Here is a 517140-nt window from a genome sequence, read left to right on the forward strand (position 1 = left end):
TTAGAGAAAGGCAATAACTTAATGACTAGACCACTTGTCTAGATTGGGGGAGGAAAAGAAGACTTAGGTTCTTCCATCTACTCTTGTGAATCTTTAAATATCCAAAAAGTAAATGGGTTCCCCAAACCCAGGTGAATGCTTACACATCAAGAGCGGGAAGAGACACAGCATAAATGTGTAAATATTCAGTGCAAAGATCAACACTTCCAACACAAGGAATTAAGAGAACCCCATCCCATGCTGAGGCCAAAGTTGGTACCTCTTCTGCAGCTGTGTTGGCAGCTCTTCCCTGTGAACTGAACTGCTTGTAACAGTTCAGGTGCCTTTTTCCTTTAGCTGTTGTGGGTTTCATGCAAGGATTAGGTCTCAGAAGTTAAATAGAAAGCCAGTAATTTAAAAGCCAGGATTATTTTTGGAAGCTCGTCCCTAGTATGTTGCAGCTGGATCCTCTTTCCTCTCTCACACTGCAGGTCAGTTACATTCCTGCAGTACAGCTAAAATACTGGTAATCCTTGGCCAGAGTGATGGGGGGAGAGAGAGGACAGGACAGCTGGATGAACTTGCACAGAGGAGTCAGCAATGTTAAACTGAAGAAAGAGAAACCATAGCTGTACCTGAAAAAGCTGGGGGACAAGGAGAGAAGGGAGAGAGCAATCACAAGAGTTGCATTATACAGTGCATTCTGAAGGAAAGAATATGGGGAGAAAGAGAAATGATCAAAATGTAAAAAGGCCTTTAATTGTTTTTTAAAATTTGTATATTTACTTACTCAAAGTCTTCTTAGTAAGAGGAGGTCATGCAGTCAAACTTTTTAGAAGGGCCTGTTGCAATAGGACAAGGAGTAATGGTTTTAAACTGAAAGAGGATAGATTTAGATTACATATAAGGAACAATTTTTTAATGGTGAAACACTGGCACGGGTTACTTTGAGAGGTGGTGGATGCGCCAGGGGGAAATATTCAAGGTCAGGTTGGACAGAGCTCTGAGCAACCTGGTCTAGTGGAAGATGTCCCTGCTCACTTCAGGAGGTTTGGACTACATGACTTTTGAAGGTGCATTCCAACCAAAACCATTGTGAGATTCTAGGAATAAGAGAGAAGGGAGGAAGCTGGAAAGTGACGAGTTGCTTGAAAAGGAAAGAGAGGGTTAAGGCAGTAAGAAGAACCTAGACTGGAAATGAAAGATGAAACTCAAGGACAAAAGGACCTTTAGTTCTGGATCAATTACAGAGGTGTCTGACTTGTCAGGGGACAGCCTTTTCACTTCAGTCAGCAAGTAATATCCAACACTCTTGTCAAATCATCTGCTACAGTTAGCTGCTGATAAGGTGATAGTAGAGGTGGGGGAAAATTCTATTTTTTGTCTGCATTTGCAGGTTCTTCAAAAAGTGGCAAAATTACCTAGGATGTCAAATAACCCACACAGCAGGTGCGCTTGGTGCAGGCAGGGGTTCTACGGAAGTTCAAACCATGTTTCTTCCAGGCACTGCTGCTCAGACTATCTGTAGATGGAGCAAGGAAAGACTGCCTATGTTTAATGGGAAAAATGCAAAGAAACCAGACGGATTTCACCAAAGCTAGGTAAAACTTCTCCTTCCATGCCCTTTGACTTGTGTTGTGCAAGACAGCATTGCGAACTTGCTGGCACAGATGTTTCCTTTTACATGTGTGTCTCCAGTGATTTTCAGTCTGACATGAAGCTGTGTAAGCAGGACCTGCTGGAGCCCATGTCACAGAGCTGACTCAGCTTGCAAACAAACACTTTTCCCTATTCACCAACCCTGCAGAATTAGATGGAGTTCCTGGAGGAATTCTGCAAGTTTCTTGACTCGTGCCCAGAAACACAGGTTCTGCAGGCTAGATCTGCCCTTCAGCAGTGCTGTACAACTGGTCTTTTCTGTAATTCTGCCATCTTTTCCAACCACAACATCTCTGCGAGATTTTTAACCTGTTCTTGCAGTTATAACTTAGTTATAAACATTTCAGTTTGTTGCTCTGCTGCTCATCTCTACCTTATCTAACCATTCAGTGGGTACTAAACTGATCAACAAAAATGCAGCGCTGAAAGTATAAACCCTGGTGAGGCAGTCCAGATATTAAAGACATGCCACATGCCTGCAGCATCTGATGCTATCAGAGCTTTTCCATGAGTTCCCAGTCTTACATGCATGTTTCTGTGAGCTGGATATTAGTGGCAGCTTTCTGCATCTGTCAGATGTTAATTCAGAAACAAAAAAGAGATTGTAGTTCCTGTCTAAAAGGCTGTGGGACACTGGCACGGATTCAGTGAGCAGTCTGCCCTACCATGAAACCCTGTTGTAAGAAGGTAGGAGCAGGGTCCTGATTCACTTATGGACAAAGTTCTGCCTCAGCAGAGAATGCAAGGGCATGTAGAGATGTCTTTGGACCTATTCAACCTGTAAGTGTGCACATCTCTACCACACCACAGCAAAAGGCAGGGCAAGAGAGGTCCAAGTTCATTCCTGTGTGCTGAAGAGGAACTAAAGGTCAGTATTGCCTTTAATAAAGGCAGTGAACACCTGTCCAGATAAACTCAGTGTTAAATGGTAGCAGGCCTAGAATGCTTTTCATCTATACGTCTCGGAGCACTTCAAGAGGTAAGCACTGCAATTCTGAGCACAGAGCTTTGAGTAATAAAGCCTTTTCACAGACATATTTCTTGTAGATCTTTGCTGAAGTCACTTCTCTCCACATGGCGTCAGTTTAAGATTTACATGCAAAGTACAAGAAGAAGGGGAGGCGGCTGCCTGTTGTTGTTACCAATCCTGTGCTGACTGCCTCTGCACTTTCAGCGTGTGGTTTGAGCTGCAGTCGTGCAGCTCTCCTGTAATCACCACAATTTCCTGTTGCACTCATTTGAAAAGACAATGTTCCTGAGGAAGTTATGAAGACGGCAAGTAAGTTGCTGCCCTAATTTCTGCGTGTTTGATTAAGAGTGCTTTCTTATTTATGCTGGTTAGAGCTTATTTACAGTGCTTCTCAAACATTTGGAGGGATGAGAAGGTTTGTGCTTCCAGAGAACATATGGGCAAAACTGTGTATTTTGCAGCCCCCTCAGCATGTTGCCCAGAAACAGCTGCAGAAGATTCAAGGCAGCTCTTTTTTTACTGGTGCTGAAACTGTGAGGGAGGTAACTTAAACACTGAGTTGCCAGACACTGCTGCAGTTGGGATGTCAGATAAGAAAATGTAACTATTAGTAAATCTGCTGTATGACTGCAAATGTTTCTTAAAGGTAACTGAAAAAGCAATTTCACATGTTCAAGCCAGCGCTATTTTTTTAAAGGGCTGAATTATTTATGCCTTCAGATGGACTCTCCCGGCAGTTGTGAAGTGTGTGCCAGAGAGCTCCCTCGCAGTTCACAAAACAGGGTTCTCAACAGGAAGGATGTCTGTACCTTTTTGCTGACAGCCACGGCTTCCTGCCTTTGTTTGGGGAGATGCAGTGGAGAGAAGCAGCAAGTTTTCTGTCTGTCTCATGAGCAGATAACCTGCACAGCTTGCAGCAGGGATCAGGGGACTGGTTTGACTTTGCCTGCCCTCTCTGTCTGATAACAGTTGCCTTGCTGGTTACAGCTCCCATGTGTACAGAGGGCTGGATACAGCTCTCAAGTAAGGGGATTATCCAGAGAGAATATTAGGTGCTATCCTTTTTTTCTGGGCACACAGGAAGTGTTGTGGGAAAAGCTGAGTTGCTAGGCAGTTGTTTTGCTGGTAATGTGGGAACTAAGCCAACGCAGAGCAAGCCACAGAGGGGCTGTTCTTTTCAGGCCGCAGAAGAGCAGAGCCTCAGCCTGTTCTTTGCACTCTGAGTTTTCCTCTGTGTCTGAATGTCTGGAAGCCCTTGGTGCCATGTACCACCACTTCTAAAACTGATAAATCAATTGTGGCACTCTTCTTTCCACTCACCCAAAAAGTTTTAATTTCTTTAACATGTCTCTGATCAGTTGGTAAGTTTCAGTTTACTCAAGCAAATTTTCTGTTGTTACTTCTAGAAAAAGTGAGATTTAGAAAAGGAAAGAAAGCCATTAACTTGAAAAGTAGCAAATGCAAAAAAAAAAAAAAAAGAGAGTAAAAATTATTATGATTTAGTGTGTGAAATGAATAACAGAGAAAATAAATTCTTTAGCTGTATGCTCATCAGTGATACTTCAGGGGTTTTTTGCAGCATCACTTTAAGGATTCATTCTGCTTAAGGTCAAGTAAAGTAATAGACTCCCCTATACACTTAGACTAATTTAAATCATGAAGTGACATGTGAAGGCCCAAGACAATCCCCGTAGTTTATGTGAAGAATTGCAAAATCCAGACACTTATAATGGTAGCCTTAGTAATAGGGACGAATTTCCATTTCTGAGACCAAGTAGAGAGAAATGTACAGCCCTTGGGCAACACACTGTATTTCAGAGAACTGTGAGAGTTAGGTACTTCAGCTGCAAAATTAGGAATACAATGCCAGACAGTGGGAAGCCAGAAAGCTGGTCTCCAGGAGAGACACAGACACTGTATGGACACTCTGATGTAAAGAAGAAAGAGGGCATTTTTCAATGCCACTATTCATCTTGTCTCCCCTGTCTCTTGTGAGTCTCCAAAAGGCTTTGTGTCACAGAAACTACCACTAGATTTGGTGCTCATGGGCATCACCACTGACAGTGCCAGCAGGGTCTCACAATCAGACAAGTGAGGAGAACAGGATCTTGCACTCTGAGTCACTTTCCTGCTGCCTGGTGGCAAATTTTATTTTAAAGGATTATTGTAGCTTAGCATTGGTGGTGCCAACCCAAATCTGCCAGTGCCAAGCCTGGCATTGATGTGAATGGTTTGCCATGAATGCTCAGGAGGAGAATGGGTTTCATGCAAAAGGGAGCTCTCATTCCTGCTGCCTTTAATGCACAAGCTCTTTGGCGGCCTGAGAAACCAGAAGCTGGGTGTCATCTTTCACCATTACTAAATGCAACTTCCTTCATTTGCTTTGATGGGCTTCAGTCAATATTTCCTAAGCAGTGGCTAAGAATATTATGGCATCTCTTCAGCTCATGTTTGTTAGTTTCAATTTTTGCTGGCATAGTAGCTGAATATAAAACCTCATTTTCTTCACACAATAATTCAATTTCTTTCTTACTGCACTTCATGAATAAATCAATGTATGGAATTAAATTACAGAAGCCCTACTAAATAATAAATAATGCATTTGGTTTGCCACATGATTCTGTGCTTGTCTCTTTGACCAGTGCTCCTCTAATTCACAAAATGGGTTTTGTATCATAGTGCATGTAAGTTAAGATTAGATCCTTTGCTATACCTTTCATAAAACGCATGCCGACTCTGAACTAGATGCTTTTGCTAAGAGTTTATACAGAGCAGTATTATACAGAGCAAAAATCTTTATTTATTTTACAAAGTCTCTCTGAAGTTTTAGTTATGTTATGTTTTTGGGGTTTTTTTTTTGGTACGAGCTAGTGAAGTTTGGAGTCAGCAAGCCCCCTGACTCTGTCACATAGATTCTGTTTTGTAAGAACTTGCAAAGGTACTAGAGGAGCTAAGAGTTTAACTGTTCTGTGTCTGTTGTGTGCCTCATCTATATGAAATCCATTCATATTATCTGTATGCTTCAGGAGACCAAACAGCTCTGCTGCAAGGGGTCTAGGGAGAAGTATGAGAGAAATGTTTGTGTCCCAAGTGCTGTTTGGACTATCCAGGTCCTGAGAGCTTGCAGGGGTAACTGCAGCCAAAACCAAAACCCAATAAGGGAATGATTGTTTCTCTTCAAAATCTTCCACTACATCATCTACATGTGCATTATTATGCTCAAGCTAAATAGAAAATTGACCTGAAAAAATCCATCTGGTATTGACAGTATCATGAGTGATTCTTCCCTAAAACTCACTTGCCTCTTGTTTATCTCAGTGACAAATGTTCCACCAAATCTCCTGTTTCTTCACAGCAGCATAAGCAGTGAAGGGAAATCAAGGCATTAGTAGATTTTGCCAGAGATACCTATGGCAAAACTGGACTGTGAGAAAATGGTGAGCCACAAGCTTTTGGCACAAAGCCAGAACAAAATGCAGCGGAACATCTACAGGTCCTTAAAAAGTTCTGTCTTGAATATGCCATGAAAGGGGTTAAGGTACCCTTGATAGTAGAAAATCTCCTGACCTGTGAAAAAGCAGAGGCAGGGAACACTGTGAAGGGGCGTGCACACTATGAGTGGGAAAACCCCCAAAACTTTGCAGAAAGTGCAAGCAAACAGATAAAGTGGAAATAAAGCGTTTTCTGAGGAACTTTGAAATTGCAGAATTATCTTCAGATTTTTCAAGGTGAGAGAGATATTCAAAGTAGTAAGGACTAAGAAGGAAGCACTACATGGCAGACTCTGAGCTGAACATCTTATGATCTCAGGAAAAGACACTCTAAAGACAAGGTAATATTCAAAATATAGACGTCTACAAGAAGAATTATGATGATGAGGATTGCATTGTAGCAGAGAAAGTTAAGAATGCCATCCATAAATCAGTGAAAACAAAAGGTCCAAAGAGTGGATGGCTCTGAGCGAAATGATCCAGAGGAAGAGGAGCTGGTCTGTTTGGGAAGTTACATGTGCTGTATAATACACAGAAAGAAAATAAATATTCTTAAATAAAGAATGAGAGAAGTAAATTCTGCTGTTAGTGCCTAAGAAAGGTGAGCTGCTAAGCTGCACAAGCCATGAGAGATGGCTGATCAGTGAAATCAGGGCCTTTTCCAACAGCTGTGAGCTGTTAGGTCTGCCTTAGTAAAGCACTATGTGGTTCACAAAGCACTGCTATGGAATCGGTGGAGGCAGGTGAGGTTGGTTCCCAAAAACTTCTCAGGTGTGGTAAGATCAGGGGTCTTGACAAACACCACCGGCTAAACAATTGGTCCAAAGTGGTAACTGGCAGTAGATAGGATGTCTGTTATCACCTAGCACTTTCCCAGCCTTTCTGGAGAAACTCATTAATGGAATTATAATTGCAGAAAGAGTCACAGCAAGAAGATTTGTTTTGCGAACACAGAGAATAGAGGTTTGAAGAGTAAAGGTAATAGCTTCTGCAGACTGGTGAGTTGAAGTGCTGATCAGTGAGTAGAAAGCTTGGCAAAAACAGTGGCAGTGGAGAAATGAGAATTACATGGATAGTAACAAGGCAGTGCTGTGGCTGATGTGGATCATCTTTTGTGCAAAGGCAGCTTGATCACAGAGGACAGAAACTGTTTAAGGAAACCATGAGGGACTGTGCAGTGGAGGTGCTCTTGGCTTATGCAAGGTGTCTACAGAGGGAGAGATTAACAGCTTTCAACCTGTGATTGACAAGTCTCTGGTAATGCATGGACTGATGGGCACTGGAACAGGGAAGGGGTCACAGCATCAAGCCTGCCAGAGTTCAAGAAGCGTTTGGACAATGCTCTCAGGCACATGGTGTGATCCTTGGGGTGTCTTGTGCAGGGCCAGGAGTTGGATTTGGTGATCCCAATGGGTCACTTCCAACTCAGCTTATTCTGCAGTTCTATGAGTCTAAGTCTATTGCAAAACCTGTAAAAAAGCAAGTTTCACTGTCAGTAACAGTGTTTGTGAATAGTCTTGAGCAAACAGAGCAGAGGATTAACAAAAAAGGATAGAAAGAGTGGCATGTGTTCCAATTTAGTTCCATCTATGAATGACTGGAGCAGATCTGTTAAATCTTGCAACTCTCCCTGGACCCTGTAACAGAAGAGCTCTAATAATATAGATCTAGTGTTTGCCTTTAATCAAAAATGTTGTTACCAAAGTTTTTAAAGAGACGGTATTTTCCAATGTACATCATCAGTTCCTAACTTGGAGCTGGACTAAACAATGCCTTTATCACCCTCCAAGCCATTTCAGGCATTGGTTTTGCCTCCATCTCCTTCTCAACAGCCTGCCAGGAGGCAGAGGATCTTATCCAAGAACCATCACATCTACTGCTGACTCTGATGGAAATACAATAGCATTATCATTAAAATAGTGCTGAGTTGTGTGACAGGATAGCATTTGTTAAAATATTCCTCTGCCTTATTTAATTAACTTGTATCTCTTAGTGTCATCATAGTTTTAATTTTTCCATCTGCTGCCCTTAGATTTATGGGCAACAGCATGGTGTCCCTGCTGAAAGAATTCCTTGGAATAGTTTGTGCAGTGATGTTTTGTGAGGGACAAGGACACAGGGCATTGAAATCTTGTTAGTCCTCACATAAGCTGAAGTGTCTTCTGAGAGGTTCTTAAAAGCAATAAAATGTCCATAAAGCAGATTGGTAGGAGGAGCACACAATGGATGAAATGCACAGGGGAGAAGAGGTTGTGCAATAAAGACCTCAGTAAAGTGCTAAGAATTAAGTGGAAGTAGCTACCTTCCTTTTAAGCTTCTCACTTTCATAACTCCCTCTTCAAGCAGAGGTGTAGTTTTGCTCCCTTTGTCCATCACCATCTACATTCAGAGCTGCTTGGTGGTTGTCTGTGCCGTAACTTCCCTTTCAAATGCTGATGACGCATTTCTGCTCTCATTTCCTCCTCTGCACACACACGTAGGTCACACAAGCACCCCACAGTTGTATTCTAGGGAATCCTCTGAGATAAAAATAACAGGAGCTACCCAGGGGAAGGGATGAAGTAAATGAGTCCAAGGATTGGAGCCTAAAGTTCCAAACAACAATAAGAATTTTAAAAGTGATGCTCTAGGGAAGTAAAGACACTTTAGAAAATGAGAAACTGAGCCTTCATTTCTGACTGTGGTTTTCAAAGCAATAGTGGTTTCCTTCCCCCACTCTTCCCATCACATTAGCATGTATTTCCCCCAAAATAGCAAATTATGATGACTAGAGTACAGAGGCAGAGCCAAAAGATTTACTAATATATATTCTATGCATACCAGTGGTGGTGATGTCATAGAGAAAAAATGTCTGGGATTTTTTTTCCCAGTTTTTATAGCAATAACCAACAGAGGTCAGGGCATTTCTTAAAGATTTAGTGACTGTTTGGAGTTAATATCCTTCACCTTACTTATGGACCACCATTTGCTCCCATCCAGCCATTAATCTGCTGGAAACACTCTGCACAACAGTCAAAATTTCCTATGGAATAGCAGCACAAATCAGTGGAAATGGTGTTTGGAGAGCTACCCTGTACCTAAAATGCACGTCACGTGCAAGAATAAGGGTGGGAAACAAAACTCTCCCGGACACAGGACTGGCCTGATTTTTGTGGGACACAACCCTGTCCTTCTGCTGGACATTCAGGGAAACAGGTTGACCTTTTCTGACCCCCTCTTACACGGTAGCCTTGTCACTCAGATCCAAGTTCCAGCAGGAAACACTGCTTGACACAGCAGCACCTCAAGATATCATGGGGTAGATAAGAGGTCTTTGCTGTCACTGTTGACATTTTCTGCACGTTTTGCCCCACACAAGTATCAGATGTTGCAATAACTTAGCTAAATGTGTCCTCATGGATGAGTGATGTTTCTTCCTGCTTGTAGTTTGTTCAGTCAAAATTCTGAACCAAATCCCTCTCTTATCCCTGAAAAGTCACAGGCAGAGAGTAAATGCAGTGTAAGGAAGATGGTCTCAGGCAAAGCACAGATGGAGTCTGACAGAGGAGAGCCATGGAAACTACATAAATATAGGCAGAATTGTTTATAAATCTTTCCCTTTCTTGGGTGTGGGTGTGAGCAATTGCATTATTTGGAGACCTTTCTCTTTCATAACACTTTTTTATACCCAGCCCTGCAGTAGGTTCCTAGGGAAATGTGGCAGTGGGTAATGTGATTTAGCTACTGGCAGCAACCAAAACAGCCCTCCTAATGTTGCCAGCTGACTTTGTAGCCAGTCCCATTCCATCATTCAAGTGGTTGCAATTGGAGCTTTCAGCACATAATTCAAAGTTGGTGTGATGTGGAGGGTGTTAGTTTCAAATAACAGAATTCAGTTTTATCGTAATTTACAGAAGAGAGCATTATAAAAGGTTAAGCACAATAACTCTCGTAAAAGAGCTCTGTTTTCAGGCCAAGAGTTGTCTTTACTCCTGCAGAGGTTTTGATCCTATAAAAGTGCATCTTTCCATCTTATGTAAACTGCCTGTCACCTTTCAAAATGATGCTGTCCACACTTGTTAATTCAGTTTTCGAAAGCTCCCAGGGGTAGAGCTGGAGGGGAGCAGACAGGGCCATCAGTTCAGAGGTCCCATTGCAAGAAAAGCTTCTCTGAGCAAACACCCAAGCAAGGCAGATGGTGAGAAGGTAAAGGCATGAACCTAGAAGAGGACATCCAAGTAGAGTGAGGAGGAAGCAGCAAAGAGAATGTGATTAACCACATAGGGGCAGGGAATGAGGAAAAACCAGCCATGCTCATGAGGGAAGCTGAGCAGAAAAAAATATGAGCAAAGAGTTAGTCTCAGAAAACCTCCCACAAAATATGTGCCCAAATGATAGAACTTCTGGTATTGCCTGAAAATTTTGAGCAATTGTTTCTTAGAGTTTTGAATAAATATTTCTAAAACAAAATGGTATGACTTTGCTATTATTGTCTTATTATTTAAAAGGCTTTTGTTCTTCTGGACAGAATCCATATAAGATTAGCAATGTGTATTTAAATCCTTTGTTTTGGAAATTATCTTACACATGTGAAAGAAACACATCTCTGGTGAGCAGTATTGCTGGAGATGGTGAGGAAGAGTAACCCTGTGTTGGTATTCCTGCTGGCACTACTCCAGAGGTCCCAGCCAAGAGACTGAGATTATACAGACACAGGGTGTCAGAAAGAGCCTGCTTTGGAGAGGGGCTTTTATTCTCCTTTCATTCCCTGCTTTTAAGCCTGGGAAGCAGAGCAGATGCCATAAAGGCCACACTTCCTGCATCAGGACTCATGGCCTGGCACTGGCATCTGGAGAAGCACATATCCCGGGCCGGAGGCCAAGTGATGTGTAACACCTCCACAGGGTTCTGTGACTTGGTGTGGGGCACCCTACTCATCCTCCTCCCACAGGGCCAGGAACCAGTGAGATCCCATGGCTGTGGCTTGGGGAGATGGGGAAAAATTGCATATTGTGAGTTAGAATATGGCAGAAAATAGTATTATGAAAACTTCAAGCAGCATGCTCTAACATGGCAATGTGTTCTGGGACTGTCCTGGCTGGACACTCTATCTGTGTGTCTAGCCAGCACAAGTGTCCACTCAGACTCTCCTTGGGTTTAACTGAACATTTCCTGGAATTTCACATTAGTTGCATCAGGAGGAAAAGCTTTTGACAAGCATTAAATCAAAGATAATTAAACCCTCTAAACTGGAAATTGTTTTATTTGTTTAACTGTGATGACCACAGGGCAGTTCAGTGGAAAGTCAGGAGGCAGGCAGGAAACAGTCTGCTCTGCTGGCCCAGGCTGGGGCCATCACTGGGCAGCAGTAAGCCCTGAAGAAGCAGGGAAATGAGTGACCAAACCAGGGAACAGGGCTGGACACCTGAGCCATGGGGCAGGACAGCGAGCCTTGGTGCAGGGGAGAGCAGAGGGAGAAGCTGGGTGGGAGAACTGAGTGCTGGTCCTCGTGTGGATTACTAGAGTACAAGTCCCTCCTCTCCTGTTGGTACCTTAACCTATCAGTGCCTCTGGTTTTATTTCTGCTGTAGCACAAAAGGAAACATGGGTTTCACCAACTCATATGGTTTCTAATTTAGGTTGCAAATTAATGCATGGAACAAATAAGTGGATATTTAGGCAGGATGTGAATATATAGTTCATTAGCTACTTTGAAGTATATTCTTTATGGGTGTCCTTAGTACACTATATATATATATATCAGTGACTTACGCTGCTTTCCCAGGGACCATTCAAAACCCTTGTGCAGATGAGTTGGTGGGCTGCAAATTCACACTCTGGCTACTGCACACTGAGTTACTCACTGCAGACAGACCCCAACTAAAAGCATCCACACTCCTTTGCATAGATTAAGTTAATTTGCTTGAGCTTGTAGTTCCTCTATGATCAGGCATCAACTGCAGTGGGTAGCTCTAAGTGATTTCAAAATAGAAGCAGAAAAATAGCAATAACTAATTGAAATGGAATCAATTTCCATTGATGGTCTTGGCAAGGTTAGGTTTATGGTGGTGCTTGATCTCAAAGGTATTTTTCAACCTAAAGGATTCTGTGGTTCTGCATTAGTTGTGTCATTGTAGGCATCCTGTCAGATGAGCTTGGTCAGCTCTTGAGTGGACACACACAAAGGCCAAGTTCCAAGTCTTTCTTAACTCACATTCAGGACACCTGTCACATGTGAGACACAGTTCTTTCACCAATGTTTGAGCAGTATTTTGTGCTTTGGCTGGAGCAATCTGCCATTTATGTTTCCTAAACCTTTCTTGCTTCTTGTGTGTCAGGGAGCTTTTGGCTCACATTGCCAGGACTTGAGGAAGTAACTGTGAAGCCGAGATAGGAGGCATCTTTCTGTGGGTACAAAAATGCTGCTAGCAAGGATTTTCTTGCTATTTTCTGTGAGATACTTTTCTCTCTCACAGAAGAGGTAACAGAGTTATCTAAACAACCAAACACCTGCAGCCTTGAAAAGTCTTGTTTATGGTACAGCAGAAAATATTTTGACAATGGATGTTTTAGGATTTTAGCCAATCACCCCCAAGGGCTGGCTGATCCTTTGTCCAATTAGACTATGAAGAAAAAAGTCTATAAAAGAGTTTGTAAAATAATTAAATAAATCAATCATGCTGCACAATTCCTGCCTGCTGGATCTTCTCTCCTCCTCCTCCTCCCTGCGGCTGCGGGACACGGTGATGTACCCTAGGGCCTAGGCCTGTGGTAGTATCTTTCTTCAGCCTATTCCCTGTTTAGCCCAAGCTCCTGGATTTTGAGAGCTTGCAGAGATAGAGAGCCAAGAAGATTCTGTGGAGACAACCAGTCCCTCTTTCCTTAAACTTACGGAGAGCCATTGCTTGGAGGCAGTGTTCAGGGAGAGCAGTTTTAGTGGGATAAACAAGCACTCAAAGCAGTTCCCTGTACTGAACACAGAAGGAAAATAATGGTTAACTTCTTTGAATTAATCATGGTTATAAAGGCAGAGATAATTGACTCTGTGTTTAATTAGGAGATCATATCTGCGAAAAGGGAGGTTTCATGTGTTTATAGTTTCCTGCAGTGCATAAATGCCGAGACCAAATCGAATAGCTTGGTAAAAGTAAATGCTGAGGTGAAGGGGTAAAAACACACAGTATGTAATGCACATGAGCTTGTGGTAGCAGGAATTTATTTTGCCATGGAAAAAGACTGAAAGCGCTTGTGATTGATGCTGTGTAGGGCTGGGAGTGGGACTCAATGATCTTTGAGGGTCCGTTCCAACACAGATTATTCTGTGATTCTGATGAGTCGAACTTGATCAGCAGCATGAATAGAAGTGTAACATAGTGAGTAATTCCTTTTCCATGTAGCCAAAAGGACTTCCCAAGTCCAAAATATGTTCCATGCAGATTGAAAAATTGCTAGCAATAACTGACCAGAAAGAAAAAAAGAGAGTCAGAGTGTTCAGTATGTACTTACATTTATGAATTAATGATCTTTCTGGTCTCCACTCTCTATATTCGTGTTGCAAACCTTGTTCTGTGCAACCTCTGCTTGAATGCACCACCCCAGCATGATTACAGTGATACTGCAAAACTCCACATCAGAACTGCTCCCAGTTGTGGATGAGTTGTACAGGTGTGGTGTCAAAAATAAGCCAGATTTCATGAGCTTCCCATCCTGTTAGGAATGTTTGGTGGGTCTAACATCACCTAGTGAAGCAATTAGATGGATTCAGTGCTCCATGACAGAGGCTATGGAGAGTGCTTTCCAGAGGGAAAACATTTGGGGTAGTGCAAAGGAATAAAATTCCTGAGGGAGTGTTGGTGGTATTGTCTCAGGTAGATCTCAAGGGCTTGATCTTGGTCTAGGGTTTGGGGTTTGCCTTACTCCATTCCTACTTTTTTACTACTAAGAGAGAGATACTGCCCTGGACTGTGGTGTTATTTCACAGTCCCCTGGTCAGCATACTGAGATCCTGGAGAGACTGTAGACTAGTTTCCTGACAAGTGCTAGAAGCTGTATTCTTTGGGACATTTGAGAGGATGCTGAAGAAAATAATGTTAAATAAAAAAAGCCATGATATTTTGCAGGGAATTAACTATGTCACCAAGTAAGTTGTTTCTAGATGTACCTTTTGTGTTTCTTTGAGCCACAGAAGAAAATCAGAAGTGAAAATAATATTGTAGAGCTTTCAAAAAAAGGAAGTGTTTTTTTTTAGTTCCAGCAGTACAAAAAAAGATTGAAGAAGGAGAAACTGTAATTGTTGCCATCATTGATTTTTAACTGAAGTCATACTGTACCTAGCAAGGCACTTAGGTAACACTGTCTAAATTGTCTTTGTACTCAGAAAAGGTCATAAGTAAATGACTTTGAAGCTTAATCAGTGGAAGTATGGACAATTTCTGAATTTCATTATAAATCCAGTTTAAATCCAGTGAGGTCAGCAGTTACTTGGGATTTACAGTAGAGTAAGTGTGTGCAGAATATGGCTCTGTGATTTTAAATGCTTCGTTTCCACTGTGCAGGTATTATACACTTGTCAGCAACTTGCAGAGAATAATTTTAAAGAAGAGACTCAGAATGCAAACTCATAAAATACTAGCTATAGGACAAAAATTGAAAACTTTAACATTGTTTGATATACAAAATGTCTTCTAGTGTTTCTACAACAGTGTCTAAAGCTAGTGAATGTTTCATGTAGGGATTACAGTGAATAGTTTTGTATGTAGGACATTTTAGAATAGGATGTAAGAGTACATACTTGTTTTCTTTATAGTTGTGGTTATCTTCTTGATCCATTATATACTTTTGTGATCTGTAGAGAAAGCCATAAATCCTTTGGAGGAACAGCAGCTCTCCACAGGAGCCTGGTTTTTTAAGTTCCTTTTGAGCTAGTCTAGATCCCTGGGTATGCTGGCTTTGGGGTTTTTGCCAATTGGATAACAGAAAGCACTTTCACCACCTCAGATGGCACAGAAGAACTGGCAGGGCCCTTTGATTCAGGATATAAACGTGCCATCGATGATGCCAGAGAAACAAAGGCAGCAGGAGGAGATGACTTTCAGCACAAGTGGTCTGTTCCTTTTCTGAAGCAGCTGAGAATGAAATTTGATTTGAGGTGTAAAACAAATCCTGCACTTCTTCATAACTGCTTATGAAGAACACAGTAAAAGGTGAGAACTGAACATAGAATAAAAACCATAAAATCATAGAAGAGAAATCACATTTGGCTTCACAAGACTTACATGCAGGTTTGCGTCAAAACTTTCACAGAAATCTCGGGATTTAGATCCTAAGCCTGATTTTTTTCAGTACTAAGAGGAATGTTGTAAAATATAGAAGAGGGTAAAGAAACCAGAAAGTTACTGGGGCAATAGGCATGTAGCTCATGTAAAATAACATCCCTTTCTCGGGATTCCTGCCTGGCTTTCTCTAGGTTGGGCCTATAGAGACTTACTGCTACTGAACAGACTGCAGCTCCTGCCTGTCTGCACTTCCTGCACTGGAGCTCCTTACTGATTCATGTATAAGAAATGCTCCAAACCTGGCCCTGGAAGTAAAAAATAAAATGACAGAAAGGTTTTGTTCAGTGTCCTTATTTTGAGAGATACTTTAGGCTGTGCAAAATTCAAAGGGGTGGGTTTTCCTGTTTATTTTCTAATGATGAACTTTACAGTGTGCAAATATGGGAGATGAAAATACATGAGGTAATTTTTCCTGCAGAAGCATCATGGAACAGGCAGATAAAACAGTACAGGAGTATTTAGGAATGTTATTTAAAGGTAAAGAGTTGAACAACGCAAGTGACTGTCAAATTCATTGCCAAACATAACAGCTTTTGCGCATGCTCCAGAAAAATAATCATAGAAGTATTTTTGTGAAATCTCTTCTGTTTGTATGTTTTGCTATCTCACTACAAATAAAAAGAATGCTCTTCCTCCTGGGAGAATTTAGTGTGACAATCACTTTTTGAGCCAGATTGCTTTGGAAGACAAGGTGCAGCTGTGCAGCCTAAGGAGGAAAGGACACTGGGCGTTTCCTGGCCCAGGAGCAGTATGACTCCCATCAAAAAGCCCACTGCCCCGAGGGTAAAGTTCGTCTGTCTTTTGGCTGCACAGCTTTCTACACCACAGCGGCTCTGCCAGGCAGCAGGAGCAGTGCTGGGGTGCTTCCTGGCAGGCCTCTCCATCCAGCAGATCATCACTTGATGCACTGGCATTGAGGTTTTCCACAGCAAGATGTCCATTCTGCTTTCAAGTTCAGCAAAGGAGCAAGTGAGGAGGCAGCCTGGCTCAGAGCTGGCTTTACACGTGATGTGGCTCTCTGCCTGCTGGCTCAGTCTGCTGCCAGGCCATCCACGTGGACTTCCAGGCAGCACAGGGGGCAACTCTTCCCCTGGAAGATGAGTCTGGGAGGCAGCTGTGGGGGAAGCTTTGGGGCCAGGGACTTTGCCAGGAGCCAGGCTTCCCAGGACCCAGTGCAGCTCAGGGAACAGGTTATCTGCTAGGACACCCGGGGATCCACCTATCTCAACTGAGAGCAAGGCCATATCCAAACTGATCCTGATTTATTTTCTTCAGCAAAAAACATAAAAAAGTGTTATTGCACTGATGCTAGGCATCAGTAAGGGCACTAATAATGCAAATCTAGGAATGGTGAGTTGAAAATTTATCCCTCACTTCTCTAAGATTAGTCTAGTCCTCCTACACACGTAACACTTTCTATCAGTTTCTTTATAACCTATCATTATGAATTACCCAGTGATTTGTTGATTTGGCATGTATGCAGTGATTCCTCTGGTAAAGCAAGCCAAGAGAATTCATTTTTGACAGGAAGTTTCTGAAGAACTAGAGATGGAGTGTCATTAGAGATGTATTCAGATGTATTTCCTTGTGAAATGGGCAGATACATTTTAAAAAGTCTTATTTGACTAGGCTTAATGCTGTATTGTCAGTGCTGACATAGCTTGTGGAAATCAGTTTAAATTTCATTTAGAGGTCTGAGAGATTTGTTGATAGTGGCTCTTCGTTTTAATTGCAAGAACGTCAATCTACATAAGTATATGAAATTACTGAAAACAAAATAAAGCATAAGAGCATCAGATGCTTGGGTCTCATCTGCATGTTCTGGTGGCAGGTCTGGGTATAGCGTGAAGAACATGACCAGAGCAGCTGGTTTCCATCAAATGGCATCATGATGGCATAAAGGAAGGTGCACTGGGCCCTGCTGGCTCTATCGTTTATGCTCTGCAGCTCAGCTGATGTAATTTTCTCTGATGGCTCTCTCTCCTCTCCACAGTGTCCTGGGGAGCTGCACGGCATTGCCCATTCATGCTGCACTTGATGGATAGCACAGCAAACACGAGTGCACCATCCAAAAAGGCAGCAGTGCTGGCTTCCCATTAATATTCCAGTGTATCCTTTTGGGGAGTTCTAGGGGTAAAAATCACCAAGTCTGGAATCTGTTATCTATTAGGGAGTTGTTATTTACAGGTGTGGCAATGTTGATGTAAGACCTTGTGATACCAGAGGCTTTGCAAAATGATGCCATCTGTCCACTGGAAATCAGGTTAAGATTAAACACACGTCTCTCTTTATAGACCAGTGACTATGTGTCAAGGGCAACATCTTTTGTTCACTGACCTGTAACATGATCTGTAAATGCATTTGTCTCATCTTATGTTCCTGTGTGTCCTTTGTGGGTTTTTTTAGTGTACTAGCACCCATGTAAATACACTTCATGAAGCAAGCACCTTGATTAGATTTAGGCTTGTGTAAATATTTTATTTATCCTAAATTATATCTTTCAAATAACCACATTTTCTTGCTTGTGCAATATAAAAACTTGCCAAGTGCTTCACACACTGCTGCTCTGGTGCCAAATTATTACAGTTTTAACTTCCCCACAGAAATATTTGTGTGCGGAATTGGTTTTGTGCATGTTTTAAAACTGCATCATGTGGTAAACACACTGTTCAGTGACTATTAGAATTTATTTAGCAAAACTGTGTGAAAAAAATGTAAATATTAAACAATTGTGTATCATTTAAGAGCCAAAGCTATACCTCATCCAGATTTACCAGAAAAAATTTGTCTAACAAAAAGCCCATATGTAATAATGACATAAAGGAACTAGAGAAACTTTTATTCATTCTTAACATAAATGAAAATAACAATTTCTGAAAGTCAAATCCTTGATTGCTTCTGCTTAAGTTTAGTCTTCTTTAAGAACTGCAAAAATATTTCATTAAATCCCTCCCTCTCTTTCCCTGAGTTCTTGAAACCCTGAAGGAAGCAGATTTTAGACATGTTGTTAGATCATTTTTCCACAGCCAAATAATTATCTTTTGTTATAATCTGTAAACAACTGAAATGTGGGTTCTTTTTTAATCTATGTAGCCAGGATGAAGTCAAATACAGCTGCTGTAAGTAACATTTATAATGGATGGTACTGCAAAAAGAACAACATTGAGTGTCACCTTGACTGTCTGGATATATTCCCTATTTTTTGGTATGAATAAATTGAGAAAATACAGGGCATAAATGCTCAACATGTTTTTTAGACAGTAGATTTCAGTCTAATTGCATTAATAATTATATGCAAAAGATCATTACACAACACATCAGTCAGAAGAGCATCATCCTCATGGCATTGCTGAGGGCGGGGAGATTACAACAACTGTCTTGTGCCTTGTCTAAGCTCTTTCTTTTTATTTGGCTCTGGCTTGAAAGATACAAATTCTAGATTAGAAATCCAGTGTATTGTAGGCTTTTGTGAGTAACCCAGGTTAGTTTTAAATTACATAGGTTCTGTGGCTTATTCTGTACATCCTCAGATTGTTACCTACAAAGCCACTGCAGGGAAAAAAGCTGTGGACCCCTGTGCATGCATCAGATCTAGGGGGAGTCCGTGGCAGGCAGAGCATGGAGCTGGCTCCAGTCCCCTTGTGGTGCCAGTCTGTGCACACAGTGGCCAGGCACACACTGTGTGCCTGGATGTGACCCAGGCTGTGAATTACTTTTTAAAAGGTTGCATGGTGGGAATTGTCTTCAGCTAGAAAAGGGTTTGCTGTCTCAGCTGAGGACACTGATCCAGATAGAAAAGCATACTCAGGTGACATCGGTAAGTGATATAAACCTGGTGAAATAGTAAGGGAATGCAAAGCCTTAGAGCCGTACCTGTACAAAGAGCTCGTGTTGTCTCCTGGGAATCCAGTCAGACACAGACCATGGACACCATTCTCAAGGGAGGTTATAAAAAAATGGGGAACTTCTGGTTCAGATGACACTATACTTTCCACCCAGTTGACTGTGTCTTCTTGCTGCAGGCTATAAAGCTGCATCTAAATCCAAATTAGTCAGAGCAATTGGATTTTTCCTTACAACCTGAAAACATGCATCCCAATTCACTTTCCTGTGTGGAAAACTGCACCCTTCCCAAATAAACCCTAGCTGGGTTGCTGGAACTCTGCTATCAGGAAGGTTTTTATTGGTGTGCCCTGAAAATCTGGAGCCTGTTGTGCTCAGTGCCCATATTCTCTTTTATAGCAGGATTTTTCTTTCTTCAGACAGAGTTGGGAACACTGACATTCACCCAGCGTGTTTCCTCTGTGCTGAATTCCTCTACGTTGAATGACTAACAAGAGACCAAGGAACACTCTGAAGATATCTTTTCATTGCTAATGCTCAGATTTTCCATTCACTGCCAAGACACAGCATCCATTTCCAGCAGTAAATGTCATGGACACAATAGCTCTGCTGTCGGTGTGAAAACCTAACTTAACTAAAGGGGGAGGCATAAAAGATCAGAGCATATCCTCTGTGTGCAAAACTATACAGTCCAAAGTATGCTGCAAACTCCCAATTTGAAATAGATTAATTAGACAGGGTTGTGTCCTAAGGCTTCATTATCTGCCTGCATCAAATGTAACCTTTTTTTTATTATTATTATTTGAATCATCTTTACATGCTGAGGCACTAAAGCTGATTATGGTCCTTACTTGGCCAAAAGAAGGCAGCATTTGTAGGAAGGTTTGCAGGCTACAGACCTGGCTGCACAGTCTTCACTTGGATGAACAGGTGTTGGGTGAATGTTAAGAGATACTTCTTAGCTTGCAGAAGACAGCATTCCAGAGGCCGTGTTTAAGCAAGCAGGAGATAGTATAGGACAAAGGAAAGCAGAGCCAACAAAGTCTCAGTGAATGACAATGTGGAAAACAAATGTTGGGGATCATGTCTGAGGTCAGTCACTGAACCAGGAGCAAGATCCAAATCAAAATCTGAATCTGCCTTGTAGATTGACCTCCAATGCATAGCCTGTAAATTCATTTCAGAGTGGTGTAATTCCTCAGTGCAGAAGTGTTCCATGTGTATGAGAATGTTTCCCCAGCTTTATATAGTAAGGGACAGATAAAATCTGATTTGAAAATAATGTAGCGTGCAGTGAATAAATTATATGCTCCGGCATTTGGTGGTGTTTGTGAGATATAATTCTATTCCTAGTGCAGTGTAGGCTTAAATAGCCAAATGGTGTTTATAGGAGATGGGCTGCTGCATTCCTTTTCAGTTTGCTAATATGCACAAGTCTGCTGAAGTAAACCAGCCCTGCACCAAATAAACACATGGGACTCTCTTCATCTGTGGGATGATGTGAATAAACCATCATATCTTCAATGGAGATTTATGCATCATATCTTAAATTGTGAACAAAAATCAATTTAAACTGACTATGCTAATTGAAACACTTTCAGTCTGTATGCCTTAGCTTACTGAGTTGAAACTTGACCTAAATCCGTAGCTGGAAAATGTTTGTGATGGACACTGTAAAATTCTGGCAAAATAGTTGAGAAGTACAGTTTGTTTTTGTAAAGACTTTAGGATCTTTGTTTTAAGTGTGTTTAAACCATAAATGCTATTAAGTGTTTGTTTTACTTCTGTTCAGCACTTTCAGGGTTGCATTAAGAAATGGGGACATCACTTTGATTTGATTATCATGGAAAATTTTATTTCATACAGTCCTCCAGGCAGAGCACAAAAACATGAGTTCTCTGTGCTGGTGAATATACTACAGAAGTGGGGCTAACATGCTGTGTAGTAAAGAGGTAGGGAAAATATCATCTTTTATGACTGAGCTGATGACACTAGGTCACTGGAAAAAAAATAAAGCTAAGGCAATGGAGCAAATGCTTGTGATTCTTCCTGTTTAACGTAATTTTGACTGCTACTAATTCTAAATCCAAAGCACTTTGGGAGACTGTGATAAAGATTTGCTCTCAATTTTACAGTGGTTCTCTTTCTCTACAGTGACCTGAACAACCCTCCCAAAACCAATGTCTGAACTTGTGTAGCTGCAGTTCTTGCAGTTTTAGGAGGCATCAGGCTTTATTGAGAATCTTGCTTTCAGTCTCCAAAAATTCAAATTCTGTCTGGATAAGGAAGGCGTTGAGCCAAAGCCCTTGATCCTTTCTTCTTGGATCTTGCTAGGGTAGTAGCTCAGTGTAAAGCTTCACCCAGTTCTGCTCAAACAGCTCCCCCCTACCCTTTTACTGAGAATCATTTTAGCTGAGATTGTTGGTGTGATCAGCTAATTAAGCCAGACAGAAGCAGGCAGAAAGCCAAGGCATGATTTTTCACTTGCAGCATCTTGGCCTTGAGAAGGAAATTGTTAACATGTGGTTGCTATCTTGCCACTTGGAAATACATAGTTGTGCTTGAACACTGTTTCACTATGGAGGGGGACAATGTAAATGGAATTGCAAGACCTCCTAACGGGAACAAGGACAGATCACAAAAAAGGTAACTGAAATAGCTGCTTGATTGTTTCTATTAATGCCCAGAAGGGAATATGTCCATTATTTTTTTCTTTGGCTTTCTATTTTATCTTTCATTTAACAATGATCCATATACAAGTAAGAGTAAGGACAATGCAAATTGAAGGAAGGAAATAAGTGTCTTTAAGCAATGTCCTTTTGCTTTCAGACTAGCTGGGATTGTTTTTCATCTCTTTCAGAAATCCCTATGTATAGACAGTGAGCAGGGTTGGCTGCTTGGTTTGAATTTCTCTTTGTTTACTGTGACAAAAAAGACCTCAGCTTGTAAGCAAGCTGCAAAGCACTGAGCAAGGATGTGTCCTGAAGGACAAGAACAGCTGGGCCCTCTGGAGGCTCTGCAGTCTGCTGGGTTGTGTGGTCTCCAGGCCAATTACTCTTACAGTTCTATGTATGTGAATTATCTGCATATCCAATTTTATAAATTATTCCGAAGAGGAATTAGTATAATGTTACTCTCCAAACTTCCCTCCTACCCTCTCCAAGATGAAGACATTTTCTCTCCAAATCCTCAGGTTTTCAGAGCTTTCTTCTCACCCTTTTTCTCTTTTTCTCCTTTCTTTCTACGGACTGCCCAGATTTCATGAAAGCAAGCAAGAAAAGACTTACCAATCCACTTATTTTTCTGCCTAAAACTTTTGCATCAAAGAAAGTTGGAACAGTTTCTGAACTAAAGAGTTTTTGAAGAGAACATGAAAACTCTAAAACCTGATACTGTCACATTCCTACTACTTCATGGTACATGTATATGTTTCTGTGTAGCACCCAGAACATTATACTTGACTGTAGCTATTTAGTGAGAACTGACAGAATGCTTCATGCTGTTTCAAGAGGCAAACAAAAATGCAGACCTCCTACCAGGAGCCTGTTTCTTATTTCTGAAAAACTAACTGTGCCTCAATTTTGGTCTGGAAGTTAATGTTATTTCACAATTGTCTTCTTAATTTCCATCATTCCTATTCTGCAGATGTGGAAAATCACCTTCTTAACTATATCTCCCATGACTCTCTTCATTACCATTTGCTAAGGTTGCAAAATCTGTTATGAGCTTGCTGCTAATTTCAACTCCCTTTTTTTTTTCCTTTTGGGAAAAAAAAAACCAAAACCAAACACAAATTACCCCCTGCGCCCCGCCCCCCCCCCCCAACAACCCCAAAAAACAACCCAAACAAAAAACCAGTCCATCTGTATAGCTGCTGAACAACTTACCAGCAGTATGAAAGAACTCCTTTCAGAGACCCAAGCCAATACTTCTGCTTAGGTCAGCCAAGAGGAATTGTCTTTTCTTAGGTACATCCTATACCAGTCTCTTCTTTCCAAGGGAAAACAGTTTTCACTAGGCAAGCTGATTCTCTGCCAGCCAGAAAAACCTGTGCTGTTTGAAAAACCAAAGCTGTCCTTAATAAAAATCTTCTGTCTAATATAACCATTCTTTCTCTACTAGCCATCTGGGTAGTATTAAAAGGTTCCAGACAATAGTATTTAATTGCATTAAGAAAACACTAATTTTCTAAAAAGTGCATTCATTTTTAATTTCATCTATTCTTTGAGACTTTTTCTAACAGCCATGCACAGCATAGAGGTAACTGAACTGCTTGGATTCTCCCTGTTTATTTTTAAGGAATTGAAACTGGTTAATAATAGTGACAGCACTGTTGCAACAAAATCAATTTTAATCAAAACCTCAGTTCATTGAGCTATGAATAAACAAATCTATGGGTGGCAAGCACATTTAGCACTGTCTAACAAGGAAACATTAAAACTGGAGAGCCCTGGACTCCCTCCCCAACTCCATAGTGAGCTGCTGTGTGCTCAGTTTTCCTCATCTTTGAAATGGCCACAACAGGACTCACTCCCACGAGTTTGGAAACGCTGTCTGAAAGTGCAAGGCAGAATAAGAGTGAGACATTTTGCGGAGAGGCTGTATACCATGAAGGCCTGAAGGAACAGATATTTTACACCGTCTCTTTGAAAGCCTCAACACACACCCACACACGGATTGTCATGAATAACTGATGATGCACTTGCCAGCTATTCTGCAGATACAAGCAAGCCAGTAAATGAGTTGCCTACTCATTTGCAGTAGTTGAGCAGGGCTAAAGCTGTTGGCAGTGCCTGCATCAAAGCTGAAATATGATGAAAGGATTTGTGTTGTGTGTCCTGAACAGGGCAGGACTGCATCATGCTCATTTGCCGTCCAGCAAATGCTACTTCCTGACACCATGACATGTCTCAGGGGCAGGTCTCCCTCTTTGCTGTGCCGAGCAGTAAGTCCAGCCAAGTCTGCCTCTCTTCTGTTTAATCTGTAACAGTGTGACCAACTGTCAAATCTCAGGAAATTCTATGGAGCTGGTTTTGTATTTAAAAATAGAGCTGATAAGGGTGTGGGTGGGGAAAGAGCACATTCAGAAATCTGGCTTTTTGTTCTTTGTGAGAACTCTCTCCCTGACAGATTTTGCAAAGAGCTTACCGTATGGGGGATGAGGGCTTGGGAAAACCTTACCCTGATCCTTCAAAACTGTCCTCTGCTGGGATGGTAAACTGTATGATTTAAGTTGTACAACTAACTGGACATTCTGTTCTATGGTCCTAATGTGCTTATTCATCCTTCATACAATCATTAGTCTTTACTGAGGTCCAGTCAGTCAAATTTATAGGACAAGAGGTGATGGCTTTAAACTGACAGAGGGTAGCTTTAGATTAGATATTAGGACGTGGTGGGTGCCCCATCCCTGGCAATGTTTGAGGCCAGGTTGGACAGGGCTTTCAGCAACCCAGTCTAGTGCAAAGTGTCCCTTGCCCATGGCAGGAGGGTTGGAACCAGGTGATCTTTAAGGTCCCTTCCAACCCAAACCATTCTGTGATTCTACCGTTCTATGAAATTACTTTTCAAGCCTTTGCAACTGGCTTTGCAAGCCCTGCATATGTATCAAGCAGAGCTTCCCCACAGACCAGTGCCACAAGGACCTCGAGCCCTTGTTCTCTCCAACACTGAACTAGTAACTCTTGTATCTGCCCCTTTTTTCCTGGTAAATCCAACCACAGAACTTCTAAGTCCATATTGTGCTGCATGGAATTCTGTATGGAATCACCACCAGGAAGGGAGGATCTGTAGTATGCAGCAGCCTGAGGCCTATGCTGTGGAAATGTTTGATGTGGCTGAGTTTCAGGGGCTGTAAAACCCTATCTTGCAGTCACTGTTTGGGACAGCAAAAAGAATTTCTGTGAGAAATCCTTGCAGCTGGAGATATGGTTGATCAGGTCTCTACAAAAACCATCCATCTTGGTGACAGTTCACTAATATTTTAAATAAATGAGCCTTTAGCAAAGAGTCTTTTACCATATGGTCCAGTTTGAGTATCTATATAGACTTAATGTAAAATTATATTTGAAAGTCATATGAAAAATTATGCTAAAAAAACAGTGGGGGAAAATAAGGGACTCCATTAGATAAGGAAACAATTCACAGCCTCTCAAACTAGATATCTGGATCTGCTTATACAACTTGGCTCACTTGCTAGCTCAATGGAAGTTACTGTATTTACTAACTTATCTGCTCTTTTTAAAGAAGGAGCTAATCTTCCAACATTTTCTTTTCCTCTTTGTTCATAAAAATTTGAACTCCCAATTCTGTTCTGTTTTGTTCATGATGGTGAGCTCCAAGAGGGTTTCGGTATATTTTTGTTCTTTGTAATTTTTACATTGGGAGCATGTGCCTGATGGAAACAAAATGTTGATGATTCATCCACATTTTAGAACTTCTCTGTGCTTCAGAACTGATGTGTATATTTTTCAAGGTGAAATTTTGTTCTGAATATTCAATGTGCCTCATAATGGCATTTTTTTCTGGTGATTTTTTTATGCTTTTGTAGAGGCAGTTTCAGCAATTAAAGCATGACACAGCAAATGCTAAATATAGATTTGAGTGGAATGGTTGGTAGTTTTTGTTTTACACAGCTTGGTTTTCTTATCTCTGTGCAAGGGAGACTGGTTTACTTAAATTGGAATGTATAAGCTCAAAGATATATAGCACTGAGTACATATGGTTATGTTGTAGAGCCTTTAGAGTTTGCAACGTACTTCTAGGGCTTTAGATATTTCAGTTTACTCTAGAGGTCTGTTAGAGTCAGCTTTCAGAGGTTATGCGTTCCTGCCTACCAGGAACATCTGAAAACAGTAACATAAAAATGCAGCAAATGTGTTTTGGGAAGATGTGATTCAATTTATCATTTTTTAAATTAGCACTTGAGTTCTACCTTAATACAATGCAAAATGCATGGTTTTCTTTTATTTTAATCCAAATTTTGAGAGTTTATCATTGCTGCAATTATCTTCAAACATGGAAGTGAAAGACAAGTAGTATTTGCATGTATTTCAAGATACTTCATTGTAGCTGTCTTCTTATGATTTCTTATTTTTCTTGTTCTATCTGTTAACTGCAGTGACTGTGCTAAGTAAAGATCTTGTTACAGTGACTCCTGGAGATGTGTTCCAGCAGGGCCAACACCACGAAAGGCTCAGTCAACATATTGTCAATGGTGTCATTGAGCAATGGCTTCCATGAATGAACTGGTTTCATGGAGCATTTGCTGGGGTAGTGTGCAGATGGGAGTCATGTGTATGACTGCCTCTTGCACTTTCTTATTGCATTTTTGTTGCTCTCTGTTTTGGCTTCCTGACTGCTTGTCATCTCCTGTTTCAGTATATTTTTTTTTGTAATTTTCATATCGGAAGCATGTGCATAATGGTGTTTTGGAAGGATGCAGCCAGATCCAGATTTTTAGTTAAGCTATTTATCTCTTCCTATTAATGCATTTTGTTTGGGTCTTTCAAGCTTCTTACTTTGTGAACAGATGGCAATTACTTTTCCTTCAGAAGCCCTGGAGACAATCCCATGTTCTGGGTTGACCTTCTGATGCTTGGCTCAGAAGATAGCAACACCAAGAACTAAATGGTCAAAATATAGAGCATATTTGTGTCATACTCTCCTGCATTAACCAGAAAATTGCAACTGTGATTCTTCAGTTTCATTTTAATTCATTTAACCAGATATTCTTACTCACAATATTAGAATGGTACAGCAGTGCACCACATGATGTGCACTTCTTAAACCATGGGATTCCTAAATGAGTGGGACTGTCCCCAAGAAATCAAGCAGCAATACTTACACTTCTATGCTTCTTTTACTCATATGTATTGAAAGTTACATGCTCACTTAGGAGCTTGATTTTTTTCTTGTTTTCTAAGTGACCAAAGATCAGGTTACATGTTTACGCCTCCCAGATCAATTTGGTCACTCAAGTAATGTGTTAAAAGTAGAATGATCTTACAGCCAAGCCAGAGCTGCAAAGTTACTTTTAATAAGCACTCTTGTCCGTGTTAATTTTAAGTCAAAAGCAAAACAGTCTAAGGATACTGTGGTGGTTTGTATGTATGTCATATACTAACCCTGAGGTCCCATAAAACAAATCTGGCAGGCACTGTGGTCAGTACAAATCAGTACAGCCCAATATGTGCATTTCAGTCATTTTCCACCTTCTTGGGTAAAAAGGGTTTATCTAAAAATGTGTGTTCTATACATTTATTAGTTTGCTGTGAGAAGGATACAAAGCACAAGACATAAGCAAATAATGCTTTACAGTGCCAGGCATACCAAAACCAGAGTGTTTTCTAAGGCTGCCTGTCCTGCACACAGGGCAGTTCCCAGCAGTGCCACGGCTGATGGCTGCTGGTCCTTCAGCGTTGTACAGGGAGCAGGCTGGTTCTGAGACATCTGCAGGGGTTGTGCTGGCTGGTATAAAAGTGCCCAATTAAACTGGATATTATTCTACCAGCATAGAATACCTTGTCATTTTAGTTGTGGAATTCTCACTGCTGAGAGAAAAAAAAAGTATTATAATAGTGATACACTATTCTAGCATACAGTATGTAAGGAATTATTGTAGAATTCATGTCAGTGATATTTGTAGAATAAAAGTCAATGGAGAAAAAATGGAGTAGGGAGATTCATTAAGTTATAGTATTTATAGTTACAGCATGAAATAAATTTTTCCATCCAACTTTTACGTATGGGCATATGACAGTACAGAGCTGACTAAACTAAGCACTGGCATAACTCCATTGACTTTACTGAAATTTCATCCCTTTGCAGCAATATTGGGTTTGGCTCAAACACAAGAGACCAGATAATTTTCTGACTGGTAATGTTCATAGGTTGTATTTCTGACTTGGAATAAACAAACAACATATTTCAGGCTATAAGCAGATAATGACGGCCACTAGGAAGAAATTTCCATTTTCAAGTATTCATACAATGTTGCACTGCTGGCTCGTTGCGCTGTAGTGTGTTTGGCCTTCCTGTAACAGTTACTTGTAATTTAAAATTCTGATTTATTGCAAAGTTATATAATTCATCAGGGATGCTTGTTGCAAAAGGAAAACAGGATTTACTCCTTCCAACACTGAGGTGGAAAAAGGCCACCCAAAAAACAGAACCCGAACTACATGGTCTGATCCTTTGTTTCAGTGACTGCATACAAGGGGGTGCTTTTTTATTAACCTTTAAAGCAGGTAGGTTTAAACAGGTCAGGCTAAATGCTGTTTTAGTGCTTCTAATACAGCAGTTACCTCACATTTGAGGTGGAGTTTAACATACATAAAGAAGCTTTGAAAACCCTGCAAATTATTGTGCAGTGATATCATCCAGTTTTGGATGCGTTATCCTTGTGCACTCGTTTGTCTGTGTGTAACACGGAGTCAAACAAGTCTGCCTTGAAGTAAAATGCCTGCTATAAAAACTTGAACATTGTCAGTGGCAGTTGGATCAAAAACCTGAACTGCAGCACTGCTGAGGCCTCCTGGGCTTTAGTGTTTTAGCACAGAGAAGCAAATACAAAAAAGTATTGATGCTCCTAAAATCAGACAGGGTGTTCACAGAAAGTGAAGGTCACTCAAGTGGGCTCAAGAACAAGAGAACTGGAGATTCTGGGAAAAAGTCGTGCAACAGAGTAGGAGAAACAATTTTTTAAAAATATTTTTTGTGAAAGCATAATGTCTTGAGAAGAAGCTGGATATGTTAGTGAGTCCTGGTGGGGACAGGGGAAGAGGCTCTCCCCTGCTCTGGTACAGGCACTTAAACTTTATAGGAACCAACCCTGGAAGCCTGGGAAAAGACCTGCCTCCGGCCTGTAGGTTTTTACATATTCTGTTCATCTCCTCCCAAACCATTTATATTTCCTCTTCTTCTCTACTGCTTTTGGGAAGAGGAGAGGATGGAGAAAAGGGAAGACAGAATAGCAGAACTCAAAAAATTTTGCCTTGAGAAAAATGTACCTGGGAAATTCCTGTTTATCTTCATAAGTTACTGGTTAGGTACCACTGGATGCCACTCCTACATATGTTCTTCCTGCACTATCTGAGTTGATAACACAAAGTTGATTTAATTCTCTGTGACTTATTTTAAGTTAATATGACACACAGAGAGAAAAAAAGGTGAAAAATTCCTGACTCCAAAGGGTCTTTTAGCAACGACACAAATAATTTCTCAGGTGAAAATACGACTCTGAAAGCTGGAATAATAAGAAGAATCTGCAATTTCAGGAAGTTGGTAAGAACCATATCTACGGTTTATTAGCTATGTTTATAGGTATGGTAACAACGAGCCGTTTGGTTTGACTCTCTCCCATGGTGTAAGCTGTTTGTGAAAGTGCAGTGCAAAGCAGACTCAAACAGTATCAACTCGTGCTCCCCTGTGCAACGTGCACTCCCATTCACTTGTAGAAAAAGCAAAAATAAGAACATTGTATACACCGTGTTATTTCACGATGCCTACTTCACAGATATTAGGTGACACAATTTATTGTTAATGCTGTGCAGTGCACTCCATGTACTTTGAGGAAAACATTTCACTCTTTTGTAGGCCAGCATGCCCCTACCAGCAGGTGTGCAGTTCCATAGGTAAGCTAATCTGTTCTTAATTATAGTGACAGCCAATAGAGTCTAACATCTTGCTTTGTAACATACATAGTTATTTTTTTGGAAAACAGGAGGAATTGCTCTAAGGCTTCTTAAAGGCTGCTAAGACTTTGTTAGGACGCAGTGTTCAACCGAAACAGTTGTGGGCGGAGGGAAAGAATTGCTGTACTTAGTGAAGCAACTCAATAGCTGAAAATCTGTGATTTTAATTTCAAAGTAATTTACAATGTAGATGTGCTTGCAGAAATACCGCTGTTGTTTTTTGATAGAATGCACACATGCTTGATGTCTTAATTCGATAGGGGAAATGGTCTGCATTCTCTTAGAACCACGTTTAGGTATTAGCATTTGGGATTTTTTAGTAATATTTTAATTTTATTAAATGTGAAAGCAAGTGTGTAGAATAAGCATTTAAATTATTTTTGGCTTTAATCAAAGGAAAATGCTGTTTTCACAGGTTATGCTTCAGCTTAATTCCACTTCGAGCATTATGTTTTCACAGAGGGGGGAAAAAAATGATGGGATTTCTGAACCTGGAGACAGATCACAAACCCTTGGATAAGACATGCTCCAACTGACCTTAATGAGACAGCATCTGCCAAGTACCAGTGCTTAAGCTGTTACTTTCTATTGTCACTTTCCTTTGTTCATTCTGCCAAGAAGGTGGAGTTTGTGTCAGAAAAAAAGAGGTGGGGAGAAGGCTTTTCAGACTCTAAGAAATCGAGTCCATTCATAGTCTGGAGCATCACATTTCACAATAATTACCTGGGGATGCAGGCTGTTTCCACTTACAGTTTTACTCAAATGTAAGGTTACATGAGTTTTCCTTCATACCAAACTGCTGTTTTCCATGAGTATCAGCAGTGAGGCAGCACTGGAACACAGATTGTCACACTCCTAATTCTTATCAACCCAGGAGATGTAAGAGGTGACAAGCTTGAACTCGATGGTCTTAGAGGTCTTTTCCAACCTTAATGACTCCATGTTTCTACGCTCATGCAAGTCACGTTAGTGTCGGTGCGCTCCCTTGGGCACAGAGGGACAAAGGCATGAGAAATGGACCAGAGCCACTACTGCCCACCCCTCCACACGGCTGGGCCTCGCAGGTGGGACAACAGAGAGTTGTTAAGAAGAGCAACTTGGGATGTCTTCAGGGCCCACTGCATTTCCAAGCTGAGATCCACATGAAAATAGGGGATTGCTTCAGCAACATTAAATTGCACAAGCTCTTTTTTTTTTTTTTTGCAGGAGGTCCAAACCAGTGATCACACTTTTTCAAGAGATTTTTGAAAGTCTATAACAAATACTGCTCCAGGTCTAGAACTGTATACAGAAGCAGACTGCAGATGTAAAACATTGCTGGATAGAGAATAAAGCATTAACCAGCTAACATTTATATAGAGAGTTAAACTACTGGCTTCAGTTTGGCCTGGTTTCCAGACAGATACACTGTGGTCATTTGTAGTGAAAAAGCTTTACTAATTACATTTAGTTTCTATAAAAATAACTTAAAATCCAATCATAACAATGAAAGTGTCTCAGGTTTTGTTATCTGACTGCTTAAACTTAAGCACAGTTATTTTTTTCTTTCTGCTCTGAGCTGTAGCACTGTCAAAGCACAGATGTCCCAGTGGGGACACCTTGGAAGACACAGCCCTGTGGTCGGAGGGGATTCAGCCAGACTACCTGGTTGTGTTCTCCCACCCTCATTTTGGCCTTTTTATCTTTTTTTTTTTTCCTTCTGTAGTATTGTTCATGACTAGACAGGAGATACATAGGAAACTGTAAAGCTTCCATGAACAGCAATACAAATTACATAAAACCACTGCAGTGACATTTATTAGAAGACAGAAGAACAGTTACCACACCTTTTCCAGGCATGCAGCTTTCTGCAGCGATGATACGCCTCTGGATTCTTGCAGCTGCATTTCAGGACAGCACCACAAACTCCAAAGCTTAGCAGTCATGAGGTAATTTTTCTTCTTGCCTGCAGCTAGATACCTTCCCCTTCTTAATATTCAGCTTCCTTACAGCTCACTGCATCCTCCTGCAAATATGCTAAGTACTCACTCTAATCCAACAAAATAGTATACAAATGTTACATGCAGTCAAGTCTTTTAAAGAGGTCTTGAACTAAGCTGTTTTTGTGTTTCATTGTCTTCAATGTTTTGCAAGACACTTTAGCTTTTATGCTTCCTTCTAAAATTCATGTTTACCTACCATGCATCTGTCTCACAAATATTCTTCAGTATTGATGTTGGCTTCAGGATTGAAGGCTGGATGTTTCATTGAGGTGTTGTCAACAGTAATTTAGTTCCTGCTTTGGTGTTCTACTGTAAAGCAGTATTTGTGGCTTCTTGAAAATGCTTCTGACCTTTTACCATTCAAGGACTTCTAGCAACAGTCTGAAGGTTTTGACAAGATCTCCTGCAGTTTTACTATTTGGGATTTTTATTCAGTATTTGGTAACATTTGAAGTCTGTGTTTCTACAACTCTACCTACAGAACACCCACTGACAGTTACACTCTGAAGTTAAACAAGCTGGTGAGGAATGCATCATGTCAGGTCTTCGGTGAGTGCGCAAGGGCTTTACACAGATAAGAAAGAGGATGAAATAACAACATGCAGCATTTCTATATGCTCATGCCAGTACTTCTGAGGCCTCTTTTTGACTGAGTACATTATGAATACCAAGCTAGGCATAAATAAAACATGACTCGTGCTGAAATAAAACATATAACTTCCAGAATAGATAAAAGCTATTCTGTGATCATCAGCTACTAATTAAAAATGCATTGGGTCAGCAGGAAATGTTTGAACACAATTTTATTTATTGATTGCAAATGTCTCCACACAAACACAGAACTGATCCTGTTTCACCTCACTTCCCTAAACTATAATGTCCATCATAATCTACAATGCTGTCTGAAGCATTGCTTTTCTTCTTTTGGTGGGTGTGTGTTTTATAATCTTGGTATGGCTATGCTGAAGTTAGAAGCTATCCAAATGTTTTCTCCTTCTCTTTTCGTCTGATGACATGGATTGCTGATTGAGTCAGGGTACACTAGTTCAGAAAGTAGTTTATAATGGGGACCGCTGTGCTGCAGTTGCAAGCAACAGTAACAGTAAGGCTACTATTGCAGGATTATCTTTTGAAGTATTTGGAGCAGACTCAAAGCAGCGTGGAGAAGGGATGCACCTCTCACTGGGTTTGAATTATTGCTGACAGGAGCATTTTGTTCCCAGTCCTGTGGCTGAAACTTTATGATGCTACTGTGGATCTTTTGGTGGAACTGACCGTTCAAATGGATGTTACGATTGTTCTTTATTTCCACATCGTCTTCTTACTAAAACAAAAATAAGTAGAGGTAAATTGTGATTTTATTATGAACTCTACTTACTAAAGTCTGCGCATACTGGCCTTGGGTGTTTCCATGCCGCAACTCTGAAGTCAGGCGTTTCACTTTCCTTGACCGATTACCTTTACACCACGCTAAGCGCTGTCAGTTCAGTGCTTTCCCCGGGGACGGGCACACGCCGCTGCCCACCAGCCCCTTCCCCGAGCCCAGGGCGAGCGGGCGGCGAATAAGTGACCTAACCCGACTCCAAACACACCTCCGCGGCCCGGCGGGGCCTGAGCTGGGCGGGATGGGCCGGCCCGGGGCGGCCCGTGCGGGCTCGCCCCCCGCCGCAGCCCCTCGCTGCAGCTCGCCCCGTGGGCCGGGTTATGTAAGCAGTTCGTCCCCGAGCAGCAGCCGCCGCATCTGCGGCGCTCCCGCCCCTGTCCCCGCCCCGCTGCCAGCGCCGGAGAGGCAGGAGGCGGCGGCGGCAGCGCAATAGAGCAAGTTTTGTCTCCGGCGAGGGGGCGGCCAGGTCCCACCGCGCTCGGCAGCGCCGGCAGCATGGCCGCGGTGCCCCTGGGGCGGGCGGCAGCCCCCGCCGCGGCGGCAGCGCCCCGCTGAGCTCCCCGGGCAGCGGCAGCCGGAGCGGCCGCCTCCGCCGCCCATCCGGGCCGCTCTCCTGCCCGCCGGAGAGCGGCGGTCCCCCGGCCCGGCCCGGCGCGGCACCATGTGGGGCGGGCTGCACCCCCAGCCCGGCTTGCGCGGCTACAAGGCGGGTAAGGAGCGCTAAGGAGGGAAGGGGCTGGGGCGGGGGGGAGGCACAGGGGCCCGCGCCGCTTCCCCTCCCCCGGCCCGGCCCGGCTCCCTCCCGGGTCCCCCGGGGAACGCCGGAGGAAGCGGCTGTGTCCCCCCGCGCGCGGGAAGCGGCGCGGCCCCTTCCCCACGCCCGGCGCCCGGAGGAGGACGTGGCGCCCGGAGGGGGCGCGGGGGCCGGCCCGGTGCCGCTGGCGCCGAATCGGCCCCAGCCGGGGGCTCAGCGTTTCCTTAGCTGGACCTTGCAGCAGATGACAAAAGCCGAGCTTAACCTACATAATCTGTTTCTATGTTTTGGGCTTTCTCTTCCGTCCCCGGTTTGTGTTAGCGTACCACCGTTAAGCAGAGGCTGCAAGCGTGCTGCTCTTGATGCTTTTTCGTTTTAAATTTAGACCGCAACAAATGGGTCGAGTCCTGGTTTTTTTTTTTTTTTTTCATCCACGACTTTTCTGCCTGTGGATTAATTAGAACCTAGTTCCTGCAGGCTGGCAGGGATGCGTTGAAATGTTAATGCTTGGAGTTAGGTTGTTCCACGGGCAACACCTCTGTGCAAGCGATGGGCTGACTTCCCCTGTCAAGGCTGTCAAAGTGGCAAACTGGTGAATTGGCTGCAGAGCCGTGTGAGCATTGCTTTTGGGCAGGTAAGGCAAGGTACCGGCTCTTTAGGATCCCCTTTTCAAATCCTTTTCAGGATTTGAAAATACTACCGACTGTATCACCTGTCTTGCTCTGGCAGGACTTCTGCAAATATTTTGTCATGTTTTGATTTATTGAAGCAATTGATCACAAGTGGAGGTCTGTGGTTTGGCTCTGCCATTGCAAGTGCAAAGTAGTGCTGTTGGAGTAATTTTTCTCGCTTAGAAATTTGGATTTATGTTTTAATTTTGGGTTCGCAAAAGATGACTGTATAATATGTATACAGTTAGCTGACATATTTAAATGGCGAGATTGTTTTGCTTTCGGCTGACAGGGTTTTTCTTGCAAATACAAGAGCTGCTAAGACATTCTCAGCAGCTGCCTGAATCGCTACAAATAGGCTAATGTTCATCCCTATAAGGTGAAAGAAGACATTGTTCTTTTTTTTCTGTACTGTGATTAAGTTATGAATTTCTATGTATAACACGTTTGCCTTGTTGAAGCATTTTTAAAAATTATTTAGTGTTTCCTGCAAAAGAATGGAGTTACATTATCTTTGTGCTACAGCTCACAAAGATAGTGGGTATTCTGAACAATAGGTGTGGAGATTTCAGTTAATTTGATGGAAACTGCAGGAATTTAGAGTGTTTCAGTTCTTGATTATTTGTGTTTGGGACAGGAATATTAAAAGGTTACATCACCATGTACTCTGAAACTATCTTCAGACTGTTGCAAAGGTTGTTGGTGTTCATTTTTCACTTGTTTCAGAAAACTTTAAATTGTGACATTTTATACATTGCTTTTTCCCTTTTGTTTGGGATCAAATAAGGTGTCTTAGTACGGTGTTGAATTTATCAGCAAGTCTGATCAGTGAATTATTGGATTAATGTTTTGCTTTGCTTGTTTGTCAGAATTGTCTTTATGACTCGAGAACACATTTTGTGTATTGCTTCTAGTTCCTCCACCCATCCCTTCTTCTCCTTTGAACTTTTATTAACCCTGAGTGTTTATGTTTCTCTGTCAGCAGTAGAAGTATAAGGTAGCAAAACTGGTATAAAAAAGATCTCATTTGATGTAAGATAAACTAGCAGAAAGTGGTGGTTAGTTAGAAAGCAAGTAGATAGAGGTTTAACCTTGAGAGATGATGTGTACATTATAATTTCCAACCCAGAAGTGCCCTCCTTCATCTGTCCTACTGGGAAACAGTTGAGAAGCTGTTTTGTGAGGTTTGTAATCTATCTGAAGATGTGGAAGTTAATTAGCTCCATGCCGGTATTTTATTGAAGGAATGACAGCTACTAAGATCCCGTGTTATTGTTACTGCCATGTTAGATTTTTTTTTTTAAGGAAGCTGTTAATGGGAAAAGTATTTTGTAGTACAACAGTAGTGTCCTACTAGGAAGCAGGAGTTTAAGCACTTATTTCTTAAGTTGAAGGAACCTTTCTTCTGTCAAGATATGTTTAATACTTCAATGGCAACTACTTGCTGTAGATTCTGATTGGTGTGGGAGCATAATAGTTAATGACTTGATAATTCTTGGTAAACCGTATTTTTTACACTGAAAAGCCTTCTATTTTGCTAGTTGTACTTTAATTATCTGTGGACATGGGTATTTAGAAGTCTTACTTTTGAAAATCATTGAAAATCATACAATTCCCTTACAAAGCTAGGTGCTTACTGAGTTATTCTATTTACCAAGTGGAATTACCGGTTTTTTAGTAATAGATGCAATTTAATTCTGGTTATCTTAAAATGTAACAGGCAAGGACACTTCTGGAGCATATTTAATTTGTGACCTTCAATTTTATTCTTTCTTCTCATTTCCAAATGGTACTTGCTTTTTGGTTCAATAGGAGTGCCTTCTCTGAAGAAAATTTTGCTGTCTTGTTTGCATCCCACTGAGATTTTTTTTTTTTAGAGAGGTCCTTCTTGTTTAATCAGTAAATTTAAGAACAAAGTTTGCTGCCCATGCAAAATAATTTCAGCTCCTTACAGTCCCAGTGCCTGTCCTGAAAATTAAATTGCTGTTTTTGAAATGTGTATGATTGACTTAAGTCTTTCAGTCTTCTTGTACATGTGACTGTTTATGAAACCCTTGCAGCGTAGTTTGTACCTCTATAAAGACAGCAGTTACCCATGTGCTGTAGGAATTTAACTGCAGTGAAGGGCACACAGCATTTTAATCCCTTTGCATATTTATCTAGACCAGCCTTTGAAATGCACACTTGGTTAATAACTCTTTCAAGACTATGAAAGTGTTCATCTAGATGTGTTGTTCCTCTGAGGCGTGCAGTCAGGCCATGTGTGTCCCAACAGATGCCTGTGGAAAGTGAAAGAAGCGCTCTTTAAAATGAAATAACACATATTTATTACTTCTAGTAAGCTGTGCCACCATTAGTCAAGCTTCTTTCCACTGTCCAGTATGGCTTATTGGTAGTATTGGACATCAGAAGGATGTGGTCTTTTCCAACCTTAATGACTCTACTAAAAATAGTAGCCTACACCCCTCTGCTCCTGGGGCCCTGGCAGTGTGATTTGCCCTACATTCTTGTACTTGAGCCTCACTGGCAGCATGACACACATGGGTCTGAAAGATTGTTTAATGATGTCACAAAGTGTCAGCAGCAATAAGGTCCCAACACCTTCTAAGGCCTGTGGGGCACTGCCTTCTTGGGGTACCCATGGGCTTCACGGGCTTCCTAACCCAGCTGGGGTGGGGAGAATGGGGCTGATGACACTTGTTTTCATCCTTTGAGGTGGAGGAAGAGACAGAAATCTGGTGGTTTCGTTTCTGTAACAAGTTTTCTTGGTCTGCTATTAGAGATCTGCAGCCAGGGATGTTACAGCTCACGAAGTATATTGAAAAGGCAGGTTTATCTTTACAGACTAGGCAAGGCAATAAATGGTGAGTTAGTCGAAGCATACATTTCAAATTGGTTACCAGTTATAAGTGTATAAATGTGTTTGTATGTGGTGCATTCTAAAGATTGTTCACCCAAACTTAAAAATATAATGTTCCAGCTGCAAGACTGGCTGCTAGAATGGCCTCTGCTGTCTTTCACAGATCACTATGAGGTCAAATGACATTCTGTGTTTGAGTGATGGTGAACAGGAGCTACTTACTTCCCTTCAAAAACAATGCCTTTTTTTCCCCCCTCCCTCCAGGTAACTCACTTTTATGGATAGAGCATCCACTCTTTTAATGTGTGCAGAACACTTACGTCTTAACTGTTTGGCAAGAGAAGAATGATAGATGTGAGGGTGTATCGTAGTGTTGGGTTTGGAGGTTAGCAGTTGTTCTGATCTCCTGTATGTTACACTTTAAATGACTGAATATATACTTGTGGTTGCAGTAATTCTGTGCTTTTAAATTTTTAATTAAAGGAAGCAGTTATTACTTAAATAATTTTGAGAAGAATGCATTTGTTTTAAGGGGTTTTACAGAATAAGTATGTAGTAAAAAGCAGTCTGAGGCATTCCATCTGCCCTAGGGGGAGGTGGTGAGGGAAGTGCTAGTAGGAAAATAACACCTGTAGATTCTCCAAATAATATCTAGAAGTTATGTCAATCAAATACTGATTCTTACACTGCAAAATTATTTATGCTAAGATTTTAGCCAGGCATTTAATACCTGTTAAAGAACCTATGTGTTTCATGCATGGTAAGAATACCTGAAAGCCACCCAAATTGCATGACTTGAGGTTGTAGCCAGAGGTGATGATCTACCATTGTTGAAAGCAAAGCTTGTTTGTTGTAGACAAGTTAGTTAAGGGGAAGAGGCATAGTACTATACTTGTTCAATATCAACTGCTCTGTCTTCTGTACTCTTTGGATGCTTATTTTTGTCATACGACTTGCCCGTGGTTTAATAGTTAGAGAGTTAAACTAATTGTCATTTCCTGTGCTGGTGGTTCTTTGGCTGAAAAAGTGCTGACTTGGTTGTAGTTGTTAGTAATCTCTTGGATGGCCAAATGTGTCTTAAAATTGTACACTGACTATGAAACAGTCTCATTGTGGTTGTGATTAGCTTTAAAACACGTTCAGGCGTATTTACTGTGATTCAAAAAGTAGCTTTCTTACTGGCTTCTGCCACGGGTTAGCCTTGGCTGACTACTCAGTTGCTTGCTGCTCCCAACCCTCAGTGAGACAGGAGAGAAAATAGGAGGGGAAAAGCTGGAGTTGAGATGAAGACAGAGAGATTGCTTGCCAGCTACTGTTACAGGCAGAAGAGACTTGGCCGTGGTGTCAGTCCATGTTGACTCCTCCTCACACTCCTTCCTTGTGCTGTCGCCCTGCTCCAGCCTTGTCTCTCTGGGGCCCTATAGGGTGCCTCTGCTCAGAGCTCCTGCTCCTCTGCTCCTGCTCTTGCCTCTGGGTGCGAAGGGCTGTTTCTCACACTCTCATTCATTGCTCACAGGGAGTGTTTTGCTCTTTCTGAACAAATGCTTTCCCTGAGGCACTGCCGTCATGGCAGCAGGGCTCAGCTGAGCCCTGCTGTGGCTGCCTTGGAGCTGTCTGGAACCAGCTGTGTCCATTGCCCAGCAGCCCTGGACACTCCTCATGCAGGCCTTCCGGCAGCCCCCACCAGCATCTGGGCAGCTGCACCCCATAAAACTTCTTCAGGAGGAAGCCATTATGTTTTGACATTTCTTTTCTGGAATAATACTAAGTATAGTGTCCTGAAGTTTATTCCTGCCAACACTGAGGGAAGGTATACTGAAGTATAATAAGGTTCTGGCTCCTGCCTTAGGCTCCTCCATGAAGTTTCTTGCTGTCTAGGGTAAGTTGAGGAGGCACTAAATGTGGCCTGTGGGACACTGCAAATCAGCTGCAGAGGCCCAGAGGTGGCTGGCTGGGGAGGAGGAGGAGAACATGCAGCAGGGAATAACTCATGTAAATATGCTCACAAGTGTGTTAGTCCTGACACATCATCCCTTATATTCCCAGAAACTGCTGACCCTTGTGGAATTGCCCCTGAGGATGCTAGCTTTCCCTGGGCACTGTGCTCCACAGCATCTGGCTCGGCTGCCTGAGTGCGAACATCCTATTGATTGCACAGCCACGCTCAAGTGACCTATTTCTCTGCAGCCGGCCGTGCTGTAAATGACACTGCATCTTTCTGTTCCTCATTCCCCAGGGATCTCTGCTGTTTTTTGAGATTCAAAAGGCCCATCTGTAAAAGGAGTCAGTAACACAAAGAAAGGAAGGTTGAGTTGTGAGAATTTTTTATTCTTTTTTCTTTAAAGGTGTGATAGTTTCTGAAATGTGGGGGAATATGGCAGGTAAACTCCTCATTTTGGCTGAGGGCTTGCATGCAGGTGGATTGCAGGGCATGATTTCATTTTGCAGCTAAGATAATCTAGTGAGTAATTGCTCCCACCTTTCTGTGTACCTCCACTCATATATCCTTAGTGCATCCAATGTGCCAGCTCCAGCACTTGTTCAACCTTACAGCAAACTAATTGGGGAAGTTGGACCAGGAAAATACTGAAGTTAGATACTGAAGGGGGTGTTTACAGTTGTCTGACCCTGGTGTCAGGCAACTGACAGGAATCTGTCCATTCCACTGCAGGAAGTATCTATCCTGATGTCTGGCAGGTGTGGGATATTTAGAGTCAAATAGACTAGCTCTTCAATCGGCTGGTGGACAGTGGAAAAATCTCCCAGCACAGTCTTGGTTTGCTGCTGCAGATGCCATCAGGAAGTATATAGGTAATCCCCCAGACTTACAAGGTAGGCCAAGGAAGGTTAAGTGAGGATCAGGAAAAAGTGACATTAATTACATTGGACAGTGTAACTTCCACCAATTAGTGGACTGACAGGTTTAAACAAGTCCAGAATAATGGATAATGACTGCAGAGGTGGTAGGAGACTCTCTCAGTCTTGCTGAGGAAGGGCCAGTGCAAGTAGTGTCAAATAAAAGTCATAACTCCCTCTTCATTTGTTAAAATAACTGAAGTAGACTTAGCAAATACAAGTAAAAAAGGAAAAGATGCTTTTCAAGCTTTCAGCTTCCTGATATGTTAGTGACCAGTGATGTGGTATTCAGACAAGAAACATTCTTGAATGATCCTGGAGTCAGATCTGAGATTCCTTATAAGGTATCCTTAATGTTTGTTTTACTCCTTTTGTAGCATAGTTTCCAGATGGTGTGGAAAGCTGCAACTTTTTTGAATGTTTTGAACCAAATTAACCTTTTTTTTTTTTTTCAGGTCTGTCTTTCTTATAAGATGGTGTCTTCTCTCCCAAATGCCTACTCTTCAGTGAAGCTATTTAACTTTCTGGCAATTCTCAATGCCTTTGGAGTTATTCTTATAGTTGAGAATTAGTGCTTTGTATAAAAGGTCAGTGGCTAACACTGACCAAAGGCCTGATGGTTCTGCACGTAATAAGAAAACAAAGTACGAAGTATAGTGACCTTACTAAAAGCACAAAAAGGCATTGAAATACCATTGCTTAAAACTTTATCATTTTTGCTACTTAGCAAAACCAAAGCTAACCATTGCAGTCTTAACTTCTTTCTGTTCTCTTCATCATCTGAAATACCAAACTGAACAAAGGCTTTTGTGTGGTTGGTAGAATTATTGTAATGCAAAGCTTTACATCAAATTTGGTTGTAGTTGTGAAGACAGAAACACAAGAAGTGCTGGTTTTGAGTGAAAGTATCCTGAGTAGAGTTGATGGTGTATTGTGTGAAGGATTTTTTTTTTAACTACTACTTTTCAATTTCCAGGGTATTGTCCTTCCTTATATTGAATAGGTGTGAGAGGAAACTGTAAAGCTAAGTGTGGGGAAAAGTTGTGCTCTGTGACATGGGCACTGGAAGTTTGTAAGGAAGCTCTCCTAATGTCTTACATGAAGACAGAATTTCATCCTTTCCACTGAAATTGTAATAATATGGGAGCTCCCTTGCATAGTTCTGTTACTCAGTGCATACTTCTGTTAGCATGCACTAAAACTGTAGCCTGGAGGCTCAGTTTTGTGATACTTGGACATTAAAGTAGGTGCTGTTGTGTTTATAATGCACATTAGACCTCTTTACAGTGCTAGGATTTTTTCCTTCATTTTTCATACTTGGGCAAAATATTTCAGTAAAATTTTATTTTGGGGGAGTCTCTGTTTTCTCCATTTATTTTAGTGTCAGGTATATCTTTAGAACTGATATTAAACTACAAAGAGGAGAAAAATGATGATGCACTTTTCTTTTTTAAAGTAAGACTGCTAGACTCTTATTTGTTCCACTTTGCAAAGTGTGGGAGCTACTTAAAACCATTTAGTATTTTTTGACTCATTTCAGCAGTTAGGATTACTTCACTTTTCCCTACGCACAGAGGAGATTGAATTAAGCCTTTAAACAGAGAGAGAGAGGACAAAGGTAATTCTGTAAGAAAAGTGTTAGAATGACAAACAGCTTGGAGAAAAACGTAGCTGCTTTTGAATACCAATAAAGCTAAGATGTAAGAAGGGGTGAAACAGATGATGACCTGTGATTATCAGGTTTTTTTTGACAGCAGGATTCAGCTGATCAACTACAAACACACAGCTTTTTTAACAGACCGTAGGAACTGGCTGCATGTCCTGAGGGCTTGGTGTTCAAAGTTTATATTAACTTTGAACATAACTTAGTGTTTATTTTCTTAGACTTTCCTCTCTTCATACTGCAGTTGACAAACTTTCCAAATTTAACAGGTAGCCTTCTCTTCTGCAGTTGCTATATGGAAGTGAATGGAAACTAGGAATATCGTTTTGTGTTTCCATGGGGTGAATAGTGCATTGAGTCCAAAAACAAAGAGGCAAACCAGCATAGCAGGCATGAGGTAATAGTTGTAGTCTGTGTGCCAAACATGAAATAAGAAACATCTGCAGTTTGTATTTTGAAGTTCTGTTTTATGCAAATGTTCTATCTCACAGGAGTGCCATCAACAATTGGACTGAGTTTTTGGTCTTGTTCCTGTCAATGATGAAATAAAAGCAAACCTCTTTCTTTCCTGGCATGGTTTGGAATTTAATCATTGGTTTGATGCTAAATAACTACAGCTAAATGTTGTCTGTGTTTGAATTTTAAAGTGTGCTATGAATTTGAGTTTGGTTTACATACTTTCTAGAGTAGAAATCAGGAAGGCAGAGCCCAGTATTACATTCTTGTGTCAGTTGAAGGATTTTGCCACCTTTTTAGTTAACAGTTGAACACAACTCTCTGTTAGCTGAACAGATTTTGTCCTCCTCAGTGAAGGCAGCCAGAGATTTATGCCTGTCTCACTCCAGTTTAGAATCTGCCTTAATGTGCAATTTGGCAGTAGGATAAAGCCTGGTTGCTGCTAGGCATCAGACCTGTACGTTCCTGCTCCCTCCTTGGCCCTACTTCTTGTCTGACCCCTTGCTGAGCAAGTTTAGACGGTCAAATTAGCAGATAACCTTTTCCATAAGTGAGGATAGTTTGTTCCTGAACCACTTTCTGTAGGCTCTGGACTGGCAGGGCTTATGCTGGCAAGGCAGGACGAGTGTGTGTCTGGGCAGGGGGAGCAGCATTTGCGTAGCAGCTGACCAGTAGATCCAATTAGCTCTGATGTCGAACAGCATTCCCAGCTCAGACCCATTTTAGCCAGCGGCATAAGCTGGTCAGCTGGACTCCTTGATGGAAAGACAGAGCTGTTCACCTTACTTTCTGTAGACCCTGGTGGAGAGTTATAGAGACTGAGCTACCTGATTGTGTCTTTAAACTGCCATGGCAAGGTTCTCAGAAGCTCATCCGTCAAATTGTCTTATTTATTACTTTTAGTTGCCCTTGTTTCTTCTAAATTGCATACTTTCCTGCACACGATACCTTGCACCTTGTTGTTGCACAGTCCTGTACACATTTGTAAAGTCATAAAAATCAGACTTTGTGAAGGTTCACTCTGAAATACTGTTTTCTATAGAAGACAGATGTTTTATAGTTGTAATTATCTATGATGAGAGATTGTGCATTTAGCCACTTACGTTGGAGAGAAAAACCAAAACTGTTTAACCTTTATTAAGGAATTTGAAAAGCAAAAGAAGCTGGAGGTTTGGTGACAATCTACTTGAAATTTAGCTCTCAAGAAACTGAGGCACAAGTTTATATTCCTTAAAATATGACCATAGTCTTTTTTTGTAAGTGATACTGCCTGTCAGGTCTATGTGTACTTTGAGGATTGTATTTTGAGTATTTTCTTCAGGTTTCTTTCTTCTGTTTTTTTTCCTCTACTATTCTATGTTTTTCTCTCTCTCTAGTAAGTGAATTCTTTTGCACATTAATAATACAGAGGACAGGCATTAGCCTTTGTATAGCAAGCAGCGTTATCAGCCTCTACAAGTAAAAACGTCAGTAAAAAGGTCTCTCTCAATATTCTTCTGTTTAAACTCTCACATTCCTATTTTTCTTCCCCTGCTTCGCTCTATATCTGTACATTTTTATCTTTCTTCATGCTTAGAATTGTTCTAATCAGTTTCTAACAGGAAGACTATGAGAACTTAGTTACTTGCAGGCTCTCTCAAGAAAGCACACTAATAAAGGATGTGAGTCCTTAGGATGAATCATACTTTAGCTGACACTGTAAAGTACTTTTGAGAAACTGAAATGTAAAAATTTAATAGTTCAGGCTGTCATTTTGTCCCACTTTGCTTCTTATTGCGCTTTGATTAAACTGCATCATCCACCTACTCTCAGCTGCATTTGTGTGAGAGGAGGAACTAGGACCTTCTGGTATCTTAGTTCATGGCCAACTGGTAGAGCTGCGAGTTTCCACCACCTCCAGAGTGTTTGTAAAAAAAGGATCCTGAAACTGTCATCTGGCCACCTTCCCTGAATGCATTGGAAACCTCTCTTTCCAGTGTTCTGCTCACCTTGGAAGAGAAAAGGTGCATTGTAGACCTGGAGCTTGTTTTGGACGTTTGTATTAATAAAAGTTGTAATTTGCTTTGCAGAAGGACCATGGAGATGAAGTGCACCTGGGAAGTATGTGTCTAGGAGGTTAAGGTTGGGATGCGATTTTTTAAACATTATTTTCAAATGAATTTATGAAGTAGTTATTTGTTGAAGTAAGGTTTTTTTTGCCTGTGTCTGGAAGGAACACTTACATGCCAGGATCTTTTTATTGTGTCAGGATATCGGATTGAATGACTGCACCTTATCATTCGCTTCACCTTAGACTGAGGGAGGCTGCTGTCGCACCATTCTATTGCTGACTCTCAGCTTTTTTTAAAGCCCTATATAAATGTGTTAAAGTATGACATCTGCTCTTGTGTCTTTTGGAAAGGCTTTTTAGCGTTTTGGGTTCCCCTGCCTCCATTGCCTTTTCTCACTGTGTTGTCTTTTCAGCAGTTAAAAAAAAATAGAATATTATCCATGAAGACTTGCTGTGCGTGAGGCAGACCCTAGAGTGAGATTTTCTTTAATCTTGTGGCAGTAAGGATCTTGCAGGTATGATGAGTAAACAAACATTTTCCAACTGAAGTAAGTTTTTTCCTACAATACAGCAAATGGATCACTGAGAGACCATTTGTGGGTTTCTTTGTAGACTTTTCCTTCTGAAAAATGTGTGGTTATGCAGCCCTATGGGACAGGAGGGAGAGCCAAAGAGAGGCTATGGCACTGTAAGGAACTTATTGAGAAGGGAGGTGTGTGTAGAAGATGCAACCGGAATAAGTTCAGCAATGTCAGGCGTTTATATGAGTGGGTGTTGGGAGAACTGGCTTGAAGGTGGGTTGACTTCTTTCAAAATACTGTCATGGGATCTTTCAGCATAATTATCAGGGTTTTGGGTAAAGGTACAGATGGTGAGGGTAAACTAATTAACTTTGGCAGTGTCTTTGGGCTGAATGCTGACTCTTCCCTTGAAAGGGCTTCAGGCAGACTTCAGTGCCATGCAGGCGTGAAATACGATTGTACAGCCTGGTCACATCCATGGTGGCTAGAATGAGCTTTGCATAGTTAGGTTTGATAGTGCTGTAGTGAGATCTTCTTCAGAGTCCTTTATATAAATCTGCGCTGGCTGTCATGAGTGATTCATTTCTGGTCACAATCCATTTCAGTCACAGTGTGGAATAGAAAAATCAGTATTCTTAATTTCGTATGTATCGGGTGTGAAACCCAGTTAAGTCTTTTGCTGTTGCTTTCCATTCAGTGTCTAGGTAAAGTAACAGTATCATAGCTGTCACTTAAAATAATAATCTTTACATTCAAGCATGTTAGAGGTATTTTAGGAACCAAATGTAAAGACAGTGATGTTATTATTTTGTGTATGTATATCATAGGGGATCTGTGCATGCCACTGAAATTAGGAGTGGTAACAATCCAGAATTAACTGGGAGCCTTTCAGACAGCAATAGATGACAGCATTCTGTAACACACAGAAAAAGATTCATGTTTTTGTGGAGTAAAATTTCGACAACTGTTTCCTTTTAATAAATAATCTACTTCCTGCACTTTATATACTTAGTTGTAAAGAGATCTGTTTTAAAAGCCTAGGCTGGAAACAGAGGGCTGTGTTGGTATTTTTAACTGACCAAATTTAAGGAGGCATTTAACTGTTTGTATAAAGAAGGCTTCTTTTGAGATTTTTTTGTGATCTTACATGTATTTTGTCATGTTTGTTGGTGGAAATTGCAGCCCGGTAGGATGACACTACATTTTTCTCTTCTAGTGAATCCTGTGAAAGGTAGATTTTTCTAACCCAGTGAAGAATGATCATAGACAGATGCTAATATACAATTCAGCAGCACAAATACTGATCAGAAATTTTTGCTTGCTTCTTTACCCCACTCTGTATTTTGGGCAGATGGACACTGGCTGCTGATTGGCAGGTTTGAGATTAGAGCAGCAGGGTGAGGCAGGTGTGCTGGCTGAGTGGTTCGGGGACTGCTGTGTATCTTCCCCTTTTACACTTGGTTCTTTTAATGTAGGCTGTTTGCTGAAAGATGATGCATTTGTAGAGAGCTGCCCAAAAAGGAGATGGGGAGCATAGAACAGGGTGCATAGTGATTGGGGATTCCTCAGGACTTGGCTCAGAAGGTGAGTTTCAAATAATGAAAGTAATATGTTAATTTTTAAACAATGTCTTGGACTAATGAGCTCTATAAGGTCCTATTTTATGGGTTACTTAGTGTTGAGGCTTAATTATTGGGTTTGTTTCTACTGTCTTGGTGCTTGTATTTGGTTGTTTATGATACAGCTTTTCAAAGCTGATTGAACTCACCTTCTCATGCAGGCACTTGTATATTTGTAATGGCCTTCTATGAAATAGAATCTCCATTAGGCCTGCAAGATATGGATATCCCGTGGAACATTAAAGACTGTAAACTCCTGGGTTATGTCATTAGCTATCCTTTTTAGAAGAAGAAAAGGAGTATGTTTAATGTCAGGGGTGCCAAAGAGAAAGTATTTCTTGAAGTGATCATGTGCAACTGTGCTGTGGGGATACTGCAACATGCATATTTCAAACCAGGAGTCCCGTGGAAACGAAGTATATATGGACAGATTCTTGGTAGATGTTTCTGAGATGTTTATTTCTCCCGCCGCATGGCCGGGGCTCTGCTCAGAACTCCGCAGTCACGGGACCCAAGGGTCCTTGGCCATACTGGGGAACACAAACCAACCAATGGGGAATGAGACTGACCAGGGGCAGGGAGACCCCGTGCCTCCCCCCCACGGCCCATCTCCCAGGGCTCCATGGCAGGGGAGGGACCCCAACATCTCACCCGTTTTATTTTAATAAAAGGAGAATGAAAACAACTGGATAAACATAACAAGAACAGTTTCAAGACAAAACAAGCCACCCTCCTGAGTCTTTAAATGTCCAAACAGATTCTGTGGAGCATCTTAGGGCTGACAGAAGGGAGACAGAACTCTCTGGGCATGCTTTGTGGGGAAACTGAGGCAGGAGAGGGTTTAATTTCTTCCCTCCCCCTTTTTATCTCCCCCTCGGCATTGGAGAGGAGTTGTAGGGAAAGGGAATTGTATAGGGAAGCCATGGGGTGAAAAACGGATTAGGAATAAACTGGGGATGGGGTAAACTTAGGAAAGGGTTCATATTGGGTATAGGGTAAAAGGGGAAAGTAGGCTGTGAGTAGGGAAATTGCTGGGATGGATATTGTTTATAATTTTGTGCATAACGGCTGCCTTTGACGGGAATACCTCCAGGCCCAGTAACATTCGCTGCTTGTAAACCCTTCTTTCCTTGCACTATATCAAACTGTACAACTTCTCCATCTCCTACAATTTGCAGGTAATTTTTAGGGTTATTCCTTTTAATGGCAGTTCTATGGATGAATAGATCTCCCCCTGTATCATCTCGTGTTATAAATCCATAGTTGTTTTTTACATTGTACCATTTCACAGTTCCTGTGACTTTCGTGGCTACAACTTGTCCTATCACGTGCTTGCGTGTTTGTTGTGGCTGCTCGTCCTGCGTGGCCGGTGCTTCGCCGACTCCGACGTCTCGGCCGGGCCCCCGTGTTGCGGCTGCTCCGCGCTCTCCGAGCAGCGCAGCTCCGGTGCGTGTCTGGGCTCTGCACGGCCCCGCGTTGCCATCGCTGCTGGCTCCGTGGCCTGTAAGTGGTTCTGCTCCACAAACTCCACGCTGCTTTGAGAGCGGCCCCGTTCCGGCTCGGCGCTGCGTGGCTTCTCGTGTCGCTGTGGAAACAGCCGCTTCTCCCTCCGCAGGGCTCTCCGAGCCGTGTGCTCAGAGCGGCCTGCCACGCCGATGCCCGGTTCCTGGCTGCTCGTGGCCCCACGGCACCCGCGGCGCCTGCGGCATCGCTCCCTCACTCGCGGCCGCGTGGCTGGGGATCCCGAGACAGGGATGGGGTCCATGATAAGGCGCACACTCCCGAGGGGGCCGGGTGCATCCAGCGCAGGCACGTCCGCCGGCACGGCTGCAGTCATGTGCTCCCGGGATGGCGGCCGCGCAGCCTCGGCCACGGGACTAGTATGATCCTCTGCTTTAGGGGTAATGGGACCGTACAAATGCTCCTCAAGAGCTTCCCTGATTATAAGGTATGCACGGAAAACTTCTCTTTGATCCCATACTTTATCCCATATCTCGTCCCAGAAACACCCCTCACAAGATACAGGAGGTTCGATATTAAAAAGTAAGTCTCGAGAAATATAGGAGAACCTTTTGAAAAGCCAGATGAAGAAATGTTCTAGATCTCCCGGTTGCACTACTTTTTTGTTTTGTTGTTCAAGGATTCCTTTTACTTCTAGATACATTTTTTTCTGTGGCTCAGAGAGCCCCATTTCCCACGATTCTTCCGTAGTCCAGAGAGAATATCCAAACCAAGATGAGAAGAGAGAGGTCTAGAGTGGTTATTTTACTCACGAATCTTCTTCAGGGATTGGTATCTTGCCCGCATTCCTCCACCAGTTGTGCTGTGGGGATACTGCAACATGCATATTTCAAACCAGGAGTCCCATGAAAACGAAGTATATATGGACAGATTCTTGGTAGATGTTTCTGAGATGTTTATTTCTCCCGCCGCATGGCCGGGGCTCTGCTCAGAACTCCGCAGTCACGGGACCCAAGGGTCCTTGGCCACACCGGGGAACACAAACCAGCCAATGGGGAATGAGACTGAGCAGGGGCAGGGAGACCCCGTGCCTCCCCCCCACGGCCCATCTCCCAGGGCTCCATGGCAGGGGAGGGACCCCAACATGCAACCATGATCTGTTGACATGTATAAATAGGTTGAAACCCACATATTATTTACCTACTAAAAATCTAACCCAAGTGTCTTTCTTGGGACATACTGCTTTTAAATGCAGAGGCTTCTCCTCAACAGTAGAAATCCAGTGAAAAAATGGCTGTTCCACCTCACCCCAGCCCATGTGCATGCCTCTGTGTGCAGGATGGCTGTAAGGAAAAGGCATAATCCTGGTGATGGCACTGTGGGTGTACTCCTGCTGCTGTTTGCAGCCAACTGTGCATCCCAGGGGAAGTGAGAGGGGAGTGCCTGAGTGAAGAGACCCTTCTGGAGCTCAGAGCACAGTGCAGGTAGACTTGTGTATTTCCCTGGAAAGCCAGGTGGGATCTGGCTGGCCTGTGCTGAGCCAAAGCTTGGAAAGTCTTGCTGGCCTCATGCTGGTGTGTGTGTAGCTATGGATGTGTACCAGCACTTACCTCTTCAGGCCTACCAGCTCAAGGATCAGGCTTCATGAGTTAACGTAGAGATGCTGAACTGCCCTTGAGTGCAAAGAAAGCATTCATTCTGTGATGTGCCAGCATGTCCTCCTGGACCTGTGCTTCAGCACCACACCCAGGGCTTGGTGTGTCTGCAGGCTGGCTGTGTGTAGGTGTAAAACTGAGAATACATTATAGCAGGTGTTTTGTGGTGCCTGTTATTTTCTCTCCTTACAGTACCTGCAGAGATCCTGGTGGGAAGACTGTCTGCCCCCTCTAGTATGTTAACCCTGTTTGTTAACCGAGTCTAGTTGCACTGGGTTGTTGCATATTTTGGGATATATTGCAACACTATGTTTGGAACATGAGAGACTCTTGAGATGTTTGGAAAATTTTTTTGGAATGGAAGGTGGTAAAATGCTGGAAGAACCAGAGAGGTTGTGGAATCAGTGTCCGTGGAGGTGTTCAAGACTCAGCTGGATGGGGCCCTGAGTAGTCTGATCTAATTACCTTGCTTTCAGTTGAAGGTTAGAGAAGGTGACTTCTGGAAGTCCTTTCTTAAATTACTCTCGTTCTGTGGTATTTTTAGCTCTTGTTCCTCAAAGTTCCACCGGAGTGAAAAGTATCTCTCCCTTTTGGGGGTTTGTGTATGGATGGTTGTAGGTTTACATGCTGAGGATTTGTCTGACCAAGAGATCTGAGGGGTTTGACACTTAATGCTGTGTTAATGCTACCACTACTGCGTATTAAATAATCAGCTGCATTTCTTTTAACACCTGTGTAATGCCATAAAAGCTGAAATGTTACCAGAGAGTTGTATAGTGGAAAACAGCATAATAAAGGGTAAATCAATCTAAATTTCTCTTCTATAAATGTATTTTAAATGTCTCCTAAATCAGAACTGTCTCTGATTTAATTAGCTTGGCCTTCTATAACTCAGTTTTACTCTTGCTGGAATAGCTAGATGCTTCTTGAGAAGGATGAAGTGGAATTCTTGTGGAAAGTAGCCCTGTGTCAGAGGGAGGGATGGTAAAATTATTGTTCCCAAAGCAGCCAGAGTATTAGTGAAAAATGTGCTGGATGGTAGGAGAAGAAGAAATGTCCCAGTTTCCCACTAGCTGTGTGCAAAACTGTCACACTTCAGTACATTAGCTGATGACACAGAGAGGGTGGCATGAAGGATGACACCTGGAGTGGTATTCCCTTAGAATCTTGGCTGGGACCTCTTTACAGGGTATGACTGATGAGCCATGGGCACGTGTGTTCATGTCTGGCTCCTCTGGTCTTTTCCCTCACCCTTGGACTTGAAAGATACTGGAATAGTTAAGAGACTTTTGGAGAGGAAAAACTAAGTTTAAGGAAGAGAAGGAAATACATTGCACAAGGTATGGCTGAAGTGGAATGAAGGGGAAGGAGAACTGGGTGATTCTGAATCACTAGGAGAAAAGGTAGGCAAATGTGCTAAAGGGAAGAAGAGGCAGTAACCTCAATGGAGAATGAAGTTGAGGAAAATGAGATGGACAGGCATATTTAAGGCCTTCAAGGACCAACCTACAAAAAAGTAGACTGTTTTAGATGTCATGTTGCAGTTAAATAGTGCATGCAGTAAGGAATTTGTAAGTATTTACTGTGTTGCTCAATTTTCAAGTGGCTTGGCAAGCAGCTGTTACCACTCTGGCTAGTAGGTCTAGTGATTTGGCTGCTATATGGGGAGCATGTATGTATTCATATGTGTGGGGGCAGGATTATATATACACCCACATATATTAATTTTTACATCATTTTCTGAACTATTTAATTTACTGGAAAACAAGTACAGCTGGAAATAGCAGATATCATTGCAGAGGTAAATTGCTGTTATGACTTTGGATGGACACTGCTCTAAGTGTTTAAATGATCTAAAAATAATGGCACATAGCATAAGAGACATTATATGTTAGCTGATACTTCTTCATGAGTCATTTCCTGCTGAAAGTGCTATACAAAGCTAACTGCTAGAGGGGGTGTATGTATGTGATTATATATAATGAAGAGCAGCCGTGCTTTTTTCCGAGGTTCTTTATGTGCCTCTGCTGGTTCAGAGTATGAATGTGGTGATCAGTACTCTGCCTTTGAACAATGCTCAGATTTAGATATTGGCTATCGGAAATTGTAGTGGTCTTCTGGGATTGTACTCTGTGATAAGTTTTCCCTTGAGGTTGACTGTGAGAGTATGTGGCCTACTTTAAAAACTCCTTGAACAGATGAACTAGTTGCTGCTCTGAATTGTGTTTTCAAATGTGATATTTTAACGATTATTTAAATTAAAAAATAACCAAAATGAAACAAAGCACTAGATGGATACAAGTCTCACAAAGGTGGCTTGTGTGCAGCTATATAAGGAATTACTTTAGATATCAGTGTTGGTGATTCCATTGCCGGCTTTATCACCTAGGTCAGTGGTTTATTCACAATACAAAGTGATTGTATCTCAGTGGCCAAGTCGTCAACTGGTTTCTGTCCTAACATTAATTCATTTCTTTGTATTTGAAGGCTTGCAATGCAAAATTCTGCTGTGAATTGAGAATCAGTTCTAGGATGGGAATCGTATGATAAGTGTCTTGGCACAGAGTACAAAATAGTTTAAGGATCATGTTTCTAAATAGTAAAAATACATGTGTTGGAATTTTGGGGAAGCTTTCATCTAGCAAAATGATTAATTAACAAAAAAAGCCCCTCCAAGACACAGACACAGTCTGGCTCAAGTTTGATCTATGAAACATAGGATTCAGTTTTCATCTTGGCAGGTATTTTGTTGCTGACATTTGTATTGTATCTCTAATGACAGACTTCTGGCTTTTTTTTTCATAGGCTCAGATTATTCCTCAGTGGGATGGTTACCTGGTACTGAATCCCTGTGGCAGTCCTCAGCGATTTCATCAAGCAGTCAAAACAATCCTGTGAGAAGACACAGCATAGCTTCTGACAGCGGGGACACTGGGATTGGTACCTCCTGTTCTGACAGTGTGGAAGGTGAGTTGATACTGCTAAGTTTTGGATGTTTCTGAGAGAGAAACAATCCAAAATGTTTTAAAGGCGTTTTTCACAAGCTAACTGTACTTTTGCAAAGCTGTTGAGTGCTTGCAGTTTTTCCCTTGCTCGAGCCAAGTAATTGTTTTGGTGAGGGTTGATTGATTTAGTTCTACATGAGTTGTGTGCATTAACTTGCATCTCTGCCACAAAGGCGGTACTTGTCTTACATGTTTTGGTAATTGCAGTTACAAGAACTGCCAGATTATACAGAAGAGTAATGTCCTGTACTACAGCACTTGATAAACAAGAGGGGAAAAAGCAGAAACTTTTGAGGGAGTTGATAAAAGGACAATGCTTTCTGGTATTCATTGTGTGTGTCACATAGTGTGTGTCAGCAAAGAAAGTTTGCTCATTGTGCCGTGAGGAAAATGGGGCGTGTTGTGTCTTCTCATGTCCATTTCTGGTGGGAAGGAATTTCCATTTTATTGCACGGCATTTGAGGCATAGTCAAGGATCTTTGAGAAGAATCAACAGTACCTAAAGATTGTCAGAGCTTAGTTTGGATTAAATCATGATTACTCAAAGGTCATCTTATCAGGGAGGGTTACAGCCTCTAAGGTGGCAGTGTCTCCGTAACATCGGCATTCTCCTTATGCAACGTGTCACTGGAATTAAGCCTGAATGAGAGAGAGCAAGGCTGTAGTAAGACTTGAGGTTTCCTTCTTGCATTGACTTATTTTCCAGTAAGATTTTCAAGACAGGTAATGAATGATGGGACTGTGATATACTTTTCTCCAGCATCTTTCTATGCCTGAAATTTTTCAAAGGGGGTAGCTGGAATGAGGAAAAACAGAAAGAATTAGTAGAAATGAAGTAAGGAATGCTGAATCAGTGTAAGAAGTCTCTGTGGAGGACTGAGCATTCCTGAGAAAAGGTCCAAATGCCTCAGTTAAGTCTGTCAGGCCTCTTTTGCACATGAGAAAATCCTTTCCGCGCTCTTTCTGTTGCATCTGTCAGTTGGAAAGGAACTCATAACTTGCTTTCTGCTTCCTTTCATTTCTAAACCTTTCTAAAGTTGTTGGCTTTGGCGAAATCAAGGTTTTGCTCAGATATTCAAATTCTTGGGTGTAAAACTGAAATAGTAAATGGGTATTAATGCAGAAGCTTTTTTTTTTTCTTTTCCCCAAGGAATATAGGGGGGATAAAGCACTCTCATGGTGTGTATTTATATATAGATTTAATCGCTCTCAGCCAAATGCTACACAATAGTATTTTAAGACACAGCATTTGAATTAAAACCATGCTCTCCCCTCCCCCCTTTTGAGGGCTTCCCCATTTGAGGGCTGGGATGAAGGAGAGGAAGTGAAATGGCAGCTCCTCATTAGATGTTCTGTTCACCTCTGTAGGCAAGAGAATAATCTGTTCAGGGCTGGGTGGGGGGAGACTGTGCTGAGGGAGAGGAAAATACAGAGGAGAAAGGTTGCAACAACAGATAATTCATGACGTTTTTCTTTGGCAGTGCTTGACAATGGCCAGTTCTACTGTATCCTCAATGTTATGCATTTCCTGCCACCTTGTTTGAAAAACTTTTAAGTGGCAGAAAAGACAGTGTTAAAGAAAAAAGGTGGGAAACCTAATGGTGAAACGAAGATTAATGAGTAATTGTATGACAGGCTTGGAAATTGATTGTATGTGTATATTTTTACTGGAAGAGGTCATTGCCTGTGGTACCAAGTTGTCTGCATCTATCAAGCTGACCCCTCGACACATCCACAAAAAGAAAAGAGTATCACTGTCATCTGTAGGACTGTCAGGCCAGACTGGTAATTGCAGACTTGATGCTGGCCATCTGCTCTCAATGTGGTGCTTGGGAAGAAGCTCCTGGGGATTTTTCAGAGGGGAATTTTTTCACAAGTTGGCAGATTATTACACTTCTTAACAATGCTCAGAGAAAGAATTGTGGCCTTGCTATTTCCTTTCTATTATGCCCACAAAAAATTAAAAACTTAATTTAAGAATTACCATTAACATTTCCTTTAATTCTGAAGATTGCACCTGAGTTTGTTTGTACAGATATGTAGTTGCTAGTAAATACACTTATGCAGGAAATGGACCTCAGGTGCACTTAAAATATATTTTTACTGGAATTTTTTCGTCCTATCTTAAATGTTCTTTCAAATTCATCTTCTTACTCATACTAATTTCAGGAGCATTCATTCTTTTTGAAAATGCAGGGTTTAAAGAATAGTGACAAGTACCTCCAGTGTTTGACTCAAACCTGCGTGATTTGGAGGGGAGATGGGTTTTGGCAAAGACAGGAGAAAGAAACCTTTTATGTTAAAATGTGTACAATTGATTGTATATTATGTTGTGCAAAGGCAGGAAAATGAGGAAATGAAATAAGCAGTGGAGTTTCACTGTTGAAATTGCACGATGTTGATGTGCACTGTGGGAGCTGAGGAGAGAAATTTATAAACCCTAAATGTGGGGATGCTAGTTTGGGTAGATCTGACACTCGATTCAGAGTGCTCTTAAAGATTAAAAGGTGTTTTATCTCTGTTTAAACTACAGTTAATGTGTTTGGGGTTTTTATTTGTTTCCTGTCAGTAAGTTGTTCTGGATTCACATGAGCTTTTGGACTTCATTTGTAATTACCATTGTGATACCTCTGTATAACTGTTCTTTCAGTGCCACTTACAGAAGAAATATGAAGTGTATATTTTAAGTGTTTTTGAGACTGTTTTTATTTGGGTTACCTAATTACAGAATCAGGGACTTGGCAGAAATTAAATGGTCAGTAGATGCCAGAAGAGCTCTTTCCATTGAGCATATTCTGAGTTTTGCCTTTTGGACGGGAGGGACAAGAACTAGATACTGATGTGGTAAGATACAAGGCCCATGATTCTTGCAGACCAAAACAGTTTCCTTCATCAGATAAACTTGTTGTGCAGCGGAAAGTGCCTTATAAAGCAGATCTTTCTCCCTTATTTTGACATGCAGTTCATGATTTAACATTTCTGGTTGCAAATTAATGGCGTGAAAATTCATAGAATGGAAGAGAGATTGGATGCAGAGAATCAGAGTTACTTTTTTAGGAGTTGATGTTCTGCTAGTTTACTTTAATAAACCTCCTTTTTTAACAATCCTCCTACAACTTCTCTGGAACACTTAGCTGATAAAATAGAAACTTGTTTTAATGCTATGAGACCCAGAGTAGTCTCTTGCCTACCATTTTTAAGGGAATGTATTTTCTTTTTAAGGGATTAAAAAACCCTGATTACTTCAGTTGAATTGAACTGAATTGGGAACATGGTAAAGCCAGCATCAAAGTTATTTGGTTTTGCTGTTTTAAGCACTCTTTCTTCCAGCAGGTCCCAAGCACGGTATTCTAGCGCCCTTTTTTTTTTTTTTTTTTTTAATTAAGGAGAAACAGAAAAGTTAATAAATATAACTATTCAATACAGTGAAAGGCTGAACAGAATTTCAGGAGGCAAAACCTAATTATGAAGTATCTTGAGGGGTTTTCTTCTGCTGCTAGAGATAACGGAACTCACAATGTGTAGGTCAAGCATGTAGATTGTGCTGTCAGTTTGGGTATCACAAAAGTGCAATAGCACAAGGATCCTAGATCTTGATTGCTGGCAGTGGTCACTGTCTGCTGTGTTCTGTGATTTTGGAAGATGATTTATGTTCAGAGAAGTTCTTGATCTTAATTGAGTTGAGGTTAATCTCTATGCCCTTGGATCCTGGCAAGTATTGGCATATATTTGGTGAAGTAACTTGATTATTTGGAGGGTAGAAAATAATTATCTTTGAGGCATTTTTCCTCATTTCCTTCCTCTGTGCTTGCCAAGTCTCATGTTATGAAGCAGTGTCCAGCCCTCTGTGAGTCAGAGTTATTGTGTTCCTTGGATATTATCTACCCTGACAATCAGAAATGTGCACTTCACTTAAGCCTGTGTTAGACTCTAGTCCTTGTAAGTGATATTACCATTGCTTGCTAGAATGAAGCGTCTGTATAGGTGATGGGAATATAAATATTAATGCTTAGAGTTTGGCTGTTTATTTTTGGGGGGTTTTAGGATTTAAAAAAAAAAAGAAAGGGCTGTTTCAGATTCTAGTAGACTATTCCCAGGATTTAACGATTAGGAAAGAATTTTTCCACTAAAATAAGATGGAAAAATTGCTTCAAGTGACAGTGACGTACTCCGTGTGAACTTGGGTACTCTGAATTTGAAGCTGGCTTGAACTAAACTAAAGGCACTTATTAGTTTCATATATGAATGTTCTGCAGAGAGAAACAGCTGCTGCTTTAACTTCATGCTTTGCCTTCTTTTGTGATAGTTTCTCCATAGGAACAAGCCCTCACAGTATGCTCAGTTTTCCTCACATAAAAAATGCCAGCAGGATTTTCCTCTGGCTAGTGGGAGTGTTCTGCGCAGTGAACTTGGTGCATTTTGCCTTCAGCTAACATCAGTAGTTGTTTTTCAGAAAAATTACTTCTGTTGTTCTAATTGGAAATAACTCAGTGAAAATAAGTTCTGCTTACTTAGAATTTAGTGGCATTCACTTGGTTACTGTGCGAAAAGTTATTTCTGTCGTACATATTTTGGAGCTATGTCATTGAGTTGTACCAGAATGTATAGGATGGTGGGATGGGGGAGAGGATCAGAAGAGCAAAAAACAAGAAAAAAACCCCCAAACTTCAGGGTTGAGATAAAGACAGTTTAATAATGAAAAAAAAAAAGCAAATGAACGTTGTGATGTAAAAGCACCATCAGGAGACTGATGCCTAGCCAGTCTCTGAGCAACAAATACTTTGGAAAAAACCTGCCCCTCAGTTTCATTGCTGAGCATGACATTATATAGTATGGAATCTCTTCGGTATTTCAGGTCAGCTGTCCCAGCTGTGTCCTCTCCCAACCTCTTGTGCACCCCTCACTGGGGTGGCAGAGGCCGTGGTGCTGTGTAAGTGCTTCTCAGCAAAAGCTGAGACAGTGCTATGTTACCAAAACACAGCACCATAGGGGCTGCTGTGAAGGAAATTACCTCTCTCCCGGCCACTGTACAATTTCTGCCTCTTTTTCCATGTCATTTGCATCATGCTTAGGTGAAATATCAGGTAGTTGTTTTTAATGTCCTGTTATCTGTATTTTTGGTGGTAGGTATCTGGCATTCTGATGAGAAAACAAGGAACATCATACAATTATCTCACCTATATTTAGGTTAATGTAATGAGACCTGGGCATGCCAATCATTATGCATTCTTTGTTGTGGGATTTCAGGGAGGACTTTTCACTTTTCCTTGCTACTATAATGTCAAAGAAAACTCTCTGGCCAGCATTCAACAGCTCTGTAGCTCAAGGGGAGCAGGAGTGAGATCAGTTTCAGAAGAGCAATGGAGAGGAACAGTTGTAGCCTTAGACTTTTTCTGTGAACACCAGAAACATTCTGTAGCTAGTCAGTACTTAATGTACGTATTCAAGTAGCCTTTGCAGCCTTATCTGAAGAAATCACAGGACTCATTTTTAATCCTTTCCACTATGGACAGAATAGTGCACTTAGTGACAGACTGTAGGCATTTGGGATGTAGGCTGCAAGTTCCTTGTAGCCAGAAAAAACTTGTTGCTACTGCCTGGAGTTCTAGCCTGGGGCTTGGCAGAGAAGACTGGTTATATTCCCCCTAGAAGAGTTTGTAAAACTCTGGTTTTTTTAACAGTGTTACAAGACTACCCATTTCTGGAGGGCTTATACTTTGCTATTAGTCATTACTCAGCAGACCTGTTTCTACTATAATGTACGCACAGATTAAACTTTCTTTTAGTGTAAAGTCCAGTTAATGTATTTAATGTCATCCTTTATTTTAGCAATGATTTCAGTGTACTGATAATAAGTAATTTCTGTAAAAGTACCCTTTGAAGTAGAACATAAAAGCTCACTGTTACAGAGAACCTTTTTCAGGGCTTTGCTTGTGTTTCTGTGAGCTTCTGTGATAAGTCACATGGAGTTTTTACATCAGTTTTGGCAGTATAAAAGCAGCAGAGAGGAAGAACAATGTGCAGAGACCACTTGTGCATGAAGCATGGTTACTCCATCTCACTTCCTTCATCTCTGACTTTCTTCACGTTAGGGGAATTAGGTATCTGTAAGAGGAAGTGAGAAATACGCAGCAAATGACAAGTCTGATTAGTTAGCCCAGGTTTGGGGTAGAATGAAACAGTTTGAATAGTGGGGACTGGTAATGGAGGGGCAAGGGGGTAAAGGCTCAAAAACGCTTGCCTGTGTGCTCATGGGGTATTTGTTTGCAGTAACCTCACTTGAGTGGTAGTTGTTAATAGCTGGCCTGTTTTTTTTCAGGCAGAATATGTGCAAGTTTGTTGCTTCTGATATGTTAAATTCCTTGGAGAAGTGTGATTGGTTTTTTTTAAAAGCAAAGATTATTTTTATACCTGTGCTTTTTTTTTTCCTTTTTACCATCTTAAATGCTTCTTACCCCATCAAATTTAGAAGGAAAACTGGTGTGTGTTTTTCCCAATGTGAAGCATGGTAAAAGAAATCTCTTGGGGTTTTTGTTTCCTTCCTCTTAGAGGGCTGAAAGCTAAGATTTTGCTATGACAATGACTGCATTTGTGTCAGCAGCAGTTGTGAAAGTCAGCCTTGTAGAAGTGTTGTCAGCTACAGAGAGGTCACTTCTTTGCCCCTGGAGCATGTTCTTCTAGTATAGTTATCCTGTACAATAGGTTAAAAAAGTTTATGCCTAATTCAGCTTATATAAGTAAATACAACTTATGCAACGAATAGCTCTGTAGTGAATACTCAAGCTTTTTCTGCAGAAAAACACTTCTGAGGCATCCTAAGTAGGAAATGTTGTTTATATACATCTAAACAGTATTTTCTGTGTATGTGTATATTGTTTTTAAAATGTCTATTAAGTAGCAAGATCAGAAAAAACCCAGAAGGCAACATAGGTGTCTATGTAGGAATAAAATGAAGTCTGTCCTTAAAGGCAGAAGGATGATTGGCAGGAAAAAATGCAGTGTTCTATTACCTCTAATGCAAAAAATGTCTCTGACATCAGTCCTCTTTGCAGCTTTTTCTAAGTTTCTTGTAATAACAATGAAAACCAGAAAATATACAGGAGTAACTTCTCTAATTTTATGTCAATTTCTCCCTAGGTAGTTTCCAGAATTCCTGTGATGTTCAGGAATTGCACCCTCTTTTCTTCCCTGTTCTCTGTGCTGCTGTTCTTCCTGGTGCTTAATCCTTGTAATAGAAAAAGTGGTAGCAATGAAATATGTTTGCAAGGAATTAATTACATTTCTGAATGACATAAACATAAATTAGTATCTCCCTCCTTGTTAACTGTTCTTACATTACAATTCGTGCCTTGTTCCTCAATATGACTGGATTATTTTTTTTTAAACTCTTACGGCATTGAACAGAAAGTTTATATTAGGATGTTGCTAACAAATTGAATGGATTGCAGAGGTTCCTGGGGTTTTTTTCCCAATGAGCTTAGTGTCCCGGAAGAAATTACATTCCCATTTTGAGATCACAGCATACTGCCTTTGGCGGTATGGCCCTGAAAAAGGGATGGAAGTGGAAAAAAATTTGCTTTCATCTTGCCAGATAATAATACAGGTGTGACATGGCAGTCATCTCTTAAATAAATGACACACCCGGTCCTGAATGCTAGTGTCAAATTCTACCTGGTTGTAGATTGGCTCCTTGCAACTCAACTCGTACTTGGTAATTTAAATGGCACTGCCTAGCTCATGGGAAGATAGGAAGCAAATGGTTTAGTTCAGATGTTTTTAATGCAAAATTAATAAGAATTTTAGCCTCCTTGAGAAAGAATTTGTGCTGGGTATTTTCATGCTATTGAATTATAGAAATGTGGTTTGGAAAAGACTGCAGGAGGTCTCTGTTTCCAGCCCTATGCTCAGAGCAGGATCATCACCGACACGAGACCAGGTCAGCCCTGACTTTGTCTTGCTGATTCTTGAAAACCTTCCCAGGTACCTCAACCTCTTTGAATAACCTGTTCCAGTGTTACAATAAGATGTCCTTGTGAAGGATTTTTCTCTGATGTCCAGCCTGAACCTACCAAGCTGTAGTTTTTCAATTGTTGGCCCTTATTTTGTCTGCTACTACCAGGAACAGTGTGGCAAATAAATTTAACTAATTTAACTACCTGACATTTATGTATTTTTGGGGGGAAGGGGGTGTGGTGGAGTGGGAGTGGGTTGTTACCATTTTGGGTTTTTCTTCTGGCCAAAACTGTGTACTACTTTGTATTATCTGCTGTAGGTTTTGGCAAGTCTGAAGGCTATAAAACAGAGTTTAAACATCTTTCATTGAATGTGTCCCTGTGTTTGGGCTGCTATTCTTAAGCATACAGGATGATTTTAGTCTTGATGTCGGTGAATCAGAAGACTGTATTATGTGCATTTTTCTTAAGTTGTATAATTATGATAAACTCTTAGTGGCACAACCTTTTTCCATCAGGGATTAGTCTATCTGTGTCAAAGGCTAAAAATATTTTGTATTTTCAAAAATAGAATAGTCTTTCTTGGTTGATGTAAACAATGACATTTATTGTATGAAGTGGCAAGAGGTTTTCAGTTTTCCTGTTTGTAAGTTTTATTCTGTAGGAGCACCTAGAGATTTGGGACAGGATTATAGTTTATTGTTCTATCTTACATAAATTCTAAAGAAACAAACACTTTTTAACTGGGTGAGAGGTATTCCTGGAGTAAGCTTTTCTTTAGAGAGGTGATATGGTTAAAAGTACCCCTTTCTTTCTCATTGCATCAGCCGTCTGCATGCAGTCATACTTTGCTGTTGAGAGTGATGGCAAGGTTTTAATTTTAATTAGCTCAGCTAGAAAATTGAACTAAAAATATGTTCAGAGTGCATAGAAAGGGAATTGGATTCGCTAGGGCATCCATAATGGGGTTGTGGTTCTCCTCATGTGTTAGAGAAATCTTAATAGCCAAAAGAAGTCTCGTTGAAAAAATTTTAGAGACTGTTGGGAATTCAAATAAGATGTGCAGAATTTTTGCTTTTTACTATTTTGCCCTATTTAGACAAGGAGAAAAAATGCTCATGATCAAAAAAAAATCCCATGTGAAGAAAACACACTTCAGAGGGATTGGAACAAGATCATCTTTGAGGCCCTTTAAACCCAAGCCATTCTCTGATTCTGTGAAAATAGCTCAATTTTTTGTGGCGGTTGCTTGGATGTCTGTTGTCTAATGCAGCTTCTGAAAGGTTCTGAGTGAAATGATTCATGGCTTCTGTAAAACTGGAAGCGTGCTCTCCCTGGAACACATGGTCTGAATGGGATCTTAGGTTACTTTCTCACTCCTTTCAATTGATGTCGATGTCCCCAGGTTCAGTATTCCTTTTCAGATCTTGTTACTCCTCCATCTTCTCTCTCCTAGTGGAGTTCAGGGAGAAGAGGGGGGAAAACAAGTTTGACTTCAAGCAGCCCACAGGATAGATATGCTTTCCACATTCAGGCCTTTACATGAAATCTTACTCACCTTGATCAGGTATTCACATGATCTTACTAGTTGACACTGAAGAGAGCGTGACAGAGGACTTCAGTACAGGAGGTCCAAATGGGTTAGTTTTACGTACACAACTGCTCCAGTTTGTTGCTTTTCTATTATTTCAGTGTCAGTCCCTGTTGTCCATTCCCCCCCACCCCCCAAAAAAAAAGGTAATTCTGGCCAAATTTCCTGTTTTAGAGTCTGTAACTTCTGCTGTTCCAAATGGCTCAATTCTTGTAGCCCTGGGTCTTCACTTAAAAAGAGCAGTATGTTATATAAATAAGAGAAGGAACAGTCCATGATTTATACTGGTAGTATTTCAGCTCTTAGAATATCTTTATGAGATAGTGCAGTAGTATTTTCTTCCTTCTGTTCCTGATGATTTTTTTCCTTGCTTTCCTTTGTGAAATGAGGTCTGGAATAGTTGTATTGTTTTTGTACATGTTAAGACTGATATCAGTAAGTGATGTAACCAGACTCTTGTGGAATACAAGGATGTGGTATATGTGTAGACATGATGAGTGCATAACAAAAATTGAAGGTTTGTGTTTACCCATGAGTAGAATTTAATTTTTTAATGGAAATTAGCATTTATTTAATCCGTAATGGAAATTGTAATGGATTCTTTTGGAAGGAGGTGAGGAATGTGAAAAATTCAGAGTCTATTAATTATATACTTCTAAAGTTTTGGAATGAAATGGGAATTTGAAAGTAGGTAGGAATATTATGGCTATATATGAATATTTACTTTAGTTAGTTCTGGCAGGTAGCATAGTCTAGTAGAATTAATAATACATGTGACTTACTGCCAGAAGTTCATGTTTAAATGGTTCTGGGAGTACTGTACTCCCATGAGAATAGTATACCCTTAATTTACTGTAAAAATTAAAGAATGTTAATTAGATTGGTGCTTACATGGGTGGGTGTTATTCCAGCTGTTGAGAAGTAAGTGTGGGACTTGATGGAGCAGGATATACATGGAGTTCTGTGTTTCAGAGGTCTGATACCAGACTTGGAGAAGCATGGATTCTTTTTTTTTCCTTTTCTTCTGAAGCTTGCTGATTTGTAAGGCTGGTTAAATCAGTTTATTTTATTACACGTGCTTATATAAACAGATTTATTCATATGCATTATACAAGAGTTTCTATGTGGATATCTCTCTCTCTCTATATATATATATATGTACGCACATAACAGTTACCATGCTTGTTTGTCCAACATCATTAGTGTTTTTGGCCTTAATAACTGAGAATATAAATTAAAATCTAAAAATAATGTGCATTACAAAAGATAGGGTAAATAGAGATATTATGATTTTTCTGTTAAGAAGCTGTTCTTGCATTCAGTGTTTATAATTGTTATTGATACAGTTGTTTCCACTGCTTCATTATTTCAATATTGTAATCATGTCTAACTTGCCTGTAAGTGTTAGCCCAAGATGCAAAAGGGAATTTAGCAGTGTGTGGTTATAAAAATATTCTGTGCAAGGTGAAGCATGGTAGTTTTGATTATGAAAAATCATTTGTGTTGACCTCTCTTCTGAAGCTGAAGCACATCAATAACCTTGCACCACTTGAGTGGGGATGTGAAGATCTGTGTGTAGCTTCTAAAATTGCTACCCTTTGCAGAGTTTCAGATTTCATCCTGGTAGCTAGGATGTGGGCTGAATGCCATTACAGTTTGCTATGTTAGGGATTTACTGGTGCTATTGGGTAACCCCGAAGAACACTGTGGATACCGCATTGCACAAAATTGCTGTCTTGTGTTTCTCTGGGGTGGAAGATGACTTCAGCTATTAACATAATTAGACAGATTTAATTTTTTAATTTTTTTAAAAATTCAAATGCTTCCTGTAAGTATGCAATTCAGACTTTCTGAGCTAGTTGTTATGGAACCGACTTAATTTCAGAGCGAGAGATCGGGTCTCAAGTTTACCGCACCAACTTTTATGACAGACTTTGTTTGGTCCATGTTTGTTCCAATCAAAAAATAAGATCTGAAATTGAGTGTACCTTTTGAAAAGAGTTCTGTTTTTAATTTCTGGAATGTGCTCTCCTAGTAATACCTTAACTGAGGTGTTTCTTAATAGGCTGGAGAGTGGAGAAGAAACAATTTTGTTTTGGTTTTTTTGTGGGGATCAGAGCACTGCTAATGTGCTTGGATGCCATAGTGATAAGCACTGTAAATGCCCAAATGTGTGAGCCAACAACTGGAAATAAATTTATAAACACTAAATTCTTTCCATTATCGAAGTCAGCAATTGAAACATTTTCTGCTCTCCCACCTCTTGCTCTGTACTTTTAACTGTGCACATCAGAAAACAAAAAGGACATACAAACTCTGTCTTCCAATTTTCCTGGGGAGCAGAGAGAAATGATCACTAAACCCTCTGAAGGAAAATGTAATTCAGTTTGTTTGTGTTCAAGCTTGTTGTCTATAAACAGTGAACCACTCTTCTGTTGAAATAAAGTCTAAAACCAGGTGGCAATGCAGGTAGTAGCACTTAAAATAACCACAGTTTTTATGTCATGTGTTATGCTTTGTGTAAGCATGATGGGCTGTGTGCAATAGTGCTGGAGATTCTGTGGCTATTCAGGGAGGTGTGTTGGCAGTGAACCAGCATCCCATTCAGGTGCCAGGTAAATCTTACGGTTGGGAATTGAGATGCCACATTGATTTCTAGAATTATGGTGATCAAATCCCAAAACTTGCACCTAGGAAGGACTTCTTTTTGTGTGTGTGTGTGTAGTGCCTTCTTTTTGTTTTGAATACTTTAGCATGTTGTATCTTAAATGACTACAGAAATCATCTCACATATGCAAGTTGGAGTTGGGTTAGGGTTCTGTTATCTGCAGTAGATCAAGTCCTTTAATCTATGGCTGCTGATATAATTCATAACGAGTGCGTTTCATTCCAGGGAGGATGAATTCAGTGGACCAAATGGTGCCTGACATATATACAATTTGGCAAAGGAACTTCTGGTCTTTCAGGATGAGAAACATTCTGTTAAAGCATTTTTCATAATTAATTACTTACATTTTCTTGCTTTTATGATTTAGTTGGATTTATTGCTTTCATTTAATTAGTGTGCTAATCATAAAATTTTCTAGACTTGTAATGTCTGGGCACTAAACTCTATCTTTTCTCTGGCATAGGAAGTGGGGGAGAAAAAACAACTTTAGAAATGGATTGCCAGTGAAAGAATGGGGAAATTCTAAACTGCTGTTAATTTTTTAAAAATTTATTTTAGAAATTATTTACAAAGCTAAATATTTTCGTTAGGAAAGCTGGGATAAAAGACTCTACTGGTCATTATGCATTTCTCTCCTGATTCAGTCTCAGTTTATTTAAGCATTGGTTATAGTTAAAATCAGATCTTTCAGCCAGTCTTGTCAAAGGGCACAAATGACCTTTAATTTTCAAGATACTTCTAAAAGAAAGTGACATACAGGTTCATTTTAATAGTGTGTAACTGTCATTATGTTACAGACAAACTTCTAGCAGGTGAAAAAAACACTCCTAAGAATTAATGTGTGCATGAAGTTTGGGGTTTTTTTCCTCCAGCCTTTAAAACTGTCCTTCACAGCTTCTTTGATGGTGGACGTATAAGGAAGTAATACTCCCTTCTGGAGTGGAGGCTTGTTTTTTGCAATACAGAAATCCTCCAAGGAGTGTGAGATTTGGTTCTAAATACACCCTCAGAATTAACACTCCTAATTTTACCTGTGTAATATTTCACATTTGCTCAAACTATTAACTGTCCTCCAAAAAACCTCTGCAGTTAAGTCCTCAGAGTGTGTGAAGGTTGGGGGTCCTGGAAGAAGACTTGTTTATGGGCAGTACAGAACTGTGAATGCCTCTCCTTTGTTTTGTGTTGTAGGTAAATTGTGTATTAGAATTGGAACAACTCTATGTTATTAATAGTCTTAGTATCATGGCTTCACAAGTGTGCCTGGAAAAGATAATGTTAAAAGTTGGAGTCAAAATGGTGAAAGCCAGATGGTGCACAAAAGCAAAGGGCTTTCCACATCTGTTTATTATCCTGTAATGAGTTTTGTGGGATGGAATCCAGTAACTTCCATATCTTCTTGTTGCTGCTGTTGCTTTCAGAAATATTTCTGGTAGTAGTAGGAACGTTGCTATAGGAAAATGCTGAGGATTCCATGTGGGTCTTATCCTCCTTTCCCCTGACTTTATTACTACATAGTTTTTCTTGAATTTGTGAAATTTTAAAAGGTAACCAGGGTAGTCAGTACTGCTTAGTGTAAAGAGCAGTGGGAGGAGAGCAGTGGGAGGAAGCAGGTAAAGTTTACTAAGTGACATTAGACTAGTTGTTGTAAGAGTTTGTCTCCTGTTCTTCATTTGGAAAGTGCGGATAATGGCGCTTAATTTTTCGAGTATAAAAAGTGACTTCTTCTGTAGGATATAGAGCTGTGCTAAAATCCAATTTAAAGTTAATCCTCTGTGACCTGAGCTGGGTTCCAGATGGTGACCTACATGTGGAGTAGGCTGTTAATTTGTTATCAAAGCCCTCTGATGTGTCCAAGAAACTTTAAGGGAAGGTGAGATTATTGTATGGTAAATAAAGGTTAGAGTAGCAAAGCTAAGAATATAAATGTTAGAAAATAGAGGGCTAAAGCTACTTCGGCAACATTGTATTTTACTTCTTTCTGTATTTACTTCATGGGGTTTTACTAACATTTGTTTTCTTTTTGTTTTCTTTTTTTTCCAATATTGTATTTAAATATTGCGGTTTTTCCCAAATCTTGTTAAGTAATTATGTAGGCTGCTAGGTCTGCAACAGACCTACTCCAGTTGAATATTAGCTACTGTTAACATATTACCATCTCTTACCATTTGGGGAGCAGCATCTGAAGGGGAGAGACTTCGTCCCAGTGAGTTAAGTTATTCTTGAGGCAACAGTTGAATTTTTGGGATTGCTGGGGATGATTTCTGGCCCTTGGAAGGGATTACTGTTTGATATGGGCCTTCCCAAAGTGTATTAAGTAAATTGCTTGTCGCCCATTAAGTGCTTCCAAGAGGTGCGCAGCAGTGGCAGTGCTGCAGCAAGGCAGGCTGGCTGCGCTTGGCGACCTGGCCTGACCTTGGTCTGCAGCAGGAGGAAGGAGTCAGACAGGGACAGTCTTGCTGTGAAGCAGTGAAAGCCATCAAGCAGTATCCTCCTGCCTCACTGGGCCCATGGCAGCCTCGCTGCTGTGGCTGCCCACAGCACCTGCTGCTGCCTGTAAAAGGATTTCTTTTTCCATCTGGGTAATGTACATGTGTTCTAATTGTACAGAAGTCTGTGTGATACTTGGAAGAGTTACCAGTTAAAGGGCTGTCAAATATTGGAACAGACTGCCCCGGGAAGTGTTTGAGTCACCATCCCGGGCGGTTTTCAAAAGATAACATGCAGATGTGGTGCTTGAGGCCATGGTTTTAGTGTGGGACTTGTTAGTGCCAGGTTAATGGTTGGACTCAATGATCATGAAGGTCTTTTCCAACTTAAATGATTCTGTTCTATGATTATGGATTCAGGCTGGAGGTCCCAAAGTGAGAATACAGAAGTAAGTGAGGAGGATGACTACTGTGTGCAAGGCTCAGCTGGGGGAGACCAGTGGAAGAAATGAGGTTGAAGTGTGGGACTGGGAGAAAAAATGAAGGCACGTTCTGTCTTCCCCACTTGCATAGCCTGGTGTAAAACTGGAGGGTGCTGGTCCTGTTAGAGCTATTCCTGGTGGGCTGTGAACCAAGAGATCCACTGCTCTGTGGTGTGCAGAACAGGTACCAGTTGAATCTAAATATTTTAGTATTAATTTTTAATGATTTATTTCAATATAAAGACAGTCTTAGTAGGAACAGGGATTAAACTGTCATTAGTTGATAATTATCTCAAAAACACAGCCAGAAACTCCAGTCTCCTTGAAAGTGGGATTTAACCTTCTAAAGTTACTTGACATTGAATTGAGGGCTCTGTTTCTACCTGTAGTTATGAAGAAAATGTGAGGTATTGATGCACACCTTGGTCAACCACAGAGTTTTAACTCTCTGGAATGACCGTGCTCTTTGGGAGCCCTCAGGTTTTGCTCTGGTCCCTTGTGTTAGAGGGGATCTCTTAACTCTCCTTGTGTGAGTCTTCACGTGCACGTCCTTTGCCCTTCACGTCTTAGGTGAGGTAGTTTTGCTGCTGAAAGGTGTCAGCCTAGCTAATCAGGGAATCCTGTTGTAGGAGATGGCAACAGAGGTAGGTTAGAGAGTTGGGATAAATAAGTTTCCTGTGGAGACTGAGAAAGCACAACTTGCATTTGTCTTGGTATAGGAAGGGGTAGGTATGTACCTGGTACTGGGTGTTCTCTTACAGAGAACAAAAATACCTTGAATTATCCCCCTCTGGAGGGCAGGGATGGATTTCTGTTCTGATGGGTTAAGTTACTCCAGTTTTTTTGAGTCATTCCTAGCTGGGGATGAAAAAGTAATGCCAGCGAGAGGGGGTATCTGGAGGCTGTTGAAGTAGATGGTATTTGTGGCGTGGGTATTGGTATCTTGCAGATACAGAAAGGAAGGAGAACAGATACATTGTGACATCCAGAGTATTTTTCCCTTTTAGCCATTACTTTTAAAGAAGGTCCTGGGGGGATATTTGATTTCTTCATGTCTTCACTGTTAAGTGCTTGTTGTTGGAAAATGGAATTGGAAGCTGTAGATGACCTTCATAAAAGGGCAAATGCAAGTTAAGATCTACACTTGTGAAAAATGAGACAACCAACCACAAAAGAAATTCCCTGTGGCAGTATAGGTTCTCACTCATACTTTTATTTCAACGAAATCAAGTTGCATGTTTGCGTGACTGCTGTTCTGGAATATTGCTTTATCCTCTTATCTGGGGGGGTGAAAATAGAGCCCATTAATCTAAAAATTGTTCTACTTAGTTATATAACTGTTTCTTAAAAATAGCTCTAGATGGCTGGAGAAGATAGATGCTATGGGATACAAATTTCTCTTTTGCTTGGCTTGTGCTCTTTTGCATTGAGCATCCATATTGCATGCATAATGTTTTTGACTATTTTGTGGTGGCCAGCTGCATGTAACTCACATGTACTCCCCAGCAGCCTGTGAACATCCTGTAGCACAGTTTTCTCTCAGGTGCTGTACTGAGGATGGGGCATTTTTTTGTGTGTGTGGCACTTACTGCTGGGAAAGTTTAACTTTTTGAAAATGGTTGTTCAGAGCATTCTTTATTCTGTTGTACTTCTAGAAATCGCTATTATGTTTGGCCGTGGGTTTGTGATATCCTTGGTTAAAGAGGCAAAATATAAAATCAAAAGGTTTATTGTATTCTGGTAAAAATGAGTTCATTCTTTTAAGACATACTTCTATCTTAACATGCTCAGTTTTCTCATCTAAAGAGATTTTTGTGTAAGTTAGGTTAGCCTTTTTCTTTACAGATTAGTTTAGCAGATGGCCATTGCAAGCTTGGACCAATAGCAGTCATAAATAACTTTTTTTCAGTGACTGATATGGAGTAGAAATTTGCTCTTGGGCTTACCTGCTGTTTACTTTAGACTATTTGCTCAGATAAAATCTGTGAAATATTTTCTGCTTCAGTTAAATATCCCATGGTATTGTATTTGTCGCTTGTTCTTTTAATAAATCTGTACTTTCAGATTTCTCTAACATTGGCATCTGGAATAACTGAGTAGAGGAAGGAAAATAAGAATAGAATCTTGCAGTAGTTGACTTTGCTGTGATTTATTTTTCTCTGCTGAATAATCTTTTCCTGTAAAACAAGTTTTGCCTGCTGCTTTTTCAACTGTGTGCCTGTTCATTAGAGCTGCCCTTGTTGCACAGGACCGATGTCTGACTTCATTTTGGAGTGGCAGCATCCCACCTCTATACACTGCTACTTTCCTTTACAGTCCCCTGTTACATCATCTTCTGAATCTGGGTTTCATGTGAGTGAGCTAAGTTGACCCAGATCTGGCTCAAGAGTAGAAGTTACTAAATTTTTTCGAAGACGCTTCTCTTTTGGAGTTGCGGATTCCCCATCTGAGTATTATTAGCCTAGATATTGCTGGGTAAATTGGCACTTCACAGAAATATTAATAGGCAGTACTCTTTTTTTGTGTCCTAAAATATCAGTTAGGCTAAGATCCCTTGGGCAGGACAGATATACTTGGTGTGTATCTGATATGTTGGGGGCATAGGGGTTTTCTTTTTCCTCTCTGCATGTATATACCTAATGAGTATTAGGACCTCAGGTTTACTGTACCACTCACGTGTACTTGCCTTTTTCTGTTTGTGGAGTTTGTATTTGTTTTCCCCTATCAAAAATTGTTGCACTGCCTTGGTGCAGTCTCCTTGAAGTCAACTGTTGCAAAAAACAAAGTACTGTTAAACGTTTCTGTTAAGCTTTGTTAGTTGAAATACATGTAAAATTTTATTGAGTCTTATAATAATTGATACTGCCAAACAGCTAGTTTAAAGAAATTTTTTTAAAGCAAAATGTGTATCATTTTACCCAGTATTTTCTTGCACAAAAAAACCCCCAGCTATATATTTCAAGGGAATGTGTGAACTTTTAACAAGGAGTGTTTTGGATGACAGGTCATTCTACCAAATGTATTTTTAAGTTCAGTTAGTATTGGGAACTTTGGCCTCAGATCTGGCTGCAGTGGCACATAGGAGAAAACTAACACTTTCTACAGAGCTTGTCTCGTGTGTAATGGTTTTTTAACTGATCATGCATGATGAAAGAAGAAAATGTATGATCTGTGTGTGCTTCGTTTTGGCACTGATTGTGGTTTGATCGCTCCTGTGCAATTTTCTGGGAAGATGCTCGGATTGCCTCTTAAGTTAGATGACAAGTGATGGAATTAAGAACTTGGCACTTGAAATGGGATGTGGAACGCAGAGATTGATTCGTAGTGCTAAGGTGAGTTCATGTGAAGGTGTGGCCCACTGTGTCACTTAGTTGTGTGTTCTTGCTGCTAGAATCTTAAGAACTTCACTACTGAGGTTTTTGCCAGGTCTGCTGTCTCAGAAGGCGTGGTGGGAACCTGATGTTAATGCACAGGGATGACCTCTCAAGCATGGGACAGCACTCTTTAAATAAATCAAAGCTGGTGAGTGTTGGCTGTGACCTCATGAGACTTGGTCAAAGAGCAGACTTGTGAAAGAGTATTTCAGTACCAGAAATACTAAAACTTAAGTAGTAGCTCCTAGAGCGTGTGTTCCTTGTCAGTACTGTGTTCTAGGGAAAAAACTGAATTTTCAGGTAAATCTAAGTGAATCAAGACAACCTTTCCCATGGTAAGCTGAAAACAGAATGTGAATAATGTCAAAATAGGGAAATACGAGTAATTTTCTTTGAGTAAATACTTTTCCTTTGCTCAGTAAAGAGGTACAATTTTGTTGTATTCAATGACAGTTTCTGTGTTAAGCTTTAATAAACTTTAGAATATATTTGTTTCCCCCTTCCTCTTTTTTCATATTATTTGCAGATGGACACTGTTGTCCTCATTACTTGTCTGAGTAGGATTGTTGCTACCTTATCACCTCTCTAGCAAACAAGGGAGAAGGTGTGTTTGCCTGAAGGGCATGGAAAAGAATGAGAAATCACAAATGGGGGAAATGTTAAGTTCATGAGCCATAGAGGAGGAGGATAATGAAGGTGGATACCAAGTGGCCAGGTCTTTAGTAAATTAGATGGGGTATGTTTGGCAAGTTTCTGTTCAAGTATGTTCATATGTATGTAGCATTCCTTTTGTTCGTAAGGATGTCTAAGAAGCTGTTTGCCATTTGCTGGAACTCAGCGTTACCTCTGCATTTCTTTCCTTGCATAAAGTGTCTATGCCATCCTGGTACTTATGTGTGCAGCTTTTACTCTTACTAGCATGGCTTTCTGCTCTACTTACTAAAAGTCCTTTAAACTTGCCTTGTAGTATTTTTTGATTTCTCTACATTGTAGGAGGCCTGTGAGGCTGTCCTATCATTTATTCCTTCTTCCATCTCTCTGCAGTAGCACTGCTCAGGGATAGTAGCTTTACCAGTATTTGACCTGAAGGAAAGTCCTAAAAGCAACAAAATTGCTTCACATTTTTGAAATCCTGTCTCAGCTGCAACCTTGTAAGTTCACATTCATATTATTCAGTGTCGTACTGTTCAAATTCTTGGTGAATTATATAGTTTTTTAATTCCTTCAACTTCTAAACCTAGCGAGGTTTTAGGTAGAACTTGCATTCATTTGGTGTGCAACGCAGTAGATAACAGAAAATCCCACACAATTAATGTGAAACAAAGTAGAACTGACTTGGAGTTTGCAATCCACATCTTATGTAAAAGAGTTCTGATTGATACTGGCAGTACAGTGATGGTGATGGTGGAAAGCAGTGAACTTCCTTCTTTTTTCCAATTGACATTAATTGGACTTGCTTCTGAATACCACATGACTGTTTCTGCTTTGAAGGCATAGATGTGACACCACCATCTCAGTTTACTGGCAGTAAGTATTTTAGTATTTAATATTATTTTAAATTAGCACTAGTTAGTATTGTTTTGCCTCTAGTAAGTTTTTTGTTATTCTTTTATAGTTCCTTTTTGTTTAAACACAGAATTTTATAAACAAGCAATATTTAAGAATTCTTTCTCATACAAAACTTGTTAAGTGTCTGACCAGTTCTCTGCTGTGTCTGCAGAGCTTCCTTCTGTGCTTCTGCCACAGCCTTCTCTGATGCATGTTCTTATTTATCCTTTGGAAAAGAGTTATTTGCAGAGATTTCCTTCCTTCATTCACCTCCTATTTTGGCATAGTAAACTTGAAGGAATATGAAGAGGGCTTGTAAAAAGAATGGTGAAGAATCTGGACAGTACCAAAAAACCCCAACAAACCAACCAAGCCCCAACCATTCCTGTGACTGCTGCTGCACCCTGGAAAGGCATGCTTTTGCTTCCAGAGAATGATGAGTCAGTGTGCTTAGGGCTTTTTGCTAGGACTGTCCTCCTGCCTGACCACTTTGAAATGTCTCACTTGGCTCATCTGATTATCTCTGCTGCATTAAGGCTGGTCCAGTCTATGAATAGGTAGGCAGGGAGCAACACACATGTAGCATCAATACTGCTGTCATGGTACATCATCCTACTGTGTTTCAACCAACTCCCAGGAGAGTCAGACACTTCTGTTGTTGAAAGCCACTGTTTTGGAGATTTCTGGGAAGCAGCCACATGCTTGTGTGGTAGATGGAAGACTCATGGCCCCTTCAGTCTTGTGTTGAATGCTGGAATTGTCTGTGGCTTGTTGCTGGGGTCCATGCAGTTAAGAGCTACAGAACAGTTCAGAGGAACGGACATCATATAATGAATGTCAGAGCTTTTGTTCACTAAACTGCAGCGAGATTCAAGACCTTAAATGCGTATAATGGAGGCTTGACGTCCCCTGTTTACCTTCTGCTTAGTTAATAAGAACAATTTAGTTTCTTTTCCTGGACTGGGATAAACTATGTTAGTGTTTTGGGGGGTGGGCGGGAAGGGAGGACAGGAAGAGAAGGTCAGCTGTTTTTAATACTGGTGTTTCTCTCCATGATCAGGGCATTCTAATTATACCCTGGATAAAATATCAAATTTCAAAGTCCTTCACACGAGGAAGGTTCTCTGTTTTCAATGGCATTAGATGAATGTGCATCCCATAAACACATGTATCAAATGCATTTTGGTTTTGATTAATATTGGGTAACTATATTGGCTGATTACTCTGCTCCTGTTTGATAATATCTTATTGGGACCAGTGAAGAATTTGTCCCATGCAGAAGTATATCTTAGATGGGAGCTCTCATAGCACTGTTTTCATTTTGCAGCTTAAGAAGTTGTTTAGGGTTACAGTGAACCTTTTCTGACTTGTGTGTTTTGACTGACTGTTGGGCAACAGATAAGGATTTTAAGTAGCTGAATGAGGCTGGTGTCTCTGGCCTGAGAAATTACTTCAGGGGTTTTTCTTTCAGTAATTTAAAAAGCATAGAACAGGAAAATGCAAATGAGTAGGAGGTGGTCATTAACTTTATATTGAAGTTTCTTTCTTCTACCCCTCCTTCAGAAGAAAGTGCCTGCTGTGCTTTCTCTTTGTGATTAGTTTTTTTATTAAGACCAAAATTGACTCTATTACATTATTTTCTATGCCAGATAAGCAGTAATTAAATATTTCAGAAGTTTAGCACAAGATGGTAAGAAAGCCATATGAAATGTTCTTCAGTTTTTTATTCCATCTGCTCCTGTTATGTGGTAGAAATCTTGTAATGTGTTTCTAAAATAGCGTATTTCAATTCTCTTATTTATGTGGCTTTGGAAGTGCTGGATCAGGTATTAAAATGTCATGCCTGTTAGAAAAGTACTCCAGGGAGTTTTGTGGTGGGCCCCAAAAAAAGTTATTAGGATAATTGAAAAGAAAAATTTGTCATATAATCCTACTTTTGCTGAAAGGAAAACCAGTAGCATCTAGCTACTTTTTTATCCTCCTGTCTCTTTCGGTTTTCAATAATGAGACCAGTTTTAAGCTTTGAAAGACTCTGGAGACACACAAGCCATGTTTAAGAGTGTTTGTAATCTTCATGTAAATACCAGATGAGTGAAGTATACCCCAAGTAATCCCAAAGAGAGAGTGCTTTCAGTTCTGAACTGGCATTTGCTTACCCCTGCCTGTATGGAAGGGAAAAACCTGCTGCTTGAATAAAGTAGTCTTTGGCAGGATTTGGCCAGATGGAGCTTATTCCTGTGTCTACAGAAGAAGTAATGTCTCTTAAGTTTCATGATGCTTTCTGTATTCTCTCCTATTTTCAATGAAATCTACAAATTTCCTGCTTTTTGTGTTGAGGGATGTTTCTGAATTGCAGACTGGTTCTCTTTCCAGCTGAGCCTGCAGGCAAGGCAGACTTAAGCAATATGCTCTAAGAAAATGTGTGAATTTTCTCATATGTTTCAGTGAGCGTTAATAGGAAGACTAATTAGGACAACTTGAAGCCAAAATTACTGTGTTTCTCTTTGAGACAAATTATTAGAGACATCCATCAGCTGTACTTGGATATAAGTGGCATTCCAAATTCAAATCTGATGGAAGAGTTTAGAATTGGAAGTGAGGAAAAGAAGTTTAAATCTTAACTAAAAATTAATTAATTTTTAATTTAATTAAATTTAGAGTAGAAAATGGAAAAATAAAAATGTACCACATGTTAATAACTCTAATAAATGAAGGAGATAATGCATTTACAATTATTAATGGTTTTAATTTTTGTTTGAAGATCATGTATGGGTAACATTAAGTCATTATTTTAGACTGAAAATGCTGTATTACATAGTACTATATATATTTTATTATTTTAAGTTTTATAGATACATGTGTAGAGGATTTCTTTCTCCTTTCTCTTGCAGATGTAACATTTCTAGTCCTAGAAATATGCATAGCCTAAAATATAGATCAGTTCTTTTTGAATTCTAATATACTCTTATTTTCTTCGGCTATAAAAAGGCCTAGGACTGCTGCTGGACTGACTTTGTGCTGTGTCAGATTCAGCTTCTAGGTAAGGCTCAATACAAAAGTTAGTTTTCTTGAGTGTTACAAAGCCAGCAGCATCAAGATAAGGAGTTACCTGTACATGAGGAGATGCATTTCTTTCTGCTTTGCATTTCCATCCCTGCTTTTAACTGAGAAGGTAGGAGGGAAGAGCAGGAGTCTCTTCCTGCTCTTCTGCTGCATATTCTCCAAAAGCAGGACTCCAACCTGCACTTTCCATCTCATGATATATATGTTTGAGACTCCAGCTCCATCAGGTCACATACCTTTCTTGCTTTCTTGTCACAGCTTTGACATCCTCAGACAGAGGTGGCCATGTATCTTTATTTCCATAGCAGGGCTGGACGGGAAGCTGCAACCCCTGCTACACAGCATAGCCAGATGTACCCAATTTGTAGTGGCTTCTGATGCAAGTGTCTGATGTGCCATGAGAGAAGACAGGAGGCAGAGCTGAAAGAGGCCGATACTGTACCTGGCACAGGCAAATAGGTTACATGTGGTGGACATATCACAATTTGGAAATGAATAGTGCTGCAGTGTCACCATCTCTGCTGTTGCAGTATCTGTGGGCACTGTTGTGTTTGGTCAGAAGACTGTGATTCCATCTGCTTGAAATGGGTTGTGTGGCCTTCTGTCTTTCTCTGTAACATGTCCCACCTCTTGAGCAATATCAAGACAGAACAGCCAATAGAAATGATTCTCTCTGCAGTATAGAATTTTTAAGGAAGAAGTGCAAGGAAGAAGGAAGGTCTTTTGTCTTGCATGCAAAAAATGTTACCTCCACATAAAGTAGCAGCATGATTAATCAGGTAGCAAGCTGGTCCATTTAACTTTATCATAGAATCAGAGAGTATCCTGAGTTGGAAGGGACCCACAAGGATTGTCGAAGTCCCACTCCTGGCCTTGCACAGGACAGCCCCTGAATGTGTTCTCTGGCCGCCATCAGCACCCTACAAATAGCTCTTAAACTTGGTCCACTTCAACCAGCACTGACAGTTCTGCCAAGTCTTACAGAGAGTGATGTTCTGTAACTACCATGAAAGTAGGCAGCTGGGTAGAAGCAAGAAACTGTGTGGTGTGAGCTTATGGCACTGAAACGAGAGGGTACGTGGTGAGGCAGGGACTCATTGGGAGGCAGGAGGGCTTCAGCAAGATTTGCTGCCTTTCTAGGAGTCCTGGCATTAACTATGTAATAAATAGGTATCAATCAAGGAACTGTTTATTCTTTTGTGGGCTATAATGCATTTTTCTCATGAAGAGTGTGACTGTAGGACTGTATTAATTTGTATTGGGCTGCAAGTGCAAAAAGTGAAGGAAGTCTGATCCCAAATAGGGAGGAATATTCAAGTTGCAGGTAAGGATATTTTTATTTGGATACATGGAAAAAGAAGTGCTACCATTTTTGAAAGTTGTTGCGCTGTTGGAAGCTCTCTTCCTTTTCCTCTCTATGGTGTGGTATATTGAGTCAAATACGTGCTTTCACAGTATGCTTAATTAATAATAATGTGTTCTGGCTTTCACCAAATCACATTAACCTAGTGTAGCCATTGAACTGGTTATGCCAGTTGTACTTGTAGAGCAATTTTTTTTTACTTTTAAATTATCACAGTATGAATTCATATAGTAGCTGACAAATCTCAAAGAAAGAGGTTCTCTCTAGGTTAGCATAGAAGAAATAGGGAGACTGTATCTGTCTTGCTTTTTGGCAAAAGGGAGACTAAAAGAATCTTTTAATTAGAGCAATTTCATTCTGTCTGTCTGCCATGAACCTGACTTGGTGGGAGCTGATCCTCTAATGAGAGAATTAGGTGTTTATTTCTGGTTGCCCACAGCCTGTGATGCTAAGCACATGTTGGTGGGTGTGTGAGAGCTCTCAGCCAGTCCCCAGTAATCTCTCCTTTTCCTCTCATATCTTTGTTCTGCTGTTCCCTCCTGAATATCATCTTCCTGATTTCTCTGTTCCTGATATTTTGACTTGGGAAAGATCTTATAAACTGATACACATTTTCTCTGTGGTGTTGTATTTGGGTGTGTAAGTATACAGACACTCACTCCTCCTGCCCCCACGCCTGGTGGGATGGGGAGAAGAATTGGAAGTGTAAAAGTGAAAAACCTCATGGGTTGAGGTAAAAACAGTTTAATAATTGAAAAGAAGAAAAAAATTGTAAGGAAAGTAGTAGAGAAATAAGAAGCAAGAAAGGCTGCAAATGAAAACAGTTGCTCAGCACCAGCTGACTGTTGCCTGAGCAGCAGCCCCCCAAACCACCCTTCCCCGTAGTTTTATTGCTGAGCATGCTTCCATAGGATATGGAATATCCATCTGGTCACTTGGGGTCAGCTCTTCCAGCTGTGTCCCCTCCCAGCTCCTTGTGCACCTCCGGCACCTTTGCTGGTGTGGTGGGGTGAGAAGGTGAGAAGCAGAAAAGACCTTGACTATGTGTAAGGACTGCTCAGCAGGCACTAAAATATCCCTAAATCACCAACACAGTCTCCAGGACAAATCCAAAACATAGCGCCGTATCAGCTACTGTGGAGGAAATTAACTCCTTCCCAGTCAAACACAGCACAGGAAGCATACTTGGAAATTGGTGAGATCCAGAAGGGATGAATAACTCTGTCCAAGTGACCATTATTAAACTGGCTTGTCTCCAGCACTGCCATTTTACAAAGTGCATTTATTGAATTGTTTTGCCTTTAAAAAATGAGAAGAGGGGTGATGGAAGAGGAACCAGTCTTGGGGCTCCTGAGCACCTCTACCATTTGTGGTATAGAAGCTCCTTAGTATTATGTGGGGTGGGTGAGAAATCCAGCCTGGCAGCTTAAAGCTGGGAAATGAGCAATGGTTTCTTTGGCTCACAGGCTGAGAATTCTATCTGGAGCTGCTGTTTCCAGTGCTTAGTGCACTTTTCTTTTTGTAATCATGACACCTGAACAAAAGATACTTAAAAATCTCTCACTTTAATTAAGTTTCCATTCTCATGGTTTGGAATGGTCTAGAAAGCCCTATTTTGTCAAGAAACCTCTTTCCTTCCATTTTGAATTTCACCTTGAATTTGATATTTTATCCTATCTGAATGAATGTTAATGAGCTCAGTGTTGTACTTATTTACATGATAAATTTCTCTTCACAGATCATTCAACTTCAAGTGGTACATCATCATTTAAGCCCAGCCGATCACTGGTTTCTATTCCCACTGCCCATGTGATGCTGTCTAGTGCCAGCTCTTCACTTTCCAAACACAGGGAAGCTTTCAAGTCTGATGGCTCAAAATGGAGTACAAGCTTTGTGCGGTCAGGAGGAGGCAGAAATCAGGGAGCCCTGGACAATTCTCTTGACATGAAAGATACAAGACCTGTAAGAAAATGGTCCTCCTTGTCTAAACTCAGCTCACCAAATAACTTCAGCCAAGATGGAAGTAGTCATTCAGTGGAATACAGGGCTGGTACGGACAAAGCCGTGCCACCTCAATTAAGGACAAATGGGCCAAGTTGTTTGCATGACAGCATGGAGTTGCTAAAAATTGAGGACAAAGAAATGGGGAAAAAACGATCATCTCTACTGGACTGCAAATACAAATTTGAAACGTGCAGCAAAGATGACTTTGTTTCAGATTCCCCAAGTAGGAGACATGCCTTAGACTTGACCTACAGTGCCTTACCTGAAAGCAAACCTATGGCAGGCGGCTGTGAAGCTTTTGGCCAGAGATACGCGACGCTGGGACAGCAGGCTGTGAGCGGAGCTCCCATACAGCCGGCAGTGAGGACTCAGATGTGGCTCAAGGAGCAGTTACGGGCAAATCCCCTGGACTGCAGGCCTGCTGAGGAGCCCTATGGCGTGGCTGCATGGCACATGCAGCAGCTTGAAGACTTCAGAGTAGCAGGTGACCAGCCTGTGCAGGTAAGCCTAAAGCTTGGTGTTTGCTGCCATCATGTGGCATCCTGTGTTATACCTGGGGAGTAACAGGCAGTTTTTAATGAAACAGGAAAGGAAACAGGTCCTCCTAACCAGGTGATGGTATTTTTAAGCTTTGATTGGGTATGTTGCTGCTTGTTTCTCAGTAGTGGTTGTTTGTTGGGTTTTCTTTTATTTCTGCTGTCTGCTTACAGTGTACTCTGATTCATTGTGCCTGTCTGCATGGGGCTAACATCTTTATCTGAAGCTGGATGTGGGAAGAGGCTCATCAAGTAGCCTTTTCATTAGTTTTAGAGTAACTGCATAGTGGGGGAAATATGAATGTATTTTGATCTGAATGAGCTTACAAAGATGCTGCATTTATATATTCAGGAAAACAAGAATGACTTTTGTGTACTGCAAGGATGAATGAATATTCAGTCTCATTATGCCTAGCACTTAAAAACTGAATTCAGTTTAGTATTAATGCTTCTTTTTTAACAAACTAAAATCAACTAACAGTAGCCAACAAATCTGGTTTATTTAAATAAAGTAATATATGGGGTTGATGCATCATACTTGAAATATTTTCATATTGAGAATATCAAGCACATAGTTTTAAGAGATAGGTAACCCTTTTCTAACATGGCAATTCACAGTCTTTGTTTCCAGCTCTTCCCCTAATGGGGAAGTACAGTTTGTGAATGAAGGCAGTATTTAAAATCTACATGTTCTTGTTTACCTGTGTTGGTAAGTTTGGCTTGGCTTGAGAAAAAAAATCCTGAGCAGTTTACTGTATGTAAATTTGTGTGAAAGGCATCTTAGAGTTAGACTAGGATGTTACCTGAGCAGAGATAATATAGCTGTATGTCAGATTTCCTGTTTTCTTCAGCCTGAAGTACTTTAAGTGATTTACAAAGAGTTGTGCTCAAATTTTGATGTTCCTTCTGCTCTATATTGAAGGAAAGAATGACAAGTTTAGAGATTCTTAACATCCAGTTTTGCTCTTAATGGTGATCTGGTTTTGTTTTTTGGTGGTGTGGTGAATTTTTGTTGTGTTGGGGTTTTTTGGGTTTGTTTTTTGCTGGTTTGTTGGGGTCTTTTTTAACTTCAGAAAATTGAAGCCAACTAATATGGCCAAACCAGTAGTAAGCCCTAAGGGTTTCTCTAAATACCTGACATTTTTACAGGTAGCCAGCCTTTACCTTTATTGCTGCAGAAATGCTCATCTTTCTCTAAGCATTTTAAAGATTTTGGTGCTGATAAACTCCCCAGGTAGAGAGCAGAGGCTGATGGGTTCCTCTCAGAGCCAAAGGGACAGAGACTGGCTCAGTGCTGAGGCTGGGTCCAGGGCACTGCCAGCTGGGCTCCTGGCAGTTGGCAGCTGCTGGTGGCTTTGAGGAGCACACGAGGGGTTTGGGAAGTGACAGCAGGGTACCGTGAGGGAGCTTGGGCTATCCATTAATTCAGGTCTTCCCAAACACCTGAAACGCGCAGCTGGCTGCAGCCACCAGTGGTGCTGTCTGTGAGATTTGTGATCAGATTGCTGTGCCTGGTGGTTCTCTTCTTGAATTTAAATATACAGAATGACAGAATGTTAAGGGTTGGAAAGGACCTTAAAGATCATCTAGTCTCAACTCCCTCTGCCATGGGCAGGAACACCTACTAGACCAGACGGCCCAAGGCCTTGTCCAGCCTGGCCTTGGACACTGCCAGGGTTGTGGCATCCACTGCTTCCCTGAGCAACCTATTTCTCTGTCTTCCCACCTTCACAGTAAAGAATTTCTTCCTAATATTCAGCCTTAAATTTCCCGTTTTTCAGTTTGTACCCATTACTACTCCTTGTCCTATCACTACAGTTCCTGTGAAGGAATTCCAGTAGGCTTCCCTCAGATACTGGAAGGTTGCTGTGAGGTCTCCAAGCAACCTTCTCTTCTCCAGGCTGAACAACTCCAACTTCTTCAGCTTGTTTCCATAGGGGAGGTGCTCCAGTCCTCTTACCAACTTCGTGGTCTCCTTTGAACGTGCTCCAACAGTTTGATATTCTTCTTTATGTTGGGGACACCAGACCCAGATGAGGTCTCACAAGAGCAGAGTAAGCTTTATTTACTTATTTACTTCATTTAGGTATGTGTCTCTTCATCATGTTCTACGTGCCTTTACAACACTTTCTTTAGGATGGGTGTTTTAGAAATTTATTTTTTGTTTATATCAAAGCAACTCCCAGCTTTTGTCCTTCATGTCTCAGAAGTGCTTTCTCACTCTGGTCATGTTTAAATACAGTATGAAGGCAAAGTTAAATGTTTGAAACAAATGAAGCCCTGTATGTGTTACCACAGTTACTTAAAAAGCTGTGTTTGGACGACAGAGCCAGCAGGGGGAACACGAGTGTTATTTTTCTTTGACTTCGATTCAAAACGGTGCTGCACCTTTCTGGGTTTTTGAGATTTGATACTTTGCCAAAAACTGGCTTGTTTGTTTGTTTCACCTGTAGCTTTTACATCTCCGTGGAGGAAATTCCTGATGGCCTTAGCAAACACTTTGATTGGTACAATCTGGAGTTGTGTTGCTGACCTTGAAATAGGATCTGTTTTATATCCTCAAGTGAGATGTGATTGTGAAATAGAACCCAGAGAAGGTTAAAGCATGTGCAAGAGCAGTGAGCCTTTGGGCTCTTAGAGGCATCGCCTGCTGTCCCTCCCTGCCCTCTGTGTCTTTCTGACAGAGGTTACAGCTGTAAGGAGGATAGATGCCAGAAACAAGAAACGAGAATGGTTCTTCCTGTCTTGGCACCTGTTTTCCAAAGAAACCTCAGCATCATTCTGCTGTGGCCTTTTTTCAGAGATCACATGTGTACCTGGAAACTGGTATTTTATTATTTCTGAGAAACCAAGAAAACTACAATCCTAAGTGGAATATATATGTAAGAGAGTAGAAGGCATAAGAGGAAGCTGATAATTTATAAAAGGGGCAAAAGCCACAGCTCTATAGAAATTTTTAAATTTTTCTTTTCCTTTTAGTGAGGATCACTTTTGCTGTTTTGCTTTTAACACATATATATGCTGATGGAAGTGGTTTTTCTAGGACTGTAGTGGTTTTTCTAGGACTGAAAAAAATTAGTTTATCATTATTTTGCTTTAAAACTATTATTGCCATGAACAGAGAATACAACAACCTTTGCTTTAACACACAGCAGCATTTCCCATTTACTGAACTAGGAGGCCATAAAAATCTAAATTAAAAGGCTCTATGTTTTCAAGCAATGGCATTTCTTTAAGTCTGATCGTATTATATATCCTGCTATGTGAATGCATGGTGCTAGTCCAAAAATTAGGTTTAAAATAAAAACATGCCTTTAAAATTGTTGGAGATCATATAATAAAAAGGAAAGCTTCAGAAGGTTGCATATCTACATATTAAATTTTCACAGTGTTTTAAGTATCACAGGATGAATCTCTTTTTTTCTAGCGTACAGAGCATCTGTATAATTTCTTCATGGTGTGCTAAATTGTGTCAGAATATTGCAGAGATAATAGGTGGAAATTGCTTAAGTGCATCTTTTCCCTTTAATGTACCAGGTTTAGTGGGGTTTTTTAATGAGGAAAACACTGGACTGATCATACCACGTATACAAAAGTTGCTGGTAATTAAGTTTTAATGCAATGAGAAATTTAGAGTTATTGTAACAGTTTTCACTGGAAAACAGAAAAGGAAGAAAGTGAACTGCGTGCATATCAAAACATTGGTAAACAAAGCTATAAAACTTCAATTGAAAAAAGAAGTCATAGCATTTTTCAGATAACAGTGTTGCCACATAAAACTTTATTCTTAAATGTCAACTCAAAGCTGGGGTTTTTTACAATCCTGTCAGATCAGAAAATTAAAAATTATTAATATCAACATTTTTCCTGTATCACATTTTGATGAAACCATATTTCTTAGGAATATAAAACTTTTTAACATGAGAGATTATCACTTTTAGCTAGCAGAGTGAGCTCCTTTACTGTGAGCCATAACTAAGCTTTTATGGTCTCTTCCTTTTGCTGTGAAGTTGGTAGCCCAACAAATGGGATTCCATTCATAATAATGTGCTTGTAGGTTCAGTCTGGAGTAAGTGCTAGCAGATGATGAGAAACCAAACTTGGACTGTGCTTGACTGCAAAAAGAGCCTTGGCACTGGTTAGCTGATAACTTTGCCAGCTTTATATGTCATCTCAGGAAAACGCATGTTTCAGTTTCAGCAGCGTATTTCAGCATTTGTTGGGGATTCTGTCATGTTCATTGCTGGCTGAGAGGAGGCTACTGGGATTGTATCTGGGAGTTGTTTCCCCATACTTTAATGGCAAAGTTTCTCACAGACTTCCTTGGTACGTAATTTTTGATCTGGAAATACATGATAGTTTGTGGCAGTAGGCTCATCTTCCTCAATTTATTAAAAAGGAATAAGTGATTTTATTGTTTTTTCAGGACCAACTGTTGTCACCATGGTTTCCCTAAGAAAAGGAAACTTCTGAATATACAGAAGGTCATGTAGACAATAAGCTTTTGTAGCCTCAAGCAGTATGTCAGTGAATAACCATTTTGTTGGGAAAACTGTTCGTACTCTGCTTTGGACTAGAGTGGGTTTCCTGTTTGTTTCTGTGTTTTTGGTGTGCTTTGAGCCATCTATGTCAAGCATCAGTGGGAATTCTCCTAAGTAGTACACAACTATGTAACCATTACCACATATATCTCTTGTATAGAAATTCACAGATTTTTTTTTAAAGCGGAATATTTCAAGATTATCAAAATAAATGATGAAGTGCTTATGGTGATGTAGCTGTGCAAAGTTTTCTGCTTTAAGTGTAAACAGATTGGAATTCATACTACTATAACTACTATCAACATTAGAAAACTATGGGTATATAGTTTGCAGAAGCTATTTCAAATGTTTATTGCGCGTATTTCAGAGCAGGTGAGAAAAGCGCTTTCATTTTAACTATCTGTGCTGCTCTAGGCCATTGTGCTGGTTTGGCTGGGGCAGAGGGAATTTCCTTCATAGTAGCTGGTATGGAGCTATGCTTTGGACTTGCACCAAACCGTAGTCCCATGCTAACTACTATACTGTGAAGAAAATTAACTTTATTCCAGACAAAACCAGCACACTAATGCTCTGTAAGCTTTGGAGCAGGTAGCCTAGAGTGGAATGTGCATACCTATTAATGGTAGGACTCCCTTAAGCTTTTGGGTTTGCTGGGCCTTTTCCTGTGAAAAGTCTATTCATAGATCCAGTTTAGATGAGTCTCCTGCAGATAACTGAACCACCCCACAACAACAGTGATCATATGGAAATTCTGAGTGTGAACATGTACGGATCAGCTCTGTAATATATTCAACACTCAGCAGTGTATGTGCTGAATCAGGGATGTGCCTTTGGCAATAGGAAGCTGGAGCTGGGGCTTCCCCCACCCATGAAACATCATCTGCCTCTTTTGCACGTGTTAATATGCATATGGCAATAAATTTACTGTTCAATATGTATTTGTTGGTGCACACTGTTCCCATGTTTCACTTGGGGAAGTGAGATGCTGAGAGGAAGTTGTTTGGCTCCAATATAATGTATGAAAATCTGCTTCTGGTCCCCTCCTTTCCCAGCACTTCTCATGTATTTAGAGCTACCTCCTGGCAAATCATTCCAACAGAAGTGTGCTCTTGTTGGTCACTCTCCTTCCCAGGACCCTGTGGGGAAACTACATCATCCTGTAAAGAGCCACAAAAGAAGGTCGTGTAAGAAGTTTTTGCTGCATGCCTAGAGGTGAGGACAGGCTATGGACTGATGATTGCACTGGCAAGTAACAAGTGGTCTGTCAAATACCGCTGGAGGGCCCTCACACTGCTCACTTGACCTGTGCATAAGTGGTAAATCCTCTTACTGAGGCTGTAACGCATCTTGGGTCTGTGCAGATGCACTTACTGCTGGTGTATGTGCTGGTGTTAAGGGTTTTCTGGGCAGAGTTATGATAACCTTGGGTAATGGCCCTTTGTTTTTCAGTTGTTTTGACAGCTGCTTGTTCTGATATGCTGGATAACAGAAGGCTTCTGGCTTTTTGGTGTTGCAGTGAACCACAGGTGGTCAAAAAAGGTCTAACTAATAATTATGTTTTCATATTTAACTTTCACTTATCCCCATCTCTGCTACTGCAAGCTGCTTTGCAGGGATATCTTTGTTTCCATTTACAGCATCTGTGCTTTTCTCTCCACGTGTTCTGTCAGCTCAATGCTGGCATTTTGGTTTGCCTTTCTTGCTGTCATTTCCTATTAAGTGTATGTTCTACAGAAATCCCATTCTAAAAATGTGATATCTGCTGTCCCCTTTTTGCAGAAATTACATTCCTTGAATGCTGCAAATAATTTGTAGATCTTTAAATAACAAGCAGCTGTAGCAGTGAGAAACTACAGTAGCTGCTGATGTATTCTTGGATTTCTTCAGGTACTCAGCAAGGCTCTAGATGCTTTCTTCACTCGGTGGCAGATAGACACTTGTGCACAGCTCTTGGGATTGCTTTCTGATAAATTTAGGGTGTGAACACATTCTCTTACTGTCAGATATTTCAGCCTTTGCAGTCTTTGCATACTTATATTCAGGTAGTCTAAAGTGTCTACATTATCATTGCAAAATCCTCAAGGCAAAATCTGAGAAGGAAGCAGAGCCTTACAAAGGTTCACATCAGCTTCACAAGGATAAATGCGAGCACTAGAACCAAGACAATGAGCAGAAAGTTGAGTAGCAGGTTGAGACCTCTGTTGTTGGCAAGATCCATAATGTGTATCAGTCTGCCCTCTTGTGCCTGCAGCAGACTCTTAGCTGTAGATTAGGGTTGCTCCTTCAGTACAAGGCCATGTAGGTTCACATGAATTTCATTGTGTCCACAGCTCTTTACCTGGTTTTACTTTCTGCCACTTAAGGAAAAAAGTATGCTTACAATTGCTAGTTGCTTGGGTTTTTTTCTGGAAAAGGATTCTGGATGCTCCTACAAGCCTTTTTTCTCAAATACCTTAAAAATAAAATGAAATGAAATTAAGGTTAATGATAACTTTCAATCCAGTATTGAAGAATTTCTGAAGAACTAATAATTGGAGGAAGGATTTGAATTTTTTCGTGGAATTTGGCACTTCATTGACTTTTTTAATGTGTATGGTACTTTTCAGGCCTATTGAATTTTCAAAAGAATGACTGTTCTGAAGACTTTGTCTGTTTCAGTAATAAGACTGTTGAAAATTACTTCCTTCTAAAATACCTCTACAGGTACAACATGCCTCCCCCCCCCCCCCCCCTTTCTTATCTGGGCAAAATGTTTCTCTGTTAATAGAAGTATTTCCTACCCTTCTGGGGTTTGGCATCGTGCAGTGCAGTCGTGTTTAGCCAGCAATGTGCTGTGTAAGGTCCACTGCACTTTTGCAAACACCTTATGAAGAATCTGGATGGAACTGGCAGAGCATGCATCCTTGGTGCTTTTATAGCACATATGCAATTACTTATTTTATGATAGCATTAATAACTTAACAATTGAGTTTTATTTATAGAAATATATATACATAAATGAAAGTAACCTATAGACCCACTCAGCCGTAACACTACAAACAGTTGCCAAAACTTCATTTTAATAATCAGCTACATTTTTAGGGACGATCACAAGAGGGCAGTGTTTTATAGTTTTATACTGATACAAAGATGTAACTTCTGGCATTATTTTACCTTTAAAAAAAAAGACTTATAAAGCAATCAGTCAGATATTACAGTAAATATAGGGCCTATGTTAAATAATTTAAATTACCAGGGTTCATATTGAGGTGAGTATCAATTTTTAAAGGAATACTTATAAATATGTTCTGGTTTTTTGTGTGGTTTTTTTCTCTTTTTTTCCCCCTATCATGGAGGTCAAAGCTAAAAGGACTGCATTTGTTTTAAAATAAGATATCTCTGGATCTTGCAGGATTTCACAAATAATTTTCCAATTGTATTCTGTGAGGCACTACTCATTAATAGCCATACAAATACAGGTATCTGGTCTGTAACCTATAGTGTATTAGTATGCTTCCAAATATAAACAAAAACACTCTCTAAATTAATGTGTTCAATTACTCTGCTCTAATTTTGGCAGAGAGGATATAGATAAGTATGTTTCAGCATACTTTAAGCAGTATATACATTTTTCATGATTATTGTTTTCTATGTATCCCAGAATGGATAAGGTTGGAAGGCACTACAGTCTCCCTGCTCAGACAGAATCATCCTAGAGGACATGGCACAGGATTGTGTCCAGGTGGTGTCTGAACATCTCCCTCTCCACAGCCTCTCTGGGCAACCTGTTCTAGTGCACAGTCACCTGCACAGTAAAGAAGTTCTTCCTCACATTCTTGTGGAACTTCCTGTGCATCAATTTCTGCCCATTGCCTCTTGTCCCATTGCTTGGCACCACTGAGCAGAGCCTGGCTCCATCCTCTTGGCACCCCCCCCTTCAGATACTGATGGGCATTGATGATGTCCCCTCTCAGTCACTTCTTCTTGAGGCTGAACAGGCCCAGCTCTCTCGGCCTTTCCTCTTAAGAGAAATACTCCAGTGCCTTAATGATCTTTGTCATCCTCTGCTGGACCTGCTCCAGGAGCTCCATGTCTCTCTTGTACTGAGGAGCCCAGAACTGGACACAGCATTCCAGGTACAGCCTCATTGGGGCTGCCTAGAGGAGAAGGATCATCTCCCTTGACCTGCTGGGAATGCTCTTCCTAGTGCGTCCTAGGATACCACTGGCCTAGTTGTACCATTGGCCATTGGTGTAGCTGTAGCAAAACTTACAAAAAAATTCTTTGTGCTAGGTGGGTGACAAACATTTTGTGTATGGTATGTGAATAATTTTGTTTAAGGCTGTTTTACTCTTGTCTTTCCACTGAGTTGTTAGGTTCTGCTAGGAAGGGAAGTTGTTGCTTAATTGATAAAGAAATATGAGTATCTGCTGCCTTCTAAAATACTTTACTGACTAGTTTTGGTCAGAGCAAAGTTTCAGTTTTTAAGTGGGTTGTGTTTTCACTTAAAGAATAATATCAATTATTCAATTACTGAATCACTTATTATATCAATTTTTGCTGAGGATCTGGCTGAGGAAACACATCTTTAAAACCAGCATATTTTGGTTCCTGATTCAGCTACTTCTCAGTATAAAATTGCCATGGAAGTTGGTCACTATTGTTTTTTGGATGAAAGATAATAGCAGATTGTTGCCTGTTTAGCTGTCTTTATTCACTATTAGCGTGTAAGATGACCTTTGGAAAAAGATTTAGGCTTGGGTGGAGTGGAACAGAGAACTGAAAACTTAATCCAAGGTACATGCTGTACATATTTGCAATTTTTATTATGGGTCATAAAAGTGGTGAACTTTTTGATTACACTTGCATAAAATTCATTAGGAATACTTACAAACTTAAAAGCTCTACCTACTGAGTGGGAATCAGGTGCGTGTAAGTGACCTGGAGATCGCAAAACAGCGAAGACTACTCTTGAAAACCAAAACAGAATAAACAGAGATGTAGAGAATTAGAAAGCTGTGTGATGACCAGATTTTTTTCACATAACTGTAATAAGTAAGTAATAGAATGGATGCTTCTTTCTAAACAGAACTGGATATATTTTATGCATTAATATTTTTCAAGCAGTCCTTTTATTAAATAAAAATACAGTAGATATTTTTAAAGCTTATATAAGTCTACAAAGAAGATTGTACTATGTACAAAAGGGGATTTTTTTTAAATCTCTGGGTTCAGTTGACAATTGGTGATATCGAGGATAGTAGCAGATTTTCTGATCAACAGAAGCCTAAGACAAATAAACAGTATAGGCAGTATATCTGCATTGCTGTAAAATTGCATAGGGCTTCCAGTTTATTGATAATTTGGCTTTATTCTTGTTTGGTTATTGTTTTAAAATAAGTTACGGGTTTTCAGGTACATAGGAGGAAGGTGGAGGGTTTGTTTATATTGAGCTATGTTTTTTAGCAATGCTTTACTCTGACTCCTTTTTATTATTGGCTTGTGAAACCTATAATCCAAACATGTCCTCAGAATATAAAAGCTGATGCTTTACTCTTAACACTTTTTTCTTCAGCAAATGTTCAGTACTGTTCAAAACTGTTGTCTATTTCCAGTTGAAGTCTCTTGAAACACATCCAAAGCAAGCTGAAGCTAGAAACTCTATCCATCACAAAAATACAGATTTGAGAAAACAAGAAAATGAAGTAGGATTAAAAGGGGAAATATGCTTGCTAAAATCTCATGTGTTTGTGAGAGTGGTCAGAATGTATGAAATGGAAATTGAGATTTACACTGACAGTTCAAATCAGTAATGCTCATATACTATCTTGCAAGTGTGGGGGTGTGTTGCCAGTCTCACCAGTGCTTGCCCTAATTGTCATGCAGTAACTATCCTAATTTCCCCTAGCTGTTAACCTTATTTCGGAGTCTGGTCTCAACATACCTACTCACCAGATAGGAAATTCATCACCACTGGATTTGCTTGCATTTCAATGAATACAGAATTCTTTCAAAGATTTCTTCCCTTCCTACTCAGCTGTTCATTGTCAACTTCTACTCATGAAATACTAAGTCTTAAAAGCAGAATACAAGATAAGCTTGTTTTGATTTTCTGTATTCGCCAGTAAGAATGTTTACATAGAATGGAATAGAAGGCTCTCTCTTTTAAAAATGGATGTCTGTCTGACCTTGGTCTGTTGATTCTTGAGCTTTCTTTAAATTTGAAAAGTGTATCAAATTTCTAGGAATTTTACTTGTAATAGGGTTGGAAGTTTTCTCCTCAGTCTTGTTACTCACAATTGCTGGAGTAGAAGTGTCGTCTTTTATGTATATAGCCTATGGTTTACATGTTGGAAAGATGTTTCTGCAGTGGTTTCCCCTCCTGTGCATCATTCTTTATAACTTACTTTTTTATCTGTCATTTATTTTAGGAAGCTACTTGCATGTTCTCTAGCAAGAATTTGCAGCTGAAGGTGGAGATGTTACTTGTATTTGTATGGATGCACTTCAGTCACAGCAGTAATAGTGATCTAGGCTTTTCTCTTTGCCACATTAGATATAAGTCACCTCATGTGACATTGGCATATTCCAAGGTTTTTGTAGTTTTAAACTAAGGAAATTATTACATAAATTAGAACAGGCCTTAATTAAGTTGTCTAAAGGCAAATATTAAGAACTCTGGGAATCCAAGTTGTGCCAGTTGTCATATCAGTTAAATGACTGTGGAAAACAGAATTTTTGATACCAGTTACAGTAGTGTCAATTTTTTTCTGCAAAACATAATGAAAAATCTTTCCAGATGTCACATATATAAGATCCCTTAAATAGGGGGAAAAACATATGAAATAGTTTTTCTTTCTGGATTAGAAGAGATTTTTGGTTTATTTTCATATTCGTTTGAAAAACACTTAAACAATTTGAATGCCTTCAGGTGATAATGCGGAAATGCAGCACCTTGAGCTAAGCAGAGCAGAAATTTTCCCAAGATGTGTTGAGGGCCGTGTACCTGTAAGCTCCTCTTTGAGCAGGAATGGTCCAAATTTGGAACCCTTCCAAGCGCTTAAAAATTTTTAGAGAAACCTGAAAACACTTAGGCCCCCGAAAAGTGGTGGTGGTGTTTATCTAACTAAAACACTGAATTTACCAGCTGCTGGCTGTTACTGATGGGAGCAGATAATCTGATTTGCTCATACTTTACCCCACGCTCTTGATTGAGACTGACAAATTGAGTCATGCACAGCTTTGTAACTACAGGCTCTAAACACTGTTCTGCACAGAAAACGTGGCTTTAATACATGTAGCAGGCAGTAAGATAGCAGGGCACCGGTTGGCACACCCTCTAGTCCAAGTGCTAGCCCCTGTCACATGAGGATCCTTGCACTGGGAGTTGCAGGTGTAGGTCTCTCTTCCCCCTGGGGTGACTTTCCTAGAGGACAGTGCAGAGAAGTGCTGGAACTTCAGATAAGCATCACAATGATACAGATCAGCAAGAGGCAAATTAAAATCAGGCAGAAATTCACAAAGAGCTCTTGGAGCCTTTGTCGTGCTTGTGGGTTGACCTCAATAGTTGAGGCTCTCCTCAGAGCAGAGCGGGTTATGTGTTGAACCTTCTCCATGGCAACAAGAAAGCAGAGGGGACAAATCAGAGGTTTTAGGAGTGCAGGAAAGAAGAGCAGTGGTCAGGAGCAGTGCGAAGTGCCTAATATCTTCTCTTTTTGTTTTAGACAGCCTTTGTGGAGCTGGAAAGCAGGAAAGCAGAGAATTAGAAGTGCAGAAGTGTTTTTACGAGTGCAAATTGAGTTTGTTTTACAGTTCTAAAAAGTCTGAAACAAATAGATTGCCTTTACAGTGTTTTCAGGTAAAAACAGGATTTTAAAAATTTGGGGTTTTAAGTTTAGATTTGTGCTGTATTGTGCTTCTCCTGAAGGCTACTGAGCACCTGCTTCTTAGCAGTGTTGAGTAACTGTACTATGGAAATTGTGGGTATCTGGGTTTTGCCCAGATTATTGCTTTAGATCCTAAACTCTCTATCTCACACAGTCTGTGAAAAGGCCATGGCTGATTGCCGTCCCACACACACCCCTCTGCTTTATTTGTTCATGCACACGTGAAAGCTTGATGATAAGAGTAAGGTCACAGACCTTTCAGTCAGGAGATATGGATAGTCCTGCTGGCTGGTCCTGACAGGGCAGATAATCTGATTTACCAGTACCTTTTTCTGGAAGGGAGGAAAAGAAATCTTGTTGAAATATATCCATTCAAAGTAAAAGTTCTGTATGGTGGGCAATTAAAAGCTGTTGCATCACTGCTGTAGGGAATTTTAGTAGCATAGTTCTCAACAGACAAGACAGAGTAAGGGCTAAATCTTTTTTTATGCATGTAGGACAATGTGTTACAAATGTGGGTGCAAAGGCAGAGGACTGCTATGAGGAACAAAACAAAGAATTTACACAACTTTTTCTCTTAAGTGAGTGTTACATTTAAAGTGCATTTTCCTCTTCTTTAATGGCAGATGGAAGGACCGGGTATCAGTTGTTTTAAAACTCCAAGTAAGTAGTTGCATTGTAAAACCCTTCTGTACCCTTCCGTGGCAAGAAGCTAGCTTTGTTATATGCTTGTTTAGCTCATGGTGAGTTGGATTCTGAATGTAGGTGCTGTCACAATGTGAAAACTTGGTTTTTAAAATAATGCTGATATATGCATCTGTCAAACTTTGTTCCTAAAGCTGCGCTTGCCCCAAAATGTTTTATGAATTTACGTTGTGTTCGTATTTTTCACAGAAGGCCTCTCCTTGTCACCGCTTTAGTTTTTTTGCTTTGCAATCAGTGAAATTATGTATGCAACATAAGGGAAAATAATTGCTTAGATGTCTGCTGCCCAAATTACATGATGATCCTGACTGAATCAGAGATACTTTGTTACCTATGAATTTGTCTTTATATGTGGCTAAAATCTAAAAACCTTACAAGGAAACAAAAGTGTCTTTCAGGCGCTTCCTTTTTTAATCCCTCCATATTGGGCTGTAGAGTCAAATGGTACTGTATGAACAGAATACATGTGTTTTCAGTGGCAGTGGTGGTATTTAAGAGAGACTTTCAAAAGCAGTCAGATTGCACATGGTTATTTTAATACCTTTAGAGGATTCCATGTGATGACATCTCCTTCTAAAACTGAACTTCAGATTTTGTTATGATCTTTTGAGCTGTAGTTGATCTTAACTTCATTGCGAACAAAACATACACCAGGAATGTACTCTTGTAGTGACTATAATTTTTCATCTTTGTTTGACTTTTTGCTGTACCTTTTTTCATCTATTTAAGCAGTTAAAGTGCTTGCCAAGTATATCCTGCTTAGCTCTTTGCTGGTCACCGTCTATCCCAAGTGCTGTAAAAGCAAGACATGCACAGGAATTTTCAAGTCTCTTGGCTGAATTAACATTCATTCTCCCAGGCCAGTACAGGCTGGAGAGCATTAGACTGTTTATCTTCTGGCAGACAAGTCCCGGTAGATGAACCACTAACGGATTTACACGGATAGAGGAGAGTTCCTGTAACCAGCTTGTGCGACAGACACTGCCCAGAGAACAGCATTTCCTGCGGGTGACTTCATCACAGCATCTTATGGCATTTTTTCAATGCCAGGTGTGTGCAACTCTCGGTCTTTGAGCTGTGTGTGTGACCTGCTGCAGCAACATTTATCTTTCCTGATTGGTATTTTTCCTTGGGGTCCAAAGAAGGATTGGAACAGCATTGATGTGTACCTGTGTACATGCACAATAAATGTACATTCCATTTCATGTGCACTGCATTAGGTGTAACTGCAGTGTAACTGCTGGCACCTGCACTGCTGTGTTGCTGCATATGTTTCACTTGCATGACTCAAGGGGCAAGGCCTGGGGCTCTGAAGTGCTTCCATAAAAAGCAGTATTAGCTGGTTGGGCATCACAGATGCAAGATCAAAATAGGTATTTGGACATAGGTGACCAGACAGCTGATAGATACAAAGGGATCTTAAAAAATGGAAAGTAGCGTAAGTTAAAATCTGTATACCTATTACAGCTAGAAAAAGCTGTAGAGAAGGAAGGAAGGACAAAATAGACTAATTTGAGTTTCTTGATTTAATAGTTTATATGTTTTTGGAAGTTTTTGAAACATCTATGTGTTGTTTAACCTAATGCGCCTATCTGTGTGGTAAGTTTTTTTGTAAGCAAGGGAAGCCAATTCTGTGTCTGTATTTCAACAAGTTTATCTTTACGAGTGCTCAAGTTCAACTAATAAACACGTACCTTGCTTGTTAATCCTCCATGGCTCTGTCACCCACCTAAAGTCTGCAGAAAGAGAAACAGATTCAGTAACACAGCTGCATATGGGTGGCTGTCAAGGTCAAAATGGACAGCTTGGAAAATAATTACACAGGAACAAAGACTGATCATTGTCACAAATAGTAGCTGCTCTCTGCTGTTCAATCCCCCGTGTTTTAGGCCAGTATAAAGAAGAGTTGTGCATATGCACACACCTCTTCTTGAAACAATAGTGCAGCAAAAGGGCAAGTTATATTTGATATTTTAGAAGTCACAAATGTTACTTGTGCGACAAGGCTGAGCATCACACAAGAGGAGCAGTTGGCTGCATTGCTGTGCAGTTGTGTTTTATCAGTGCTGTTAATGCATGTGCAAGGCTTGTCTTAGGCACAGAGTGAATCTGCAGGAAGAAGTCTGGTGGCTGACCCTGTATGTTACTATGTAGGGAATTCCCTATACCCCATACTTTAGAATGAGTCACTGATCACAGTTACTGCTTCCCACTTCACTGACATGTGACTGTTTCCCTGATTTGTATTAGGTTATTTTTATCTTTGCTCCTGGGTGCCCTTCACAATGAGAGGGGGTATGTGACCAGAGTGAGAACTGTGGGCCACGCTCATTCCTGGTGCAACTGCGTTATCCTTTGAAGTCACACAGGATAAATTTGGCTCCCTTGGAAATGCCACAGCCTGTTTCCTGTCATATGTTCACTAAATGCAGCAGTGATATCAGTGGAATAGAAGAGGTCTGACTTATTTGAATTCTTGCAGTTCCACATGACCAAGTGAAGCCCTGAGGAACACTGTTAAAAAGTTATGTTGCATAAGTCTATTGCATAGATATTTACAATGACATGTCCCAAAACCCCAGTAATTCACTTTTATCCATTGAAAAGACATCTTACTAACCATAAACATAGTGATGGAAAAAGTACTATAAAGTTATGTTGATTGAAGATTTAGACACTGACTTGTGGCATATAATGTCGTTTTTCAATCGTAGGGAGAAAACATTTCCTTGGAATGGGGAAAGAAGCAACAGTTCAGCTCATAGTTTGATAGGTGCTGGTAACAGGAAAGCAAACTCATGTCTGTTTTGTACTGAAGTGTCATCTGTGTTTCAGAGAGCATAGGGGAAGGCTCACACTTGAGATTCTTTTTTTCCTCCCCCTCTTACAAATTGTTTATATAGTCTTCATTCTGAGTAGCTTTGATGTTCAAGAAGCAAGACCAACAGTAAGAACCTCTACTTGTATTTCAAGTCCATGAGAATGTGAATGGTGTAGGTAGTAACAAGGAATTACATTGGTCAATAGCTGAACACACCAGTCATTTTGGGTTTTGGAATTTATCCATATATCTTGTGGATAACTGGGACTTCTATGTGTGCTGGTCCATTCGAGTAGCCTGGGAGCTAGTGCTTTGGGCTAGTTTTAAAGTTGGTTAAATTCCCTGCAGCTGCTGCAGGACCACGCAGTGGGATCTTGGGCAGGTGCTTTGGTCTCCATACTCATGGGCTCCCCTCATCAAAATAAGACATAAAATAACTGTATACCATTACCAGTCTGTTGGTGTGATTTGCCTTTTATGCAGTAAATTTATTCTGGGAAATGAACTCCATCCTCTGCTGCCTTCACTGAGTACCTAACAAGTTGTTTTCATGCTGAGTTTTAGCTTTGGTTGTTCATAATGTCCCTTTAAGAGGGAATGGTCTAAGTGCAGTCTGAATTAAAGTAAAAATTGAAATACATCTAGCATGTATAAAAGGTAGAAGGAGAAGGGGATGTTCCAAATATTTTTTACCTTCTAGCAGCTCAGGAAACAAGGACGTGGCATTGATTGAGAAGGATAAAATAGATAAATTCAACTTCCAAGAAGTTACTTGATGCCAGGAAAGTCTTGTTAAGGCTTTTTTCAATCTCCAGAAACCAAAAGCAATTTTCAGTTCTAACGTGTCTTTTAGTTTTAGGGAACAGAACTTTACTTCCCTGCGGGATTTTTTATTTCTCCACCTGGGGTACTTTTCTATTCCTAAATCAAATTATTCTTAAAGCAAATAAAAAGTTGCTTTTGTAGTTCTGTGGATGTATCCCATACATTTTTGTTTGATGATGGTCTAAAAAAGTAGTGACAATCACCTGTACGCTACCAGTTACAAACTGATTTCAGTGAGTTTCCTGCTGTATGATGGAGGCACTATATTCCTAACTTCCTCAGAGAATGAGAAATAAATGCAGCTTTTAAAAATAGAAATGTGGTATATACATAAATCTTAATCTCTCTTAAATACAAATAAAAATAGCATCGTCATCTTGACAAATAAGTAGCAAAAAAAGAACAAGAAAGAAAAGTGTCTGCTGTAAATTAAATGCCTAATTTCACATTGATTTGTAATACTTATCACCTGCCCTGTAGTACATGCTTCTGTCATGACTGTAGGTTCTTGTTTTTCAGGGTTTGGATGTCTGTGACATGGGATGTTATAAGTGTGAAATTCTAAAATTTAATTTAACAGCTGAGCCACTCTCTCATCTACATTAAATTACTGAACTCTGACAGGATAAAATTGAGATGATGGGGCAGCTAACCTGCTGTAGCCATGGGATGCATTCCAGCTGAAGAGCTGCCTACAGCAGTTAAGTGTCTGTGTCTATGTTTAATCTATGAGTGTATGCATAATAAAGTCTGTATCTTTAAAGATCTGTATATGCAATATTTGTGGTAGAAGAGAAAGATTCTCTGGGTGGTACAATAAACCTTAACGTTTCTCTTCACTTGAAAATACATTTTATGTATAACTTCAGCCTTGAAAAAAATCTGTCTTGAAATCTTCTTGCACCTTGTAGGCATTGGGAGCTCTGAAGTGCTGCTTCTGCCTACTGAAACCAGCTTCTAGAGAGCTCTGTAACAGATTGTTTGCCTTAGGAGTAACAGCATGTCCAGACATTTCTATCACTTGAATATTCAAAACTGGCGCAGAACTGCTGAGCACAAAACCAAGCACCTGCATGTATCTTTGCCTGATGCCTACCAGTCACTAATAGGAAAAGGAATTAGGTGTATCTCTTCACTAACAGGGAAAACACACCTCACAAAATTAAAGTCTATATTAAGTTTGTCTCTTCTATAACCAGAACCATATAGATGTGAGTAGTAAGGTGTGAATTGATGAAAGGGGGGAATGTGATTGGAAAGAGCATAAGTACCTTAGACACATACATATTAATGAATCATATTTCTTTTAAAAATATTTGTAAATGTAAATATTAAATGTTCTCTATGTGACATATTTCTGTGTGAGATGCACTTTTTTGTCAGTGATTTTAAAGCTGGGATTGTATTTCATTGTACAACACATCTGTGCTTCCCTTAGAAATAAATGGGTTATTTTCTGCATTTGAAACTCAGTTCATGATGTTACAAGTCCTAGCTAAATTATTTATCTGTTATTAGAAGCAATCTAGGATAAGTGTGTTAGTTACAATGAACAACAGGAGAAAATAAACTTTTAATGGATGTCAAAGCAAAAACATTACATGGATTCTGTAGCTTGAACTGCACAGAGTAACATGGTATAATTTTAGTTGTAGTGCTACTATAAATCACTTAAATTTTTAAATTAAGGGTAATTTTTCATCATACAGCAAAAAAAAGGTTTGCTCTCTCAATGTGTTAGATCAGAAAAATGTTTTTCCGAGTTAATGGTGGAAGGGCTTCTTTACCCTTGCTGGACTGTGAATAGGCAGCTTTGGGAAAAGAAAAGCCTCTACAAAACTTTAAGTGAATTATTCTCTTTGTAGATTTTGGATTAAAAACCAAAAACCAAACAGACAAAAGAAAAAACAATCAAAAGGTATTAAATTTAAAAGGAAAGACAAAGGTGTGAGAAACATGATGAAACCTTCTCACCTTCTTGTGTAATACCACCTGTATAAATCATCTACCCAAGGACAGCCGGTGTCTCATGAACATGTAGGAAATTCTGTTGCCTTTAGTGTTGCTGAAAGACTCCCCCCACACAGCAGTACATTTTTGACTTAGAGCTGTAATGCCTACATTTTCATATTTTTGATAAACAGTTAAAACCAGCTGTTAGTTTGAGTAGAGGAGTTTTTTGTAGAAAAGTACAGCTACAGCATGCCTTCCTGCAAGAATTAAAAGCATTACACAGAAGAGAGGTTCCTTACCCCAGGTGTGACTTAGTGAAGCGCAGAGGAGCTTGCTCCGGGCTGTGGGACGTGCTTGTAGATCTCTGGCAACTTGTCCGAGTCTGTGACCAAGTTGTGGAAACAATTGAAGTAGGTTGAGGGGAAAAAATAACAAAAGTCTCAGAGGCAGGACTCATGGTGTCACTCAGCAGCTCACGAGTTGATTGGTCCCATGTGCCTTCTGACACAGGCAGTGGCTCCTCTAAACTTGTTCCTAGCAGCACCTTTCCTTTTGTGAAAGGATCTGAGTGCCAGGGAGATCACCTGCTCAACCACAGGATGAGGGAATCTGGCAAGTGGCATGCTTCAGTGGGGTAGTGAAGGGAGCTGCTTGCTGACTCCCTGCCTTTTTTTAAACAGGAACTTAAATGGGAACTTATTCAGGCAGCTGCTTTGGATGTGTCACTTTTGCTACAGCAATGTTTCTTCGTCGTAAAAAAACCTAAATAGCGAGGGCTGTCATATTTCTTGTGGGTGTTTGACTTGGAATGATTTTCTTTTGTACAAGGTATTTTTAAAACTACACTTTCAATATATATGATTTTGATAATTCTGTTACACAGCTGGTATTCAGTTTATAGTGTATGATGAGTGCTTTCCAATATCATCTTTCTTCTCAGTGCTTAAACTGAAATAAATTTTCTGTATTTCAAGTCTCTCCCAACCTTTAATATGTGGGTTAGAGGATTTTTTTTTTTCCCAAATAAGATCTGGCATATATAAGTTCATCTCTGAAATTTATCATTACGATATATTTTGAAGTATTTATCTTTCATTTGAAACACACTTCCACGTTTTTTCTTCCCCTCCCACTTTTTGTGGCTGGAAACTATTTAAGTGAATTTTTTGAGAACGCTTTCTCTTTGTTTGGATAAGAGTAGCAGCTTGATGCTACTTTACAGGTTATCTTATGTATACTCTCCTGTGTTGAGAAGTGACAACGTAGTGCATATACAGAGTAGGTTCTGTGCATCCAGGAAGTGAAGGATTTACTGGATGTGAAAGGATTAAGCTGTCAAGTGTACGAGCATCCAGCATCAGGCTTTCTGTGTGGATGCAACTGACAGCATGTGCTTTTTCCTGATTTGGAAATTGCAAGCAGAAATACAGAAGCTCAGCCTAACTGAACACTTATGTGTGATTCAGTTTTGACAATAATTGTTTAGCATAGATGAGTGCTTGGCTTTAAGCGGGACCCCAGACAGGGAGAGTTTTTTGGCTTAGTTTGGTTTTTTTGTTCCCTGGAAGCCCTGCTGTGGTACATCGTTCAAACCAGAGACAGAAGGGCGTTGGTGGTGATGCACCACCCTGTTTCAAATGGAGCTCTATTTTTATTTTTGTGAGTACAGTTTAGCTCTTTTGCAAATTGGTTATATCATAGTTGAAGTTAGCAACTTGGTTTTAGTATAATAAATCTGCCTGCTTTCAGTTGTCCTTTAATATCAAACCCAGGAAGTCTGGGGTCACATATTTCAGTTGAAAGTTAATTGAATATCTTCACAGTGAGGAGTGATGGTTCTTTACTGGTGTAAAGTGTTTCATAATTTACTTATAATGGCATTATTAACATTATAAATCTCTCACAGTCAAGCAAACTATTTGGCTTTTTTATGAGGGATGTTTCATGTTTTTATTGCATGCTGTCAGCCAAGAAAAGTGCTAGTATTGGATCGTTTGCTTTTTCTAAGATGTACTATGAAACTTGTACCATTGAAATTCACCCTCTATATTTTGTTATGAAGTCCAACACCCAGCACTGCAGCAGCTGCAATGCCGTTCCACCCTTTTACCAAACTGATGTAGAATTATCATGTTATTTAGTTACACAACCCCAAATTTTTGGCTCTTTTTGTTAATGAATTGGAGCTTTTTAGAAATGAGATACATTAAAAGAATTTGGTTTTGTGTGTGAGCTGCTGACACAGTCATAGCTTGGTCTCCATTTTAAAGACTGATATTTTAATGTACAAATTAAGGCACTGAAAAAATACTAGGCTCTCATCAGCAATATAATACACATCTTCTCTAAATGTCTAACTCTGATAAGAATTTTAAGATGGAAAATGTATTTGCCAAATAGCAATAACATGTACAAGTTCAGACCCCATGAGGGTTGTAGGTCTTGTATTGATGTTGGTTCTCTGAAAACACGCTTGTTTAGGAACAGTCTCTTGAGAACATTTTTGTAGTTCAGGTTAGTATCATTCCCTTGTGTAACTCATGGAGGTTTTGGTGTGATTCTGAGGCAGATGCCAAAGTACTGCTTATGGGACATGTCAAGTCTGACAAGTACAGACACAATATATGAGCACATCATTGTGCTGTTTTCATTCACTCCTGGGTGAACAGGTCCAGACACCCGTGGATATCAGAAAGGAAAGGCTTTAAAAAAGGAATCTGTTCTGGAGGTTTTGGTCTGCTGCATTTTGTTCTGGGGAACAAAAATGTGCAGCTGTTGCCTGCTTGACCTTAAATGGAGATGATCTGGGCTTTCTCCAGGGGGATTAGGAATCTACCACTAGAACATGTTTCTTCTCAGAAATTATTTAGAGATCTGGTTGATGTTTGGGATAACGTCTAAAAAGAGACGTGCTGTACTTCAGCATACCAGCTGCTATATTTAAATAATAATCGTAAGACTTCTATTCACATTGGTAATAATTTCCTGGATTATTTTTGCCTTTCTTGTGCTAGTTTTCAAAATTTGAGCTGTAGACACTGGCCACCTCTATAATCTGTAAAGAGTTTGAGGTGTCACTGTCTGGTCCACTGATAATCATGACTCTACATAGAAATGGGCTGCGACCCAAGTCCAATTATTTATAATATACAAGTAAAGAAATTCAACAGTAAGTCTGAGTAGTCTGGTTAGTGAGTTGTTTCATGACTCTGCTGCTGTTTTCTCTCACACTGCAAAAGTACCTCTGTGATCTCACGTGGCAGAGGTTCTTGTGTTGCACATTTGGTTTAACAGTAACGCAAAACAGAGAGAAGGAAGAAGTGAATGCTCCCACAGATGTGCTAGTTTGTGTGTATGTGGGACGGAGTAGCAGATGTTGGTATTGAAGCTGAACTCTAAAATAAGATCTTTCCTTTTTGTAAGCAGTAGTTTTCTGGCCTGATTCTGCGATGGGTAATTGCTTGTAGCCATCCAGATCTCAGCAAATATGGCTTACAGGACCCTTTTTCCTGTTCTCTAAGAGAAAGGACCCAGCTAATGTATCCTTCCCCTTTGTGCTGCAAGCCTAATACAGCCTAAAGGGAAATGTGAGTTTTTCCTTCCTTCGAAAGTGCAGGAAAATCAACATTTTCAGTGCTGGTGTGAATAGCATTCCAGAATCACACCAGATAAGGCAATAGCCTCATCAATTCAGAGATAATAGTTTTTTTTAATGCATTTGAGGTTTTTTACTTGAATTTGATAGACTTATGGCCCTTTTGCTTGTATGTTTTACCTGATGCCTCCTTTAATGATTATCGGACTTCAGTGAATCTCACTCACATCTGTAATCTCAGTATCTTCTGGATTTATGTGGAGGAAGTTGCCTTTCTGAGACTGCAGATGCTCCTGCTTTTCTATAGTGAGACTTACAGTCTTTATTAGTGTTATAGGAAAGAGCTCTGCTGAGAAATCTAGGCTTTGCATCATGTTATTCTCCTCTGGGACAAGATGTATTTACATTTCCTAACCATTGGATAGACATTAAATTAGTTTGATCTTCATGGTTTTTTTCATCTTTACAAACAAGATGAAATTACTTTTTGAGGCTGCAGCTTTTAAAGCATACCGTTGCAAAGTGATGTAAAAAAAAGTACAAAATAAATCAATAGAAAACTATACAACTTAGTCTGAAACATTTCTCTTTTTGGGAGTGGTGAACGCTCTGGTAGTCATCTGATTTTTTACTGACCAAAGACATTTTTTGGAAAGGTCATCTTGAATGTTTTTGTTTCAGTTGCTGTTACTGGCATGAACCTTAAACCATTAAAGTAAATCACAGTGTGCAGAAGTGTGTCACGCCTGTTTATTGTCTTTGGTGCTTTGACCCAGTGTTAGAAGCGAAGGGAAACAAAAAGTTTTGCCTGGCTCTTGCTCTGAAAGTTGACTGTGTCCTTCCTCTTCCTATACCACCTTAGGGAAGCACTTATTTCACATGGAGACAATACAATTAGCACAGACTTGACGCATGTAGATGGTTTATTTTGCAACAAAATATTGACAACACAAAAAACTCTGTTCTTGTAAGTACTTGGTGGCTTTCACAGCAACGAAGTGTACCTTTTCACTAGGTTAATGAAGGTCGTATAATTTACTAGTAGCAGGTATCTGCAGTGATGCCAAGTGTCTTCAAAATAGCAACATGAGACAGGATAGGAAATTCAGTGATCTTCATTACAGTGAAGGTTCTTCATTTCTGTGAAACACCTGGGAAAACTGTGTTTTAGTGCTTATTGGTAAGGCTGAACAATGTGCTTTAGGTGGTGTGCCGAGATCCTTATACCTAAGAAACTGTGTTGAGTGTCTTTCAGATAAACTGTTCTGGGAAGCACAGAGATTAGTTGTGTTATTTGACATGTTGTGAGTGATAGATGAACAGCGGGACAAAGGCACATGAAGGAGAGATAAAGTTGGAAGACCGTGTTTCAGTTGCCAAGTGGTGGTGCTGGATTATCTCCACTTGAAAGGGTAACTTCAGAACTGAGGAGAAATGATTGGGCTTTAGCTTTTGCTGCTACCTGTTTTCAGCTGAAAGTTGTCCTAACAGAAATGCATAAATATTACCCAAACGATGAATGCTTTGGCAGCATTAAGAAGCTGAAGGATTCGCTTGTGCAGAGTATTACAGTGATCACCCTCAGGTAGTGTGGAGGGGCAGCAAGTAGACCAGTGGCCTCCACATCTTGCCTCACTGGGATCTTCATTCAGATCAACATGGAAATGGCATTAAATCAACCTTTTAAAGAGTTTTCAGGCTGATTTTCAGGTGTCCCTGCTTTGAGAAGTGGGAACCAGAAACACCTTTCTTTCTCTTGCTTGGTGTTACATTCTGGTGTTACAGAATGGTGTGTGTCTTTTCTTCATTTCTTCTGTCCATTGCTCTGCAGTTTAGTTATTTTTTCCCCTTCCCTCTACGGAGTGACTATAAATAAGACTAGCACAATTCCCATGGTGAACAGCTATCTGTTGCTTCATATCTTTGTTTCATGCAATTCATAGCTAAAACATTAAGGTTTTTTTTTACTTCTTCAGAAATCACTGAAGTCTATTTAAGAAGCAGAATGTCTTTTCTCTGTTTGGAAGTGGAGTGCTGATTCAAAATTACTTTTGCAGGAAAAAAGCATTCAGCAAAAAAGCACCCCAGAAAATTAAGATCCTGAATTTCATTACCTGAGAATTTGAGGTACAAAACTTCGTATTTTTCTTTATTCTGTTGCAGAATGTACCAAATAAAAACATGGGTCCACTCCTTGGTTCAGACTAGCTCTGAATAGCAAGAAGAGATTTCCTGGTCTTGCAGATATTTTCTGACTATGTATTTTGTTTCAGGCAGCTGCTTCCTCATGGAAGTTCTGCTGTAAGTCACTGGAGCATGGAAGCTTTGTCAAGTGTGGTCTCACATATTGTTTTGGCTGTAGCTGCCTGACCACTGAGGTCATGTGGAGAGCTTTTGTCCTGCTTTTATGACTTTGTTCTTACAAAAGAAACTATTTGCTTTCCTCTTTTTGTGGCCTTTATTGAAAATGAATTGGTTCTATGATTTTGAAATACAGTCCTCTGTATCAATTGGTTATGTGAGTACTTGGTATAACATTATCATTGACATCTCTTGAATTAGAAAATGAAAACAAAGGTAGTTCATTCTGAAACATGAATTTTCCCACCTTCTAAATGAGCCTACTTCAATCAACACATTTTGTTTTCTTTAGGTAGAGATAGTCTCATTTGTGTCTGTTAAAACCAGTATTTGGTTCACAAAATGGTTTCCACACTAGAGAATCTACTGTGTTTTGGTGCTCTTTGAAGAGACATGGACAAATTGTCTTTGTTCTTGTCTCAATTTCCTCTCTGTAGAATGAGAATAATAAGTCTAGTTTCTTTTTAAGAAACTTGGAGACCTACAGGTGACCTACAGGTACAAGTACTAATTGCTAGTCTTGAAAGTGATACTTATTTTTTTTTTAGTGTGAACTTCTAGCCTTTCTGCTTATATAAAGAAGGTGCTAGGGCTCCCCATGAGTTTATCTTGCAAGGAAGGAAAACACCTTCACACACTGACACGGATGTTTGGATGCACCCTTACATCATACTGCTGCTTTTGCTAGAGACAAGTGTGTTTCAAGTACCCCTCATAAACTCAAGTGGAAAAGGTTCAATCTGGATTGAAGCCAAACAGTTCAAATATCTGTCGCTTACTTCACACACGAATTATGGGACTACCTTCCATGGTTGTGTGGTTCCTGGTTTCACACACAGTCCAGTGTTAAATTGGCAACATTTCTTCTGTTTATCAGTGATGCAGAAGTTTCAGGCTAGGATTTTCAAATGTCTGACTTCTGAGATTCCAGGGCCTGATTTGTCAGAGGTGCAGAGCCTCTGTAAATGCATCTGAAATTGAGACAGTCATGCAAGTACATGGTGTCTCCTTGTGAGCCTTAAAAAAAAAAAAAAAAAAAAAAAAAAAAAAAAGTCAGGTTTTTTTTTATTTTTCAAAATTCTGGGGCAAGTGACTGAAATATTTATGTGATGATATATCATATATGTGATGCTGTACAGGGATGGTGGTAAAATCCCTGCTTGAAGCAATTTAATCTTCACGGTAGATCCATGTGCTGTTCTGCTTGGTTTGCTGGCTGAAACAGCTAATTCCTTCTGGGAAGAATTCCTGCAGTTGGGACAGAAAACATGAGTATGGCGCTGATTTTCCCACCCATGGAAGTTTTTCAAGGTAGTCACCAATAAATGTAAACGAGTACTGTACTCAACGTTGTGCAGAGCTCTGATGTCTACAGATCTTATTAACTCTGCACGAGACTGTTTTAGTAGAGAACTCGGTTTGCTCTGCCAATCCCTGGTAAGGCAACTTTACTAAATCCCTCACTTGCCATTGTTTATAGAGTATTCTTGTCTTTTTTGCCTTGTTTTTTAAATCTGTGTTTGTGGTAATAAGAGCTGGAGAAGAACAAAGGTGTGTGTGTGAGGGGATGTCTTTGTTACTGCTAACAATTTTGGTTTATCAGCCTAAAAGGAAGTGGAAAAGTGTATTACCTAATCATTCCTTCCCCATTAGCTATAACATGTGCAGAAGTTGCATCTGCAAAACTTGAAGTGCACGTGTTCCAGTAATTTCACTCCATTCTTTCTGCAAGTGCTCATAGAGACCAGTCCTGGATTATTGTTTTTAAATAAAATGTACTTTCTTGAGTTTGTGGGAATACTAGGATTTGTTCTAATACAAATATTTTTAACGTTTCTGCTTTATTTTTGTGGGATTCTTTTGTTTCTTTTAAACTTTAATTTTCTTTTAAACTTCTTTTAAAGTTAATTGTGCTGAGTGTTACAGACATGGCTCATGTTTCTTGTAAAGTCATGAAAAGCTAAAGCAAATGGAATGCAGGAAAGAAGAGGCTCAGTTTTCTCATTTAGGGGCCAACACCCTTCACAGAATCTAGACATCTGCCATTTGAGAAATCCAGACACTTGATAAAGAAATTGCAGAGCATCACTTTTCCCCAGATGTATGCTCCTGCTTCACATTAAATTCATAGTGGCTTCCCTCTCTTCCAATATGTTTGCATGTTTCATTAAGAAAATTTGGTGCTCTGTGCTTATAAGATTTTTCTAAGTTTCCGTTTTCAGTAGGGTAAGTGTGGGTTGTGGCTTTTTTTCTCTTATATTCACACAGGTTGCACTCCCTTTTTGTTACTTTTTTGTTGCAGGAGGACTCCTGTTAGTTTCTGTGCAAGATTGATGGCCAGCTCTGCTCATCCTTACAAAGTTTGTGCAGGCAGGCAAAAACCAGATGCTTTTTAAATTGCTTTCTAGGTCACTTTTTACATCCACCTTAGCCATGAGCAAGCATGGTAAGTGAGCAATCAAGACTGGCACTCAGTAAACTGGTGTTTGTATGTATTAGCAATGGACATTTAATGATCAGAACTTGGTTGAGGATTTCTGAGATACTTTACGGGTCCTTCATGGTTATTTGTTACAATTATTTCTTTTTTTTAAGCTACTTCTGCCTTACTTGTACAGTTCATAATTTTTTGTAGTGAATAACATGTCCTGTATTTATGCAGCGCGTAAAACAGTGGTCTTTTTGAATAACTGTAGTCACTTTTTGGTCATGCTGCTTTTCAGGACAGAGTAAGAAACAAAAAGAAATAATGAATTTAACAGAAACTTCAACTAAAAGCTTTAAAAAAGAAAGTTGTTCTTGTGGAAACTCCCTTTCATCTCCAGATGTTTAAATTTTTTTTAATAGTAAAGAGCATTTGAATTTAAATGCAGTGGGAAGATAAAATGAACACTTAATAAAACAAGTGCTTCTATACTTAGGAAAGACCCAGTCGTTATCAGTGGAAAATTCCAGGCACTGTTGCTTTTAACGTCATATTAAGTAGCACCTAGAAGTGTTTTGTGTTCAAAACATTTGCCAGAATATAAATGGAAAGGATTTATGACAAAAATAATATTGGTGTTGCATGGAGTATGAAGGAATGTTATAACAACACATAAAAGCAAACCAAGTGTGGTTGTTCAGGGGAAGATAAGCAGAGGAGGGCGTATCATATCCTGTGTGCAGCTCCGAGAGTGCCAGTGTCACCCTTCAGGAGCATAGTAACTTAGGGGGCAGAGATGAGAGTCAGGAAAGTCAGGGAGGAGTGCTGGGTGGCTGCAGCCTCCTCTAGGAGACTGCCCTTGTCTCTGCGCTAACAACATGCATCCCTAGCGATCTTGCAAAGTCTTTTCAGAGTTAATCTATTGACTTCTTTGTCGTTGGAGGCTTTTGCACAGTACCATCAGGGATGCTAAGAGGAACAAAACCTTGCCAGTTAAGCGGTGACCAGAATTCCAGTTCCCTTCCCTCACTAGTCCCCTGTTATATTTCTGCTTATTCAGGATCCCCTGCTGAATGCAGGTTCTGAACACAGAGATCTTACACGGGCACTCTCTGACTGTAGGCTAGGACTATACTGCTGGTCCTGTGTGTGCTCTCATAATTCATATAGACGACACAGAAAGGACTATTTTGAAAGGTAATAAAGTGCAGAAGACTTTTAATCTGTTATGCCATCTTGATGTGCAAGTTCCTTTTCTTGAACTGATGGCTTATCTAAACACCAGGTCTTGGCCAACAACTTGACAATGTCATAGCGACTGCATTGTAGGGTTTTTTTCAGAAGTTTAGAAAATATTCAATCTATACACTGGTACTTTGGGAGGGTTTGGCAGTGCCTGGAGTTGAGATAATTCAGCTTGTGGTCATGTTCGTACTAATTCAGCACAAACCTGTGCCACTGCAAAATGTGTTGTCTTGTACACTGCTTTCCTACCTAAGAGTATGTGCCAGTGCTGGATCTCACATGGCCTTGTGCAATGAATCTGGTAAGAGTCTGACTGAGATACAAATAACCTTCATGTGTGTGGGATGGAGGGAAGAGTGTAGGACTGGGGCTGTCAGGAGGGAGCTGAAAGGTATGAACATTTGAAGTGGTGAGAAGAGGCAGGAGAACAGGCCCCCTCCCTTTGATAGCAGTGTACATTTATGCCACATTTAAGTGACCACGCAGTTGCTATCAAAACCCTGTAACTATGCCATCAGTAGAAAATCTCTGCTTGTTTTCTATTTATTTAAAATTTTTTCCTCCATGGTGAATAGTGACTATCTGACCTTAGCCTTTGTTTTCTCCCATCTCTTGTAGTATCCCAGCAACCGTGTACTTGCTATGCTTTGCTCTTAATTCATTTGGAAGCTACTGTGCCAAGGGACCATGTCTTCCTCCCTTGTGGTGGTTATCAGACCTAACCTTGATAAAGTTCAGAAGCTTCAGCTGCAGTATAAACAATGTTGGGGAAGAAGTAAATACACAAATAACAGTGACTTGTAGGACTGTCATGTTCCTCCCAGGGTTATGAGAGTAGAATCTGTGAGGTTTGAATTAAGTGTGTTGCCCTGTGTGCAATGGGGATTTCATTTGTGAAGGAAGTTCGAAGAAACGTGCTTGTGAAAGTGTAATGACTAGAGCGAGTGCTGCTTTTAGGAGGCATGTGAATGCTATTACTGTTTATTCTTCCCCATTTTGAAAACTTTCCATTTTCTAAAAGTTTATGATGATGGTGGTGTCTGTAAATAGCATTAGTATTTTAATTTTTTATTGGAAAAGCTTTAAAAAGTCATATAACAGATGTAGCATCCATGCAGTTCAGGTCTGGCTATGTATCTTTGAGGTGATCCCTTTTAAAATGAATTTTGATTCTTGAATTTTTGTGTATTTGGTGCCTAACCGTGATTATTCTGCTCTTGGCATAGTGTAGGCAGTGTGTCTTTAGTCACATGTATGCATAATTTAACCCTAACACTGAAAGGAAGTCCTGATGTGCAAGTAAGGACTGGCTTGCCCCTTTATTTCTAAACTTAATCCAGTGCAGATTCTAAAATTCTAAAATTCTAAAATTTGGATCTTCTCTCAGTTGTTTGTAATATGCTTTTGCTACTTTTCTCCATCTCTTTAGTTGGTTTGATGAGGTTTTTTGTTATTGTTTGCTGGTTTCTGTTTGTTTGTTTGTTTTCTCCTGATACTCTTACCCCAGATTGCCATATCTCAATTTTCATTCCATCAACCTTCGTTTACATGGACTCTCAACCTAGGAAACAAGGTATTTACTGTCTGATTTCATGTCTCTTCAGCCTTCATGATATTTAGCTTTTTATCATAAATCACTCTCCCTAAGATTTTTAGTCATGAAAGTTTCTCTTTGAACATGTTTTACCATTTCAGTGACTTTCTGGTTCTGGGCGCTGTACTTACAGACATACTCTTGCAACTGGGTTTATGCCAGAGCTGTTTAAAGTCACTATTTTATCCTTCCCTCACCCCCTTTTTGTGTGCCCTGTCACACCATATATATGCAATCGTGACTTGCATTAAGCTGATTTTCAGGCAGGTTAAATTGTGAACTCCTGTCAAGTTTATTCTCCACATTAATTTTGGTCCCTCTTATATTAACTACTTTGCAGGTTGCATGTCTGTATAAAGTATGTGTTCGGGATTTTTTTTTCCAAGCCTTATTGATTTTTGTGTTGCTGTTGGCAGTGCTAACCTCTCTACAATACACCTGTATTTCCTAGTACCTCACCATTTGATGGTGTTTCAATTTTGATTTTAACGATATTTTCCTCATTAAAAAAATTCCCCAAAGAACACCACAGGTACCATGGCTGAAATAAAAGTGCAAGGGCATGATTAGATGTTCTTTCCCCCGTGACTGCTGGAAATTTGTGAAAGCATAGCAAATTGTGATACAGCCTAGATGTTGCTGCCAAGAAATGTAGTGATTATATCCTGCTGAACAGAAACACTATCTTCCCTAAAAGGCAAAGATAGAGCAGAGTTATGCAGTAGGTAGGTGGTGGTGAGATACAGATACCACAAATTAGGGATTCTTGTCTGTAGTCTTGTTTTTACCCAGCTCAGAATCTGTTACATTGTGGAGGATTCAGCTTTGTAGCTGTTTTTCTAGTGCATTTCTGCAAGGCATAGCCTTTCTGTATAAATGATTCCTTAAAATTAGGGCCTTATTCCATGGTTGCAGCCTTCTGTTGCTTTTCCTGCATGAGAGCCACTATCCCTGTCATGTTTTGCCTGCAGAAGGATGGACGATCTTTTGAGATTGTCTAAATTATGGGAGCTGTTGTGAGCTGAAACACTCTGCCTGATGTAAGGAAGAAATCTGGGTGGAGAGGAAGGGATGGGTAAATAATTTTTTCCTTACCCAGGGTGGGGAGCAGTTATGGAGCTCCTCAGTGACTGCTGCAGTCACTGTGCCTTTTCCTATCACAGGTGACCCGTACACAAGAGGCACCTCTGTGACAGTAGTGCATTTGAGCTTACTGCTGCCACATCCACCTCTTCTTTCTCCCACATCATCCATCCAGTGATGTCCCTGAGGTACAGCCTGAGGGGTCACCCTTATGTGTTCCCTCAACTGTCAGTCAAAAGGGGAATCCTTAGCTCCTGCTAACATTGGTTGTGTTGATTCTTTGCCTTGGATTAGCTGTGGATGCAAGGAATTCTCCTTCTGTTGGGTAATGCCTGTAAAATGCAGCAAGAGAAGAATGATCCCTATGGACAGGAGTTTATGATAGTGTAAGGCAGTGTAAGCAGTTGTCCAGAAGGGATCACTCACTTGGCATAATTCTTGATGCTCTGCTAGTTGTTAGTAATGGACTGTGAAAACTTTACAGTTGTAGTATGGACAGCACTAAATTATTTAACCTGCAACTTTCACAAAAAAAAACCTCTTTCAAATACGTTGATTTTTTGTGGGGTTTTTCTTTGAGCTTAACTATTATATTGACATTTTTGGACTTCGCCTTTACTTTGTGATGTAGTAAATGACATCATTTGAAGTGCTACAGCATGTTACACATGGAATGCTGGGCTGCTCTGTGTGCTGAGACACTGATCTGCTTCAAGCAGAAACTATGGGCATATTTGAGAAGATAATTTTAATTAGCCCAATTAAAAACCCAGCCATATTTGACCTAAGTTGTCTAAATGATGTTACACTCTGTTCACAGAAAAATTGTTTTTCCACTGATAAATAAACATGAAATTATCAGTCAGCAATGTCTCTTCCAGCAGTAAGTATTTGCATCTAGGTTAGTACAGCAAAGATTTTTTTTTTTTTTCCCCAGCAGCTGACTTTCCCTCTGCAGTGACTTGAAGGCTTGCCAAGCCTTTGTCACAAAACAAGCTAGTGAGGACCTTTGGATGTCACTGTGCAAAGGATTCTGTTCTAACTGAACAGATGTTTTCAGGACAAGGGTGATACTCTCAGAAGAGGTGCCAGGTGACAAAAATAGTTGTATTTTGTAGGACAGATAGAAAAGAATGCTGTGTCTTTCCAGATGGTATTTTGTTTTGTAGCTGTGGACGATTCAGGTTAAGGGCTTGGAGTTGTGGCTGGCTTTCTAAATATGACTCCTGGAAGTGTATCTGGTCTCACTATTTGGTTTGATATCCTTAGGAGACAAGGTACTCAAATGTAAGCGGGCTGCTTGTGTGTTACCACACAATTCAAAGCAGTTAGAAAGCTGTCTGTAGTAGTCAACACCATGTGCTCATAAATGAGTGAAGTGTCTTGTTATTTTGGGAAGTGCTGAGAGGTATTTTTAGTATATTCTTTTTTTTTTTTAATTGGATGAAACATGATATCAGAATCAAACATTTTTGTTCTGAGTGAAAAATTGAAGCACACAATATAATACAAAGTAGTATTTCATTTGTTGTTATGTATATATATACAGCATGTATATACTCCATAGGATTGGGTATGTTCCAAAGTTAAAGCATCTCAGTGAGTCATCTATGGAGGCTTTATGTTTCAGATTTAACAAAAACCCTAAACTAACACTCTATTGTTGGCATCTATGTCACGAAAAATTACTCTGTTCTTAACTTTGCAAAACTCATTGCATTGCTTTTCAGCAGCCACAGTATTTGACTTGTATAGTTACTTACTGTACCAAATTTGAAGAGTTTTTTTCCAACTTCAGTGCAAATTACAAAGTTTGTAGAGGTGCTAGATTGTAAGGGGCGGCTTGCATTGAAGAACTCTCCTAGAGAAACCACCAGTGACTTCCAGAATGTCGTCACTTAAGATAGGTTCACATTTAAATAGTTGTCTTTAATCTCTTCATTTTTATAGTTCAGTCTTGAAGAGAAAATTCATCTTGCTCATTAAGTTGATTTGGCTTTAGAAAATCATATATTTCCTGTTCATCATGTCAAATGCTTGTGAGTTTTCTTTGGAGTAGAGAAGGACTGTGGCTCTGAAAAGTAAAGATCTAATCCCAGCTGCAATAAGGACTGTTTCTTTCTTCTTTTTTGACTTCAGTGTAATGGTGTTGAAGTGGATGTAAGAAAGCATTCATCAGCACTGTAGTGGGAAAAGCAAAGGAAAAAAATTCATAACATGAAGTCCAGTGATAGTTCCTGATGTTGTCACTTTGTACTGCATGTCATGGCATGGGTCACTAAGAGACTTTCACTGGAATAGGTTTGTGCTGGTGCCTCTTAATTTAGCCAGTCATATGTATAACTAATACAGAACAGTATGTGACAATCCCAAGGTATTCTGTAAGCACCAATGATGACTTTGAAATGATGTGGTCTGGATGGAGCAACCCAGGCAAAATAAACTTTAGATTCCTTAAGCCATAAAGACTCTACATGTATGTTACTTACAGGAAGAATCATGACTAAGTGTCTTACTTGAGTTTTATTAGATCACTGCCCAAACAAAAAAAAAGATTACCATTTTAGACTTCTTTTAATTGGCATGCAGTATTTAACGTGTAGGACTATTGATGTTCTTTGGGTTTGGTTTTTGGCTTTTTCTTTTTTTTTTTAATCATTCATAACTGATCTTACTATTGAAGCTATCCAGTTTGTTAAGCAAAAGAAATATTCTCTGAAGCAGATAAATGGGACCTGAGGGCATGAGAGACGAGGTGGGGGTGTAACAGTCTTGAGAGATTTTTAGAAATGGTAAGTCTTGTCATCTTACCTGGTTTTAAGTTTTAAATTAGAATAAATGGGCAGAAATACATCAGCGGGCAAGCTAGGGATTGAACTGAACTAGACTGAATGGGAAAAAAATACTTCTTAAAGTTACAGAAGAGATGTTGTGAGGAGTTGGCTCCTGACTTAAGTACCTCATGATATTGGGGTTTAAGCAATGAATTCTTTCCATTCAGTGTTACAATTCACTTACAAACTTCTTGACCAGAAGCAGGGAGCACGACTGTTTAACTTACTTTAATTGTTGATGATATGTCTTGGTCTTAATACGTTTTTTTGTAATTTCAGATGAAATTTAAAACAATGTAGAGCTATAAAAGAAAAAATAGCCTAAAGTCTATTTTTTTTTTTAAATAGCCATGTTTTTTCACTTTTTTTCCTTCTGCTCTTTTTCAAAAACATAGAAAGACAGCATAGTCCAGGATACTTCTCAGATAATAAAAAGAGTTATCCTTTTTCAGTGATTCAGAAAACTGGTAAAAGATTAAATGGTACTTCATGGCAGTTGATGCTGGGATCCCTGTTTGATCACAGAAGCTCTACCTTAAACCTTACCTTATGTGAATTCCTAATGCAAATATTTGTAATAAATTTGTAATAAATGCTTTCTTGATTGAACATCCCAGTTAGTTTTTTCTTTTCTTCCAAACCATGATGTTGTTGGTTCACATTCATTTCAGTTGTTGCAAGACACAGAGTATGGTTTTTATGAAAATGAATAGAAAGCCTGAAACCTGTTACTTGTGAAACTTTTATTGTCAGAAACAGTTACAATTTAGCCAGAATTATATTCCCATATTCTGCATTTTAAGTGCACGCACGTCAAGGGAAATTTCTCTTTCTCTGTGTGCCGTTGTTACAGGTGGGAGTTGACCGGGTCAGTGGCAAGTGTCACCTGCAGTTACCAGCAGGTTTAAAGTTATCCAGCAATGTCTTTGAAGTGCTACAAGGATTGCAATAGGATATGAACATTTTATGGTCTTCCTCTTGATGATGTAGTTAAATTCTTAACGCGGTATTAGTTCCAAACTGCTTTCAGAGCTATGAATTGTTTATTAGAGAAATTATAAAATCAGTGACACTGAGCTGAAGTTTGTTTCAAGAAATTTGTTTATAAATCCAGTTGTTTTATACAAAGCAAATCTGAATTAAACTGAAAAACAGTCCTTAGGTTTCTGTGAGAACAAACCACTTTGTAAATGCTGTAATATGTAGGACATTATTTACCTTCACTGTTTTGGGGGCTAATCCTACAATTATTTTATGCAGGTTTCACCTGGAACATCTCGTTCAAGTTACCCAGCTACCAGCTATCAGGACTCCAGCAACTGGGAATCTTTAATGAAAATTAAAGAGGGGCTGCTAAGACAGAAGGAGTTTGTGATTGATCGGTAAGTACCCTGCTCCTGCTGCATTCATTAGACTAGGTTAAGTAAAAGCTATGGTGTAAAAGCTGGCTTTCAGGAGAACTACTTACTCAGTTAAGTTGTTAGGTTTCAGTCCAGCTACTATTTATGCACAAATATGTAGGAGCTAGTTCTGCTAGGAGAGAAGACTGGCAGCTGGCCTAAAGTCTTACAGAAAGTTGGAAATGTATTTAGGAGGTTTAATGCCTCTGGAGTGGAAAAGGAACAGTGGGCCCAACAGCCAGTTCTGCTGTCAGATTCCCCTCTTAGCTTCTTACTGGGCTGCAGATTTGTATAGGACATCTTTCTGCTTTTATGGTCTTGGAAGTGACTTGCAAGATGAAAATTGGTCAGCTACATCGTGCTGACTTTCTTTCCATGACAAGTACAGAAATGCAATGTATTTGAAGCCAGTTGATAAAGCTTTGAGAAACTGGCCTTTGTAGTAATATTCAGTGGTAAAATCCTATTCAAATCCTCATACAAATTGTTCAGATAAAAGAAAAATACTAAATCCAGAATCTTTATGTCAATAAATACATAACTTTTTATTAAAATTGCTGTCAATGTGAATGGGCCTTAATAGCAATTCACCACTGTTAAGTTTTTAGTACTGGGAAGATTATGCTTGTGCAAGATCTGTTCATTCCTCTATTGCGACAGAGTGAGGAATTGCAGTGGTTGAAGGTGTTTCTGTCCCTTGGCAGTCTGGCCAGCACCTCTGGAGGCATTTCAGTGGTGGAAGTTGGCATTGGGTTGCCTGGTTTGATGTGGGATGTCAGTGTGTGTTTACCTGCTGCTGCAGCAATGATGGGACTCAGTTAGGAACTGGGCTCACCATTCCACTCTGCCAGCTCTCCTTCGGAGGTGATGATCTCCCAAGGGGGTAAGCAGTTAAAATGGAAACATCCTTGGCTGTTGTTTACATCTCCTCTGTCAGAGCCTTTTGATCAGCTGCTTGAAGGCCATCTAAATTACGGTGTTTTTTTCAGGCTTGCTATGTCAGTTAGTAAAGCTGTAGTAGGAAACCTGCAGCCCACCTCCTGGGCCCTAAGCTGTCAGCAGTGTTTGTGAGTACATTGCCCTTGATGCCTGGGATGGCCTTCAGTGCCTCTGCTGGGGCTTATCATCCTCTGCACTCCACATGAAGGCTTGTTATACACTGGCAGCTAAAAATGCAGTTGGTGTTGCTCTTCTCACACTGGAAATGTGTTTACAGTCAAGGGAGAAGTTTCTGAAGGGACTGCTTTTAAGCTGGCTGCCTGCTAATGTTGCTTGATACTGTCCATGTGGAAGAAGAAAAGCTATTTCTTGACATCCAGTGATGGTGTGCTAGTTCTTTTTTTTTTAGAAGTAATTTCTTTTGTGTGACTTAATGTTAGTGAATACAGTTCTTTCAATATTTCTCACCAGAAGTCTGCTTAGATAATTTCTTTTCATTCAGCTGAAAAGGCAAAATACACTCAGTAAGCTATTGAAGTGCGACAGACCACTTAGTGATGTTACATACTTAAGCAGATACTTGGTGTTAATGTTGTAATTTGTAATAATGCAATGTAACAATACATCACAGAACAGGCTCTTTTTCGAATATCGAATTTCCATTTGAGCAAAATATTTGCCTGAAAAGTTATTTTAAAATGAAATAGAAACATTTAAAATAGATGGTTTGTATTTTTAAGATTAGTACAAATCAGTGTTGCATATTTACAAAGTTTTTACAACAGATTGCTTAATTTTTTATTTTTTTAAGAGCAGGTAGTGCTTTCTGTGAAAAATAAAAATACTTTTGGTTTCATTCATGAAGAAAATGGTACATATCTACTGTGCAAAAACCTTGAAATAGAACTCCGTTAAAAAGCACTAGTGTTACATTTCATATTAGATGGGGTGTTAAGGCTGAAGTGTGAAAACTACCTTTCTTCAAGGCCCAAAGTGGCACTGGGTGAAAACGTGATATTACCTATATTTAACACATGGGAACAAGAACTTCCAGCTCTTGATCTTCCTGAACTTAAATTAAACTTCTTTTCAGAGTTTGAATTTATTTGGGAATAGTGACCTAAAATAAAAAATACGAAGTTTGCTAAAGTGTAGTTAATTCAGCATGGTGGTAGTTAAATTACAGAATTTATGCGTTGGTGAAATGGAGGAGGAATTAATTTGTTGACTGAGGTTAGGTAGTAGGTGTTTGAGAGGGCCTTTGTACCTGTGGTTTTCGTGGAGTTTTAAAAGGTGTAATCTCCTTAAGACGTATACTGAATTTACAGACTGGTGGTTGAGGGGACAGAAGCTCCGGAGAGATGGGTTAACCTCCTGCTGCCTGGTAGCCAGAGGCGTGGGACAGCAGCTGGCACGGTGCTCCAGACCCAGCTTTTTGCTGCTGGCAAGTACAAGGAACAGCCGGATGAAAAGATGCACACCAGGAACACCCCCCTCTTGCCCTTGTCACCAGCCTCCCCTTCATCCACAGGGTCCTTAACCATCTTTTTAAGGTTAAACACTCTTTTGCTGGGAATTGTACTGGTGTCCCACTTACTGAGGAAGTGGAGGAGATTAATATCACACACCTTGTTCTGCGTAGTAGTGCTTAAATCTGTTGGTAAGTAGGAAGTGGATGCTCTGTACAGGGTAGTATTTTTAAGCTGTTCTAGCTTTATCTTGTTAAAAAAGGGAAGAAGAGCAGATGAAGGAAAGTGAAACGTGCTGCCTGCTTTCCTTCTTTCCACACCAAGACAAAAAGGCAAAAAATTCGGCCCTTCCAGATTAGGTTATTAAATTTCCTTGTTTTGCATTGGAAATTTAACAGATAGGAATAGTTGCAAGTAAGTTTCCAGTAGTTATGAAAACAATTCAAGGCATAATGCTTAACAGTGTAAATCATAATATTTGGATACTTTGGTGTGTCACTAGAAATTCAAGTATTTCTAAGTTTTTAATATACCAAACAGTCACTTGAGCCTGTGAATAGAACAAGTAGCTTGATTTTTGATCTGGACGCTGTGTTCAACAGTAGATTTAATAATAGATAAATGAAATTGATTTATTTTGTATAGTCTGTTCAGCATTTATTTAAGTAGTACACAGCATAATTGAGTGGGTTTAAAAGTGGTTCTGGTTTGCTTTTTAAAACTACTCTAGGAGTCACTGCTAGTTTAATCACTAAAAACTTGAAATGCTTTTTAATTCTGCTCTTAAGAAAATGAGGAGGAGCCTGTACTTTTAGGAAGAGAAAACCTGGTGCGAGGAAGCCAGCCTGCACTGTATGTGCATACCAGAACACAGTGGCACTTCTTCAAGGTGTGTGTCTTGTTTTCTCCACATAAGAACTGTTGGTACAGGCCATGAATGAGGACTTAAGGATTTAGTCTGTAAGAGGAAATCTGCTGCTGTAACACTTATTACTATAATGTTTGTCACCTACTGTATGAAATAATTGGATTATATCATTGCCTTACTTCTCTGGCAGCTTAGTATAATGGCAGCATTATATTTAGCACCAGAGGGAGCCAAGAGTGTTTGTATTGGTTTAGAAAATTACTATGTCACATTTTAATTCTTCATGTTGCTCCTCTGTTCAGTACAATAACACCACTAAAATTACAGTGTTTGGTGCAATGCTGAGTGTCTCTTGAGACTGACCTGCCACTGTAGATGTCTCTAGTGTCATTCTGGCAGAGTTTGCCTGGCAGGGGCAGCATGTAGTAGGTACGTGAATAAATGCCAAATATCTGGACATATGACACAAGCTGCTGAGAATAACACTGGGCATGCAGTGTTCTCTTGCAGGCAGCATAAGAGCATTTGAACAGCTTTTTAAGGAAAGGTAGGTTTGGAAGTACAATTTTAGTGAGTAGCTGTTATCTCTCAGAGCAGAACAACATTTAGATTCTTAAAACAGTTGCAAAATCATTAATTTTTTAATCCGTATCTGAAGTAGGATTAGATGTTTTCACTGAGCCAGGAGAATTAGATTTTCTTTGCTTTGTATTAAATTGTCCTGATTTCAGTAGATGACATCAAACTGTATATGCTCTGACAGTGATCATTCTAATGCTAGTATAAAGCTGTAGTTCTTTTAATTTCAATTGGCTTGTTAAGATCTTCATATCCACTTAAGTGATAATTTGATGCCATTTTTGAGGAACCTGAAGCTTTATACTGCCCAGGTGGTGAGTGTGTAACAGGGAGTCCTGTGCAGGGAGTGGGGCTGTGAGGAACCTCCTCAGAGTGCTCTGCTGTGTAAAATACACTTTGCTTCCAATAAAAGTGTGAAAAAGATGCTTTTATCTTTTTCCAATACCACTAGTCACCCAGGTAACTTGTGGATGAGACTTCCGTGTATCTTGAGCTGGTAAACTTTCAGGAAGGTTTTGCTACAGAGTAATTATTTTAGCTGTTTTAAAAGGTCACTTTTTCAGATGTGAATGCTAGTAACATTGATGAAAGTAGTTTCATCTAATAGCCTAGATCTTAGCAATAATGAGAGGATGTAGGGTTAGAAAAGACCTGTTTAACCTGACTGCGAGGCCATAGGGAAGACAAGCTGTAGTGCTGTCACTAAATGCTTACACTATTGCAGTATCTGCAATACCAGATGTTCTACAGCCTTTCTGTGTTGAGCAGTCTGATGTTTATGTAGGTCAAATGTTAGAAAATTTTTCCTAATATGATTTAGTCTTTCCTCCTAGGTAATGTTTTCTAGGCATGAAGTAGTTTTTGTTATTCTTTGAGATCTCTCCAGCTGATGAGCACATCTTCCCTGAAGTGTCCAAACTGGCCATTGAGGCCTCCCTCAGGCTGAGCACTTGTCTCTCACAGGCCATGGTTGTGTAGTGTTTACTTTTTGTGGTACAACATTGTGGAGTTTTGGTCAGCTGCAGTCCCAGATACTTCTCTGATGAGCTGGTGCTAAACTATTTTATGTTGTGTAGATTCAAGTATTTTTAGGAAGTTCTAGTATTTTGCAAAGCTGAGAACAGCAGGGGAGGTGCATGAGTTGCTCTGTGTTTGTCCTGTCAGGAGACTGCAGAAGTTGAAGAGCTCCTACCATGGGAAGGAGAGTGCAGTCCTCTCTCTGAAGAGACATTTTGTCTGTGTCCCTCTCATTCCTCACCCCCCTAATTAAGTAGCTCAAAGCTTTTGAGAAAGTAGAGTTGCTGTCTGTGCTCTTGCCTGCCTTGCTTCAGCACTAGTTCACCTCCTGTGGGTCAGGCAAGAATTTCAAACTTTATGCAATTCAGAAAAGTCATTAAAAAAATACCACACAAAACAATCCATCCAGGTCAGAGATTCATGTCTTGACTCCCAAAGGTAGTGTTCCCATCTTCCTTCAAGGTAAGTTCTGCTGTGACTGGAAGAAAGGTTCACTGGTAACAATTTTACAAAAAAAGGAGACTTTATTGCATAGGAAATTTGAGATCTTTTCTCATAAGCTTTGCTGATGTTGGAGTTCTTTGGCATTATCTTCCAAATTCCGGAAAACGTAGTCACATTGTTTTTAGGACTTTGTGTACTAAGGATCTCTTTCCCTATCAGTATTCTGCACGTCTGGACTTGGGGTCCCAAGAGATTGTGCCTCTAAAACAAAGGGATATAATGATTTGTATCCAACTTCTTAAGCAACAAAACAAAGCAGCGTATGTCCAGCTGCAGTATGGAATAAATTATATCTATAGTACAGAGAGATCCATGTTGTATTTTGCTTTGCATCCTGATTCTGAAGAAATCCGCTCAGACATTTTCACCTAAAGCAGCAAATTCTTGTAAACTTGTGACTTTTGAAGGTAAGCATCAATTGTCATTTGGTTTCTTAAGAAGTTACTAATGACCCTTCTGTGGTGCAGGAAGCTCTGTTCTAAAGTCCCTGAATTGTTTGAAGTTACTGGATCTGGTGCCTTAGATTTATGCTAATTTAAGAATTAAAAAGCATAACTTGGAAGTTGCGGGAAGGAAGTGCTTCTCTGACAGATGTGTGTTTCTTTCTAAAGGCTCTTTCAATGTTAGAGTAAGTTAGAGTAAGTAAGGGGTAAGATGGGCTTATGGTGAATGGGTGAGCTGGTCCCAGATTCAAGAAATATGGTTTATTTCCAGACAAATGCATGTATGAGTGTCTGTATAAGTATGTGTTCACACTTGTCCTGTGTGAATGTGAGAAAATTATGTGAATGTCAGTTACGTCACACAAATATTTTTGACACTTAAGGAGAAGCAGTTTGTATATTAAGCAGTTTATTAGTGCTGGTCTCTGAAAACAGTCCAGGCTTGTGCACATTTTGTGTGTGTGTGTTCTCTGCTATCCGACATCTTCTGTGCTGTCTTGAGTTTTCAAAGGCAATTTTTTGAGCTAAAGGACAGAACTGCAATTGAATCAAAATAGAGACTTCCCCCTCTTCCCATTGATACTTCATTCTTATGGCTCTAACTTTCTTTGTTCATTTCAATGGGTGCAGTTAGGGTCAAGTAGCATCAGAAGTTTTTCTCTGAGTTATAGACAGCTTTGTAAGTAGAGCCATAGAACGGGGGGATTACGAATGGAAGTATCTGTGGCAGGCAGAAAGACAGATAAGGACTACTCTCCTTCAGTACCAAGGAAATAGTTACACAGAATCAGCATCTTTGGTAGCCTAGTCTCTAGTGTCTCTATCCTACATGCGGATTTCATGTAGGAATGGTAGTTGGTAATTCTGGGAAAGGCAAGAGAATGGTACAATCTGCCATAACAGGTTTTTCACTTTTCCTTCCTAACAAAATATCATCGATCTGCAGTAGTGAAACATGGCTGAAGCCTTGAAATTTTGTTTACAAAAATAAAGAATGTTCGAGGTAATAGAAGAAAAGGGAGCAAAATATGTGTTTACAAGACCTGGAAATAAGCCAAAGTCATTACTTTGTGCAAATATAGGGCTTTCTGTAAATAATCTAGCTAGAATGTAAATAGCTAGCATGTAGGAACTGGGACAAAAGAGCTGGTTTAGGAGACCATAGAGCAACACATAGCCACCACTTGAGTCTTATATGTTGGATAACCTGTCACTTCTGCTGAGCTCCCTCAGAAAGAATGTACCCGGGAGCAGCACAGGGAGGATTTGATCTCAAGTTATTTATAAATGGCTGGAGGTTCAAAAAATGGGGTGAAAAGGCATGGTCCAGGGTATCAGTGAAATTAAAAAAAAAAAAAAAAAGAAAATATAGCAAGCAGGTAGCTTCTGAAAGAAAAAACCCACCTTTAAATCATTATACCTGGAGAAAAAGACAAGATTTCTTCAGCGCAGAACTCTTCTGGGTAATTGCAACAGTCTTCTGTGTACCAGGTGGTCTTTTCCTGTCTCAAGAGGAGTTCAGATTCTCTTTTTGTCTGTTTGTTTCTGCACTGCCACCCCCAGTTTCTGGAGACACCTTGAGGGACAGCTGGAAAGATTTGTGTCAGAAGAGTTTGTGAAAACAATATTATTAGTCTCATGTTTGTATTAATTGATTGGATAGAATATTTACAGTTTGTACATATTTAAATGCCATTTCCTTTTGATCAGTTTAAATAAGGAAAACTAAAATGTCCCTTGCAAAAGGATGTTTTTTATTTCATTTTTGCCTTCTGTGACTTTTTTTTTTTTTAACTTTTATTTATTTTTTTTTAAACAAACTTCTCAGCTCTGAGTTCTTTTGGCTGGTTGATGACTTTGGATCAGGGTACTGCCTTCTCTTCTACTTCAGTCTGAGTGTAAGGGAAGGGATGGGTCAAGACAGACACTTTAAGTAAAATAGTGTTTTTTCCTTTTGGACAAAGGACCTGAATGAAACCGTATGAAAAGTGCCATGACACTTACATAATACATCAGTAAGTCTTCCTTTGCTCTCAACATAAAATTGTAACAGTTATGGGGAAAAAAATGAGGAGATTGTGAAGGAAAGTAGTTTCTGGGGTACCTAGGTACAGTACTTTCACTGAACCTGGTTGTGTGAGGTAGGGTCTGGTTTCTGTGCACTGAAGTCTCAAGGCTGGGATCCTGTCAGATTCCCCCATGCCCTGAGCTCAGGGCACAACCTGCTCCCACTTGCACTCGGATGGCTTCTGGAAGTGCTAAAGGTTGAGGAGCTCGACAGAAACTTGGAGGCACCTAAATGCTAAAGGCTGATTGTATTTAATTTTGTTTTTTTAAAGTGCTGGGCTGATAGATTGGTAACAGGGAGGCTTGTGGGGTCAGTGTTCCCACTGTAATAGGCAACCTGTGTTTTTGAGAGCAACTGAACTTTATAAATTCCCTTTAAATAAAGCTCAGAGTATCTGGTTATGCAGCAAAATTTTTGTTTCTGGGTGCCATGAGGCTAATGCTGTTTTCAGAGAGGCAGTTACGTAAAGAAGTCGTGGCATCTACACAACCTTAAAATATTTCTAGAGTGTGTTTTGTTGGCAAGGTTATATAATGATGGAGAGTCTCATGCTTTGCAGAGTGAAAAGAAGCAAGCTAGTTAAACTCTGTATTCTGTCTCATCTCAGATTGACTTATCTCACCTTTTTTTCCAACAGGGATTTGGTAGGGTAGGGAAAGGATTATTAAAGGAAATACGGTAGCATAGTTCAAACTACACTGGTAGTTTAAAAATATTTTAAAAATTTTTTAAAATACTCCAGGCTGTAGTGTCCAGGCTCTTGAAATCCTGCCTGGGAAGGAAGGCACTGCTAAGTTAAAATCAGCCATAAACAGAAAATCATATCGTGCTTTCAAAGGGTATGTGACAAGTGGATAAATAATTTTAAAACGCGTGGGACAACAAAATTTTAATAGTTCTGTCTAGGAAGTAATAAGGTGATGAAAAATGAAAATTTGCTTCAGTTCATAGGTTTGGATAACTCATACTAAATAGTTTTGGTCTCTGTGATCGGGCATGCACAGACATTATCAAGGTTTTATATTTTCTCATATGATAATACAAACTCTTGGGCTTTTTTAAGGTCTGTTACAAGTTAAGAGCATATTCTTTTACCTAATCTTCCAAAACAAGTTGGAAGCTTTTTGTTTGTAGTGCCATCTTACAGATGACAACCAGAACTGCACACAGTCTTCCAGTGTCGCATACTCCTTCTGTGTTTGTACAAGCTTGTTCCATCTAGATAGTAGAGGGAACAGGGGAAGCCTCAAAATCACTTGTGCTGATACAAAGTATTTTAAGGCTTGCTATGGAGTCACATAGATACATTCCCTTGCTCTCTTCTTATTCATTCACGTTGAATGAATTTTTCTAAGGTACCAACAAATGGCAACTTATATATACTGGTTTTCCATTCATTACTGTTCTTTATAGATACAAAAATAGGGAAATAGAAAAAACACATGTTACCATGTCTTCTTTTTTCTAGCTGAGAAATGTGTAACTTCTACTACATTCAATATTTTTCAAATATGAAATTCCTCTTGTAAACCAAATAATAGGGGTACAGTTGGCTAGGAGAATATGAGTAGCTAAAATGGTCCCTTTAACTGTGTTTTGGCATCCTATTAAAATTTGCAGTTGGCATCTTTTCAACTAACATATAATTCATGTTGGTTTATAGGTTGTATAATGCGTATTTTGTATGCACATGCTAATGTTTCCAAGATGCTTTTCCTAAACTCAACCCTTCCAAATTTTAAAAAAAGCAACAGATTTTGATAGTTTTCTGTATACTTTGCAAGATTTGCTTTTCCAGTATGTGCACAGGCAGGTCTTTTCCCTTGAAGTTAACCTGTATTTGCTGTTTATCTCCTTCTAAGGTTGGGTTTAGTCATCTGGGTTCAATGTCATTGTTTCCAGAAAAGCCAGTCATCCTCCATGCTTGGAAGTGAAACTCTGAGAAGAAAATTTCATGCTTGCACGCAGATATATCCTAGGATAAAAAAGAAGGAAAAGTGAAAATTAGCAGAGTGCACAATGCTGGTTTTAAGTTGAGTGAGACGGTCTCTATGTGTTTCTGGTGGGTGCTGACAGCTCCACTGTGGGGTCAGGTTTTGAGGTGCCTGTTGCTCCATGGAGAGTCACTGCACACCTTGTGGGGCTGTGACTTGGATTGGGGCAGGAGCTGGCAGGTGTTTGCCCTGCAGTTGTGCCTAGTTCAAATGCAGTCATGATTTAAACAGTGATATAATTTGTGTTATAATTAAATAATGATACAATGCTGATACTGTTTCTGCTGTACACTGGCCAGGCAGTTGGTGCATGGTACTTGTTTTAGCACACAGTGCAGTATTTTGCCCCAGGGGAAGTTACATCTTATGTAAAGCAGTTCACTGAGAAAGTCTTAAGCAAAAAGCGAGACCTTGCAGCAAAGCTGTGGTGACTGTCTTATATAGTGGCCTTTTCTTCTTAAGTTCTTTCTGTTCCCCTTAATTTGTAAATCTCTTCAACTTTTGTCAGAAGTCAGCTCTCGTAAAGAGAGGAGCCAAGCAGGAGAAGTCCAAGTAAAATGAAGGTGCCATTTTTGTTTGGTTTTGTTCTGCTTTCTGTATTCTTTTCTGTGCTTAGACTTCCAACCCTAGCAGCAAATGGCAACAGAAGCCTCCCTCAACCCCCACAAAATTGATAGAGTTTTCAAATCATATTTCTACAGCTGCAGTCTGGCTGCAGTGGGAAAAAGCCCACAGCTAGTGTGGATCCAGGATAGCTGGATACCATTGTTAATGTATTCTTCAGTATAAGTGTTAAGATCTGTGTTTTTCTAATCTCTCTTCCATTCCTTTTTTTTTTTTTTTCCAAATTAAATTTGTGTATTACAGGCAAAATCAGCAAATTAACAATTTACATCAGAAGATAAGGGAGAATGAAATACGAGCTCAACATGCAAGACTGAGCCATCTTGTGAACTGCGAAGAACCATACATGACTAACTTACAGGTAGGATGAATACTTTTATTTCTGCAAAGCTTTCCACTGCCCAGTAAATGGCACCTAGAAGCATGCTCACAATTTTCTGCAGGCCAAAGTGTAGAGCTTTTGTGACTGTTGATGGCTGTGTAATTGCATAGCTGTGAATCGTACAGAGAATACCCTCTAAGTGTTGTAGTTTACCTTATATTTGCAGAAATCTGAAGTTACATTAAAATTTTGTACATACTCAATTTGAAGTCTGATAAAAATGAGATAGCAGTGAGGGATTGTGACCCTGCAAGAGTAAGGGTTTAATAGCATGCATGTATGGTAGTCCTGCAGGGAGATAGTAGGAGAGAAAATAGTTTGATAGGAGAGTATCTGAAAATAACTAATGAGAGGTTTTCTGAAGTGGAGGAGGTACTGCCCAAAGGATGGTTAGACTTTATGGATAAAATAGATGGAGGAGATGTGAGAAGGCAGACAGACTGGTGGAATACCTCTTGACAAGACACCTGAAAAGGATATGGACTAGTGCTCCTAGGGAACACAAAGGGAATGTCTGGTGGTATTTTGAGTATACTTGGCCTAATTTTCATCTAACTAGCACAGGTATCAAGTAGCATAAGGATGACATAGCAAAGGTTCGCCAAGAAATGCAGATCAGTATGAGGGCTGTGGCTGCTTATAGCACACAAATTCCATCTCCAGGCCTTGGCATATCTAAAAGGCAATGCAGCTAGAGAGTGTGAAAGGCAGATATGCAGCGAGAAATAGCTTTTCTGTCCCTCTTTTATTATGTTATCTTTTTCTGTCACAAACACTGCACTAGGATCTCAGCTAGGGTACTTCAGCATGACATTATTTGTGTACTTGGAATAACACAGCTGTACATCAGGTGAGAATGTGGTTTGTGTGTCAGCAGAGGAATTCAAGTGGAGCCTCACTGTGAACTTAGGTGTACAGAGACTTTTTGAGACATCTAGGAATGTGGCTTTTGATGCTTCCAGATCTTCTTATACAAAATACTTCAAAATCTGTCTAGATTAAGAACTCTTATTTTTTGGGGGGGCAGGGGAGAAGATGCAAACAAAAAGCCCAGACAAACAAACAAACAAAAGAAACAATATCGCAGAAACTGAACTTTTAGTGCACATCTTAGTATGTTATGCTTCAAATAAAGCAGCAGGTGCATTCCTCTTCCGTAATTTAAAGAGACTTGAAAGTTTGAAAGGTATTTGGGTTTCTGCTTGATTTGTGTGCCTTCTGTAAGACAAATTTATAAAAGGAAATCTAATGACGGTTTTAATCTCTAAATACTTTGCTGAAGGAATGTCACTAGTTAAAGAAGAATACAGACAGTATTTTTAAAGGTAACCAATTTATGTTATTAAAAGAATATTGAAACTGAAAGCCTAATGGGATGCATCTCATTTTTCATCCCACATGCAACCGACTTCCATTTTGTGCTTGTCTGTCTCTGGGCAGTGGAGATGGGAGTTTTGGAATACAGAACAAAAGATAGGAGACCTGCCTTCTGACTGTAGCTCTAGTCTCAGGATTGTTCCTGCACCATTCTCACCCCAGGAGTGATAGCTCTAAGGTTTGACTAGTACTGATATTCTGCTTTAGGAGGGTCTTGAGATTGAAGCATCTCTTACTACAATATATTCATAGGCATTTTCTTGTGTGTTTTTTCCCAGGAAGTGGTATGATAATGCAGTGGCAGTGATTTGTTTTGAAAATGCTTTTTATCTGCATTTATAGGGATTTATTTTAGGAGAAAAATCACATCTTCCATAAACCTGAGAGGGAAAGTGGCCACACAATGTTCTTATGCATTTGTTATGAGTCTAAAGGTGTCCATCTTCTTTGTCTTTTTGCTCCAGATTCCTGAAAGACATGCTGTTGCTGTGTATTTTAACGTTTAAAAAATCAAACCCCACCCTTCCTGACAGCAAAAACAATGCAGGACTGTTTTCTGCTCTGCAGTTCAAGCGTCCAGTGTGTGTTCATTTGTGTGATTATTTTATTTCTTTTCATAAGCAACCACAGTATGAGAGCACACCACTGCAACCTCACATTTCAGAAAGATCAGCATCCCACCTCGAGGAGCTTGAGCGAAAGATCGCAGCAGCTGAGAACAAGGAATTACAACTCAGTGAAATTGTGAAACAACTTTCAAACAAATCTAGTGAGGAGAAAAAGAAGATGGAGGAGAAAGTAAGTGTCTTTCCGTTCCACATTTCTTTTTGTCACTGTTACAGCAGTATATGTTATGTTTGCTAGAAAGCAACTTGGTATGTGGGTGTCTGAGTAATTTTCAAAAGGTAGCTAAACTATCTGTGATAGAAAAAGAGGATTAATGATTTCAGGTGTTGTTAATGGATAAATCTGGGCTTGCAGAGAATATAGCCTAAAAAGTGAAACTAGTTAAAATGGTAATCATGGTAACAGTTTTAACCAGATATCAGTTAAGCTTTTGGAAATAGAAGAGCCACTCATTCTTGTAGCTTGAAGTGTTTATTAGAGTAAATAAAACATGATTGAAAAACACAGATTGTGAAATTTAAATCCTTATTTTTAGCATGGTTTGTAAATGTGGTGCTCAAGCTTTGAGATGCACTTACCAGCCTGTATATGCCTATTTTGCAGGAGTGCTTCTCTTGTAGTTTTCTTAGAATGTGCAGAGTGGACTTTAGTCTGAGAAAAAGACAGCTGTGTTCTTGGAACTGTTTTGACAAAGGGTTTCTTTCCAGGCCGAAGCAATTCCCAGGGGTAGTTTTGAATGTACTCACAGCCTTCCTTTATTGCAAGCAGGAATGTGCCATTGACCAAGGGGTTCCTAATAAATGTTTTAGAGATGCATTGTCACTGTTACCCTTATCTTCTTTAATTACTGGGCTTAAATTATATTAAATCAGGTTAAAGGAATACAAGCAATATGATACCATGAGGTGTCAGGTGGGAAGACAAAGAAGAATGCATAATTCATCTCAAAATTCTCCCTTACCATTTCCTGTGAACACTCAATATGCTTTTCACTGAGGCAGGAAGGGCAGAAATTGGATACTGCTGCTTCCTCCTGTCTGAGCTTTTCCTGCCTGTGTTCCTCACTGTGTGGGAACTGGCAGGCAGTGGCAGTGGTGAGGACCTGTGCAGCAGTACTTGTGCCAGCAGAGTGGTCTGTAGGTCCCAATTCACTGCACAGTCTTGATTTGCCTGTTAACCTGTCCATTCTGTTCACTGAACAAAAAGCTCTCAAGGAGAAAGAGGGCAGGGAGGAACAGTGGAAAATACTCTTTTTTTCCTGCCTTTCTTTCCACTTTTTCGACCTAGGTAATAAAGCAAAAGAAGGATCAGGAATATGAACAAAGGTAACATAGGACAAAAAGTGTTTTCCAGACTTATGGAAAATCAAGGTGCCTGTAGAAAAGGTATTTAAGAAAGCAGCTATTCTGATGCCTTCTGATGTGATTGTCAGACTGCATCAAAGTCAGGGTTTTGGCTTCCATTTTTGGTAGGTTAAGTTCTTGGTCCTTGTGTTTTAAGTTGTTTTCCTAGTCCAGAGGAACTAAAATATATCCTGATTGTTTGTTGCACATGAACATCTCAGTGGGTGAAAGAATTAACAGTATTTTAAATGTTGAACTGTTCGTGTTTTCAGTTCATAAGGCACATGGATGGTTCTGGGCAGAGGTGAAGCAGCTGTAGTTTGAGATCACATGTGGGCCTGTAACTTGAAGCTGTTGGGATTAATAATTTTTGGGTTTGTTTTCTGCTCTTAGCTAACCCTTTCATGCAGGTGAGAGTACAATTCTTGGAGAGTCAACAGCCTCTGCTTCCAAAGCAGGTTTATTTTTTACTGTTATCCTAAAGCATGTACTCTTTCTTTCTTCTAGCTTAAAACTAGAGACCGATATATTAATAGCCTGAAAAAGAAATGCCAGAAAGAGTCTGAGCAAAACAAAGAAAAACAAAGACGAATTGAAACCTTAGAAAAATACCTGGCTGACCTTCCAACACTGGATGATATAGAAGGGCAGACTAAACAGGTAAGGTAAAGGGGGTTTGTTTTACATTTTAAAAATTTAAGTAAGCTCCTTAATGCCTGTTCTCAAGTCTTTTACTGTTTCAAAATCTCTTTTTTTTTCACCTTTACATTTAGGAAGAGAAGTATTTCAATCTTTTAGAAAGCTGTAGGTATTAGGATTTCTCACGGTCAGATAAGCAACGTGGGTGTGAAACTATGCAGCAGGTCACTGCAAGGCTGTGGTCTGCCACAAGGCCTTCTGCTGGTGTGACACTGTGTCTGACTAATGTAACCTTGTGTTAGCTGCAAATTCTAGAAGAGAAGAACAAGCAACTTCAAGAAACCATGGCTGAGTTGGAAAAGAAGCTCGGAGAGGCCCGGTCACAGTGCAGAGAGAGAGAATTACAGCTAGTGGCTCAGAAGAAAAAAGAAAAGGAGCTGGTCACAACAGTGCAGAGGTATGAACAGCAGCTCAGGCTGTGCCCTGGAATGGGTGTGCTTCCCCACCTGATGTCAAGACCTAATGCTATTTACAATCTTAATCTATTACAAGGCTAATGATTTTTCATGGCAAGGGTTTTACAATTTGCTGTGTGGCAAGTTATAATTAATACAACAGAGAAGTTACCTCAGGGCATTCTTTGCTATCTGTCTTTAAGGATGTGGGACACGCCAGCAATGGCATCATAGCCTGCTGGCACATAGAAGATGGAATAAACCTGTGTAGCAAAAGGATGTTATATAGAAGCTGTCAGTAAGGCTGTAACCGATCCTGTCATGAACTGTGGGAAAACTCCCTGGATATTGGCTGATGGGTATATGAGGGAAGGGTCAAAGATTTCAAGAAATTCCAGCTGTTTCTTATCTTTTCATCGAGGGTACAGGTATTTACAAGGAGATTTAGCTGTAGTTAGTATGTTGTCATTGAACTTGCCTAAGTATGAAAAAACAAATGGGAAAGATATCCAAGACTATCCAGGTAAGACATGGAGACTTCGTTACTATGTTCCATTTTAGATCAGGGGAGCTACTTAAACAATTTTTTTATTTAAAGGGAAGAGGGAAGCAGGAGAGAATCACTTTTGAGTATGTGTGGATGTTCCTGCAGTTGGTTGCCCCTCCATTGGGTAAAGCTGCATGCCACAGGAGTCTGAAAGGTTTCCATGATGAAAGGCGAGCTGGCTGGGACACCTTGCCAGCCAAATTGTTGACACATTTTTTCCATCTTACCAATGGAAGGCGTTCGTGCTCTCATAATCTGGAGGGGGATCATTCTGTCTTTTTTGAAAGCCTACAGATATTTGGGGTGACCTCTGGTTTCTAAATTAGACAGCAAGATTAGCACTAATAAAATGTATTTCCTTTCTGAGAGAAGGTGAGCTGACAGAGGCTGTAGCTACACGTATGAGCTTGAGTTGAGCAATGAAGGGTCTGAAGGCCATGCCCTCCTGTGGGTGCATTCCTGGCAGGAATGGCCTTGTGCCCTTACAAGTCACAAAGGGCATGACGGGTGAGGACACCAGCACTGGGCACAGCCTCTGATTCTGGACTCCGCTTCGAGTTGTATGTGCCCCGGTGAGACAATCTGATTTAAAAGCTCCCAAAGCTTTGAAGGTTCACAGATGCCTCTGATCTATGCTGGAGCTGTGCTTTTTGGGAGACCCAGCACAGAATATGGTGCATAAAACCTGCATTCATCTGCATGAATCTGTCCTTGTCAGGGCCATGGCAACTTGAGTAGTTCAGAATTTTTGCATCATTCGTGCACTGTTGGTGCATGAATTACATGCTCATTGATAAGACTGGATTCTCCTAGGTGTAGTTTTACAGTTCTGGTTGGAAGATGGCTCAAGTTTCTAATTTTTCCCTAGAACACACAACCCTCTGGTTTGTATTAGCCCACTTAATCTTTCTTTCATGTTGAATGGCAGTTTACAACAGAAAGTAGAAAAATGCCTGGAAGATGGTATCCGGCTTCCTATGTTGGACACAAAACAGCTTCAGAGTGAGAATGAATGTCTCAAAGAGAAGAATGAGAAAGCTAGTAAGGTTAGTCTGCAGATAATCTGCTGATGGCATCTTTAATCTTAAATCCTGCACTTCTTTCTTTTTTTTTTCACTTTAGAAATAAATATCTCACTGAAGAATTACATATTTGTTGCTAATTCAGATGACTTTTCAATACCTCTCTGTCTCTGTTCAGTACATTTATTTTGCATGAATTTTGTGTTAGTTGAACAGTTGAACTGTCTTGTCATTTGTGTTTTTAAAGATGCTATTTAAAATCTATGGCTACACGTAGGCTGATTTTTAGACAAGGATCTGAAGAGATTCAAGCCTTCTAAATTACTCTATTTTATATTCTAGGTCATAGACAATCAACAAAATCAGATAACTGGACTGATTTTGGACATGCAGGTAAGGAAAAGTGTATATTCTCTTGTTTACTGTGTGCATTTTTAGTTCATAAGAATAATATTGCTAAAGTTGAGTTTTATTTTTTTTATCTGTCTGAATAGGAGTCAAAGGAAGAAATTCCAAAAACTTAAGTCTTACGGATGGTAGTCGACCCATGTTCTCTTGCAGGCTCGTAGTGTAGTCATTGTGTTTTTGTGGTTTAGCACTTAACTGATACTCATCAAAAAGTGAAAAACTGTTGCTATTCTGCTGGTCTAGTGTATCATCCAAAGTACAAAAGCGATGTTGCTTAGGGGCTTCATTGTTCAGTTTGTTAGAAAAGACAGGTGCCTTTCTAAATCATCCCACTTCACATTTGACATCATTTAGGCAAATTGAACCCTGTTCAACTGGTTTCTGACACTTAGATACCTTAACTGTCTTCGTGGATCTTGGGCACCTAGCTTGGAGCCAGAGATTTTTCTAGACAGCAGAGGTTGTCAGTAAGGAGTCAGCTGCAGCTTTCTAGATCTGATTAACAGAGTGTTAAGTTACTCATTGACCACTGTTTGTTGTGGAGAAAAAGAAACATTATCTAGCTTTTAGGGAGAAAGTATTACTTGCCATAGAAAAAGCTGAGCATTTAAAAAAGCCCAAACATCTGCTTTCAGCAAATCTTGAAGCCAAACTCTAGTTTCCACATTCCTCTTCTAGAATGTCATTTGCCTATTAAAAGTTGTCTTCCACCGTTAAATTGCTTCCTTTCTCTGCCACAGTAAATAGGAGGCCTGATTCCTGTCAACAGCCATGTATTTGTTTGATTAGATTGCAGTGTATGAAGTGTATTTGTAGAGAAGCAGTAGGAGAATTAAAGTTGCAACATGATGTATGTCTGTTAACTGAAAAGGAAATGGAATCATTTAAGCTTCTCAAGGTTTGAGAAGACTAATTTTATCAAACTGAAGTGGAGCAGACTGGTATATGCAAAAATTGTGACACAGGCAAATGTTGTTTCAGGTGTTACATAGTTAAAAAGAAATTCAGCTTGAACTTCATAACCTTTCTGAGGTTCTCTGTCCCTTTTTGTTAAGATTATTTACAGATGTACTCCATATATATGTTGTGCTCATCAGAAGTACACGCAACTTGCTAAATGTATTATCATCAACCTAAATCTTTTCCCATTTCCTAAACTTTCTGGTCTTTTTCTCACCAACACCTTTATCTTGAGACTAGTGATCTTCAGTGTTTTGTGTGTTTAGCCTGACATGACTTTAGGGAGCTGGATTGGGAAATGTTGAATAGTTGTGACTGTCTGTGAACAGGGTACTGTTCTGTTCTCCAGGACTTTCTCTTACTTTTCCTCTTGAGGTATTTTATATAAGGACAGAAAATAAGATTTGGAAATGGTGTCAGCCCTCAAATTACTTGTAGATTATAGCAGCTTCTTTGTATCCTTGATCTCCCTGGCCTTCCATACTTGTGACTTGGGAATCATTGAAAATTAGTTCATTAGAAACTGAAATCCCTTATCAGCACAGAGGTGCAATTTATCTTCAGCTAAGATGATCTCATTTTATTCCCTGTCTTCTGCCACATTGTAAACTTATGTTTGAGAATGTATTTCAGTTCACTCTTTTTAACTTGCAAGCTGGAAACAAATTCTGTTTCAGACAGCAGTTGTATAAAGAAGTATTAGTTTCTATTTGCTCATAATCATGGTGAAATTATTTTGATCTTCCTTGTATGGTTTTTCTTCATTGATTTGTTGTTCCGAGTGAGAGGGATTAAAATTCCGGTTGGTCTTGACAAGATGCTGTGCTGCACATATAGTGCATCTTTAGAAAGGGAAAAATTGTAGATGGCAGAGGTGTTTTAAAAAAGAAATTCGTATTTACATGATTAATTTAGATATCACAAAACTACTACCAAAAAAGAGAGTAGAAGTAAGTCAGATTGTACAATGCCTATGTTACCCGAAGTACATCTGTCAGTCTTGTCAGTCACAATAAACCCCCAACTGTGCCAGGCTGGGAATATTGCCACCAAGTTGTAACTTTGGAAAGCATATGGAGAAATTAAGGGTGAAGTACGGAGAATTCGTAGCACCATGAGGAACGTGGAAATCCTAGCACTGTAGGTTCAGCCAAGCTGTTAAGCACATGTGCTTTTTCTGAGCTTTATGATGAGGGTAAGAGAGAATGAAAGATCTTAGGTGTATCTCTTAAAAGTAAACACTGATTTCTACTTCTAGTAGTTCCCAGTACATGGAGCTCAGTTCTTGAGCTGAACATGTGCACATTGCTTAGAATATTCTAAAAGTTGTTTTTTGCTTAGTTTGCAGAGTCATGCAAATTTAATGGCAGACATAGTTCTGCAAATACACTGGGGAAGGTTAATAGTTCTCACCCTGTCTTCCCTACCACCTCCTACCCTCCAGAAGGCTGCACAGTCAAACTTTTTTTGTCTGTTGTTGATGGGAACATGAAACGTGTAAGTGGTTGTACTAATGCATCTATCCCAGCTGGGGCTCTGGGTGTCCCTGAACTTGATCTTCATCAAAGACTGTTAAAATTGGAAGATATTTGGAAACTGGGAGGGTGTTTTGGGCAACTGCATTGCCCTGTTCACTTCATGCTTCTTAAGTGTGACATCTGTATGCCACAGATGACGCTAGAAGGACCTTCAGTCTAACCTAGTGATGGCTGTTTTTCTCAGTAGATAATGTTTCTAAAAAGCAATGATTCAACACCACTACAGGTTCTGCTCATCTGCAAGCACGTAAAGGAAATGCCTGAAGCAGTTATTTCCTTCCCTCTCCTGACCCGGGGTTTCCTTTGCCTCCTTCCCCCCACTGGCGTGTGTTGCTGTGCTTTCTCAAAGAGCTTATCTTTAGGATACACATTACTTCAGCACTTCCTTTTGAGGGACATGCTGTGGGTGAAAAGAGCAGCAGGTCAAGTGTATGAAAATGGTTTTAAAAACAAGTAGTCATTTCTGGGTTCTGTCTGCTCATTCTTAATGCTGACATGAAAAGAAAGTGTTGAGGGTTTTTTAGTCCATATTAAGTCTGTAACTGTTATCACCATTGTTTTCCAGTTTTGCAAAGAGTATGACAGAGTACTGACTCCCCACTGCTTAATGTGGTGTCAAGCGGAATGTGCAGGGAAATTTTGTCAATGCAACACCTCCTGTGACCAGCCAGGCCTTTAAAAACTTCATTTAGTGTTGGCCTTGCCTTGCCTCTCATTACTCCCTGCCTTCTCGTCAGCACTGATAAATCTTACAGGTGGCAAGTCGCAGCTGAAGAGATCTCTCTGAAAGCATCAGGAGTTTATATAGTCTCTATTCATTGTTAGTATTCAGATAAGATGGCTTGAATATTCCTCTTTCTGAATTTTGCCAGATGACCTGGAAAGACTTATCTACAGATTTAAAAGCCAAGTAGTGGAATAAATATGAGTACTTTCAAGAGTAAAGACACCTGTGGTCATGCTGCATTCACTCTGAAAGTTCCATTTTGGCAGTATCTCATGATTTCTCAGTTTGGACTCTGTGGTTGAAAACTCGGGAATTGACAGCGGGTGATTCCATATTTTAGTGGTTTCTTTATTTGTTGTTATTTAAGATCATTAACCTGTGTTTTCATTCATTTCAGTCTATGCAAGAGAAGCTTTCACAAGAAAAGCTGATAATTCAGAAGATGACAAATGAGCTTGAGGAAAAAGACAGACATATAGAGCAACTGAATAAAACTCTCTCTGAAGTAAGTAAAATAGCACCAGTAACCCAATCCCTGACCACACCAAAGCCAGGAAGAACCTTACAGAATGATTAGAAGATCCCTTGGTAGGGCTTTATGAGCTTAATTACATACTTGACTGTCCTGGCTCCCATACAGATATATAATGCATACCACCGCTACCTCAAGAAGTGAGAACTTAAAGGGTGAAGATGGCTAAGTAATGGTAACATGAAATAGCCATGTAAAAGCTGTCTGTATGCTGTTCTTTGGAGGAGTACAGAAATACCAATTATATGTTTGGAAATTAATCATTTTGAATTGTACTATTTGTGGTTTGAAACTTTCTGCTACAGTGAATGCTGCAGACTGACTTCACCATTTTTTCTATTTGCTTTTCACAAAGAACCAAAGACTGATGGAAGAGAATGCCTGCCTGAAGGAGCAGATGCGGCTGGTGGAGCAGTCCAGGCAGCCGGTGTCTGAGAAGATGCCTGTAGCAGACCAGTTGTTCAAGGAAATGTCCCATTGCTTGTTTGACTTGAAAGCACTGTGCAGTATTCTTACCCAGAGAGCTCAGGGCAAGGAGCCTAACCTTTCCTTACTGCTGGGAATCAGATGTAAGTGGTGTTGGCTTTCCAGTGTTTAATAAATATTTTGACACAAAGGAATAACAGTTTAGCTAACGTGACGCTTGGACTTGCCAGCTGGACAAGCTTGTGTCCCCTTGCTATGCAGATGGAGCAGTAGTGCATGAACTCATGGAGCTCCTGGGAAAAGCTGGGCTCCTGTGCCTCTGGGCCACTAATTGCATGTGACTACACAGGGCTTTGCCAAGTCAGGAGAGCAGGTAGCTGGCTCTTCGTGTGCACCCAATCATGGATATGTTTACTGCTCTAGAAAAGAAAGGTGTGCAGCCAGGTGTCTGTCCCTCCTGAGACACACTGCAGCTGCTGTGAGGGTTAAGAGATGCTAAACACATCTTGTGCTTTTGTTTTAAAGCCCTTGGGGTCAAGTGATAGCAATATCCATCTGCTGTTTGAATATGTATATGTCTGGTTTGGGAGTGGGGGTGTCCAGGTGTTTTAAATAAGCCTTCTGCCTGATTACTTCATCTTTAGTGCTGTTCATCTAGTCTTCAGCATTTACTAGGCTGTTAAATTTAACCAGGAAATGAGAAGCATGCCCTAAAACCAGTCAGACAAAGTTTCTGTTAGGCCTTTCCTTCTAACAAGCTGGTTTTGACCTGAATGTATCATATTCTAATGTTTTCTGAATGTTAATTAGAATTCATCAGGTGGACAGGTTGCTGAACTGAACCATCACAAGGTAGAAAGGTAAAGTTCAGTGCTTGTGCAGCAAGAGCTGCTATACACCTGCCAGCCCTCTTTTCTGGTTGACTACAGCAGCGCCCAAAGTCTCTAGAAAATGGTTGCTCTATCCATTATTTTCCACTGGTGCTCTGATTCCTCAGACTTCAGCAAGTCTAGCTCTTGGTGCAAACAGAAAAGCATGTCTTTCAGAGAAACACTGATGGGCTCTGAATTAGGTTCACAGCCTACATTTTGTAGGCTTTTAATCACACTGAAGCATGCTGTAGTTAAAATGACCTGCTGCTTATTTCCAAGTGGTGACTAGTTGCAGTATTCACAGGACACAGCTGCTGGAGCTTTAACCTTGGGTGTTGTTTTTCGTAGCACTGAGCTGTTCATCTGAAGAGAGTGAAAATTACCACAGCACAGAGACCCTTTCGAAGAAACTCTTGGACGTTTGTCAGCTGCGGAAGGATATTGATGAGTTAAGGACTATAATGTCGGACCGTTACGCTCAGGACATGGGGGACAACTGCATCACTCAATGACAACACTCCAGCTAGTAGCAAATGACTTACTGAGTCCTGCTGTGTCACAGGTCTTTGCATTTCCATTAAGGAGCCATATGGGAAGGCTGCAAATAGCACCAGACACGCATCTCTGAGGGCTGTGTGTGATTGATCTCGGGAGTCTGGTGTGCAGGGGGCAGTCATTGTGTGAACAGTGGTACAAACTGCAAGAAACCTTTCTCCAAACTACTGAATGTAGGAACAAGCTGTGAAGAATGATTCAGTTGGACACTCTGTTTCCTTCATTTGGGCTCATCTTATTACTTCGCCTAGTTTTTGGAATCAGAGCTTCAAAACAGCCATGCTGCTACAATGCTCAGTCCTTTCCTTCATCAAGGGTTTGCGTGGCATTATCTGTGTTCAGATCTTAAAGGAGAGGGTCAAAGAACCCATAGCTGTACATGGTGAAGCCCGAGGCTTCTGCCACTGCACTTCACTCTAAGAATTGCAATTGGAACAATCTTGAAGCACTCAAAAAGTACTTTCTGTCCTAATTGTCAAAAATTAGCATATAAGAAAAATGTTTTTAGTAATGGATGTCTACCTTTTTTGTCCAATAGCAGAAAAACACCAAGTTTAACTCCTTTATGCAAACAAGTCCCTAAAATGTAGATTATTTGAAACACCCTCATGTTGCTCTAAGGAATTTCAATAGTACAAAGTCTGTGACAAACCCAGAGAAGCTCTAAGGCATAAAACTGCAGCATACTCCATGGCTGCAAGAAAAAAAAACCAAAACAACCAACAACTGTATTTTAGCATTTGTACTTATTTTTCCCCTTAGGTCTTCTCCATTTCAAAATGTTGCTGGTCTGTGTTCTGTTCCTGAAGGCCTCTGGTAAGATTGTGCACCACCTCAGCGATTTTTACCACAGCTACAAAAAGGGTGTTTGACCCTTGGCAAAATTAAGGCTCAAAACAGAATGTTTCCAATTAGCAGTATAAAGTACTTGGTTATCTGAGGACTGAAAAATTTTCCACATTGTTGGGGAATTCTTGATTTCTCCATTTTTGTAGGAAGTAATTACATAAAATAGTAACCTCATGTTTCACAGCTTATTCAGTGAGTGTCACTTGGCAGTACTGTTTAGCTCCCATGGGACAGATGACATTTCCTGGAACATCACTGCAAGTTAGCTGCACAGTTATGCATGGTGGAAAATTGTATTTAACTGAAGGAAACAAAAACTTGCGAAGAGCAAAACCACTTTTAAAATACACTGTTAAGAAAAATACATGCATCACTTACTCATATGGTATTACAAGAAGGTTTCAGATGCCTTAAGGTGCAAGTCAGTCATCTGATCTGGAGTGGGGATAACAGCAGAAATCTCTTGGAAAGCATAGCAATTCGAACCAAGTTAATTCTAAGGTAACATTTTTATGGCAAAAGTGAGTATCTTCAGTTTTCTGATTTGGTGATGTTTTGCTTTCTGTTCATTGTTTAACAGTTAGTGTTCATGTTGTTTTTATAATTTAGTGGTTTAATTGTTTTTAGCTGTATGGATTTATTTATTTGACAGTTTTCTCTATTCTGAAACTAGACTTGGACTAATTTGTGAACAGTAGTGTTGCTATTTATATTACTGTTACAGGGAGTTATCAGATGGATTAATCTGACTGGTTCAGCTCCTGTGAGCACTAAAACAGTGTCTAGATGAAATCTCAAGTGATGTTATCTCGTGTCTACTTCGAGGAAAAAAAATGAGGCCATTTTATTTTAAATTTCTGTGCTGTTTCTGTAGGCACACTGCTGTCTCTCCACCAGGGCATGATTTTCTCCAGTTTTCCTTATGCGTCTCAGTGGTGTGATGCAGGTGCACTTGGAAGTATAATTGTGCTCTTCTCATTGGTAGGACATGTTCTGCTAGGAGTGGGGAAAAGATCTGAACTAATCTCCATTCTTAGACTGCAAACAGTTATCTGGTTGTTATCTGAAGGAATGATTCATTCCGGTAGCTCATTAGCAATATTAATTCCATATTAATACACACCTGCTGCATCGAAGGTGTACTTTTATACTAGTGCAAAACTGAAAACAAGGATCTTTGTACCAGTGGGCTTGCACAGTTTGCTGTGCCTCTTGACAGTGCTGGCTTTTGTGACTAAGGCCTCAGCTTGTTCCTTGGGTGTGGTTGGTTGGGTTTGTCCCTGCAGTGAAGTAGTCTTCAGTTTATGGCATCCGTCTCCTATCAGAATTCAACAATAGCATTTCACATAATAAATAAAAAATATTAGGGAGAGAGGAAACACCCAAGTTACACATTATTGCTTCCTTAGATGGCAGTGTTGTACCTATAAAAAATTACCAAAACCCACATTTTTCTACATTTGATAGAAATAACAAGGAGTTTAATAGAGCAATTAGAGGGGAGCAGGAGATCTTTTGAGTCACTTTGAACTATTAAGCTTGTCACTTGGCTGGTGTGCCTCCACTGTCCCTCCTGCTAAATGGTGATACTGTACTGCAAAGTTGAGATCAGTAGTTTATATTTGCAAAGCACTTCAGAGCTTTTATGCTCTTCAAGTATTAGTTGAAAGTCCCTCTGGGAGGAGATCCCATTTTGTTCATAATACTTTGATTGCAGTGCTGTAATCTTGTGTTCTAGTGTTTTTGTTACAGAACCTGTAATGTTTATGTTGACTTGAAAGCACTTGATTTTAAAACCCCCTGATTTATCTGCCTCAGTCAACTTAAAATAGGGAGGTAAATGATGGATGTATGAGCCAAAGATGCAGACTACCAATTGACTATTCACAGCGATACAGTATTTTGCTTTGATTTCTTAAAATTTGGCCTATTGTAGTGGTAGCAATTACTATATATGCATCAGTTTACAGATGCCTCTAAATGGAATAAGCTTTGTCTAAGATATGCATGACTGTTTAATTGGTTAAAATGTAGTGTGTGTGGTCTCATTCAGCATATTTAATACAGAGGTGATTAACGAATGTTAACATTGGAATTGCTTCGATTTAGTCATGACAACTTTTTGCTGTAGCTATTAGACAATCCCAAGGGCTGAAAAACAGCTGCAGATGAATGGGTACTGTACCATTCTGGCTGTCAGCAAACTGTACAGTAACATTTTGTACAGTTTCAGATTGAATTTATATGATCCTCTAGAAGATATTTACAGTAACTACTGTATTTAAGAATGTATTTTGAAAAAGACATGGAAAGTAACCGTCTTCAGACAAGCTATAGATGATGTATTCACTATATAGAAGTATTTACTATATAGAAGTAATGCAGCTCAGTCATGTAAATGTGATTTAGGTTGCTGAACTCCGCTGTGCAGCTTTGTGGTATGACAGGTGTGTGAAATTGTGGAGATTTGCTGTAACCACCCACTCGGGCTCCAGCATTTGAAACTGATGATGGGTGGTGAAGTCATTCAAGAGCTGAAGTTCCGTCCTTTTCACTTCAAAAGGTTTCCTTCCTTCTTTTGCCCTCACTACCTGTCTTTTGTTTCAAACATTTTTTTGGACATTTTTCTTGGGAAGGGTAGGAGCACAGGGAAAGGAAGAAAGCAAACTCTTTCCTCCACGACCTGCTGCCATAGCATGGGCAGTGACAGCACACTGCGGTCTCTCCACCAGGGCATGATTTGCTCCAGTTTTCCTTGTCCTTCTCAGTGGTGTGATGCAGGTGCAGTTGGAAGTGTAATTGTGCTCTTCTCATTGATATGACGAGTTCTGCTATGAGTGGAGAAAAGATCTTCTGAACTAATCTGCATTCTTAGACTCCAAACAGATCAGTGGTTGTTATCTAAAGGGATGATTTATTCTGGTAGCTCATTAGCAATATTAATTCCACAGCAGTATACCTTTGTGCCTTTTTAGCCTGAAGTAAATGTATATTCCCTTTGAACTTCAGATAAGTTGTTAGGATGCTGATGACTGCACCTTGTTTTCTTCTCACTTGCCATTACTTTGTTAATAAGCTTTTGTAGTAAGAACTCTTGCATAATGTCTAGAAACAGAAGTACTGAAACTAGGTACTAGGTGTACACTTTGAATGTTAGGCTGGTTGTAGTATGCAGCTTCTTTGAATATGATGTGTGAGCAGGAAACACAAATCATAATGTGTTCTTTCTGTGTATATTAATTACAGTATATCATTGGTTCAGTGGGGAGGAGTGTCTGGAGCTCTCTTTTTAAAGCACAGCTGACATATGTACTGGATCAGTCCCTGAAGACTGGTAGTTTTGTAAATTGGGTTCAATTTTTGAACTGCTCAGAATACCTCATATGTAAATAGAGTTGTCATGACTTAATCACAATGTGTTCATTGTAAAAAGTAAAGGAGCCACTGGCTGGCTCAGCTTTAGGCTTGTTGTTCTTGCCTCTTTTTGTAATTTTTTTTAAAGTAGGGTTTACAGCTAGAATTTTGAATGCCAAAGTTCTATTTATTAAATAATAATAAAAGTTTTCATTGTTAATGACTGGTATTTTTCCACTGGAATTTGTTTGTTGATGTTTGGGATTTGTATCCACAGAGCAGAAATAAATTTTGTTACAAAAGTGAATTTTTCATGGTTCTTTTTTGTCCAGTATCTGGCAGAAGTGACCAAAGCTGGAGGCAAGAAAGGAATCATGAAACATCTTCCCAACATCCACACCAGCTTCCCTGAGTGGTCTGTTCTGCTGTAATACCAGCTGCTCAAAGTCAGGTTTAGTTTCAAAGTACCACGACTAAAGCACTGCTGACAACGGTAGTAGTGGATGTTCTGTTGCCTTTAATTCAACAAACAAAATACGACTCCACAGGTTGGTAAAAATGAAGCCTTAAACAATAATGCTGCAGATAACACCACAGCATCTTGAATGAGCACAATTTACAGCAGGTAAATCTGCAGCAGATTGCCTTCCTTATGTAAATTAAGTCTGCAGGATGTGCTAACGATGCTGGGTCGTTTGTTTTGTAAATGAATGGGTTCAGTATACTTGGAAAATTTCCAAATGGCAAGGGAAAGTGGATAGTATGAAGAACGGTATTTAATTACATTTTAGTATGTGCATATTTCTTTTCATGCTTTGTCTCAGTTACTCCCCCTTTAGGGGCAGCTGCTGCTTTTCTCCTCCTTTTCTTGGTGTCGAAGGTCTGAATTTTTTGGAGATAAAGGCACGCTTCAAGTCATGGAGACTGCTCTGTTTGTTGAACATTAGGTTCAGCTAATGTTTTGTGGCGCCTTGATGAGCAGTTTGGCAGCTCCCCTGAAGAATGCAACCTTTGGGTATTAATAGACCAGAAGACTGATTTAATGGTCTGTGTACCTGTGAAAACGTTTGCCTCAAGGAAGGCAAAAGGAAACCATTGTCTAGTTCTGGTTTAGAAAAAAAAAGTCTCCTGCTGAGAGACTAAATTGTAATGCTGAAGGTGGAAACCCCTCCCAGGCCAAATGGGTTGTATTGAGCTTTGAGGTGCCAAAGGAGGGTGTTTCAGAGCCCCACTGCTGTCAGGCTATATTGGGGTGGGGCCCCAGCCATATCCTGTCCCAGTGCTGGGCCAGCTCGCTGCCAGCCCGGCTCCCAGGGCCGAGCTCTGCCTTGGGGGAGCGTCAGGGGCCAGCTCCCAGCCCCAAAACTGGTCAGTGTTTCAGTGTGGGCTGAGTCAGAAGCCGGATTTTCCTGGTTTCTCAAGAAGCCGACGCGCGCTTTGCAGCCCTGCTGAGATGCATTCCCAGGAGCCAGGCAGTGTGTGGACAACAGGACTTAATGGACCAATGCATTTCCTAACCTTCTGCTATTTTTGATCTCGTAATGGTGAAATGAGATGATGCCTAATTTATTGTAAGTTAATTGGGGGCAATCCAGCAAACAGGGAGGGAGAGGACTGATCAGAGTGAGTGATGACACAAACTTTGAGATGATCCATCTTCCCTCAATGCAGAGACACTGGAGCTGTTCAAAAAGCTCTGTTTTAAGGTGGTCTGAAAGTAATGCTGGTGCCTGGGGCAAGTCCAGACCTGCAGGGCAGCCTGCAGCAGGACAGGATGGGCTGCTGAGGACCTCTGTCCTGCTGCAAACATACCCTGGATGTGAGACAGGCTCTGGAGTCTGACACACCCCGCTCTGGTCCTTGAAAGTCCCATTCAGGCGCTGTGGTGGCCGTCATGCCTTGAGCACAACCACCCAAGTCTGCATTCAGCTGAGCTACTTAAAAGCTCCCACGGGGTTTTCAAACTGAGCTTTCTCCTCAGGAAGCTCAGGTGTGCCACAGCAAGTTGATGGCTGTCACCCTCCTGTTAATATAGGCAACACCTGCTTGACCTCTACATCAGAGTTGGGGTGGTAGGACCCAGTTCGTGGAGCCTTCTTTGATCAGCAACTTTTGCAATAAGTGGTTTATTGGCAGGTTAAAGCCACAAAACAGCCACCTCCCAGCAAAATCATCCCTGAAGCACTATAACCATGTGCTTCAGCAGTTTTCACCCCAACTTCTGCACCCTGGAGGGGATTTCTTCACTTTGGGGAGAGACAATAAAGGTCACAGCTGGGAGGGAGCTGTGCAGTGGGAGTTCTGCTGGAGGAGGGAGCGCTGCAAAGGGCCTTGATTGATGGCATAATCCCATCAGCCCCCAGACACACCTCATTATCCAAGCCAGTGACAATCAGATCATTAGTTACATTATCACCCACTGCCTTGGTGCCCGGGAAATAGCGAGGATAAGTAATGGGATATTTTTAGTTTAAATTGTGGTTTGAACATTTTAATTAAAAGCTTATTATAATCAATCTGTTTCTAACATCCTTTCCTTCACCCTCATTCATAAAAATAAATTATCACTGTGGAAAGCCAGTGTGTGAGTATATCCTGCTCCTGGCCAGTGGCAGCTTCAGAGCCTGGGTTTACTCTCCATGTGGCTACGTGCACTGGGCCAGCCCACATTGCGTGCACAGGCAAAGCTGGTCGCTGGGGCAGTTCACCAGCCTTCCTATGCTGGCCCAGTATGAGGGATGTTGCAAGTCACTTAAGCAAAAGTGATGATCTGCTCAGACATCCATTTATATCTTGGAGGTGAGAAGAGCTGGAAACACATAGACTTTCACCAATCCTAAAAGAAAATTGTCTTCTCAAAGTGCTAGCATTTTTTAAATGTCCCAAATCTTCCCCAAAGTTCTGCTGCAGTGGCTATAAAAGGTGACCCCCAAATGGCTGAGAGAGCAGTTAACAACATGGGGGTACCAGGCAGCTTAACACTAAGTACTTGCAGTGTTTTACTCCGAAACACATTGAGAGTGTAAGAATAAATACAAAGTTAATCATCAAAAAAAATTTAAAATAATTAAGTCATTGGCTAGACTTTGCCTTGACCTTCTCAAGGCTCATCACTGGTCCCAGCCTGCATAAACAAAAGGAGACTTAGGCTTTTAGATGCTTCATTTGGGCATTAAACTTTTTCCAGCAGTTCTGGAGTTCAAAGCAGTAATACTTCCCCTGCCAAAGAGAAATCAACAGTTTTAACTGAGGAATTTTCTTAATTGTTTAAAAAAAAAAAAAAGTATTTATAGTAATTATCTCATTGGAAATCCACACTGTGTGATGTATCAATCAGCAGGGCTAATACACTTGCAAACTCTACAGTTTTCTGAAGTCCCAATAGGTGGTTTGTGCAATGTGGAGTTGGCAACAAACTATTTCCACAAATTAAACAAACTTGCTTTGTAACATACATTGCAAGTGGTGACTTTACAAAGCAAAAGAGTAAGTCAAAGACCTTGACCTTGATAAAGTAAGAACATCCAGTTCAGGAAAGAAATAGAGTCTCTTTTCCAACTATGGAAACAACTGCACTGTTACAGGCTTCCAGATAAATTAACCGACAGCTGCAATAGGATCCATAATTCATCTTGTCTGTGAGGATGATACAGGAGACAGTGCTGGAAGGCTCCCTAAGCTCAAGGTGCTATCATCCCCCACTCTCCCCTTCGCCACCAAGCAAATGATTTTGTTGTAGAAGTCTGTCAAGTCAGTCATACGTTTTCCCCTTCATAAATCCATGCTGATTACTCCCAATCACTTTTTGTCTTTAATGTGTTCAGAAACAGTTTTCAGCATAACTTGTTCCATCCCCTTCCCAGGGATCCAGGTGAGACTGACCAGCCTGTGGTTCCCTGCAGCCCTCTTCCTTTCCCTCCTCGAAGATGCCAGTGACATTTGCTTTCTTCCTGTCTTCAGGATCCTCAGTGCCGTGGCTATGCAAAGATTATAAGGAGTGGCCTCGCAGTGACATCAGGCAGCTCCCTCAGTGCTCATGGGTAGTTCCCATTGGACCCAAAGATTTGTGCATGCCCAGACCTTACCTGGGCTTCCTCCATAGTGGGTAAATCGTCATTGCTCCATAATTCCAAGCCTGGGAGATGATCTGGTCTCTGCTGGCTGCATTTAGTGCTGCTGCTCCCTTTTTTTGTGTGTACACCTTTCATTTACTCACAAGTAAGAGTCTTTCCCTGACTCTTGAGGGTGGCAGATGCTGCTTGCTCAATTAAGGGAGTTAAAACTTCAATGAGTTTAGTAGGTGATGATGCTAACATGATTTTTTTCCATCTTTCAAACAACTTGACCCCCAAAAATGAAGTACAACACTCTGAAATTTCACTGTTATTCTGAACTTAAGCACATGTCCAGCAAAAAACCACTAAATCCAAAGAGCTGTGGAGGCTGGATGGGCCATTTCTGCACTTACGCGCTTTTCCCTCCCCATTTGCCAGCTGCCTCTTTGCCCCTCTGTTCACGGTTCAACACTGGAGCAAAGCCTTCCCAAACCTTTGAAGGGGGCACACCGTGTTGTGGGGCACTCCTGACATGATTTGCAGCAACTGTGTCTCTCCAAGGAACTTTTCTTCTTCTAAAGGATGGGAGTTGGGCAGCATAAGACAAAGAAACCCCAGTGTCACCTTCCACTGCTGGGCGCTCACAGCAGGCAGTCCAGCCTGCTAGGCTGGATACAGAGGAAAAAGATGAGTTGTTGCTTCTCTCCCCCAGCCTGGGGTGGAGTGATTAAGGAAGCAGTGAATTGAGTGTTCCAAGCACATTTGATTGCTTGTCATGACCTTGTTACATAGGTCCTTTTGGAACATCACTTGTTGGCTAGAAGCCACACACACACGCAGATGTATACAAACACACAGAGCCTGTTTTGCAGCTGGATTCCCTACAGTACTTGAATTATTTGCATTTTGGTGGTGCTTAAGCCAACATTTCTCCATTGTCATCTATGGTAGGCTGACAGAAGTCCCTCATGCTGTGTGGCAGGGAACAGGAGGCTTGGATAGATGCCAAAACACAGAGCCAGGGGAGCGCAGAGGAGCTGGCAGGGTCCTTACCCAAGGAGAAAAGGGACAGGGAGAAGCCTTCACCCATGATAGATGGGTTCCACGAGAGCAGCATGGCAAGAAATCAGAGCTGAGCCCTGCCTTGGACATTTGGAAACAAACCATTTATGTGGCAAGCCAGTCTCCAATTATTAAAATGGGGATAAAAGGAGCTCTCATGGAGAAGCAGTCTGAGGCAGCAGTAGTGACATTTTCTGTGTCTTAGGTCTAGGGTTTCACACAGATGTCCAGAAAGAATATCTAAAAATATCACACCACCATAGTACAATTATTTATGTGCACATTAATACAGAACACCACATGGTCTCTGTCTAATTAAAGCAAAAAAATCTATTACATAAGCTGACCTTCAAATAAAAAGAAATTTATTACCTCTGCACTTACATGCTCTAAATCTGACTTTGGAATGCTTTGAATTGTTTCAGTGTACCTAGTGAAGCATTTGTTTCTTCTTGACACAAACTAACCAAGAAGAGGTCAACCTTGCATCTATGGCATGCCTGAAATATATTTCAGAGGCACCATGTCCTGGAAAATAGGCACAAAATGCCCAAATGCGGTGCTGGCTGTTCTGTTTGGGCTGAGCTGGACAGTTTTGGGCAAGTAGCTCCTCTCAGTGTCTCAGTGTATGTGTATGTCAAGTGGAAATTACACAGGCTCCCTTGGAAAGCATCTTGACACCCCTGGATGAGAATTTCCACAAGAACTAAACAGCGTCTCCTCCAATCAGCATTCACATACAAGTCTGTGTAAGTAAAATGCTAAAAAATTAGTTGCTAAAAAAATTAGTGCTTTTCAATCTGATCACAAAACTGAGATACTACATCTCCTGTCTTGAGTCCCCTACCACCCCATCTCAGCTGTCCCACTTCCAGAATTGAGATTAGGGGAACTGCACAAAACTAAATCCATTCCTTATACAGTAAGTGGGGGAAAAACCCCCGACTTTAAAAACGTTCCTAACTAGTACCTGAAGGACCTAATTCAACCAAAAAGTTGTAGTTTCATTTACATACAGCATGATTTCCCTGGATCCACAGGTTCTTCTGCAAGAAGGCCTGGGATTTTTTTCTCTCCTTCTGTAGAGCTAGCACAATACTCAAGTTTTCTTTCATCAAGTACCAGACCAGCCTGTTAATCATAAAAATCTCTGCTGGATTCCCCACATTAGCATCTGCTAAACTGTGGTTTGGAGATTGTCACCTTGTGCTTGTGCACCATGGTGGAGTGTTGCTGCCTCATGTGCCTGCAGAGGAATGGCCAAGGGAGTGGAAAAAGCTACTGCTTTGCTCAGGCATCTGGCTTTTTTGGGAACTGGCCCGTTGGGGTGTCGAGGGAGAGCATCACTCAGCATCTCGGGGCTGTGTTGCAGGGATTTGCTTCCCGCCCACTGCAGGCAGCTGACACTGCCTTGCCTGCCCTTCCTTTCTCTCCATCCACCCCTGAATTTACAGAGCAGCAGCTCCCAGCACCCCTTCCCAACCATACCACGATGGTTTTTCCTCCCCACCCTGCAATGCTGGTGCCAGCAGCTCCCAGTGCCAATGGTCACTAAGGCACGGACACAGCAGGGAGTACCACTGCAGCCACGGCTGCTGCTGCCCACTGGTGTTGTCTGTGATTTAATTCCCCTGACTGAAAAGCCCCTGCTCATGTGTTCAGTGGTCTGACAGTGCTTCAGGCTGTGTATGTGTAAATGGAAAATGAATTAGAAGATATTATGAACAACTTCAAAAGCTCAGGCACAGGTGTTTGATCCTTGACAAAGAGTGGACAGATTATACTCTTTCATTACCAACCAGGAGAAGAAACATCAGGATTGCAGAAGAACATGCAGGAGGAGTCCTGGCCAAGCAGACAGAGATCTGCAGTGCTGATGAGAACAGAACAAAATATACAGGATTAGTTTAAGTGTATAGATCTTGGATCATGACCATCACAAGCGTTTTATTTGCAGTTCTATTTATTTTCTTCAGATAAAAAAAAGAAAAAAGCAGTTGCCTTTGTCCCTTTGCTTCACACCTGAACACCAGAGCTTGGGATATTATCCCACTGTCAGTGCATAAGGTCTAGCAGGAGGTCCTTCTACCTGTGTATCTTACTCCATTTTAGGGTCCAGTCTTTATCTGTGGCAAATGAAGAATTCCATCCCTGTTATGAGCTAGACTTCCTGCACTCCCCATGTGAATGATATCTGATGCACCTCAGCAGCAGCAGATGCTCCCATGCATCAGTGATCCTTCACTGTGCAGGAGCATCATGGAAACAGGGGTTTGGCCTCAGTGCGGGCAGGCAGCACCACTCAGTCCGACAGCCACAGTGAAAATATTCCTCAACCATGACTCAAAGATTTTCATTACTACTTATTAATGCTTTTCCTAAGAATTGACAACCTTCCTCTGACTCCTTACCCTTGCAGTACAAGGGAGCAGAGCAAAGCCTGAAAGCCTGAGTGCACATCCCGTGTCTCACCTCCTGCAATCCTCCTCAGTGCCTGTCAGGCCCTGGTTGTACCATCAGTGTGTCCATTGCCTCTGCTGCACCCACTGCAGGAGCTACAGGGACATGACTCAATCTGGCTTGAGGCAAGGAATGGAAAGGAGCTGTGTGAGCTCTTGTTGCCCATACTTGGCACAGACAAGCTGAAAGCAAGGGTCAAAACCAATCCTGACTTAAATCCCTGTGCATTTTGCTCCTGTGCACCTTTCTCTTGACCTATCAATTACTCTTCCCGCCACTTGACATTTTGCTAGCTAATGAAAAATGTGTCTGGTCTTCTCCTAAGGCAGACTCAATAGCACAACCCTTTCCACCTTCCATATGCAGAGGGAAAAGGTCACAGCCATTTTAGAAACATCCAAGTGTCTCTGGCTGAAGTGTCCCATCAAAGAGGGATAGCCTTGAGGAGAACACCTTTTATTGGCTAATCTAGCCATGAACTGCATCTTCAAAATGGAGATTTTTATTTTTGAATGCTTTTGGTTCAGCATCCAGCATGTGCTGCCCAGCAAGGAGTCTGTCTTCACTGCAGACCACACTTCTACCATTGCTTATTGAAATGGTGTGAGTACTGACCAGGAAGAAGAAAACTTCTTCTACAAGTGAACTATCAAGTTATTGCAAAAGAGAACCTGGAGAAATGACTGTGAAGTCTTGAAGACTCATGTCAGTTTGTTAGTATGTAAGCATCTGTAACTAACAAGATCATTATGAACTCATGGTACTGCTCTTTCAGTCAGTACTACAAAGTCTCTTTAAAGCAAAACAAAATTAGACTGGAGAAAAACATTCAACTGTACTACTAGTAAAATACTGTATTGGATTCATGAGGAAATAAAGTGAATTCACCTGAGGAATAAAGACTATCCACTCGTGCCAAGAAAATCCTGTGCAGTACAGCTTCCTCATCCAAAATGCAGGCGGTACATTTCTAACAATCAGATCCTATTCTTGCACCAAAGGGAGAAGGGAAAGGCCTACAGACATTTCAACAAAAGCATCACTAACACAGATGCAGCCGGTTCAGTGCATGTCAGGATTGCTTGTGCCTGGGTGCCTCACTACGGCTCATGGAGAGCTTTGAAGGACAAGGGACCTCCTTGAGATGTCCTCTGCCATTCACAGAGTTGTCACCTGCAAATGAGCACACTGCAGGACAGGAAGGGAGATTAAACAAAGGGAAGAAAACCCCAAAACACCCAACTTCAATAAAAACCTTGAAAATTAAAAACCTGGATATTATGGGTCTGGTGCTTGGAAAACCCTAGACTAAGGCAGGATGTGTGTATGTAGCTTCCTTTCTGCCCAGCAGTTTTCTCTGAATACCCAGTAAAACTGTTTAGAGGCCTGGACTCTACAGTAAGAAAAAGAGGGATTGGATCACCTTTTTTGTTGGGTAAACCTTTAGATCCTGGGACGGTTCGAGGTCTCCTCTATTACACTTCTGCAGACAAATATTTGGAAAGAAAGCCACACTGGCCTCGGGAGACCATGGAGAGGGCAGGAGCTGAACATCCCACCTATGGCTTGTGTAGCTTCTCCTCATGCTGCCCTATTCCCCACTGTCCCAGCCATCCTGCCCACCCCTGGGCTGAAGGGCAGAGCCCAAGTCCCCATCACTCCTGCCCACACCACCACTGTGCTCTGGGAGACACCGTACCTGGCTCTGGCAGCAGCCTGACTTCTGCTTTTTGTCAGGAGGGAGTGGGAAGAAGGGAAGAGAAGCAGCTTGTCAGGAGCAGGCACAGCTCATACACATTTGTATAGCAAACACTGCTTCTCCCTCACTCAATTTTTGTCCCCTCTGATGAGGGAGGGGATAAAGAAGGATGGTCAAGGACACAAAGTTGTTCCTCCCTTGGGGGCAAGCACAGTGCGCTGCTCATTCTCCAAAAAAAAAAAAAAAAGAAAAGAAATTCAACATTTGTGCAGGATGACCCAAATTTCTCTTTTAAAATATGCATGAAGCTTTAATCTTGTTCTTTCCTCTGACATATAATTTAAATTCAGAGCAATGAAGGTGTCTATATCCTGGCAGACACTCAGCCCATTTCATTTAAGGCATTCATAAAATATTTCACTCACTGAGGATGGCTGACACTACAAAGAGCAATTCCTACATAACTGTAGAAGGTATTATGATACCATTGACATATATATATATTATTTGGCAATAATTTTTTTTTTTATTGCCAGGGCAGAAGATGATAAAAGAAAAAAAATGTAATATCAAACAGGAGTACAAACAAGTTCACGTGAAGTGCCTAAGCCTTCACCCTGTAAGCTACTGACAAAATATAATCTGTTTGCTCTACACATTCATGCCAGACATTTCTCTTTTTCAGGCACCACTTGAACAGCTCTAGATGTAGGCACTGGGTTTGCAGTAGCCCACGTTGCCTGTCTCAAAGCACCGTCAAGGCCACAGAAAGAACTTGCCATAAGATAGATAAGCCACCACAGCGGGAATGTGAGATAAGCACAGAAGGGAGGAATTTGCAAGAGGCAGGTGCAGATTCCAGGTCTGATGGTGAGATCTGAGAACATGAGGCTCTCCATCACTCCTCATAGCTTCCAAGAACTCTTAATTTTTTCCATGTATTGCACACATTACCTGGGCAGCATCCACATTTTTAAAGCAGTGGAGAGAGGAGCTCTGAATTGGTAAGTCTGTCTTGACAGGTCTAAGTCCAGTCCATCTAGGCCCCATAACCATGATTAAAAAAGGCATCTGAAATCCATTAATTTAAAATCTGCTTGCTTGCCTCAGTGTAATTGAAATGCAAATCTCAGCAAAACATCATGGCTAAACTAATGGTTTCCTCTTTCAATCACACAATGATGCCATTCTTAGAGAACAATTTGTGTGACACAAAGCACCCAGGCTCTGGATACCCCAAAATCTACCAGCACTTAAGCTTACAAATGTTAAAATTATCACATCAGAACATGAGAAATTAATTGCTGATAACAGCAGGACTTATCTGATGCACTCAATTTAAAACATGCTTCTTTGTAAATGTAATGAATTTCCCATTTAACAGACTTTTACATGGGACACAATTGTAGCAACACCTTTATCACAGCAAACATTTGCAAGCGCTTCAGAAAAAACCACACTAGTGCTGAAATAATGTTTGGGACAGCAGAGAATTCATGAGATGGAATAATTTTAAACAAAATTTCCAGTCCAAACAGAACCAGAAACAGCATATTATTTCATTTTTTAATGCATGACACCAAAAAATTGAAGAGTCTGACTCGCTAAATATCAGTATTTCAGAAAGTTCACTGCAAATCAGAATTTAAAAATCTGGCATATGTAGTACATTCACAAGTGTAATATATTATGTACAAATATGTAATGTAAGTGCATGTATATATACACATATATTGCAGTAATTATGTAGTTATGTAGGCACAAAAATGTCAAATTTAAAAAAAAACCAAACCAGCCAGAGATTTTTGGCAAAAAATGTAAAGATGCTTGAGTACCTATATAAAAAGCACGTTCGAATTCAGTCTTGGATCATTCTGTATTTGTTATCTATATGCTTATATCTAATAGGTTTTTTCTTGTTTTAGGGCCAGCTCTTCTAATACTCTTCAGTTTCTTCAATGCAAGTTCTTTGCACCTTAGTTCATAAAGGACTGAACCACATGGATAGAAAAACTGAAACAAAGGCCCTAACCCAGAGTGGTTCTTATTAGTGAGGGCCTTGGAGTTTCAGTAAGATATTAGAGTGTTAGAAAGCACTATGAATGTGTCCTACAAGAAGGTTGTCTGCTTGACCTAATGCCCACAGTCACTTTTTGTGAGGACAGGGATGAAGCAGACAACTGCAATTCCAACCTGCCAGTAACAACCTGCCACAGCGATGGAGAGCTTCTGTGTGGAGCTGTGACAGTGCTAAGGAAATACGGAACAAGACCAGTGAAAAGTTGCCATAGAGTTCCCAGCCAATGCCACCTGTGTTCCAAGAAGAACAGGACAGCTGTCAATCTCTGAGTAACGACATCGCACATCAGAAGCACAGTGTAATTCTTCAAGTTCTACTTCAAAACTTCTGGGACTTTTTTTGACCTCTGAAAAACAGGAAGTAGATCAGGGCAAATTCACCTGCGGCATAAACCTATTTATTTCACTCGATTTAGATTAGATATGAAATTGGTTCCTACCAGGATTTTAAATGATGATTAGATTTGAAATGTCACTATCAGGCTTCAAAAAACGAGTAGAAAGGAAGTGGTGTTGAGCCACCTGGAGAGCAGCCATCCATCTTCCTGAAAGAAAATCATTAAATTCTTCGACCAGAAACCTATCAAGGTAGAGGACTTCTAACAGAAGGACTTCTAACCTTCTGGGTGTTGTACTTTTTCTCACTGAGAGTTGCAGAACTTGCCCAATTTCATTATGGTCAGGATTCAAACCCTGTGTCCAAAGATCTGCGGCATCTGTACAAGACCTGTAACAGTTGCTGCTCAAAGGAGGGCAGTAATTTCTCTCTTCTGTGCTGCAGCTGGCTGACAAGTTTGTGACACCATTCCAGTTGCTGGCAGACAGCTGTTCAGCAACTCTGCAAGTAATATAAAATGTGCAGATGTTCTTGTGACTTGAACATCTTCAGCCCTCATGTCAGCCTTTGTCCAATTTAGCCAGGCAGATCTCACCACTTCAGTGGTGCTCATCAGTGGCACAGGTGGGAAACAAATGCAGTTTTGACTTATTTTGAGAGTTGCTCAGCATGATCTAGACTGAAACATCTTTGCATTGTAATGAATCATTATGGGGGGAAGCAAGTATTAAGACCTAATGACTGCCTCCCTGTACCCCTGAACCTTGTCTGCAAACATATTCTACTTTAACAGCAAACAAAAACAATGATAAATCTTTAAAAATTTGATAAACCTCCTACCTTTAAAGCCCTATGAAATCACTACCCACCCTAAGCTTTTCTGACAGGCAGTATTGGAAACTTGGTTTCAGCAACTCCTTTGACAAAAATCAAAATTAATTGCCTTTCTTGTGCCAGCAGACACATGTTTCCCTCCCACTGAAGAAGATTAGAGGTGCTTTGGTGTGGATGCCTTTCCCCCAGGTGATGTCATTGTGGATTTGTGCTAAGCTCCATGTTTCATTGCCTGTACCCAGCCTCACTCACAGTGTAAAATACACAAGTGCTCAGCCATGATCCACCTCCCCTTTCCCACAAAACTGCAGCCTGTGTTGCAGAGCAGGTTAATGAACTGTGGATTCAGCTCTAAGCTTACTCACAAATTCCTTGTGAGCAACAACAGAGATGTTTTTCTTGCCTGAATGCTATTTTAACCTTGCAGAGTGCTGTTCGGTGTGTGTGCATCTTCTCCAAGTGCTGTGTGGATGGTAGTGAAATGTTTTGGAGGCACAACTGCCCCAGAAGGCCCCTGGTGCAAAATGGGTTGTCTGGGAAAAAGTGCACAGTGGGCACATGGGAATGCTGGGGAAATAGCAGTAAAAGGGGAAACACTGTTCCATCAAAGTTTGGGTGAGTAAGTTTTCAAAACATATTTAGGGACTGACAAATTATAGGATCAATATTTGGACCAGAGGTTTTTAAAAATTGCTTCAAAGTTGTTCAAATTTGGCCCTCATAAAAATGAAACCTTTACCATAATCTATGATAGGAGAAAACTTTGAGGTCAGTGCTTGGTTCCTATTGAAACAGTCCAGCAGCAATATCTAGTATGCTGAAACAGTATTATCATACTCTCTCAAATACAGTTATGAAATAGGTAAAAGCAGGGATAAATTAATATCTGGAGTCATATCCAGCTTTCCGAGGTGGCAAGGAGATCACTAGGAAAGTTAAAATCAAATCCACAGACAAAAGGCAACACTGTTCTATCTCATTACACTTATTTTAAAGGATTAGAATATAGACATTCACCCAAAGAGTCAATCTTGTTGAGAAAATAAGGTGGAAAGGGTAACTGCAACGAGTTAAATTTTTAGAGAGGCATTGAAACTATTTAGATTTTTCTCTTTGGGTGCACAGAGCAAATTGAAAAATCACAAAATAGTAGAAGAAAATCAGGAACATGGAAAGGAAATCTGCATGTCTGTATGCCAAGGTAAAAGGTATTAATAAAAGAAAGGAAGTATCTTTATGAACAAACAAAGCATGGTGTCCTTCTAATGAGGACTGCAAACTCTGCAGCGCACAGACAAAAAATGTGCAAGAAACAGCTTGTAAATGGTATTAAAAATAAACAAAAACCCCCGATGACCTACCCAACACTTTTTTGAACTCATTAAGGTTAGAATCTAGAGGACATACAGATGACCAACATGTGATAGAATTTTCTGGAGAAAATAAACCATGGTCAAACACCTCAGCGAGTCTCTACATCTGCAATTATCATTAAGTAGTTTGAAGAGGTTCCAGTGCTAGACCTACTCCCTCTTTTTGAGTAGAAGACATGGGAGATCTTTCTCCAGATGCAAAATTGGCAGAAGGACTATGGAATAATGGACAAAGTGAAGAGAAACTGAAGATGGGGCAAAAGGACAGAATAAGCAGTAGCAAATGGCCAGGACCTAATTGAATGTGCCCTGGATCTTTCCAGAAACTCTGAGATACAGTAGCTGAACAGCTCTAAGTGGTGTGCACCCTCTCTCCTGGCACGGAAAGGAAGGGGAAGGTGGAGACATGATAACAATATTCCTAGGAGGTGCCAGGGCCACCACAGAGCAGGGATTATCAGATAACAGGAAAAACGTTCTGTGCTGCAAAGAAGAGCAGAGCTGATATTTCCCATCCTTTCCAATACAAGTAAATGGGGCGTCAAGTGATGCTAGTGAGTGTCAAGTTCAAAATGAAAAAAGTGAAGAGGTTGATTCCCACAGAGGACAGAGAGAAGATGATAAATTCCTGGTTGAATGACATTATGGAGGCTAAAAATGCTATATGGGCTCAAAGGAGCACCTGGAAGACTTTATGAAAGAAAAATCCATCACAACCTATTACACAAAAGTTACTATCTCTGTCTTGAAGTTCTCCTATGGCATTTCTGCCTGCAGCTGAAAACGTGGGTTTGGAATTATTGCTCTCGGTTTACCTTGACCTTATCCTCTCCTTTAGGCATCTGCTGCTAAAAGCAGGAAACCTGGCTATGTGTGTCTTTGCTCTTTTGCCAAGAAAAGCCTCTCTTTTTCTCTGATTACTCTAGCCAACAGGAAGCAGAGTACAGACCTGTCCTAAGAGGAGAATTAGAAAAATACTACGTGAAGTTAAAGAAATCTTTTATCAAAGTGCAAGACCAAAGTTCCTATTGCACCTGTGTATGAAACACTGTGTAGGCAGTTCCTGTTTGCTTTTAATCAGATCCATTTTCATCTTTCACTTTGGAGTCTCAAACCCATTACTAAATTTCAGACAGGGTGCTAATCACTGGAACCAGGCACATGTGAGCTTTTTTCCTCAAAAGAGATCAGAAATGAGCACAAGAAGGCTAGAAGTTGAGATGTATTAATTAGTCCTTCCAGTGGCAACCTTATCCAGAAGATGTCACCAAAGCACAAGTAGTGCTCAGAGTCCCTAGAACAAGGAACATAAATGGAAGGACTTCAGACTTGTATAAAAACCACTGAAAAATCAAAAAGGATGTTGAGAGAACACCTCAAAACGTTGTGTGATAGCTGACCCCAAGCCACAGCAAAAACCAGGTGGTTGGTCAGGGTGAAACCAGTGCCTGGAGCAAAGGCTCTCAGTGCTTCAGAGAGCTTGGTCTAGCATGGCAGAAATGTGGATACTACTGCAACCTCAAGCAGATCAGCAATTAACAGATGATATCTGAGAGGTTAATATCATTTCACTTCTTTGTGACAGCTGAGTGCAGGTATGAGCCAGCACGACTCGTCCTGATTAATGCACTGTTGTTCAGAACAGATCCTATTGCGGGGAAAAGTTCAACATAAAGAACACAGACCAGGACATCAGCCAGCAGGAACTGTCCTGAGCCCTGAGCCTTGTGTTCAAGGGTTTTCTTGACCCTCTCTAGCAGCAGGAGACGAGCCCCATTCCATCACATTTATCCTGCTCTAAGAAGAAACCAAAACAAATCTACCTGATAATGGTAAAATCCACAGGTGCTTTAGGACTGACAGTGTGTTAGAGCGTATCACCACCTGAGTACCACTCTTCACAGACCTCCCTGACTAATGTGTTCTAGGAGCAATTAGAGTATGAATAACAGAGCTTTTAAACTCAACACACCTTTATTCAGATCTTGTTTATGACTGCCCAATTTGCACCGTTTTGAGCAGAAGGTTAAAAATAAGACTTGCTCCAGTGGTATTTGCACTATTATGGGAAAAGATTTTGTAAGAGGTGCTCCTAGGAAATGATGCATAATAGTGACATATTATGAGAAATCACATTCTCCTAATATCATTTGGCAGGTTAAGCCTTATTTCTAGGAAACAGGCTAATGGAAACTGTGTCCTTTTGGATTCCGTATTAATCAAAACAATGTCATGAGACCAGGTCTACCCTAAAAAGTAATCTGAAGGTATATCTGTATGAATTTCCAGTGTTCTGAAGCAAGCAGTAGTCTAAATAAATTTTGTTATATGCATCTATAGTTCATATATATATAATATATATAAAATATATATATATACAAGCACACGCTATTAGGAAAAATTCATTGCCACAATTAGATTTTCAGTCTACCCAATGCAATAAAGAAGTCTTCTGTGAAAATTAGTGCTACTTGAAAGTCTGTACATCTAGCACCTGCTAAACAAAACAATTTTTCAATTTCTAAAAATTTACAAAAAACAATTTAACAAGTAATGAGGTGAAAAGAGAACTTCTTTAAAAGCAGAATTAATTTGGGATTCAAAAAGTGAATAGCATGCTTCTTGGCTGAAGAAGTTCAAATTGCAGACAGGGCTCTTAAAAAAAATCAATTCATGGCACCTGGTCTTGTTGCTCATGTCTGAACAATCAAGCCATTGCTTTGTTTCAGATAAACAGTTTCCTTAGTGATCTCAGAAAGTCAAAAACCACGGCAACAGAAGAAGAGGCTTAGCTGCACACACATGGTTAAAGCAGTAATAAAACTGCTGTTCTACTACCATGTTGGATCCCAAGTCATGACAAACAGACAAAATCAGCATCCTTAGACACCACATAGTCCTGAAGTCCCCTACAGGCTATAAACTCAACAAGGTAAGAGGGTCAGGAAGTTAAAAGCATTCCTGGGAGAAATCGGCTGTGTGGTAAATGTAATTCTCCAGTGCTTGTGTTGAGGAGCTGTCTGGTTTGGAGAATCCTTTCTAGAAAGCTCCTCTGATTCACCTCTCTTTCTGAAAAAAGGATTTCCTTTTTGTTTCTCTAAGTGAGAATAAGCAGAAGTGGAAGGAGTGGAGCAAGCTGATTTTTTAGCAAAAGCTAGAACTGGACATCAGGTCCAGTTATTGACAAAGATTCTTCTCTTTGTCACATATCAAGAAGGTCAAAAACTTCGTATAAGTGTAAATTGACATCAAAAGCTAATGCCTGATTAAGCATAATTTGGGAGATTAGGCAATGTAAACAGGCATCCAGCCTTTCTGTGTAGAGCAAAACCAGAATTTTAGCCTCTGGGAATCTCTGTTTGCAGGTCTACCAGGCAATAAATCACTGGAAATGCACAGACATTTTTATGACAGTAATCCTCCTCCATTACATAAACTCATTTCTTTCTCTCTTTGTCATAAACTAAAAGAGGATGCTTGACAATAAACACTCACAATTCTCATTAATTGGCTGCTGTTTGTGCAAAACCTCCCTGGTCACACATAGACCTGGACAAGGAGTATAGTTAGGAAGTAGGATGCTGTTGGCCAAGCAGAACCAGCATGGTTCAACTAGGTAACTGAGGAGATATTCACAGTTTTCAATTTCAGTAAGATTTCAGTGTACACTTCTATGAGCAAAGATACATACAGAGAAATGAAAACAAGTCAAGTGACGCTGAAATCCACTTTTCTTTCTTTTGGTAATTTGCAAGTAGATCCAGATCCTATTCTGTGTAGACATCACAGTTGGCCTTGCTGGTAGACCCCAAGACTAACACTTTTTTTTTTAAAGTACTTCCAAATGCAACTGGGGAGCTACTGTAAGCTATGAAACTATGTGCAATTGGAAAGTCCCATTTTATTTCACATGCTGGTCAATTACTCTTCTGTATTTTCAACCTGTGCTTATCAGTGTTTGCAGGTTATACATATAGCAATTAAAAAGAAGTCATAATTAAAAGAAAATTACTAGGTCTTTACACCCAGTTTTATATTCTGTTCTGTGCTGTTGTCTATATTCATGGAGCATAGAACATTACATACTGCTCCTTTATCATGTTTTATCATATGTAGCTGCCATACTTATTTCTTGTACTCTAAGGAGTTACAGTCTTGGAGTTTCCATAGCTGGTGTACCCAGAGGACAGACTACTTAAAAACGGTATGGAAAATGTAAGGAAATAAGTGTACCTTTGATTAACTCAGAGCTCTCCTTCTTGAGGAGGTTACATTAGAGCTGATCTCTCCCTTTCTTTTCTGAATGTTTCCACTGCAGGCAACAAAAGAGAAGCATTAGTTCAGAAGCCACACTACCATGGTGGTGATGATCCACTGCCAAATTTGGCGCTGGTGCCAGGAACAGAGATTTGAGCTGACACTAAGTCACAATGTTTTTTAAATTTATTTGGCATCCAACATCAAAAAGGTTTGTCATCAGTTTCCTGTAACACAAGTACAGCAGCCTGACAGGAACAGTAAAGGCTGTAGCACTTTTCTCTGTCAACCTGGGTTCTCAGTGTTCATTTTTCAAACATAACTCCTTTATCTGTGTTGCTCTGTTGGAGGAGGTGCAGAGACAGTTCCTACTCAAAACACAGTGTGTGTGAGGCTGCGTGAGTTCTGCCTCCTGGTCCTGGCTGTACAATTTGCTCCCTTAGCTGAGACAGTATAGCAGTGATCAGAAATAGCAGAATTGAGTGTAATATGAGAAGAATCTGTCTTTCACTGGTGAAAAACATTGGCCACATCTCTGATGAGATGTGACTCTGACAGTTGTCATCCCATCACCAGTACTTCTTACACCAACCTGTGGCCCCTAAATCAGGAGTTTGTCAGGGACAGGTAGGTATTTTCTCTCAAAGTGCAGAGAGGAAAAAGAATTCTGAGCAGCACCATAATTAGAGACTACTATTAGGAAAAAGGGAAAAGAAGGTTAACTGAGTTCCTGTGACCATTCAGATTGATAAGGATTGATAATTAGGATAACCTGTGGATAACTCACAGGCTTAACCTGAAGTATATAGTTAAGTACATGACTGCATGGAAGCCTGTACTGTCAGCCACTGAGACACTGGAGCATCCTGGTATTTAATACCAGGATGCTACCAGGACACTGGAGCATCCTGGTATTAATCCTGGTATTTAAAACATTTTGTGGTACAGAATCCTGTCTACTAAAAACTAGTCTGAACTCTTAATTTACTTTATAAGCAAATCAATGAAGAAATTTATATTTCAGTAATCTTCTCTTAGCATGGTTTGAAATAAATCATAGTAAGCAGGAACATACTAGGCAACCTATACACTTTGACATCTCAACTTACACATCTGTCTTTTCAAAAAACAAAAAGAAGAAATATGCACGATCGTTCCTTTTTATTTGGTAAATGACAGCATCGTTTCATATAAAACAGAAAAAGAACCATGCTGATCAGCCACCCACACACTTTCTTTAAAGCTCTTATGAATTGGATCAACATTTAGAAAGCACAGCAAGTACTGGCATTTAAGTAATATTATAAAAACAGTCAAGCTGTGATAGTGAATATGTATCCAGCCTTTGTGCATTAGCTTCCCTATGCACACACAATGTTATGAAATGCTGTTCAGAAATACAAGAACATGATTTTCATGGGAATTTCACAATTAGAAATCACCTCTTCCTTTACATACATGAGCAATGCAGTTAAGCTCCCCCTCTCCCCAGCACCAGCTATTCATGGAGCTGCTCCCTCATCCTGCCTCTGATTACACAGCTATGCTCCAAGATCAGCATCTGCATCTTCCGATGCAAAAGGCTGGCCCCAAGCTCCTGTGCAGTCTACTTGGTCCTCCCACACCTGAATTTAAACTGAATTGGATCCTGACATACCTTGGGAGCAGCTACAGCTATTGCCATGCCATATCTCTGCCTCAGCCAAGGTTCATTGCTTTATTGGTGATATCCTCCTGCATACAGAAAAAGACAAATTAAATATGGTAAGTCCTTTGCAGGATTTGCTCAACACCAAAACATACACTTACCATTTCATCCTTTTTCATATACAAGGCAGTTGCATGAATACAAGTTTGGGTTGGTTTTGTATTCCAGGTATCTCCAGAGCCACTGTGAACAGGCAGTGGTGGTTTCTCATTCTGCTACTCTGTCTCTTATTTAAAATTTGTGTAGTGTTTACATTCTTCTACACTGATTTTTAATGTAGTTGTATCTTGAAACACATACATGCTCACAAACAGCTTTTAGGCTGGTCAAGATGCATTATTATTATCCTTTGAAAGAACACCAAGTGTTTAATGTTTACCCTTTTTATTGCCAATCCCTCTTTAGCACCAGTCTGATCTTCTCCACTTGATGGGATGTTGTGAAGGGGAAGGGGAGGAGGTTTTGCCTTGAATTTTCAGTAGAGATTAAATTTAGTAAGTTATTGTGATATTGTTACTGGTCCAACTGAACCTCTCCTAACCAGCGAGGGTAACCCTCGTGAGATGCATTGCCCAGGAGTATGAGCTGGCTTGCCTGCTTCTGAAGCACCCCAGGGAGGGCACAACCTTCCAACAAGAAGCCACCTCATGTCTGGCCCAAAACCTGAGCAGGAAAGCTTAACATACACACCAGCATTAGCATATGCAATCCACTTGAGTCTTTAGCTCCCTCATATTTCAAAGCTGGGATACTCACCTTAGAACAACAGAGCTACTGCAGTGGTTTGGGTGGTCTGCTTCCCACTGACATCCTTGTGGTCTCCTCTGGAGCACACTGGCTGCTAAAGCAAGGCAACTATCAGTCTTTTCTGTGAAATCAACCTTGCTTTCAGTTTGCGTCCCGGTGTCATTAGCATCAGAGCTGTTGGTGAGCTGTAATTCTGATTTCTTTGATCTGTTTTGTTTGCCTTCTTAATCGAAAGGCAAACACACACTTGGCGAATGAGCAATTGCAGCATTCAACCTTTTTTAAATTCCTTCAGGGAATGCCATGGCGTGGAGCAAGGTCTTTGTAGCCCCTCATACCATCAGGATGTGGGAATAGCACCCTCGGCTGGCTGAGGAAAGAAGAAGATGAACCCACCTGGTACTGAGTCTGGGAGTAGAATGCCCAGGACTGCAAGGCTTCCCAGGGTGCAGAAAGGACCTCCCTCTCCACACTCCCCAAGGGTGGCCACTGGCTCTGGGCAAGACCATTTTTCCTCCCTGCCAGCCGAAGACGTGCATGAAGGCTCACACGTTTTATAAACCACATTCATGGAAGTTGAGGAATGGCTGTGGCCATGGCATATTCTCTCTTTAAATAGAAGTGATGATGCCTTCAGTGGGACACTACATCCTATCATCTGCACTCCAGACAACATCCATCCACTCACTGGGTGACCCAATAGGTTTGATCTGCTTGGGCTAAGCAGGTACCATGCAATTCATTTTGCTCAGAAGCGGAATTTAAAGCAGAGTTTAAAACTGCAGACCCAGAAAATTGATCTTAAAAAACCACTCAGCCCTGTGAAGAGCTCATAAACCTAAAATTAAAGCTTTAAAATAAATGCAAAAGCCATCATCTACTGCATTATATTTCTCACTTACACCAATTTAAAATTTTCACACCGAGATAATCCGAGTAGCCCAATTCCATGTCAGTAATATCACCTACACTAACACCCTGCAAGCACAGCAACAAACTCTCCCAGGCAGGAGACCAGGTGCCAGCACCAGCCACTGAACTTGAAATCAATTTTGTCTCTCAAGTGTAACTTTATTCTTGTACTCTATGAATATATCACTGTGTACAGGGACAGCTGTACACACATTTTACAAAGATAAGTAAGATGAAACCACTGACTTAATAAATTCATTTTTTATAGACGTACAGTACTTCTGTGCAGCTGTGTAACATAGAGTGGGACTGAAGCAAAGTACAGCAAAGCAGGAAGAAAGAAAAGATGAGATCTTTAAGATCTCTTAGAGATTCTTTCTCTGAAAGTAAATCCCATTTCTGTCATGTGAGCTTTATTATCTCATTGAGGGGTTGCTTTGAGGGTTTTAACCACTGCTGCCTCAAGGCTTCATTTCTCATCTCCTATCCTCTGTGCAGGCAAACTGTTATTTGCATCCCCTGTTCTTCTCCCATGTCACAAAAGTTTAGATTTTCCTGGCCTTTAAATTGTCCCAAAATAAGCTGAACTTGGAATACTCTTGGCAGCTTCCAAAAATAGGGAAAACAGCATTATCCTTCTCTGAGTCAATTGATGTAATTAATTGTTTCTAATATTGAACAATGGCATATAAATTCACTCAAATGTTTAGTTGGAATTGAAAAAGAAGACAATAAGGACTTAAAACTATTTTCAGAATAAAGATAGCTGACTGCAGAAGCCAGCAGATAACATTCTGCTGGCAGCAGGCGGAGGTATCTGCATTTATTCTAAAAACTAGCAAAATGGGAAGATGCAAATCTAACATACCACTGAAGTAGGAGAAAATGCCCTCTTATAGCCTTCTGTTTACAATCACACTGTTAATAATCTGATCACCTCTTCTTTCCCCCCATTAGACATTCTCTAATTCACCACGAGAGTTGGTTAATGGCTCCCTCTAACCCCAGGGTCACACATCCCAGCTTGAGATCACACTTTCAGCAGAGGCATCCTCCCCACGAGGCAGATCCCTCAGCATTTGCTGTGACCTTTTGATGCTTTTAGAACAAGCAGAGGCGTTGTTTAGGCAGAGGTGCTGTGGTCGTCTTGCTCTAATGGCACCGTTATCTGGCACCGTGCCCGGCATCTTTTGATGCCTTGTTATCTTGTAAAAGCAGAGCAGCCCCACACGTGGTACAGTTTTTCCAATGAACAAGTCACAAGACTTTCAGAGGTACAACTGGTGAAAGGCTGTTGAAATGCTCTTAGAATTATAATGACAACTTATCAATGCTTGGAACAAAATCATCCTTTTACTGATTAATTCATAGGCTCCAGGAAGAGTGTTTGCTTGTGAAACTTCCTCTGCTTTTTCAGTGTCATTTCTTCTTTATTTTCTACGGGTGATCTGTAAAAGGGGAATGTTAATAACAGCAGAGTGTGGACTCTTCTCAATTTAGCTCTGTTATCAGATAGCTTTCTTGGGAGACTAACAGATAAGAGCAAAACATGACTTTTCTCACCAAATAACTACTGCTTTGACATGCACAGTTTGAGAGATAAGCTGCCTGTGCATGTCACAATCTGCAGACCTGTGATCTTTCTTCTACATCTCTGCTGCCCACTGGGTAGCCAACTCTAAAATGTGGGCATCAGCTCCCCTGTGACCATGCAGAAAAGGAAGCTCTTTAGGTCTCTTCAGCTGAGCAGAGATTCCCTCAAGTGAGAGCTGGTAATGAAGGAGAGCTCCAGATAAAACTGCACCTAGCTTTTATCCACAAGGAATAGGGAGAGTCTATATTTCTACCAGCAGCCATCAATTAGAGATCCCTTATTCAGTGCGCTCAGCCTCAGGAAAAATTAAGGTCTGACCTAGGCTGCTTGTTAGCACATACTCAGCTGATAGACTACTACCTCTAAAAATTGCATTCTAAGAAAAAGGATATGATGATCAGAGGACACTCAATATTAGGAAAGAACTTTTCTGACAGGCCTGAATCACACTGTCCGAGGACAAACAACTCCACATCTTTCCAAAATAAGCTGCAACACAGCTTGTTTCAAGCAGAGGAATGACACTGAGGGTGCCACTGTCACCATGTCTGACTGTGAGTCCTTCAGAAGTCACAGTGACACCCTCCCTGGCTTTGAACACTGGATGTTAAAAGCCAGAGCGATCTTCACACTTCAGGGTGCTGGACAGCAGGTGGTTTGCATATGTGTTTAACCCAAGAGGTACAACAGCAGGGTTTATATATGATAATTAAAAGATCCTTTATGGTAAAGAAAAAATGCCCAGAAACCACCCCTCTGTGTTCAAAACCCAGGATAGGGGGTCTTTGCAGAAGAATTCCTGTGTAGAAAAGTCCTGTATGCTGAGACCTGGCCAGTGCCCAGGCATGTTCTGTTTGCAAACAAATCACTGAGAGAAGAAAAGGACACAGTGACATGCTTCTGAGAAGTCAGATTAGAGGCTAGGAGCACTAAACCAACGTTTGCCTTGGCTGGAAGAGGAGCCTTAAAGACAAGTTGCCAAGTTTTATCTGTGGCACTTGTGTCCTGCTAGGGAAAGTCCCTCAGGCCCACACTATATGACAACACTACGGTGACCATGAGGTTATCAGAAGTTTCTTGTTTTCAGGAGTGCTTTTCTCTTCAGGTCTAGCTACAAGGCAGGGTGAGGGCTGGCAAGAGATCACAGCATCTAGAGGAACTCTTACCTCTCGAGGAAAGGAGCCCAGGACACATTTGCCAGCCTTTTGAAGATTCATTTCTAAATGGAGGCAGAAAGCACTTTGCGCTGTGTCCCCAGGACAGGGATGAGCATTTTGCAGTGTTGAAACCTTTGTATTACTCACTGCTCTGGTTACAACTTTCCACCTTTTGCTGTATCTGAATCTGAAAGCATCTTCACTTGTCCTTTCAGTTACAAATATTGAACATTATATTTTGGTTTCTTTGCAGAAACCCCTCTGCTTACTGACCATTATTTATCAATGATAAATTGTCTGCAGATGCCCAGTATGTGATTATGAAAGATTAAACAGTGCGGGCACAGCTTTCAGAATCCCAAATGCCAGTGCTGATGATGCACACAGTCATGGGTTTATCATTGAAGAGGGCACATCAGTAATGCAGTTGGTACTACTCTACTTTAAAATTCTCTGGTAATTAACAAATCCTGGAAATACCTTGGAAGTTTTGGAAAATAAAAAAAACTGTCTAAAAATCTTTCTTGATGATACCATTCCCTAAATTGAAAGGTTTCTTTAATTTCTAAATTCCCGCTAATCTTAAATAAAACCAACATCTTTTTGAAAACCCAAGCCATATCCCTAAAAGTTGAATAACATTGCCAAAAAAAACCAAAACAACAAACCAAATTATTCATATTGCAAAAAGTAAGCAAGCAAACAACTTTCCCATCTCTAGGATGAAGGACAGGAATTTCTCCCTAACTGGTTTGATCCTTATCTTTCCTGACAGCCACAGAACACGGGAAGCACAATCAGTGCTGCTTTGTGTTGAGTTCTGCAGCAGGTGAGTATTGACCCACTGCTCACCTTCCACTGGTTTCTTTGACATTTTGGCCAAGTGGATTTTATGGAGTTGTCTGCAGCGTTTTTGTTTATTTTGGTTTTCTATTTTGTTGGGGTTTTTTTGGTTTTTTTTTTTCCTCCCTCCTCCTTAATCTTCCTTATGCAGCCTTTGAAAAGGCTATGATAGAATGATGCCACACTGGTAACAACTACAGAGTGTAAACAGATGTAGTGAGCTCTTTCATCTCAAAGCTGTTTCCAAGAAACTAAGGTACATATTGATTAAGAACATGAATTGTACACTCTCATTTGAACACTGACTGTGCAGCTGAGAAGGCAAAGGAAGTACTTTATCTTTATATATTGAAGATTGATTTTGTTCACTCACACTGAAAAATACTTTACTCTAAAGGATGTCTTGCCAGTACCAGTAGGATACTTAGGCTTTTAGTCCCATTAGATCAGGCATTGGCTTATTTCTAAACAGAGAGAGTTGGAAGAGTCCAGAATGAAAGGACTCAGGTGCATAGCTCCAGAAGCAGCTCCACAAGTTGGACAGATGCTCACTAGAGTCCAAGCCTTTTTATCTTTTTAACAATAATTGACCTTAATTAACTGCAATAGTTTTCCAGCTTGGTAAAACCCAGAAAGAGTGAGGTGGCATAACTAATACAGGAAGGCAAATATTGTATTAGGATATGAAATACAGTGAGCATTATGCACATAATCTGAAAATCACAGCTCAGTGCTGACTTCTAATGAGATTTTGCAATTGTGCTAGAAGAGGCTTCCCCAACAAGGGAGTAAAAATCTGAGCTGTTTATCATTTACTGATGCACACTACAACTGTTAGAGACAGCTTCTTCAAAATCTAATATTGCAATATCTATTTTGACAGCCGTAATCTTGGGTAAACAACACTGAACATAATGTGATTAGCAGTTATAATTTCCATTTGATGTGAATGTAATAACCCTAATTCAAATCTAAACCAGAAAATGAGGAACTGTGAAATTTTCACCCAGACGGCCCTGGAAATAAAGAGACAACCCATCTCCATGGTGGGAACTGTCCAGGGCTCTTGAGACCAAATCACTGGAACCTCAAGAAATACCACTTCCAATAAAGACAATATAAGCATCTAATATAAATTTAACTGTAAATTACAGAGGGCACATGTGTTAACAGAATAATGAAATTTTTTATACTGCATCAGTTAGCATAGGAAGGACTGAATCCTGAGTAGCAAATGTGTTATTATTGCCAAGCAGCACTCTTGGAAATCAGAAACAACAAACAACTGGTAGGTTATTGACAGTGTGGTCTAATCAAAGAGATTTTCTTATCCTTTCTTTTATTTCAATTTTCAGTGGTTTTTCTTGTGTTGCATTAAACAACCTACCTAAGTAATGCAGCTTCTTCATCATGTTTTAGGAAACCATTCTAATTTGATAGGTAATAATTACAAATTTGCCTGCAGGCTAAATTTTTTGCAAATTGGTTTATTGCTACTGATCTCAGACTCTCTCCCCTCTTTGATATTCAAGCCTTTCAGGCACAGTTATGGGCAGATAATGTTATATTACCTACTTGTATAAAGACTTTTTTTTTCCCCACAGAACCAATCTCCCCACATTTCAGACATTCCTGACAATCCCTCAAAACTTCTTACCCTTCCTGCAATTACACAAATTGGCCAGAGACAGTTCTTTGTAAGTCAGATATCCGGGCCCAGTCTTAGTGCAGTTGTACACAAACCAGCCCTGGCTGAGCTCTGCTTAATCACAGAAAGCAGCACACATCTGAGGAAGACAAAAATCTTTCAGAGATTTTTTTGGTTTTTTTGTTTTTTGGTTTTTTTTCAAAGTGAATACAATTTCTTCCTCTCCCCAGGTTTTCTCACAATCTGAAATTAAAGAGCAAATTTTACTCTCTGAAAGATGTAGTTGCTGTTGGGGAGTGAAATAAAATAAGCCTCAAAACTGAAAGGCGTGTACTGGAAAAGAAGATAAAGGTTATGTGCGAAGGTTTTCCAGTGGTCTTATGTGATTCATTATGCATGTGATATAAGATTGCAGATAGAAGTTCAACCCTCAACTTCAGAGGTCCTGTGAGAGCATCAGCAAAAGCTAACTGATCCATGTTCTGAATATGCACTGAGGGAAAGTGACAGTAATGGCTATGACAAATGGTTATCCAAGGAGACTGTCAAAAACCCTGACTCGGGACCAAAGCCCTACACAACCCTGCAATGTACTCTGTACACATAGGATAAATTAATCTTTATTTAATAAAGTCAGGGAGACAGCTCCACTAACACCTCATTCCTATGTGTCAGTCATTGACCTTTGCAGCAAGCCACAAGCATTGTTAATTAAAAGAAAAAGAGCAGCATAAACATTTAGGAAGAATTCCACTGTGCAGCTCAGGTAGCAGATGTGATGTTCTAGCTCCTGCCACTGTTCCCAGAGCACACATCAGAAATCTCTTGCTAGCAGTGGTGTGCATGTACCTGCAACTTCTGCATTGTACATTATGTCCTGTTCCTTATCTTGCTTGTAGGGTCTCATTGTGCTGTGTTTTGCCTATCCCATTCCTTGTGACTCAGGACGAGCTGGAGTATGATATGTGGAAACCACATCCAGAGAAGACTGATGCATCCCAGATCTTACATTCGTGTGGAGTTGATGTGTAGGAAGGGCATAAATACAGCCAAAGCCCTTCTGACTCCCAGGTCAGATGTAGCCTCCATCCACCTTCCACGGCTTCTTCCCTTCCACCTGTTTTTCCATAGCATGTGCCCCTTCAGCCCTCCTGTTGTTGTTTCTGCCGTTCATAAACAGTTAGGTGGTGTTTAAAGTGTACATGCTGAGCATGACTGCAGTGAAAGAAGGGAGATCCATATACACACACCCTCTTGTATAAAGAACATACTTGTCTTATCCTGCAAGAACCAGGTTAAAATCTGGACACAAGATGTTGCATCACATAAAAATGCAAGAAGCTATATTTTCAAGAGGTGCTGCATAGGTCTCGGGTTTTCATATGTATTTAACATTTTAAAATTTCAAATTAATAAAATGCTTTAATTTAGCATTAAAGTCAGTCAGAAAAATAATTTCTGTGGTCTCTTATCAAATGTTAATTGTCAGAAAGGCTCTAGCCAGAAAAGATTCTGCATCTCAGTATTTCAGTTTTCTGTTGCATTTCTATTAAAACCAAGTCATGTCTATAGGGCACTAAGGCACTCATTCATGAACTTCTTAAGGAACAAATCCTCTGTTTGAACAAGTGCAAATGAAAAGTTAAATCCTGAAATTCAATTGCATTCTGAGTTTTCACTGCAGGCCACAATGTCCTAATAACCTAAACATTAGAAAATTAGAAAATCTACATGGCAATGTAATCTCCATGGAGAAAGAAAACTCCAGATTCAGCACAAGTGCTTTTCTCTTAATACTGAGCACATCTTATTGGAATTTGTAATCCCCCATTGTAACCCTGTGTTCACTATTTTGACAGAATGAACTGTGTTTTCAAACTATATAATTTTGACATCAAAACAAAACTAATCAGCAACTGCAACAAATAGAAAGCAGATGAAAACCACCATTTGATCCCATAGGGAAGAATGGTCCACTCACTGCTGCTGTGTGGTAAACAATTAAGTGAACAGAGGCAAATTCAGATTTAACCCTCACTTCTCTGCCTTTAATCACAGGCAATTTGAAAATGTTTCAGGCTGAACAGCTGATGGACAGGTTACAGAATGCTTTCGTTAACCCTCAACAATGTCCTCAAACTACATGTTTTCCCAAAGTGAGGTAAGGAAATGAATAGATATTAAAGTAAGGGAACTGAAAGTTATTGTTTTGTAGCAGGAACGGGAAAAGTGTTTTGGATGGAGTAACTGCAAGAAATTTAAAAACTCAGTGTTGCTGTAGAAAATAGACAAGGAGTAACTGCACAGTAGCAGCCCCACACATCATGGCAATTTCTCCCTTTTTTTTTTAACCCCCAGGCAGATAGATCAGGTGGAAATAGAGAGTTCTGGAAAGAGAGGTAAACCTGGAGAGATTTCCCAGATTAATGACTTTTGTTTTAAACTGTTGGAGTCTAAAATGAAGATGTTTTGTTGCTGTTGGGACTGGAGTACAATTCTTTCATATAAGGACTCCAAAACCAGTGAAGATAATTGTAAATTTGTTCTCGTTCTTTTTTTTTTTTTTAATTTGTAACCCCCAAATCAGTCCAGTGGAAAGGGGAAGAGAGTACTCTAAACTGATGAAGGGAAGGAAGTAAAGGTGCAAAGGACTTGTGACGCAAGAGACCTTAAATGCTTATATATTTTAATATTTCACTGATTTTTTTGCTGTTGTGTTAATAGCTGGAACTTCAGGTTTGCAATTTAATACAAGAGAAGAATAAAAAAATCAGATCTTAAGACTCAAGCAAACAAAATTCTTCTAAATCTTGGAACATTTAGAACTAAGACATACAGGAATGAGGGCTTTAATGATCTTTCTATCACTGCTTTTCATATCTAAAGAACAATATTAGAAGTTTTGAGTCTGAGGGGAAGACTGTATTGTCAACCTGCAAAAGGACAGCTTAAGGAAGTTGAGTTGGAGAGAGACCCAGAATACATATTTTCCACCAAAAGTGGAATTCAAATTATTTGTTTATTGTGGAAAATAATGTCAGAACCAGACTTTCTTCATTGGAGGGAATGAGGGAGTAACTCTGCATGAGACAGGACACTGGATAAGGAGCATCTTCCTCCTTCCCACATGTGAATGAATGCCTGTGGTAAACAGGTGCTTTTTGGTGGCAGTTACTTCTCTTATTTGAACAATATCAGCTTTGAAACAGCCAAAAAAGGCAGTTCCTGGGGGACCCACCCTCTGCTCAGCATGAAGAGCATGGTTCTCTTCTCCAGGCAGACTCAGTGTTGAGCAACTCCTGCATAAAGACAATTGCAGCTGACCTGCTGTCCAGGGATACCAAGCACTTCATTTCCAAATTAGCTATCTACATAAATACATAAATGTCTCTCTGCTTTTATATTTCAGGAAAAAAAAATAGTTGTATTGGAAAATTGTGAAACAAACGCTATAATCATTTCTGCTCAAGAAGTAACTTCCAGCATTTCAATTTCCTTGGCTGTGGTGATTTGTTTCATGTTCATGTTGCCATCTTTAAAATTTTTATAGGTCTTTGCAACAGGGGAAGTATAACCCCATCATGTGAAAATCCAAACAGAACTGAAACCCTGTACATCTGGTTTATGTCCTGTGGTTTAAATATTCACATACCAGTAAAAGGCTAAATGACCAAAAAAAATCACCATAATTGCAAAATTTAGCTCTACTTCACCATTCAGACTTTACATAAAGAAATGTAGCAGAAATACCAAGATTTGTCTGAATATGTCAGCCTGTGTGAGGGCACCAGAAGAAAATGAAGGGTTAAAACAATAGGACATAGCACTCGATAACCAAGTACACAGACACACACAGAGCAGTCAGCCTTGTAAACACAGAGAAACGTGTCGCTGTCGGGATGCAGGTCTTCTCATCTAGATGTAAACAAGACAATGGCAACAAGGCTACATCACATGTGACATTCCCACCCCTCTCACACAACCAGAAATCAAGTTGCAGCCAGAAAGACAACCAAAATAAGGTAATGAAGGCAATGGGTAGCAACAGTACCTAAGATTAATGGAAGCCAAGATAAGCAAGGCTCGGAGGCACAAGCTCATCCCATAGTAATTGTCGAGTTCTCAGAGGCACATCAAGTCTGTCCAGAAATGAGTTTTCTTTCCCGAGAGATCTGTTGAGGAAACTGAAATCCTAGTTCTTCATGTTGTTCAGTTTTGATTGTGGGCAGCTTGTCATCATCTGGGTGTAAGTGCAGCCCATGAGACAGTGAGTGAGACTTGTTATTTAAGGTATCTCTTTCCCTTTCTGTACAGTCTTACACAGACTTCTGTTCCATTAATTTACTACAGGATTTCGGGTACTAGAGGATTGCTCTATTTGAAAGGAAATAAGTGACTAGCTTCCTTTAAAAAGAACCCCAATACAACATCCATTTGTCTGATGCCAGTTGAATACACACTTCAGTGATACACAGCGAGGAGCCTCTGCTGCTGGAGACATTTGTGCTAATTATTTTTCCCCCTTCTTATCAGCAATGGAAGTGAAAAAGAAGTGGAATTGATCTCTTAAGTGCTGTGCCCAAAGAACAACCTTTAAGGAGAAACTACTTTAATTAAAATAAGATGAGCAGCAGCACTTCAGGACAAAACCGCACAGCCATCAAACAGAGCAGTGGCTTCAGGACTGCAGAGTTCACAGTAATTAAGAAGAGAGATGAGCAGCTCCGGTGGGAAGAGACTGAGCAAGGCTTAAGTCACACTGTCACCCACAAAATTATGTCAGTGAGACCCACACACAGTTTAGTCTTGACAAACAAAGCTGACCAGAACTTGAGAGAAAGTTGGTATATGAACAAGTTTACTCGTGGATAAGATGCAGAAGGAAGAGAGAAAGTGATCAAGGAATTAAATTCTCCAGGACTTAGAGGAGAGCTGGAGGGGGGCACAATTAAGAGCATTCAGAAGATAAGTTGTGAAGCTGAGAAGGGCTGAACCATAAAGACAATCTTCTAGATCTCAGGGGAGCGTACAATTGCCAGGCTGGACAGATGATGTCAAGGTGTTTGCCAGTTAAACAAAGGGAGGAAGTGCAGGACCAGAGATGTGTTCATAAAGATCTTCCCAAGGGCTGAGCAGGAGACATCCTGAAGCTTCAGCAACATCTGGCAGCTGGGAAGAAGGCAAGAAGATTAGCTGCTGCCCAGCCAGCTAATATTTGCACAACATACCTCCAGAAAAGGTCAACATTTGAAGCTGTCTGTTACCCAGTAGCTTCCAGCAGAAGTTATTCCAGGTGTACAGATGCCTGAAGGCATTGTCCATCACGGGATTGAGATGGGAGGGAGGCATCCAAAATGAGAAAGCTCATTTAAAGAGAAACATCACCTGACAGCTCAAGAGAGCAATGCATTTCAAGAATAATCTGTGCATATTTGCCACAGGTCTCTTTTCTGCTTAAATGCAGAATCTACTAGGTTGCTCCTATTTTTAAATACAATACAACACAACACAACACAATACAATACAGTGAATATCATACATTCATTGGAGAAACAGATATAAATGTGGAAACCTTGGTAAGAGCAATACAGCACTTATGGCATTAGTTTTTAACTTGATAGCATGTTTAAATTTTAAAACCTATGTCATTTAAAATAAGGAACGGGACAAACATATTTCAAATACTTACTCCCTTTGACATTTTCAATTGTGTCCTTTAAGGGCTTTTAAAAGTGTAGGACTTTTATATCTCAAGTATATTCCAAGCAGAGATGTAAATATACAGAAAAAAAATGGATATTAAATCATGGCAGGTTAAATTATTAAATCATCTCGGTGACAAGACCCAGAAACAAGACTTGGCCCTGCCATCACTCAGAACTGATCACTTGCACCAGCAAAAAGATGTATGAAGGCCAAATGGGCACAGTACAAATGTCACCCAAAGGATGCATGGAGCAGCTCTTTATATACAGCTCTGCAAGCACAATAGAAGCATTCAGATCTAGTTACATGTTTCTCCATGTGAAAATTCAAAGTCTTAGTCTTTATAAGAAACAAAGAAAATATTCTTTCCCTTGAAGCCCTGCTGGAAAGTCCAAACATCTTCAGAATGCAAATAAGCACCACCTTCTGCAGCCTCAACAGACTGGAAAAAATTCTGCTTGTATCTAGGTAACATAAATACAAATAGCTGTATGTTAAACTGCGAAAGTGAAAATCGCCTTTGCATATAGAAAAGCCAGGTTCAGGTCACCAGCTGTAAGCAAGACCCCAACAGAAAGATTTGTTCTGTGGGGCTCTGAATAAATGCCGCTTGCCTCAGAAGGTACAGCAGCTCCCAAGGAAGATGTGTTATCCCAGCAGGTGTTATTGCAACCTGAGGGCAGTTTTGCATAAACATCTTCCATTTAGGGATTACACCTTCTGCCCTCTACAATGGATGGTGAGACCATCTGGGTCATTTTCTGTGCACCACACCTTTCATTTTAATGGAAATCAGAACGCCCAAGCATTTCAGCTGTGTTATTTTTTCAAAATGCATTAGTGACATTTGCTGATTGGAGTAGTTCTTGGCTAGTGGCTGAAAGCTAAAAAAGTTCAGTGTGCTCTAATACGTTCTGCTTCACTCTTTTTTCTTTATTTTCTTTATCAAATATGTGCATCCTTAGACTCTGGTATTAAAGACTGATGTGTCAGTAGGCAAATGGAGAGGAAGAGATCAGAGCAATTGCAGCGTTACTGCTTTAGGAACTCACAATTACATAGGTTGAGCCATCACACAAGATGTCCACAGAGTCCCAACAAATTTTTCCCTTATTTCTCTCCCCCCTTCTTTCCTCCTTCCTGATAAATGAGCAGTGAAAGAAGGGACACGTTTATTTCCTAGCTCTGCTGCAAGCCAAGTATGAGGCAAGCAGGAGAGAAAATGTTAAGCATAAGATCTGGGAGTTGTTTTTGTCCAGAAATGTTGATATAACAAGACTGATTTATTTTATAAGTCTTAAAATATTTCCAAACAAAATATTTTGAAATAACCAACAGAAGGTCCGTGGCATTTCTCATTACATTAAAGTGTCAGTGGCAAACTCTGGATGCTGCTCTTACAGTGCCTCAAACACACCAATCGCCATTCAGCTTGTGCAAAGAACAGTCAGAACACAGCCAGTATCAACACTGGGAAATACAGAAAAAACAAACTAGGATGGGTTATTTTCTCTCTGCTCAGACAAATGAACTCTTTCATGTTCACAGATTGCAAACACCCAATGCAGCAATAACGTTCCCTCATACATTGACAGACTTTTAAAAAGTCAGTGTGGGGTGGGGGCTATTTGGAGGAAAAAAACCCCAAAAGCAAGGCAACAGGAATACCTTGTCTGGCAACTCAAATGAAACCCTTTTTCATGCTATCATTCTTGCCTGAGGAGTTTTTCTTCCATCTTGAATATCTGGGAATAGTTGTTCATTGAGGGGCTTTAGCAGTGTTTGCTTTAGGTTCGCACACATCCAGCTCAAGCACCCCAACTTGCAGCTCCTAAGGAGAAGCCACCTACTCTAGTTTCACTGGGCTGTCAGAGCACCTTTCCTTTGCAGACCCTGCTGATCAGGAGGAGAGCTAAAGCCTTGGGCTTTGCAGAGTTTTGGCAGCAGGTGAGGTCATGAACCTCTCTCCTACCCCTCTTTAACCTCTTAAAAAACCCTCCCAGGCCATGGCCCCTCTGCCCCAGCCTTTCTTTCTTTCACAACTCATGTTCCTTCTCCAACCCTTCTCCATCCCAAGAGACTCCCTCTCTTTCTCTCCCTCTGTCCATAATCACCACTTTCCTCTCTTCCCCACTGCCATGTCTTTACCTTTCACAACTGTGAGTCTTCTCCCTCACCATCACATGGGGCTGCAGGGCTCTGGACCTGGCCTTGCAGACACCTTCTTGCCTAGAACACTTACCATATGAGCAAGGTGCAAGACTGAATTTCATGTGACTGGAAGTCTTTTGGGCTGCCCAAGCCTTTTTTTGGCCTTTTTGTATCTACATTTTGCTCCAAGTCTCAAATGCTGATGTGGAAAAGGTCTCTTGGCACCATGTATGGGCAAAAAGAATGGAAAACTCACAAGAAAAATGCACAAGTTGAAATGGGAGTGCTACGGTATTCTTTTAACAAATGTGTAACTTCTCCCTGATATTTCATGATGCACACTCAGAGCAGAGTCCATCAGTATTCCCTTGTCATAATAAAATAGCTGTGCTGTAGCTGACAGGGATGTTTACCCTTCTACAGCAGTAGAGACAAGTCTTTGCTAGTGTAGCTGCTGCAATTACTTTCTTCAGATCAGCAGCTTACAGCAATAATTCCAATTAAAGTAAACCTGTGGAAGGTGCAGGGTGCTGGCTCTGCAGGGCATGGCCCTATACCTAGTAACAAAATCTGAACTCAAATAGCTGCAGCACGACAAGCTTTCTCATGCTGTCTTGAGCCTACATCCTTCCTCCTACACCCAGGGGAAATAAAAGGAGCTCAGCTGAGTCTGTGTCTCCATTGTCTCACAGATATGGAGGTCTGTGGTAGAAGTTAACATTGAGGCTTGGGGGCTGAGGGCTCACAGTCCTCCTTCCCAGCCTGTGATGACAAATGCCAGCTCAGCCACAGTTCACTGTTTGCATCAAATGCAGCTCAAAGGAGGCATTTGTACAAGGAGAAAGAAGCAGTTATACCTTGGATAAACACTTCCCTTTATTTTTCTCTCTTTTCTTATTTTTTTAATGGATGTAAGCCTTTCTTTGGTGACACCAGACACAGAGAAGCTGGAGAGGAAAACGAGCTTCAGGAGAGGAAGCCAATCTATATATGTAAATGGATCATCAATGCCATCTCTGTTAATAATTTAAATAATTACAAGCTGGAGAGGCATTTTGCTTTTTATGCTTGTCTTTTCCATGAGGACAGAATGATGTGGATTACCCTCACTTGCTCAGGCCAAATGTCACCTCACAGCTGGAAAAAATACAACTACTTTTGTGGCTGACTTGTTAGAGCCAATGACCTGAAGGGTACCTCCATCAGTGGCTCATCCTCCATCAGCCACTCTTCTTTCACCTCCACTGTAAGTCAACTGGCAGACAAATGCACATTGCTTTTTGAATCTTCTATGACCAGTTTCATACCATACTGGTATACCATTGGCTGAATATCATATAGTAGAAGAGCAGGCATTTTGTTTCTATTTTAGTTTTTTTTAATATCGCCAGTTGCAATGGAGTGGGGCTGGAATCTGACGTTCATGCAGAAACTGAAAGAAACTCCTGTTCAAATATTCGGTGACCAGAAGCTTCCATGTTGAGGCTAGGAGTCCCTTTGGCTGGACTACACCAGCAACAAAGCTGCAAGATGTTTGTATGCAAGGTCAGTGAGTAGGCAGAGGAGCCACGCTAGAGGCCAGACTGGGAGGGAGAGACAGGATAGCTAAGGATCTTGAAGCTGTGAATGAATTCATTTAGGTCAGTGATTCAGAAGGGAGTGTGACTAACTTCGACCAAAAAGGTAAAGGTGAGCTTAGCAGTTGTTTTGGCCACATGGAGATTGGTGGATTTGGTGATTTGGGGAAAAAGATTGTCAGACAAACTGGATAACAGAGGACAGGTAGTAGGAAGCTAAGTGCTATCCTCTTCTTTCAATATATACACTGGTTTCACTTTAAATCCCTGTTTCCTTCTGTTGTGTGTTGTATTAAAGCTCAAGACTAAAATAAAGACGCAAATTTTACATTTTCCAAATTCTTTGCTGGCTGGTGTAGCAGTACACACCATCCAAAGAGGTTGTGTCACCCAAGGATGCAAAGTCAAAGCAGGTCCTGCAGCATCAAGGTTCCTTGTCAACTTAGTTATTAAACCAATCCTGCTGCAACAGTTTTAAATGAACAAAATTGTGGGTACTGTTTTGTGGGTACTCTCCTTTCTGTTTAATGACAGTGTAGGCTCACAGATAACATATGGAGACATAAAGGCTCACGAAATTTACTCCGATGGCTGCATACATGTGTGACCTACATAACATCTGGAAATCTGCGTAATGCCAAAAACTACATTAGATAGTTCAAGCCACAGCTCACAGTGAGTCACATAATGAGGTTCTTCAGATTATTGTGGTGACTGACCCATTCCCTTCCCCCCTTTCACTTAGGAAGTTCATTTAGGCAAGCAGTCATTTTAAGAATGTGCAAACCCTGACTGCTGGTTTCTATGGATCTGGCAAGCAGCCAGGCTTCTGGGATGCTGGCTACTATAGGCAGTGGGAAGTTAAATATGCATGACCTCACATAACATTGATCCATGGTTCCACAGGCATTCTGCACCTGTAGAAATCCCAGCCCAGCAATTCTGCATGCAAAGTGTCTCTGGCATTGTCTTCAAATCACTTAGTGCTTCAGTGCTCAGTGATCAGGTAAACTCAGCACATGTTCATTATCTTTCTCTGCTTTGGTAAGATCTAGAATAAAAAAAGTCATTATTTAACCATGGTAAATCCAGTATTTTGCTCTTGACAAGCATGTACATATTGCACATGGGAAAGAGGAGCTGATTTCATACAGAAAACTCTGCAGCTATGTTAAAATCTGATGAGTTCGCTGCTATCAAGATGTGGGGAATAAAACGCAGTAGTTAGTATAAATAATGTATTTAGCAGTAAGGAATTAATAATGCATTATTAAGATCAGGGTAGCACTAGGCAATTGCCAGAGGACATAATACACAATAAGGAGTCAAAAAAAAAAAGTCAACTATAGCTCAAGGTTATAAATCAGAACCTAAGTAGAATAAAATTTATAAATCCAATAAAAACAGCTTCACCTACTCTCAACCTACAAATATTTGTATAGTATGTAGGATTGACAATATCTGTATTCTTAAAGAGATTCCATAACATTAGGCTATTCATAAAGGGCCAAATTCTGACCTCATGAATACCAGAGGAACTTGGGGAATAATTTTCAATTAAAAATGGAACTTCTAGGATAAGAAAAAAAAATACCCCCAAATAATACCAAATGTATGGTTTTACAGCAGAAAGGACTGCACAGAATGCTGACTTTTCACTTCAGACCTCAAGATTTTCTTTGAGCCAGTTCCTTTCCTCCACCTTGTTGCTGTATCAGCAGTGGTAGCAGGGGCTCTTCCTCATGGAGGGATATGCCTCTGTGAGAGGAAGCACAATGGTAGTGATCCCTCCCTGCACCCAGCCAAGTGACCTCAGTGAGATCACTGGGCACCTGTGGTGTTTTCTAAGGCTGTGGAAGATGCTCTGTGCCACCAAACCAGTGATGTGGCCTGAAGGAACACTGTGGGCCTTTTAGTGAAACTGAAATACCAATTGAAGTGCAAATTATTTGAGGGCTACCGCTGGCTTTTTGATTGCCAATTTGTAGGGTTTTGTCTCCTGTTGGTGGCTTACAGCCAGTCCATGACTAATCACTGATTAGTGATCCCAGCCCTGTAGAATTAATATCTTCCATATAGCAGGATTTTTAACAATAAATACCACACTGCATGAGCCTGCATTTCAAATTTGAGGAAAAGGATGACAAAGACAATGCTCTACTCCAATATTATTACTGCTACATTGCTGGCATTTGGTACCCACTTTGCAGCTGCTCTGGGAACTGGTCTGTGGCTGTGCAAGCAGAGGTGTTCCCTTTCACAAAGGTTTGGCTTATTCCTTGTTTATTTGACAATTGTTTATAATTGCAGAGCAGACATAACAAAACAACTTTTCTAACTGTAAAAGCACAAGCTTCCTTGTTTGTATGCGACAACACATTGCTGCTAAGCATTCAGCTTTGGGTTTGTAATGTTTTGGAGAACTAGTTCTAAATAAACAAAAACAAAGGGAGACTGTCAGCTTTAAGCTGATTGAGTGTCCTTCAGTGTTAAAACGTGTTTGATTTAAGAACAGAAAGATTCATTAATGCCTATTTATGATCTATTTTTAGGGTAATTCCATGCAATTACTATTCATATGACTCAAGCACCCAGGCTGAATTCTAGCCAGGCAATAAAAGGATAATTTTGTAATGCCAGAGAGTCTCTCGAGAAGATTTGGAGGAAAACGCAAATCAACTCTTAATATGATAAAGCTGTGCATGCTAACTCAGTTTCTGGAGCTCTCTATAACATAGGAAACATTCACAGAGGAATATCAAACATCAACCAGCCCAGGGGTGCATCACCGCTGGCTTTGTAACATCTGGGCTCTGTGCAGTTGCAGTGCAGGAAGCAGCTGGAAATGAGCTCACCACTCTCCATTCCCTTTTATACTCCCAGCAATGAAGTTATGTGAGAAATACTGATGCAAGTTTCCCAGGGAGACACCAGGCAAAGAGGGATGGAGAGGTGCCTATGCTGGAAAACACTCTTAGAAGTAAATTAACACATGTTCACAAAATCCCTTGCTCTCACACACCAAAGATCTTCCTTTCCTCTACACGTGAACTTTCAATGACTCAAAGTCTTATTTTCTTTCTTATCCTGATTTTGCTCCTCCTGACACTCCTTTCCCCTCAATGCCTAAATTTTTTCTCAATCCTTTCTTTTCAGGACTCAGCTGGGCATAGTGTTACAGTGCAGGTCAGAGCAGCCAGGAGGGAGGGCTGGGCAAGGCAGCTGCAGGCACTCTGCCAGAGAAACCCTTCAACATCATGCACTTGTCAGATTAATTCTACACTGATTAACCTCCCCAGATTAATTCTAGACTAATTAATAATTTCTGGAAGGCAGTGGAGAGAATGCTTTTGTCTCCAAATGAGAGCAGTGACTACCAGGCTGATAGCCTGATTCCCTAAGCTAGCCCTAGGGAAAGGTTAGATATGAGTATGCAGGAGTCCTCTTATCCTTCTGGACCAGTGCTCTGGGGCCAGGCAAGATACTTGAGGATGCCTAATAGCATCTGTTCTTAGACACCTTGGAAAGAGTTCTAGGTTAACCACCTCACAAGGGAAAGAAGTCCTCAGCACAGCAAAAAATTATTCCCTGCATTCAAGATTTACACTTCTGAAAAATCATTGTAGGCTAAGACAGCAGAAAGGAAACAGTCAAGAAACCAATAACCCTGCTTTCATAAAGCATTTATTTTTTTTATTTGAAAACATTATACAGGCATTACATTGCCACAGCCAGTCCATATAGGTGCATGCAAATATCAAAATGGAGAAAGGTTTATTCAGCTTCTCAATGCAGGATTTGGGGTTGGGATTTTGTTCGCCTGGTTTTGGTTTTGGTTCATACTTCCATCTGTGTGTCAAGATTAGTGTGCTTTATTATGGCATTTAACAATAAAATCCTACCCATGGGGTAAAATTTATATTTGTAGCTAGCTTAGGAATACTAAATGGTTTCAAAAAAAAAAAAAAAAAAAGGAAAGAAAACGATACTACACGCTTGTCAAAATGTTAATAGCACAAGTTAGCAATCTCTACACTATACATTGAAACTTCTTCTTATGACACAGTGGTGCAAAATTTTCAATTGCTCGGTCTATCATTGTGTGTTTCAAAACTTTATAGCTGGAACAAAGACAAGTCTGTCTCCCAGTGAAGCTTTTCATCTGGTAGCAGAAAATTACATCAGTCTTGCTAAGGGCTGCCCAGGGCCAGCAGTACGAGAGAGTTTCGGTTTGTTCAGGCAAGGAGCTATGCAGAGCTAGAGACGTCCTACGCAACACGGAGAGTAGCTGCCGTTAGATAGCTGAGCCTTTGCTGGTGCGCACTGAGGGCTCCGACTGCAGAACACAAGCAGGTAGAAGGAGTGTTTTCCTTCACTAGACCTCAGTTTTTCAATCAACGCAGTCATTTGTAAAGCTATACTACTGTTTTCCTTCGAGGTCCATCCAGGACTAGCGTACTGGTGCTAATCCAAGCATCCACCTTGTTTATCGGGAAACACAGCCAGTGAAGCAGCCCCTGTTTGCACATCAAACTCCTCCTGCACGGGTAGCACAGGGGATGGTGGCTGGTTGCACAGTGCACACTGAAACATTCATAACTTATTCCTGTACAGCAGAGCCTGTTAGAATAGCCTGGTAAAATTGCTCCAGGTGGCACCTCTCAGCCACCCGTGGATCACAACCCCTTGTAAGGAGAAACTCCCAGCCTCATGACCTGGCTGGGAGCTGCCTCCTGCCCAGCTGTTTTACAGAAGACTCTAACAAACATCAACAAGTTAGTGTCAGAAAAATGAGGAGGGGGAGGCTGAAGGACTACAAACATTTGGCTTAAAAATAAATACTAATAAGAAATTAATCAAAACAGTTATGCAAAAGGAAGGAACTGTAAACATGAAATAGACACGCACACAATCCTCAAGGTTCTCAGACCAACATGGGGACTAATGTTCAGAGAAAGGTATTTAATTGGTACAAAAGGTAGCAAAAAAGACTGAGATGACAGATGCCCAGCAGTGTGCCTCTGGGTACCTGAGGGAGCCATGATTGTAGTTAGACCCCCTTCTCCTGGGGAATGTACAAAATCTACCTTAAGTCGAGGCTCTCACAGGGCTTGACCCAAGGATCTTACCCTGAAGTGTCAGGTAATCTTTCTTGTGTGTTTTTTATTTTTTTGATTTAGACTTTCCTTAATATCCCCAGGATACAGACTGTTTTTCTGCAGGAATCCAGTGGTTTTTTTGTTTTGTGTTTTTTTTAATCCTCAATAGTTTAAGGAAAAAAAGTTTGGAAACATGAGTGCTAAAAGAGATTAAAAAAACAGAAGGCAGGGGAAAAAAATCATACATTTGTTAGTTTAGTACCAAGGCATCTTAACCAAAGCTTTTGGGCCAGTTTTGGGCATGATTTGGCAATACTGCAGACCCTTCCCTCAGGTGCAGCAGGATCATGGCAGACAGCCTAAACACAGCGGGAAAGAAATCACCTCTTCTCCACAGTAAGAATAAGATACAGCATAGTTCTGCTGTTCAAGAGCATTTTGGTATCTGCCACTTCATGTATATTACACATATACACACTTCTCTCAGTCTGCTTCGGGGAAGTTCCTTCTGTATTAAAGCAGAACAGGACTATAAAAAATGAATATTACCACAGCAGAAATTCATCCTGCTTGGTTGAACTGTGTGACCTTTCTAACCTCCAGTGTATAGATTGATCTTTTTCTTCTTTTTAAAATAGAAATAGGTAAGCTGTATTTTTCAAACATGAAGGCCTACATTTTTGCTTGAAACAGTCTTTTTCAGCAGAATAACATTCAAATCAAATTCATCTTCTGTGCCCACAAGCAAAATATTCATCAGCCATGCTGTAAACTCCATTTTCAAATACAGTGAATGTATACACACTTTTACAGCACTATTATGTACTTCTTAAATTCCTTCTTTCTGAAGATCCTGAAGCATTTTAAAATAACTTGGTCCCATAGCACCCCTGTGAGGTAGGTAAAATGTCATTATTCCCGTATATACCGATTGGGAAACTCAGCCACACAGAAGGTAAGTCATGCCCAAGGATTCATGCAAAGATGTGGCAGATCAGTGAATAAAACCAAGTTCTCCTAGGTCCCTCACCTGTTGTTAGACACAGGAACACCTCTTCTTCCTTAATTTTAAATTAAAATAGATAAAGGATACTGAAATAAGGATTTCCTTGTATTGGGCTCTCAGAAGAGCAAACACACAGGCAAAGATGGATTTTTTCATGGTGGTGACTAAGATTTTCCCCCATTCTGATAAGGCTTGTGAGGCAGAAGTACAGTTGTATACAGAAGTGTAGAGCACACCCTCACTATTTTCACACATCCCCAGGAATGTAAGAAAACTGCTGAATTCTTCTGCTTCACAGTTAATGAAAAATAATTGGCTGCACCCTGCCAGTAAAATGAACACCAGCAGATGGTCCAGTCTTTCTGCTCGTGAATTCCTTGCTTAATCTTCCTGATTTTTACAATTTGTGGGTTTTGGTGAAAAAACTGACACATTTCTAAATAGCTATTGTTAGAATAATGAACCACGGGAGACTAAGCAAACTGGAACAGCAGAAGGCGCCCTCAATGCACTGAGTATCTAAAATAAGTGCCCTGATCCACATGATATGTCATCTTTCCATGGAGAGGTACAATACTTAGGAAACTAGAAAATGCATTTTTCTTTCTACAGGTTAAAATTTAAAAAGTAAGAAATCTGTATTGAGTCACGACTACAGAGAAACTGACTCCCTGTCACCTGATGCAGAACCTCGGCCACCAGGAAATCTGCCATGGATCATAGAGAGGTCAATGCTTGAGTACTTCACTTCTGCAAATATAGAAAGGCTAAAATGCTCACCTTATACCTATTCCTAGAATAGAGACGGAAATTTTAAGTTGTCCCTTCTCTGGATTCATGGATCAGATTACCTAGAAAGGGCAACTAGACAGATAGCACAGATGAACTCATTTTATTTCCCTCACCAAATCCAAGGTGCTAGCAAAAATGTGTCAGGCTGTTGCTACCATGACTAACCCATCCGCTTTGTGCAAACAAACAAATCTTAGAGAGAAATTAACAGTGACTGCACAAAGTGTATTTGCTGTAAAAAGGCGTTTTTTCCACAACTGGTGTGGCTTAGGCATAATACCACTCTGTGTGTGTAAAACACCCTTCTGTGAATTTCTTTTTTGTAATTTCATCTTATACATTGAATACCGTCCACAGGTAGTTTGACACTAACTGATTCATACACAGTAGTTTGTGTTGAAAACATGCCACTCATTTCGTAAACAAGGGACTGGCATCTCCTTGCAAGGAACACCCTGGAACAATTAATTTGTGTTTTTATGAGCTTTCCTTGTTTGCTACCTTGCAGCTCACCAGTGTAACTGCACCTGGTAAATACCTTTCTCTATGTACAATACAGAGATAATGGATATACGAGCTCCATTGTCAGTAGGCGATCAACAGCCGTGGGTTTAAGCAACTCTAACGTGGGGCTCCTCTTCTGTCTCCTGCCCCAGGCTGGTGTATGTCACCGAAGGCTCCATCTGGCCGGTGGCTGGCAGGTCTACAACAGGTCCGGAAGGGTTTCGAAACTGCTTGTACACCCGAGGATCCTGGGCTACGTACGTGGATGTGGAGGAGTAGAGCATCAGCCCAACAAGGATAGTGAAGAATGACAACAAGTAAAGTCCTGAAAACTGAGCAGAAATAACAGTAGAGTCATTAGACACAGCGCCAATTACCCTGAGTTCATGAAGACCCACGGACAGGGGTAGTGACAGATCCTTGTTTTGGCATGCACTGCACAGAACAAACTCCCTATCATTTGGATGTTGAATTTTTATGGGAATGACTCTTTGAAGGTTGATTTACTCCCATAAATGTCCCTGTCCTCCATAACCAAGAGCTAATTGGTGCCTTCCCCTGAGCCAGGCATGTCAAGTATTGACCGCTGGGACTTGGGAAAGCTGAGTTTTGGTCACTGATCCAAAACTGATTTTTTTCATGCTTTTTGATAAGCCAGCTACTCTTCCGAATCCATGTTTCTCCAGCTCCAGTGTGAGGTACCTTCATCTACAGTTGTCAGACAGGCAGCGGACAAATCTGAAGTTAGTTACAGCTAAACTACACGTCTGTGAAGCTAACATGCTATTGGAAATATAAAAATATAATTAATTAATAATTTCAATAACAATTTAAAACATAAATATATACATCTATATATACTTAAAGACATATTTTTAAAAAGGCACTTAAAAACTACCCCATCTGCAGCTTCTCTTGCTTGTGAACAGAAAGGAGGTGCTAGAAGATCCAGTGTGAGTTTGGACAGGATGAACTTCAGCTGTGAACCGTGCTCTGGGTCAACATCATGAGGTTTGAAAGTACACAGGGAGGGCAGTTAACTGAAAGCTCAAGTACACATATTTTGGCACACAGCTTCACTAGATCAGAGGTCAGCCTGAATTTTTTGACATATACAGACTCATGTCTGAACTAAAAATACAACACAAAGAACATTTTTGGCAACCTGTTAGCCCTTGCAGATAAAGCTAAAGGCAAAGACAGGGTTTCAAAAGCACAGACCATTGGGTACTAGCTTTAGATACTGGGTTCTGGCTATTGGGGACACAAAAATGGCATTAAGCCCATATGACTTGTCTGCTGATCCTAGACTACAAGTTATTTCTTCATGCATGCTGTGTGTGGGAAACCATGAAGGACAAATTGCAAAGCCACCTTGTTGGTGATATAAATGATTTGTATTCAGTGGAACTTCCAGAAGTGCCTGTATTCTGCAGCTGTCAGGAGTCTGTACCTGAACACCATCAACTACCTGCAACCTGCTATTAGGTGCTCCGTGAGGTACTTCACAATTTTATGTAAAGGCGTCTGCAAGTCTGTTTGTTAATCCTGACTGACTCTGCCTTGATGGATGCTCCATTTGTTTCCTCTGGATCACTTTAGCACAGCACAAAATGGACAGAATGGACTATATTATATTGGAAGTTTTTGAGCAGTTCTTCTTTTTATGCTTAAAGAAATTATCATTGTGGAGAAAACAAATTTTACTTAAGCTAAATTTGTAGTGGTGTTAATTTGTTACTATTTCATAAACCTACAAAACCTGCATCCAACTTCCTGCCTGAGGAAGCATGTGGCCTTTTTGCAGAATCCTCAGTATCTCTGAAAACTTTGGACATATAACCCATGGTGGTACATCTGTGTGCATGTTTCCCACATCCAGTATGCATGTTTAACAGGGAAAGTACCATAACGAGGAAAGTTTTTAAAGCATGTCAGAAAGATTAGAGGGTAGGAAGAGTTTTGCTTTTCATCAGCTTTTAATTGTTTTTTCCATGTATGTCACCAGGTCCTCACGTGTTGTCTGGTGGCACAATTTGATGAAACCACCCAGCTGTGCCACCAGTCACAGAGACAGTGACAAGCCTCACCCTGCGCTGATGAAGGATTTCTTCCATGTGACACTGCTCTGATAGGGCTGCTTAAGCTTAGATCTCCCCCACGTGGCAATCAAACACAAATCAAACACAAAGTTAATAATTTCAAAGCAACTTCTGGTTGATTTTTCTCCCTCCATTTTCTGTACAATTTTGTTCTCAGCACTTTCTTCCCCACTTTCACTTTGCATTTGACCTTGAGTATCACTTGGCAGCAGTGAAGTTGACTATGTTCAAGCAAATCTCAGGAGCCAAATGCATCTAGTTTCCCATCCCTGGTTTCCCACTGTCCCTCATTCCCACCTTATGCTTGAATTTCTCACCCTAGCCAGCCAATTGGCTTGGCCCACTGCATAGCCAGAGTGCCAGCCAGATTTGTGATTGCCTTGTGTCCTGCTGTGAGGAATCTGTGGGACTTCCAGCAGCTAAATGTGCTCTTTTTCTTGTTCTAGGAGCTGCCCAGACAAAATAAATTCATTTTTGCTTTAGTTCATGGCTCCAGCTCTACCATTTTCCTCTCCTCCTGGCCATACCTCTCATTCCTCTCTCAGGGGCTTCCTGCCAGTGGGCTCTTTTGACTGATAATATTCTTTCCATGGTAGTGTCCTCCCTAGTGGCAGCTCTCCAGCCTGGGAGAAATGGTTTGGGCATAGCTTGGGGAAATCTAAACAAAGGTCTGTGAATCATTTGTCTTTGGTATCTGTGCACAGCTAATGCAAAGAGACCTGGACTCTGACAGTCCTATGACAATTCCTTCATTTTTACCTTCCTTAGAAACAAGGTTCAGGCTGAATTTGTTTGTGCAGCAGCTCTCTGCAGCACTGAAGTAGAAGGGTAGTTAGTGAGGTTAACACAGAAATACATACTGAAGTATATGACAAATCCCTGGTTTTTGTCAATACCCTGTCAGACTGATCCAAACCCCTTTGAAATAAATGGGTATTTGGCTCCTATTAGAACAGCAGTGAATCCAGCAGTGTGATGGGAAGATGCAGACTTAGTTCCCCAAAAAGAAAATTTGTTGTTCACTGTATTGTGTTACTCAGACTCCAGCTGAAATCCACAATTTATGGAAGATTTCCAGGCACACTCTACTGCTATGTAGGTCCTGGAGGTTTTTTTTATCTTGAGCTGCAAACCTCATCTACTGAGATTTGCTATTAATAGACAGGAAAACAAAACACATTCAAAACCAGCAGAAAGAGCTATTCCTAAGGAATGAAGTGAGGGAAGATTACTTTTCATTGCTGCTCTGCGGAACTGCAGTTCCAAACTGTAGGTTCTTGGGAAGTGTGTAATTCCTCTATCTGCCTAAAAAGCTACTTGAGAATGATACTGTGCTCATTTTACTGAATGATCTCTTTTTACAGAAACATATTTCCTCTAAGAAAAATTATTTTTTAAATATCCAGATTTGTATGCCTCTCCAAATCCTTCTTCCCTCCCTGCTAAGCAGGATAACTGTAAGTTGTTCAAGGAGTAACATGGTCAGAAACTGGTTAGCTCAGATTAGCGAATGAGTGTCACACACCTTCAACAGACTGAAAATCAACTCATGTTTCTATATCATTAAACAGTTTTACTATGGATTTTGTCTCTACATGTAGGTACCTATGTAAATAAACTTCCTTATCCATGAAGCTTATGGAGAGACCAGATGACTTTGTGGTGGGGTCAATGATCTAACACTCTTGAGTCCCTAGGTTTGATTTTCAAGTTGTGAATTTCTTTTGTGAACCACAATGATTTTAGATGATCTTCAGTTTCTTACCCATTTAAAAGAGATAATAACACTTGGTTACTGAATAAATATGAGTTTACAGAATAAAAATGGGGAACAGGGATATCACCCTCTGAGGAGAAGGCAGAGATCTCCTTTGCAGGGAAAGTGCCTTACTTATAACAACATTTCAGATTTCATCACTGACATGAAAAGCATCTGCCAAAGCTTTTTTGAGCAGTCAAATAAAATAGTTAAATCAGCCCTACAGATCTCACCATGTCTGCTCTGCTCTGACATCTGGGTGTCTATAAATGATTCCCCAATCAATACTGTTCAATATGGATCATACAATGATATTCACGAATGTTAAAAAATTATGAAAACACAAAAAATATAGTATTTTTGTTGCAAGTGAATCAAAATTACGAGTAAGTCAAGCATCACAAGGTTTCTAAAATAAAGAAGATGAGTGTAAAGGCAGCTGAAAATTCAGGATTTTTAAAAATCCAGAATGAACTATTAAACCTTTCAAAATTTACTCCCTACTAGTTTTTATCCTCTACTTTTTATTGTCTGTCCATGTGAAACCTGTCTTTCACATATCCTTAAATCACTATGGGCAAAACACTTCTACTATTTCCTCTTGAGACTCTTATGCTTTTAAGTAATCTGCTTGGAAAGGTGGGAGGAAAGGAAGCTTCTTGATGGGGAAACAAGAGTGCATCTGATTTCATTGTCTTGAACAGTGATTAGACAGCAACAGAAGAAGAAAAAAAATAGAAAGAAAGACTGTTTAGAAGGTAGTAGATTCATGCCTGGTTCTAGAGAGAGTGAGCCATTCTTCAGTACACAGGCCATGAATTTAGAAGGGAAAGCCCAAAAAAGGCATGGAAGGAACCACATCTAGGGAAGGCTGTGCCGACTGACTGACTCCTGCTGAGGGAATCAGCAGACAAGTAGTTCTGACTGTTACAGATGTCCATGTCCATGTTACCACTGACACCAGGGCAAAATAGTATCCTAAGTGACAAAATGAGACAGATGTGAATCTGCAGAAAAGCCCACACAGACAAAAGAATTCAACAATTTGCTAATTTTGGGTTTTCGCTCAGCCGTTATGATAATGAACATGAACATTATTATAACAGTTATGAAAATGCAAATTCTGTTTTACTCAGTCCATTGAACTGGAAATAGTTGCAGGAGAAGACTATTTGAGCTGCAGCACTCCAGCACTCCATTTGTATTTCAGAACAGCAGCCACAGACTGAATCTCTTGGTAGGTAGTACGAACCCTAGCTCCTAGCCTATGGCAACCCAACTGTGCTTTTTAAGTCTTTCAAAAGGTTTTTTTCTTAAAGTACTAACTGAAAATTTATAATTGCCATGTTTCACATATTCAGTGATAAAGTATGAAATGGAATAACTACCTTTTTCTCTACCTCATCAGGCAGTTCTCCACATTTTGGCATAAATGGATAAAGAAATCAGGTCCATTAGCTCAAGTTTTAAATCTCAGAGAAAAGTGACCTCCTCAGAATCACACTGATGAAGAGGGGGGAAAATGTACTTATCAGGGGGAATTCATCAGTTCCATATTTCTCCTGATACCATCCATGCTCTCTAGAGAGGCAGTTCCCACCACCTTCTTCCTTCCCATCAGTGGGTCTGTGCAGTACAGTGAACTCTGCTTTCCAGACTAATTCAGTTTGTAGCATATGCTGCACAGCCCATCAAAGCTAAGGCCAATAGGTGTTCTTTCACCAACTTATGGCTTTTTCCCCTGGGTGATTTCACACATGAATACCTGAGCAGGCTGAGTGAAGGGAGTTGAAACCAAATTTCTCTCATTATCTTTTATATAGCAAACAGACATTTCCACTCTCTTTGATAAATTGATTGAGAGGCTAAGCTTCTTTCCACAATTTTCTATTTTTGTCTCCAATATAGCAAATGAAGCTCACCGTGACCTAGTGCAAAGTTGCACTGTGGGATGCACACACTCTCCAGCCAGCAGCAGTACCAGAAGGCTGAGGGAGGGCTCTGAGAGCTAGGAGTTCACACAGTGCTTTCACTTGCATGGCTGGATGCTACAGCCATATTACTTTATTAATAGTAACAGGAGCCAGCATCCTAGTCATAGCTCACTGTGCTCTTTGATGACTGCCTTGGATCACACCCACGAGGATGTGACTGACTCTGTCTTAGATCAGCACTGTGACTTAAACTACTGCTGACTATTTTTGTCCCAGCCTACAAGGAAGATATCTCTTTAGGATTCAGGGCTTGATCTGCTTATCAACAGAAACCAAAGCATCCCCCAAGAGTGAAACACTGTACTTTGTAACACCAAATGGCATCACACACCAGAAGGGCTGCTGTGAGTTTTCCAGACTGCATTGAAACAGATAAAAAAAATTCACCTGAACCTTTATGTATCCTGCCAGATCTCTCAGTTTTAAAGAGATCTCCAAAGGGACCCAAACCACTGAGATATGGTTTAGTGTGCCTTCCCTGCTCACCAACTGCAGAAGCTGGAATACTTGAGCAGAAGTGTTGGTTCTCTTGCTGAGAAGGACACCAAGGGGTGCTGGATAGCTTCAGTAATGATGATAACTTCTGGGCAGCAAGTCTGTCCACTACCATAGGATTGCATTATCTTCCCAATTTAATGACCTCCAGCTATTTCTTAGGCAAACCATGAAGATAAAGTCTTAAATGATGACTTAAAGTCCTATCTTGCCCTCTGAACACAGCTGGGATGAAAAGTGAAGTGTGTAGCCTGAGCAACAGTGAAAAACCTGACACTGCCCTCCTTGCCATTTGGTGAAAACAAAGAAGTCAAAGGAAGTTTTTCCTGTCATTTCATGCATGGCAGAAAGGCCATACTTCTCAATTCCTGATGCTTGCTTGCACCCTCAATATGACCTAACTCAGATGAAATGCTGTCCATTACTATGGCTTATGCTGAATTGCAAATGCATAGAAACCATGATGAGAAGATGGCACATTTTCTGTATTTGCAAGTTGATTCTGCTCTACTGCTTGTTTGTTTTACTCCATGTAAGACACACTGATCAATGCTTTCTGTCATACAGCAGCACCCTCTCTTCCAGTTCCATATTTACTGGTGAGCACAGTTCAATTGGTAAAACGGTAGTCAGTGGGAAATTCCTAAGCTTTCTTACCTTTTAGATGCTGAGGTTATCTACAAGGGAGAAAAATGAGGAAGGTTTACTGGAAAACTGTCACCACAAATTCTGTTAAAATTTAGGAAACTTAATAGATTTCCTGGAATTCATTGGTGGAATGAAACAAACTTATGGAGAAAACTGATAGCATTGGGAAAAATCTCTGAGCTTGACATAGGCAGCTGTAAGGCAAATACTGATTTTGCACAAAGCTGCATGATTTCATGCTTCTCAAATGCTATAATTAGAAAAAATTAATGATAGCCTGTCCTTTCTAAATACATGCCTGCTAGGGCAAAATGTTTGTGGGAAATGGCTTATCTTCCTTTCCTGAGTGCTGGGAGGGATGGGAGTGCTGCTTTCTCTTCTGTTTCCCTTTGTTGCCTCTGCCGTAAGATGTAGAGAAAAAACGAGCCTGTGTTCAGTACCCCTGCGGTACCAGCAGTCTGTCTAATTAAAAAGTGCAAGGTAGAATGAGTCCTGCAATCTGTTTTAGTCTCATCTGTGTAGGAAAGAGATTTTTATGTGAAGTTAAAACACTTTTATTACATTGCTCTAATTTCCTGTGAGCATCCTTACTGTGGCGTAAGGGGGCTTAATTTCTTGTTATTTTATATCAATTACTTGTTAAGAAAGTGGTAAAGGACATATCCTTTAGGATGATCTTAATAGAAAAAGGAGGAGCACAAAAGAAAAGCTTGTAAAATCAATTTCCCCCCCCCACTTTTACCTTTCAATATTCTTTGTTGGTTTGCCCTACCAGCTGCCAGCTGCCATGTGTGTTTTTGGGTTTGTGTGCAAGTATTTAATATATTAGCAGCTGTCTGCTGTAATTGATTCTCTATTACTGTACATGAGGCTAATTGTGCTCAGTGTGTTCAGAACCAAGGTTACAATAACTGATTCATCTTGGATTCTTTTTTCACATTTTTCTGCTGAATCTAACAATATATTCCTGTAGAAATTCCCTCCCAGATGGTGTCCTTTTCTCCTGGCAATACAAATGGGGAGCATTCCTACCCTGAGAAACAAGGACTATGCAGCTGCAGTTATCACCATGAGTGACCATGCCAGCTGTCTGGAGGGAGTGTGACATGGCTGTTTCATGTCAGGGTTCTCTGTAGTGTAACACATTTGCTGCTGGCAACAAGAGGCCAAATTTCAGGAGCTCCAAGAGCTCTCAATTGAGTCAACTCCCAAGGCAGGCACATGAGGCAATCAGAATGGAGAGCGTGTCCTAAACTGTCGAATCCAACCCCCATTATTGCTTACAATCAGATCCCATATTCCATCTGGCAAATCCTTCTCATGCAAGCATTATTAGGGCTTTTTTTCACTTCCCACTAACCTATTTGAAATTGTTCTGGAACCTCCCTGCTATGATACCCAAAAAATCCCCCCTAATTTCTACACATTCTCAGTTTCCGCCCATATGTTCTTGTATCATTAGATCACATAATTCTCATTTTCTCCCTGTGAATTTGCAGATTAATTCATACATGTTAAGGTTCCATAGTCCCTTCCAACCTGTCAAAGCTATGTTACATACAATAAAGATTTTTTGGGGATCTGCATATTCAGTACATTGTTAGCAGACACATGGTTGCTCTGTCAAGGCTTTGCAGCAGATAAGAGAAACAGCCCTGTTTGGTGCTCTTGAGCTGACAGAAAAAAAATCTATAGCTACAGCTAGCAAAGTGCTGTCCCTGAGATGGTAAGTTGTCCTGTCCTATGGCATTAGCACTTCTCCATCAATACCAGAAATACCTAGACAGACTCATTTGGAAACAGCTTTGTCACAACCATGCTCAAATTCTTCCCATCTGTTGCCACAGACACTGCCTCGCACTCTGTGCTTCACAGCATTTCTCAGTGTCAGCCAGTTCTAGTTGCCTGATTATTCTAATTCTTCTTCCTACTGAGGGTGCCAAATCTATTACTACAGTCGCTACACAAGACTGGTCTTCAGACCAACTCTTTGGGACCTCCATCAGTGAGCTCCTTCAAGCAAGCTATTTCTCTCTCAGTGCATTGCCTTGTCCTTTATACTCATTAGCCAGTTTCTCACCTGGCTTCCAATCTTTACACCACTAATTCTGTTCTTTATCTTAACTGATAATTTTCTGTGCTGCACTGTTCAACAGATCTACCATTTGACTTCTCTCTACAAAAATCTGTTAAATTATCAGACAGACATCAGATTTAGAATGGATTATCTGTCTTTTGTGAACCAGCTTGCATTTCATCCAATTTTCCATCTATCTCCATGCCCCTAATTATGTCTACTTCCGATTTTATTGTCTACTCCATATAAAATTATTCCAACTGTCTATATTCATAAGCTTTGAAGCATTCAGATTATTGCATTCTGTTTCCACTTCTGACGTAGTAATTTCCATTTTTATTAAAGATGGTGCATTGCCTTCGCACTTAACTCTCATCTTTACTGAATATGACAGAAGGTCCCAATTTTATTTTGGTGCCAAGAAAAAGGTAGTTTAATTTTGGCCTCCACTGTCCTTGCATAGCAAAACTATTTCTTCTCTTAATATACAAGAAGAACTTTTCACTGCTTTTTTCTTCATTGCCAAGCTTGGTTTATCTTGTACAGTAATTAGACTTCGCTCCTTTTCTTTTTTACCTGCACAGTATTAGTTTTCTTTTGTGATTCCTTGTTTTCTGTTTATTTCTAACAATTTTTTAAAGAGATCGTTTGTCCAGTTGCATCTGGAGCTCTCCCCTACAAATTGTCCTCTTGTCCTTAAGATATAAAATTCAGATTACTTTAAGTCAAAGCTATTAAAATCTCCTTCAGACCCATTATGAGCCTTCTTAGCCTTCTACCTTGCTAAACTTAACCCATGTAGGTGGTGGGAATAATTCCAGTAGTTTAGTCCAGCTAATGAAATTGCTTGTCAGCAGTGCTGATTGTCCAACATCTATCCCATACCATGGGTTTGAAAACTCCCAGTTTAGTGGGAAGGGGGAGTTTAGACAAAAAGAAGATATTTTTTGTAGATGTTCTAGAAACTAATGAAATACTCCACTGCTTAGATTGAAAACATGTAGAAGTGACATTTCCTAACTGATGGTTTTTTTGCATGTTGATCCATTCCACCATTTTGGTAGGAAGTAGAAGCTGATGTGGATGCTTTAACCCTGTGTGTCTGTAGCATTCACTGATTTGGCTGGTAGGAGGCACAACTGGAATAAGCACTTCAATCCAGTCATACACCAAAACAGATTTTACGTATGTTCCTTCCCGGCAGCTCATAGACCATGGCATAATTTGTAAGCCAGACATAATCCTTTGCACACTTCCACCTTCTTTTCCGGTCACTTATTGAAATAAAGATGAACTAAGTTCCGTAACAAATCTCCCAATTTTATAACGAAATGATTGTATTTAACCCTTAGCACTTTCTTTCAAAGATGATTCTGTCTACATCTCTGAGGAACTTCAGTCTTTATTTCCATATGCAAAGGTGAAAATAGCATCCAATTAAAAGAATCATAATTTGAAAATATTGCAGATTTTCAGTAACTGAAACTTGTTTTAGCTTTTGAATGCAACTGCTGCCTTGCTAATTCATGACTTTTTTTTTTTTGGCTGTCTCCTCTGGGTTGCAAATTATTACTGAGATATGTAACTCAACACATTCATTGTACTCCCTTGTCTTCAAATGTATGCTTGTCTTGGGAAATGCTGAAGTTCTCATTTATGCTGATTTTTTCCCTAGCAAGTAATTATGAAACTTAGCCCCTTGGTCTTTGTTTTCATATTCATTGAACATCATTAAGAAAAAGTATGTTGTCAGTAAGATCCATATCTTTAGACAGGATGAGTTTATTATGTTTTTTCTGCCTGCATTTTTTCTTGTGATAAAGAAAAAGGTACTTATTTGCTACAATATTTTTTGCTCTGCAGTTTGCAATCCATTTTCTGGTTCTTTGATATTATGCATTTTTTATTCTGTGATCCCCAAGATTTCCTTTTTCAGCCCATATTCACCATCACCTTTAAAATCAATATGGTTTCGTTGAAGATTTATTATCCAAGAGTTAATTCCAATAACAGGAATATTTCCCCTAATGTGTTCAAACTCTCATACTGTGTAGGAATTAAAAGATACTTATTTCCTTCAGATTGTAACAATTATACTTCACAATCTACTCTTGTGGTATATTTAAGAGATCTCTGAACAACTTTTTACTTATATTAGAACACAAAACTAATTCAAACAAGCAGTATGAGATGGCTGTTACTTGTTTCCAAGGGCTCAAAGCCCATTGTTACAACACCTGGCTTTGTGTACACCTTCCAGTTAATAATATCAAATGAATAACTCCAAATGAAAATGACTGACACGTGGAGGCTACATGCTAAACATAAGGATACCACTGCATATTCCAGTACCATGCTGTTGCCTCCCCATGGCTATTCTAGCCCTCACATGTCTGAAGTGTTGTTGAGCTTGAGTGCAGAGGTGGGAAGAGAAGGGACTTCTGGGATCATCTCTTCTGACTTGGACAGCAGTGACTTCAAATTACATGCAAACTGAAACAGCATCCTGAACTACCCCTCCTCCCCACCAACACACCAATTCCCTAATAATTTCTTCACTAGTCCCATAAATTTTACATTTTAACACTTGAGGTATGCAGGAAGATTGTGACACTGAGACACAGAAAGATGTGATTCAAAAGTTACCCACAATAAAAGGGGGGTGGTGGTGGTGTTTCCTTTGGAGTACTCTGAGATCAAGATGTGCTTACTCAACATTTCTGTTTTGATAATTAGGCCTTTCCAACAAAAATGCCTTTTCCTAGAAAACTTCAAATCAGTTCTGTTGTGTGCAGACTTCTAACATGAGACCAAAGGAAAAAAATCCCAAGCTAAAAGCACTGAAAACAAGCTAGAAAACTTGACATTTATGATGAGCTAGTGTCTGAAAAAATATATTTGAAATTGAAGCTTTTATCATAACTCCTGCAATATGAATGCCACGTCATTTACACCCTTCTTGATGGCTTCCAAAGAGTGAGTATCCATGTTTCACTATTCATGCTTTGCAACTAATGAATCTATTGCAAGATAGCACTGTGAAAGGAAGACATCCTTTTAGAAATGCAGCATTTTGAAAAAGCTGCCATATCTGCGCTGTGTTGTTAAAAATTTATCAGGCCGTGCAATATCTTGGTGGGAGGCATTTAGTTTTCCAGCTTCTACTCTTTTCTGTCATTTTACTTCATAGCTTTTTTATTGTATGCCATCCTGCACCACCACAAAAAGGATGAGTGGATGGGGCCCTTTCTGTCACAGTAATTCAAATGCGACCTAAGACACACCTAACTCCTTTCCACCTCAAGCTTTTAAAATACAGACACCTAACTATTCTCTAATTGACTATAATTTGGAGGAGGAAATTCAAATAGCTAACTAATGAAATAAATAAATTTAAAGAAATGTGAAAAAGAAGATTTTGAGATGCTGCTTCGATGAAAGGGGAGCAGACTTGTTGAGAGGGAGTCCCCATGTAAGAAATTTAGTACTTTGGAAAAGGAAAGGAAACATGAATTTCGGTTTTTGCACATTACCAATGACATAAAGAATTAACAAGTAATATCCTCATTATTATCAAAGGCTTAGAAGTATTCACAAGGATAAAAGCCCTGTGCAATTAAATTCCATTCAAACAGAAAATTTATGGGCCAAGCAGCTTGCATACCCAATTTCATCAGGAAAATACCTTAAAGTATATGACTGAGGAAGTAATAGTGTAAAAAACTAGTATTTTAGCCTGTACTGCCTGTTCCACTAGAAATAATGATGCACCACTGACAGCACCACTGACAACACCACTGTCAAAGTTTAAAATAGGTCGGTGTTAGTTCCCTAACAAGTGCAAGCAAAGAATAGGATCTTACTGACTTCAGCTTATGCTTTCAGGGAAGTTTAAAAAAAAAGGTGAGAACATAAACTGAAGTATTTTCTTAGTTAGAGCAGAGGTTTGGGAAAAATCTCTCAGATGTTTATGGATGTCCGCGAAATAAAAATCAAAGTAATAAACAAACAATCCTCCCCCAAACCAAACCAACTTTATTTAACTCCTGCTATCAACCCACAGACTTTGTATCCATCCTGCTTCAACAAAACTCAGGACTGCCTGAAGCATATAGAGTCACAATAAGGTTTCATCTGTATAGTCATGAAACCGAATTTTTTTGAAGATTATTCCTTGAGTGGCCGGCTTTCCTAATTTAGGAAAATGAACTGAAGTGCACCAAAGACAGCAGGAGATCTCACACTGGCTTCAGTGAGATTCATATTTCTAGCAAGGCTCACATTTTCACTACAGTGAAGACTATGTAAATTCCAAATTCACAGGCATTGCTTAGGATCTGTGCTGGCAAAAAAGAATCTGGAACCCCCTTCCCCCACACTGCACCCTTTCTTCTCCATTTGGTTAAACCCCAGTCTCCTGCATGGCTTATTTCTTGATGTAATGGGAAGGCTGTCATCTGTTCCCTTCCATTGGAGGGATGCTGTTAGAATTAGCATTGAAAAGTAATTTTTAGAAACATTAGTGAATATCAGCAAATGAGGTTTCACCCAGCATAATTTCACATTTCTGGTTCTGAAAGGTTTTGAGTATCATGTTTATCTGTGCATCCAAGTCCTTTGCACAGATACTCTCTGAGATTCTAAATCAAGATGCATGGCTTCCCTGATTTATTATGAAATACATGCATTTTCTTCATTAGGGAATTGCTACTATATCCAGAAACTCTGGGTTTTTATATCTGCATCTTGGATAAAGTAATGAATGAATTTGCCAATGCATAATATAATTGATTGTGCTTGGCTTGCTAGGTAATGATATAATATAGTGTGACTCAACCTGCTGGTCCAGGACACAATCAGTATTCATGCCCTAGCTCCTGGAAAATATAAAATAAACTGCTTAGATTATTTAGTGAGAACCCAATTTGCTTAGAATGAGTACAGACAACACAGAGCTTGCAAAGGAAAAGCAATAAGTCTAAAGTTCACATAACAAAAGAGCTAAGGCTAAGACTGAAATGTAGAAAAGAATAGTCTTAAGAAAAAATGCCCCCATGTTTATACAAAAGTTCTAACCCTGTGCACCCGGAGAGGCAGCCCTGAATTTTTTAGCACCACTCGTGTCCACGTATCCATAACAAAGAACGGCCAAGGACAGTCCTGTTACTTGTGCTAAAGAAGGAGGTAAAATGAGAGCAGACAGCTAGGAAAGTTTTGAACATAAAAACTGTATAATACATGTCAATATGGTGAGAATTAAAAAAAAGTATTGAAGATATGGTGTTGTATACTTAAATGCTATGGCAGTGGTGGATATTGAGCTACCAAAGTGGGCAGACACATTTCTCCATCTGCTGGAATATTTGGAATCAATTACCGATTACAGAAGAACTAGAAAGACAGCTTTTATTTGGGGGATGCAAGAAATTTTAAGAATGATGCATTACAATCTAGTAATCTATCTCCAATTGAAAGCTATGTATTATTACATTTTAATGCAATAAAATCTTGAACATTTAACATCTTGAATTACATGTATATCACCAGAGTTGTGTCAAGTTAACAAGCTGAATATCTGGCTTCCATGGGCCTGGGAAGTGTTCAATGTGCTAGGAAGATGCCTGCATGTGGGGTAAGACTAGAGATGCAGCTGTTTATCAACTCACTCATGTCTTGCATGTAATGATGTTGCAAGGCTATATTATACAAAAATGAAATGCTAATGAATCAAAATACTTCAAAGGCAATCTTCTCTTTAGTTTGGTTTCAAAGGCTCTAAAGCCCAGTTAAACTTGTTTCCTGCATTGTCCATGGATTTTCATAGATTTACTGCTAAGGGTGCAATAAACCTGTCTGGTGATAAAAGTAGCAGCACAGGGAAAATCACAACTGTTTCTTGAAAGCCTCATAAAATGATATTCTGCAAGGGACACTAAACCACTCAGTTGATCCTACTTCAGCATAAACCCATTTGCTTCCCAGTGAAGTGGGGCTGTGCCCATTGGCCCGTGCAGCAAAAAGCAGAAGCAGCTGCATGAGATGTACAGCTGGGCTAGGAATGAAACAGCTCTTTAAAAGCTAGGAAACAAGCAAGTGTACACAGTCCTAGGAGGGGAATTAATTTAGATCACTTAATGCTAACATATCAGACTTCATTATTGAGTGCAAGTTACACATTTCAGTTCTGCTTCCTCAGATAAAATGCTACCTGATAGCAAGCCAGAAAGGAAAGGAGGAGGTCATCTAAGGATAAAAACATGGTAAGTAAAGAGGAAACCAAATAACTAAGTGGAGTTTTAAATCTAGATCTTCGCACACAGCCTCTCTCTTCAAATTTTGTCTGCAATGTAAGTTTGAAGGGTGTGAAAGGAGACACTGACAGCTTGAGAAGTTGATGCTACATTTCAGGTAAGGGTCCTTTCACAAAGCCCTGATAAAGGTCTTCTCTTTATCAACACTTCAGCTGGGAAGAACAAAGGAGAGACACGTGAATTGTATGGATCTCAGGATGAGTACAAATCACAAAAGAAATGCAGTGATGAAAAATGTCAATGCAGGCTTGCTATCTATGGGGTAACTGGCTTTCTAGAGAAGCAGAGACAAAAGCATTGCACCAGGTGCTGGAGGGACCAGGACCTCAAGCTGAAGGGGCTGTCTCAGAGAGGATGAAATCCAACCAGATGGAGGGACCAGGACCTCAAGCTGAAGGGGCTGTCTCAGAGAGGATGAAATCCAACCAGATGAGGTGCAGAGAAGGACTTGCTCTGATCAGTGAAGTAGGGACTGAGAGAAAATACGATTCCTCTCTACTGATGTACCAATGGAATAAATGCCATGGAGATGAGCATTCTTCCTGCTAATGGATACTCTTGGTAGGAAGATGAATGGACCAAAACCAGGCACAAGTAAATTTTTGCTGGAAATAAGGAGGTTTGTAACTATTGGAGAAGAAATGTTCTGAAAGTCTGCCAAGGACAGCAATGGGGGCAAAAAACCTAAATAGGTTTAAGTAACAGTCTGATAAGAGTTTATGAGAGTGACAGCATGATATATACATCAACCATAGGAGAATGAGATTTTTGGTTTTCTAATAAGAAGAGCAAGGGGCAGAGGGGACCATCAGTTACTTCAGATGTGGAACTCAACCAGTTTATCAGGACACATGCTGAGATGGATGCTTTCAACCAAAAAACATTTCAGTTCTGAGCCTTCTACTCTTGAGCACTTTTTCCATACAGTCTTAAAGAGAGACCAAGATGCCACTATGGATGAGAGCTGACATGCACTTACTGCAGAAAGATGGGTGTCAGTAAAGCTGAAAATTCTGCCTTCCTGGCTCTGCTAATGTATCCATCAACTAGACACAGGGAAGAAATCAAACTTTTTATGTGCCTTTTGCCTTTCAAGTGCCTGAACTTTAAAGTTTGCATTTGCAAAATTGCCTTTTTTGTTATGTTTGAGCAATGCTGAGCACAGAGCTGTCCAACCTCTGCTGCCTTTTGAGTCTCTCCCTCTATCAGAGTTTGATTTTGCTAGTACCACTGTTTTCAGAATCACATTTGCCTTTTACAGTGTAATTTAGTAATGTTTCTTAGAAACAGTGGACTAACACCACTAAATATATTTATCTGTGGTACCAAATAATATTGCTAGGAACAGATAACAGTTTTCAGCTTATACCTAGTGTCAAACACTTTGGGTTTGAAGCATGAGGCAGAAAGAAGGAGAAACCACATCACCATGAGACAGAGCTGCAAAGCAGCAGACAATTCCCACATTGTGTTTTCAGTCAAATTTTTGTTTCTATTCTTGCTTCTCTTCTGCCTTCAAAATTCTCAAAGCCAAAAAACCAAAATAAAAGACAATAGTGATGAACAATTTTGTGTTGGACTCTGAAGCTTTGAACTTTCACTGTCTCATTCAGATTCATTCAGGTACTATTACTATCACAAAATCTGATTTGAGTTGATTAGACACTCAGAATTTTAAGCCTTCTTTTGCCTAACACTTCTAACACAATTTTAGCTATCAAGTAACCTCCCTCCTATGAATAAATGATGATACAAAGCAATTGCTTCCAGCACCACAATGTCATTTTCACAGGATGGACACTGTGGGGGGGATACTTGTCAATAATGAAGTGCCATTCCTTGTAACTGGAGGTCAAATGTGGTTCTGTACAACATGGTGTTTTAAGTATTAGAGGACCTGGGAGGTCAAAGTTTGACTTCAACACAAATATGCTGCACATTTTGGCATTTACAATAAGAGGCAAGCCACTGGTATGGCCAACAGAAAGGTGTAATATATGGACAATTTAGTTATAAATTCAGAATCAGTATGAATGAAACAACCTTATTCCCAGGCAAAAAAATTCTATGGGAATTTTGGGAGAGTCCTTCCCTTCATGCTGCCACCTTAGGTCTGTTCACAGCAGTTGAAAGTTACCTTTGATAAGTAAGATGAAATTATTGATGCAGTGGCTGATGCTTTGATAAGTAAGATGAAAATAATGATGCAGTGTAGCCACTGCATCATCAGCCACTGAATCATAGCAGGTACTCAAATCTTAAAACTTATAACAGAAAGACCAAATGAGCTCAAAATTATAAAATAAAATTGTTTTTAGTGTAGGAAGCCTGAAGTAAAAAAAACAACTTGCACTTTTACTGTTTAGACCTAGCAAAGCTTGGAGGCTTCTTTTGTTTCCTTGTTCTGCATTGATGTTTCTTCAGGCATACTGCTATTCCCCAAATACATCTCTCATTTCCACATACCTTGTAGTGGAAGAGGAATAATCCACAGAAGAGGCTGTACAGGTCAGCTGTGAGTAGGGAGAGGTTGACTGCAGTAGCACTGGTTTTCTTTATAACCACTGGCATAAAGCTGTAGAGGCCAAACATACAGGCACTAAAGCCGACGTACAGCAAACCTGCAGAAGAGAAACAAGAAGCAAAGTGACCTTCCACAGCCTGCAGAAATGACTTTGTTAGGAGGAGGAGGGGTGTGTTTTAGGAGAAGAAAGAATAATGCTTTGTCAAATAAACATTCCAATTAATAGTATACACATATATAGAGAGTGAAAACCAACAGTGGAAATGATGTCCTTTGGGACCTCCATAACAGCAGAGTTCTTTCAAATTGATGTCTTATACTTCCAGTGACTACTTCATGTCCAACATGAATTTGGACATAATTATGCATTTGGACATATCAAATCTAGTCTCTTAAGGAGCTGAATGTCACCAACATCAAGTGAGTTCATTTGAGTTGGATGGAGCACACAGTATTTTCTGTGAATGGACCCAAAAAATGAATGCAAAATTATTTGCAGAGGAGTTAATGAGCAAATGGATGAATGCATGAGGACAGCACTCAAGTGTCAGAGGTCCTAGTCCTACTTTGCCACCAAAACTGACAAATCACTTTATAGTTTTGAACCTCTGTTCCTCTACTCCTTTTTGTCTGCCTTCCTTAATAAAGCTTTTGTGAGCTGAAACTCTTTCCTGTCACATGTTTACAGATTGCCTCACACAAATTAGATTGTTAGACACTAATATAATAAAAATACATTACAGTGAAAATCTAAATAAATTTAAAACCCTAAATAACTTACTGGAAAAGAATTAATTGCTTGAGTTATTACTTGATAAATCCCAAGGCAAATTAATCAATATGAAGTTAAAAAACCAGCAAACATTTTACTCATCTGCTCTCATGCAAATTATATTTCTTAGGCTGCCGTATGCTACAGAATTCCCAATGGATATGTGCATGAGCCTAAATTTAGACTGATGCCAGCTCTTCAGAACATGTTGTTATTGGCTAAAAGTTGTAGAAAATCTGATTGCCAAAGTCCTCTAAGGGACTAGAAAGGATAAAAAAAAATAAAAAGGCCATATAATGGACATGTATCAGCATATGGGTCCATCTAGTTAAAAATTCTTTAGAAAAGCTATCTAAAGGACAAAATCAGCTGTGACAGATTGAATCCTTTAGAAACGTATGAACTGAAGTGTACATTCAACTGAAAGAAATTCAGCAGACACAAACTATCAGTGTCCATACATGTTATGGCATGATAAGGAATTTGAGTTTATATTCAGAATATGGACCATCATGGTAAAAAACTGATTTTACCTATAGGTAGCAAATTCATAAGGCATGCATTGTAAACTGGTAACAGAATTAAGTTCTGGGCAGCGCTTGAAAGGTGTTTTATTCAAACTCTGCAACTCTTCTGTAGCAGGCAAATGATTGCACCATATGGAGTGTAGTTTTGGTCAATGGGAAATTGTTTGCATACAGGAGCATTAAGTCAGCTTTTCTTTCAGGCTTAAGAAGAACAGGTCAGGCACTAAAGCCATTCTGGATCAGAAGTCAGCATTGTCAAAGAACACTCTGCAAATCACCAGCTGGTCCACCAAGCCTCCTGTTGTCTGGATTTAACACAGCTTTGCTGGTTTATGTACTCAACTTATGGTATAATTTTATGGTACTGCCTCGGCGTTCACATTATTTGACAGACAGCTACATGGACTTCACATGCTGCTTTTCCAAAGGGCATTTCAGTTCCAGTGGAAAATTGCTTGAACTGTAGCTGTCTTAGCAGAGGTGAATATAAAGTGGCATTTAATTTACAGCTTAAAAATACATGTAAAATCCACCAGCTGGGTGGCATTTAGTGGTGATAATAAAAACTGAAATTAACATCATATGATTTTCAGATATTGCTTCTTAGAGGGCCGGTTCTGAGACTAAAAATATGTTTTAAGTCAGCAGCTTGAAGCCTCAGCCTCCTCAGGTACCCATGCAGTGCAAATAGCAGCCTTGGGAATTGCCACTAGTGCTGCAGTCCCAGCAGATTCCAGAACCTCTCTGGGCAACTTGCTCTGCTGCCTGCCTCTCCTCAGTGTGAAGATTTTCCTTTTATCCAGTCTCAATCTGTCATTTGAGCTTCTGCCTGTTGTCTCTCATCCTCCTGTGAAGACCTCAGCTCTGTCCTTTTGATAACCTCCTTGTAGGTAACTTCTTTTCCACAGGCTGAACGAGCCCCAGTCCCTCAGTATTTCTCCATTTCTCTTTAGCCTTGCTGTCTTCACACAAATGGGCAGGATCTGTCCCTAGGGACCATTCTAAAATAGCCTAAATAAAGTACCACTAAGACCAACCTGAATTGAGAACTGCTGGTCTTGTTCCTGAGCATGCTGGTTGAATGTTGCACGGTGCAACGATGCACAAATGTTGCCTTTGTGCTTTTACTCCAAAAGCAAATGTTTAATTGGCATGAAATGGAATCAGTTATGATCTTTCATACTATCTTGGAACCAAGACCATTCAGAAATATTCAAACCCCCAGTAACAAAGGGAACTTCCTTGGAGCTTCAAACGGGCTTTTCTCTTAAATAAAACTGATGTGAATTTATTTCTTACTATTTCATCTATTGCTATAAAACACATCATGGTCTCATATGAAACCACTCAGTCAAAAATATTTAATCATCCTCCTTTCAGTCTGGTTGTCAGCAAGTATTAATACTTAAAACCTCAAGGATTCAAACAGAGCTACATTGATTCACACTAAGTGTGAAGATGATGATATGTATCAGGGCAATTTCCAAAATTAACACCAGGAGGGCCACAGCCTGTTTTAAACATGATAGACATAACAGATTGGCTTTAGATCTTTATATTTAAAAACCATTTGCATCAGTTAAAAGGTAGCTCATCCAATCTCAAAAGCACAATTATGGCAGATGGCAACGGGCCACCTTGAGTTATTTATTAGGTTGCCTGCTGTGACTTTATCACCACAATTTGGATGGCTGATGATTTAACTCTGCTGGACTGCAGGTTTGAGTCTGTCGCAGTGGATAACTACTCTGGACAAGGCTGTGAACTCCCTGACACAGATTTGTCAATCACTTCTCGACAATCTTGTATCACTGCCAATGCAATGAAAAGTACACCAGGTGCACTGAAAGACACGGGAGAACTACAGAACTGTCACCATTTAATCCATGTTCAACTACACCACATTTCCAATTATTGCTATAAGAAAACAAGTACATCTCTATGATGCTTTTGCTAAGATGATCTCAGCCTTGTGAAGCATAAGGACTCTTCAGTATTAGTAATCAACTTTCAATGACATTTTAGCGGATTACAGATGAAGTAAGACCTTATTTTAACAGCACATTTCACTGATATTGAGTTAGAACAGAAATCTCACAGAAGTATATACGACACTTACATGGATAGTAGATTAATTCACTACGACCACTGCTAGTTCCATCAGTACCAGATTAATTATGTCCCTAAGCTCCTTCTCATGAAATATAAACAAACACTGATGCAATTATGCTAATTATCTCAGATTAAAGAAGGCCAATACACTTATAGTACACAGTTGAGAGTGTTTCTCCATGGATACTTTAAATTGATTTGTCACTTAGTTTTTCAGCTCAACCATCAAATTTCCAAGATTTCCAGCTGCAGTGTTTTGTGAAAAATGTGCTGTATTTATCAAGGTTTAGGACAATGAAAGGAAATTGTGAATTAAGTTTAAAGAAACCAGCTGTATTCCATAATTTGTATCCGCTCCCCTCAGGGATTCCCCACATAATCAGTTGGTTTTGCACACTTCTGAGTTTCATTTTGATGTTCAGTCTGAAACTAGGCAAAGACCGATTGTCAATGGACTGCCAAATCTTGAATCCTCTGCAATCAATCAGATCTATGCTACTAGTATTCTTTTATTTCTTCTATTGTCATAAATAGCGGAAGAGTGATTACAGGGACTCCCCATAATATCGATTTGCTTTTAAAACAAATAATTCATTGGACGAATTAGAAGGGAGACATAAACTCAGCTTCCAAACTGAAACAGGAAAATGCAATCCCTGCTTGGCAGAACACCATAACAGCTTCACCGGGCACGATGCTCCCAAAGCTTGTCTAAAGGACACATCTGCTATATTCTACCAGGACTATTTGGAAAGCAATTAAACACTTCCATACAGAAATGCTCCCCCTGGAAGTGAGTTTATGAGGCTATAATACGCACTGCAAGTACTTTTTTAGGTTTTTTTGTTAGGTTCCATTTTCTTTCTTTGGCTTTTGTTGAAAAGGTCTGGCTCTTAATGACTACCTCATTTATTGTCCCATGTTGCACTGAATCTTAGAATTGGAACCCCATTATTGTTTTACTTCATGGCTGTCTGAATGATTACCTTACAGCATTCATAAGCTTAACCTAATGGTGCAAGGAGGGCATAACACGGTGCTGAAGGACAGACCATTTAAGAACAGTTATGAGGCATGTGGCTCAACCCTTGGCAGTAAACAGTAGAAAAGTCACAAACATTGGCTCCCCTGAAACTCTGTGGCCACCTCCCCAAACACCGGTTGTCTCCATGCCTCCTTCAGCAACTATCTTCAATGAGGTAAAGTGTGTTCTTACCTATTTGCCAATCCCAGGGGACTTTCAACAGCTCTTTGTGTTCCATGATTGCACTAGAAGAGAAGAGAAGGCAGAATTTGATGGAGGAGAACAGAAGTTAAATTACTTCCACTCATTCAATTCAAATGCTGGACAAAACAACATAAATAACTTTATAACAAAAAATCCCTGTAGGAACCGAATGCAATCAGAGTTTGCTAACCCACTCTGGCATTATCCCTGTGCCTGTGTATTTGAAAGATCTTCAGGGCAGTAATCAGATGTGATAGCATATAATTTGCCCTGGTTTATTTCCAGCTTTATATATACACCTGCTCTACATGACCATTCCCCTAAATGCTCAATCCCCTTGTACTCTTCTGACTTAATATTCTGAAAGCTTTTGAATGTTAATTATTAATAATGTATCTATCTGAGTTATTCACACTTCAGAGTAGCTCTGCAGTGTAAAAATAAATAGATATCACAGACTGGCTTTGGGAAGCATACTGTGATTTGTTACACACTGAGAGAAACCAAATAGTCGCAGCAGTGAAAGTCAGGATAATAAGCAAAGGATGGGCAAACCTGCAAAAGTCCACTTTCAGTATCTTGTAAATCTTGCATTGTACATTAATATCAAAATCACAGATCCATAAAATTCTAAGGTGGCAACAAGTCCAGGCAAACAGACCCTTGGAGATAAGGTATCTCCCAAGCTCGGTCTTCACTCAGGTAACTGCTTTCTCTATCTGTGTGATTTCCAGATAAATCCTGCTGTGCAGAACTCTGCATGCTGGTCTGAGCCCTATTTTAAACAAGTATAAAACATGGAATTATACAGATTGAAAAACAAATTACCTAGTACAAAAGGTGGCATGTGGAAGACCAAGTCTAATAATAAAACTACAGGAGCTCAGCACCTTCCAGATTAATCTAGTCTAAAGAGTTGCATGCTGGAAATTCTAATTTGCTTGCTGCTGATGTGTGGCAAATCTAATACTGTGTACAGAATAATAAGACTATTTTGTCTGCAAAATAACTAAATTACAGATGTCTTTGCATGCATAAGGCATATGTCTCTTTTATCAGCAATTCCTGAAGAATATAATGAAAACAAACTGCAAAGTCTCTTGGTCTGGCAAAAAAAATTTCACATAACTTAAACGTAGGAACATTGCTTTCATATTATTGCTTAGCCAATACAAAAGAAGTATAAAACAATATGCTATGGCTTGTGATTCCTTATGATCTGTGAAACAAAGAGGAGTGAGAGAAACTTTGCCAGAAGTGGCCATTTAGTGATGCAAGAGGCACTGAAGAATTGGAATCACAAGGACTTTGAAAGGTTGCAGTAGTTGGAGGAGGTCCCTGATGACTGAAAAGAGAGAAATGCAACATTCAGTTTAACACAGAACAAGAAGTATAGCCTGGCCAGCCTTATGCTAACCTTCAGGAAGATTATGGAGCAAATCTTCCCAGAAGCCATTCACAGGAAATGAAGATGATGCCACTGGGAACAGCCAGCACAGACTTCTCAAGAGCAAACCTGACCCAACTGACTGCCTTGAGGTGAGGTGACTGGATCAGTAAATAAAGGAGAAGGAATGGATGAGAGGATGTGTTGTAACCTACTGTAACTTTAGCAAGGTTTCCAACATGATTTCCTTAAAGATCTTTAGAGACTGAAGAGGTATGGATTAGATGGGTGGCCTATCTACAATGTCGTCTAAAGAAAAGGGTGAGAAGAAACCTCATGAATTTCAAGAAAAGCAAATATTAACTCCTGCACCTGGTGTAGAGCGACACTATGAAACAGTACAGGCTGGGAGCTGACCAGATAGAAAGTTGTTTTCTGGTAATAAACCTTAGATTCCTGATGGACATCAACCTGAATTCAAGTCAGCAATGTGTCCCTGGAGCAGAGTAGGCCAACAGCATCCTGAGCTGTGTTAGTAAAAGTCTGGCCAGCAAGCTGAAGGATGTGATTTGTGAGACAGCAGCCAGAGTACTGTATCCAATTTTGGGCTGTCCAGAACAAGACAGACATTAACAAATTGAAGGGAATACAGTGGAATTATATCACAGTGGTCAGGCAGGTTGAGCACAGGATGTAAGAGGAGATGCTGAAACAGCAGGGTTTGCTTAGTGTGAAGAAGAGAAGGCTAAGCTGGGGCAAAGGGGGACATGACAATAAATTTTCCATCTTAACTACATGATGTGTAGTTACAGACAATATAGCCATACTTTTCTTGGAGGTGCACAACAGAAGGATGAATGACAATGGACACAAGTTGCAATGTGGAAAACTGATTAAATATCAGGGGGAAAAAATTAGTCAAACACCGGAACAGGTTGCCTATCATGACTGGCAGTTCCATTCTTGGAGATACCAAGAAATCAAGGGAACAAGTTCCTAAGCAACTTGATGTAACTTTGGAGTTAGCTTTGAGTAGGAGCTTGAATCAGATGACCTTCAGGGGGCCATTACAAAGTGGGCCACGTTATGATTATGTGATTCCATCAGATAACCTTAGCTCCATTTGCTGGGTAGTTGTGACATCCCCAACTCTTGTAAACTAATATTCTTCCTCCTTGGTTTAATCACATTCAAAATACTAAGCTTCTCTTTCCACCATGTCTGGGTAATCAGCCAACTCATTAATTCACTGTTTCCCCTGACACCTTAGCTCTTCCTTTGCTGCACAACAGGCATTATATATGTTTATTTTACGTTACAGTCTAAGACTCCTTCAGTTTAGAGGAGCTAAAGGTCCTATATTGCACCAAAGTGGCCAGTAGCGTTTCAAAGAAAGAGCTCTTTGAAATAAGTGATAGATTTAGTTAGATTAAATCTCTGTGAACACTTAACGGTGTGACTTCTGCTATTCATTACAGGTAAAGGTAAGAAAAAGGCACAGGTATGAACTAAGTGTAGTTGGGTCTCCGGAAGGTGCCCAAAAAGCACTATCAGCAAAAAGCTGCAGAGGCCAGTGGAAAAAAACCTGTTGGAGTGAGATTTTGGGCCAAAGGTTGAATAGAAAAACCTTTGGGCTTTCAGCAAAGAATTGGTTTCTTACTGTTTCCTTCCACTTGTGTCTTCTTTATACAAAGATGCCTTGTTCCAAGACCAGCTTCTCACCAGCAAAACGGCTCACAGACCCTGAATTGTGACTAACTGCTTGGGTCACGAGGGAGTAATGGCACAACGATTAAATTCTGGAATACTAGACATTTACATGACAGTTTACACACACAGAGCAAGACAAGGGCATTGCTTTGATGTCATCAGAATCAGTTAGTATCTACTTAATCACAAACACATAAAAAAATGCTTTAGCCAAAGATACTAGGCATGTTTACATGCTCTTAAATTCCCTCTTTTTGAAAAGGGAACTGCTTGTATGGCAGCTAGTTAACATAAATAATTTTAAGACCCTTGTTCAGATCCCAAATAAATAGATAAGCTTTCTAGCTAAAGAAATAGAACTATTGAAGTAGGAATTGATGGGCTGCGTTTTTTTGATCAGTCTTTGTTCTTAAAAGCAGAGTAGCTCAGATCTGTAGAGAAGCAAATTGTTTTGGACTAATAATAAAAATCATTCTGTGTTATAAGCACGGGTGATAGACTTGCACAAAATGCAGCAATCTTGCATGGCTACTTTTACATCAGTCACAGTACTACAACACTGGAAGCCACCTTCCAGCTATTAGGCTTGCAGCTGAGATGCTCGTTAGGTACATGTGCATATAGACCAGACCCATAGATCCTGAAATCCATGCAACAATCTCCTCAGTACTAAATATTTTTGAATTGAAAAGGCCATTTTCTTAAAGGCTTTTTCATTATTTCCGCCATATCATAATGTAGTTACACAGAACAAGCGAACCAGTAAAATACTTTCTGACGGGATGTGTTTTCTACCTGTTTAGAAATCAAAGCAACTTTTTAAAATTATAAAACAGAACCAGAGGAAGCTGTAGATTTTGTTATTCATAGATTAGATTAACACATGAAGTATCCACTTGTCCTTCGGCACTAAGATGATAGGACGTGTCTTCTCACTCTTCATGTGACTACTCGAAGACTCTGGTCCTTGAATTAGAGTACTTCAGTAAAAATTTGTGTTACTATTCAAATCACCAATTTGAAATATGAAAACTAACAAAAATTCCAAGATTAGAAGACACCTGGTCCACAGGAAAGGGCTAATTTTGAAGAGGTGGTTAGTGTATCTCAATGCAGGCTACAGCTGCACTTATTTGAATGACTTTGGGGCTCAAACCTGCTCACTTACAGCTGAATTCCACTGAAGAAGGAGCCAAAGAGTCCAATCATGCCCAGGAATTCCACTCGACTCAGATTTCGGACGATGTACTCCTCACAGACGTTCGAGATGCCGTAGAGTGTTGCTCCGCCAAGTACTAGGAGATCCCCTATCAGTTTATTTTCACCTAGGGACAAACAGAAAAAAATCAGAATGCCTCTAAACAACCATCTTTTGTCCAAAACCATTGCAAGTTCTTCCCTGCAGACTTAATTCCTTAGTCACTAAGTAGCCCTTATATGGGTTAATAAAATGAATGCAAATGTTCTGTCATTTTAACAGTTTTCATTCAATACACCAGCCAAGTCTAGAAGAGAGAAAGGGAGAGCATATTCCTTGCTGTAGAAAAAAGAAGCCAAAAAATGCCGAAAAACTTGTAAAAAAAAGTATAGAATCCAAGTGACACTCTTCAGAGACTAATCCTTTTTACTTTATTATTACCACCTTTATTTTTTCTTTGCAGAGAGAATGCGACTCAGCTCTATAGAGCAGTTTGCATCCCATCTTGAAATTTAACCAGTCTAAAACTTGTTCAGTACTTAGATCTGAGGACAACTGAAAAATTCTGTGTACCTGTGAAATGAGTGAAGAAATCATTACAACCCAATATTGACCTCATTCTCACATGGAGCTGTTTGACAAGAAAGAGAGGAGGAAGGATGGGGTGTAGACAGGGTGATGATAATGACAGATTTTTAAAAGAGGTTCAATTAACATAGCAGTACCTAACTCATGCAAAGATCAACAAGATGTATTGTCAATACATTCAGGTATATAGAATTACTAAAAAACTTTTTTATCAAAGACTGTTTGAAATCTTTTTAAGTCTTGGAAGATTTTATTATTGGGTGTTGGGGAGAGCTACAGTGACATTTGATCAAGTTCCAGCTTGAAAACTGAGGCCCTAGCTTTGCAAACTGGTGCATGCAATTCCCTCTGCACATATGGCTTGTTAAATGATTTCTACAAGAGCTACAGCTTCACAAAGCTGTCAGATATTGCTGCAGAACCATATTCTGAAAGGCTGGATATAATGGATTTTTCTTTGAAAAGTTTCAGCAGAAATGCGGAAGTACTAAACTGTATTTTTTAAAAAAGAAACCTCATTTTCTTTTAAAATACCATGACTTATTTTTTATGTCCCTGCCTTTTAAAGTTTTATTTCAATTGATTTGTAAAATATACAATGAAGTAAATTAAAATGGGAACCAAACATTCTGACTGGTTTAAAATTATCTTTTCAACATTTTTCTTTAAGGAGTTCTTTTAAGCCTTCAGTTATCATTACAAACTGGAGTGCCGAAATTTCTATGGAGAAGAAATTTATGATGATAAAAATGGTCATAAGAGGACAGACCAAGGGTTCATGAATCCAGTATCCTGTCTCCAACACAGGCTATGAGCACCAGAAAAGTGTAAGTTGTTTAAGGACAGTAGGAATGGAGTAAAGTGTAAAATATTCCCAGTAATACTCTCATAGTTTCCAACATTTTTCAGCTCAGATGAGATGTGGCTTCTGTGTATTTACCAAACATTACTAGATTTGTTTTTCAGATACTCATCCAGCCTTTCACTGAATTTCTGTTTTGAATGTTCCTTGACTGGCAACATGTTTATATTTGACCATTTTTAAAGATTTGGTTGCTTTGGTGTTTTTTTATTTTTCTTCTTTTAGCCTTCTTTTGCAATCAGTAATGGAAGATGTTCTTAATTTAAAATAGCCATCAGCACTTTACAAAACTTCTTCATACCCCTGATGCATTTCATATTTCACAGTGGCTCCATTGATTCCTCACTGAGCTCACTCATTTGGTATTTATTGCAGCTACTCACTGACAGTTCCGGGAAGTATTGCTGAAAAAGCTTTTGACCTTAGAGCTTCTTCTGGGACAAAAATATCATCCTTTTGCATCTGTGAAACAAAAGTAGCTCAGAGGCTGAGCATTTTCGCACAGATGGGATGGCCTCAAGCATCACACCCCGACAGCTCTCCCCAAAGTGCTCTCATGCTGAGTGTGAGCCTCAGCCTTCAGGGCTTTCCCAGAAGAGGGAGCCAAGATCTGTTCAGAGCACCGGACTCTGACACTGGAACCTCCTCTGGTACTCAGCAGCACAGGGTGGCTGAGGAGAGCATAAACAAATAGGGAAGCACAGAAGGACTTTTATCAGCCAGCTCTCAGTAGATTAGGCATTTTCTGAGGTGGAAGTTACATTAGACCATCAAATTTAATAAACCTTGAGGGATTCTTCATCAATTTGTGTAAAATCCATGTATTTTTTGCCTACTATTAAGAAGTACTTCATGTTTTTAACTTTACGCTGGACACCTCAAAATTATATTGGTCATCCCATAATTTTATGAGAAATATTTAAAAATCACTCTGTATTGACCCTCTCCATATCACTGAAGACTTCATATACCTTTACAGTATCTGTCTCTTTCTTGCCTTTTCTGAGAGATGGAATGTCCTGGTTCAGCTACAGTCTCTTCATCTGAATCCATTTTATGCCCTTGAACAGCTTTCTCACCTTTCTCCACAGCTTATACAGGCTTATTTTCTCATCACTTCTTTTTGAGATGCAGTGACTAGAGTAATACATGGTACCCAAAGGGTTAGTGCATCAAAACTTTATATCCTGGTGAAAAAATGTTGTAAAATATGTTTTTGCTTTCCTTCTTAGCAATTACTATTCTGGTTGTCAAATGCCTTATCTTTGTTTCCTTGAGAGACTGAGACTTTGGAACTTACCCCCAAGACTGACATATCCCTATAGACTTATTTTCATGGAAGTGGTATCCACATGGATCTACTGGTTTCATTGCTAAGGAAATATGGGTCAACTAACTAGAGGCATTCTAAAGACTTTTAGGATAATAAAGTTGTATTTGACCAATTTAATGGTGTAGGTCATTCTTCAGAAGACACACAAGGCATAGCCTGGAAAAACAAGCTTTACATTAATGATTGTTACCATATTTAATATTCTGTGGAGAAGTCATATAGTCCAGAGCAGAGTTAGTGTTTTGGGAACTAGTTATAGCACTACAGTAAAACACAAATTTTTAAAATGTGAACTGTGTTCTGGCACGATTTCTTTTCACGCTCTCACTACACCTCTTTGTCACATTTTTGCCCTCGCCCCTGCCATTAAGAGGTCTTCCTCTTTGCTTTTGGTTGTAGTTACTGATGAACATAATATCTAAAAATCATTCTCAGCATGTTCCATTTCAAATTGAACATAGACTCACGTGTATTAACAGGATTGATGTGACTGGTTTTCAGAGACTGTTGCACGTTAAAGCTAGGATGTGCTTTGAAAACCTGGATGAAACACAGACCTCTGTGGCTTGGACCACTGTGTATGGCAAGAGCAGAAGTATGAAAGTAACTCATGGGAAGAATAATGTTATTTTCAAGTATACTTGGCACGTAAGATGATAAAGCACTAAATACTTGATAGTAATTGTTTTTCCCATTGAGTAAAGTGCACAATATCAGTACAGATACAATAAAGAGGTAAATGACCATATATTTATTGAAAATTGAAAGCATGTGTGCACATTATACCTAATTCCTGCAGATAGTTTGGAAAACACCTGTTAATCTCTCAGTGATACATTTTAAATTCATGTTCCCTTACTGTAAGTGTTGGCAGGCTAAATTGCCTTATGCTGTGGGTACCTAGCAGAGCCTTATGGCTCTTCTAATACAGTAAGCAGTGTGGTCAACAGGGGCAGACAGGTGTCAATAGTTCTTATCCCCCAAAATATAAGATAAACAGAGACATTTACTGAGGACTAACAAAGCATCATTGTTTTCGGTGTCTTCCTTTCTTTAGTTTGCCCAGTCCTAGGAAACATCCTATAAATGGTGCACAATCTCTTAATGAAGAGTTTCAATTTTGTTCTTTTTCCCCTGCCCTTAATTCTTCTTATTTGCACATTTTAATGTATAGTTTTACCCTTTCAAAGAAATTAAACCAGATGATATATTTTACTCTTTTAAAGACAGCATTATTAACAACATCATTATGCCACTAAAACAAGTAAAAAATCAGCCGTGTCTCTGCATAGCAATAAGCATGGACACAGTTTTTCATGTGTAGGTCCAAATTAAAAGGCAATAATGCATGTTAACAGATTTTTTCTGGACAAATTTACTTAACAGCTACACCTATGCTTTAATAATGAACATGGCAAATCACATCTAATTACTGCGGCTGGATGGCAAAGTGTCAGTGTTCTTCAATCTGTTCCTTGTCTGCTTCCACTGCCCCACATGCTCCTGCTGGTCCACAGCTCACTTGCACAAGCATGTTACTCTCTAGACTGCTGGGACACAGGATGCTTCTTCTGGAACCCAGGGTTGAAGTCTCAATTCCGCTGAAAACAACCATTCCCAATGCAGCTTTGGCTGGCTGATTACACAATACAGAGTACACTATTTCCTTTTTAGCTGAGGCAAGGCTACTTCTGGAGGAGACCAATGAACTATAAGTCTCCTTTCAGGATTAAGGACAGAGATAAAAGGGGGCAGGGAGATATGGTGAGCACTGTCACAAACTCCATTGTTTTATTTAGTAGCATTCCGGCAAATGCAGTTTTTACAGCACTTGCATTTGTATTCAGAAAGCTGAGTCAAGAATTTTAAATCCCAGTGTATTATGCTCTGCTCACAATTCAGTGCTTTTAATTAAGAATGAAAACTGTGCCTAATTGACAATCTTTGAAAAGAATTTCCAGCCTTCCCACATAATTTGGCTTGGCACTAGAGAAATCAATGTGACAGGGCAAGTTGATCGATGAAATCTAACTCTGTCTAGTCTGCATTAATAGATACACACACATTATTCATATGATGCCACACAAAAAAAAGAACATTTTACACACAAGGAGGTTCTTTTCAAAAATGTTACAGTCAAGTCCCAAAAATTTAGTATGAGCCTGTGTGCAAAACCCAACTGGTAATACATAGGTTCGGTGTCTTTTAGCACCTACCCAGTGACCCCACCTCTGTAGAAAAGCAAGCAAACTTGAGGAAAAGTAAGAGCACACAGTGGATGTGAGAGGTGCTTACAACTCAGAAATGTAGTCAGTTTGGAAGGGAAGCTATTGAGGTTTTCAATCCAACAGCTAAGCCAAAAGAGAATGAAATTACAAATATTTAGCTTGTCCCCGCAGCTTGCACAAAGGGTGACCTGTGTTGTAAGAAACCTGTTTGCAGCACTGCTGACTTGTAAGTGCTGACCCATTTTTGCCCTTCTGACAAGGAGGCAACTGAATGGTGCAGTGCTTCGGATCCATGAAGGTACAGAGCTTCCTGCCAAATTTCCCCCTTTTTTGGCCCCAGTCTGACACACAGTGGTCAATGGTTTCTCTGAATAGAACTTGGCCATACAACCCATCCATTCTTACTTACCTGCTCCTTGCTGTCTCCCAACGAGGACATCTGCTCCTGCCATGCAGCCCATGCCCAGAATGCAGACCACAATCCCAATGAAATGTACTGCCTTGTATCGTACCAGTAAGAAGAACCAGGAGAGGAGTATCACCACTGGGATGACAAAACAGTCTAGGAGCTGTCAAAAAAGAGAAGAAAAATCAACAACACATCAACCTGCAAATACTTTGCCCTAAAGTACTAGGATAGATTCCAGCAGAGGGAAGCACGGTTATAGTTTGTGATAGCACTTTCTACCACAAGAAAGTGCATTCAAGTGGCTCTTCATACATCAGACAGAGGGTAAGACAGTCCATGACAATTCCATGAATTCAGGAGAGCTGTTGCTCTATGATAACAGTCAAATGCAGTGCTCTTGCATTCAGATGCATATTTCAAATCCATGGGAAGAAAACCTGGGCCAAAAGACAGTCACACCACTCCATCTGGTCCTTACCTCTGGTGATTAATAGACAAGTCAGGGTAGTTTTCCTGCAGTCTAGACATATGCTTTAATTCAGTAATTTCAGGTCCAGATATTAGGAAAGTTCATAATACACAAGTTGACCAGATTTATTAAATCTTTCCATATAAATCAGGGGTTTTCTGCATGCAGAATGCTTACAAAAAATCTGGCCCCTGTGGTGACTGTTATATCTGTGAAAATAGAGTTCCATATGCCTTTGAAGGAAAAAAACCCCAAACTCCAATCCCCCATCTTGCGCGCAGTGCAAGAAACTCAGTCTTCTTGCCAGTAGACCCTTGGAAAGAGCTTTCTCAAAGAAATGTTATGAAACACAATCTTTAATTTTTTTTTTCAGAGACATCCAGCAATAAGCCCAGAGAAGCTGTGACAAATAAAGAAATGCACCAAATGTTTTTGAGAGGAGCTTGAGATTTAAAAATTAAAATATATTTTAGAAACTAGTGCATGCCGCCAGGAAACAAAAATCCTGTGTAAGAAACACCCAAAGAAACTTGACTTTAATCCTACTTCCTAAAAGGATACAGGTAATGAAGAACTGCAATTCTGTAGATATATATACACATATGCATATACATATACATATACATACCAATTTTTGGACTAAGGATAATTTTCCTGAAATTTTCTTTGAAAAACAAGAGTGTGCCATGAAAACCCATTCATTTCAAATATTTCCCAGACAGTGAGAGGCAAAACCCTTCAGAAGAAAACCAGTTTATCAGTGGGACCATGCTGCTCTTGGCAGGCTCAAACAGTCCCAAAGAGCTGCAGAACAGATGAGGGAATTTACAAATGGGAACAGTTGATATTAAAAGCAGGTTCTGCATTTAAAGTGAGAGCTAATAATCTAATAGCCATGGTCAGGCCTCTTTACAGTGAAAACTTTCTCCAGCAGTCCTCAAAATGCCATCCTTCACTGTCAGAACACAACAAGGGACAAGGTCCGAAGGAACTGGAACAAGCTTCTTCGCCTGCATGGGGCATCTTCTCTGCCCCTGCAGCGCCTGGAGCACACCCAGTGTGTGCCCAGCTCACACTCGGCAGTGTGTGCCTGGAGCACACCCAGTGTGTGCCCAGTTTGGGCTGGGCAAAGACACGCATGTGCAACACACCACACCCACGGGAACAACTCCAGAAGCCATCCTGCTGGGAGCAGCCATCTCCTGGGGCAGGGAGGGCTGGCAGGAGGAGTACCAAGCACTCACATTAGATCCTGGGCATCTGAGGGAAGGGCACCCTTCGGTGTAACCTACAGGATGTGGGAACAGCTCAACAGCTTCTGTCTCACTCCACACTCATGCCATCATGCCTGCACTTGCTGGATGTCTGTCCTTCAGCAGCTGCGCTGGCACACACTACACCCATCACCTCTGCTGAAGGTGCAGAAAGGTGGCACCAAACAGCAAGGAGGCAGGCACTTCTTACCCTGCTCACAGCTATCCCTGAAGGCTTGAATGCCTCTGTCCCATCCCTTCCCAGTGTGGCATTGGACAGGTGAATTTAACTCACCATTTTCTGACCTCATCACAGTTTTTCATTACATAATGTGTGGCTTCAAAGAAGATGGAGGCTCTTTCTTTAACAGAAATCACATGGAGAATCATAGAACCATAAAATTATAGAAGAATTTGGGTCAAAAGGGACCTTGAAGATGATCCAGTCCCAATTCCCCTGCCATGGGCTGAAACAGCTTCCACTAGACCTAGTTGCTCAAAGCTCCATCTAATCTGGCCTGGAACACTTTCAGGGATGGGGCATCCACAGCTTCTCTGGGCAATCTGTTCCAGTGCCTCATCACCCTCCCAGGGAAGAATTTCTTCCTACTGATAATCTAATCCTGGCACTCCTCCAGTTTAAAACCCTTACCCCTTGTCCTGTCACTGCATGCCCTTGTGAAAAGTCCCACTCCAGCTCTTCTGTAAAGCCCTTTTAGGCACTGAAATGCTGCTACAAGGTCACCCCAGAGCTTTCTCTTCTCCGTTCTGAGCAATTCCAATTTTCTCAGCCTTTCTTTAGAGGAGAGGTGTTTCATCCCTCTAATCATCTCTGTGGTCACCTCTGGACCTGCTTCAACAATTCTATGGGCTTCCTGCAATGGGGGCCCCAGAGATGGATGCAGTATTCCAGGTGGGGTCTCATCAGAGTGGAGTAAAGGGAAGACAAGGGGGAATGAACACAAGTTACACTGGGAAAGGTTTCATCTCAATAAAGAAAGAATATTTTTTACAGTGGGAACAAACTCCCCAGAGACATGGTAAAGTCACCAGAGGTCTTCAAGATGTGACTGGACACGGTCCTAAATAATCTCATCTAGGCTCCCTTTCCCACAGAAGATTGGACCAGTTTGGAGGGCTCTTCCAAGCTGGGCTGTTCTATGAGTCTAAATTGTTCTATGAGTTTAAAAACTGCTTGTACCTGCAGCATGTGTACTTCAACATGCAAATTCCCACTAACAGTCTTCTAGAGGAAGATTTTAAAAATTCCTCTCATTCCATAAATATTTAAACATACCTATGCTTTCAAGTATGTGAATGTGTGTCTTTTAAGAACTAACATGAAAGGACGCATGAACAGAACCTGTCACAAATAAATGATCCTGATAACAGCTAGCAAATGCCTCCTTGGGCTGGCAGTCTAAAGTCTAATCCACAAATTGCTATTTGGAATGCTGCAGCATTAACAGATACAAACATGAAAGGTAGATAGCGTTCACTGGCATTATATAGTTCTTAAATTGTGCTTAGTTTATACCTTCTAATTAAACAAAGAAGTAGACAGAAATAAATAAGGTCACTACCATATAAGCAATAAGATAACCTAGTAAATATTGCTTAACTCTTTTTCAGGTATTGCTTTATATTTCACTTCTCCAGCACTAAATTTGTCCTGCCTTTCTTTTTTTCCGCAGATAAACCTGTCTAGTAGAAGAAAAAATGCACATGTATTCCACAGACAAAAGATATGAGATTGAGGATTACCTCTTCTGCAGTAAGGCTTTTTTACTGGTGGAGTTTTTTGCCATTTTTTCTTTCTTTTGTTTGTTATTAATTATTTCAGCTATTAAGAAAAAGTATTATACCTAATTGTAATTTTTTTCTGTCTACAAAGCTTTTATAGTAACAAAGACAGATTGTGCTTAGCTGAATTTCATTTATAGTACATAAAGGTCAGTTGTTTATCAATATTTCTCAAATAATCATCTCCGATGTTTTCCTTCTTTTAAATTGTTTATTTAAAAGGTAGTACCTATACCCTTTCATTAAGTTGAATTAATGAGTGGTCTGATTTTAATGAGCATTCCTGTTAATCACAGAAGTTATTATATCTCACTAACCTAAAAGAAAACATATTTCCTATGTTGCCATGGGGTCATGCAGATCATGTTCTTTGACACGGCTGTGTTTGTGGCTTTCTTCAGTCACAGCTCCGAATGGGGCTGCTTTAGAAGGCAGGATACAAAAATATGTAATCTATTGATATACTGTCCTATAGAAACTTCTTTTTATTGTGAGAATGTTATGTTGTTGTAGAAACTGAAGATTATTATTTGACTCTAAAAGATACCACACTGCATCTAAGTCTGTTGATGAAACACAATGTTGAAATCTATTTCCTCTGATTACTTGTTTGTTAAATTATGTTGACTTTATTATACTTGTGAATCGTAGACAAATACTGTCCTGCTAACAGTAAAAATCCAGTCTCTGGTGTCACAAATGCAGCATGTCTCTACACATCTACAGCAAGAATGTACTGTTAAATCATTGGAAGGGAGAGCTGGCAAGCTTTAGAATAAAGGCCTCTAATACAGAGTGTGAACTGCTGATCTGTAGTGATATCAAAAAGAAAAAAGCTGGTCAGCAAACTCCCTATGGGAACAGCTGAGCTGAATCTTCCTTTTTAAACATTCATTGGATTTTTTCCCCCCAGTTATAAGCCCTTTCTTTTCACATTAGGGGTTTCTCATTAGCGCTGCCCTCCAGCAAATCACGTGGAGAATCAGCTGCACCCTCTACTTACCCTGCTCTCCAGAGCAGAGGGATCAGTAAAATCAGTGTCATATCCGTCAAACATTGTATGGCCAAGTACACATGATGGCTATAGAATTTCAGCATGTGATCTGGAAATTTTAATACAACAGCAAGTGCTAGATGCAGTAACAGACACAGCTTCTGTTACTTACTTCGTGTTTTTCAAAGGAAGAAAGGGTTCGTGGCTTGTTCAAGGGCTTTTTCTCCTCCAGTTTTTACACCACCTTCACAATATCGCACACATTTGATTCAACAAAAGCAGATGAGATGTGAACCCTCACAGAGATGGATGCCAGCTGCCAGGGGAGCTGTGTTGCAATTATGCTGCCCTGCAACCAAAACCTTCTGCAGGAAAGGTGTGGATGCTGGCAGCATCTCTGACAGGGTTATTTCAAGCAATTCAAACAAAAAAGGGAGCTCTGTTTTTATCTTTCATGTTTCTATTTGCTACCTCATCACAACTTAACCACTTTTCTTGCATGGCTTTTATTTAATCACAAAATTAATGGGAAATCATTAACTTTTCATTCAGTCAAAATGTACAGTACTTCAGGTATGGAGACTGGTGAAAGAATCAGTGATGTAATTTGTTCTAAAAAAATGTAAAAATGTTTATTTCCATGTGTACTAGTTTGAAAACAAACCAGTGGGAGGCACTAAGTCAGAATAACAATTTAATGGAAATTAAAGAAAAGGGGAAGAAAAAAAAAAGGTAAAAGAAAACACTGTCAAACTGACAGAGTCAAGGTACAACCTGACACCCTGTTAGGCAGGGTGGTGGTAGCAGTCTGGTAGAATGGTGGCTGCAGTCCTCTGAAGCAGTGATCCTGTAGTAAAACAGTCTGCTCTTCCTCAGGAAGTCCAATGGTGGCTGTGTAGCTCCTGTCCTCTGGAAATCCAGTGGGAAGCCGGTGTCTCTGGTGTTCAGCCTCAGATTATATCCACGATGGGATGCTTGGTTCCTCCCTCTGGGTGGAGCATCTCACAATGGGGTAACGAGTCATGAGGCAAAGTGTTGATTAGGCTCATTAACAGAAGATAGTCCGGAGGGAGTTATCTCTGAGTCAGGCGGCAGGACAATGATGGGCAATTAACAGAAAGATAGTCTGGGGGGAGGAGGCAAGGAAACACTGCCCCACCTGATTTCAACAGCTGATGGGGATGGTAATAGAATACACTGCAACCCAGGACATTATCCACCCCTTATTCTATTACCATCTACATTATCCCAAATCAATACCTTCTTAAACTCTAAAACACACATACATATATATATATATATATATACACAGTGAAACCTACACACCGTTCTCACCTAAGATTAGGTCTCCTTGTGGTACACAACGGGTTTCTCCATCTTTCTGCATTACCCACCAAGTGCAACCAGGTCCTTGAGCAAAGACAATCCCACGGATGGGTTTGCCTTTGCCTGAGGTGGGATTAATCCAAACAGTCTTTCCTAAAATACCTCTCAGGTGTACCACAGGGACTCTATCTCCATCCACTGTGTGCAAGGGTTCAGACTCGGCGGGACCAGCTCGATTGATGGACCCTCGGGTATTGACTATCCAGGTGGCTTTTGCTAAGTTCACTTCCCAATTTTTGAAGGTCCCCCCACCAAGTGCCTTTAGGGTAGTTTTAAGTAGTCCATTGCAGCGTTCAACTTTTCCAGCAGCTGGTGCATGATAAGGAATATGATATATCCATTCAATACCGTGTTCTCTGGCCCAGGTGTTGATGAGGCTGTTCTTAAAATGAGTCCCGTTGTCTGACTCGATCCTATCAGGGGTGCCATGTCTCCACAGGACTTGCTTTTCCAGGCCCAGGATGGTGTTCCGGGCTGTAGCATGAGGCACAGGGTAGGTCTCCAGCCATCCAGTGGTTGCTTCAACCATGGTCAACACGTAGTGCTTGCCTTGGCGGGTTTGGGGAAGGGTGATGTAGTCAACTTGCCAGGCTTCACCATACCTGTACTTTGACCATCGTCCACCATACCACAGAGGCTTCACCCGCTTGGCCTGTTTGATTGCAGCACAGGTCTCACAACTGTGGATGACCTGTGAGATGCTGTCCATGGAAAGGTCCACCCCTCGGTCACGGGCCCATCGGTATGTTGCATCTCTCCCCTGATGACCAGAGGCATCATGGGCCCAACGAGCTAGGAATAATTCTCCCTTGTGCTGCCAGTCCAGATCCACCTGTGATACTTTCACCTTGGCAGCTCGGTCCACCTGCTCGTTGTTGCGATGCTCTTCATTAGCCCGACTCTTGGGTACGTGCGCATCCACGTGTCGAACCTTCACGGTCAGCTTCTCTACTCGGGCGGCGATGTCCTGCCAAATCTCAGCGGCCCAGATGGGTTTCCCTCTGCGCTGCCAGTTGGCCTTTCTCCAGCGATCCAGCCATCCCCACAGAGCATTAGCTACCATCCATGAGTCGGTGTAGAGATAGAGCCTCGGCCACTTCTCTCGTTCAGCGATATCCAAAGCCAGCTGGACGGCTTTAAGCTCTGCAACCTGACTCGATCCACCTTGTCCCTCGGTAGCTTGTGCAACTCGTCGTGTGGGGCTCCATACTGCAGCTTTCCACTTTCGATTAGCGCCTACAATTCGGCAGGAACCATCAGTGAAGAGGGCATAACGTCTTTCAGTCTCCGGTAGCTCATTATATGGTGGGGCTTCCTCAGCACGAGTCACTTGCTCTTCCTCTTCTTCAGAGGATAATCCAAAAGTCTCACCTTCAGGCCAGTTTGTTATAATTTCTAGAATCCCAGGGCGATTCGGGTTTCCAATACGGGCACGCTGTGTGATGAGGGCAATCCATTTGCTCCATGTGGTGTCGGTGGCATGATGCGAGGAAGGAACCTTTCCCTTGAACATCCAACCCAGCACCGGTAGTCGGGGTGCCAGAAGCAACTGTGCTTCAGTGCCAATTACCTCCGAGGCAGCTTGGACTCCTTCATAGGCTGCCAAGATTTCCTTCTCTGTGGGAGTGTAGTTGGCTTCAGACCCTCTGTAGCTTCGGCTCCAGAATCCCAGTGGTCGGCCACGAGTCTCACCAGGCACCTTCTGCCAGAGGCTCCAGGACAGACCATTGTTCCCGGCTGCAGAGTAGAGCACATTCTTCACCTCTGGTCCTGTCCTGACTGGGCCAAGGGCTACCGCATGAGCGATTTCCTGCTTGATCTGGGCAAAGGCTTGCTGCTGTTCGGGGCCCCAGTGGAAATCATTCTTCTTGCGGGTAACCAGGTAGAGAGGACTCACGATCTGGCTGTACTCGGGAATGTGCATCCTCCAGAAACCTATGGTGCCTAGGAAAGCTTGTGTTTCCTTCTTGCTGGTCGGTGGAGACATCGCAGTGATCTTATTGATGACCTCGGTGGGAATCTGACGTCGTCCATCTTGCCACTTTACTCCCAGGAACTGGATCTCTCGGGCAGGTCCCTTGACTTTGCTCCTTTTGATGGCAAAGCCAGCTTCCAGGAGAATCTGGATGATTTTCTCTCCTTTCTCAAACACTTCCTTTGCTGTGTTTCCCCACACAATGATGTCATCGATGTATTGCAGATGTTCTGGAGCCTCACCCTTTTCCAATGCAGTCTGGATCAGTCCGTGGCAAATGGTGGGACTGTGCTTCCACCCCTGGGGCAGTCGGTTCCAGGTGTATTGCACACCCTTCCAGGTAAAAGCAAACTGGGGCCTGCATTCTGCTGCCAAAGGAATGGAGAAGAAGGCATTGGCAATGTCAATAGTGGCGTACCACTTCGCTGCTTTGGACTCCAGCTCGTACTGAAGTTCCAACATGTCCGGCACAGCGGCGCTCAGTGGTGGCGTGACCTCATTCAGGCCACGGTAGTCCACCGTCAGCCTCCATTCTCCACTGGACTTACGCACTGGCCATATAGGGCTGTTGAAAGGTGAATGGGCCTTGCTGACCACCCCTTGGCTCTCCAGTTTGCGAATCATCTCATGGATGGGAACCACAGAGTCTCTGTCGGTGCGGTATTGCCGGCGGTGCACTGTTGCTGTGGCGATTGGCACCTGTTGTTCTGCAACTCTTAGCAGTCCCACGGCAGAGGGGTCATCTGAGAGGCCAGGCAATGTACTCAGTTGTCTGATATCTTCTGTCTCCACAGCAGCTATCCCAAAAGCCCAACGATGTCCTTTTGGGTCCTTGAAATATCCATTTCTGAGATAGTCTATGCCGAGAATGCACGGGGCCTCCGGGCCAGTCACGATGGGGTGTTTCTGCCACTCGTTCCCAGTTAAACTCACTTCAGCTTCCAGTACAGTCAGCTGCTGGGATCCTCCTGTCACCCCAGAAATAGAAATGGGTTCTGCTCCCACATGCCTTGATGGCATCAGAGTACATTGAGCACCGGTGTCAACCAAAGCCGTGTATCTTTGTGGGTCAGATGTGCCAGGCCATCGGACCCACACAGTCCAAAAGACCCGATTCTCCCTTTCCTCTACCTGGCTAGAGGCAGGGCCCCTCTATTCCTGGTCATGTTGCATGTTGCTCCCTTCCGGTGAATACGTTCCTGAGGTCCCTTCAAGAGGATCGGTCATATTATCATTCCGGTACCGTCTGGAGTTCTGTGTGCGAGAGACCGGAGCAATGTTGACTCTAGATGCGCTTCTTGTGGTAGTTGTCCCTCTTTTTAGTTCACGTACCCGAGCTGCTAAGGAGGAGGTGGGTTTTCCATCCCACTTACTCATGTCTTCTCCATGTTCCTGAAGGAAAAACCAGAGGTTACCTCGTGGGGTGTATCCTCTCTCCCTGGTTGGGGGTCGCCGGCTCTTAATGGCAGAGACTCTTGTTGGTTCTGGTGAGATCTGGTAAATCTCTTCCTTAAGTTCCTTTTTCAATTTCTGATGGCCTTCTTCAATCAAGCTCCGGACTTGCTCAGCCAAAAGACTTGTTTCCACGGATGAGACATGGGTGCGAAACGGGGCTGTGACGGTGTCCTCGTAAATCCTCAGTTTGTTCACCAAGACGCCCACCCTGTCCTCGCCTTCCCTCCATTGCAGCGTTGCCAGGTAACGGGAGTATATCTCTGGTCCAAGGCGTGCGAACCTCAACCACATCTGTGACGTGCACTGGACACCATCTGGGCTCTTAGGAAATCTCTCATCTTCTGAGAAAATGATCTCCAGCACAGCCAATTCCCTCAGGCACCGGATACCTTGTTCCATTGTGCTCCATTTTCCTTGGTGCACCTGGAGGTCTTCTTTACAAAGGTACCTGTCCCTTACACTTGTAAGCAGTCGCCGCCAGAGGCTGAGGGTTTCTTGGGTTCTCCCGATCCCCTGGTCAATGACCACATCCCGGGACAGAGATCCCAGTTGCCTGGCCTCACTTCCATCCAGAATGGTGTCATTGGCTGCAGCGTCCCAGATGCGGAGCAGCCAGGTCAGGATAGACTCGTTCGTCTGGCGGGTGAATTCCCTCCGCAGGTCTCGCAGCTCACCCAGGGATAGCGACCGAGTGATGATCTCTGGCTCTGCCTCTTCTGCTGGGTGCGAAGGTCCTGCTGCATCCTCGTCAGTCACTATGCGGACTGATTTGCTTTTTGATTTCTTCTTCTGCACGGGGGCAACTGCAATCGGTTTAGGCTGTTCTGGTTCAGTGATGGTTTGCATGGGGACGCTGACAGTGCTTTTGGTTCCTTTCTCCTCTGAGTCAGTCTGCGTAGACATGGACGCTGTTGTTTTACATTTGGTTCCTTTCTCCTCTGTGACAGTCTGTGTAGAGATCGACACTGTTGCTTTTTGTTTGGTTCCTTTCTCCTCTGTGTCAGTCTGCGTAGAGATGGATGCGGTTGCTTTGCTCTTGGTTCCTTTCTCCTCTGTGACGGTCTGCGTAGAAATGGATGCGGTTGCTTTGCTTTTGGTTCCTTTCTCCTCTGTGACGGTCTGCGTAGAAATGGATGCGGTTGCTTTGCTTTTGGCTCCTTTCTCCTCTGTGACGGTCTGCGTAGAAATGGATGCGGTTGCTTTGCTTTGGCTCCTTTCTGTGTGACAGTCTGTGTAGACATGGTATTTGCTGCTTTGCTCCTTTTTACCTCCTCCTCAAGCAGACGTTGCACCACACTAAGTAGTGTTTTGTTTCTAAGCATGGTGTACACAATGCAGGCCATAGAGAAAAAAGAGAAGAGAACTGACAAGAAGATTATACCATCCTTAACATCCAGAGGGAACTCAATTTTTTCAAAAACTGCTGTGCCTGGCCTGAAAGGCTGGAAGAAACCACTCTCTACTCCTCCCACCAGGGGCTGGCTGTGATTGTTGAAGAGGTCCCAGACATAGGAGCCCAGACTAGGACAGCCAAACAAAATTGAGTATATATTCCGAATGGTATTCATCGCCTCGCAGGTTATTATGCTATAGACATAATAAACCAATAAAGCAATTCTCATACCATTCCCTGGTTTTAACAGGAGTAATACAACAGGCAGGTAGTTCCCCATGTGAGGAAAAATATAGAGAGCAAGATACAGTACCCATGCAGACCAGCTGAGCACTATGGTGAATAGATTTCTGTTTATACAAAACTGTAATTCTGACTTTTTCTCAGAGCAAGCCCCACATTGGGCGCCAAATTATGTACTAGTTTGAAAACAAACCAGTGGGAGGCACTAAGTCAGAATAACAATTTAATGGAAATTAAAGAAAAGGGGAAGAAAAAAAAAAAGGTAAAAGAAAACACTGTCAAACTGACAGAGTCAAGGTACAACCTGACACCCTGTTAGGCAGGGTGGTGGTAGCAGTCTGGTAGAATGGTGGCTGCAGTCCTCTGAAGCAGTGATCCTGTAGTAAAACAGTCTGCTCTTCCTCAGGAAGTCCAATGGTGGCTGTGTAGCTCCTGTCCTCTGGAAATCCAGTGGGAAGCCGGTGTCTCTGGTGTTCAGCCTCAGATTATATCCACGATGGGATGCTTGGTTCCTCCCTCTGGGTGGAGCATCTCACAATGGGGTAACGAGTCATGAGGCAAAGTGTTGATTAGGCTCATTAACAGAAGATAGTCCGGAGGGAGTTATCTCTGAGTCAGGCGGCAGGACAATGATGGGCAATTAACAGAAAGATAGTCTGGGGGGAGGAGGCAAGGAAACACTGCCCCACCTGATTTCAACAGCTGATGGGGATGGTAATAGAATACACTGCAACCCAGGACACCATGATGTGGAACAAAAGCCAGAAGACTGCTCCCAGTCTTCTCCACTTTGCGCACAAGATCTCCAAATTTTCTTGATGCTTCTAGAACTGTTCCTATCAGTTTCTTTAATCTTTAATTCTCTAATCTGTTCTCAGTGTTTTCTTTTTCCCTGTGGACACAGAAACTCACTTAAAACTTCGACTAGTGAAAGAACCTTCACCTCTATCTGACGTGTATGTATCAAAACCTGAGAGGAGGATTCTCACAGCTTCAGCTTTCTGTGTACATAGAAAGAGTTTAGGGGCTCCTTGAAGTTATGTTAAATGAAAGGTGGTGGTCACATCCAACCCACAGTTCCTCTGCTCTCAACTCTCTTCACAAGGCCATGCTTTAGTACTAACATGAGTAATCACATCTTGACTTTAAAAAAATACCTCTTCATATCTTCTCTATACATGAACTCCAGCTGTGCTTATACAGATCTGCTCAAATACCAGGAAAACTTACCTACAAACCGACCACAGGAATGGCCTTTCCTTTCATTGACTTCTTCCTCTGATTCTACATACTACTGTCAGAAAAAGATCATTGTAAGGCAGTTCTGCCAGCAGTCATGTGTTTCTGCAGAATCACCCTCCACCCCCATTTTCTGTTTAGCTTCTCTCAAAATAAGTTGACTGGATAAGGGCTCGGCAGATCATTTTCTCAAGGTTACTCATTAGAAACTTCTCCACCTGCTGTAAGCTATGTGGGGGATTAGATCTCAGCCTAAGAAAAATCGTACAGAAAAACCTCTGCTTTTGCATGTCACCTGCCAAAATATGCAAAATGGGCACAGGACCCCAAAATCTCTGCTCTTGTAATGGGCACAGCTCCAATGAATTTAACGAGATTTTGCATATTTATGCTAGTAAAAAGTTTGGCTCTGGGTGAATTTTGTCAGTAGAGGCAGGAGTTCTGGATACTGAGAGCTCTGTTGACTTCAAACACACACACAGAGATATCTCGTGGATGCTGTAGGGTCTGGTTTGCAAATCACACCTACGTAACAAGTTAAAAGACAGAACAGTAACTCAAAGTCTGATAATAAATCAGATACAAGATACCTTCTCACAGTATAAAAATACATATATATGTATAGTATGCAACACTTCTGCAAAATGCTGATCTGCAAACTTTATTAACATTGCACTATTTCCTCACTGCCCTGAAGCAGAACAGGAAAGTATGGTCAATCTTACATTCATAGGCTGGGAGGAGGAAGGGAAGGAGTGGAATTTATCTCTGCTTTTGGGATAATTCACATTAGCAGCCACCAGACAAAGTGGATCAACAACTTCAATATTACACATTCCCTGCTCCTTGCCTCCCAGATTTGCTTCAAAACCACCTCAAACCTTCTGCCTCAATGTACATTGAGTCCACAGGGACCAAGAACAAAGTAAAGTCTATTGCCATCCAGCTCTCCTATAATAAGCACTTACTGCTGACTCCTTTCCTTTTCTGGTGGCAGTTGTTGAGATATGAAAACTGCCAGAGGTAATTGGAAGTGTGATGTACTGCTGAGCCTCACAGTGATCTAAGAGTAGTTGAGAACATCCACATCATAGCTTTATAGCCTGTCTCCTGGTGTCTATAAATCCCAGCTTTTACTACCTTTGTTTTCATCATGCCAATCAAAGGCTTGATTGCCCAAGAAATAAATTACCAGATGAATTGCTGTTCAGAAACATCTCTCTCTCCTTGACAGTGCCTCTCTTCTTGTGACATTGTATGTATACTCTGCAGTACTATTATGCAAGGTGTTGCAGAAATAATCCAGATTTCTGTGTGATGTCATAACACAGAGAAAGGATAACATCACCTCTAGAGAGTGCAACATGAGTGTAATATGGAGATGGATAGAACAATATATTGCAGCAAGGAGAGCTAATTAACGTGGGGAGAAGGGTGAGGGCAGTCTGCCTCATAATGCAGCTTGATATGATGAGAAAGCACTTGCCTGGCAGAAAAGGTTACAATTGTTAGTAGCATAACAGGCTTAGTGGAAGATATTATGGATTTGGGAGGATGTGTGTGTGTGGTACACTGTAAATGCAGTACAGGCAAGTTGAAGTCAAAACATAGTTTCAAGGAAATTTAATATCTAGATCTAAATAACTGCAATAGCTTCAGAATCTTTTAATTCCCTCTGCGGGAAGCAATTTTATCTGCTGTGTAAAAGGTGTCTCTAACAGTTTTTAAAATATCCTTTTTGAATAGTTATTAAACCTTCCATAGGCCTACACTAGGGCTGTTTTAAAACCCATTAGGATAAATATGACACACATTACCACAGGCAGTCCTGAAAGTTAAGTACATAGCTTTGAAAACAAGTCCATGGGATCAGGTGCCAGTGTACAAGAGAGTGCTTAGTGTACGTTCTGGATCTGGTTCAGCTGACAGACAAGAAGGCTGCAAAATCTACTGCAAGTTAGAGTAATACAACAAAGAGAAACTAAAGATCATTACACAAGTTTGGGCCATCTGGGAATCAATACACATATGTCTGATAACATTAAGTGTGACTGATCTCTGGTACTTCTTGAAATAGGTGGGTTTGGATATCAAATTGATCCATGTACAAACTCCCGTGCCTTTTAACTGATGTATACTCAGTTTTTTTAAGAGTACCCTCTAGGGAACAGTTTTCATGTACTGGCCTGGCCTAGTTTCATGTACTTTCATGGCCATAGGAAGCTTGAGTTTCCATCCCTCCAGCCAAGATGGAGTAAAGTGAAGCCCTTTCTGTGGGCCACTGCTTTAAAAGCTATGACTTTAGGAAAAAGGTGGCTCCACACTTAAAATTTGCAAAGCACTCCAGGCTTTCTGCAAGTACTTGAAGCATGCTAAGATCGTATCTAATAAATTGAGTTTCTTGGGGTACTTTGATGTAGGAATACTTAGCTTTTGAGTTTTTTAATGGAGGCAGATATTTAGGCATCTATCTCCATGAATACAGAATCACTCCAGGCATGCAAAGAACCAGAGCTTAAAGCTACCAAAGAAGAAGCAACCTAATAGGTTCAAACATATTTTCATGCCCCAAGATTGTGCTCTGAGCAGCAGGGGAAGGGATAATAGATGTCCACGACATTTTAGATTTGTAGACAATTAGGTGTGAGCTTCATGCATTGTTCCATTGAACCTAGTTGTCCTTGGATTGCACCGCTGGTGCCTAAGGGGTAACTTGGATTTTATCCTTATCAAATGACCTACACCTTGATGACTGAAATATAAATAGAGCATTGATTTTCAATCTAATTTTTATGGCACTTAATTTATAAAGGAGGTATTTTAGTTGTTTGTTGGTTTTTTTTTTAAAGAGGAAAATGGTGTGTTTCTAGGCTTCACAGTACTTTGCTTTCATCTTATGATGAAACGGACTGTCACATTCTCAGATAGTAATTATAGAGTACATGAAGATTTGAAATAATCAGAAGCATGTCCAAAAGTAAAGGTTAGGGACCATATTAATTTTTGATTTGTGCCTACATGTTCTCATTCACTGTGATTCTGAAGGCATTCAGAGAAAGATATGTAGGAAGGTTTATTAAAAAATCTCGTTTTCCCAGATCAAAGACAAACAAAAATCTTAAAATATAGGAAAAATTTGGGTGTGAAACACTGAGGAAAAGTAGGGCACCATTTTTAGTCTTTTCCTGGAACCATGATGAAATAAGACCAAATATATTAAAAAAAAAAAAAAAAAAAGGATGGAGTAAAAACTAGAAACTCTGACAGTTCCATGAGTTTAAAGCTACTTGTTGAATGAAGAAGCAATTCAGTTTTTGTCTTTGAGGCTTTTAGTGGCTGTAAAATCAGAGAATACGAGGTTTATGTGGATTTAAGCTTTATTCTACACTAATGTTTTTTGTTGAAGCTGAAATCAAAGCATTTGCAATAAAGGTATATTTTTACTGCTAAGTTTTGGCTTTCTGCTGGGACCAGTGTAATGTTTTTTTGCTTAAAAGCACCACAAGCACTGTACACTTGCATGTTAGTTTTGCATGACGGAGCAGAGATGTCATGTGGAAAAAAAGGATATTCTGTAAAACTGATTTCCTACGGAAATGGTCCCTGCACCACCACTATAAAAATACTGCAAGATTTCTCATTTACTCAAGTGACAATTTCAAAAAGTCTTACATTTTCTCCATCAAAAAAGCCTTGGTGTACAGCCTGTTGAGGATAAAATCCCCCAGAATTGACTTGAAGGGCTCAATTCTCAGCCCAGTGTATACACATGCACAGCTCCCACAGACTTCAGTCAAAGTCATGCTGATTTGTGGCAGGGACCAACAGCTTCTTGGGTCTCAGTTCTGAAAGGATTTGAACATTTTTTGCTGCATGCCACCAAGCATTTATGGCCTCACAGGTAGCTCTCCTGCAGGATCAGGCCTTTCAGGACAGAGAATTCCTTTCTCTTGAGAGTCCTGTTTACTTCTTCAAAAATCAGATTCTAGGAAAAGCTTTCTTTTCTTCATCTTCTATTTTCCACTTTTTCAGTCTTCATTTCATACCATGACACACTTTGGCCAATGCTGAATAATCCCCTGAACTGCTTCTGTTTCATCTTTAAATGCAATAGGGGGTTTGGCTACATTTCAGAAAATGTGTCATTTGATTCAACATCTTAATATATTACCTCATACTTGTCCCATTCTCATCATATCTTTGGGCTTGTCACTTAAAAGCTCATTCATATTAGGGCATGAAATGAATTTAAAATGCAGCAGGTATATCCCAGTCACTCCACATGTATCTGAGCAAACAAGGACAACTATGGGAAAAGGTGACACTGATTTCATTCCACTCCTGAAAAAAAGCTTGACAACATTTGAGTTCCTACCTGTTCCTTCTTTCAAGCTACACAGGAAAGAAACCTGAACTTTGTTGTAATTTTGATGTGGAAGAGGTCTAAAAATGGACATGACATTGTCTGTGCCCTCTGACACCACTCCCCTCTCTCTCTCCCTCTCTCGCAGTTTAAAAGGAGAGCATGGATGATTTCAGCTAACAAATTCCCTGTCGAGGCACCAGCAATGCCCTTGATGCCCTTGAACTCTCCTGCCTGCTTCCCCATCACACTGTAACTTTTGATCTCTTGACACAATACACTAAAGGCCGTGCTCATTGCACTGATGGCTTGAGGATCTGCATCTTCTGGAAGTGGAGGTTCATAGGTCTGGCCAGATGAACCTTTGATATGTGCTTGTTGGTGGCTTTGGGAGATGGGATTTAATGACCTGAATCATCCTGCTCAGTCTGCTGTTTATACATGCTGTGAGTGAATCATGGTAAAGAAGCAACTCAGTTTGCTTTTCTCTTCGAGGCTTTTAGTGGCTGTAAAATCAGAGAATATGAGGTTTATGTGGATTTAAGCTTTATTCTATACTAAGTAATTAGATTTGGAAAAGTGTTAAAAACAATATTACATTGTCTGGGCATGATTCAAAGAATCCTCAAAGCTGGATTCTGATGCCAGAGGCACTTGTGAATATTTAGCATAAACCTCACATTCAAATTCCTTGAATTCATAGTTTTCTTCTATTTTTGCACCTTATTCAGCTGAAGAAGCTCAGGATTTTTCAGCTATGGAAGAAATACACTCTTAATTAGCTTTGATCCTGCAGAACATTAACTGGTGTTCCTTTATTTTATTAGCTCTAATGCAACCTTCAGGAGAGTAAGGTATAAAATACATTGAACACTATCTAGTGTTGCTCGGTTATTAAAAAATAATGTAAAGAGGTACTAGACTTGTTCTAGAACAAGTAGCAATGAAGTATGCAATGATTTCCCAAGACAGACAATTTCCAGTCTCTTAAAAATGTTTCTATTATTCACTTTTCTGCTTAAATTGGAAGCCTGATTCTTTTGTGTTTTTAGAAATAAAATATCCAGGTTGGATCTTTGAAGAAATTGCTACCCTATCTTTTGTTCACTGCACATATAATTTTTTAACAGGGAGTACACTTTTTGATAGCTTCAGTTAAGCTGTTATATAACACATCTGACGGCTTGCATTAAAGTAGGACTACTTCATAAAAACTGCATTCATTTTACTTAATGACAACTTTTGCACTCTGATCTAATTCTGGGATCCTAAACACCCTCCATTTGGTTTGCTTGGCAAGGCTGTGACAGCAGTGGGGGCTACAGGAGTGGCTTCTCTGGGAAGATGCTAGAAGCTTCTCCTGTATCGAACAGAGCCAATGCCAGTTGTCTCCAAGATGGACCTGCTGCTGGCCAAGGCTGAGCCCATCAATGACAGTGGTAGCACCTCTGAGATAATGCAGTTAAGTAGGAAGAAAAAAAAGTAACCCTGTGCAATAGAGACTGCAGCCTAAGAGAGGAGTGAGAACATGTGAGAGCAGCAACTCTGCAGACACCAAGAGTAGTGCAGAAGGAAAGCAGGAGGTGCTTCAGGTGCCAGAGGAGAGATTCCCCTGCAGCCCGTGGTGCAGACCATGGTGGCCCGATGTCCCTCTGAAGCCCAATGGAGGTTCATGGTGGAGCAGAGATCTGCCTGCAGGCTGTGGAGAACTCCAGGCTGGAGCAGGTGACTGCCCAAAGGAGGCTATGATCCCATGGGAAGCCTGTGTTGAAGCAGGCTCCTGGCAGGACCTGTGGACCCGTTGAAAAAGAATCCCATGCTGAAGCAGGTTTGCTGGCAGGACTTGTGACCCCGGAGGGGACCCACTCTGAAGCTGTCTGTTCCTGAAGGGCTGCACCCTGTGAAAGGGACCCATGCTGGGGCAGTTTGTGAAGAACTGCAGCCTGTAGAAAGGACTCACATTGGAGAAGTTGGTGGAGAAGAGTCTCCTGTGGGAGGGATCCCACATTGGAGCAGGGGAAGAATGTGAGTGATTTGATTGGTAATAAGTTAAACTAATTTGCTCAAATTGAGTCTGTTTTGCTTGTGACAGTAACTGGTGAGTGATCTGTCCCTGTCCTTATCTTGACCAACAAACTTTTCGTTATATTCCCTCTCCCCTGGTCCAGCTGTGGAGAAGAGTAATAGACTGGCTTTGGTGGACACCTGATGTCCAGACAGGGTCAACCCACCAGAGACCTTTAGAAACTCAGATCTAATTAAGGAATTCTAAAAGGAGTGCTTGTGTTTTCTCCAAGTACAACACAAAGTGAGAAAAACATTTCAGCCAATCTGAAAATATTTCCTTGAAGGACTAAATTATGTAGATAATGCCAAAAATGTGATTATGAATGGTTTAGCACAGAGAAATAAAATGAAAGTAAGAATGTTTATGTGCAGTTTGGAAAATACTGAGTAATAAAAGTCCAACATGAAAATATGTCTTATGAGTCAGCATTAAAAAGCACAGAAAAGTCAGAGGTAGCAATTAGCTTTTGGTTCACTGAAGCCAATGGATACTACACCACTGACCCCATTGGACCTATTGTCTTACCTCATAAGAGGAAATCCTTTGAGTCCTTACCTGTACACTGGTAAGAGTCGTGTATTGATAAGCTTTGACTACCAGGTAGTTGGCTTCTATATCTATTATTCCCAGGATCATGTACTTCCACCATCTCCTCTTCAAAATTGCCAGCAAGTTTTCTTCTCCTGTGGTAGTAAACAAGAAAAATTATGTAAGAGTTAGGGTAATATGCCCCAAATACCTGCCTGTCCAGAGAAATTATCTAGGTCTCTTGCATTTCCACTACGCAGTTGAAAGCTACCATATACAAAGAGGTACTGCAAGGAAATGAAAACTAACACACCCTATTTGTCTAGCAGATATTGAAAGAGACAGCCTGGCAAAGTAATATGTGAGGGTCAGACTGACACTTCACTTAAGATGTAAACACCAGCAAGAGAAACAAGCGCAGCTTGAACAGACCAGGTATATGTTCCTACCTTTAGTTTTACATATACACACATACATGCACATATAAAGTGCTAAAGAATAGAGCAGTTTATACATTTATACTTTCCATACACACTGCTAAAATGTTGTATGCTCCACACATGGTGCAACAGGTTCTTACCAGACTGGGAGATTATCAGTATTTGTAAATATGATGGAATATTAGAGCAGGAGAGTAACAGCACTACATTTGGGCATATGACAGATCCTGTTCCAAGGATGGTTATCCTGATCCTAGAGATTCAAAGTATCAGACTTGTTTAGATAAAGGCTGCACTGAGACATATTTTGGGTGACAGTTGCTCTACTCCCAGAATCTTTTTTCTTAAGTAGGCAGGTTTGCTGCCTTCTATGGGAACACTGTCAATCATCCAGTATTTAATCTTCACCACTTGAAAACTGACACTACAATACAGCCTGCAGATCAAACCCACAACTTGCAAAAGGTCAAAGCATTCCTCATGGAAGGCTAGGGATTATTATTGTTCTCCATTCAAAAGCAAAAAGCTCATTACTGAGGGTGGGCAAACCTGTAACTTGCTTGCACTACAGTAAGTTCCACACATGATGAGACCTCACTGTGAAGGGGCAGACTGTGACTGAACACAGCCGGACTGGAGGTCTTTCAGAGTCTGTAGCCTAAAAAGGAATCTAAGTAGGGTTTACTTGTACTGCCAAAGTACTATAAATGGTATTTGAACTGTCTTGAAAGTTTCAAAGAAAACCCCACTATTCTGAGTTTTTTCCATGTTGCTGTAGCTTTTCTAAGTGCCCCTGATCATCAAAATGGGTGATGGAAAACACAGAAGAAAAGGATCATTATTGACCATTGCCACCTAAACTTGCTCAGGCGTCCCAATCCTCCTTCAACATTTTCCGTCATCACAAGTGTGTTCACTCTTTGGTTCAAATAGACCCAGTAATATATGGGCTGCCATACCAGAGTAGAAACAGCAGGCTCTCTATAGCACCGTATCTCAGATCTTATAAGATTCAAACACAGAAAAACAGATAATTACTTCAAGTTAATTCAGAAATCATAGATGTTAAAGCTTGGCCCTGCTGAGTGACTTGGATGGGTATTTACCTGAGCAAAGCATCTGAATCATTTCACTTTTGCTCATTAAAAGGTGCTCACACATACACTCTTCCAGTGGGATATTATTAGGCAACAGCCTAATTTTTGTTACAGTGATAATGACACTGAGTGCAAAACTGTAAATGCTAAAAAAGTCTTCTTTCCCTTTCCTTTCTCCCTCCCTTCCTTCCTTGCCTCCCTCCCTTCTCCTCCTTCTCTCTCTTTCTTTCAGTAAGCAGCAGAAAAATAGCAGAAACAAGGTGGTGAGTAGAGTAATATTTAAGACAATGAATAAAGAGTAAGCGCATTCAATTATACTACACTTCCCTGTTACACTGACTAAATCCCATCCTTCAGACATAATTATGACTACATCTATGTACTTTTATGATGATTTGAGCATACAGAATTATTTTAATTATTGTTTAAATTTATTTAGGGAGAGGTTTTTAAAAGAGCATTTGTGATTAGGTGTCCTAATTTCTACTAAAATCAGTGTAAACCACGCAGATAAATCCTTTGCAGGTATTGAAACTGCATCTCAAGTTTTTATGCTGCCCAGACAATGCCTTTAAAGCATCAGCTGGAAAATAACAATGCAATGGAAAGATGGGGTTAACATTTCAGAGTGATTTTTCATTGTAATTGTCAAGAGAAAGCCAAAAAACCTGAGGCCATTAAACTGCAGTCTCTATTCCAACAGTAGAAATCCCACCTGAATCTTTTTTTGTTACAGTAGCACCATGATGGTACCTACAAAAGCAGAGAGAAGCAGAAGGCTCAAGAACTGCAATGGCAATAGGTTGCCTGAGCCACGACTGTGGATACAATTTAAGGACTCTTGGTGCCTTTGGTTTGCCAGTGCTTTCTTCAATTTCCAGGCACAGATCACTGTAGTGCTCAGACGTGGCCAACTAAGTGAGTTTTAAGATTGAAGCTTTGGCCGTGACTTCTGGCTAATGGGTAAACTTAGAGTTTCCAGCAGTGGAAATTAAATCTTCTACACTTCAAACTGACATGCATAGTTTTCTCTTTTGGTTTCGATTCTTTCTTTGCTCATGATAAAAATAAGAAAAATACTTGGTATATGTTAATTTATCTTTGATATAGAGCTCTGAGATATTCCAAACTGCAAAACAGCAGTTTCTGCTGAGAATTCTCAGCAGAGCAAAAAGCAGTGCCAAAATTTATTTATGCAGGTACTGTACAACTCTGAAGAACATTGGTTTAGTTTCACAGCAAGTGCCTTTGTCAGTGGAAAGCAGAGTGTACACAAATATTTAGCATGAGACAAGTAAACTAGAAAATTTGTTCCTGGAGAAAAATCTTGTCCAGTAGATGCATCTTCTTCTGTGGAACATACTTAGTCTTTGCTTCAACTCATTTGCTGCATCTCATGCTACTTAGAGTGGAAGAAAGGTCTGGCTTCTGACTAGGGTCTCTCTGTCCACACTATTTTTTTTTTTTTTGTTTATTGTTAACCTATCAGTTGTGAAAATCTGCAAGCATTAGCAAAACTGATGAACTTGGGTACATTGAGCTGATCACAAGTGGTGTTGCCCAGGCCTCAGTATTTGGGCCAGCTCTGTTTAATATCTTCATCAAGTGCTCCCTCAGTCAGTTTGCAGACGATACTGAGTTGAAAGAAGATTGTAGTTGTAGTGAGGTGGGGGTTGGTCTCTTCTGCCAAATTACAAGAGATAGGACAAGAGGAAATGGCCTCAAGTTGTGCCAGGAGAAGCTTAGGCTGCTCATTTCAAAAAATTTCTTCATGGAAAGGGTTGTCAAGCACTGGAATAGGCTTCCCAGGGGAGTGGTAGAGTCCCATCCCTGGAGGCATTTAAAAGGTGTGTGGATGCAGCATTTAGGGACGTGTCTTAGCAGTGGGACTTAGCAGTGCTGGGTCAACAGTTGGACTCAATGATCCTAAAGGTCTTTTCCAACCTTGACAAAATTCTATGATGCTACAAAACCCCCAACACATACTTAACGTGTTGCTAATCTAGGGACTTCTATTTGTTTACTGCTTTCTATTTCTTTGGCATCATCGCCACAATTCATAGAAGGGAATGAATCACTTCCAAAGTGAGAGACAGGCAGAAGAAAGATGATCATCTGCAGTGACTGTCAGTCCAACGCTATGGGTAAATCAAGGGAGAGGCAGGTGGAGCCCTGGTTTTGACAGGTGGCTGAAATAAAGTCACCATACTCAAATGTCCCACTTTAGCAAAAAACACCCAGTGGAAAGCAACAGTGGAAGATAACCTGGAGAAGGTGTGGGGCTGCCAGGAGGACAGGACCTCTGAACAGCAATCACAGATGGCATCCTCAGTGAATTCAGGCAACAAAGAGAAGGGAAATGGGAGTTAAGGAGATAAGTGGGAAGCCTTGACTTCGGAAGACTATATGGAGAAGCAGAGAGAATCAAGAGCTGTATTCTAAGGCTCACATCCGGAATAGAAATAAACATCACCTTTGCATAAAAACAATGAGGGGAACAAAACCATCACACCTTATTAAAAAAAAAAAAAACCCAGACAATCTAGGTTTTTTTTAAACTTATTTCCCTTGATCACAACTCAAAGCAAACTAATTATTCATGTCTTCTGAGTTGTAAGCATTGTAGACCAGAAGGACCAAATGCAGACACCTACACTTGAACTAACTGGTAAAGCATTTTAAAGGGTTTTTTCCAGCTAACTTTTTTTAAACGTGAATTCATTAGAATGAGATACACTAGGAAGAGAGATTATTTCAGATCATGTCTTTTGTTATTGCAATACTCTGTGACTAGGACTTTCAGGTGGTCATATAAACACATATTAAACCATAAAGTGTGCAGGTTAGCTGAAGGGCAACATTTCTTGTGGGGCAAAGCACATATTGATGCCAGTGAACATGCACAGAATTATGCAATCTTTAGACACTGCCTTCTTTTGATGGAGGTCCTCCTTCAAAAAACACACCCCAAACTTCTGTCAGCATTTGAGCTTCTGAGATTATAAATCTTCATATTCAGTCTAATCCAAATATAATGTAGATTTAAAAGTAAATTGCAGATTCAGAATGTTTCAAGATTCAGAAGTCTAACATAGTCTTAATACAGAGAAATAACACCCCTCTCTTCTTGCTCTTTCTAGAATGATATTTTAAGTTTTAATTTTTACACTAATTTTGCAGTGACACACACTTGACAGTTATATATACAGAGGAGCTCTCTGTGTTTGGAAAAAAGCTACAGCTTTGCATCTGCTGGCTCAAATTAAAAATCAACAAATAAGCTGCTTTGTAGAAGAGATGGTTTTACATCTTGTAATAAGGATTTACCCCTGGGGGGTTACAAAATTAAAAATAAATTAGAGAGAAAATTGAAAGAGGCTTTAGCTGTGTACTGTCTACCAAATATACATATATACATGTACAAAACCCTTTTTACATTCACCCACACAGCCGCAGAGGTACAATAAAAAAACCCAACAACCATTAAGACAGCAAATTCCCAATTATTTGTGTATAGGCTTGGGACACAGGTAGAATAACAGCCCTGCTAGACCAGAAAACCAGCATATTGCTTCTCTTTCATCCACTGCAGTCTCTCTCTTTTACTTCAGATGACAACTTGCTATTTAGATCAAGATCATCAAAGGAGCTGTGCTCTCCTTCTTCCTTACAGAGTTTAGCAGAGACATTTAAATGAATGCAGGAGACTTTCAAGGGGGAAGGCAGACTGGGGAGGGAGGGCTGCCAGGCATGCTGGTCCTCCCCTGCCTCTCACAGGAGTGCCAGAGTCAAGTGCTACACAGTAAAGAAGCAAAAGTCTCACAAAGGATGAAGATTATACCAGGATTTACTTATTACCTCTTTTCTTTGCAAAAGAATCTCAACTACAAATTAAAATTACAGGATAATTGTTTCTTTTTAGTTTTCACCCTTTATATCCAGTCTTGCAGAGACAGAGCTTCACCAGTACAAATGTTGTTTCTCTACAGACTTTGTAGTCATCCAACCCTGCTGCGGGCCCAGGGGAAGGAGGCAGTCAAATGGGGTTGCACTGTATAGGGGTAACACAGATAGCTGTTTTACAAAGCCAAAAGGCTCCCATACCTGAATAACAAAACTTTGCTTCTGCTTGGTCAAGTAGCTGGTTCAGGAGGCTGAAGGCCTGCTGTAGAATACTTTCGTCTCTGCACAACAGCTCAAAAGAACTGTTACTCTTCTGTGTGTCTTTAAATCCTCTGATCCAAAAAGGTTTCTTATTTCCTCATATCCACTTGTATTACTGATAACTACTTTATGGGAATACTGTTGCCTAAAGGCAAAACACCACCACTGCTAAATTATTTACACAATAGAGAAAATGCACTCTTTACAGGAATGCTCCTCTAGTCTGGCTTCACAACACACTTCTGTTCCCCTCACAGATGACTGCTTACAGGCTGCACTGCTTTTGTCCTATGTCATGTGTTCAGCAAGCCTTTGCGAGACTAGATGGCATCATCTCCTTTTGCCTCCTCAGAGCAGCTGATCTTATCCAACCTGTTCTTATTCACAGCTCCCTCCTGCTTCCTCTCTCACAGCGGGAAAACTGCGTTGGTGTAACAGCCCTGAGCTGCTGCTGCAAGCAGCTCCCACATGTTCCTGCTCCTTGCCCTGTGCCAGCTGGTGCTTATGGGGCTGCACAGTGAGTCAGGGCAAAGATCTGCCTAAACCCAAAGATTTGGGATTTTCAGATTAATTTTTAGACAGTGTCCTGAGCAGTCTGCAATCAAATCCATATTACTCTTGTGGGAGGCGAGGACCAAGTAAGCAGATCCAGGCAAGGGACAAGTTTCTCCTTGTCTGATACAGGGCAGGCTTAGCCTATTGACATGCCCTAACATAGCATTACATTTACTAAATTACATCTGAAGTGTTTAGACTTTTTATTTCCTTTTAGAGATTTTGCAGAACAGTCTGTTTTGACTGTGGATGTAAATCATAATAGTTGAAGTCACATCTAAGAATCTGAACATCCATTTTTCCATTTTCATAAAACATGAAAGGATTCATTTTTGATGCCTTAATTTTGATCCAGCCTAAGCACTGTTGTTAGATCTTATAATCTTCAGATGTCTTATTTCATGAGATTACTGGTCATTACTTTTAGGGGTAAATTAAAATTTAAACTGCACAAACGAAGTAGCTGATCATTTTACTCATGCCTCAGTTTCTCTCCTCCTGCCTACCCACTAGATATGGTTTTCCCTTTGGTGGCAGACACAATGCTTGGTGTCACTACCACAGGTTACTTGAAGGAACAGTCCATGTCCAGAACTGTGTAAGACCTGAAGAAAGCTTGGAACAGTGCACTGTTTCAAAAAACAAAACTCTAAATTCCCAGCCTTTTAAAATGTTAAGCTAAAAACCACAGTGACGTTTCTAATACATGATTTTTTCATCTAAGTTGGTTTATCTCCCAGCCTAAACTTAGCTAAGCACTTTCCCTGAAATGGCAGAATGTGTCCCACTCTGTAATGCAGAGGGACACGAACACACTGAGAAGCTGAAGCCTTCCCTCAAACCTGAGAGTTGATTATATCTTTCTGCATGAAATCTTCAAAATTTATTTCTGATCTACAATACTCTCAGATTTAAGTCACCTCTGAGCTAACACTATAGTCTGTCAACTTTTGGCTCACTCTCACACAGAACTACTTCAAAACAAGCTGCTGGATCTGTAGGTCCCTTCCAGCTGAAATACTTCGTCTTTTCTCTTTTCTCTCTTTTTCTTTTTTCTTTTCTTTTCTTTTCTTTTCTTTTCTTTTCTTTTCTTTTCTTTTCTTTTCTTTTCTTTTCTTTTCTCTTCTTTTCTTTTCTTTTTCTTTTACTCTGTAAGCACTGCAGTCCGGCCCTTTTTCATTGCTTATCCTATTTTATCTAGTATGAAGCTAATTACAGCAATACAAAGGTTTTCAGAAGAAAAAAATCCCCTCATTTTCAAATTTACTAGAGTGTAAGTCAAATGAAAGAAATCTATATAAATATCTCTGTATATCATTTATGAATGTGTAATTTGCATGAATAGTTTATCCTTCTGGATAAGCTTGGGCATCTTAATCATATTCACAAGACTTATTTAAAGTCAAATAATCATAAAACAAATAATATTCATTGTTTAAGCCAGAGGAATCAGTTAGGATGCATGAGTTTTCTTTTTTTTTTCACCTCTCATCAACTCGTTAGAAAATGTTGGTCCAGCCACCTACCCACTCTGTGACATTTTTTTCCCAGCAGACAGATATGAATAATGAATTACCTACTTGTTATTCGTGATTCCTACAAATTCTATTCCACAAATCATGAGATTTGACTGAGATAGTAAAAAAAAAAGACCCAATGCAAATTGTCATTACTATTAACTATTCATAAATCAAGCAGAGCCAACTGAAATTGAATGTGTACCCTTTCTTTAAAAGACAGTAAGGAAAGAATAAGTCAAGGAAGTCAAGGAGTGTGCATCTTTCTCTATTCTCCATCAGTAATGTCTGAACACACTGATCCAATTTAAATCTAATTTGACAGAGAGTGCAAAGATATTACTTCCCACAGATCTATTGTGAATAGTTAACTGCACAGAAGAAAGAAAACCTAACATTGCCACCACTATGTACAGGCTTGGAGGTACTCACACTACTTACTAGGCACCACAGTCTGGACTCTGCATCTTCTTACACACCAGCTCATTCACAATGAGCCACAAATCCCTGAGAGATCAGGCAATGCCGGTTCTGGGGATCACCAAACTGCTACCTAGTAGCAGGCACTGGAATGAAATATGAGCAAGGACTGTATCCAGGATATGGCACACATGAAAGAGAACCTGTTTTTTTACAGGCTATGAAACCTAGAGATATCTACTAAGAAAGAAACCACTCTGCTGATGACTACCAAGAGGCCAGTACTATTAAGAGAAATAAGGCTATTGGTGAATGACCGAAAATGGGAGTGCTGTTTCCTGTGGTACACACACACTACAACACTGACAATTCTTGCTAGTTTTGTGACAAATTAATTAACATTTAAAAGGGCATTTTAAAGTAGAATAGGATGGGAAGCTGATGATAAAGAAGCAATGCTGGCAGAATTAAAAACTTCATCTGGAGTTAATAATGTTAACCAAAAATATGTAAAATTCTAATAACCAGCACTATTTCATGTCATTGCCCAGGGCCAACGGGAAAGCTGAAGAGGTCAGAATACATTAGGGCTGGCTGGCTCTAGAAAAATATGGCTTTACAGATGCTCCCTGATTTCTAGAGGTATTCCAGTGTTCTGTGTTAGAAGTCTGCAAACATACACTCAGTCCTCTTGGAGTATTTATTTGTGGTACAGCCATGGGAAAATCTAGAAGAATTATCCCCCTGTTGGAACTTTCCTGACACCACAGTTGGTGAACTGGAATAAAGTTTGCTAAACTTCCAAGTTACATATTAAATATTATCCCTGGAGGAATATAGAAGCTTTGGGAACTTCTCATCACCATGGGTAAAACCCTCACTTTAGAACAACCAGAGATTATTCAAGAAATGCCACTAATTACACATGAAGCAGAAAATGTAGGAGCTGCCACTAGTTAAAGCAATTGTGAGGCCAGTCACCCCAAGGTGACCAGCAGCAGAGGCCCAAGAGAAATGTGCAAGACGCACCAACCCATTGTGGCTCCTTCATTGTTGGCCACAGCATGAGCACCTTGTTTTATGCATGGCAGTAATTCCAAAAGCTTTATTCAAAATGAGTAAACCCAGTTAAGAACAGAGAAAATGCAGGCATGAGCATAAAGAAATATGTGAAACACAATAGCTTCAAATAACACCAAGAGCTGGTGCATTCATTTGCCTATGTCATGATACTTACAGGAGTTATACACACCAGAAATCTCAGTGTTGCATCTGTAATGATCAAAACTACTAAAAACTCTCATTGTTCATGTCCTTTGCAGTATGACTAGTGAAGTATGACACCAAAAGCATAAAACACCACTGAACCACGCTAATTAATTAGCACAAAGCATCATATTGCTACCATGTCAACTAGACAGCTACAGGCAATTCTGCTGAAGAAACTGGCTATTTGTTATCACATAATCCTGAACGAGGTACTCAGAATGACCATTATGATTAGACATGAAGCCCGACACATTTTTAGATGACACGTTGATCGGAGCAGGTGATATTTTGTTGCATACCTGTTATGTACCTAAATCAACAGGGTCTTGATGTGACCTTTGAAGATTTAGCAGTATTAGTATCAGATAAATAAATCAGAATTATACATCCATATGTCTACATAAAGGAGAAAGTGATATGGGAGGCAACAGAAATTATGGAGAGCAGCCCTCCATCCTGTACTTCTTGCCTCCTCAGCTGGCAGAACTGGGCTAGAAAAACTTTGCAATGGGGTCAGGACTGTAGCATTTCTGACAAGAAAAATACAAATTTTCATGATTCAAACTCTACGGAAAGAGAACTTAGTAGGCTTACGAAGCACCTCTAAGAGGTACATAATCAGAATAGTCAACTTTTGTGTATTTTTTACCATCTTTCACAAGCATGGTGGCCATGATCAGCGTGTAAGTGCAATCATACCCAGAAGGTGGTGAAAGTTGATGCAATACAGTTCAGGCATCATTTTGCTCTAGCTAGAACATTAAATGTTAATTGAATCATCAGTGTGTACCAGTTTACCTTCAGTAAATTTGTCAAAGCAGCTTTGTATCAAAGACTGAAACTCATCTGGTCCTGGTTTTGCGCAAAATAATGACTGGAATACAAAATGGAACCTACAATCTACAGACAAAAGAAGTGTTGTGTCCCTGCCTAAAGCAGTCTTGAAGTCTGAAAAACAGAGAATCTAATTACTGTAGCTGTGCTACTGAAACAATGAAGAGGTTGAGAGTGAGACTGATAAGCAGTTAGATGATATGCTACTAAGCTGGGGGTCTGCAGTCCTCTCAAATTCTGGCAAAAGAGTACCTGCTGTGTCATGTGCAAACTGAGAGATATTCCATCAGTGCTATTACAAAGTGACCTATGCATCTGATAGTGCTGCTAATGACTGGAGATTGTGCTCATGCTTAAGGTATCAAAAGAGTAATTACCTGCAGATAACATGCATTATCTTTCCATGGAAGAAAGTGATAGCCAATAAAAGTATGATCTAGAAATCCAGGATCTCATAAAATACATACAATAAAGTAGTGTAGGGATCCTCAGGTATCGTACAGTAGGAGAGCTAATGCCACTGGGCTGCTGCTTAATCAGTTAAAGACTAGTATTACATTTGGTACTTGTTATCCTACCATAAAAAGAGAAACTCCACTAATTCATCCAGAAACTAAGCTGTGCATCTTGGAAAAGCCAAGCATGGTTTTAGGAAGAGCTGGTTCTAGGGGCAGAATCTGGACTCAGCACATAAGCTGGTACTTCCCAGAATGGTGGTTTTGTGCCCCTTGAGTTTCAATCCCAGGAAAGCTAGCAGTTCTGGAGGGCAAAAAGAGATCAGTGTGGGAGGTAGCAGTTCTGGAGGATGCAGCCAATTACCCCCATTTTGGTTTCTGAATAAATGCAAGTAGATCACAATGATGAATTAAGATCGCTCCAGAAATAATCAGCTCTTGGTGTCTGTCATCCCTGGAAATCTCTGTCACTTTCTGCACACTCTTCTGTAATGTGTGCTACTCAATCATGCAGTGCTCAGCAGGGTGCACTGAAAATTAAACATCTCCCACTCCTCCTCACCAAGAATTCAAGAGAACGTGCATCTGAAAACACTGCTGAGAAGTATACAAACTTTATGTAGCAACTGTGAGGAGTGATTGCACCTCTCTTGATTCCAGTTGATTGCCACAAAGCTCAAAAAATCTCCAACAATAAAAAAGCAGTGATACTTACAATGAAGAAACTTATTATAAAAAAGTGTTTTCTTTACATGACTCCTGACTTATAAGAAAATTGCTGAATACTTCACCGGCATTTATCTGTCCTGCTTGCACTTTACAGTTATTGACCCAGTAGCCTTTCCACTCAGATGAGAGGTAACACCTAACTAGAAATACGTCCCATGCATTTATAGGAGAGGAAATATTAATGTGCTAGGAAGATATTCTGGCTGGAAAGCACAACATGAAATTCTATAATGTGAATCTCCAGGTTAGAATAAAAGGAACTTGCATCCCATGCAATTAACATCCAAGCAGAAAGCCATCAGCTGATCAGGTAGCCAACCATTAACACATGAATTATGACCATGTATGCCCCCTTACACATCCAACAGAACCTTTACCATTTTGTCATCTATCATTTTATTCAGAAGCCCATCTTTCTACATTTGCAAGCATGCATATCTGACTCAGACACATATCCTTTGACATCAATCCAGTTGTGCAAGAGTTATAATTTTTCTTCCTTTCCCCCATTCCAGAGCTGAAGCCCAGAGGCAGTTCCATCATGCAACAACTGCTCAGCACATGAAAGAAGGGATTCAGTGCACCTTCCTAGCACAAGCTACTAATAAAAGTGACAGAGCACTGAGGGCTGGGAAGCACAAATGGAGCACCAGCTCAGTTGGTTACAGCATGGTGCCAATAATGCCAAGGTTCTGAGTTTGATCCCTCAAGAGTTGGACTCAATAATCCTTTCATCTTGGAATATTTTGTTATTCTGTGTCTGATTTTTATATTCTATATATGAGAGTGTTTTACTGATGCATCCAATGTTGAGAAATGCATCAGCACAATGATTCAAGAAAAGGAAACCATTCCAAAAGTAGCAATCACCTTAGCAATCCCATCTCTCAGAAAACTCATCAGCACAGGCAGAATGAAGGTATATCACACAAGATCAGGCAGCCAGAAAGGGTGAACAGGCTGTCTGACCCTTTCAGAGAAAAGATGTGTCAGTGTGGAAGACTCAAACTTCATCATAAAAGCCATGACGGGTAAGTATAAAATCTGGTTTGTCAGCAACAGTAAAACATCTTCTGTGAGAGAAGTAGAACAAAAAGCTTTCAGGAAATGCAGTTAATAAAATAATTCCCATAAAACATTGTGTGGCATCTAGTATCAAGAGAACCTTCTTGTAAAAAAACTGGATGGAATTTTTTATGGAAGAACATTCATAGGTGATGAACCTGCACATGAACTTGACAGGAAAAGGAGGTAGCACATGCTATTGAGCCCTGAACTATAGATGGGAAAGCTGAGAGTTCTGTAGCCCATCAAACAAGAGTGAAGGTGCCATTAAACATCCCATAACTATTCCCATTCTTTGATATTTAAATATGCACTACAATTTTCTTTAATCGTGACCTTTATTTCCTGCAGCCTTGTGCCCAGTGAGTGTAATCTGGGCCAGGATGAGCTACACCTGCTTTGTTCAGTGTGGCAATGGCTCCATGAAGTGCACAACAGCAGAGAGTCAGGGCCCTCTGTGATGTGGGAGCAGCACTGGCTGTCCCCATCTTCTACATTGAAATATATTCCTGCGTGAAAGCTTAGCCCTTTCAGCAAACTTTTGACAGCAAGACAAGCCATATACATAAAATGTGAGCAGAGGTTTCAGGTGAAATTTGTGCAGGGCAGCCCAGGTGAATTAGATCCTTTGGGATGTTCACACAATTGTGTGTTTCTAGTTGCAAGCACCAGGCTGAGCTCTAATGAAACTCTGAAGAAGCAATTAATGTTTGAAGGCATAAAATTCAGGATACCAGACAGATGGCAAAGGAAGAGGGAGAGAATGAAGGTAGCATGTGGACATAACTATGTTGCTTGGACATATTCCTTCACCTGTTGAAATAATACATTCAGAACTTGCACAGGAATGGTTGCTTATTTACTTTGCTAGAGGTGATATTAGGCTTATGGAAGTAGAAACATCCCCAAAAGATCTGGGAGCCACCACAATTTATAGGCCAGTCATGAGATCTCTACCGATCTCCTAGCAAGTACTGTTGCTGACTATAACCACAAGTGCACCAGTAGGAGTTCAAAAAGCCCTTATTTTTATTTTGTTTTCCTGCTCTCCATTTTTCTCTCTCAAGATTTTCATGGAAAACCACAGCCAGCCTTTCCATGGTCTGACAGAATGCATCAATTTATTATTCTGCTCTTTACCATTTTCTATGCATGTGTAGTAACACTCACATATTCTCAATAATTTCAGCCTTGTAATATTCAGCATTTGCATAGACCTTTGCTACTTCTAAGTGAGCTAGAAGACAACTCCAACATCCCAACAATGGGATGATTTAGGCCTGTTTATGGGGTTAATAATGATTTGGTTTGGTTTTAAGCATATAGATTTAAATTTGTTTTCTAGATAGGAAAATGTAACAAGCCATTTTTAGTTCAAAAAATAGAAACCATCAGTGCTGTCTTGTGTTGTGACAGCAAAAGACTACAGAGCTCCCCTGACTACCTCTCTATTTTTTGGTCTCTTCTTATGCCTTGCTCTATTTAATGTTGCTGAAGAGGAATGCATAATATCTGGGCATAAAACCACAAAATTTCTCCTTTAGGAGAAAGAATGGGCCAATATAGTTCATCTGTATGATACATATGTCACCTTTACAATTGTATCCGAGACAGATAACAGCCAGGAAAAATAGCTTTAAATAAACAAAGAAAGAAACAAAATCTTCCAATATGTAGGTCCAGGAAAGCATATGCTTTAGCATATGTGTAGTCAAGATATTGAACTACATAGGCTCATTTACTGCCAAATTCTGAGCTTCTTAAATGCACAAGATCCATAATAACTATTCAGGTCTGCTGTGATCTGTCTTATGCATCTCCTCTAAAAAATTCCCACTTCAAAATAAATGACTACATTTATAACTGCTTACTGGTTTACATAACTTGCAAATAGGAAAGGCTAAAAAAAAATCTTCCTGGGATTCAGACTTCTGTATCAATTTCACCAGTCAAAAACCAAAAATATTTGCTTAGACAAAATGAACATATTTTTATGAAAACAGATTACTATCTCCAGTGAGATGAATACCTAAACATTTTTGCATTAGAATTCTGATATTTGTTTTACAAGTTTGAAGTTTCACTTTGATTTTTAGTTGATTGACTTTGTATGGTTTTAATATTTACAGACTTTTTAATAACTTCAGAGAAAGTCAGGGGGAATAATGTGAACTGATGGACTCATGGTTTGATATTTGTGACGTAAAACCTGTCAGTAGAATAGTTGAAATACTTAGTATTTTTATCACATTACTTTAATAAATCATAAAATAAACAGAGATTTTTTTTTTCAAAAAGAAGGTAAGATGTATCAAAATAAAATAAATAAAATAATATTGGAACCAATCATTAGTCAGAATATATATATGGAATGTATTCTGAGATGTGGCTTTATGTTCTCAGTTCTTGCTTCAAACCTTCTGCCTTCCAGCACGCAGTGTCCTGTCAGAGAAGAGGGCTAAAACAGACTGATGGCTTCACCCAGGCAGGAAGAATATAATTCACACATTATTCTTTATCATCTTATAGATACCATATCTATATTTACCTATTGCAAGTACAGTGTTAGGTAAAGAATTTAGACTAAATATTGGAAAGGATTCTCTTTTGAAAGAGGGTTTGATACCAACAGGCCTTTAATAGCTCTTGCAATCAGTATTTTGTGAGCTGGAAACACACATGCAGATGTTTCCAAGTGTTGGTTTGATCTGCAGTCTGAAAAATTCCAGCATTCAAACGCAAAATACGCCCCAAAATAATTAAGCTCTCTCCTTCTTTTTCCAGTTCACCTTGCATATTACTCCCCCATTTGTACTCTTTTTCCCTACACGCCCACTGCAGCTTTACCTTTGCTTTTTCAAACTATTTTGCTACATTTGAACATAAATGTATCCCACATTTACACGCCTACCCTTGTGGTTAGCCTGCAGCAATTGAGGCTTACACCTTCCAGCACACCACCATTTGTTTGTCAAGTGGCATCAGCCTTGAGCCTGCTATTTCACCTTCTGCGTCAGGAGCTGGCACACGCCTTTATGGCCCTGCTCACAAACTCAGCAGATTTACCTGCCCCCAACTGTTGGGGTCCCTCCCCTGCCATGAAGCCCTGGGAGAGGGGCCCTGAGGGCACAGACACGGGGTTTCCCTGCCCCTGCTCAGCCTCGTTCCCATTGGTTGGTTTGTGTTCCCTGCGCGGGCAGAAGGACCCTTGGTCCCGTGACTGGAACAGTTCCTCAGCAGAGCTCCGGCCATGCGGCTGGAGAAATAAATATCTCTCTGAAACAGCTATCAAGAATCTGTCTGTCCATATATATTTCCTTTCCACGGGACGCCTGGTTTGATATATGCATGTTGCAGTATCCCCACTGCAACACCCAAGAGAAAAGAGCAAGCCTGGCTGTGCCCAGACTCTACAAGAGAGCAGCCGATCCCCTCTCCTCTGACAGCTTCATTGACAACAATCTAAAACCCTTTCCAAATATTATACAAAAAATAAAGTTTTCCAGCCAGCAGAAGTGAAGTGGACACAACTCTGAGCAACCTGATCTAGCTGAAGATGTCCCTGCTCATTGCAGGGGGGTTGGACTAGATGGACCTTCAAGGTGCCTTCCAACCTGGACTGTTTGATGGTTCTATGATTCCAAATGACTCAGCTGTTCACAATATCCTCAGCACCTGGAGCATCACAAAGGCTCTGGTTACCCCTCATCACCCCCACCTCCCTCACCAAAAGGCTGCTGCTCTCGAAAGCCAGAGAAAGGTACTCAGCCCCAGCAATAAACACAACATAAAAATTAGGATTTTGGTATGTAATTTTAAGAGCTGCTTTGCTGATACATGTGTTTACACTCACCTCACTGCAAAATACCAGTAAGTGCTTAAAGAGCAAGACAAAGGACTGGACAACATTTCTTCCACCACAAGCCTGCCTCTCTCTTGTCTGTAGAAGAAAAAATGTATGCTGAGAAACAAACTGCAAGACCAAGGAGTTGCAGTTGGGACTCGACTTGGGAAACATCAAGGGGGAAGAAAAGTTCCTACATAACCACAGGAGTCTGAAATGCTAATCTGGCATGCCTTTGGTATTTTTATTCTTTACATTTCTATTCCAGTAAAAGATAGTGGGTTTTCCTTTTTGCTTAATCACTGCTTCATACTGTAGCATGAAAATCTGGAAACCTGGGGTTTTACACATAAACTTTATTTAGATGGGAGTGAAAGGAGGTGAAGGATATTGCCTGTGATCTGAAAGGTGACTGGAGTGGTAATTATACAGAGAGAATTGAAGAACTACATTTTAAACACCACAGTGCATTAGTACCACTACCTTCAGCTGAACCACACTATAATTTCATCATATGAGATGAATGCAAGCTTTCCTATCCAACTATTCCTGTTTTTCAATCCTACTTTTCTTGAGGCCAGTCTGGGTATGAAGAAATCAAGCAAGGGGGAGCCCAAATTCCCAGGCTTCTGGACTAAAAAGGAGAAATTTCTTGTTATATAGGTTATATGGGAAATCCTGATTTGGAACATGCAGGTAATGAATGTCTTGCCAGGTGAAATTCTCAGGTCATAGGTCTTCTAAATATTTGAAGAAACATATTTCAATTTTCCCTTTGTATCTCCTTGCACAACAGATCTTCCTGTGGAAATGTGTCATTCCTGACTTTCCAGTGGCTGTCTGAGAAGGCCATCAAGGCCCAAAGCCTTTCACTCACCCAGGGTTGGAAAAGCTTTTCTGCTATTTCCTGCAATATGTAGAGCTTCTGATACCAGGCTGTCAACCTTGTGCATACTCTGCAAAGTCTCCTGCTCTTCCTCCACACACGTCCCACTGCTACCTGTCTGCTGGAGCTGCCTGGCTCCATGCTCTCCAAGACACCTCTCTTGTCAACTCCCCCATCCAACCCTTCCCTGATTTTATAAATGACATCTCAAAAAATGCCCAATTCTCATATTCATGTTTAATCCCTCCTCCTTAGATAAGCAAGGCAGTTCATGAGAGCTCCCATCGACATCCCCTGAGCTCTCATTTCTCATCCACTTCATGTCCTTCAACACAAGGCAGACTGAGAAAAGGAAGAAGTGTCTTCCCAAATATTGCTATGCCTGCTTTATAGTTTTACCTTCTATGTATCTCCTTGACCAACAGCCTGAGCAGCAAGGTGCAATTTAAATGAACTGTTGTCATTTATACATGAGCTGTCATTTAGCTGCTCATTAGAGGAACACAGCTTTAAAAGACTGTGATGAGCCTGTTAGCTTCCCTTAATAACATCTTTCAGAACCAGAAGCAATATTGTTCTAAAAAAAGCCTTTTGTACTTCAAATTCTCATCAACTCTATCAGTCCTAAGAGCATTAGCCAAGGTTTGAGCAGTTCGTCATCTCTATTACATTCATTTACATGCTATTGTGCTTGACACTGGATAATAAGGGTTTATTCAGCAATACTTCATTTTTTGATCTGGTAAATTTACTACAGGCCTTATTCTTTAAATTTATTTTATTTTGTTTTTATTTTTTTCCATCACTTGCCTTCTTTTCTTGCAGCTCACAGCAACACAGACCTTTGAATGTAAAATAGTATGGGTAACATTGTTCTTTCATTTATTATACCTCCTGCTCTAGTTCTCTTGACCAAAGTCTCCCTCTCCAATAAGGAAAGGACTTTCTGTTTCCTTCGGATGTTGATGAAAAAGCTTTTGTACACAGGCACCATTACTGGATCACAGACATCAATCACATTTCTAGTGTTGGGTCTATTATCACCAAACACAGAAAACTGGCAGGTGGACCGGAAAAGACAATGTTTTCCCACTGAGATTCACACCCATGTATGGTCCAATTCAGCAGCATGAACTTGCCATGACACAAGGGTCCCTTCTGGAAAATGTTCATCTGAACCCTTGGAAATGTTTGTGATCTGCTTGTTGTTTAGCAGCTGCCTGTATTAGGCAGCTGTTATGGACTTCACCAGCATTTGGGGGTACTAAAGGCAGTTGTTTAGGCTGTGTAAATTAATTTGGTAGAAAAGGATATTGGTTTAGGCCTATGGCTGACATTCTCTTCTCCTCTCAAGATAAATGACCCAGTAACCACGCAGAAGGCAGTTAACAGCTTCCTTTTTGGGTTTTATGGAAAACAAACTTATTTTAACACCACCATAATTATGGTAAAGCCTTTCTATAAAATGCACACCAATGTATTTAATTAAGACAGGTCATTTGTCTAGCTAAATCTGCAAAATTGAAGTGCTAGCTTCTACAGAATAAATATATACAGAAACACTGAGCCTGGGCAGGGCCAGTAATTATTTTTTTCTGCTATTAGTCTGCAGCGCCATGTATGTGATCAAGAAGTGGACTTCGAGGCACCTTCATTCTCTTTTCCTACAAGTATGTTTGAAGGAAATAGGAAAGTGATCCCACACTGGTTACACGCTAGATTATAAGATTGAATGGGGAAGAAAATGATCTGGTCCTTATGACTGTCTCCTCTTTTACAGCCACGAATTAAAAATACATTTAGATTACTTCACATTTGGACTGGTCCTGCTACAAAAAATAAAGGCAAGCAAATTGCATCTGCTAGGTCAAGCTTCCCATCCCCCATCCCTGAAAACCAAATGTCACTTGTCTGTGTTGATTCTCACAGAAGGCAAACCGTATGTTACGTTCCCAGTGTCCGTACACTTCTGCAGCTTCTAAATAGCCGACTCCCCCGAACGGCTGCTGGCCAGATTTTGGTTCTCTTCCAGCGTTGAAAGGCAGAGAGGTTAGGAGGTGTCCTGCTGCTACTTTCCTTTCATTTAGAAAATGGAGAGGTTGTCTGGCTGCCAACTTGTCAGTGCAAATAACTCCCCTCTGCAGACCTTATCAGATGAATCCCAATGTGAAAACTTTTTACATATGAATTGCTTTGCAAGGAAGGCTCCACTCTTTTCAGAACTAATAAGGAAAAGAACAACATAAAGGAAGTGAAAAAGTAAAGAACCTGCACTGAGAGGTCACTTCAAAGGAACAAAAGTCCACATGGCTTCTTTCTCCCGTTCTCTTTCTTTCTTTTTTCACAATTGGCTCTCCAGCATTTACATGCTGCTCCCCTAACTGTGGCGGCTTAGACACCACAAGCCTCATCAGTGTACGATTAATTACTCCTGTTAATCAAAGCTGAAAGGCCGAAGGAACTACAGTGCCCATGGAAGGTCTTACTCTCACCATGCCAGAAGTCCACCGACAGCCTAGGTGAGCAAAGACAAGAGCTCATAGCTATCTGATTTACAGCAGCCTAGGCAGAATGGCCAGCTGACAGGAGTGTCAGTCTGTAGAAGTAACACTTATCCTGGAAAATCACCAGCACTGCAAATGGTAGCCAGGACTGTGGTTATATTAAATCAATATTGTCAGTTACATTATTAAATATTAATCTAAGATATTGAAAAAGGGAGCATTCCTCTGCCTCTGCCAGAGACAGCTTGTGTAATCACACGCAAATCACTTCATTTCAGTTCCTCTCCAATTCCCATCTGTAAAACAGTTAATAATATTTTCAACCACTTAAAGCAAGCAGGCTCTGGGCAGGCTCCCTGGCCACCTCTCATAATACACATCCATATCCTCACAGAGATTGGCACCTCCAGAAGCCACTGTCATGTTACAGAAGAGACATGGCACTGAAGCTCCAGGGTCTCACCAGCTCTTGCTGGTTGCACAGGGGGAACAGATTGGGCTAAAAGAGCAAAAGGATAGATTGGAGTTCTTTAGGTAAATTTTTTGTGTTAAAATCGGCTGACTCTGAAAAGCACTGTCCTCAGCCACTGAAAACAGCTGTTGAGACAGACACTGAAGTGTTATTATCTCTCTTGGAGGATTCATAGAGCTGAGGGAATGCAATGCAAGGACGGGTGACAGTGACACAGAGCTGTCAAAAATAAACCATGCAGAACCACACTTATTTCTGAAAAAGGAGTGTTAAGGACAGGAGAGAGGCGTCAGGTATCACATTTAGATACCCTCCTTAAGCAGGGTCTTCCTAGACTATGTTGCCCTGGACTGCATCTAGATGGCTCTTGGTTGATATCCTCATCTAAGGACAGGTATATACGAAAGAACGTAGACAACAAGTGCAAGTAAACCACAAAAATGCCATCTCAGCACATACATCCTATTTCTGCCAACAGTATTTTAGCACCCCATAATACTGCTGAAGCCTAAACTCCTGATTAAAGTTAAGCACTTGCCTAAATTGCCTGCTGAATTGAGATGAGCTGATGAAATGTGATCCCAGAATATAGTAACTGAAGGACAAGGAAACTTTGAGCCTAGACAGTCATGGAGAAATCATGTTCTTTATGCTCTTGAGAAATTCCTGTACCATGTTCATTTCTGTCTTCCTTAGTACATGATATGGATGGTAAGCCAGGTGAAGTGACACTGGCTCAGCAGAAGGACACTAGGTGAGGTAGTGCCCAGGCCTGACTTCACAGGGTGTCCTTCCTGAGCTGTCTGAAAGCTCAGTAGTATCACAACATCGGTGCTCAGAAAACAAACACGGATTTTCTCATGCATCTCTAAATAGCTTACTGGGTATCAAGTAAATAATAAGGCTGTTGAGTTTCACAACTGATTGAAGTCTCTAAACTATGGTGAAATCAAACATTAAGCCAGATTTTAGCACTGCTACAACTTTTGTTTATGGAGCAACCAAGGCCACCCACTTACTGCGTAGGGGGCAAAGTCTCTTATTGCTACACGAATAAATCAGCTTCCCTTTAATCTCAACAGCAGACAAAAGAGATTTTTGTTCCATCTAGTATGTTCTGTTTCTGTGGAAATATTGTCATCTGTATTCTTCTATTTGATCTTCATTCCCCTTTTAAGGCTGGCTTATGTCTTCTTGGTGGCTTATGCCAATTTCTTACACTATATTTTACCTGGGTAATAGTTTAATAAATTCTTTAAGAAGCTACTGATTGACACAGATCATGGGGCAGTAGGGACATCAGCTTTCTGTGGAAGTCATGTGCTCACACTGACTTACCCCATGATGGGGAAATGACCCAAGAAGAGTCAAGCTTGGACAGCAATGCATAGAACAACTCTACAATAATGCTTGTTTCTGGTGATAATTACAGTTCTCTCGGAAAGGAGTCTGTGTTTTCCAAGATTTTGTGATTTTATGGTGGATTCTTAGCCATAAATTATTAAGAATTTGTAGAGAAAAAAAAAAAAAGAGAAAAAAGGGACACTGTTGATGCGTTACTGCTACTTTCTTTACTATGGGTGATCCTGTCCACTAAAATAAATTTGAAGCTGAAAAGAAACAAGCAAGCTAATATCTGTAATACAATAATTGCCAGCAGGGCATCCACTGTGAGAGCATAAATCCACATGTGAGAGATCTAAATCATAAAAGACAGATTATCTTTCATTACTTCTGTCTTAACATGACAATTTCAATGGCCAATTATTTTCTAATGTGTTTGCCATAGGCATCATACAGAATTTATGTCACTTCTTTAAGCCGAGACTCTCACAGATGTCAAGGTTTGTACATGTTACTACATCTCATCTGAAGGCCAGGATGAGTAAGAATAAAGCCTTCAGAAATAGCTATTTATGTGGGGTGCTAAGGCACTCAAAAATAAAGAGATGAATAGTTGCAGGTCAGTGAAAGAAAATTTTAGTCACTAATACAGTTAGTTGAACAATAAGGCCTGAGTGCAAGATGTGAACTTCAACTGGAAAGTCTCAGCAATTAATGATTCCACATCAGACAGGGTCAGACTGTTCCTAGTCTCTCTCAGAGAGAGAATGGACTTCCCTTCTTTGGGAGGCCTCTATAAAGGACATGCGGGAGATGCAGGACGGATCTCCCATCCTGGGGAAAGGCAGCAGGAATGAGAAGGGCTGTGGGATGCCTACACTGATTTGAAGACATGGATCTGGTATTCCAACACATGGTAGGAACCACTAACTGGGAAAACACTTGTGACACTGTCTTCATAGGTGGGTTGTGCCATAAGGAAGGGTTGTGTTTTGAAGGAACTAAGGAATAAAAAGAGGATGTATCATCTTTGGAAGGAGGGTCAGGTATCTCAGGAAATATTTAAGGGGGTTGTTAGGGCATGTAGGAAAAAATTTAGAGAGGCCAAAGCTCAGTTAGAACTTAATTTGGCAACTTTTGTGAAGGATAATAAAAAATGTTTTTACAAATATATTAATGGCAAAAGGAAGGGCAAGAACAACCTCGGTTCTCTACCGGATGCGGGAGGGAATTCAGTGACCGCAGATGGAGAGAAGGCGGAGGTGTTTAATGCCTTCTTTGCCACGGTCTTTATCGGAAAGACGGTTTGTCCTCAGGACAACTGTCCTCCTGGGCTGGTAGATGGTGTCAGGGAGCAGGATGGTCCCCTGTTATCCAGGAGGAGGCAGTCAGAGAACTGCTGAGCCGCTTGGATGTTCATAAATCTATGGGACCAGATGGGATCCATCCCAGGGTGATGAGGGAGCTGGCAGATGAGCTTGAGAAGCCACTCTCCATTGTTTACCAACAGTCCTGGCTCACTGGTGAGGTTCCAGACAACTGGAAGCTGGCCAATGTGATGCCCATTCACAAAAAGGGTAGGAAGGAGGATCCTGGAAGTTACAGGCCAGTCAGTCTGACCTCGGTACCCGGCAAGGTAATGGAGCAGTTTATACTGAGTGCCATCACACAGCACCTACAGGATGGCCGGGGGATCAGACCCAGCCAGCATGGGTTTAGGAGGGGTAGGTCATGTTTGACCAATCTGATCTCTTTCTATGACCAGGTGACCTGCCTGGTGGATGCAGGAAAGGCTGTAGATGTTGTCTATTTGGACTTCAGCAAGGCCTTTGACACCATCTCCCACAGTAAACTCCTGGAAAAGCTGGCAGCCCACAGCTTAGACAGGTGCACTCTTTGCTGGGTTAAGAACTGGCTGGATGGTCAGGCCCAGAGAGTGCTGGTGAATGGTGCTGCATCCAGCTGGTGGCCAGTAACCAGTGGTGTCCCTCAGGGGTCTGTACTGGGACCAGTTCTGTTCAATATTTTTATTGATGACATGGATGAGGGTATTGAGTCTTTCATTAGTAAATTTGCAGATGACACTAAGCTGGGAGCATGTGTCAATCTGTTGGAAGGTAGGAGAGCTCTGCAGAGAGACTTGGATTGATTGGATGGATGGGCAGAGTCCAATAAGATGAAGTTTAACAAGTCCAAGAGCCCAGTCCTGCATTTTGGCCACAATAACCCCCTACAATGTTATAGGCTGGGGACAGTGTGGCTGGACAGTGCCCAGGCAGAAAGGGACCTGGGGGTGCTGGTCAACAGCCAATTGAACCGTGAGCCAGCAGTGTGCCTTGGTGGCCAAGAAGGCCAATGGCATCCTGGCCTGTATCAGGAACAGTGTGGCCAGCAGGAGCAGGGAGGTCATTCTCCCCCTGTACTCAGCACTGGTGAGGCCATACTCACCAGTGTTAGTGCTGTGTCCAGTTCTGGGCCCCTCAGTTCAGGAAGGACGCTGAGACGCTTGAGTGCGTCCAGAGGAGGGCAACAAGGCTGGTGAGGGACTTGGAACACAAGCCCTATGAGGAACGATTGAGGGAGCTGGGGTCGTTTAGCCTGGAGAAAAGGAGACTCAGAGGTGACCTTATCACTCTCTGCAACTTCCTGAAATGTGGTTGTAGTCAGGTGGGGGTTGGTCTCTTTTTCCAGGCAGCAACTGACAGAACAAGAGGATCCAGTCTTAAGCTGCACCAAGGGAAATATAGGTTGGATATTAGGAAAAAGTTTTTTGCTGAAAGAGTGATAAAGTACTGGAATCGCCTGCCCGGGAAGGTGGTGGAGTCACCATCCCTGGATGTGTTTAAAAAAAGACTGGATGTGGCACTCAGTGCCATGGTTTAGTTGAGGTGGTGTTAGGGCATGGGTTGGACTCGGTGATCTTGGAGGTCTCTTCCAACCTGGTGATTCTGTGTGATAAGGATACATCACCCTTCAGCAAATCACAGCTTAACCTGGTGCTGCCCAAATACAGCTGCTTAAATTGGTCTGCACCCATTGTAACTCAGGCTGAGGCGAGACTCTCACCACTTCTGGGATATGACAGCAGCAAAACAAAGGAGAAGACAACTGTTTTCTTTTGAGAGGGATTGGCTGGAGAACTAGAGAGGAAGAGAGCTGGGAGCACCAACTGAAACACCGTCACATCCAGACATCATCTAGCAGCCACCCAGATACTGCTCTGGTTTTGTGAGGGGACCTCCCCACAGTTGCTCCATCTGTACTTATTTCACTGCCCATTTGGCTGATCCCAGTACTGCTGCCCAGACTTGCTGCCCATCAGTGAGGCCCAGAGGGCTGTGTTGGGAAAGCACCAGCCTAAAGGGGTTTTATTGAATTGAACAGAATTACAGTGGAGGTACCAGAGGTGAGGAACTCGGTGCCAGTCTTATTTCTACCATTTACTGTATTGTAATTTTTTTTCAGTTTGTCTTTGTCCTACCTGTAACTGCAACTATTGAGATACATCTACAAATGCTGGTCCAGACCTTTAGACAGCCCTTTAAGACCTAAAGGATTATTCCAATCTAATAAAATCCTCTTTTCTCTGCAGAAAATGACAACCTTCTACCTGTTCACCTGACAGTGGCACCATAAGCCACTGTAATCAAAGTCCAGGAGCAAGCTCGACACAGAGACTGAGGTTTCTTTTGCTGCTCTCTATCAAAACAAAAAACGGAACCAGAGACAAATTTTGCTGCCTAGGACTAGTGTAATTTATCCACAGGTTCTTTCATTCTTTTCAGTGCTATGTTTCCTTGACCTATATTAAATTGTTCAACAGATTTCTGACTTCTTTGAGCAGTGTCTGGCAGCTAACTGCTACCCAGACCAAACTTCTCCCCAGCCCAAAATGACAGCATATCATTGGTTCTAGTACCCAAAATCAGGTAAATTTCTGAAATTAGGGAAACCTTATAAATGCTCTGCATTGAAATTAAGTGGTGAGATTCAGCAACTATTGTGCAGTTTTTCCTTCCAGCATCTCCTTCTTATTCCCAACCTGGAATGCTACGAAAGGCAATAGCCAAATCGGTCTCCTGTGGGATGCAGTCTTTAATTGGGAATGGGACCAATTTCCTTCATGGCTGTCCTCAGAGGAGGGAAAGCCCCAATTCAACTCTTGCTTTTCCCTCCGATGGAGTGAAAAAGAGAAGGGAGCCAGGGGAAACAATAGCTTCAATCAGCCATACACGAATGAAACAAAGGGAATTTTTTTTGCTGCACAGCCAGAAGAGGAGGGGTCTGACTGGCATTCAGACTTTGCAGCATCTCTATGGGAGAGAGGTCTTCTGCAGTCATTACTCTCCTATGGTGCTTGTTATTGACAGCGCTTTCAACTGACTCTGGCAGAGAATAAAAGTATCCCTCTCAATAATATAATTCACTTTCCCTGCTTGCTGTTCCCCCTCTCTGTGCCTCATCCAGAGCACATGTGCAGCTGACACTGAGTGAACACGGTGACCTCCTCTGAATATGCATAAATGCTAAGGATTGTCTGATTTTTTTTCTCTGCTGCCATGGCTGACTGAAGCAATAGCCTGGCCAGCACTTTGCTGATGAAAGAATGCACCAGTTTGCAACTGTTAGCCCATGGATGGCCAACTCATAAGTCTGGCATCCAGGCTCATATTTAGTCTCACAAGCAATTTAGAAAGCATATAGTTCAAACTGATGATAGTCAAATAATGTGCATCTGCTTTTATTTTCTTAAAACAGCTGAGAAATACATCAATGTGCTGAGCATGGACTACATAGCAGGGAAAAGAAAATTAATGTTACCAAATTATTTTTTAGAATTTAGCTCTGTAGTGCTTGGCAATCAGAGTGTGCATGACTGAAGTATATTGGATGTAAATGCAGATTGAAGAACAGGCTTTATTCCCACTGGACCTATGTAGATCCAACACTGCTGAACTTCTGTAGGTTATACACATGAAAAAGGCAGATGCACCATCTCCATTCCTTTAAAATAAAAATGGGGGTGTCCTTGCAATGATAAGAGTAAACATAATTAATTTTGCTCTTGATTGTTGAGCACAATGCTCTTCAGTTGCTTTCTGCTTTTTAGCACTTATGATTATTATTTGAAAGCATTTTCTTTATCCATGAAAAGTTAAAGGCTCACTTTTTATTTTTAACAGAAATTGACTAGTATATTACTTAGACTTTAAGACTGGAATATCTAAAATAAGCATAAAACTGATTAAAATACCAGAAGAAACAATACAGAGATCTGCTGAGGCTTATTTGCTCTTCTGATAGTGATTGTTATGAGGAAGACAAAGAAAATTAACAGTGCCATTGTCTGATGAGCGCATTTACACAGGATTTGCTTCAAGGACTTTATAACTCAGAAGTAAGGGTTCAATTAATCACAGACAAAATTTTAAGAAATCAGTAAGTCAGTGAAGTATTTGGGAATGTCACTGTACATTTATTACTCATGGTCTGCCTCCCTTGTAGGATAAAGCCATTCTTAAGTCATCTTTATACTTCCCTCCTCCCACTTCTATCAGTGAAATTTGAACATTTCTTATATTCCTTTCATTTGTGCTCTTATTCCTGCTAGTAGGCTCACACAATCTGTTGGCCCCTGACTCCTTGGCTGTTCCAGCTGGAATAATGCTTCTAAATGACTGCAACCACCAGTGCCACCAACAAAGAGACCTGCAACAACTTCACTCTTCTTGGGCCTGTGATGCTTATCACTTGCAACAGGTGTCCTGTAAACCTCACCAAACACACAATTCTCATCTGATACAAATCATTGTAGCTGAATTAGAGTAAGGGTTGATTTATACTACGTCATCCATTTCTGTCCTTAAGTCCTGAACACAAATTTTCCTGTAAGCAGCCAGAATATTAACAAAATTTTCCTTCCAAAAGCTTAAAAAATAATCTATGTTTCCATTATAGCTTGCTTGTCGTTACTGTTGATTAAAGTCTTGGAGCTTTCATAATAAGAAGGCAGTTTAACAGAGTCAAACACAAGAATATCACACTAGGAATGAAGGATCAGAAATCATCTCTGGTCAGTATTACTGCTATTAACTGCCCCATGCCCTAAGGAAATGAAAATAGCTGCCCAGTAAGAGAAAGCAGATGAAGTGGGCAGATGGAGAATGGGAGAAAAAGAGGCAAAAAAAGAGCATTTATAAGGATTTGTGTCAGGAAATGGAGGTAAGGAATTGATCAGCACTGAGATTTTTAGTGAGGTTTCAGCAAACCTGCTATTATTAACTATAATTAGTTAGATAAGGGGGAAAAAAACAGATGAAAAAACCTCACCAAGTTTGTTTGTTCTACCAAAGTATAATGAAAGAAGAGCCACTGGCACAGCTTTGTTGTCCAGGAAGAAGTGGGCATCTGCTTCTGCTGTGACCCCAAGAGACACTTGGCCTCTTAGAGTCTGCACTGCAAGGTCCAGATAAGATGCCTGAAGGTTTAGCCATCGCTTCTGAAAGACTTGGGAGATTGGAAAGAAAGAAAAAAAACCCCTCTAACAAAACTAAAAGTAATAGGCAAAATCTGATAGGAGTGTTCATTACCAAGGCTAAAAGTTATTGAAAACTTTATTAATAGAGAATTCAGTATGTAATCTTCTTTAACTGTTAAGCTGCCTTAAAAATTTGTGTGGCATAGCAGCCATGTAGCAATTCCTCTGTTTTGTGGCAAGACAAAAAGTGTTAGTGCCAAGTTCTGTAAATAATCATTGAGCAGTGGTAAGAAATTAAATAATTCATGCTTATTCCATTGTTAGATATGTAATCCAAGGCAATGAAATGTCATATCATGCATGGCTACATAGTATATGACTTGAAAGAACCTACACCAAATTTATTTTGATGTAAAAATTATATATTGCAATTCACATATAAAACCCAACAGTTTTGTTTTGGAAAATATTGAAAGGGTAATCTTGGACTTTTAAAGAATGAAACAGCGTGAAACATTAGAGAAAAAGAACAACTTCCTAAAACATTTCACTGCTGCTGATCAATATTTTCTTTGTAAAACACTGCATGCACAAAACCATTCCTTAATTCTACTTACAGTATCTGATATTTTCCTCAACATATGGTTTTTGGCATCAATTAATTCTGCTTTTATTGGAACCTCCATCGAAACCTGAACCCAAGAATTCACTTCATACATCAATATTTGAAAATGTGGCTTATATGTATCATAAAAGTTAAAGTCAAAAGGTATCCTTTTTCTTATTTGTACCTTATTCTTAGAAATTTTTTTTTTATTTGTTTCTTTGATTTTTTTTTTTTAAGATCAGTATCTGGCACAGTATCTGAGAACTTCAGGCTGACAAATCTGGTACCATAAACACAACAGAAAAACAAATCCTGTTTCCTCAGGCTATAAATAAGAGTTACTGCATGCATGAATTGTACCCTGCAGTTTGCAAGAGAAACAAAAATAAGCATTGCTTTCCTAGAAATCATGACCTTTCGGAGCACTGAGATTTATCACCAAGATATCGACAAACTTCCTGTATAGTAAGAACCTTTTCAGGGGAAATAAACTCTTTTCAAACCCAAATACCTTTGAACTGAGGCAAAGCTAAAGTTCAGAGTTTGTTTTTCAAATCATATTTTAATGAAAGAACTCAGCAAAATATAGAGAAATTAAAAACAATTTGCATTTTTAGCACTAAAATTTGAAAAGTAATCTAGTAAACAATACAAACCAACCACATCTATAAAATATGTCTTCTATACAGCTGCAAAGACAATTTTGGGTTTCACCAGAAGAACACGAAGGAGCTGCTATTTAACGCAACACCTGCTTATATCTTCAAGTGCAATTTTTCATTTGAACTGATTCTAGTACCAGCTGATTGTATTCAAGCACACAGCAGTAAACTAACAGGTGAAAAGAAGTAACTGAGCCTTCAAAAATCAGTGTGTGGAAATTGTCCTTTTAACTAGGGTTAACTGAAGACAAAAAAAAAGGTTATTTGAAGTTTTAAATCAAGGGTCTAGTCTAGTTGTTCCCAATGAAAAAACAATCCTTATAGCATAACTGTGATTACTTCCAGGATGAACGTGTCTAAGCCAAAACTCTGAGTGATCTCTGTGGACAGAGCAACTAAAGTAACTGGTATTAGTAATAGCTTTTAACGAGACTGTTAAAAATCCCAACCAAACCAACCAAACAAATGTAAGCTTCTTTTGTTTTTCTTTCATTAGCTAAAAGGAACAGTTTTCTCTGCTGAATAGGTGATTAATGGTCTCCCACTAGAAGGCAAAGGATGTGTTTTGACAAACAAGGTGTGAAACCAGGCCTGGTCCCAGCCATGGGCTGTCTTTCCTGCTTCCACGCTGCAGGATCCTGCTCACACAGATAGAAGATGAAGCTGCTTCTTGATAAGAATAACCTTAGCTGAGCCCAGATTTCTTGTGGGAATAAAAGTGCAAGAAAAAGGAAAGACAGAGCAATACTGAATTTGATGTGGGACAGATTATACTCCAAGGAAGGCACCTTCCTGTCCTCTTATGCTGGGAAGCAGTAGATACAGCTAGAAGTTCTGGGAAACTCCTTTAATGTGAAATTCTGGATTCAAAACTCTACTGCCTTAAAATCTTCTTATTGAACACTATTTTGCCTGATTGGTGTTACCTGTTTTATAGCTCAGGATGTGAAGGACTATATTGTGCATGATTTTCTTACATAATTACATTATATAAATCTGCACTACACTAACACAGAAGTCAAAGTGTTTCACAGCATTATTTGAATAGACCTCTTTGTATTTCAGACATACGTGCATTCCCTGTCTGTTAGATTATGACATAATAATCTATTTTTTAATAGGGTGGTTCCAGTTTCTTGGTCAAACAAGCACGTTTAACATCCATTACAAAAATAAATGCACTTCTAAAAAGTTTAGTATTTATCTATTGGTAGGCAACACTTCTCAGATGCCTATGTTCTAAATTTTAAATGAGGATAGCAATTTTTATTGCTTTCATCTCAAAGAGCTTTAACTGATGAGACAGCTGTGAATGGAAACCTATCCATAGAACCTTATGTTGAGCCAAGTACTTCCAACAATCCACTACACAGACAAACAGAAAATGCTTTTTCTCTCTGCTCATAAAAATTCATTGTATATTAAGCAGCTATTCTACAACCAAATGTTGCCAAACTGCAAATCCCTAATAATCCTCAAGGAAAGTTTCAGAATATTCTTTGCAATGCAAATATGGAGGAACCATAAGTCAGGAGTAACTGTCTTCTGGAGTCTGTCCCTTCCTGATTGTAACTATATCACACCTGGCTCAATTACAGCAATTGTTTTCATAGAATACCTGGCTGAGAAACTTGGTCAGTTTTAATAAGCATTTTGTCTTGGAAAACTTAAATGGGCTGCTCTCTTTTGTTCTTTGTTTCATTTCCTCTCCTACATTACCTTTTAATCTCTCAACTTAGAGTAACTGCATCACAACAGAACCTCATGGGCAGAAGTGACTGTCTCTCAACCACAATTTGTTGACTTTTGTATTGGAGCGCACCAGGAAACCACCCAAGATGTGCTTAAAAGCAATTAGGGTATTGGCTATATTGGGAGGCCCTGAGGGTTTACAAGCTCTCTTATCATGAGACCAATTTATGGATGCTTAAGTTGTAATGAAGCAGAAAAAGTGTAGAAAAACAAACAATTTAAAAATATTTAAGCCTCTGGAGCATGCTTTTGACATATTTTCAAAGTAGCAGAGTATTCTATGATTTAATAATAGGCTTGTTTCTTGAGAAACACTAAAAACTGCTTTAAAATTAAACAGTACCATGTAAAAGCTGAAAAAGCAGGACTATATCAAGAGAAAACAGCAAGGGACTTAACCCTCCATCCAGCCCAGAAGCAATAATCCATAAGTGCTACAAAACTCTAGGTAATAGAGTTGAAGTCCAAAATTTGATCTTTAGAGAAGCTGTCAAACAAAACCTCATTAAATTCACAAGCACTGAAAGTTCTTGAATAGTAGACATGATGCTATAATTTCAAGCATCCCAGAAATGCAATGAAGTCAAAAGTTCAACTTTTCCTTACAAATTCTGCTGTTATAATACTGATTATGGTGCTCAGAAGAATAGTAGCATTGTTCACAAATATATTTATGTTTTGAATTTAGCTTTCTAATTTTTTTTTACACAAGTAGCAAATCATGAAGATATGATGCATTTAAGAAACATCTATTAGTAGTTTCACGTACCCAAACAACAGATTGGGGAGCTCTAAAAGACTCTCAAGAAGGAAGAGATCAGGCATAAGAAGTGTTAAGAAAGCATTTATGTAACTAAGCTGTAACCTTGAAAGTCAGAAATCTAAGAGATAGTTAATACGTTCTTTGATATTGTTTATCACAACTTTGTGCAAAATGCTGCAAAGGTGGTACTCATAAATATAACAGAAATTGAATTCTCACACAGATATGAGTTTGTTTGGAGTTTTTTTTCTGGAAGACACAGAGGCAGTCCTGAGGGGGCTATGATGGAAACTGAAAGCCAGCTGCTGGGGCAGTGCATCGGGGGGCTGCAACGGGGGGTGTTGTTGGGATTGCTGTAACAGACTGAGTCATTCTCTGCCTCTCACCTTCTACTTTGTTTAAAACATGCTTTTAAATTCCCTTTGAATCGAGCAATCAGTACTGACTTCTTTTTCCTCCCTAGTGCATTTAGATTATTAATGTGGGAAGAATGCCCACAGAAGAACACTGATACAAAGTCATTCTAGGCCACTTATTAAATTTTATTTTATTCTGGTTGGATGATGAGTATTGACCAATTTGCTTGCAGTTAGCTCCTGGTTTATTTAATTCCATTCAAAAACCTGTTCACTAGCATAGTGAATCTCCTTTTGGCTATCAACACTACAAGGAAATATCCCATTTTGGTTTTGTGAACACTATTCTCACCAGAGTTTAACTGCAGAATTGATGTTGTACCAGCTGAATTGCACTAGAGATCCAGAAACAGCAGAAATATCATTAGATGGTGGTATAGGCCAACTGGGAGGGAAGCTGGAGATGTGGAGTAATGCACAACAGGAATGGCCATCCAGTCTCCATTCCAGGGCACAGAACAAACCTAGCAGCACATCGCAAAGCCAAATGGATTTAGCTTTCTACTCAAAAAGGTACTTTAAATTAAAAGTTGCATCTTCTCTTCTCCAAAATATTGCCCTATTTATAGACTAATCTTAATTCTATAAACCAGCACAAACCAGAAGGCAATAAGAAGCTCATTTGAATAATCTACTATCGAGAACACCTTTGATTTGCAGAAATGGTCCCCAAACTCTTTGAATCCAGTTCTTTCTTCCTATTTATTGCCTAATTTGCACCTAGCACAGAAGTCAGCAGAGTCAGATTACTAAAGAAAACAGGAGTTTTACAGTCTTATTTTGCATTAGAGGACCCTCTAAGGAGAGCATGGAAATAAGTACTCACAGGAGAGGAAAAGCTGCAGGATCCCCTACTTTTGTTCACAAAGAGCACCCACTAGAGAGACTAAAATGCTTGTGTTTATACAGTGCCCTTAAGTGTTTTTACTTATTATCATTTATGTGATTACAAGCTGTGTTCATAGCAATAAAATAAGGCTAAGCTTGGGTAGTACTAATAGCCCAACTAATTACACTGCTATAAAAGGTTTATGGGTGGTATAAATTTCAATATTATTACTACCATGGCATGACACTCACAGGCTTTGTCTAAAGGAAGGTGTTAGAAAGCCAATCTCCATGTGCTCTATTTTTGCTCTAATTCATAAGCAATTAGCAAAGCCAACAGGATACAGGACCATCCCACCTGGCTGTAGGGCCAATTTAAGTCATGTCTAATCCAGAAGTTACAGTAGAAAAACAATATCACTATGGATTCCTGTTTAGAGATGGAAAAGATCAAAAGGGTTTTCTTCTCATTTCTATGGTCATTTAAAATTCCAGCAGTGTTCCTTTAGCTGTGCCCAACCTTGTCAGACATCAAGAGCAATCTGAGATCTTCAACTGGAAAATGAAAAACTCTCTAATCTTCTGCTTTGTGAATTTGCTCTTATTAATAAAGAGACATGACTCTACTTTTATCTAAACTCGGAAATGGCAGAAGATCCATTTAGGCAGGATACACACCAGCTTTAATGATATTGCTTTGTAGAATACTTCACAGGTTCTAGGTCATATTACAGAAAAATTCAAAAGCGCCAGAATGATGCTATTTGGTGTTAGAAACAAAGAAATCTTCCCAGAGATTATATGAACTCCTTGAGTAAAAGTAGGCAGCTGAAGGCAAAAGATATCATGGAACTGAATCTCCAGATTTCTATAGGGTACAAGAAAGAAGAACTTGAATCCGTTCAACACTGTTCTACCTCCTGTATCAAAAAAGACCTGAAGAAAGTGGATCATTGCTGTTTCATCAGTAGGGGAAGGAATCTTCTAACAAGCTAGCTAGAGTTGCCAGTGGGGCATTTGAACCAAGCAGGAAGTGTGAAATGGAAACACAGGAGTGCCTCTTGATCACGTCGCTTTTCTTGCACGTTACCACAGAAATTGAGCTTTCTATTATGATGGATTTAACAAGGCAGCTGGGAATGGCAGGGAAGGAGGAGCTGCTCACTTACTGGAGCCAGAAGACGAAAGGCAGTCTGCCAAGACCAGGCAAAAAGATATGGACAGTGATCATCCAGAATCAGGAAATGAGGATTCACTGTTACTGGAAGGAACAGGCTGCCACTGTTGCTGAGTGGGAGGGTACGATGGTAAAGTCATTACAGCTGGTATTAGAATGAACAACTGGAGCCCTTGCTGGGGCATCAGGCCACCAAGACTGAAAGGGATCTTATAAATCAGATTGGAAATGCATGTCACCCCATACATAGCTGTACCGATGTTACCCTTTGCAACACTAAAGCCCAAAGACCTGCAGGGTATTCTGATACCGGATTCCAGTTACAATGCCTTGTGACCCACAGTAGTCACGTAAGAAAACACAATTGCTTCAGTATGTTCCTAAGAGTTCATTCTACAAGACAACTGCCAAAAGTGACAAATAGCATCCTGTCCTCCTTCACAAGCTGTACCTGCTGCCAGCAGATTTTCTTCCTTTTACAAGTGGAGGGAGCAGACAGCCATAGTAACAACACTTCAGCAGGCTGTGTGCTTTTGGTGGCATGGGACACTTCTGCACTCAGTGAAGGCTGTACAGTCTATTATCCTTCTAAAAGCTTGGATCAGTAGGCAAACTGCATGCATTGGGCATAACATTAGGAGCACTGTTCAGTCTTTTCACCAGTTTGCCATTATTTTTTCTTCCTCTGGCCAAAAAGAGTGCAGGCAAGTGTAATCTCCTTTTCAGAGTGCCAACTACCAAATCTATCAATCAGGTAGGCACCCTTCTCAGTATAGTCAACCACAAACACTCAAAAATTTCTTCAAATGAAATATCTCATTCAAAATTTGAGAGAGAGCTTACAGAATCTCATTATGCTGAACATAGTAAACTTTGTATTATAAAAAGAAATTGAGATTCCATGTTCGAAAACTTTTCTTTGCCACCATGTAAGAAACATACTTCTTATTAAACTCAGAGGAGGTATTTTCAGTTGACAAAACTAAATGAGGGTTTTAAGAAAGAAACAGACACACATTTATTATCATGAATCTCTTTACAACAGTGTTCTACAAAGCTGGCAGCTCTGTTCTGTACAAAGCACAATGCTTGGCAGTTCGCTTCACTGCCTCTGCTGATTTTTGTTCCTGTTCACAGCAGAGAAACAAGAGTAAGATTAGACTTTAAACAACTTGTTCAGTGTTACACACTGAATCAAAGCTAGAAATAGAATTTTGACACTTTAAACTTGTTGTGTAATGCATTTGAACATATGGCGCCTCGAATAAAACAGCTTTTAAAGGCACCCAGCTACCACAGTAATGGACGGATGGACAGACAGATAATCTGTGTGCTTCTGGTGTGATTTACTGCCTTGTAGGAACCTGTGCTGCACAGCACTGAATTTGCAAATTCCCTGAGACTGTGCTTGACTGAACTCTAACCACAAGGGGCACACCTTTCAAACATAACTTCATTGGTTCTATTTCCATGGCAGCAGCTGTGAAAAGGTTATGCTACTCAGATGAACTGCACCAGTATTTGTGATGAAATGTTTAATCATCAAATCCCTATCAGATACTATTCATATTTACTATATTTCAAAAAGATAGAAATGCAAATTTATCTGTGTTACTAGAGCACATAGCTCAAAAGCTGATTGGAATCTTCTGTGTTAATAAAATGTCTGACTTCAAAACAGTCTATGTTTCCTCAAAATTCATCTATATGAAAAATTCTCATTACAGCTTATACATAAATCAAATCCTTGTGAAATTTCATTCAATTTCTGTCTGTATTTTGGATACGGACGCAATCCATTACTGACATAGTGAAAATGCAGCTCTGTGACAGAGAAAACATTCTAAAAGGCAGGTACTTTTCTTTTTTGTCTTGCTCTATAGTACATATTTCACCTTTATACTTTTGATTGTTTCAGACAAAGGCCCTGAGAAATTACCTCATAATTTGGTCTTATTGTATCATTTCTTTTGATAACAGCATGCCTTGTACCACCCAATGTTGCTGCTTGATGTTGATTTCATTTCTCCTCCTAAAAATAGTAAACAAGTTTTATCCATATGAAACTGTATTGGAATAAAAATTGTTCCTAACAAGTAAACGTGGAGTAAGTACAAAAGGAGTTAATGCCTCATTCAGAATCAAATGCATTGTCTGAGGATAATTTCAAAGATGTGATCAGTTAAGAAGTATTTTCTATCTATAGAGAATACTTGGAATGCATTGATGCCTTGGAGTGGATCCTAAGACTTCAACATCACAAAAATGCTAATAGGATGAAGACATGGAAGCAGGGAGCAGAGCCTAACACAAATGAAAGGACTCTAAAAGAGGAAATCAAAACTAAGAAGAGAAATAAAGCTTTGGATGGCACTGATAGTAGGAAAAGCAGCATAAAAATTATTTTGGTATGGCAGGGATAAATGGAATCAGCAGGGAATTCCTCTGATCACAGATGTGACACAGGGCTCTCAAATTACACAGAGGATGAGAACTGCTGTTCTCCAGGCATGCTGACTCACTCAGCTTTCTGCAAGTCTACATCAGGGTTTTGGTCTCAGCTCCCACGGCTCTTTACTTTACAGCTTTGTTTCCTTGATTTACATGTCTGTTTGTCTGTTCAGGCAATCCCTTCACAGATTTCTTTGTGTGCAACCTCCAAAATTTCCCAGAAGGCTACAGAAAAATCATAATGTATGTATGTTCTGAAGTTAAAATAAAAAGTCGGTTTCTGCTGCACTTTGCTTTTTGCTAGGTTCAACCAAATTCTAAACATAAATTCCATGTTCAGTCTTGTGGCTGTCTCTATTTCAGCTTTAATCTCATTTGGTCCTTTCAACCAGAACTGGACAAGATCAAAAGACAATTTTTCTCTGAACCACTGTTCCCTGAGGGAGTCAGTAATTAGAAATGGGTACCATCAGCTTTTGTCCTTAAACAGCCAAACCTGTCCCCCTCCCCCCCCCCCCCCCAGATTTGCAATTTGGGTATGGTTGGTCTGGTTAGTAATAATATAAAACCCCAACCTGACTGCCCAAACAGCCAGCCACCATGTAACTGTCTGGAGACTGTGCCATCTGCAATTTCAGGCATCCAGAGCATTTGGTTTCACAGCCTGTGACTGCTTTCAGGTCTGACAGAAGCAAATCACAGATTTCTGTTTCCATATGCAGGAACTGAAATCCTTTTTACTCCTCTTGGTCATCTCACCACTGAAAACAGGGCAGTTTGAGCATTTGCTGATGATCACTGAGCAGTGTCACTTTGTGACTCCGGTGCCATTCAGATTTGGGAAACTGGAGATCAGTTCTTCAGGAAATAGTCCTTGAGGAACTATTCCATTTAAGCGCTCCTGTCTGCAGTCCCTTTCCCCAGCAGTTCCCTCACAGAGTCCTTTTGTCAACCAAACCAGCAAAACCAGAGTTCCAGCAGTGATATTTCAAATCCTTTCTGCAGTGACACACGGCTAATTGAGTATCACTTTCCCATGCTGGGAACACTTGACCACTAGAGGGGAAGAATAACCTAGGCAGGTCTCAGGAAGGAGTCTTGGCGGTGTTGGTGGAAACACTCCTGTGTCTTCTCTACTAAGAAGAAAAGGCTGACTGCAATCTTTGGAGTGTCAGGTTGGTGACTGTACAGTTCTGCCATACACCCATTGTCTTGGTGCTTAGGTCATAGTGAACAGACCAATACAACAAAAATAATCCTCTTGTTAAGGATGCTCCTGCACTGCAAGGATGGTTTTCAGAGCAAATATCTGTGTTGTCTGAGCTTTCCCATCTTGCAGATGTCTGACAACATTCCTAAGAACTTCTTCTCTGACCATGTCTCCCTGAAGCCTCACCAAACTCAATTTTTCATGTTAATATTTTCCTTACCTACTAGATGGTACCCACTTTTGAGAGGAAGCACTGGTTGTGCTTGGCAAAAGATTTACAGAAGTATAAAGCTCCTAATAGTAAACCTTGCAACACAATTTCTTGTATCTATTTATTACCTCTGGAAGATACTTTTCTAATACTGGTTCTTAAATTTAGTAGGTGACTGCTATGCAGTTGGTCAACTGGGTCACAAAATCTCCTCTGCAAATTTAACTTAGGAGGTCTTACTACTTTTTGTGATCATATAATTATCACTAGGCAATATAATTTTGGAAGAAAGTGAATAAAAAACCTTTCTTGCTATCATTTAAAGCTCTGAAATGGTTATTACCAGTGTATCTATTAAAATACTTATTGTCCTTGTTTTGAAGTTAGCAAAGTTAATAGGTAATAAAATTAAGTTGTAACAAAGAAATTTAGTTTACTAAATTCCTTGAAGGGGAATGCTTTAAATGCTTTATTCCTGAATGGCACTCTTGATATGGGATATGATTTTCAGTTGAAAATCACGATCAGTAATTTGTTCATGAATCTTCACTGAAGATATAAATTTTGGCTATAACTAATTAGTTCCAACCTAACAAACACTAATCTTTGTCTGTGAGACTGCAAAAGGCAATGACAAACATCACTGCTGTAGATCCCATCACCTATGTCCTTAATTCTACAGCTTTTTATACCTGCCAATAATCTCTCTCTCTCTCAATACCCAGAGAGAAAATTTTTTTCCGTGAAAAATTCTGCTTCTTTTAAGTGTTGCTTACATCTATAATCAATAATTGGTAAAGTCCACTGAATACAACTCTGTACACAACAGATTAAATCCATAAAACATGAAACAGAGCTCAAGAAAGTACAAAATAAAAGCAAAGTGGAATGTATTATTACTACAATAGATAATTTTTGAAAAAACCTACTCAAGCAGTTTATGTCTCAATATTGACATTAACAGAAAACAAACTGTTCCCTCACCAAAGCAGGATTCATTAAAATTATGGAAGTAAACAAAAACTTCACCAAACACATACAAAGAAATGCCTCTGTAATGCACATGACGGCTGACAATGAGTTTCTATTTTTATATCACTGTTCAAAATATTAAGAAATAAGGAGATGCCATTTTGTCAGGTTACTGGCAAAATCTGAAATATTGGAATAAAAATCCTGATTCTTTTGTGAAAAGATTGAGAAGGAATGTTGATAGAACCTGACAATTTGCAGTAAGCAGCTTCCAATCAGGAATGAGTTGCTGTTGTACTATCATGTGGGCATGTAACAAAAAATGAAGATAATTGTGAAAATTTCAAGCAGAAACATCCTGTGTAAATTTGAAGATGTGATTTTCTTCCTTGTGGCAGTTGGCTTGTGTTTATTTGACTGTTTAAGTTTGAATTTCAGGTGCACATACTTAAAAATGTTTTTTAAAATAATTTTAAAATACTTTTAAATACCTGCTGATAGAGAGCACCTTGTGCTTTTCTATACAGGTTCGTTGACACAGCACCTCTACATTTTAGACTCCCTCCTTTTTCCATGGAGGGGGCTATCAGTGTCTTCACTGCTTGACAACTGAAACAACCACCTTGGTTTTAAATCAAGGTTGTTTTTACAAAGGTGATTTTAAAGAGACATTAATCAACCATAAAGATGACATGTCTTCACACAGCTTTAGGCATGGATACAATCTTTATAGACAGAGACACTGAAATACAGCCTGTGTATGAAATGAGTCAGCCCTGCTAAAAATGTTTCTATCATCAAGGCATAGCAACAGTGCAGTCCTTTCACAGACACTCTGAGAACTCTTCCTTGCAATCATGCACTTCTGTTAATAGAAAAGTAAATGTGTACAAGGGGAAGTAGGTATGTATACATGCCCAAACTTCTGTGCTGCCTTGTATCTTACGTTTATTTCAATGGGCTCCTGAAAAGCTCTTGATGAGTGTGCTCTCTATTTTGAAAAAAGATTCTGTTGAGCAGTCATTATATTACTGGCAAAAAATACTATCATAAATACCACAGTCATTTGTCTTCTTAAAGGCAGGTTGTTCTGAGATATGACTTGAGTTCTCTCACCTTGAAGCAGCAACACATTTCTTTTCTGCAGTGTGCCATATCCTTCAAAGAAAAAAGAGCCCTACTTTCTCTTTTATTGGTTTTATTTTACTCCATGCTTCAGAGAAATATTCTTCTGATAAAAACAGACTACTTTATATTTTCTAGGCAAACAACAATAGAAGAAACAAACACATTCAATATCCTTGCTAAATGAAAAGTGGCTGGATTCCCACATTTCTAATACTGCATTCACCAGAGTAAAAAACAGGTGGGTTTGAGTGTGCAGATCTCAGGCAATCATGCACTGCAGATTCACAAGCATTCCCAAGTATTATTTTCCATGCAATTTCAGTGTTACAGTTGCAGTGTGGGGAGAAATGCTGAGAAAAGTTTTAGTCCTGTTTCTGCCCAGTAGCTTCCAGTGATTATTACTTTCCCTATAGATCACGTGACAGGGACGTGACAGTGGTACGTGCCAATCATGCGATCATCTAAAGAGGAACAAAAATATGCTTTCTGATGCAAGGTTCTTGGCCCTTGACAGGGTTTCTCCACGTTGCCCACCTGACATGCTGTGGTTCCTCATGCACCAGGGCAGGACCATTTCCAACCTCCCCTTAAAATTCACTCAGACTTCCTACTGTGAAGCTGTGTCTGAAACTTCAGCTCCTGCCAGCCTACCACTCCCTCAGCTACCTGTTTTTCTTAGAAAGCACTCAACCCAATGATCTCCCAGTGATTGCTGGCTGCCTGCTTCAATGGCCAAGTTCATTCAGACCTCTTATCTCCAGCTTTAGCAAGGACCAGTTCCCAAAAAGCATTTGTACATCAGGTTTGGCTCAGTCATGAGAGCATCAGAAATTCATTGGAATACTTCAAGTGGTTTTGCTGCTCTCTCCAGCTTTGGAATACAATCTTAACACAAGACATTTTGTCTTAAGACAAGATTTAACCCACAGTTTCAGCACACTATTTCAATAGACTCCACAGGGTCCTTCAACAGCATTCATGCATTCTGGAATTCACCTCCATGCCTGGGAAGAGCTCACTGGCAACTTGGTTCCCATGGAAAGCTTGACAATTGGGAAGTTTCTTTTCCCCTTGTGGCATTTCATCTCTTTGAATTGCTATAAAAGCTGTGAGTGACATGAAATATTCCTGGTTATGCCATGGCCTGTTTCCTATCATATGCTTGCCCAAACGAGCATGAAGCCTAGCTCAGGAAAACATGAATTTCTGGGGTCTTGAGATGATAAGCTGTACAAAATAATTCTAAAAATAAATTCTACTGAAAATACATTGTTTGAGGTTTTTATATATACAGATGTATATAATTAGATGTGTGTGCATGGAAAAACCCCATCAATATAAACCACCTCGGGTCCTTTCAAATGGAAACAAACCTCTTACACGCCAAACTTAATAAATGAAGGCACTAACTGTTCTTTTTCTACACCAGGTTGTTTAAATCTTAATAGGAAACTATAAAACACATTCAAACCAAAGATTTCAACTAGCAATGAAAACAAACAGTGTATATCAAAATTTATGGTCATGAACATGCCACTCCCTCCCTTACATCATCAATGGTGCAAATCAGTGCAGAGCCATTTTATTAAAAAAGCAACAGTCCACCTCTACTCTGGGGTGTTAAAACCTCCTTTAGAATTAGGGAAAACAAAACCAAGTAGCAGATCACAGTCAAATAATCAGATTGGCATGGACAAGTGATATTGTGTAAACATTCTAGTAGCTGCACAGAAGCAAGTTCATGAATGTTTAACTCAGAAAAAGCACAGATGATTAATTTTCCTTTGAAACCTTATTTGCTGTATTTCTGTAGCAGTTACAAAAATATCCCTGTGAATTGACTGTCACTGTGATATAACTGAAAACTAAGGGATAAGTGCTCCTTTGAGACATGCACATGGTCTCTCCCCTCCCCTGTGTATTTGAAGCGCTCACTACTGCTGTCAGCAAAGCTCCCACCTTTACCTCAAAGCTCCCTCCTCTCATCAGGGAAATGTGTGCAAGAAATGGAGGAGGCTGACAGCATATATTATCCTTCTCCTTTTTCCCTTAATGTTAAATCAGGAAAGATAGTGTAGGGGGAGGTTCTAACAGAGCTGGTTGCTAATGACCTTGAGCTGCTCTGTTCTGCAGCGAATTGGGTCTAAAGCATCCTCAAGGTTTGTGAGGCAATGTTGCAGCCAAAGGGTAAGGTAAGAGGCCCCTGCATCCTGAGCACATTCCAGAAGTGACTTGGCGTTCCCACCTGTGCTTGGAAGCTCATGAGCAGAAGGGAGAGTACACAGCACAACTGCCGCTGGAATGTTGAGTGCTACATTTGTAAACATTCTTTCAGATGAAGCTGCAATTATTACTATGGCACTATCATCCAGAAATTCAACAGGAATTCAAGGTGACCAGATGCCAATAGCTAACAGTTCAGCCAAATATAAAGGAAAAAAATGCTTACAAAGTGGTAGATAAACTTACAGGATATTTGTACATTTTTTGCCTCAAAGATATATTTAGTTGTAACAATAAATATATGCATTACACTGGTAATTAGGAACATGAAAGAAGAGAAAATCACTGCTTGTGTTAGGACTAAGTATTAAGTGTGAGGCAGAAGAATAAGTTGAGAATACAGCTTTATTCTACTGGCATAACTTTTTATTCCCTTGTTTCATGCTGCCTTATAGTCCTTATTTTAGAAAAGGTGGTACTTGCAAACATTCAGAAAGGATGTGATCTTCACAGGGACTTTGCTGCAAGTCTTGTGTACAGTTTACAACTGGGGTCTGCAAAATGGGATGCTACTGAGTCTTTGATTTAATGAAAACTTAGGAAGTCAATTCAATTCACTGCAGGGACTGCTTTGTTCTTTCATTATGATTCTTTTCTAATGAGAAAGACAATCACAAGGATAAACTCTATTCCTCTGAATTTTTACACTAATTACATACAAAGCACCATTCTGGCAGAGCAGGACTTATCTCCTTCAGGCAATACAGTATCATCTTGTAACCACACTTCAACTCTCCCGTATGAACGCTGGAGCTACGTGGGCTGAATGTGGATCCTGCTACCCTGGCTAGCTGCTTGGCTTGATGAATGTTTAAATATTCCATAAATCACAGGGAAACACTGATACTGCATGAAGCAGCAGAGACAATCCTTGCATTCTGCTTACAGCTGTAGGATCAAGGGTGCAGTATTTTATCAGAACCATTAACTTTCCTCATTGAAGTGGGAAGGGATGGTTGGTTTTGTAAACAGTACTTGAGATGTTTGGTTATATACTAAAAAGAGCCAAACCCATATACTAACACTACAAAGGACAGTTATCTCTTAATTCTTTTAAAAAATCAAGTGTTTGTGATTCAGCTCACATCCTTATGAGACAATTTATTAATTGACATACTGTGAGGCAATCTGGGCTACATAGGGAGCTTCCTTACCTTCAAACAAAATTACTGAGAACAACATTCACCCCTCTGCAATACCCTGATGCTGTGGACTAAGTTTCAAAGCTCAATCTGTGCTCATTGCCATGGTATCTGAGTACTTTCAGGGCTGTGCCATACAATACCTTGCTTTGTACCTGCTCAAAAGCCTTGATTTTTTCACCCACAACATTTATGTCCCTATCTGAACCTGTGGTACAAATACATGCAATGGCATCTGCAGAGATGGGGACAAAGATCAAGCAACAAGATGCATGAGTGGTACAAACTGCACTTCCTCAGAGGTTCCTCGAGCCTGCCCACTCATCCTTCTAGTCATGAGGTTTATCTTAAACAGAAACTCACCTACTTGTGCTCAGATTAGCACTGTCTTCGAAGGACTGGCAGGGCTCCTGGAAAAGTAAGCAAGGGGGGAGCTTCCCAGGCTTAGCAACAAAATCTAAATCCTGATCCAAACATAAATGCTTGCAAATACATGTTGTAGATTTGCCTCAGATCTCAGACTTAGGTGCTGGAATCACTAAAAGAACCACGACAGTATGAAACACCACATTGTGATGATTTTTTGGTTCTGCTAAATTCCACTAGCTACCTGTGATTTTGCAGCTGTGAGCTGAGTAACTGCAATGTTTCCCATTTTATTGCATCCGTGGTTTCTATTTACGGACTTACTGGCATGAAATGGCCACAGCTGGCTAAATGTTCCTAAAATGAATGTACATTTACCTCCAGGGTAAAACTGCCTTTTTCTGAAGTAGTATTCTCAGTATAGACATTGCCTCACAGCAATGATGCAGCATCTTGATGCAAACATGGTTCATCACCCAGGACTTTGGCCAGCCTAAAGCTCAGCATCCCGTTCACGCTCACTGCACTTAGTGCCTGTAGGGTTTGCTCTCATAAAATATACACCAGTCTTTGAACCACAGTGCAAATCTGAATGCTGTGTCTGGAAGGTACTGGTTGAGGGCATAAACTTGGCAGCCAGAAAGATGACCAGGTCTGAGCTTCCCAAAGAGAGAGTGATCTGAACTGCCTGATTTGAATCCTCCAGGGACTTTTTTACAAGGACAGGTACCCCGAGTGCAACTTTAGAACAAATTCACTCTCTGTGTGGACAAGACCTCCCATTCCCTTTTTTAGGTCAAGAGAATGGTAAGAGAACTCCCTTTTTTTTCCTGTGTTCTTGTCTGCATCAGCAGGCACAGGGAAAACGAGGTGTTCCTATCCTTTCACACAATGCCCTCTTGCAGCTTTTTTCTCTGATGGCACAAAGGATACTTCCTTGAGTATCAAAGCTATTTTGAAAGCAACCCAGTAAAACAAGAGGTCTCTCTGGGTTGAATTAGCTGCATCAGGGATCAAGAGATACTACTACAGAGAACACTATAGCATGGATGCTTGATTAGACCAGGCCTTTATTGCTTTGGGGTTATCATGATTATATTAGTGATTGCATCATTAAACCATGACATACAGTGTTCACACTTAACTGCTGCCACCTGCATCCTAGAGGAAGAGTGCTTTCCAATTTTCAGCTTGTATGTGCTGTGGGATGTACATGATTTATTCCAATGATACCATGCAAGAGCGTAGAATGTGCTGCTTTGGCCAGGATTAAAAAGAAGGAAAGATATTTTGTAACACAGGATGCACGCTGTGGGTTTGGACAGCAAGTGCCTAACCTAACAATCAGGAGCACCTCACTGAGAGAAATAACTCTAGCAAGAAAGGGTGGAGAGGCCTTTAGAGCCTTTACCTGCCATTTTATTTGCCCTATGTTTGGGGCCAGGATTCCTCTCTGTAAGTGTTTATTTGTTCCTTGTTAAACAGCTGTCAAAGCAAAACACACCTGATGAAAACAAAAATTGACTAAGCCCTGAGATGCCTGGTCCTTTGTGTGGGTGGAAAGGAGCAGCAGGGCCAAAGCAAAAAGCATCTGTCTGCTGGTCAGTGTGACAAGAACAGCTGACAGTGAAAAAACCCCCTGAGGATTAAAAAATACCATCCAACCTCTCTGCTAGGAATAGCCAAACAAATCAAAACAAAAGACAGAGGCCAAGTCTATTGATTTTAATCCTATCTTTGTATCCCCAACATGGTCTTTTTTTTTTTTTTACCCTGACTTTCTAGCTATGTGTAATAATTATACTGCACTGAAATTGTATGTGTTTTAGTATTATGGCTAAGAATGGAAGAAGACTTCATTGGACCAGGAAGGGAAATTCTATGGTTTAGAACAACTATCATAAAGAATAAAATCCCAAGGTCCTTTATGAAAACTATACATACTTGAAAAGTTTGATACCTCACTGAATTGTTATCACCTACAGAGTAAAATAATGAAGGTTCATTCAGCAGCAGCAGCAGTCAACATTTTATAGCAGGAAATTTTAAAAACTCAATTGAAAGTAGAATGAAAATTCAAACACAAACACAATTATTATGTAAATGGAACTGAACAGAAATCTGGCTCTAGTCATACTGTTTTTTTCCAGCTAGCTTGCTGTGGTGTCCATGATGTGATAGGCAAATCCCAAATACATAACAGATCATAATCCTTGCTCCTCTGAGCATGCTATCCAAAACTGAAAATTGCACATTACGAAAAAAGATCTCTGCAATTTGAAGTGCCTGTAAATAGCCAGCATTCTAGTTTCATTTCTCCTAAAGTACAGAATTCCCTCTGAATATGAAAAGGGCTCTTCAAAGCCCAAACAAAAGGACTATCTGGCTGACCATTTTCATAATAAACATATCCCACACGGTTTGGCATCCCTAATTAGAAGCCCAGAGTAATTAGGAGAAAGTGCATTGCAGACAGCAGTGTGTAACACAGCAGGGAGATTCTGCAGTGATGCTATGAGAATACCAAAGACCTGAAGGTCATTATTTTTCACTGGTTCCAAGCCCTGCTTGCTGCTGTGTTTCATTTTTACAACCCAGAATGAGTGTGTCCCCTTGCACTGGGAGGGCTGTGAGAATCACAGAATCAGAGAATGTTTTGGGTTAGAAAAGACCTTGAAGATCATTCAGTTCCAACACCCCTGCCACTAGACCAGGTTTCTCAGATCCCCATCCAATCTGGCCTGAAACACCTTCAGGGATGAGGCATGTAAACCTACTTTCTTTCAGTTTAAAGCCAGTTCCCCTTGTCCTATCTCTATATACCTTTGTCAAGTGGAAGAGATGGGCCAGCTGGACATGCCTTTCCCTGTGCTTCAAGGGTAATGTCACAGCCTCTTGCAACATCTGCCACATGTTTGCAGGCCAGTGTGGGGGCTGAGTTGTTGCCTTGAGGGACCAAGGACCCCTTCTATCACAGGCAGATAGGACCATAAAGCTGCTTGGCTGCAGCTTTGAACATTTTATTTGACTGGAGGGATAACCAACCTCTTTGTTTTACAGCAGTGGCATGAGCATGCTTAGGAAACTGAACAATGATGAAATGGATCTTTTCTAATCAAAATCACTGCCTGTCATCCTCAGTGAAGAGGAAATTCTGACAGGATCGATGCCTTTCCAGAAGACATTTCATCTCAATGGTACTACACATATTGTCCGAAGTACATGATAGCAAATATAGTTTGATCAGCTTAAATCATATACTTTCTTTGTTTCCCAGAAAAACAAGATTGTTCTTACCAGCAATCGACAAAAAAAGGTGTTGATATTAAAAAAATTCTGTTATGTCTACCTAAGTTAAGTGCATAAAATACCTTAGTATTAATATACCTTTACTAGTGGAATGAAATTAAGTAAAAAGAGGCATTTACCGTTTCTGTCATTCAATAAACAGCTGACAAGCACTGCAGTGAAGAAAAGCAACTCCTATATAGCATTCTATTTTCCTTCAAGTGGTTTTGGTCAATTTTGGTGAAGTAGGAGGGATGCTGGGGAGGGTTGCCGTGTATCTAAATGGAAATGCACACTTGAATAGCAGACACATCTGGAAATTACATATGGCTGAGATACTAATGGCATAAGCCAACCTGAGACAGAAATGCATAAAAAAATGCTATGCCAGTAACAGGTCTGCAATCTTACCAGTCTCACAGGACTCTCTTGCTTACTCAGGGGCACCGATTACCTTTGATTATATGTCAAATGTAAAACATTACAGTTACTGTAGGGAAAACTCTATTTCCACTGACATGTGATACAACCTCATCACTTGGCCTAGAAGCAGAATTCATCCAGACATACAGAGATTCATAAAAAGTGTTTCTGAACTAGCAAATTATTGCCATCCCTTAGTACTGGTGGGCTGAAAATACTCAGTAACTTGTTGCAGTAAAATTCAAGGAACAGCTTTCAATGTGGAGCCCTACTCATGCAGAATCTGGCCCTCAAGGCTTTATGGTTCCCACCTGTTCAGAAGACACTTCCATTGCTCCCTCATTTCTTGTTTTCCAGAGTAACAAAAAAATAGCAGTTTTGTATTTTTTCTGTTTTTAATGATGTCTAGTAGATGTGTTGTTTTCATTTGTAGCATATGTGACGTGGCTTTTAGAAGTAATTTATTTTTGGTGGCAAGCTGCTGATGCTTGCACCCATGTTGGCTGTTAGCAATTAACACCTTCTGGTCCACTATGGACAATTTCCCACTTACTGCTTTTTAAGGTGCTAAAACTAATCTACACCAGCTCCATTTCACCCATTTGAGGCTTTTCTTACTGATAGCCAAGGTTTTTCTTTTCCTCAGCTAATAATGACACATAACCCAGAGGACATAGGGAAGTATCCCTACAAGATTTTGTTAAGAAGAATCCTCTGCTGACGAGGAGACTGAGGTGAGATAATATGTGTTAAAACCTTCTCAGAGGTGTTACCATGGACAAATACAAGTTTTGGCTGTGAAAACAGCAGGCGTGAGAGGAAGCTACCTCAAGAGAAGGAACTGAGGATGTCCTTGTTACCTGTTAAATGTTTGGCATATCAGCCAGATAAAACATAATGACGTTAATTGCCTTATAATGCAGCATAAGTGACATTAACTTTATAATGGCATTGTTCTCATACAAAGAAAACTCCTAAAGAATAATATCCAGACCTAAGCACTGGTGTGTTAATGAGCATTGGACGGGGCACTGCGGTGGATACACACGTGTGGCTAAGTGGCTGCTGGCATCTCTGCATGTCTGAGTCTGTGCCTTCCTAACTGCAAAGAACTTCCACACTCACCTCTTCAGCACAAAAATGAGTTCAACTTAAAATTACATACAATAAAAAAAAAAAAAAAACACAAAAAACCAAAAACCCAAACAAAAGTATCCAGGAAAAAAGGAAAATTTTTCTAGATTCCAGATTCATAGTTGCACTTGTTCACCTGATAGAAAGGGTAGATGGATTTCTCCATCAGAAAAATCCAAGTTTAGACAAATTCTTTCACTTTTTCATGATCTGTGGCTGAGTAGTATCCATGTTTCAAGGCCCATATGAAAATATCACAATCACAAATCTCCCTCAAGGCTTTTTCATTTTTATTTTTTGGTCATGAGAACAAAATTGCAAGAATGATGAAAAGCCTTACTTACATGGAATTCACTGCTTAAAACTATTGAGTCTACTTTTACTCCTTGAAACTTTTCTTTTTTGGTTTTTTTTTGGTTTTTTTTTTTTGGTTGAGTTTTTTTGTTTGTTTTGTTGTTTGGATTTTTCGTTTTGTTTTTCTGGTTTTTTGTTTTGTTTTTGGGGTTTTTTTTTGGTTTTTGGGGGAGGTTTTTTTGGTGGTTTTTTTTGGTTTTGTTTGGTTTTTTGTTGGGTCTTTTTTATCATGGAAATTAAGATTTAAACACACAGAGATTCTGACACCTTCAGGACTGTGCCTCTCAGCACTATCTGATAATATGTGGATTCAATGCAAGGTGACGGTCCTAATCGTTGCATCCATTAGAGTGAGCACTGAGATAAAATTATTTTGGAAAACAATCTCAACTCACAATATAAAAATGTACTGGAAGCTGCTGGCTCCCATGAGCTAAATTTAGGTGCTGGAAGCTGAGCATTCACTGCAGAAGGCTTTAGTCAGAAAAGCTCAGGAACTTTAATCATCTGCTAATGACAATTTTCAGAAACCTGTGCAAATTCTACCTTTTCATTATCACTCAGGGAGTATATATGAACAGTGAGGGACAGCTAAGTCAAAGGGTATCCAGAGTAAATCAGAATTTTGAAGAAGCCTTTAAAGAAAGAGGAACTCTTTACATCTGAGGAAATGATAGCTTTCAGTCCTACAGTGAATTCAGGGTTTTTTTGGCTACCTCAAGTGACACCTCCTTAAACAGTACATTTCTGCAAAAATCCCAAGGATTAAGAAAGCAAGGAAAGAAAAAGACAAAGGGATGCAGTCATTTTTTACTACAAATCAACTTATGATGGCTTGAATTCTGAAGGAGAAAGAGAATGATTTAAAAAATTTTCAATCTTGCATAGAGAGTAAAAGAACTGTACTTGAAAAAAAAAGCCTTCTGATGATGTCAACACTCAGCACTCAGAAGAGAATCATCCCTTATAAAATTAGTATCATTATTATGTGATTTCCATCTGTTAACGAAGCCAAGTGATTAGAGCTGCTAGAGAAACTGCCTTAATGGAACAAACACAGATAATGGATTTGAATAAATACACAAGCAAAAAGACAATGTCAGGCTCAGTCACTTGGCAACATTAAATGCCGAGTAAATAAATAGGCTGTGTAGTGCTATACCATCCAGCAGAAATGTTATGCTGAATGCCTGGATCACTGCTTTCATGGCTTCTGCAGCCAATTTTGATTTGGATTTTCTTACATGAAACCATCTTTTTGGGTTTTTTTGACAGCTCCTTTTCCAGACAATTCCACTGGTATGCTTTACGTGAGTTCTAGTTGTTTGTACAGTCTGTATTCAAACACCTTCCCCAGCCCTCGTCACTTGTCCAGAAAATATTTTCCACATATCCCTAACACTTTCCCACTTACTTCCCAAATCTATCTTATTGGCACAACAGATATCTCTGACAAACTCCCTTTAGTCCACCACTGTATTTTTGAACAGTCAGAAAATTATTTATAAAGTACCTTTTAAATACATATTTATGTATAGTAAAGTAGAGTGCCTGTTAGCAATTTTTAGATGTCAATATACACCAGGCATCAAGCATTATTCCAAATTAGCCTCTGTAATGCACAGCAGAATGCAGTATCTATATGGGTATACCCTTTCACGAGCCAGCATTTTCAAAAAAGTAAAATCTATTTAAGAGTTAAAGGGACTTGCCTTCCACAATACCTAAATCAGTCCAGAGAAGGACATTCCTGGGACAGAACTTGTGAACATCTAGGCAACCCTACACTCAGAATAATTATTTTTAAACACAGTTCTCCCGAAAGCTGCTACTAATAACACATTTTAAACCTTTGGCAGAGCAAAGTATGTGGTGATGTTTCCCCCTACACAAACTGAAATACCAAGACAGAGAAACACTGCCTGAGCAATCTCTCCTTATATAAGAGCCAACATTTCCCTTGCAGATTGGCTCTCATTGCCTCTGAAAAATGTCAGTGGGGACCAATGTTTATAAAACTTACGTTGTAATACACTTAAGTGCTTTGTGCTAGAGTACAGAGGTATATTTTTGACTGTTCATTTTTTGCATAGAAATTAAGTCCTTGCTGCTTTGGAACACTTTTAGCATTGTATCACAAGACTGTACTATGACTGAAGAGCTTAAGCTTCAGGGTTGTTCCCAAAACATTAAAAGATGTAACATCAAAGAACTATTCAAAAATCATTGTTCCTGTAAGAAAACATGAGCTTTTCAGTATGCTGATAAATGTACCATGGCCTAATACATTTTGTAGTTGTTATCCTCTGCAGAGTCCTACCCTCGTTATGTCAGGAGAACACATGATATTTTTTCTCTTTTATTTGGCTTCTAACCTACGTGTTCTGTGAAGGTGAATAAATACAATTGTTACAAAAAAAAAAAAAAAAAGGGGCTGAGAAATTTACTTAAATGCATTGACTTCCCACACCTCATTTAGACACGAAATCTCAAAGGAGGGAGATGTGTGCAGGTAAGGCCCATCCCCCCGTATTATCTATAGACTGTCAAACAAAGGATCATTAGATACACAGTACAAAAGCACGCTATGACGCATTTCTCATTTTGGAGGGCAGATTGATTACACAGGCCCTGTGGCAAAGCAGTGTCAGGGCCACAGAGCTGCTCAGCCCACACATCACCCCAGAGACAGAGCACCCCGAGATCCCTCCCTTCATCTCCTAGCTCCCAATAGCTAAAAATTGGCTGCTATTTCTTTCTTTCTAATAAGTGAACTACTGAATTACCATGATCAGCAACTAGAACTAGCAAGCTCTTCTTTGTTTGCATCTGAGCTCTCCTTAGTCTACATAAGATGCAAAGCATACTATTATTTCCCAGCAAGGCAAGAATAATCAGAATTCAAAAGGACTGGTGTTTCTTTTAGCTTTTAGGTAGCATCCCAGTCCTTAAGATCATATGATTCATTCTTTGCTAATGAAGATTTGTTGGGGTTTTTTTCAGTTCATCCCATGTGTATTTCTAGGTAATATGGAACAAATTTTAGTGGGATATGTGTCTAAATCATATTGCTTATTGTTTTTCTGCAAAAGACTTTATCCCCACTGTTTTCTACAGAACAGTTCCAGAGAGACACTTACCTTGTCTGACAGCTAGTGTTGTCGTGTAGACCAAGAATAGAAGGATATAATTGAGGAAGCTCTGAAAAACAGGTGTGTTGGCATGGAAATCTTCTGACAGATACTTGCTTGTGAGACCAATGCCACAGATAAGGAGGGAGAGTACCTGGCCAAGTGCCACAGACAGCAAGAGATCCCTGAAAGGAATGAGAATAACAGACATAAAACACCCAGCCTCTTCACTAAGGAGGAAATGCTCATACTCCTCCAGGAATCATGTTCAACATTTCTGGGACATGGAAGAAACATGATGCTTCAGTCAATGAGGGGACCTGCTGGGTAGAGCCAACATAACATTTCCATTATTTCTGCTCTTATCATGGGCGTAAACATTGCGCCAACACAGTAGCTTTTATTCACATGTTAAAGAACAGCAGATGGCACATCCCTTCCATTTAATTTTGCATTTCACATTTCACAAAGGATAAATGATCATTTAAATCAACCAAAATACAACACTGCTTCCTTTGAGCATCCTCCTTAGCAGAAAGACCCAGGAGTATCATTCAGACACAGCGGGAAACACAGCTCTTTCAGGACTTAGCAACCAAAGAGAAAAAGAAGATAAAGGATCATGTTTCACCATCAAGATGAATATACATTTCATCATATAAACTATTCTTTCCAACTACTATGCAGATCTCTTTATATTTTCTTTAATCTTTCCCACTGCTTACTTTCTCTTCTGCTTGATGGTAACAGGAGGTTCCAGTTTTCCCCTTCCTGTCTCCTGGTTATTAGAAATGTATTTTCTGTTCTGGCTTCTAGCTTTAATCTGTTTTTCTTATTTTTCATCTCCAGTATCCTCTGCATTCTCCTATTACAACCCCATTCTCTTTCCCCACAGGTCTCAAATAGTTTCTCGTTTTGCGCATGTTCTCTGTCTTCCTATAATTTTCTCTTTACTCAAGAAATTGCTATATCTGAAAGACCCTTTCCCTCCAAATATCTCCATCTCTTTTACTCTTCTTACAGCATTTATCATCTAACCACACAGCCCAACTGAGTACAAAGAATCCTCCTCTAAATTTTGTCACAATATCTCCTATACCCACAACACAGGAATATCTGTATTTTTTAAATTACCCCTAAGAGTTTTCCCAGGTTCCCCATGTGTCAATACTCTTGTGCTGACCAGGCCTGCTCCACAGCTACACCTTCCCATGCAGAAGAATGAAACACAGAAGTGTTGGTCTGGTAGAGAAGCAAGCAAAAACAATGCCAGGGGGAGAAAAAGGGCATCCAAAGGGGACATCTAGTCTGACCCCTGCCCACTGCTGCTGTTGCTGTCACCAGCCCCCAGAAAAGAGGGTCTGAGCTCCCTAGGGTAAGACATGAAGGAGAGGAGCATGCTCTGCAATGTCTCGTTTGAGCCTGGAATGAGGAAAGGGAACTAGGCAATCCTAAGGGAGTAGAGAAAGGAGGGCAGCACCCTGCTCAGCTATAACAGTATTTCATGCGCGTTCTCTGCCAGACAGGAAAAAGAAATATTGCTTCAAGGCTGCTTTGCTTTCCCTGACAGATTTCCCTGACCTCAGCTCTGCATGTTTGGCAGTGATGAGCATCTGTGCTCCCACAACTTGGTAAACTCAAGTGTCAAATTTGTTTCCCCTTTTTCTCATAAACAATCCTCCCACTAATGTGTCACGGTGTCAGTCATGGCATGATTTAACCAAACAGACACTGGAAAGCACAGGAGGCTGGGTAGTTATATTCAGCTAACATACCTCGCTGACAAACAGCCTGACACACAGAGTAAAGAACAAACTTTATTGTGCTAAACTCTGTGTTTTGATGGGAGACTGCTGGATAAGTAGCAAGTAAGACTCTACTACTGCTACCTCCACTTTCACATTACTCACTCTACTGTCAAACACAACCATGGGAAACAAACACACTCGACAGAGGTAACATCCAAGACCACGATGCAAATGCTGCCTACACTATTGATCCTCAGTTGCTGCTGTTACCTGCTCTGCTGTTAACATGGAATAGGAAATTTGAATAGTGACTGCAATTTAAATCCACATATTAATCTTGCACACGTGTTTACAGTTCTTCATTTAGCTGGATATTGTTTCCTACATCCTTCTGCAATTAAGTTTCATGCAGGGTTCTCCTCTTGCCTACTGCCATTTCTATAGTTTCATTTCATTAGTAAATTAAATGTTTGGAAATCAGTAGCCTGCTTTACATGGAATGCAGGTGTGTCCCTGTATCTTGGCTGTGCCTACGAGTGAAAGTTGTATTACATTCATTATGGGACTGCATCTGCTCTGAAGAGAAGCATCTTGGATCCTATTTAGATTTACATAAAGCTAAATACATCCTCTCTTAGGAAAGGATTCTCACAATAACATATCTCTTGCTCCCTAGGGCCATTAGCTGTTGGGAGCCACACTAATCATTACATTTTTTCAGGCTGGTCAAAAGTTTGATGAGGTCTTACAAAAGGTGTATTTTTAGCTCAGCTCTCTATATTCAGGTGTGTCACCAGACCTAACCAATCAGTACTGACATTTGTATTAAAAATCCAACCAACAAAACCTGAAAAACACCAGGTAAATTTCAAAGCTGTGTTTGATAGCTGTAGCCCTCTCTGGTGTACATTTTGATTCTCTCATTGCCATTTTGCAATTTATAGAACAGCCATGTTTTTCCATAGCTGATTCTTTGCCAAGTCATTCAACCACATCTAGAAGTGGCAGTTTTCCTAAAGAGTTGATGTCTCTTGATATATATATATATATATCTATATATATATCTATCTACAGCACATATATACATACATATATATATACACAAACACGTACAGCCTGTCCTCAGCTTCTGTATTTTACATTTCATAAACCTATCAACAAGAAAGTAATTCAAAATTCACGGTCTTATTCCTAAAAAGTCATTGAGAATACCTTTTTATGTCTTCTTTCAATTACAAAATATGTCCAAAAATCCACTCGCTATTGTATTATTGAACACAAAGGGTAATTGGAGCTCAGTAAATACAAACATGGACAAGATTCAAGACTGTGAACCTAAACACTTCCAAGTCTGTAAGTAAAGGCTGGATGAGTATAATCTCTGTAACTTGAAAGAGCTTTTGAGTAAAAATTGTCTTTTGGACAAAAACTGAATGTAAAAAATGCAGAAATCTACTTTGTGGGAATCCAAGTGCAAGTAGTACCACCAATGTCATTGTCTTTCAAAACACTGACTACATAAATGATATTGAGTACATACATACTGCTTGTCTCTGATTTTTGCATACATTTGGTATTTCTAATTATGTAAGAAAACTCACGCCGAAATCAAGCTTCTCTTCCAGTTAGTATTTAAACATTTCACAGTTGATGGATGACACAGAAAGATACAAATCTTTTAATTCATCAGTGCAAAGAGTAGCATGTTAGATGTTTAAGCAGAACTAATTCGAATGCCCATGAAATACTCAGACTTGAAGCAAAGATGATCCATTTTATAAAATTTAACTACTTCTAAGACTGTTCATTAAACTCTCCTGCCACCCCTAGAAATATGCCCTTTACAGACATGAATGACAAGCAGTGGCACAGAAGATTTGGTGTGCGCCCCTTCTCTCACCACTGTAGGCTGTGACACACTAACCATTACCAGGGAAACAGGTGAAATGAAAATTAAGTAAGAGAAAGCAAATCACAAGATCAATAAAATGCTCATTTTTGCCTTGGCCAAATGGAAGAGAACAACTCATCTCTCTCCAAACAGAAAAGTGGAAACAAATCTTAAATTACTTGTTTAAATTCGTGACAATGTCAGCAGCAATATAGAAAAATACAATTTTTTGATAAACCTAATAACCAATGTAAGATGCCTGAATTTTACAAAAAATGCTGGTAACATTAACGGCATTTATTTTTTTCCCTGCAAATGATGATCTAATAAGACAAGAGTCTTAACTCCTGAGCCTTTAATACCTGGATAAGAATAATATACCCATTCTCTTTTTTAAGAAGAAGCAGCAAGCAAACACTGAAAAGAAGATTTCAATGGCTGTAGAAAACCTACTATTTCTTTTAGAAAAAGTAAAAAGAAATTAACTCAGTGCTGTCATGTCTGGCACTCCTAAGTATCTTCCCCAAAAATCATAATACTGTTGAAATATGCAACATGGCTCCTATCTGCAACACTTTCTGTGTTGCTTTTCATGTTTCACGACTCAGACTGGCACAAAGGATGATTTCTTCCCTAAGCCTTTGGTCTATCGTGCTGGCTTCAGTAGCACATTCATTCACTGAGGAAGTAACATTCATTCATATCTTGAAGAAAGGCTGTGTAGTTTGATGGCCTTCAAACAGAACACCAAAAAAGGACGCTCACTACAAAAAGCTTTATAAAAGTGAGGGTTTCCGCCTTTCAGGATGCACTTTCTCTTTAGCTGAGTGCTATTCTATTTCTCTACTTGTATTCTATTTAAATCAAAATAAAGCAATTCTTCAAAAATCCCATTTTCCCTCACTAATACCAACAGTACCTTCTCAAACGAAGTTAAAACAGGGGAAGATCTTCAGCTTGTAGCTAAACTTTGATCTCACAAATGCACAGAAATATTGAATGATTTAGGCCGGAAAAGGTCATCTAGTCCAACCATTAACCTAGGATCAGATGGGTGTTTTGAAGTGAGAATTAGGTCAGAATTACTCCTAAAAACTCATGTTGCTAAGTGGGTTTTTCATGGCATACTAACAGAAATTAAAATATACTTCTTTAGAAGTGGAGCCAGAAGACAAAGCCTCATCTTTACATTGGGAGCCATTTAATTCTGTTTAAATGTCTGGGCTGGTAGCTGCTGGGTGTCCTTTTAACTTGTTCCTCCAGGCATATGGAAATTTCTGTCACTTGAGTATCTCCTTTTTTATCAGCCATGACAAAGCCAAACTTCTGAAGGCAGACATTCTCATATCAAAGAACTCTGAAGCTAGTGCTTGGTTGCTAGCAGATACACACTGGCATAATAAAGTGTACTAAACAGCTATCTGCAGCTTCTCCTGTAATTATTTTTCACGAAATTAAAACATTTAGCTTCACATACTAGCTCATTCCCATATCCTCCCCAGAACACAGAAACACAACTCACAATAAAAAATCAAAGCAGTGCAACATTCAGAAGGAGCCACGCTGGAGAAGCAGTGACATGCAGAGGGTGGCCAAGTAATTTAAACATTTAGGCCTGTTTAATTGACACTAAATCCTGTTTTAAAGCACTCTCTATGTCAGTTTAATTTAACCGCTTTCCCTCCTCTCTTTTGCATGTTATTTGGTATCTTACCATTGATAAGTCCCCACCGCATCAGTTTTAGAGTATCTCAGATGGTAAAGAACAGAGGCCACCACTACTTTTAATCTCTAGCATGAGGTGTGTTAATCCTTCAGCATTCCACAGGCTCCAGAAGACGAGAGATTGGCAGTCTGTTTCCTGAGCCAAGATTTCACTAGAGGAACACATCTGGAAAGGCTGCTTGATGGCACTGTTAGAAAAGGCCTGCAGGCAGGCTCGCGCTTTCTCCGGGACGGTAATGACTGCCACACGAAATTACCGCTCCAAATGTTCCAAGTGTGTATTTGAAAAAAGAAAGAACAGATACACTTCATTCAGAGACTGACGACTGCTATGCCATAGTGAAGTTGATGATGTCTGTCACAGCACTGTGATTTTGCCAAGCTTCTTCACTTGAGTGCATTTTACTGTGTTTCTATAAAAGCGTGAGGAAAAATAAAACAAGGTCTTAAAAACTTCACATTGATTCAAAGTAAGCTGAAGTTATGCCCCTATAGGAATCCAGTCAAATTTATTTAAATGTTTACAGGTGGATGTGGAATCTTATTTTAAGATTTGACTTATCTGGTCGAAATATTGACGCATATTACCATAGAAAAAACAGGAACAGCACATGTCAAAATCACAGATACTAACTACCATCAGCAGCATGGAATGTGACTACTTTCACTGCAGCAGAGTTCCTAAGTTCCCACTCCACCCCCCACTCGAATAGCTGCTTAATGAGGACATGGACATTACTTCCGTATTTTGTGGTTTGCACTTAACACTGACATAGGCAGCTTGTGAAAGAATAAATTAACAAGATTTGTTCTGGACAATCAACTGAGCTCTCACTGAAGGCTAAAGCTGCAGATTTTCTAATAGCTTTGAAGCATATGAAGTCTCCTATTAGTCCTGCATTGCCCTGAAATTGATTGCATCTAGAGAACAAGATTCTACACTAATTTTGCATGGAAACTTATCTTTTCTTATTTCCCCTTATTCTCACATGCCTGTTACACAGGGGAGAAATTCTACAAGTTGGCACATGCAGTCTTTCCCTCCTCTCTGCCTCTCTCAATAAGGTAAGGATTGCAGCAAGTATCTTCAGTTAATGCATCAAGGCTGCTGCACTCTGCTTTAGAGCAATTTACAGAGGCAGTCCCAATATTCTATAATTAAATGTTCACAGCACTAATAGCAACCAAGTTGCCCAACACATATACTGATAATAACACCATGGGCTGATGTGCCATGTTATTCTATTGGTCAACTACTCCCATAGTATACATTCTCCGCAGTCATTCTAGATGATGTCTCAAGAAAATACAGTGGACTTGTATGTCTAAATAAAAGACACTTTTAATATTTCTGGCAAGGAAGAACAAACCAATGTAAAATATTTTCAGAATATAGGTATCAAGCCATTGCTAAAGAGTGAAATACCAAAGTCTGAATCCCAGCTAAAGCCACACACAGCGTTAAAATAAAAACAACACTAATATTATCCTTCAAATCAGAGAGTGAAACCCATGCAGCACCAAGCCCATCCATCACTTCATTCCTACTGAGTCATTATTTTGAAATCTTCATTGCATTTAAATGATGTACAGGCTTTGTATTGGATCTCGGCACAAAGGATGGGTTTTCCACAGAGTGAGCTGCAGAGTACCTCAAGCTCCCACTGAGGCTCAAATGAAATTCTCTGTGCCTTAAGCTGGGGGTAGGAGGGGAGCTCTGTGCTTTCTTGCTCTCATCATCCTCTCTTGCTACCTCCCCAGCGACTCCTCACTTGCATTGCAGCTCGGGATCAAGCTCAACAGCTTCCTTCCTCAGCAGGGCCCAGCACCTCATTGCAGCATCCAAGGGACAGCCCTGAGGGGCAGCAAAGGGACAGCCAGACCTGGACACACAGCCAGCACTTCCCGAGAGTTGAAGAAGTCCCAGCAGCCACTGCCTTGGCTGGAAGGACACCCTGGGCATGGGGAGAGCTGCCTATGTTTCTTATCCTTTGCTTTTTGGCTTTCCTAGTTGCTTTGAGGTTTTTCTATTCAGGGCATTAAGGTTCTAATTTGTATTCAAATACAACTGGGCTTGATTTTAAGAGCCTTTTGGGGAGATCACTAAAAATTAAGGTGTAGGTACATCTGAAACCTGTGGCTGACTCAGGCTCTGAAGCTTTTCAGTGACAGCTTGAGGGACCAGCCCAGATTGTTGACTTTGGTGAAAAAGCAGAATCACATTCAGCAAGCCTAGGGAGTCTCTGAAGCAGTTTCTTAAGATGAGATTTTACTGAATAAATTTCCCAATTCTTGTATATTGCCAATTACAGCAATTCTTGAAAATGGGTTTAATTTACCATAAGCTTATACCCCAACTTCACACACATACACAAACATGGTCATAGATATGAGCATGTTTTTACAACACTTTAGTAACTGGAATTTTTTTAAGACTATTCTTACGCAGATAAAACATATCCCTGCACTTAATAGTTAGCTATATACTGTTGAGACATCTGCTGCACTGGTTCTAAGCGCAAAGAAGGCACTCCTTCTTTAATTATTATTATTGAATAAGATATATGTTTAAAGATAGCAAAGGAAGGTGTGGTGACATGCTATTATCTTGATGGAGGCCAGTGCTAAATCATTACAGGAAAATTGGAGGCAGGGTGTGTGTCTGTGTTGGTGCAATTTGTTTACAGTCATCTTCATCCTACCAGTGAGCTAACAAAGAAAAAGAAAACATGCTTATCCTAAAAACATGCCTAGGTTTTGAAACAGCCATCTGCCTTCCAATCAGCAATTTCCTGGTTCCTTTTCAGGTACAAATCACCAGACTTGGAGCCCCAGAGGCTTTTTCTCTTTAAGAATGATGGTGTCTCCATATACAGTTCTTGGCAACTTCTCAGCCTGTACTGGATAGACTGAAAATATTTCAATCTTTTTGATGGAATCGAAAGTATAATTATAGATGACCATGCGATAAAAGGTATTTCAGGTTCTTTTAGCCAAATAAATTGACTGAAGCTAGCTTCAGCCCATACATTTTTGTAAATTTCACTGTCTACCCAAGTATGACTGGAGAAATTAAGATTTATAAATACATAAATATTTGATCTAGATTGGAATAATAAATGCCAGAATTAAATTTCCATAAAAGAGCTTACAGAACTAGTTACAAACACCAACTGCTGAGTATGGTACTTTTAAACAAATAACTTCTTCCATCATTATCCAGAAATTAATTCACAAGTGATATCTCCAGTCTTAGAAATAGAGTAAGAGACTCAATTATGTATTAAGAGTGAGCTATAATTTCCCAGGCTAGAAATCCATGTGACAGCTCCTGAAAATAATACATTTTTGCCTATGAAATCTAGGCAGTCATTAGCCACTGCTCAGTTATTTTTAACATTCAAGAATAAAGGACACAAATAGATGTGGTTTTGAGATAGTTATTTGTCTTTACTCTCTTCTAAAGGCACCAATCTGAGCTTTCATATGTTAAAAGAAATGAGGATGTGGAAGGACTGACAGCTCTCTACCTCTTGTAGAAAAGAAATTCACTGTCAAATTTCATTAGCTCATCTCACTTGCAATGGTTATTACGCCTAAGGCTGAGGACATTATAAATACAGTGACGAATATCTTTAGATAGTATGAGAAAGAGTTTTAAAAGTTTCAGTTCAGTTAAGATCATCATTAGCTTCCAGTTTTCTCAGAAGAGCTGAAAGCCTACAGTAATAGACCTGGATGATTCCCAGCATCAAGAAAAATAGCTCACCAGTGTCCAAAGAAGTACAACATCACTTCCTACTGCTCTCTTGCCATTACTGTATAGTGCTAATACTGTTTAAACTGATGGGGGTTTATGGACTCTTAGAGCTATTGAGAGACAGTTGATAAAGGATGAGATGAAAAGCATTACAGCTCCTGCTATACCCCTGCCACTGATAAGCCAGTCTTGATTGAATGGTCTGATGGAAAACAATTTTAAATGACTCAAGATTCCTCAAGTGATAGATGCTACTGTAACTTAATTCAGTGTTGTCAGAAACACAGAAGTATGGGCTTGGAGTTCCTAGAAAATAGTATGTATCTGAGTCAGTATGATGGATGATTTCAGATTTTTCCTGATGCTCCCGAAAGTAGCAAAAATTGTTTCTGAATTTCTGTCCTCATAAAATTCATAACTCCAAGTATATGCATTTGTGAGTGCTGACTGTTCATCTACAATTAGGCAACTAAAAAAATTATAGCTCACTTGTAAAACTGGAGGCCAAAAAAATACAGGTACAAATATTGGAAGTGCAAAAATGCATCTATGAATATAATGGCTGGCTTTTGGAAATCTAAAACTAATAATTCAATTATTACAAGAGATAGAATTTTTTTATATTTTTTTAATATCACTGCATCTGCAAAATAAATAACAATGATTTTTCATTCTAGAGAGCATATAATATCTAATGTAAATGTTTAATTTAAAAATCAGATTTATCTGCCTGGATTCTGCAAAATGTTTTGCTTGGATAAAACTAACTACATTTAAAACTTTGGAATACAACTATTTTACTTACTTTTTTTTTTTTTGCAGCTCTTGAAAATTGTTCCAGAATTCAAAAAACCATGCTTCTGTGGGCCAAATTTTCTCCCCAAGCAGGCATATGCAATTCCCATAAATTTGCATCTTCCTTACAGTGAGTTTCAACTGTATAATCTACATGCTTGAAGCATGTAAAAGAAACCTTAAGAAAAATGTCCTGAAGTTGGCCCCTGAATATTGGCCCCTTAATTGCACCCATGGTACAGAAAGACAAAGGATACCCACATTAGCATTTCATCAAGGACAGCACTCAGCCATTGCACACTTTTCCAAATCTCCATCTACTTCAAAGGAGAGATGCTCATGTGCCTGTGGCTCATTCTAACTTCAGCTCTTCAAGGCTCTGACCTTCTTTTGCTTTTTCCCATGTGTGGGTTGTATTGCTGCTACCTCATTCTGCAGCCCCTCAAGCAGGAGTAATGCTCAACATTGCTTGTTCATGGATATTATGACAAACACAAGGACATTAAAATTTCATGCATTTTTTTTCCCAACAGTTCTTTAATGCACAGAGGCCAGGATTTTCCTCCTTTGGGTGAGTGTCTTTCCCTATCCTCTTCTTGCCTGTGAAGCCTGTATACTGAGTTCAGGATGGCACAACTTCATTACGGAGAAAACACCCCCAATAGATCTACCACTGATCTGGTGGTTGATACACCACAGGAAGCAGAATATGTGAAGCTAAATCCTCAGAACAAGACCCCCGAAGCCACTCAGGCAAACAATTTAAGAGTTTGGCTGCTTTACTGAGCTGAGTGTCACCTTCTGGAAGAGAAGTTTGTGCTCTGGCTCTAGAGAAATTGCAGAGGCACAGTTGGAGAGTGAATTCCTGGTTTGGGTCACTAACTACCCCAGTTATGGCTACAGTAATGAGGGGTTTTGGTAGGCTACACCCTTCCTGGCCCAGCTGGATCAATTGTGAGTGCCCTGTTTACAGGACTTGGAAGGTGTTTTCTTCTCTGTCTGCTACTGGTCCTTTCTGAAAGCAAGGTCCCTCTAAGGCATTTTGAGTCCAGAACTGTCTCAGCAATAACCCAGGGGTGCTCTCACAGGTCCTCTCTGCCTGTGAGAGGCCTAAGGGTCTTGCAGGAAAGGAAGCACTTGGTGAAAGAAGGCACAGCAAAGCCAGCCTTACAGGGAGGTGGAGAGCAAGTACTTCTCCCTCTCCTTGCTTTTGCTGTTTGTTCAATACACAGCCAAAACTACACAGGAGGTTCAAACTTCTGCATCTGCATTCTTCTGCATTCTGCTTATAATTCAAAAAGAAAAAAGCTATTTCAAGTGGAAATTACAGCTGGAGAGAATTCAAATGAAAAGTCCAACAACACTAAGTCCTTCATTTTTAGGTACGAGTGTGGTGGTTCTGGTTTACTGCTCTACCCTTAGGCTCCAAGATAAATCTCTCCCTTCCTCTCTTCCTTTCAATTTGGTGAAACAGCATGACTGCCTCCATCAACACTGTAAATTTACTACAGACCTGACACACAATGATGGAACAGACTCAGCTGAAAAAACATAAGGTCACTGATTTCATTTTTGCTGTTGTATTAGAATTCAGAATTGCAAGGTGTTTGAAATAAATAAAAATAAATAAATTGTAAGTGGTCTGGGAAGTTGCCAGCTGCAGATTTTTAGAGAGTCAAGACAGAGAAATTCTTGGCCTACAGGATCCTGCTGCAGTGCCAAATGCGTGACTGTAGTCACCTATGACCTAAAGAATGAGAATGATGAATCACTTAAATTAAAATGAAACTTGTGAAAAAAGGGGAGCTGTAAGGTCCTCTTGAAGGAAATTAACCAAGTGACATTTGCCAGAGCATTGGTCCCTGGCTTCCAGGTTGCACTCAAAACTACACACAGTGCTCAAGGTGGAGCCACACCAATGCAGAGTACATACAACAGGACAATCATCTCCTTCACCCAGCCTGCACGAGGCTCAAACTGCTCTCGCTGATGACGCTCATCTCCTGTGAAGGCAGCCATGGAGGATCCTACTCCAGCTTAGGCATCTCTCCAAAAGGATGGCTTCTCAAAACCAGGATAAAAAGTCCATTGGTGTGCAGGAAGGCTTCCTCACAGACCAGCTGCTTTTCTTCAGCAGAGGACCTTTTGCCTCCCAGCCATATACAAGAGCGGTCACAACCTTCAGCTGGCAAGTTTATTTTATTTTCCCTCCCAGCACAATTCACATCTGTGCTTGCACAAAAGAGAGCAGGGGGTCAGTCTAACAGTTGAAATGAAAAGTGTGAGGAAAAATCAGGGATTAAACCATATTCTGTGTAAGCATGACATTTGAGACACTCTGCTGTAAAGGTTTAGACTGCTACTGTTACAAAAATACAAGCATAAACCTACCATTAGCATTAAAAAGATTAGGAAGAATTTCCGTGTTATTTAATAGCATTTGCTCTGCAGAAATCACCCCTCTGAAAGGCATCTAAGGCTGTAGTTATAACTGAAGGATAAAATCCCAGTCATAGCTCTCCATTTCCTTGCCTTTCGGAATTGAAGTTAGCCATTAAATTGGATTTCACTGTAACGATATGCATTATGTTTTCCACTGATGACTTTTTATTCTGCCTAGCAAGAAATAAGACAAGTTGAGAAAAGCCAGAAATTCTCTCGTAGCTGCATAAGTGAATCAAGTGACACACCCATCATATACAGTACACAAGCTGGGCTAAGTGCTTATGTTCTTGTGGACCATCCTGCAACATCACTGTGTTGCTTTTGAGGAACACACACTGCTTAATTTATGTATGGAAGGGGTTATCTGACAAGGGCCAAGTGGGGCTGTAAAGTACCTAAATAGTTCAGAGGTGTAACAAAATAAACTACCTTTTACTTTACTTCCTTCATTTACTTATGGAATAAACTAAAATTTAACTCAGTTTGAATTAAACTAGTTTGTAAAAGTCCTGTTTGTAAACCCCAGTTTGAACACATGGATGATCCATGGTTATATCTGAATTAAGCAGGTGCAACAGGACTTGCTGTGACTTGGGAGTGAGCTTTCCTAAGGCCACTGCACTCACCCCTCAGTTCCCCCCATGAAAATTTTGCTCAGGTCAAAACATCCCAATGGCCTGCCCAGGCGGGAGCAGGGAAATTCAGAACAAGACTGAAAAGTCGGTGGTACTTGTGAAATACCATGACCATGATTTACCAAACAGGATGTCATTGTGCTTCTTCAGATTCTGTTTGAAAGGAATAAGATGAACGTGTTTTTACAAACAGACTGTGTGAGTCAGCTGGTAGATAAGGCCAGGAACTCATAGATAGGGAAGTAACAGAAGAAACTATTAGTACGAGAAGATGTACTTCTTTCTTTCTTTTAAATAACAAAAGGGAGGTGCGTATTAGAGGGGGGCATAGAGTAGGCAATTCAGGAAGTCTGTACATTCTGAGTAACTCTGCCAATGGAGAAAAGGAAGAGGGCAATGGGGCTGGGAACGTAGGATAAAAAAAGGGCTGCATCACCCAACAATTTGAGAGACCCCATGGGAAATGCCCATGGCCTCTCCCTTTATTCAAATAAAGTTACAGGACTCCTCTGTCTCCTTTTTGGACATAAACCTCTGGCATCATAGATTCATTTTCCTAACATGTTCTTTGTCAAGATTTATTTTCTTGGGAAGGCAGATGGAAAGGACATCATAGAAGACTGTTTGCAGATGCAAAAATATCTTCACCCACCAAAACCAAATTTGACAGGAGAATGGCCCTTCAAATGTTCAAATGGAATTGATGAGGATGAATTTTTTTCCTTGTGAATATTTTCCTATTGCTCCCTAAGTCTGATTAGTAGGCCAAGCACCTGGACAGACATCAGAGGGCCTCAGAGGGGAAATGAACAAAACAGTGGCAGTCAATGAGAAAATGTTGGTATCAAGTCATGCCACATTGCTGCTACAGCTTCCTTCCTGCATGCACAGGTGGGCAGTACTTGGCCCTTCAAACAGGACAGCAATCTGAGACCCAGACACTATTTTTTGCTAGTTTACAGTTTACACTGTTGGGAAGTATTACAGTTTACCTGTGTGCACTGTATGACTACGTGAGGCACAGAATATCATCAGTATGATATTAAGGTTATATATAAATATATTTATTAAAAAATAATTTCAAGCCCAACTAATATGATTATGAATATGCAGACATGCTTAGAGATATCATGGGACCAGATGAGACAGATTAATCTTGTAATTAATTGTGTGCTTGCATTTAATTTATATGCTTTTATTATTTAATACCTGAGTCAACCACTTAATTTGCCTGCAGATCACTTCCTTATATAATATTAATGAAACATTCTATATTGAAATTCATCAAACTATGGAAATCAGATATTAGGAAGACTCATTATATCATCAATTTATCCTCTTCAAGTTTAAAACAGTTCAAGATCTGTGGCTTCAGAAACCACTCATTCAAGAAGAACATAGCAGAATGAACAATGTCTTTTCGTAGTCAGAGATCAGAATTAAAAATCCAATTTACACTGTGGAACAAACTACAGCAAGACTTTGAGAAGGAAGAAATAACAACAGTAATATTAATTTCAACACAAACCTTCCACAAAGGTCAATGATTTTACAGCTCTGTACAGATGACATTCTGAGAAAATGAAGATCATATGCAGTAAGAAACCTGCAAATTTGTCTGCACAACTTGCTTAAAACATTTCATGCCCAAAGATGGAGATGGGACTGCTTGGGGTACTGAGGAGCTGCTGACTGAGCACAGGGAGAGATCAAATCAATGAGAAACATCAAAGTAATCACTTGTTTCATCTTTGCTAAATTGCTTGCTTAATCTTTGGGTTAGTCTAATGAATGTTTAGGGCATTCCTGAACTACTCAGTTGGGAGGGTATTTCAGAAGGAGTGTCTAGAAATGAGAATGGTTGGGAATTGCCACTGTTTGAGTAGGGGAAGAAATAGCTAAAATGAGAACAACCTGTCCACAGGGTCCTTGGGGGTAATCCTGGGTCTGCCTGGGATCAATTACCTACATTTATCTCAACCCATGACTTTTTTATCTTACTTTCTCCCCTTGTCCTGCTAAAGTGAAGGAGTGAGAGACCAGCTTGGTGGGCACCTGTCAGCCAACAAGGTCAATCCACCACAGGAGTGGAGATCTCATCACACCTCTCGTCTACCTTAGGACACTTCTGCCCTCCCTCTGCCTGTGCCCAGCACCAGGAACCTGGAAGGTGTAGCAGCAGCAGCAGCCATGCTGGGGCCACACTGTCTGCGGAGCTTGTCTCACACCAGTGTCAAACAGTTAAAAAGCCAGCAATCCTGCACCTCCTGACCCCATGGCAAATACCTCTTAGGCTTTCTATGGTGTCTGATTATTTTTGCAAGGTCAGACAGATGAAGCACTTTAGTAGTCCAGGATGGCTTGTGGGATGGAAACTACGGTCCTTGGTCCAGAAGTCTCACTTACCCTTGCAGTGGGCATCAGGAAAAGCAGGCAGAGGGGGATTTTTTCATCACACCTAGTCTACCACAGACCTCCCATGGATATCTTCTGCTCAATTTACTCTTCACTGTTGTGTCTGTTCAGGTCACAGAATCTCAGGGAAAGGACTCCTTTCTATATTAAATGAGCACCTACCGGAAAGCCTTACTTTATGTAGGAAGCAGAACAGGAATGGAGAGGCAACACAAAAATAGTTTCCACAAGAAAACCCAGTGGAAGGTGCCTCCCAGTGCTGGAGGTTTCACCCCTTCTAACTCCTTGTCAGCAAGACTTTCTTATCCTGCAAAAAGTATGTTGCTTCATCTCTTTGTAACTGCAATTTATTTTTTACTCGGGAAAGCTGAAGCCTTAAACTTTCCTTTTTTCCATTTTCAGCAAACCTTTTGTTGTGTGACACCTTTTGGTTCTTTGCAATAAAAAATGCTTTCATTGCCTGGATATATTGATCTTCAGTTTCCTGAAGCTTTGTGCTTTTCTTCTACTGTTTCGCTGACACAGCTTAGGCTGAACCTCACAATCCCATTCCCCCTTGCTCCTGACTGAAGAAACAGTTCTCATCAAACTGGATTAAGCCCATCAGGCATTTAAAAATTATGTCGATTCAGCTCCAGCCTTCTCTTTTGTCCATTCTTTTAATCTCTTCCATCTTCCTCCCAGTGTTGCAGGACAGAAATTGAACGCAATTTAGACTGGTTTTGTTTTAAAAGCAAACCTCTACCTTGGTGAACTTGTTCTGCAGATAACTGGCCTGTTGAGATAGGACAAGGGATAATGGTTTTAAACTAAAGTGGGAGAGATTCAGACTAAAAACTGGAAGAGGTTACACAGAAAGGTGGTACCAGCTTCATCCCTGGAAACATTCAAGATCAGGTTGGATATGGCTCTGAGCAACCTGATCTAGTTGAAGATGTCCCTGCTCATTGCAGGTGGGTTGGACTAGATGAGTTTTAAAGGTCCCTTCCAACCCAAACCATTCTATGATTCTATTTTGTGATGCAATTATAACAGTGGCAATTGTGATCTATACACATGGGATTTTATAGGCCATTTCTTTTTCTCACAAATATACAGGTACTGCAGTCAGAATGTAACTTGTGGAAGAAATTTACGTTGACAAAATTCAATGATGGCATGTCCAGTCTCACTAGAGGTGAACCTGATGTTATGTCTTTATTTCTTACTTCAATCAATTGAAAAAGGACACAGAGAAAACCAGATTCTTTAAAGTGAAATCTAAGTCAGGTTGAAAGTCTCAGCAGCCAAACATTTTTCTTGTCACTGTGAATACCCTGGAGAAAATGGCAACATAGACTGCCAGGATAAGTGCTTTTTTGTTTCATTATCTAGCAAATGAAAATCAGGTGTAATTTCATACCCAAAGTATGCAAGGTTTACAATTTGAGAAGAAACTCCCAGAGACAAAAAAAGTTCTTCATACATCTGCTAACTCCAGATATATTACTAAAACCTAACATTTTCGTATTTTCGTATCTCAGATGATTTCCCTGGCTACCTGCTAAGTGAATCCCCTCAAATTCACCTCACTGCACTTATTATCTCAGAACTTTTAATGTTTAATATAATATTTAATGCTTAGCTCACTTTTGAGAAGGGTAAACCATCACAGCATAGATGTAGACAAGACAGAAAGCAACCTTCACTTTTTTTTTCATAATTTCTGTTTGTTTCTTCCTTAAGAAATCTGTTTGAGTTTCTGAATTTTTTCCAACAAAATTCTTTTGATCCCAATTCTAGCATTCAGACAGCTTCACATCAAACAGCTGACTCGAGCAGTACATAGTTTTTAGAAAAATACACAGCTTGATACTTTTCATGCTATGATATTATAATTCAAATGGAAACAATCCATTCATGAAATCTAACCTTGGATATCACACACCAAAATATTCTACAGAGCAACTCTAGAACTGAAATCAGAACTTCCTGCACAAAATCGTCTTTCAGAAAGACATCCAGTTTTATTTGACTTCAGGGCATGGGAACCCATCAGATTCCTAATTAAGTTGTTTCAAGGAAACCTTATTTGAACCTTACTTCTAGCATGAATTTTTGTAGTTTCAACTTTCTACCACCAGGTCATATTATGTCTTTTGTATGCTACCTGCTGTATGAAAAGAAGTTAAAATGGGAAAAAGAAAAAAAAAAAACCTATCTACAAACTACAAGTTTAGCTGATAAATCAGAAATAAAGCTCAAAATACATTGAAGAAAAATAACTTTCCCAGAAGAGATTTATGAGGGACCAGCAGCTGGCTGACCCTGTAACCAGTTGTGCTAGGCATGACCTAGCATCCTGGCTAAGCTGCTTCTGGTTGGGAAGCTACTGCAGAGGGGTTTTTTGCAAACAAAGGTTTTTCCAGTGAAGCTGTCTGTTACAGTGACAGCTAACGTGTTTGACAAGAAAATTAAAATGAATACAATTATTGCAGGTATTCATCCTATTTTCTTTTTTCTTCCTTTTATATATTTTTTACATCTGACTAGGTTGAGGTTTGTGTAAGTTCCAACAAAAGAACATGGATATAACAAGCTATAATGTCATCAGGGATCCATATGTCCATTTACTTTGACCTTCAGCACAAGACAGACCACAGGACGTCTCAAAACTAATGCCTGTTTGAATCAGAGTACATATTTTATAAAGGCATCCAATACTGTCCATCGTTCAGCAATGGAGAGACTTGAGAGTCTCGACAAGTTGCTCCAGAAATTTATTACCTAACTACTAAAATCTGTCTCTATTATTTCAAGGAGGAATTCATGTAGCATCAGCTTTTACTCTACCACAGCTTCCTGATGCTCCATTACCAATTTTTAACATATACAAAATTCTATCAAGTTACTCTCTAACCTTATTTTTGTTTAATTAAGCGGGCCAAGCCTTTCACTATAAAATATTCTTTCTTTTAGTACTCCTGTGGCTCTCACTTAAAACTTCTCTAGTTTATCACTATTCTTCAATCTTGAACAATGGAAAAGGATGGTGTCCCATAACCAAGACCTCCTCAATACTCCCTTGTTCACATATCAAAAATCTCATTATCCCTTTTGCGTCACATGCTCGTATTAGAGGTCATACCCTGCTAATTCCACAGACAATGTCTCAACCTTTTCTGATACTGCTTTCTAGGACAGAGCCAACAATTCTATCAACATGGTCCACAGTATTTATTCCTATATATAGTCCTTTTACTTGGCCTCATACAGACTCCTACTGCTTTCTTGCATTTTGTCCAATCAGAGCAGACCACGCTGTACAACAACTTGTTAACTATTATCACACTCCTTTAACTTCGTGTCATCTGCAAATTTTATGTGGAATAATTTTCTCTCTTCTTTCACATCCACTGATAATAATGTAAAATAGCCTATAATTCATAATCCTCCATGTTCGAGAAACACATTTAAGTTTAGAAACTGCCACTATGCCAGTTTTAACACCATCTAATGTGTGTACCATGTTGATTTTGTATCATTCTACTTTCTTAATCAAAACGTTGTGCATTAGCAAGTTGAAAATGCTGAAATAGATGATTTCAAGACTGTGTCTAAACTAGCAACCCCCTCAGAAAAGGCACAAAGCTATTTTGACAAAAGGTATTCACCATAAACCCACACTGATTAAAACTAATTACTTTAACCTTTCCTTAATATTTGATTAATCAGATGCCAGATCTGCTGCGATATCAGTCAATGGCAAGGTGATAGGGCAATGAAAGTTGAATCACCTCTTTGGTCTTTAATAAACCAGTGTAACAGTCACTTATTTCCTCTTCTCTGGACCTCCTCACTGCCAACCAGCACCAGCAGCACAGAATGCTCCCTTTGGATGCAAATTGCACAATCTCGCTCATTTCCAAGTGTCCAGCTTCTGGATTATATCTTCCTTAGCTATTGCTGGAACAGAAAGTATTTTGTTGTTGCCATACAATACACCACCTGTATTTTTCATGGAATCCTTCAACTTCTTCAATTTCTCTCTTGAAGCAAAATGAACAAACAATTTCGCCCCTTCCCTGCAAGGACAGCACAAGCACCTACCCCCAAACAAAACAAAACCACTTCTCCTCCTGCTTTCTGCCTCTCCTAGCCTCACATGCTTCCTACAGTCCTCAGCTTTTGCTGCACATCAATTCCCGTCTGTTCTCATTTTCTTTCACTGGTTATACATTCTAAGTCTTTTTGTTCATTTTTTAATGTAGTCATGAAAGCACAACTGACTGGAAGGTAGAATATTTTAGGTTCTTTTAAGAAACCCTATGAAACACTTTTCAGAAAAACTAAAAAGAAGACATGAGAAATAGGTAGAGAATGTGCTCAGTCAGAGAAATGCATTCAAATGCAAGTAATATCAAGACTGGTGGCATTTCTCAGCTCCATTAAATGTCAGGAAACTTTCAACCTCAAGAAAAATTCACTGTAGTCCAAATCAAATTTGTCTTACTCTTCTCCCTCTGTCACAATTTTTCACTATATGGACTGAATACTCTTTTCCAAAACATAATTTGCATAGGGATGAATACTTTGCTATGCTGATCCATAGGGACTGTGCTTTTATAGCTCAGACTTTGAAGTTTTTCAAGATAGGTAAGAATAACACTTTTTAAACAATTCCCCACAGCAGGTAAAGAATGTTATAACTGTGAGAAGGGTTATTAGAGTTACACAAGTCTAACTGATCTGTCTTGATTATAATAAATCGACTCATTTTCTTTCAGCAAACTAGAGGTTTTGCACCTGGACATGTAAGAAGTCTATACCTTTTAAAATCTATTACAAATTGTAAAAATCATCTTTGCAGAAAGAATGAGCATAATTAATTTTAAAATACTGCTTGAGCCATCAGAGAAGGACTTAAAAGGAAATTAATTGCTGAAAAGTTCTTCTGAGGCTCTTCATGACATAGAATGAAATCTTGGTTTCCCTGAGATGAATAAGAGAGAGATCAATGATCACTATCAAACCACAGGGTTTTAGCTCCTTATTATGGCCTGCATTACCTTTTGAATTTCATTATAACAACAGCTGGATTCAAATTAAAATCATTCTCCCTATTGCTCCACTGAAATAATAGCTGTGTTGCTCTTTAGTGATCCAAGGGAACAAAACTTATTTTCACTATTAAAAATAATGGCACTTGACCAGTAAAAATGTGAGTTGATTCTGGTTTACTTTTTCTCTAAAAATAATGGTTTATACTTTGATTTTGAGAAAGAGTGTGTAGTGAAAACAAAAGCCTAATTTACATATATTTTACTGAGAAAGCCAGAGAATCACAGAAATGTTGATTCAAAGGGATGCCCAGATGTCATCTAGTCCGACCTTCTGCTCTATCAGGACAGCAGATTAGATTAGTCTTAGTTTTGCTTATCCTAGACTTAAAATCCTCAGTGGATGGATAACCTATAACTTCTCAAGATAACCTGTTCCTGTACTACAGTACCCTCCTAGCAAAGAATTGTTCCCTAATGTCAAGTCCAAACCTGCAAAGCCACAATTTGCTCTACTGTGGCTTTTTGTGTTGGAGTGATTCAATGCACTGGAACCAAATATAAGGCCCAGTGTGACAGGACACTGTTTGCCATACACTCCTACATAAGTTAACGGGAATTAAAAAACTCAGTCTGCCAGCAGAAAGTGGTTGGCTTCTCAGTGGCTTTTTCCATGATTCAGCAGTATGTATTTACCATGAATAATGCAAAGGCCAGCAGTCCATATTTCCACAACAGCCACGTCGAAGCACTACATTCCCCTGTCAATGAAAGTCAAGGCTGCACTATGGGCTGAGTGCAGGGCTGGGCTCTGTTTTTGTTCTAAAATGGCTCAAAAGACTGACAGCTGTTTTCTTTCATTCATATTTCTGTGAATAATACCAATTCTTTTCGCATGCAAGGCAGAACGCGACAGATGTGTCATCTTTTGAAACACAGGTATGTGCTGCTCATAGTTCCAAATGCAACTTTTATCCCACTTGCCCCCCTCACGTGAATAAATGATCTTGATGTAAGTGAATAAATATGGCCTTACACATGCCTTATTTTCTACTTTCATCACACTCAGTTCAGTTTGCTGGCATGCACTAAAGGAAAGAAATAGTATGCCAACATGTGGAAACCCATAATCTTGATAAAGAGGATGTTGTTCAGCTTCCGTGGGAAGGTTAGCTGATGGAAAGAGATGAGAAAAAAGCTTCTTTATTCCCACTTAAAAAAAAAAAAAACAACTGTGCCCGCTACATGGATACACAAGACTGGCAGTAAACAGTGAAAAAAAAATAGAAAAACAGCAAAGAGATGAACCAAAGCATGCCCATGCAAATCTTACTGAGCTATCATTTAGAATGTAACTAAAATGATTTCTATTCCTGATTTTAGCAGTCCCAGGAAGCAAATTTCCCTTCCTAACACTCTCAGCTTTTTGAAAGGCTACATAAACACACAAAGAATGTCTCACTGCAGCCTGGGTTGATAGGCCTTCCTCAGCCATTATTGTATTTTGTCCCCTGTTTGTACTAAGTGTGCTTATCTGGTCAGCCCTGAGCTGAACTATGACCACAAAACCAGATATGCTTGCAGGGCAACTTAAATAAATATTAAAGCTTTATTTCTCTTAGGAAAAGGTGTTGAAAATGAAGGCTACAAACATTATGAAAAGGGTATAAAAATGGATGTGATAAAAAGGGGGCTGAATCATCTGTGCCTCATCACTTTCAGGAAAAATCTCTAGCACTAGGGGAAGATGAAGCCTGAATGGGCATATCCCCGTCCTCTTGGGTTACCAGTTCCAACCCTTTTTTCAGTTCAGACTTCACCCTTCACTTCATGAGCATCATTGTGAAAGGGGCCGTGATCCACATTTTCTAAAGACAAATAACACATTCCTGCCTTTCTTTATCCTCTTGACATTGGGTCTATTTCTAAAGGCAAACATGAAGTGACTGAGCAGACATAGTGAAAAAGATAATTGATTAACCATGTCCTGGATGAATTATCAGCAGCAATGAGTGAAACCCACCTGCATGCAAAAAGTCTCTAACACCACTGGACTATTTAAGCGTAATTTGAATGGTGCCGAGGCTTTCTTTGTTTAGCTTTTCAAATGAATGCTCTAGTCCACCTTAGAAAAAGTGAACAGACTTTGGAGAAAATTGCCAGTTGGCACCTTGTAAGAATTTGATAATCAGCAAATGAAACTTAAATACTCCCTAAATGATGTGAATCCTACGCAGCCATAAAGTCCTCTTCTTTTGGGGAGCAACAATAGCTCTTTGTGTGGAACGCAGCAATATTTCAATGAACAAAACTATGAATTTTCCTTTTGCTCTTAGTGAAAGGTAATGATTTTGCTGGATGAATAAGCTTTTGACATTTTAATGCTTAAGAGAAGGAAGTATTTGCATGTAGTGTTCTGCCCCCATTTTCTCCCTGGCTGATGCTAAGCTCTGGCTGTCCCCCTCCTCAGGCTTTTCTCAGAACTCTCCTCTTGCCTCACCAAAGTCAGTTTTCCCATGTTGTGATCAGCTCAAAGCACAGCTTTCTGGTCTGAAAAGGAAATCTTTCCACTTAGGAAAAAGGATGGTAATTATGTTAAATGAATGTTAACGTCTTGCTAATGAATGCATTGCATCTCTCCTAAACATTTCTGGAAGAAGAAGCAAGCAAAGAAACAAAAAATAATCAGACATGCCATTCATTTACCAGAAGTATTAATTACAAGTAATTAGAAAAAGTGACTCGTTTTTGAAGTATACAAGATTCCTAAAAGGAAATACAAAGATTTCAGGGAGAGCTGAATAGATATATCTGTATCAAGTGGATAATCATGTGCAAAAATACAATATTGCATACACAAAAGCTTTAATTTTGAAGGAAAAAAAATCCAGTTATGACTTTTAAATTTCCACTGATGGTAATTGACAGTTGCCATAAATTTTATCAGTATCAGATTGTTTTCACTGTCCAAGATCTAGTTTGCATTTACATTGACTCCTTTACTATTGGATCTTGTTCACCCTTGTTAGACTAAAGATTTCCCACCATTTATTTCCTGCCATTTAGGTCTCCACTTACAGATAGCCCCTAGGAGAGTTATCTTTTCTCTCTAAGGCTTCTTCCTTCCAGCAAGCATCAGGCAGAATAGTGAATTAAGAAAAAAGCTTTATTTTTTTTCCCCTTTGAATACTGTTCTAAACTCTCACAGAATTTTAGTGACATCTCCTACATTGAGACTATGAATTTCCACAGTCATTGAATCTAGGTAGAAAAACTGAACGGAACAAATTCATCAAACCTCTCCCATTAATATTTTCCAGTCTCTTTTGATTCTTTTCTGAGTCACCTTCACCGTACCAAAAGCCTGGCTGAGCCGTGGCTCAGCTCCCAGCAGGTCAGTGTGACTGGGACACACAGCCTGGCCTGTTTTACCAATACCACCATATGTGCCAGGAAGCTCCAGATCTGCCCATCCCCTACGGTGTTCAATCAGCAGGCATACCTTATCTCCTTTTTTTTACTGCCAGATCTGCCTAATACTAAGGCCCACATAATTTCCCAGTTTGCAAGTATAACATTTCTTACTCCACTGGAACACAAAATACTTCCAGCAACAGCAGATGAAAGCATATCTATGTATTAAACACTTCACCTTGTTAAAGCCCTTTCCCATTAACCATCTATAATATGAAAATTCACAGCTGTTGAACAGCACTGGGCAGCACTACAAAATCAGGCAGGAGAGAAAATGTCCGGCCATGCACAATGGGAGCTATAGGGGAACTCAGCTGGAGAAGCTGCTGTGCAGGATGGGACAATCCCCCCTGCCTCAGCCCACGTGTCTTTTTCAGCAACAGAGGTGGTTGTAGCATCCTAAAAGGTGGCACTGAGGCGCCCCTACTTACACATTCCAATGAATGTTTAATGGCTACTCTCCCTTTACTGAATCTTTAATGCCAGTGTGTAAAGCATAAACCAGAGAGCAGGAGCAAACCTGTCAGGCTACTTTAATCTTTGCTGTGTGTTAGTTTTTTTCAATACTGACCAAAAAAGCAAGAGTTTATATTCTAATATTGTTGTACTTAAATTCCTATCTTCGGGAGAGAAAAACAAATGAGGGGACTGGGGGAAAAATGCACTTACAAAACAAATTGGAAAATCAATTATTTTATTATAAGACACCATTACAGCATCATTTTGCTCTGAATGTGATACCAACTGAAAAAATCACTGCCTGGCATTGCAAAGGGGAAGTGGGAGATCCTTTTATTGGTTCTGCAATTCCTTGGGGCTTTATTCACTGTGTGAAGGACTTTCTTTGAAATGGGATTGCACTTTTCCTCAGAGGTCTTGGTGGGAATAGTAAGGCTTTTTTTTACAGAATTGCAGGACGAATTCCCAAAAGTGTTAGAGAGCGCTCAGAAAATGCAGTAGGGTTCTTAAAATACACATATAGCAAGACTATACAGGAATTCATTGTACATTCATATGCACAAACATGGGAACGTGGAAAATAGTGAATAATGCCAAGTACAAAAAGGAGGGAAACGCAAAAATGAGTATTTTCTATCACTGTTACTTAGTTTAAGCTCACGATTTATTTCATAGAAATGTTTTGTATTTTAAATCCAGCATGTTCTTCCAAACCACGTTACATTGAGATGTATGAGAGCCAGCCAACCAGGTTACTGATAGCATTGCTGGACTTGGCACTGTGACTTCCATTTGGAAGCATTTATTCTATCATGACTGCTCAGACAGAATGGAAAGACATTATCTGACATGAAGAAATATATCTATATTTGATCCTCAATAAATTTGAAGGAATAGGGTTTCTCTTCATGGTTCATCGCCTTTATCTGGGAGGCTGATTTTCGTACATGCAGTTTTATTTGTTCAGCATTTAGGATGAAAGAAACATGTTAAACCATCACTAGAGAAAGATTGCACACAGTCCCTGAAAGGCTTCTGCTGTCAAATACTCTGTCCCGGAGGAGGAATGAAGTCTGCACAATGATGATTTGCTTTTGAGTCTCACTGCATACAGCGACTCTTTTTTGATAATTTTATCAGTATCAAACTACATGTTTTAAAATTATTTTATTATTTTAACATAATACTAATAAAATAATAATTTAATAATATTTTTATTTATTTTAATTTTTTAAAAATAATTTCCAAAACCCACGTTTTTGATGAGCAATCAAAAAAGTGTATTAATTTATTAATAAACATAGCTTTCAATACTCCTACAACCATCCCTACATGTTGTACAGGGACAGTGTTTTGAGATCACATAAACATCCCTGGGCTTTTGTCAGCTACAGCACCACTAGTTCCCTACTTGTTTTCATGTTGCTACCCCACAGCTTACCTGTCTTCCCCACTATCAGTTACTGTCAGCTTGGCTGCTTTGAAGTTCTGTACTCAAAACCCCAGAGACATGAACTGCATGTATATGCTATCAGTAATATTAAATTCTACCTTTTTGACCATTATGTATCAAGTTCTGTCCATTATGCTAACATAATCTCCCTGCTAATGTTGCTGTGGGGTTTTTTCCCCCCAGTCTTTTACAATCTTTGGATTTGTTTGGTCATGTCTCTCTGCTTGATATCAAAAATAATATATATGTGTGTGTATTTATATACATATATATAAATCCAATTTATTCACCCATGTTTTGCACTCCAAATCTCATTATTAAAAAGACACAAATCTCTATTCACACTGAGACCAGAAGAAAAAACCCCAAACCAACTAAACATAGAAGAAAAAAATAACTCTTAGCTGAAATATACCAACAGGCCAAACTATGATTTGAAAACTTCCCCTTAAAATTAGAATTATTTAAAGACAAAAAAAAATTATGTTAATTTCAGAATCTGGAGAAAATGATTGTGATACATGTTTTGTGTAGTTCACACATTGAAAAAATACTGCTTTTCTCCATGGCACCCTCAGGACAGTTCAGGGGTGGTTTTCAGTGGACAACAGTGCACTCATGGTGTTGGCTAGCACAGCTCTGAAAGATTTGGTGCTTTTTCCACAATTTATAAACTCTTAACACTGTAGGCCAGGTTGTTAAGCTTCATGTGTAAGTGATCCACTCCTTTAGGTCCACTGAGATATCTCAATTTCAACCAACTTGAAAATTATACTTCCTTACTTTTGTTGACATCACAAGTGGCCTTGAGAGGCATCATTTATACCCTGAGCACAGAACAGATGAGCGTAATGATATTTCTTTCATGCACTGCAAATGTATGTGTGTCCTGAAGGCCTCTCAGGTGGCTCTGGACCTTAGCTAGTGTATATTTCCTGAAGTCCACATCAAATCCCCTATTTGTTAAGGACAACCTTTGTGTCTCTGGTGTCATCCATTCCTGTTTAGAATGGGAAAAGCCTGAACAAAATCAGAGATTTTTCTTTTTTCTGTAAGAAGGAAGAACAATTTCCTGATGTCCTGTCCTATCAGCAAGTGTTGAAACTCTGCATTAAGCCACAGAGGCTCTGCTGTTACAGTGGGGCAGACATTGCCTAACTAAGCACGAGTAATGCCCTCAGCAGGGCAGCTGAGAGTCTTGGGAGAAATGCTGTGCGTCAGAAAGATTAAGGTGCTAGTGAAGGTAGTAAGGATGCTGCAGGGCCTCCAGGTTAGCTCTAAGGAATGATATTTGTATGTCTAATAAGCAGAATGAGTCAAAACTGACTGGTCTTATCCAACCTACTCAAGTCCTAGTCTACTTCCCACTCAGCTCACGTGAAGCTGGTCACCCATCTCCTTGTCAGTCTTCAAAGCTCTCTTAGGCAACCCGAGTTCTGCATTTAGGTATTCCCTGATCTACTAGTTGCCCACCTGCCTTCTCAAAGTTAAAGGTTGGAGCATGCATCTGTGATGTGAGAGACTGGAGTATGATCCCTCATCAGCTTTGCTGCACCTTCTTTCCCGAGCATGGGCTTCTACTATGCCATGCTGATGCTGCAATCAAAGGCACACACAGAAAAAACTACAGTGTGAACAGGTGTTTGGGTATTCCTTTGGTTAAAGGAATTAAAATTTCAGTCACATGTAGGTTTCGGGGATTTCTAATTTCACATTTTTAGGATTCCTTTTAATGTGATCACTATAACTCATCCTCTCCCCAGGTGGCATTGCATGTACTGCTCTGTTCTTAGCAAAAATAATTTTTTTCTCCTTCTTTGTAAATACATATCTCTACCTGACACATACTCTGGGAAACAGAGCTGCCTTTTTATTACCCAGCCTCCAAAACAATATGCTTTCTCCTTTTTCTTATTAATGAAACTTGGAAATGAAGACTTAAGAGATGATATGGAAGAATAACATAAAAAAGGAATTGAATAGCAAGAGATTTAAGATTTTGTCTTGTATAGCTCCTATATTACACAATAAATTCTATTTGTATATCCAGAGCACTAGACTGGGCGACACAAAAAAAATCTGCAGCTTGAAATATACTTGAAAGGCAGGAAGTAAGATTTAACTCTGGAAATTTGGTGTTCTGATTACAGTGAATAGTAGCTTCATTTAACTCACTTTTTAATTACCATTTTGAAGTCTCTGCCCTTCATTTTTAGTGTGAGTGGTCAGCCTGTTTTAGAAGAAGCTGAGCACCAACATTCTTCTTTTCTCTATCCCTTTATATATCTAAATTGAGAAATAATTCTATGTCGATTCTGCTACTTCTTTTGACTATTTCATAGGTGATATAACTAAGCAATAATACATGGCAGAAAAATACCTGTGGGTATCAATATCGCACCACAAAAAGCAGGATAAGATACCACATTTTAATCATCTAAGAATTGCTGCAATTGTCCAGAGATAGTTTGAATTTCCTGTACTATTATTAAGAAGAGGAATCTAACAGACATTGAAAAAATTAGGAAGACTGGAAGGTTGTTTGTGTCATATACTTTCACAACGGGTAGAGATGGCTGGGTCAACTTTTATGGGAGGTAATGGGTAGCCTGCTTTTCAGTTGTGCCCAGCCCAGCATAGCCTCTCAGAAATTCCTGCTGAAATCCTCCGCTTTCACCTTCTCTGAGAAGTTCACTAGAGAGCCTCAAACTGAGCAGATGAGGCTGCAGGCATCCACAAAGTCAAGTGCTAAACTCTGACCATCTACTTCAGCCAGAGCATTAATGATGAGAAGTCAACAGCATCACAGGACACAGCATTTCAGTTAACCTTTCATCAAAGGTTCACCCCACTCTTCCCTCATTGTCCCCAACAGCGGGTTTGCAGATTCATCACTAGACAACACTAAGAATGCTGTGGGCACAGAATCCTGGCTCACAGCCAAGGGACCATGAACTATTCATCCATGAATTATTTGCAACCGTGTAGAGAAAACTAGCTGGGCTTGGATCCAGACTAAAGAGGGTGGGAGGCATGTCAGTGCTGAACAGGAGCTCCACATGCACCTGTGGACTGCCAGACTTGTACTTCTTTGGGCTATTGCCACATGGGAAGGAGGGTACGACTGCTGGCCAGGGGCACTGGGGGTCCCCATAGGCAGAGGGCAGGCAGTCTTGTGTGTGGAGAAACAGGAGCATTCCTGCCTGTAATGGGTTGCCAGGCAATAACACAACTTTACGAAAAGGAAATCAGGTGAGAAAATTTCCTTTTGGACAACTCATGGTGACAGCAAGCGCAGAGTGATTTGGCTTACGAAAGGGAAGAGGTGGGTGGGCAGGAGAGGCCTGGGGTATGTGGCCAGACCTCTGTTATTTGTAGGAGAGCAGATATGAGTTTCAGTCCATGAACTGCTCTCATTTTCAGAGCACAACCACTGAGCAACCCTAAAACTGTACAAGTAACTACAGAGAGCAGGCATTTGTCACTGGTCATTTATTTTCTGACTAACTAAAACACAGCAACAGCAGAGAAACACAGGCACCAAGTCTTCTCAGACCAAAATTTTATCACATTTATTCTCATACAAAACCCTTACTCTTCCCCTTGCTTCAGTTTCTCCTGGAAGCAGCTGGTTTTCACAAGTACCACTCTAGTTTAGCATTTCATTGGGTTTTTTATTGTCTTTTAAACATATCTTCTGTTAAGTTTTTAAAGTCCAAACTATCCGAGGTCCTGAGATTCAAGGCCATTGCCACTATTCAGAATGAGCTTCAAAAAATGCCTGCTGTATGTATTTCCATGGTTGTGTTGTACAGGGATGAAAAGGGGCCCACTCCCCCACCCGGCAGTCTTCACTGCATCTACAGCAGCTCTGACACTCGCAACTTGACAGCCTCATCTACTCACAGAGACAGTTGGATTTTCTTTTTCCAAAAGAAAAATTGTGCAACAGCACAGAAGATGGCATTTGTCAACACCAAGATAAAATATCCTGATGATGAGCCAGTTTGTGCTCAGGCATTCATACTAGCCAGAAGACAAGAAATAGGGGAAGAAAACCTCAAGAAACCACTCAAGGGACATTCCTTTTCAGGATCTCATAGCCAAAGCAACCTACAGTAGTCACCACTGCAGAAATGCCTACTGTAGGCCCAGGCTTGGGGGAGGGCCTTTCTGTTAAAATTAAAAAAATAAACAGCAAATACCACTTAACATGAGAAGCATAATTTTCACTGTAGGGGAAAAACAGTATATGTTCATTTGAATTTAAAAAGCAAACCTCATTTTTCTCAAATACAATAGGAGTTGGCCAAATATACTTGAATGAGGACTACCAAGCTGATCATTTGCAACATGTGGACCAAAACCAGTTTAGCACAGATTGGAGGAAACCCTGAGCAGCTGTAGACAAGCTAAGGTTTGTTTCAGCTGACTCCTGAAAGAACACTTGCCATCCTTCCGTATTACGTATGAGTTAGCACTATATACATGCCAAAATACATGCAATGCATGATATTTTATATTTGGCAATTTGGGCACAATTGTCCCAGCACATAAAGAAAAGCTAGTATGGGAAAAGAAAGAAGGAAATAAGGCAGCCCTGGTTGTTTTCAGTCCACCAACATTTCTTAACAGGGTTAGCAGGAGAGAAAAAGATGGAAAATTAGGGGAAAAGAAGAATAGGAAAAAGCCTTACAAAGGTGTCCTCCCACTGTTTTAGGGTGGATGCAAACAGTTCTGCTTCCAGCAGCAGCACAGCCCTACCCATGAGCCATGGAGCTACAAGTTAGCTGATTGCACTACACCCACTACACCAGCACCCAACAGAAGAGCAGATGTCATGTAGAGTGTAAAAAATGCAACAGCCCCTGACTGACAGAAAACAGCAGGAATACAGTGTCTAGCACAAGGACAGTGAAGTCGAGGTTAACTAGAAAGGGAACTGAAAGGGGATTAGTCCTAACTGACTGGACACATTGGTCCTGAGAATCATAGCTGGCTGTCATTAGGCACACCAAAAGCTATATTTGTAGGTGTACTGCCCTTTGCAGGTATCATCAGTCAAGTAAACAACAACAGAGACAAAGAAACCACAGGTGACAGCACAGCCATCAGGCACTGGGCACATCCCTAGCAGAACTACTAATGTGCCACCACATGTTAGTGCTCTGTGGTTTCTTCACTGTGGTACAGCAGCTGAACCTTGCTTTCAAGACTGTACTGTGAACAATGCACATTGCTGGCTTAATGAACAGGAGAACTGCATGAACTGTGCTTCTGTCCTGCCCTATCCTCCTGCCTGAACAACTGCTGAGTCAAGCTGCCATGCTCTTTGCTCTCACAGTGCTTCACAGGTCAGCTAAATTCAGGCTAGTGATGCATGCTCTGTTCTTAATTCAATCCAATCCACACAATGGCTGCAGTATATTTGTGAGTAGACTCTTCGCTATGCTTCTGGTGTCTTTATGTTGCTCTGACAGTGACCAGGAACCATCTCAGCTGCACATCTCTGCTGGAGCACTCCTTAAGAACAGACAATTTCTCTGCTCAGCACTACTTTGCTGGCTCTTGACTCTGCCTCTGTCCCCATCAGTGTCAATACAGTCTGTTCAAACCACTGGCTCTCCACTCCTTTATACTGTTATCACACTGCTGTCACTTCATTAATGCTGAAAGACTTTGTCCAAGTTTTCATAAACAAAAGCCAGAGGACAATCATATCAGTTATGGATCAAATAATAGAGAGCATAAATGGCATTACTCATCCAACAACAGTGGAGAAGCATCAGATTATGCTAACAGAGAATTCGGTTCTTCATATGAAATTTTCTCATAACTGCAACACATCTCATCTGTCCATATTTTAGTAGGCTTTGATTTAGACACTCATTGCATTGTATAAACAGACAGCACTGTAATCTGCAATCTCCTTACAGTTCAAACCCTAATTTTCCAGACACAGAAGATTAATTTCACAGAAGTCGGAGAAATATTCTTTCTGAGCACTTTTGTCTCACACCTTTTCTTTTTTCTTAGCTGCTATTCAAACAGCCATTTCATCTACCTTAATAGGTATAATGCCTTTACAAAATGAAGACAAGGACTAGGAAAAGTGAATAAAATAGCCAAGTAAGAAGGCATTTAAAAGGAAACCTAGAAGTCATCAGGCAATGTACATTTGGAAAGACAATGTAAATAATTGCATTTTTACTATCCAAGAGAGGGGTCTTTTCCCACTCCTCTCAGATTCCCCTGACATGTGGCCTCTTCTGTTAGGTCCCATTTTCACAGCTCAGCAAGCACCTTCCACTTGTGCTCTCTCTGGCCTTACCCCTGTTGGTGCAGTGCACGCTGCAGCCCTACCTTACATCTGCCCTTCTCAGATTCACCAATGGCTTAGGCAAAGGGAGTAAAAAAATGACCATTGGACTGCTTCCTTGTTGAAATCATGAGCGGGTTATTATTAAGAAAAGCCTATAGGTTTGGTTTTTTAATGATGAAAACTTACTTCATCTTACTTACTAAGAGAAAATATGTCTGAGGTAGACACAAGAAATGGAAAGGAGGTGCAGAATGTGTGCAGTAGCTGGTGCTTACACCTGGAGGCAGCAGGAAAAGTCTTGCACATAACAAATTTAATATCCAGCACCACTAAATTTTTTCATCCTAGCTAACTGCAGTCAAAAGCAATGTACAGACAGCTGCAGATGCTTCAAGTACAAGCTTCAGATAGAAAAGATAACTATGAAGTTGTGCAGATGCTGAAAACAATTTCTCCAAGAGCTATTGATAACTGAGTTCTTCTTGCAGCACTGAGGCTGTTTTTCTATCTGAGAAATTGAAGGATTTTACCTTTGATCTCAAGAAGACCTTTAAAAAAATTCAATTCACAACCATTGTAACTTTAAAAATTTTTTACTACCAGATAATCAACTGTGCAGCTAGCATCATGAAATATTTTTCCATCTTATAAATAAATACATACAATGTTGCTATTGCAATACCCATTCTGATGATAGCCAAAGGGATTATAAAGGACTCAAAAGAAATCCATCATTTACTATAAAATCCTCTTTTTTTTTTTTTTTTTTTTTTTTTAAATAATCCTTTAATACAAAGACAAAGAAAGAAAATAAACTGGGTCTTATCTCCTCTGCTTCCAGAAGCAAAGCACACCTTCAAGTCCATCTTACCCAGCCTGGATGAAGAGGCACTTCCCCAAAGCACCCACCACATGCCCACTCCATCTAGAAGAAATTCTCCCATGGATCATCCGTGATCAGATGAACAAGATGTGTACAGACAAGAGAAACAGATGTGGATAATCTTCTTTAGAGCATTCCCTGTCTTGGGAAAATAGATTCTTAACTATACATTACAGGCCAGGGAAATAATACCTTTAAAGCAATATTCAGTTTGGGCTCCATTTTTTCATTCCTGTCAGAAAGGAAGGAAGGCCATGTACATCAAGGTGGTTGAAAAATGGATTTGCAGGAACAGCATGAAAGGGTCAGAAATGTTTAGTAGCTTGGTAGATAAAGCAGTTATTTTGAAAAGTAAGAGACGTTTGTACAAGTCTCATCATGGAGAGTAAAGAATGCATTAAATTTCTAAAATAAAACTATCTAGCAGATTATCCTAATAGAATTAATGTACCGTTTTGTGACATATGAAGCTAAATTTTTGACAAACTTATTATTCCCTTCCTCTTCACTGTTAAGCAGCTCTGATTTGCATGCTTAAGAATCTCGAGTCTTCCGACCCAGAATCAATGGGCTTTGAAAGCTTCATCCAGTACCCACAAGCTGTACATGTGTACTAGCACACAGGAAAGAAAAATTAATAAGGATGAGGTTGATTTTCCATGCTGCTAGGAGGGGACTTTGACTCCCACTTCCTCAGGGTAAAATCCAAGATTTTTCCAGTACTTCTGTAAGAGAATTTTCTTGACCTATTATCATTAAGGAGAGATCATTTAGAAACTGAAGGTTTCTAGGGTCAATCCCTCTCTGAGCCTACAATGGAAGGATTATCACTGACTTCAGTAAGAGAAAAATTAAGTCTTCCATTGATAAAAATGTACTTATTCTATGGCAAACCTTTTCCTTTCAAATTTCTGTTTATCTAGAACATTCACATACATTTTCTATATGAAAAACCATCCAACAACAAAACAGTTCTCAATATTAATAAGATGTGACCTGCTCTTTGCTATGAAAATGCAACACAGCACATGCATGTGACATGTATGCATGTACACTTTTGCTGCTCAAAATGAGCACATAAGGTCCCTACACAAATAAGCACACTGTGGCACCCATCAGGATTACTTCACCACGCAAGAACAAGTGGAAACAGACTTTCACTTGTACCTAACAGTGAATCCTCAAATTTTTTTAATTGCATCGCTGTCCTTTTTGGTGTCTCCTTGGTCAAGAGTGCTGTCATTCTGCTCAATTATTCACCTTTGCCATTTTACACGTTGATTTTGTTTCTTGTATGTGAAGAAAAGAGTGAAATGTGGCATTGCACCGGCTTTTATGGCCAGACTCAGGCCAGACTCTGTGACACGCCTGTTTGGCACCCAGTGCATTTCAGTTCAAGGATGGACAGGATGTGCTGTCGCAGTGACCAAGATTCTGGATGCCTGGACATTTATCCTCTGTCAGTTAAAACACCTACAACTTCTTTGGCTCATCAGCACCTCCTGCCACCAGAAACACTGGCAATACCCACTCTTCTCTGTACATGCCTGAACTAGATGATGCCTTTTTTTTTTCCCTACACCAGAATCTTGCATTTGGATGACTGAATGCTCATGAGCAAAAGACAACAGAAGCTTATGGTGCTGAGTTGCCCAAAACCTTGAGGCCCTCTACTCCACTTAGGAGAACAGAAAAGGAGAGGAATAGATAGGCCCCCAGCTCTAGAGATTCCCCAAAAGGCAGCCTACAGTCCTTCCACAGTGACACCCAGCTCAGCCAGGGGCTACCGGACATTTGTAATTCTGCCCACTGTGCACTAGATGCCACTGCACTGATTGTTTTTAGCAGCCAAAGAGCCATTGCCTTTCCTCTGGGATCCACACTCTACCTATTAAGAGGCTACTGATTACCACTGACTTGAAAGTTCCACACACTTAGTCTACCAAAACTCCCAGCACTCAGGACAGGGCTACCTTTGTTGCACAGATGGCAAACTGGGGTACAGAGACTACAGCATGATTTAGCCGTGGGTTGGGTATGCAAGGCTGACAGTGCATGGACTGCAGCAGCAGCCACCTGTGCTCACCACCAGACTGAAGTCCCAGTGAGCAGATTTCTGCCTCTCTCCCTCTGCCACTGTTGAAGCCAGGTACAGATAGGAGATCAGCAAGGAGGCAGGGTGGAGCAGATGGAGCACAGTGGTCACAGTAGTGGCACTAGCAATGTAACCAGCTAATTGCAAATAAATTCCACACTGCACAGAGGTTCCCACAGCCAATCTCAGTTTCTCAGCCTCCTATTGCCTGCTCAAACTCCTAGACATCTTCCCAGGAACCACCTTCACAGGTCTCACAGCCAGGCATCCTCTTGCCTCTGGGCACATCTCCACATTCCTTCAACAGCAAAACTTTCTGGTGATGAGGAAGGAGAGGCATCAGGAGAGATTTCCTAGGAAGGCTAGAAAATCTGCTTCATTCAAGGTTTTTAAGAGGGAGTTAAAGGCAGCAGAAGATGGTGTCCCCAGATTGTGACACATCCCACAACCCTACCTTCCCACTCCACCCCCCCTTTTACCCCCTTCCAATTTCAAAGCAGCTGTATGGTCTAGGATAAGGAAGAGCTACTGCAACTGCTAGTGGCTCCACAAAGCAGCTGAGGTGCTGGGAATCTCTGCAATAAACAATCTATTTCAGCCTTACTTTCCTTTGATTCTGAGAACGGATAAACAGATCATGGACTGACAGCAGTTGTTGCTTCTCTACAGATTTCCTCACAGGACACTGTCTGATCCAGACATGGCAGCTTCTCACAGATGCCACACAGCAATCCCAGATGCCTTCCACACTCTCCCTTCCACCTGGCACATTGAACTTTTACATGAATGTACTCTGGAAAGATATACTAAGCCTTGTGCATCTCCTTGTCCTATGCCCAACACAGTCAGTGATGGAGCATGTTTACCACCTGCTAAAGTTTGTCCAACAATAAACTGTCATGTAGCTCACTGGAAACAGCTGTTTACAGCTGCGGTGACAGGGTGCCACCGGTACTCTGAGGGCATCTCTTGCAGCAAGAGTGGGTGAGCCCTGGCTGAAGGGGGCACAGCTGTACAAATGTTAAACCCTGCCTTCTACTTTCCCCCTCCCAAGACAATCTAAACTCTTGGTTTGGGGACAGGCCAGAAAACACGGCTGTGCGTTACCTCAGTACCAAGGAATACGGCAGCAGTCCAGCAGCAGCTGTGAGCATCTGCACACCTGCAAGGCTTTTATATATTTGCTCTGCCAACTGAGCTCATTTGCAATTTCTGCTTCTATGGCACATTTTACTGTCTTGCAGGAGCTGAGCAAATGAAATTAAGGACTCTGACAGAAGCAGGTTTCATCTCTAGGCTAAGCTGTATGAAATAGGAAACAACCAAAGTCTAAATTGAGATCTTCCTCGAGGTCTAAATCAATTAACCACAAGGTCTGTCAAACTTAGAGCTATGTTAAAAAAGATTCAGCAAGTACTTGAGTCAGCCATTACTTGCCCAAACAGTGAGTTTTTAAGATCTACTTTTATGGCCATGGTAATCTGCAGTTCTGTTTTTGTTCTTTTTTATTTCTGCTCAACAGCTGAAAAGTCTTGATTCTCTTTGCTGGGTGAATTTTAAAGTTTACTCTCTCTTGGGCAGCCACAGGGCAGGTCTCTTAGTGGAAAGAAGGTTGGTCCCAGAGGTTTCCAAAGGCTGAGGGAACAGTTTAACACAGTCATCCATGCTAGCCTAGACCTGGGCAGCCACAAGACCTAGGACTGTGCTGCAGGTGGGTAAATGAGCCTCACTGCTCATCGGACCTGATCCAGCTGCCCCTCTTATGTTGCCCATAGCTCTTTAATCTGGTGTAATCAGTCACTCATTGCCCTCACCACTGCATTTCCCCACAGATCCTGCACGTAGCTTCTTCCCAAACTTCCCCCTTCCCTCCCGAGCCCACTGGAGCCAGCAGGCATGTGCTGGAGCCAAACTGGCTGTGTCAGGACATGGAAGCTGTCTGTGTTGGGACATGTGCTCATCCAGCCCAGCAGTAAAAACAGCCATGACAGGTGCAGCTGCAGGACCACCGAGTTGTCACTTTCAGCCCACACTGGCCAGGGCTGTGCAACAACTTCCATTAGTGCTATTTAGAATCACAGAATTATTTACATTGGAAAAGACCTTTAAGATCATTGAGTCCAACTTTAAGTCAGCACTGCTGAGTCCACCACTAAGCCATGTCCCTAAGTTCCACACCTACAATGTTTTTTAGATATCTTCAGGGAGGTACAGTTCCCCGGGCAGCCTTTTCCAATGCTTGACATGTCTTCCCATGAAAAACTCTTCCCTAATATCCAATCTAAAACTTCCCTGGTGAAAGTTGAATCCCCTTTCAGGTACCTGTACAGAGTGATAAGGTTCTCCTTTTCTTCAGGCTAAACAACCTGAGCTCCCTTAGCTGCTTCTAAGACCAGTGCTCGAGACCCCTCACTAGCTTTGTTGCCCTTTTTTGGGCACTCTCAGTATCTTCCTTGTAGTAAGGGGCCAAAACCTCTGCATTGTCACAACAAGGTTTACATTTGCACTCTGGAATAACTACTGTGTAATTGGTATTTTTTATGATGATTATTAAAGTTTTTACCTGGGTGATATTTGTTTATTTTATGAATTAGCATATTTTGCATAGCTGATGTCAAGCATTGCTGTCACAGGTTTACCTTGCTGCCAGGTAAATAATTCTCTAAATGAGATTTCTATAAACTCTTCCACATAGTAAGCCTATGCACGCAAGTGTCATTCCATGAAAGCTCTCTCTTGCTCTTTGCTTGTAGGTGAACTGTATGTGCACACCCATCTGACATTCAGGCCATAAACAGCCCTTGCTGCTGAACAGGGAATTGTGGAAAAAAATACAAAGCAGCCTGCAGGAATGCATGTAGTATTTTGTAAATCTGTAGAAGAAAGAAGGCAAAGAGAACTGGGAAAGCCTGTAGGTAAATATTCTTAAATGAAACAGAGCAAGAGAGAGAGAGTAGTTGCTAGAACAATAAGGCTTTTATTTAACAGTATTTCTAACACCAGCATCCAAATTATGAATTTTACCACCCAAAACCAGAGTGACACATTTAGTGGGTCATTGCTTTGAGCCCTCTTGTAAAATCTACAATTCCGAACACAAATCGCTCTCATCGTGCATTCCAGGGCTCAAAATAGATTCAATCCAAGATTTCCAGTGGCAGTATACCAGTGCTGCTCTAAATACCTGACATGATTCAATGTCTTTTGTAGTGCAACCAGCTCTTACAGAAGTTTTACTCCGTGTTTTACTGCACTGCAATGCTTTTAGTCAATGTGTCTTATCCAAGTGCTGGCAACAGCACATCAGCCACACTTGAAAAAAATCTACAAATGCCAACTGGTAGGCTTTGTATAAACCTTTGGTTACCAGCTGTAATGCATTTTAGGCATGGAAATTACTTGGAGCCCAGGCCAAACAGAATAGCCTCCCACCTTCTTCTCAATCACCATTTCAACAACAGAGCAAGCACCAGAAAACTCTGCAAGTGCTTCTGTGCTATTTCAAACCAGGCTCAGCTTCTAACAGCTCAGTTAGGACCAGAAAACCAGTATGAGTCAACCAGAAGTACCAGCATGGACTTCACTAGCTCCCTCCAGCAGGTCTCTGGTGCATTGTACTTTGGTTTCTTCACATTCTGTAGTCCAGCAAGGGCATGGAAATTACCATGTATGAATCCATATGGACATGCAGGCTTGGGACCACCTTGTAATATTTGCATTTAGATTCTTGTCCTGGTTCTGGACAGAACAGGGTTAATTTCTGTAGTAGCCAGGTTATTCTATATCACCTCATGTCATTGCTTGGGGCAGGGGAAAGAGACTCTCTTTGGGGAAGAAGGGGTTCCTCTCAGTTGGGTAAGCATGGTGGAGGGACCTATCTGGACCAGTACGACTGAGACTCAGAAGGAAAGCAAAGTCCTCTCAGATGAGACGCCAGTGGTGGCCAGATCACAGGAGAATGTAATACTATTTTGCAAAAACACTTCTGAAAAAGAGACCAATTTTCTAAGCTACAGCCTGCAATGCCCACAGTTTCAACAATACTTTTGAGGTACTGCAAGAACAGTTTTGACAATTCCATCACTCACTGTAATTTTATTTGCTGATTGATCCATCTAGAGCCTAGAGTTACTTCTCTAAGGACTGGCTGTACCGTGGTCTTCTCTTTTTAATGTCCCTATAGATGCCTCTTGCTTTTTTTTTCCTGTCATCATTTAAATGAACACACCTGAAGAACAAGCCTTCTAGACTGCTGACCGTGAAGAGAGCTTTTGCATAACCATTTCACCTAAAAGAAAGGAAAGACAAGGACTGACAACATAAAAATAAAAAAAACCCACCATACCAAATAGAAAACCTGACACCTGATTACATCAGTGAAATTCAGCTGAGAGCTTAAAAAATCCTAGATGTCATTCGTCAGTGCTCTTTTGAACTCAGGACAACGCAGATGTGTATCATTAAAATGTGCCTGTTTTATTGACACGGGCCAAAAGTGAACTAGAAGTCATCTTTCCAAATAAGACTTATATAGGAATACATTCAGTCAGGGGAAAAAAAAAAAAGTTACATCAAAATTATGTACACTGTAGAACAATTTCACTTCTGCCCTGTGAAATGCAACACAGCTCTTTTCTTCTGGCTAAGTGTGTTGAGTAAAGAGGAAATGCATGTCTGTATGTAGGTCCAAGTTCACCACGATATGCTGGTATGTACTTGAAGAGATTATAGTACATTAGAAAATCTCCTGATTAGACTTCAGAGGCTTCATGCAACCCAGCAAATATACAAATGAATATGTGTTACAAATGTACATGCATACACACAAACACATACACTCTATTAGCTGGTGTTCGCCTGCCAATGCTCTTTGCACACCTAATTATAGCATTAGTCATCTTAATGTTTTCATTACACTTTCTAATGCATGCTGGGCTGCAGTCATCTAAGTCATACAGCTCCTATAGGAAAAATGTGTTTTATGGGACCACTGTCTCCAGTGTACAGTTTAATAATGTTAAAAAGATATCAACATAAAATTATTGACTAAATTTTTCATGAAAGGAGCATTACATTCCTACCTAATTGTGGTTTAAGCAGTTATTTCTCTATTATTACTATAGTGCTGAAACTAACGTTCAGTAGTCCATCGTACGATGCGATGGAGAACCCAAATGACTGTTGGTGCTAATGACAAATATCCTTAGAGAATAAATATCTTCTGGACACTGTGCCAGTTCTAATCTGACTGATTGTATTTCAGCTAGTGTAATGAAACCTTTTCTGGTGGTGTTTGAAAGAAAACAAGACTTCAGTTACTTTTCTCTGTCAAAGGAAATATTTTCAGGCTCTGCAACTTCAAATCACTACAAAGTGGAAACTTCCTAACTGGTGCTGGGCTTCAATGTCAACATACCTGGTGTCAAAAATCCAGCACATTTACCCTTGTGCAATTGCACAAGCAGTCAAGAGCAGTGTGCTGCCATGAACCATGGCTGGCTTTGCTGCACTTCTCCCTCCCACTAAAGGGCAGAGCAGTCTGTTCTCAGCACAACACAGAAAAGCCAGAATGATCTAAGCAAGAAAACAGTGTTTTGACTTCTTCTGAAATGCACATGGCAAATGTTTTACATTTCTTCTGCATTTAATCTAATGAATTTGAAGGCATTTCAGATATCCACATTATCTGTGTTCTGTCATGCATAATCCAACAGTGAATATTTGTTACATAAAGGGAGAAAATGCTTTGCTTTTCTTTCTCTTGCCTCCCATTCCCTTCCATAAAGTGCAGGAAGAGCTGGCCCAACAGCCTGAAGAAACAACTCTCACATCTCTCAGGAGGAAGCACAGCTTGGAGAGCATGCGCACAGCCTCCCTCACACAGACAGACCAGGGTGCTTCTGCTCCACACAGATGCAGATACCCCCTTTTCACCTCCTCATGCTTTCCTAGGAAAGTGGTTTCCAACTTCCTTAGCCACTGCAGTTTCAGTTCCTCCGCACATCCTTACCTATGGTCTTATTTTTACTGCTCATTCTTGTATATCTAAAATCTACCCTTCCCTGCCTCCACTGCTCAAATAGCATATGCTCACATTTATGCCTCTTTCCAAGTGTGATTTCTGTGACCTTCTAGCCTTTCTAATTCCACATTTTACTTATGTTATTCATAAGAATAGATTTTCTTCATAGACATCTTACTTGCCTTTTGCTTTGCTCACATTACCTCCTCTTTCTTCTGATCACACTCCTCATTTTAAAATACTCTTCCTAAAATATTAAATATATCTTCTAAACACTCTTTTCCACCAAAGCTTTTTTGATTCCTGCCACACAGAGAAGGATGCTGTCTTACAACTTTGTTCTGCATGTTCCTCCTGCTGCAATCAGTGTCTTTGCTGCTGCACAAGTTACTTTAAGCCACTATCTGTTTTCTTCTAGAATTGCTCAACCTCCATCTTTCCTAATGACCACAAAATCCTAGGTGACCAGCCAGAACCATCCTGTTCTGGCTTCTCTAGGTCTAGCACAAGAAAAAAACTGCAGAGAAAAGCTATTCTTACACATGAATTTGCAAAGATGTATCACCTATTTTACCAAGTACCAAGTGATTTCCCACTTATGTTTGTAAACAGCCCTTATGTTTTTCAGGACAATATGACAAATATTTCTTCCAAATTTGCATTGTGTATGGTGACTTAGAGAGGCTTTTGAACAGAGTGACACCTCCCACTCTCTTTGTGTTAAATATTTGCTTGTATGTGACTCATTTTAATTCATCACATTTCTCCACATTGATATTTACACTTTTTCCACCACTGTCTTAATCACAGTAATTTATTTCAAAGGTTTTGTCCAACTTAACACTGTCTGTGATCCAGTCTTGCAAAGATACAGAAACCCTTTACCCAATGGGCTGCCCAGGGAGGTGGGAGAGTCATCACCCCTAGAGGTGTTTAAGACAAGACTGGATGTGGCACGTAGTGCCATGGTCTGGTTCACAACGTGGTGTTAGGTCATAGGTTGGACTCTATGATCTCAAAGGTCTTTTCAATCTAGTTAATTCTGTGGTTCTGTGATTTTTTTTTTTTCCAAATGGGCAGAACTGTACCAATTAATAGCTACCCATTCATAGAAGGGTTTATGTAACTCTGTCATTAGTAACAAAACATTTAATTGAATAAAATGAGCTCATTTATTTTATCAAAGTGCCAGTGTTAACACCAATGCCCTTAAATTGGCAAAGAGACACACACCATAACCATGTTCTGGAAAAGCTGACACAAGGGGAAAAAAAAATCTTTTCCCTCCAATTTAAGTTGAACTCCTTTCACTGACTTGACTGTACTGGGTTGGACTGTACAGCTCCTTGCAGGCTGAAGAAAGAAGGTGTCTACCATGCCTGACATGTACAGTTTGAAACCTGAGGAGGGGAATGGGCAGTGATGTTTTACTGAGTGTACAGTCCCATTCAACGAATGGGCTAAAGTCTTACTTCATATTTTTCCGTTTTCAAAGTGAAGAGTTTTGCATCAGAATCCCCAAGGCACTTGAGAAATTAGCCATTGTTCATTTTCTAAAATTATATTATAAAAACAAATAAAAATATTTTTGTGGCCAATTCAGGATGCTTCAGCCAGGCTGTAAAACAAAGGGTGCCCTGGGCTATTCCTTTGTCTAACAGATCGTTTGCTTTGTGTAGGATACGTCTTCACAGCAGGGAGCACGTAGCGCAGATCCCCTTTAATTCTTCTTGACTAAACCCAGACAGCCCTTGCTCGGTGACAGAGCCACAGGAAGTAGAAATCACTGCAGAACACAAGCGATGATGATCTAGCCACTTAGTTAGCGGTAGAGATGTCAAACTGCAACCCACTCTCCAAATGTCCCTCTGACACTTGTCATAAGCATAAAATCAAAGACTTTTAAGTCCCATCAGAGCACTTGAAAGGGTGGCAAAATCTGCCAAGCCATGCAAGACTGCCCAAAAACTTTATGGGGTCCAGAGGACAAACAGACAGTGTAAAATGGTAGTTAAAATATCAATAGGAACACGGACAAGGCTTTCCCCTGTAAATCAGATACACACACTGCCAGCCTGGTCTGAGTTCTGACCTAAGGGTCAGGTTTTTGGGGGTGGCTGAGGACCACAGCTCTTCCACTGAGAGAAAAGAACAAACTCTGCAGTGATCAATGTTCCCACACTACTTACTGCAAAGTTACTTAACTGCTGAGGACTTAAGGACTTAAGTAAAGTGGAATAAAAAAAGCCTCTGGACTTCTGACAGACTTGTGCCCATGGATGCAGGAAACAGCTTAGCCATGGACCTTAAATCAAGCAAAATGAGAAAAAAAAATTAATGAAAACCAGAGATGACACTTCTTCTGCACCTCTTCAACACCTCTTCTATCCATGGGGGAAGCAACAGAAAGATATTAAAGGGTATTTACTGACAGTATGAAGCAGCTCTGAATTTTAAAAAATATACATATTTCTTAAAAAATTCCCCCAAACCTTAAACTTTCAAGAGTTCCACTTATGTTCAGGATATTGCAGACAATTCAAAACATTTCCTACATTTCCCATCACTCCTTGTAGATATTTCTCATCCAGTCCTCAGAGCAGTGCAATATGAAACCAGCACAGCCATATCCCCTCACAGACTAAAAAATATTTTCTGCCAAATCAGTTAGCAGCAGCCCTGGCAAGATTAGTTTTTCTCCATCTTATACCATACAATCTCTGCTCCTAGAAGTTCAGACAGCAACTGCAAATTTTCGTTGCCACACATGCTAGCAAGCTTCCACCAGCAATGCCTGTCTGATCCGAAAGGGTACCACAATTAATCAGAACAGAAGCACATCAGGCCAGCTGACAGAAAGGCAGGAAGAAAGAGTAATGTCCCAACCATGAAATAACACAGCAACAAATTTTATGTATGGTTTCATTTGTTAAAGTCCCTTTTCTTGCTGACATTTACACCTTTTTCTCTAGTTTAATTTCTTTTTTCTCTAGTTTAATTTCTTATAACATGAGAATATGTCTTGAAATTTCAAGGTCAAGTGTAGTGGCATCTACGTATATTCCTTATGCCGGGTTCAACTTGCAAAATTTCTCTACTGAAAAAATACAATCACACCAATACAGGTTATCCCGTTTTTTGTATGCTAAAGTACATAATCCATTCTTTTAGTGGTGTAGCTGAAGTCACACAAAGGCAACAAAAATACTTTAATTGTATCCATATTATATATTACTTCCACAAACTTAATTTTGTAATCACAATGTAAAGGAATAAATTGCAACCTTTTCTTTTAAACCAGAACTGTTTACATGGTTAGACAAAACCTCTCAAAGCAGTTAACTATATCAGAAAGAACTGGGTGATTAGCTTGAAAAAAATACTTCCAAACAAAATTGCTGTGTACAGTAACTTCTCTTCCATAGTTACTAGAATGATGGGAAAGAGAGGAGCTGGGTGAACACTATTTCTAGATGTGGCTGATCTCCTATGCTGCACAGCCAAGGAAAAAAAATGAACTTCAGAGAAATGACCTGGAAGTAAATCATCCTTAGGCTTCCTGTTTCTAAGGGCCAAATAACACCACATCTCCTGTCAGGGGTAAAGTGTGCTGGGCTCTGACACATTTTTGCTCAAGGCCAAGTGTCTGACTCCCCAGGAAGGACCATCACCTCCTCTGCACCTGCATCCACACACACACACACACACACGTGGGGCCAGCATGTACCAGCGCTCCCAGCACCTCTACTCTGCAGCCCCACAGCCAGACCCCACTGGGAACACAGGCTTTGACCTTACATTTCTAAAACACATATCCTGATGTGATGCTAGGACATTTATAAGGTACCAAACACAACTTACTATCCAGAGGAAGTTTTTCTGAAGTTTTCCTCTTCTGCAAATAACATCTTTATCTTGAGATTTTGTGTATGTCTTCATGCTGAAGTAATTTTCCTGTAGAACTCTGTGTTCACTCCTTGGTGATTTTTTAAAAAAAATCTCAAGTTGACTGCAAATTAACTGAAGTTATTTAGAAAAACAAGTCAGAACTCTCCCTAAACATTTGTAATGGACTGCAAATATTTGTAGGCTGGCTTAATCTGATCCCTAAGGTAAACTAGAAATGTTTGTCGTATACATTTTAAGAGTGTTCTAATTCATGGTTGACAGACAGGTTTTCACTTTCTGGAGAAGCTCAGCATTAAGTTGGTTTGCCCTTTGGCTTTTTAAACTGTGGGGGTTTAAAGAATAAACAGCTTCTGAAGTTCTAGCTCTGGGCCTAGTCCATACATCTTCCTCTAAATAAATTTTTCATTTAAAAATTCTGAAATTTAACTATAATAGAACCCTTAACTGCCCAAAGGTAATTCTGAGGATCTTAAACACTAAGATGAAAAAAAAATGACATTGTGCACCTGAGTAGTGTGAGATACAGGGAGCAATTTTAAGATTACCCATAAACCAGCATACATTATGTATATAAACAATCTCAGGATTATTTTGTAATTTATGTTACTTGATTATATGCAACCTTCAGTAACTGATTTTGAACCCACATTCCAGTGCTCTCTACAATTTAATAATGTCAAAGCATGAACATATGCAATCTCTTGTTTCACCAGCATTTATACTCAGTCTGCACATACTCAGTCTATTACTTTCTTGATTGGAGAGAGACATCATGTATACTGCAGCAATCAATTTTTCTCAAGTTACAGACTAGAATTGCAAGAAATTCTTTCTCCATCCTGACATGAACAGACTCCTTTGTCAAGAAAGTAAATCTAAAAGGGTTCCTACCAACTTTTGTTTTCTTTTTTTAATCAAAAGTCTCTCTCTTCAACTCTACCTAATGTATAAAGTATCTGTTTTCAAGCTGAGAAACACAACTCTCTCCTTGAACACCGTAAGTGGACAGATGAATCATCAGAGTTAACTGTGACTTCCCTATGTGGGTGGGATCTATCTTACCTTTATGATATCTAAATGTAGTAATTTAAAACTTCAGTAGCTAAAGATTGCTGCTTAAGTGCTTTCTCTTTATATAGACACACATGTATATCCCCATCCATATAAAGTAGTTGATGAGATGGATCATGAAGCAAACAGAGAAGGATTTTCAGAGAACTGATAGTTACTCACCTTTGCATATGATTGTTTCCCTGAATCTCAAGACTGTGATGCACACTTGGATTAACAGAACATTATTTCCAGTGACTCCCAAGGTAGTAATACAGAAATCTGTGTTTACAGTGAAGTTCACCAAAATGCAGCTATATTTAATACATTGTTTAGATTAACCTACTACTGTTGCTTTGAGTTGAAGTGATAGAAACACCTAACACCAAGAACAGTATGTATAAGAATAATTAGATCAAGTTGCTTCATGAGTATAATCTAAGCATCTGCACTCCCAAATGGTTTTAAGTTTTCTACTAATTCTAGCCTTATGCTTTTACTGATACACTCTTACACAGAATGATCAGAGGATATATTTAAAACACGCGAACTATTAGTAAAACCTCCATTTCAAGCCCAGTTAGTCTTCCCAACAAGAGATTATACATTTTCCCTTCATATTTCATGTACTGTAGTCACTTGACAATCAAATCATACAAGCTCCTCAGGGCTGTTTAAGACTTACATTCGTATGTAGCTTATAAATGTGTTGCCCATTTTAGCCAATAATGTAGAGGAATGACTTTTCAGAGTCTGGAATATTTTCTTGCTGGCCCAGCTGACTGCAATAATCCATGACCAAACTTCTCACTTTCTGACAATCCAGGCTTTCTGTTAGCAAAGCTTTGGAGTTCCATAAAAACCAGTGCCAGCAGCTGAAGAACGCCGGTGGGATGTGCTTTCCACAAACCAAAAGGTAGACAGAGAAATGGGATGCCACAGTTGATGATATCTGCCTCTCATGATGAAATAACTGCGTGCTGTATTGCGTATGACCCTTAGGAGAACTGTAGAGAGAATCTCAGAGATGGGTGGCTGGAAGAAACACCTGCTGCACAGGGGCTTTTTAATCCTACAATACATCCTGGAAGATTTAGGCTATGTGTTTTGGGACCATGGCTTTGATGAAGCCGATACTGTGATAGTCTCTGGAGTTTTGAGGATAACACGCACAAGGCTGACAAGATCCCAGAATTCATAATCAAGTTCTTCCCTGTTGGCAGCATAGACAGTAATGACAGCAGTGGCTCTACCAACCTACAGTCACACCTATTGTAGCAGCTATGGAGCCTGAAAGCACTCATGGGGTCCTGTGACTTCTCCTGACTAACAAGGCTTTTTTGGCTCTGCAGAAAAGTCATCAGAACCCGTGACAGAGAAGTTTGCTTCAGTATCTGGAAAGATCACAGCAGTTCCAGTTGTGAGTTGTAAAGACAATACAGACACGCCATTTTTTTTTAAGTGAGAACATCTGGAGATGACCAATATAATTATGTTTTTCCTGGTGGTGAAACAAAAGGTTAAGTGGCACAGCTTAACAGTTGATATGAACAATTTGTGCAGCTTGTCAGAACTGTGCATCCAATTGAAAAATCGACAATGTGTGGGGAAGGGCTTCTTAAATACCACTGTGAAACAAGTAAGATATAAAAGGTGTATTTACGAAGCTATTCTTTGTGCAACCCCCAAATAGTCTTCTCCTAGAAGGAGCCCATACCCCCAGAAGTGAACCTCAGCTGCTGGGTGATGTCAGGAGAGGCACTCCCATTGACTCCCCGTGGTGGGTGCCACCCCAGCAGCAGGCACACAAACAAGGAAGTGCCATCCACCTAGAATAAGCCACCAAAACAAAGAAAAAACAGCAAGCAGGAAATGAAGGAGCCACAACAACTTTGTCAGGAAGATGTGTGACAGTTGCTGTAGATGAGCAACTCCTATTCCTAAATCAGGGCAGAAAAATCCATTTTTGTGAACCCAGGAAGAGGAAACCCAACACAAAATAACTTGAGGAAACAAATTTTGAGTGCACATGAGCTCCTAATTCAAAAGAACTAAACGAATTAAAAAAAAAAAAAAAGGTCAGTTAATGAAAACACAAACATGGCTCCAATGAGAAAACAGGTTGCACAACCCATTACCCTAAAAAAAATAAACAGAAGTGCTGTCAGCATGTCTAAGATATCAGCAGCTTCCCTTCATTAAACCTCATTGCTGTGCATTAGCAATTCCAGGTGACACACACATGATGGAGCCTTCAGTCAGGCTGGAGCAGAGGTGGATTCCAGGCACCTACTTAAACTCCCCTTTGATCATTGATAACATCAGCCTTACCCCGTACAAGCCAGGTCAAACCATACTGGTGGCAAATAAATAGAATTTCTGTGTGTTCTTTGAATTTTAAGATTCAAACACCCTTCACCCATGCTTGGCCAATGGAGCAACTGGAGATGTTTCCATAGATGCTGGTTGACAGCTCTCAAATTGATCAGGTGAGTGGATGAGACAGCACTTCCTTCTGAGTTTGCAAGTATTGGGTGGGTTACTAGACTTTCCACACTCATGTGCAGACAATAAATTTACCACTGAAATAGTATTAATGAACTTAGGTTAAAATACTTATTAAGAATCAACCTACACTAATGAACAAGATACAGCAAAGAACTGCTTGTCTTAAATTTTGATTCTGCTCCTTTGTGCATCTGGAGAGTATTAGTTCAGGAAATTATTCCAGCACATGATTAAATCCCTCTGTAGTGAAAATAATATAAGTGTAAGCTTAAAGTTAAGTGGATACTTATGTAGCCTTCCTAGACAAGGGAGTGCAAGTGGGGCCACAATCTTTAACTATATATTATGATCCTATATTCTTCCAGTATTATGACATTTCTTAAAGGCTGATAAGCATCTGTATCACATGCACTCTTTGGCTGGAGTCAAGCATAACTCATGAAAGTAATCTCTTTTCACAGTAAATTTTACTTGCAGGTCCTTCTCTAAATTAATCAAAATTAAAGTGCCAGTGCAGGTTGGTTGCACACAGAGCCCATTTTGGCTGATACCCCCTGAATTACAGCTTTACAGAGAGGATTCTAATACAACCGTCAGCCTCTCTGGACTGGGAAATTCTGCTGTCAAAAGACCTGTGGGTACCCCTCTCCCAAAAGAAATGTCAACTGGATCCACACTGCAACAGCTTGTGCAGTACCAGTGCTTCTTCCCAGAGACTGTGAATGCAAACATTTTTCTGTAGTCAACCCTTTTTTCACTCTAGTTTTTGATCACAGCTACCTCACCAATGGCACATATCTCTTCTGGCCTCTGTTGTAGAAAGCTGATTTCCATTTTCCACCCCAACCTCTTAACATCTCAGAATCAATGATCTTGCTCAGAACAACAGTATCCTGCAAGACCAGCATTTGTGTGTATATATGTATACACACACATATATATAACTCAAAAGAAAAAAAAAAACACACAAGAACCAAAAGATGCTGCTCAAATGGATCAGTGCTATTCTTGTATCTGGCTTTTGCACAGCAAGATGATTAATTTCTATTTTTGGAATCAAAGCAACTGGCTGCTTGACAAAGAAACTCAGTACATTAAGGGAAGAGGAAAGTAAGTCCTTGAACTTGGCCTGTTGCTGTGACCAGCCGAGAGGAATGGAGGGATGTTTCTAGGTCTACCCAGTGGTCACCAAGTTACGTTCCACTGTTATTCAGATTGGAGGCAGCGGGATTCCCAAGCATGGTATGGCTTTCAGACCAGCAGGAACAGGGATGCTTTTCCAGGATGGCATACTGACCACTGTTGCATTCACAAGAAAAAACACCTTTCCTGAGCATCTGACCTAACCTTTACTCCTTTGGCTGAAGCTATTTAAAGACCAAAGAAAACAAAGGAAGATGAGAAAAGAACATGCCCTCACACTATTCATCTTACTCAGGAGCTTTCAGGCTTAACTAATAAGCATCATCAGCTCCAAACTTTAGCTTCTGTATCTTCCAGCAAGAGCTTTTAGCTGCTTATAAAATGGAGGCAGAGTACAGGTTACTTGTAAAGAATACTTCCCTTAGGCATCCCCTGCTCACCTCCAGGCAGGTCTTGGACCAGACCCAAGAGCGGGACTAGCTTGGGGCTGCTCTTTTATGCCACAGTCATGCATGAATAGGGGCCAGATACAAAGGCAGCACTGTATCAGCTTTGTTGGGGAGGTTGTAGCCTCGCTTTCCTCCTCCAAGTCATCCTCCCGAGGCCGGCAGCTCGCGTAGGAACACCGTGTTACGGATGGAGTATTTTTAAAGTTCCAAAAATAATTCCTGTGAAGAGTGAGAAATTACGTTTGAATCCCGACAGGGCAACAGACAGACTGAAGCTGGATGGAGGACATGTAGATCAGAGACAGAGCAGTCACGACAATGCTATTGAATATCAGAGGACCTAGACAAGGTAGAATATCTGCAGTCTGGGGGAGAAGGAGGCTTTTTTTTTTTTCTTTCCTACACAAGGCTAAAAAGAGAAAAAAAATAGCAGAGGAGTCTTGGTAATCACAGATTTCTGAGTTATATCTGCACTGAAAGCACACCGAAGAAGTGCTAAATTTTGATGAAGTCTTCAAAGCCTGCTTATAAAGAGGCTGGAGGACAAAGAACACTGCTGTTAAATAAAAGGCAATCAAGCCTATCAGAGAGGCACACCAAAGGCATTTCATATAAACATCCCAAAAGGAATCTACTCAAAACTTAGAGATTACTTCGGAAAATTTTTGAATAATATGACTCATACTTAAGCAGGTAAATTGGAGAGCTGTAGACCATGCTCTAAAGAGCTGCTAGGCTCAGATCCCCATTGCTGGCTCAAAAGTTGGTTGCACGTTTGGTAATGTTGACAGCAACTTTCCTCAAATTGCACATTCTGGAGTTCATCCTCCCATTATATTTTCATTGCAGTGAAATTGAATTAAAACTGATGAAACAATAGTTGAGGATTACAGAATATTTTAAGAGGATGTTCTTTCACTTTGAGCTAAAATGAAACATTGCCAAGGGTTGGCAGAAAAACAGCAAAGAAAGAACATGATTAAAAAGGAAAGCACTATTACAAAGACAAATGGCACACTCTGCACGTCAGCTATTTAAGATATTTACAGACCTTGTAAAAATAATGCACTGAGCTACTGAAATGGTGGTTTTGGGCATGCATATGAGATTACAAAAAGGCACTGGGGCTGTTAAAGTGGGAAAACCCTTTTCCTCTAGGCAAGGAAAATTAGAGAAAGGCTTTGTACCATGCAATGCTGCCAATCCATCAAGGCAGAGAAAGAAACCATCCCAAACAGCAGCTCTCACCGAGGTGTCAGGGGCAACACGTCTTCACGCTTCACTCCCCCTCTTAATTCTCGCTGGCATGACCCATATGCCGAGTCCCCATCTGTGCTACACATGCACCATCCCGTTTCCCCTTTACTGGGTGGGAAGTGAAAAACAAGCAAGAGCTGGTCCAAAGGGCTAGAAACCTCTCTCACAGCAAAAAGTAACAAGCAGAAGCAGTTTGTTTTATTTCCCTGCTTTTTTGAAGGGCTGTGAAAATTTAAAAATGTATTAAAAGAATATAGGATTGTCCATTAATCCTTTAAAAAAGTTCATTAACACCTTGACTAACAGCTCTGCTCATGGTATTTTTTTTTTTTTGGGTGACAAATCCTAACAGCATTAAAGTATGATTTGACCTTGTCTTTTTGCTGTTTGTTGGAACATTTAAACCTGAAAATCAGGATGCAATTTGGATCAGGCAATAGGCCTGGTGGAAAATCATGGAACTAGGCTTTCAGGAGAAAATATGGCTGAGTGCTACCCAGGTGTTTCTAACGGGATGTCCAGGTGGCAGCACTGACCTGCCCCTGAGGGGGACGCCCAGGCAGGCAGTGCCACCTCAGCAAGCAGCTGGGATGGATGACAGAGAGCAGAGCTGGAAACCGCTGCACCACACTCCAGCACGGCTGTACCATAGCCAGCATCTCATCACTTATTAAGATAAAGAAAACCTATTTAGCTGACATTTGCTTTGTGTGCCATTAAGCCAGACTCTGCCTTTGCCCACACTTGCCCAGTTGGCACGTATGTTAATGCACAAAAGAGTACAGACAGGCACCCACACTGCAGCAGCCTTTCCTGGGGCTCCAAAAAGGAGCTGGGCCTGGCACCGCCACCCCAGGTCCTGCTTTATTCCAACTGTAAATGGCTTTTGCAGCGTGCCCAACTGGCACGTCCTTTAAAGTTGAGACAGGGGGTGGGATTGGGGGGGTTGGCTTTCCTAACTGAATTAATTGGCTCTGAAGAAGCCAAATTTGCAATTCAGAGCCAGACCTGTGTTAAACTGCAGCCTGGACAGGGGAAGTGGGAGGCAAGCAGCCTTTCCCACACCTTCTCCCGGCATCATTTGATGCCAGGCAGAGGCATGAGGCCAGCCAGGGTGAACGCTGCTCCTGCCAACCCAGGTGGCAGCTCAGCACCACCCAGGATGACACTTTCTGTCTTATATACAGCTCTCTTGGAGCAACCAGGCTGCTGTCACCTACTCGCTCGCCACCAGACCTGTAACAGCTGCCGAATACCAACCTTCTTTGGTCATTACTGCTTTAAACCAGGAGTTCAGAGGAGGAGGACAGATTGAATTACTACCTCCTTGAACTAGACTGCCTTCAACTAATATTGTTAAAGCCTTATGTGAAATAATACAGGATGAATTGTGAACCTCTTTATTGGTTTCTGGGTAGACAGCTTTAAATGCTAATCTGAGCTAATTAAATTACTTAACTTCATTTGCCTCTGCCAACAGGCCATGTGATAGGGTAACTTTGGAAGACAGTGCTTTTGGAGGCTGTGGCTCTTATCCTTTACACCGGGGCAATGTTAATCACCAGAAAATATAATTACCTCATTGTTGCTATAGTCATCTGTATGCAATAAAATTAACCCCAGCAACAGGAAGACATAAAATATCCAACTTCTTGAATAATGACAAGAACTGTTATTTAATCTCCTCTGAACACTGAAATCTTGGTTAGAAGGTAAAGCATACTGCACTAGAGGAAAATGTTTATAACCAAACTAATATTTAATATATTTATTAAAAAGTCTACCACACATCTCCACATCCCAGAGAAGTATCCAGGTGAACATATGCTGTAGCTGTCTCAAAATTTCAAAAGGTCCTTGCCAAGAACAAACACCAGCATGGAATTCCTCTCTACAGGAAGACTTCTCACACTGCACATTATTGCACAAAATATTTTTCACATCTCCACTCTATGTCTGGACAAGCTGAGGCAGAGACATGAAATCCCTTCTCCCTAGCTTTTGACAGAAAGACTATCAGACTCTGGGCTGAGGTCTCTCATGAGATCTTGGACCCTGTTCTTCTTGCACTTTTCTTCCACATAACACTGCTTTCTTTCTGCTGACCAACACCATGTTCAAAGCCTGAAAGCTATTGTGTCACTGGCAAGCTGTGCCTGTCAGTTGCTTTCATCTCTTCTACCTAGTGAAGCTGTCATTTGAGCTACAGCAGCGCAGTTGAAGCACCACCAACACTATTCTGCATCGATACTGGTATGACAATGCTTCTGGATGATCACTCTGTTGAAGTCAGGAATCGGAGTCAGGCACGGATCTTTGGCCAAAAAGTGTCATTTGAAAACACTAGGTGACTGGCCACTGAAATTTGTCACTCAGTTTCCATCTCCAGCAACTGCCTGCTCAAGAAAACTCCCTGCCATTGCCACCTGGCACATTGGTTGTACCAGTTACAACAGCACAACTTAGCAGGGGGGTTCAGTTTTCCATTTGCCGGAGCCATCGGCAGCTTCCCAAGAGTGCCTGCTTTCACTCTTTACTTTTTTTTTTTGGTTGGTTGGTTCGGTTTTTTGTTTAAATCAGCATTTGTTCACACTGCTCCCCTTTCCCAAATGTGGCATTTTTCACATAGTGGTTTTTCATTCAGCTGTCCCCTCAGCTCCTACACACTGCTGAGCCTGGCTCCAGCTGGGCTTGCTCATTCATTCAGTCTGTCCAGTGACCATCACAATAACTCTCACCTTCGCTGTAATCTCATAGACCCTCTACAGCCTTGCCTCTGTTAAACAACTGCTCACAATGTGAAACACTGAGGCCTCGAGCTCTGCAAACGAGATTAGCACCTGTCCTTTCCCACACCAACACCAGGATTTGTGATGCTCTAACTCCATCAGTTTAAGAAAGTGATGTAGAACCCTCCTGGCTCCTTCTCCTAACCCCTCCAAATCCAGCATCTAATCACAACTCTACATTACATGGCAGCCAGGAAAGGAAGTGCACACATCCAGGTGGTTCAAGATGGAGAAAACTTGTACTGAAAACAAGACTCAGTGAATCCAGAGGAAGCAACACCCTCCGTTGGCACAGCCTGGGACTCTCACCAGTTATTGCACAGCAGCAGGGCTCTGTCATAGCCTGCAAGTGATGGCCTGGCAGTGACATTTCTATTCAAAGTATATGAAAATATAGCCCTCTGAAAAGGAAAATATATATATATATATATATATATGTGTGTGTGTGTGCACGTGCGTGTGCGCGTGCGTGTGTGTGTGTGTGTGTTTATATTTGTATATATGCATAATGCCTAGTTTCCCTAGTTTGTATATATGTATAATCCCTATATTTCCCTTTTGGTCATTTTAGGAGGGCATGGAATTCTCACAATACATTTCCTGTGGAGAGAAACAGGAAAAGTATTGAAGAGTTGTTACTTCACGGTATCTTACTAGCCAAGAGGATAGTGAAAAAACCTCTTTCTGATAATACGTCACCACAAGGCACTTTTAATCAAGAGAAAACCAACTAAAATATTCAGCCTGGATTAAAAAAATACTCTTTTGCCTTAAATATGCAATCAATCAAAGTGACACAATTACCTGGCCTGAATTAAAACACTCAGTGATTTGTACCTCAAACGCAGACAACTCCAGAAATACAATTATCCTGTTAATATTCAGACCTAAAGCAAAATGCTTCTGAACACTTAATAAATCTTCAGATGGAAAATTTAACACTCAGTAACATGTTATATTGGTTTTGCTCCCAGACGTATAAGTACCAATTTGTCTCTTCAAAAAGAAAGGCAAGACTGACAACATTTCTTAATTGAGTCGGCAGCTTTGCCAAAACACTCCACACTGCTTCTTAATAAAGGGTGAGGGCAGAGCAGGGAAACCTTCTTCAGGCAGAAACAGTTGTGCCAGGCCAACTTTGAATGGACAGTCTGAACTGTAAAGGCCCAGGAGAAATCCCAAGGTCATCACAATCTTTTGAGGACAGAGCTAAGACTTGAAGACCTGGTGCTATTCTGTTCACATACAAGGATATTGGCTAAAGCAGAGTAAGGCAACTTGGCTTGTTTTTAAGTGATATTACCAAGTTGCAGAAGAGAGTTTCATGCATTAATAGTAATAATGAGATACATGCTAATTGTTTCAAATGTGGTACATGGCTTTTTTTTCTCCATTTTTTTTTCTTGTTATGAATTATCAAAAACAACAGTAAGTGTTAGAAATAGTTGTAATTAGGGTAAAAAGACATTCTTGCTTTCACCATTGAATTAACCAAATGCTCGCTCTCTGTCAACTAGAAATGAAAACATGATCACGCAGAGTACTAATCAGCATTAATAGCGAGATTAACTGTACTTAAATCACTAAGCTCAGTATAAATGTTAACTTCAGTTATGTGCCATGGACCATACATCACTGTCACAGGAAAAAAAAAAGCCAGTTTGCAAGCTGCAGATAAGAAGACAATGAACCAAATATTATTGTGATTGGATACAGCCCTCGCCAGAACACAGCAATTTTAGATCAGCGATGGGGTTTTAACTGAGAGCATTTGAGCAAGTTCTTTTTCAAATTTCATAGAGTGATTTTGGGTTGAAAAAGCCTTTAAAGAGCATCTAGCTCCAATCCCCCTGCCATGGGCAGGGACACCTTGAACTATACCAGCTTGCTCAAAGCCCCACCCAACCTGGGTTTGAACACTTCCAGGGATGGGGCATCCACAGCTGCTCTGGGCAACATGTTTCATTTGTAAATTAAAATTGTAACACTTGATTGTAGCAGCAGTCACAAGATGTCTATGCATCTACAGCAAGATTGTATTCCTGAAGGAATAACAATCCCAGATGACGAGACATTGAAGTGAATTTGTCACATTTTAAAATGTTCTTTAGAGTGAAATCATAGCAGGAAGGGCTTTGTTCACTGGGGAGTACTCATCCATCATCACGTTCTGCCTCTAATGAGTGCACACAAATTCTCAAATGGTGGCAGGCAGGCAAACCAAAAGGGAACCTGTACATCACATTTGTACCAAACCATTTCTGAGTAAAAGCCAAAACCTCATTTCAACAGCTGCCAGTTCCAGAAAGTGAGAAAGGGGGTAAGAGTCTTGGCTGCAGATGAAAATGAGTCAACTCCATGCATCAGTCCCAGGGAGCTGGGGACAGATACCTGCTTCATCCTGAAGGGATCAAACAAGACACTAGGCTACTATCTCACAGCAGCAACGCTGTGACATGATTTACATCATGATGCTACGGCTGAGAGGAAAAACTGTCTCGGTACTAGGATGTAAGTCAAACCTAGTAAGTGGTAAAGAGATTTACAAAAGATAAAGCATTTGACAAATACCCAAGTTGACAGGAAGGATGCAGGGAAGGGGAATCCCAGACTATTTAAAAATCTTTTTCTCTGAGTCTACAAAAAGTCTAAGTATCCAACAATATGATCAACGTCTTCCTTTAGAAGGATAAGAGGTCATGCACTATGCACCACAAAGTTTCATTGGACAATCTTAGTTATCATTTTACACACTAAAGTATGACTTTGGATTAGAGTTCAGATTTGAATTTAGTAATTTAGCTGAGCTGTAGAAAGAACATGACCTTAAAATGCTTAGATAGCAGCCTTAGAGTTGTGGCAAAGTCTTCTTGGATGAAGAATTTTTGGTGTGTTTAAATAACATTTAGCATGTAAAGAGCTAAACTGATAACCTTTGCAAAGGTATAATGTATTTAATAAGGTATGTTGTAATCCACTGCTTTTGCACACATATACTTATATAAAGTAATAATCCTCTCCAAATCTAATCCAGAATTATAACAATGTAATCTTTTAATTAATGGATCTGGGATAAAATAAATGTTTGGGAGGTAGAAATGAAGAAATAGTAGCTACCCAAGTCACTCAAGTGCTACATAAATTTAAAAGAAAACCCCAAACAAACAGGAGATACGAAGAGAGAAGCCAGAACCAGGGCTAAGCATGGGAGGAAAAGGTGATAGTGTTTTTGTGAGAGGCAGTGCTATAACTAGTTTTGGAATGCTGTGCATCCTTGTGCTACATATCTTACAATCACAGAATGGTCTGGGTTGGAAGGGACTTTAAAGATGATCTACTTGCTAAGCTCATGTCATGGGCAGGGACACTTTTCACTAGACAAGGCTGCTCAAAGCCCTGTCCAACCTGGCCCTGAACACTCTCAGGGATGGGGAATCCACAGCTTTTCTGGGCAACCTTTTCCAGTGCCTCACCACTCTCACAGTCAAGAATTCCTTTGTAGTATCTAATCTGAACCTACCTTCTTTCAGTTGAAATCCATTACCCCTTGTCCTATCTCTACATGCCCTTGTATAAAGTCCCTCTCCAGCTCTCTCTTGCAGCCCCTTTTAGGTACTGGAAGTTGCTATGAGGTCCCATCAGAGCCTTCTCTTTTCCAGGCTAAACAACCCCACCTCTCTCAGCCTGTCCTCATAGGAGAGGTATTCCAGTCCTCTGATCACCTTCGTGGCCCTCCTCTGGACTGACTCCAACAGGTCCACATCCTTCTTTGTGCTGGGGGCCCCAGAACCTGTTGCAGTACTCCAGGTGGGCTCCCACAAGAGCAGAAAAGGGCAGAATCATCTCCCTTGACCTGCTGGCCATGTTTCCCTTGATGTCTTCCCTTGACCCCTTCTCCAAAGACTCAGAAAGCGCAGAAAAGGCTGCCTAATAAAAAGCCAGTAAAAAGGCTACAGATCTTGGAAAACACCTCATTGTGAAAGTGTAATTGGTTTAGTATTAAAAAAACCTGATAATACTCTATAAATGCTCTTATGAAAAGAGATTATTCCCTGGCAAATTATTCTTTAATTGAGAAAATGCAGAGAAAAGCCAGATAAATCTATCCTAGCTGCTGAGGCAAACAGCTGAGGAAGATGCCACATTTTCCGCCTGTGCTTTCTTCAAGGCAAAGCTGGGCATCCTTCTGGAAGGCATGCCTGACTCCAAATCAAATTTATGCTGTCACAAAGAGAAAACTCAGCAAAATTTCTGCCATGAGTTTACAACTCATGCTCATTGGCATGACTTTATATCTTACAGCCATTCTGGGCTGAGCACCTCTTCATCTGAGCAGACACCACAGGAGTGCCTCCCTGAAGACTGGCAGTGGAGACTCCTCCTTGGCTCTCACACTTCTCATCAGCAAAAGCACAGAGCAGCCAAGATAGAGTTAAATTAATTAATCAGACTAAGAGAAACCAACCAGAAAATAGCAGTTTTGTAACTTTTCAAAGGAAAATTTTATTTTTTAGTAGCTATGGTACATCATCTTTTAGGGTGAAAAGAGAAAGGTCAACAGTTTCCAACACAAATTCTTTATAATAACTGACCAAGAACATCTAAATCCCACTCTTGGACAAATTCGCATATTTAAAATTTATCTCAAATACAGGCCTCCTTCACATTTTCTGTATATTTTTATTCTTTCATGGGTATGGATTACCAAAGCTAGTCACACTATGGAAAACATTTCCATTCAACTTTTTAAAAACATTAAAGCAAATTTCACTCTGAACACTTGAATACTTTTGTTCAAAATTGTTCAGAATTTTTCTTTACAGTCTTCCTCTTACAATTATTTGACTGTTTTTTTTAAACTACAACCATTATTAATAATTGCAATAATTTCTATGGATAAGAAAGAAGCTGGAAGTCTTAGGTTTTAGGCAAGGTAGTTGTTGTTCTACATCAAAGATATTACAGTCTTGTACTGCTGGTCTAATTGCCTTCATTCCTTTCTGTTCTGCTCTCTGCTATAACAGCTCTATGCTTCATTGACCTTCCCTAATTTTCATAAACTGTACCAGCCATTTACCTTTATTTGCTCCTCTATTGCTACATTAAAACAATTCAAGAAGATTAACTATCAAAGCATAGGCTGCCTTTGCAGAAGTCATGCTATTTTGACCTCATCTTACCATAATTTTCCAGCTGCTTGATAGCAGTATTTTCTTTTTCTTTGTCAGTTTAATCAGATACTGAGACAGGGCTTGCCAGTTTATAATACCCTGGATCACCTTCAGTGCCTAGAAAAAATACAAACACCAGTGTGCTCCTTGCCAGTGCTCCAATACACATTGTTTTAATCAGGAATAACACAATTTCATTAGCCAGCAAGAACGTTCCCCAAAGTGTATTTTGCCAAATTCGGCACAGAGGCCAGGCTGCTGCTGCTGCTCCGTGTGTCTGTAGCAAACAGTACATCAATAGTTCTGGCTACAGTACAGAAAGGCAGCACGAAGAAACCAAGGCTGGTCCTGACAGAGCACCCAAAACAGGAGTTAGAGCACTGGCAACAGAGCTTGGGTGGGCACATGCTTGTGGTTCACTGCAATGTGCTGTGTACAAGCCCTCAGGGGACAGCCAGGGCGATGCTGCTGTGTGGTCCAGAGAGTTAAAGGAATGCTGTCATGTTTCATAATGTATTTTTCTTTAGAACTGAGCAAGGAGTACAAGCCCCACATAACTATGCAGGAGACTTTGGACAGTGGTGCTTTCACACAGATCACGGAAACTTTAGTGTCTTATCAAAATGTGGGCAGAAAATTCCTGCTTGTCATTTTTAGAAGTTTCTAAAAATAAATCACAAGTACTGACAAGTTGGAGATCTACAGAAAGAAGGGATGCCTGTCAGTCACGACTGAGCCCACCAGACACCACACCACAGCATCTGCTCAGCACTACCTGCAAAAGGCAATGTGGTAAACCCATCTGAGCAATTAATACTTGCTAAGTTTGTAAGAGCTTGTCAAGAAAGTTGAAGGCATCTGCAAAAACAAAAAAAGCTACTACTCTTTTCAACATTAAAAGAAAAAAACACAGGTAAAGCATGGCAGGCTAAACATTTATCCAAAGCCATTTTCTTTTCTAGATTGGTGAGAAAACAAAATATTATTCTGTAGATGACCTGAAATATCTTTTTTTTTCCCAACTGAGTAAGCTAACTCACAAAAGAAGAAATTATTCATAGAGTATTACTTTAAAAAATTTCAGTGTGTGACAGCCTTGCCATGTTTCAAGTCTCTAGTCCAGACCTAGAAGCACAAGACATTTTAATAACTTTAAAATATTTTATTTCTAAATCTATTCTAATATATAGCTGAATGGCTTTTGTAGAAGTCAAGCAAGCAGATATGACTCTCCAAAGTACTCCCTCTTATCCCCAGATTTAGCTCCCACTGACAGAGGCAGTCAGATAGGAAAACTTCAGCCCACTTGGTCAGAAGTTACAGCCTAGCAGAAAAAACCAACTTCAAACTCATACCATTAGGTAATATCAATGACAATTATGATAAACAATGAGATATATATTAAAAAAAACCACCACATATTTATATGATAGTGGTTTAGTGGAGTGGTACTGAATTGCACAAACCCCCAATGTGCCCCAATGCATTGAGCAGCTGTAAGGGATCTCTCACCTGACATACCTGTCACACAGTATTTCTGCAGCCACTAGAGACTGGCATACTAGACAATCATCCAAAGATTATTATAAGGGTATGGCAAAAATATTTCTGAAAGCAGCTCTTCTTAAAGTTATTAAGTTTAAAATTCTTTTATGCCAAAAATCCCAAAGAATCTAAATCAACAAACAAATGTTATTCTTTCAGGGCATGTTCACAGATGGAAGCTATAGAGGCCATGCAAATAAGAATTAACGAAGTAATACAGTTAATTAAAACTTCTCACTTTATATTCATAACTTTTAAAGATGACCAAATTTATTCTTCCTTCACGTGCTCTTTTTTAAGACTCCAGAGTAAAATGCTGACCTCTAAGAGATGTGTCATAGCAGGTTTGTTAACATTCTTCTTCATGAAGCCTGTGTAATACCTGACTGATTTTAGCAGTGTGATGTGTCTCACTAAATACACAACAGCTCAGTAAAATCAAATGATGAACAAATGCACATTTACACTGTCAGGTGTCTAATATGTAAATGCATTTATTAACTGGACTCCATAATCTGCTAAGAGTATGCACTCATTAATGATGCAATCACTAGGAAAAAACAGGCCTACAAATCCATCAGATAATTGTCTGTAAAATAATTAGCTGCTTCAGAGCATTTCAAATTAATGCACTCGAACTCCTTTAAAACCTTCCAAACAAAAAAATCCGAATACCCAAACCTGAATTTCTGTGTGCCTAAGAGTATATATTTGCCACAGCTTTATTTAATTGAAGCAAAGAAGTGAGATATATTCACTCCATTAGAAAAACATACCAAATATCTTCCTCACCAATGTCTTAAGATAACTGAAAAATCTCATTTTAAAAAGCATGGGTTTTCAGACACATTTTTTATCCACCGCTCTGGACCATTAGTAAGCTGCACGTATAAAGTGGTGCCATAGCAGCTATAGAGACCTAGGAAGAACCTGGTGAAAAAATGTTCAGCTGGGCTAATTTGAGCCTACAATTTACACTTCAAGTGTAAAGTATCTGTACCAGTAACAGGGGTACAGACTATACCTATAAGCCTGTCTGGATGCCTGCCTACCCTGAAAAACCCTCCTTTCTATACTGTCTGGCTATGAGAGAATTAAAACCTCACCACACATCCACAACAAAGCAAGGCACAGAGGAGATACTGACCTCAATTGTCAAAAAAATGGCACTAGCAAGGAGAGGGAAAAGGTCACTGGGGCATTATACCCTCTCCTTGTGGCTCTCCTAATCAATCTAATGGAAATACAGGACGAAAAAGTTCAGGAGGTACATTTTTTTCAAGGTGGCACCTGGAAAAGTGATGTAATTTTCTCTTTGTAATTACAGCACCTGCACTGCAGACTGATAAAAGTTACAACATCAAGCATGGAACTACAGTGAACCTTGTGATTTATGTTCTCATCTGAGTACCAGAAACTGCACAAGCATGTCATTATTTGTTTGAATTGGAGAAATACATGTCAGGGGGCAGGAGTGGAGAAAAGAAGGGGTCTTTGGGGCAGGAGTGCACACCAACCATCAGAGCCTTTCTCCTACTAAAGGAGAAACAAATTTCCTGATGGATTTGACTGGTAGTATCTGGAACACTAAAAAAAAAAAAAAATCAGAATCTCCATCCTACAACTTGGATTTATCCTCTCTAGCTTATGCTAATATCTCAGAAGACTGTACTTTGAAAACTTCCTTTGCCATTGCTTATATGAAAATTACTATACAGGTGTTGTGTTCAAGAGACAGGTAAAGTTATTTATTCTTATAACTTGTTTTTACTGCAAATGTTCTCGTTCTGTGCAGAGAACACATGGCTTGTTTTCTGTAGAGCTCAAGCTAATTTCTTGTACATGTTAAGAATCTTCTCCAAGGCAGTAATGCTTTCAGGTGGGCTATATGGGAAAGATGACAAAAGTCTCATGATACTGCAGACTGTTTCAAATATTAGGTTTTAAAGCACTAGTGTACTCCTGGCACTCTTTTATTGTGAGCTGGGAAAGTACCAGTATTCATCAAAACACAGCAGGAGTCAGTTCTAAAGCCAGGTACCTGACATTTAATCTGCCAATAAAATGCTGCTGGTGCACAGTGTTTAGGGCAGCCAGGTTAGCAGATAAAGAGCCCTTTTCATCCTCTACTGTCTGTAATTACTACATTCCTGTCAGGAGCAAGCAGAGCAGCCCCTGTCCTGCACATGCAGCAGTGCAAATAGCACAGGGTAAATTTAGCAAAGAAAACCCAGTTTAAAAGGAATCACCTACATCAGAAAACCTATTAAGGAAAACAGATTATTGCAACAGATCAACAATCACTCCTACTTAAGTGCAGCTCTTCATGTCCATTAATTCAAATCTTTAGCAAAGCAGTTGCTTAATAGCACCTGCCAGCAGACATAGAAAAGAGAATGAGGAGGCAGAAAACAGCAGACAAACACAGCCTGGCTATGCTTAAAATGTGGTGTAAGAGGAGGGTTCTGGCTCTGCCTCCTGAGATGACCACTGCATACTTTTTCCTGCTTTCTGCAGTGTACAAGGCTGGCTGCAGAAGTGAGCTTCATTGAGCCAAGACAGAGAGCTAGCGACTTAAAAATGAAAGCACAGAATATAGATTTAAAAAAAAAAAGAAAACTACAACATTCAAGAATTTTGTCAGTCTTTTACAGCCCTGCACTCTGAACACAAGATAGACAGAATTAGTCTACTGCAGCCAAGAGAAACCAAGTGTAGAATAACCATGTATGTCTAACTAATTTTAGTATTTTTTGGGCCACTGAATACAGGAGCTTTCAACGACATAATAAAATGATAGCATTCTTTAGCAAAGCAGTTGCTTAATAGCACCTGCCAGCAGACATAGAAAAGAGAATGAGGAGGCAGAAAACAGCAGACAAACACAGCCTGGCTATGCTCAAAATGTGGTGTAAGAGGAGGGTTCTGGCTCTGCCTCCTGAGATGACCACTGCACACTTTTTCCTGCTTTCTGCAGTGTACAAGGCTGGCTGCAGAAGTGAGCTTCATTGAGTCAAGACAGAGAGCTAGCGACTTAAAAATGAAGGCACAGACCCAGAAATCTGCTTTTGAACTATGCAGTAAAACATGAGTCCTCAAGGAATTCTGGAGAAACTAGTCTAAAGCATTATAGGGCAGGCATTGCCTTGCATAGTGGGCAGAAATCTATGGCACAAAAACATGTGGAATGTGCCAGGAGTGAAAATCTGGTAAGCCAAGAGTTCTAGCTGATCAGCAAACTAACAAACGTCTGTTTACTCTCTTGTGAATCCTTTTAAGAGAATACAGTGAAAACTCATCATCCTATGCCCAGGGAAGGTGCCCCCACTCACAGGGCTCACTAAGGCCATCTTCTTTATTCTTTCCTATCACCCTCAAGCAAGTTTGAACTCTTGGGTCAGTAAGGCGTTATGGGTTTTAGTCTTGCTCTTGTTGACAACTAACTGTGGTAGAAAAGTTGTGCAGGCAGTATTACTTCCTAGTATTATTCCTGGGAAAATTAGTTAACTAATTAACCTCTTTTACAGTCTTTCAAATTTCATCTTAAAACCACCTAAATTCTCATTTAGTCCAAAGAGCCAGATGTATTGAGCTCCTGGGACCTAATGCAGTTTGGCAGCCTGCAGAGAGCTGAAGGCAGACTCCAGTGGAGGTAGAGACACAAATGTATCATCTACCTTTTTTCATGAAAACATAAATCACAACTTCACCAATTTTAAATTCAAGGACGACTGGGTAGTAGGAGAGGAAAAAGACGTCCCAAGAAGGAAGGCAGGCAAACAAACAAATATTTTAAACTGTACAGAGAACATGTGCTCAAGTATCCTCACATCACATGAAAAAAAAAAAAAAAAAAAAAAAAAAATCTTTCTTCAATGCCCTCGTATCACTTTCATTAATTTCTCCTGCCTCTTAGTTACCATCCCCAGTAACAACCTGAACAGCAATCCCTGTGTAGGCTTTCCATCAAAGCACTACACTCAAGTATTTTTTCCTCTAGTTGACAACATGAGTGACAAGAACAGTAGCAAGGCTCTGCATGTATCAAGTAATTTGATTCCTGAGGAGTCAGCAATCCATCACACAACTCTTTGGCTGAGCCCCCCCAAAAAGCTGCATAATCTGTTTCTGTGACACCTCATGCTGAACAGCTTAGCACAGGTTCCAACATAGCACCAGTTGTCTTTGCCAACTTCCATCACGCTTGGCATTTTATGGATGCTCCTCTGAAAGTAATCAGTCAAAAAAAATGTGATAAATAGGTAAGGAATCTCAATATAGTAAACAGGGCCAAAAAAATTCATGTGAGTTGTACTTGTGGCCTTCAGGAAGATATAGTTTCTCAAAAAAAGTTATTTTAAGTGTGTAGCCAGCAGGAGTCAGGAGCTTATAAGGTCATGCAGAATCTGCCACCAGCACAATACACGCTTTATGCAAAGAAAAATTGATACTGCCTTAGAATGCAGTATATGAAAAAATTACTTGGTAATGGATGGGCCCTAAGAATGAGAAGGCAGAGCGAGAAATTTGTTGCCTGGAGGAGGCCAAAACTGGGAATGCTCTGCTGCTTTGAGAGAGAATGACAAATCTCACAAGGACAAGCGCCATCACCTGCTCTAGTGCTCTGCTGTTCTTAACATGAAAACTAATTCTGCACTAGGTCCCTGATAGAAAAAATACCTTGCAAAGACATTATTCAAGTCTTTTACATGCTTATTTACTTCTAGCTAGTTTACAGGAAACACCATAATGAAGATGATAAATAAAAAGAAAAATTCAAAACAGGAAGCAGCAACATTGTGAGTTGGATACCAAACGTATGCAACCTTAACAGTGGATACTTTCTGTTCTCAAGCATTTCACTATGGAAACTTGACATTTTCTTGATAAAGGGAAGATTTTCATTGGACTTCCTTTAAATTCCTGTACAATAGTAATGGAAATATACACTATATATAGAAGTGTTTTGAGAAAGTCTTAGCAGAATCAGAACCTTGATTTCTACTTTTTCTTTTTTTAAATCACTATACCACTTTCCCTATTTCATAGGCAAAAAGAACATTTTATATACAAGTAGTCAAAAGGATGCTTCTAAGCTGTCATTGGAGTTCCTCCATCATGATCCATCACTTTTAGCAGATAATCTCTATTTCCATCACAGCTTCCTTGCAACTTGGCTGATTTTGTCAGGCATGTGACAGAGACTTCATTTATGCACATTTTTATGTAAAGTGATATCTGGGTACCAATTTAAAGCTTGAGGAACGGAAGCATCCTATAACTTAACAGGTAACAGTCCCACCATCTATGCCCACCCAGATGAAAGTGGGAATTCAAAATTATCCCTCTGACATAGTGTGAGAATGGAAGTTTTCTGTTCCAACTGATCTATTGCTAATCTTTGTCTCTTTCAATTTCATCTGAGTGACTGGAATAAAAATGCAAATCAGATTTTCACCATTACTTTCAGTAGGCATGGCATTTACAAAGAAATTTCCATTAGAGGCTCCTAGTCATGTACTGATAATTTCAAAAATAAATCCATTTCAGATTTAAAATTTCCATGGTCCATTTCTTCTCAACGTTGTATGCCTTATTTGAAAATCTGGAGAGAGAAACTACAGTTAAGAGGGTGGAGGTTTTTTCAAGCCTTTAATACTTGCTAAATAAATGATAACCATATTTTCAAGCTATCAATCTCCTGACTTCTGATGCTTGGCATACTGAGGCTTTCTCCTCAAAATCAAAGCTGATAATCTTGCTACAGTCACGTGACTGAGGAATGAGGAACAAGAAGAGTCCAGATACATCCCCCTCTCCCTGTGCCCTGAGGCTTGCACTGCCTCCACACACAACTGCCAGCACCTGCCCTACAACAGTGTCATGGATCCATCTTCTGGCCCCACCCTGGAAAAAGACAAATGACTGCATCAAGGACCAGCAACTGCACATTCAAAGAGTTCAAACAGTCAAATCACCTGAAATGATCCGATTACTGTCATTTTTATCCCTAACGTAAGTTAATTAAAAAGGAGTAAGGTTGTGTGCTATTTCTTTTTCCAATGTTCTACTTATCAAATGCAGAATTGACAACACTTGAGTTTGGGGTTTTTTTTTAGTCTTGCTTTTCTCATTAACTATACATCTTAACATTGTATTGCATTTTACACAATTTAAAAATACTGTAAAATGAGACAACGTTAGCACTGTTGCTGGAATCTTTCTTTCTGGTGTTTAGTGATCTGTCTTTTTGCTTCAGTGTTACATTTACAGTTTAGTATCAGTACAGCTTTGAGCCTGAGCAGGTCCAGCTCAGCACCTGTTTCTTGTAGAAACAGCCTGATTTCTGATCATTGACTGATGCTGGGCATTCCTGAACAAATGCTCAGCCATCAGCACAATAGGCCTTCAGCCCAGATTGTGAGGAAATTTATGCATCTAAATTTAAATGTATGTCTTCTTGCACTGGCACTATTCTCATGTAGGTAAACATATATGAGATAAAGACCAAGGGCAGGAAACCTCTCTTTTGAGGAAAATCATGAGCTGACATCATCATTGACTACTTTTATTAAGATTTTTTCCCAGTACATGACAAACTAAGCAATGTTTTCACAAAATCCTTGACAGAGCCATGTGAGGACCAATTTATATTTGAAATATGATTTTCTTATTATTTCAAATATATTTATGAAATTGATTTAAGAATACAGTTAAAAACTAAACTTTTGAAAACATGCTACAGCAATAGTTTGCAATCAAAAGAGTATGTCAGGCATTAAATGATGATTATATAAAGCAGATTAATCAATTTTAGAAGAAGCATATTGATAAAGTAAAGGAGTACCCAGTAGTGTTAAGTCAGCATGAAATGCAAATGGTTTATATTGAAAATATAGAATATAAATTATGTTTCTGAAATTGCACAAGAAAAAGATAAGCAAGTCTACTGCATATAAGCAGCTAATGAAAAGAACAAAATCAAGCCTATTTCAGATCATGGATTCAATTATTACAGTCATCTGGTGCCCAGCCTACAGAAGATGTGTAATTTTATTTCAAAGCCTGAAAACCTTTTCATGGAAAAGATTATTCTGGGAAGTATTGAAAAACACCTGTAAGACAAAACAGTCATTGGTCACAGCCAGCACAATTTCATGAGGGAAAGTCCTGCTTGTCAAACCTAATTTCCATCAATGACGGGGTAACTCACCTAGTTGATCAAGGGAATCCAGTTGATGTAATCTTTTTGGGTTTCAGTAAAGCCTTCGATACTCTCAGAATATCCTTCTGGATAAACACATCACGCCATGGGGGAGCAAACTGGCTCATGCCTCAGGCACAAAGGGTTATAGGGAATGGGGTGACATCGGACTGGTGACCTGTTACTGATGGGGTTCCCACAGGGCTCCATTCTGGGCCCTGTGCTCTTCAACATCCCCATAAATGACTTGGACGCAGGACTGGAAAAGATACTAAATAAGTGTACTGATGACACTAAATTGGGAGGAGCTGTCAAATTCCTCGAAGGCAAAGAGGCCCTGCAGAGAGACCTGAACAAATCAGATAGGCAATCACCAACCGTATGAAGTTTAAGATGGGCAAGTGCTGGATTCCGCACCTGGGATGAGGCAACCCTGGTTGTGTGTACAGACTGGGGAATGAGATAAGCTTTATAGTGAGATGAATTCCTGCTACCTGCAAGCAATTTTGGAAGTAACTTGTATCCCATTTTGAAGGGGGCAGAACAAGGAACAGCCACCAAAATGCAAAGAACAAGAGAAACATTACAGAAGTGGGTAGAGTCCAGAAAAGACCTTTCAATTTGCAATGCTGCCAATTAGTGTAAAAAGAGCAAGTCCTCCTCAGTATCCATAGTGATAATAAGAGCAGTCTGTATTCTGAGAATGAAGAGAGGAGAGTGACTGTAAGACCAAAAAGGTGTAAAAGTTCAATAAAAGTGCTCGGTATTTGAATTGGCTGTCAGTCAGGAAGAAGGAGCCTCGCCACTGCCACAAGGGCAGCAAACCTTTTGTGGAAAAGTCATCCTGTATAAAGGAGTCAGGCTCTTAAGAAAGCCATTGCTTCCAGCAGAAAAACAAAACCAAGACCCCTCTTGTCATTCCTTGAAGATTTGCGACAAACATATGGACTTGCATTTGCTTACTTGAATTGTGAATCTTACTTGAATATGTAGATTGAGTGCCTCCAGATTTTTATGAAAGGCCATCATTTTAAGCCTAAGAATAAACAATCTGGGCTCTTTTCCAGAAGATTTAAATTGTTTATTTTTTGTAAGAAGGAGAGCCTCCTTCAGGAGAAATCAGTCTCAGCCACCATATTCACAGGCAAACCTTCTTAGAGGAGTTTATGCCAAGCCAAATAACTTTACCCACAATGGTTCCAGGTAATTTGCCAGAGAAAATTAGATTTTCTGGAACTATATTAAATATCTTCACTGGCTAGAAATCATCCAGCATTGAGCAGAGGTTAACAAAACCCAAATCTAAACTTCAATACAACTTGTGAATCTCTATAAAAAGTACAGCCATCCTCACCTGTGACTCAAGAAGAGATTCTCTCAAGGAGAGTCTCCTGTGGTCTCAAGCAGATAACCCCTGCCCATGAACAGGGGTCAGACTCAAGCCACTACGTTTAAAACAGGACTTTTCCTTCTTTTCACAGGAACTGTTTCAGCCTAACAGGTTTGCAGCCAGCCACACCACAGTGCTTCCTAACAAGCGGCCAGCCCTGCAAAGCACTGCATCCACGGCTGTTTGGTGCCATCAGCAGGGGTGGTGGCTGGAACCAAACTCCTGCCATTGAAATTGATACCTGCTTCTAAATCACGGTTTGCAGACCTGTATGATGTGACTCATTGAATACTTGCTAAGACATTATCTGCTGCAGTGGGGATACTTGCAACACATGTATCAGACAACGATTATCAGCATTAATGAAAACCAGAGACACATAGACACAGATCTAAGCATTGTATGAGACTCAATTATCCTCTACACATAGGGGTGGGTAACTACTTGTAAGGCTGCTCCTTCCACTAGGCATCCTTCTTCACTCTGCCAATAAAAGTACTGGGTAATAAAGCTTCTGGAAACCTGCATATTGCTTTAAGTCCCATTACCAGAAATAAATTTATTTTACTTTCAAAATCTGCATAATCTCCTTCTCTATTTTTATTCTTTCCAGTATTGGAAAGATACTTGACACTACAAGCTCTTAGCAATTCTCAAAGACTACTCAGAAATGCTATTGCATCATATATTCCAGGGGCATTAATTTGAACAATTTTACCGGTGGCCCAGTAAAATGCTTGAAAGCAAAGTTTTTTGGGGTTTGGGTTTTGTTGGGCGGTTTTTTTTTTTTCACTTAGATTTGTCCTTTTTTTTTGTTTCTGACAAAACCACAATCTGCTCAACTGTTGCTTTAATTCTTTCACTGGTGTCTCCCCCAGTAACTACTGATGGTCTCTGACTTTGCCTACAAAAGTATGTTGCTAGCTTTCTGTATGTGAAGTTAGAGGAAGAACACCTTTAATTAAAGGGGAGACTATTCTCTTCTTCAGTGAAAGTAGGAAAAAAAAAAGCAAACAACCTTCCACAAAAACTACTAGAGAACAACATTAACATTACTAGCATTTTGAGAAAATTTGAGGAAAGGTAAAGAAGAATGTGTAAAGAAGGTCGGAGGAATGGTAGAGTAAAATGTATAAAGAAGGCCTGAGCATTAAAACAAAACAATTTTTTTAATAATAAAAAAGTTATTATCTTTTTCCTTTGCCCACTACTGCATAGTATCTCTATCATTATAAGTAATAAGTGCCTTACAATAGAGTCCATAAATTTTTTGCACACAAGTAAGATACTCCAATACACAAAGTAAGGAAATCATTTAATGTACTCTTAGGAAAATGTGGAAAGTGACTGTGAGCCATGGGATTTTGGGGGAAGCAATATGCTATCCCCTTTTCTGCCAACACAGACATTGTATGAAAACATCTACATAAACTGCAATCATATTTCCAATAAACAGACAGAAGACAGCCATCATTGGGTCGAAGAGTATAAATTAGCTTTACGCAGTCTAAGCTGTAAAGCTGAAAAGCCAAATGCTTAACATCATGTCTCCCCAAAGCGACATTTAGTTCATCGTTCCCATCTTCATTTGCTAGCTCCATATGCTGGCTCTCACTTTCCAGATTTCCCATGTTCACCACTTCACGAGCAACGTCTATAAGTCCACACTAAAATCAGTCTGAAGAAAAACCCTGAGTAGCTGCATTCATGGAACAACTTCAGCCCAAGTTGTGGGCAGTTGGAAGACTAAGTGATGGCCTTGAAACTCAGGGATGCAATGGAAAGGCAGGAGAGCTGAGATGGGTGGCATAGCATTTAGGGAACACAGGTCAGCATCTACCCAGTGACTACACAGCGGCTTCTTCCAAGGCAGGGGGGTCACCTTCCCATCCTTGCACACTACATGGTATGTGGGAGAAACCTGTGTCAGCTGTGAAGCTCACACCTGGCAAAAATACTTCCAAATCTGACAAAATGAAAATGTAAAACTTTTCTCCTAACTCAGATTCAGTGACATTCAGAACTAAACAATAAAACCACAATAGTGAGGATATCTTAAAGGTTGATTTGTCACTAGTGTCTTTATTTTATTTAGAAGCAAAAAGACACAAGGGTCTCCCCAAAGTTTTTGAGTCCATCTACGAAGTGACCTTCTGAATTTCATTGATGTTCAGTTTCATCCAGGTTCCTGAATTACCTCCACAGTTTTAAAGTGTATTCAGAAGAGAGAAAAGATTGTATCAATTGAAAAAGATTGTATCCATTTCAATATTTCCTCTTTTTTTCAGTTTCATCATAGACAAACAGGACACTTAAGCCTTTATGTTGAATGGGAAAATCCCAACTAAAATGAAATCAAGTCTGTGGTGCTACAGCCAATAAGCCTGTCCAGTGGCTGCATGAAAATAAGAGTGTATCCTGGATGGTTGGGTTTGCTTGATGTAGGATTGCTGCTTATGGAAGGACTCTTAGAAGCAGAGTGACATTGCTGTGACACAACACCTTTCATTTAAAGAAAATGACTAGACAGCTAAAAGCTGCTTCAAAACTCACCACAATTTTACAAATGCTCTTTTTGCCTAATTCTAGCACGTTGTACTTTATTATTCATGGGCATCAAAGCTCTTTTTAAATGTTCTTACTGATTGAAAGTCCAAGCAATCATAAAGCAAACTCTAATTTTGATTTGTGTGTTGTGGAAGTAACCAGTTTTCATTTTCATTTCAGCCCTTTGACTTAGTGACAGAAAAAAGCATCGTTCTGCAGAAAATGGAATAAAACAACAGAAAACTTGTTAAAAATGACAAGACTCCAAATTCTGTACCTGTAGCACACTGCAATAAAATGAAGTCATAGAAATGGCAGGGAGAAAAACCTCCACCACTAAACACACAATGGAAAAAAAAGTGCTAACTCCATGGAAGAGAAGCAAACTTTGAGAAAAATGTTTTAGATCTGTACCATAAGATTAAAGATCTGCAGTGAACCTGACTGCCACAGCAATCACATGCACCAAACTGATATATCACTCCAGGCAAAGGAGGACCAGTACTGCTATTTAAGCACAGACAGCTGAATGCCAAAGACCGGCATTCGAACAGTGTCTGGTGGGCTTCCTTATTCCCCTGGGGTACATTATCAGGGGTGCTTCAGCAGGTTATGTAGCATCCCTTTCCACCTCCCAGCCCTGTTAGAAAAGGGGAAAGGGCAACTGGCGCTGCTGTCACAATCCAAGGAGCACAACCGTGAACCAGCATGCTCCAGATCACCGTTGTTGTTTATATGAAAGCTTACCAAATCTGACTCAGCCTTAAGGGCAGACTTAGACCTAGGGTAAGTACAAAACTCTTTTCTCTAAATAACTCAACCTCAGAATAGTTTCTCACCCACCTCTGCCTTCTTATTTGCTTACATTTATTCCTTATTTCCTTCCTCTGCCTTCCCTTTCCTTAAGTTTCTCTTTACAAGCTGTAGCCCCTGCTGCCAGTGCAAATACATCCAATATGATACTACACTTGGATGAGAAATGCTACAGCGTCATAGGGGCCCCTTGCTACAGCATCTTGCTTGAGGTACTGCTGTAGACAACCCTAAAGATTCAGAGAAATTGTTCAAACTAGTCCCAGTTGCACAAAGTAACATTATGGCTCGTGTAGTAATTAAACAGAATAGAATTCAGTACAGAAGAGATCTAAAATGCTCACAGTTTTGAAGATGTCCATGCAAACACAAGCACAACATGTGCACTGAACACATGCCAGGGAGAAGGAAAGGTCCCCCTTGGATGGTGAGGGCAGAACTTACACAGCTGCAAACCTGACAGTCACTGGTATGAAGCCAAAGCAGCAGCACACTGATCAATCAACAAAGTAAACTAAACTTTCCCAACCCCAAAACTTCAAGGGAGTGATGGAGCACTACTGCAACCTTGGCTGGCTCTCCTAAAAACAGCAGCAGCCTCCAGGCATCCAGTAATGTGCTAGCAGCAGCGTGGGCACCAGCCAAATCATCCTGAGAGTGAGGAGCCCCTGCCTGGGCACAAGATGGAGTGTGAGGGACCACTTTGTGTCCTCCCTTTCAGCCCTAACCCACCTTAGAAATGGGAGTGAAGGGCATGAAGGATACTGACAGCACAAGTGAGAAGGTTAATCTAACAAGTTCATAATATTCCCATTTCCAGCTTTTTTTCCTTTTTTTTTTAATCTGTTGCAACAGCACAATTATCCTTGAGAATCTTTTGCCTTATGAACTCTACAAATTCTTTTTAACACTTGCTATCTACAAAAGCAAAACGACTCCTTCCTATTTGCATATCCTTTTAAAGTGATAAAACCTTTCTTAACAGGCTTTCAACACACAATAAATAGAAAAGACAGTCAGGCTTAAGTAGTAGCTATTACTCTTTCCTAAAGCATCTGGATCCTGTTTGTTAAAAAAAACCAGTCATGCCAAGAAAGGGATCTGAGGGGGAACAACAAGGAACCCCAAAACATACAAAAACACTACTACACTGATGCTTTTCATTCGTGAAAAATAATGGGGGTAGCACAAGATCCAATTAACTGTTCTAAGATCCCAGCTTTATTTCCCTTGATGCTGAAAACATTTGGCGAGGTTTTTCAAGATTTTCTTACAGGAGGAAAATCTTTCATATGAATATTGGACTTCTTATATCCCCACTGAGCTTGCCAAAATAATACGGCAAGGCATTGCAAGGTTCAATATGCCCTCCATAGCTGAGCTGAATTCCTGTTAGATACTTAAAAGAGAAAAACCAAGGGAATAAAATGAGAACATGTACTAACAATGCTAACAGGAGTCAGCAGATGAATTAGCTTCACAAGGTGGAACTAGTGTACAACAGTGAAAAGATTAAACATCTTGTTCTCCAGCCTTGAAAATACCTTTCTAGATGACATGACAGAACTGTAATGGTAACTTCTCTTTTATATGTTTGTATATATCAACACAGGAAGAGCCAAAGGAACAGGGCTTTATAGATGACCTGAAAAAATTTCCAAACCTTGTGTGGGAAAGCAGCCTAAAAACAAAGCAAGAAATGGGGAACTAAGGAATAACTGAATGAGACAGCAATACAGGAAAGACAAGGAAAACAAAGCAGAAGTTGTTCGTCATTCTCTCAACCTTAAAAAACCATGCCTTAAGCCTTTTAACATATCTGTATTTATTTCAAAATTATTTATATTGCATCAAAAACTATCTATCTACATCAGCCCCATGTACACATATGTCAAGTCAACAAACAGGGCTTGGTTCACTCACATTGGCTGCTAAATTAACAAGGCAGTTCCAAAACTGGCAACTAAAAGTTGCCCTCAGCAAGTGGTGCTCCCCTGGCTGGTGCTGCACTGCTGTCTCCCCACGCCTTGTGCCCAGCCTTGGCTTGGCAAGCAGCGCTGGAAGCCGAGGTGGTGGCAGCAGACCCTGGCTGACCTCCTGCCCACCCCACCTTCACTCCAGCCAGCTTGTCCTCCTGGCCTGACCCCAAACCCTGCCCATACTGCCATGCCTTCTTTTCCCTCACAAACCAACTGGTATTTGTTTGCCTGGCCATCCCTATATTAAGGAGTAGTTTGAAGAAAAAAGATTTACTTCCCCCTCCTGTAAAAATTTCTACAGCAGCTTAACTTCAATTGCAACCTTCCCCACACTAAGAGGCAGTAAATGAAAGGCTGTGCATGCTTGTGGTCCTGTTACAGTCAGCTATACTCCACACCCTCTGGAGAGGTTTGGGCTATAAAGAAACAATTACTACCTTTCGATCATGTTGAGTGACTCTGGGATAATAAACAGAAGTCACTGCTAGAAATATCAAAGGAACTTCCTTAGTATTTACTGTGGGTATAAATGTAGAATGGAAACTGTTCCAAGACCAAGAGGATATGAGGGCTTCTGCTGTACTGACAAAAAGTCAATTTTTTAAAAAAGACAACCTCCAAACACAAAAGAAACAAATGTGAGAGAGAGACAAAGAGAAGGTCTTCCAAGAGTGACTCAGAGCATAACCTTAACTCAAAGCATGATTTTACCTTCTACTCCATCCAGCACAAGCAGAAGCTCCAGCTGGAAGGGGCAACTTTGCTCCTTCCTCTCACCCTCCTTCTTGCACCTGGACCTGGCACTCTTGCAGCTGTGACAAAGCTCAGGCCCCACCAGCTCACCCAGCTGAACCCTATGCAGCAAGACAGGAAACAGGGTTTTTTCATGGGCACCTGCTTGCTCCGAAACACTCTGTAATGCACAGCTGCTAGATTTACAGTCTTTTAGCTAACAAATTATTTTTCTGTTAAGCATCTAACATTTTTGTTAAGAAAATGTCAGCGAAAGATGTTTAAACAACTACTTGGTTTTGCTTGGAAATGAGAAACTTAGAAACAAATCTTCTCCACAGTTTTAGTTTCTGTGAATCAGCAGTTCCAGACAGAAAAAAAACTCTGGCTGGAAAATTCCTGACGAAGTTTATTTCGATTGTGCAGCTGCGCAGTTAGTGGCTGCACGAATACTTTATCTGAACCGCAGCACCCGAATGGTTTCATAGTTTCTTCAGCCACATGCTGAGAGGTTTGATAATTTATTACTTAAGCAAAACCCTATTGATTTACAAGTAAGGATTAAGTGGTATTTCAGCATCCTTAGTTGCCAAGGTTACTGTTGTCTTTGCTGTCAGAACTGGAGAGCAGTTGAAGTACTCTCTCCATCCCCAAAATCAATCCAAAACAAATCTTGCCAAATAAATGAAATGCATCAGTGATCCATGGATAAGCACATGCTTCTCCAATATAGGACCACCTCTTCAGTGCTCCTTGCCCCAGTATGAACAAATCTAATTCTAATCAAGCACTGGTGTCATGAGGCAGCAGAACTTAGTCAAGCAATGAAGTGGAGAAAATTAGTTGTATTAACAACTAATGTACACACGAGTTTCACATAATCCTGCACAAACTAGAACTGAAAGGGCACTGTAGCAGAAACAACAATGTTGATGTCTGACCTGGCACAGTTAAACAAAGAGAACTATACTGATCCCCACACTCTATTATTATTGCATTAAGAAAGTAGAGAAAAGCAAGCCCAAAAAATAGCATGAGGTAGAAAAACAGTGTCTCATATGACCTTTTTGTGTGCAAAGACTTGAAAATGTCTATTAAAGTCACAGAATCAATATATTATTAATGACAGCATATTCTTGGCAGTTTTATGCTCTTTGGGCTCTCACTGAATGACACCAGTCTAAGTCAACTTTTCCATTACTGGCTCTTTAGTACTTAGGATTTTTTGTCTAAGAACACTTGCCTATATCATAAAAATCCTAGATATTATCTTCTATATTGCCTTGGCTGAGATGTTCTGCACCAGTAAACAGAAATGGCAAGGCTCAGCAAGTCGACAGCTAATGACATACAAGGAAAATGCAGGAGAGAAGCAGCACATGGTGCTCCTCTGCTGCCCCAGGAATGCCTGAAAGCAGAGCAGCAGCCCTCCCCATTCCCTCAACACACATCCTACTTGCACAGAGAGGAAAATTAGCCATCAGACAAGGTTGATGAGGCTCAGAGAATGCACAGAACACAGTGTCTTCTAATGCACCATGTATGCAGCAATCCAAACTTGAAGAAAAACTGGAAGAGGGTTTCAGCAATGAAAGAAACTAAGATAAATGTGGCCATTAAGTAGCTCTCTCCAAGCAGCTCCATGTAACTTTTGCATGTTGTTGTCCAAGCTAATCTTCTCCATGACTGGTGTTTAAAACTGTTCTAGCATCACTTACACTGCTGTAATTAGGACTTCTTTTTTAGGTTATCATTTCTGCTCCTTCGGACTCAGTCAGATCCACTTACATCCACTTAGTTACACATAACTTATGCCACTTCATCCGTCAGCTCTGAATCTGGCACAGTAACTTGCCTGCTTGTACATTTAAATTTGTGCTTGGCCTTTGATTTTGTAGTGCAAGTAGCCACTTGTTCCTTGCTGTGGCCCACACATCTCTCATTTCTTCTTAGACTACAACAGCTCAGCAAAACAACGTAAAAAGGGCTGATTTCAAGCACTTCAGGCAATGAGTACCTTCTACAGAAGAGTACTAAAATAACACCACTGGACTAGAATAACACCACTTCCACATTAGGGCTAACACAAAAAGCCTACTGTTGATGAGTGATAGAAATGTAATTAGTAGGAGTTCACAGCATTGCTTAAATCACTATTATCTAGAAGAGCCCTCTATACCTGCAGTTGGGCTTTTGACGCGCTCTGAATTTGAGAATCGGCAGTAAGCAAAGGAGGAGTGGCCCAGAGGAGCTCACAGGCATTGTATGAAATCAGAGGGATGTCATTAGTTGAGAACACACCAGGCCTTGCTGTTGCTGCGAGCTCTGGCAGCCAGCAAAGCAGGTTTATGACCTGGAGCTTTGTAGCATGCTGGGAAGGGAGGAGGGGGCAAGGGGGGTTGTGCTCTAAAGGAGTGATGCAATTTCTGTTCATGCTTTACACGGCTGTTGAAGAGGTGTTGCTACACTGCCAGGCATCCCCAGTATGGGCTGGTACCACAGCAGGTGTCAAACTCCTTCTGTGCCACCTGAGAAGAACACACATCTCTGAGCAGTATTACTGTTCTTTGTATCTTTTCCAATCTCGTGTTTTTCTGTTTATTGTGATGATAGCTACAGATGCTGACAATCTTTCCAACAGTATTAATTAAAGGTGATAATTATAAAATCTTCAGGAAAGTTCCTGAGGTGAAACTTGATGGTAACCCACATAGATTTTGCATCCAGAGTTAATGACAGGTAGGGGGGAAAAAAAGAAATCTCCAGGGTAAACAGAAGAATATTCTAGAAATTAGTGATGTAGCCAGACTCATTCTAGCATTTCATTAACCACACCCCTTTGGTAACACAAATATAAATCATAACTCTAAGTTGCCATTAAAACTGAGGTAAATGTTAGATTTCTTTTATGTCTTCTTGCAATTTCTCTACTTATGAATTTAATATTGTCATATTCAAAATGTGCCTCATCTTTCCAATACAGTGCTTCTGAACTGCCAATCACTCTGACATTGGTTTTCTTTTTTTTTTTTCCCCCAAAGCTAGGCTGGAATTTTACAGGCCTCTACTTGGTATAAAGAATGTTACTTTGGTTTTTATCTTTCTGGCACATCAGCCTAGTTCTTTTACTTTACTAATTAATCTGTTTCTATTTTACATCACAGCATACGTACATTAAAATAAACTCATAACTGAAAGCAGAAATTTTGAGGGTTTAGTCCTTACAAAGCAGCCTACAGAATAAAAACTCATGTTCTCTAAGGAATACAAGTCTGGCAGTTCCAGCACTATTTTGAATATTTTATTTCTTTTTTCTTCAGGGAGTTTATTTTCTACTCTCTTGAGACCCAGCATACACCCCCCCCCAAAAAAGTCTTCCCTATAACCCTCAAAACTAGAATAAAAGAAATTACTCTATTTCTTTGAGGTTTTTAACAACCTTTGATCCTATTGGTTATGCAATGTTCACATTTTACTCTGGTGGGATATACAGCATAAGAAATATTTCTGCACTCCACGTGCTTTCCCCTAAGAAAGGATTTAGCAGAATACAAAGGTGAAACAGGAGGAAAATGGGACAGCACCCACAGACCCTCCTCTGTTTGCCACCTGCATCAGATCACAAGGGAAAAAAGTTAGGTTTAGAGCAATGAGCAATACATGTCCTTTTTTGCTTAGAGCTTGCTGCTTGGCTTTCCAAATGCCTTCTTAGGGATCTTGGGCAAAAGACAGTTATGTGCCAAAGAGATAATGGACCAAGAGAAGGGGCATCTTAGTGAAATAGGGAAGCCAACACAAAACACTACTGAATCAGAGAGAGGAAAGTGTATGCTTACGGAATTACTGAGTTTGGAATCCTACTGACTCTCTCAGCATTTCTAAATCTCCAAGCTACAATGACAGTGTCTCTTTTTTTTTATTTTATAACATAGTGAATTTATACAAAATCTCCAGTTATCACAGCATTTGTAATAGCTCACGAAACAGAGCACTCATAGTGTTCTGGTCCTTCCTGTTCTGATGGATGGGTGGGCACTGCAGAGGAACAGTGTTGTCAGGAAGGCACAATGAGTCCTCCATGGATTTGACTGACCACACACCAAAATCCCAGGAGGGGATGTAAAGTTCTGCAGTTCAAAAAACCTGAAGGCAAAGCTGGTTTTAATTAAGCTGACATATTTTAGATGTTTATGCAAGATAACTTGAAACAGGGGATTTCAGAAAAAGGCCTGCGCTTCTTCACTTATGGCAAATTTAATATGAATTATTTTCTTAGCACCCTGAAAGCTCAAACTGTTGATAGGAAAGGTAGTTTTCTAAGAAATTGCATGCAAAAGGATAATTATATGACATCTCACCCATTATGACCCTGAGATTCAGAAGCCATGAATCAGTTTAACACTGCCCTGTTCAGCATTTTTTTTAAAGTTCCTTCTGGTATGTCATATATGGAAAAATTGGCACCTGAACAAGCATCAAAGTCTCCCAAATCGGGGATTAGAGTGAGCACATCCTGAACAAACTAGACTTTGTTCTCAGTGTGACATCTTGCATTAATAGAAGATCATTTTCTCACAATCACCGCCATTCATCTGGAGTGCAATGGGGTCTGCATCGAACAGCTCCTCATTGAATTGCAGAAAACAGGGAAATAACTGCCGAGTTTTCCCGGTTACGCTATTGATATTTAAGGGCTGTTCTCTGTGGGGACGTAACAGCTTAACTCCAAAGAGGCTGTGACCTATTTCCATGATTACTGCTACACTAATGAACAAATGGTTTCTAAAAGGATACAGCCACAACACAGAACTCTGGAGAAAGATGGACACCCCAATAACAGGGTGGGTTAGACAAAAAACTAAGTCAAGAAAATGTGTTGCTTTTTAAAATCTGTACTGAACAACAAAGTAGATGTTTGTGTACACAACAGCAAACAAATACTTTCGTATTGATCCTGTGTTTTAGCTCTGAATCCTCTTGGCTTTGAAGCTATTCTAGCAGCACCTTAGGTTTGGAGGAGATGAAAGGGTAAAGATCTGAAAACACATATATTTCATGCCCCGCCCTACCATGGCTGTAGAGAGCAATAAAAGAAGTCCATACGAATATCAAATATTTCCTTTTCACGTGACAATGTCTTCAGTGCTGTATCTGTTTCACTAATGAAAGCTTAAATCATAGACAAAAATATCATTTTCATTGAGAATATGCCTTTTCATCCTATTTGGCACCAGGGATGGCAAGTCTAAAAGGTCAACAAGATCACGGAGGCCTATGAATGAACTTAAAATAGCACTTGAGTTCATTCAGGCTCTGAGACCCCTGTTTTACATAAAACAAGCATCCAACTTGCTTTCTTCATGAAAGCACAGTTACATGATGCAATTCATCCTTAAGAAATCATGCTCAGTCTCTCATCACTTTGGATTGCATTTGAACAGTACTAGGTGTGACCCCAGTTCAGTCACCTATGTGAAAAGCCACTCTCTTGAGAACACACACATGGAAAAACTCTTAGATTACTAAAAATTTGCAAGTTTAACGTGAGGGAGCAGAGGCCTCTGTGCTTCTAACCACAGGCTGGGCTAATCAGCTAACAGATAAGACATTGATATGTGAAAGATTTGCTCAAAACAACAGAACTACCGGTTCTACCTCTGTACATAACAGAGGTCAGATCTTCTCCACAGGGTCCTTAACGATCATTTGCCAGGTGAATGCCACAAAAGTGCAACCAAGTCCAGCTGTGCCTTCCTTAGGGAGAGGAACTCTTCACAACACATGATCTTTAAGAAGCTTATTATATCAGTTTCTTTCCTTTCCTATAATTGCCATGTAGATTTCCAAAGCATTTTACATCCACAAAAAATTTAAAGGAATAAACACTAACCATTTAAATATATGATAAAAAAAGAATTTGACCTTTCTGATTTCAGCCCTGCAGAAGTGCCTCACCTAAGATTTGCACATGTGCATACTCTGTAGTTCATGGATAAGTATCTCCAGGGGGTTATTAATCTCATGTCTTGCACAGCTGTATCCACCACTACAGAGGAAAATCCCAGTTCCCCACAGATCTCATTGACTTGACCAGATAGTCCATTGGCACTTTAAAAGCCTTTCCTGGGGAAAGCATTACTAGGACTGCTGTGTTCCCCAAGACACAGTTGAATCAGTACTTTCCAAAGAAAAAGTAGTTTGTGAAAATATAAAACCAGCTCCCCTCACTTAGGCCTTTCTTGACGAGGAACTAAATCAGCAAACCTCTACAAATAGTTTTTTCAAGTAAGACAATTTTTAAAAGGTATTATCAGTTCAGAGACAATTCCCTCTAGTCACACATTTCAACCACCAGCTGATTTTTTCTGCATCCCAAAAAAAAAGCCTTGCTCAAAAAGCAGCAGCAACTTCTTTGCAAAGTGGCTTGCAACAATTCCTACCCTGTGGATCAATACACTTACAGGTTATTTGGCACAGCTAACCAAAATGCCCCTTGGGTCATTTACAGGCTAAAAAGTTGGAGAGTTTGGAAGCGAGTCCTTAGCAACTTTCTCTTGATGATAATGGATTCGTTTCAATGAAAACCAAAGAATATGCAACTTCTATGAGAATCAGTGGAGATGTGTAGATGGCAAACCCTGGAACAAGGTATCCAAAGAAGCTGTGGATTCTCTTCCAGATCTTTTGATCTGAACTACACCAGGCCTTGAGCCACCTGCTACAGCTTTGAAGTTAGTCTGACTTTGAGCAGGAGATTGGACTACAGACTGTCAGAGGTCCCTTTCAACATAATGTTTCCATGATCCTATAAGGTCTTCCAAAATGGACTGATATTTTTTGATACACATTCTCCAAACTGAGTTTGTCATGGTGGAGGAAGCAGCAAACATTAAATATAAAAGTACTTGTTAAAGTTAACTGCTTTGCCTTCACCTCTATTTACACTTAAAATTTTTCATTGCTGCGGGGTGGTGGTGGTTATATATAAAAAGGCCTTTCAATATATGAGAATTGGAAGCTTTAAAATTTTTTTTAACCCATAGAACTTCACAAATATGCAAGAAAATGTACTTCTTTGAGCTTTGAGCTTTGAGTATAATATTTAACTCAAGGATAGAGAGCTTAAGTAAATATACATCTGAGGAATGTATGTATACGGTAAATTTTCTGAGACAGGTCTGTTTCATCTGCATTTGTACTATGAAGCCCTGACTTTTCTGGACCCTATAGGAGTTATTGTAACACAAGAGTTAAATAACATTCCAAATGTTCCACCCCAGTCACACTGAAGTTGGCAGTTTTCAGCAAGGATTGTGGAAGGCTTCAAGATTTCTGATTTGCAATAAGTCTATTCAGAGCTGTATATGATCTCACCTCTTCATGCTCTTTTTCTGCAGTCAAGATAAAGAGCATACATGTTCTTAGCCTAGAATAAGTCAGTGAAGCTGAGCAGTTCAGGCTTCCTCTCCTGTTTTTTAAGTAACCAAAAATCAACAGCTCGACATTCTTGGATACTCTTTTGGGCTCCTATGTTCTGGGGTGTTTTCTTGCTAAATGTCAGACAAGGGATAGACAACTACACATGAGCTATTTTAAAACACCCTTTAAATTCAATGGTGATAAATAAATACTTTTAAGGAACAATTTATTAATTTTTTTTTTCCTTCCCATTTGTAGTGGGTTGACACTGGCTGGATGAAATGCATCGATCCTACAGATGTCTTTTCTGCAGTGACTATAAGGAACAGTCCAGACATGAGCTCAGTTTAGGTGTCTACCTTTATGCTGATCCTTCCCAACACTTCTGCTAGTCTTAAACCATTACCCCTCTCAACAGATTTTTCTAATATAACAACGGTTTCTCACCTCAAAAATGTGATTAAATAAGACCCAATAAGATTGGCTGGGACAGAGAAGTTTTGGATGATTTTGCAGTACGCTGGCATACAAGAGTACGACTTTCCATACTTACTGACACTTATTCCCATGCTGCCTGAACTTGCAATTGATTACTTTCTAGAAATCATCTGCCACACAGAGGGAAAAGAAATAAGAACTTGAAATCATAAATGATTTGACAACACCAATGACTCAATGTCATGAAACGGGAATCCCTTAAGCTTTTTTCTGACCTAGATTTCCTATTTCTGTTGTGAATTACCAGACTGCAGACAACCTTTATGACCCTAGACTCAGAAGCAAGGGATAATCCCTAAATGTTATGAAAAGACTGGTGTCTCTGGGTGTCCATCTTGACATATGGAAACAGGGACAGACTTTCATGAACCATAAAAACTGAGGTGTCTGAAATCATAGTTTTTTTCTGAAATCTTAGAGCATAGACAGCTTACCTTCTTGGCACATTTGCATGCTAAAATTTCCTCATTGTACCAAATAGAAAATGGTCATGATTCTATTTTTGCCTCATTCATTCCCTTTTACATTTTTGTGCTGCGCTAGAGCAGTGCAGTACAGCTAAGAAGATCACTATAGCCAAAAAAAATACTCATGCTGCTTCCCTTGACAAAGCCCTTGCTCTCAAAACAGCACCACTCATTGTTGGTTCACTCAAAATCCATCCATGGAATTTGAAAAAAAGTTACAGCCACTTTCAGTGCAGCACACAAACAAATTACACAAACATTACCTGTATGTTCAAAATCCTGCAATAACAAAACTCTTTGTGACAGAGAAATTCTCCCCTTCCATACTCCATTTAACAGCCTGGTGCAATTAAAGATAAAAAAAAAAAAGACTATGTAGCAAGAAGAAAATAATTTCCACCTTTCTTAGTTCTGTCACAGTGCTGAGGTTTGTGCTATTCATCTCTGCCTCGAAGGTATCTCCGTCAGAGCAGAGGGATGCCTTTCCCTTGTCCTTTCTGGGCCCAGTCTCCCGAGACATAGACTTCAATAAAAGCTATTGATACTCAACAGGAATGGACTTTTGTTAACAACTGGTGGCGAAATACAATCCTAAAACTAGTAACTTTGCTGCCAGCTAAGTGAAGGCATTAGCAGACTGATTCAATAAATCCAGGGGAGCTGCATTTAAAGTGCCAGTCTGCTGGGACCTCCTACCTCCCCCCCAAACCCCACATTTGATCCTAATCACCCTTCTTAGCTGCTTCTCAGATTCCTTCCTCCAGTCATTTGTAAGGTAAATTTACCAGTGAAAAAGCTACATTTTACTCCTCACATTTCATCTGCTGTTCCCAGCAATTTCATGGATGTACTGGTTTTGCTGTCACTGAAGTCTCCAGCAATTCCTTCAAATTCAAGGTTTTGGCTTAGTCTCCATGCCCCTTGGCCCGTTTATGACTTTCAATAGTTCCCATTCAACACATCATCTCAATTCACACCATCTACTCTCCTCCTGCTCCTTCAGTGCCAGAGTCTTGTCTAATGATTCTTGGTACACTTCTCTGTAAAGCACCATGACTTCTCCACCACTTCCTCCCGTTCCTTCCCTACCCCCATTAAGTCTGGAATGAATGCTATCTGTTTTATTTATTTGGTTTCCTGTGGGAGTACATTATAAGGCTGTTCTGTTCTGTGCAAGTGGGATGCAGGAAGGGAGGGTCTCTGCCTGCCTGTTCCCAGCTGCACACGCTGGGGGTGGAAGTCACTAGTGGGAGCGGGAAACTGTTCCTTCCCCAAAAGCAGTGGGCTATGCTAACCTGGGAAAAACCTTCCAAGCCACAGGACATGCAAAAGTAAGGCACATGGGAAGGAAGGAGGAAGCCAAGTGAGCATCCTAGAGCAGCAAGGAACTCTGTGGAAGCTATTCAAGCCAGAAAGCCACCAAAATGAAAAATACTGACCCTGAAAGAGTGAGCAGGATTTGTTTTCTTGTCATAGAATCCCAGAACAGCTTGGGTTGGAAGGCACCTTAAAGATCATCTAGTTCCAACCCCCTGCGAAGAGCAGGGACACCTTCCACAAGACCAGGTGGTCTCAGCTCCATCCGACCCGGCCTTAAACACTTCCAGGGATGGGGCATCCACAACTTCTCATGGCAACTTGTTCCAGTGCCTCACCACCCTCACACACTTCTTTAGAACAGACTAGAATAGTCCTTCTATTTAATCTGTTCCTATCCACAAGTTCTGTGTTAACAGAGGTAACTGAGCCCTGGTCACTTCTAACATTCCTCAGTCAGTATTTGGGAAATTTGCTCCATGTTCTGACATCCCTGGGTCCATCACATGGAGGCTGTATCCAAACACTGCCCTATTTCTCTCTGAAAGATTAATTCTATCCATGGAGACCCTCTTACACAAATTTCAGTGAATGCTACTCTCTCTCCTTGACTCCAAACCAATTAAGACCCTCTTCTGCCATGTAAAAATTAAAATGTCACATATGTGATAATGTACACGTACCCATCTCGATCCTTCTCTAACAATACATCCTGTACCTTTCTCATTAGATGAATAGAATGTGGAGTTTTGCCCTCAGTGGCAGCAAACTTCTGAAGCTGCCTGTAGAAAAGGAGAAATTCTTGCAAATCTAGCATGATAAATAAGTCATTTAGCTTTCTTTGCATGAATGGATTCATTATGTGCAGATTTTCAGCACACTTCTACAAGATTTTTATGGACGAAAAAGTCACATCATTATTGTGTTATCTGACCAGAAAGGAAGCATGGACTGATGCCATCAAGGAAATAAATAAATTAATTTAAAGCTCCCTGTGTTTTTGAGTTAGAACCTCAGGTGTATCTAAAAGATACATGCAAAATGAGCAGGAATATACCTGGAGATTCTAAATGATTCCTGTGATGAATAAAATTCATCAGAAAATAAAACTGAATTTTTCATCACACTGCTGTCTCTATCATATACTTTAATCTGCTTTGGCAATTTTACTACAAGATCCAGAAAATCACTTTAAACTGTACCCTAATAGATCTTCTCCAAGACAAAGGGGAAAAAAAAGCCAGAACAAACTATTTCATTATAGCAAACAAGGAAACTAAGCATCCATGGCAGTTTTCTGATTTAATTTATGTCTCAGATTAAAAAAGTGACTCATGTGAGTACTTACACTGGCAACTACAGGAAAAAAGCTAATTATAAATTGTATCTCAATACTTTTTTTGAGTTTTATGACAAAGAGCTCCTTATTTTCAAATCTTATTGCAGCAGAGTACAAAAGTTTTCTTTCAGATACTACTGACATCCGTGCAAAACAGATGACAAAACAGTAGCTCAGAGGCATATCCATGTACTAGAAAGGAATCAGACCACCACCACAACCATGAGTTTTCTAATTTCTTCAACAACAAACATGTTCTACATAGAAACACATGATCTGGGGCAAAAAATACCTCAAACACTGCAAAAGTGGTGCTAGGGCAAGGTAGCTAATGAAAAAAAAGTGCTTTATGGCCTATAAGACTAGTTAATCAGTGACTTTTTTATTAGGAGAGTCATACTTCAGGGAATGCAGCAATATGTTCTCCCCACTGTCATGGCACAGTGGGAGCCAGGACAACTGGGAGTCCACCATCAGGGCAGGGCTACCTTCTTCAAACTTCCCTTGATTAGTCTATGATGCTATTTCCTGTTGAAATACACCATTTCCAAGGGACAGTGCGTAGGAAATACTTTATCTGCTACCAATAGACTGAACCTGGCAAAACTGAAAACTCCAGTCAACAAAGGGTGTACACAAATTTTAATTTATTTTTTTTAATAAATCATTAATAAGAGTATAATGCCATACCATCACAATCATACAGAGTTAACTTGTGTGCATCCTGTATCTGATGCTTAGGTGCCTCAGGAAAAGACAAAGAACATAAACAGAAAAATACTCCATTATGGGTATCCACCTCTGGCTTGCAGTAGAGCCTTTTGGTTTGCAATTCTTCTATTTCTTTCCTTATTTTGGCATGTGATTCATGGTAGGACTCAAAACACAAGCATGGTGATACTGCAGAACGGAGTAAGGAAAGGTGCTAAGTGGACAGCCTTCAACTGCAGCACAGGACAGAAAGCCAGCAGATTTATCCCCAAATCCATGAACACTGGAAATGGCAAATTAGCCCTACTTACTCCCTGGCCACCTTGGTGTTGTACAAGGTTTGCAGGACTTGTTCACTCTGGTGATTACCTCCCAGTTGCATGCAACAGGTACACTGCCTATCTACCAAGTACTCAGTTCACCCAGGCTCAATCTAGGAAAGCACCAAAACAGTAATTCTGCTGAAGGCAATAGATCCAGTAACAATGCTTAAAATTAAGAGGATGCCTAAAGGGCTTTTGGATTCCTTCCTATTAGAGCTTCCTATCATCAGCTAAAAAAAAACCTCTCAAAGAACTGCTAAATCAAAGCATCCAATGTGAACAGAATTCTACTACACAGTATTTTGTTTCCATAACACACACCATGGCTGAAAAAGATACTAATTATGGCACTAGTGCAGCTGTATTAATTACAGCTGCATTAATTAGAGCAAATTTCTGTAATTTAACTAGGTTGGCACTTTAAAGTGCTTGCTCTATTATCACACATTTCAGACCTTTGTCCATTTTTTCTCAACATGTTGGTGAACTTTTAAGTTAGTGCTGTGGGGCTTACACAGGTACCCATTCCAAGGAGGTGATGTTTCATAAATGTTGTGTCTTCAGCTGCCCTTGAGTTATCAATGGAGCTAATAAAACTGGATAGAGGGCAGAGCTCAACCTGTTCCACTCTGCTGCAGCCCTCAGATCCCAGGATTTTGTCTCTCCTTTTGGGCCTGCCCTGACAAATGTCAGTCTACAACATTCTGAATTGCTAAAAAATCCTTTGAACTCAAAGTGATAATTTCAACAGCCACAAAAATCCCAGAACTTCCCTTTACAGGTTACATGAAACAGGGTAGGAGAAGGAAAACCTCTGGGTGAAGATTTCTCAAATCCTCAGGTTTTGCCAAGCTTTGAATTAGCCAATGCTCTTATTAAAAAAAAATCAACACTGCAAGACATTTCCTACACAATAATGGGGTAAAGGGAGCAGGAGCCAGACCTCAGCACTTAGCTCCTTACATGTGGTCAGCATCTTTTCAAGACTTATGTTCCAAAACATTTGCCAGATGATCCCAAGCAAGCAGCTCCTCTGAGCAACTGGAGAGTTTGGTATATACTTGAAGCATTTAAGGTCTAGTAACACTATATATTAATAAGGAGCTGCATATAATATCTTCATAAATATAATTAAAATTTTAAAACCTCTGAATACATAAACAGAAATGAATGAACATATGCATTCATACTATTTCATTAGAATCAGTGTTGTACATAGCTATATATTCTCAGATTAATTTTTACCTAGACTACAATGACTCAAAAATACGGAAAACTGAAGACACTCACTTTCAAATGGCACATAGCCATAACCTAATCTAACCAGATTTTGGAAAGCTGTGATGACTAATTAAATCACTGTCTACAGGAACATACATTAACAAGAAACCCTGTGCATGAGCATATGTGTCCACATGTGATACCTGAATTCATTTAACAGGTCTCTGCTAAAATGCATTTATACAACAAGAGAAAGCTAAACAAAAATACAATCCCAGGCTTGACTGAAGCAGCAGTGAAGAGGCTAAAGCTGTAGAGATAGAATTATAGCACGGAAAATTATTTTACCTCCAGGTAAGCAAATTGTCAGGCCAGGAAAAACTCACTAATAAATATTGTTACTGATAACACTAGACCAACTTTGCTTAACAAAATAATTACATAAATGTAAAGAAAAGTACGTGGTCTCAAGATACCTATTGGCCTGAGAAAAAATGTTGGTTGTAGTGAAGTTTGAGACATAAATTGCCTACATGTGGCACATAGCCTACGTGCACATTGATTAACCTCCTATAAAAAAAATCCAAAAATGTATTTCCTGCATGTCAGCCAAAATGCACATCACAGGACATTGAGAACAGCATCAGGGATCCAGACAATCATTTACATGCATCTCAATAGGCATTAGGTACCCTACTCCTTTACATTATAAAACACTTATAACAATGTACATTAACCAGCGGACAACTTAATAACACAGACATCTGTCTGCTGTAGCCCTGATTGTCAGCCTTAAGTACAGCACTTAATATACCACAGATGATGTGCTATCTGAGCCACCAAGAGCAGCTGTTAACCACTGCCATGGCAATGAAGCAGCAGATATAGATAACCACCTGCTGGTCTGCTCCAGCTTAAACACAGGTAAAATTGTCATTATCTCCTGAGCAGTGACCGAGAGATATTATTCACTTGTGCTGCCTGGTAGCTTAACACTGCTTTAGATTTGAGCAGCATTATACTTAAGAGAAGATAAGGATAGAACTCCCTATGCTACTAGATATAGGTAAAAACTAATCACTAGCTTATACTTTTGTAACCCACACAAGTTACGTGACCAGGCTCCCTACCAAAATCCACTCCTGGCATCTTCTGAATTGGCAGCACAAGCCACTTGCTTCTTCTATGCTGTAAATCACTACCAAAAAGCCTTCAGGTCACTCTAGCTTGTCCAAAACCACACAAAACTTCAACTATTATAACATTCTTCCCCTAGAGAAGCTTAAATGTAGCACAGCCATTACTTAAAGCAGTAATGGGGAAAAATTTAATTGACCAGAATCTGTTCAGGGAAAAAGTCTGTGCAAAGAACTATGATTAATGCTCTTCAATCATAATATAAATTGGAGGGCCACAACTCCAGAAGCAAAAATAACCCACGTTAGCTGTTTGTAAAGGAGAGCTGGGTAGGTGATTTATCTTCTATGATCAAAACAATACACTGACTTTTTGCTTTATTAAAATCATTAAGTTTCCCTCATTCAACATTCTGAACTGCCTAGTGCTAATTCTGCCCTTCCCCATACATGTTAGTTCAGTGGCCACCTTCTTTTTTCTTACTCTTACCTTGTGTTGCTATTTCTCCTGGAGTCTTGACACTGAAGGCTGTGACACCCAGGGTCCACATCAAACCTTTAGCTCCAAAACACTTGGTTTGTCTCTGGCTATCTTTCTCTTTCCCATATGGATAGCAATCTCTACTGGTTACTCAAACTGAAATTTCTGCCCAGAACTGATGAAAAGAATGAAATGGGTTTCAAAATCCCTAGCTGGGAAATAGGAACAACCATGGCGTTAAATTTCACCTGCATTCCTTTATGGAAAAGGCACTCAGATGGTATTATGGTGGTGACATTTTCTACATCATAAAGGAACAAATCTTTGCAAAACAAACATGGAGATTCAAGTGGGAGGGACAGTTTCACCTAGTGGCACCACGAATGCCTGCTGCACTTCCAAAATACACCTAAGCTGTACACACAGGCCTACAGAGATTAAACCCCAAAGGGCAGACTGAGAACTGCTGCTCATGAGCAGTCTCCAACTGATCCAAACTGCCCCTAATAAAATGAGAGCAAATGCGAGGAAAAGATGAGGCTGACTCCAGTCAGGAGAGGGGTGAGGTCAGGTTGCTGCAGGTAAGGAGGGACTGCTTAAGGATGTTTCAAGAAGCCAAAAAGAGGCATCTCTCAGATAATTAGGTGGCCTGAGTAATAATCACAGCACTTGGATTCTTGCTGAAAAAAAAAAAAAAAAAAAAGAAAAAAAAAAAATCTGATCGACTGGAATTTAATTGCAACACAAGACCACTCAGGTTTTCCATCTCCTATCCAGATCTCATAGACTAAGTATGGACACATTTTCATTTATTTATCTGTGTTGCTGACACTTGTTGATTGATACAGAAAAAAAAAGAACTGAATAAATATTAGCACATGCTGTCTCTTCCCTGCAAAAATGAGAAGAATCCATCCCACTCCTGCTTCCTCAGAAACCCAGCAGCCACAGCACACAGTTATGGGTCAGTACAATGGAGCCTGCAAAAACTCTTTATAACCCTGTCACCGATGACTCTCCAGAGAAATTTAATCTCAAAGTCTGAAGAACAGATAACCAGAGACAGTCAACTAACAAACCAATAATTTCCTATCATCATCAGTGAAGCTGGTGCCTTGCATCCCAGACATTTACTACCACATCAGAAAAGGAAAAACTAGCAGATTTGGATTTTTTTAGTTGTTTTTGGTTTTTTTTTTTTTTTTACTTCTGTAAATAGCACTAATTAAATGAAAATAGAAGAAAAGTTTTAAAGGATAGTGTTCTCCTTTTTTGTCTTCAGTATAAATGCCGGCAATTCATTAAAGAACATGTGCAGGGAACCAGAGCCAAAGCATTCCTACAATGGGAGTAAGTGAACAGGAGCTAAGGCCTAGTAATTATATAGGACAAGGAACCCTTTCACCTTTCCATTTTATGGCCCATTTTATGACTTTGGCATTACATGGGATACTGCTAAAAGGAAAAGAGAAGTGGTTATAACTACTGCATCAACCCAAGTAATGTACACAATATTCAGGCTCTGATTTTCTCTCTGCTTATTATCCTCTGGTGACTAAATCTCTCCTGTTCTGAGTTCCCCTCAGGGTGTTTGCATGAAGCTGTATACAGAAAAATCAAGCCACTACATACTGCACAGACTTCCAAGCAATACTAAAAGATCACTTTATGAACTGTAACTCCAGCTGAAAAAATGGATAGGACACGCTGAAACTGTCTAGCGACAGAAGAAGTCCTGCCCTGCAGCACAGGTAGCATCAAAGCGTTCTTCCCCCAATGACTGGCCAAAACTCTCCTAAAGGAGTACTATGGGCTACTTCTGTTGGGTGAAAGTATTACAGACTTGTTAACCTTTTCATTCGTGCCTTCATGTGTCAACATCAAATTCTACATTATAGCAGGCAAGACAAGCCAGTTCACATTGCCTCACCAGCAGGTAACCAAACCAACTCACTGCACGTGAGGTACTGGTAATTTTAAATTTTTTTTTTTTTTTTTTTTTTTTTTTTACATTTTACTATTTAGTTTAGCTATACCATTTACCTCGGTAAATAAACTATGAAACATCTCAATTTTTAAAGATTTCAGTGCCATGAAGAAAGGCAAGAAAGATACTGAAAACAGGATTCTTCTCTGAAAGCACCAAACAAAGCAAAGAACTCCTCAGGTTCTTTGAGACTAAATATATGGTACTCTCCTCACCCAGATGTTACTGGGAGGCTTTTTTTTTCTCTCCAGAGACTACCCACAATTGTCACAGCAAAAGCATCACCACTGAACATATTGAGGACACTTGATTTTATATTGCTACATGCCTAAATAAGACCCCAAAAGGTCAGTCCTAAGCAGTGTAACACCATAACAGATGGGACTGAATAAACCAAATACAGCCAGAGATGCATCACTGAAAAACTATATCAAAGTAATAAATATCAGAGAAGACAACCCTTTGGTGGTTCAGACATAGCTTTCAACCACATTTCACTAGAGGACATCAAGCTTATTGTCCAAGCTGCTGTTTCACACTACACTGGATGTCTGACAATTCCATTGTTAAAAAATTGCACACTGGAAAAACACAGAGCTGTAACACTAACTGTTATTAAAAGTTATTATTATTGAAGGCATGATGTTGATTTTCATGGATGAAATTTTTATTTTGTTTGTCCCACATTTTGGAGGTTTGTTAGTTGTAGCCAAGCTCAAATCAGGAGCCAAGATGACACCAAGGATCCATGCATGCTCTGTTATGCATATTACAAGAGCAGCTGAGAATAAAGTGATGTAGTTGATGATGTTCCTGCTCATTGCAGGTGAGTTGGACCAGATGGTGCCTTTAAAGGTCCCTTCTGACCCAAAATATCCTACAAAAATGCAAGCTCATATGTTGATAATTTGCTATTTAGATAGGGATTAAGTACACTAATTCATAAGCTCCCAAAACTTTATGACCTGCACAAATTAACATATCCTGAATTAAGCTGTCAAAATTCAAATGAGAAGTCTCTTTGAGATATAAGAAAGCTACAAACTTTGGGAAGTTATCTTTTCTTGTCCCTTGCAGGTACTAATACTTTTAGGAAAACTCAAATACATGCTGAAAGATTGTTTCTCTGCAGGAACATGACCTTTGAATACAGAGTAAAATTTCCAAAACAGAAAAGACATTAAGTTGCCTGACTCACAGTGAAAATCAACAGGAACTCAATGCCAGATTGTCATTTATGTTTTATTCTAATGAAAAGCAAGAGCTCAATTATAGGCCATCATGGAGCATCCTCAACATTCAAACCGACTTTAATGAGGGGAGGAGGAGAACAGTGTGGTTGGGCTTTTTAGTTAAAACTGCCACCCCCAAAACAAAAAAACCAGCTAAGTGTTGTGTACAATGCAAACTAATTACTTTCATGGGAAATTTAATTACTGTGACCCCAATCGGTAACAACTGTCACCTGATCAGAGGGACTCTGCCCTCCCCAAATCGATTGTGCCCATGAACACTAAATTGAATTCTAGCGGCTGCAGTGTGCAAGTGACCTCCCACTCATTAGTAATTGTGCTATACCCAAGTGTTTGCAGGTAAGTACTGCTGTGAGAGTACCAAAGTCCTATACTCACAGGAAAAAAGATATTCCTGAACTTGGTTTTCAACACCCACTCCCTATCCCTGCAAGCAAGCAAGCAAAAGTGGTCAACATCAGACCTTTGTCACTCTTTTTTCTTTTTTCTGACATGCTATGAGCAAACCACAAAGCCTAAGTTCTTGCACTAACACAGAGCTGGCAGCACCAGCTCTCAACTCCAGTCAATAGGCAGGCAGGCTGCTCTAAAGTCCCCGCACCAACCAATTTGAGATGCATGAGCTCCTGGCAGCAAAATAATTATTTCCTCAGAGGTTCTTATTGTCTTCAGCACGCCATGAATTCTGTTCAAGTTCAATGTCAATTTATCACTCTACATTACTAGCAGCAGCTGACATCATGGGTGCAATTGTTAAAGAAAAGGGAAATTATTTCTGCCCTCGTACATTTAGATTCCCTTCCCCCCAATAAGTGCAGCGAAGGGAAAAAGCTTTGAGCAATCTGAAATCGCAGAATGACTCTTTCTATAAAAGCATTGCACTTGTCCAGCAAACCTCTCTATCTACCACTGCTGAATAATATCAGGTACCAGAGAGACCTGAAAGGCAATAGAGAGAGGAAATATGACCTGCAAAAAGGCAGTATTTTTAGAGTACAATGTAGTTCTTTTCCCTCTAATATGCAGCACATTCTTTGGGCTCGATACAGCAGGGTGCTGAGCGTCCGGCCCCTCTCTAGCAAAGCACGGCAGTGTGTGCTACTTACTAATCACAGTCCGGCACAAAATAAAGTGCTCTGCTGAGGGAAGACCAAAGTGCCAGCACCTCACAGGATGGAGCCCACCTACCTTTATGTCACGACCCTGATACACTGCATGATACATGATTTTGCCTGGAAAATATATATATTTTTTTTTTAATTAAGTGGAGCAGTAGTTGGCTTAAAGTTAACAAGATCTTCACAAAAAACCAAGGGACTTCTTACACAGGATGTGTCAACCTGTGTCAGTACAAAAGTATTTTACCTTCGTGTACCATCAATATTCAACTCCAAAAAGCAACTCAAAAAGCCATTTCAACAGAAAACTACAACACTGAAAGACAGGACTCCTTTAAAATAATAATTCAGAAAGTCAGTATTACTGTATTTTTCTCCAAAGGAATCAAGAAACTTTTCAGATGTTCAGATGAAATTAGTGTCAAACCAGTGCTTTTTCATAGAGTCCAAAAATTCTGTACCTGCCCTTGAAATCTTGTAACCTGTTTGACAGTATAAAAACCTTGCCAAATAGAGTAAGCATTCCCTGGCAACACATGAGATGGAGGGGAGTTAAAAATGACAAGACTGAATTTGAATCACCACTAAAACGAAAACCAGCAACATCTATTTAATTCAGTGTGCTGAAACCTGCAGTGTGAATGGCACAGTCCCACTGGCAAGCACCTGCAGCCCAGCTCTTCTCCCTGGTGCCCCCTGGCAGGACAAGAGATGGTGGGCACCTACTGAAACATCTTAAGACAACTTTACTGCAAGAGAGGTCAAACACTGGAATAGGTTGCCCACAGAGGTTTTGGAGATCTGACAGTACAACAGGCTTACGTAGCTACTCACAGTATTATTAAAATTTGATCAAAGGATAAAAAGTTCTCATTATCTTTCAATACCAGATATTGTCACAAGCAGCACAGAAATTCTCTTCTGCTAGGAAATTAATCTCCATAGCTTCAGAAACTTCAAAGATGCTTCATTATTGATTGCCTAAACTAACTTTCCATGTCTTGAAGGCATTTTTTCTTTCTTTCATGTTCACTCTGGCTAGATTCTTAAGCAGCAGCTTTGCCTGAACACAAGGTTTTGATATCCTAACAGATGTCCACCCTGACTCTGTATTTTAACATTACAAGCTAAAACACTAAATCCGTAAGTACTTAAATGCTTGTCACTTTGAATCCTGCATGACTCATCCTTCAAGGCAGCCTATGACAGTCCAAAATGCCAAAGTACTCCTCTGCCATACTGAAATTCCCTCCCTTGCTGCATGTTTTCCAGTTTCTGATCCTGAGACTGGGTTGAAAAGGCAGCAGCCACCACAAAGCTGTAGCACAGTACCAAACGTCGTCCTGAGCAAATCCTTCTGCTTACTGACAGGGTAGGGAATTTGCAGGACATGCCTGTATTATCAGAAGCTCTACTCCAGTAGAAAGGGGAAGAAAACTCAGTATTTACAGGTCACTCATTCTGGCAACTGAGATATCATGTAACCCTAGCATGGCAAGCTCCCTCCCCATGTAAGTGATTGCAATTAATAATTTAGATTCCCAATAACAAACTGCAAACCCAAAATATCCTCACTGACAATCCTGCTATGCTGCTAAGGTTCACTGGCACAGTGGGAACTTACTCATCTGCCATCTGGGCTAATGAAGTCAGTAAAATTGTTGTCATTCTCTCAGTGGATCACCATAGCAAAGAGAAAACGCTCTCCGCCATGAGATTTCAAGTTAGATGGAAGCTCAGCAGCAATGAGATCCAGAAAAATCATGTCCTCTTCCAGACCTGGACAACAGTACTGCCATGCCAATGTAGCCTTCTGCCCCCATCTGGAAAACATAACTCCTTCTATACTCTTACCTTTGTCCTGGGCCCAGTCTCTATCTCCTCTTTCCTGTTGTTGGATCTCTCTCCTTTCCCACACCCACCCATATAATCTAATTTTCATACAAATCTCCCCAATAAATTACCACTCCACAATCTGTCTCAGACTTGCTCTCATCCTCCAAAAAACAGTTTCTTCCAGTCTTCTACATCACGTCCTCTCTACATGTGAGGGAGGCAGGGAAATACATCACCCCAGGGCAGAAACGAGCACCATGCCAAGGGGGACAAGTGCCAGGCCCCCACCACAGGCAGACACATCAACCAACACACCTTCAGAGCCATTCCAATGTACCTTCAGCCTCGTGGAAGCTCTGCCTGCTAAAAAAACACCCTTATCTTCCCATTTTTTTCCTTTTCACACTCTGTGCTAGTTAGAGCAAATAGAGCTTGAGTTGAAGGAGTGGAGCAGAGTTCAAACAGTAGGGGCATCCACTGGAAGAGTGTGATGGGGAGCTAAAGGACAGCCTTAAGGTCTGTGGTTCTTGGGTACCCCTGGTGGCAGCATAAAGGAGATTTACCTGCATTTCTAAAAGTAACTGGATAGTCCTTTATTATGAAGGGTAATGAGTAACTTACTATGAGTACTATCCATTCATCAAAACCAGACACGTAGGATTTTGCATTGCTATAGAAAAGCAAATTCATCCCTTCATTGTTTTTCTTTTCAGTAGTTACATAATTAGCCATTAGTACTACAGCTTATTAAAAACAAGCAGTAAAATGAAATACAGACAAAACCAAAATTCATATATGCTGTTGTAGTACTTATTCTTGAAGTAGTTAGTGATGCCCCTTCTCAGTTTGCATAAAGAAGCTGGGAAATATCCCATTTCCCACCAAATCAAAGCTTTTTCTGTATCACTTTAGTTTAGTCATAGCCAGGCCTAAAAATTTGCAAAGAGATAACTATATAACAAAGGAAATTTATGTCACATATAAGTTAATTTGCAATTGCATGTTATGGAAGAATTTTATCCTGCAGAGGAAAATAAAATTACAAATACATAAGTATTCTGAATCCGCAAGACTTTATGAAAGAAAAGCAAAGACAAGCCAAGTATTTAGACTGAAAACTAGCTGCTTCCTGAAGAATAAAAATTGTACTTCTGCTACATTAAAACAAAAAATAATAAATTGATGACTTTAAAAAGTTTATTTGAAGACTTGAGGCTTGACCTAAGGGCTGTTCTTACTGTTTGTAAAGCCAGGGCAATGCAAAGGTACAAAGGCGACTCCACTGCAGAGAAAAGAAGCTAAATTGGATCTCCACTGAATACTGACTTTTGTCTCTGTTATGTTATATATATACACACTGCATTTATCCAGCTTTTTTCATCCAAATAACCCTAAAAAAGACAAGAAAAAAAAATATAGGATATACAATAAATTCCCATAACTGCAAGATTAAAGATGTATAAACCTGTAACCCTGCAAAATCTATTGTTTCTCCTTCTCACCACAGTCTTTGACAGAAAGTTGACGTGCATTTGAAACATGCATCGATGCAACACCTTGGTAGTAAAGCCAAGCCAAAGGAAACACTATGGGAACACACACTTAATACACCATTTTCACTTCCAGGTTAAAAATAATGCCAGAGGTTCACAAGCAACTTTTATCAATGTAAAATCAGCTTTGCATTGTGGTTCATGCAACACTTTAGTGTGCATTTAGGGAGAAAAAATCCAATTATTTCCACCAGATATTCCTTAAAACACAGTTTAAGACAGTTCTGAGATTAAAGAAACTGAAGCCTTTTCATATGCTATTGACAGGTGGTGTTTTGGTTTTGTTTTGGCTTTTTTTAATGTGCAGGAAAACCCTCCAGCCAGCAAGGCATCCATGCAGCTGGAAAGGCAAGCATTCTCCTAAACTGGATTATGTGACAGCTGGTTACACCTATTTCTAACACTTGCCTCTGAGATAAAATGCAAATGCAAAATCTCCTGATTACTTATGATCATTAAAGAAACCATACAATTTTGGGCTTCAGTAGTCTATTGGCTTGGAGTCCTGCCCAAAATCCAGCATCAGTAAGTACACTGAGATGCATCCTCTTACCCTTAAGTTGCATTCAGCAATATTAACTTGTTTTCATCTTCCTTCCTACATTTATAGAGAAAATTATGTAAATGTGTGTGTGAGCACTCTAGAGAGAATTTTAGTGAAGTTCTACACAACTATGGAGAGACTCTCCTTCAGAAACCTTCCCATCAAATCCACAAATTAGAAACAATAAAATCTTGAGTAAACCCACTTCATACCAATGATTAAAAATATAATCAGTCCTTAACACAACAAAAGAAAACCAGCTGGGAGACAGCTGTAGCTGCTTCTGGTGGCCTCCAAATACTCCCAAATAGACAGGGATTATATTTATCACCAGGATAAATGAAAAAATTATTTATTGTTCTCGCCTGCAGAATTGGAAGCTACATCCTTCAAAAATAGAAAGTATAATTTAGAATACCTCTGTGTGCATTTTAAATGCACTGAAATTATGGGAAATCTGCAAGAGACTGATTGTTCTTTGCTTTTTATTTAAAAATTATTATTATTATTCTTAAAACATCTTGGTTTTGGTAAAGCAAAGAGACACATGTATGAGAGTAACAAGATATGACAAACTCATTAATTGAAAGGAGAGAAGCATGAAGGTAAGCACAAAGATAACAAGGTGGTGAAGAAGCATGACAGAAAGGACCAGAGAACCTAGGGAGAGGTAGAAAGCCAGGCACAAAGACGGACAAAAAAAAAAAAACCCCACACAGAAGCAGGTCAAAACCAGGAGTTCACAAGACAACCAAAAGGTACAACACTTAAAAGAAAATCAGAGATGGAACATGATGCCCCACATAACGTTCACCCTACTGCTGAGCAGGGAGGAACCCCAGGGAAGGCTCTCCTCACTGACCAGAGACAATATTCTCTCGCAGCAGGTGGGGCTTTCTCTGACAAAGTAAGAGCCTAAGTGACTGACCCACTCTTACTTATTAGCACCCTGACAAAGGGACATCCAGCACCTGCAACGTGTCCTGGCTGGACCCTGAGCACAGAATCACTTCTTCCTCTGCTGCAATCACCACGGAAAGCACAAATCACACTGTCCCCGATCCCAACCCCACTAAAGCCAAGGAAAAGGCTGTTGCTTCAAATTACAATGAATAAAATCTGAAAAGCACAAGAAACACAAGGTACTGACTCAGACCCTGCCCTGGGCTACTATCCAGGTGATGGGACCTGAGCTCCTTCACAGCTGCCTGCCTCACAGCACTGGTTGTGCTGCCTCTGCAAGTCTCTTCAGGGGCTCCTGAAACTGAGAGCACTTCAAACTCTTACCTTGCACAAAAACTAAGACATAAATACTTTAAATTCATTCTGCTTTAAAAGAGAACTGCAGGGCATTTTATAATTAGCTACAAACACAGGGAACCAATGCTGCTGTATATCTAGACATTTTTATGAAATGGCTAACTATTCAGAAAAGGTATCAGTGAGAATAAATCACTGTTTCCCATTGGTGCAGGCTGATTTCCTGATGCCCCAGGATTTAGAGCAGCCCGAAGACCTGCATTAGCTGCAGACCAAGCAACCTCAATGCCTAGCAGCTTTAATGCCAAAAAAAAGCATTCTACATCACTTCAGCCACAGCAAAGCATGGCTTTGGAGAATTCACTGGACAAACAAGCAGTGGAATGATACTGGATAGTCAGAGAAACATCCAGCTGATGTTTCTAGCAATACTGTATTTATTACTGGCAACTACTGCAATATGGCAAGTGCTTCCTGAACATGTGGTCCTTGCTTACAAAGCTCAAATTCTATCTTCTCTGGTACAAAACACATAACTGAACATAAAATCAAACAGAAGAAGAAACAACAAGAGGAAGAAAATTGTTCTTTCAGATCACAGGTTTTGATGTGGTCATCTACTGCATTTTAATAGCATCAAATAGAGTAAATCACTTCTACCAAAAAATATCCACAAAGATATACTTTGGGGTCTATAATATTTCTTAGAAGTATTATTTGTTTTTTATTTCTCTGTCAGCATGCATATCACTTCACCAGCCTCCCTCCTATTTCCTTTCTCTCTGGAAGAGAACACTTCCTGCCTTGCCCTAGAAAGTATGAAACCTTTGGAACAGAAAAGCTCATTTTCCCACTTCATCAGATGCTGCTCCTGTTCAAACTCATCTCAAGAAATACTGCCTGTGTTAGTGGTCTGCACACTCTCTTATTTTCCCATGCCAAGAAGTCAGCTACTAATGCCAGAGACAGAATTTCTTCCTGCTTCTGTCCAGTTCACATGAAAGTCAGCTGTGGTTGTTGTATAAAATCACGTAGAAAAGCAGAAAAAAAAAGGGTGATGCCAACTTCAGTAAAAAGAATCTCTGTTCTCCTACGTAGTCCTTCGAGATTTAAAAAGGAAAAAAAAAAAAAAAAGAAGAAAAAGCAGCTGTAGCAACATTATTTTAAATTGAAAGCACAAATCAGATTCAGAATCCAATCTAGCCCATAGCCCATCTGTGTCTAACATCAGAGGCTCTGGCCACTCAGTTATTTTACTGCTTTCGCTAGGGATGCTGCCCACAGCACTTTCACGAGTGCCCACCCACTGGTTTGCTCTACCAGTACCAGTGCAGGCCTGCTCACATCCCTGCACCAACCCCTGGCTCCCACTACACATACCAGCACTGACAGCTCTCCTGAACAGTGCTGGAGTGGGATTTTGTTTGCAGGAATTGGACCTCATACACCAGCACTGAAGCCTGACAGCACATGACTCCCAAACTTTGACCCACATGTTGATTCACAAGAGTCAAAACCAAAAGACAGAAAGAGCAGGGGAGTAGTTCAAAGCCACACCTGGTTGCCACTTGGAGAGATCAGCCTGGAGAAAGCACTCTAAAACACGTGCACAGAGTGTAGATGGAAGCAGCAGCCAGTTTCATCTTGTAAAACCTCCTCTGGGGAATGCTGATCCCCAAAATGATACAATGGATTATTTAGGCTTGCTGTGCGATCTTTACAGTACCCAAAATTTGTATGCAGGCACACAAAGACATGTTTAGTCACGCACTCAGTACATCCAGGTGTCTACAGTTCACTAGTTACTCCCTTCAGAGAAATGTGTTTATAATAAATGACAACTTCCCTTTCAGTAAGATTCACACCATGTGATCTGTATTCAGTGGAGAAGAGCCAACAAGTGGGTTAAGTTACAGTTCCCCTCCTTGGGGGAGATCACAACTTTTTACTTCGAACATTTCGACAATGTAGAAAATAGTCTGATCTGTTATGCCTCTTTTCTCAAAACATGCAACAAGCACTCCGCAGTAGCGAAGCTCCAAGGAAAGGTTTCAAAGCTGTTGGTAGCAGCACGCTCCTCTGGAGACTAAATAGTACTCAACTTTGTTAAAGATAGAAACTGCTGCTCTAAATATTCTGAAGGGTAACAACCACATTTTACAGGACCTCTGTGGAAATTTTAAACAAGGCTTTAAACTTCCTCATGAAATTTCATGTTTGGTTTTTTTTTAGCGTTGTTTTTTCTGTGGCTGATTGGTGTTTGGTTTTAAGGCAAAGATTAAAGAAAATCCCATTTGTAAACCTGGAAAACTTGTAATGGGACGTAATAAGAGTCCTGAGAACTCAAAATTTCTCAAGATCTAAAAAGAGCATCATTACCAACCCCACAGCTCAGGTTTTGCACAGTTGTTTTTTTAGCTATCAACACTTGCAGCCACTACAGTATCAGAGAGCAGGAGACCCCACCTCTTCTCTACTGACTGACAGGATTAATTTGATTAACTTATCGATTGTATGTTTTATATTCTTCAGAGATTGCACATCTTCTTTTTTTCTTTTAGGGACATTAAACTACCAGAAAAATCTTTTGCTAAACGTATTTGGCGAGATAACAAACCGTTATTAGAATTAGCTACATTATTACAGCTAAAGACACGGGAGATCTTTCCTCTCCCAGATTTATAGTTTTATAATTGAGAATGTCAATTAAGATCTTACCAAGATTTAGCAGGCAGTAGCTGAGGGTAATTACTGCAAAGTCATTGAGGTAAAGATATGTGCCTTATTTTTCTAGCAGCTGAATTAATTTTATCTAGCCATTTTGTAGAGCACCCATCTTCTTTATGCACTTTACTGCTTATTTGCAGAATACTAGACTTTACATTAGCAGGCCAGAGGATAGTACTTTCACATTATGGAAAATTTTATCGTATGTGTTGTTAAAAATTCTCCTCCCCCCTTTTATTTATCTGTGGGAAATCTGAATGGGTTTTCCTTTTTGCACTCTCATGATGTTATTTATGGTACCATACTTCCAAGCAGAAGATAGATTTGTGTATTACTAGATGGGCACTTAAGTCTGGCATGTTGTCAGACACAAGCTGTATTGTAGGACTTCTCATTGTGATTTGTGCTTTTTTAGATGTGTGACTGTCAGCCAAATTAGTGCAAGTTTTCACCAAAAAAGAGTGGATGGTGTCACTTAGCCTCCACACCAACTCAGTATTAAGGTCTCACTGAAAGCTCTAAGGGGCTCTGTTGATGGGAGACCCCCATTAAAACTACAAGAATTATTAAGTGATGGAAGTCTAGTACTCACTGCTGCTTCTCTATAAAACACTCACCTAAACTTACCCAAAACTGATAGAGATTAAATCTGAAGGAACACATTACCTATCAGCAACAACGATTAGGTCTGACAGCTTCCCCCAATAACTCACTCACCAGCACTGGAAAGATCCTCATCTGTCTCCAAATATGAGGCAAAACATGGGTTTATTTTTTGCTGTTCAGAGCAGTAAGACTGTATTAGCTGTACAGCAGCCCAATATTATCACACAGCAAGACAGCATGAAATATAGCAGAAGTACAGGGGCTGAAAGAAGGAAATCAATGGGTATTTAAAACACCATTTAGTTGATTTACCTATGGCATGAAGCACTGTCATTTAAAAATCTCTCATGGAGATGTCTCTTCTCCAAATAAATGTCTGTACTGAGGAGATTATTTACTAAAAGGCTTTTAAATGCTGCCATTAAAAGCAAGACATTAAAATCAATTAAAAGGTTTTATAAAAACACCAATCTTCTTTCTCATTTCCTATGCTCTTGCCAGCATCATTTCACCCTTTCATACTCCTGCTAAAGGCAACGAGGTGTTTTTCCCCAATTCAAATTGCACAGAAGGAACCATACTCTAGCTATTATGACAAAACCTTGTTCTAAGCATCACTCAATTGTTCCCAGATATGGGAGGGTGGGTGTGTGTGGGCACTTTCATTTAACTTCAGGGCTCTCCTGCATAACGCAGGTTCTCCTTGTGTAGGTGTTGGGGAGGAAGTAGATTGAGTCTCATCAAGTAGAATTTGTCAAGGATTTTTGATTCCCCCCAAAAGACAAGAGCAACCTATTAATATTAAGTTAGGAATGGAATGCATCCCATCTAACTTAAGCCATAAAAAACATGACTTCTCAGGTCACTTCTCACTCTTCCACAAAGAGAGGGGAAGGCACATATATTTATTAAAAATGTACCTAAACTAGGAGCTTAGAGTCCATAAATTTAAAACAAACAAACAAAAAAATTGCACTGGCAATTTGTCAATGAAAATTATTCAGCTTTCAGCACTTTCTGGCTTACAGGGATAACTCATGTTCCTGATTGTGACAAGTCTCCTTTAGGTAGCTGAGCTTGCTTAGGTGAAAAACACATTTGCACCAAGAAGAAAGGATGGTAAAACTGATGGCTGCACCACAGCTGGCATCTTGAGATAGCCAAAAAAAAAAAATGGACCTTCCTTTACCCTTATTCCTTCTCCACCCTTTTTTGTTCTGGCTAACCTTTGGGGAACTAAAGTTCTCCTCCTCTCTTCCAGAGTGAAGACAGATACTCTAAGCAGCAATATCTATATCTATAGATATAGTTCTATAGCTACAACAACAAAAATATGTCTACACGGAAAACTTCTCAAGGCTCCTCTATCCATCTGAACCATGAGGATGAAGGTCAAAAGCATCATGGATTCAGATCTTACAATACTGGGGGAAAAAAAAAGAAAAAACAAAAAGGGAAGGGAAAAAAAAAGAAAAAACAAAAAGGGAAGGGGAAAAAAAAGGTGCAAGCTCTGCATTATTTTTCTGCTTAGCACATGAAAAAGAAGCAGCTAGAGATGTCTCAAAGGAGCAAAATCCAAAACTCCTTTTAAATCACAAACTAATTTAAGAGTTCCACTTGTAAACCTCAGAAAATCATCACATGTTGAGAGTTTGTGTGGTAATTTGAAAGACATGCAACTCTCCATTCATAGCCAAGCAGTTAGATAGTTAGATTAGCTGCTTTGGAAGAAAAATTCCACTCATTCACAGCCTTGGAGTACAACTGGGGCTTCCATAAGAAACAATAATTAGAGTGGGGAGAGTGAGACCTCAAGACAGTGCTTCGCTGCTAATTAAGTCGAATTTCACCCACTTGTTCTAGAGGCAGTATTTGTTCTCAGGCTGGTGGGCAAAGAAACATGTACCTCACACTCAGTTCATTTATTGTTCGCCCACTAGGCCATTGCCATTGTTTCACATTTGTGTTCGGGGGTAAAAAAACCAAACAAACAACACACTACTTTTTGTCTGTTGGGTTTTATTTAATCTTCCAAAGCAGCTACAAAACGCTGTTTCACTTCCTCGTGCAGTGGGTCTCTGCTATGTTTCTGCTTCCCAATGCTCACAACTCTATGGAAAAGTCCTAAAGGGCCCCTGAGTTCACGCAGTGTTTTGTGAGGATGCACCACTTTAACACAAGAGATTTAAAACCCCAGAGCGAGTCCTAAGAGGCAACTTCCCAGCAGCTCAGATTAAGCGACAGAGGGCTGGGGCAGCGGAATTTGGCGGCGGCCAGCCCGCTGCAGAGGCCTGGATGCACTCGCACAAAGGCATCGCCATTCTTTCAGCTCGGGTTTTATCAATGAACCGAGCGGATTCCAGGCGCTGTTCCCCGCGTTGCCTAGCGGAGGGACACTCATTGAGGCTTTTATGGCAGTTTAGGTGCCACAAAGGAGGGTCCCGGAGGCTGCGCCGCTGAAAGCAGCCCAGCAGCACATCAAAGGAGGGCAGCTGAGCAGCGCCCGCTCCCATGCGCGCTCTCCCAGCCGGCAGCAGCCGCCAAGGGCAGCCCCGCTCCGCTCCCCGACATGGGAAACCCCTGCAGGGGAGGCCAGCCCGGGCGGGGATGACACCCTGATCCCCACCACGGCTCCAGGGGAAGGGCAGGCGGGCGTCTCTGGGGGGCCAACCAGAGCGCACTGCTCAGCGCCTTGTACCTGCCCCGTGCACAGGGAGGATGCCTGTGACAGATTATACTCCTGTGCCAGGGGAAGCAGAAAATAGCACACCACAGTCACACTGAGACCTGATGCTTCTTATACAAATCCTTCATCCCTCTCTTTAATAACTCCAAAATTGCAGTTTTAACGAAGAGCTAAAAAAAAAAATATCGATACCACAGCTACAAATGTTGGTTTATATCATCTGTACCTCTATTTTCCTCCCATCAGCAGAGAATTATTTCCTCCAAATGGGTTTGGGAGGGCTTTCTATGATTTAGTTTGGATGATATATCTTCTTCTGAAAGATTAGTCCACATACAAATAAGATACCTCCATCGAATCCTATTTTCTACTACCTAGTTTTTGTATCTATCCTATTCGTTTTAATTATGTCCTTTTTGAGATATCCCAAAAGCCTTCTGCTACAGCACAGAAAGAAGCAAGACTTTCAGATTTTTGTCCCTTAAAAATTAAAACACACAAGTAAGCGCATAAGGTTAGTTAGTACATGTTCTTTCACATCCTTCAGTGTCTCTATGCAAAAATAAATATAATTTTTTTTTTCTAAGAGCACACTGCAAGACAACACAGAACTAGGATTTCATAGAAAAAGATGATATCACAAAAACTTCTAGTGAAGGGAGCAAGGAGAAAAGGTCATTAAAAACTAAGGAACTTTGGGGGGCTAAATAAATCTTTGACATACTGGAGGGTACAAATCTCTTTCAATGTATTTTAGGGCTAATTTTTATTCTAGATCAGCCACTAAAATTCAACTCAAAATATAGAGAAGTAATATTTTATTTAGGAAGTTAATAAATCTTGTGTTAAGCTTATTACTATAGCACACAATGAACAGGCAAATTTTGTGTTGAAGCTAGTTTTCATGAGTATGCCACACCACCCCACATAGAAACCAAAACACTTGAGAATTATATTCTGATTTTTTACCTTCTTGAGACACCACATAAGTTGCAAGTGTTGATTTTTCCCAGCTCTGTAGAGCCAAACACAAGAAATTTCACTACAAAACACGTTTTTCTAACATGCTCCACACTGATATTTATTTCCTATACGCTGAAGACAACCTTTTCCAAATATTTAAAACTAAAATTTCAGATTCATTAATTGCAGTTAGCATTAGCTTGCCAAGTGTTGTCTTTTCGTTCAAATAACAGTGTGCAGAAAATTTCTGTACCCTGAAATCTGAATCCCAATCTAGTTTATCTGGGCTTATGAATACACATATTAGTCTGTCATATCACGGCCAAACCACTACATTTGTAGATGGCTATTTCCCTCTGACAAGGGAGAAAATTGTGTTCCATCTCTTAAGCAGTAAAGATAAAAATGCCTCAGAGACGTGGAGCTGAGGCATGGAACAGAGGTTTCCTTAAGTTAAGAAGGATGTGGATGTGCTGCAAAGTAGGCAAAAAAAAAATGCTCTTGCAGACACGTCTGGATCCAAGGCCCAGGTTTGTTTTACTGTTACCAGGCCAACTTTTAAATGTAAAAGCTCTAGAAGTACTATGTTTATAGTATACTCTCAATTTTACCTCTGTTAAGAGGGTACATTCTATTTAAAACCATGGAGGTCATTCTTACTGTGACAAGTGTTTCTAGTGGTAAGCAAACTGAGGGAAGGCAGTGAAGCTGTCAGCAGAATGGCTTTTCCTGGTTTTGGGGTTGAACCACGTGCATTTATGTGGTCAGTTAAAGCAATGAATATTTCAGATGAAATCCTAGAATACCTACCCTGCTGAGCTCACTATTAATTTAAGAAGTCATAGCAGTCAAAGGATAATTGTATATAATCAGGCCATGCAAGCAAACAAGGAGGCAGCTTATTTACAGAGACTGTTCTGTTGGCAAGAAAGAAAGCATTACCAAAATTAAACTGATAGAGAACTTGATGCCAATATTATACATAATTCAACAGCATCCCAATTACATTGCCCTTTTATGTTTTTCCGAGCTTGCAGTGAGAGATGGAAGAGACTCTCCCATATCTGCGCCATGGCCTTTCTAGCCTCTTGCTCTCCTTGCCAGCCAGTATTTACAATACAAATTAGAAGCATCTATAAATATCTTTCCTGTTTTTTTCATTAAATAGTCCAAGTCTCCTGATGTAGGGCTAGTGTTTGCATCCAAGAGGGAAAGCCAGAAGACGGAAATGCCTTCCTCAAAAGGCAGAGACTGCATGTCAGAACATGGGTGAAAACTAAAGAAGCTTTTTTCTTTGTTCATACCACTGCATTGTAATTATTCCACTACAGCTTAATCTTTCCAGCTACAAATAGCTGGTTTTACATATACCTTTGTTATGTTAAAACTGCTCTTCCACGAGAGGAGGTGCTGTGCCTCACCTGATTTTCTCTGCAGCTGGAAAATCCATAGCCCTGAGCAGAAGAAGCCAGAACAGGAATGCAAAGCCCTGCGTGTGATGACAAGTGAGGCTGCTGCCACAAAGACATCATTTGCAATCCAATGGTTGCCACATCAAACAATTTCAATCCCAAAAATCAAATCTTAATGCAAGTTTGCATTTATTTTTAATTAGACACGTTGCTTTTATGAGACATTCTAAACAGATTAAAGCCATGGGAAAACAGACCTAGCTCACTTCTGCTTTTCAGAGCCTCTTCAAGCCTGCACATTTAAGTAGGGCCAAACAACTCCATGAGAGCTCAAAGAAATTGGGGGAGAGGATACAGGCTAGTGACTCCTCCCAGCAGGCACCAAAAACCACTGTGCTATTTCAGTCTCAGAATCCTGAAGTACTTTACCCAAGAGACATCAGCATCTGACCCTTGCCTAAGAATATCTTCCTCTGTGGGAAGGGCAAGAAAGAGACAGCCAGGCTGGGGAGAAGAATGAAGGGGAAGCTGCAGGTGAAGGGGTGAAGGGAACAGCAGCCACACGGGGAGCCGGTGAAAAGGGACAACTAACTAGTGCTTCACAAAAGTCAAAGAATTAAAAAGACAAAAATAAAATAAAATTGTTTCCCAGGGCAGATGGAGCCGGCACAGTGCTGCAGGGCTCTGTGCAAAAGCCACCCCACGGGAGCGGAGCAGGGCCACGGCTGGCAGCAGCAGCTCCCGCCGTGCACCACGGCGGCTCCTGACAGCTGTCTGGTGGCCCTAAAGTGGCGAGAACCCAGGGGTTTTAGTAGTGAGAACTCAGGGGGGTATCAAACAAGAGTGAGTTTCTTCTTGCATTGCCAGCAGAGGTAAAGAAGCTGTTACATACCATTCTGCTGGGCTTCAAGATTGTGCAGCTGGAGAGCAGTCTCAGCTTTCTGCCATCACAGTAGCCTATCTCATCCCAGTCTTCATCAGCCTCCCGCTACAATCCCACTGCAACCTGGGGGAATGGCACCTAAGAAAAGCCCAAGAACGTGGCCCACCATTTCCACAAAAGGGAGTCCTGGCACTGCAATGGATCAAGGAGGAAGAAAAGAAGTTTCAGGACTTCTGTAAGCATGCACAGTGACGGCTGAATAGGATGCACTGCACAACACCAGGGCCTGTGTAATCCCACTGACGTATTCAGCACTGCTTACATATGCAGGGCTGCCTGAAGCAAGAACCCCATTGCAGCATTACATTGCATTAAGGGGGGAAAAAACCCAAACACATTTTATTGGAAAAAAAATTAAAAGATACTGGCTTGAACAGAGTTTCATGGGAAAAATGGAACAAGAGGCTACAGTTTGATAGTACTGGCAGCAGCATGGGTGTGGGCATACAAAAGTTCAGGTCTTTGTCTGGATCATAATCATCCTTGATGCAGAGCCACTACAAGTATGGCAGGAACGGAAACCTGCTCTGTCTCACATCCCCTGCAAGCTCTCATTCTGGATGCCAATAGGGGGCTCTGACTGTCAGTGGCAAGGCAAGGCCAGAGGATGTTACTTTCTTCTCAGAATAGTACCTCCAGGGCTATTAGTAAGTTGAACAGGTACTACCTGGAAAACACCACCTGTCTTGGGGCCTTTCACAGTCCTGTGCTGACCAGAAAGAATGTAGATTTGAGAAAGGGTTTTGCACAGGCACCATGAAAAGGAAGGAAGGGAGGGATTGGACTGCTGTTTAACTGGTTCTTGTTTTTCCACACAGGAAAGCTGATCCTGGAGGATACAAACTGAATAAACAAGACCTTAGCCTGCAGGCCTTGAGCAGCAATACTGCACACTTCCAGTTTAAAACTCTTTGAAAAGGGAAAGAAGTAATGGCTGCGGAGCCATACACTGGGGGTTGGGTCCATTTTGATTACTTCTCCTGTAGCTGCTCCAGCTTGAGAAGTTCTGAAAGATCATAGTAATTTGCCATACAAAAGATGAAACACAACTATTTCTTCAGCCACGGCTTAATTATCAACAGTAGTGCCTGATGCTCCTCAAGTACTGAAATTACAAATGTAAAGCAAGCCACTATTGTATACCTATGGTCCTGTAGAGGTTACATTCATGTCTCTGTGACCAGTGGGACTAAATTAGTCACCCAAAACTAGGATATATAGCATGCACTGAGTGCACACAGCTATCAGTATTTCTGATAATCAGAGTTACCTAATATATTTTAGCACATTTGACTCTGATGTGACACACCAAACAATGCCAACATCTTGCCCACTATCTCCAGTAATTGTAGGTTTCCTCAGACATATGTTGTGTATAAGAATGTGTTTGTATCAAGGTGACATTCATTAAAAAAAGAGAGACTCTGCTGAATCGTACCTCTCCTTTAGTTTAAGATTAAGAGAGAATATTGTGCATTTGATAACTTATCCCTTTAAACTTGTTTCCCTTCATGGGCTTTGGTTTTGGTGGTTTTTTCTTCCCTGAGAAGCAATATTAAAGGTAGGAGAGACTTTAGTGCCTTCGAGAAAAAAAAAAAAACTTCTCAAACTTCTAGACATATTTTTCCAACCATTCTAATAATGTACTGAGGGAGTTAGGACTCCCTTTCCAATGAACAGGGCTTTAACCTACAGGAACACTTTTAAGAATATTTGCATTCACTACAGTTCAGGTTTCTGGATTAACAGCATGGGAAACATCTATTTCTCTTCCATTACCTAGGCAAACGGGCAAATACAGAGTGCAGTCTTGCTGTAGGTTGGTACTCCACAGTAATTCCCTGTTGTTCTTTTTTAAAGTACAAAGAAAAGCCAAAGACATACACATTAATTGCCTAGTGCAAACCTTCCAGTAAAAACAAACAAACACAAAACAATTCATGCACACCTCCTGAAGACTATACTTCTTACATTCCCCAGGCATGCAAAAGCTGCTGGACACATGAAAACTACATGCACAGAGCTGGAAGGCACCACATCCCTGTCTATTCTGCAGTTGTTCTTCAGAAAAATTCCATGTCTCATAATGCTCAGGAAAGTGAAAGCCAGTCTAAAAGCATATACCAAGTTACTCTGGCTTTTTTTAAGAATAGGAAGAAGAAAACCTCTCCATCCCCTTTTTTGGGGTAAAAGCAAATACAAGTGCCTAAGGAGCAGCTTTAACTAGTCTTTCAGGCAATTTACAGGGATCTGTAGTCGACACCAGCCCTTAAAAGACGCGATTAATTGTCATAGCAACCAGGGCATCGAACCTCACGCACTTGGGCTGGGATACAGGGACAGCAGTGTGCCCTCTTACCCACACACGCATCTCAAAAGGGTAACGGGCTCCTCGAGGGGCTTCATTGTTTGGGCACAGTTAATCCTCTACAATAGACCCTCTTAACCAGGCATGGGGGACTCTCCCCTTACTCCCCCTTCCTTTACAGGAAATATTGAAACCATGGTGCTGCTGTGGCTGTGGAGAGAGGCTGCATGCTGGGGAAAAAGGAGGAAAGGAGAGAGTCTGACAGGCAAAGGAAACAAAATGGGGGGGTTATCATGTATTTTGGGGTCCAGCTAGGAGTTCATCTTAAGAACTGATGTACTACTTTTTCCTGCATTGATGATGTATTTTCTTGACTCATACAAAACTGATTTCCCACCTCTTTCAGCACATCACCATGACTGAGTTTCTAAAAACAGCCAATGTGGTTATACCACAGCACACCCACAGGCTAGTTCATTGGCCATCTCTGCCTACCTAAGATCAGAGCAGAGCCATGGTCATCAGGAAACACGAAAACAGCAAGAAGCAGGTCCTTCCCTCCATGATAATTTATTTCTATGCCACAGAAGCATACTTGAACACAGACAGGTGTAGTAAGATGGAGGTTTTTGTTGTGTTACGTTTCTCCACTCCCAACAAGTGGGATTCAGTGGCAGAAGCTAGGCTCTTCCCTAGCTTCCTGCCCATTCATTCTGGTATCAAAACACAAATTGCTGTATAATGCACTGTAGCAAGGTTGCTGGGTTTGGTCATATTTGTTTGTGTGGTTTTGCTTTGCTGTTTTTTTGGGGGGTTGTTTTTTTTTCTGGGGAGCAGGAGGGGTGAGGTGTTGTTATTCTGTTTTCTTTAAAAATCAACAGAGCCTGTACTCCTACTAATAGACACCTTCCCAGTCTGAACGTGATCATTCCCTTTTTCCTCCTTACCTGTGTTTTTGGTGCTCTAAATACAACAGAGCCTGCTTCAGGAGAGAAGAAAGTGTTGTAAACTGATACATTGGAACTGTGCAGCACCTCTATACAACGGTACTGCACGTGAAAATATAACAGCTAGGAGGATACAGGATAAATTTGGCAAGCAGGACTAACAGAGAAATGCTTCCAGAAAACTATGTCAGTACAATCTTGTGACCACTCCCAAGGTGCCCAAATTGGTGGATATTTTGCTCTTAAAAAATTACTTTGGTAACTGAGGCTATGGGATTGCAGCTCAGAGGCACAGTTTTGGGAAAGCTTGTGCATGGCTGCTAGCTCCAGGAAGAAAGAAATAGCAATAAGCCTCTAAGAACACATCAACCAAATAAAAACAGCTATTCACACTGTACTATAGGAGAATGCAGCACATGCCATCACAGAAACTGAGACAAACCAGTTCAGTGGCCACCGATTTTGGCCATCACTGATTTGGCTATTTTTCTAGTCAGCCACAGCAAAGAAGTTACTGCACACCTTGGCAGAGAGGCAGAAGTGAGTCACAAAGCCCACAGGAGCACTGCTGCACACCAGATATAACGATTTTAGATCTGCTGAACATGTGTCTCCTCTTTCAGTTACTGTGAAAAAAAACTGCTTCATGGATAAGACTCCCCTTCCATTTTGTATCAACAGGGAAACACAGAGCATGCTTATACCAAGGTTTTCTACAAACGCCTATCCTCACTGAATTCAGGCCTACCTAAAAATAAGTAAATTTAACCTGTAACAAAGAAGACTACTGTCAATTTAGGGCAGTATCACACCTCCACCATCACCTCCAACAGCAAGTACTTACAGGTCTAACAGCACACATTTTTCCACAAGCTCCCTTCAGAGTCATGCTACCTGTTGTCTGGCAACCTTCTTTTTCCTTTCTGCATATACTGACACTACTTCCCCCCACCTGAGTGAGGAATTGGCTACAGCTGATTGTTTACCAGCTGTCAATGCCCAACAGGTCTCACATGTGTTCATCTTTTCAGGAACATCAGCACTAGGGTTTGTCACAATGGAGAAGGCAGGTGTAGCGGGTTGGGTTTGTAACCGGGCGGAAACACCAATTTAGTGTAGTGGTTTGGTCCAAGATACTCATTACTGTTTATCTTCTGTGAGATAAGAATTAGGAGAAACGCAAAGCAGGCACCAAACTTGAAAGAATATAAAGAAGTTTATTAACAGACCTAAAAGAAGGAAGAAAAAAAAAAAATCATACCACACCTTTGGAAAACTTCTCCTCCCCCCACCTTCCTCCCTTCTCCCACTGACAATGTAAAAAGACAACCCTTAAGATGTTCAGTCTGTTTACCACTTCCATAATAACCTTGTTCAGTCCATTTAGGAAGAGGAGTCTCTCTTGCCCCTGCTATGAAAACAGTATCACAATGAGACAGCCGCCCACTTCCAAATAACCCTGTTCAGTCCATTTAGGAACAGGAGGAGTCTCTCTGCTCGCATGTGAGTCCCTTCCCCTGACTTGCAGCTTTTCCCACAACTGCTTTCGAGGGTCCACTCTTGAAGTTTTTGGGGTACAATTTTAAGGTTGAGCCGTTCAGAAACAAAAGTTCTCTTCACCCATCTCTGGGAGCATTTCATCTCTAAGAACAGAGGCCCTTCTCCTTCCCTGGGAGCAAAGGGTCTTCCTCATCTTCATCTTTAGGACTATCTCTGGGAGCATGTCTAGGAACTGAGGTTTTCTCCTTTCCCATTTGGAGCAAAAGTCCTCATCTGGTCCATCTCTCCCTGTCCAAACTTCTCATGAAATTACAGCTGTGTCAGCATCTGCCTATCTCAGCACAGGTGCTTTTGCTTACGAGCTGAACACTCCACCCCCCATATCTTCATGGAATTACAACGAGATACTCTGCTATATCATAGCTTCACAACAGAAGTTCAGCTTTAAGCATCTCCTCTTTCTCTTCCCTCAGGTTTTCAGCTCTTTACAGCACTAAAAGGGTTAATCTCACCTCGGCCTTGCAGCTGGAATGTGGCTTATCACTGTGGGGGGGGGGAGCCGAGCTGCCCCTGCTGCCCACAGCAAGGCTGTGGGGGGGTTCCACAGGTGGAACAGGGCCCACGGCTCCAGGATGGCCGTGGCCCAGCCCGGCACTGGCCCCCACACAGGGCCCACCTGTCCCAGCACCGGAAACGAGAGAGAGCTGGGGGGGAGTTTATCTATTCTTAAGTGTGTATCACAGACACGGTCACAATTTTAAGTGGCTTAAAGAATTGTCCATATTCAAACTGGCCACTGATAGGTTCTATCAGGTCATGGGGGAAGCTGTAAGCACTGCTTCACGAGAACACCACTTCCGAGACTATGCTAGCTAACCCATGACAGCAGGACAGCATGGGCAGGAGGAAGCTGAGGACTTTGGCAATAACCAGTTAGTTCAGACATGGTATTACAACACAGATGAGCCAAATAAAAAGCTTGAGACTATAGAAAGATATACTTTCCTGTCCTTCCTTCCAGTTTCTTTTACCTCCCATCCCTGTTTTCACCTCCTCTGCTCTTGCTCCTCTATGCTCCCTGCTCACAGCCTCCTTCCTTTCTTTCATCATCAGTCCAGGCTAGTCTAATCAAATGTTTGCTAAAAACCCAGCTACAACAGCAACCTTTTTCAGCCAGGTTAATGATCTGTGATTTTAGTGATCTGCCTGTGACAGAAACCAGACCTGGCTTAGCAAAAGCAGAAGGAGCAATTTGGCCAGGAGCAGGGAAGAGACAGAAGTGCGACCTCCTTTTGTCAGTTCATGATGCTCTGCTAAGAACAAACACATTCCTCAGCCTTAGCTCATGTTTATCTTACCTAGCTCTATGAAATGACTGAGAAGTTGAATCTTCACATGAGGTAACTTGTGACCCTCTCAATAATTTCTAGGCATCAACAAAGGAGTGATGGATTTGGAAATGGTTTCTTCCCTCCATCACTGCTTCTGTTTGTTTTAAGTCTCCTATTAAACCAAATCAACATGTGTATGCACGTGCATTATTCATGTAGTGCACATATTCACATTGTAAGTATCTCAAATAATAGTCAAGATGCAAATCTCAGAAATTATTGCAAGCTTATCTCTAGCACATTCTTAGCTCCTTCCCTTTTGTTAGCAGAGTTTCACATACAATGTGATGAGCTTCAGCCAGGATCAGCTTTTCACCAAATTATTGCTCTCTGCTGCCATACACGTCTCCAATGAAATCAGTGTAACTTGTCTCTGGAGCCAGGAAAAAGGGTTAGTTCACTAACACACCCTCTAAGCTCTGTGATGGCAACATTTTTGTGTCTGGGTAACATGGTTCGTGGGATCATCTCCAGGATGAGATGTGTCAGGAGAGTTTCAGCTGCCTCAGACTCCACTTGTTCTCATCCATGTACCAGTCTCTTTGTCCATGTGTGTGTAGCCACAGGATAACCTACACTGGAGAGAAGATCCATCTGGAAATACAAACCAACAACAGCAGAAACTTTTTCCCTTTTTTTTCCCCATCTAAATCAAACCACCAACCTGTTTTTCCATGCCACTGTGCAAATGGTTCCACCAGCACAACAAAGAGGGAAGAAGCTGGGGACAGGGTCAAGAATATGAACAAGAAGATAGGAGTGGAGCAAGGAGCTCTTCTGCCACCTGCCGAGCCTCATTCTGCCACCCCAAATTCACCTGACTCTGCCTTAAGTGCCAGGCCATTTCAGGTGCTGTTGGGAAACCTCCTCTTGTATTTTGACAGGAGGTACCCTCAGGAAAGTTAGTTGCCTTTGAAAAGCTGTCTGTCCCTCATCTCCCAATGCCTACAATGTACTGCACACATTAATCATTTTGTTTCTTGGCAAAGTTTGCCCATAAAGTTTCAGAGAAGCACTATAGTAACTGCAAACCAGATGCTTCTGAGTACTATGCTCTGTTTTATAGCACTGTGTAGCATTTTACAAGCATTAACTAATCAACAACTCTTCCAGGTAGTTAAGTTTAATTGTCCCCGTTTTACAGGTGCTGAACCAGACCCAGCGAGGTTGAGAGATTCGCCCAGGGCCAAAAAACCAATTGGTGTCCAATTCTGAACTGTAAATCAGGAGCTACTGTATGTACTTCTCTCCAAGTCCTTTAAATCACAGTATTTCCCCTCATCTGCTGCTGCGATACAGCTTCTCCTGAAAACAAAACAGGCAAAAGCCCACCCCTCCTTGTCCTGCACTGCACAAGTTGGTCAAGATACATTTTGTCCACCAGCTGTCCTGTAACTTTTAGCCATGCACAGTGAGGATAACACAAATCACCCTGCTCTGGCTTTGGTCCCAAACCCCACAGCTGGATCAGGCAGACAGTATTCATGGGGCAACTCACCGTTTTTTTAACTCTGATGCCTACTTCTGTATCATACTTACATATGATATTTTTGGGGGTGATTTTTGTTCCCTCAGTTTGCCTTTATCACCTGGTTGATTGTTTTGTGCATGCTGTACTTCATTTCTCAGGCTTGAGCTTTTAATACCCAGTAACTGCAGTGGTGCACAAGCAGCAGCTACAGCAGCAACAGTTAAATAGAAGCCAAAAATTAATCAGATAAGCAGTATACTCAGTGAATACAGCAACCTTTTCTGGAAAACAAGAAGGAAAGACTGTCTGGAGAAGAGTGACTTTTACAGAGTTTCACCTTACAGGCCACTGGGTGAAACATTATCTCTGTGTGTATGCAGCTGCTGGAGATCTCTGCACATAAATGTTTGGTGAGCTGCTTAGAATTGCATTTAAAGGCTGGGCTGAGACCAACCATTCTCTAGAGTTCTCTTCCTGAGAGTTACAGAATATTTCTGGTCCAGCCAGAGGAAGGAAGGACATTATCCCCAAGCACCACTGGAGCTGTGATGGGAACAGAAATGCTGGTGTTAGGACTGTCTGAAGACTTGCCTCTCCCCGCCATCAGCGTTGTCTACCAGCCTTGAACTGCAGCAGAGGCAGAGGTGATCAAATACCTTTCTTACCCCATATTTCTTCTGGACCCCACTTCTCTCACCTCCCACCATGAGCTTTCAATAGCTCAAGCTCTGGAAGCAAGTGAATGAGCTCCACTTCAGTTACCCATTTCAGCTGGTCTCCGCAACTGCTCCTCAGCCAAACACTGCTGCTTCTGAAAGATAAATGCATGCATGGCTGCTGCTCAAAGAAAAACATGCAAATACACTACATTTGGCAGGCAGCTTAGGATAAGTTACATTTGTACCTTTGTTCCCTCTCCCACTTTGGGCCTGCCACACAGAAGAGCAGCCAAAATGCATCTCAAAGATTAGGTCTGGTCTCAGAGCCCTAATTTTGCACACCTAAGCTGCTGCTAGTCCCAATGACTGGATTACGATCATGACTCATTTAATGCTTGATGCATGGCATTTTGATCAAACAAGTGCCCACATAAATGGAAAAATACAATCATTAAAGGACAAAGAAAAAAGACAAATTTAAAATTGTCGGAGTGTAATGCTTCACAATAAATGGCAGCTAAATACTCTTGAGTGTAAGAGTGTTTTGGATGTCAGTAAGAACATTCATAAATGAGAAAAGAAATTGGTATTGATTCTGTGGGCTCATGTCTCAATGCAGCTATAGGTTGTGATGTAGGGATAAATCTAATAAATTAATCTAGCTGAGTAATAATAAGTTCCATTAACACAGTAATGCATACCAAATCAATATGTATGAACAATTTCAGACATCAAATTTAACAGAAATTCTTCTACAAGTTGGAATGTGCTAGAATTTATTTATTTATGATGGGAAGTTGATTTTTGGTAACTAAAACATCTCACATGCTTACACACAGTCACAGACACAGAAATTTTCAAGTGAATTACTAGGGTATTACTTGGTGTCTTAAACTCAAGTAACCTCCCTAGAGCAAGAGCAACTCTGAAGCCCAGAGATTTTGCTTGGTTAATATAAATCCAATGTTACTCTTCCATTTCTGGCAACCCTTCAACCACCATCACATGGCACTGCACCTTACCTTGACCACTCTGCTTCAGTCCTTGAGTGCATTTCTGGTGCTGAACAGTTGTTCTGCTGTCGCCTTTACATTTAAATGAGAGAAAACCTGGAATTTTCCTTTTTAGCGCCAGTAAGAAGTTATCATACATGTATGATAACCATGACACCACCTTGCCCCTGTGCTTCTAGATTATATCCTCCAAGTGTTCTGGAATCTACTGAATGTCTTTGAAGATGTGATTCCCTCACCACAAACTGGACCCAAAAAGAAACCCCTGAAGTATACTGTCAAAAAAATGCTGGTGAGCAATAAATCAAAGCAAAGAAGCTTTGGCAGAAGAATGTGAGGAGGCAGCAATGGAACAAGGTCTCCAGGACTACCCAGAGGTGTTGTCTGCTCCGGGACAAGCTGGACAGCACTTCTGCAAATGGTGAAAATGCAAATGGTGATGCTTTTTCTACAAAGCATCCCACTCAGCAAATCAGGCACCTGACAGCAGAGGTCAGGTATCCAAAATCTGACTGGAAGTTACCTGTGAATATCTGGTAGGTTACGCAGGAAAAGGAGGCACTTTAATTGATCATTACGTATATTTGGGTGATGGCTTTTTCCCCACTATATTGCATGAAGCTTGGAAACTTTTTCTGGCTGAGGGTACTTAATCCTCATACCCAGCCTGATGAAAATTATATCTACAACATTAAAGTTTTATTTCCTTCAAGTATCAAATCCCATACCCATTAAAATATTTTCCAGCTCCCTGCTCAACTCTTCCCAGCCTACTTGCTATTTGCTGTCCTTTCTCACTTTCAATCTACCCAGGACAATCCCTACAGACCCCAATATACTGGCAGCAGGGAGTTAAAAAAAACATAATCAAAAGCATTTCATGTCTGTAACAGCAGCAGCAGAGAGAGAAAAGGAAAGGAGCAACAGGAAAGAAACCCTTAGGTTCATTACAGTGCTCAGCTTCTAGTAAGAAGAGATTTCAAAGGCAAATGGCCCAAAGCAGGCTACAGAAGCCACCGGAAATACAGAGCTATTTAAACTCCATAAAACAACAGGGCTTAAAATAATCACAAGGTAATTAATTTAATTTTAATAATTATTTTCTAGCATTTGCCTTACCATCATAGAGAAAAAAAAAAAAAACAGAAGATCCATGCAGAATAATACTGCACCCTGGGAAAGCCACAGAGTGGCTGGGTAGACAAAGACTGAAATCTTGGTAAAAACCAGAAAGCATCGGACAGGGTACAGCTTATGCCTTACCCCTCCTTGGAGCATTTGGCCCCTACCTTTCAGTGACTCACATCAGGCCTCCTCTTGAAGAGTTAGACATCTACCTCCTTTCTTCAAAAAAAGGAGAGAGAACTCCCCCTACTTCTACTTTGCAGCCACCACTCTCATTTAGCCTATCCCAGCTCCCTCAAACTCCCCCTTCCCCTGAAAACCTCTGAGATAGCCATCCCAAGGCTACATTAAGGATCAGAATTTTAGTTATTAGGCTGGAGAGATCCAGGAGTGGAGCTGTGGAGCTCTCTTCTGCTTCAAAGAGCTGATTAAGAGGTATCAGAGCAGGAACAGATTCTGGTATCTCCCTCAGACAATACCAATGGCTTCTTCTCTATTTCACTAAAGAGGGGGAAACATACACCCCTCTTGACTCATATTCCATTTCTACCAAATGGAAAGCAGAAAAAGCCAACTGCCATCAAAAAACATTTGCCAGATAAGAAAACTAATGAGAATAAATGTGGCACAGAAGATAGCACCCTTTTAAAATCAGTGCAGCTGAATTACATACAGTGAAGCTTCTGGACACACACACAACAGCTTCTTTGACAAATGAACACCAAAGAGGACTAAGTAAACTAATGGCCATCACTATAAATGTTTCAAATTTTGTTTTCATTCCATTATCAGCTAATACTGGCTTACAGGTTGAAATTAACACTACGGTTATAGTCTTGTTATTGGACATAAATTACTTAATTTATCTGTATTAGAGATGCAGCAATCTGTTGCAAGAGTAGCTTTTGTAAATGAACACCTTGAAGCCAGGAAGGCCTTGGAAGATGAGCTGCAGGGGAAAAAAAAGCATCTTCTAGTTCTAAACTTTCAATATTCAAAAATTCTCATGTCTTGCATTAGGACAAAACCATGACCTTTTGAGGTTCTTCATCCCAAGGGAACCTCACAGCACATGTGTTCACAGCAGCCTTCAGAGATGCAGCAAAGCAGAGTTAAACATGGTCTCCTACCTAAGTACTCCCATCACCAGATTACCATGAAGTCTTACTTGCTCTCCATCCCAAAAAATCTGGTCTGGGCTGTGGAGGCTGGTGGGCCTGCTAGACAAGGAGCAAAAGGAGTCCTAAGGTGGGATAAGTCCTAGGTTCCTTTCTAGCTTAAGGTGACTGAAAAGCTTCCCCCAGAATGCTCTGTTATGTTAATATACCCCAGTTCTGCTCCCCTGGTTGGCTCTGTTGGCCGCCACACCCCTTGTTACCTGATACGCCCTCAGAGTTCCTCGATTGGTTCCCTCACCCTGGACCCCCCCATAGTTCTGCCCGGATTTTCTCAGGAACCTTGCACGAGTGCGGATGCTTTAAATCTCTCCTGTAGAGCCCCATGGGAAGACTCTTCCTGCTCATTCATTGTCGGACTGTTTTGCCAGCTATCCTCTGTGTGTGTGTGTGTGTGTGTACGTGTGTGTGTGTGTGCGAGTGTGCTGGCTGCACCGAGAGGCTTCCTCCTTGGAGGCGCTTTTGGGAAGGTCGCGGCACTTTACTATCCAATATCAACGCGACACTGGACATAAGAAACCTTACTGAACAGGCAGTCTTGAGACAGACCAATCCTTCTTGACAAGGTTTTGACTCATCTACATTTTCTGATGGGAAAAATGTTATAGCCAAAGAGAAGATTCACTACCCAGCTCCAAAGTTCCTTCAGGTTGCCACAGGTCAGACCTATCTGAAGGTGGAGTGTGATCTCTCACATTACATGGGGAACAGGCAGTGTGAGGAAGCAAAGGTGACCACCACCCTAAAGGGAATGTCAAATTACGGACTGAAGTTACTGTGTTGGCTACAAACAGAAGAATGGCTTAATACGTGTCCCTGTTTTTTACTGTGGAGCCTGCATGGTGTCATTTGTAGACAGACCTTTCTGGTGAGATCAAGGGTCACCCACCTCCTCTAGGAAATGATTTGGTTATTCCCATGTGCCATGGCACATCCCCAAAAGCAGGCACACTCCTTGCAGATGTACGGCACAGTGTTGCTGTACCTGTGCGCTCGCCAAGCACGGCCAGGCTGTGGGGATGCTCCCTCCTGCACTGAGGAAAAGGTGATGCATGGGAGTCAAACCTGCTACCTCAATTGTTTGGTGTCTCTGAGAAAGATAACTGAGAGTGAATATGTATTGAATAAATGTTTTCTTAAGTCATGAGAGAAACCGAGTCAGAGAAAGCTGAAAGACTACTTCAAAACTTGAAGTGTTTTCAGGCAAAGTCTCAGTAGATGGATGACAGACATAAATAAGCACAGACAGGTAGAGTAGGCAGTTCACAACATGAATCTCAGAACCACCAATACTTACACACTTTATAGTCATGGCAATTTATGAGTCCCCATTCAGCTGTTCTTGCAACAGGTGATTTCAGCTGAGTTTGAGCTCAGCTCACAAGCCTTTGAGCACGTGATTTCTGTTGTTGTTGGGCTTGGGGGCTGATTTTTTATAGTTTTCTATGTCAAGCTTCTTCAGCAACTTCTTTTTCCTAAGCTTTCCTGGTAATTAGCCCTAATCAGTATTCAAGTGCTAATCTGTAAGGCTATCTGCTGACTTAAAGGAAGGGAACACCTCACTAATAGCTCCAGTGTTTCCCTCTGCCTGCAGAAACAACCCTGATAAGGACAGAGACTCCAGCCATCTCCAAAGAGACAGAGCCACAAAGAGCCCTTCTGATCGCTGCTGGCATCTGGCCTTCCCCTTATTAGCACATTAAAGCTGCTCTGTCCATCCCATAAGAGCCACTCTGTCCATTCCTCCCGCTTTCTCTATGGAGCCATTTATGGTGCTGCTCCTTTGAAACCCCCCTAGTTCAAGAGGCAGTAACCCCTTCCCAAAGCCCACAGCACAGCCAGTGTCAAAAATTCCCACTTACAGACAGGCACCCAGTAAGTGCCGGCATTTGGAACGTCATAGGTAGACAGAAGACACCCACATATCCTGCCTTGCCCAATTGTCCCTCCTAGGGAAAGTCTTTTCCCAATCAGTACCGGGGCTGTTGGGTTTGGATTACAGTGCACTTACCATATCACATCACTTCAAACAATTCCTACTTCAGAACAGGACCAGCAAGGCTTGTGTCTCCTAAAGTGCAAATTCTCAGGAGCAAAAACAAGGCACAAGGGACAAAGCTTTCCAATCCCAGCTTCTAAACCTGTTAGGAAATGACACTCAGACACTTTGAAACCAAATTTGGACAGATTTCCAATGCATGCTACATCAACAACATGGAAGCTTTTTGTACTTTAGCTGATCTTTGCTCTCGAATCAAAGCATTTTGAATGTACTATGGCATGCCAATAAGTAAGTATGCATTCACTGAAATTAGTTGTTTGGAGAAGGGAAAGGGCATATTTTTCTCCCATTTTACAGGTATTTCCCTTATGCACCCAAATTATTGGGAACACAGCTAATTTGCAGAAGTCATTTGCTTACAAAATGGTGATTACAAGTGAACTAATGAGAAAAGGAAAGAGTGGACAATTTTTCATCACTTCATTTCTTTATCCTCTGCCAGGATGCTTTCCTACAGGCAGATATGACCTTCCCCTTCCTCGACCAGAAAGAATAATACTAACAGGCACAAGAAAGCCAACCTAGTTGCTTTATCTATGCTCTGATCTCATTTTCTTTGACTTACTTCAGAATGGTATAAATATTCTTACCTAAAAGGAGAACTGTGGCTATCCGAATGGAGCTCGGGCTCATTTTTCTACAGTCACTGTTATTCTGGGTAGACTTTGAGGAGCTATTTGTACTTTTTAAGAAAAAAAATCCCAAAGGAAGCAAATTCTTTTGTTTTGAAGAAGAAAGCAAAGCAACTGAAGGTCATGAATACTCACTCTTTTCTTGGATTCAAAAATGATATGTTTGATCCTTGACTTGCTTTTCATTAAAGAAAAATGCCATAAATTATTTGGTTTGTTTGCCTCTCTGATCAGTCAACTGAAAGACATTTTTGCTTTGGGGCAATGAAACACATTGTCTCAATTTTATTATTATTCAGCTCCAAGTTCTTTTTAGTACATAAAATCCCTGTGTCTGATTTATTATGCAGGTGCGCATTATTAGAAAAAAAACCCACGTTGGGTTATAGCTTTTGATACTTGCAGTGCCATTTAAACAGCTCCCATCTCTGAAGAGTTAGTAGCTTTGACACATGGTTCAAGTTCAAAGTTAGTCAGCTAGTGGGCCAAACTCTTTCTCAACTCCAGTATCAGGGATGAATTGGGCCAGTAACATACTAAAAAATCTAAAGTTTTACTCAGACTGCTCCCAAACAGACAAGCTTTCTTTCAAAAAGACTCTAAATTGCTTTTTTTCAGATAATTTTGTTCAATAAATCACTGCCTAGTTTAATGAATTATACTTATTAGAAACATTTTTTTCTTCCTTCTCCTAAGACAGGAATTACACCTTGCACTGGCTTTATGCACAAGGCTGAAATTTATTTGATAAAACTAAATAAGTGAGCAAAGAAGCAGAGAAAGTCACACTGTTCCATAGACAGCTTTGGCAATTCACTAGTGCAGAGAACATAACTACAAAGCTATTTAAGAGACAAGATGCGACTGAATGGCTGAAATAACTCTTATTCCGTTTTCTGACTCAAGTTGAGTATGTGTCTAATATTCTGATATGATTTTTAGGAAACTTCTGAGAAATACAAAGTGCCGTTCAGCAACTGCCAGCAAGAAGAAGCCCATGAAGACAACCTTGAAACAGCAAGATAAGGCACAGCTAGACTTTACAGCTAGTATTCCTTAAGGAAGCACTAAGAGATAGAAGTGGGTAAACCCAGAAAAATGCATGTGCCATCCAGCTTTCTAAAAAAAGTCCTTGTCAAGGAAAGCAATACAATAGCAGTGCCTTAGACATTTCTCTGGAGACCCGAGTTCACTGACATGGCTACAGTATTTTTTGTTTCCAGGAATAATCTCATTTACTTAGCTAAAGTAACTTTGTCATAGTATCTAAAGATATTAACTCATTTTGCTTGCAGAAACTTTGTTTTCCCTCCCTGTCCTGCTGCCCATGACTACAGAGATAATGTCCATGTATAAGCAGGTATCTCACTAGTTGGCTCTCATTTGGAGACAATTTGCAAGAATCCCCCAAAGAGATTACTTGGCAACCTGCTCCCCCTGTGTTTCAGCAACGTTTATTGTCTGTCCAGCTCCTCTCAAGAGGTGACAGACTTCCCAACGTAAGATCAACCTGTAAATTAGTTCAGGTGCCACAGGTAGCATCTGCCAGGTGAGTCTCTGCCCTTCAGATCACCCAGGAAGTGTAAGAAAGGGAGACACGCCACCTCTTGTGCTGGAATACAGCCAGATGGAGCGAGCTGAGACACACCAACAGGTATCTCTGAAATACGTAGGTGCTGGGGCGGAGGCACAGAGAACCACAGAACCCCAACCACATTATTTATTTTTTATCTTCCCACTAGAGGTGGGAGTCAATGAGGAGCAGGTGAGTCACTGCTTATTAAGTGGTCCTCTACAAGGAGATAGAGTTGGTGGAGTCCTATTTTGGCTTCACAGAAGTTTGGGGAAGCAAGCAATCAAGCAGCCATCATTATTCTTGTTCTCCCCTGCAACATAGCAGGGCAGGGTCAGTCAGGGACACCTACTCAGCAAATGTCACAAGGAAGGTACCAGACAGGGCCCTGCGCATGGGATTTATGGACCATGGGTGTGAGTCACAGGTCCAGGAACACATCTGCAGTATGTAATCACCACAGCATTTCCCCTTAATGCAACAGCAGCTCAGAGCCATCCTCTCCCAACTAAGAACCATAGAATCATTAAGGTTGCAAAAGACCTCCAAGATCCTTGAGTCCAGCCATCAACCCAGCACTGTCAGGTCCACCATTAAACCACGTGCCTAAGCACCACAACTACTTCAAGGAAAACAGCAAGTTTGATCCTGTTGCAGTAGGTCCTGTTCACCATCACTGGCAGCCCAGAATTTATATACAAACTATTCCAGTAAATCCCATAATTTTGTTGAGCATCTCCAGTCCTTCATAATTCTAACCATTCAATTTTGTGTTTTAATTTGCTTTCTTGTTATGGACAACTTTTTTCAGAGTGCAGTGTTTGCTGTGATCACTGAAATGGATTTTTACAGGCAATCAGTTCTGCTTTCAGTGTGTTCTCTCTGAAATACCCTGCAGGGTTTGTTCCAGTGTTTCTCTATTACCTCGAGATCTACTGAGTGAACAGAGAGGCGAGGTTGGAAAGTGAAGCTTGTAAAACAATTTTGATTTGTTTTAATTGTTTAATTCCTGAGTTGCCATGGAAGGCAATTGAGGAATCAGCAAATGTCTGGGTAACTGAACTGCCACAAAGAAAGTGAGAAAGAAACAATGATCAGTTTCTGCCAGTGTCTGTCTCCTTTCTCCTGCTGTCTTTTTCCTCCTTGACCACACCAGAGTCTGTCCCCTCCCTGGGCACAGACTTCTTAGCAGGGCCTCTTGTGGCAGGACAAGGGTTTTCAATTAAAAGATTAGATAAATGGAAGAAATTTTTGATGATGAGGCTGGTGAAACTCTGGAAGAGGCTGCCCAGAAATGTGGTAGATGCCTCAACCCAGGAAACATTCAAGGTCAGGTTGGACGTGACTCTGAACAACCTGATCTAGTTGAAGATGTTCCTGCTAAATGCAGCAGGGGTTGGATTAGGTAACCTTTAAAGGTCCCTTCCAACCCAAACCATTCTATGATTCCACCAGTCATAAGCAGGTTTCTGGCAGTCCCAGCTGTTGTTAACCTTTTAATTTTGATGTCTGCCTGAAGATCCCCTACTTTGTCTAGCAGAAAACAGAAACACAATGAGTCAGACAGGAACCTTTCACTTATGGGTCTCAAGCAAATGGTGCCCAAGAAGTATAGATAGCGCAGAGAAAGTGTTACCCTCTTCCAGGAGAAAAACAATTGGAAAAGACAATGTTTGGTTTGTCCTGGTTTCCTACTTCTTTAGGGATATGGCATATATATTTCTTTCTTTCCCCCATGCTATTGTTCCCATAGAAGATGAAACTATAAGCATTGTGTTAGCATTCATTTCACTGTATCTACAGAAATACTAATGAAAGCTGTGATGTTACATGGAGACATTAGATCCCATGTAAAGTTGAAGGAAACTTAAGGAAATCTAACTTGTGCAAAATTTCCAGTGATACACAATGTGGGATTGGCTAATAATTAAAAAATCTCAGTAACAAGTCTTCTCCTTCTCCATAAATCACATATATTTGGAAAAATTTTACTCTTGCTTCATGTTTGAGGAGAAGATAAGAACACAATTACAAAAAAGTGACTGGCTCCTGTTCCTTAGGGTGCTTTTCTGGCCTATGGGAGATCTAATTTCTAGATTCAAGTTTATGAATCAGAACAGATTTGAACTTTGGTCACCAGAGCAAATTTCTAACCTTTCCCCCTTTAAAAAAGAAAAAAAAAAAAGGAAATAAACCAACAAAACCAACAAAACAAAACCCACCACAACCTAGGTGTTCTCATTCCAATCATACAATCACATATAAAGAACAATAAATATTGACTCTTTATCTACGGCTCAGTCATGTACATGCATAAGCATGGTAACTACTTAAACTGTAGAAATTAATCCAACACCTCCTAGCCATGAAGACTGTGGTCAATTTGATGAGTCCCCAGAGATCATTACTACCCCTCTTGCACAGGAGAACCTATTGCTTTTGTATCTGATCTCTTCACCACATCTTCATATTTCTCTTGGTGCCCCTGGGAAAACATCTTTTCTCTCGCATCTTGTTTCAGGACTGGCACACACCTCAGGATGACCAAGCAGAAGGAGAGTGGGATCTTGCAAGCACAGGATGTGTAAGATGAATCGGACTGTCGGGTTGAGGAATTGAGTCAATCATACTGTACTGAGAGTTGCAAAATGCATATGTACAAGAAAATGTGTAATTGAGTTGAAGCAGCTCTTACTTGTTTCAACTTCTTTTCAACCCTTGCCATGCTCAAATAACAAAAGATAAATATTTCCTCTTCTACTGAAGCTTTGGGGAATCCTCCTAGAATGGTAAGTTAATTACCTGAGTGTAATAGGGATGTTCTGAGAGCAAATAGCTTCATGTATTTTTAACAATGTAACACTTGTAGGAATTGTAATTCCCTAATATTTAAATCTTGTAAGGGTCAACGACCTTCATCTTCAAACCTAAACCACCCATTTAGAAGAGCTGTGTTCAGTAGCTCATCCATGTTACACGAATCTGAAACTAAAGCCGGGACAATGAGGCCAACGCTGGTAGACACCATCCGATTGCTGCAAATGCTCTGTTTAGCACGTAAGTGTCATTAGGCAGAAGTGATGGCTCCAGCTGGCTTTTCAGACAGGAGCTCTTTCTGGAGAAGAGCAACCAGTTAGGCACTGGATGGACTCTGCTTTGTAGTAAAACCCTCTGCCCTAATCAAATGCAGTGCAAAAGAAACAACCGGCAGAGAGGGGAGCGTAAAGGATTAACTAAGATGGTTCCAGGGTTTTCTTGTGCCTTCGGTGAAATAATTTACTCCGAGTACCCTGCAGCTTTCCCGTCTTTGCACTGACCACTGTGAGCCACACGCGAACCGAGCGGCTCGCCTCTCGCCAGCAGCCCCAGCGCGCCGCGCCCGGGGCACGAGAGCTGCTCGGAACCGGGCAAAGATCCCCCAGGACGCCACCCGGCACCCCGGAGCATCAGGCCGCGCCCGGCCGCTGCTGGCGGACCCCGGCCGGGAGCCCCCGGAGCCGCCCCCTCCCCGCCGCCCTCTCGCCCGCCGCCCGCGCTCCAACTTCCCCGGCGGCGCCTCCGCCACCGGCCGGGCTGCGGCAGCGGGGATGTCTGCTCCCTCCTCCCACCGCCTCGAGCCTGTCCGTGACGGGCCAGGAAAGCTGGAGCCGGCGGGAGGCGCGGGGGCTCCGCGGCGGAGGTTGTGCCTGTGGACACGGCAGGTGCGATCGGCACCGGCACCGGAGGGCAGGGCGCGGGCTGGCGCCTCACGCCGCCGCCTCGGAGGCAACAATGGGCCGGGGGAGGCTCCGCGCCGTCGCTCCCTGCCCGCCCGGGGCTTCCGTGGGGAAAGGCGTTGCCAGCCCAGCCCAGCCCAGCCCGCCGAGCCGAGCCGAGCCGAGCCGAGCCGAGAGAAGCCGCCCCGCCGGCGCCTTCGTGCCCCGCTGCTCCACCCCGCCGAGGGGCCGGGCTGGGTCGGGGCCCCTCCGACGGCTGCCCTCGGGACCTGCGCCCCAGGGCGAGCGGCACCGTACCGTGCCGCCAGAGCCCCGCTCCATCCCCTGGCCTCACCTGTTCAGCACTTTCCTGATCCTCTGGCGCACGCTGGAGGAGGGCGCGGAGATGCCGCTCCTGCCGCCGCCACTGCCGCCCTCCGCCGGCAGGTTCTCGATGGTGGCCACGACATGGCTGGGCTGCGGCGGGTGGTGCGGCGGCGGCGGCGGCTGCGGCGGCGGGGGGTGGCGGTGGTGGCGGTGGCGCTCAGGGGAGAGCATCGCGGCGGGGCTGCGCCTCAGCGGAGAGCGGGGCGCATCCCGGCGAGAGGGCGGCGGGCGCTGCTGCCGCCGGCGCTGGCTCCCTCGGCTTCCGGGCAGCGCCAGACCCTCGCCCGCTCCTCCCTCACTGGGCTGCCATGCAGCGAGGGGCGGGATGCTGCCGCCGCCGCCAGCGAGTGCCGCTCACGGCCGACGAAGTGGCAGCAGTTTGGCGACCCTCCTCCTCCTCCCACACCCCCCGCGCCCAGCCGGTGCCTCCCCCCGGCGGAGCCGCCGCCGCTGCGCCGCCTCGATCCCCTTTGTTCCCGCTCGCCACCGCCCCGCGCTCCCCTGGCGCACGGCTGCTGCCGCGGCACGGTCCGGGCCGGGCCCGTCCGGCGCGGCGCGGCGCGGAGCCCCCTCGGAGCCCCTCGGAGCCCGGCGCGGCGGCGGCGGAGCCCTTGCGCGCCGCGGTGCCGCCGGCCGAGCCGGCCGGGGCCGCCAGGGGGAGCCCGCGGCGGCGGCAGCGCCCCGCGACCCCCGCGCCCCGCGGGGCCACCGCGCCGGGACCCCGGGGCAGCGGGCGGGGTCGGTCCCGCGGGAGTCCCGGCCGCCGGGCGAGCTGTGCCGGCGTCCAGCTGAGCTCCGCGCTGGGAGGCGAGGGGGAGCCACGCCGGCGGAGCCCCGATATTCGCCCCGTTAAATGCTCATCGGTTTCCACAGGGGTGTTGTCTTTTTGGGGTGGTCTCTTTTGGGGTGTCGTCTTTTTGTGTTGGGGATGCTCACAGCTGGGCGGCACGGGACTTCCCAGCTGGCCGGTGGTGTGCGAACACCCGGCAGCTGCCGAACACTTGTCCTCTGAAACGCGGCACGGCCGGTGTCGTCTTCAGCGACCTGGGAAAAGTGTAAAGAAAAAATCGCCTCTGAACAACGCCCTGGCTCTTACACTGCCAGAGGCACGTAAGGGACTGAGGGAGGCATGGCAGTCGCTGTAAAGTTCAGAGCTCCATACATTTTTCATAGAGACAGTGCACTTGAAGTTCATGCCTGGGCGAGGCTTGTTATAGTGTTGTGTTTCTCTCTTTCAAATACTGGGAGATTCCCCAAAGAGAAATGGAATGAACGTGGGTTCAATATTTCTTACTCTAAAGATAAAGATATTTCACTTCAAAAATTGAATTAGGCTCAGAGGAAGTGTCTTTTTTATCGAGCATGTCTCTCTGAAACTTACTACATGATAATTTTGCTGTCCTGTAAGTTATATACATGTGATATTTCACCTTCTTCATTCTATTGTTCCCCTCTACTTATTTTTGTCAAGGATTCTTTCCGTATATTTCTGTTTGTGTGAACCGTACACAAAGCTGTGAAGATGAGATGAACATTCAAAAGCAGGGAAATATGGTGGTAAAGCCATGCAGTGTCCCCCAGGGAAATCAGATAGATGTGATCCTTGAAATTACATTTGCCTTTTTTTATTTTAATTTCTAGATTTCAGGTCGGTAATGTCTGTTTGTAGAACTCTTCCTCTTGCCAATATCAATGTTTAATATGTCGATTTACTCTGAGTACCTCAGCAGCCTCCGTCTAACAGGTCTTCAGATGAGATCCGGTGGAGCATGTTGCTTTACCAGAGGAATGCTTTTGAAGATGGGGCTCGCTCACTCGAAATCCTGTAAAGTTCATTCTCTGTTCTGGGCAAAAAGCCAGCTGTTTTCAGCGCAAGCCGAACTTCAGTTGAATCGGATTATGCTACTAAGAGATTCTCCTCTCTCCTATTCCCCCCATGGCAACCACATGTTTCCGTAAGTGAAGATGAGGTTCATTCTCTGTGGCAGCTCTTGGAAGTGGAAGGGACAGAGGCTCGGAAGCTGCAGTGCCTGCAGCCGGGCGGTACAAGGTTAGCTGCGGGGCTGGCTGCCCGGGGCAGCCGTCCGTGCTGAGAGCCGGCACCGCCTGGGTCCAGCTGTAGCATCCGCCGACTCGCACACTCATCTGTGTCCTACGTACCTCTAGCACCTGTTTGTTAACGTTTCCATGCCCTTTGTTAAACAGGCTGTTTCTTCAAACTGCGGCTGGATGAGTATTCTGGAAGTGCTCACTGTGACGGCAGGAGAGGGTTTAGGGCAGAAATGTGTTTGCTTCTGGGTGCTCAGTGGCCATTTCAGACTAATCCAACAGCTGAGCAGATCACAACAACAGTATTTGTATAACTTTGCTCCCGCTGATTAAACCAAATGAATGCATACCTGAAGTCCAATTTGGGATCTGCCGATAAACGGGGGGGCTGTAGGGAGGTCCTGTCCTCAGAGCGCCCCCCTTATTTGGCAGCCCCCTATTCGGCAATGCAGAGAAAAACTGTAGGTCTGTGCAGACAGCCCTGCTGCCATCGTGACAAATGAATTTCTTGCACATGCAGGTCCATCATAAATACGATGCCAAACTTTTGCCGTGTCCAATGAAATTGTTTCCAATTACTTTTCACTTTGACTCACTACCACACCACACAAGTAGCATTACACCATCCCATGGCGTCATGCTTTTAATATTCCAGCTTAGCCATGCAGGGTTTTTTCTATGATTAGACAAAATTACTGGGAGGAGCAATTATACAGGATGCATTCTGTTCAGTAATATCAGCAGTGGACTGCATCATACCATCAGTAGGGACTGATTGAGAGCAGCATTTTTTAACACTTTAATAATTGCTCAAGATGCTGTTCTTGTGGCTAAGTATCCCTCACAGTCCTAGCACGCCTGGCCTGATTTCAAGCAAAGTGCTAAGCATGCTCAGCTCCCTTGTAAGTGTTACTTCCCGTGTTGACATTCAACAGTGGCACGTCTGGCATTTTCATTAATGTAACACCCAGCTGGAGTAGTTTTACCAGAATATAAGCACAGAATCTGTATAATTGTGAAAATTTGTTTTCTGTTAAGCATTTCACCTCCCAGGTGAACATACTAGAGGTTAGTCTGATGACTCTTTTTTGTCGTTTACTCTGAAGAAGCAATTTACCTTCTAGCATTGGATCTGATTTTAAGTGTAGGTTTTCCAGTATTGTCACGTGAGTTTAAACCCAGACTCTCAAAGGCACTGAACTGTCTCAGACTTTTTGCTCTCCAACAGTCTCCATGAATAAAAGGAAAAAAACTCTCCATGGCCACCAGGGTTCACAGGGGACCAAGTCCTTTTAACTTTTGGGTTTCTGTCAATAAAGGTATAGAGAGCTGTCGTAACAGCAGCCTCAACGACTACCTAACACACTGCCCAGGGGCCTGGCCTAAGCCTAAATCCTCATGCCTGAAGCACAATCCTTAAGCTAAATGGAGAAGTCCTCTCCTGGGGCTCAGATCTTTCAGCTGTGCTCTGATCCCGCTTGAGACCTGGAAGGACCTGTGGCAGGACCAGACGCTAACCAGTAGATAGAGGGACAATACAGTATCAGTAACACTTGTAAGTAGGGCAACAGTGCTAATAGAGAAGAAATTTTTATAAAGGGATGTGCCTACACCTCCAAGTAGGTTGAACAGTCTCCCTGGATGTGAGGACTTGTGCTCTCACGTCAGATTAGCCAAATTTTAGAGATTTTAAACTCAGTCTTTCCTTTTCCAGCTGAGTCTCCTGGAAATGCTGAAATTGCTTTTTCTTGCATCCCTTGGTTGCCAGCTCCAAGGAAAGAACCCGAAATTCAATGGTTGCAGTTCTGTGGAACAGCTCTGGGTGTTGTAACTCTCAAGGCTGTTTGTCTTGCTGTGGGGATTCAGTCAGACAAACCAGACACTGCCATCACATTTTTTCAAGGGTGAGAAAACTGAGGTACTGAAGCAGCTCTAGCCAACACAGGACGTGCCCTGTCATTTCTCAATCAACCCCCAAGGATGCCAAGAGGAAGAATCATAATCTCTTTTTCATCCCACTGAAATACTATTATATATTTGCTCTTTGATTTATATCGAATATATAAATTTTATGGTGATACAATAAAATTTAATATTTGATATAACATTTTGTTTATCTTGAACCTTTTTATTTTATAAAAACATTGCTTGATTATGACTAAGAAATCAAATATTACTTTTTTTCTTTATTTCTGGAATGAAACAGTTGCATCTGGAGGGAATGAGATCTTTCATTAACACACTCTGCTGCAATACCAGATGGATCAACATTAGCTCAGAGCTGCTATTCATCCCACTTGCTCCTGCATGGTGCTCCAGAGAAGGGTTATTCATATTTGTGGTGAGTTTGGGTTGAGCACCATCCTGAAGCTGTAATGCTTCTGTTTAGCTTATTTGAAAGAAACCCAGGTATCTCTACAGGCAGAGCTGCATCGGGAAATGCTGACAGCCTTTGTTATGGTGCTTTTGGGGGACAAGCAACAGCCTTGGAGCCGAAGTGTTGGTGTGCACAAAAGCCCTTTGCTGGAAATCCTTCCAGGCCTCTTCTTGGGCAGAGTTTATTAGGAGAGTCCTAATAAACCCTACTCCAACCACCTCCCAACACATGGGAAAAAGATTCACAGAGGTGATGGGTTTCCAACATGGAAGGTTGACTATGACAAAGAAAAGGAAGGGTAGAGCATATCAGCACAACCTTCATGTTATTCCCCAGCCTCCATGTGCCAGTGTCCCATTTTGGCACCATTGTTGCCATTGTTACAGATAATCATGGCCTCACAAAACAACTTCTTACGAGGTGAGAAGTCATCAGTCGTGAATGGTGAGCGTAGCATGTCTGTTCATACACGTTAGTGCATGAACCTCTACAGAAAGGCAACATAGCTGTGGGGAATATCAGTACACAGCCCACATACAGTTCCCAGGTGAGAACTCTGCATGTCATGAAACAAGAGGAGAGGAGCGTGGAGGCACAGACAGAGCTGTGCTCCCCACTGGTTCTCACTCTCTTGCCTTGCATGCAATGTGAGACACCCCACCTGCATCGCAGAGAGCGTGAGGAAGGTTGTGGGTGGCAATGCCTATTATTCACATCCATCATAAAAATACTTTATATTTTTCATTAGTTGCAGGAGGGCATATAACAACTGGCTAATAATTTTCATTCTTGTAGGGGAATATTCACACACACGCACAGAGACAGGAAGAATTGCATTGCAATACCTTTGAAGCCTGAGACCAAGCAGCTGCATCCATATAAAAAAGATAGATTATACAATACAGAAAAGGTAAAATTAAATAGAATTTATTCATTTCCATCACCTTGGGTGAGCAGCAAAGGCACAATAAAAAGTACAATAAATAATCTGCGAATGCCTGAGCTTACAATAGTACAAGGTTCGCAAGCAGTTCAGAAGCAGAACATCTGGAATAGCTCAGTTTCTCTGGAGGAGAATGGGGAGAGCTCCTGCCTCACATGTGATTGCCTCTTCTTTGAGATTTCCTTGCTTCACTGCTGCAGCAATCATTTCAGCACGTTGTCGCAGCCGTGCAATCACCGGCAGCTTTTTGACAGTTGCAGACGTTTACCTACTTGTCCTCTTCCAAATTTGCATAAACATAAATGAATCCTGCAGAGATTAATTAAGAACAGTATTAACTTTCCTGCTTTGCTCGTAGCATAGGTCACTCACAGACTCAAAATCTCAGACTGGAAAGAGAGCTGAATCTCAAAAGCAACAGCTCATCAGCTCATCAGCTCAGGAAGCTGCAGGGAGGCAGGCTGTTATTTCCCTTGCTGATATTCAGTACCGAAAAAGCAAGCAGGAAGAAGTCCCTAACCTGGTAGCAAAAGAGAAATGAACTTACAATAAATCGTGTGTTGCCAGTTTTGTCCAGCTCAATAGCACTTTCACATCTACTTTTTCTTTTCAATAAACCACATTAAAATTACTTTTATTTGTTTTATTGCGTGATTCCTGTCCTTCCTCATTGCATTATTAAATGTTAGCCCTCAGCATGCCCTGATTTAAGTGTCTCTACTTGTCCAGAAATAACAAGTTTTTTAAATAATCCTGTTCTTCTATGGAAAAACAATAACTCTTTTCAACCTGTTACTGTTCAGGAATCTGAAAATGTGATACACAGATGAGAAAAATCAAACCAATTCCTTTTGATTTTGAGGAAGCAAGTCTTGAAAAGTCCATTCAGGGGAAATATGACAATCTAATATTGCTTCATTTCCTTACTTATCTGTACTTAATAGAAAACTCTCCAATCCTGCAGGATCTTCTCTGCCTGGCGGACTCAGGGAGCAGGTTGGAGGCATGCTTTGACACACAACTTGGGAAACATTTTTGGAAATGACACACCTCACAGCAGAGGTGGTTTATTAGTCCATTTGCATGCCAGATAATTAACAATCTGTCAGGGAGAGGCCTGGGTTTCCAAGAGTGAAGTTTCCCTTGGAATGAGAGGCATTTCACTGCCCTGGTTTCAGCACACCATCTCCATATAGCAGTAGCTCAGTGGAACGTAGAGGCCTGTGATGTACATGAGATCATATAAGGTGATCTCAGGGTCCTCCTGGCCACACCCTCTCTGGGTAAGCAATGTCCAAACAAACACTCAGGGTGAGAGGCGAGAGATGTAGAACGACAGAATCATTTCAGTTGGAAAGGACCTTGAGATTACCAAGTTCAATCATTGACTCAGCACTGCCAAGGCCACCACTGAACCATGGCCTCAAGCACCACATGTAACATGTCTTTTAAATGCCAGGGCTGGTGACTCAACCATTTCCCTGGGCAATCTTTCAGTGCTGAACAGCCCTTTTAGTGATGAAATATTTTTTAATATCCAATCTAAATTACCCCTGGTGCAACTTGTCCTGTCAGCCTGTTGCTTATTATGTGTGAGAAGAGATCAGTCCCCACCTTGCTACAACCTCCTTTCAGGCAGCTATAGACATCAGTAAGGTTCCTCCTGAGCCTCCTATTGTCCAGGCTAAACAACCCCAGCTCCCTTGGTTGTTCCTTGCAAGACTTGTTCTTCAGACCCTTCACCAGCTCCATTGCCCTTCTCTGGTCATGCTACAGCACCTCAGTGTCGCTCTCTTTTAGTGAGGGGCCCAGAACTGACCACAGGATTCAAGGTGTGGTCTCATCAGCACTGAGTACAGGGGGACAATCACTGGTCCTGCTGACCACACTGTTTCTGATACAGGCCAGGACTGCCAGATTCCAGGGCAAAGTGACACAGCAGTTTTTCTGGACAAGAATTCCATTTTGAAAAAGGATTTCAACATTTAAAGCAAATCACCTCAGGAGAAAAATGAGAGTTCATTTTGTAAGGGAGAAAAGCCATTAGATGGACTGTGGAGAAATTAAAGGGGCTTCCCAAACAGTAAATGTGTTAACCTCTAGAGAAAACCAACCATACATATTGTATGCCTTAGTGGTATTGTAATACATCTCATTGACAGACTTTTGTCCTAGTTAATAACACCAAAGGTCTCTGGGTTTCCAATTATTGCTGTCATATCTCCCATAGGGAAACAAAATGATAGGGCTGAAACCTAAATTAAACCCACTGGAGATGCAAGCAAGATCCCAGGGAGTGAAGCCCCAGCTCTGACCGACGGCAAGTGCAGTGTGGTTCTCCCTCCTCCCCCAGGGCCATGGGGAGACATGTCCAGCTGAGGAAAGGCTGCAGAAGACAGGAGCAGAAGGGTTGTGTTTCAGGCAGTGATCATGACAGTGGTGCAGGTTTAGCTTTTCCCTCTTCCTTTCACCTGCACAGTCCGGATATCTGAAATGGTACTGCTGTGACCACAGCTGTGTCTTTGCTGATGCTGCCTACCCTTCACCATCTATCCAAACTTCTCATGTCTTCTCTCTCTGGCCTTGTGTATATCCCACCTGCCTCAGCTCCCCTGCACAGTCCCACCTTCCCAGAGCTGATTCAAACATCTGTGACAGACAATGCAGCAACACTTCAGTTAATTCTACAGGGGAGGAGAACAACTGACCTTTGCACTGCCTTTCTTTCTTTCTATCACTTCTAACTTCCTGAGACTTCCCAGGACTGTCAGAATCCTGGTTACACCTTGAGGCTGTCCTAGAGTGTGGGAAATACAAGAACAAACATGCTCTTTTTCTAGTATAACAATGCTCTAAAGCCACCAAATCAGAGCATCTTTAGGGTAGAGGCTACAACAAGCCAGGTGCTTTTTTAACTCCATCAAGTAATGGCACAGGCTGCCCAGGATAGAAAGTCTCCATCCTTCGAGGTTTTCAAGATCCAACTAGTGAAATCACAAGGCACCCGGTCTCACAGGAGGTTGGACCAGAGTCTTTCTGTGCTCTCTTCCAAAGAAAGTTATCCTACAGTCCTATGAATTAGGATTTTAGCTGTGTCAAGTTATGTTTCAGCAGTAGGTGTAACTGTCAGGTCAGAAAAATCCAGAAGGGGAAATAGATGGGAAGAGTAACCTTTTCACTGCTTCTCATTTTATTAGGATAAAGTTACAGATAAACACAAAAGGATGAGGATCTATAAAGTGACTTAGTCCCAGATGGCATTCTTCAAGAATGAAAATTAAATGTATGTAAATAAAGCAACAACAAAGTGTTTGACAAGTGCAAATTCTTAATTACTCAAATTTATTGGTAGGAATAGCAGCGATTCAGCTCTCTTGCCATATTGCTTGATGGACTGGAGAGAGGAGCACCTCTTGGAGTTATTGCCTCAGTAAGATTCAGTATGTATGTGACTGACTGGCTGTTTCAGTGTATCCATCAACAGAGGTAACAACTAATAAAACCAGATAAAAATCAGAATACTTCCTTTGGAAGCAGTACTGTCTCGGGATATTTATTATTGGTTTCTGTTGATTCTTTATATCTGGTACATTTTTGTGAAATGTCTTAATCTTTTAAAAATAAAGATTGATCTCCAGGTATTAACAAGTTCTCCTTCCAAAGTGTAAAGTGCCTTTCCATGTTATCTTTTTTTCATGTGTCACTCTGTTTTGCAGGCCTTGTTGGCAAGACACAACTGCAATTCTGCAAGTGAATGAGAGGAGGGATTGTTGTTAAGCCAAGTCCAAAAGCTAGTGTGCTGAAGGAATTAAAGATGAAATACATAACTTTTGGGGGCAAGAAAATCACACCGGCTAGTCACACTTTGCAAATAGGTGAACTCTTTGGGTGATTAATGAAAGTTTCTGTCAGGTGGAAGGCTTTATTAAATTATTATTTATTATATTAGTTCTGAATTACTGAAATAGCGGCAGGAGACATGATTAACAGGATGACTCGAGCTTAGGAAGGTATCACCTAATGAGGTCATTATGTCAGCATCATCAGCAGTGTTTAAGATAAAGAAGGATACATGGAAAGTGGAATTATTTCCATGGCTAATCCTGATTGATTCCAGAGGTTAGATTTGATGATTAGAGAAGCCATGTCCCACATACAGTCTGAGAACATGCTAATGGTTAACAAAGGATTGTCTGAATGAACACTGAATTTTGAAAAGAGGTATGGAAGCCAGAGACCATGGGCAAAAGCGCTGGACCAAATTCAGCTCTTTTTGCTGACTGGGATGTTAACTTCTCTTGACTTGGTCCTTTTAACTTATTCTCAGAGCATGTTCAACTAGATCCCATGCTAAACAACTGATGCAGGACTTGGGTGGAAATTTTACTTGGTTTGAGACTTTTGCTGCAGGTGCATAAGCTGCTCTGGTAAACACAGGTCTTCTGATTTCTACACACATTTGTACCAAACTGCAGAGCTCAAGCCTCGCCCTGCTCTGCACTTAGGACAGAGAGCAGGGAAACAGGATGAATAATGTGCTTGTCCTGGTGTACAAGCAGCCAGGATTTGCTTCTTCCTACACTGGATTTAATGAACATGCCTATCATATTCTGGAAAGTATTTAACTGCCATGCCAACAGAAGCAAGAGCTATCCTCAGTGATAAGAACTACTTAGCAGACAGATATAATGCCTGTGTTGAAGTAAAAGCAAGTAAATCCCACCATAATGTGCTCCTGTACATACTGTGAAATCCTTCTCAAGGAAGCACAGCCTGAGTAACAGAGTTTAAATCCAGTTGAGACGACTGGGACTGCTTTTCAGCTTTCTCCTACTCAGTAACCCAGCACAGGAGCACTGGAGACAAAGTACCAGAAGGGTAATAGACACGCAAAATATTTCGCAGCATCACTTGAAGACTGACTTGCACCCATTAAAATTTATTGCCTGACAACTAATCCTGTAAACTACTTCCTACAGCCCTATGAAAAGCCTGCCACATAATGCCAGCCTTTCTGCTTGCTGAGTCTTCCCCTTCCTTGGACAAGCAAAGACTTCATTTGCAGTTTGAGATTCAACTCCCTCCGCCTCAGCCTTTCCAAAGAATTTACCAGAAAGAAAAATGGGCAGCAAAGCTAATGTTACTGAAGGGAAAGTGTCTTTTCAAAGTCTGTGAAATGCACAAAGACATTCCAAATTTTACATCCGAGACTTCTAGTAAAGAGTGGAAATCTATGATACAAAAAACATAGCCCACCTTGTGCTTGAATCCCTCTGGATTTGAGTCTGAGTTCTTTTGAAGTTACAAGGAAGAGCAGATGGGTTGATGCAAGATGCAGCCTCAGTACTGTGGTCCAGGAGCAAAGAAACCACAGGTCCCCTGCAGTACAGCATGTGCCATTCAGTGAGTGTCAGCTGTTCAGATTAAAGAGAGGTAATTCTTCTGTTCTTCAAAATACCACAAGTGGTCAGTACAACAGCTGCACATGGGATAGTTATTTACTCCAGACGAGGATCTCCTGTATCATAAAAATCTGCCACATGTCTAAGCCACATGTCACGACAAGACAGTAACTTGGGTTGCGTCGTTCCGTGGAGGTCGAACACGGAGCACCATTTGACACTTTAGCGTGCCATAAATCGAGTCTCTCCTGATGGGAGAGAATTTGCTGAAAGTCCTTGCAAGGTGCTTAAAAGATAAAACGAGACGTCTTCTGTAGTTTCAATGCTTCTAGATAGTTGTTTATTAAGTCTTATCAGAGAAACTGAGCCACTAGCGTGACCCAGGTATAGCATGGAAGGAGGAAAAGTAGGAGTGAGAGCGAGAAAGACCAATTATCAAGATTTACACAGCCTTTTAAAGACATTTTAACCAATAGTTACTAAAAACGTACATTATTTTTACTTTCTTACCAATTATTCAGTAAAATGACTAGGAACTGCGGAATTTTCTATCCAATCAATCCAAACTACTTTTACTGCAAAATATGGAGTGGTAGAAGAAGGAGAAGAAGTTTTAGAGAACAACAACAATCCTCCATTTTGGTATTTTTTACTCTTATCTATTTACTATAAAGAGAAGCCTAAAACCTCTAAATTTTTCACCCTGTGACAATCTTACATAGTAGTCTATAACCTAATTCACACCACTGTATTTTCTAGCTGTTGTCTGACTGTTGGTAATTTTTTCCAAGGTTTAAAGCTATACCAGTGGTGTCCAGGGGGGTAAAAAACCTTAAAAACAGGCAGAGAAATATTCTCGGCACTCTGGGTTCCTGAGTCGAGAGTATACAAAAGCTGTACTGAAAGCCATTAAAAGAATTTGGTGGATGAGAGGCTGGACATGACTGGGCAATGTGCACTTGCAGCCCAGAAAGCCAACTGTGTCCTGGGCTGCATCAAAGGCAGTATGGCCAGAAGGGTGATGGAGGTGATTCTGCTCCTCTGCTCTGCTCTGGTGAGACCCCACCCAAAGTGCTGCAAGCTGCTCTGGGGTCCCCAGCACAGGAAGGACATTGATCTGTTGGAACATTCCCAGAGGAGATACACCAAGGTGTTTAGGGGGATGGAGCACCTCTCATACAAGGAAAGGCTGAGAGAATTGGGTTTGTTCACCTTGGAAAAAAGACGGCTTGGGGTCACCTAACTGCAGCCTTCCAGTACCTGAAGGGAGCCTGCAAGAAAGATGGAGGGGACTTTTTATGAGAGCATGTAGTGACAGGAAAAGGGAGAATGGGTTCAAACTAAAAAAGAGGTTTGGATTAGATATTACGAGGGTTTTTTTCTGTGAGGGTGGTGAGGCACTGGGACAGGTTGCCCAGAAAAGTTATGGGTGCCTCATCCCTGGAGGCGTTCAGGACCAGGTTGGATAGGCCCCTGAGCAACCTGGTCTAGATGAAGGTATCCCTGCCCATGTCAGTTAGTGCTGGAACTAGATCATCTTCAAGGTCTCTTCCAACCCAAAGCATTCTATGATTCTATGAATAATACCATAATTCATTATGGTATTTCCACAGCTGGACCAGCTGCTGGATTAGGAGTCCCTGTGGGGGGCATATATCCCTGTATACGGGGATGAGCACAAGGGTCACTGACAGGAGTCATACTCCAGTCGTTTTGCTTAAAATAAAAGAATTGTGCAAGTAAAATAAAAGCTATGTGCTTGTCTTTCCCAAGGGCCTAGATTTCAGACAGAGTGAGACATTGTCTTCTTGCTTTGTAGACTATTTCAAGGCTGCAGTACCCAGAGGAAGTGTTTACATTGAGTAGCTGGACATGAGCTCTGGAGCTGTGTCCAATGGTAATGCAGCAGTAATCTGTGCACAGAGCAAGATAGAAATCTTGGTAGGCCCCTTACAAGCTGTAAGGTTATGTCACAGTAAGCAGTGCAAGCAGCTGCAGCAGCTTTCTGAAAGGTCTGGAGGGTTTAATAGCTACAGTATAGCAACAAAACATGCCCAGAAAATGTCAGCGTGACAATTTTGCAGGCTTTCAGCATAAAGCTTGGAGACCCCCTGAGCATACTCTGGAAGCCAAACCATATTTTTTTTTACAATCCCTACCATGTGCCTGAAGGTCAGCACTGCCGATGTTTCTGGCACGGAGAGCTCTTCGGGAGTCTCTTGTGGTGTTTCAGGATGATTTTGAAACAGGTAAAAAGGTTTTTTCAGCACAGGGTATTGCCTATATACAGCAAAAATTAATGATGAGAAATGACAGCTAAATGGGATGGAAAATACAGGTTTACAACCATCACTGCTGCCCTGAAATTTTTCTCCTCCCCAAACCCTGCTCAACTGTGTGTGTTTTGCCCATTTCTATGCCCCTGTGCCGTCTTCTTCCCCTTCTTCCACCATTTCACTGCTTTTTGCAACACACAACATTGTATCAACAAGCTCCATTTGGCTCCTGCAAAGGAAGAAAACCTAAGCTTTGACTTTTTTCCTTTGCCTTGTGACATTGCCATTCTGAGTGCACTGGCTAAAAAAGAATCATGATTGGCATTCATGGCAGGAGCAGAACTAATGCAAGATAAATCAATAGGAACATGGGCTAAACCAGCCTCAGTACATCTATCATAGTAATTTAGCTAAGTTTAAATTAATTTAATTAAAGTGACTCACTTTTCTGGTAGAGACAAGGCTTTACAGTGTGCCAGCTTTAATCCATTGACTGGATTAAAATAATAAAAAAGGGGTGGCTGGTGACTTTCAGGTTCAAGATGATGAGTGACTGGTAGTGTCACAGAGAAGGAGCCATATGAAGGTATCTGGATGTGCTCTTAAAAGAAGAAAATTAATCAGAATGAAGAAATTTCCCTTAGAGTGCAGTGTTGTGTAGTAAACAAGGCCTGAATTATTAACCCTGCACATTATCAATATCCCTGTAACCCTTGCCTCTTTTGGACAATCACCTTTTAGGAGTGCAAAAAGCCTTGCCTGCTGACAGAGAGAGCATAGCTGATCATTGCATATTAATAGCTGGCCACTTCACAAAGTAAAACTTACTGGTTTAAATTGCTTTCCCCTTTAAAGCACTTGTTTCTAGGGTAAGTCTCACCCCTGGTGAAGGTGGAATAACACAGCTGTTAGTTTCACGTTAAATTTTTATCAGTTTGGGCACCTGGAGATCTAATTCAGCTCAGATTATTAGTGAGAATTTCCTAAATTGTAGTTTGAGTCTCCTAAACTCTCTAGGCCAGCGTAGACTCTGCTGCCTCTCTGCAATACTTTCAAGTAGACTGTTATGTACAATTACTGTGTCATGGGATATTTTGGGACACAACACCAGAGATTTCTGGTTGAAATGCTCACAGGCGTGGTAGGCTATGAAGCCCTGCCCTTTCCACGGAGAACATTTTGTTTATGGCTGGGGTCATTTTTACCGAACCCAGTTTTGTAGAGCTTGTCAGTTGCAATAAGACAAAGAATGACTTTACGTGAGAACTCTTCATCATCCTTCCTTTCCAGTCGACAGATGACCTCCAAGCAAACATCATTTTCAAGCCCCTCCATTACAGTGAAGTTGACTTATTGTCATGTCATTATTGCTGGCAGTTCCTCTGCCTCCACTGTGACCACTCAGAGGCTCGTATCAGACATTGAGGTGATGTTACCAACTTAAAATTTGCCCCCGTAGAAGGGTTGGCAATTTTATGTACCGACCATGTAACGGTACAAACCTATTTGCTTTATTACTCCCCAGCTCCCAAAATAACATCTCTTTCTTCTCTAGTGCACAATCCACTTTGAAAGCACAGGTAATTTGTATGAACCTGATGGAATATGTTACATACATGTGGCTTTCAGTTGCTTGTCTTCCCTTCCTTCCTTGCCCCAAAACCATGAGGGGAATTTAAGTGCCTTGACGACTGATGGGTTTTTTTTAATTAACTATTGAAGATGGTTTACATGCAGTTTCTCATTCTAGGTGAGACTTAATTAATTTCAACAGGCTCTTATTTCCCAAAAAAAAACCCCAAACAAACCTATTCTGATCTCAATTGTAACAAGTGTTAAAATAATTTCAAAATCAGGGTTTTCTCTCTGAGAGCATGTAAGAGTTCACTTTAGCCCACAAATATTCTCATACAACTACTTCTGTTTTTCTGATTGCTGATTTTATTTGGTTCACTTCTTCCTGTCTGGTTTCTGACTTTTTTTTTTCCTCCAGAGTCTGTCTGACATCTAAGGAGCAAATCACAGCAAATAGCTCCTGTCTTGTCTAGCTAATTGCTACATTGACACTATGAGCAACAGCAAAAGGAATAAGATGGGAATTTGAGCAACAATAATGTGAAATGCTTGGTAAAACAGGCACAAAAGGAAAAAGACAAGACTAGGAAAAACCGAAACCATCAGTGTTGCACTCAAGTCCCTCCTACCATGTTTAACATTTCTTTCTCCTAGTAACAGAACTGATCATCACAGTGCTTCCTCAGGACTGCCTGCTATATTGTATGCCACAAATCAGAACATTTTGTTAGCGTTGGTCTCCTTAATTACTGGCCACTGCTATTGCAATAGTAGTGTGATGCATTTATCCATCCTCTTCTAGGAAACATTTTTCTTGTGTCCTACTTGCTTCTCTTACCCTTCTTGGCAATGTGCAGTTTAGGATAAAATGGTTTTGTCTATCATAGCAAAGTCACATGTAACTGCTGCCAGCTTGAATTTTGTGTGGAATGCGTTTTAAAGGTTCACCAAGCTTTTGCCTTGATTGGCAAAAAATGGAATGTTCACTCTGAGTGTTTTCCATTTTCAAGAAACAATCTTCAAGCATATTTAGAGCTCCATCTCTTGTACCAGTCTGGATCGTTATGGCACAGGCTCAGATATTAGGACTCTTGGCAATAGCTAAGAAAATACATCTGGAGTGTTGTTCAGCTGGGCTCTAAAAGTTTAGACTGGTAAATGCAACCCCAAATCTGGGTATCCTGGACCAGTAAGCTCAAATGCACAGAAAAATTTGTTTTTAAATGAGGGAGGGGCTACTAAAAGTTGGACCATCATTTTGTGGCTTTGTAAGATAAGGTCCTTGGTGGCAGAACCAGTCTGAAGTGTTGGTTGCTTCCCTTTCCTCTTCCTCACCACCCTGTCTCTTCCTACTGTTTGCTCAAACAGATTTCTGCCTGAGGCACTGTTGTTCCCACAACACTGTGAATGTGATGAAGGAATCAACAGACCTGCTCCAAGAATGTTTTTAGTTGGTCATTCTCAAGCTGGGCCAGTTCTATGCTAGGTTTGCATGAAGGTCTGGTGTGTGAGGAGAGCTGGGCAAGTGGTGGCAGTGGGGCAGCAGCCCCTTAGCACAGCTGATTGTTCTGTGGTGTGGAGATTTTGTGTCACGAAACTACAGCTGGGGAGAGGACTGCCAAAAGGCTGGGTGCCACTAGAGTGCCAAGAGAGCCCCCATCCCTTGTGGTTTTCAGAGTTCTATTCATCCATTTGACAGAGTGGCACTGAATTAAACACTTGACTGTTAAGGTCAATTAAGTGACCTCATTTGCAGAAGTGTAGCTCCTACGTGTGTCAGATTCAGGGTTAGAAGCCAAATTTCTGGAGTTACTTTCGTAACACATGAGGCCAGGTTTGCCTTCTTGCAGAACGACACCTGGCAGAAAGGGGCTTTGTGCCTGCCTCAGGAAAATCCTGCCTGCTGGCTGAGGTTTGAGTAAGGAGATTATCTCTGCTTCCTCACCTGTAAAAAGATAATTACACTGCCCAGCTTTCTATAGAACCTTTGCATCTCCAGATAAAATATACTACAGAGAGGCTATACTACATGAATTATTCAAGCTAAATTAAATTAATGAAGACTGTGGAAACTCAGTTGCTTTTGTTTCTTTTTTTAATGTGATAGGTTCGGATTCTGCAGTGGCCTTTGTGGTCTCAAAATATTCTGAGAGCACTGCTAGCTCACAGCTCTGTTGAAAATATTTTCTTCATTGTCTGAAAATATATTAATTTAATTATTGACAAGTCCATTTGTGAGAGAGCTATTGAAGCGTGACCAGCTCACCACAGTGTTTCCTCTAACCATAGAATGCCACAGGGAGTGAAAAATGAAAAGTCAATGCAATCTCTGTGAGACAGAGAGACGGATTTATGAGGAATTACAGGCTGGTTTAGAAGGAAAAAAATTATCATTTGGACAACAATGTAGGATTATAAGGACAGGTCTTGCAGTGTCCAGGAAGGACCTAGACAGAACATGTACAATGTCACCCCAGGATGCCTTAAATCCTCTGCACCAGTGCTTTTGGGTTAGCTGTGCTACCATCCCTGCTGTGGGCCTCTCTAAAATCCCCTCTCCCTTTCTCTCTCCCCAGGATGTCAGCAGATACCTCCTGCATGAAACTAGGCAATTCTCACCCCATAATTTGGGATGCGGGGCTGCCAGCACTAGTCTTCTGGTAGCCTGCAACAGCAGCTTAACTGAAATAAAATTATTATTTATTTTGCCAAAAAGTTGCACAGGTCTTTGTAGGACAGATTCAAGAGAGGTGCCTTACACATTATATTTGTACTCATACTTAATTTTCCTTGGTGAAGCATAGACAGACATGGCATTTTTCCCCATCATGGAGAACTGGAAGCTGGCTATCAGGCTTGCAGCCTGTTTCCTGTGATTCTTATTTTTTTTTTTTCAAACATATCTTTAGCCTGTCAGCTTTTCCTGGCTCGCATAATTCCCTGCCCTTTTTCAGAATCTTAGAGGTGTTAGGGACTCCTGTGACAGCAGGCTTGGCTCCTGGAGGAGTCTCCCAGCCTGTCTGGGTAGAGACAAGACATTGTTATCCTCACTGCTTTGAAGCTGAGTACCTGAGCCTGGCTTAACCAGGTCATTATTTTACTTTTCCTTGCTCAGATCTGTAAAAATCCCATTATTTCCTGCTTTCAATTAATTCACAAATTCAGGCAAGCAGCAGTAGGAAATGTGGGGAGGAGGCAGGAGGAGCAATATAGCATTAATCAAAGGGTCGTGCAGGCATTTTCCCAGTTTGCCTCACTTTGTTACCACAGAATTCCACGTGATCCTGAAAACAGGGATTCTTGCCTAGAGCTTATAATAAACAACCTGTCATCTCTGTGTTTCTGTTTATTTAAATTAACAAAGGGATAATTTCTGTCTGGCATGCAGCAGAGCAGAAAGGCAGGAGGGGAGCAGGCTTGGCCATGCCACCCACTTCCTGCTACTTAGGCGATGCTGGGTTGATTCCCAGTGCCAGGCAGTCCCTGCTGCCCCCTAAATTGTGCCTGAGGCTGTGGACACAGCTTGGAGAAGGCCTCTGTCCTGGGGAATGCAGGGGTTTTGTGATTTGTTGCAAATTAGCTGCCTACCTACCAGCCAGGCCAACAGGTTTATTTTTCCCAAAGGCAGACCTCAGACCCAGATCTCAGACCCAGACACACACTGCACTGCTGGAAGGGACAGAGGGAGGGAGCATCACGTGTTCAAGGTGAGGTTTTGGCAGCTGCCAAGAGCATCCACTGCTTCTGCATCACTGGCATGAAAATAGAGCTGAATGCAGCCTACCTAAAATCTGAAAGGGAAGGATGAGGTTCAGGGAGACCCAGCTATCTATTTTCACTGCCTTCTCCCCTTCCTTTTTGGGTGTGCTTCAGGTTAAAAGCAACTGTGGTTTGGAGTAACTTTACTGAACCACTAAAAAGAGGCAAACTGCCAGGGGAGGACTGTCTTGTAGAGCCCAGCTCAGGTAGCTCTGTTGTGTTTCCATGGCAGAGTAACGTGGGGCTGTGGCCCAGGGGTAGTGGAACTCCAGGCTGTGCTGTGAAGAGGAGGCATGTCTTCCCCTGTAAAGGGCTTCACAGCATCTCCTCATGGGATACATCTTCTGTGTCTGAGGCTAGGCTGTGGCCTGCCTCCCAGCACTCGGAGCCAGCTGCTAGCTACAAGGGTGCATGGGCTGTGGTGTGGCTCTGTAGCTGCTGAATGCCCACAGGGGAACTTTTAGATCAGGGTGCAATTAGAGTACATGTTTTCCTGTGGTCTGGTCCATGGTGGACAGTTCTGAACCTGCCCAACACCTCAGCCACGCACAGTGAACCAGAAAACAAAGGCATTACATTTTGGGAAACACCATGTCCGTCCCCCCCCCCAAAATAAGTCCTAGTCATTAGGAATGTGTCTACAAAACCCATTTGATATTTCAATTTTGTTGAGGTGAAATATGAACAAAGTGGTGAGTGCATAAGGATGTTCTTGGTTAACTACCTGGTGAGGTAAGGGTGTTTTTTACTCTCCTTGTTTCCCATGCAGTGAGCACAACAGAGTAAGTGAGTTCCTCACACTCATTATTTGATCACCTCCAAAAATAGATTCCTGCATATTTCATCTACCAGAAAACTTGCAGAGAGAGAAAAGACCTACTTTTCTTTTTTTTTTCCCTGCCAGTTGTGCCTGAAGGAATGTCACACTCTAAGCAACTACTGGACGGCTTTCATACTTTCTCCTGCTTCACAAGGAGTTGGCTACACAGATGTCAGGGCCCTGAGGGCACCAGAAGCCTTACTGCACCTGCCCAGCCTTTGCTGGATCCACCTGGGGCCAGAAGCCCCATTTCAGCCCAGCCTAGGGTCAGTCCCTGCCCCACTGACACCACAGCAGTGCTGACTGTGTTGGGATCCCTCGGTTGTACATCGAAGCCTTGTCTCTTGTCCTGTCTCCTACTTCCTCTCCTTCAGCTCCTGATGGGAGCTCCTGGATGGTCCTTGGTCCTTTTTCTTCACTTCCCATGTCAGGGCCATTGGTGGACTTTGTTACAGCCATTGTCTCTGCCCACCACGGCCAGACCCTGTAGACAGCACCCACTGGTGAGGGCATGGCCTGTGCTGGAATCACCCTCAGGTCCCAGCTCACGCCGCTTTGGGAAGAGCTCTCCCGCACTGAGGAAACCAGCTCTGACAATACAAGGGTGGAAAAGTGATGGCAATGAACCACCTTCATCTTGCAGTATTTGTGTGTGCGAGCAGTAAGGAGCATTACTGACTCTGTGCTAAGTGGACAGTGTTGGGGAAGATGAAACAGGAAAGCCTTATAAATATGATTGCCTGACAAAAGATTTTGGGAATATGAAAACTACAGGCAACATCGAAATGAAAGCCACTTTTGAAATACCAAGTCTTAGTTACTGAACAACTGGAAAACAATGGTATGGCCGACTGAAAAGGGGTTAAATTCCCCCCCTCTTGGGGATGGAAACAATACCCTCTGCTTGCAAGCAGGTCCAAGGTCAGAGCAGACCCTACTAGCTCAGCAGAAGGGGTCCAAAGAGTAGTTTTTAGAAGTTAAGATGTAACGCTCTATTGGTAATATAAAACTCTTATGTGTTAATGTAAATGCTATAGGATTTGTATCTTGTATTAGATTGTTAGTGAACAATTAGAATATTCAGCTACAGAAGATGGATTTATTGTAGTTGTAACGCAGGACTTTCATGACACTTCCATTCCTTACTCCACTCTTGCTCTTACACTCTCTCTCTCTCATCTCTCACCGGTTTACTCCTCTTGCTCTCTTGTGCCTGGCTCAGAGCTGAGTCTTGGCAGCTCTGAGCAGTGCCCGCTATACCCACGCCCTTTGCAATAAACCGCCTGTGTCCCAAGACCTGCCTATAGAGATCTCTCGTCTCCATCCGTCCGTCACCGTCCGACCGAACCCGTCCGTAACCTACAGGACAGGAAACATCTGCAGCTCAAGTCACATGCATTGTGGTGGCTTTGCACAGGAGCAAAAGGGAAGGGATGGAGCTCCAACTCCAAGGTCTTCCTTTTAGAACCATCTAAGAGTTTTAGAGCCATCTAAAAGTCTTTAAAGCACCCATTTAACTATCTGCAATTTTAGTTGTATAGCTTACTAGTTACCTGTCTTGTGATCATGCCTGGCTCTTGGCAAATAAAAGGCTAACATACCCAGTCCTCTCAAGCCTTTCCTCACTTGGTACGGGATTCATTCCCCTGACCATCCCAGACAATCCTCTCCAGTTTGTCAATCTCTCTCTCATACTGGGGGACACTGTGCTCCAGCCATGGCCTTGCAATTGCTCAAGCATGAGGAGGTGCTGCTCCCCTCAGCCTGTGGTTTCCCTCTGTACAGCACAGCACAGCCCAGCCCAGCTGCCAACAAGTCTGGGTCAGCCAGGCCGAATGAGATGTTCCTGTTTTCTCTGCCCATTCACACCCTGTCCTCAGAACTGTTTCCAGATGATCCCATCTTTCCTGATGATGATTAAAAATAACAGCAATGCCCACCTGTGGACCAGACATGCATCTCTGTGAGCTGATCACAAAATGGACACAAAGCTCAAAACCAGCTTGCAGAATACAAAGATAGTTATAGTGATGACAGATCTTGTGACAAGTCACCTTGCTGTTTCTCATTTTTCCCAAATATAGAAACGCTGACATTTCTATCTTTTCTTTAAAAAAGAGTTGCATACCTTATGAACAGGAGAGCTGAAGCCAGATGAACCTCCATACCTTTCTTACATTTTATTACTTGTCAAAATAGCATTTGGTAGAAGCAAGACTGAGACAGAACACAGGTTTTTATAAATATTGCCTAAACTGCACCCCTAACTTTCTCTGCTTTCTTTCAGCGTCCTTTCTATTTCTTATTCTCTCCCTTTCATCATTGTAATTTCCTTCTAACTCTTTCTTTTATTTCTCAAAATCACTGGTCCTTCTCCTGGTTAATTTAAGCTTCTGAAATAGCTATGAAAAAGCTTATTTTCCCAAAGAAAAAATAAAATGCTGACATCAGACAATAAATCACTTCTAAGAATACTACTACTAGTATTTCATATTCAGCAGTAAAAGACAGACAAAGGGCAAAAAGAAGTTAACTTTTTAGAAGTTATTAATAGAAGCGTGGTTTAAGAAAAATAAAAACACACACACACACATATAAAAGAACAAGTAACTGCAAAATACCTTATAACTGAGAAACGGACATCAGGAATATCAGATTCTTAGTCTAGTTCTTCTTTCTCCTTATATGAGATAATTTTTTCTTCAAAAAGTGATTATCAAGCACAAAGCAGATATTCAATTTGTCTTTGATTGACCGCAGTTTTCCCCACTGATATTGAATCAGAGAATATCCAGAGGAATAAATTGAGGCTATGCATCGGAATGTGGGAAAACAGAGAGCAAGTATGACTGAAATATTAGGACTTATGTTTTATATTTGCAAAATCTTGTATTTTCCAAGTTCTACTCTGAGGTTGGGATTCTAGTGACTTAACCATAGCCATGCAGCGCCATCTCAATCTCTGTAGAGCGTCACACCAGTCCCCAGGTGCTGGTCCAAGCTGTGTGGCAGGTTTTGTGCCATGGCTCTCAGCCTTGTGCAGATGTTTTGTGCACCTGAAATGCATGGGTTCCTCTGTTCAGGCACTGCAATTGCAAAAATGTCAATGACAGCCACGCACACTCCCCGTGTCAAAAAGGACTGATACAGACCAGGAAACTTGCAGGCTTGTGTCTCTCAGCTTACTTTGTGCGTCAGCAAATTACTTCAATAGTGCCATGAAGTGCAAAAGGAGATGGATGCATTAGGGATGAGCATGTGAAAGGTCATCCCAGCACTGTGCACAGCCAAGAACAGGTCCTAACATCAGCCCAGTGCCCCTCTGAAGAAGGGGAAGGTCACACTGTTCCTGCAGTAGCGTGAGCCATGCCAGCCTGCTAAGCGCTACATGGAATCCCAGAGAAGCAGGTCAGCACAACAAAGAAATGCAACCCAGATACCTTGTTTATCTGCCAGGGAGTGAGAAAAGATACTGCTGTTGGTTTCAAATTAAAATGTTTTAGTACTCCATTGCTCTCTGGAGAGTTTATTGTATTCATCCATCATTATTGGTTAGCTACCTGTCCTGACATACATCGTGTGTGCTTTAGAAAGCTGAGATTCTTGGCATTTCCCAAATTCCTAGCATTTAAAACTGATTCCCTACGGGACATCTGGATTTGCAGTGCCTTTAAGCAGTCACAAGTATTCCTCCTCAGCATTTCATGTAATATTGAGAGGATGAGCTACCATAATGAAATGAAATACAGTGTTACCACACATTAAGAAATCACAGGGCTTCCTTGCTGGACACTTATCTGATTGATTTTGGAATCCCACAACTTCAAAGAGACTGAGTAGGAATGACAAACTGGAAATACCCTTTTCTGTAAAAGGAAGGGACATACCTACATTTCATAAGTCATTACAATCCAGATTGTGAATGCCATCAGAAACAAAGGATGTGCAGTCTGTTAATTACAGATTAAATTTACTGACACAACATTCTTGGCTGGGAATACTTACATCACTGGCAAATTACTGCTGTCTTTAACAATGCAATTTACCAGCTACAAATTTTTTGCTATAATCTGCCCAGCGGCTCTGTGTCCAAAGGTTTGCCTGCCTAATGTGGCTGCTTGCTGGATGAGTGGAAGGAGTGGAAAGAGAGAAGAGGAGAACGGGAATTTTCAAGGGATCTGCTCAAGCATGCATTTATCCATGATGCCAAACCCCACCATAATCTGCCTTGTCCCCAGTGTGCCTTTACTTGGTTCAACTCAGGTGTTACATGGAGCCCAACTAAGCCAGAAGAGGACTCTTGCCCGACCAAGTTCACCACCCTTGGTTTAGGCTGTTGTTTTCTTCAAACAGCCTTTTTCCATAGAGGGGACCATAGCATCCACTATCAGAGAAACAGCACAATCCACTTTCTCTGGAAGAACCTCACAAAGAAAAAGCAAATAAAACCCAGAGACCCATGGGCAGAGATGCATCTCGCTCCTTGTCCATCTCAGTGAAGCCTAATGAAGCATGGCTGCAGGTGGAAAGATGTTGTGGAGGCACTTTTGTTCTGTTTACACTGTGGCAAACTTTGTTTTCCTTCCCTCTATGTAACTTCACTTGTGAGTTGTTAAATCTTCCTTGGCAGCTATGGGGGCTGGGGGTCTGGGGACAGAGGGCTCCTGGCACTTGAAGCGAGTGGATGGTGCATCCCGCCTAGGGGAGGGCTTGATGCTGAAGGCAGCCCACCTTGCACAGCCCAGCATAGACACAGAGGTGGCAGAAATTTGTTCCACACTGAAGAAGAAATTCTGGGTACCAGAAATTTCAGGTTTACTTTGGCCAGAATTGGTTCTGTAGTTTTGCTGGCTCACCTCCATGCCATAGGATGCACAGTGACAGTAGTGCCTGGGGCTGCCAGCCGTGCAAATCTTACAACCTCAGAAGTTGCCTCCCAGGATAGAAAACTAGCATTTCTTCTGTTCCAAACGCTATGTGACCACATTTAAGTTTTATTTCCTTTGTCTTTGGCTTCTCTGAGTGTCTGTAATACAGGATGGTAAACAAATGCACCAGTTTCTTTATAACAAGGCAGTGTGCTGACTAATGATAAAGGCTGATTGCATTTATCTTCAGGCTTCACTGGGGTGCTTTGGGGGATAACCAACCTCCTCCGTACTGCACCTTCTTTCTTTAGTTTCAACACGTTTTGGGAATGATCAATGTCTCTTACTCCTCTCTCACTCTTTTTTTCTCCTCTTCTGAATGTCCAACTCTCTTTTTTTCTTTTTTATTATTTTACATTTGCCTCTTGAGAAGGTAAAAAAATCCATGGACTGGTGAAGCATGAGGTTCTTTTTTGAACTGTTTTGAGAGGTGAGTATGACATAAGTGAAATAATTACTTTCTCAAGTAAAATTGGCTCCCTTCTGACTGATTACTTTTTTGAAGCTACATTTCAATACAGCTCTGATCAGACCAACCGTTTTCCATTGCAGTATTTTTGCCTGTGTGTTATTTTAAGATTACCATTACCATGGGACTTGAATTCATTTGGAACTCATTAATAATCAGTATAATTCCCTTTCATTAGAAATCTCTTACTGGAGTAACTGCTTGTTGTGACAATTCCCACAAAGTCACCATCTTTGTAGAGATGCAGCTGGTGATGATGAAATAATATGTAACTTTGTATTAAACTAATATTCCCCAAAATAATAAAATGCCTTAACATATTCCATGCATAGTTAATAGGAGATCAGAAGGATGAAAGATACAGATAGGATCATTTTCTTGGATATCAGAATTCCCTTTTTTAATGTGGCACAGTAGAGGGATTTTATGTTGCATATATAGGCATCTTTCCCTGCACGGTGTATTTTTTTTGCCACGTATAATGGAACTCACAACACGAAATGCTGACAAAGCTGATGAAGACAGCATCCTTCCCAACAATAACACAATGGCTTGGCAGTTCATCATGTCTGAGGAGCAGATTTTGTAATCAAAGACATTGAAATCTTGTGAAAGGGAGGGTTAATAAAAAAAAAAAATAGAACATTTCCTTCTTGGAGCATGGGCTGCAATCTCTGTTTTTCTCTAAATTTTCACTGATTGAATATACCTGTATTTTGACCCTCTTTACAAGTTAGTGTTTTTGTAGAAATACTTGTACCAGGCTAACAAAGCTGTGCACAAGTATTCATGCAAGGGGTGTCAGTGTGTCACATTTCCCTGAACAATAACAGGCTGCAGAGTGGGAAGAAATTTTAAGCAGCTTTGAAAGAACATGGAACAATTCCTTTGTTTTGCATGTCTTCCATGTGTATAACTACTCTGCCATGTGCCAGAAAGCTAACACAATAGTTCAGCTAAATTTGGTGAGACTAAGAATTAAGAAAGACCCTTTTCTACAGCCACACTTCTGCTGCTAAGTTTTGAATTATTTTCTGGAAGACAAGGAGGAAAAGAGTAGTCAGCTCAAGTGGGTCTGGAAGCAAAACCCCTTATTTTAAGGAGAATGAGGACAGCAACAAGGACATGTCCTATGAGCAATTAATTCTCTGTTTTGCTGTCCAGCCTTGATCCTACGTCAAAGATGGGAAGTGTCTTGGGGCAAAAGTTTCTTTCAAATGTGTACAATTACTGGTGGCATTTCTGTTGCTGCAGACCAGGCCTTTTTCCCAATAAACTCCTGATTGTCTCTAAGAGTGCTTGAAGGATCTGCTTTCAAATTACTTCCCTCATTTCTTCTACCTCTGTGACTGGATGCAGTAGAAGGCTGCCATTCAGGATGCGACAGGAGGCTGCTATTCCTATTGGCTTTAAATGCTTGATCCATGGGAGAATAACATCCACTGCACTAGTGGATGGACTAAAGTGGCAATGGCTCTGTGCCAGGCAGAAGGGCTGCAACTCATCTGCCCAAGGGTAATGCGGACAATTCTCTGCAAACTAGTCATCTAAACCACTCTTTGGCCCATAGCAATGAGTATTCTCTTTCTACAGGGGGCATTTTTACTGAGTTCATCTCAAATAACTGGGTTCCAGTTCCTCTTTCTGTGCCTTAGGGAAAACCTGGCTGACACCTTGGGTATGGGCAGCTGCCCTGTGAGAAGCACTGCCAAGAGAATTCAGTCCCATCCCTGATGATGGTGCCATGGACCTCCCTTAGCTTTTCAGCATGAGAAGACAAAGCTCCTGATAAAGCAAAGAGCTCCCTTAAACCCTTTCACAGCTCAGATGCATTGTGAGGAAAGAGACCTTCATCCTCCTAATGAGCAAATGTGTTCAGAGTAAACGCACTCCTTGAAGGGCGTTAATGCTTTCATCACCACTGGCTAATGAGCCTGAACTTGCACCTTGTACTAGATACTAATCAGATTCCTCTCTCTGTACTCTCTAAAGCACTGCAATTTGAGCTGCCAGCAGGCAGTGATGCTATTTAAAAATAACCGCACATGGGGGTTCTTATTCAATATTTCCGTCACAGGAGTTGGCAAAGGTCTAGTTCCAGGCAAGACTGGGGCTCATTTTAATATGCATTGCATTCTTAATTTCTTTTAAAGTTATTATTAACTTATTCCATTTACAAAATCAAATAAAAAGACTTTTAACTGAAGAGTTACTGTTTCTTGTATAATGTAATTTGATTTTTCTCTCCTCCAAATTTCAAATTACTTTATTCCTGTTCTTTTTTTTTTTAATCATTTGCATAATCTACAACACTTGCAGGACTTTCTTACTTTGCATAAATCAATTTCACTTCTTGTTCACTTCATCACTTTGAAGGGGATTCTTTTCTGCTTTACTGGACTTAAATTAATCCTCTGGAGAAAACAGTGTCATGACACGGCCAGCATCAAAATCTGCATAATGAAAGCAATTTTTTCCATTTAAATTGGCACTCAATAATATCACTGCTCATTAGCAGACTTTAGATCTTTTATTTCATTTTAAGTGAGGACAAGCATTCTTACCCTAATATGAGTTTCTTGCATAAGAATTTATTCAAAGACCTTTAAATTTATTGCAGTGTAAGTTAGGTGCCTAAATACCTTAAAAAACTAGCCTGTGTGATTTGTAGAGTATTAACACTGCTACAAAGACTAGCAGAATTTTCAGGCTTGATCAGAGTAGTGGTCTGTCTCATCTGGCTTCTCTCTGGGGTTAAAACTGATCTGAGAAGATGGTTGAATAATGGATAGATGTGGAATCACTTATGATGAAAGGGGAATTTCTGACTAATTCCAGGCACTCAGGAGATGCTTGGGCTGGTGATGATCTTAGATGAATCTTAATATGAAATCTGTACTGAAACTCTTGACTGAGAAAAGTGCTCAGTATAACCAAAGGAAAGCTTCAGAAAACAACAACAAAAAAAAAAGGTCTTAGCCTGGAAAGGGGTGAGATGCAAAATCTGTGTTCCTCGATTCCTTGGAACCAGCAGACAGCTGCAAAGCTTCCACATCTGTTTCACTGGAAGTCTCCAGGGCTAGTTAGCCTTCCAGGGTAGATGCCCTCACACCTTCCCACAGTCGGCAGGCTTTATCATTAATAATTCTGTATTTATCTTTCACAGTTTCAAAAGAAATATCTGTGTTTGGGGGAGGAGGGACACTTCTTGCCCTTGGGCCTGTAACACAGCTGCAGGATGGTGCAGGCTGAGCTCCCGTGCGCCTGCAGCCTTGCTCGGGCTCCAGCCCCTGGGGCTGCCCGTGGCTGGCTGGGCTCTGTGGCCTTGCTTCGGGCTCTGACACGCCTGTCGTGCTCCACTCAGCTCGGGCCTCGCCAGACAATGCTGCTCTTTAATGACTGCAGGCAATCTGGGCGCCACACTGGCCTTTTCCATTCTGCCCTGTCACAGCTCCTCACAAAATACATGTGTTACTGGTTTTGGTCCAGGTGTCAAAAATAACATTCTCTTTCTTCTTAAGATGAAGATTATTTTCTTTACTTCACCTGCAACTCATTGTTTCCATTTGAATATTTTACAGGATCAAGTAGCAATGATATCTGCTTGCCTTTTGTTAAGTTTCCTGCATTATGAATGAGATGTTGCTAAATACAATGATAAAGAGCATTTAAAGACTCAGAAGAAAATGTTGGTTCACCTATTTCTTCTGCATAAATGTGTATTTTCCAGTCATTGACTATTTCATTGTCATTGCTATGATGTAGAAGGAACAAAACAGAATAAATTGAACACAGGAAGCCTCTGATAAGAAAATATGTGTTTCAGAAGCAGCATTGAAGGTTATATTTAATTTGGTAACATTTGTGAAAGACTTTTTAAAAATTATTTTCCTGGATGGTATGTATTATTCCAAAATACATGCCTTTGATTTTAGAAATTGTCAGAGGAAATGAATAATTTTCCCATACTTTTTAAATGTCTTGTCTGTCTTACATATTCAGTGCCGAATAAAAGATTCTGTTTATGCAAAATTTATTTATGCTAAAATCTGAAAATTATTTACATGCTAGAAAAGTGGAAGACATGGTGATCTTTTTTATTGCAAAACATATTAAAAACTTAACTTCTGTCTGACATATTTCAAAGTACACACTTCTGTTTTCTCTTCTGTCAGTCTTCCCCTAATTCCCTGATCTGCTGTGAAATAAACATAAGAGCAAAGAAACTGCTTTTGACCCTGGATCAGCATTATTTTCTAGTTCATTTATCAAAGTTTTTCAAATGAGATACCTTGGTTGGTCTGATGTACAACTGCATAGAATTAATTCTTTTTGGAAAATGTATCCTGTTTATCCCAGTATCTTTTGAGAGTTGCATTTGTGAAGGCACTTACATTTTCTGCACTCATTCATGGACAAGATGCCTAGAGCTGGGTCAAGAGGAGAAGAGTGGGGATAGTGACAGTCCATTGTTTGGACGCTGGGAGGGTGGAGAGGGGGACGCTGAGTTTGGTTCCTTCACCCTGTGTTGTTTCAAAGCTTATGTTGCATTTCCTGGATGAAATGGATGGTGCCTGTAAAGGCATGGTGTAACTTGGACCTAAATCTTCCATTTCCTTGGTAATTGTGCCAAACCGTTGGCAAAAGAGAGTAGCCGCGACCTTGCTCAGCCTGTCATCCAAAGGGCTCAAAAGAATGTTGGTAAAGTATTTTATACACTGCACAGCACTGGCCTGTGGACAGAGCCACCTGCCAAAGACAGGCTGCTCTCTGATCAGCGTTTTTTTCCATCAGCCTTGAGCATCCTCCTGCTGACAACATTATCACTAGGTGCTCCGGGTCCAGGCTGCTGTTTCCTTAGTCCCTAACCCTCTCCAAGCCTTGTACAACAGGGCTGGTGGTTCCCCTTCATGTCTGTACTTGAAATATTTAATTTCTCTGGCTGGGAATTTTTTTCCTTCTACCAGCCCTTAGGTTTTCAGCCAGAAGAAAACCATTTGATCATTTTATGCCATTGTAAAGATCAGAACCCTTGGGGTGCAAGAAGCACATTATACTGCTAACCGTTAAAAATCCTACTGCAAAAAAGTTACAGACCTAGTAGAGCTGGAGCTCCTATGGTCAGGATGGAAACTCCCTGTCTCCCTGAGGTCAGCTGATCATAGCAGTTGGAAGCCAGAAAAAGATTCTGCTACACAGCAGTCACCAATCTCAGACCCCAATATTGTTTTCCTCCTTCTATTTGTATTAGGTTTTCAAATACAAGCAGAAAGCATGCTCTTTATCCCAGAAGTTTTCACTCTAACAGGTTGTTAATGAGCTATCAATTACTTATGCAAAAGGAAATACACACATACAAACACATAAAATACTATTCCTTAGCTGAAGGTTTTCTGTGCATAAATGTTGGGAGCTTTACCTTCCTCACCTGGATCACTGGCCCTCCATACATCTTCATCTACAATCACTCTATTACAAGGTCTAGCATGTAACACTTGAAGAAAGACTGTATATCTGAGGATCACGGGCTCATGCTCTAATCTCATGCAGCATTGGCAGTTCTCTGGGTAAGTTGATATGTAGCACTTCTATGCTATTGAGCAGTCCCAGTGTATTAATCAATCATCAAGCCCTCTTGTGAGGTTCACTAGCTGTTAATCTTATTTCTAGAGGCACCGTCTCCTTCTTGACTGAGGATTCTTGAATTACAATGGCTAAAAAGCATTTCTGTCCATTCACAAGAGGACCAGAAGCTAAACTTTCTCCCATCCAGCCTTTGTCATTCACACAGTGAGGACTGATCATTGTCATGAGCTTGACCTCGTAATGAAATCAGTGACCTTGAAGGTGGCACAGGCAATACAAATCCTCTTGTTCACCCCAAGTTTAGAAGCCGTTTGCCTGACTCCTTTGATCAGCTTCCTCATGAATGAGGAGCCCCCAGCAAGACCTGCCTGAACCACTTAAATTGCTCCCTCCCACATGTCGCAGAAGAATCATTTGTGTGGCCCAGGAGGATCAGGACACAGATCACTAAGCTCAGTGCTTGGGCTGCTATGGATCCTTTTCTTTCCTCAGGCTCCTCTCCTACATTTCTCTGCATATTCCACTCCCCATTAACCCTGTAGTTGTCCCCGGGGCAGCCTCCAGCCTGGGGACTAGCATCCTCCTTCCATCCAATTTCCTTCCCTGGACCACCTCCTTCTCTGCCACCTGCCAGAGCTCCCTAAGCACAGGCTGGGCTTGTGTGTGCCGCCTGAGCAGAGCAGCACACAGAGGTGCTGGTAGTGGAAGTAAAAACCAACAGTAAAACAGGATAGAGGGCAATGTAGAAATGTGAAGAAATGTAAAAGCGTAAAACAGTACAGAAAGGAGATTTTTATTTTTTAAATGAGTTGCTTTTTTCCTGCGTGTGCGTGTATACACATTTGTGTGTGTGACTCAACCACGTCCAACAAGCTTAACATGTTGGAATTATCCTGGCTGCTAAGGGTTAAAGTATTTATGAACTTGTTAAGAGATGGGAACATTATGCACTGTTCACAATGTTTAATTTTAACTGCCATGCTAGAGAGAATCTTTGATTACATTATCAGATTATTCTCATTGAATGTTAGTTGTTGTATCTTTTTTTTTGACAGTGCTATTTCTGTGTTAGAAAAGATATTCCTCCTAACTGACTGGAAATGGAGGATACTAATTAGCCAGGCTTTTCATGCAGAGGATTTCAGCTGCTGAAATCCTAGGCCCATATAGGGTTAAATGTCAGTCTAGAAGATTAATGACTTAACTGAGAACATTTTATCACAGATACAGAAAATAAATCCCTTTCCCAGATAGTCACAGATCGTGTGTACCACTGAGGAAGAGAACTGTGCAAACCAATAAAACCTGACTGCTCCTGCACCAGCAAACAGCAGCGATAAGACAAAAATCGTTACGAGGATCAAAGTCGCTGAGCTCCTTGCCTAGCGCTGATGCTGCGGGGCTGAAATACGAGGTGTGGTGCCTACCTGGGGTGACATTCTCCATAGGAGCTCAGAGCCTGTGCCCTCACCTGGCTTTCTCAGCACGGGAAAGGAGGGATATGTGCTTTCATGCCAGGTTTATGTGAATCAGAGTATCTTGTGCTGCTGCACAACAGCTCTGAATTAAGCCTTGGGTATCTGGTTTTTCAAATCTCCAATTTCTCCTCCTTCTTTAAAAGTACAGAATCTTCCCATCATCCCACCTTTCCCCACATGCTTTCCCTTCCTTATATGATTCAACATAGCTGGCTGTGACTATAATAAGATGCAGCCAATGATGCACCTACTGACAGTCAGTGGCATCCATAGAACATGCAGGAGCAAAATGAACAGAAATCTCTCCTGGAGCACAGACATTTAGCAGTGACAAGAACAGTGCACTGAATATAACACAAACGTTCGGCTGCAGGAGTTTTAAGGCTTGCTTGCCTGCAGGTAAGGAAATTCATTTGATGTTTAGATTAGGTTCATGTCTGCACACTGTAAGTACAGATTTAGTGGCTTTTTGGCCAGAAATGAAATCAAAGATGCTCAAACCCACCACCTTTGAAATGTAATCTTTTCCAGGACTAAATCCTTAAGGTTTTAATTGTTAAACAGCCTAAAGTTTGTCTTGATGAGGACAGAAAAATAGCACTCCTTCACTCACAGAAAAATGTGTCTTGGCTGGGTGGGTGACTACTCTAAAACTACTGCCTCACTCTGAACATTGACTTGTTCAGGGGGAAAAGTGTATAAAAATAAATCCTTCAGGGCAAGAATTGAATCATCTCACATTACACTTTCAATTTTTCAATGCAAGACTGCTCTGTAATTTTGCAAAAGGGACTTTCAGTAGTAGGAGCCATCTTTACTCTAGCAAGATTCCTCAAGGAAAGCCCTGTACACCAATACCACAGACATATAAAAAACACCCACCTACTTCAAAAATATTTGCAAAAATCTGCAAAAATGAGGCACTGAAGAGACAGTGTGACAGTTATTTGTACAACTTGAATTCCACTTGCATGACTTTTGTGGCACAGTCTTAGACAACTTTCTCATTTGGTCTTCTGCAGTATGAAAAGCATGGGAGAAGGCAAGGCACTTGCTGAGAAGGAGGTCAATATTTTATTTTATTTCCTTTTTTCTCCAGTTTTTAGCCCCAGGCTTTGTCTATTGCAGACGTTTCAAACCAGTTCTGATCTATTTTCCCCTGGCCTTTTCTTTAGCCTTATTATTACTTCTGAATATTTCAGGTGCTGGTTTAGTTGCACTTCCTTGTAGATGTTGCCTCTACAGTGGGTGGAGGGTTGAGGCACTGGGAGATGAAGGTCAGGGTGGACCTATTTTCCCTTGAGCAGCATGCAGAAGAGTAGGTTAACTGTTCAGGACATGTACTTCAGCTGCAGGTGTTGTAATAGAGGGGAAATGAAAAGGAAGAGCTCCAGGATCATCCCATAGAAAAAGGGGAATGTCAGATTCTTGGCAGTAGGCTGAAGTGACTGGACTTTGCAGTGATGGAGGAAAATAATGGAAAGCTGATTCATGAATAGCCAGACTCCAGGTGGTAGTGCTGCGTTACAGAGCGCCTGGAACAAAAGCTCTGCCTGGATGCTCTGGGGAGCTCCAGGCTGGGCCAAGTCAGAGGAATTTAACCTGTCCCAGTTCCATGTATGGATTTTGCTTCCCAAGAACAAAGCCTGTGCAAGAAGACTTGCCCCACCACGCAGCCCAGCACAGCTGCCTGTTCCTGTCACCGCTGGAGGGTCTCCTCATCAGGTCCCACCAACGGGAGAGCTGCACTGCGAGGGGTCAAGGGGTAGCATCACCTTGTGTGGGGAGGGCTCCTGCTGGGAATTTGAATCCTAATTTTCCTATACTGTTCCCTGAAGTAATGAGCTGCAGGAAGGAATTTTCTTTTTATAGAAAGTTACACAAAGGAACCACACAAGTTCTTTGGTTCTGTCTTTGCATCCCAAAATATACAACTTTCTTCTTGATACTGTATGATCTTCAGTTACCATACAAAAATAAATTATTTGCAGGAGAATGTGGGCAAGCTTGAAACTTATTTATCATCCAACCATTATAATGTGGTTGATGATCAAACAACCTGTGAAGCTGAGATAATTTTCTTCATCTTCAAGTAGCCACTGGAAAGCCTCATTACATGCCTGAAGTTGCATTGCTTAGCAACAACATTTCAGAAATTCAAGTTATCAGCATGATCACTAATAAGACGGTAAGCTGCAAAAGAATCCTGAATAAACTAGATTCATTTGCATTTCAAAATAAATGAGAGTAAATGTCAGATTGTGTTCTGGAGTATATGAACTCTTCTTAGCACAGATATATTGCGTTTACTCAAGCATTTGTACAGTAGACACAAATGTGAAATGTTTCTAAAATTTTGTGAATGCAGGATGTCTTTGGGCTCCAGATATTTTACCACTCTTCAACTGTTAACTGTAGCTCAAGAAGCCTGCTATTGGTAAAACATGCTGTCAAAGTGCGGCACACACAAGAACAATTAGAAGTGTTATTTTCCATGACAGGACAGGAATATGAATGAGGATAAAGATACAATTAACATGTTGCAGTGTACAGGATCCATAAAACCATAGTTTTGGGAACACTTTTTTAAATTTTACAGTTCCTCAGGGAACAGATTTGTTAAATGCCATATGCAAACTTCTCATGGCCTCTGTGTCAAAATGTAGACACATAAGAGAGGCATGGTTCACAAATCCAGAGTAAATCTGGGATGTATCTGTAGCCCCAGATTTCTGGTGAAACATACAGAAAACAGAGTTGTGGGAGTGTTGAGTGAATGTGAAGTGAACAATAACCCAATATTATTGGTGACATGTTGCCTTTCTCTGACCTGGTCGTGGTATTGATCAGCAACCAAGACCAAAGTACCGGTCAGTGATCATGAAGTTGGTTTGAACTTGTTCTCATTTTGTCTCTAGAGAACTGATCTTGAAACACTTCCTTCATTTATTCACCCACAGAAACATTATTTGGGGGAGAAACCCCATTTATTGCTGGTCCTTTATGGACAAGCCCCACTTACCTTGAGGGCAGAGAAGGTCTTACCTACCTACTTGTAGTTAGTAGGCTCCTTCTCTAGTCAGCATGCATATGGATATTTAGGCACTTCCAAAGGATGCCACATCCCATTGGTGTGAAACTTTGTCTGCAGAGGAAGCCTCCCAGCCAGCTTTGACTCATTGCTTCAAAATGCACACACTGAACTAAAGGAGAAGACCTTTTTTTTCTAAGAACACCACTGGGACAAAGTTAGATATTGGAGTTAGATGTTTCCTGCTCCACTTTCTCCCAAGAAAAGAACAAGGCTCATCCTCCAGGCTTTCTTTTAGTATTAGTTGCCAGCAAACAAAGACAAATTTGAAACCAAGTTTTCTCTAGTCTAGAGGTCATTCAGTGGGAGATCTCTTTCCCTGCAAGGGGAGAACATGTATCCAAATGACAGGCAAACATATCTGAAAGGGAGAAAAAGAGCTTGACCTTGCAAAAAAGCCAGAGGTGAGGCTGTTTGGATACTTCAAGAATATGAAGATGCCAAGCTTAAATGCCACACTTCTTTCAAAGACTGTTTTGAAAACATTTTTTGTACAGTATGGAATTATTGGTTTGCTGTAGTATTCAGGTCTTTTCCAAACTAAAGATCTAGTCTACAGTTATTTCACCCTGCAAGCAGTTATTATTTTAATTTTATATTTTAAGAAGGAAAATAAATGCATGTGAAATGGTATTCCACTTTATTTCAAACCCTAACATTGGAAATTGTTTGGAAAATGCTGTAATTTTGAAAACTGTGAAACCCTTTGTATTTTGACACCCACACAGCACTTCTGGCCTACAAAATAAGGTAAGAATGGAAAATAGATCATTCTAAACTTCAGTCATGTTTAATGCTGAAAATAAAACATGTAGACAACCTTATAATTCTTATAAATAATGATTCCAGGGTCCAGAGCAATAAATTTGAAAACTGCGGTTTATGATAATGTATTCTGCAGTGACAGTAGAAAAATAGGCCATCATTTTGAAAAGGAGAGAAGCTATCTGTCATGTTGAACACACTAACAGGAAATCTGAAGTAGTTTCAGGGGCAGTTAGTCCAAGATATTGCTCCTCTGACCCCCATGTCCCCAAGCACAACATGTGAGTGAAGAGTTTGTGGCCTCCACTGTGCAGGCAGAGTTACTGCATGTGTCCACCTCAAGGCTTGTTATGTCTGGTGTTAAGAGTCCATCTATCTGTACATCTGTATCACAGATTATCAATCTGGGTGCCATTACCAAACCACATAAATTTTACTGTAAAAAAAAAAGCAAAAAGAAGGAGGAAAAAAATGAAACTGAAGAAATATGTTTAAAGAACTGGAGTGACTGTCCCTAGCTGTGTGAAAGGCATGGTCAGCTGCAAGTTCCTGCAAGGTACAAGCTACCAAAGAACAGTGAATCATGTTTTATGTTAAACACAGTTGCCCCCATAGGTCTAATCTGCCAGTTTTTCTGGCATGTAACTAACACTTTAGTGGCTGGACTTCAACAAAAACCTGTGGATTACAAGGAAAAGTGTGTTCAAACTGTACCTCTCCACTAGCACTAGGTGATGGTCAAGTCTCTGGCAGAATCTGGTTTTACCTTTGTTTCCAAGTCTCAAGGATACATTTATCCCTGTAGGTTTACGGAGTGGGGGAGGGGGGAGGTTCAGTTCCACACAACTAGGGCAGGATGCTGTGCTATAATAAATATATAGCACGGGAGTCTGTGCTATAATAAATATTTGACACAAATCTTTTTCTAGCCAGACAAAGGCAAAGTTTTCTTCACCTAATTTGCTTTCCAAATTGTCAGTGTCTGATTCAGTGTCGTCTGACACTTTATTTTTTCTTTGATAATTGATTTATGTCCTGTACATTTTATCATTAAGTTAAAAAAGAGGAATTCACTAAATCTCATTTTATTATATTTTTGTTTTACTTTTTCCCCTTCCACACTCCCTTTTCAGCAGACAAAATCATCCTCAGCCTTCTCTTTGCTTTCAGCCTTGTTTATCATCTTTACTCGGTGTTCCTGAAAGTGCACTGCTTATTCAGTATCTCAGGAGTAGTCTTCTTCTGCACTGATCTCTGCATAAACTCACAGTAATTGGCCTCCAGCAGCAAATTTAAGAAGTTTGTGGAAAATCTTGCATTTCAACACTAATTTTGAAATAAAAAAGTTAGTAGCAAAGTCAAGTAAGAGACATTGTTACAAAAGTAAATAAACTGATTTGTCTTTAGCTGACTTTGCATCAAATAGATGCCAATAAAAGGTCCAATAATAAATGTGCATCATAAAAATTTTACTTGAAACATTGAAAAGGACACTTTTGACCAGAAAAGAGGGGCCTCTGCTCACCAGCACTGAATATCTAAAGGTTGGTTGTCTCAGCCAGTACTTGGGACTTTTCTTGTAAGCAGCCTTGAGCAAAGAGTGCTTCCAGAGCACAATTCCATGCCCTATTCCTGGATATTTTTTTTCCGTAGAACAGTGTCTGCACTCCTCCTTGAAATATCTGATGTCTGTTTCATGCATTCCATTAGCTCCTTCTGTGTAAAGATATGTATTAAGAGTCCGAAGATATTCTCACAAAGCTCACCTGGGAGGAATTTCCAATCAAATTTATAGAGGTAATATTGCTGAAAAGAGAGGCCCATCATACAGTGGGATTGTGCTATGCCTGAGTCATGCTCTTGGTTAGCCCTGGGGATATTGGTGAGTGAAAGGCTGGACATGACCTGGCAATGTGCACTCACATTTCCTCCAAGGAGGAAAACAGGCAGGTGCACTGGTCTTTTATAATGGGAAAACCCAAAGGAGGAAAGAATTGGAGGAAAGAAATCCCTGAGAGCTGACCTGTCAGAGACTTCTATGTCCTCTCAGTCTTGCAGTGGGAAGGAAACAGGACTTATTAAGTCTGGGAATTCCTTACCCCAGGCAGTAACAGCAGCCTATTTGGCATTATGGATTTATAGATAGGTAGATAGTATTTTTCACAGTTCCAAAATGGACATTGTGAGATTTTGAATTTCTTAGTATCTGGACTTCAGATATTCTAGAGGAGCAGAATTCACTCCAACTTTTATTAGCTCAGCTTTACTCAGATCTATTTAAAAGTTAAGTAATAGAAATTTCTCATTATATGATATACAGTAGTACATGGTTACCATTACAGTATCATAAAAATCAATATTTACTACTTTACATCAACATCATCTCAGTTAGATTGGGAGTGTGAATACTTAAGTATGGAACTGGGCAGCTGAGACCGGATATAAAAATCCATTTGGGTTTGAAGGAAGTTGTTATCAATGCCCAAAGAGCTTAACACAGGATTACCTCATATTTTTCATTCAAAAGCTATACTAGACTGCTCTGTGGTGGACCTGAAGAGAGCAAGCTGCTAATAATTTTCATTTGGACTGTTTTCTCATGGCTATCTTGTGGTCTGACTAATAGGACCCCCAGGGATTTTGGTGTTACTGCATGGATTTCCCACACACTATATGGTATGGCTTTGATTTTTTCCAGAGTGCAGATGGTTTTAGTTGTTAATCTCTGCAGATTCCTGCTGACCTCTTGTACGTGCATGGTTCTCTCCTGAAGAGGTGTTTCAATCTGCCTTGTCTGTCATTCCTCTTGCAGCAACTGGAAAATGTTTTCAGACATTCTGGAAATCGCCTTTTAGTGGTGGGCTCAGTCGCAAGAAAATAAGAATCTCCTCCTTGTTTTCTTGTGTTTTTCCTAGGGAATGCAGTTTCTGACCAGTAAGAATATTAATAAAGGTTGTGGGAGGTGGTGGTGTAGGGCACAAAAATACTTCAGAAAATGTATAGTTCCTACTTTAGCAGTTGGTATGTTCTTGGTTTCCACCTTATTCTGCTTCTCTCACAAATAAACTATACTTTTTCATTTATCTTTTACCGAAGACAAAAATTCACTTTCTGTATCATTTCTAGACACACTTTTGGGGAGCAGGGTAAGGGAGCATACTTCCTTTTCTCACAAGAAGGTATTTCAAGCCTTTTGCTGCAAAATAATTATTCAGGTAGCTCCCCAGGAGCAATGTTTATCTTCCCATATTCCCCAGACACAGACAACCTTTTACTATTTCACATGGGAGACTCTTGAGCTCCATCTTCTGGAAAATGTGGGACAAGCTTGTTTTTCCGAGCTGGTTCCCGTGAAAGCTGGGCGGGTTTGGGGCAGCGGCCAGCAGAGCACTGCAGGGCAGATGTCCCCAGGCTGCCACCCAAGGCGAACACCCCCCCTTGCACCTCCTTTTCCCGCGTTCTGGAAGGGGAACCAAAGCTTTTGCAAGACATTTGGAAAACACAGGGACAGTTCCAAGGTAGGTACCACCCAACAGATCTCTTGGGCTACAAGCTTTTGTGATTATTTTGATATTGCGTCATTACTGTGTCAATTAACTATTGTGTCATGGCTGGGTGGAATTGGCCTCGCACACACATTACTCTCAGTTTGAACATGGGCATTAACATGTTTCCTCAAGCCAAATGTGAGCATACATAAACATCTTTAATGGTGTTTTTCAGCCTGTTGGATGCTTTCCACGTTTTGGCTTCACTGAGGTACAGGTGATTTAAGCATTCCTGGCTGGCACTGACAGGCTGTTTCTCTTTGTTACAGGAGAGGCTGAATCAACACTTCACATGATGCTCTTACCTTGATCTCCCTTACTCAGCAACCCGACTTTTTGTGCTGATTTCAAAGCCACACTATCAATTGTAAGAATTCCCCTTTGTTTTTTCTGGACCATACCTCCTAAACCAGAGTGAATGCAGCCTCCCTCCAACCCTGCCCTGAAACACTGCACAGATGAGCAGTCCAGGCTGAAATGCTGGCACAAGCTTTGCCACAGCGTGCTCCCTCAGGGACCACTGCACCATCAACCCTGAGCCAGAGGGAAGCAGGGGGGGAGGTGGTCTCCAGGGAATCCTGAGTGTGCTCTGGTGCCAGCTGGTTGTTAAAATTGTTTTTGCTGATTCTGTCCCAGAGAGGGATGTTGAAGCAGGACTGTCCTCCTCATGCACATGAGGGCCAGCACATGCTGAGGTACAGGGTCGGCACCCAGGGATCCTCTGGCATTTGAGCATTTTTGCTGCATGGCACTGGGTGTCTGGGGATCCTTTGCCCCCTGTGCACTCCACAGGGACACAGCTGTAGTATTGCATGGGAACACAGTTGCAGTAGTGCAAGGAGCACAGGGTCTGAGGGGAGTGAGAAAAACCAGGAGATATGGTGAAAACTTCTCGTGCTCTTCAGCAATAAACTCAGTCCTCCCTTGGGGCATGCCTGGAGAAATGCATTATCATTGCTATAGCGCCCAGAGGCACCAAAACTTAAGAAAGGCACATCAAAAAGAGATGGTTATTGCCCAGAAGAACAGGATGAAAGCTGGACATAATATGGGCATCTGTAGGTAGAGAGAGGTTAGGTCCCTAAATTAAGGCTGTTTAGGAAAGGGCAAATTTTAATTTTAAACACTTGACTTTCACAGGAGATGGGTGGGATCAGGAGGGAAACTTAATGCCTTTAAAAGAAGTATGTATCCAAAATTCCACTGAATCCAAGAAAAATTTAGATTACTGTAGATGTCATGTAATCCAATCTGCTATTCAAACCAGAGTCAGCCTCAAAGTTACATTGGGATTCCAAGGTTGCCAGGGACATTGTTTAGTGAAGTGTAGCAAATCTTCAGGGTTGCAGAGGCTGCACCCTGCCTGGGCCCTGTTTCCAGCATGTGACCCACTCATTGCGACTTCTGTTTTCCCATTTCCCCCATACGTGGATGGAAAGTCCCTTGCTGCATCTTGTGACTGTTATCTCTGGTCCTATCATGGTACGTGTCTGTCTATCTGTATTTCCTCTGGCCCACTACTAATTTGTAACTTAGTTTCAGAAAGCATTCTTCATGCAGAGGAGAGCAGTGGAGAAGTCACAGTAGCTGAGTAACAGCTGCAGAGTCATCTTCAAATGTTTTGTTTCCTTCATCTAATTCTGGGAAAAAAAAGGAACCGAAACAAAAAGAAGCAGTGCTTTTACTGCCTGAATGTCAACAGCAATAAAATTTAAGCTTATCATCACCCTCAGAATAATTCAGTAATGTTTACTCTCAACACCACCATTACAATATTATGTAATAATACCAATCACCAACCTGGGGGAACTAAAGCTCTTCTGATACAGAGTGCTGACACTTGATCTGATACTAGAAAATCCTCTTTTATTGCCATGACTTGAACTCTTCATGAACACACATGACTTCCAGGAGGAATCAGGGTGCCACTGGGCCCCCTGGTTATCACACATTTAACTTTGAATAGGTGCCCACTCTATTTATATTGTGTGCATTATTCTGATTTAGTGTGATCAAGTTGTCTTATGGCAGAAATAGAAGAGAAATACCTGGAGTTATGTCTGAAGGCTAAAATGAAGGTAGGCTTTTGCAAAGAGTTCATTGACTGCATGGATACAAAAATCCGCTACTGAACAAGTGCTGGATGCCTGCAGAAGAATTAACCCTTTCTGACGAATAATCTCTGCATTGCAAATACCACAAAATTTTCCTCTCAAAGAAGGGAAGGAAAAGAGAAAAAGAACGTGGGTCTTTACAAATACTGTTACACTTTGACGTTACTGACATGAAATTATTGAAAGTTCTAAGCCCTTACAAGAAAGGGGAAATCAAATTTGTCTGAGAACTGAGATGAAAAACACATTTTCTCTTTTCAATCAACAAAATGCAAGGAGTGAATTTTCCTTCCTCCCAATTTTTGGCAACATTCTCCCAAATTAGGAGCACTTAAGCTGATCAACATCTGCACAAATTATTCTTGGTCCCCCAAGGCTTTCCTCTAAGGCTTCCCTTCCCACAGGACAAGCTGCAAGCACCTGGGCAGGGGAATGTGGGTCAGTGCTGGAGGAGAAAGGTAACCTTTCTAGAGATGCTAGAACAAGGGGTCTCATGTCCTGCTTCATTCAGTCTTGTCTTTGGGGCTCTTAGTGTTGGCTAAGTGTACGTGTGCAGCCCTGGCATGTGGTATGGCCTGTGAGCACAACCATACCAGAAATGTTATTAACAAAATGTTCTTATATCCCCAGCACCCTCAGGACAATCAGATAAGTGAAGTCCGGGACAAAATGTTGGTTGAAGGAAGAGATGAGAGCACTCTTCCCCTCTCTGTAAAGTACCCAGCAGAGGGTGCAGTCATCTACCCTATGTGCGCCTACACAGAAAGATTGATTACCTGAGGAGGGCCATGCAACACCTCTTCTATGAAGACAGGCTGGGAGAGCTGGGATTGTTCAGCCTGGAGAAGAGAAGGCTCTGGGCAGACCTTAGAGCGCCTTCCAGTACCTAAAGGGGCTACAAGAGAGCTGGAGAGGGACTTTATACAAGAGCAGGTAATGATAGGACAAGAGGCAATGGCTTTAAACTGAAAGAGGGTAGGTTTAGATTAGATAATAGGAAGAAATGTGAAGATGGTGAGGCACTGGAACAGGTTGTCCAGAGAAGTTGTGGATACTCCCTCCCCAGAAATGTTCAAGGATGAGGCTTTGAGCAACCTGGTCTAGTTGGAGGTGTCTCTGCCACCACAGGGGGTTTGGACTTGGATGACCTTTAAAATTCCCTTCCAACCCAAACCATTCTGTGATTTTATGATTAGACTCCTTTAGTAAAATAATAGCAGTGTCCCAAATAAAATAGAAGTTTTCTTTTTCCTTCTAAAAGGCACGATGTTTCTCAAGAGCTCAGGGAATGCTAACTGATTAGAAGTGTCTGGAAGTAGAGCTGGGAAGGGCAGCCAGTGGAGGGTGAAAGGGAGAGGAAGAAAAGCATTGTGGCCTTGGGGTGAGGTGGGATGGCCCCAGTAGAAGACAGACCTGCAGAAGCAGTGGGGCCAGGGGCTGGAAACTTGGGAAGAGGGAGATTGTCTTCTGTGGCCTGTCCTGAGGGAATCATGGCTCCCACATTCCCCACAGGTAGTGGGATGGTCTCAGGTGGAGGGCAGCCTGGGGAGGACTTGCTCCTCCAAGGAACTTCCTCTCCTACAGAACTCTGGGCTCCCATAATGGAAACCAGAGGAACTTTAACCCCTCTGTGTTGTCTTTCCCGTGCCATCCACAGTCTACAAAGTAGCTCAGGCCCTGCCCTCTCTCCCTGCAAAGAAAACAAGATGAAAGCCTCAGCCAAGAGTGCTGCTGGCATTATCCTTCCCACCACAGTTTCCTCTCTTCTTTTAAAAAGTGGTGCCTGCTGAGGGTCCAGGCATCCCTGTCCAAGGCTTCCCTCCTCACCACACTTCACACAGCATTTCAGATGGGTCAGGCAGGAAATGTGCTGTTTGCTGCAGTAAAGCAGCCAGGAATATAGATTTTTCTAGCCCTTTGAGGTAGTTTTAATTCATTTCCATTACTTTCCCACAGCAGAGGCAGGATTGCTTCCCTTGTGAATGCAGAGGTTTTCTACCTGTGTGGCCTTGATCACTTCTAAACTCAAGCACTTTGGCAAGGAAAAGGTGAAAAACAGATTTTCTTTTCCCCACAGCATGAATCTACCAGTGTTTGCTTTTCCTGAAGCCAATATATCCAAAGGAAGAGAGGTTTTTAAAACCTGAAAAGTTGGAAATGAAGGCTCCTTGCCTTTTCATTTCTAGTGCACAGAAATACTCTCCATCAGTGATGAATAAAGTCCACATGGAATTTCAGCCAGTGGCTTAGGTAAAATTTCTTCACCCAGACCTTAGCTGGTATAAACATTCCTGCTTAACCCTGGGTCAGAAGTCTGAAGGGTCAGGAACAATAAAAATAAAACATCTAGACAGACCACAAATATATATTGCTCCTTCTCCCCACTTTTTTTTTTTTTTTTTGGAAAATAATTTTAAGAAAAAAAGTGAAAAAACTGCAGTGTAAAAGAAAACTCCTGTTTTGCATTGTTTGTGGCTTGCTGGCCTGGAAGTGCCCTGGGAAGTGCACTGCAGTGGTGATGCTGTCCCCTAACACATGTTTCTTTCAGCTATGTACAAGTTGTCTTCCTGACTTCAGAGCTCTGTTCCCCAAAGGCAGTTTCTCTTTTGCCTACTCATCTCTTTCAATTGCTATCTTTGTTTGCTTTACCTACATTTTTCTCCTTTCTTCTTTGCTGGTTTTTGCAGTAAATTAGTGTGCATGCTTTCCATTACATATATCATTTCAAACACAGAAATTTTCAATTCATTTTGTATATCCTAAATCTACTTGAGAAGCATCATGCCACACTCGAAATCCCATTTTTTGTGACATTCAGAAGCAACATCAGCAGTTTCAGCTACAATCCATTTAATTACTTTTTCTTTGATTAAGACAAATTTATTTCCCAGAGTTACGTGTTTGCACAAAAATACAAAGTACAGAAAAATCCTAAATCAACAAAATGACACTGGTTTTGAAAATTACCCTGGCTGCAAATATTTACCACTTGAACATCTGTCAGAGCTGTATGTCCTAGAAACATTTATACTGAGTTTTATCCTAATGCAGATGGAAGGAAAAGAGAGAGAGGGAGCTTAGAGGCAAAATTACACAGCATAAGAAACACAATCTAATAAAGTGTCTAACGTACATGGATATTAATCTCCTGCTCTTTCATAAATAATGTTCAAGGTTTCCTCTGTTATTCATTTGGGTTTTTTTAAGTTTCCTTCCTCTGTTGCCTCAGTTCAAGAGGTTCAAGAAAAAAAGAGATGCTGGTAAATTTCTGAACATAATTTCAAATAGAGATAAAATGGATATTTTTTTTTACAGGGGAGCCCAGATACCAGGCAAACTCAATATTACTTTTTATATAGAAAATTCCACAACAATTCAAGAACATGTGTGCACACCTGGGAATCCCAATCTGTATTGGCTCATCCCAAATGATCCAGCTGTTATCCAGCTGACAGCCTTCTCTTGAGGTGCAAACTTTAACTTCAGTTTCTATGGCCAGAATACCAAATGAGTGAAGAGCTTTCAGCTCATGTTGTAAATGCAGTGTGCTCTCAACAAACATTTTGAAAAGAAGGCATTGCCTGAATGTTCAGTCACTGAGAATAGGATTGTCCTAATTGAATAAAATACTCAAAAGGCCTTCAGGATGTTACCAATTCTTCAAGCTACAACTTGAGATGATTTTTTGGCCCTTGAGGTGCAGAGCATGTCAGCACTACTTTCAAGACAAATGTTTAACATGCTTAAGGAGATTTCTAGGTTTGCTGCACTAAGAACCTAAGAATGGCCCTGCTGGGTCAAACTCAAAGTCACTCAATATGTTGACTGGCAATGGCCTGCAGCAGGTGATTAGGGGAGACCTATGTGACAGTATATGGTACCCTTCCAGCCCCTACTTGTATTCAGCACCTGAATTGGAGGTGTTTTCTTTGCATTTCTTTTAATTTTTGTTCAGAAGTTGAAGGCAGGTTTTAAATTTCACAATGACCTTAAGTCAAGTAAGGAAGACCAAGTCCCTGAATGGCCAAGCTGAGGCACGGCACGGTCAACAGAATTGCCTCTCTCAAAACTCAGTGGGACTCAGAGGCAAAATTGGACTGGGGAACTGGTGTACTCTGACCACAGTATGCATGCCCAGCTAGAGGACAAGACATGACTTCAAAAAAAATAAAAAAGGGCATCTTCTGTTGGCATCTGAGTGCCAGTAGGGTTATTTTCCAAAAGCATGTTTTTGAAAGCTGAAGGCTACTTTGGACTAGGGGTTTTTCCAGTATGAAGTGGGAGCACATGGCCAGTTTTCACAGCTTCCTTTTTTTTGTAGGAAAAGTAGCTGCGAATTTCTAACCCTGTTTACAGTAGGGATACAGGGAACAACAGTCTCCATTTTCCTTTGTACCCACAGCAGCCCTTTGATTTTATGAGTGTTGATTTATAATGTTAGAAATTCTAGTGCTAAACCCAGGAATGTCAGACATTTCCCAAGACTCCTTACAGACCCAGCACATTCTCCATAGCTTTGAAATCTGCTACACTTGGGCAATCTTTTATTTTTCCCCTATATTTAACTATTGCAGCACTCCATTGACCACAACTGCGTAATAGGTGGTCTTGGCTGAGTACTAGACCACAGGACCTGTAGCAGCAGGATCCAAAGCTGGGAGCTCCTTGGAGAAGGAAAGTTGCCCAAAGCACTCTGATGCTTGTGGTTTCAGGTTTGCTGTTGCTCTGGGCAGTGTAAAGCAAGGTACTCTGTTAAGGACAGCCAAGGCTCCACACAAATTTTTCAAAAATGGTCAGTAATGTTGACTGTCCCAAGAGACCTGAGTTTCTGGAAGAAGATTCTCAGTGCTTCTTAAAAACTCATATTTATTTCAGGCTGGGTCCCTGAGAGCATGAATGGGTCTTGGAAGTTCATTTTTTGCAAGCAAGTGTTTTTTGGATGCCAACTCAGCATTGTGCAAAACATAAAAAATAGTATTATGCTCTAGTTATGGAAAAAAACCTTGCCTTTTAGGGGGTTTTTTTTCCATTTTATTTATTTATGGGGATGGGGATGGGATGTATTAGACCTGCAGCTTCTCTCAGCCAGAAAATTTTTATTCTTTAGTAATTTAAATTTCTGTCTTATCTCTAAACTTAACACCTTGCTATACCCATCCCCACTCACAGTTGCTTGTTGATAAAAAAAAAAAATGTGCTACTGAGCAATTTGTTTTGAACCTGCTCATTTTTTCCCTTTAAATATCACTAACTTTCATTTTTTGCATGTTTGCAAATTCTGCAGGATAGGATGCCCTCCTGTTGCCCTTCTTTCTGATATTAAGAAATTTGCTCCATCCCTTTGCAAGTGACTTTCTTCTATCAGCCTGCAAACAACAAAAGAGGCTTTAAGGATAAAAGGAAGAGGAAGCCAGATTCACATTTTAATAGTCTGGGGACTGGACACTATACCCTAGAACGGTGGAGCTTGACTGCAAAAGCCCAGAGATGATGGAATTAAGGTCACACATGTAATGTTATGTTCCCACAGGACAGCCCCGGGTGAACTTTCATCACGGGTCTTTTGCTAAAAAGATATATAAAAAAAAAATCCCCAAACATGATCTGGAATCAATATGATATTCTTTCCTTTTCCTGCTTTCCACTTTGCTGCTTTCAGTCTGACAATACCATAACCTTCACAGTCACCTCTGCAGAAATCCTGCTCCCTCTGGAGCAGCAGTGGATGCTCTGCAGTCATTTGCTTCTTCGCTAAAGTCAAATAACAAAAGTTTCACATCAGAACATTTGTACCTTCTGGTTTATGCTTTTTCTGGCTGGTTTATGCTTTTATTTCTGCAATCCACAGAATTTTGTGCCTTAAAAATAGTAAAGATTTAAATCAAAGAATTTAATTTTCTCAGCATATTAAGGCTCAATTGTTTTCAACAATTCTTCCTAGAACTTCCTCTTTTTAGAGCAGTGCTGGTGCCCTCTATGTTCACATTAACTCCTTAGCACTTAACATTAGCACTTCTTTCTACACAAATGTCTTCTCTTAGAAAGCTGGAGTTTTGCTTAAGATACGATACACTCTAAAAAACCCAATTGCACAACAATTTACTCTTTGACCCTTCAGACATAATCTTCTTAGATGGTGTGATAATATATTCTTATTAATAGAGTTGATAATCTATTTAGGAATATTGTGGTTCTGCATCAATAGAAGTACAACCTTTTTTTCACCTGGAGAACTACACCGAAAATAAACATATATTTTTGGAAAGTATTGTTCTAAACATGTCAAAGCAGCAGTATTTATTCAGTATTTGTATGCAGTGAAAATTGAAGGTGCAGGATGATCATGCTCCAGTATTCATTTCCTGCATAAAAATAAACTGTGCACTACAGATCAGAGAGATCAGATGACATTTAATTGATCCCAATTCAAGAGGTGTAATGATCAAGATAAGCTGACACAATGCCCTGAAGAATAAGACTCTGAACAATTTAAGGTCAGAATAATGTTATGATCAGTCGCTTGTGTGCCTGTTGTCAGATAATATGTTCTGGCCGTGGAGATTTGAGTTACCTGAGCCAACTCTTTTACAACCATAATAAAAATGAATAAGAGTAGGTTATGTCTCCCATTCAGTGATTTAATGTCAAAGCTGATGCTATCTGGTGGTGGATGTCTTACTGTAAAAGTCCTGGTGACCTATATTTTCTAGTTGTTAGTTGCTTACAAAACAGTAATTGAAGGTAGAATTGATTCTTCCACATTGGACAGCAGAATGCTGACGACTTGTAGAGGAGATGTTCTCTTTGGGTCAAAGGGGTCAAAGCAAGAGCTGATCCTTTGGGATACAGTAAGGCTGGAGCTACCCATGCAGGTTTCCCAAATATGCTCCCTTTTTTTTCTTCTGGATACTTTGTCCAAGCAGAATTCGGGCATATCTACCATCCATCTCATCTTTCTCATCTAGACCTTCACCCTAGAGCTACTGCATAGTAATTCAAACCAGGTGCTGTCCCTAGGTGATAGGAACAGGTATGATGCTTCCATGAAACATGCAATCACAAAGGTTTGCTGTTCCTGTGTCGGCAAGCTGCATTAAGCCTTGGGCTGACAGCCAAGGTTGCACTTCAGGTCCATGCAGAAACCATGGACACAAAGTGACAGGTGACAGGAGTGATATTTCCTGGGAATACAGGGCTGGTTACTGCCCCAGGCACAGTGTGCTTTGAGATAGGCCAGGGAGAAGGGTGGCAGCCAGAGGCCATCAAGCAGTTTATGCTGCCCTGGTAGTACTGTGGGTGTCGGGTGTAGTGTGAGGAAATGGGATTCCAGCTCAAAAACATGACAACACTTGTTCATGTTTCTCCAATAAAGATATATATAGTACCCTTACAAGCACTAATACCAACTCTTCAGGTGGTGAAAAATGCAAACAGCTATCAAGTTCTGCTACAAGCAGATCCATTCCTATTCATTGTACCAAGGTTTGGGATCAGATGTGCAACAACTTTAAGTGCCTGAAGATGCAGGAGGCTGTTATTGAAAGCAATAGGAACCAACAACAAGGTGATTTGGAGTTGTGATTAGAATGGCCACAGCTATACTGGTAAACTCCTTAAAAACTGAAAAAGGTGGATAAACCTGCCCCACACACCAGAAACAATACAACAGTGAGCCATAAGGGTTGTGATGGCTCAGACAGATTTTGGCAGTGTTTGAAGTGGGAGAGTTTTGCCTAAAGAGCATTTACACCTTCCCAACACCCCCTGTTGCATGGAGTTTTAGCTGCATACTGCAGGGGGAAGAAAAAGATCTCCTGAAATCTCCAAAACATAAATCCATTTCCAGGGCTTTATAAGATGCTATAACAAAATCCACTCATATCACGTAAAGAAAGGCCTGTGATAAATCAATACCTTAAAAGAGCCTGTCTGGGAGCTCTGCACATTTTGAAACATGGCACATCCTCACATGTGGCTATGTGCCTCACACACTTGGGGAGGATCTGTGCTGAGCCTGTTTCATGCCCTCTATTAGCAAAGGCTTGGCTTTTGCAGCTGAGGAGCCAAATCCCTCTCTGCCACACACTGCCAGCGGGCAGGCGGAGAGCACAGTTCCAGGGCTGTGCTCTGGTGATCTGGCAGATGAGCCCAGCAAGGAGTTAGAGGAGAGGTTGCAGCTACAGGGCTGGGTGCTCCCATGTCTCCTGCGGGGTCTGTGCTGTGAAAAGGGCTGGAGAAGGCAGGGGGCTGATGAGTGTGCTGAGGCTGAGCAGCCTTGCTCTGCCCTCAGCTACGGCACCCTGTCCATCCATGCTGTGCTTAGTTAACATCACCTCTGAATGCCAGCATCTGAGATGCACGGTACAGCCCTTCCTGAAGCCAGAGCAGGTCTCCCACTGGTCCCTCTGTACCTCTTTTTGCCTCCTTAGAACACTATGAGAAAGAGTTAATTTTATGAATAAAACGCCTGTGACCCTGAGACTTCTATTCTTTTTTCCTATAGTTATCTTTCCACAGTTTAACACAGCTATTACAGTAATGCTTTGGTGGCTTGCCAAGGGCTGCAAACATCACGTACAAGGAGCTTTCTAACAGCTTGCAGAGATGATTGTTCCTTTCTTGTGTTGCTATCCTCGTATATAACTCTGACCTCACAGGTTTATAGCACAGCAGGGCAAATATCAAGTTCCAGGAAGTGGGGTGGAGTGCCTTAAGACCTGAAAGCATTGCTTCTGCTTTGTGACTGGGATTGCAGCTTTGCTGTCCACTGCCACAGATGTTTACAGTTACTTTTAGCAAGGCTTTAGGAGGTGTTTCACTGATTATCTAGCCCCTCACTTCAAGAAAAACATTTTGGTGCTGAAGTGTCCAAAGCAGGACAATGAAGCTGGTGATGAGTCTGGAGCGTAAATCATATGAGGAGCATTTGAGGGAGCTGGGGTTGTTTTGCCTGGAGAAAAGAAGGCTCAGGAGAGGCATCATAGCTCTCTACACTGCCTGAAAGGAGGTCTTAGCAAGGTGTGGTTCAGCCTCTTCTCCCAGACAGTTAGTGACAGGATGAGAGGAAATGGCCTCAAGCTGCTCCAGAGGGGTTCAGGTTCAACATCAGAATGAATTTTTTCACAGAACGGGTTGTCAAGAATTGGAACAGGCTCCCCAGGGAAGTGGTGGAGTCACAATCCTGGAGACATTCAAGAAATGACTGGACACAGCACTTAGTGTTATGGTTTAGTTGGTATGGTGGTGTTCGGTCACAGGTTACACTTGACGATCTTGAAGGTCTTTTCCAACCTTAATGATTCTGTGATTCTGTGTTTCTAATTTAATTTATTTTTAAGTCCATACCTAGGACAACCTAACAGCTCTGAGAAGCTTGGTGTGCAAAGTGACTTCCACCTTCCTGGTCCCCTAGAAAACCAGCACTTTACAAACATGAAAAAGAGCAGAAATTAAGAGCAAGCTTCTCCACAACCTCCCTCACACGCTGCACTAGCCTGTGTGCAGTGCAAACAGCTGCAACCATTGTTCCCATCTCTGTACGTGCCTTGTGAAGGCAAAAGACCCTGCTAGCAGTCTCAGCCACAGTAACAATCACAGGTCTTGCTTCTACTGCAGGAAAAATGGATTAATTTGACCGTGGTCACAATAAAAACACAGGATAAATTGGGTAAGCATAATCTCAGTGTATCAAGATTTAAATGCCACTAGCAGTAAAATGAGGGAGAGCAGGAAGCAATAAAACTCAGCAGTATTAAACTCATTATATGGCACAACTGTTGTGGTATTAATGAGCTTGTTTTGCACATAGACAGTGTGTGCAATGTAGCTGAGCTGGTGTCAGTATAATAGGTTTTATCTTTTTACTCCCATTCCTATGCACTTTTGAATTCATACTGGAGATGATGCATAAATTGAAATTTAATTTTCTTTTCTCTTTTAATTGAAAAGAAAGACATCCCCCAAAAACTCATCTTCCAGCACTGCTGTCACCTCCCACACATTTCACATATTTTAAAGATTCACTACGAATAAAACCACACACATTCAAAGTAAGTCAGCTTTTAATTTATTTTGAAAAAAAAAAAAGGCTTTTTAGTGAGGGTAGACTACTTAATTGGAAGAACTTGAAAACATTACTAGCAAGAGCTGCAGCACCACCGGCTCCTACTGGGAACCTGTTGCATGGAGAGGAGCTTCCTCCTGCGTTTTTGCCTTTATGAGGGGATCCTGCAGGATGAAGGGCCTCCAAGGAAAGAAGCTGGTCTTCAATGTGTTCTTGTCAAGCAAGTTTGAGTCCTGTGAGAGCAGAAGGGACGTGTACGACCAGGTGGAGGCTTTCTGCCTACACTGGAAGAGTGGGGTTTTGCAGAGGTGGGGAAAAGGTGACAGGTGGTTTTGTCTCCCAGCTGTGGCTCCTTGCTGATGCACTGGCAGGCACCACCCTCACCTCTGCTTTCCCCCTGAGGTATAACAGGCAGGCACTGCCCAGCTCCCTCCTGGGCAGTCAGAGGACTAAGTCAACACAATATTCAGAGGAATTGCTCTGAGCTGGAGGAGGCTGCAGGCTTGCAGAGCAGAGATTGTTGTAGCCAGCCTGCTAAATAAAATGTGGTCAGAAGCAGCTACACAGAGATAATTGGAAGGTAGTGATCATCATCAGACATGCTGTTTTATGCCTCCTGAATGTGCCTGCACAGAGAGGCTCATCAGACTGAACAGGGCTTCAGTAACGAAGCCAAGGGTTAGGAAATGGTGCTGCCATTGCTGGACAGTCCTGCTAGTCCTGTGCCACCATCCCTGGTGTTGAGGCAACGGGATGGGCAGTGAGCTAAGCCCGCCCCAGAGCTGACACAGGGTTTGCCAGTGAGCTCCTGAGACAGGTTGCATGGACTGTTAGCTGCTGCATGAAAGGGATTACAGGTGTTTTGATCAGATAAAAGTACCTTAAAATATATAAGCCACTCATAAAATTTGCAAGTTGAGTCTGTGAAAATCCAAGCTTCTGCTATAAAAGATAGAGAGGACCAGGAGCTGCTTCTGTTGTAATGAGACTGCCAAGGCCTTCTCCAGGGCAGTTTCCCAGACCCTGATGTTTCCTCTCCAACCCTGAAGGGTGTAGTCTGACAGTATCTAAGACAAAACACTTGGCCTCATCTCTGAAACCTTCCCGAGTTTCCTTTCACACCTTAAAGCCGCCAGTTCAGGGTATTGAATTACAGCAGCCCAGCTCTGCAAGAGAGACTTAGCAGGGATGAAGTGCTGGAAAAGGACCAAGAAAAACTGAAACCCAGGTTGGACTAGGTGATCTCCAGTCACCTTCCTCCTGAGCAAAATTTTGTTGCTATTCTGTAATTCCCATCACCATCTTACTCTGTTTTCTTTTAGTGTCACTGTACTACCAAGAATCAGGACCAGCACAGCACTTAATTCTGTGTAAGACCTTGTTATTTTCATAATGCCAATATCTTCTGGGTTTCCAATTCCAACAGCATGACTCCTCTGTCATGCTAAAAACAGGAGACTCTATTTGGATGTCAACTTTAAATATTGCAAATTGCAGAATGACTCATAACATCGGTTTAACAAAAGCATCCTTGCACTGCCAGATTTAGAGACAACCCCCCTTGGAAATTTCATATTCAGATACTTTTGTGCTTGCAAAAACATACTAGGCACCAACAGAGTAGCAACTTTTGCAGAATTATAAAATATAAAGCCTAATGGGAAGCTTTTAACTTTGATAGCTGACTCAGAGAGAAATTTTCCATTAAAATTGCAACAAACACCTGCAGCCAAGTAGTTTGACAAATGTTTTGTTTCAGTTTGTCAGCTACTGGGCTTCTAATGTTCACAGAATCACTGAGGTTGGAAAAGACCTCCGAGATCAAGTCCAACCTTTGACAGATCACCACCCTGTCAACTAGACCACAGCATTAAAGGCCGCATTCAATCATTTCTTGAACACCTCCAGTGACAGTGACTCCATGCCCTCCCTCCCTAGGCAGCCCATTCCAATGCTTAACCACCATTTCTGTGAAGAAATTTCTTCTGATGTCCAGTCTGAATCTCCACTGGCACAGCTTGAGGCTATGTCCTCTTGTCCTATCACTGTTACCTGGGGGAAGAGACCAACCCCACCTGGCTACAATCTCAGGCAGTTGTAGAGAGTGATAAGGTCTCCCTGGAGCCTCCTTTTCTCTAGGCTGAACAGCCCCAGCTCCCTCAGCTGCTCCTCACAGGACTTGTGCTCCAGACCCTTCACCAGCCTCATTGCCATTCTCTGGACATGCTCCAGCCCCTCAATGTCCTTCCTCTGGTGAGAGGTCCAGAACTGAACACAGGATCCAAGGTGCTGAGTACAGGGTGACAATCACTCCCCTGGTCTTGCTGGTCTGACTATTTTGATACAAGCCGGGAAGCCACTGGCCTTCTTGGCCACCTGTGCACACCGCTGGCTCATGTTTAGCCGGCTGTCAACCAGCACCCCCACTACACAATAACATAGTATAGCTACCACCATGAACTGTATTACAAAACCATTTATGAGTCATATTTTGTTACATTAAACATTCCCCCAAAAGTGTAGTTTCTGTATGATCCATTAGGGTCTCCTACTATACGTCGGCTTTTTGGGGGGACAAGGTAGTATTTTTGCAGGCCAGAGAGATGTATAGAAAACTGAGAACTGACTGACTGCACACAGTTGGAGAAAATATGCTATATTAAAGCAGTAAGGCTTGTCAGGGAGATGAAAGAACCCTGGCTTGTGTGTACTCAGCCAGTTACACAGAACAGCAAAACCCTCCAGGCAAACAGTTTCATTAAATATTAATTTGTGAAGCACTTCAAAGTTTAGGTTGAGGCATGCTTCTGTATAATACATCATATTATTTATCATCTAAAAAAGTTGTTTTGGACGCAATTAGGGAATAATCCTACAGCTCTCAGCAGTGATTCAATGGAATTCAAGGAGGTCTCACATCATTTAACAAAGACAAACATACAGCAGAGGAAGGGCTTGCAAGTCTCTCTCCACTTCAGTTTGGCAGATCAGAGGAAAAAAAAGTTGTGGGCTTTAAAATGTGGCCTTTGATTGATTTGCTTGAACATTTCAAGCCTATCAAAGTAGCTTAGCTCATAGAAGACAGCTAGGAGTTGTTTACACTCATCCATGGTGTGCTGAAAAATGGACAAATGGTAACCTTCACAGCAACATTGGTTAGGTTTTGCATAGCATGTACAACTCAGCCTTATTCTCCCTTCCTCACCCTTGAGGTGAGGCTGCTGCTGCTGCATTAAGCGCTTGGGAGCAGCAAAGAGAACACCTTTCCAAAGCAGAGGACTGAGGGGAGATGTGACCCCAGAGAAGATGACAGCATGGAAGAAGCCAGCATGAAGTAGAGCACCTGTCCCTGTGCCCCCACTGCTCCTCCTGCACAAGTCCAGCTGGCAAAGCAGGACAAAGCCTACCTGTGAGGCAGCTGGTACCTCGGGATCAGCAAACAAAGATTAAAACTGTCCACACCTACCCTCTGATTTTATAGGTATACCTATCTCTCACTGCCAGTGAATAAACAGGACTAATAGTGAAACATTATTTCAACAGTAAAGACAAAAAGATGCAAATAGTCGCAAACATATGGGACTATTTAGGGCAGTTAGGATTTCACATAAAAGCTGAATTCATGAAATACACAGGAAATCAAACTAGCAGGTTATATTTGCTTGTCATTTTTGTGAACTACTTTAGGCAGCACTTACAGATGTGCAAGTGTGTAAGAGTATATTTTCTTCTATAAGGAATGACCTTTACCTTCTATTTGCTTACCAGCCTTCAACTCAGTGCAGCATGCTATGCTGTACACTTGCTAATGCATGCTCATACAAGAAGTCCTAAAAAGCACTATAATTTCAAGAATTGCTTTGTAGGCCTATTTTCTGTAACAGCTGTATTATTGTCCATGTCCCCAAATTCCCTGCTGTAAAGCAACTATTTCAGAATCTCATCTAGCTCCTTTACTAGATCAACTACCAGGCACCACTGGAAGAGAAAAAAAAGAGGAAATATATAGAAACTTGAATCATTTGTTAATGAATAGCAGTTACTGTGAATGGGAGCTCTCACACTGGTGCAATTGAAGACGAATTTTCTGCCATACAGAAAGTTCTAATATTCTTTGCTATTGAAATGGCAAATTAACTGCAGCAAGCCTCCATTGCTGACTACTGAAAACCAGCTGAGGTAGGAGAGCCCAGCAGCACCAGACCAAACACTGCTCTAGAACCAGCTCCAGCTGAGGTTGGAAGGCATCTCTGGAGGTGTTCTAGTCCTACACTCATCCCCGTGCATACACACCGGTTTTGAAGGAGACTCCACAGGCTCTAGGGGCAACCTGCTCCACTGTCTGATCACCCTCATAGGAAAACCTTTTTCTGATGTTTCAACATTCTCCTGTACTTCAATTTATGCCCATTGCGTCTCAGTCTGCCACTAAGCACCAAGAAGAGCCTGGCTGGTTTTACTCCCCCTTCCATCACGTATTTGTGTGTTGGTAAGGTCCCTCCTCAGCCTCCTCCAGGCTGAGCAGTTCCAGCTCCCAACCTCTCCGTGTACAACAGATGCTTCACTTCCTAATCATCACAGCCTTTTGGTGGACTAGGTTCAAGTCCAGGTCTCTCTTGCACCAAGGAAGCCCAGCTCCAAACGCAGAACTGCAGATGTCTCACCAGATCTGAGAGGAAAGGATCACCTCTTCTGACATGCCAGCAACACTGTTCCTAACACAACCTGGGAGACTGTTGGCCTTTGTTGTAGGCTGGCTCAAGGTCAGCTTGGCACCATGATTCCCAGAGCATTTTCAAAACTCACCTGAACACAAGCATTCCCCTTCCTTCTCAGCATCCAGGCATCACCACAACACACCCTGACTTCCCCCTGCTCCACAGCAGGACTGGCAGGAGGCCCAGCACAGCTTGTGGCTCAGGACTGACTCAGCAGCAGAGAGAGGAAGCAAGCTTTTTAGTAGCCAGGAACAAGTTTAGCAAGTTCCCAGAACTATCAAAGAAATCCTTTTACAGTAAATGCTTTACTGTGGAAGTTTTCATAACAGCATCTAAGAAGTTGGAAGTGATAGATGAAAAATTTGCCCAGTCCTTACACTACGGAAAGCAATTAAAGAAGAGCACAAAAAATACAACATTTAAAGTTCTCTATTTCCCCAGAGTGGTGTAGCAACGTAAATCAGGCTACAATCGCCCCAGCCAAACCTCCAAAATACTGATGTATCACCATAGCCTGTAGAAAGATTATAGTTTTTTATTGATTTGTTTTACAGATTCAGCTTTCAATAATAAAGTTGAATAAATCGATTCCCTAATCATAAAAACTCATTTTACACATTATGTACAGGTACCCAAACATGTCACAGCAATACCACAGACCTTCACACAGAACAAGCTGGGGAGAGGCGCTAAGGGCAAGGACGTACATTCAGAGATCAAGTCGTGGATATGCACAGTGCTTTTGGCACACCTCACTGAAGATTGCCCACACAGGGACAGTAAAATAATCCCAACTAAGTGATAACGTGGATTAGTTCAACTACATTAATTCCAGGAGGAACACTTAATTCACAATTAAACTAGCCATCAGAAGAGATTTAAGTTGAATCAAATGCAGCTGAACTAATCATTTTAGTTTTATTAAGCAACCCCCTATAGACAAACCCTAGGCATTGAGATCTGTCTCCAATATTAAACACATCTTTTTAGCTGAGAGATGCAGAAGTTTGAGGACTGAGGGAACTCAGGTATGAGACGTATTCTTTGGCAGTTTGATACAAATATAAAAAATACATTACTTTTGAGGGCTAAACTAAGCTTTTCCCATTACTGCCAGCACCAGAACTGCTTCAGTGACACAGTAACACATATCATAACGTAAACACAACCTTGCATTTAATGAAACAAAATTCGTATTACAGATAAACATCAATACTCCAGATACCCTTCAACAGGCTACCCACTCCCCACAAAGAAGTTGAACTTAACACTCAGTGAGAAAACTTGCCCACATCAATGACAGAGCCCAGGAAACATTGCACAACTGTTCACCTTCTCTGCAATACAGGACCTGGCACACACAAGAGGCCGGTCTACAAAGTGTACTCTGAGTATTCCAGCTCCTATGGAAAGCTATTTGATGTCAAAACCCTCAGTTAATTTATTGAATATCCCTTTCTCTTTTATGAGATAAAGTAGACCACAGGTCTCTTTCTGTAACTGCAATCTAACCTTAGTATGATGAAAAATTGCAGCTAAGAGTTTATGCAATCTGCTTTATAACGTTACATCAAGCAACAAGTTAAAATACACCATTTCACAATGAGGCAGACATTCATTTAAAATCTGGCAATTCCCTTTTAAAAACAGTTGTTTTCCCTTCTAGTGACTATGATTTGGCTATCCCAAAGGAGATAAAGCCAGGCTCATTTTGGAAAGTGGGGGGGAAGGGGAAACAGGAAACACTTCCAGAATGAAGCATTCAACAGTTCTGCAGCCTGCAGGGCAGAAGGCTGCAGTATTAATGTTTGTCTCCAGTAATACAGATCTAAAGATATTGCTTTGTCCAAATGCAGCCATAAGCTTGCCATTTTAAACTGCTTCCAGCAATAGGAATGTAACTCAAACAGGGCATTCCACCATGAAGACCATTTAGCCAGTATCTCTACTTAGTTATCTCAGTGCTGAAATACTGTAGTACAGCTTCACTGCATCTTCCTTCTTGTCCACTTCAGACTCCCGTTCAAACTTCTAATGCTCAGTCCAGAACAAATACAAATAATAAAAGGCTTAAGCAGACTCCCTTGCTGGGCACACAAGTACAAGCAGCAAATGACACTTAGCCATGGAAGTTGGCCCAGCCCATTTTCAAATCTTTCAGCAAATGATGCCAGAGCCTTATTCTGCTTGTTTGCTTGAGTGAGCATGTTATGGGGAAAACAGGTATACAAACAATACATAGTACTGTTTATCCTTATTCCCAATGGAAAACTGACCTGATGCTGAGAGATGTTGCATTCACTCAGGACTGCAGGAATACTTTCATTCCACCACTTAAAAAAAAAAACCACTGGATAGAGCAACACAGACTGCCTAATCCACTTACCACAGAAGCTTCCATCCCTTTTTATGGAATCTTCTCAGTATTTCTAGAACGTGACAGAATGTGACACCTACAGCTGGCTTAGTCATCCCAGCCAAGCTGCAGTCTTTATTTTCAGTTAACAAAACCAACCTCTCTAGAATTCACATATTTTATAGTAAATATATCTGAAGATAAACCATTAGCTCTGAAATGCCTGAGCATGAAGAATTAAGAAGAAACAAAGATGGGAGTTCCTTCTTGGTTTTAAGGACCTCCAGGGCATAGAAGTCCTATTTACATTGTCCTGTAGATTTCACAAGACTTAATTCTTGCACATCCATTTTGACACTTGAATGTCAAAGTGAGGCAATTCAGCTTTGTTTTTTAGTAACTGTCTGTCTTTTTCAAAGATCAATCTGTGAATTGTCCTCCCCACAGATTCTCAGGCATTCACACAGACTCTCTAGAAAGGTAAGACACTTTATTGAATTTTTTTGATAAATTAAGAAAGGACTATGAACCAGACTTATGGGTCACAGGTGCTTGTAAACAGACATCAATTCCTTCCCACAGAAAGCCTGACTCCATGCACTCAGCCCGAAGTCACTTTCCCCAGCGTTGCTCACAGGCTGCATAGTGATGGAGGGCAGAGAAAAAGTCTTCATAGCTGATGTTTAGGTGGGAAGGCAAAGAACTGAGAAAGCAATTTAGAAACATTAAAATAAGCTTTTATAAACATCACACTATTCATACAGCCACTCAGGAACATCACTAAAAGCAAGCTATTGTCTGAGTAACCCTGTGAAGTTGTTCTCAACATAGTTATTGTCACTCATCTATAGTAACTAAACCAGTCACCCTCTAAAACCAAAGCCTCCCATTAGAGCACACAGGGCCCTTCAAATCAGTGAAAAGCTGGAGCAGCACAGGTGTGCCTACACACTTCAAGGTGCTATAAATGCACTCAGATTTAAGAAGTTCAGCAAATCTGGTCAGTTCAGTTATTGCTAAAATTGAAAAGTAATCCATAGGTGTGATCTCCTTATATTATCCCATTTCCCTTGTATCCTAAATTTCCCTGTCAGAAATCTGAAAGCCACAGAAAATCAACACTGATGTAAGGAACACTGTCAAATGGGACTGGACCACAGACTAGGTGGTGACAGAAGTTGTTCCTTAAACCTGAGGCATGAAGCCTGCTGTTGCCTAGTCAAGGCTAAAAAACCAACAGTGAATGTTTTGACAGGTTTCATTTAATAATTTTAAATGCCCTCAAATCAACCTCCAGACACTTGTTCAGCTGGATCTCTTCTTTTGGGCAGTTCCATAAACTACGTCATAAAGACTCGTTTGGCTAGATATTATTATTCCAGTGTGTTTCACAACATTTATAAGCAACTCACATGATTTCTGTCAGTCTGATGTGCCACGGAAGGAATCCTAATGTGCTGTCCACAGGACCAAACTTCAAGACTAAATCAGGATCAGGAAATCCATTTGTACCTGTAATAACAAGTTACATTAGGTTTTATTAACTTCATCAGAGGATTTGTTTTAGTTCTAAACCCTAAGGCATCTGCTTTTTCACTAAATGCTTTTTTTTTTTTTTAATGAAGGTCCCAAGGACAAGTTAACAATTAAAAGCCCAAGAGGACAGACTGGTCTTGCAACACCTGAATGACCAACTCAGCAAAAGCAGTCACTGCAGGCCCAGCTGGAGTGTTATTTTTACATCAGGTAGTTTTCAAAGACTTTGGACAGAAGTTACAGGAACAGTTACATTGTTTGAGTCACAGCAAACCTTAACAATGCTGTTTAATCTGACTTGTTCTAGTTTTGTCTTGGCAAACTCGATTTTAGTAGCACAGAACATGCTGTACCCTGACTCTACCTACTATAGTCCTTACTTAAACTATGTGGAGCTGCTGTCAAGTAGAGTAAAAGGACTATTAACACCAAAAAAAAAAGCTTAAGGAGGTTTCACTGAAGCACACCTTGGTATTACAGACCATCAAGAAAAAAAATACCCTGTTAGATGACTTGTCTCTTTCTCAGTATGGGACTAGACAAATTTTAGAACCAACTCACTATGAAATTTCAAGCAGACTGCTGCAGCTGACATCCTTCTGGTTAGAGGAAGAACAAGGCAGTATTTCTTTTTGTGTTACTACGTGGACAACCTGACCCATTGCAGGGCAGAGCTAGATAGTACTGATGAACTTCACTAATAAGAGTGCCTGCACTCTTACTACCAATACCTTTAAACCCCAGGCAGCCATTTCTTTCATGACAGCATGCTATTCATCTTCAGAGGCTGAAGACAATTAGTGACCAAACACCACTGCCTCTGTCTCCCTTCCATATACTTCCGCAATGCCTAAGCTACTCCAGGCTAAAATCGACAGACAGGAAATAGGCTTAGAATGAGCAGTCTGAGTCCAGCTTTCCCTGCTAATTCTAGCATGTTGATTAGAGCAACATGTGAAAACCAGCAGAGCACCCCAAGGGGACCCAAGAAACTAAACTGCTCCTCTTGCACCTACCTAGCTCATCTGAAAAGCATTCCAGCAGTCATAATTCTGTTTTGCTATAATGCTGCAATTAGTCATGATTATTGTAGGCTATTTCTTGTCACCCCTTCCATTACCCACTAATTCTTCAAGTTAAATGCAAGAGTGCTTATACTGGGTAATGACTACCTTTAGCAGATAAAGTTTAATACAGCCTACTTGCTCCAAACTTCAGATGTTATTTCTCAATTCTTTCCTCATTTGCTTAAAAAAAACCCACCACTAAAAAAACCAGTCAAGAGCCTTTTACAATTTTCAGATTAGTTGTAGAGGAACTTAACTTCAGGAATAACAGAAAAGGAAACTAAGGTCACATTTAGCTCCGCCCAGGTTTTGAAACTGAAGCTAGAGATTTTTCAAAAAGTTCACATCCTCCCTCCCCACTGAATCATCACAACAGTCATCCTTTTACCAGAGGTAAAGAAGCTATTTTCCCAAGCATGTGCATTTCTAAGGAAGGATGAAGTTTTTAGATAGGAGTATCTTGTGCCACAGTCCAAATCTTATCTCAAAGTCAAGAAAAAAATTGCAAAGCAAAAGCCACTTATGTGTTCAGAAGCTAGCATGTTAGTATGAAAGAGCTTTGCAGGGAAGCAGTGAATACTTAGAAGTGGGACTCTGGAGGAAGTGCAGCTTTACTCATAGGCTGATTCAATAGCTGAGTACCCCTCAGCTGGTACAGCAGCAGGATCTTCAACACTGCAATGGCTTTTCAAACAGGAAAAGACCTTCAGAGAGCCCAGTTAATGCTAACATTTCCTTCTGGTTCCTATCTGAACGAAAATGAAAATGCACACTGTAGTATTACTGTCAGAACAGCCTACTAAAAACCACAGTACTGTGCCTTCCACTCTGCATCCATTTCTCTACCTAAATGTATCAGCGCTACAGATAATTTACATGTGGAAGCTCCCTCAGAACTGCTAGAGTTACAGCAGTCAAGTTTAGCACACACAAGATAAAAGGATTTGGGAGCAGACTTTAAAAAACAAAAGAGGCCAAAAGACTTGCACACTCAAAGGATGGGAATCTGGCAACATCCCAACTAGGCACGGAGTTCTGTGAGGGGAACATGAAGGAATTTTAGACCTGATAACTCTACCCTTCTCTTTTCCACATAGATTTTACAGGGCAACTTGAGTAGCCTTAATTGGTAGTCATGTTCTTTGCTGGAAGGCAGACAGACAGCAAGTAGAGACAATATTAAAATGCAGCTGGCACCTACTTTTCTGAAAACAAGCTGATTAGCTGAGGCATTGCTCAGAAGAAAGTACTCTTACACTGCAGAAAACTCAAGCTGTAAGAATTAAGTGCATGACTGAATTAAGAACAAGAAAAGCCACATGACAAGCTAAAACCATACCATTTTAGGACTAGGCTTCAATAACTGCACCCTAAACATGAACAAAAAGTTTAAAAACTACATTAACAGGTATTTAAATCAAAATGTGAAACCCCAGAGATTTACATAAGGCACTATGAATGCAAACCCTAAAAATAAAACTACTCAAGTATTGCTTTTCAGAACACACTCTCAAATCAGTAATGCACAGATGCTTACATTCAATACTGTTCCATTAAAAATGCACACAAACGAAATTTGCCTACAAGTAAAACAACATTTCAAAAGCTGCTGCTAAATAAGTCATGAAAGAATACTTCACCTCCAACAATGTCCTAAACATTAAATAAACAAATTAATAAGTAGGACTAGTTACAGATATTAGCCTTAGTTATTAGCCACATACATTAAGTGGCCTGTTTCAAAGTTCATAGTTTTGACAGATTAGATTTCTCTTCCTGTGCTCAGCTAGCATTTAATACTTCAAAAATAAATCTGCTAATTTTAAGACTGGACCTAATACCTTTAATATACCCAGACAGAAGATGCCCAACAAGTTTGAAAAGCTCCAGTCAAACATCACTGGCCAAAATACACACACGGGTAACAATTGTCACCGGTTCTCCATTAGTGACTGTTCTGAAGAAGTGATTGTTAATTTTCTTTAATTGCCTTTGGGGTATAACAGAATAGATGTCCTAAGTTCTTCTTCAGGTGCCTTATTAAATACACTTAATTCCACTACAGGAGGATGCTAACAGGGATGGGATTCAGTTAGAAGTGACCAAACTGCCATGGAAGTCCATTCACAGAACAATTCAGCTGACCACCCACAGGAAAAAGAAGAAATCACTCTCTAAAGTCCAATTAATGGGAACCACAGTACAATAAAGTGCCTAAAGGCATCCAAGTTCAAGTGTGCAATCTGAAACCTGAACCCTGCCAAGCTAATTACAGCTGCAATTAACATGCACAGATCACCTAGGCAAGCTGAGCAACTCATTATAGCTCCATAGTACCACTGGAAAAGTGGATACTAATTCTAAACTACTTCTCCCAGGTGTGATATTAGGGCAGTCCTGCCCTTTTCATAGCTATTTCATGGAGCCACACATCTCAGTGCAGAGTCAGTAATCTGTATGAATTAGTAATGATGATAACTAAGCTAGTGTGGGTTATACAGCAGCAAGAGAACAGCAAGTGCTCTATCATTTGCACTCAGGGTGGTAGTCAGGCAGCAGGAACAGCTTAAATCGCTGTAACCAGATCTGGAAAAGACTCTGCCCACCCACGTTTGCAGCCTGCAACTTGCGGGAAGTTAACCTAAGTTAGAATAGCCTAGTTTTAGGTGATCCCAACGGTACTTTTTTTAAAAAGCTCATTGCAGAACATACCAGAGAGGCTGTAAACTCTGAAAAGCCAAAACTCTACAATTTAGCTTAATATTTATGCTAAAGAATTTTTTCTGCTTAAAGAAGCAGCTCAAAAGGCAATAAACCAGTAAGAAATTTTTAACAGAAGCCTAAAAGCAATAATCATAACTTACTCTAATAGACTAAGCATCGAGATGCATGCATTCCAAGCTACAAATATACTAGAAACTAAATTGTTATGAATTGAGTACTCTTTCCCCTCCTTCCCACAGACCATATTATACTTACTACTTAATAAGTTGTCTAACATATTCACATCCAGGTCTGAATGTGTTCTTTGCTGCTGTGCTACCAACTGACAGAAGTTCTGAGCAGCTTTGACTATGTCTGCTTTTCCATCTTCCGGAGACAGCACCTTCAATGTAGATTGGCAATTTAAAACTGAAAGTACAAAACATAGTTTAAAAGCAACAGAAACAGAAATTGTTTTGTATGTGCTTTAGACAGTCATAGATACAGTTGAAAGTAACTTGTAGTTTACTTCATATATTACAACTAGCCACAGATATACCTCATCTATCTCTTACAGAAGTGGGTAAGAGTTTCCTGGATTTGCTGTATTACTAAAACACAAGCTTAAGACAACTACTCAGAGAAGCCTTGTGAGAAGGGGTTTAATTCAGTCTTGAAATGTAGTTTTCCAGGAAATTTGGATTGGTTCTTACACTGTCAGGCAAAGCACTGAGAGGAAAGGTGCTTGGATAGCAACTTAAGTGGTTCAGGGAAAGGAAAGAAAAAACCCCAACAAACTAATTTCTACCCTAGAAGAGGAAGGTGTTTTTAACAGCGACTGTGTACATTCAGGTGACACAATGATTAAGCTGTGCCAAGATCTCTTTCTCTGTGGGAGTGTAGTTGGCTTCAGACCCTCTGTAGCTTCGGCTCCAGAATCCCAGTGGTCAGCCCCGAGTCTCACCAGGCACCTTCTGCCAGAGGCTCCAGGACAGACCATTGTTCCCGGCTGCAGAGTAGAGCACGTTCTTCACCTCTGGTCCTGTCCTGACTGGGCCAAGGGCTACGGCGTGAGCAATTTCCTGTTTGATCTGAGTGAAGGCTTGCTGCTGTTCAGGGCCCCAGTGGAAATCATTCTTCTTGCGGGTAACCAGGTAGAGAGGGCTCACGATCTGGCTGTACTTGGGAATGTGCATTCTCCAGAAACCTATGGCGCCTAGGAAAGCTTGTGTTTCCTTCTTGCTGGTCGGTGGAGACATTGCTGTGATCTTATTGATGACCTCAGTGGGAATCTGACATCATCCATCTTGCCACTTTACTCCCAGGAACTGGATCGCTTGAGCAGGTCCATTGGAGGCATGGTACCCCTGAGAGAATAGTCTGACAATGGGACTCATTTCAAGAGCAGGCTTATTAACACCTGGGCTAGAGAACATGGCATAGAGTGGGTGTACCACATCCTCTACCATGCACCAGCAGCTGGGAAGGTTGAGCGGTGTAATGGACTGCTTAAAACCACCTTGAAGGCACTGGGTGGGGGGACTTTCAAAAACTGGGAGGTGCATTTAGCAAGAGCCACCTGGTTAGTTAACACTCGAGGCTCCACCAGCCGAGCAGGCCCTGCCCAATCCAAACCCCTACAAACAACAGATGGAGATAAGGTTCCAGTGGTGCACGAGAGGTATGCTTGGAAAAACTGTTTGGGTTAATTCTGCCTTGAGCAAAGACAAACCCATCCGTGGGGTCGTTTTTGCTCCGGGACCAGGTTGCACCTGGTGGGTGATGCAAAGGGATGGAGAGACCCGATGCTTACCTCAAGGGGACCTTGTTTTAGGGTGAACTACCCATGGCTCTGTACTTGTATCAGTATCAGCATGTATATGTGTATATAATTTGGGTGATGCATGTATTTATATGGTTAAAATGGTTAAGTTACATGTAACATGTTAGTATGGGAAAAATTCGGGGTGGATAATGTTGGGGTTTTAGGAGTTCTCCTGGGGTTTTTTTTCTGTTAAAGGAATTTTCCCCACACATGTTGCCAGGGGGACAAATTACTGGGTGCTTAAGAAAATCAAAGGACCTGGCCACAGGTGGAGGGGTGCATCTCTTTCACCTAGGTTTGTGGGCAGTCGGTCCCGGCGTTTGGACAGAGAGGGAGGCTGCTTCTTTGGCTGCCTTCCTTCTACCAGAGAAACCCCGGGGTTCCCAAGCCTGCCCTCCCTGCCCCGCTGGGAGCTGGGCTGCAGCAGCCCTGCCCCCGCTGTTGCTCTGAGCCTTCACTACTCTGTGGCCCTGCTCGACCTGCCCGCCCAGACCTCCGGGGGGTTTTCCACCGCTGCTCTGCAGTTTGGATACATCGCGTCTGCCACCCGGGATTTGTGCTTGTCCCTGGCGTTCCAGCCTGCTGTTCCCGAGGGTCCGGCTGGACACCGGGATCGGCTGCCCAGGGGTTTGTGAAGCTTTTTTGTTCCATCCCTCCCGGGATCCCAGGGCACCGGTGCCGCGTGCTCCCCGAGCTCGCTCCGGAGCGCCCCCTGCAGCCGCGGGGGAACCATCGCACCTGCCCTGCTCACTGGGAGCCACCAGCACCCCTGCCGGCTGCGAGCGGAACTGCACCCGAGGGGAAAGGGCCTGACAGCCGAGAAGGCTGGCACTGGGTTTGTGATTGTTTGCTGTTACTGCCATAGTTATTGGTGTTTGTTTGACTGGTTATACACATATAGATATATAATAGTAAAGAACTGTTATTCCTGTTTCCTACATCTTTGCCTAAAAGCCCCTTGATTTCAAAATTATAATAACTCGGAGGGAAGGGGGTTGCACCTGCCATTCCAAGGGAGATTCCTGCCTTCCTTAGCAGACACCTGTCTTTCAAACCAAGACAGTGTTTTTAACAGCGACTGTGTACATTCAGGTGACACAATGATTAAGCGGGGGGCCTCCCTCAATCTCATCACAGCATCTTGATGCAAGAGTTACAATAAGGATCTAAGATTGCTACATTGAAGCTAGGAACAACAGTCCAGAATTCACCTATTCATCTGTAATTAATTATGTCTGTGAATTAAGAGGACATTTCACAACAATAATTATCTTAATGTCTACACTGTTGAGACGCAAGAGTCTTCTGACACTATATGACTTGCATCATTGTCAGTTCTGGTAAGGTACCTCAGAAGTAAACTTGCCAAAGAAGCTGAAGGCCACAGATGGTGCACTATAGCTGGCTTGAAGTTAAGTGGGTTAAATACCAAAGTGTCAACACTTTAGACTGATACCAAACTTATGACAGCTATAACCAGATACTTAAAAATAACATTTCTTTAAACTGCAGAACCTGACTGCAAAGGACCACACAGCACAGTCAAGATTCCTAAGAACACCTAAAAACCCCTCAGTTCATCTATCCAAAGCCACCATGATGAAAATAATTGTTCCTTGATATTGCTTGATTTGCAAATTTGCATCAAACCTATGTTGAATATTTAACAGTATCTCTGAATGGAATACACGTAATTTTGTTTTTCAGAAGAAGTGAAAAATTGCAGGTAATAGTAAACTGCATAGATGTCAGTTTGTTGAGTTGAAAATATGAAGCATCTGATCTGACTGTGAAGCAAAATTCTTCTAATTGAAGAATGGAAAATTTAAAAAGAGAACAGAAAACACCTCTGCTTTTCAGTGTCCAGCACAAAAGGTTCCTGAGATTTAAACACACTCTTTCCATCGGCAAGTCTGAGAAGTCTTTCAGTAGTTTGTTTGGTGTGAACGTAAATATCCCAACTTAGGTAAGTGTAGCTAAGTATGCTGGAGTATAAGCCATTAATAGCCTGTCTACCCCATTTTCTGCTGGTTATTTCAACCTTCACAGGAAGAAAAAGAAATAGCATGAAACCTAGGTTCTTCTACATAAATGCTAGCATCATAGGCTAAGTTGTTCATAAAGCAAGTTCATGCTACAACAATTAAGTTTATACCAGAAAACTGGCACAAAGGAGTTTGGTATCCTGTCAGCTCTCGTAGGGGGAGCAAAACCTGCAAGCAGCATTTTAAATGCAGCTAAATGTACTACAGCTTGTGCAGTCTTTTTGTAAGTCTTTGAACTATCCTGGTCTTAAAACCTAATGGTTGTTTAGGTATTATGAGACCTATTTAAATATCATGAGTTCTAGTTAGGAGAGCTATATCAGCCCATCCCTTTAAGACAAAGGCCTGATTTAAGTACATGCCAGTGATTTACTTTATTTTGAACACAATTCTAGCATTTGTCTTAGGCAGCAGAAGAGTAAATAAGTACTTATGGCAGATACTACTGTATAAGGAACATCAACCTTGAAACATACTCCTGCTTTCCACACCTATATACATGCAAAAGCTATCACTGCCAAACTTTTTTTTTTTTTTTTAACTTGTGCCCTTTACCTTCCTGATGGCACTATACCTTGCTATGACAACCAGCAGTCTTGCTCTTTCCCCTCTTCCTTCCCACTTTGAGGTGTATGTTTGGAAAGATGGACGCACACACATTGTTAACTTGACATCAGTCCCCTTACACTTTAGCGCTTTTTCAACTCTCAGCAAAACAATTAATTTCATTGAAACAGTGGGGAGTTGAGGTACACTGATGCATTGAAAGGGTCATGTCACAACAGTCGGTCTGAAGGAAAGATCAGGCCATCCAATAATGATTACTACAGCAAGGAGAGAGCAATGTTTTCCTGTTAGTTTAGAACAAATAAGCACAGTGGAAGTTTAATACTAGCCCAGGAAGGTTGCATGTTTTCTGATAATAATTTCTTAATGAAGAAAAAGGTCACTGTACATAGGAATATGTTTAAGTAAAAGCAGAGTTATGATTGATATACAGCTATTTAGAGGCATACCAAGCCCCTCTTGTAGTTCATCTTACCTTGACCAGTTTTGTCTTGATTTGCAAATTTCACGGTGTACTTGGAGACATCTAGTCCCAAGAGTTCTTGCTGCTGTTTTAAAATTTCATCCATCAATCTTGAATTATTCCTCTTGAAAATACCTTTAAAAAAAAAGTTGCATGTCAGCCAACTCCTAACTGACACTAAGCAGGAAGAAAAAATTAGTCAGTGCCAGTTTCAGACTGGAATTCACAAGTGCGGGTAAGAATTCAAAGCAAGTGCTACTGCACATGACTAATCTGAGTGACCTTGGGAAATCAACTCATGTGCTTTTGTTCTCCTTACACCCAGCCTGACTTAAGTAGCAAGTTGCAATTGCGAAAGGGATAGCTTAAGACTTACTTCATTGTCCTTAGTATGCTAGAAATAGAGAAAGCAATAATCAGCACAGAATGACCAAGTCAGATTAACACCAAATTTCTTTAATGCCCATGTTGCTTAAGTCTGCTACATCAGTAAGGCTGCAGGCTAACAAAGCAAGTCACCACTAAATCAGCATTTCAGGTCTCAGTAACTGTCCACTCTTAAGCCATCCAATAACATGGATTTCCCAATAAGAGAATTTCACAAGCTGTATATTCCAAGGAGTTCATGCAGTCCCTAAGGCCTTTTTACACTTAAATATTTAAGGCAGACACATTTTGAATGCAGGAAATTACAAAAGCTTGCCTCAAACATACTTGGGTTCCTGTACTAAAATAAATTGTAGCTTTTGAGAAACATAACTCAATTATTTCAAATTAAAAGCCACAGTAAAAACTAAATGTTATAGTTAAAGTATTTACAATCCAAAAGCACGGCTAGGCATATTCAATCAGGAACTGGATAATGCTTTTATCACGTGGTGTTCAGAGGTTTTTACTCATCTTCATTCAGAAACCTTATGTCAAACACTTTTGTTGACCAGTCTAAAAAGGCCCATGCACTACTCTTACAAGACAATGCAAGACATGCAATCTTATGATCAGTCTTAAGATTCAGCACCACAACCTAATTGTAGGATCTGGAACTGCTACAACAGTTCCCACATTGGCCAAACAGTGCATAAGCACCAGATTAAGACCATAATACACTAGGAGTTAGTTTGCAATATGAAGTGATACAGTGCATTTATTTAATATGCTAGCCTTTAGGCCTAATGAATTAGTATTTTTCTACAGGCTTCATCGGAGATTTTAATACGTGGCAAAGTATCTATTTTTCCTCTCATCCTGGATACTTCTGGTACAAAAAACCCCCTATTTCATTACAGAAGTGTTAGTGATGTTTGTAACTGATTTCACATGTTTACAGAAAAGCAAGTTGTGGTAAGGCACAAACCTCTACAGAAAAAAAAGCATGTTAGAATACTTTCACTAAGTTTAAACTAAAGTTAAATTGTTGCTCTTCGTGCTCCCGCTTTCTAGTGTATACTTACACACAACAGAAATTGAGAATGCTGCTTTAAATAATACTGTTTGACACAACTCTGCTTGGCTTAGTCTGTTTCATGCTGGGGTTAGCACAGATTGTCTTCCTGACACCCAAGGTCAGCAGTGCAGCCACTGTGATCACTAATCCTGCACCGTCTTCAAGGAAGATCTGTACAGGGCTGCATGTGCCTCACCTCTAAGAGTCACCTGACTTCCATACACTTTTAAAGAAATAAAACTATGTTCAATATCCAGACAAACATGTGACATAATTAGGAAAGGCTCCCAATCTGGGAAATCAGCTGCTGCTCTTTGTCCCCTTCCCCACTCAACATTAATGATATCAAATCCTTTCTCACAAGAAGTTTTTGCCTTGTCCTGCCAAAGACTGGAAGAACTCATTTAAGACTCCACACCCCAGCTCTAAAGTAAATTAGGACATTGAGGACAACAGGTAGAAGAACTGACCAAGGTGTTCGCTTCTCAGTAAAAAGAGACATCAGATAATGGACTTGGTCCAGCTCCAAAATGAAGGCCCTTAACACACTCAACAGGTACAGAAGACTTGCTAAATAAATGTGTTCTTAAGATTTATCTGAGTATCACTCTTCTATTCTGCTCATTTATCTCACCCACCCCCTCAGTTGTTCAAACCTGGTGACTGCATGACTCCTGGAATAGTGGTTTAACAAACAGGAAGCGACTGTAGTTGTACCATGTAGTTGCAGTATGCCTTCCTTGGAAAGGCCTCCACACCTAAATTCCCATTGATCCATCAACCTTGACATATACGTAGTTTTCCTGAAGAGAAGATCCTGAAGCACAGCAGAAGGTAGTAAAAATTCAAACTAAACCAGATTTTAATTAAAAACCAAGAGCATTTGGGAATATTCCTTCAACATTTTGTCTCTCAGTCAGTGCACAAGAGACTTATGAATGCACATCACTGCAAACACAGTCCTGCCAAATGCAATGTTCATAGGCCAAATTCACATTTGACTTCAAGAATTTTACATGGTTGTGACTCAGCTATATGCTCCTTTCCCTTACAGTATCTCAAAACCCCATTTATCTATAAGGCTCATTTTTTTTAAACTTTGGAAATGTACACAAGTTAGTTCTGGGAGATGCTGTTGCTTAATTTAAACATGACAAATATAGCAAACAAGTGCACGAGTAGACCAACTCAGTAACAGAATTATAGTGTTCCTAGGCAGTGAAATTTAACTCTTGATTTACTGCTACCCTCCAATTTTGTTCACAGTCCTCCACACAAGCTGAAAGCAAGTCCATAATATGATTTTAACATTACAAAAAAATAATGTTTGACAAAGGGCTACTAAATTTTAGCAATACAACAGCCGTTTGCTGTTATATGAAAAAAAAATTTGGCACTACTCCTGTTTCTAAGATGGAACACAAACATGAAATTGTTACTATTATTTCTCACCACAAGATTTTCTGGTTTTGAAAAGCAGAGACATTGGTTCAGTCAGAACTCTGGAACCTTTACAAATGTGTAAGTTCCTGCAAATGAAGTGTTCTAAGAATTACATGTATTTAAGCACTAAAATTCCCAAAGCAAAACAGTATAAAACTCCTGGTCTTGGTTTGTTTAACTACTGAGAACTTGTGAGCTGTTTTCAGGGATAATACTTGTTTTTACAACACAAGCTGCAAACATGCTGTTGGTCATTTGTTTCTGTTAGAGCTGAGGCAAACCAGAAGCATTCCCACAGTAGTCCTCCATTACACAGGTCCTTTCCAGGGCACACACCTTTTGCTCAGATTTACAGCAGGTACAAGCCATGCCCCTTTGCTTGCAACCGTGGTGTTGCAACATTTTAGGGTTAGATACTGACAAATGAAGTTTGTAATTAAGAGGCTGCAAGTTCAGCAGGTGTAAAAGTAACAAGAATTGTGAAAAGGAAGTAAAAAACTGGCACAGAGAAACACCAGGTGAGGTCAACCATTTGTTTGTCTGACTAGACCACCACAGTCACCAACTGTTAATGCTTTGATGGCATCTCAAAGTTCAACACTCTCAACTGCCCTGCTTTTTAAAGCAGCAGCAACTGGTAAAGCACAGAAAAAGAGTTAGCTCTTCCTTGCAAGGGAACACCTTGCCAAAGTGGAGCCTAGTAAAGAACATATCTCCACAACATTTCAGTTATTTGCTTTCTCAACTCCTTTACAGTGCTGACAAGGAAAGAGTTATCAAGAGTTATAATTGTTATCAGGTAATAATCTGTTTAAAGCATTAAAGTATTAACATTTTGAGAAATATCAAATTGTAAGCCACTTCAAAGAACGCATATGAAAGAAATTGTTTTAATACTTGAACAACTTTTGCCTACATCCTGTTGGATCATGCTGGTTGAAAACGGAGGAAAGCATGGCCATTACACCGGACCTCACAGGATAAGGAATGCTAGAAAAAAATATCTTGTTTATTCCAAGAGTCTAGGAAAAAAATTAATTCAAGTTTGAATGTAGCTGAAGTCACTTAAATTTCAGTCAGATAAAGGTCACTTAAGATAGTGCCAACCAAACAAAGAACTTGAGTTAGAACTTAGAACTTCAAAGGTGACCATTCCTCACTCATTTCTTCCTGGAGGAATATTCTGCACTAAGAGAATAGGAGCTCATCAGCAATTTAGATAAAAGATATGTCTTCCGTACTTCCCATTCCTTTAAGGAGATTACCTTCTACAGATTAGTGTTATCCCTTTTAATAAATGTGGTCTGAGAACTCCTCTCAACTTGACACCAAAATGCAATTGTTGAATGTGAAATTTCACCTGGGTGAAGGTCCACAGCAGGTGCCATGTGATACTGGTATCTCACAAGTGTTCCACTGACATAAAACTGCAACATATATATTTATCTTGCTCAGTGAAATGAACACGCTGCACACTCAGAAAATTTTATGGATTGATCAAATCAGTTAAACTACCAAACAATCTAGAAGAGACTATAAGCCTGTGTTTGGGGCTAATGAAATAATTTCTTTTGCATACTGGAGTACTCTATCCTTTCAAAGAATTTCTAAGACAAAACTGGCCAGAAGCAAAGCAGTTCACTGGAAAGCTAAACCCAGGATGAATAAACTCAAGTTTTCAATATAGTCACACTACAGGCTTTAAGAAACCTTCAACCTGAACCGTCTACCTAGAAGTCCAAAGTACCCAAATGCCAAGATTCAGCAAACTCCCAAAAAAGCACTCTAGATTTGTCCTAAACTATATCAGGAAAGCTTTACTTATGGACAGAAGTAACACTCAAGCAAGCTCTCCCAAATGGCAAAACAATTACCAAAAGAAAGTTAAAGTATATATCACCAGTCAAAAGCTTCCGCTCCCCAGAAGATATTGTAAATGCTATTATATTATTGCATTACCAATGCTTTCTGACTGCAACAAGGCTGCAGTATTTCCCCAGAGATAAGGTCTTGACTAGCATGGCTGGATTTCTACCAAGTAATAGGACTGGCAATACAGAAGGCAACAGAAATAAATTCTTGATCAAAAGCCCGAAATTTTAGTTTGCATTATTTAACCCAGGTTTGCACAGTAGCATTAAGTTTATTATGACTTTATCATGCTGCACATCAATGAAAATTGGGAGAAAGGGCTTCCACACACCAGGGGCAGTAAAGACAGGCCACCTTGGGCCTCCAAACATGCTGAGGCAACAGAGAATGTCTCAGTTCTGAGTCCTGTGCAACTCCAGACAGGTTGCCTTTAAGGTTACTGGTGCAGCTGCTGTAACAAAACAGTGTCAGCTGGAACACACCTACTTACTCTGACTCTAAAGAACACCTACCTGTTCTGACCCTACATGAAATACCTTCTATTTAGCAGTTTTGTAAAAAATATAGTCATGCACTCCTATAAACAAATAAACAGCTTATCTAGCACATCTTTAAAGAACTTCATGCTTCCCTTTCCTCCTACAGAAGGGGCAATTAAGGACATATTTTGAATTTAATCCTTCTGCAGGAAACTGACCTACTGTTTCTTGCAGAGAAGGCAACCACGGAAGACCACACTTGTAAACAAGGTTTCCTGTTGCAAACAAAATAATCTCAGTACTACAGATATGTAGTGAAGGAAAAGAAACAAATTAACATATACCTCACCACATTTAACACTGATCCAGAGCACTCATAATTGGTTTTCCTTCTCCACACAGCCAGCACCAGTGGGAACTTTGACAAATCAAGTGTTGGTACAATTGTACGAACACAGAACCTTACAGAAGCAGCTCAGCAGTCCAAAAGCACCACTCACCATCTGAGAAGATGAAAACAAGTGCACACTGTAATTAAGGGTCACGCTCTGCTACTGATAACAACAAGCTGTACCTGACTTTATTCACCTTCACTATTATCAGTGTTAGTGCTGAGGGTTCCAGACTCCATCACCACTGAGCACCAGATTTAGCAACAGCTGCAACATCCTACTTAATGACAAGTCTATCTGGAAATGGAAATATCCTCAATCAAGGCATCCCAAGGAGCTTAGCACCAAAAGGAAGGCAGCATATGTGCTATTACCAGCAGTAAGCATACACTAGAGCTGTATGAATGACTACTTGCTTGCTCTCTGAAGCTGAAGTCAGTTTTAAAAGCTCAGCTGTGCACAAAGCAGTTGTAGCTGCTATCCTGGACAATCCACTGAACACCTGTGAAGAACATGATGTGTAATGGCAGGCTGTTCTCATCAACCCTGAAAGTTTGGCAAAAGCCACAGATTTAAAACATTTTAGTTGCTCTGCCTTCTTCAATTTTGCTCCAACAAATTGGAAATCAAGCTAGCAAATAAACTAACATATTCTGGTATCAGAGGACCAATAGGAGAACTACTGAAAAGTATGTTTTGAAATAATGAGATAATAGCTGTATTTCCAGATCTCAGAGGTAACAGCAAAACCTTTTAACATGTAACTTTAGAATGAAAAATTAAAATCCACATTCATCACACAACCTGCACTCAGTACAACAAAAACAACCAAACTAAACAAAAGAAAAAAATTCCCAACACCGAAACAAAAAATAATATCATCCCAACACAGAACAGAAGTGAGCAATTTACACATGTAACTTTAGAATGAATGAAACAATACATGGAAACAGCAGCAAATAACCCAAGATTTTTTTTCTGACCTGCTAGCAACAACAATTGTTCTGCAAGGTAATTTCAGCTCTTCAGGGGACAAAGCCTTATAATTTCTGGTCATCTTATTTACAGTCTTGTAATAGTCAGTCTTAAATCTGAATGAATTTCAACACGTGCTGGAGAAGCAGTAGTAGCTTCTCAAAAAATAACATTTCAGACATCGCTACAGCTCTGGCTCCTTCCTGTGAGACAGGAGCTCAGCAACATTGGAGCTCAGCATTGGCTGGTGCCTTCTCCCTCCTCAGTGCTGCACAGGGAACAAGATGAAAACCAAGACGACCAAGAAACATGATTCTCAGCTTGATCTGTACCTCAGTTCAGTTGTCATATGTGTAATTTGTGGAGCACAGTGCTGGAATCTAAAAAGGAACTAAGCACATATGTAACACACTAGGCAATACTGCCCATAGCTTATTTAAGGTTTGACACAAGTTAAAGATCCTGTACAATAAAAATGTCTCTCCAAGCTATGAGGGAAACTCTCTCTCTTCCTTGGTACTAGTGTTTGCTCTGCAGCATTTCACCTGGTTGAATGCTTTCCAAGTTGGGAGTGAAAACTGTCAACATACAAACAACTTTTCAGAAGGTGCTGTTCTCTGTGTGCTTGAGATGTTATGCAAATACTTCATATAATTCTTTGACTTCCAAATGAGGAAGTGTTCTCTCTCTGAAATACAACATAATCAAGTTCCACAACAGCCCTGTACAGATGGCCAGTTTAAACTTCTAAGTGACTGGTATTAAGCCCAGTTTCTTATAATGATCTTAGAGAATTTAGTGGAAGTGAAGTCTTTTGAGTCTTTTATCACATAGGAAGGATCAACCATGAAACAGGACTATAAATAGCAATGGTTTAAAACAAAGCGAACAATTTTTAAAAATCACCAATGCCTATGCTCAAGGAAAGGCCTGCGTACCTCATATGCCTTTGCACACTTGATGACAAAAGACTTCACCTACTTATGTGGGATGCACTGCTGAACATTTCCTGAAAGAACACTAAAAGACAACTGTACCTCTAACCTGGCATAAGTTTACAGAGTTCACCTAACTTGCATGACACCTCTAAACAGCCACTGGAAGTGGCTCAAAACAAGTTAAATCCTGGTGTCCAACAGTCTCACCCCTGACAGATCTCAAGAGCACAGGGATCTTCAGCATGAAGTTTTTTTCCTCTGCAGAAGACAGAAACAGGATACAGTCCACCTCATGTATTGTTAGCCCTTCTGAGTTGACAGCTTGTCCAATACAAGTTAGAGATCACCTCTCAATAGCCGGACAGAAAGCTTCACCTAAGAATATCTTGAATATGCTAGTTTTAGCTCCCCACTAGGAAGGGAGAGGTATGAGGAAGACAGACTTGTTCCATGATTTCCTCACAGTATGTGAAATCCAAACTCTGAGCTTATCCTTATGATAATAGGTGACGTGGAATCAACATATCTGCAAGAGCCAGAGTCCAATGGTCTTACACCTGAGACCTAGTAATAAATAAAATCACACAGCGGATATGAAAAAACAAGAGCTTTCAGAAGCACAGGCTCAGAGTTAACTCAAATGCCAAGCAGCACCAAATGCAGACCACATAATTTGATTTTGCAATACAGACAGCACACAGGACATACATGCTTACGTTTAACTACTTGTCCATCCTGTTTCTTCACATAAGAGTACTTGAAAAGAGATGGCTACTTTCATTCATCCACTTCTCGAGGTTCAGACCTAGCTCATAAACAGCACTCATAAGAGCAGGTACCCTAGCGCTCTTCCCTACTAACAGTCCGTGCCCTGCGCTTTCAGATGCTAGCAGTTCCTGTCAGCCCAGGGCTGAGGACAAGGCTCTAGAAAACAGGCAGGACCGCGTCTGCCCGACACAGGAGCTAGGCCAGAAGAGCACTGGGGCCATTCCCCAGGCTCCCCGGGGCCAGCTCTGCAGCGGCCAAACAGCTGCAGGGGATGGGAAAGGAGCTGCCAGCAGAGAGGCTGGCACCGGACTCGGGAAGACCCCAGGACAGGGCGGCCCCCCGGCTCCACGCCAGGAGGCGCTCCCAGGGCGGGCACCGCCCGGGGCCGGGACTTGGGGCACGCCGGCCACTGCTCACCGTTATGGTCGTAGACGCTGACGTAGGAGATGCCCACGGCCATGCACCACACGACCAGGCTGGCCATGTCCGCGTAGCTCGGCTCCTCCTCGGTCACCACCAGCCCCACGTGCACCGGCAGCTTCCGCAGGGCGCGCCCGTCCGCGCGCCACCGCTGCCGTCCGCGCGCCGCCCCGCCGTGCGCGGGTCCCCGCCGCCGCCAGGCCGCGCGCGCCTCGCGGAACCCGAGCGCGCGGGCGGCGGGCGCCAGAAGCGCGCAAGAGGTGGCGGCGGCGGCGGCCGCGCGGCCGCGCAAGCACGCGAGAAGCGCGCGCTGCAGACAGAGCAAGGCGCGCACCAGCGCGTGCAGCGCGCGCCACGCCAGGCCGCCCGCCCCGCTCATGGGACCGACCGACAGGAGCGCGCGGGGGAGCCTCAGCCGCTGCGCGCCGCCCGTCTCGCCATCCCCTCACGGAGCCCGCGTCCCCCGACCGGCAACCGCCAGCGCCGCCATCTTCCCGCCGCCCCGCCTGATCTTTCACCTCTCAACCTGCCACACGCGAGCCGCTCGTTGGCCGCCGCGCGGGCTGACGTCACTTCCGCCCGCGGAGCGCGAATGACGTGGCCTGTAGGGAAGGGGAGGGCGGGGCCAGGGCAGGAGGCGGGGCTGGGAACGGCCGGGTCGGGCCGGCCCTGCGGGAGGGGCGGGGTCAGGGCGGGGCCGCTCCCCCTGGCGGCCGCTGCTGGCGACGGCCCCGCAGTGCCGGGGGCGGGACGGAAGGCGCCGGGGCGGGGCCGGGGGCGGGAGGGAAGGCGCCGGGGCGGGGCCGGGGGCGGGAGGGAAGGCGCCAGGGCGGGGCCGGGGGCGGGGCGTGACCTCTCCCCGCTCGTGTCTGGCTCCGGGGCTCCAGACCTCTGCCCGCAAGGCTGCCGAACCTGCGGGCTGTTTCAGGGACCGATCTCCAAGATTCTCCCTCTGTCCCATCCCAGCCTTGGTCTTCCTAGCGTCGGCAGCGCCTTGTTCACGCTGGTGTAGGAAGCAGGGGTGGGGGGAGAAAGCATCTGAATGCCACAGAAGCAGCCGGGCCTCACGGGTGTTTTTCCTGAACTGGAGGTTGCACCCTCAGAGCGCGCTGCAAATGCTCACCGGGCGGTTCCCCAGAGCGGGCTCGGGAAACGGGGGTAGCGCAGCCCCGGAACCGCGCCGAGACACCGAGGCCTCGGGGCTGCACACCCCGATTTACAGTCTCCCACAAAAGCTGCGGCTCCCAGGCTTTTCCTGCCTTGGCTGGTAGCGGCCCACAGGTCCGAAGATGGAAACACCGCTGCAGGTGGAAGATTAAGTAAGAGCTAATGCCTGCCCGATGCTGTCAGACTGACGGGTGGACTGAGATGCCACGGAGATGTTTAAAGCACTATATTAAAAGAATCTGCCAATATAAAATTGAATGAAGAATTCTGTATCACGAAAATATTTCTCTTGCTCAGAAAATAACTACTTCCCAGGCTTCTAATACAGACCAGCATTAGCCAGCAGAAATAACACAGTCGAACTGCAAGGAAGGCTTGTGCTGTTTCATAAATATCTAAATCTTTAGCTACCAAAGATTTGGGTGACTGACCATAGAATCATAGAATCATTAAGGTTGGAAACGACCTCTAAGATCATCAGCTCCCACTGTTAACTCAGCACTGCCAAGTCCATGGCTTAACTATGTTCTTAAGTGCCACATCCGCAACTTTTGAACATGTCCGCGGTGATGATTCCACCACTTCCCTGGGAAGTCTGTGCCAATGCTTGACAACGCTTTCCATGAAGAAATTTCTCACGATATCCAATTTAAACCTCCCCTGGTGCAGCCTGAGGCCATCTCCTCCGGTCCTATCACTTGTCACGTGGGAGAAGAAACTGACCCGAGTCTTGCTACCGCCTCCTTTCAGGCAGTTGAAGAGAGTGATCAGCTCCCCCTGGAACCTCCTCCGGGCTAAAGAACCTCGGCTCCTTCAGCTGCTCCTCACAGGACTCATTCCCTAGGCCCTTCACCAGCTCCACTGCCCTTCTCTGGACATGCTCCAGCACCTCAATGCCTTTCTTGTAGTGAGGGGCCCAAAACTGAGCCCAGCATTCAAGGTGTGGCCTCTCCAGTGCCGAGTACAGAGGGACAATCACTGCCCTGGTCCTTCTGGCCACACTATTGCTGATACAGGCCAGGATGCCATCGGCCTTCTTGGCCACCTGGGCACACTTTGGCTCACACCCTGTTGACCAGCACCCCCAGGTCCTTTTCTGCTGGGCATCTTTCCAGCCACTCTGCCCCAGCCTGTAGTGCTGCAAGGGGTTGTTGCGATCCAAGGGCAGGGCCTGGCACTTGGCCTTGTTCACTCTCACACAGTTGGCGTCAGCCCATTGATCCAACCTGTGCAGATTCCTCTGCAGAGTCTGATGATAAGGGAATGTAAAGAAAAATGAGTCTATAATAGGTCTCTCTATACCGGTTGTATAGCATAATGTGTTGGGTGACCTAAGAAACCCATGTGTCAATCACATTTGCGTAGGAGACATAACCAAATAGCTGCACTCTGACACCTGAGAAATCAGCCTCCGTGGAGGTGAGTGATTACACAGTTACTGAATGCCAACGGAAGATAAAAAATAATAGAAACTGCTTTGAAAAGTAATTTCCTGATGTAATTACTCATCAGTTATCATCTGAGATCATGAACTAACTTAAGTGACTGTTTGTAAGTCATTGGTTTTAGTGGTCTCACTAATCCAGCTTTGTTTAGTTTTCAAGCACTTTGGGAACTGCTTGATAAAATTTGTGTGTATATCAGAGTTAATGCATTAATTATATAGCATTAAGTCATTTTGTGTGTGTGTGTGCACAAACGTCTGGAAAGTTTCAGCTAGTGAAGGGGGACACTTGCAGTGTGTACTTGAACGTTAAGTACACCTAACCTAAAAGTATATACACAGCATCTTGAGCTATATTGTAGCAAATTAGGTATTCAGATATCAAAATAAACTCTTACAAAAGCTTTATCTCACTTCACCTTATCCTAATATTTGCCAGGATCCATTTCCTGAGAATCTCCCTTCTTTTGTTTACAGCAATAGAATCCGGTCAACTTGACCTCAGTGTTTTCATTTCTTGCTATTAATTAACTTCAGAACTAGTATTAAATCTCATTAACCAGGGCACTGATTCTTCTGTTTATTTCACTTGCTGTGATGAAGATAAGCCTTCTGTGTTTTGCTGGAGATCAGCTAATTTAGTCTCATGTTATTTAAAACAGTCTAAAATAAATAAAAGAGGGAAATGCTTCAGGAAAACTGAAACCGATTTCTCAAAAGCAAGAATTTCTGAACAATCCCAAGAAATTGCTCACATCAGTGTAACTCTGCATGTCGACCTGCAGACCCACGAGTTTAAATGTATTGAATGCCAGACTCCTAGTAATGGTGTCTTGTGGTATTGCAGAATTTTATTTGTAGGGGTTTTATGCAACTATCAGAATGTTCTACTATAAAAGGTCCATACAGAGTTACAGACTGCTTTTCTAAGAGCTAGTAATTGTATTCTTGCTTTCCTTAAACTACATAGTACTAATGGCATAGAAAAACAAATCAAATCTTTTTTTTTTCTTTTTTTTTTACAATATTCAGTTTCACAATGGCACCCTTACTGTAGCCCTTCTGTCACTGGCTATTACCTCTTGTAGTACAAATAGGCCAGGAAAAGCTAATGACAGATGAGAAGACTGCTTGTCAGTAGAAACACTGGTGCCAATGGGCAGCTCTAGACAACTTTCAGGTTCACTACAGATAAACTGCGGCATTAATCTAATTCATAATCATAGTAGTCATCATCTGTGTTCACTCCAACACTGGAGGCCTCATTGGGTTTCATTTTCTTTCTATCTTCTTTGCCTCTTTCCATTGAAGACAGATTGTCTTCACACTGCTGCAGAATCTTCTTGGAAGACATCCAACTTTCTCCTCGGCTTTGTGCTGGCGCTGCACACTGCCCTCCCCAGACATCCGTCCCTTTGGCCACCAGTGCTCTTCTGGTTCTGAGAAGGTCACAGGTGCAGTTCCAAGGGTTTCCATCCAAATACAGATGACGAAGACGAGGTAAATACTCCAAGACTTTGCGATCCAAGAGAGAAATCTTGTTATTCCTTAAATTTAAAACCTGGAGCTGTTTCAAGTCCTTCAGCTCTTGTTCTCCAACATCCTCTATGTCATTTCCTTTTAGATCCAATCTAGCAAGGGTGTCTGGAAGTCTAAATAAAAATAAAACAATACAAAGGTGTTATGTTCATCATACTGTTTCTGTAAGAGGTATTTGGTCCAGGCACATCTGATGTACTAAAATAAAGTTATCACTAAAAAATGCAATCTTCTGCAAAGAAAGATGTTCGTATTGGGTTTGGGTTGGGTTTGTTTATTTGTTTGCTTGTTTGTTCTTTGTTTTTACATTATAGGTGTACTGTGTCTGCACCCTAGAACTGTTTTCCCAAATTACTGCAGTTTTGACATGTACTGACTGTTCATGCAGTTGAATTAAACAGCAGTCCTGTGCTGTACTATGGAGAAAATTAGCTGTTTAATTTACTGTCAAATTTAAAAATGCTTTTTGTACTCTTCAATGCCAATGACCAAACTATAGCACCATGAAAGACCAAAAGTTTAGACAATTGTGGCAACACTGCTCCTTCAGGTACTTCTATATATGATTTGTTTAAAAACGTTTTTTAGTTCATAAAGAATTATAATTTTTCTTCCATTTTGTTCTCCTGCTCCCATCAGACTCAAACATTAATCATCACAGCAGTAGTTCATCTGATGATAATCTGTTAAGAAATCAGCAGCAGGGAAAATATAAGTGCTTTCTGACAGTCTTTTTAAATAGTACTTTTGAGACTTAGAACTGGTTACATTTGGAAGAAGAGAAAAAGCTGATAATCTCTGGATATGATACTAGACAGGTCAGTATAATTCTTATTTTAATATACATTACAAATTTATATGAAAATACTTTAATTTCAAAAGTCTTGCTCACTTATGACTTTTTAATTTCCCTCTGATATAGTTAGTGACAAGTGCTTAACAGAAAAGCATTGGCATGGAATATCTTTAATAAAATTAATTTGAAAGTATCTTAAAAATCACCTCACTATGGTAGTATGCAAGGTGATGAAATTAAGTCAAGGTTACAGATTTTAAAGAAACTTACTGAAGCTCTCAGGGAAATTATAATAATACTACCAAGATCTATCTAGAATAGAAGCAGTACACCACAAAGGTACCTGGTAATGGCTCATGGGATAGTTTATCTCACTGTAATGATATGAGATACCTTTGAAAATCAGTAAGAGGGTACATCATGACCCTCACTGACTGTTTTTTGTGAAGCTGACTTTGAACCTCTCAAGCTGAAAGATGGTTCCCAGATTTGTGAAAACCTGACAAGTTTAATGTCACTATGTCAAGAGTAGGGCAGTTCTGTATTGTGCTGTTTTTCCTGGGGAGATGAGAATTTCATGTATTGAATGGTGATTCACTTCACAAAAACTGACCTTACCAAATGCTTGTGACTGCAATAAATCTGTTTTGAAAGCTAACCACAGCAGTTATAGTTGCCCAATATGTAATGTCAGAAGGGTAGTCTGGGGTAAAACCCTAGTGCCACTGATGTCAGAGGCAGCGGGAAATCACCCAAGAGGTTTATCCAGACTGATTATAGTCCAAAGCCTGACCAGCAAGTCCTTAAACCTATGAAGAGTCTTATTGTACTAATGTTAGACTTAAACTTTATGGCTATATTGTTTGACTTCAGGCTGTGTTGATCTAGAAAAAATAACGCAACTGAGGACGTGATGAGTGACCCTACAGCTGGAAGATGAGCCATGCTCACTCAGGAGCTGACCATGACAGCCACACTGTGCTATTGCCACTCTAAGGAATATCATCAGATTCTTCCCTGCATTTTCACCGCACCCTGTGGGATTTTATGAAGTACAGGTCTTCTCTAAAAGCCCTGAAAATACTTGGACTTGGGGATTATTTTCTTCTCAGAAGAGAAAGAAGCTTTCTTTCTCCTCTTTTCTGCCAAAAAGCTGCCAAGACCTATTCACTTTAGCATATCAATCATATTTTTTTAACCTTTTACACCTGACATAGTTCTCAGATAAAAGTCAAAAGTAATAATTTTTTTTCCATATATCCATGTGTACCTGGTCATCATCAGACAATTAAATTAAGTATATAGATTTTATATTTTGTCATTTCCTTCACCTCTTTTATGTTTACAGCCCTCCCTGGAAATCTGTATTTACTTTTGGAATGAAAGGTCCCCAAAATCTCCTTAAAAGTCATACTATTTAAAGGCTAGTAGAGAACTCCATGCTGTTAATTCTCCTGACTATGAAGGTTGTAAAATAAGATGGATTAGACAATACTAAAGTAACTAGAAAGCATTAAACATTCCTGTCAAGCTAGACTGAAATCAAATATTTATACACCACTAAATCACTTTCTGATTATAAAGCTGTTGCCAAATAGATTCAAATGCTAAAGGACATGATGCTAAATGAATTGAAATTTTGCTGCATTATTTATTTAGGCTAGTTAAAACTATCTACAAGCCATAAAAATAAAGTCTAACAGTCCAGTTTTGTTAAAGAAGTTGATGTTAATGGAATTACTTCACTATTTTTATGCCATCTTATTGCACAGATTTTTTTAATAATAAAATTGCCACTTTATATCAGAACAGCCACCATTTGGCTTAATATGCCATCCCTGATAATGGCCAGTTCCAGCACTCAGATGAATGTGAGACATCCTCTAAGCAGAGCATTAATGAACACAGTGTGCCCAAGGGATGTTTCTTCTGTACTCTGTTGACTGGAATTTTTCTTATAGCCTGAAGCTCGAGACTTTATATGCATTCCAAATACCTTGTAATGTGTGAATTTAATGAAGCTGGGAATGCCAGTATCACTAAAAAAGTGCATTCTTTTTGATCAGACTCAGCTCCCAAAATCTTAATATTTTAACAATAATAAACTTGGCATGGTTTGGTAGTAACATCAGCTTTAAAATTGCTATCTATCCTTTTAATCAAATACTCTATTATTTTTCTTTTATGGGGGCAGGTAAATCTAAGTAGCAGTATAACCTTGGTAGTAAGTCTGTTACATTTTCCTAGCAGGTTCTCCTTATTGGTGTGCTAATTAAAAAAAATGGTCTCGGGGCAGGGAGAGATGCAAAATGAGCAGATTCATTGGGGGCCACAGATGTAATGAGAGCAGCTCTACTTCTACTCTGAGACTGTTAACAGGAGTGCTAATTAGTGCTAGTTACGGCAGTGGGTTTATGGTATGGACAGACTTCTACCATGACTGGGTCTGAATACCAATTTTTGGCTCTCGTTCTCATACTGCAGGGAAGGAGAGATGACACCTTGGAACCAGCTGTCCTGAGATTCACTTGCCTCAGCGGAATAGAGCTGAGGAGATTCTGTTCCAGAGCCAAATTGGAAAGCTGCGCACACTGCTGGAGAGCTCCCGCCTCAAACGTGCTGACAGCGTTGTTGTCAAGAAACAAGTGCTTCAGGTCTTGAAGTCCTTGAAAGTCCTGCGCTGTCACCGTCTGAATCAGGTTATTGCTGCAGTCGAGTTTCTGCAGCCTGCCAGGCAGCCTGAGGGGCACGGTGTGGAGCTGGTTCTTAGAGAGCTCCAGTGTTGTTAAGTTAGGAAGAAGCTGGGCACCATCTATTGACATCAGTTGATTTTCTGACAGAAGGAACTCAGACAGGTTTTCTAGGTGTTTCACATCTTGAAGTCTCACCATTTTAAGTTGGTTTTTCTCTAATTTTAGTGACAGCAGGGATTTAGGTAGGTCAAGAGGCACTTTTGTCAGAAAGTTACCACTTAAGCTGAGAAAATGTAGACTTTGGAAAGATGCAAAGAAGTTGGCTGGGAGCATATTCAGTTTATTATCAGCCATGCTCAGATACTTCAGCCTAGGAAGCCTGAGTGGTGCAGACACAGATTCCATGTTGTTGCCATCCAGGATCAGACTTTGTAAATTGTAAAGGGAAGAAAATGCACTCGGAGGCAGAGTTGCAATCAAGTTGTTCCGAAGATCAAGCACCCTTAGTTTCATCAAACCTGCCAAATCAGATGCATGCAGAGCACTTATGGAGTTATCAGCGAGCTTTAAAATTTCGAGGCCAGATGGGAGAAAGGTGGGTATTTGCTTTAGCTGATTTTTGCAGAGTTCCAGGGACTTCAAGGTACTCAGAGCTTTGAAAGTGTTGTTTTCTATTGATTCTGTGCCACTGCATGACAGGACCAGCTCTTCAAGGACTGTCATTCTCCTGAAGTCAGTAAACTTAAAGAGGAAAAAAAAAAATTAATATGACAGTACATTTATAGATATCTTCACTGGTTACTCCTTCTGGATGCTTGGACAATTGCTAGTGTATGCTGAAAAACAATGTATTTAGAATGAGAAACTAAGTGGTAATGGTAGAGTTATTACTATAAGTACCTGTGGCTTGCCAGTATTTACTTACATTTCTAGAATTTTGTGGTTTAAGTCTGTGCTGTGTCAGGTTTTGCACAACCACATACATTTGAAGAAGGAATATTCCTTTTATTTCCTCCTGGTGGATAGCCTATATAAAATGGAACACTAATATCCCCAGTGGCAGAAATCTTTGCAGAGAGTAGATGGTTGTTAATGTTCATTGTGCTCAGTGGCGCTTGCTAGAGCAGTTTTGAGCTCATGATACAGCCATTTCCATATATCAGCAGTACTGTCACTGCAGCATGTATTCCCCAGAGGGAGTACACATGGATATCTTTACCTCTTGCTCCTGTTTTGGCAGAAAACTAAAATCTGACACCGACACTTTTCTCTACCCCACTACCTCCTTCTTTTTTAAAATAAAAGCCTCACCTATTAAGATTACCAAACCAAAAGTGTCAGATCAACCTGGCCTGAAAAATCACCTCTGTGGAACAGATTGTTTTTACAGAAACTTAGTTTTTATTAGTTGGTAATAAACAGATGCTTTGCAGTGGTAAATGGTACTTAAATGTTGACTATGGCTAATATCAAGAGGCACACAATTGTTTCATTATTTTTCTGCTCTGTTGGAACGTGCTTGTTTGCAAAGCTTGCCATCTTTTGTCTCAAGTTAAAGCAGCAAACCTAAGTGAATCTGGCAGCTTTCTCTGAGCTGAGATAGGAGGAAGCATGCAGTGAGGGTGAGCCAGAGAGTTCTCCAAGCACACCAGTTGTTAAAACTGGTTTTCTGAAATTGCCAGATATACTTCCCACTGACCTCAGTGACTGACTCTTAAAAAACCATTTATATGGGAATCCCCCCAAAAAACCAAGATGAGCAGGTGTTCTGCACAGGAATAGTGCGAAGGAGTGTCCTCACCTGTTTTCCCTTCCCATGTCCAAAAACATCTCACTACAGGTCTCAGGAGTACCATGCCAGTAAGAGACACTAAAGTAACACTATATTCTTTATGCTATTTCCCCCAGAGCATGGTATTTTACTCTCATTGGGGGAAGCTATAAAGCCTATTGTACAGCATAACCCCTCATGCCAGTCAGGAATCTGCATGGAGGGCAGTACAAGTCCTTTTGCAGTACAGGTGCTGGGTAGTAATTTTATTCTATAATCCTGGTTGGGTACATTTGGCTATCATACTTGTGTAAGTGAAATCAGTTCATAAAGCTGACTGTTAAAAGATGTCTTACAGCTTCATTTGTCCAACTCTTGCATATTTTTGGGCTGTATCTCTTTATCTTAGCTACAGACTGCATTTTAATTTCTGTTAAAATTAAAACCTGCACAGCTGTGAAAGACAAGTCAGATTTCATTTTGCTGTGGTATCCTTAGTTTATCTTTCAGATTAATTTTATTCTGTCTTGCAAAGCAATTTCTGAATTGCAAAATTTGATGCAATTAGTGAGAGAGTATAGATATGGAACCTCTATTGAAGCAGGTTTCTCTATCAATTATATTTAAATTCAAAGAGGGAATGTACCCCCATTAAAAACCCTTATATTCTCAACAGTAAATAACTAAGTTGTCTAAATTATATATTTTTTTTTCTGTAATGCAGTGGTTTGTGCATATATAGCTATATAGCAATATCAGAACTGCTGATGTCCAGTTTTGGTCATGATTAGGAAGGTGATCTTGTACATAGGAAAGAGCCACATTGGTCAAGAGCACAAAAACATAATCACATGTAATTATAAAACCATCTTATGGAAATTGAAACAATTATGAACCTTCACAATTCAACACATTTTCTCCTGTAAATTCAAAAGCAATATTTTCTGCTTTTCCTCAGTTGATTTCTGTATGTCTCTAAGAGGCTTAATTTTCATCTTATTAAGTGACAGAGTGCTACTTGAAGGTCAATGTATACACATTTACTCTGTAATGATGTTAGACTTCTTAATGTGGATTATTATAATTTCTCTTTTCCACCTATTTGGTATGCTTTGCTAAGCTCTGTGACCGTGCTGTTTTGAGAGTTAAACATTTATCCATGCTTTTACAAACTACCCAGTCTTTCTAACGTGAATTAAGACATATTTGAAAGCCCACCAGCTCCTTTTTTTTTGCTAGGAAGTGGTGTTTTATTCTCTAACTGGATTGCCTGTAAAGTGATACTATTATAGTTTTATATTTTAAAACACTGATCTACTGAAAGTGGATCTAATATGCTGTTATTTTAATACAAACATTTTAAGGAATTTGTCATTTTAATGACTTTTTTCTTTTTTTTGCTTTTCAAGTTGCTGTGTGTGACCTGGGATTTGTTATAAGCAGTTTTTTAAGAACAGTCCCCTATCCTGGGGGAAAAGTAGATGATTTTCTTTTAACAGATAAAACCCCACTTACTAATATAGTTAGAAATAAACTAAATCTTAAAGTGAGAGTAAACAGGTTATCATTGATCTTCAAATCAAGGAGGAAGCAGAAAATACTGAAAAAAAGATGCTAAAATTAATCTAGTTTTGTCTATGACTTTGTTTCTAAAGTCTTTTTATAGCAAACCCTGGGTTGTAAAATTACCAAAAGCAAAAATCCCAGCAACTGTTTTCAATGCTGATCAACTCTGTTAAAACAAATACAAAACTGACCTGTGTAAAAAAAAAAAAAATCCTTTTTTTCTTTTTTCTTTAAAACAGACTGATTTAGTATACAAACATATATTCCTTTAAAATTATTATTTCTTCACAATTTTAATAATAATCAATGCAAATTAAGGTGCAGAAGTAATTGAAACAATATTTTTTTATTCTTCTGAGGCACCTAATTGCCAAACTACAGTATTTGTGAATGCTTACACATAAAAGTTTCTTGGAGGTCAGCTGTGGGAAGTCTAGGCTTCCATTCAACTTCTTTAGGAAAGTACTCTATGAGTAGGTAAATAAAGGAATTTTAAAAACTAAGCAAATAAAAAACCCCCAAATAGAACCAGCCAAACAAACAAGAATCCCACACCAAAACCCTAAAGTCCTATAGAGTTCTTTCAGTGCTTGCAGACATGTATTTTACAAGCTGACATGTTTCCCCAAGCACTATAATATGTGCCAGTGGAATTGCTCAGGTGTGTAAAATTAAGCACAGGTATTTATGATGTCAAGACCTCAGAAGTATAATTTGTTTCATGGGGAAAAAAAGTAAAAAAATATACCCAAAGACCCAGTATAATCTCAAGGAAACAGCCTGCATAACTACAGAGACATAGCGTGAAAGGACTTTTTTCCTTTCAGTGCAAAGTCAGTAGTAGCAGTAAGACAGACTCACAGCCAGTGGAATTAATGTATAAAGTGAAAAACTCTCTTTTTAGATTGTTTCCCACACCATTGGTTTTGAATTTATCCCACCACTTCATTCACTTATATCCAGCATTTAAATGCTTTATGACACTTGTCTTTTGCTCTAGTCAGAACCTAAAGGCCGCTTTACTTGTAACTGAGGAGTTGCTGACAGGTATGGACAACTAGCCTAAGAAAGGGAAAATGTTTCATCTTACTTGTCTTGGAAAGAAAATAGTGGGGAGGAGGAAGGAAGAATTTGCACAGAAAACGTATTTCCTAATACAGAATTCATTTGACAAATCTTTTGTTTGCCTAGAATATAGCTAAATCACACCAATGTTTGGCTCTTCTGGGTATGTGAGATAAAACAAGAAAACCAGAGATATTAGTAGCTGCTAAAAGAGTAAACTCTTTCTCAGAGATAAACTGTACAATCACTGACTATTTCTCAGTGGGCAACAGGTATTCCAGATGCTGCTCTAAGCTGCCTTCCAGCCTGTTTTATGTAGTCCTGAGAGCGAAATCAAAGATGCGTTTCAGAGCAGTTAAATTCTTCGTAAGATAAAATGTATCTCATTTGAAGTGCACATTTCTTATTATTTGTAGTAAATTGATACACAGTAAGCATGTGTAGTACAGGTGGTTATATTTCTCTTGTGCCCATCTATACAAGATGAATTTATTAAATAAAGGTATTTCAGGGTAAGAAACAAAGAAGTACCATTCCAGAGTGCAGTGCAAAATGATTGCCTTTAATAATGCAAACCAGTGATGCCTCAGGAAACCCCGAATAAACTTTTTCAATAGCACAAATATCTGGCAGCTTTGGTTAGAAGCTGCTCTCATTTTTTGGGAGTTATTAAATAGGCCTGGCATTGCTTTTATAGAAACATCTCATGCTTGCTTTAGACTCAAACTTACTTCCTCTGCCATTTCTAATCGCAGTTGTACCTAACACTTGCAGCTCCAGAGGGGGAAAAGAGCTTCAATTTCATTCATTAGGGAAATTTTACTAATGACATAAAACCTTTCATTTTACTGTGAAAAAGTGTTCTATTGTGTCAAAAATAGCAAAAGCTTTTAACAACTTACTCTGAAAGTCAATGGTTATTTGACCATATATAAAAGAAGTCAGCCTTTGGCTGCTAGGTGTAAAGCACTATTTTTTTTGAGTTTCATACAAAATATCATTGTGACAGCATGAACTAGTGCTTGGAGACTGCAGGAATGTGAAAACACTACAGGAATATATTTACATATCCTTAAAGAGTGAGTAAAAATAAAACCAGATCTGGCAGCACTTCATCAGTTTTTAGAACATGGAATAAGATTCTCTCCTCACTAGACACCACCACCATCTGGGAAGTCCAACTTTAAGTTACAGTGCACTACAAAAAGTACTTTTTCTGGATTTTCTTACCTGGAGTTGTTTAATTTTGCTATGGCTGATGTAGAGTCTCCTGGTGGTAAAAGGAATCTCTCTGGGGATCTCTGTAGCTCTGTAGCATTGCACTGACTGGGCAGGGTCACAGCTGCATCTTCTTGGGCAAGTGGTACTTAGAGCACTGTGAAAAGACGAGACGACTAAAAGGTAAGATAAATACATCTTCCAAAACAGGAATTCTGGAATTGCATTGACAACATACAGCTTGAATTAAGCACCACGGGCCTTTTATACCATGAAATTTGATAAAAGGATATTATGACTGTGTATTTTATCCCAGTGAAAAAACAGCAAAAACAATACCCTAATTTGCCTGGGTTAAAATGTTTGCAGGCATTACAAAGAGCGAGAAACTTAAACAGTGATAAGGTGCCTTTACATTTGTAGGTATGTGAAATTAGTGTTATTTATTACCTGACAGCTAATCTGCAAACATCCATATTATCTTCAGTTTCCTAGTTTTGTTAAATGTGACACCACGGAATTAGTGGAGAAAAGATAAAGAGCTGTTTTATAGTGGGGCTGTAAAACCTTTGTATCTTCTGTGACCCAGTATTAGGAACAGTAAAAACTCAACTACAGCCAGCACTGAAGCTTTTTTGCTCTTCGTCTTGCATTATTCAGACTACCACCCAAGACCTCAAAACTCAGGCAGCTACTATTTTAAAGCTAAAACATTCTATTCATTTTCTTAATATCTGTGGTGCAGCTGAGTGCTGCTGGTTGGACGAAAAAATTACCTCTTCTTGTGTAATTCCCCTAAATCAAAATTGAATTATTCTTGTATTTGAAAATTATAAATGGGAAATGCTTGAAAGCATTTAGTATAAATCAAGTGGTAGATAATCAATAAGACCTATTTACTTCATGACAGATGGAGAACAGAAAGATTCCCCCTAGAGTTTTCTCTCTGCTTATTAGTGCTTCTCTGACATATCTACTAGCTGTGCCAGCTGGAGATGTAAAGTTTTGAAAGGCATATGGTTTTGGTTGTGATTATTTTCCTTTGCACTCAAGCAATTACAAACACACAAACCAGTGTACTTTCAAAACCTTTGTGTCTTATCACACTGATCTGCTTTGTGCTGTTACCTGCTTGCCTCCATCCTCTCCATCATATCTTCAGGAGTAGCTAATCCTATTCTTTAAATGCTGAACTAGGCTCGTTATTTTTCCAAGCAGAAGATTATTGTCAAGTTGATTTGACAAATAGATAACAGAACGGGGGGCAGTCCTTGATGGGAATGCCTATTGGATGCAGCTGGGCTTACACTGGACAATTGCCATATTCCTTCCTGAAGATCCTTCTGTCTCCTTAATCCTCTACTGTGAGTGCAGAACTGCAAGCCAGCATCTGCTAAACCAAGCAGCAAGAGCAGAAACCTTTTCTGAAAGCAGCCTGTGAAATTGGCATGTTTAACCAGCTATGCAGAAAAATCCTGCCTGACTTATGCCATAGTGATCACTTGAGCAAAAATGAGTGGGTGGGCAGCTTTAGCAACTGTGCATTAAAATAAGTGTTTTAATGTATCTCAATCAAGGGTGTGCTATCTGGCTTGTGGCTTGGACTTCTTTTTTCCCCTACGAGAGTCAAAGTGTTCAGACAAAAGTGTAAATCCTTTCTGCATACTGTCAGCTACTTGTGGTGTATTTCTTTGATTCCATCTTCCCACTGACTCAGGTTTAAATTCTGATGTAACTAAGACAGTAATGCTCAGCATTTTGTGTAGGAACTTGTCTTCCTTAAAAATGTCATCAAAAACAACTGCTCTCTGCTCCTGGAGGGTCAAAAGAAATGAAGATCCAACCCTATAGTTGCAGTTTAGAGCTCTAGAGTACTGCAGAGCCAGTCTGCAAATCCCTGTAAGAACCATAGATTGCACCCTTCCCTATTTTGTAAATTTTAGGTCAGTCAGCTGATGTCAGAATTCCCAGCTGTGGTTACAAGGTAATTGCCCCACAGTAAGGTGCAATATTCTTGGCTCTTGGCAATTTTGTGTAATGTCTCTATTCTTGGTCTTTTCAAACTAATGAAAGGAAACGTTATAGTTCATTTCCATTATATTAACAGCAATGATTTAATCGAGAATGGTGTTATGTATCCATTAATTTCTCATCTATGTGTGCTTTTGGCAGCTAGGTAATTTAAAGTGATAACTATAAAAGATGATGTCCTATTAAACCTATTCTGTACAAATTTTCACACCGGAGCTGATGTCTTTGCTTTTGCATAAAATTATGACCTATGGGGGTTTTATTGACTTTAGGAGACCTGATGGTAACAGAAAGACAGAGTCCCAGGATAAATGTGCATAAGCAGGAAATTGTGAGCTACGCAACAATAAAAAAAACCAAAAAAACAAAACCACCTCCCCCCCCAAAAAAAAAAAAAAAAAACCCAAAAAATGTATAAACATTCCAGAATCTCTGTACTGGACATACATGCTGACCCATGAGATGCACAGCTTTGCAGTGCGATGTTAAGAAGGTGAATCACTGTGGCCATTTCCTGCCAGCAGTTTTTATGTAAACTCTCCCTAGCATTTGGTGGGGATTCCTGTGCAGGACTAAAGGCATGATATACCATTCCATCACTTCTGTGTCAGAAAGAATGAGTGATAGCACCCAAACCTGCCCATGTGAGAAGTCCCAGGGGCATGCTGTATGGTGTGTGCTTTAACCTAAGGTAAACACTTCCAATCAAAACCTGCTAAATCCCAAGTCTGTGTCAGACATAGTCTTGCTGGCATCTGATAAGGAGAGTGATTAAATATATTGGACAAATTTGGATAAAGCATAAGCTTGATTGGAAGTTAGATCTTTCAGGATTGCTGTTTTTATTTCAAATCTGAAGTAGGGCTCATAAAGGACTGTAAACTTTGGTGGTTTTTTTCCAAATATATCAGTTAGCCTAACAAAAATACTGTATTTTTGTACAAACCTTGCTTCACACAATATTTCAGCATTACTAGTGTGTGAGCCTTTTCTTTCTTCACCAAAGTCACAGGTTTGACAAAAGCACACATATTTATGTCAAGACATAATTTTTTAACCTAAGATTTAGAAAATAACATAAAAGTAAGATGACATTAAAATGGGAAGAATGAACCTGCAAAACCCTTGTTATGGAGTGTTTAGAAATGTCTGAAGAAAGCCCATAAAACCTCCAGGTGGATCCCTTGTAATGTACATGATGGCACAGACCATGCAAGGGAAGATGCCATTTTATCACAAAAGACATGGAGAAGCTGAGCTCTTGCAATTGGGGTGTCCCTTCCCTATGGAAAGGAAAAATTGCAGCAGAAGCCAGATTAGGGCTTGCACAGGGCTCAGATAGGAGCTTGATCCCTGAGGGATGTCACAAGCAGGAGTCTGGCAAGTAGGAACTGCTAAGTGATGGCGTATGCTCTAAAGAATCCTTGGCATATTTAGGTGCCATATGCTATCAAGAGCCTGCCACTGAGTACATGTGAATTTATAATTATTTTTTGCTGGAGGTTTTCCATTTGGATTTGGACCAGTTTTTCATAGGGACAGCAAATGGCATTTGTCTGCTGCAAAAGTTACCTCCAATCAAGCACTTCCCTCCAGACTGGATCAGGCTGCAAAGGGAAACAATCATAACGTTGTTTTTCAAAGCGTTATGTGTCCCTTAATCATCTATTGAAATATCCTGAAATGCTTTACAGAAATGTTTCCTAAACAAAGAGCCTCAGTGGGTTACACTGAATCAAGGATGTCAGCTAATGGATTCTAGGCCAATTAATAAAACCTAATTAATATACAGATTATAAATTTATGAAAAATTATTTTGTGTTTTAATCCCACAAAGTAGAGTTTCACAACAACAATCAGAAATCTGTCTGGAAAAAAAAATCTCAATTTTCTTAAGCCAAGAATTTCATAGAACTATTTTTATCCATTTTCATACTATGTAGAGAAGGTATGTTCTAACTCCAGGCAAGGTCATCTTCATATACTGGAAACAGCTGCTGGATGAGTTAAAGCAGATTTTTCTTCCACACAAAAAGGTAGGTTTCCTTTTCTTCCTCCAAGCTGGCAACGTAGAAGAGATGCAAGTGATAACCTCTTAGGAATTTCTTGCATTTCACTTGTCCAGGGCACATTTGCCTTCCAGAGGAACTAGCACAGTGAAGCAGATTGAAAGGAATGATATTTTGTTAAACAGAAATTCACATATTGAGGAGTTTTAGTCATTGCCAGTTCTATGAGTGCTAAGGCATTCTAACCCAGATCAGATGCATCTGGGACAGGCACCCCACAAAAAACAACCCACCTGGAGGAGGTCAATTTAAATAATTTTCGTACACATATGTCACTAATGATGCCATAACTGGCCTTCAAAGTATTGTAGGCAATGGCATCATGGAGGAATGTTTTTTCATTAATGGAGCCACTGAGAGCTCTGCCCGTGAAACCAGAGATTAGGGTATGGTATAATGACAGTTTCCTATTAATGACATTACAAGTAATTCCCAAAAAGGGAATGAAGAGGGGGGAAATAAAGAGGGTAGATCTGATGGCTGAGTCTGTTCTCAGCCTAGAATTAAACACACAGGTCTTTTGTATGTGAACAGTTACATAAGATCTGTAATTCATGTATGTGAGATCATGTCTTGTGCAGTACCTCCTAAAAGTAAAGTTGCAGGGAAGGATTATCCAGTCAATGAGGGAACCAAATCATCAATGGAGCTTTGCTAGTCCTGTAGGAAGTAAGTTAGTTCTGGCCCTTCCATTTCCTGTAAATATCTTAAGCTTTTAAAGAGCCTGCTCATAACTGAGCATCCAACAGAATCAGAATGGAGCCTAAACTGCAAAAAATGTCTGCTGTTCAAACTTCAAGGCACAAAACTCTGAAACAGCAGTTTTCTAAATTATACACACTGTGTGCATGGAAAGAGGGTTTCTTGCATGCTGTAAAGCTGAACATTTTTGGCATGTGTTTTATTCATTTGTTAAAACAAAACAAAAATTCAGAACGAAAATAGCTAAGCATAAGTGTATACATAGAAATAAGCATGAGACTAAGATCACAATAGCACTGTAAAAAAGAAAAGCTGGTCTGAAAAGTGACTTGTGAGACTAATAGGGAGTGGATCTTCAGAATAGTTGTCAGTACACTGTTGCACCCATGGACTCACCCATGGACTGTAAAATGCAGCGAACTATGAATTATGTCAGCCTGCAAGGCAGGAGTCACCTAAAATGTAAAAACTGAAATCCCTGGGGTTTGTTAGCAGAAATTTTCTGTAAGGAAAACTGAAAATGTATGGCCCTTCAAGTATCAGTGCAGATGGACAACTCCCTCCTCTCTTTCGGAAAGGAGTGTGCTTCAGAAAGGCACATTCTAATCATCTTCTCTAACTCCTTCTCTTAGGACATGAAAACCTTGCTTTACCATCTCTTATTTTCTCCCATACTTTGATACTGCAAGATTTACCTGTTTCCTCTCCATTTCCCCTTTGGTGCCCCTGCTTGTGACTGCACAACCGCCCACACAATCAAACCATGCAAGATGCTTCAGCACAAACCACACAGGAGGTGGCCTTGACATGTGCAGGCGCCGCAGCCTGGCACGCACAGCTGGGCAGCTGAAATTACAGAGGGTGAACTGACCCTCATGTGCAAACACATGTGTTTATATTGTAAATTCTTTGTGCAGACGCTGGGGCTAACCAAAGGTTTGCAGAGTATCTCACACAACACTTTCCCAGTCTGGGCATGGACCCTAGATACCAAATCTACAGCAGTGGAGATGTCAATCCAAGTTATTTATTTTTAACTCTTGATTCAGGTATTACTTTGGAATTTTTTTGGATGAAAAGATGTCCTCCTTATGCTTAAGGTCATTTATTCTTTAAGCTTGAAGTAAGTTTTCAGATGATTAATTAGGTACTGCAGTAATCAGTTAAAGTATGCAGGTTTAAATTTATGAAGGACTGTTTGTACTCAAATGTACTTAATAGCAGTGTAATGAGGAGATCTCATGTTCACTATATCTTGTCTAAAATAATTGAAATTATGTACATAAATTACATGTGGAGGAATTATCTGGTGATTAGCTTCACCGGCTCTATCACTTCATAGATAAGGTCAAAGGAGCAGATCACAAAACTTTCAGTGAAATTTCGGACCTTAAAGGAAGCAAATCCAAATTCTTCTTGACATATGACTTGCTTCATCTATTTGATTGTTAGAAACGTCCCTTGTAGAAAGGATTCTTCCTGCTAGACCAGATGACTCAGACTACTGCTGTTCTTTAAATGTTCAATTATTTTGTTGATGTTATCAGGGCGTATGCTATAGTTTACTCTAAATTGATATAATCTAATTGAAGGCTGAAACTACTAATCTTTCTTGGGTTCAATTCCATAATTACTGCACAGCTTCCTTACAGAACAGATCTATGGTTGCTCTGGGGGATTTTGGGAGGCATTTCAAGGGTAACCGGAATTGATCAGAATTTTCTAGGGGACCCGCAAGCATTGTTTTGAGATAACTAAATTATTCATGTTTTTACCCTTAAAAGCAAGAGATACTTGCTTTTACTTTCAACCCTTCTTTTACACAGTATTTTTGGTGAGGAATATAAATAGTAGCTAATGCTAGCTGCATTTACTGATTTTCTTTAAAATAGAAAGCGTTTCTTCTCATTTATCCATAAGCCGGCATGTATTAGATAGATAATGCTGCAGGTAAGCTTCTAAAAGGATTGTATTTGAGAAGCTAATCTTTGAGTGGAATAAGCAGAGACAAAACCTTGTTTGAGTGATGAAATGTAAGGACATGCAAAACAAGGTAGCACTGATAAGGGATGAAAGAATTAAAAGTAATGACCACAGAACTTTGATACCACTGTAGATAAAGACAATTATAGATAAAGTGGGACTAACTCCTAAGCTAAAGGAAAAGGATACTAAAAACTTGAGAATAACTGATTCTTTAAAAAGAAGCAGTCATACATAAATTACAAAATGTCTAAGTTTTTTAAGGAAGTACTTGCTATTGATATGTTAGATAGTAACTATGGGAAACTTCTCTGTCAAGATAAGGAGATACAGTTTGAAGGAATGATAGAGATATATGAGCAGAAACTGACAGTGTTTGGCTAAGTGAAACATTACTGTTCCATTAAAAAAAATGCAAAAAATGTAACATAATTCTATAGGTACTTCTCCAGTGCAGTATCTTCAAGACTCAAAGCCAAAGCTAACATAAAAACTGATAGTCCTGAAATAATTAATTCTCTTGTGTGGCTGAACTAATTTAAACAATAAAAACAGTTTAGCTTTTGATCCAGCAAATACTTTGATTTTCTGTTGGATGCTGTTGTGCAAAAAAGGCAGTTGATACAGCTGTGAAGAATTAAAATCAGGATGAAGGTCAGGCAAATGCTCTGTTGCACCTGGGCTCACTCCAAAGCACTTACACCCTGTTCTCAGCTCCTATTCTGAATGCACTGATTTACAGAGCCAGAATGCTTTCTGTAGGTGTATGTAAAGGTGTCTGTAGCTTTTGTTTT

At 40.8% G+C, this 517140-nt stretch overlaps 5 protein-coding genes and 1 long non-coding RNA gene across 7 annotated transcripts; 2 read left to right on the plus strand and 4 right to left on the minus strand.

Annotated features, from left to right (window-relative positions):
- Window positions 1–2858: 2858 nt before the first annotated feature.
- CEP85L (centrosomal protein 85 like) lies at window positions 2859–142566 on the plus strand. 2 transcript variants are annotated; one of them, XM_010402484.4, is made up of 13 exons: window positions 2859–2917; window positions 52688–52849; window positions 79093–79859; window positions 115002–115123; window positions 125890–126007; window positions 128027–128203; window positions 129883–130035; window positions 130317–130471; window positions 131945–132062; window positions 132381–132431; window positions 136069–136176; window positions 136559–136772; window positions 137850–142566. In XM_010402484.4, exons 1-13 carry the CDS (start codon window positions 2905–2907, stop codon window positions 138011–138013), a joined length of 2322 nt encoding a protein of 773 aa, XP_010400786.1. In that variant the 5' UTR covers window positions 2859–2904; the 3' UTR covers window positions 138014–142566. The 2 variants fall into 2 exon arrangements, with proteins under 2 accessions (XP_010400786.1, XP_039424346.1); XM_039568412.1 differs by lacking the exon at window positions 2859–2917 and adding an exon at window positions 33894–34026.
- PLN (phospholamban) lies at window positions 89213–99206 on the minus strand. The gene is made up of 4 exons (XM_010402458.4): window positions 98904–99206; window positions 94700–94741; window positions 92556–92632; window positions 89213–92153 (listed from the first exon to the last, which is right to left on the minus strand). The coding sequence occupies exon 4, from the start codon at window positions 92028–92030 to the stop codon at window positions 91872–91874; it is 159 nt and encodes a 52-aa protein (XP_010400760.1). The 5' UTR covers window positions 92031–92153; window positions 92556–92632; window positions 94700–94741; window positions 98904–99206; the 3' UTR covers window positions 89213–91871.
- Window positions 142567–182124: 39558 nt separating the features above from the next.
- Window positions 182125–419444, minus strand: SLC35F1 (solute carrier family 35 member F1). The gene is made up of 8 exons (XM_039569275.1): window positions 419017–419444; window positions 289673–289848; window positions 237320–237447; window positions 218124–218283; window positions 212674–212830; window positions 208397–208449; window positions 203712–203866; window positions 182125–186191 (listed from the first exon to the last, which is right to left on the minus strand). Exons 1-8 carry the CDS (start codon window positions 419217–419219, stop codon window positions 185967–185969), a joined length of 1257 nt encoding a protein of 418 aa, XP_039425209.1. The 5' UTR covers window positions 419220–419444; the 3' UTR covers window positions 182125–185966.
- Window positions 419445–457945: 38501 nt separating this feature from the next.
- LOC109144662 lies at window positions 457946–466496 on the plus strand. The gene is made up of 3 exons (XR_005604323.1): window positions 457946–458084; window positions 458384–458481; window positions 465513–466496. It is a non-coding gene; the product is annotated as an uncharacterized LOC109144662 (long non-coding RNA).
- A 9030-nt stretch (window positions 466497–475526) lies between these two features.
- On the minus strand, window positions 475527–496824 carry NUS1 (NUS1 dehydrodolichyl diphosphate synthase subunit). Its single transcript, XM_039569378.1, has 5 exons — window positions 496300–496824; window positions 487584–487706; window positions 482948–483100; window positions 478778–478877; window positions 475527–478068 (listed from the first exon to the last, which is right to left on the minus strand). The coding sequence occupies exons 1-5, from the start codon at window positions 496679–496681 to the stop codon at window positions 477978–477980; spliced, it is 849 nt and encodes a 282-aa protein (XP_039425312.1). The 5' UTR covers window positions 496682–496824; the 3' UTR covers window positions 475527–477977.
- Window positions 496825–500022: 3198 nt separating this feature from the next.
- LOC104694027 (nephrocan-like) lies at window positions 500023–509782 on the minus strand. The gene is made up of 3 exons (XM_019286383.3): window positions 509574–509782; window positions 503781–504682; window positions 500023–500565 (listed from the first exon to the last, which is right to left on the minus strand). The coding sequence occupies exons 1-3, from the start codon at window positions 509757–509759 to the stop codon at window positions 500118–500120; spliced, it is 1536 nt and encodes a 511-aa protein (XP_019141928.3). The 5' UTR covers window positions 509760–509782; the 3' UTR covers window positions 500023–500117.
- Window positions 509783–517140: the final 7358 nt, after the last annotated feature.

The sequence above is a fragment of the Corvus cornix genome, chromosome 3 (assembly GCF_000738735.6).
Source record: "Corvus cornix cornix isolate S_Up_H32 chromosome 3, ASM73873v5, whole genome shotgun sequence".
NCBI lineage: Eukaryota > Metazoa > Chordata > Aves > Passeriformes > Corvidae > Corvus > Corvus cornix.

Excerpts from the sequence above, each read along its gene's own strand:
- SLC35F1 (XM_039569275.1), bottom strand. The coding sequence starts at position 419,219 with ATGCTCTCCCCTGAGCGCCACCGCCACCACCGCCACCCCCCGCCGCCG. Across the intron at positions 237,448-289,672 it reads AACACTAGCTGTCAGACAAG|GAGAAGAAAACTTGCTGGCA; the intron begins GTAAGTGTCTCT and ends TTACTACCACAG. Across the intron at positions 203,867-208,396 it reads CCCCTGGGATTGGCAAATAG|GTTTGCTGTACGTCGGCTTT; the intron begins GTAAGAACACAC and ends TCTCTTCTGCAG.
- LOC104694027 (XM_019286383.3), bottom strand. The coding sequence starts at position 509,759 with ATGTATTTATCTTACCTTTTAGTCGTCTCGTCTTTTCACAGTGCTCTA. Across the intron at positions 504,683-509,573 it reads GCAAAATTAAACAACTCCAG|TTTACTGACTTCAGGAGAAT; the intron begins GTAAGAAAATCC and ends TTCCTCTTTAAG. Across the intron at positions 500,566-503,780 it reads CTCAGCTCTATTCCGCTGAG|ACTTCCAGACACCCTTGCTA; the intron begins GCAAGTGAATCT and ends ATTTTTATTTAG.
- PLN (XM_010402458.4), bottom strand. The coding sequence starts at position 92,030 with ATGGAGAAGGTTCAACACATAACCCGCTCTGCTCTGAGGAGAGCCTCA.
- CEP85L (XM_039568412.1), top strand. The coding sequence starts at position 33,978 with ATGTGGGGCGGGCTGCACCCCCAGCCCGGCTTGCGCGGCTACAAGGCG. Across the intron at positions 79,860-115,001 it reads CAGGTGACCAGCCTGTGCAG|GTTTCACCTGGAACATCTCG; the intron begins GTAAGCCTAAAG and ends TATTTTATGCAG. Across the intron at positions 136,177-136,558 it reads TGAATAAAACTCTCTCTGAA|AACCAAAGACTGATGGAAGA; the intron begins GTAAGTAAAATA and ends CTTTTCACAAAG.
- NUS1 (XM_039569378.1), bottom strand. The coding sequence starts at position 496,681 with ATGAGCGGGGCGGGCGGCCTGGCGTGGCGCGCGCTGCACGCGCTGGTG. Across the intron at positions 487,707-496,299 it reads CAGCGTCTACGACCATAACG|GTATTTTCAAGAGGAATAAT; the intron begins GTGAGCAGTGGC and ends TTTTTTTTAAAG. Across the intron at positions 478,069-478,777 it reads ATCAGACTGACAGAAATCAT|TTCTTTGCCTTCCCACCTAA; the intron begins GTGAGTTGCTTA and ends TTGCTTTCTCAG.